Genomic DNA, 576716 nt, shown 5'->3' on the forward strand with positions numbered 1-576716 from the left:
TTCGTCTGAACAAGTTCCAATCAGTATTCTAATATAATTTAAGGATATGACTCTGAGTGGAGTTATCCAAAGTGTTAATAAAGGGCTCCCATTTTTGATAGAATTTTTCTACACTCTAATTAAGGGGGGTACACACGTAGCAATGTGTGCTTACATTCTAAGCAATCTGACTAGATTGCTTAGAAATGAAGCACACATCTCTCTGTGTGTATGCCCCATAGCGATGCGTCGCTATTGCCGGTTCTAAGTTGGCCTGAGATGTGTGCTGAGCGGTCTGTGCTAGATCGCTCAGCACACATCGCTACGTGTGTACACCCCTTTAATCTCAGGTATGGTAGATCTTCTGTCAAAATACAGTATTTGCAGCAGTTTCTGTTTGACTTCTGACAGGGAGGGAGAAGCTCTACTAGTCCAGTGCATAAGAATGACTTTCTAAGCAACTGTAATAATAACTGTGAGTAAGCAAAACCTGAGTTTCTTCTCTGGACCTAAGACTCAGGGGCAGATGTATTAAGCCTGGAGAAGTGATAAAGCAGTGATAAGTGCAAGGTGATAACACACCAGCCAATCAGCTCCAATATGTAAATTTACATATTGGAGCTGATTGGCGGTGCGTTATCACCTTGCACTTATCACTGCTTTATCACATCTCCGGGCATAATACATCTGCCCCTCAATTTCTAAAATTACCACAGATGCACGCCAATGGGTCAGGTACTAATCGGGTGGAGAACATAGAGTTAATGAAATGGACCATCTTATGCCAGAACTTCTTCAGTTTCCCACAGTTCCATACACAGTGGAAGAATGTTGCATGTGTAATTTTACATTTCTCTTATGTCCTAGAGGATGCTGGGGACTCCGTAAGGACCATGGGGTATAGACGGGCTCCGCAGGAGACATGGGCACTATAAAGACTTTAGAATGGGTGTGCACTGGCTCCTCCCTCTATGCCCCTCCTCCAGACCTCAGTTAGATCCTGTGCCCAGAGGAGACTGAGTGCACTGCAGGGGAGCTCTCCTGAGTTTCTCTGAAAAAGACTTTTGTTAGGTTTTTTATTTTCAGGGAGAGCTGCTGGCAACAGGCTCCCTGCATCGTGGGACTGAGGGGAGAGAAGCAGACCTACTTAAATGATAGGCCCTGCTTCTTAGGCTACTGGACACCATTAGCTCCAGAGGGTCGGAACGCAGGTCTCACCCTTGCCGTTCGTCCCGGAGCCGCGCCGCCGTCCCCCTCACAGAGCCGGAAGATTGAAGCCGGGTGAGTATTATGAAGAAAGAAGACTTCCAAGGCGGCAGAAGACTTCAGATCTTCACTGAGGTAACGCTGCGCGCCATTGCTCCCACACATACACACACACACACACACACACACACACAGCGGGCACTGTAAAGATGCAGGGCGCAGGGGGGGCGCCCTGGGCAGCAATATTAACCTCAAGGGACACTGGCATAGAGATTAGATACGGCAGAGGCGGTATATTGAAAACCCCCCGCCAGTATAAGTCATTTGAGCGGGACCGAAGCCTGCCGCTGAGGGGGCGGAGCTTGATCCTCCAGCACTAACCAGCGCCATTTTCTCCACAGCACACTGCCGAGAAGCTAGCTCCCCGGGCTCTCCCCTGCTGAACACGGTTACAGAGGGCAAAAATGAGGGGGGGGGGCACATTTAATTGGCGCAGTGAGTGTAATTATATATATATTTATATAAAAGCGCTGTACTACTGGGATTTTATTTCGGTATCTGGCGGCGCTGGGTGTGTGCTGGCATACTCTCTCTAAGTCTCTCCAAAGGGCCTTATTGGGGGACTGTCTCCATATAGATATATCCCTGAGTGTGTGGGGGTGTCGGTACGTGTGTGTCGGCATGTCTGAAGCGGAAGGCTCATCTTAGGAGGAGGTGGAGCAGATGATTGTGGTGTCTCCGTCGGCAACGCCGACACCTGATTGGTTGGATATGTGGAATGTTTTAAATGCAAATGTGTCTTTATTACATAAGAGATTGGACAAAGCAGAGTCCAGAGATAGAACAGGGAGTCAATCCATGGCTTTGACTGTGTCACAGGGCCCTTCAGGGTTTCAGAAACGTCCACTGTCCCAAGTAGCAGACACTGATACCGACACGGATTCTGACTCCAGTGTCGACTACGATGAGGCGAGGTTACGCCCAAGGGTGGCCAAAAGTATTCATTATATGATTATTGCAATAAAAGATGTTTTGCATATCACAGATGACCCCTCTGTCCCTGACACGAGGGTATGCATGTTTAAGGAAAACAAACCTGAGGTAACCTTTCCCCATCTCATGAGCTGAATGAGTTATTTGAAAAAGCTTGGGAAACTCCAGACAAGAAACTGCAGATTCTCAAGAGAATTCTTATGGCGTATCCTTTCCCGGCACAGGACAGGTTACGGTGGGAATCCTCGCCCAGGGTGGACAAGGCTTTAACGCGCTTGTCCAAAAAGGTGGCCCTACCGTCTCCAGACACGGCGGCCCTCAAGGATCCTGCTGATCGCAGACAGGAGACTACCTTAAAATCAATTTATACACATAGGGGTGCCTTGCTCAGACCGGCAATAGCGTCGGCTTGGGTTTGTAGCGCTGTAGCAGCGTGGACAGATACCTTGTCAGCTGACATTTATTCCCTAGATAGGGACACCATTTTATTGACCTTAGGTCACATCAAAGACGCAGTCCTCTATATGAGAGACGCTCAGAGAGACGTTGGGCTGCTAGGTTCGAGAGCCAACGCCATGGCGATTTCTGCTAGGCGAGCCCTGTGGACCCGCCAATGGACGGGTGATGCCAACTCAAAGAGACATATGGAAGTTTTGCCTTACAAGGGTGAGGTTTTATTTGGGGAAGGTCTCGCGGACCTGGTTTCCACAGCTACCGCTGGTAAATCTACTTTTTTACCTTATGTTCCCCCACAGCAGAAGAAAACACCACAATATCAGATGCAGTCCTTTCAGTCGCATAAGTCCAGAAGAGGTCGGGGCTCTTCCTTCCTCGCCACAGGTAAGGGTAGAGGGAAAAGAATGCCTGCTACGGCTAGTTCCCAGGAGCAGAAGTCCTCCCCGGCTTCTACTAAATCCACCGCATGACGCTGGGGCTCCACTGGGGGAGTCTGCCCCGGTGGGGGCTTGTCTTCGACTCTTCAGCCACGTCTGGGTTCAATCAGACGTGGATTCTTGGGTGATGGAAATTGTATCCCAAGGATACAAGCTGGAATTTGAAGAGGTGCCTCCGCGCCGATTTTTCAAATCGGCTTTACCAGCTTCTCCCCCAGAGAGGGAGATAGTTTTAGCTGCAATTCAAAAGCTGTATCAACAGCAAGTGATTGTCAAGGTTCCCCTAGTTCAACAGGGGAAGGGGTACTATTCAACCCTGTTTGTGGTTCCGAAACCGGATGGCTCAGTCAGGCCCATTCTAAATCTAAAATCCCTAAACTGGTACTTGAAAAGGTTCAAATTCAAGATGGAATCGCTCCGGGCGGTTATCTCCAGGCTGGAAGGGGGGGATTTTATGGTGTCACTAGACATAAAGGATGCATACCTTCATGTCCCCATATATCCCCCTCATCAGGCGTACCTGAGATTCGCTGTGCATACCTTCATGTCCCCATATATCCCCCTCATCAGGCGTACCTGAGATTCGCTGTACAGGACTGTCATTACCAGTTTCAGACGTTGCCGTTTGGGCTTTCCACGGCCCCGAGGATTTTCACCAAGGTAATGGCGGAAATGATGGTGCTCCTGCGCAGACAGGGAGTCACAATTATCCCGTACTTGGACGATCTCCTGATAAAAGCGAGATCGAGAGATCAGTTGCTGAAAAGCGTGTCGCTCTCCCTGAGAGTGCTGCAGCAATATGGCTGGATTCTGAATCTACCAAAGTCACAGTTGGTTCCAACGACTCGGCTATCTTTCTTAGGCATGATTCTGGACACGGAACAAAAGAGGGTTTTTCTCCCGATGGAAAAAGCCCAGGAACTCCAGAACATGGTCAGAGACCTGTTAAAACCGAAAAGAGTGTCAGTCCATCAATGCACTCGAGTACTGGGAAAGATGGTGGCGACTTACGAGGCCATCCCCTTCGGCAGGTTTCATGCAAGGACATTTCAGTGGGACCTTCTGGACAAGTGGTCCGGGTCTCATCTTCAAATTCATCAGAAAATAAGCCTGTCCCCCAGGGCCAGGGTGTCTCTCCTGTGGTAGCTGCAGAGTGCTCACCTTCTAGAGGGTCTCAGGTTTGGCATTCAAGACTGGGTTCCGGTGACCACGGACGCGAGCCTCCGAGGATGGGGAGCAGTCACACAAGGAAGAAATTTTCAGGGAACATGGTCAAGCCAGGAGGCTTGTCTACACATCAACATACTGGAATTAAGTGCAATATACAACGGCCTACGACAAGCGGAGAATCTTCTTCGCGACCTACCGGTTCTGATTCAATCAGACGTCACAGCCGTGGCTCATGTAAACCGCCAAGGCGGGACAAGGAGCAGAGTGGCAATGGCAGAAGCCACGAGGATTCTGTGCTGGGTGGAAAATCACGTAAGCGCTCTGTCAGCAGTCTTCATTCCGGAGTGGACAACTGGGAAGCAGACTTCCTCAGCAGACACGATCTCCATCCAGGAGAGTGGGGACTTCATTAGGAAGTTTTTGCAGAGATAACGAGTCTTTGGGGACCTCCTCAAATAGACATGATGGCGTCACGCCTCAACAAGAAGCTTCAGAGGTCTTGTGCCAGGTCAAGGGACCCTCAGGCAGTAGCAGTAGACGCTCTGGTGACACCATGGGTGTTTCAGTCGGTCTATGTATTCCCTCCTCTTCCTCTCATCTCCAAAATATTGAGAATCATAAGAAGAAAAAGAGTGCAGACAATACTCATTGTTCCAGATTGGCCTCGAAGGGCCTGGTATTCAGATCTTCAGGAGATGCTCACAGAAGATCCATGGCCTCTTCCTCTCAGGGAGGACCTGTTGCAGCAGGGGCCCTGCATGTTCCAAGACTTACCGCGGTTACAATTGACGGCATGGCGGTTGAACACCGAATCCTAGCTGGGAAATCTATTCCGGAGGAAGTCATCCCTACTCTGATAAGGGCTAGGAAGGAGGTGACGGCGAAACATTATCACCGTATCTGGAGGAAGTATGTTTCTTGGTGTGAAGCCAAGAATGCTCCTACGGAAGAGTTCCATCTTGGCCGTTTTCTCCATTTTCTACAGACAGGAGTGGATATGGGCCTGAAGTTAGGCTCCATTAAGGTACAGATTTCGGCCCTATCTATATTCTTTCAGAAGGAATTGGCTTCTCTCCCAGAAGTCCAGACTTTTGTAAAGGGAGTGCTGTAAGAAGTATAAAGTTGGCCTCTTCTAACGGTTCAAACATTGAAGACTGGAGAAAGGACAACACCAAATTGAAGTCCCAGGGGGCCGTAGGTGGAATAAAGGGAGGCTGAAGTCTAAGCGCACCCTGGAGAAAAGTCTGTATTTCCGGTAATAGAGCCAAACGTGGAAAAAGATGGAGATCAACGAAATCTGAACTTTTAGAGACACTACCCGTAAGCCTGCTTTTAAACCCTCTTGCAGAAACAGTAGTAGTCTGGGAAGACGAAAAGACTTAGTAGGACAAATGATGACCCTGACACCAAGTCACATTGGAACGCCAGATGCGGTGATAGTGGGCCGATGTTACTGGCTTTCTAGCTCTCAACATCGTAGGTATGACGGAATCAGGAATCCCCTTATCCTTTAAGATAGCGGTCTCAACAGCCACCCCATCAAACGCAGCTGTGTCAAATTGGGGTGGAGGAACGGACCTTGTTGAAGAAGATCTGGTCGGAGAGGTTGAGTCCAAGGTTCGTCCGCTAGAAGAAGTCGAAGGCCTGGGAACCAACTTCTTTGAGGCCGGTTTGGCGCTACGAGAATCACTGTGGTCGACTCTCGCTTTATCCTCTTTAAGACCCGAGGTAGTAGTGGAAGGGTCGGAAATAGGTACACCAGTTCGTAATCCCGTGGAGTCGTAAGAGCATCCACTGCTTCTGCTGCCAGATCTCTTGTTCTTGACATGTAACTTGGCAACTTGTGATTTAGTCTTGATGCCATTAGATCGATCTGCGGACAACCCCATCTGTGAACTAGGGCCTGGAACACCTCCTGGTGAAGCGCCCACTCCCCCGGGTGAATATCTTGGCGACTGAGGTAGTCTGCCTCCCAATTTTCTACTTCTGAGATAAATACCACAGACAGAATCACCTGATTTTTCTCTGACCACTACAATATGCGAGAGACCTCTTGCATCGCCAAGCGACTGCGAGTTCCGCCCTGCCTGTTGATATATGCCACAGCTGTTGCATTGTCCAGTTGAACTTGAACAGGATGGCACCGGAGAAGGTGAGATGCCTCCCTCAGCGCATTGAAAATCACTTTTAGCTCCAGAGTGTTTATTGGTAACCTGCTTTCCTGTGTCGACCACCTGCCCTGAAAGTGAGAATCCAACACCACGGCTCCACATCCTCTGAGACTTGCATCTGTTGTCAGAACAATCCAGTCCCATATTCCGAACCGGCGACCCGCCATAAGATTGTTCAGCTGAAACATCCAGAGAAGTGACATCCGCGCCTGGGGAGATAAGTGGACCTGCCACGGTGCAGTTGTAGATGGGAACCCGACCACTGTGATAGAAGGTCCAATTGAAACCTTCGTGAGTGATAACGACCTAGTTGTAGAGTCTCGAAAGCTGCCACCATCTTCCCCAACAGCCGGATACAGAGGTGTAATGATACCCATCTTGGTTTTAGGACTAACTGGACCATCTGATGAATGTTCTGCGCCTTGTCGACCGGAAGAAAAACTCTCTGTGTCGAGAATCAGACCTAGAAATCGAAGACACTGAGATGGTATCAGTTGTGATTTGTCAAAGTTGATAATCCAGCCATGATGAATGAGAGTCTGGTACGTTAAGCGTGCATGCTCTAACAGTGTGGTTTCCAGTGGTGCTTTGATTAACAGATCATCCAGATACGAGACAATGGTAACTCCCAATGCCCTTAGATAAGCGACCATCACCAACATGACCTTGGTGAAAATTCTGGGGGCCGATGACAATCCGAACGGCAGAGCCTGAAATTGATAATGTTCCTTCAAAATGGCAAAACGCAGATAAGCCTGATGTGGTTTCCAAATTGGAATATGCAGGTACGCGTCCTTTATATCCATGGATATGAGAAACTCCGCTGGTTCTAAGTTCGCTATGACCGATTGAATGAACTCCATCTTGTAACGATATATTGAGAGGTACTCGTTTAGAGACTTCAGATTTAGGATCGGCCTGACAGAACTGTCCGGCTTGGGAACCACAAAAAGATTTGAGTAGAAACCCAGATTCCTTTGACTCAATGGAACTGGTACTAACACCTGTGATACCAGAAGATTTCGAATAGCTACCTGCAAGACAAAGGCTCTGTCTGGTGACAGAGGGAGAGTGATTGTGAAGAACCGAAGCGGAGGATAAACTGCAAAATCTATTTTGTAAGCTGACGAGATCAAATGGTGAATCCAAGGATCTGATGAAGTTTGCTCCCAAACCTGCTGAAATGCCATGAGCCGAGCACCCACCTGCGGAGCTCCAAGGTGGGTTGGAAGACCGTCATGCCACTTGTTTCTCAGTCGGCTCGGCTTCTGGACGACGGATTGCCGTCTGGGCGCGACCTCTACATCTGCCTCCTCTTGACTGAGAAGAAGACCCTCTGCCACGAAAGGACTGTTGAGGACGATAGGATTGAAAGGAGGGACCCATATAGAGCCGTCTGGCCGGTGGAGGTACCTACGGCAAAAATGTAGATTTTCCTCTGTGGCTTGAGCAATCCATTTGTCTAGAGCTGGTCCATATAAAGTCTCGCCTGTAAAAAGAATGGCTTCAGCCGCCTTCTTGGATTCAGTATCCGAATACCAAGATCTTAGCCAGAGCGCTCTGTGAGCCGAAATGGCTGACGCCGAAATACTGGAACTAATAAGACTGGTGTCTTTAGTGGCAGACACCAAGTAATTGGCCGATTCCCGTATGTGCTCTGCGGTAATCTTAAGCTCCTCTCTCGACACCCCAGACTCCAAGCCACCACCCAATTCTTCTGCCCATTTGACAATGGCGGAGTTGACCCACGCACTTACCAAAGTGGATCTAAGATGGGCTCCTGCTGCTGTGTATATGGACTTTAAGGTGGGTTCAATTCTGCGGTCTGAAGCATCCTTGAGAGACGTGGCCCCTGGAAGCATAGTCTTTTTAGATAAACGTGATACTGAAGCATCCACAGGCGGAGGAGTTTCCCACTTACTTGTCATAGTAGGCTGGAATGGATGATGAGAAAGAAATTTCTTTGGCATCTGGAAACGTTTGTCTGGATGTTTCCAAGCAGAAGCCAGGTGATCATGCATCTTCTGAGAAAAAGGATAGAACACTGGGGTAACCTGTTGTTCATCGAACAACTGAAACTCCTTAGTCTCCGGAATAGGTTCCTCTAGAAAATTGAGAACACGTTTAACCACTAGGATAAGACCCTCTACACCTTGACCACTGGAAAGCTGCTCCCATTCACCCTCATCAACTTCTTCCTGTAATAATTCATTTTCGGAGTCATCAAACTGAAGGACAGCCGGAAGAGGTTGTTTCAGTCTTTGGGAAAAAGATGGCGAGGGTTCCTGGGTGGGTCTGTTAGAAGAACCTACCACAGTCACAAGGCCTTCCATTGTATTTTCTAAATTCTTAGCCCAGGTTGGCTCCGTATTAAGGGACTTAGCCAACTCTGCTGATAAGGCTGCAACAGATCCAGCCAGTGCTGAGGCCAAGGCTGGAGTATCGGAAGCGACATTCGCCTTATCTACCCCGTCTGTGTTACATTGTTCACATAAAGTGGAACTTCTGTGGGAATCTGTTAACAGAAACTTTGCCTTGCATTGTAAACATGAAAATAGCTTCTGAGAAGCCTTTGCTTTTGACCTGCCAGTCATGTCTGATATACACACACAGGAAAGTTATGTCAGAAAAGAAATATATATTAGCAAGCTTAGAGACCAGACAATGATAAGGGAGCAGATGGGGAGTAGCCGACCTGCCCGTAATTCCACTGTCTCCACCAACTAATTCAACACCCCAGCGTACTCACAACATTGATGGGGTTACTCTGTTGGTAGGAGATGTGAAGGCTCCAGCAGCTGTAGAAGCAGTACGGGCCCTTAGCAGGACTTTTCCGCAGGAGACTTGAAAGTCTCTGTTATGCACTGATCTCTTGAAGAAGCCAGTTCACCTGTGCTCTGCCTGTTATAGGGAAATGTACAGGAGGTTACAATGTATAATAGCCAATATCCCTTCTCTTTGTAAACAGCTGAAGGAATACACACAGCAGCAGAATGTACACAGAAAATGGCTCCTGCTGTAAGCTCCGCCCCCACCTAGTGCTATGATCTGACATGGCTTCTAGACAGCATGGCGTTGTTACACATATACACTGCATATATATACTGTATAGCACTGGGGAGCGGAGAACAACAGCGTCTCCAATCCCCACTGATCAGAAACCTTCTAGCCACCGTTACTGTTATGGCCCTCTCTGACCGCTAAGACCTGTACCTGACCGCCGGGAGCCGCCATCCAGATCCGTGCTCCCGGAACTAATGCACCGCTGAAGTGACTGCCGGGACCCGCCAGCAAGCGCCGCGGTCCCTGAAACGCTGCGTGCTAGACTGACCTCCGGGATCCCCCAGCCGGCGCGAGATTACTTACAGTGGAGCGTCTTCCATGCAGTCTGTTAGCCCTCTTAGAATGAGGTGCCACCAGCGATGGGTGTCGCAGCAGCTTTAGAAGAGCCCTGGTAACCCCTGCTGACACAGTCAGCCTCTGGATCCTGCCTAAGCCTGGATATTTAAGTAAAAATTAAATAAATAAATAAGTAAATAAAAAGAAAATACCTAAAAACTCACTGGAGCTAGCTCCAGGTGTGACCAGTTCCCTTGGCACATTTTTCAAACTGGGGAATGGTGGGTAGTAGAGGGTAGGAGCCTTACACATTTTTAAATTACATGTGCCAGTTCCCACTAACTAACCCCTCAATATCCAACGTAAAGCTCCAGTGTCCCCTAGTGGAATGAAAGAGAAATATGGGATGGAATAGCCTTCCGGGGGGTGTGAAGGAGGGCCGCCGGTAGGTATGGAGTAAACATGGCTAGTTCAGAAGGAGCATGGGTATAAGTCTCGTGCAACAGGAGCCAGTCACTAATATACCGATAGACAACAGCTTTGGTGAACACGGCAATATCGGGTAATCCCGCCCCACCCTCACCTCTAGGAAGTTGCAGTTTAAAAACCGCAACTCTGGAGCGGCCACCATGCCACACAAATTTAGTAAACAAACGGGTACAAAGAGCAATGTCAGGTTTAGAAAGGGATATGGGGAGCATTTGGATGGGATAGGAGAACCTGGGAAATACCACGCTTTTTATTAAAGCTATGCGGCCAAACAAAGAGAACGGCAAGAGTTTCCAAATTGTCAGTAAATGGGAAATCTGGGAGATGACCTGAGAAAAATTAAAATTATATAACAGGGAGAGGGAAGAAGGAATTTGGATACCTAGATATTTAAACTGCTGAGAGGAAATACGGAACTGAGAATAGGCGGTGTGTTGTGAAAGGGAAGAATCATGAGGACCTAGGGGCACAAGTTCAGACTTGTGTATGTTTATTTTATACCCAGAAAAGGCGCCAAAATCAGATAGTAAGTGTAAGATGGCAGGGAGGGAATAGCGGGGATCGGAGATGAACAACAACATGTCATCCTCAAATAATGAAAGTTTGAGTTCAACTGTACCGACACATATCCCCCTGAAGCTCCGCAAGGCTCTTAAGGCTATGGCAAGAGGTTTTAAAGCCAGCGTGAACAAAAGGAGCGACATGGTACATCCCTGTCGCATACCACGTTGTACAGTAAAGGGGGATGAGAGGAACCCATTACTAGAAACAGGGGTCAGCGGAAAGGAATACAGAGCTTGCAGGGTGGTTATACAAACTGGGAGGGGAAGCCAAAGTTATCCAGGGTGTGGAAAAGATGATCCCAAGTGACCAAGTCAAACGCCTTCTTGGCGTCCATTGAAATATAACTTCAGGCCAAGAATCAGGACGAGAGGCGGACGACTGGATAACTGAAACGACCTTACGAATATTGATTACAGAATGGCGCCCCCATATGATGCCGGTCTGGTCGGGATCTATAAGGGAAGGCAATTTTTTTTTAACCGTTCTGCCATAATTTTAATAAACAACTTATAGGTAACATCTAAGAGCGATATTGGTCTATAAGAAGCCGGATCTTCAGGGTCACAACCAGGTTTGGGCAAAACCTTAATAATAGGCGAGTTGAAATAATTAGGAACAGTGTTATCCAAAAAATGACATTGAAAACCGAAAGTGACGTGGGACTAATTTCTGCCTCAAGGAGCTTGTAAAACTCACCTGAGAACCCGTCGGGACCAGGAGATTTCATAGGTTTTATTTTTTTAATAGCCTGATGGAGTTCTTCAGCAGAAATCGGGGAAATAAGTTGGGTTTGTTGATCAGGGGACAAAGACGGTAAGGCAATAGTAGACCAAAATTCCTCTTTGATGGAGGGGTCAATATTCGGGTGGGAATAAAGTGTATCATAAAAAGAGCCTAGCAGATCTACAATATATTTACCCTTCTGAAGGCGGACACCATCTTTGTTTTTCAAGAAGGAGTAGAAATATTTTTCAAGAAGGGGATAGTATCATGTGTACGAAGTAAATTGGACAAGAGTCTCCCTGATTTATTCCCATGCTTATAGAAAAAGGACCGTTTCTTAAAATTATGTCTGGACGCTAACTGGTCCAAGACCACCTCAAAATGACACTTAGCTCTTTGATAAGTGCCTCTAGTAAGAACAGGAGGATGACATTTAACATTTTGAAAGGCCTGAGTTAGGTCAGACTGAGCCTGCTGGTATAAGTGTGCAGAATCCCTTTTATGTTTAGAAACATATGCTATAATATTCCCACGCAGCACGGATTTAGCCGTCTGCCAAAACAATTGCGGCTTATCAGCCTGCACCACATTGTTGTCTGCAAAGTCTCGCCACCCAGCTATCAACATATTACGAAAGGCAACAGAGTTGGACAGGTGGGATGGGAAATGCCACGGACTGTAGGTACCACAATCAATCGGAGAGGCAATTGTGACCCAAGTCAAAGCGTGATCGGACAAGCCAATAGGTTCTATGGTGGAATCAACTACTTTAGATAAGGAGGTATGAGATAATAGGAAATAGTCAATACGTGACAGGGTGGCGTGAGCCGCAAACACGTATACTCTTTATCAATAGGATGGAAAACTCTCTAAACATCAGCTAACTGGAGCGAGGAGGCCAGTTGCGAAACCCCTAAGGAAGGGGGCTGGCGAGGGTGACGTGGTGGACGCTGCGGGTCCATAACAAGGGAGGCCACTAAATTAAAATTACCACCAATGAGAATATTGGAATCACTGAAAGGGGCAAGTTTAGCAATGATACATTGCATAAAACATTTAGAGAAAGTGTTCGGGGTATAAAGATTGCAGAGTATGTATTTAGTATGAGCCAGGGTAACCTCAGTTATTACATACCGACCTAAAGGTTCACTATTAGAGGAGTGGAGGGTAGGGGAAAGCTGCTTCCTAACCAAGGTAACCACTCCACGCTTTTTAGACGTAAAAGAGGCTGCCGTTAACACAGAATAATCCATGACATTCAATTTCAATGCTTCAGGCGGCCTCAGGTGTGTTTCCTGAAGCATAATCACATCAATACCTTGTTTACGGTAGAAAGTAAAAAGCTTGGTTCTGTTAACAGGTGAGTGGATCCCACCCACATTCCAGGAGCTAAATTTTAAGGGAGCCATCCTACAACATTAAGACGGTAAAGGGGGTGAGCCCCTGCACACAAAAAAGCACCAGCATGTCCCAGAAGGGGAGGGGGAGGGGGCAGTGAACCTGCACAAAAAAGAGACAGGTAACCTTGCAGACAGGAGGGGGGGAAAAAAGAGGAGAGAAGAACAAGAAAGAAAAGGAGTACAGACCATATAAAGGGCAGATGGCCTTGCGTTGCAGGAAATTCAGGCAGTGGAAAATTGTGACTCGCGGGCGGGAGTCTGTGTTGTTACGGGTGGGGCTGATACGGTGCGCCCGTTCCACGACCAGGTCTGAGCAACAGTCATTTACATCCAACAAGTCCAGCAGGGTAGTGGTTAAAAATTAGTGAGCGCTTCCCCTTTAAGAGATTCAGGTAGCCCTACAATACGGAGATTATTTCTCCTGGACCTGTTTTCCAAATGATTCAGTTTATCCAGGACTTGGAGGTGTTGTTCATGCAGGTCCGACTCCTCATATTGTTGCTTAAGGGTAAAAACATCCTGGAAAGTCTCTCCCAAAGTAACCTCAGTAGAATGCACTCTGTGAGTGAGCTGCATAATATTAGCATTAGTTTCCTGCAGGGCTTGTTTAAATGATTCAGCCTGCTCCTGCATTAGGGGGTCCATTGTGGACTTAATACATAGTTACCTACTTTGCTGCCTCCTCCTCCGGGAGGAGGCAGCGTTGTAGGTGTATGGGGGGCGTGGCTGGCACAGGATAGGCGGTCCGGGGGCGTGGCCATCAGCAGGATGGGCGGTCCGGGGGCGTAACATCAGGGTCACATCATCATGACTCCGCCCCCGCTGTGCTGTGCCGAGAAACGAGCCGCTGCATAGCGGGGGGCGGAGCTACGATGACGCGATTCAGCGCGAATCGCGTCATCGGACCCCCTCGGGCCGCCCGCTTGTTCTCTGCTGCAGGCGGCCGAGGGGGAAAGCGGGAGGCTTGCCCACCTTTCCGGGGGTCGGGAGGGTCACCCGATTTTCGGGAGGCTCCCGGCCATTCCGGGAGGGTAGGCAAGTATGCTTAATAGCCTGCACTATATCACTATGGCTGGCCAGTGGGGAGCAGGAAGAGTCATGAGAAGCATCAGCAGACAGAGGAGAAGGAGGGTTGGAGACAGCGGGGCAAGCTGAAGGAGAAGCTGCGGCCGTCATCTTGGAACGTGGCTCTTCTGATCTCGCCGGCGGCGGCACTGCTGTTTACTGGGCACGGAGAGGGTAAGAAACCTCTCCATGCACTCCAGGGAGCTTCCCCCTGCTATCGGTGGTGGCGGTTTGGCTGGCGGCGCCCGTTGCCGGACGGCGGCGGGAGGAGAAGCTGCGCGCACAGAGGAGCAGCACTAGCTTGCTGCCGTCCCTGTCAGAGCCGGAACCGGAAGTCACCTGGATTTATTTTTATTTGATTTCTTTTCTCAATTTTGTTTCTTGGCCTCAGGATAACCCTTCCCCACTTATGTGAAAAGTAGGGTCCAGGTTCCTGGTTCTGGAGAGGGATAAACAGTACTTATATGAGAAGCGCTGCTACCCACACAAGACAGCTGCGGTCCTGAGGAGTTCGGCGTGGTGAGTAACTGTTCACCTGTTCCCTCATCAGAGCACACACAATAGACGAGGGAACATGGCATATTCTCCCCCCTACTCCCTCGCTCTCGCATAAGGGGAGAGGGACTGTTTGGCGCTGCGGCTGTTTATTATGAAGGTAACAGCCGGCAGCTGTTTACTGTTAGCGCTGATTCACAGCATTTTTACCTTATTTCAAGTTCCACATTAGATTCCTTTTAATACAGGCAGAGGGGAGTGGAGCCAGTAAAGAGCGGGCTTTTTCCTGTCAATCAGCACCAGGCCCCCTTAGCTACAGCATTGTGCTAACAATGGGCCTAATTCAGACCTGATCGCAGCAGCAACATTTTTCTCTAATGGGCAAAACCATGTGCAATGCAGGTGTATAACCTGGCCACTTTGGGAAAAGGTATACAAGGAGACAGAATGCAGCATTCCCAGAGTCCTGCAGCACACCTGTTTCCATTTCAAATGTGGCTCAGAGACTCTTAAGGTGGGTACACACTAGTAGATATATCTGCAGATCAATTGATCTGCAGATATATCTATGGACGGATGGGCAGTGTGCTGTGCATACACACTGCCCGATCCGTCGGGGACTGATGTCATGAACTGGGCGGGCGTGTACACACGCCCGCCCAGTTCAGCTGTCAATCACCGCCAGCCGCCGCAGCATGTGTACGGGCGGTCGGCCAACCGCCCTGTACACACACAGCGACGCGCCAATATATCGGTAGATATATTGGCTGTCGGCTGTGCTGCGCGGCCGACGCGATACGTCTGTGAACGACGGAGTTCACAGACGTATCGGCCATACACACTGGCCGACGGTCCCGCTATATATCGGCAGTTCAAGAGAACGGCCGATATATCGACCAGTGTGTACGGGCCTTTACAAGAGAAGCATGTGGGGGAGGGGCAGCCCCGAAACGAGAGACCCAGTTGTGGAATCTGGCTCTGGGCTGGGGAAGGGTCCGCTGGGAGAGAGCGTACCAAGGGGCGGATTGGCCCACCAGGACACCATGAAAATTCCGATGGGCCGGTCCCATACCCCCCTCAGCCAGGCCGATTCACACTCAGGCTGGGCTGGCTCACACTGCTTCCAGTACTTGTGGTTCATTGAAATACAATCCAGAAGTTAGGCTAGCGGGCACTTCCAGGTGCCGCTAGACGTGAAAAGTGATGATGCTGTTCTACCAATGGGGGACCTTGAGAAAGTTAAATAGCCCAGCAGCATCCTCTCCCTGGCCCCGGCCAAAGGTCTCTTCAACGAGCCCGGCCCAGGAGCAGCAGCAAAGCGATGGTCGGAGCCGGATTCACTACACTCGCTGCCACCCCAGCTCCCTCACTCTCACTGAACTGGCCAGAGCGGCGACTGAGCGCTGAAGGGGACCTGGCAGAGAGGTTATTTTTAATTACATGTAACCCACATATATGGACTGGACTGAATATATGTATATGCATAAAGATCAATAGTAATAATATTGTAAATATATATAGGCACTATTTGAAATGCCTGTGAATATATGTATGTATTATATCAGAATATATGGACACTAGTATAGAAGGATCTAGAAATATGCTCACGAGGGACCTAACACTAGTATAGAAGGATCTAGAAATATGCTCACGAGGGACCTAACTGCCATACCTGGGCTCACGGGAGGAGCACGAGCAGTCCAGGAGGAGGTTAGAAATAAAACTGCCGGGGCTGAAGGAGGGCAGAGGCTGTTCGGTTGGAGCTGTGGTCGGATGCCTGAGGAGAGGAGAGCGTGATTGAGGAGAGGACGGACGTCACTGTGTCTGACCGGATTTAACCCGGGAGCAAAGGAGTGGAGGCGGAGCCGCAAAGCAGCGCTGTCAGCGGCGGCATAGACATATCAGTGTAAGCCGCCAGTATTAAGGGAAGAAACGCGGGGAGGAGCGAGACAGCGAGACGAGACTCCAGGGAGGAGCTATACCGTTGGGCAGCCAAGGTCTCCATGTGACGGATGAGCGGCCGAGGTCCTCTGGAGAGGGGAGCTGGGACGTAGCAGCCTCCTGAGAAGGGAGATATCATACCGCTGCCTCCGCTGTACTTGTGAGTACTATATACGCACAGACGACCATATAATCAAAATACAGACTAACATCAGTATAGTCAGAGAGCGTGGATAGTGTATAACACTACAAACACTACCCAAAGCGCTCGCGACAGCCGGAGGGTATCTGTGCGTCAAGCATCATTTACACAGCACGCGCCTAGGAGTGACAGCAGTAGGATGATAACTGCACTGCCCAGTTGAAAGATAGTAAAGCAGTATCTTTTACAATAGATACTATAAGTACTTTTGGCCACTAAGTATTTCTGCTCAGTAAGAGGCTGGGGGAGTAAGTTGTCAGCAGTTGAACTGTATAGCAGCCGTCTGACATTTCTCTACTGCATCTGATCCAACAACTAATATAACCCCAGCTGTAGTTATTATATTGAAATGGAGCAAGAGAAAATATATTTATAGAAAGAGCAAGAGTGGATACAGGATACGACCTATTGACTCAGAGTAATGGTAACAAATAGTAACAGTTACCATATAACTACATGTTTCCTGATTTAGGAATAAAAGGAATTGCTTATGCTGATTTAAATCCTAAGGGAATACAGTGAACATTGAATCTACAAGATATATATATACATACTATATTCTCGGACACATCTGGAATTAATTTGACTCTCTTTAGTAGTGACATAACTAAGGGCCCCAACGTATATACACTGCAGTTAGAAGAGTTGCTTGCGTTACTGGTAACTTATTCTTAGAATACCCGGGTATTCAGGTATTAGCCTCTATTACACAAGAGTTAAATTTTTTGGTCTATTGATAATTTACTTTTTTTGTATTGCATGCAGATGTTTTTGTATATGGAATAGCGAAAACTGTATGTCTATCTCATTATACCTTATATAAATTATATGGATGTAAGTATTAATAAAGCCCTTATTGTGTTGAACCTATATGACAGAAACATACAATTATACTTACCGTCGAAGGGTTCAGCAGGACGTGACTGACCTGGAAAAGAAGAGGAAGGTATTTACTTTATAATTATAACTTATTATACTGCCTTAACCAACACAATATAACTCCCTGCTCACAATAGTCTCGTTCTTAAAGGATAATAAAGGCTAGGGAGGTTTGGGCTTACCTGAGCGAGCCCAAAATTATAATAGCTCAGGTGGAGGCACATCATACTAATAATACTAACCATCTGGTGTTAGCGGATACTAACACGGATAAAGGGGTGGTTACATACATTATTTGCATGATCATGTTAGTGTAAGGGTTAGGGCGTCCCCGGTCACAGTGTATGGTTTGGGGACTGGACAAAGAGCATCGTTGTTGTGCAATGCTTTTAGCGAAGAAACCATTCGCACAGCCGATCGCAAGGAGATTGACAAAAAGAGGGCGTTTGTGGGTGGCAACTGACCGTTTTTGGGGAAATGCAGGCTTGTCCAGGCGTTTGCAGGGCGGGTATCTGACGTCAATTCCGAGACCTCCGTCGCTAGAATCATCGCACAGGATAAGTAACTACAGGGCTGGTCTTGTTTTGCACAAAATGTGTTTGTGTCGCTCGGCTGCACATGTGATCGCACACTTGCAAAGCAAAAATACATTCTCCCGTGGGTGGCGACAACGCATTTGCACGGCTGCTAAAAGTAGCTAGCGAGCAGCCAACTCAGAATGAGGGCCACAGTCACAGGTAAACAATAGCATAACGTAAAGCAAAGGAGGCCCCAACTGTGTCTATCTCAGAATCAGGACCTCTGAGGAGTGACCCCGCCCTCTTAACAGGCCCCTCTCTCTCAACAGACTCCACCCTCAATAGGGCTGCTTCCATAAATTCCACGGGCTGGTGTTCGATCCCAATCTGCCCCTGGCAGCTACTATGGGGCCCAGAGCTGAGAGAGGCCACCTTTCCTGTCACAGTTACATGTGTTATATACAGCCCTGCAAGTGGGCGGGTACGGCGTACCCTTAAGAATTTTGCTGTGACTGTGATGCGCTCACCGTGTCCCCCTGCTGCCGCTGTACACCTCCGCATCGGCGCCTCCCTTTCTCAGCCTGCTGGTAGCGTGATCGTGACGTCAGGGGGCTGGCTGGGCACGGCGTGACTCATGAGGCTTGAGCAGTGGCAAGTAGCAGGGACACTTAGGGCGGGAGAGCCACGTCGCATTAGGCGCAGCCTAGTGTGTGGAGCCTGGGACGGGGAGCAGCCTGAGTCTGACTGCTTGAGTGAGGTCAAATGTACGAGGGAAAGAGAAAGTGTGACTCTTGTTTGGGCGCACTCTTAATATGTCTCAGTGACTACTGATACATTATGTGCCTAAAAATTAATTTAATCTTTATTTCTGCTCTTAAAATAAGTGAAAACTTAACATAAACAAATAAGTTGGAATAACCATGAACACACATTAGACTTAGACGTATGGGAGATCTGTCTTAAAAATAGGAAATGTTCTGATCTTAATTATACTTAGATAATTGCATACTGGAAGATAGCTACATGCCACGCTGCTTCCGTCTGCCCAAGATCAGTACAAACTGTGTTTGTATTAATGAAGCCCTCAATTGGGTTAATTTTGTGAAAGGGAAAACCCACACACTGAATGGTAGCCCTGGTGGTTGACCACTGTCAGGGATTGGGAAAAAGGAGTAGAGCGGGGATAGAATTTGGGTCCAAACAATGTAATAGGAATAAGTATAAGTGGTGATCCTGCTGTTGGTGTTATTTGACAGGGAAAAGAGTATTCCTACTTCACTGGGTATTCCCTAGTGGTCGCCCATCTAGGTACTGACCCAGCCCGCCTCCGTTTAGCTTCCAAGATTGGACGAGATTGGGCCCAGGCGTAGGGGTATGGCCGTAGAAAGACTAACCCTGTACCACCAATGAGAGTGCACCGAAAAGGAGGGGTTATTTCCTCCTAAAGAGGAATGAAAGGGATACTTGGGGAAGAGGAATAGCGTCGGGTATGTAGACGTGAATCTGCTGTCCACGTTAGACGGAGGAAACGAGTCTCCGTAGGTGACACGTTCCTCAGAATCGTGGATGAGAGTTCACAGACGGAAGAAAGAAAGAAAAAAAGAGAAAAGGAAAAAGAAAAAAGGAGAAGGAAAATTAGCAGGAAGGGGAGTAACCCACGTAGAGAGGGGTTCCTGTTGTTCCCCTTGATAAATGGATTGCTAAGAATCCTGAGTCGGGAAAGTTAGATATCACAATGTCAGAAAATGCAGTATCGCTTGATATATAAAAAGAGACTTAATATGCATTAGTCAAATAGATACCCGACCTCTGATATGTATCATTATATTAGTTACCACATTTCACAAATGTGAAAAACTGGAGAATGAGGGTTCATCCGGTGTGCAGAAATAAATTAAATCCCTGTCACCTGATTCAGGAGAATAACTTCACTGAGATAGGGTAAACACAGTTTTAGATTCTAGAGCAGACTAAGTATGGGACCACACACCACCTGTCCCTATTACCTGATGAATGAATATACAGTCATATCATATACATTGGTTTAAAGTACCAGCTATGGTAATAGCAAAGATTCTTCCTGCACCATATGAGTATCAGAATCAGAATCAGGTTTATTGGCCAGGTATACTTGCGTACACTAGGAATTTGTCTTCGGTTTGCTTTACAACAGCCAAGTAGGTAACAGATAAGCAGGTGGGGGGGTAAGCAAAGTCACACAGATAGGTATACCGTAGGAACACAAGTGAGTTACATGTACGTCTAGTCAGTCAATGTTCAGGAGTTCAGCAGGCGGACCGCTTGGGGAAAGAAACTTTTGAGGCTTCTGGCGGACCTGGCGGGGGCGGCCCTGTAACGCCTGCCTGAAGGAAGCAAGTTAAACATGCTGTGGACGGGGTGTAGCTGGTCTTTTACTATCTTCATTGCCCGCTTTTTAGCTCTGGACAAGTACAAGTGCTAGAGCCTTAAAAAAAAGCCTGATTAGAGACCATAGGTAAGTAGCAGAGTAGCATGCTGCGCTCTCCTCCCCTCACACAAAGGACAGCAGTAGTGAGCAGCAGGGGAAGGAAGGGGGGGCATGTGTACCTGGCACTGGGGCATATCTGGCATATCTGGCACTGGGGGGACATGTGTATCTGGCCAGTACTTGTGGTTCATTGAAATGCAATCCAGAAGTTAGGCTAGCGGGCACTTCCAGGTTATTTTTAATTACATTATTTGCATGATCATGTTAGTGTAAGGGTTAGGGCGTCCCCGGTCACAGTGTATGGTTTGAGGACTGGACAAAGAGCATCGTTGTTGTGCAATGCTTTTAGCGACGAAACTATTCGCACAGCCGATTAAAGGAGATTGACAGGAAGAGGGCGTTTGTGGGTGGCAACTGACCGTTTTTGGGAAAATGCAGATGTGTCCAGGCGTTTGCAGGGCGGGTATCTGGCGTCAATTCCGAGACCTCCGTCGCTAGAATCATCACACAGGATAAGTAACTACAGGGCTGGTCTTGTTTTGCACAAAATGTGTTTGTGTCGCTCGGCTGCACATGCGATCGCACACTTGCAAAGCAAAAATACACTCCCCCGTGGGTGGCGACAACGCGTTTGCACGGCTGCTAAAAGTAGCTAGTGAGCGGTCAACTCAGAATGAGGGCCACAGTCACAGGTAAACAATAGCATAACGTAAAGTAAAGGAGGCCCCAACTGTGTCTATCTCAGAATCAGGACCTCTGAGGAGTGACCACGCCCTCTTGACAGGCCCCTCACCCTCAACAGACTCCACCCTCAATAGGGCTGCTTCCATAAATTTCCCCGGGCTGGTGTTCGCTCCCAATCTGCCCCTGGCAGCTACTATGGGGCCCAGAGCTGAGAGAGGCCACCTTCCCTGTCAGTTACATGTGCTATATACAGCCCTGCAAGTGGGCGGGTACGGCGTACCCTTAAGCTGCTCACTGTGACTGTGATGCGCTCACCGTGTCCCCCTGCTGCCGCTGTTCACCTCCGCATCGGCGCCTCCCTTTCTCAGCCTGCAGGGAGCGTGATCGTGACGTCAGGGGGGTTGGCTGGGCGCGGCGTGACTCGTGAGGCTTGAGCAGTGGCAAGTAGCAGGGGCACTCAGGGCGGGAGAGCCATGTCGCATTAGGCGCAGCCTAGTGTGTGGAGCCAGGGACGGGGAGCAGCCCGAGTCTGACTGCTTGAGTGAAGTACAGACAGTGTACAGACAGTGTACTGTCTGTACTAGTCCAGTATATGTACATATGCTATTAAACAATGCCAGCGGCCTGGGGCAGTGTGTATATATATATATATATATATATATATAGTGGAACAAATTGCTGCGGCACTCAGGGTCTTATGAAAAGCGATGTGTATTAGTTGTCAATCACATAAACAGCGCACCAACGTTTCGGGGAGTTCAACCCCTTTGTCAAGGTGTGAGTGAAAGAAAAAAGAAAGTGAAGTGTACTCACCCATAAGTAGAGAGAAGCCCGCCAAGTCCCGTGCATCGCTGCTCCCGTGACTCCGTCCCCGGCGCCGGGCGGCGCGGAATGATGACGAATGGTGACGCCCGTACTGCGTCACAGCCGGCCCGTTGCTAGGCAACCCGCACACAGCGTCGTCTGGGCGGAGGCAGGGGAGCTGCAGACAGATACAAAAGAAGTGTCACAAAGGGCTATACATAAAACAGCACGCTGAATCATATACCATATAAACTATATTATAAAACATAGCACTGGAGCCCCAAATGTAGTTCATAAGGCTCCCCATGGCCAGTGTACATGAAAGAGGCAAAGAAAACTTGATATATTAAACATTATAGGCCACACATGAAGGACCAACTACAGATGGATAGAGCATGCACCTCACCCTGTACTGTGCCTTAAACCACAGGGACTAGAAGCGGAAGGCATGCCCATAAAGGAACCTCAATGAGATACATAGCACAAAACTAAACACATCCTGAATGGGGTGCCCTACACTGGGAAGGCAGACCACACCACCTGGTGGGCTGCCGTCCTCGGTGGGACCCGGGCTGATGCCCCCTCACTTGGGGGGTACGGAGCTGTACCAGCGAGCCATCCCATAATAAGGACAGGCAGTCCTGTGCAACTTTATCCGAAGATACTCCAGGCAATTCTTTCATTGAGACCTGCCGGGTGGATGGTGTTGAGTTCAAAAATCCACGTTGCTTCCTTGCGGAGAAGACGGCCATCCCGGTCACCTCCCCGTAGGCTCTTGGGGATCTGGTCGATGATAATATGCTTAAGGTCCCTCAAAGAGTGTTTGGCCTCTTGCAAATGCCGGGCTACTGGTTGGTCAGATGAAGCACCGGCTAGAGCGGCCTTGATAGCAGAGCGATGCAGTGCCATGCGTTCACGCAAAGTCCTTATCGTCTTCCCCACATAACACAAATTGCAGGGACAGATGATGAGGTACAGGTCCGTACCCCCCAAGTGAGGGGGCATCGGCCCGGGGCCCACCGAGGACGGCAGCCCACCAGGTGGTGTGGTCTGCCTTCCCAGTGTAGGGCACCCCATTCAGGATGTGTTTAGTTTTGTGCTATGTATCTCATTGAGGTTCCTTTATGGGCATGCCTTCCGCTTCTAGTCCCTGTGGTTTAAGGCACAGTACAGGGTGAGGTGCATGCTCTATCCATCTGTAGTTGGTCCTTCATGTGTGGCCTATAATGTTTAATATATAAATTTTTCTTTGCCTCTTTCATGTACACTGGCCATGGGGAGCCTTATGAACTACATTTGGGGCTCCAGTGCTATGTTTTATAATATAGTTTATATGGTATATGATTCAGCGTGCTGTTTTATGTATAGCCCTTTGTGACACTTCTTTTGTATCTGTCTGCAGCTCCCCTGCCTCCGCCCAGACGACGCTGTGTGCGAGTTGCCTAGCAACGGGCCGGCTGTGACGCAGTACTGGCGTCACCATTCGTCATCATTCCGCGCCGCCCGGCGCCGGGGATGGAGTCACGGGAGCCGCGATGCACGGGACTTGGCGGGCTTCTCTCTACTTATGGGTGAGTACACTTCACTTTCTTTTTTCTTTCACTCACAATTTGACAAAGGGGTTGAACTCCCCGAAACGTTGGTGCGCTGTTTATGTGATTGACAACTAATACACATCGCTCTTCATAAGACCCCGAGTGCCGCAGCAATTTGTTCCACTATTGATTAATCTCTCTGAGGGCACCGGGGCACGGACTTGACCGAGGGAGTGCCGGGCTACACGATTCTTTGTACCCCCAGGTGTTGCCGTTTTGGTGTCCCCTGCACGAGCCAGGGCACCCCTGGACATTGCATTATTGATTTTCTTTTACCCCATACATGCTGATTGAATTACCGCTGGACACAGCTGCAGTCCCTCACTGATATCTATGCAGCATTCATTGTATCACTGAGGGGATTTTCTAGCTATTAACACTGGACACTCTGGACTGCAGCAACTGCACTTGTGCACTCACACTTTGGGCTTTTACAGCAGCACAGCTTCAGATATGGATCCAGGACCATCCACTTCAACCACTGACTGTGCCAAAGGATTCGTGCATTTAAACATCAACAGGAGGGACCTATATGGTTTCACCGACGACGATGCAGACAGGCTGCGTTTTAAGGAACAACTGTCTTTCACTGACCAGCAGCTGAGTCAGGAAGATCTCTATCAGCAATTGTATAAACTGAAACGTAGGGAAATAGATTTCTTGCTTCATGGAATATCACTTTCCGACTATCATAGGGAGTGTATGATCCCCAGAGGTACAGGATCAGGAATGCTCCTACTATTGGCAGGTATAACCCTGACTTTTGTAAAAAATGGGTCGGGATCACCAATAAGTGCAGTCTAGATCTTATGCTATTGGTGATCGAGGAGGCCGGCAGGGAGCTAAGGGTGGTCAAGGATAAAATAACCGCCTTCGAATCAGCCCATTTGCCCTCTATGCAACAGGACGATTCCCACTACTGGGTACGCAAATTACGCATGCAATGCGATAATTATCGCAGGGAGTTACTCAAGTTTAAGAAGAACAAGTTGGATATCGTCCAGGAGGACTACGAGACCAATAGAGTGCACCGAAGGCTGATGGGAGGAACTTCCGGTGGTCCCTATTCTTCGCAACCAAGATCCAAGCAGGGCTGGCGTCGCCGCAGAGAGAATAGATCAGGGCGTGGGGCCTCGTCCAACAGCGATAGTGAATTCGCGATAGCAGACTCTGATGGCTCCCAGGATACGCCATCCGTCCCTTCAGGGGTACCAAGTACATCAACCGCCAGAGGAAAAGGTCGGCCACCCGCCGGGGTGGGCAGAACACGCGACTCAATAGACCGGGCAGCGAAAAACAAGACCTAGTTTATAATTTATCTACCCGTGTTTTTACCCCCATTGAGCTGAATGTTCTCAGCAATGGACTTTCCTTTGTTCCTACTAACCAACACAATGATATGAATTGGAAGATCGATCTATACCAATTTGCACGAAAACTACGGCGGCAGGAATATTTCTTGATAATGTCGATATTATCTTAAACCATAAAGCTATACCTTTAAACACACTTTTACCAGGGCCGTCTTAACAGCAGTGTGGGCCCCTGGGCACAACAATGCACTGGGGCCCCTACCTATCCTCCAGCGGTAGGGGTTCGGGGTGCTATTAGCGGCAGCTTTGATGTCCCGCGGGCGGTAGGGGGTGTTCTATCTTCAGCTCAGCATGTAGGACCTGGAGCAGTAATTTCTGCTAATTAATCCTTTACTGCACAGATGCGGCAGGAAGGAGAATACTAACCTGTATAAGGGGGCATTTGGCTGAATGAAGGGGCCCTAATACATGACTTCCAGGGTGGTAGGGGGTGTTCAATATGCAAGGGAGGGGTGGATAGTGGAGTGGGCTTAATATTCACCATTTTCCGGTGGGAGGGCAGCTTGCTTAAATGCAGATATCACCAGTTCCTGGAAATAGATTTCTTACCTTTGAATGGGATAAAAACCTAGAGAGTCCCACGTTTCAGAAGATATTGGGGACTTGGGGATCAGAGTTCAGAAGCCAGAGCAATCCACCGGCGAAAATATAAAACTGCATATTAGGCATGCAGAGCTGTAGGAGGGACCAGCTGCTGGAAGGCTGATATCTCTGGTTCTGGGCATAGTAGAGACAAGCTGCCAGTGTCCACCAAAAGGGGAGAGTCCCAGCTTTTGGAGTATACCTTCAGAAAAACTATACGTCAAACAGAATCTGAGATATCTGGCTGGGGAGACAATTAACAGGCTGGGATGGGGACCACTACTTTGAAGTCGGATATCTCTGGTTCCCCTGGCCCGATTTTCAAAAATCTGGTACCCCTGGAAAGAGGGGACCCTCAGCTATTAGCATAGGGCCCTTATACTCCTGGGGCCCTTGGGCAAGAGCCCATTGAGCACATATGAACATACGTCCCTGACTTTTACCATGGAGCCGCTGCGGCCGCTAGACTTAGTACACACGCTACGTACTCTGTACGCTATTTGCGTACAGAGTCCCGTACCTTGTACGGACTTAGCGTACAAACGCCGCTCTGGGGGTACAAAGTACACACAGCGCGCACACACTCTTGATATACTTTAAACCTTATTAGTAATGCAATGCAATGATATTATTACACTCTAAACCTTATGCAGCAAAGCATTGCAATGATGTTACACCTTAAACCTTATGCAGCGCTGACGGTACAAAGTACCCGCAGCGCGTACACAACTTATCAATACACTCTTAAACCTTATACAGTTAGGTAATGTAATACGCTTTAAACCCTAGCAGGGAAAAGAGGACACAACACAGATTTGTAGTTAAAACACTGGGCTCCGACACCTCAGTGTATATATCTGGAAGGGGATAACAATACAATTTATACACTACAATACAACAGAGTAAATGGCTACAGTCAATGTACATATGTGAGAATATTTGCTTGCGCAACCTGGTCCAGTCCTCCGCTAATCAGGTAGATAGCGTTAAGAGTCTTCTGACCGGCCAGGCAGCAACAGGCTTTTTATACACTACTTCCAAAAGCAATACAATGGATACTGTAATCCCTTTGTCCATTGGACACAGGAATGCACTTTTACAGTACAAGAGAGGTCATAGGTCGATTTGAATAGGTGGGCGATGTCTTTCTTAACTGCTCTTGTGGGTGGTCTCCTCTGGATTCCCGCCGCATACATAATATACAGTAAATACAGTTTAAACCTATATTCTGCTTCTGCACCTAACTATCCTCAGAAACATGCGATCTTCTTCAAACCAACACCAGAATGTTTCCCTTAAAATACCCTACAGCTGGATACCAAACACCACCTTGTAACCTTGTTCTGTCCCCTCCTATCCTGTAAAGGTGAATCCCTTTGTTCTGTAACCATTTTAAACAGCTATTTCTTTCTGATGTGGTGCAGGGGGGCTATGTGTACAATGTGCACTATTTGGATTAAATATGTAATGTTTTGATAACCCTCCATGTGTTCACAAACTCCGCCGTAAATACCCATACCATGCGCAGGACCGCGGGAGCGACCATACGCAAATTGCGGATATGTGCACGCATGGTGGAACAAGTATACGCGCAGTGGGCATGTGTGTGTGGTTAGTACATGATGTGTGTACTGGAATATTATTCGACTTTGACAGTCCACCCTTTGGCAGTCAACAATAACTGCCACTATCTTAAACACTAAACAGAAAAATATATAATACAATATCTACAAATGATTGGATGGTAGGAGGAGAGGTGTAGGTGGGAAATGTATGACCTAGTGGGATAGTAAAAGTATGTATGTATGAATCCATGTCTGAGGGGCATGTATCATCGTGCCGTATATGTTCTAGATAAGCTTCGAGGTAATATACATTAAATCCTTCTTATCCCGTATTAAGGGTCTGTAAGTGGGCCAACAAACACTACCAAGCTCTTTTCGGCTTCTTGTTCCAACAAATGGGGTGCACATTTAGTTGATGATACATGGAGGGGGAACATATGTGAGTGCTAATATATGTGGCTATCACCTGTCGACTATGTGTGTCACTAACTGAAGGTTGTAGAGATGAAGATAAGACACATATCTAAAATACATTCACATAACATTTTCATAATTGTTCTTGGGTAGGGTCGATGTCTTTTCCGGATCGGTGCATCTGGGCAAAGGGGGAGACAAAGGAAAAACGGGTGAAAGAAACAGGCCATGGAATTCATTTGCAATCCTTATCACAACACTGTCTCTATGGATGGGTCATAAATTAAATCTGCTGCGGTAACTCCTTAGACTCATCAATTTTGTGCCGTGCTTGCGCCGCGTTAGAATTCGAACACACCTGAATATCAAGCCAATAATTATGACGACTACCAGGATACAAAGGAGAAACTTCCCTACACTCATAATAACATTTTGAGCCCACTCTCCTAATCCTGAGAACCAATTTCGTGGGTTCAACCATGAGACCCAGCCGGTCAGTTCATTACTCACAGCAGTCAGGGTAAGGTTGTGTCTCCTTCGGAACTCCCACTTCAACTGCAAGATATCGTCCATCTTTTGATCGATGATCTCGGTTGGGTCATCAGTGCTGTTTGTAATATACGTGCAGCACTTAACACCTTATTGAGTTGCCAAAGTGACACAGTACCCACCCGTCACGGCTGTGACATAATTAAGGACCATCCTGTGCTGGATCAATTCCTTCTTGTAAGCTTGTGTCAAAGTCAGAAAAATATCACGATGCACACTGCCATATTTGCACCTCACACAGGTCTGCGCTGCGCATGCGTGCGCTCTCCCGTGCGTGCGCATACTCGCTGTTGCGGGCGCGCGGTATGTGCATTTACGGTAGAGTTCATGTGTTCGTAGCGTGCGACTCAATCGTTACATATTTTCACTATATAATGTATTTTGTAGACCATGGTCCCTTTGATAGATTCTGAAAGTTTGGTTAATGTAGAATGTTCATGAACAGAGAAATCCCCCTTTGTTTGATACGAAGGGTCAGACAGGAGTAATACAGTGGTGTTTAGTATCCATCGGAAGAGTATCTAATTAGCAATATTCCGGTGTTGGTTTGAAGCGGATTAATCGCTCGTGCGAATAGTTATGGACATAAGAAGTTTATGTCCATTTACTATTATTTGCACTTAATTATCCATGCGGCGGGAAACCCAGTTTCCCTCCCACCTGAGCTGTTGGAAATAGTCACAGCCCACCTGTATGAATCAACCTATGACCTTTTGTTATAATGCGAGGAGGAATTCCTGTGTCCAATGAACAATGAGATTGTAGGGACCATTGAATTGTATTGTGTGTGGGGCATAAATAGACAAGCCGATCACATCCAGCTCTCACTCTTCAACGGTTATCATTGCTGAAAATCGGGAGCTGGATGTCCAGAGGCGCATGCGATCGTTTCCTTTGTGCGTAAGTTTTCTCCGCAATCATATTGTCTTTCTTGTGGTTATGGGCCATATCTCTCTCTCTCTTCTCCTCTTTCTCTCATAGTCTCTTAAACGTAATAGTATTGTATTGTATTTCCTGTGTAGTTATCTGGTTAGGTAGTCTATGTTATATTGTAGTGTATGACTTGTATTGTATTAATTCTTTTGCAAGTATAACATTCATAATATATATATTAGGCGTTGGACCCTAAGCACGGTATCTGTGTATTTCTTATAGTGTTAAGTATTCTCAGAGCGTCGGTGACGCTCAAACAGCTTTCAAGTTAATAAGGTTACACTGTGTTGCATCTACACCCTATCTCTACACTAAGGTTTTACAGCATATTACATTGTTTATGGTTTAGATATAAAGGTTTAACATTGTGAGCGTCTGCGCCGCTCGTGATCTCCTCGTGGTCTCGAGCGTCCGCTACGCTGATAGCGTAGCATTACGATAGTCGCTCACCTATAAGTGTGCCCGATACCAACAGCGTATTCTCGTGAGCGTCTGTATCGCTCGAGCAGCCCGCTCCCGATACAGCGCCCGTTACGCTATAGTGAACCATTACGTTAGTCAGCAGCCAATAGCGTGCCTGCCTGTGATCTCTTGGCCGTGAGCGAACGTGACGCTTGAGCGTCTCGACCATGGCTAAGCGATTGTTACGCAACGAGCGTACCCTTATGGTACTTCATACGTAAATAGCGTACAGTGTTCTTAGACCTCATAAAGGGTTTTATATAAGATAAATATTTAGCTTTATCAATTGGCGGCTCGTCCTGTCCTTCACATATCTCTGCTAGGTAATTTCAGCAGACATTATCCATCAGCAAAGGGCGGGAGATCATATTCTTCGCAGTGCTGACGGGATAAGCGTCTGCTTCGCTTAGTAAAGGGTGCTGAAGGAATCCGGAACCGGAGGTAAGAACAACACGCTAGTGTCTTTTAAAACTGTTTATTTCTGTCTTGCGTACACACGCACATATCTGCATTTCTTTTTCATTCGTGTATTTTCATATATCACTCTCCTGTTTGCCATTTTATAATTGATAAAACGTGCTAAGAGAGATTTGTCGCTATTTCATAGTTAAAGTGTAAAACCCACACGCAACTCTACCTAAGGTAAAAGGAGAGATTGGTGTGTTGCGCGGTAGACGATCGAGGATCATCTACATTGATAAACGTGTTAGTTGTGTTACGGTGGACATTGGTTTTGTGTACACGTGTCTCTAACAAAGGGCTGAGACTCGCGTACGCAAAGGCCGACGCACGCAGCGTAAATTACGCAACGGAGCGTCTGGGTACGCCCACGTAACTCAAGTCACACGATAGTGTTGATTTTTAAGTAGCGCAACAGGCGATAAGTAGCGCAACAGGCGATAAATAGCGCAACAGGCGATAAGTAGCGCAACAGGCGATAAATAGCGCAAATCTATTTTAAATCCGAAATTTAGATTAACAGATCCTTCTCCAAATTCACAACACATCTGGTCTAAAGAAAATTTCTGCGCAGAAATAGAAATAGAAGCAAAAGTGTACGTGTGGTGAGTGAGTGTTTTGTATATATAAGTTTATACAATTTTACAGGTTGAACCACAAGAAGTCGAGTTCTCGCAGAGGTACATACATGTAAGTGACGTGCATGGTGGCTAGGGAGGCATCTCTGGTTAAACATAAAATTTGAGCAGTAGAGAATAGTAGACCAGGAGGTCATACTACAGACCGGGAGGTCCAGGTACAGCGGACTAAGAAGTCTGCCATAAAAGAGAAAAGGGCACAACCCAGGGGGTTGGTGCAAAACCCATATAGGCCAATAAAGCTCTGGCTGAAGGAATTCGCAGCCGAAATTTTCGATTCCACTGGTCGCTCAGCACATAAGATTAGTTGCTTATGTGCTGAACGATTGTACCGCACGTAATTGTGTACATTAGTTAATCTGACCAGTACCATTTGTGTACAAACCCGGTCGTAAAACTATTTGTACACTCTAATGTGATTTGTGTAATTTTTTATTTTCTGAAGGGAAGTTCGCTGGTCACTCAGGAATTGTCCAACAACCAATAGTTACTGGAAAGAGTAAGTGTTCTGCGGATATCCCTCGCATGTTCCAGTAAATAGAGGTTCATAGGGGCCCTGGGTCGAGTACGCCAGCACTAAGGCAGTGTGTGGGTCGTATTGGTCGGCGTGGGCGAGTGAGTGGGGTACTCGGTAAACCACCACCGTCAGCCTATCGTGAACATTTTGGTTTTTGTAAGGGTTCGCTGAAGACCCTGAAACAAGGTCAGAGGTGGTGAAAGCAACGCCTGCAAGTTATGGGGGCCAATTGTTCAGGAAGGGGGCGATCAACCTCGGTTCGGGTTGATTCAGTAAACCGACCAGTCGGGTCGGCAAGGTACGTAATGTGTGAAAAATATGGTTCACATACAGAGGTTTTATGTGATGAATGGGAGAGAATGACAGTGCATGACGGGGAGAAATTCCCAAGAGTAGGTAGCTTTAGCCCAGAAGTGTTGCAAAATTTAAGGAGGAGGATATGTCTCATTAAATCAGCAAAGAGACGAATCCAACATTATGATTATTTGCAGCTATGGCAACAGGAGGGTGAAATACAGAGAGGATTGGCTCAGGCGGCGGGATCTGGCCCTATCAGAAAACTGATAGCCACGGCCCCGCCGCCACCATACATATCAGGAGAGAAATTGGTTGCGGAGAATGACGCATCAGGGGGTAACAAACAGGCACTTAGCAACTGTATAAATGTTAAGGATAATGTTGATAAGTTAACCCATGCAAGTATTAACCCGTGCAAGTTGTACCCTGTTTTGAACTTTCCCCAGGAGTGTGATCAGGAAGACGAATCGGCAACAATATCGGCGCTCTCTCTAGCAGCCACCATAGCAGAGACAACAGTAGGCACGGCTCCACCCACGAGATTAGTAACAAAAGCCCCTAGCGGAGGGATAGGTGAGGTCGTATCTACAGGTTGCCTTATTGACAGATGGGAAGGACCATACCAAGTCTTATTGACTAGCACTACAGCATTGAAGGTTGCCGAGAGAGAGACTTGGGTTCACTCGTCCCACTGTAAGAAGGTTGCTGATCCAGAGAGGTCCCGTGATAAGGAACAGACGGTAGAGGAAGTTGTATCACTGGAGTGTCTGTTCCAGGAGGACTGAGGCGGCACCTGAGCATCGAGAATCACAAGATCAAAAGCAGTTGTCGATCCCCCGTTTCCCTTTTATTGTTTTTCTCCACTTCCCATCCCCTCTCCCTCAAATTATTTTCTCCCCCTTCTCATTCTTCTTCGTTTCCTCCTAAGATGGACTTGCCTCAAGAGACTGTGATCCGGATTTTCCTGTTGACCATGATGTTGACCAGAGCAGTCTGTTCCGGCGAGAGTACCATGGAGTTCGAGAGAGGTTCTGGAATGGGTTCTGATGACAGAGATGGAGGCGTAGTTTTCCGAGAACAACATAATCAACAAGCAAAGGCGTGTATCAGAAAACGATCCGATAGCATTGACCATAGAAGGAATTGTGAAGGATTGTTAGCTGAAGAAAACTGTATCTGTAGGCTCTGTGACAACGTTGTCGAGGATGGGTGCATTAAGAAATGCCAATCCAGTTTTAATATCCACATGGACCGGCATCCATTGAGTGACTATCACTCCTTAGTGGGTAGTGTGCTAAATCAAACAGATTGTTGGGTATGCTCTCAAGTACCTCAAGGTCATAGCAAATCAGGACTAGTACCATTTCCTTTAACGATAGGGGAGGTACTTGAGCTAAGTGGTGGGAGGCCGGTGGACAGGAGGTTTAATATCTCCAGTCCTCCTAGTTTGAAGCTCCACCAATATCATGTGGATAGATCCCTCATATGTTTTAACATTTCCAATCCCCGAAAGCCGGGAAATTGGGAAGTGTCATGGAGTAACCAAACCATGACCTTTTCATATAGAGCAGATAGAATGCCGACAGATACAGAACTTATACGCCACATAGCCAGTAGAGGAAAATCTTTCCGATATAGGTATACCCTAGGAAATAGGATTACGAGAGTTGGAGAGGTATCACCAGGATACTGTGCACATATCGTTCAAGCTGATACGTGTACTAGACAGATGGGAGAATTAGGATTAGGAGATTTCACATGGAAGATGTGTAATATGGTCATGTCCTACTCCGTCCCATATGTTCTCCCCGATGATGCATATTTCATATGCGGGAGGAAGGCGTATAAGTGGCTTGCCCCAAACTCGGAAGGATTGTGTTATATTGGAAAAGTACTGCCTGAAGTAATGACTGTATCACATGCCAAAATGAAAGATATACACCGTGTTGCCCAAGCTCCTTATACTCACACCCATTACGAGCACGTAGTTAAACGGCACCTGATAGAAAGAACAGAGCATCCGGCCTCTGACATGATCCATGAATCCACCGGGATTCAGTTTCTACTTGCGTTAGACATCACTCGCACCGCCAGAGGAGTGTTGAATTATAAATACATATCTGCGCTCGCAAATTTGTTAGACAATATCACAGAAATGTATGATGACACGTTTAGGTATACTGGAAGAGAACTTCAAGCTTATAAAACAGAACTAGTTCAGCATAGAATGATTCTCAATTATCTCACAGCAGTAACAGGTGGATATTGTGTCACACTGGCAACGCAGTACGGCGTGAAATGTTGCACATATATTACAAATAGTACCGAGGACCCGGTCGAGGTCATAGACCAAAAGATGGACGATATTCTCCAACTGAAGTGGGAATTTCGCAGGAGACACAATCTCACCCTTGCTGCTGTGAGTAATGAGCTGACTGGTTGGGTGTCATGGTTGAACCCGCGAAATTGGTTCTCCGGTTTAGGAGAATGGGCTCAAGGAGTCATAATGGATGTAGGGAAGTTTCTCCTATGTATCTTAGGTGTTATCATAACGATTGGCTTGATATTTAGATGCGGTCAGGCTTTAACGAAGTGCAAACGAAGTACCAGGGTGATGAGTTTAAGGAGTGAGGAAACTGTAATTCCCATGGATTTGATTTACGACCCGACGGTAGAAACAATGATGTAATGAAAATGCGATTATACGGTCCGTTTCTTTCACCTGTTTTTCCATTTTCCTCCAAGGTAAAAAGACCCGCTTGGACGAGGAATTTGATGAGCCGATATACAGACAACAGATGGATTAAAGAAGAAGTTTTGACAACCTGATACACAGATTTTTGATGAACTTTGCCATAGATCCCCAGTTTCCCTAGAAATTTTAAAATTACGCTAGCCCAACACTTTTGTAAATCTATGGACATTGACAAAGCTTTTGCTCGCACCTTATGGGCAAAAGCACAAAGAAGACTGCATTCAACAGACACCGAACAAGACTTCAACCGACAAATGTTCATTTACCTGACATAGAATACCACTGCATTTACCGTAATTATGTCTTTTCTTCATCTCTACAACCTTCAGGTAATTACACACATAGTATAGGGAATACAGGCACAGATATCAGCAATCACATATTCCCCCATTCATGTATCATCAACTAAAATGTGCTCCCCATTTTGTTACAACCACAGCCGAAAAGAGCTCGGTAAAGTTTGACAGCCCATCCACAGACCCGTACCACGGGATAAGAAGGAATTCAAATGTATACTTCGCAATGCCTCGAAGCTTGATTTAAAACACGTACGGCACGATGATACATGACCCCCAAACACGGATCCATACACACATGCTTCTGCTATCACACTAGGTCATACCCTTTTCCTACCTTCTCCTCTCCTCCCCTACCCAACCATGTAAATGTATTAACCCCTGACATATATTTTTCTCTTTTTGAAATGTTTTAGGAAGTGGCAGTTATTGTTGACTGCCAAAGGGTGGACTGTCAAAGTCAGAAAAATATCACGATGCACACTGCCATATTTGCACCTCACACAGGTCTGCGCTGCGTATGCGTGCGCTCTCCCGTGCGTGTGCATACTCGCTGTTGCGGGCACCCGCGGGCGCGCGGTATGTGCATTTACGGTAGAGTTCATGTGTTCGTAGCGTGCGACTCAATCGTTACATATTTTCACTATATAATGTATTTTGTAGACCATGGTCCCTTTGATAGATTCTGAAAGTTTGGTTAATGTAGAATGTTCATGAACAGAGAAATCCCCCTTTGTTTGATACGAAGGGTCAGACAGGAGTAATACAGTGGTGTTTAGTATCCATCGGAAGAGTATCTAATTAGCAATATTCCGGTGTTGGTTTGAAGCGGATTAATCGCTCGTGCGAATAGTTATGGACATAAGAAGTTTATGTCCATTTACTATTATTTGCACTTAATTATCCATGCGGCGGGAAACCCAGTTTCCCTCCCACCTGAGCTGTTGGAAATAGTCACAGCCCACCTGTATGAATCAACCTATGACCTTTTGTTATAATGCGAGGAGGAATTCCTGTGTCCAATGAACAATGAGATTGTAGGGACCATTGAATTGTATTGTGTGTGGGGCATAAATAGACAAGCCGATCACATCCAGCTCTCACTCTTCAACGGTTATCATTGCTGAAAATCGGGAGCTGGATGTCCAGAGGCGCATGCGATCGTTTCCTTTGTGCGTAAGTTTTCTCCGCAATCATATTGTCTTTCTTGTGGTTATGGGCCATATCTCTCTCTCTCTCTCTTCTCCTCTTTCTCTCATAGTCTCTTAAACGTAATAGTATTGTATTGTATTTCCTGTGTAGTTATCTGGTTAGGTAGTCTATGTTATATTGTAGTGTATGACTTGTATTGTATTAATTCTTTTGCAAGTATAACATTCATAATATATATATTAGGCGTTGGACCCTAAGCACGGTATCTGTGTATTTCTTATAGTGTTAAGTATTCTCAGAGCGTCGGTGACGCTCAAACAGCTTTCAAGTTAATAAGGTTACACTGTGTTGCATCTACACCCTATCTCTACACTAAGGTTTTACAGCATATTACATTGTTTATGGTTTAGATATAAAGGTTTAACATTGTGAGCGTCTGCGCCGCTCGTGATCTCCTCGTGGTCTCGAGCGTCCGCTACGCTGATAGCGTAGCAGTACGATAGTCGCTCACCTATAAGTGTGCCCGATACCAACAGCGTATTCTCGTGAGCGTCTGTATCGCTCGAGCAGCCCGCTCCCGATACAGCGCCCGTTACGCTATAGTGAACCATTACGTTAGTCAGCAGCCAATAGCGTGCCTGCCTGTGATCTCTTGGCCGTGAGCGAACGTGACGCTTGAGCGTCTCGACCATGGCTAAGCGATTGTTACGCAACGAGCGTACCCTTATGGTACTTCATACGTAAATAGCGTACAGTGTTCTTAGACCTCATAAAGGGTTTTATATAAGATAAATATTTAGCTTTATCACTTGTAACTCCCTTCCCGTATACCTGAAGGTGTCGTCATACATCTCAGTGATATTATCTATCAAGTTCGCCAGCGCATGGATATACCTATAATTTATAGTTCCTCTGGCCGTACGGGTGACGTCTAATGCGATAAGGAACTGAATCCCGGTGGATTCGTGGATCAAATCAGAGGCTACGTGCTCTGTCCTTTCTATGAGGTGTCTCTTAACGATGTGTTCATAGTGAGTATGAGTATAAGGAGCCTGTGCACTGCGGTGAACATCTTTCATCTCATCATGGGTTATGGTCATGACTTCTGGCAACACTCTTCCAACATAACACAATCCTTCTGAGCTCTGGGCAAGCCACTTGTACGCTTTCCTCCCACATATGAAATAGGCATCATCAGGGAGAACATATGGGACAGAATATGACATTACCATATTGCAAACTTTCCAAGTGAAAAACCCAATCCCTAGTTCTCCCATCTGCTCTGTACAAGTATCTGGCTGGATAATATGAGCACAGTACCCTGGTGATACTTTTCCAACCCACATGGTCTTGCTTCCTCGAGCATACCTATACCGGAAATACCTTCCACTGTTGGCTATTTGGCGTACAAGTTGTAAGTCTATGGGCATCTTATCAGCTCTGTGTGAAAAGGTCATGGTCTGGTTATTCCAGGTCACTTCCCAATTTCCCGGTTTTCGGGAATTGGAAATGTTGAAACACACTAAGGATCTATCTACATGATACTGGTGGAGCTTTAAACTAGGGGGCCTAGAAATATTGAATTTCTTGTCCACCTGACTCCCACCCCGTAATTCGAGTACCTCATCTATAGCTAAAGGGTATGGTATTAATCCTGATTTGCTCTGACCTTGAGGTACTTGTGAGCACACCCAGCATTCTGTCTGGTTTAAGACCTTACCCACTAGTGAGTGGTAATCACTCAATGGATGACGGTCCATGTTGATATTAAGGCTGGACTGACATCTCTGGATGCACCCATCCTCAACTATGTTCTCACAATTCCTACAAATGCAATTTTCTTCAGCCAATAACCCTTCACAGTGCCTCCGAACTCCCTGACTACCAGATCGTTTTCTGATACTCGCCTTTGCTCGAGTGATGTGTTGGTCTTGGAATTCTACAAATCCGTCCTCGCCATCAGAACCCATTCCAGATCCTTTCTCGACCTCTCTGGGACCCTCACCAAAACAGACTGTTCTGGTCAACATCAGGGTTAACAGGAAAACCCGAAATGCAGTCTCTTGGGGTAAGTCCATCTTGTTAAGGGGAGAAAAAGGAAACAAGAAGGAGGAGGAAAAGGGAAGGAGAGAAGGAGGGTAGTGGGAGATGGAGAAACTAATAAAAAAGAAAAACTGGTACGACAACCGCCTCTTGGTCTTGTTGTTCTCCGCGCTCAGGTGCCGTGACAACAGTCCTGCCTCTCAACCTTCCCGGAACAGACACTCCAGTGATACGATGTTCTCTCCGAGTCAGCGACCTTTCTGTAGAGAACATAAATCTTGTATTTCAATGTGTTTAACTGTTGTATGAAGTAAACCATCTTTGGAAAGTGAAAAGAGAGGGGAAATAATAAAAAGAAAATTTGTCAGATTTGCGTTCACCATCAGGCTGTCACACCATCATGTATATCGGTATCTATGCACAGTCTATCTTCACCAGTATTCCCATTCTCCACCTTTTTTGCATGACCAGGCACACTGATACTGGTGTCCCTATGCTAGTGAGATATATTGGATTTAGGCAGAGCTCTGAAAGACCGAGTAGGCATGTGGCGTTTGAACTATAATCCTGTCAGTGAACGTAAAAGGATGAAGAGGAAGCTTTGAACACAAATCACAGAGTTTAGTAACAGGTAAGTTTGTAAAGGCAAAGAAGATTTTACAAAGTTTGACATCTGGATTGGGCACTACGGGGAATGATTCCCTAATCGGTCTGTTCCCCTTAAAAAAAATTTTTATGTGTGTTATATCTCTACTGGGACTATCCCAGCCATCAATCCAGTGTCTTGTCCATTCTAAGTTCATAGGGAACCCGGTATCCTTGAGATAATTTCCTCTACCTGTGATGGACATGCATCTAAAAAGTGGAATGCAATATTAGTCTCCGTGGGTATTTAACATATTTTGTGCTTCCTGGGTGGGAGCACTCTATATGTATACCATCTCTAACAAAACTCCTGTTAAGTTACTTAGAGGTCACTTCTGCTAGAGAGAGAAGCAGAAGTTTAGAGGCCTCCTCCTAACCCCAGTAAGTTCTGTCAAAAGGGTAAAGTTGCATTTATTCTGTTCTTCCCATTAACCGAATCTGTGTTTTATATATGTGGCTCGTGATTCCTTAATATATGTCCCTTGATCCCGTCTATGTGTTTAATAACGTGGCTTGTTTACTCTGTCTAGGGGTCTATATTGGCTATGTGCTGTACTACTCGTAGAATTTCTAGCAAAATGTCCTTTATTTTTACAAATGTAACATATTCTCGGTCTTTTGTTACTACTAGGGTTTTGGGGATTGGGCTGATGAGACTTTGGTGTAAGAGCCTGCATACTTTCAATCCTCAGCCTCTCCTCTTGTAGTTTCCTACGCCTAACAATATTCCTATGGTGTTCAATTGCGCACTCTCTAAGGCAAGCTACTGTGACCCCTCTCCAACCAGGCAAAGAGGTTTGTACTCTGTCCCTCACTGTCTTATCGAGTCCGTCCATCAGCACAGAGACAGCCACCTCTCTGTAATTTTCATCGTTCCCTGCATCCGATACCCCTATGTATCTATCCATTATGTGCAGGGCCCGATGGAAATATTCAGATGCCATTTCATTTTCCCTCTGCTTTATGGAGAAAATTTTCCTCCACTTAGCAGTTGTGGGGAAATACAACTCTAGTTGTCTGTTAATTTGCTCTAAGTTCTCCTGATTGAGTTTGTCAGTCATACGACTATCCGACTCTAATCTACAATCAGTGATGAATTTTTTTTGGGTGTCAATATTAGGGGGTAGGCACGCTTTTAAAAATATCCGCCAGTGTTTGTTTGTTGGTTCATAAGCATTACCCAGATCTCTGATAAATTTCTGACATCTGGCTAAATGCTTCAGAGGGTCGGGGAATTCTGAAATGATTGATCGCAGCTCATCTCTGGGCCACGGGCAATACATTGCATTATTCCTGGTGAGGATTACTCCCTGAATATCGGTTCCCCCATTGGGAGTTACTATTTCCAAGACAGGGTGTAATTCTACCATTCCGTTCCTAATCTGTTTACAGTGAGGTGTTGTTGTCTCTGTGCAATGAACTGTCTCACACTTACCGGTAGCTGTGACCTAACCCGTTCTTTCATTGGGGAATATTGTTACTGCACTACCTGGTTGGACAGGCCCCACCTGAGTTTCCTGCAAGGTGACTGCTTGGAGGAGAGCTGCGATTTGGCTGAATCCTTCATCTTCCTGTGACCTAAAACTTGGAGAGACTTCAAAACAGGATACATTTTGCAAAAGTTAGGGTTAATACATTGCTCTTTCATATTACTATCATTTACGGATGTATCATTGACTGTAGCCTTCTGTTCCCCTTCGACCTGTGTCGACAATGGTGTGTTTGTGTTCTCATTCCCGCTAGGTTTAGAACCGGCTGCATATGTTAATTTCCCTTGCATATCGCCCTCTTGCTGCCATAAATTTAAACAATCTGTATGTCTAATCCTTTGTTTTCTGGATTTTATTAGACATATCCTACTCCTTACATTGTGTAGTACCTCTGGATCAAAACTACCTATCCCAGGAAATGATGCTTTATCCCCCACAGTCATTCGTGTCCATTCATCACAAAAGGTCTCAGTGTGGGGACCATACTTCCCCCACATTACCAACCGAGCTGAACCCCTGGGTCTCAATTCTGCTGTCTGAACCCTGACTGAGGAACGTCCCTGTGTTGTGCACTTGGCTCCCATTGTGGACCCTTTTAACACGGGAAAACTTCCTAAAATGCTCCAAACACAGTAGTCTAACGGTGGAAGTCCTTAAAGTTCTTCCACTAACTTCTTCTGCTCCGAGTACCACGGATCCGCCCTTTTTAGTAGACACGTGTAGCCAATGCAGGCCCTACTTTGGCCTATATCCCCTGGGCCTTTAGGAGTAACTTACAGTACCCAGTGAATATCTGCCTAAAAGACAATTTTTACACAAATCACGCTTGCATGTGCTCTACACAACGCGTATGATCAGGGCCGTTTCTAGACAATTTGGCTCCCAGTGCGAGATTTCAAAATGCGCCCCCCCCCCCAATTGCTCTAAAAAAAAAATGCGTGCCCCCCCCCCCCCATATAGCCATAAAAAGAAAAAGGCTCCCGACAAGGGTGTGTGGCCTAATTAAAATGGGTGTGGTCTCATTAAAGTGGGCGTGGCCTCATCTGATATCATCACACCCACCACGGGGGGGGGGGGGGGGAGAAATAAAAAAGTCCCCTTTTTACACATTACAGCAGGCAAGTGTCCCCATATTACACAGCGCGGCAGGCAGGTGTCCCCGTTTTACAAAGTGCAGCAGGCAGGTATCCCCATTTTACACAGTACACAGGCAGGTGCCCCCATTTTACACAGTGCGGCAGGCAGGTGCCCCCATTTTACACAGTGCGGCAGGCAGGTGCCCCCATTTTACAATGTGCAGCAGGCAGGTATCCCCATTTTACACAGTACGCAGGCAGGTGCCCCCATTTTACAAAGTGCAGCAGGCAGGTATCCCCATTTTACACAGTGCGGCAGGCAGGTATCCCCATTTTACACAGTACGGCAGGCAGATATCCCCATTTTACACAGTACGCAGGCAGGTGCCCCCATTTTACACAGTGCGGCAGGCAGGTATCCCCATAGGCAGGTGTCCCCATTTTACACAGTGCGGCAGCGGCAGGCAGGTTTCAAGTGGGGGGGGGAGGAAGGGGGAGAGGGGGGGAGAGAGAGAGAGAATACTTACGTCTTCCCGCTCTTCGGTCCCGCCGACTCACGTCCCTTGCGCCACCCCCTCCTTCCATGCTTATCTCCTTATCGACTCTCCCCGAGCGCTCCTGCTCAGGGGGCGGGGCTTCGCGGAATGACGCGTTTGCGTCGTGACGTCACGACGCAAACGTGTCATTCCGTGAAACTCCGCCCCCCAAGCAGGAGCGCTCGGGGAGAGGCGATAAGGAGTAACAAAGTGCCGCGGCGGGCGCCCCGTGCGGTTGCACGGCTCGCCCGCCGCTAGAAACGGCACTGCGTATGATGATGAGATTTACGCACAAATATGCAAAACTTCGTATCACGTTGCGCCACGTATTGCTCACACAACTGTGCGGTCCAATCGTACCGCTTATAGGGGGTCATTCCGAGTTGTTCGCTCGTTATTTTTTTCTCACAACGGAGCGATTAGTCGCTAATGCGCATGCGCAATGTCCGCAGTGCGACTGCACCAAGTAAATTTGCTATGCAGTTAGGTATTTTACTCACGGCATTACGAGGTTTTTTCGTCGTTCTGGTGATCGTAATGTGATTGACAGGAAGTGGGTGTTTCTGGGCAGAAACTGGCCGTTTTATGGGTGTGTGCGAAAAAACGCTACCGTTTCTGGGAAAAACGCGGGAGTGGCTGGAGAAACGGAGGAGTGTCTGGGCGAACGCTGGGTGTGTTTGTGACGTCAAACCAGGAACGAAACTGACTGAACTGATCGCAGATGCCGAGTAAGTGTGGAGCTACTCAGAAACTGCTAAGAAGTGTCTATTCGCAATTTTGCTAATCTTTCGTTCGCAATTTTGATAAGCTAAGATTCACTCCAAGTAGGCGGCGGCTTAGCGTGTGCAAAGCTGCTAAAAGCAGCTTGCGAGCGAACAACTCGGAATGAGGGCCATAGACACTTGCTATCTATAAGTTGTAGGATCACTGGAGTCTTCACACTGTGCTCCAAAACAGCCGGAGTGTAATACCAAGAAAACAACACCTTTAAAAAGCTTTATCACACTCCGTTGCACGTATTCACCTAGACCGTGCTCACCAAGTTCACCGAGTTTCACCGAGTTCACTGAGTTCACCAAGCGGGGTTCAATACATTCACACCTTTTTCAGCCCACACTAACACTCTATAGTTTTCTGATCAGAAAAATATCCTTTCCAGTTAACTGAAAGCTTTCCCCGGAGGTAATACAGTAGAAAAGGTTTTATTTAAACTAAATTTTGAAAACCGAGCAATTTGTGCTATTGTAGCGTGGCTACTGTTCCGCCCCTAAACTAAACAATGCTATTGTGTAATTTGTACTTAGCGGTCGTACCCTTACGCACGTTGCGTAAACACACGACCATGCGTATGTCTTTACGTTGCGTACGCAGTCCCGTACTTTGTTCGAGACACGTGTACAAAAACCGTACGTCCGCAATAGTACAAATCCCACACTTCTATAAATGTAAGCGATATTACCTATAATCGCTCACTTAACAACACAGTGTCTTTCTGTATAAACCTTTTTAACTAGGCCAGACTGTGTTTGTGTTTTACGTTTACTTCCTTAATATTTATTCTATATTTTTAACTAAATAGCAACAAATTTCTCCATCTTTTACACAGGTCTAAATGAATCTGGCAATAATCAATAATTCAAATGGTATGATTCAGATTGGATAGCTATCTTGCAGAACATACACTGATATAAATATACACATAATTATAATAATATTATATATAATATATATTTATATACTATATATAACTTGACTCTCATAGAACACCCACACAGTACACACCTACTGAAATGAATGCATTTCCTTTAAAGTCTCTAATTTGCATATCAATGCTGTGTGCTTTTTGACTGCCTGTTCAAGAGGGTTGTTCACTGCTAAGAAAAAGCAGTTACACAGGTTAATTTGCATTTCAATGCTATCTTATAGTAAGCAGAGTTAGCTAAATCTTAGAGGTAAAAGAAAAAACAAACAAAAAAAAAACTTTGTTTTTTTTATCTGTGTGTACTTCTTACATCAAGTATTCATCTCACTATTAACTTTCATTAAGCCCCATCTGAAACTATTTGTAATTGACTATGGCATGGGTTAAATAAATGCATTGGTAACTCATAAATGGTGATTGATTGTGACCAGGGAGAGCTGATTATTCTTGAGCAGACTGAAAATCAGCCATTTAGAAAAATTACCTTCCCAAAATGGCCGCTGCTCCTCCCCCTTCCACATCCATGAGGGTTACACAAAATGGTGGACAGGCCATGTGGTTAGTCCAAAATGGAGGACAGACCATGCGGCTTCCTTTGTCACAAAGAAATCACACACCATGCAAGCACCTGAAGTTGTTTTAGGCCTGAGTTAAAAATAAAACTATATCAAAGCTATGCAAACTTTTAAATATACTTTTAAACCTACTTAAACAGATAAACAATCCAATCTGAATCAAACACAATATGACCTATTTGAACCTTGTTTTGCAACAATAAAAATACATTTTAGCATCTTAAATATTATGAGAAACGCCTTGTCCCTTAAAATTTCATATCAGCGTCTTACTGATACCACAACAATACATTAACGTGGATGTTTTTTCATCAGCTTCTCAATGCGTCCATTGGAGCCGGTCAATTACAGCCGCGTTTGTAATGTACAGTGCATCATTAAGAACGTGATATCCCGTGAGAGCTCCCAATTGATAATGTCGATAGTATCTTAAACCATAAAGCTATACCTTTAAACACACTTTTACCATGGAGCCGCTGCGGCCGCTAGACTTAGTACACACGCTACGTACTCTGTACGCTATTTGCGTACAGAGTCCCGTACCTTGTACGGACTTAGCGTACAAACGCAGCGCTGGGGCTACAAAGTACACACAGCGCGCACACACTCTTGATATACTTTAAACCTTATTAGTAATGCAATGCAATGATATTATTACACTCTAAACCTTATGCAGCAAAGCACTGCAATGATGTTACACCTTAAACCTTATGCAGCGCTGATGGTACAAAGTACCCGCAGCGCGTACACAACTTATCAATACACTCTTAAACCCTATACAGTTAGGTAATGTAATACGCTTTAAACCCTAGCAGGGAAAAGAGGACACAACACAGATTTGTAGTTAAAACACTGGGCTCCGACACCTCAGCGTATATATCTGGAAGGGGATAACAATACAATTTATACACTACAATACAACAGGGTAAATGGCTACAGTCAATGTACATACGTGAGAATATTTGCTTGCGCAACCTGGTCCAGTCCTCCGCTAATCAGGTAGATAGCGTTAAGAGTCTTCTGACCGGCCAGGCAGCAACAGGCTTTTTATACACTACTTCCAAAAGCAATACAATGGATACTGTAATCCCTTTGTCCATTGGACACAGGAATGCACTTTTACAGTACAAGAGAGGTCATAGGTCGATTTGAATAGGTGGGCGATGTCTTTCTTAACTGCTCTTGTGGGTGGTCTCCTCTGGATTCCCGCCGCATACATAATATACAGTAAATACAGTTTAAACCTATATTCTGCTCCTGCACATAACTATCCTCAGAAACATGCGATCTTCCTCAAACCAAAAAGAAAAAAAGGCGCCTCTAAGAGCCTAAGCTGACATGCTGCTCGCTGCTCTCAAAAATATAGGGTATTAGCAACCCTACAAAGACAACAAAAAACGAGAATATAGAGAGCGCAAGCAGACTATATTAACAATATTTAATGATATTAAAACTGCACAAAAGAAACAGTAATATTGAATATATATATGCAATTAATACTAAATGAATAAAAAAATGGGATCCTCCAGCTTACAGTCCATTAAATGCAATAATGAATTCCAAGTGATACAGTCAAAAGCTCCTTCTATTTAGAGCAATGGATTAATCAATTTGTGTTTAAAATAATTTTGCAGATATTTCACTTCTCTCAGAAGTTGTTTATTCCGGAGAGTCACTTATCCTTTGTTAGATTTTTAAATAACAAATGTGCTGCTTGCTCCAGCACTTTATATTCCAAATGGATAACAGCTTTATATGTTGGAAAAAGTCTTCCAGTGTGCTCTACAGCGGCTCCGTCTACCGCTCTCTCTAAAGCACACTCGGAAAACCATTCAATGTGGTAACCGCTTACCGCATCCGGATGAGTTCAAATTAACGGCACTGAAGACCACCATACACCAGTAAGTAAGTATACTTTCTCCCTCTGAGGAAACGACCAGTGTATGTAGGTCGAGAAACGCGTCAGGGTCTTTCTGGACTTGGGATCCCGGCACTCTCCATTAATGCTGCTGACATCTATCATCTATTGCATCTTTCTGCACCGCACCATTGGATCCGTTCTCATTACAGCCACCCGCAGTGGTCCGCCTTGCTAAACGGGGACCGTGGCCGTCATCTATTCCACTCGGGAGTCCGCGGTGCAGCTGTCTGGTGTATGGTGGTCTTCAGTGCCGTTAATTTGAACTCATCCGGATGCGGTAAGCGGTTACCACATTGAATGGTTTTCCGAGTGTGCTTTAGAGAGAGCGGTAGACGGAGCCGCTGTAGAGCACACTGGAAGACTTTTTCCAACATATAAAGCTGTTATCCATTTGGAATATAAAGTGCTGGAGCAAGCAGCACATTTGTTATTTAAAAATCTAACAAAGGATAAGTGACTCTCCGGAATAAACAACTTCTGAGAGAAGTGAAATATCTGCAAAATTATTTTAAACACAAATTGATGAATCCATTGCTCTAAATAGAAGGAGCTTTTGACTGTATCACTTGGAATTCATTATTGCATTTAATGGACTGTAAGCTGGAGGATCCCATTTTTTTATTCATTTAGTATTAATTGCATATATATATTCAATATTACTGTTTCTTTTGTGCAGTTTTAATATCATTAAATATTGTTAATATAGTCTGCTTGCGCTCTCTATATTTTCGTTTTTTCCTCAAACCAACACCAGAATGTTTCCCTTAAAATACACTACAGCTGGATACCAAACACCACCTTGTAACCTTGTTCTGTCCCTTCCTATCCTGTAAAGGTGAATCCCTTTGTTCTGTAACCATTTTAAAGAGCTATTTCTTTCTGATGTGGTGCAGGGGGGCTATGTGTACAATGTGCACTATTTGGATTAAATATGTAATGTTTTGATAACCCTCCATGCGTTCACAAACTCTGCCGTAAATACCCATACCACGCACAGGACCGCGGGAGCGACCATACGCAAATTGCGGATATGTGCACGCACGGCGGAACAAGTGCACGCGCAGCGGGCATGTGTGTGTGGTTAGTACGTGATGTGTGTACTGGAATATTTTTCGACTTTGACATTCTCCATGCATCCCAGTCCTCAGCCTATATCCCCTACGGTTCTACAGCCATTCCTTAATGCAAGAAGCAGTTCCACGTTTGACCCACAATCCTCTAACCCCTCCATCAAGACATTCATACGGTTGGTTGACGAATCCATGAATAAATACACAAAGGCATCCAAACAAATACATCATAACCTGTCTAGACAGGAATGGCAGGCCCTCAGGGACCTTGGGTCTTATACAGATATAGTCATCCGCCCTGCTGACAAGGGGGGCGGGGTGGTAGTCTTGGATTTGGTATACTACAGGACCGAGATCTTGGCACAGCTGTCAGAACCCAACACATATAGGGGCCTGGACTCTGACCCGACGCTGCTCTACAAGCAGGAACTGGATGGGATTCTAAGTAACACCAGACTACAGGGGCTCATTTCTGATAAGGTCTTCAAGGCTCTCACGCAGGAGTTTCCGGTTGTTCCGATCTTTTTCACGGTACCAAAGATCCATAAGGATTTAGTCAGGCCTCCAGGGCGTCCCATCATTTCTGCCCGCCAGTCCCTGTATCAGCCCGTGTCGCAATTTTTAGATTGCATTCTCCAGCCTTTGGTCCACAAGCAAACAAGATGCCTGAAGGACACCACTTCCTTCCTTACCCTACTAGAGGCATTTAGGACTGTCCTGGAGGGGGCAATTCTGTGTACAGTGGATATCTGCAGCTTGTACACAAGCATCTCGCACACTGATGGTTTGGAGGCCATGAGGTCTTTTCTACATGAGGAGAGCATGACAGCGGTTGACATTGATTTCTTTTTGTCCCTGTTGGAGTTAACACTAACTAGGAACTATTTCATCTTCGATGGGTGTTTCTACCAGCAGAAAACTGGCTGCGCCATGGGGAGCAATGTGGCCCCCTCTTACGCCAATGTCTACATGCTGAAAGAGGAGACTTCCATGTTCTTCCAGGACCCAGTCACTGTACAGTCTATTGCACTCTTCACTAGATACATCAATGATATATTCAACATCTGGACGGGGGGTGAGCCGTCACTTAAACTTTTGCTGGACTCTATCAACTCCAGGCCTTCCCCCATCAGAATTACGTCCCAGTGGTCATTTTCCTCTATTAATTATCTCGATGTACTAGTGACCATCAAGGCGGGGTTGCTGCAAACCAGCATCTACAGTAAACCAACAGACAAGAACACTCTTCTGCGAGCTAACAGCCATCATCCCCGCCCCTTAAAACAGGGCCTACCGAAGTCCCAGATGATGAGGGCAGCCCGGATTAGTAGTCAGCCGGAGATGGTGGAACAAGAATTGGACGCCATGGTCTCCAAATTTTTGTCTAGGGGTTATGAGAAGACAGCACTTGACCTCATTAAGAGAGAAGTCCTGCTTATGCCACGAGATAAGCTGTTGCGCCCTTCAGTCAGACCCTCTGACAGTAGAATCACCTGGACCACCACTTTCGACACTTCAAGCCCAGTCTTGAACAGGGCAAACAGAGCTTTGTGGCCCATTATCTCAACGGATTCAAGTCTCCCTTTTAAGCACAAAACTCCCATGATGTGCTTCAGGCGGGGCCGCAATATCAAGGACATAGTGGTCCATACTGACATTACGAACATCTCTAAACCAGCAGTGACCAAAGGGAGTGGATCCTTTCTGTCAAAGAAACCAGGCTGCTATCGGTGCTTAGACTGCACTACGTGCAGCCACATGATTACAGGGTCAACATTCACTTTACCATTAACTGGAAGGAAGATCTCCATTCGTGATATATTATCCTGCACCTCTACCCACATCATTTACCTCATCATCTGTCCCTGCAGTTTGTATTATGTGGGGAAGACAATAAGGACTTTGCGTGAACGCATGGCACTGCATTGCTCTGCCATCAAGGCCGCTCTATCCGGTGCTTCATCTGACCAACCAGTAGCCCGGCATTTGCAAGAGGCCAAACACTCTTTGAGGGACCTTAAGCATATTATCATCGACCAGATCCCCAAGAGCCTACGGGGAGGTGACCGGGATGGCCGTCTTCTCCGCAAGGAAGCAACGTGGATTTTTGAACTCGACACCATCCACCCGGCAGGTCTCAATGAAAGAATTGCCTGGAGTATCTTCAGATAAAGTTGCACAGGACTGCCTGTCCTTATTATGGGATGGCTCGCTGGTACAGGTCCGTACCCCCCAAGTGAGGGGGCATCGGCCCGGGGCCCACCGAGGACGGCAGCCCACCAGGTGGTGTGGTCTGCCTTCCCAGTGTAGGGCACCCCATTCAGGATGTGTTTAGTTTTGTGCTATGTATATCATTGAGGTTCCTTTATGGGCATGCCTTCCGCTTCTAGTCCCTGTGGTTTAAGGCACAGTACAGGGTGAGGTGCATGCTCTATCCATCTGTAGTTGGTCCTTCATGTGTGGCGTATAATGTTTAATATATCAAGTTTTCTTTGCCTCTTTCATGTACACTGGCCATGGGGAGCCTTATGAACTACATTTGGGGCTCCAGTGTTATGTTTTATAATATAGTTTATATGGTATATGATTCAGCGTGCTGGTTTATGTATAGCCCTTTGTTACACTTCTTTTGTATCTGTCTGCAGCTCCCCTGCCTCCGCCCAGACGCCGCCGTGTGCGGGTTGCATAGCAACGGGCCGGCTGTGACGCAGTACGGGTGTCACCATTCGTCATCATTCCGCGCCGCCCGGCGCTGGGAACGGAGTCACGGGAGCCGCGATGCACGGGACTTGGCGGGCTTCTCTCTACTTATGGGTGAGTACACTTCACTTTCTTTTTTCTTTCACTCACACCTTGACAAAGGGGTTGAACTCCCCGAAACGTTGGTGCGCTGTTTATGTGATTGACAACTAATACACATCGCTCTTCATAAGACCCTGAGTGCCGCAGCAATTTGTTCCACTATTGATTAATCTCTCTGAGGGCACCGGGGCACAGACTTGACCGAGGGAGTGCCGGGCTACACAATTCTTTATATATATATATATATATATATACACATATATATACACATATATATACACACACACTTATTAGGATAGTAATACTGTATTTGGTGCTGCAGCTGCTGCTGTACTCAGCGGTGCAAGAGGGCGGGTACGGGTGGTACCCTTAAGAATTTAGCCTTGGGTACACCGTACCCATCGCCAACCGGCCGCTGCTCCCTCCCTCCGCTGCTGCTCACCGCTGATGCTGCGAGGGGAGGAGAGCGCAGCGTGCACCTCTCCTGCCCCTCAGTGTCTACCTTCAATTCAGCGCCGGCCCGGCTCGGCGCTGAATTGAAGGTAGACACCCGCACTGCCGCTGGAGACTGAGGGGTAGGAGAGGCGCATGCTGCGCTCTCCTCCCCTCACACAAAGGACAGCAGCGGTGAGCAGCAGGGGAAGGGGGGGGCATGTGTACCTGGCACTGGGGCATATCTGGCATATCTGGCACTGGGGGGACATGTGTATCTGGCACTGGGGGCATGTCTGACACTGCGGGAACATGTGTATCTGGCCAGTACTTGTGGTTCATTGAAATGCAATCCAGAAGTTAGGCTAGCGGGCACTTCCGGGTGCCGCTAGCCGTGAAAAGTGATGATGCTGTTCTACCAATGGGGGACCTTGAGAAAGTTAACCAGCCCAGCAGCATCCTCTCCCTGGCCCCGGCCAAAGGTCTCTTCAACGAGCCCGGCCCGGGAGCAGCAGCAAGCAATGGTCGGAGCCGGGTACACTACACTCGCTGCCACCCCAGCTCCCGCACTCTCACTGAACTGGCCAGAGCGGCGACTGAGAACTGAAGGGGACCCAGCACAGAGGTTATTTTTAATTACATTATTTGCATGATCATGTTAGTGTAAGGGTTAGGGCGTCCCCGGTCACAGTGTATGGTTTGGGGACTGGACAAAGAGCATCGTTGTTGTGCAATGGTTTTAGCGATGAAACCATTCGCACAGCCGATCGCAAGGAGATTGACAGGAAGAGTGCGTTTGTGGGTGGCAACTGACCGTTTTTGGGAAAATACAGATGTGTCCAGGCGTTTGCAGGGCGGGTATCTGACGTCAATTTCCGAGACCTCCGTCGCTAGAATCATCGCACAGGATAAGTAACTACAGGGCTAGTCTTGTTTTGCACAAAATGTGTTTGTGTCGCTCGGTTGCACATGCCATCGCACACTTGCAAAGCAAAAATACACTCCCCCGTGGGTGGCGACAACGCGTTTGCACGGCTGCTAAAAGTAGCTAGCAAGCGGCCAACTCAGAATGAGGGCCACAGTCACAGGTAAACAATAGCATAACGTAAAGCAAAGGAGGCCCCAACTGTGTCTATCTCAGAATCAGGACCTCTGAGGAGTGACCCCGCCCTCTTGACAGGCCCCTCTCCCTCAACAGACTCCGCCCTCATTAGGGCTGCTTCTATAAATTTCCCCGGGCTGGTGTTCGATACCAATCTGCCCCTGGCAGCTACTATGGGGCCCAGAGCTGAGAGAGGCCACCTTCCCTGTCACAGTTACATGTGTTATATACAGCCCTGCAAGTGGGCGGGTACAGCGTACCCTTAAGAATTTTGACGTGGGTACGCCGTACCCACTCCGCCGCACCGCTCACTGTGACTGTGATGCGCTCACCGTGTTCCCCTGCTGCCGCTGTTCGCCTCTGCATCGGCGCCTCCCCTTCTCAGCCTGCTGGGAGAGTGATCGTGACGTCAGGGGGGCTGGCTGGGCGCGCCGTGACTCGTGAGGCTTGAGCAGTGGCAAGTAGCAGGGACACACAGGGCAGGAGAGCCACGTCGCATTAGGCGCAGCCTAGTGTGTGGAGCCTGGGACGGGGAGCAGCCTGAATCTGACTGCTTGAGTGAGGTACAGACAGTGGCCCTCATTCCGAGTTGATCGGTCGCAATGCGAATGTAGCAGAGTTACACACGCTAAGCCACCGCCTACTGGGAGTGTATCTTAGCTTCTTAAAAGTGCGACCGAAGTAATCGCAATATTGCGATCACAAACCTCGTAGCAGTTTTGGAGTAGCTTCAGACTTACTCTGCCTGTGCGATCAGTTCAGTGCTTGTCGTTCCTGGTTGACGTCACAAACACACCCAGCGTTCGCCCAGGCACTCCCACCGTTTCTCCGGCCACTCCTGCGTTTTTTCCGGAAACGGTAGCGTTTTCAGCCACACGCCCCTAAAACGCTGTGCTTCCGCCCAGTAACACCCATTTCCTGTCAATCACATTACGATCGCCGGAGCGATGAAAAAGCCGTGAGTAAAATTACTTTCTTCATAGCAAAGTTACTTGGCGCAGTCGCAGTGCGAACATTGCGCATGCGTACTAAGCGGATTTTCATTGCGATGCGATGAAAAATACCGAGCGAACAACTCGGAATGAGGGCCAGTGTACAGACAGTGTACTGTCTGCACTAGTCCAGTATATGTATATATGCTATTAAACAATTCCAGCGGCCTGAGGCAGTGTATATATATATATATATATATATATATATATATATATATATATACACTGCTCAAAAAAATAAAGGGAACACTAAAATAACACATCCTAGATCTGCATGAATGATATATTCTTATTAAATAATTTGTTCTTTACATAGTTGAATGTGCTGACATCAAAATCACACAAAAATTATCAATGGAAATCAAATTTATTAACCCATGGAGGTCTGGATTTGGAGTCACACTCAAAATTAAAGTGGAAAAACACACTACAGGCTGATCCAACTTTGATGTAATGTCCTTAAAACAAGTCAAAATGAGGCTAAGTAGTGTGTGTGGCCTCCACGTGCCTGTATGACCTCCCTGCAACGCCTGGGCATGCTGCTGATGAGGTGGCAGATGGTCTCCTAAGGGATCTCCTCCCAGACCTGGACTAAAGCATCCGCCAACTCCTGAACAGTCAGTGGTGCAACGTGGCGTTGGTGGATGGAGCGAGACATGATGTCCCAGATGTGCTCAATTGGATTCAGGTCTGGGGAACGGGCGGGCCAGTCCATAGCATCAATGCCTTTGACTTGCAGGAACTGCTGACACACTCCAGCCACATGAGGTCTAGCATTGTCTTGCATTAGGAGGAACCCAGGGCCAACCGCACCAGCATATGGTCTCACAAGAGGTCTGAGGATCTCATCTCGGTACCTAATGGCAGTCAGGCTACCTCTGGTGAGCACATGGAGGGCTGTGCGGCCCCCCAAAGAAATGCCACCCCACACCATTACTGACCCACTGCCAAACCGGTCATGCTGGAGGATGTTGCAGGCAGCAGAACATTCTCCTTGGCGTCTCCAGACTCTGTCACGTCTGTCACATGTGCTCAGTGAGAACCTACTTTCACCTGTGAAGAGCACAGGGCGCCAGTGGCGAATTTGCCAATCTTGGTGTTCTCTGGCAAATGCCAGACGTCCTGTACGGTGTTGGGCTGTAAGCACAACCCCCACCTGTGGACGTCGGGCCCTCATACCACCCTCATGGAGTCTGTTTCTGATCGTTTGAGTAGACACATGCACATTTGTGGCTTGCTGGAGGTCATTTTGCAGGGCTCTGGCAGAGCTCCTCCTGCTCCTCCTTGCACAAAGGCGGAGGTAGCGGTCCTGCTGCTGGGTTGTTGCCCTCCTACGGCCTCCTCCACATCTCCTGATGTACTGGCATGTCTCCTGGTAGCGCCTCCATGCTCTGGACACTACGCTGACAGACACAGCAAACCTTCTTGCCACAGCTCGCATTGATGTGCCATCCTGGATGAGCTGCACTACGTGAGCCACTTGTGTGGGTTGTAGACTCTGTCTCATGCTACCACTAGAGTGAAAGAACCGCCAGCTTTCAAAAGTGACCAAAACATCAGCCATAAAGCATAGGAGCTGAGAAGTGGTCTGTGGTCACCACCTGCAGAACAACTCCTTTATTGGGGGTGTCTTGCTAATTGCCTATAATTTCCACCTGTTGTCTATTCCATTTGCACAACAGCATGTGAAATTGATTGTCAATCAGTGTTGCTTCCTAAGTGGACAGTTTGATTTCACAGAAGTGTGATTGACTTGGAGTTACATTGTGTTGTTTAAGTGTTCCCTTTATTTTTTTGAGCAGTGTATATATATATATATATATATATATATATATAAAACGGAGAATAGCGCCTAGGCTATATATATATATATACACACACACTTATTAGGATAGTTACAGTATATTTGGTGCTGCAGCTGCTGCTGTACTCAGCGGTGCAAGACGCCGGAAACTGAGGGGCAGGAGAGGCGCATGCTGCGCTCTCCTCCCCTCACACAAAGGACAGCAGCAGGGGAAGGGGGGGGAGGCATGTGTACCTGGCACTGGGGCATTTCTGGCACTGCGGGAACATGTGTATCTGGCACTGGGGGGACATGTGTATCTGGTACAGGGGGCATATCTGGCAATGGGAGCTTATCTGGCACTGTGGGAGCATTTCTGTATCTGGCACTGCGGGGGCATGTGTATCTGGCACTGGGGGCATATCTGGCAATGGGAGCTTATCTGGCACTGTGGGAGCATTTCTGTATCTGACACTGGAGGCATATCTGGCACTGGGGGGACATGTGTATCTGGCACTGGGGGCATTTCTGTATCTGGCACTGGTGGCATATTTGGCACTGGGGGCATTTCTGTATCTGGCACTGGGGGGCACTGTATATCTGACACAGTGGAGGCATTTGTGTATCTGGCACTGTGGGGCAATGTGTATCTGGCACTGTGAGGCAATGTATATTTGGCACTCTGGGGGCATTTGTGTATCTGGCACAGTGAGGCAATGTGTATCTGGCACTGTTGGGCAATGTATATCTGGCACTGTGGGGCAATGTGTATCTGGCACTATTGGGGTCATATGTGTATCTGCCCCTCCCCCATATGTTCATCACGTCCCCATTTTCATTGGCCAGACCCATTTTTTGGCGCGCACACACAGTACCTGTAGGACATTTTTTCTGCTTGCACCACTGTTTTTTTTATAGGGGTGTAGCTACCATAGGTACTGTGACTACCTACCAGTACAATGCCTCACCTACTGGTGTGATCTCCACCTCCTGTGACACGATCCTCCTGCTGGTGCTGTGACTGCCTACCAGTGTAATTCCTAACCTACTGGTGTGATCTCCACCTCCTTTGACACAATCCTCCTGTTGATGCTGTGACTGCCTACCAGTACAATGCCTCACCTACTGTTGTGATCTCCACCTCCTGTGACACGATCCTCCTGCTGGTGCTGTGACTGCCTACCAGTACAATGCCTCACCTACTGTTGTGATCTCCACCTCCTGTGACACGATCCTCCTGCTGGTGCTGTGACTGCCTACCAGTACAATGCCTCACCTACTGTTGTGATCTCCACCTCCTGTGACAGGATCCTCCTGCTGGTGCTGTGACTGCCTACCAGTGCAATGCCTCACCTACTGGTGTGATCTCCACCTCCTGTGACACGATCCTCCTGCTGGTGCTGTGACTGCCTACCAGTGCAATGCCTCAGCTACTGGTGTGATCTCCCCCTTTTGTGAAACAATCCTCCTGCTGGTGCTGTTGTTACTGCCTACCAGTCCAATTCCGCACCTACTGGTGTGATCTCCACCTCCTGTGACAAGATCCTCCTTCTGGTGCTGTGACTGCCTACCAGTGCAATGCCCCACCTACTGGTGTAATCTCCACCTCCTTTGACATAATCCTCCTGTTGGTGCTGTAGCTGCCTACCAGTGCAGTACCTCACCCACTGGTGTGATCTCCACCTCCTTCGACAGGATCCTCCTGCTGGTGCTGTGACTGCCTACCAGTACAATGCCTCAGCTACTGGTGTGAACTCCACCTCCTGTGACATGATCCTACTGCTGGTACTGTGACTGCCTACCAGTGCAATGCCTCAGCTACTGGTGTGAACTCCACCTCCTGTGACATGATCCTACTGCTGGTACTGTGACTGCCTACCATACTGCATTAGCCTTGCTTACTATCACTGTGGGTAATCAGGGCCGGTTCTGGGGCTCTGTGCGCCCCGGGCGGCAATAGGGGACGTGGCTTTCTACAGGGGGCGTGGTCATTTACGCCCCCTGTACAGACTGAAATGATGTGCGGTGCGCGATGACGTCATCGCGCACCGCACAGTAAAGGACCTCTCCACGAAGGGAAACTAGACGCGTACGTGTCTAGTTTCCCTTCACAGCGGCAGCGGGGGTGCAGCGGCCAGCAGCAGCGGGGGGCACTCAGCAGCAGCGGATCTTGCCCTGGTGCGGCGCCCTCCGGATGGCGCCCTGCGCCCTCCGGAAGGCGGCGCCCCGGGCAAAAGTCCTGCTTGCCCGTGGCAAGATCCGCTACTGTGGGTAATGCTAACAGTTTGCTTAAGCCAATTTCTGTTGGGCCCCGCTTATAGCTGACTTACTCCAACCTACATGAGGCCACTTTTCAGATATTTCCAGGGCCACTTTACGCTCCCAATCCACCCCTGTCTGGCATGGAAGAAATGTGAATGATAAATCAATGTAAATGTTCCAGGAGGTATTGACAAGCCTTTGTAACATTATCTTATACTGTGAATTTCTTACCCTGTTTCCAAGACAATTGATTAATTTAACTTGTTAATTAAGTGAAAGGAAGACATAATATTTTCAGGGAGATGTATCAAGCCGTGGAGAGAGATAAAGTTGAGTATTTGCCCAAATCAAATGAAGCTTCTAACTACAGTTATCATTTCATGTACTATACTAGATAAGTGACAGAAGATGATTGGGTGGTTTGGACATCTGCAAGGCTTGATACATCTCCCCATGAGTGCTGTATATAAAATATATGTCTGGCTGCTATACAGCAGGCCAGGAGCACCAGCAGTACAGTAGAGTAACAGTCATACCAGTAATAATTTGTGGACCCTGTGAAATTAGCATTCAGTAAAGACGGGAGACTCAGTCAATGAATACATAAAACATTTTTTAGTTTATGTTAAAATATAAAAAGTTTATTAAGTGGAATATTTAATAAATAATATTTGTGAGACATCTCCAAAAACAGTCGGTTTTGGGGGCTGCCCACAAATATTAATCAGCCCCTGAATGTATGTATTGGGGACTGCAACGGATATTTGAGATATCTATTGCGTTCCTCCCATTGTGATTACAAAGGCAGCCACCAAAAGTTTCTACGGCAGATGGTAAACTGTGAATGTCACCAAGCTCCAGAATGCAAAGCATTTCTGAGCTTGGGCCGGCAGCTAATGCCATTTCTAAATGGCTTTTGTAGCCTGTGGGCTACATTATGCAATAATTCCCAGGAGAAGGATCCTTGGGATCCCTCTGCATTACTGTCTGCTCTCACATACGCAGTCTGACGATTGCACATGTGAACTAGCGCAGCCAGAGTCTAAACCCAGAAGTAAAGTGATCGCATTAGCAATTATTTTACTTCTTATACATTGCAGGGATGGGCATGAGTTTGGTACTCATTATGGCATAAAAGCTACACCTCTGGACTCACAAAGAGTCATCCTTCAGCACTCAGGAGAGAAAAACCCCCTTGGGGGGAAACCTCTGGGGAACCATGGCCTCAGAATCGCCCTTCCCTCTGGGCATTAAGAGGTGTACTAATAGAGGGGTCAGTATGCTATCCCAACGCATGGGATCCCGGTAGTTGTCATAATGATGCCGGGACCCCAGTACAGAAAAGACCGACAGGTGTGAGTAAGGGGTGTTCTCCCTAACCCTGCCTGTCCGCAGTCTAACCCTAACCTTCCCTCTTTGTGCCTAACCCTCCCGTGGAGGTGCCTAATCCTAAACTCCATCCCTGCTGCCTAAACCTAACCTTCCCTTCCCCACAGCCTAACCCTAACTTCCCCCCACCCGCAGCCTAACCCTATCTTCTCCCCACCCACAGCCTAATCCTAACCCCCGCCTGATGCCTAAACCTAACCCCCCACCTGATGCCTAAACCTAAACCTCCCTCCCCCACAGCCTAACCACCCCAGCCTAACCACCCCCGGGGGTCCCTAACCCTAACCCACCCTACCCACAGCCTAACCCTATCATCCCCCCACCCGCAGCCTAACCCTAACCCCTCCGCCTGATGCCTAACCCTCTCCCTTTCCCCACCCCCTAACCCTACCTGTCCACAGTCTAACCCTAACCTCCCCCCTTTGTGCCTAACTCTCCCACAGAGGTGCCTAATCCTAACCTCCGTCCCTGCTGCATAAACCTAACCCTCCCTCTTCCGCAGCCTAACCACCCCCCCCCCTCCGTCCCTGCAGCCTAAACCTAACCCTCCCTCCCCCGCAGCCTAACCACCCCCAGGGGTGCCTAACCCTAACACACCCTACCCGCAGCCTAACTCTAACTTCCCCCCACTCACAGTCTAAACTTAACCCCCCCAGGGGTGCCTAACCCTAACCCACCCTACCCGCAGCCTAACCCTAACCTGCCCCCACCCACAGCCTAAACTTAACCCCCCATCTGACTCCTAAACCTAATCCCCCTGCCTAAACCTAACCCCCCTCCCCTGCAGCCTAACCACCACCGGGGGTGCCTAACCCTAAACTCCCCCCGCCTAACGCCTAAGCCTAACCCTCCCGTCTGATGCCTAAACCTGACCCTCCCTCCCACGCAGCCTAACCTCCCCCAGGGGTGCCTAACCCACCCTATCCGCAGCCTAACCCTAACCTCCCCCCACCTGCAGCCTAACCCTAACCCCCCACCTGACACGTAAACCTAACCCTCCCTCCCCCGCAGACTAACCACCCCCCTCCCCACCGTGCCTAATGCCTAAACCTAACCCCCCTTGCCCAGCCCTAAAGCTATGGTCGTGGGGATACAGGCATCGGTATCCTTGCCCATTCGGAGTTCCAACGTTGGGATTCTGAAGAGTGTTGGGATCCCAGTGTCAGTATTCTGACTGCCGTAAACCCGACAACTGTCATCTTTACCGCATCTCCTAATAGGTAATGCATATATCCCAACATTTGGAGCATGTGTCCGCAGCTCTCCTCCCAGGGCAGTTATTCAGGGATCACCCACTGCGAGTAGACAAAGAGGAAGAGATAAAAATCATTGTTAGTGGATGAACAAGCAGAGAAACAAACTGCAAACAGTGGTGTGGTTGTGTAGAGAGAAAAATCTCTCTATGTAAACATGTTACTCTAACTACTGAGGACATGGAAAATACCTAAAATAAGGACAATTATCCCAAAGGGCCCATTGTTTTTATACAATACACACATTGGGTGGATAAGTTCTCTCTTATAGTAATTAGTGGGTACCTTCAGAAAATAAATTTGTCCAGTAAATAATAAAAGCTATAAATTGCTAACATTTAGGGGTCAATACAATTAGGTACGAGTTACCATTGCTGCAACGTTTCAACAGCATCCAAACTCACACCCTTCAGGGCCAGATTCAGCCTATGGGGCTACTGGAAAGTACGTCTGTTGTAAGACAAACTCGCACCTAATTAAACTGACCCCTTAGTTGTTAAATGTGATAAAATAGTAAAATATAATGGTGTAATTGTGGGCCTGATTCAGTTGTGGTTGTTGAAGCGATCGCTGCTGCAGTCTTGCCGTTCATAATTGCATCATGAGTCTGAGCAGTCGTAGGCTTAGCAAGTCTCCTAGACACAGGGGGATCTCCAGCAGCAACGCAGGTCGCAATGGGTAATATATGCACGCACACGGAACGGAGTTTGAACGGACCTGACATGCCTGTATACAGTTAACCACCCCTGTTACCACCTCAAATGCTAACTTCCTGTCAATCACTTTGCGATGGGATCCTCTATGTGAGCTTGATTTCATTTCTTGCGCAGTGCAGCTTACACGCATGCACAGTGAAAAAGCGTTGAGCCACTTGGTGCAACAGCAGCTCTGCGTCCGCATCTGAATCAGGCCCCCTGAGCGGTCAGGAGAAGGACTCTAGGGAAAGGACTTATGCCACCTTTATTATATGTAAAGATAGGGAAACAGTCACTTGTTACAGCTCCAATTCACATCATTTATACCATTCTGTACCATTTCATCATTTGGTTATGCTATGGGGGAGATTATTAAGCCCTGCAGAGTGATAAAGTGGAGAGAGGTAAAGTGCAAGCCAATCAGCTCCTAACTGCCATGTTACAGGCTATGTTTGAAAAATGACAACTAGGAGCTGATTGGTTGTTAGTTTTTCTCTCTCTACTTTATCACTCTCCCAGGCTTTGTACACCTGCCCCCAGTTCATTGATATACTGTTAATGTCAGCTATTTCACTATCTCCCCCGATCTGTATTGTTCTTCCCCCGATCTGTATGTTCTGTATCATGCTCTTCCCACTCTTCCTGTTTTTCTGTATTACAGTATGTTCTACATCTCGCAACCCCCAAAAGTGTATGTCCTTCCTCTATATGTCCTATAGAGTGCTCCATAATTTCTATGTTTTTGTATTGTGCCCCCACACCATCTGTATGTGCTATACCAAGTTGCCCCCTTCTGCATGTTTTGTATTGTACGCTCTCCCCCACCATAGGGGTAAATTTACTAAGATTCGTGTTTTCCCGTTTCAGGTCAAAGTTCAATCACGAATGACATCGAAAGTGTAAAACTGCAACTTTTTGAATTTGTTACGATGGATTTACTAAGCTGTCGTATTTGGGTTTTTCTTTTGTTCCGATGTCGATGTCATTCGTGTTTTTATTTTTATTTTTACGGCAGTGATTAGCAAAACACTGCCGACTTTTTTACAATGAATCTCGGCCGGATCTGTGTGATCCGTGCTGGGGTTCATTTTTTTTTTTTTTTTTAAATTAAACACTGTAAAATCCAAAAAAAAATTTGCGTGGGATCCCCCCTCCTAAGCATAACCAGCCTCGGGCTCTTTGAGCCGATCCTGGTTGCAGAAATATGGGGGGAAAAATGACAGGGGTTCCCCCATATTTAAGCAACCAGCATCGGGCTCTGCGCCTGGTCCTGGTTCCAAAAATACGGGGGACAAAAAGAGTAGGGGTCCCCCGTATTTTTAAAACCAGCACCGGGCTCCACTAGCTGGACAGATAATGCCACAGCCGGGGGTCACTTTTATATAGTGCCCTGCGGCCGTGGCATCAAATATCCAACTAGTCACCCCTGGCCGGGGTACCCTGGGGGAGTGGGGACCCCTTCAATCAAGGGGTCCCCCCCCCAGCCACCCAAGGGCCAGGGGTGAAGCCCGAGGCTGTCCCCCCCCATCCAATGGGCTGCGGATGGGGAGGCTGATAGCCTTTTGTGATAATGAAAATATATTGTTTTTAGTAGCAGTACTACAAGGCCCAGCAAGCCTCACCCGCATGCTGGTACTTGGAGAACCACAAGTACCAGCATGCGACGGAAAAACGGGCCCGCTGGTACCTGTAGTACTACTACTAAAAAAATACCCCAAAAAAGACAAGACACACACACCGTGAAAGTAAAGATTTATTACATACATGCACACAAACATACATACATACTTACCTTATGTTCACACGCAGGTCGGTCCTCTTCTCCAGTAGAATCCAAGGGGTACCTGTTGAATAAATTCTACTCACTAGATCGCGGGTCCCAGGGTCCTCGGGGCATCCATTTGTAATCCACGTACTTGCATAAAATAAGAAAACGGAAAGCCGAGCCACGAACTGAAAGGGGCCCCATGTTTTCACATGGGACTCCTTACCCCGAATGCCAGAAACCCACTCTGACTTCTGTCTAAGTGGGTTTCTTCAGCCAATCAGGGAGCGCCACGTTGTAGCACTCTCCTGATCGGCTGTGTGCTCCTGTACTGAGTGACAGGCGGCACACGGCAGTGTTACAATGTAGCGCCTATGCGCTCCATTGTAACCAATGGTGGGAACTTTCTGCTCAGCGGTGACGTCACTTTAGGTCAACCGCAGGGCAGAAAGTTCCCACCATTGGTTACAATGGAGCGCATAGGCGCTACATTGTAACACTGCCGTGTGCCGCCTGTCATACAGTACAGGAGCACACAGCCGATCAGGAGAGTGCTACAACGTGGCGCTCCCTGATTGGCTGAAGAAACCCACTTAGACAGAAGTCAGAGTGGGTTTCTGGCATTCGGGGTAAGGAGTCCCATGTGAAAACATGGGGCCCCTTTCAGTTCGTGGCTCGGCTTTCCGTTTTCTTATTTTATGCAAGTACGTGGATTACAAATGGATGCCCCGAGGACCCTGGGACCCGCGATCTGGTGAGTAGAATTTATTCAACAGGTACCCCTTGGATTCTACTGGAGAAGAGGACCGACCTGCGTGTGAACATAAGGTAAGTATGTATGTATGTTTGTGTGCATGTATGTAATAAATCTTTACTTTCACGGTGTGTGTGTCTTGTCTTTTTTTGGGTATTTTTTTAGTAGTAGTACTACAGGTACCAGCGGGCCCGTTTTTCCGTCGCATGCTGGTACTTGTGGTTCTCCAAGTACCAGCATGCGGGGGAGGCTTGCTGGGCCTTGTAGTACTGCTACTAAAAACAATATATTTTCATTATCACAAAAGGCTATCAGCCTCCCCATCCGCAGCCCATTGGATGGGGGGGACAGCCTCGGGCTTCACCCCTGGCCCTTGGGTGGCTGGGGGGGGGACCCCTTGATTGAAGGGGTCCCCACTCCCCCAGGGTACCCCGGCCAGGGGTGACTAGTTGGATATTTGATGCCACGGCCGCAGGGCACTATATAAAAGTGACCCCCGGCTGTGGCATTATCTGTCCAGCTAGTGGAGCCCGGTGCTGGTTTTAAAAATACGGGGGACCCCTACTCTTTTTGTCCCCCGTATTTTTGGAACCAGGACCAGGCGCAGAGCCCGATGCTGGTTGCTTAAATATGGGGGAACCCCTGTCAATTTTTTCCCCATATTTCTGCAACCAGGATCGGCTCAAAGAGCCCGAGGCTGGTTATGCTTAGGAGGGGGGACCCCACGCAATTTTTTTTAATAAAATAACAACTTTCCCACCCCTTCCCACTGATATACATGCACGGATCTCATGGATCCCTGCATGCCTATCCAATCACGGAAAAAAAAAGCAGGTCTGTTTTTTTTTTGCACTTTTTTACGAGTTGTAATTTTTCACGGCAGTGTTTTTTTTCTTTTTGCTTTGCACTTCTTAGTAAATTACCAAGATTCATACTTAAACAGCCGCGTTTTGACCGATGGTGTATTCATTCGTAATTTTTTTCTTGGACTTGCAAAAAATTACGAATGCCCTCATCACTACCGTGATTATTGCTTAGTAAATTACCGAGATGACACTTTGATGAAAAAACGGCATCTCGGTCAAAATCGGGAGCTTAGTAAATTTACCCCATAGACCCTATGTTTTGTACTGTGCTCTCAATAACCCCCACCACACACACAATTACACAAGTATGGTAACTTACCTCCTGCATGCTATTCTCCAGTCACTAATTCCTCTGCGACCCCTCCCGTCATCTTCAACTGACACTGCAGATCTCTTTGCTGGTCACCCGACACTCTGCAAATCTCTTTGCCAGAACTCTACCAAATGATGGTGGTCATTCCGAGTTGTTCGCTCGTTATTTTTTTCTTGCAACGGAGCGATTAGTCGCTAATGCGCATGCGCAATGTCCGCAGTGCGACTGCGCCAAGTAAATTTGCTAAGCAGTTAGGTATTTTACTCACGGCATTACAAGGTTTTTTCTTCGTTCTGGTGATCGTAATGTGATTGACAGGAAGTGGGTGTTTCTGGGCGAAAACTGGCCGTTTTATGGGTGTGTGTGAAAAAAACGCTACCGTTTCAGGGTAAAACGCAGGAGTGGCTGGAAAAACGGGGGAGTGTCTGGGAGAACGCTGGGTGTGTTTGTGACGTCAAACCAGGAACGACAAGCACTGAACTGATCGCAGATGCCGAGTAAGTGTGGAGCTACTCAGAAACTGCTAAGAAGTGTCTATTCGCAATTTTGCTAATCTTTCGTTCGCAATTTTGATAAGCTAAGATTCACTCCCAGTAGGCGGCGGCTTAGCGTGTGCAAAGCTGCTAAAAGCAGCTTGCGAGCGAACAACTCGGAATGACCCCCAATGATCTAAATAACCAGAATTTCCTGGTCAGACATACTATGTGTATAATTATACAACTACATTTTGTTACGTACTTTCATTTTTATTCATTTGCAGTTTATTTTATTGACTTTGTATCCAGAACCCTCTCATAGAGACCCAAGTTATCTACTCCAGGTTTTATCTTCCCTAGTGCTAGGACTATGTTTGTATCATATACTGGGCCTAATTCAGACCTGATCGCAGCAGCAAATTTGTTCTCTAATGGACAAAACCATGGTGGTCATTCCAAGTTGTTCGCTCGGTAATTTTCTTTGCATCACAGCGATTTTCCGCTAATTGCGCATGCGCAATGTTCGCACTGCGACTGCGCCAAGTTAATTTGCTATGCAGTTAGGAATTTTACTCACGGCATTACGAGGTTTTTTCTTCGTTCTGGTGATCGTAATGTGATTGACAGGAAGTGGGTGTTTCTGGGAGGAAACTGGCCATTTTATGGGTGTGTGTGAAAAAACGCTGCCGTTTCTGGGAAAAACGCGGGAGTGTCTGAAGAAACGGGGGAGTGTCTGGGCGAACGCTGGGAGTGTTTGTGACGTCAAACCAGGAACGAAACTGACTGAACTGATCGCAGTTGCCGAGTAAGTGTGGAGCTACTCAGAAACTGCTAAGAAGTGTCTATTCGCAATTCTGCTAATCTTTTGTTCGCAATTTTACTATGCTAAGATTCACTCCCAGTAGGCGGCGGCTTAGCATGTGCAAAGCTGCTAAAAGCAGCTTGCGAGCGAACAACTCGGAATGAGGGCCCATGTGCACTGCAGGTGGGGCAGATGTAACATGTGCAGAGAGAGTATGGTAACTTACCTCCTGCATGTTATACTCCAATCGTTGCTACCTCTGCGACCCCTCCCATCGTCTTCAACTGACACTTTGCATATCTCTTTGTCGGTCACCCGACACTCTGCAAATCTCTTTGCCAGATGATCTAAAAAACACAAAAGACTATCATTAAGCATAGTACTAGTTTAAGTACAATAAAATTTCCATGAGTCAACCAGTTTCCCAATTTTCCTTAAACCAAACAAGATACTTTCAAAGTTATCAATATCCCATTTATCTATTTTATTAACTTTTTCATCCCAAAGCCACGACCTGCCTCATAGAGAGCCAGATTATCTGCATCCCTGTATTGTGCTTGTCCTCCATACTGCCCTCTTTATTCCTGTAACACTACATTTTCTCTAACGTCCTAAGTGGATGCTGGGGACTCCGTAAGGACCATGGGGAATAGCGGCTCCGCAGGAGTCTGGGCACATCTAAAGAAAGCTTTAGGATCACCTGGTGTGCACTGGCTCCTCCCCCTATGACCCTCCTCCAAGCCTCAGTTAGATTTCTGTGCCCGACGAACGAACCTGGAAGAAAGGGACTACGCGAGGTCTCGGGACATCAAGGATGCTTACCTTCAGGTCAAAATTTACCCTTCTCACCAAGGGTACCTCAGGTTATGGTACAGAACTGTCACTATCAGTTAAGACGCTGCCGTAGGGATGGTCCACGGCACCCCGGGTCTTTACCAAGGTATTGGCCGAAATGATGATATTCCTTCGAAGGAAGGGAATTTTAGTTATCCCTTACTTGGACGATTCCCTGATAAGGGTAAGATCCAGGGAACAGTTGGAGGTCGGTGTAGCACTATCTCAGGTAGTGTTGCGGCAGCACGATTGGATTCTCAATATTCCAAAATCGCACCTGGTTCCGACGACGTGTCTTCTGTTCCTAGGGATGATCCTGGACACAGTCCAGAAAAAGGTGTTTCTCCCGGAGGAGAAAGCCAGGGAGTTATCCGAGCTAGTCAGGAACCTCCTAAAACCGAGCCAAGTCTCAGTGCATCAATGCACAAGGGTTATGGGTAAAATGGTGGCTTCCTACGAAGCAATCCCATTCGGCAGATTCCACGCAAGAACTTTCCAGTGGGACCTGCTGGACAAATGGTCCGGATCGCATCTTCAGATGCATCAGCGGATAACCCTGTCACCAAGGACAAGGGTGTCCCTCCTGTGGTGGTTGCAGAGTGCTCATCTTCTAGAGGGCCGCAGATTAGGCATTCAGGACTGGGTCCTGGTGACCACGGATGCCAGCCTGCGAGGCTGGGGAGCAGTCACACAGGGAAGGAATATCCAGGGCTTATGGTCAAGCCTGGAGACATCACTTCACATAAATATCCTGAAGCTAAGGGCCATTTACAATGCTCTAAGCTTAGCAAGACCTCTGCTTCAAGGTCAGCCGGTGTTGATCCAGTCGGACAACATCACGGCAGTCACCCACGTAAACAGACAGGGTGGCACAAGAAGCAGGAGGGCAATGGCAGAAGCTGCAAGGATTCTTCGCTGGGCGGAAAATCATGTGATAGCACTGTCAGCAGTATTCATTCCGGGAGTGGATAACTGGGAAGCAGACTTCCTCAGCACGACCTCCACCCGGGAGAGTGGGGACTTCACCCAGAAGTCTTCCACATGATTAAAAACTCGACAGGTATTGCGCCAGGTCCAGGGACCCTCAGGCAATAAGCTGTAGACGCTCTGGTAACACCGTGGGTGTACCAGTCAGGGTATGTGTTCCCTCCTCTGCCTCTCATACCCAAGGTACTGAGATTGATAAGATGGAGAGGAGTAAGCACTATATTCGTGGTTCCGGATTGGCCAAGAAGGACTTGGTAACCGGAACTTCAAGAGATGCTCACGGAGGATCCGTGGCCTCTACCTCTAAGAAGGGACCTGCTCCAGCAAGGACCCTGTCTGTTCCAAGACTTACCGCGGCTGCGTTTGACGGCATGGCGGTTGAACGCCGGATCCTGAAGGAAAAAAGGCATTCCGGATGAAGTCATCCCTATCCTGATCAAAGCCAGGAAGGATGTAACCGCAAAAACATTATCACCGCAATTGGCGAAAATATGTTGCGTGGTGCGAGGCCAGTAAGGCCCGACGGAGGAAATTCAACTGGGTCGATTCCTACATTTCCTGCAAACAGGACTGTCTATGGGCCTGAAATTGGGGTCCATTAAGGTTCAAATTTCGGCCCTGTCAATTTTCTTCCAAAAAGAACTAGCTTCAGTCCCTGAAGTTCAGACGTTTGTAAAAGGGGTACTGCATATACAGCCTCCTTTTGTGCCTCCAGTGGCACTTTGGGATCTCAATGTAGTTTTGGGTTCCAAAAGTCACATTGGTTTGAACCACTTAAATCTGTGGAGTTAAAATATCTCACATGGAAAGTGGTCATGCTGTTGGCCCTGGCCTGGGCCAGGCGCGTGTCAGAATTGGCGGCTTTATCCTGAAAAAAGCCCTTATCTGATTTTCCATTCGGACAGGGTGGAATTGAGGACTCGTCCTCAGTTTCTCCCCAAGGTGGTTTCAGCGTCTCACCTGAACCAACCTATTGGTGGTGCCTGCGGCTACTAGGCACTTGGAGGCCTCCAAGTTGCTAGACGTTGTCAGTGCCCTGAAAATATATGTTTCCAGGACGGCTGGAGTCAGGAAATCTGACTCGCTGTTTATCCTGTGTGCACCCAACAAGCTGGGTGCTCCTGCTTCTAAGCAGACTATTGCTCGTTGGATTTGTAGTACAATTCAGCTTGCACATTCTGTGGCAGGCCTGCCACAGCCAAAAATCTGTAAATGCCCACTCCACAAGGAAGGTGGGCTCATCTTGGGCGGCTGCCCGAGGGGTCTCGGCTTTACAACTTTGCCGAGCAGCTACTTGGTCAGGAGCAAATACGTTTGTAAAATTCTACAAAATTGATATCCTGGCTGAGGAGGACCTGGAGTTCTCTCATTTGGTGCTGCAGAGTCATCCGCACTCTCCCGCCCGTTTGGGAGCTTTGGTATAATCCCCATGGTCCTTACGGAGTCCCCAGCATCCACTTAGGACGTTAGAGAAAATAAGATTTTACTTACCGATAATTCTATTTCTCATAGTCCGTAGTGGATGCTGGGCGCCCATCCCAAGTGCGGATTGTCTGCAATACTTGTACATAGTTATTGTTACAAAAATCGGGTTATTATTGTTGTGAGCCATCTTTCAGAGGCTCCTCTGTTATCATGCTGTTAACTGGGTTCAGATCACAGGTTATACGGTGTGATTGGTGTGGCTGGTATGAGTCTTACCCGGGATTCAAAATCCTTCCTTATTGTGTACGCTCGTCCGGGCACAGTATCCTAACTGAGGCTTGGAGGAGGGTCATAGGGGGAGGAGCCAGTGCACACCAGGTGATCCTAAAGCTTTCTTTAGATGTGCCCAGACTCCTGCGGAGCCGCTATTCCCCATGGTCCTTACGGAGTCCCCAGCATCCACTACGGACTATGAGAAATAGAATTATCGGTAAGTAAATTCTTATTTTTATTCCTAAATATGTTGTTCCTTCCTGCGCTTCTCCTATTATTGTGTCCTTCTACTTGTATTCCCTGTTCTGTCTATCTTGTCTTGCCTTTCAGCTGACTATACTGCACTCTGTCTTCCTTACCCCTCTCCATCATACCCTGCTATGTAGGACTCACCTCCTCCTACCTGTCTTCCTGCATGGAAACTGGAAACGTCAGCAGCTGTGGATAGAATGTTACAGGAAGAAGCATTGTGATGTCACGGGCTAGTGATCTCACAGGCTAGGTGTGATGTCACAGTAACCAGCAGCAAAGCTACAGAGTTACAGCTATCTTACATGTACATTTTCTACAACAATTACAACTGGATATACATGAGTTTCTAGTTTTAAAAAAAATAGACTAGTGTAGAAAATTAAGTATAAGGCAATGTTGCACAGAGTGCCTCAATATATAGGTAAAGGGAAAACATAAGTGACAGGAATTTCTAGACTAAATCACCGCTTATATTTTATAAGGAAATAAAGCTCTTTATCTTAGAGGCTGAATTAGTCATTTTCCGTTGTGTGTGTGTGTGTGTGTGTGTGTGTGTGTGTGTGTGTGTGTGTGTGTGTGTGTGTGTGTGTGTGTGTGTGTGTGTGTGTGTGTGTGTGTGTGTGTGTGTGTGTGTGTGTATATATATGTGTGTATATATATATGTGTTTATATTACCGGCACTCCTCATTATAGCTGGCGAGTTATTTTGCTGGTTGCCCTCACGGAATAAGATAGATGCAGTCGAATAGTGTGGCACTCCAGTCGGGAAAAAATTTCTCATACAAGCGAATAAATTAGCAACGTTTCAATGCCTTTATTACGGCATTTTCATCAGGCTTATTACACACATAAAACACATACTCTTACCTTATATCCCCACCCATCAGTGAAAAGGCGCCACTCCGGTAACGGGACCACGCACCCGGCCCGGCGGCTCCAAATGATGATGTCATCACGTCATGCGCGCAACACGGCGAACCCGTTGACTCACCATTCTGTTACCATAGCAACTGTAAAACATACACAATTAGATAGCATAGTGTGATTACGTGATATATAAAAAGCTAAAACACCAATTGAGACGTTCAAGTCTAACATATACACAAGGATTAAAGATCCATTACCTACTCAAAGCAGCAGAGATTACCACCATATATAGCTCGGCACACGGATAATGCCATAATATGGTGGCTGCTCATCGCATCTATGCTAGCGTTGAATGTGCCATTGGGATACATTAATACAGATACTCCTGGATGAATTTATATAATACATAGATACGTGTAACATAGATCATAGCATGAGAACTTTAACTATTACATACTAGTACCCAAGTTTCAAACAAGGTCTGTAAGAGGTAACACTGCCCTTCACCAGTATACATACATACATAAATAGATAAAGCCTCCCTAGCCTAAATTTCAAATACTACATGAACTCACCCTGTAGCCACTATTACAAGAAATTATTAAGGCCCAGATGCTCATTAAGGCCCCTAGGGGTTAATGTACCCATTCGATGGATCCATCGGGATTCCATTTGCAGCAGTTTTAAACCTCTGTTACCACCCCGTATATTAGGGGGTACGTGGTCGATCATTCTATATCGAATAGATGTCAAATTATGTCGAGCTACTATGAAGTGTCTTGCCACAGGTTGTTCACTATTACCTGTGGCAAGTGCTTTCCTAATGGCGGATCTATGCGCAGTCATCCTTTCCTTAAAGCTGCGTTCTGTTTTCCCAATATAGGATTTCCCACACGGGCAGATAATTTGGTAAACCGTAAATTTAGTATTACACGTAAGTTGGTAATGAATATGGTATTTTTTACCAGATAACGGATGGTTAAATGTCTCGCCTGCCAGCATAAATTGGCAGGTAGTACACGTGCAACGAATGCATCCCACTTTCTGTCGTGCACCTCTAGGTACATCGGATCCCTGTATCCTTGAGACATCAGTTCTAACTAATATGTCCCGAAGGTTTCTACCCCTGGTGTGACAAGGCATAATTCTAGTGTTCGCAAGTGGCAATTCAGGGTCAGACTGTATAATGGGCCATAGTTTTTTTACTTTTTTAGTAATAATAGGGCTGGCTTGATTATATCTATTTACCCAAGGTAGTATATTGTCTGGCTTCTGGTCTTTTACTGTAACCTGCTCCGGGCTTTGCAATACTTTTTGCTTTGCTTCCATTAATATACTAAGATGATACCCCCTTCCAAGGAATTTATCGATCACAGCATTAATCTGTTGTTCTGCTAGCTTAGTGTCTGTTGTAATGCGTTTGATCCGCAACATTTGTGAATAGGGTAAACCTCTCACAAGTGCTCTGGGATGGGCACTATTGTAATGCAACAAGTTATTCCTATCTGTGTCCTTGGTAAATAGACTAGTATGAATAATGCCCTCACAGATCCTGATAGATACATCCAGGAAATTCACACACTCATCAGAGATGTTGTATGTTAACTTCACTGGGCCATCACAAGAGTTATGATTGTCCAACAGGTCAATCAGCTCTTGCTTCTGCCTGTCAAAGTCAGAAAAATGTCTCAATGCACGTTGCCATATTTGCACCGCACACTGGTCCGTGCTGCGCATGCGTACGCTCTCCCGTGGAAGCGCATACCCGCAATAGCGTGCACTCGCACGCGCAGTATGCGCATTTACGGTAGAGTTTATGTGATCGTAGCGTGCGACTCATTAGTTACAAATGTTCACAATTAATGTAGTTTATAGATCATGTTCCCCTCAATAGTTTCTGTAAGTTTGGTTTAGATAGAATGTCCCTGAGCGGAGGAATCCCTCTTTGTATTGCACGAAGGGTCTAACAGGAGTCATACAGCAGTGTTTGATACCCATCGGAAGAGTATTTAATTAGCAATATTCCGGTGTTGGTTTGGAGCGTATTAATCGCTCGTGCGAATAGTTATGGACATAAGAAGTTTATGTCCATTTCTATGATTTACACATACTCAGGTATGCGGCGGGAAACCCAGTTCCCCACCCACCTGAGCTGTTGGAAATCAGCACAGCCCACCTGTATGAATCAACCTATGACCTTTGGTTACAGTACAGGGCCGAATTCCTGTGTCCAATAAACTGTAGGATCGTAGGGACTAGGAGATTGCATTGTGTGTGGGGCATAAATAGGCAGACCGACCACATCCAGCTCTCACTCTCTCATCAACGGTTATCTGCTGATAATCGGGAGCTGGATATCGAGGCGCAGGCGATCATACCCTTTGTGCGTAAGTTCTCTCCGTAATCATTGTCTTTCTGTGAGCAAATCTCTCTCTCTCTCTCTCTCTCTGTGTCTATTTCTCTCTCTCTATTCTCTCTTTTCTCTCATATCTCCCCTAGACTAAACTTTATAGTATTGTATTGTATTGTGTTAAACCAGGATAGCATTGTAGTTTATCCCTTAGTTAGGTGTTTGGTTAGGAAGTCTTTGTTATATTGTAGTGTATCATTTGTACTGTGTTACTCTTTTACAAGTATACTAGATATAATACAGATAATAGGCTTTGGAACCCTAAACCAGTATCAGTGTATTTACTATAGTGTTAAGTGTTCACTTGAGCGTCGGTGACGCTCAAACAGCTTTGTAGATAGTCAGGTTACACAAGGTTGCACTTACACCCTGTACTCACATTAAGGTATTCAGTGTATTTCATCGGTATAAGGTTTAATATCAAGGTATAGTGTTGTGAGCGTCTGCACCGCTGGTGACCTCCTCGTGGTCTCTAGCGTATGCTACGTTACAGCGAATCTTTCCCCTAGACATAACCAATAACGTGTCCTGTGATCACTGGGCCGTGAGCGAACGTGACGCTTGAGCGTCTCGCCTACGGCTGAGCGATCGTTACGCAAATAGCGTATCATTACGGTATTTCTTAAATAAACAGCGTACAGTGTTCTTAGCTTCATAAGGGTTGTTTATACGACAAAGGAATTTAGCATTGTCAATTGCGGGCTCGTCCGGTCCTTTTCACATCTGCACTAGGTAGATCAGCAGACATTATCCCCCAGCAAAAGGGTGGGAGGTTGTCTCGCAGTTGCTGACGGGATAAGCGTCTGCTTCGCTTAGGTAAAGAGTGCTGAAGGAATCCGGTAACCGGAAGTAAGAACAAAACGCTTGTGTCTTTTAAAACTGTTTATTTTTCTTTTGTCTTGCGTACGCACGCATATATCTGCATTTCTATTTCATTTTTTCGTATATCACTATTCCTGTTTGCCAAATTTTATAGTTGATAGAAAGGGCTAAAAGGAGATTTGCTGTTATTTAATAGTAGAGGTAATAGTTAAAGTATAGAACAACACACGGGTTGTCTGGAAAACAAGGCAGTCAGTGTGGATTGCGGTAGATGATCAGGGATCATCTACATTGATAAATAAATATATTGCGTTACGGTGGATCCTCTGCATTGCGTACACGTGTCGCTAACAAAGACTAGCGTACGCAATCCAAAAGGCAGACGCACGCAGCGTTCATTACGCAACGTAGCGTCTGGTTACGCCCACGTAGCCCAAGTCACAAAAAGTTGAATTAGCGCAAAAGCGATAAGTAACGCACAGCGGTAGATAACGCGACGCGGTAAATAACGCAAATCAATTTTTGGAAAATCTGAAATTTAGTTTAACAGATCCTGCTCCTAATTGGTAACACTCTTGGCCTGAAGACAAATTTCTGCGCAGAAATAGATATAGAAACAAAAGTGTACATGTGTTGAGTGAGTGTGTTTTGTATACAAAAGTTTATACAATTTTAAAGGTGGAACCAAAAGGAAAGTCGGGTACTCGTTAAGGAACATACGTGTAAGTGACATATACGGTGGCCAGGGAGGCATCTCTGGTTAAATAATATTTGAGCATTAGAGTATAGCAGACCATAAGGTAACAAGACCAGGAGGTCATAAGGAACAAGACCAGGAGGTCGTAAGGTAAAAGGTCCGCTATAAAAGTCCAGTGGCACAACGCCTGGGGTGTTGGTGCAGAACCCATATAGGCCATACAAGCTCTGGTTGAAGGAATCGCAGCCGAAAACATCGATTCCATTGATCTTTCAGTACATGACAAGTAGTGCTCGTATACTGAACGATTGGACCGCACGTTATTGTGTGCAGTAGTTAGTAATCTGACCTAATACCATTAGAGTAAAGTGGTCACAAACGCTATCTGTACATTCTGACGTGATTTGTGTAATTTTTTTTTTTTGGAAGGGAAGTTCGCTGGTCACTCAGGAACTATCTAACAACCCCAACTTTACTGGAAAGAGTAAGTGTCCTGCGGGTAACCCTCATATGTTCCAGTAAACTAAAGGTTCACAGGGGCCCTGGGTTGGGTACCACAGCTCTGGTTTACAGTGATTGCGGCATAGGCCAACGTGGGCGAGAAGTAAGTGGGGTACTTGATAAACCACCACCGCCGGCCTGCCCAAGGACATCTTGGTTTGTTTGTAAGGGTGCGCTGAAAGCCTTGATATTCAAGGAGGAATAAGCAACGCCTGCAGATTATGGGGGCCATTTGTTCAGGTAGGGGGCGATCAACCCAGGTTCAGGTTGATTCAGAGAACCGATCCATCGGGTCGGCACGATATGTGATGTGTAAGAAATATGGAAATCACGCTGAAGTTTTTTGTGATGAATGGGAGAGAATGACTGTACAAGACAGGGACAAGTTCCCAAGAATAGGTAGCTTCAGTCCAGAGGTGTTACAAAATTTAAGGAGGAGGATAAGTCTCGTTGAACTAACGAAGAGACAAAATAAACATTATGAATATTTACAGTTATGGCAACAGGAAAGTGAATTACAAAGAGAGTCTATTGACTTTTCTGACTCTTATCTTGAGAGGAGAGACATGGCATCGGGAGAGGAGTTGATTGCGGAGAGAAAAGCACAAGGGTGGAACAATAAAAACGCTCTTAGCAACTGTAATATAGATTATAAGAATAAGTGTAATAAATGTAACAATGATTATTGTAATACTGTTGAATGTACAACTATTAACCTGTGCCAGTTGCACCCCATGTCAAACCTCCCTCAGGAATACAAACAAGACAGTGAGCCCAGAACGATGTCAGCACCTCTTCCAACAACCACCACAGAAGCCATCCAGGTGGACACGACCAAATGGGTAAAGGCAATAATCGAACCCCCTAACGGAGGGTCAGGTGAGGTCGTGTCCACAGGTACGTACAATGTTTCATATCACGCACAAACAGATGTACCCCATATTGTAAGGCCAACACAAGATGATGGAACTGAGCTCAATCTGGCCAGGGTGATCTCAGTCCCCAATGGGAAGACTGACGATCAGGGAATCATTCCCGTCAAGGACAGTGCAATGCGCTGTCTCTTGTCCCGGACCGAATTGAGATCAATTGTGTCTGAATTTCCTGATCCTAGGAAAAATCTAGCCAAATGTCAAAGGTTTATAAAAGAACTAGGAAACGCCACAGAACCCACCAACAAAGAGTGGCGGACAGTGCTGAGGGCATGTTTGCCCTCCAGGGTTGACCCTGAAAAGTTCATTGCTGATTGTAAATTAAACACAGAGGTACCTTGTACGGAGGAACACAATCAGGAATGTATTAGGCAGATTAACCGACAGTTAGGAATATATTTCCCAGCTGCTGTCAAGTGGAATGAAATTTTCTCCATAAGACAAAACGAAAGGGAAAATGTTTCTGATTATTTCAATCGAGCACTGCAAATAATGGCTGGAAACACTGGGATCACGGACATCAAGACAAATGCACAACATAGAAGAATAGCGGTTAAGGTATTAATGAATGGTTTAAAAGATGAATTAAAAACAAGGGTACAGACCACCAACCCAAACTGGAGAGATATCTCGGTGACTGCACTAAGAGAGGCCGTCATCAATCAGGATCAGAATATCACCAGATACAGAGAGTCACAAAGAGATAAGTTAATGGCAGCAAAAATACAGGCCCAAACCACAAGACCACCCCAACAAAAGCCCCACACCCCTGCGAGAAATCCAGATATGGTAGTCTGTTACCATTGTCATAGAAAGGGACACATTGCAAGAGATTGTAGATCACGAGAAAGACCACACCATAATCATAAAAACCAAGGAACCAGGGAAGCACAGGGGAAACGATTGATGATGATGAGCATCCGAGCGTTTGAGGAGGCATCAAATCAGCCAAGACCCCATTTCACTGACACTTGGAGGAAGCCCAGGATTTGTTACCATTGTAGGAGAGAAGGGCATTATGCCCACAACTGCAACAGCCCACATAAAGTTAGACCCCCTAGACCAAGAAATGAGCAAAATTACAACACACACCATTATAATCAAGAATCACATAGGCAGGAAAGGTGATTGTTAGGAATGGAGGCAAGCCTGAGGTAACGGTTAATGAAGTGGGAGGTCATTCACTGAAGACACGGGAATGACCAGGTTAAACGTTGTAAATGTATTTGTGAAAAATGTTTTTCTCTTTTCTCACTCTCTATCCCCATCTCTGACGATTATTGGTAAGAATTCAAACATTGCATATTCGCTTGGTCCTTGCAGAAGTCTACCAAACCCCAGCATGACCTATCCACCACAATGTATTCTGGCCAGATACAGACAGTGGAATAATGCAAGTGCTGGTGGGGAGGGACTGCTCAAGGAGACCATTAGACACGTAGATACGACAGCCTAATAAGTCTGACAATGTTTTTCTAATACTAACAATGTTTTCTTACAATGTTTAAAAATGCTTTGTTTCTCTTTTCTTATTGATGGTTATTGTCGAGTTATGTGATGTATATATGCACATGAATTGTTCTCTATCTCTTTTGTTTTTTTTTATTTTCTCTCTCTCCTCACTCATGTTTCCATGATTTAAAGATGGTATGTCACCCCTAAGTGTTAACCAATGGTAATGCCAGATTTTTGCTCCTTACAGAAAGATCGTCGGTTAGGAAGGAATATTGCATCACCAGAATGATCGTTTTTGAAGACTGAGAGACAACACCTTTGAGAGGACAGCAGAACAAGAAGAACAACAAGACGAGAGAACTTATTATCGTAACGAGTTCTCTCCCCCTCAAACTGATTTTCTTATACCCCATTTACAAATTTCTTCTTTTCTCCTCCTGTAAGATGGACTTGCCCCAAGAGACTGTGATATGGATTTTTCCCGTTAACTATGATGTTGACCAGAGCAGTCTGTTTCGGTGAGAGTACCAGTGAGGTCGAGAAAGGATCCAGAAAGGTCCTGATGACTGAGACGGAGGTGTAAATTTCCAATAGCAACCCAATCACCAAGCAAAGGCGAGTACCGGGCACGATCTAACAACCATGTTATTTGTAAACAACTGTGAAGGAATGTTAGTTCAAAAAGAAAGTTGTATCTGTAGGCTCTGTAACAAAGTAATGCCAATCCAGTTTTAATATCCATATGGACCGGCATCCATTGAGTGACTATCACTCTCTAGTGGGTAACGTGTTGAACCAAACAGATTGTTGGGTATGCTCTCAAGTACCTCAGGGTCACAGCAAATCAGGGCTAGTACCATTTCCTTTAACGTTAGGGGAGGTACTTGAGCTAAGTGGTGGGAGACCGGTGGACCGGAGGTTTAACATCTCCAGCCCTCCTAGTTTAAAGCTCCACCAATACCATGTGGATAGGTCCCTCATATGTTTTAACATCTCCAATCCCAGAAAACCGGGAAATTGGGAAGTGTCATGGAGCAACCTTACCATGACCTTTTCACACAGAGCAGATAGAATGCCTACAGATACAGAGCTGGTACGCCACATAGCCAGTAGAGGAAAATCTTTTCGGTATCGATATACCTTAGGAAATGGGATTACTAGAGTTGGAGAGGTATCACCAGGATACTGTGCACATGTCATACAAACTGATACGTGCATTAGGCAGATGGAAGAATTAGGGTCAGGAGATTTCACCTGGAAGGTTTGTAACATGGTCATGTCCTTCTCCGTCCCTTATGTTCTCCCCGATGATGCATATTTCATATGCGGGAGAAAGGCGTACAAGTGGCTTGCCCCAAACTCTGAAGGATTGTGTTATATTGGAAAAGTATTGCCTGAAGTGATGACTGTTACACATGACAAAATGAAGGACATACACCGTGGTGCCCAAGCTCCTTATACTCACACTCATTACGAGCACCGAGTTAAAAGACAACTGTCAGAAAGGTTAGAGCATCCGGCCTCTGATCTTATCCATGAATCCACCGGGATTCAGGTTCTGGTAGCGTTAGATTTCACTCGTACCGCTCGGGGAGTGATGAATTATAGATACATTTCCGCACTCGCCAATTTGTTAGATAATATCACTGAAATGTATGATGACACGTTTAGATACACTGGAAGAGAACTTCAAGCTTATAAAACAGAACTAGTTCAGCATAGAATGGTTCTTAATTATCTTACAGCAGTAACAGGCGGATATTGTGTTACATTGGCAACACAGTACGGCATAAAGTGTTGCACGTATATCACAAATAGCACCGAGGATCCGGTAGAGGTCATAGACCAAAAGATGGACGATATTCTCCAATTGAAGTGGGAATTTCGTCGAAAACACAATCTCACCCTTGCTGCTGTAGGTAATGAGCTGACTGGTTGGGTGTCATGGTTGAACCCGCGAAATTGGTTCTCCGGTTTAGGAGACTGGGCTCAAGGAGTCATAATGGATGTTGGAAAGTTTCTCCTATGTATTTTGGGTGTCGTTATATCTATTGGATTGATATTTAGATGCGGGCAGGCTTTGATGAGGTGCAAGCAAAGTACGAAAGTGATGAGCTTAAGGAGTGAGGAAACTGTAATTAACCTGGATTTGATTTATGACCCAATGCTAGAAACCATGACGTAATGAGTATACGGTCCGCCTTTCACCCATTTCTATGTTTTCCTCCGAGGTACAAAGACCCACGTAGACGAAGGATTTGATGAGCCAAGGGGCCGACAACGGAAAGATGGAAAGAAGAAGAGCAGACGACCTGATAAACAAGATTTTGATGGACAATGCCATGGGTACCCCAGTTTCCCTAGGAACTTTAAAACCACGCTAGCCCAACATTTTTTGTAAATCCATGGACGTTGTATGCTTTACTCACGATTTATGAGCAAAAGCACAAAGAAGAAGACTCCAATCAACCGACACCAATCAAGACCCCAATCGACGAACGTACATTAACCTGACATAGAATATCATTGCATTTTTCGTAAGTGTTCTTTATCTTCATCTCTGCAACCCTCAGGTAATAACACACATAGTCGATAGGGAATACAGGCACAGATAGCAGCAACCACATACCCCCCCCAATTCATGTATCATCAACTAAAATGTGCATCCCCATTGTGTTACAACCACAGCCGAAATGAGCTCGGTAGAGTTTGACAGCCCATCCACAGACCTGTACCACAGGATAAGAAGGAATTCAAATGTATACTTCGCAATACCTCGAAGCTTGATTTACCACACGTACGGCACGATGATACATGACCCTCCAAACATGGACTCATACACACATGCTCCTACTCTCTCACTAGGTCATACCCTTTTCACACCTACTCCTCTCTTCTTCCTTACCCCACCATGGAAATCAATTAACCCCTGACTTACATTTTTCTCCTTAAATATTTTGTGGCAGTTATTATTGACTGCCAAAGGGTGGACTGTCAAAGTCAGAAAAATGTCTCAATGCACGTTGCCATATTTGCACCGCACACTGGTCCGTGCTGCGCATGCGTACGCTCTCCCGTGGAAGCGCATACCCGCAATAGCGTGCACTCGCACGCGCAGTATGCGCATTTACGGTAGAGTTTATGTGATCGTAGCGTGCGACTCATTAGTTACAAATGTTCACAATTAATGTAGTTTATAGATCATGTTCCCCTCAATAGTTTCTGTAAGTTTGGTTTAGATAGAATGTCCCTGAGCGGAGGAATCCCTCTTTGTATTGCACGAAGGGTCTAACAGGAGTCATACAGCAGTGTTTGATACCCATCGGAAGAGTATTTAATTAGCAATATTCCGGTGTTGGTTTGGAGCGTATTAATCGCTCGTGCGAATAGTTATGGACATAAGAAGTTTATGTCCATTTCTATGATTTACACATACTCAGGTATGCGGCGGGAAACCCAGTTCCCCACCCACCTGAGCTGTTGGAAATCAGCACAGCCCACCTGTATGAATCAACCTATGACCTTTGGTTACAGTACAGGGCCGAATTCCTGTGTCCAATAAACTGTAGGATTGTAGGGACTAGGAGATTGCATTGTGTGTGGGGCATAAATAGGCAGACCGACCACATCCAGCTCTCACTCTCTCATCAACGGTTATCTGCTGATAATCGGGAGCTGGATATCGAGGCGCAGGCGATCATACCCTTTGTGCGTAAGTTCTCTCCGTAATCATTGTCTTTCTGTGAGCAAATCTCTCTCTCTCTCTCTCTCTCTGTGTCTATTTCTCTCTCTCTATTCTCTCTTTTCTCTCATATCTCCCCTAGACTAAACTTTATAGTATTGTATTGTATTGTGTTAAACCAGGATAGCATTGTAGTTTATCCCTTAGTTAGGTGTTTGGTTAGGAAGTCTTTGTTATATTGTAGTGTATCATTTGTACTGTGTTACTCTTTTACAAGTATACTAGATATAATACAGATAATAGGCTTTGGAACCCTAAACCAGTATCAGTGTATTTACTATAGTGTTAAGTGTTCACTTGAGCGTCGGTGACGCTCAAACAGCTTTGTAGATAGTCAGGTTACACAAGGTTGCACTTACACCCTGTACTCACATTAAGGTATTCAGTGTATTTCATCGGTATAAGGTTTAATATCAAGGTATAGTGTTGTGAGCGTCTGCACCGCTGGTGACCTCCTCGTGGTCTCTAGCGTATGCTACGTTACAGCGAATCTTTCCCCTAGACATAACCAATAACGTGTCCTGTGATCACTGGGCCGTGAGCGAACGTGACGCTTGAGCGTCTCGCCTACGGCTGAGCGATCGTTACGCAAATAGCGTATCATTACGGTATTTCTTAAATAAACAGCGTACAGTGTTCTTAGCTTCATAAGGGTTGTTTATACGACAAAGGAATTTAGCATTGTCATGCCCCTGCCAGATTATCAGCAAATCGTCTATGAAACGCGTATAGAATACAATCTGACTAGCAACCTGTGGGCATGAAAAAAATACATCCTGCTCGACATTAAACATAAACATATTGGCGTACGATGGGGCCACACTGGACCCCATCGCACAGCCAATACGCTGCAAGTAAAACTTGTTGTCATAAATAAATAAATTAGAAATAAGTATGAGTCGGAGAAGATCCATCACAAGGCCTAAATCTGGTCCTGTGTAATTTGCATTGTCCCTCAAAAACCTGTAAGTAAATTGTAGCCCCATCTCATGCGGAATTACAGTATATAGGCTTTTTACATCAATACTGCATAGCCATATTTTTCCTTGTAATTTAGGGATTTCCTTCAGTTTTAACAGAAGGGATGGGGTATCCAATAAATATCGGGGGGGTGCCCTGATCGCCGGCTGGAACAAAGAGTCCAAATATATAGATGTATTCTGCAATAATGATCCTCTTGCGGATATTATCTGCCCGTGTGGGAAATCCTATATTGGGAAAACAGAACGCAGCTTTAAGGAAAGGATGACTGCGCATAGATCCGCCATTAGGAAAGCACTTGCCACAGGTAATAGTGAACAACCTGTGGCAAGACACTTCATAGTAGCTCGACATAATTTGACATCTATTCGATATAGAATGATCGACCACGTACCCCCTAATATACGGGGTGGTAACAGAGGTTTAAAACTGCTGCAAATGGAATCCCGATGGATCCATCGAATGGGTACATTAACCCCTAGGGGCCTTAATGAGCATCTGGGCCTTAATAATTTCTTGTAATAGTGGCTACAGGGTGAGTTCATGTAGTATTTGAAATTTAGGCTAGGGAGGCTTTATCTATTTATGTATGTATGTATACTGGTGAAGGGCAGTGTTACCTCTTACAGACCTTGTTTGAAACTTGGGTACTAGTATGTAATAGTTAAAGTTCTCATGCTATGATCTATGTTACACGTATCTATGTATTATATAAATTCATCCAGGAGTATCTGTATTAATGTATCCCAATGGCACATTCAACGCTAGCATAGATGCGATGAGCAGCCACCATATTATGGCATTATCCGTGTGCCGAGCTATATATGGTGGTAATCTCTGCTGCTTTGAGTAGGTAATGGATCTTTAATCCTTGTGTATATGTTAGACTTGAACGTCTCAATTGGTGTTTTAGCTTTTTATATATCACGTAATCACACTATGCTATCTAATTGTGTATGTTTTACAGTTGCTATGGTAACAGAGTGGTGAGTCAACGGGTGCGCCGTGTTGCGCGCATGACGTGATGACATCATCATTTGGAGCCGCCGGGCCGGGTGCGTGCTCCCGTTACCGGAGTGGCGCCTTTTCACTGATGGGTGGGGATATAAGGTAAGAGTATGTGTTTTATGTGTGTAATAAGCCTGATGAAAATGCCGTAATAAAGGCATTGAAACGTTGCTAATTTATTCGCTTGTATGAGAAAATTTTTCCCGACTGGAGTGCCGCACTATTCGACTGCATCTATATATATATATATATAATGGCAGTGCGAACCGTCACTCCGTGCTGGAACAGTGACTTGTAGGTGCCTTCAGTAAAAATGATGAATAGTAGAAGAAGGAACTGCGGCACTCAAATCAAAAAGTGAAGAATTTTTACTGAAGCATATATAAAGTTACAAAATGCCTATACAAGGCCGACGTTTCGGTGCTCCAAGCACCGTTTTCAAGGCAGGCATGAAGTTCTGTTCTAAATAGAGATGGCTAACATTACAAACATACATAAATTTCTTACCTAAATAGGCGCCCAGCCATCACGCCGTTGGAAAGCCGGGGCCGGCGTCCGCTTCCGCCCGCCGCTGCTGCGTCCGCGTCACATCCGGTGACGTCAGCTGGCTTCCGCTCCGGTTGCCGTGGCAACGCGTCCCGTAGTCGTGGCAACGCGTTAAGGCGCCTGGCAACCTATGTGGAGCCGCTGAGTGATCTCCCCGGCCCTCCAACCGGCGATCTGTCAATAAACACATAGCGGGGGTTCACAATGTGTGCATGGCACAAAATACTGTATATATGGCACAAAATAATAAAACCTGTGCATGAACGAGTAGCAAACAAATACACTCGCCCGATGTATAAGTGTACCCAAGGCGACTCGATGCAAGTGCCTCATGTGGTATAATATGCCATAAGAGATGAAGAAAGGGTAGAAAAAGAGAGAAAAGGAAAGGAAAACACACAATGTGACCAAATTACAGCCCCGTATAGCCCGGCATGCAGATGTAATAGATAAAGGAATATCACTATCGGGCCAAAGTATTACAGTCCTCTATAGCAGAGGATGCATACTTCCATATACAGCATACTAGATTAATGTCCTCCGAACACATTCCAATTGAGACGTTCATTCATTCCATGGGGAGATACTGTGTTAAGGACGTGGATCCATCTACTTTCCATTTTAAGTAACTGTCCATCACGATCGCCCCCACGTATAGAAGTGGGGATATGATCAATGAGAATATGTTTCAACTGAGACAATGAATGTCCCTCTGCAAGAAAGTGACGAGCCGCCGGTTGATCTGCCACCTGAGATATGAGTGCTTTGTTAATTGATGGACGGTGCAGAGCCATGCAAAGTATAAGAACAGTGAAACAAATTTCCTTGGCGCAAAGCCGCCTGTACACTTCTGGTGTCAAAATAAATGTCACCACATTTATAGAACACAGATATACAACAATAATTAGACACCAGACTGTGTCCTGGGCGCTTATAAGATAAGTGATATAAGAAAAAAGATATAAAATATATACAATACGTTCCTCATAAAGATGGATGACCTCAGAATTAATTCACTCCTTATGTGAATATTATGATCTCGTCCAATAGAATTGAGTCGAGGTTATCCGTACATGTGAAACAAAAAAATAACACGCAATGTGTGATATTGCTAATAGTCCAGAAATGAGACAGTTATAAAACAGATGAAATGAACGGTGATCCACAATTGTCTCGCGTACCCCACTCACACTGAGCAATGTATAGATGTGCCCATAAAGGTATCTTTCAACGCAATGATGTTAGCAGCATCCAAGTGACTAAACATAAGGTGTGATGAATTAGTCATACATAGGCGTACCAAAGACTCACACAAGGGATGTCGAGTACATTCCTCAAAAGGTATCTTTAAGCTTTCTATTTTTCACAAAAAATGAGGCGTACCCCAACTCACACTTGAACTTGCAGTTCAATTCCTATCAAGGTTTCTTTATCCTTGAGTGGTGTTGTCAGCAAACTCCAATGTTCTGGTTTGATGGCTCGCAAGTATGCAGAGAAAAAGAATAACAGCAGACAGTGTGTAGTATTGTTTTAAGAAGAAATGTGCACAAATAATGAGGCACTGGTGATTAGTGGGAAACTGATAATTATTGCATATCCCACTCACATCAAAAAATAGATGGTGAGGTGCCCATACAGATATTATTTATATGGGGACCGTTCATTTCATCTGTTTTATAACTGTCTCATTTCTGGACTATTAGCAATATCACACATTGCGTGTTATTTTTTTGTTTCACATGTACGGATAACCTCGACTCAATTCTATTGGACGAGATCATAATATTCACATAAGGAGTGAATTAATTCTGAGGTCATCCATCTTTATGAGGAACGTATTGTATATATTTTATATCTTTTTTCTTATATCACTTATCTTATAAGCGCCCAGGACACAGTCTGGTGTCTAATTATTGTTGTATATCGGTGCAGAGCCATGCGTTCTCGGACAGTGCGGGTGGTCTTCCCCACGTAGTACATATTGCAGGGGCAAATGATGATGTACACCACATGCGTGGATAAGCAGGATAATACATGTTTGATCTTGAAGCTCCGATCCATATGTGGGTGTTTGAATGAACTACCAGTAATCATGTGTGTGCAAGTGGTGCACTTAGGGCACTTATAACAACCTGCTGGTTTTGTCATAAAGTGGCGTTTGCTTAAAGCCCGTAATGTCCGTGTGGACCACCATGTCTCTGATATTTCTGCCCCTAGTGAAGCAAGCCATGGGGCGCTTTTGTCTGAAGCATGATGTTTCTTTATCCGTTGCTACTATGGGCCACAATGCCCGGCTTGCCCTTTGAATGACTTAGCTAGAGGTGGTGAAGGCCATTTTCCCACGGGATGACTCCTTCATTAGTACGTGTTCTAGGGCATAATAGCTCATTGCGACTCATGGCCAGCACCTCATCCTTTTGTTTTTTCAGAAGGTTCCAACTGTAGCCTCTGGATAGAAACCTATCAATTGTGGCATCAATGCCTTTGGCTGCAGTGACAGGATCGTCCGCAATTCTTGCTACCCTCATCATCTGTGATTTGGGCAAGCCCTGTTTAAGTGATTTGGGATGATGACTTGATGCAAGCAATAGCGTGTTTCTGTCAGTTGGCTTGGAGTATACCTCAGTGTGTATCTGGCCGGATTCAAGCGTCACTAATACGTCCAGGTAATGAATGGCAGAGTGGCTATATTGGTGGGTGACTTTTATGGTCGAGTCGCGGTGGTTAATATCCTTAATCATGTTGTCCAACAGCTCCTCACTCCCCGTCCAAATGATGAACAAGTTATCAATGTAACGCATATAGGTTATGATGTGTCGCTTGTACTCGTAGTTGTTAAAAAAACATTTGGGACTCTTCCTGAAACATAAAGATGTTTGCGTAGCTGGGTGCCACGTGACTTCCCATAGCACAACCAGATAATTGTCTATAGAAACGTCCATTGTAGATGAAATAATTGCGAGTCAGGGTTAATTCCAATAGTTGCATAAATAGATCAATGTCTAAGTCATCAATCTGTTGAGATTCGTAGAATGACTTGGATGCCGCAAGGCCCTTATTGTGTGGGATGGATGTATACAGGCTATTAATGTCCAGTGTGCACAGTATACTCCCCTCCGGGATATTGTCAATTGCTGATAGTTGTTGTAAAAAGTCGGTTGTATCCTTGATGAGAGTCGGTTGACTAATGACGTGAGGTTGCAGGATACAGTCTAAATACATGGAGATAGGATGATACAACGAGTTGCGTGCTGAGATGATCGGACGGCCGGGTGGATGAATTAGATTTTTATGAATTTTTGGAACAGTGTACAGGACAGGGCTGATCGGAAAAGGTTGTTGTAATGCCTTCAAGAGCTTGGGGTCCAGAATGCCTCTCAAGTTTGCTGCCTTTAGGATGTCCTGTAGTTCTGTCTGATATTGAGTCGTGGGGTCACCCGCCAGTAGTTGGTACACCTCCCGGTCAGCAAGTTGTCTCTCAATCTCAGCCATGTAGTCATCTAGATTTTGAATGACAATGGCACCCCCCTTATCGGGGGAAGGACGAAGAAAGTTCCGTTTCATATATTTATTGAAAATAACAATTCAGTAAAGTGGTAAATGGCAAGTTATTAATCACCATAGTATACTGACGTATTGCATGAAAAATAGAAATAATATGCAGGATATATCTTAATGAAAAAATAAAATGAAAGTTCATGGAATTGCGTTTATAACAGGCTGGAAAATAAATGTTGAATTGTCCAAATATAAACAAGCTTTGATGCTGAACTGTAGAATGTGTTTAACTGGGTAATGCAGACATGAAGAAATAACTGTGAGGATTTGCAATGAAGTTTTGAGAGGTAACTGAGAGACTGTGAAGAATTATCCTTGTAATGGCAACATAGAAAGTAAAAGTACTAAATTGGGTTACTTGCGAGTTCCGGAGATCACTGTGAGACTGTAGCAGATGATATAAGTGATGAACGGGTTAAATGCAGAGCAGAACAAACGAACAGCTGAAGTTAGTGAAATCCTCCAAACTCTGTATGGTTGAAAGCAGGCAGACAGGGTTTCCTCATGCAAGACTCTGGGAATCCAATTGTTACCAGTAGGTGCGTGATTAACTGACAGCACAGCGGGGAGCCGGTGGATCTTTAGCAGTGAAGGCTGCCGACGGGCCTCTGGGAACGGAGGCGATATCTGGACCACGGGAATCACACAGGAATGCACGGAGAGAGCTCAGAGCTAGAGCACAGCGTTGATACAACAAAGCACTGGCCCAGAGTAACATAATCCCAGCCTACTTAAAGGCAGCACAAGCACGGGATTGGCTTACACCTGCCCACAGGTGTTTTCACAAGTGCTCTGTATTACCTATTTGGTCTCCAACATGGCCACCTCCTATACAGCAGACACACCGCAGTGCCTTAGGCCATTTGGTCCCCGCACTCCCAGTTCCCAGACTCTGCATTACCTGTGCCACTGATCACGCCGCGTCCCCACACGGGCGCACAGCACCGCGAGCAACCGCACTGGCAACGGATGAACCCCAGAACCCGCAAAGGTGAGAGACCGGTTCGTGACAGTACCCCCTCTTCTACGGGTGGTCTCCGAACACCTTTGAACCTTATCAGGATTTTTGGAGAAGTATTTCTGTACCAGTCTTGGAGCATGAACATCTTCAGAGAAAACCCAGGATCTCTCCTCCGGACCGTAACCCTTCCAGTCGACCAAAAACTGTAAACGTCCATATCGAGAACGTGAGTCTACAATCTCTTTAACTTCAAATTCCTCATCTTGCACAGAGTCAACTTTAGGAGATTTGGACTGGGTAGTACGAAACTTATTGAGAATCAAAGGCTTCAATAAAGATGTATGAAAGGCGTTAGGAATTCTCAAAGAATGTGGCAACTTGACTTTGTATGACACAGGATTGAGTACCTTTACAATGGGAAATGGACCAATAAACTTGGGAGCAAATTTCTTAGAAGGAACTTTGAACCTGAGATTGCGCGTAGAAATCCAAACTTGGTCCCCCACCTTGTAATTCGGTACAGCTTTACGTTTTCTATCTGCGAAAGATTTATAACGAGCGGAAGTTTTAACCAACGACTTACGCACACAACTCCAGATTCTAGATAGACGTTGAAGTTCTTGATCTGCTGCTGGAACCTCTAGGGCTGGCAATGGATGGAACTCTGGCACACGAGGATGAAAGCCGAAGTTAATATAAAAGGGCGTAGATTCTGAAGATGAATGGAAGAGATTATTATGAACAAATTCTGCCAATGGAAGGTAGTCAACCCAGTCATCCTGTGAGGACGATATATATAGCCGGAGAAATGTTTCAAGGTCTTGGTTGACTCTCTCAGTTTGTCCATCTGTCTGAGGATGATATGCAGAAGAAAAATTCAACTTGACATTTAAAGATGAACAAAGCAACCTCCAAAACTTGGCCACAAACTGTGTTCCCCGATCAGAGATGATCTCTCGAGGAAGGCCATGCAACTTGAAGATTTCAGAGATGAACAATCTGGCTAGTAAAGGGGCTGATGGTAACCCAGTTAATGGAATGAAATGTGCCATTTTCGAAAATCGATCCACTATCACCCAAATGGTATTTCGCCCTTTTGATGGAGGTAGATCGGTCACGAAATCCATTGAGATATGAGTCCATGGTTGTTTGGGTATGGATAATGGATGTAATAAACCTGGTGGAGAACTTCTTGGACTCTTATGTTGGGCACATTTAGGACATGCTGCTATAAACTCTTGGACATCGGCTTTGAGACGTGGCCACCAATAAGACTGTTGAATAAATTTGAGAGTCTTTAGAACCCCAGGATGACCCATGAAGGAAGAGGAGTGAGTCCAGGTAAGCAGCCGTTTACGAAGATTTGTGGCGACAAAGGTTTTGCCAGGCGGAGGAACTGGAGAGGTTCGAGTCATTAAAAAGGACGTAGGATTCACAATGGCTTGATTCGTGGTAGCATCATTTGATTCAGAAGAAGCAAAGGACCGAGAAAGGGCATCCGCCTTTTTGTTCTGAGACCCTGGTCGATAGGTGAGCTTGAAATTGAATCGTGTGAAGAAAAGCGCCAATCTAGCTTGTCGTGGATTCAAGCACTGAGCTGACTGCAGATATAGAAGATTCTTATGATCAGTATAAACTGTAATGCGATGTTGTGCTCCTTCTAGAAGGTATCTCCACTCCTCAAATGCCAACTTGATGGCAAGTAATTCTTGCTCACCGATTGCATAATTACGTTCTGCCGGGAGGAACTTATGGGAGAAATATCCGCAGGGATGGACCTTTTTATCTTCAAAGACTTGTGACAACACAGCTCCTACTGCTTCTGTAGATGCATCCACCTCTAGTAGAAAGGGACGATTCAAATCAGGCTGTCGAAGAATGGGGGCTGACCCAAAGGCTTACTTTAAATCAGAGAAGGCTTTGATTGCTTCAGAAGACCAGTTCGTAGGATTTGCTCCCTTGCGAGTTAGGGCTGTGATGGGAGCAGCTAACGAAGAATAATTCTTAATGAATCTCCTATAGAAATTAGCAAAGCCAAGAAATCGCTGAATCCCCTTGAGAGTTGTAGGAGTGGACCAATCTCGGATAGCTTGTACCTTACCGGGATCCATACATAGCTCTGATCCAGAAATGATGTAACCAAGGAACGGTATGGAAGATACTTCAAAGGTGCACTTCTCTAACTTACAATAAAGTTGATTTTCCCTCAGACGTGTCAGTACCTCTTTAACTTGGTGACGGTGAGACTTTAGATCCTTAGAGAATATTAGGATATCATCCAGGTACACTACTAGACACTTGTAGAGAAGATCACGAAAAAGTTCATTCACATAGCTTTGAAAAACTGCAGGTGCATTACAAAGACCAAAAGGCATTACAAGGTATTCGTAATGCCCATCCCGGGTATTAAAAGCAGTCTTCCACTCGTCCCCTGCCCGGATGCGGATTAAATTGTAGGCCCCTCGGAGATCCAATTTTGTAAACACAGTATCTCCCTTTACCCGATCAAATAATTTTGGAATTAAGGGTAATGGGTACTTGTTTTTCACAGTGATCTCATTGAGTCCACGGTAATCTATGCATGGTCGTAACCCACCGTCCTTCTTCTTAATGAAAAAGAATCCGGCTCCTGCAGGTGAAGAAGATGGTCTGATAAATCCTTTGGTTAGATTTTCCTGTATATAATCAGACATAGCTTGCGTCTCTGGGATGGATAGCGGATAAATTCGTCCCCTAGGAGGGGTTTTACCCGGAACCAGGACGATTGGGCAGTCCCATTCGCGATGAGGAGGTAGAGAGTCTGCTGCTTGTTTACTGAAAACATCCGCAAAGGATTGATACACCGGAGGTAGGTCGGGAAGGCTAATTGACCGGAGAGGTACAATTGAGGTTAAACAGTCCTTGGTACAAGATTTCCCCCACGAAAGGACTTCCATGGTTTGCCAATTAAGTTGAGGATTATGTTTCTGCAGCCAAGGTAAACCAAGTATCACATCTTGAGAGGCTTTGGGAATCACGTAGAAGGAGACGTATTCGGAATGGAGCACACCAACTTTCATCTTGAGACATACGGTTCGATGAGTAATTATACCATCTGGAATTCGACTTCCATCCACTGCTGTAACAGCAACTGCTGCTTCCAGAGGCATGGTTTGCACTTTAGACCGTAAGACAAAGGCTGAGGAGATGAAGTTCTCGGCTGCCCCGGAATCTAGGAGAGCTGAAACTTTCACTGTAGAACTTGGAACTTCTAATTGAATAGACAAGGTCGGCTCTTTCCCAGAACGTGATTCTAAAGTAACTCCTAGCTTAACCTCTCTTGAATAAGCTAGGAGCGAGAGTTTCCCGGTCGGAGTTTGCAGAATTTAACTAAATGTTCAGAGGACCCACAGTACATGCAGAGGTTACCCTGTCGACGACGAAGTCGTTCCTCCTCTGTGAGGCGAGAGCGCCCAATCTGCATAGGTTCTTCTGTCGTTACCGGAGACTGTGATGAAGAATCTTGTCGAGGCCTAGGATGATAACGTGGACTGGATCGCTCTGCCCTGGATTTCTCTAAACTTCGCTCCCTGTAGCGTAGGTCAAGTTTGTTACAGAGAGAAATCAATTCATCCAGTTTAGTTGGCACATCCCGGATAGTTAAATCATCCTTGATTCTCTCTGAAAGTCCATTCCAAAACGCGGCGATCAGGGCCTCCTCATTCCAGTTTAACTCTGAAGACAACGTGCGAAACTGAATAATATATTGACTGACAGGACGTAAACTTTGACGTAGACGGAGAATCTCCAAAGATGCTGAGGTGGTCCTGCCTGGTTCATCAAAGATTCTCCGGAAGGATGATACGAACTCCTTGTAATTAGAGAGAATAGGATCACCTCTTTCCCATAATGGTGATGCCCACTCCAGAGCCTGACCGGAGAGGAGGGCAATAATATATGCAACCTTAGAACGAGCTGATGGGAAACTGGCAGACAACAGTTCGAACTGGATCTCGCATTGATTCAGGAATCCTCTGCAAAGTTTTGGAGTTCCGTCAAACTTACTCGGAGAGGGTAACTGCAAGCGGGACATAGGCAGCGTCACAGGAGAAGCTGTAGTGGTAACTGGGACAACCGGAGTTGGAATCTGGACTTGAGACGTTTTAATAGCCGAATGAAGAGTCTCTAAACGGTCTGCCATAGTTTGCATAAACTGCACTATTTGTGTCTGGATAGACTCCTGGTTTTCCAGACGGGAAAGGATATCTGACGTAGCACCGCCTCCTGCGAATTGGTCACATGACGGATCCATGTGGCCAGTGCTTACTGTCAGGTCCGGGTGTTTTTGTGAATCCGTTAACCTGGGACCAACCACAGGTGTAGGTGCTGGGGTATGAAGAAAGCAGGGAGGACGAAGAAAGTTCCGTTTCATATATTTATTTCAAATAACAATTCAGTAAAGTGGTAAATGGCAAGTTATTAATCACCATAGTATACTGACGTATTGCATGAATAATAGAAATAATATGCAGGATATATCTTAAAGAAAAAAGAAAAGAAAAGTTCATGGAATTGCGTTTAAAACAGGCTGGAAAATAAATGTTGAATTGTCCAAATATAAACAAGCTTTGATGCTGAACTGTAGAATGTGTTTAACTGGGTAATGCAGACATGAAGAAATAACTGTGAGGATTTGCAATGAAGTTTTGAGAGGTAACTGAGAGACTGTGAAGAATTATCCTTGTAATGGCAACATAGAAAGTAAAAGTACTAAATTGGGTTACTTGCGAGTTCCGGAGATCACTGTGAGACTGTAGCAGATGATATAAGTGATGAACGGGTTAAATGCAGAGCAGAATAAACGAACAGCTGAAGTTAGTGAAATCCTCCAAACTCTGTATGGTTGAAAGCAGGCAGACAGGGTTTCCTCATGCAAGACTCTGGGAATCCAATTGTTACCAGTAGGTGCGTGATTAACTGACAGCACAGCGGGGAGCCGGTGGATCTTTAGCAGTGAAGGCTGCCGACGGGCCTCTGGGAACGGAGGCGATATCTGGACCACGGGAATCACACAGGAATGCACGGAGAGAGCTCAGAGCTAGAGCACAGCGTTGATACAACAAAGCACTGGCCCAGAGTAACATAATCCCAGCCTACTTAAAGGCAGCACAAGCACGGGATTGGCTTACACCTGCCCACAGGTGTTTTCACAAGTGCTCTGTATTACCTATTTGGTCTCCAACATGGCCACCTCCTATACAGCAGACACACCGCAGTGCCTTAGGTCATTTGGTCCCCGCACTCCCAGTTCCCAGACTCTGCATTACCTGTGCCACTGATAACGCCGCGTCCCCACACGGGCGCACAGCACCGCGAGCAACCGCACTGGCAAATGATGAACCCCAGAACCCGCAAAGGTGAGAGACCGGTTCGTGACAAAAAGTTCGCGATGGGATCCAATTGCACAAGCGGTGGACGTTTTGTAGCCAGGGTTCAGGTTGAAGAGCCGCAGCCCAAGGGGTCAGCGAGGTTTGTTATGTGTGGTAAATATGGATCACACATGGAAGACTTTTTGTCTGAATGGGTACGTATGACTGACAAAGATAGGGTACCATTCCCTAGGGTGGGTAGCTTTGAACCAGAGGTATTACAGAACTTAAGGATAAGGATATGTCTGATAAAATCCAAGAAACAAAGGATTAGACATACAGATTGTTTAAATTTATGGCAACAGGAGGGGGATGTGCAAAGGGAATTAGCTCGTGCAGCAGGTTCCAAACCTAGCGGGAAAACAATGGCGACCACACCACCACCACCACCACCACCATATATTGTGGGGGAGAAAGTGGCTACAGACAATGGTACATTGGTACAGGATAGGAGAGTAATTGATAAATGTACTAATGCTAACCCTTGACAGTTGTATCCCATTTTAAATTTTCCCCAGGACTGCGAGCAGGAAGATGAGCCCAGCACGATGTCAGCACTCTCTCTAGCAGCCACCATACAGGACACTCAGGTGGGCACGGCCCAACCAACAAGAGCAGTAGTCAGGCCCCCTAGCGGAGGGATAAGTGAGGTCGTGTCCACAGGTAAGTACGGTACCATGCATTATGCAGAGACAATAGCTCCCCACATTGTAGAATCAAACCAGAATGATGTAATTGAATTAAATCCTGTCAGGGTGATTGCAGTCCCCAATGGGAAGACTGACGCTCAGGGAGTCACTCCCATCCGGAACATTGCCATGCACTGTCCCTGGTCCCGAGCAGAGTTAAGGTCAATTATGTCAGAATTTCCCGATCCCAGAAAAGATCTAGTCGCATGCCAGAGGTTCATTAAAGAGTTAGATAACGCCAACAAACCCACGAACAAAGATTGGCGAACAGTGCTACGGGTATGTTTACCCTCAAATATTGACCCCGCAAAATTCATAACTGATTGTAAGTTAGACGCAGAAGTACCTCTCACTGATGAATACAATCAGGAGAATGTACGGCAAATCAATCTGCAATTAGGAGTATATTTCCCAACTGTTGTCAAATGGAATAAAATCTTTTCCATAAGACAAAAGGAAGGTGAAATGGCATCCGAATATTTCCATCGAGCACTGCAGGAAATGTCTAGATACACTGGGATCGAGAACATAAAAGATAATGCGCATCACAGGGAGGTAGCTGTTACTGTATTAATGGACGGGTTAAAAGAGGCATTAAGAGCAAGGGTACAGACCTCTCTACCAAACTGGAGAGGTATCTCGGTGGCTGCACTGAGAGAGTCCGCTATCGAGCACAACAGGAACATCAGAAAGCACAGGGAGTCTCAGGGGGAAAAGCTGATGACAGTGAGTATAGACGAACTTACCAAAAAGCCATATCAGCCGAAACCCCAGACCCCTGATGGTAAGTCACGTATAGTAACATGCTATGCTTGTCACCAGGTAGGACATTACTCGAGGGAATGTAAGAATAAAGGTACACATAATGTATACCGACCCCCTAGACCAGGATATGAACCACACTACAATGCACATAATTGGGATCAGGGACCACTTAGGAGAAATTACGAGCCACATGCAGGGGAAACAAGGAGGTACCCACCAAGGAGAGACTGGCAGGCCTCCGAAAATTCTCAGCTACCCCCCTCACATATTGTAGCTGCCAATGCGCTGCAGGAGGGTCTCAACACACAATAGGGGTAGGGCGACACCTGTATTCTGCAGCCAGTGAAGTTGATTGCTAGCCTTGGTAGTGAACCTGAGGTAACGGTTGTTGTAGCTGGTGTACCATTACCTTCTCTCGTAGATACAGGGGCAGCCAGGTCAGTGTTAAATTCAACGGTAGGTATAAAAACCACGGGTAAAACAATTTCGGTAATGGGAGTAACAGGAACTGTGCAACAATACCCTTTGAGTAGACCGGCAGAGATTACGATAGGGCCTTTGCAAACCAAACATTATTTTCTGTTGGCTGCATCGGCTCCGACTAATCTACTCGGCAGAGATTTATTGTGTAAAATGCGGTGTGTCATATACTGTACTCCTGAGGGTGACTTCTTGGATATACCTGGGAACCACGCTAATGGTTGCATTCTGCTGTTATAGACAAGTGTCCATCAAAGGTAGAGGAAATGATCTCACAAATACCGGGTTACCTTTGGACCAAAGATGGACAAGACACTAGATTGATGGCGAATGTAGCTCCAGTAGTAGTACAAGTAAAAGATGGTAGGATAGCTCCAAAAATCCCTCAGTATCCTCTGAAGCCAGAGGTAGAATTAGGAGTGTACCCTGTCATAGAGCGGCTGCTACAGCAGGGCATCCTAGTCAGGATGTCCAGCACAGCCAATAGTCCCATCTTCCCTGTGAAAAAGAGTGGGGGGAGGGGTTATAGGCTAGTACAGGATCTAAGGGGGATAAACAAGATAGTTGAGAGCCAATTCCCCGTAGTGCCCAATCCAGCAGTCATCCTCATGCAAATTCCTTCTACGGCAACATTTTTCACTGTCATTGACCTCTGTTCTGCTTTCTTTTCTGTCCCTCTTCACCCTGACAGCCAATACCTTTTTGCCTTTACATACAGGGGAGTACAGTACACCTGGACTCATCTTCCCCAAGGTTTCATTGACAGCCCGAGTATTTTCTCTCAGGCCTTGCATGACTGTTTACAATCCTTTCAACCTGAGAGTGGATCAGTGCTAATACAGTATGTCGATGACTTATTGTTATGTTCTGACTCACTCGAATCGTCCTTGAAAGACATGAAACAGCTTCTGTTTCATCTTTCCCAAATGGGACACAAGGTTTCAAAGGATAAGTTGCAGTTGTGCCAGACCAGGGTAAAATATTTGGGACATTGCTTGACTCAAGTACTTAGACACCTCACCGCTGATAAAATACAGGCGATTCGCGACATGACTCTGCCACAAACTCAGCAACAGATCCGCACTTTCCTTGGAATGTGTGGGTACTGTCGAAACTGGATTCCAGGGTTCTCTATACTGGCTTTACCTTTGCAAGAAATGGTCTCTTCAAACAAACCAGAACGGGTCTCGCACACAGATGAGTCCGAACTGGCATTTGAGAGACTCAAACAGTGCCTATCACAGGCACCTGCATTAGGTATGCCAGATTATGAGAAGCCCTTTGAATTGTACGGTACAGAAAGTGCAGGGTGCGTGGCAGGCGTTTTAACTCAGGGACATGGTGATGCCAGCAGACCGGTAGCATACTACAGTGCACAGTTGGACACGGTAGCGCGGTCTCTCCCCAATTGCTTGCGAAGTGTTGCAGCGATAGCTTTGCTGGTAAGTAAAAGCGAGGACGTAGTGTTAGGACATGACCTAACCATTCATACACCTCATGCAGTATCAGCCTTACTGAACTCAGCCCAAACCAGACATGTCTCATCTGCTCGGTTTACAAAGTGGGAATTATCACTGATGGCCCCGGTAAACATCACCATTAAGAGATGCAGCTCACTAAATCCTGCAACTTACTTGCCAAGTGTGCCTGGACAGGCACAAAGGGTGGAGGATGAGAATAATGGTGAAGGAGGATTTAGTGCAGATACTGATACGCATGATTGTATAGAATACCTGAATCAGACTTTCACAGCGACACCTGACATCAGTGACAACCCACTGGAAGGAGTAGACTTTACCTTCTACACTGACGGTAGTTGCCACAGACAGACAGAATCGGGAGACTTGTGTACTGGATATGCAGTTGTAGACGACAGAGGTATCATAGAAGCTGAACCCCTGGGCCCACCACACTCAGCACAAGTTGCTGAGTTGGTCGCCCTAACTAGAGCGTGTGAATTGGCCAAGGGTAAGTCAGATAATATACACAGATTCTAGGTATGCCTTTGGAGTGGTGCATGATTTCGGGGCCCTATGGCGCCTCAGAAATTTCATGACGGCAGCTGGCACACCTGTGGCGCATGCGTCCCACATAAAAAGGCTTCTAACAGCGATACAGGAACCAGACAGAGTGGCTGTTATCAAGTGCAAAGCACATACTTACAACCAAGACCCAATTTCACTTGGTAACAGCCGGGCAGACGAAGCTGCCAAATCAGCAGCCAGCACCCCCATACAAACGAACATCACATCACTGATGACATTCAACACAATCAATACACAAAAATTAATTGAAATGCAAGATTTGTGTTCTTTACAGGAAAAGGCAGTCTGGAGGTCAAAGGGGTATGGCCGGGAATCCTCAGGACTGTGGACAGGTGGACAAGGTAAGCCGGTGGCCCCCAGAGCATATCTTCCAAGCTTAGCTGAGGTGGCAAACGGTCTGACTCATCTGGGCAAAGAGGGTATGTGCAAGCTGGTAAGAGCCTACTGGTGTGCGCCAGGATTCTCTTCTCATGCAGGTAAGAGAGCAATGACATGTTTTACTTGCTTGAGGAAGAATATTGGAAAGTCAATACCAACAGAGCCATCCCATATCCCTCTGACAGACGGACCTTTTCAGGTAATACAAATCGATTTCATACAGTTACCACCCTGTAGGAATTTAAAATATGTGTTAGTTTGTATTGATGTATTTTCCAACTGGGTAGAAGCGTTCCCTGCTGCCACAAATACTGCTACGTTCACTGCAAAGAAAATTGTGCAGGAATTTGTGTGTAGATATGGTATCCCTAGAATAATTGAAAGTGACAGGGGTACCCATTTTACAGGTGAAGTCTTTCAGGTCATGTGCAAACTGATGGGAATTAATAGCAAGCTGCATACTCCGTACCGTCCACAGGCGAGTGCAAAGGTGGAGAGAGTGAACAGCTCTATTAAGAACAAGCTGTGCAAATTAATGGCTGAAACTGGATTGTCGTGGCCAGAAGCTTTGCCACTAGTGTTGTACAGCATCAGAACCACTCCCAGGTCTCCCCTTAACCTATCACCCTTTGAAATTCTTTTTGGTCGACAACCTCATGTAATGATAGACCCCCAGGATGATTTGAAATGTAATAATGAAGTGACTGTGAAATATTTGGTTGGGATGAGCCAGCAGCTGAGAAATCAACAAAGAAATTTAAAGCTGGTGATTCCTGACTTACCGAACAGTACTTGTCATGACATTGAGCCTGGGGATTATGTGATGATTCGAAATTTCTTACGCTCAGGTTGCCTCATAGACAGGTGGGAAGGACCATATCAAGTCTTTTTAACCAGCACAACAGCATTGAAGGTCGCCGAAAGAGAGACTTGGATCCACTCGTGCCATTGCAAAAAGGTCGCTGACCCGGAGAGAACTCGTGACAAAAAACAGAGTGTAGAGAACCTCGTATCACTGGAGTGTCTGTTCCGGGAAAGTTGAGAGGCAGGACTGTTGAAGGGCATCTGAGCACAGAGAGTAACAAGATCTAGAACGGTTGTCGTACCATTTTCTTTTTTCACTTCCCCCTGCATTTTCCTTTCTTTTCTCCTTCTTATTTTCCTCCTTTCCCCTAACGAAATGGATCGATCACAAGAGACTGCGTTTCGGGTTCTGTTAGTAATTCTGGTTTTGATAAGGACAGTTTGTTTTGGTGAGGGTCCCAGAGAGGTCGAGCAGTGATCTGGAATGGGTTCTGATGGCAAGTATGAATTTGTAGGATCTCAGGATCAGCGCATCACTTTAGTAAAGGCTGGCATCAGTATGCGCTCTGGTAGTCAGGGAGCTCGGAGGCACTGTGAGGGGTTATTGTCTGATGAATATTGTATTTGTAGGAATTGTGAGAATATAGTAGAGGATGGGTGCATCCAGAGATGTCAGTCCAACCTTAATATCGACATGGACCGTCATCCGTTGAGTGATTACCACTCACTAGTGGGTAAGGTCTTAAACCAGACAGAATGCTGGGTGTGCTCACAGGTACCTCAAGGTCAGAGCAAGTCAGGATTAGTACCGTACCCTTTAGCAATAGATGAGGTACTCGAATTACAGGGTGGGAGACCGGTGGACAAGAAATTCAATATCTCTAGGCCCCCTAGTTTGAAGCTCCACCAGTATCATATAGACAGGTCCTTATTATGTTTTAATATTTCCAATTACCAAAAACCGGGAAATTGGGAAGTGACGTGGAATAACCAGACAATGACCTTTTCACACAGAGCTGATAGGATACCCATAGACTCTGAACTTGTACGCCAAATAGCCAACATTGGGAGGTATTTTCGGTATAGGTATACTCGTGGAAACAAGACCATGTGGGTTGGAAAAGTATCGCCAGGGTATTGTGCTCATATCATCCAGCCCGATACTTGTACTGAGCAGATGGGAGAACTAGGGATTGGTTTCTTTACTTGGAAAATTTGTAATATGGTGATGTTATATTTTGTCCCCTATGTTCTCCCAGATGATGCCTAATTCATATGTGGGAGGAAGGCGTACAAGTGGCTTGCCCCGAGCTCAGAGGGATTGTGTTATATTGGGAGAGTACTGCCAGAGGTCATAACCATAACCCATGATAAGATGAAAGACGTTCACCGCAGTGCCCAGGCTCCTTATACTCATACTCACTATGAACACATCATCAAGAGACACCTCATAGATAGGGCAGAGCACGCAGCCTCTGATTTGATCCACGAATCCACCGGGATTCAGTTCCTTCTCGCATTAGACATCACCCGTACTGCCAGAGGAACTATAAATTATAGGTATATCCATGCGCTAGCGAACTTGATAGATAATATCACTGAGATGTATGACGACACCTTCAGGTATATGGGAAGGGAGTTACAAGCTTACAAGAAGGAACGGATTCAGCACAGAATGGTCCTTAATTATGTCACAGCCGTGACAGGTGGGTACTGTGTTACTCTGGCAACTCAATATGGTGTGAAGTGCTGTACGTATATTACGAACAGCACTGACGACCCCACGGAGATTATCGATCGAAAGATGGACGATATCTTGCAGTTGAAGTGGGAGTTCAGGAGGAAGCACAACCTTACCTTAGCGACTGTGAGTAATGAACTGACCGGCTGGGTCTCATGGTTGAACCCACGCAAATGGTTCTCAGGTTTAGGAGAGTGGGCTCAGAATGTCATTATGGGTGTTGGGAAGTTTCTCCTTTGTATCCTGGGAGTCATCATAATTATTGGTTCGATATTTAGGTGTGTTCGAATTCTAATGCGGCGCAAGCACGGCACAACTCTGATGAGTCTAAGGAGCGAGGGCGCTGTTATAGCAGCAGATTTAATTTATGACCCATCCATAGAGACAGTGTTATGATAAGGATTGCAAATGAATTCCATGGCCTGTTTCTTTCACCCGTTTTTCTTTTGTCTCCCCCTCTGCCCAGATACATCCATCCGGAAAAAGACGTCAGCCCTACCCAAAATGTTTATGTGAATGTATTTTCATATATGTGTCTTATCTTCATCTCTGCAACCTACAGTTAACGGCACACAGTCGACAGGTGATATCCACATATACTAGCACTCACATATGTTTCCCCCTCCATGTATCATCAACTAAATGTGCACCCCATTTGTTGGAACAAGAAGCCGAAAAGAGCTCGGTAGTGTTTGTTGGCCCATTTACAGACCCTTAATATGGGATGAGAAGGATTTAATCTATACTTCGCAATACCTCGAAGCTTATTACATATATGGTACGATTATACATGCCCCTCAGACATGGATTCATACATATGTGCTTTTTACTATCCCACTAGGTCATATATTTCCCACCTACAACTCTTCCCCGACCATCCAACTTCTGTAGATATTGTGTAGATATTTTTCTGTTTATTGATTAGATAGTGGCAGTTATTGGTGACTGCCAAAGGGTGGACTGTCAAAGTAGAAAAATATTGCAGTACACACATCAAGTACAAACTACACACAGATGGCCTCCGTGCGCGTACTTATTCTGCCGTGCGTGCACATATCCGCAATTTGCGTATGGTCGCTCCCGCGGTCCTGCGCATTAGCGCGTGGTATGGGTATTTACAGTAGAGTTTGTGAACGCATGGAAAGCCATCAAAACACATTACATATTTAATCCAAATAGTGCACATTTTACACATAGCCTCCCTGCACCACAGCAGCAAGTTACAGCAGTTTAAATGGTTTCAGAACAAAGGGATTCACCTTTACAGGATAGGAGGGGACAGACTAAGGTTATAAGGTGGTGTTTGGTATCCAGCTGTAGAGTATTTTAAGGGTAACATTCCGGTGTTGGTCTGCAGCAGATCGCATGTTCCTGCGGATAGTTATGTGCAGGAGCAGAATATAGATATAAACTGTATTTACTGTACATTATGTATGCGGCAGGAATCCAGAGGAGACCACCCACAAGAGCAGTTGGAACAGACATCGCCCACCTATTCAAACCGACCTATGACCTCTCCTGTACTGTAAATGACCATCACTGTGTCCAATGGATAAAGAGATTACAGTATCCATTGTGTTAGGTTTTGGAAGAATTGTATAAAGAGAGCCTGCTGCAGGCCTGGACAGACACAAGACTCACAAAGTTATCTATCAGATGACTGAGGACCAGACTGGGTAGCGCAGCGAATCCAATCACGTATGTACCATTGACTGTAGCCATTATTCTGTTATATTGTATTGTATTTTAATATATATATATTGTAACCCCCTTTCAGTAATAATACGCTGTGGTGTCGGAACCCAGCATCTTAAATAGCAAACCGGTGTTGTGTCTTCCTTTTCCTGCTAAGGTTTAGAGTGTAATACTATCGCATGCATAGCCGTTAAGGGTTTGCGGTGTATCTCTGGGGGTGTACACGGTGTGTACTTTGTACCGTCAGCGCGGCATTTGTATGCAAAGTTCCGTACACGGAACGGGACTCTGTACGCTAACGCTAATAGCGTAAAAGGTACGTAGAGTGTGTATTAAGTATAGCGGCCGCAGCGGCTCCATGGTAAAGTGTATTTAAAGTGTGTTTAAGTTATAGCTTTTCATTCCTGTATATAAATCAGCATTCTCATGTGTTACCCCCACAGTGTTTGTTCCCAGCTTGCAAGTTATATGTGAACCAATTTTGTTGTAAATTGGTCCAGGCATTCGGGAGTTATGCTCTCTCCTGACATACTCTGTGCTGCTGGCCCGCCCCTAGGGGTGTCTAACCTCCACAGAGTTTGTTTGCAGATTGTAAGTCATATGTGTACCAAGTTTGGTGTAAATTGCTCCAGGCCTTCCACAGTTATGCTGTCTGCTGACATACTCTGTGCTGCTGTCCCACCCCTAGGGGTGTCTGACCCCACAGTGTTTGTTTCCACAGGGAAAGTCATATGTGTACCAAGTTTGTTGTAAATTGCTGCAGGCATTCCTGAGTTATGCTGTCTGCTGCCTCACCCCTAGGGGTGCTAGCGGTGTCTTCCTCCCACAGTGTTTGTTTCGGGAGTATGCTTCTGATATTGTCATCTAAAGCCATCTCGCTATTGTTTGCTTATTGGCAGGCCATCCTCTCTTGTGAAATCCGCAGAGGACGAAGAAAGTGTCTATCCTTCAGATGGCACTGGTACGATCCACATAGATCCTTAGAGCACAAACTACGTCCAGTGATGCATCTCCCGCAAAGAGGTCCAGTCCCTGAAAAGCCAGAATTTCTATTTCTTCATTAAGATGGAACTTATACCCAGATTTGGTTCATATAACTGCTCTATCTGGATGAAATACTAGAAAAGGGGGATGACACACCAGTGCCCCTAAATCTTATACTCTTCTAGCTGAAGCACTTTGGCTGTCAACTATTTGAGATTCACATGACCCAGTGGTTCAAATGGAGTAACCTGCAAAGCCCTGAGAACTAATTCTAGATCCCAGTGAGCTGTTGGAGTAACAAAAGGAGGCTGAGTGTGAAGCATTCCTTGGAAAAATGTGCATACATCCTGCAGGTTTGCAATTTTCATTTGAAACCATACAGACAATGCTGACACTTGTATCTTCAAGGAAGCCACTCGGAGCCCCATGTCCATTCCTGCTTGGAGAAAAGCTAGAATTCTAGACACTCCGAAGGACCTAGGATCCAACCTTTTGGCAGAGCACCACTGAAAATATGCCTGCCACCTGCCAAATCCGGTAATAGATGCTAGCTGAAGAAGACTTTCTTGCTTTAAGCATTGTCTGAATTACCTTTTGAGACAAACCTTTTGCCTTTAAGACAGATGTTTCAAGAGCCACGCTGTCAAAGACAGTTGATCCAGATGTTTGTAAAGACAGGGACCTTGAATCAACAGATCTGGACGTTGAGGCAGTAGGAATGGAGCATCCTTGGACAGCCTCTGCAGATCTCTGTACCAAAATCTTTTGGGCCATGACGGAGCTATTGATATCACGATGCCCCCTTCCTGTCTGAATTTTCAAATCACACTGGGTAATAGGGAGATTGGTGGAAACACATAAGCCAGATGAAAATTCCATCTCACAGCTAGAGCATCCACGAAGATTGTTTCGGGATCCTTTGTTCTTGACCTGTACCTGGGTACTTTGTTGTTCTGGTGAGAGGCCATAAGATCCACTTCCGGCAGCCCCCACTTGTTTCCCAGAATCTGGAAAACTTCTAAGTATAAGGCCCATTCGCTTGCATGAATGTCGTGCCTGCTGAGAAAGTCCCCTTCACAATTTAGGACTCCTGGTATGAACACTGCTGACACGGCTGGATGATGAAGTTCCGCCCATTTTATTGAGTGGCTCACCTCCTTCATTGCCATTCGACTTCGAGTGCCTCCTTGGTGATTGAGGTACGCTATTGCTGTGACATTGTCCGACCGAATCTGAATCGGTTTGCCATGAAATATTTATTTTGCCTGAATGAGTGCCATGTATCCAGACCCAGCGATACGGGGACACAAAGGGAACAACCATCCCAGGCCCCTGAGGGTCAAAGGGGCCCCTGAGGATGAGTGACACCAAAACCATCTACATTAATACTCTGTTAACTGCTCACTCACCAACTGACTGAAAAAACAAATTAGTAGGCTGACCGCACCAGCCTCCATACCCAACCCTCCCCGTCACTTGCCCTGGTCCCAGTGGTGCTGGCGTCACAGTGTCAAGGCACTCATGCTGCACCAGCGCTTCCCTGTTCCCTGCCGCCGCCGAGGAGCAGTCTGCTGACTACAAGCCAATTCCCTGTTCCGCGCAGATTTAAAGAAGGGAACACTACCCGTTGTGGTCATCGGGAACGTCCTCAGCTGTACTGGGACATCTGAGCCAAGTACAGTATCTATAAATGTAAACATAGTATACTCAGCAAAGAATGTCAGGGTGGTCAGTCAGCATCCTCATTTTAATCAATGTCCATTTTAAGTCTTCTGTTTATTGCCTTGCATCATGCACTTATTTGAGCTGGCGTGATGGATTTTTTAATAAACATTTTTGCATTTATTTGGAGGTGCTGGTTCCTTTTTTGATATACACAAATATGTTGGGGGGGGGGGGGGCCCAGTGATATCAGTGTGCCGGGCCCCAAGATTTCTGTTGCAGGCCCTGCATGTATATGGCCCAAAGCTCCAGAACGTTGATTGGCAGATTACTTACTTCCTTGGACTATCATCCCTAGAATGAATACTGTCCTGTCACAGCTCCCCAACGCTGAAGACTCGCGTCTGTTGTCAGATCCTCCCAATCTGTGATCCAAAAGGGGCTCCCTTTGCCCAGGTGGGCCGTCTGCAGCCACCAGGCTAACGACCGATGTAAGAGTTATTGCCTGAGTTTTTATCGTCTGATGATATCTGTTCCATTTGCAGAGAATCAGATGTTGTAGGGGTCTCGAATGGAATTGAGCGTATTTTACATGTCGAAAATCGAGACCATTGATCCCTAGAACTCGCATTGTTGAATGGATGGATATTCTCCGACTGTGTAGCAATTCGTGAACCCTCATCTGTAATGAGGCTATTTTGTTCAGAGGCAGAAAAATTATCTGAAGACTGGTATCCAGCACAGCCCCCAGATGAGTCATCTGTTGTAAGGGGCCAAGGAGGACTTTGCCCAATTTGTGAGCCAGCCGTTAGCCTGTAGGCAGGCTATTGTCAGTTGGAGATGTCGTAACAGAGTTTCCTGAGACTGGGCCAGGATCATCAAGTCATCCAAATATGGGAAAATCCTTATTCCCTGATGATGAAGGTGGGCTGCCAACACTACCATAATCTTGGGAAATACCCTTGGAGCTGTAGCCAGTCCAAATGGTAGAGGCTGAAACTGGAAATGCTGTTGTAGGATAGCAAACCTGATATAGCACTGATGGGAAGGTGCTATAGGTACATGTTGGTAAGCACCCTGGATATCCAGGGACACCATGAAATCCTCCGGCTCCATTGCCAGCATAATGGACCGAAGGGTTTCCATATGGAAACGTGCTACCCAGATATATTTGTTCAGAGTCTTGAGATTGAGAATGGGTTGGTAGTATCCATTTGGCTTCTGAACTCAAAACAGGTAGAAATAGAAACCTCATCCCCTCTGAGCTGCAGGAACCAGCACTATCACTCCTGACTGCAGTAATTTCTGTACTGCATCTGGAAGAGCCAGAGCCTTCGATTCCACTGGAGACAGGCTGGTACAAACAAATCTGAAGGAAAAAGCGTAACCATGAAACACCACTTCTTGCACCCAGGTATCTGTGGTGGAATTTTTACCAAACCTGTGCAAAAAGAAGTCGGCCTCCCACCCTGGGGTCCCCCAGGTGGAGGCCCGTGCCATCAAACTAAAGGCTTGTCATCTGGTTTAGAAGCTGGGCGTCTGGTTGACCATGCCTGTTTGTTCCTATTCTTACCAGATTTGTTTGGCTGAGACTGTTTGCTCTAAGCCTTTCATTTAGCTTTATCTTGGAGTCGAAAGGACCGGAAAGCCTGGGTTTAGCCTTATATGTAATGAGAAACGTCACCTTTTTGGGGGTATATTCAATTGAAGTCGAAAACTGCCATCTGTCGAAAAGACGTCAGTTTTCGACTTTTTAAGGTCGAATCCTGATTCGACCTATTCAATATATCCCTACATTTTTCGACAAGTCGATGAATTCGACTTGTCGAAAAGCACGTGGATCGGCGGAATAGCTGCCGATCCACGTGCTTGTGTTGAAAACGGGGCCAAAACAGACAGGTTTTGGCCCCCTTTTCGACCATCTCAGTCCAACATCAAAAGATGTCGGACTGAGATGCGGACCTAGAGGAGGAGAGGGGGGAGAGCTGCAGGGAGACGGGGGGGGGGGGCAGCCGGCAGGCATACAGGGGAGATCAGCGCTACAGTAGCGCTGCAGCAGGATGACACACAGCTGCGCCGCTCACGGCAGCGTCCACCCGGCTCCAGCAAGCTTGCTGGAGCCGGGTGGACACTGCCGTGAGGTCGGGCAGCTGTGTGACATACATCTGTAGTGCTACTGTAGCGCTGATCTCCTCTGACTGCCGGTGGCTGTCCTCCGCTGGTCTCCCCGCGGCTCGCCCCCCCTCTCCTCCTCTGCGTCCCTCTTCTCAAGTCGACTTGAAAAAATTGTGTAGACAGTGAGGATGAAGCCCCCTGTCTATCTGACTTCCCCTCCTTGGGCCTATCAGCTAAAATTTGCTGAAAAGCAGTCGAGGACTGCGTTAAGTCAAACACAGGATGTAGCATAACCAATATGGGATGTTGCATGTAAGGGTTAATTGGGAACCCCATCCATGGTACCGTAGCAGGAGTCATACTGTTTGCTAAATTAGACAATGTCTGTGCAAAAGCTGCCCAGGGAGGATCCTGTGACTGAACTGGTACCTGACTAGGGGCCAGTCTATTCAATAGGTTTTTATGGAAACTATAGCAATTTGCACACAAGTAATCCTGACCAGATCCTGTTAACCCAGATTTGCAGGACTAACATAATGTTAATGTAGGTGCCTTGTCACCTTTGCCTTTTCGTGGACATAGCAACAATAATAACCACACCAATCAATATAAATATACGCATAAATGTGACCGTATTCACTTTAATACTCTAAAGTGAAATACAATCAGATCCCAACGTGCCTTGCACCAGCATTGAGGATCTGAACAGAACAAAAAGGGACATCAAAAATGTAACAGAGTTAGTCAGCAATCACACTAGCAATCGGTCACAATACAAGAATACGTTAGTATACATTGCAAGATGAGCACATTTCACTTACATGATACATATAAGTGGGTAGGAAAACAATACTGCATTACCCTAAACCAGACATTAAATGCATTCAGATGCACAGTGACTAATACAGCAGTACATGTTCACAACACTCATTTGTATCAGGCACCTACTCGATGGAAACTGGTCACGAACTGGGGGGGGGGGGGGACGACCAGGGGAGTGTCTTACTGCCCACTGCTGACATCAACCTCAGGGATCGCGGCCTCAACTGATCCCCAGCACCTATGATCCCTGTGGCCTAGCGCTGGTGCACCCGAGGTGGCAGCCGCGTCAACCACTGTCTCCCCAGGGAACAGTAAGGCTGCGTTACATGCATCTTAAACTGCTATTGGTAAAGAAACGCCTTACCTTCTTCCCGTCCTCCAGCCGCAGCCTGGGATCATCAGTATGGACTAGCTAGTACATACAGTCTGACTCCCGCCAAAACAGCATTGTACTTGGATGTAACAATTGACGCGACCCGGCGCAGAGTTGTTGGAGCATTTTTACCATTATACATTTAAGACGCATAGAAAGATCACTCATAAAAAGAAAACACTATACAATAACAAAGCTTGTGGCTGCAAAAAAAATCTACCAGCCCCACTGTTCAACGTGGCTGGCTCCTGCCGCACCAAACAAAAAACTAAATTGCCTGAGTGGATGATTCAGACCTGATCGCTGGGCTGCTAACTTTAATGTCCTGCGTTCAGATAGTCGCCGTCCCAAGGGTGAAGTGTAAATTCTCCGTGCAAGTGTACGGATCGTATGCATACACCGAGCTGCTAAAATTCACTTTGTGCAATCCCTGCGCAGTTCAGGACTTACTCCTACAGTGCGATCACAACAGGCTGATCGGGGCCAGAGCTGACATCACACACCCTCCCAGAAAACACTCGGGCACGGCTGCGTTTTTCTGGACACTCCCAATAAACGCTCAGCTACCACCCACGAATGGCTTCCTCATGTCAATCACATTGCGAATGCCCATGCGATCTGATTTTTCGCACCATCCCGTTGCTGGCCGGCAATGGCTTTTGTTGTTGTCCGATGCGCGAGCGCATAGCGGTACATATGCATGCGCAGTTAGTACCTGATCGCCCGCTGTCCAAAAACGTACAGCAGCGATCAGGTTTGAATCACCCCGAGTTCCCTTCCTCATGCTCAATCGTGCGGTGGTTTGGTTCTTGACCGTCTTGTCAATACTGGTTTGTTCGATTGTTCCAACGGGAAGCAGTTTCCCGGTGGTCATAATACCGACGCCGAAATCCCAGCGATCCAAATCCACACTCGGGTGTGTGGTCCACGCCACCCCGAGGGGGAATAAATTAGTGTGACAAGCGAAGCTCGCCACCGGGCCCGAAGTGTGGTGAGCACAGCGAACCCACGAGGGGACCTGCTGCGCTCACTGTCGGGATTCCGGCATTGCTATTATGACCGGCGGGATACCGACCGTCGGGATCCCATACTGATTCCGTTCTAACGGTTTCACTGGGTTACTGCTACTCCTTACCAGACCCCTTTAAAGTACTGGCATTATGGTGCTGCAGGGGAAGGAGCTTAGGATTTAAAGCTAGCTTACATTAAGTGCCATCTCCAGCCCCAACCTGTAATGCCATTGTCAAGTGTTCCATAGTCTGCTTCAGAAAAAAAAGATTTAATGCTAAGGGACCTAAAATCTTCTTTTTGGGGTTCTCTGATGACTAGAGTTCGAAAACATGGTCTAGTGCAGTGATGGGGAACCTTTGGCACTCCAGCTGTTGTTGAACTACACATACCAGCATGCCCTGCTACAGTTTTAGCATGGCCAAATAGCAAAACTGTAGCAGGGCATGCTGGGATGTGTAGTTTAACAGCTGGAGTGCCAAAGGCTTCCCATCACTGGTCTAGAGCAGTGGTTCTCAAACTCGGTCCTCAGGACCCCACACAGTGCATGTTTTGTAGGTAACCCAGCAAGTGCACAGGTGTATTATTTACTCACTGACACATTTTAAAAGATCCACAGGTGTAGCTAATTATTTCACTTGTGATCTGTGAGGAGACCTGCAAAACATGCACTGTGTGGGGTCCTGAGGACCGAGTTTGAGAACCTGTGGTCTAGAGCACAGGTTCTCAAACTCGGTCCTCAGGACCCCACACAGTGCATGTTTTGCAGGTCTCCTCACAGAATCACAAGTGACATAATTAGCTCCACCTGTGGACCTTTTAAAATGTGTCAGTGAGTAATTAATACACCTGTGCACCTGCTGGGTTACCTGCAAAACATGCACTGTGTGGGGTCCTGAGGACCGAGTTTGAGAACCACTGGTCTAGAGTATTCATGAAGTGGTCCCATTTATGAAGAATTACTACAACCTGAAGGTCATTATAAGCTGTTAGCCTCTGGGCTACTTTAACACATAATTCTTCAGAGAGATATCTGGCTGCACAAGAGGCAGGGGACCCAAAACAGGAAGTAGAGTGATACAGTAATTTCCAATTAACTGTGTTTACAACATGTGATCAACTTACGCGTCATTCCGTGCATGTAAGCGTACTTCTAATACTCGTATTTTGTGAGATACTGTACATGAAAAGAAGCAAAATCTGCAGTTTGTGTAACTTGTCTTCACAAATAGAATGAAAACATTTCAATAAATTGCTTAATTAACTGGAATAGATGTCACAGGCATCGACACAAGTAGCATATCAGCTTAAATTGCTACTTTTCTAGTCTGTTACACTATTACAGAGGGGATGATTTTTAAGTAGTTAATGCCAGGGGCTCCAACGCTATATAACAAAAAATAAATAAATCTCTATACTGAAATAGGAAACGGGCAAAGTTCCTGAATCTGTTTTACCGATGGAGCAGCAATGAGTTAGGTTGCATTTGAACTTATAAATTCCACCCAGCAGTCTAATGAATAAATAGGTAAATACATAACCAGATTAAGGTGGGGTTGCAGGGCATACTGTACCCCGGGCCCCCCTTTGTCAGGGGGACCCCGGCCAGAGCACACCTTTGACATCACTACCTTTCTCTCTTATGCAGAAGCAGAACCAAGCAGACAGAATGTGTGCAGGACAGTATGCAGTGCAGGCAGAGACACAGGAGTATTAGGTTTCATGAGCTACAGACAGAGCTTTCCAACAGAGGAGAGTTAAGCTAGCCATACATCAGACCAACTTTTCTCCAACACTCCAAACTTCCAACCATCCAACTTGTCTGTTCAACTAAAACAGTGCCCCACACATCTCACCAACTTTTTACCAGTGCTCCACACATCTAACCAACTTTTCATCAGACCAACCAACCTTCCAACTTCTGTCCAACTTGTGATGTCACCGAAGTAGGCGGACAGTGCCTGCCTACAGTTCTTCAGTTTTGTTGTTTTTTCATTTCAAAACATGCAGAAGTGTCTTTTTTTCAGTGAAACTGGGCTTTTCTTTCACCACCATACATTTATTAGATTTACTTATTTTTATACTGAACTATGGATACCAGCATGGTTGGGCTGCCAAGGCAAATATATATATATATACCAGATGTAGATATTCGGCACTCCCAATGTAGTAAAATGTACAGCTTGCCTGGTGCCCTCCTGAGCTTCAAAAAGCAAACATATCACAAACGATAGGCGGCACTCTAGGACTTTTCAAAAATCAAGAACATACGTGACCCTGTTCTGACAGCTTAACGTTTCGGTCATTTTCAATCCGCCACAGTTTGCTGGCGGAATCTAATAAATTTTTTTAAAAACATGTTTTTTTTTGGTGTTTTTTTTTTTGGTAATAGCATATCTATTTATATTAGAAGGGATTAGGTACTTGGTTTGTCTTTTTTGGAGGCACAAGTATTATTTATATATTTTTAAAAAGATTATTATTATTATTATTATTATTATTATTATTTTTTTTTAAATGGAATGGGAAAAACACGGGAAAAAATTGCGTGGGGTCCCCCCTCCAAAGCATAACCAGCCTCGGGCTCTTCGAGCCGGTCCTGGTTCTAAAAATCCGGGGGAAAAACGGACAGGGGATCCCCCGTATTTTTAAAACCAGCACCGGGCTCTGCGCCTGGTGCTGGTGCAAAAAATACGGGGGACAAAAAGAGTAGGGGTCCCCCGTATTTTTTACACCAGCATCGGGCTCCACTAGCTGGACAGATAATGCCACAGCCGGGGGTCACTTTTATACAGTGCCCTGCGGCCGTGGCATTAAATATCCAACTAGTCACCCCTGGCCGGGGTGCCCTGGGGGAGTGGGGACCCCTTCAATCAAGGGGTCCCCCCCCCAGCCACCCAAGGGCCAGGGGTGAAGCCCGAGGCTGCCCCCCCCATCCAAAGGCTGCGGATGGGGGGCTGATAGCCTTGAGAAAATGGAAAGAATATTGTTTTTTCCAGTAGTACTACAAGTCCCAGCAAGCCTCCCCCGCAAGCTGGTACTTGGAGAACCACAAGTACCAGCATGCGGGAGAAAAACGGGCCCGCTGGTTCCTGTAGTTCTAATGGAAAAAAAATACCCAAATAAAAACAGGAGACACACACCGTGACAGTAAAACTTTATTTCACACATGTCGACACACACATACTTACCTATGTTGACACGAAGCAGTCGGTCCTCTTCTCCAAGTAGAATCCACGAGTACCTGAAAATAAAAGATAATTATACTCACCTGATCCAGGGTCCAGATTATAATCCACGTACTTGGCAAAACAACAAACCGAACACCCGGACCAAACGGACTGAAAGGGGTCCCATGTTTACACTAGAGATGAGCGCCGGAAATTTTTCGGGTTTTGTGTTTTGGTTTTGGGTTCGGTTCCGCGGCCGTGTTTTGGGTTCGACCGCGTTTTGGCAAAACCTCACCGAATTTTTTTTGTCGGATTCGGGTGTGTTTTGGATTCGGGTGTTTTTTTCCAAAAAACCTAAAAAACAGCTTAAATCATAGAATTTGGCGGTCATTTTGATCCCAAAGTATTATTAACCTCAAAAACCATAATTTCCACTCATTTTCAGTCTATTCTGAATACCTCACACCTCACAATATTATTTTTAGTCCTAAAATTTGCACCGAGGTCGCTGTGTGAGTAAGATAAGCGACCCTAGTGGCCGACACAAACACCGGGCCCATCTAGAAGTGGCACTGCAGTGTCACGCAGGATGGCCCTTCCAAAAAACCCTCCCCAAACAGCACATGACGCAAAGAAAAAAAGAGGCGCAATGAGGTAGCTGTGTGAGTAAGATTAGCGACCCTAGTGGCCGACACAAACACCGGGCCCATCTAGGAGTGGCACTGCAGTGTCACGCAGGATGGCCCTTCCAAAAAACCCTCCCCAAACAGCACATGACGCAAAGAAAAAAAGAGGCGCAATGAGGTAGCTGTGTGAGTAAGATAAGCGACCCTAGTGGCCGACACAAACACCGGGCCCATCTAGGAGTGTCACTGCAGTGTCACGCAGGATGTCCCTTCCAAAAAACCCTCCCCAAACAGCACATGATGCAAAGAAAAAAAGAGGCGCAATGAGGTAGCTGTGTGAGTAAGATAAGCGACCCTAGTGGCCGACACAAACACCGGGCCCATCTAGGAGTGGCACTGCAGTGTCACGCAGGATGTCCCTTCCAAAAAACCCTCCCCAAACAGCACATGACGCAAAGAAAAAGAAAAGAAAAAAGAGGTGCAAGATGGAATTGTCCTTGGGCCCTCCCACCCACCCTTATGTTGTATAAACAAAACAGGACATGCACACTTTAACCAACCCATCATTTCAGTGACAGGGTCTGCCACACGACTGTGACTGATATGACGGGTTGGTTTGGACCCCCCCCAAAAAAGAAGCAATTAATCTCTCCTTGCACAAACTGGCTCTACAGAGGCAAGATGTCCACCTCATCATCACCCTCCGATATATCACCGTGTACATCCCCCTCCTCACAGATTATCAATTCGTCCCCACTGGAATCCACCATCTCAGCTCCCTGTGTACTTTGTGGAGGCAATTGCTGCTGGTCAATGTCTCCGCGGAGGAATTGATTATAATTCATTTTAATGAACATCATCTTCTCCACATTTTCTGGATGTAACCTCGTACGCCGATTGCTGACAAGGTGAGCGGCGGCACTAAACACTCTTTTTCGGAGTACACACTTGTGGGAGGGCAACTTAGGTAGAATAAAGCCAGTTTGTGCAAGGGCCTCCAAATTGCCTCTTTTTCCTGCCAGTATAAGTACGGACTGTGTGACGTGCCTACTTGGATGCGGTCACTCATATAATCCTCCACCATTCTATCAATGTTGAGAGAATCATATGCAGTGACAGTAGACGACATGTCCGTAATCGTTGTCAGGTCCTTCAGTCCGGACCAGATGTCAGCATCAGCAGTCGCTCCAGACTGCCCTGCATCACCGCCAGCGGGTGGGCTCGGAATTCTGAGCCTTTTCCTCGCACCCCCAGTTGCGGGAGAATGTGAAGGAGGAGATGTTGACAGGTCGCGTTCCGCTTGACTTGACAATTTTGTCACCAGCAGGTCTTTCAACCCCAGCAGACTTGTGTCTGCCGGAAAGAGAGATCCAAGGTAGGCTTTAAATCTAGGATCGAGCACGGTGGCCAAAATGTAGTGCTCTGATTTCAACAGATTGACCACCCGTGAATCCTTGTTAAGCGAATTAAGGGCTCCATCCACAAGTCCCACATGCCTAGCGGAATCGCTCCGTGTTAGCTCCTCCTTCAATGTCTCCAGCTTCTTCTGCAAAAGCCTGATGAGGGGAATGACCTGACTCAGGCTGGCAGTGTCTGAACTGACTTCACGTGTGGCAAGTTCAAAGGGCATCAGAACCTTGCACAACGTTGAAATCATTCTCCACTGCGCTTGAGACAGGTGCATTCCACCTACTATATCGTGCTCAATTGTATAGGCTTGAATGGCCTTTTGCTGCTCCTCCAACCTCTGAAGCATATAGAGGGTTGAATTCCACCTCGTTACCACTTCTTGCTTCAGATGATGGCAGGGCAGGTTCAGTAGTTTTTGGTGGTGCTCCAGTCTTCTGTACGTGGTGCCTGTACGCCGAAAGTGTCCCGCAATTCTTCTGGCCACCGACAGCATCTCTTGCACGCCCCTGTCGTTTTTTTAAAAATTCTGCACCACCAAATTCAAGGTATGTGCAAAACATGGGACGTGCTGGAATTTGCCCATATTTAATGCACACACAATTTTGCTGGCGTTGTCCGATGCCACAAATCCACAGGAGAGTCCAATTGGGGTAAGCCATTCCGCGATGATCTTCCTCAGTTGCCGTAAGAGGTTTTCAGCTGTGTGCGTATTCTGGAAAGCGGTGATACAAAGCGTAGCCTGCCTAGGAAAGAGTTGGCGTTTGCGAGATGCTGCTACTGGTGCCGCCGCTGCTGTTCTTGCGGCGGGAGTCCATACATCTACCCAGTGGGCTGTCACAGTCATATAGTCCTGACCCTGCCCTGCTCCACTTGTCCACATGTCCGTGGTTAAGTGGACATTGGGTACAACTGCATTTTTTAGGACACTGGTGAGTCTTTTTCTGACGTCCGTGTACATTCTCGGTATCGCCTGCCTAGAGAAGTGGAACCTAGATGGTATTTGGTAACGGGGGCACACTGCCTCAATAAATTGTCTAGTTCCCTGTGAACTAACGGCGGATACCGGACGCACGTCTAACACCAACATAGTTGTCAAGGCCTCAGTTATCCGCTTTGCAGCAGGATGACTGCTGTGATATTTCATCTTCCTCGCAAAGGACTGTTGAACAGTCAATTGCTTACTGGAAGTAGTACAAGTGGGCTTACGACTTCCCCTCTGGGATGACCATCGACTCCCAGCAGCAACAACAGCAGCGCCAGCAGCAGTAGGCGTTACACGCAAGGATGCATCGGAGGAATCCCAGGCAGGAGAGGACTCGTCAGAATTGCCAGTGACATTGCCTGCAGGACTATTGGCATTCCTGGGGAAGGAGGAAATTGACACTGAGGGAGTTGGTGGGGTGGTTTGCGTGAGCTTGGTTACAAGAGGAAGGGATTTACTGGTCAGTGGACTGCTTCCGCTGTCACCCAAAGTTTTTGAACTTGTCACTGACTTATTATGAATGCGCTGCAGGTGACGTATAAGGGAGGATGTTCCGAGGTGGTTAACGTCCTTACCCCTACTTATTACAGCTTGACAAAGGGAACACACGGCTTGACACCTGTTGTCCGCATTTCTGGTGAAATACTTCCACACCGAAGAGCTGATTTTTTTGGTATTTTCACCAGGCATGTCAACGGCCATATTCCTACCACGGACAACAGGTGTCTCCCCGGGTGCCTGACTTAAACAAACCACCTCACCATCAGAATCCTCCTGGTCAATTTCCTCCCCAGCGCCAGCAACACCCATATCCTCCTCATCCTGGTGTACTTCAACACTGACATCTTCAATCTGACTATCAGGAACTGGACTGCGGGTGCTCCTTCCATCACTTGCAGGGGGCGTGCAAATGGTGGAAGGCGCATGCTCTTCACGTCCAGTGTTGGGAAGGTCAGGCATCGCAACCGACACAATTGGAGTCGGACTCTCCTTGTGGATTTGGGATTTCGAAGAACGCACAGTTCTTTGCGGTGCTACTGCTTTTGCCAGCTTTAGTCTTTTCATTTTTCTAGCGAGAGGCTGAGTGCTTCCATCCTCATGTGAAGCTGAACCACTAGCCATGAACATAGGCCAGGGCCTCAGCCGTTCCTTGCCACTCCGTGTGGTAAATGGCATATTGGCAGGTTTACGCTTCTCCTCCGACAATTTTATTTTAGGTTTTGGAGTCCTTTTTTTACTGATATTTGGTGTTTTGGATTTGACATGCTCTGTACTATGACATTGGGCATCGGCCTTGGCAGACGACGTTGCTGGCATTTCATCGTCTCGGCCATGACTAGTGGCAGCAGCTTCAGCACGAGGTGGAAGTGGATCTTGATCTTTCCCTAATTTTGGAACCTCAACATTTTTGTTCTCCATATTTTAATAGGCACAACTAAAAGGCACCTCAGGTAAACAATGGAGATGGATGGATTGGATACTAGTATACAATTATGGACGGGCTGCCGAGTGCCGACACAGAGGTAGCCACAGCCGTGAACTACCGCACTGTACTGTGTCTGCTGCTAATATATAGACTGGTTGATAAAGAGATAGTATACTCGTAACTAGTATGTATGTATAAAGAAAGAAAAAAAAACCACGGTTAGGTGGTATATACAATTATGGACGGGCTGCCGAGTGCCGACACAGAGGTAGCCACAGCCGTGAACTACCGCACTGTACTGTGTCTGCTGCTAATATAGACTGGTTGATAAAGAGATAGTATACTCGTAACTAGTATGTATGTATAAAGAAAGAAAAAAAAACCACGGTTAGGTGGTATATACAATTATGGACGGGCTGCCGAGTGCCGACACAGAGGTAGCCACAGCCGTGAACTACCGCACTGTACTGTGTCTGCTGCTAATATATAGACTGGTTGATAAAGAGATAGTATACTCGTAACTAGTATGTATGTATAAAGAAAGAAAAAAAAACCACGGTTAGGTGGTATATACAATTATGGACGGGCTGCCGAGTGCCGACACAGAGGTAGCCACAGCCGTGAACTACCGCACTGTACTGTGTCTGCTGCTAATATATAGACTGGTTGATAAAGAGATAGTATACTCGTAACTAGTATGTATGTATAAAGAAAGAAAAAAAAACCACGGTTAGGTGGTATATACAATTATGGACGGGCTGCCGAGTGCCGACACAGAGGTAGCCACAGCCGTGAACTACCGCACTGTACTGTGTCTGCTGCTAATATAGACTGGTTGATAAAGAGATAGTATACTCGTAACTAGTATGTATGTATAAAGAAAGAAAAAAAAACCACGGTTAGGTGGTATATACAATTATGGACGGGCTGCCGAGTGCCGACACAGAGGTAGCCACAGCCGTGAACTACCGCACTGTACTGTGTCTGCTGCTAATATAGACTGGTTGATAAAGAGATAGTATACTCGTAACTAGTATGACTATAAAGAAAGAAATAAAAACCACGGTTAGGTGGTATATACAATTATGGACGGGCTGCCGAGTGCCGACACAGAGGTAGCCACAGCCGTGAACTACCGCACTGTACTGTGTCTGCTGCTAATATAGACTGGTTGATAAAGAGATAGTATACTACTAATATTATATATACTGGTGGTCAGGTCACTGGTCACTAGTCACACTGGCAGTGGCACTCCTGCAGCAAAAGTGTGCACTGTTTAATTTTAATATAATATTATGTACTCCTGGCTCCTGCTATAACCTATAACTGGCACTGCAGTGCTCCCCAGTCTCCCCCACAATTATAAGCTGTGTGAGCTGAGCACAGTCAGATATATATATATACATTGATGCAGCACACTGGGCTGAGCAGTGCACACAGATATGGTATGTGACTGAGTCACTGTGTGTATCGTTTTTTTCAGGCAGAGAACGGATATATTAAATAAAACAAACAACTGCACTGTCTGGTGGTCACTGTGGTCGTCAGTCACTAAACTCTGCACTCTCTTCTACAGTATCACAGCCTCAGGTCAATCTCTCTCTCTCTCTCTCAACCCTAATCTAAATGGAGAGGACGCCAGCCACGTCCTCTCCCTATCAATCTCAATGCACGTGTGAAAATGGCGGCGACGCGCGGCTCCTTATATAGAATCCGAGTCTCGCGATAGAATCCGAGCCTCGCGAGAATCCGACAGCGTCATGATGACGTTCGGGCGCGCTCGGGTTAACCGAGCAAGGCGGGAAGATCCGAGTCGCTCGGACCCGTGAAAAAAAACATGAAGTTCGGGCGGGTTCGGATTCAGAGAAACCGAACCCGCTCATCTCTAGTTTACACATGGGACCCCTTTCCACGAATGCAGAGACACCCCCGTGACAGCTGTCACAGAAGTGTCTCTTCAGCCAATCAGGAAGCGCCACTCCGTGGCACTCACCTGATTGGCTCTGTGCGCGTCTGAAGTGACAGAAGCGCATCACACAGCTCCCTCCATTAGTTTCAATGGTGGGAACTTTCCGGTCAGCGGTGGGGTTACCCGCGGTCAGCCGCTGACCGCGGGTGACCTCACCGCTGACCGGACAGTTCCCACCATTGAATATGTGTGTGTGTGTCAGTGTATGTGAGTGTGACAGTATGTGTGTATACCAGTGTATATGAGTGTGTCACAGTGTACATACATGTGTATCAAAGTGTATATGTGTGTGTATCACAGTTTACATATGTGTGTATCAGTTATATATGTGTGTGACAGTATATGTGAGTGTGTCAGTGTATATAGGTGTGTCTCAGTGTGTGTGTGTGTGTGTCTCACAGTGTATGAGTGTGTCACAGTGTCTATACAGTACGTGTCTATCACAGTGTATATATGTGTGTCTATCACAGTGTATATATGTGTGTCTATCACACTGTATATATGTGTGTATCAGTGTACATATGTCAGTGTGTGTATATATATGTGTGTGTCAGTGTGTATATATGTGTGTCTGTCTGGCGGGCGCGGGGGGGGGGGGGTGAATTAGCGGTGCGGGCAGAGGGAGGCTGGCTGGCTGGCGGGCGGGCGGTGCGGGAGCCGGTGCGGGCGGAGGGGTTGAATTATCGGTGCGGGAGCCGGTGCGCTGGCTGAGGGAGGCTGGCGGCCGGGGGGGGTGAATTAGCGGTGCGGGAGCCGGTGCGGGCGGAAAGGGGGGGGTGAATTATCGGTGCGGGAGCCGGTGCGCTGGCTGAGGGAGGCTGGCGGCCGGGGGGGGGGGGGGTTAAATTAGCGGTGCGGGCGGAGGGAGGCTGGCTGGCTGGCGGGCGGTGCGGGAGCCGGTGCGGGCGGAGGGGTTGAATTATCGGTGCGGGAGCCGGTGCGCTGGCTGAGGGAGGCTGGCGGCCGGGGGGGGTGAATTAGCGGTGCGGGAGGCGGTGCGGGAGCCGGTGCGGGCGGAGGGGGGGGGGTGAATTATCGGTGCGGGAGCCGGTGCGCTGGCTGAGGGAGGCTGGCGGCTGGGGGGGGTGAATTAGCGGTGCGGGAGCCGGTGCGGGCGGAGGGGGGTGAATTATCGGTGCGGGAGCCGGTGCGCTGGCTGAGGGAGGCTGGCGGCCGGGGGGGGGGTAAATTAGCGGTGCGGGAGCCGGTGGTGGCTGAGGGAGGCTGGCGGCTGTGATGGGAAGGAAGCTGGGCGGGTGAGGTGGCCGAAGGAATAAAGACTGGGCGGGATGGATGGGATCGGCCGGCGGAGGAAAGGGACTGGCGGGCGGAGAGGGGGTTAATTTGCGGTGCGGAAGGCTGGCGGTGCGGGACAGAGATGAACGGTGCAGTGTGGCTATGCGGTGGCTGGTCACTGCGGCTGGGGCGGTGAGGTGGCCGGAGGGGGATTGGTCAGAGAGGGTCTCTGCAGCCCGAGACAAAAGTAGGCGGACACTAGCAGCCAGTGTCCGCCTACTTATCGTTCAGTTGGGAGGAAAGTTTCCCCTACACCTGAACGATTGGTTGGGAAAATCAAACAGGTTTGATTTTCCCAACTAGTTGGTCAGACCGTTTCTGACCGTTTTTTAGCGTGTAGGAGCAAACGGCTGATAATCGTTTGCTCCCACACACTGCCAGATTATCTTTCCAACCAGCCAACTAGTTGGCTGGTTGGAAAGATATCGTCCTGGTGTATGGCTACCATTAGGAGGGTGGAGAGAGCTGTGACACAGGGATCACAGCTTCTACTCCTCCCCGCCTGGGTGTCTGGGTCCTGTGTAACCTGTTATCTAATGAGGGTCTAGAGCAGGCATTCCCAACCGCGGTCATCAAGGCACACCAACAGTGCAGGTTTTAGTGATATCCAGGCTTCAGCACAGATGGTTAAATCAAAATAACTGAGCTACTAATTAAGTCACCTGTGCCGAAGCCTGGATATCACTAAAACCAGGACTGTTAGTGTGCCTTGAGGACCGTGGTTGGGAAACACTGGTCTAGAGTGAGAGACACACAGGGTGTCCTTCTGAGTCCTGTCCCAATGTGCAAGTAGTACAGAGGCTGCTGCTATTCTTGCATGTGATAAGATAAATTATACATTTTATTTTTCTATGTGTATTTTAAGATTAAGTTGTCTTTGTTACAATACAGTAAATTTTATAAAAGAGTTGTCTCTCAATTAGGTGGAGCTATAAACAGTACACCGGCATTTTTAAACTATTAGTTCAAATCTAATATACTCCATTGGTTTAAACTTAATATACACAATCTATACCTCCTACCATGACCCATTCCAGGAGGGACAAATGCGCTGTACCTGGTCTTTCATCTTAATTTATGATTGAAATAACCTGTGTTGAAACACCTTTCTTATCAATTAAATCAGGGCTGGCCAAACCAGTCCTTGAGATCTACCAACAGTTCACATTTTCCAGACAACCTAGCTGGTGCACAGGTGTAGTCATTACTAATTAAGATGTGCTGCATTCATTCCTAACTGACAAGTCTAAAGATCTCCAGTAGGCCTGGAAAACATGAACTGTTGGTAGATCTCGAGGACCGGTTTGGCCAGCCCTGAATTAAATTGTTCAACACAGGTCAGACCAATCTTATATTAAGAGGGAAGTCGAGGTAGAGAGCATTTTGTCCCTCCTGGAATGGGTCATATTGGGAGGTATGCACAATCTAATATACATCCCTCCTTTCACCAGGGACCCCCTGTCTTAAGCACCCCGGGCACCCCCAAGGCTTAATCCGGCCCTAATTTTCATAGCCCACAAGGCATCATTTGTGTCTGGGGACCATTAGAAGCTATAATTTGCATCTTCCTGGTAGGTTTTATTCTTTTTTTTTTTTTTTTTTTTTCATTTATCCGAGTTGAAATGAGAATCTCTTAAAAGTTTTCTAGGTTGTATTGCACCCGGAACAGAATCCAAGATTTTCAGCTAGTCCTATATATTCAGGAGATTGCAGCTACTAAAAGCACTGGTCTTATATGGCCTAGTGGTTCCCAGTCTTAAGGTGCTTTTAACAATCCAGGTTCTAAAGAATCATTGAGCTCTGGCAGCTAAATCATAATGGCTGCAGTACTGATAAATTTACATATCCTCAAGCATGGATACCTTAAGCGGCAGGTAGATATATCTTAGACGCTTATATGGTATACACACTAGCAGCCGGTAGTTTTACTTGTCCAATTCACCAAGAAGAAACCAGAAGAACAGTGAGATATGTATAAAATTATAGGCACAAACTTTGTAAAGTAAATAAATCTCATCTGAATAGGTAGTTCTTCCCAATAAGAACATCTTCATTTACATACAACAAAATGAGGGAATATATCAGACAATTTAATGTAGTCAATAAAATGTGGATAGGGTTGGCCCCTAATTAGTGTAAATAAAAACAGAGGTCAGTAGTGAACTAGAACTTTAATGATTAGCAATGTATTCCCTTTCACTAGAACAGGCATTCCCAACCACGGTCCTCAAGGTACACCAACAGTGCAGGTTTTAGTGATATCCAGGCTGCAGCACAGATGGTTAAATCAAAATAACTGAGATACTAATTAAGTCACCTGTGCTGTAGCCTGGATATCACTAAAACCTGCACTGTTGGTGTGCCTTGAGGACTGTGGTTGGGAAAACCTGCACTATAGGGACACTTATGTTTCATTTAAAGACAGCCCTAAAGTCATCATGTTGAGTATCCTTTACCAGTAGCGAATTTCCCTTAAGGCACATGCCTAAGGGTGGCACTTGATGCTTGTGTTGGTACTGTCAGCCCAAAGAGTACCAGTAACTGCAAAATATTTCCACTGTACTGCACCATATGCCATCTTTAATGGAGTGTAAATAGGTAGGACATGTACATACTGCCTCTGTAAGCGGTCCTATTTAGTAAGTATGTATATATAATTAAAAAAGAAGAAAATCATAGAGGCTTTTTTAATTATTCTATTCCTTTGGCTATCATCAAATGAGGTTTTATAGCCAATCAATAAAAATACAATTATGCAGGTGGGGGGCGGCCGTTACTGTTGTGCCTAGGGGCGCCCTCACCCCTAAATCCGCCCCTGTCCTTTACTGAAATGGTATCTCTAAATTTCTGGATTGTCACATTCATCAGGCCTGTATGTACAAAAAGGAGGATTTTGGTACTTAATGATAAATCCCTTTTCTCTAACGTCCTAAGTGGATGCTGGGGACTCCGTAAGGACCATGGGGAATAGCGGCTCCGCAGGAGACTGGGCACATCTAAAGAAAGCTTTAGGACTATCTGGTGTGCACTGGCTCCTCCCCCTATGACCCTCCTCCAAGCCTCAGTTAGATCTCTGTGCCCGAACGAGAAGAATGCACACTAGGGGCTCTCCTGAGCTTCTTAGTGAAAGTTTTAGTTTAGGTTTTTTATTTTCAGTGAGACCTGCTGGCAACAGGCTCACTGCATCGAGGGACTAAGGGGAGAAGAAGCGAACTCACCTGCGTGCAGAGTGGATTGGGCTTCTTAGGCTACTGGACATTAGCTCCAGAGGGACGATCACAGGCCCAGCTTGGATGGGTCCCAGAGCCGCGCTGCCGGCCCCCTTACAGAGCCAGAAGGCAGAAGAGGTCCGGAAAATCGGCGGCAGAAGACGTCCTGTCTTCAACAAGGTAGCGCACAGCACTGCAGCTGTGCGCCATTGCTCTCAGCACACTTCACACTCCGGTCACTGAGGGTGCAGGGCGGGGCGCCCTGAGACGCAATAATAAACACCTTGGATGGCAAAAAATGCATCACATATAGCTCCTGGGCTATATGGATGCATTTAACCCCTGCCAAAATACATAAAAAAACGGGTGATAAGGCCGCCGATAAGGGGGCGGAGCCTATCTCCTCAGCACACTGGCGCCATTTTCCCTCACAGCTCCGTTGGAGGGAAGCTCCCTGGCTCTCCCCTGCAGTCACTACACTACAGAAAGGGTTAAAAAAGAGAGGGGGGCACAAATTAGGCGCAGTATTAACTATACAGCAGCCATAAGGGGAAAAACACTTATATAAGGTTATCCCTGTATATATATATAGCGCTCTGGTGTGTGCTGGCAAACTCTCCCTCTGTCTCCCCAAAGGGCTAGTGGGGTCCTGTCCTCTATCAGAGCATTCCCTGTGTGTGTGCTGTATGTCGGTACTTTTGTGTCGACATGTATGAGGAGAAAAATGAGTGGAGACGGAGCAGATTGCCTGTAATAGTGATGTCACCCCCTAGGGGGTCGACACCTGAGTGGATGAACTGTTGGAAGAAATTACGTGACAGTGTCAGCTCTGTATAAAAGACAGTGGTTGACATGAGACAGCCGGCTACTCAGCTTGTGCCTGTCCAGACGTCTCATAGGCCGTCAGGGGCTCTAAAGCGCCCGTTACCTCAGATGGCAGATATAGACGCCGACACGGATACTGACTCCAGTGTCGACGGTGAAGAGACAAATGTGACTTCCAGTAGGGCCACACGTTACATGATTGAGGCAATGAAAAATGTTTTACACATTTCTGATAATACGAGTACCACCAAAAAGGGGTATTATGTTCGGTGAGGAAAAACTACCTGTAGTTTTCCTGAATCTGAGAAATTAAATGAGGTGTGTGATGATGCGTGGGTTTCCCCCGATAACAACTGATAATTTCTAAAATGTTATTGGCATTATATCCTTTCCCGCCAGAGGTTAGGGTGCGTTGGGAAACACCCCCTAGGGTGGATAAAGCGCTCACACGCTTGTAAGGGTTCTATCCTCTCCTGAGATGGCCGCCCTTAAGGATCCAGCTGATAGAAAGCAGGAGGGTATCCTAAAATGTATTTACACACATACTGGTGTTATACTGCGACCAGCAATCGCCTCAGCCTGGATGTGCAGTGCTGGGTTGGCGTGGTCGGATTCCCTGACTGAAAATATTGATACCCTAGATAGGGACAGTATATTTTTGCCTATAGAGCATTTGAAAGATGCATTTCTATATATGCGTGATGCACAGCGGAATATTTGCCGACTGGCATCAAGTCTAAGTGCGTTGTCCATTTCTACCAGTAGAGGGTTATGGACACGTCAGTGGTCAGGTGATGCGTATTCCAAACGGCATTTGGAAGTATTGCCTTATTAAGGGGAGGAGTTATTTGGGGTCGGTCTTTCAGACCTGGTGGCCACGGCAACAGCTGGGAAATCCACGTTTGTACCCCAGGTCGCCTCTCAACATGAGAAGACGCCGTATTATAAGGCGCAGTCTTTTCGTGGATAAGCGGGCAAAAGGTTCCTCATTTCTGCCCCGTGACAGAGGGAGAGGAAAAAGGCTGCAGAAATCAGCCAGTTCCCAGGAACAGAAACCCTCTCCCGCCTCTGCCAAGCCCTCAGTATACGCTGGGGCTTTACAAGCAGAATCAGGCACGGTGGGGGGCCCGTCTCAATGAATTTCAGCGCGCAGTGGGCTCACTCGCAAGTAGACCCCTGGATCCTTCAGGTGATATCTCAGGGGTACAAATTAGAATTCGAGACGTCTCCCCCTCGCCGTTTCCTAAAGTCGGCTTTACCGATGTCTCCTTCTAACAGGGAGACAGTTTTGGAAGCCATTCACAAGCTGTATTCCCAGCAGGTGATAATCAAGATACCCCTCCTGCAACAGGGAACGGGGTATTATTCCACACTGTTGTGGTACCGAAGCCGGACGGCTCGGTGAGACCGATTCTAAATCTAAAATCTTTGAACACTTACATACAGAGGTTCAAATTCAAGATTGAGTCACTCAGAGCAGTGATTGCGAACCTGGAAGAAGGGGACTACATGATATCTCGGGACATCAAGGATGCTTACCTTCATGTCAAAATTTACCCTTCTCACCAAGGGTACCTCAGGTTTATGGTACAGAACTGTCACTATCAGTTCAGACGCTGCCGTATGGATGGTCCACGGCACCCCGGGTCTTTACCAAGGTAATGGCCGAAATGATGATATTCCTTCAAAGGAAGGGAATTTTAGTTATCCCTTACTTGGACGATTCCCTGATAAGGGTAAGATCCAGGGAACAGTTGGAGGTCGGTGTAACACTATCTCAGGTAGTGTTGCTGCAGCACGGTTGGATTCTCAATATTCCAAAATCGCAGCTGGTTCCGACGACTTGTCTTCTGTTCCTAGGGATGATCCTGGACACAGTCCAGAAAAAGGTGTTTCTCCCGGAGGAGAAAGCCAGGGAGTTATCCGAGCTAGTCAGGAACCTCCTAAAACCGAGCCAAGTCTCAGTGCATCAATGCACAAGGGTTCTGGGTAAAATGGTGGCTTCCTACGAAGCAATCCCATTCGGCAGATTCCACGCAAGAACTTTCCAGTGGGACCTGCTGGACAAATGGTCCGGGTCGCATCTTCAGATGCATCAGCGGATAACCCTGTCACCAAGACAAGGGTGTCCCTCCTGTGGTGGTTGCAGAGTGCTCATCTTCTAGAGGGCCGCAGATTCGGCATTCAGGACTGGGTCCTGGTAACCACGGATGCCAGCCTGCGAGGCTGGGGAGCAGTCACACAGGGAAGGAATTTCCAGGACTTATGGTCAAGCCTGGAGACATCACTTCACATAAATATCCTGAAGCTAAGGGACATTTACAATGCTCTAAGCTTAGCAAGACCTCTGCTTCAAGGTCAGCGGGTGTTGATCCAGTCGGACAACATCACGGCAGTCACCCACGTAAACAGACAGGGTGGCAGGCACAAGAAGCAGGAGGGCAATGGCAGAAGTTGCAAGGATTCTTCGCTGGGCGGAAAATCATGTGATAGCACTGTCAGCAGTATTCATTCCGGGAGTGGACAACTGGGAAGCAGACTTCCTCAGCACGACCTCCACCCGGGAGAGTGGGGACTTCACCCAGAAGTCTTCCACATGATTATAAACCGTTGGGAAAAACTCGACAGGTATTGCGCCAGGTCCAGGGACCCTCAGGCAATAGCTGTAGACGCTCTGGTAACACCGTGGGTGTACCAGTCATGGTATGTGTTCCCTCCTCTGCCTCTCATACCCAAGGTACTGAGATTGATAAGATGGAGATGAGTAAGCACTATATTCGTGGCTCCGGATTGGCCAAGAAGGATTTGGTAACCGGAACTTCAAGAGATGCTCACGGAGGATCCGTGGCCTCTACCTCTAAGAAGGGACCTGCTCCAGCAAGGACCCTGTCTGTTCCAAGACTTACCGCGGCTGCGTTTGACGGCATGGCGGTTGAACGCCGGATCCTGAAGGAAAAAAGGCATTCCGGATGAAGTCATCCCTATCCTGATCAAAGCCAGGAAGGATGTAACCGCAAAAACATTATCACCGCAATTGGCGAAAATATGTTGCGTGGTGCGAGGCCAGTAAGGCCCGACGGTGGAAATTCAACTGGGTCGATTCCTACATTTCCTGCAAACAGGAGTGTCTATGGGCCTGAAATTGGGGTCCATTAAGGTTCAAATTTCGGCCCTGTCAATTTTCTTCCAAAAAGAACTAGCTTCAGTCCCTGAAGTTCAGACGTTTGTAAAAGGGGTACTGCATATACAGCCTCCTTTTGTGCCTCCAGTGGCACTTTGGGATCTCAATGTAGTTTTGGGTTCCAAAAGTCACATTGGTTTGAACCACTTAAATCTGTGGAGTTAAAATATCTCACATGGAAAGTGGTCATGCTGTTGGCCCTGGCCTGGGCCAGGCGCGTGTCAGAATTGGCGGCTTTATCCTAAAAAAGCCCTTATCTGATGTTCCATTCGGACAGGGCGGAATTGAGGACTCGTCCTCAGTTTCTCCCTAAGGTGGTTTCAGCGTTTCACCTGAACCAACCTATTTGTGGTGCCTGCGGCTACTAGGGACTTGGAGGACTCCAAGTTGCTAGACGTTGTCAGGGCCCTGAAAATATATGTTTCCAGGAGGGCTGGAGTCAGGAAATCTGACTCGCTGTTTATCCTGTATGCACCCAACAAGCTGGGTGCTCCTGCTTCTAAGCAGACTATTGCTCGTTGGATTTGTAGTACAATTCAGCTTGCACATTCTGTGGCAGGCCTGCCACAGCCAAAAATCTGTAAATGCCCACTCCACAAGGAAGGTGGGCTCATCTTGGGCGGCTGCCCGAGGGGTCTCGGCTTTACAACTTTGCCGAGCAGCTACTTGGTCAGGAGCAAATGCGTTTGTAAAATTATACAAAATTGATATCCTGGCTGAGGAGGACCTGGAGTTCTCTCATTTGGTGCTGCAGAGTCATCCGCACTCTCCCGCCCGTTTGGGAGCTTTGGTATAATCCCCATGGTCCTTACGGAGTCCCCAGCATCCACTTAGGACGTTAGAGAAAATAAGAATTTACTTACCGATAATTCTATTTCTCATAGTCCGTAGTGGATGCTGGGCGCCCATCCCAAGTGCGGATTGTCTGCAATACTTGTACATAGTTACAAAAATCGGGTTATTATTGTTGTGAGCCATCTTTCAGAGGCTCCTCTGTTATCATGCTGTTAACTGGGTTCAGATCACAGGTTATACGGTGTGATTGGTGTGGCTGGTTTGAGTCTTACCCGGGATTCAAAATCCTTCCTTATTGTGTACGCTCGTCCGGGCACAGTATCCTAACTGAGGCTTGGAGGAGGGTCATAGGGGGAGGAGCCAGTGCACACCAGATAGTCCTAAAGCTTTCTTTATATGTGCCCAGTCTCCTGCGGAGCCGCTATTCCCCATGGTCCTTACGGAGTCCCCAGCATCCACTACGGACTATGAGAAATAGAATTATCGGTAAGTAAATTCTTATTTTCCGGAAGCCATAGGGGACACTGGCACAACTTCAAAACTGGGGGGAGGAGGGGGGGGAGGGAGTGATGATTGTGGCTTACAGGGAGCTGGCACTTTAAATAATCTAAGAGGTGAAAAACAGGCTCCTCCTCCTCTATCCCCCCCATCATCCCTTAGTTATGAATTAGCCGAGAGGAGACAGGAAGAAGAGAACAGAAACTAGACGAGGGAAGAGAGCATATAACAATTAAACATAACAGAACAAAGAAGGCAAGAGAACAGAGACAGGCGGGCAGCCAGTGTCCCCTATGGCTTCTGATAAAGGGATTTCTCGGTAAGTACCAAAATCCTCCTTTTTCTGTCAGCCACTAGGGGACACTGGCACAACTTCAAGACTGTGGGGAAGGCCCAAAGTTTCCCCCCTGGGCAGGATGATTGCTGAGGAACTTGCAAAACAAGATGGCCAAACCGTGAAGATGATGCCGCAAAAGTATCAAACTTGTAGAACTTCGCAAACGTATGAATACTGGACCAAGTGGCTGCTCTACAGAGTTGAGACGTGGTAGCCCCCCTACTAGCGGCCCACGAAGAGCGTTTAGAGTGGGCAACAAAGATTAATGGAGGTCGCCTAGATTGGTGTAGATAGGCCTGGTGAATAGTCAACCGAATCCAGCGGGCCAAGGTATGCTTAGTAGCAGGCCACCCTCTAACACGGGAGATCATAAAGCACGAATAAAGCATCAGTCTTTCATAACGGTGCTGTTTGTTCCACGTAGATCTTCAACATCCAAAGAAGAAAGTGTCCCTGAATACTCCTGCAAGGACTGTACCACAATAGGCTGGCTGATATGAAAAGCCGACACGAAGAAAAGAAGCATGTGTTCTCAACTCTGCCCTATCAGGATGAAAAATCAAGTAGGGAGGCTTACAAGACAAGGCACTTAATTCAGATACTCTCCGGGCTGAAGCCATGGCCAGTAGAAAAACAGTCTTCCAAGTAAAAGATATTTAAGGTCTGCTTCTTCCAAGGGTTCAAAACAGGGTGACTGAAAATAATCCAGCACCAGATTTAAATCCCATGGAGATGTAGGAGGAACAAACGGGGGTTGTACCCGTTGACCCCTTGCAGGAAAGTTTGCACATTCGGTAGGAGCGCAAGGCGTCTCTGAAAAAAAATAGATAAGGTAGATACCTGAACTTTCAGGGATCCGAGATGAAGTCCGGAATCTAAACCTGCCTGAAGAAAGAGCAAGAACCGTGAGACGAAAAGAATCTGAATGAAATCCTTTTCGGTCACACCAAGAGATAGACAACCGCCAGATGCGATGACAATGGGCTGCCATAACAGGTTTTCGTGCCCGCAACATCATGGGAATCACACCTTCCAGAATCCCTTTGTGTTTTAGGATGTCTGACTCAAGAGCCATCCCATTAAACATAGCCGTGGTAAATCTGGATGCACGAAGGGCCCTTGTTGGAGTAGATCCAGAGGGAGAGGCCAAGGATTGTCCGCTAGCAGAAGGCGTAGGTCTGAAAACCAAGCTTTCCGAGGCCAAGCTGGTGCCACCAAAATCACTGTGATTGACTCCCGTTTGATTCTCTTGAGAATACGAGACAATACGAGACAATAGAGGGAATGGAGGAAACACGTATACTAGGTCATACGGCCAAAGCATCTACAGCTTCCTCTTGAGGATCCAGTGTTCTGGAGATGTATTGAGGAAGCTGATGATTGAGGCGGGACACCGTGAGATCCACCTCTGGACACCCCCAACATTGTGTTAGGGCGTTGAACACCTCTGGGTGAAGTGCCCATTCTCCCGGATGTAGATCCTGACGGCTGAGGTAGTCTGCTTCCCAATTGTCCCCTCCTAGAATGAATACCAACGAGAGAATGACAGCGTTGAGTTCTGCCCACTGGAGAATGCGTGTCACCTCTTGCATCGCCTGGTGACTGCGAGTTCCTCCCTCTTTGTTTACGTATGCTACAGCAGTCGCGTTGTGCGATTGAACCTTTATCACCTTGGATCAAAGAATATGGGCAGCTTGTACCAGCGCATTGTAGATTGCTCTCAGTTCCAACACATTTATTGGCAACAGTGATTCCTGTGGAGACTGAAGATGGCCCTGAAGATGGAAGTTCAACACAACCGCGCCCCATCCCCTGAGGCTGGCATCCATCATTAGGAGCGTCCAGTTCCATATTCTGAAATGCCTGCCCGCAGTGAGATTGTGCAGCGGGAGCCACCAAAGAAGCAAAATTTGGAGTCAGACGAACCAACTGCTGAAGGTGTAGATGCGACCTCGACCACTGATGTAACAGATCCAGCTAGAAAGGACGTGAATGAAAACGGCTGAACTCCAGAGTTTCGAAGGCAGATACCATTTTTTCAAGCAAACGAATGCATAAATGGACTGACACCAATCGTGGTTTGAGGACAGCTTCAACCAGTTTCCTTATACTCAGAGCTTTGTCTTGTGTGAGAAAAACTTTCTGCACATTGGTGTCCAAGATCACACAGAGAAACTGGATACGTTGTGACGGTTGAAGGTTGGATTTTCGAAAACTGATTATCCATCCGTGTTCCACTAACACATTGTATGTTAATAGAGCATGCTCCTGGAGAATGAGATCGGATGGAGCTTTGAGGAGGAGGTCATCTAGGTATGGTATTATTGTGACTCCTAATGACCTAAGGTGAGCAATCATCACCGACATGACCTTGGTAAACACCCTGGGTGACCTTGGTAAACACCCTGGGTCCGAATGGCAAGGCTCTGAACTGAAAATTATCCTGTTGAATAGTGAATCTGAGAAACACTTGGTGAGGTTCCCAGATCAGGATGTGGAGATACGCATCCTTGATATCCAGAGATATCATGAACTCCTTGGGTTCCAGGCTCGAAATCACCAAGTCCAGCAACTCCATCTTGAGCTGGTAATAAGTTAGACACTGATTGAATGATTTTAGGTTCAGGATAGGTCTTACGGTTTCATCCAGTTTTGGAACTACAACAAGATTGGAATAATAACCCTTCTTTCGCTGAAGCGGTGGCACCGGCATTAATACTGCGGATTCCACATAGGCACGTATTGCACCTTTAAGGGCTAACCGTTTGTCCAGAAGAATTGGAAGACTTATAAAATATTTCTTTGGCGGTAATACTTTGAAATCTAACTTGTACCCCTGGGAGATGATATTGCGAAACCACGCATTGTCGGATATCTGGAATCAGGCATCTTGAAAACTGAAATGCCGCGCTCCCACCATACCTGGGTCCCAGTTGGGAGACCATCACGCCACGGTCTTTTCTGTAGGCTTTGGGTCCTGACAACGAGCAACGGCTGGTTGTTTGCCGCGACCTCTGCTTCGCAAGGATGAATTTCTGCCACGTCCTCTAAAAGATTGAGTGGGACGAAAAGACTGAAAAGATAATCCAGAATAAGAGCGTTTAGGCGGTGGTGGATTTACTCCCCGTAGCTTGCAAAATTAACGTATCCAGTTCTTTTCCAAAAAGAATGTCACCTGTAAACTGCAGAGCCTACAACGCTCTCTTGGACTCCGTATCTACCTGCCATGACCTTAGCCAAAGGACTCTTCTGGCAGCAATAGCTGAAGCTGCGATTCTCAAATTCACTTGGCCGATATCACTAGCCACTTCCCCTAAATATATGGCCGACTCCTTAATGTGTTCCGCTAGGATAACTACTTCTTCAATCGGAACTCTATTTTGTAATCCGTAATTAACTTAGTGGCCCAATGCTCCATTGCTTTGTTCACCCAAGAGCTCACCAAGGGTGGTCGAAGGGATGCACCTGCGGCCGAATAAATGGATTTCAGCATGGTGTCCAGTTCCAGTTCAGACGGGTCTTACAAAGAAGTTGTGCCCGGAACAGGTAATGCTGTCTTTGAGAGCCTGGAGAGAGAGAGGAGTCCACCCGAGGTGACTTTTCCCACTTATCCATCATGGACGATGGAAACGGATAACTACTGAGGAATCTTTTAGGCATTTGAAACCGTTTGTCTGGGTATTTCCATGCCTCTGTCAGTTTATCATCCAGCTTTTTTTGAAAAAGGATAAGTGACTGATGATCACTCTTTTCTACCAAATAAGGCAGTATCTGGCGAATACGGTGCCGTAGTTTCGGAGATGTTCAAAACCTGTTTTATTGCTAAGAGATTCAACCCCTTGGGAAGATTCCGGAGAAACTTCATCGTCCATGTCAGTAATCTCGCCCAACTCCCGTTCGTCTTCTTCAGCTTCGTCCTTTTCTTCTGATTCATTGGACTGCAGAAGTAATGGTACTGGACGCTTGTCAGCCTTAGCCACGGTCTGCGGTTATTTATTGGACATGTCCAAGCGTTTGGGGAAATTAGCGTCTTGGGACGGATTAACTAATGTAGACTCTGAAGCATATGCTTCACATAGGGAGGAGTCATCTGTGTGAGCCTTTTTGTTACACTTCACACAGACAAAATAGGATTTTAATTACCTACTGGTAAATCCTTTTCTCGTAGTCCATAAGGGATATTGGGGGAATCTAGTACGATGGGGTATAGACGGGGTCCAAAGGAGCTAGTGCACTTATTAAATTTCTTCAACTGGGTGTGCTGGCTCCTCCCCTCTATGCCCCCTCCCACAGGCAGTTATAGGTAAAATAATGCCCAAATGAGAAAGGACATACTTGAGAGTAGGAACAAACAACGAGTGGTGAGATTTGCACACCACTAACAAAACAACCAGCAACATCTGGTAACAAAACAGCAACAGCTGAACAGGTAACCATAGAAAAGAGACCCTGCAGAAAAGTCAACACACTGAGGCAGGCGCCCAATATCCCTTATGGACTAAAAGAAAAGGAATTACCGGTAGGTAATTAAAATCGTATTTTCTCTAGCATATATAAGGGATATTGGGGGAATCTAGTACGATGGTGACGTCCCAAAGCTTCAGGAACGGGCGGGAATGTGCGGAGACGTCTATGGCACCGCCTGCCCAAACTGGAAATCCTCTTTGGCCAGGGTATCAAACCTGTAGAACTTCACAAAGGTGTTCTTCCCTGACCAGGTAGCCGCTCGGCATAGTTGTAAGGCCGAGACTCCACGGACAGCCGCCCAGGAAGACCCCACAGATCTTGTAGAGTGGGCCTTCAGAGACAGAACAGGAAAGGCTGCCGACACATAGGCCTGTTGGATAGTAAGCCTAAGCCAATGAGAAATGGACTGCTTAGAAACAGGGCAACCCTTTTTTTTCCGCATCATATAGTGCGACCAAGGATCCGTCTTTCTGATCCGAGCCATTCTCTTGACATAGATTTTCAAGGCTCGTACAGCATCCAAAGTCTCCGGAGGGGCAGAAGTGCCAGAACTTGACAGAATCACAATAAGTTGATTCAAGTGGAACGCAGAGACGACCTTCAGCAGAAACTGCTGCCTAGTCCTGAGCTCCGCTCTGTCCTCATAAAAGACCAAGTTGGGGCTTTTACATAATAAGGCCCCCAATTCTGAGAAACACCTAGCAGAAGCCAGGGCCAATAACATCACAGTCTTCCATGTGAGGTACTTGTCTTCTACCGTCGTCAGAGGTTCAAACCAGGAGGACTGTAGAAATTCCAACATGACATTCAAGTAACAGGGTGCCGTTGGCGGCACAAAAGGAGGTTGAATGTAAAGCACCCCTTGCAAGAAGGTCTGAACTTCTGGCAATACTGCCAATTTCTTCTGGAAGAAAATGGAGAGAGCTGAAATCTGGACCTTAATGGAACCCAGACGCAAACCCTTATCCACACCAGCCTGCAGGGAATGGAGGAACCGTCCCAAGAGAAACTCTGCAGGCGGATATGTGCGGTCCTCGCACCAAGAGACATATCTCCTCCAGATATGATGTTTTGACGTTACAGGTTTTCTGGCCTGAACCGTGGTAGCAATAACCTTTTTGGAAAGGCCCTTGTAAGCTTGGATGCTCCGCTGAACCTCCATGCTGTCAAACGAAGCCACCGTAAGCCCAGGTCGACAACCGGTCCTTGTTGAAGATCTCCTCAGTGGCAGAGGCCAAGGGTCTTCGACAGACATGTCCAGCAGATCCGCATACCAAGCCCTCCGAGGCCAATAAGAATTGCCTGGACTCCTTGATTCCTGATGCGCTTGAGCACCCTTGGGAGCAATGGAATCGGAGGAAACAGGTAGATCAGCCAGTAAGGCCAAGGCGACGTCAGTGCATCTACTGCCCTCGCCTGAGGGTCCCTGGTTTATGAGCAATACCAACAAAGCTTCTTGTTGAGTCGAGAAGCCATCATGTCTATTTGTGGGCAGCCCCACCAGTCGATGATCTGCTGAAACATAGGATGGTGAAGCCCCCACTCTCCCAGGTGGAGATTGTGACGGCTCATCTTCCCAACTGTCTACTCCCGGAATGAAGATTGCGGACATTGCTCTTGCATTTATTTCTGCCCAGAGTATCTTTGACACCTCTCGCATGCAGGCCCTGCTTTTTGTCCCTCCTTGTCGATTGATGTACGCCACTGCTGTGGCATTGTCCGACTGTACCTGGATCGCGTGATCCCTGAGCAGAGGAGAGGCCTGAAGCAGAGCATTGTAGATCGCCCGAAGTTCCAGAATGTTCATGGAAGGAGAGCTTCGTGGGCTGACCACCTGCCCTGGAACTGAGCCCCCTGGGTGACCGCTCCCCATCCTTTCAGGCTCGCATCAGTCGTAAGGAGGATCCAATCCTGAATCCCAAAACTTCGGCCTTCCAGTAGGTTGGAGGACTGCAGCCACCAGAGGAGGGAAATCCTGGCCTGAGGTGACAGCCAAACTATCCGATGCATCTGAAGAAGTGATCTGGACAACTTGCTCAGGAGATCAAATTGAAAAGTCCTGGCATGGAACCTTCCATACTGGATCACCTTGTAAAAGGCAACCATTTTCACCAACAATCTTATGCAAAGATGAATGGATACCCGAGTAGGTCGGAGAACCATGCGGACAATCTCCTGGAATGTTCTCGCCTTGTCCTCTGGGAGGAATACTTTCTGGGACACAGTATCCAGTAACAGGAGCCTCTGAGTTGGCTCCAGGTGGGACTTCTGTAAATTGGGGATCCACCCATGGTGTGACAGAAGTGGGACGGTATGGTCTATATGAAGCAATAAAAGCCCCCTGGATCTTGCTTTTATCAGGAGATCGTCCAGGTAAGGGACAACATTGACCCACTGGACCTGGAACATCATCTCCGCCATCACCTTTGTGAACACCCTCAGAGCTGTGGACAGGCCAAAGGGTAGCACCTGGAACTGGTAGTGATCGTTCAGCAGGGCAAATCTCAGGTAAGCCTGATGAGGTGGCCAAATCAGGAAATGGAGATAGGCGTCTTTGATATCCAGGGTGACCAGGAATTCCTGTTCTTCCAGGCCCGCAATCACTGCTCGCAAGGATTCCATCTTGAACTTGTAAACCTTTAGATAGAGGTTCAAAGATTTTAGATTCAAAATAGGTCTTACCAAACCATCTGGTTTTCGTTACCACAAACAGGTTGGAGTAGTAACTCTTTCCCTGTTGTTGCAGCGGCACTGGAACAATGACTTGGGATTGGACCAACTTTAGAATGGCCTGTTGCAGCGTAACACGCGTATCCTCCAAAACTGGTAAGCTCGATTTGAAAAATCGTTGGGGAGGAGCACTGTCGAACTCCAGCTTGTAGCCCTGAGAAATTAGGTCCTTGACCCAGGTATCCTGGCAGGAATTTTCCCAGCTGCGGCTGACGTTATGCGGCCGAGCTCCAACCTCGAGATCCCCACAGGGTGGGTGGGCACAGTCATGCTGAGGCCTTCGTGGAAGCTATACCGGTGCTCTCCTGAAAACAGGCAATCACAGGTTTTCTTACCTCTGGTGCCCCTAGCCGCATTGGAGGCACTCCTGGCCTTAGATCTAAACCTGTTAGACCGAAATTACTTTGTAGACGGCCCCGGGTAGGAACGTCTAGCCAGCGGGGCCCCAGAGGGGAGAAACGTGGAATTCCCCGCAGTAACTTTAGAAATCCATGTATACAATTCTACCCCAAAGAGCCATTCCCCCGAAAAGGGAAGAGACTCAAAACTGCGCTTAGATTCTGCGTCTGCTATCCATTGACGCCAGAGCCGTAACTACATGTGTGCCTGGCACACAGCGCAGTCGCTCTGAAGGCGCAACTGCCCACATTCCAAGTCAGCAGCTTGTAATGAGTCAAATTGACTCATTACAAGCCGCCTGTGTGTGCCGGAGGAGGAGAAGAGCAGCAGCGGAGAAGGGAGGGAAACTCGGGAACCGCAGCAGTGCTATGTAATTGGTGCAGCCGCTGCAGCTATCCCTCTCCTTCCACATAGGCTGGCCGCTGCCACAGTGAATGCTGGGATGCGCTTCCTTCATCCCAGCATCTATCCCCAGGGTCCTTCATGGTGAAGGAGCGCGGGGCCAGCAGCACCGCTTTCTTGGATAGGCATGAGACAAACGTCCACAGCCGGGGGTTCTTCATAGAATTTTCTGCCTTCAGAAGCAAATGGGAAAGTGTGTAAACTCTGTTTTGACACTTGGTATTTTTTTTATCTGGATTTTTCCAAGCTAACATAAATAGGTCATCTAACTCTGCAGAATCAGGGAAAGTGACACTGGGCTTGTTCTGTGTGAAGAAAAACCTGCTATGACACAGCATCCTCTAGAGGGAGTTTTAACACATCATGTATAACCAAAATGAGGAGTTCAATACCCTGTGAGGAAGGGGAATAGCCAGTAATTGGTTCCAATTCCTCCCCCTCCACCAGTATTTCCTCATCTGAATGAGAGTAAAGTAGGTAACTCACATTTTTGTGTCCTGAATTAGAGAGGAGGGGGGGCTGCTCTGCCCTTGCAGCCAGGTCTGCAACAGCTTGCTGCAATTGTGGAGTTTTTTGAGCATTTGCAGTGAGCTGACCTATCTGACATGCTTTTATTGGCACCCCCCAGTCCCCTTACTGAGCTGTGAAGACTAACTACATTGTTCACATGATAATGAACCAGACATAGGAGGAATCTTGTGTGACATACACTGCATAATTGGTGTTTTACCATGTTCACCGTAATCAAACTTACATACACATACAAGTAATGATAGCAAGCCTGCCCTTACTGTATGTGAGAGGGAGACAGAAAAAAAAAAAAAAAAAAAAGAGACCAGCACACCCAAACTAAACAGCCCCAGTGAGGCTGCAAGCTGATATACCATGGTGAAAAAGGTGTTTTGTCCTTTTCAGGAAACAAATTAGTGTATAAAAGCGGCTCTCCCCTTTACTACACCCCTGTACCAGTTTTCCTGCATGTCTGGAGGAGCCGAGTGTGCCTGCTGCAGCAGCTGAAAGCAGAGGAAGGAGCCAAAACACAGCTGGTCCTGCTCTAAGGAAGCTCCACCCCCTGTAATGGCACCAGAGTTTCAGCTATATTTATACTGGCAAAGTCTTCCCATGAATATAAAAACATCACACAAATGCTAGTTTTACCACCGCTGCCAGTGTACCACCCCAGGAGGGTCCCATATGCTGCACCATGAACCGAGGGCACTTTTCTAAACTGCCTGTGGGAGGGGGCATAGAGGGGAGGAGTTTGCACACCCAGTTAGACCCCGTCTATACCCCATCATACTGGATTCCCCCAATATCCCTTATGGATGCTAGAGAAATAATTTTGTGTGTGACGCCTTGTTCGCTGGTCCCGAGCGAGAGAGCAGAAGTATAGAGGGGTGGTCTTCTGTTTGCCGGCGGTAGGGCTCCCGGCGCTCAGTATACCGGCGCCGGGAGCCCGACAGCCGGCATACCGACAATTATTTTCCCTCGTGGGGGTCCACGACCCCCATAGAGGGAGAATAAAATGGTGTGGCGCGCGTAGCGCGCCACCGTGCCCGTAGCGTGGCGAGCGCAGCGAGCCCGCAAGGGGCTCATTTGCGCTCGCCAAGCTGTCGGTAAGCCGGCGGTCGGGCTCCCGGCGCCGGGATGCTGGTTGCCGGGAGCCCGACCGCCGGCCAGCCGTAGTGAACCCGTATAGAGGGAGATATAATATTTGTACTACTCCCCTATTCTAAACTCCCTCTGCCACCAGCCTGTATTTTATGTGCAGGCTTTCAGGTTTGTGGCAGTCTGTAGCCATGTGCACCTGTCTCTGCTAACAGTGCCGATTCCTGAAGAGAGAAGAAACACTGTTGCTCACACATGAACTGAGTGAGAAAAGCACCTTTTTGTAACCTAGTAAATGAGGGTGAATAGAGGCAAAATGCCCATCGTGTTCAACCTGTATTCTGTAATAAGCAGAGTTCAGGTTGAACACGATTGCCATTTTTGATTGACAGGTTAAAACCCCTCTTGCCCAGGCACCCATGTCAACCAAGTCCAACGCCATTTTGACTGACCAGGGGAAGAGTGGGGTTACAGGAGGTGGCGAGCTGTGGCAGTGTGACAGGCAGCGATGCTGGCTGTACCTGGGCTTATTCATCTCCGCAATGCTGTGAAGTATGGAGTTTCACATGTCATCCCCCTCCCTCCCCCACCCCTTGGGGTGCTAGGACACAGTTTCGCTTAATCAAGTTTATGCAAACACCTACTGTACCTTTACATGGATATCCTTAAAACTTAAGGTACCTTGAGGACACAGTTCTGGAAGCACCGATATGCTTTTATTTTAGTTATGGACAAATTACACACCTCACAACTCTAAGGTGGGGTGGATAAATCAAATTTGAACACATGGATAAATTTATAGCTATGATTTAGCCATTGCAAAACAGATCATTTACATTGACACCCCTGATAAAATAAGAATTTACTTACCGATAATTCTATTTCTCGGAGTCCGTAGTGGATGCTGGGGTTCCTGAAAGGACCATGGGGAATAGCGGCTCCGCAGGAGACAGGGCACAAAAAAGTAAAGCTTTAGGATCAGGTGGTGTGCACTGGCTCCTCCCCCTATGACCCTCCTCCAAGCCAGTTAGGTACTGTGCCCGGACGAGCGTACACAATAAGGGAGGAATTTTGAATCCCGGGTAAGACTCATACCAGCCACACCAATCACACCGTACAACTTGTGATCTAAACCCAGTTAACAGTATGATAACAGCGGAGCCTCTGAAAAGATGGCTCACAACAATAATAACCCGATTTTTGTAACTATGTACAAGTATTGCAGATAATCCGCACTTGGGATGGGCGCCCAGCATCCACTACGGACTCCGAGAAATAGAATTATCGGTAAGTAAATTCTTATTTTCTCTATCGTCCTAGTGGATGCTGGGGTTCCTGAAAGGACCATGGGGATTATACCAAAGCTCCCAAACGGGCGGGAGAGTGCGGATGACTCTGCAGCACCGAATGAGAGAACTCCAGGTCCTCTTTTGCCAGGATATCAAATTTGTAGAAATTTACAAACGTGTTCTCCCCTGACCACGTAGCTGCTCGGCAGAGTTGTAATGCCGAGACCTCTCGGGCAGCCGCCCAAGATGAGCCCACCTTCCTTGTGGAATGGGCCTTAACCGATTTAGACTGTGGCAGGCCTGCCTCAGAATGTGCAAGTTGAATTGTGTTACAAATCCAACGAGCAATCGACTGCTTAGAAGCAGGCGCACCCAACTTGTTGGGTGCATACAGTATAAACAGCGAGTCAGATTTTCTGACTCCAGCTGTCCTGGAACATATTTTCAGGGCCCTGACAACTTCTAGCAACTTGGAGTCCTCCAAGTCCCTAGTAGGTGCAAGGCACCACAATAAGCTGGTTCAGGTGAAACACTGACACCACCTTAGGGAGAGAACTGGGGACGAGTCCGCAGCTCTGCCCTGTCCGAATGGACAAACAGATATGGGCTTTTTTGAGAAAAAACCACCAATTTGACACTCGCCTGGTCCAGGCCAGGGCCAAGAGCATGGTCACTTTTTATGTGAGATGCTTCAAATCCACATATTTGACTGGTTTTAAACCAATGTGATTTGAGGAATCCCAGAACTACGTTGAGATCCCACAGTGCCACTGGAGGCACAAAAAAGGGTTTTGTATATGCAATACTCCCTTGACAAACTTCTGGACTTCAGGAACTGAAGCCAATTCTTTCTGGAAGAAAATTTACAGGGCCGAATTTGAACCTTAATGGACCCCAATTTGAGGCCCATAGACACTCCTGTTTGCAGGAAATGCAGGAAACGACCGAGTTGAAATTTCTTTGTGGGGCCTTCCTGGCCTCACACCACGCAACATATTTTCGCCACACGTGGTGATAATGTTGTGCGGTCACCTCCTTTCTGGCTTTGACCAGGGTAGGAATGACCTCTTCCGGAATGCCTTTTTTCCCTTAGGATCCGGCTTTCCATCTCCATGCCGACAAACGCAGCTGCGGTAAGTCTTGGAACAGACATGGTACTTGCTGAAGCAAGTCCCTTCTTAGCGGCAGAGGCCATAAGACCTCTGTAAGCATCTCTTGAAGTTCCGGGTACCAAGTCCTCCTTGGCCAATCCGGAGCCATGAGTATAGTTCTTACTCCTCTACGTCTTATAATTCTCAGCACCTTAGGTATGAGAAGCAGAGGAGGGAACACATACACCGACTGGTACACCCACGGTGTTACCAGAACGTCCACATCTATTGCCTGAGGGTCTCTTGACCTGGCGCAATACCTGTCCCGTTTTTTGTTCAGACGGGACGCCATCATGTCCACCTTTGGTATTTTCCAACGGTTTACAATCATGTGGAAAAAACTTCTCAATGAAGTTTCCACTCTCCCGGGTGGAGGTCGTGCTGAGGAAGTCTGCTTCCCAGTTTCCATTCCCGGGATGAAAAACTGCTGACAGTGTTATCACATGATTTTCCGCCCAGCGAAAAGTCCTTGCAGTTTCTGCCATTGCCCTCCTGCTTCTTGTGTCGCCCTGTCTGTTTACGTGGGCGACTGCCGTGATGTTTTTCCCACTGGATCAATACCGGCTGACCTTGAAGCAGAGGTCTTGCTAAGCTTAGAGCATTATAAATTTACCCTTAGCTCCAGTATATTTATGTGGAGAAAAGTCTCCATACTTGATCACACTCCCTGGAAATTTTTCCCTTGTGTGACTGCTCCCCAGCCTCTCAGGCTGGGCTCCGTGGTTACCAGCATCCAATCCTGAATGCCGAATCTGCGGCCCTCTAGAAGATGAGCACTCTATAACCACCACAGGAGAGACACCCTTGTCCTTGGATATTGGGTTATCCGCTGATGCATCTGAAGATGCGATCCGGACCATTTGTCCAGCAGATCCCACTGAAAAGTTCTTACGTGAAATCTGCCGAATGGAATTGCTTCGTAGGAAGCCACCATTTTTACCAGGACCCTTGTGCAATGATGCACTGTTTTTAGGAGGTTCCTGACTTGCTCGGATAACTCCCTGGCTTTCTCTTCCGGGAGAAACACCTTTTTCTGGACTGTGTCCAGAATCATCCCTAGGCACAGCAGACGTGTCGTCGGGATCAGCTGCGATTTTGGAATATTTAGAATCCACCCGTGCTGATTGTAGCAGTATCCGAGATAGTGCTACTCCGACCTCCAACTGTTCCCTGGACTATGCCCCTATCAGGAGATCGTCCAAGTAAGAGATAATTTAGACGCCTTTTCTTCGAAGAAGAATCATCAATTCGGCCATTACCTTGGTAAAGACCCCGGGGTGCCGTGGACAATCCAAACGGCAGCGTCTGAAACTGATAGTGACAGTTCTGCACCACGAACCTGAGGTACCCTTAGTGAGAAGGGCAAATTTGGGACATAGAGGTAAGCATCCCTGATGTCCCGGGACACTATATAGTCCCCTTCTTCCTGGTTCGTTATCACTGCTCTGAGTGACTTCATCTTAATTTGAACCTTTGTAAGTGTTCAAAAAAAAATTTTTAGAATAAGTCTCACCTAGCCTTCTGGCTTCAGTACCACAATATAGTGTGGAATAATACCCCTTTTCTGTAGTAGGAGGGGTAATTTAATTGTCACCTGCTGGGAATACAGCTTGTGAATTTTTTCCCATACTACCTCCTTGTCGGAGGGAGACTTGGTAAAGCAGACTTCAGGAGCCTGCGAAGGGGAAACGTCTCGACATTCCCATCTGTACCCCCGGGATACTACTTGTAGGATCCAGGGGTCCTGTACGGTCTCAGCGCCATGCTGAGAACTTGTCAGACGCGGTGAAACGCTTCTGTTCCTGGGAATAGGCTGCCTGCTGCAGTCTTCTTCCCTTTCCTCTATCCCTGGGCAGATATGATCTTATAGGGACGAGAGGACTGAGGCTGAAAAGACGGTGTCTTTTTCTGCAGAGATGTGACTTAGGGTAAAAACGGTGGATTTTCCAGCAGTTGCCGTGACCACCAGGTCCGAAGGACCGACCCCAAACAAGTCCTCTTCCTTTATACGGCCATACTGTGCCGTTTGGAATCTGCATCACCTGACCACTATCGTGTCCATAACATCTTCTGGCAGTTATGGACATCGCGTTTATTCATGATGCCAGAGTGCAAATATCCCTCTGTGCATCTCGCATATATAGAAATGCTCTATAGTCAATAAAATACTGTCCCTGTCAAGGGTATCAATATTTTTAGTCAGGGAATCCGACCAAGCCACCCTAGCTCTGCACATCCAGGCTGAGGCGATCGCTGGCCGCAGTATAACACCAGTATGTGTGTATATACTTTTTATTATATTTTCCAGCCTTGTCAGCTGGTCCTTGAGGACGGCCCTATCTATAGACGGTACCGCCACTTGTTTTGATAAGCGTGTGAGCGCCTTATCCACCTTAAGGGGTGTTTCCCAACGCGCCCTAACTTCTGGCGGGAAAGGGTATACCGCCCATAATTTTCTATCGGGGGGAACCCACGCATCATCACACACTTTATTTAATTTATCTGATTCAGGAAAAACTATGGTAGTTTTTTCACATCCCACATAATACCCTCTTTTGTGGTACTTGTAGTATCAGAAATACGTAACACCTCCTTCATTGCCTTTAACGTGTGGCCCTAATAAGGAATACGTTTGTTTATTCACCGTCGACACTGGATTCAGTGTCCCTGTCTGTGTCTGTGTCGACCGACTAAAGTAAACGGGCGTTTTAAAACCCTTGACGGTGCTTTTGAGACGTCTGGACCGTACTAATTGTTTGTCGGCCGTCTCATGTCGTCAACCGACCTTGCAGCGTGTTGACATTATCACGTAATTTCCTAAATAAGCCATCCATTCCGGTGTCGACTCCCTAGAGAGTGACATCACCATTACAGGCAATTGCTCCGCCTCCTCACCAACATCATCCTCCTACCTGTCGACACACACGTACCGACACACCGCACACACACAGGGAATGCTCTGATAGAGGACAGGACCCACTAGCCCTTTGGAGAGACAGAGGGAGAGGGAGAGTTCGCCAGCACACACCAAAAACGCTATAATTATATAGGGACAACCTTATATAAGTGTTTTCCCTTATAGCATCTTAATATATATATATATAAGCATATCGCCAAATTAGTGCCCCCCCTCTCTGTTTTAACCCTGTTTCTGTAGTGCAGTGCAGGGGAGAGCCTGGGAGCCTTCCCTCCAGCCTTTCTGTGAGGGAAAATGGCGCTGTGTGCTGAGGAGATAGGCCCCGCCCCTTTTTCGGCGGCCTCGTCTCCCGCTCTTTAACGGATTCTGGCAGGGGTTAAATATCTCCATATAGCCTCCAGAGGCTATATGTGAGGTATTTTTAGCCAAAATAGGTATTCATTTGCCTCCCAGGGCGCCCCCCTCCCAGCGCCCTGCACCCTCAGTGACTGCCGTGTGAAGTGTGCGGAGAGGAAAATGGCGCACAGCTGCAGTGCTGTGCGCTACCTTTAGAAGACTGAGGAGTCTTCTGCCGCCGATTCTGGACCTCTTCTTACTTCAGCATCTGCAAGGGGGCCGGCGGCAAGGCTCCGGTGACCATCCAGGCTGTACCTGTGATCGTCCCTCTGGAGCTGATGTCCAGTAGCCAAGAAGCCAATCCATCCTGCACGCAGGTGAGTTCACTTCTTCTCCCCTAAGTCCCTCGTTGCAGTGATCCTGTTGCCAGCAGGACTCACTGTAAAATAAAAAACCTAAGCTAAACTTTCCTAAGCAGCTCTTTAGGAGAGCCACCTAGATTGCACCCTTCTCGGCCGGGCACAAAAATCTAACTTGCTTGGAGGAGGGTCATAGGGGGAGGAGCCAGTGCACACCACCTGATCCTAAAGCTTTACTTTTTTGTGCCCTGTCTCCTGCGGAGCCGCTATTCCCCATGGTCCTTTCAGGAACCCCAGCATCCACTAGGACGATAGAGAAAAGGTAGTGATCACCCCAATAACCGTAGATTTTAGGGCATTGTTAACACGGAAAGAAACCTAGAAATTCATAGCACAAGTTGGTCATTCACAAAGTCTCTTACAACTTTATTGTGAGGCAAATCGATGTGGAAATACACTGCAACATTGTGACAACAGTAACTGGAAAAGGTTACAAGATGCTGCAACTTCAGCTTAGAACCAGGGGTCTTTCAAGACATTTCCTATTTACAAAAATAATCTTTACACTTTAAATGTCACATTTGAGGCAGAGCCCAGTCCCACACTGGTAGCATTAGGTTATACATCAGTCAATATGTCAAGGGGAGATCCATGATCCATTAAGTGCTATAACCCTCCAACTTCCAAATGAAGTTCAGCTTGCAGTGCTTTGACGAGTCAAGTTGGTTAATGTACTGCCATGGTAGATCTGGACAATGAATCCTGCATGGCTTTAGAATGTCTGTTCACGTGGAAAGATTTTGCAACTTTACACTCATAAATAGTACAAATTTACATTCATGAGGAATGTTTATATAAAAAACAAAAACTCAAACACTAAAAAATAAAATAAAACCCAACCCCCCTCCACTGTGAAATGGCATTTAGAATTCATCTTTTATGTGTGTTGATTCCTAGGGGGGGGGGGGGGGGAAGAAAAAAAAAAAAAAAAAAAAGTTAGTTAGATTCCTACAGAGCACACCAAAACAAGCCACATGTTAAACACAAATTGACCCTAGAATTCACATTTTGTATGTGAATGCATTCACTCTGCCTTTCAGTATAGGAGCTCTAATTCACCTGTTTGTCTGTTTGATCTGCTTCTGCTGTGTCATCACTTTCCTCTGCATCAACCTCTTCAACATCTGAATCTTCTTGTTCTGCTTCATCTGTAACTTCTGGCTCTTCTGGCTCCTCATCCACCTAGAAGAGAGACTGTTATATTGCTGTGTCCTAAATAAGCAGCTTCTACAGCTACCACTATATCAATGATGTATGCAGGGTGACACTAAACTGGTGCCACCGATTGTTATCCCAAAACTTAGGGGCCATACACTTAAAAATTCTGTCCAATCTGGCCGATTGGAAAGAAAACCTGGCAATGTCTGGGAGCAAAATGACAAAACCATTTACTCCCAAAAACCAGAATATGGACAAAAACTGTTCAGATAAATTGGTTTAATGAAACAAACTTAGACAAAAATGGACTTTGACAAATTGGTTGTTTTCCCATTGTTTGACAGCAAATTGTCAATTGATCCCATACATTACCAATCAGAAAGATTGGACAGATCATCATTAAGTGTGTAGGGCCCTTTAAGCCAGCTGTAGCTTTGGACAACAGCTATACGTTGACAGTGCCAATGTCAGCTTCTTGCCATTTTGGAGAACTCTCCTCCAGGAGTCCCAGGCCAAGATGAAAGAGGTCTGAACTTATTGTACAAAGTATAAAAATGGTGTGCAACAAACTATTTTGTAAAAAGGTACATTATACCATCTATTAAATGCCAGAGATCATTAACTGTACGTCCATAACACGCAGTCAGAGCCAGACAGTGTATGCACCGTGCAGCCTCCCACAGAAAGCCTCCACTGCCACTGAAAATCAGATATTACCCATAATGGGAGATAAAAATAAATAAAATAAAAGGATATAAAAATAAAGCCTAATGTGTATGTATGTGTGTTACTGCACTTAACATGTGACGGGGGCCAAATCAGTGCTCTGTCAGAGACCTCATACCTGCTACCATTAATTCTATACACCGCAGTAGCTCTTTTGTGCTCGTACAATACATGTAGACCAGTCTGAAATAAAGTGTTAGCTAGCCTTCCATACCCTCACACACAGCTTCCCTTATTTGGCTGGGTTGCATTACCTACATTTCCCCTTGCCACCCCACTGACCTCTACATCACTTACCGCAGGCATGTCCAAACTGCGGCCCTCCAGCTGTTGAGAAACCACACATACCAGCATGCCATGACACAGCTTTAGCATTCTCTGACAGCAAAACTGTGTCAGGGCATGCTGGGATATGTAGTTTCACAACAGCTGGAGGGCCGCAGTTTGGACATGCCTGACTTACCTTAACTACAAATAAAAGGACAATGGGGACAGAAGGAAGAGCAATGGGAACAGTTCTAACTATAGATCAGAGAAAGCAGATACTGTACATGTCTAAGGACAGTGGGAAAGAGAAAGACCTCACTTCTAGAAAAACTACAGTATGGAGAGGGAGATGGATCAAACCATGGAGAGTCAAGTCACATAGCAACTAATCAGCAATGAGGTAACATATCAAGTGCATCCTATAACGTGATCGACAGAAGCCGACTGGTTGATATGGACAACTTCTCACTTTCCACTGCTTGATACACCAACCCCTATATTTTGATGACAATCAATACAGGCACAGGCCCTTTGGTATTAAATGTAAAGCATTGCTGGGATCCTGCATTTTACTGTAGTAAAAAAAACAAACCTAAAACATGGATAAATGCCTTATTAGGCATTTGTGAAATAGTATGAAGAGATGTGGCCAGAGCAGAAGATGAACAGAGTGGACAGGAAGTAGTACAAAGTAAATGTAACATGTTTATGCACTTATCACAGGTGAATGCTAATGTGAGATGCTGCCATTTATAAATCATGTAGTGTCAAATGTAAGGACCATTTTGCAGGAAGCACAGACGTCAAACATCCCACCACACTCCGTGCATTGAAATGAAGAGTTCAGCCTTTACCTTGGCATCTAGATCAATATTTAAACTGAGCCGTAGCATCCTTTCAATCCGTTCTCCATATGCCTTAGTGTCTGGCAACTGATATCCTGACCGTAAGGTGGCAGTCTCAAGAAGTACAACTGCAAGGTCCGACACAGTTTGGTCATCTTCATTTTCCTGGTGGGGGAAATAAAGCAATTTACTAAAAACAGTGATGCCCTGCCACCATTGATTCCACTTCAAATTTGTTTTCAGAAATAAAAAGGAGACTTCAAGAAAGATTGAGTCTTCACGTCCATGGCTCAAAGGTCACAAAATCTGGACCACTGTAAAGCTTTATACAGTCAGATTTAAACCTGACAAGATTAGATTCATTTAAGAGCTCTCACATACATTGTACAGTGTAAAGGCCAAATATCCCTACTAGGGTTTGTGCCAGGCTTCAAAGAATTTGCTCACCTTTACTCTTCTTAACAGGTCCTTAATCAAAGGATGCCTTGGGTTAACTTCTAGGGTTTTCTTCTGGCTTGAGTAATAACTGAAAATAATGTTACACAAATTAATAAAATGACCAAACATAATGTACACAGTACTGCATTAATATACTACCAACAGTGACAAGTGCTAGGTCCTGCATAGCGTATATGGTCTGTTTCCAACAGTACAGGTTTTTCTAGCATGAAATAGAACCTAATTCCATCTTACTGACAAGTATTGCTACAAAATCCATTACAGCAACTATTGCTACCCTCTCAACTATTAAGGGAAAAATAAAAACCATGCCCTTACCTAGTGGAAATATCTTTTCCGGTCTGGTAAGCCTGTGCCTTCATTATCCTTTCCATATTGCCAGACCACCCATACTGACTAGCAACAAGTGCACAAGGTGATTGTGTCAACCGCTGAGATAAAACCGCTTTTTCAATCTTGTGAAGAAACAAAGTGAAAAGTTCTACTCAGATATGCACTTTTGACAAGCAGATACATATGCTGGATATGGACACTTTGTAAGCTTACCTGATCCTTCAAAGCCTTATCCTTCATCCAAGTTAGAAGAGGTTCATATTCCTTCTCCAATGCCTCATGCGCTTCTTTTGCCTGATCACTTTCATCAAATTTCAGCCCTTCTTTTGCAACATTCTGGAACCTCTTGCCATCAAATTCTGGCAGGGCCTGTATGCAGTACTCATCCACAGGCTCGATTAGGAAGACTACTTCATAGCCTTTCTTCAGAAGACGTTCAACAAATGGGGACGACTCCACCTGAAGAAAAATGAAGCCAAAAAAAAAAAATTCAGCTTGTGCTCTAAAAAACAAGTGCAAGGCATAGGGATATCCAGAACTGCAGTGCCCACCTCTTTCCTGCTTGCTCCAGCCATGAAGTAGATTTTATCTTGTTTTTCCTTCATTCTTTCCACATATTGCTCTAAGCTTGTCAGCTCTGTCTTATGATTAGAAGACTGGAATCGGAGAAGTTTTGCCAGACGTGTACGGTTAGAATGGTCTTCAATCACACCAAGCTTAACATTGGTACCAAATTCCTTCCAGAATGTGCCATTGAACTTGTCATCTGCAATTTTCTTTATCATGTCCAGAGTCTTCCGCACAAGCTTCTTTCTAATAACCTAGAGGGAGAAAAAAAAAAAACCTGGTAGCTGTAACAGGAATTTACAATAGGCGAGTGGCACTGGTTATTGAATGGCTAGTGAAAGAATTACCTAAAAACATACCTTTAATAACTTATGCTGTTGCAGTGTTTCTCTGGATACATTCAGTGGCAGGTCATCAGAATCAACCTACAGGATTAAAAAGGTTTAGAACACCTTTATTTTTCCCGCTATAAACATTTGCAGAAATACACACCAGACAGAACAAGTACAACTTACCACTCCCTTGACAAAGTTCAAGTATTTAGGCATCATGTCATGGAAGTCATCTGTTATAAAGACTCTGCGGACAAAGAGCTATAACAAAAGATTTTACACTTAGAGAAACCTAATAAGGACCCTCTGCATTGCAGCCATGGCAGTCATAAAAATGCAATATACCTTAATATAGTCACTCCTCTTAGAGCCATATTCATCAAACAGACCACGTGGAGCAGTAGCAGGAATGAACAAGATGGATTTGAACGTAACCTCTCCTTCAGCAGTGAAGTGGACATGAGCCATGGGATCATCACTTTCCTGATGACAGGCAGATTTTCAGTTGTTAGTACAATTGCCAAATGTGAACACATGCTAGGAGACTTCTATCTCCAACCCCTAGGCTGCCCAAATACATTAGTGATATTTTAAGTTGTGCCATAACGGTTCAATTTAGGGGTCAATTCAATTACAGGTGATAAGCAGCTAAACCTCTCCATTATGTATGGCTAGTCACATCTGTCCATTATGGTAGCCACTACACTGTCACTTCTATGGCTGCACAGAAAATGGTCTATGTAGACCAGTGGTTCCCAAACTCTGTCCTCAGAACCCCACAGTTCATATTTTCCAGGTCACTCGGCAGGTGACCTGGAAAACATGAACTGTGTGGGGTCCCGAGGACAGTTTAGGAACAGATAATCCAGGGATACCACAATATTCTGTTCCAGAACATAATGTATGAAGCCACCCCTCAATTTCTCCCTCTTGCATTTACAGGGATTTAAGAATTAAATTCTTAAAATACTTTACAAAAAAAGATAGCGGTGATAAATATGTACACCGAGTAGAAATACAGGCATAACGTGTTACACAGGGTAAGTAGTGTTACCTTGGAGAAGGACTTATAGAAAGCTTTGTATTCATCCTCCTCAACTTCTTTGGAAGGCCTCTGCCAGATTGGCTTGATGTCATTCATAAGTTCCCAGTCCCAGATTGTTTTCTCAACCTGTATTAGGGAAAAGTGTGAAATACACCATTTGTACAACAGTTAATTTCCCATATGGAGACTGCAGTGTCTTGTTTGAAACATTTTAACCTTTTCATTGATAAAAGGGTCTCACACCTGTGCACACCAAATTTGAATGTCATCACTCTTCACATATCAACACTGCCTTTTTTATGCAGTTGGCAAACACTAAAGTACTTAAACAACCTATTGCATTAAGTGAGGGGACTTTTTTTATTTTACTTTACACAATTTGAGAGATATGGGCTTTAGACCCCCCCTAGCCATCTGTGGAAAAGGTTTTGTTTTTTTAAAAGGTATGTTTTCAGTTGTCTCGTGAGAAGTATGTGCAGGGTAGTATGAAAGGGTTCATTATGCATATACAGAAAGCTATTTTTTCCTGTAGTGCTGAGCAACATTGTTTGGTGATCACATGACAGCTGTTAAGGGAGCCACAGATTTGAAGAGAGTCTCCACTTTCAAATACAGGTGCCCATAATTGCCAGCATCATTAATGGGGGTGGGGGGCAACACAGTACGCGTAGTAGTGCAGGATAACAATGTCCAGTGATCAAATGTGGGTGCCTCAAATGCTTTTGGGATGTCAGCTTGGCAAGCAACTAGTCCAGGGGTGGCCAACCATTCAGAGACAAAGAGACAAAATATCTTGTTAGGTACGTCAAAGAGCCGACATCGAGCCGAAGGCGCGTGTGCAAAAATGAGGTGTGGTTTTATGCCAGCTAGGCCACACCCCTGGTATAAAATACATTGAAAAAGCCAGATCCAGCATAAGATACATTTTAAAGCCAGATCCAACATTAAATACATTGAAAAAGTCACTTTCACATAAAATAATTGAAAAAGCCAAATCCATATAAAATATATTGAAAAAGCCAGATTCACATAATACACTTCAGCTTCCCATGTATCACTTCAGCCAGCTCCAACATATGTCAATCCAGCCAGTATCCTCCTATGTCACTACAGTCAGTTCCCCCTTTGTGTCTCTCCTGCCAGAACACTCCTGTGTTACTCCAGCCCACCCCCATATGTCACTGCAGTCCCCCCAACTTGTGGCCAGGGGATGGCTGGAAAGGGTGCCATCTGACCCCCGGGCCAGTGCAATTTAAGTGTTCCAGGGCCACTTGACTGAAGATTCCCTGTAAAAAAAAAAAACAGGCCTGCTTACTTGAGTCTGCCCCCCAGGCTAAAAGTTGCCACCAAGCCCCTGATTGCAGCAGCCCCTTATGTGTCCTCTATTTGCCAGTGGATGTGTCACCTATAGTATTTGGCTCCCTCAGTTTTCAGTCAATGTAGTGCTTCTGGCTGGAATGCATTGGTTTCTGGATCTGCTGTGGTCATGTGACTTTGAGTGTTGGGAGCCACATTTGAGTAGAGAAAGAGCCACATGCGGCTCAAGAGCCACGGGTTGGCCACCGCTGAACTAGTCCCACTTATTGTCCATGGTTTTATAGTATACACGTGGATTAGGAGTGGAAAGCTTACGCCACAGTAAAGAAGTTAAGCCTGAGAGTTTCCAATACTCTGCCATTACAGACTCTGCACGGATACCCAGATTAAGGATATCTATGCTTGAGCACAAGTGACAGAGTACCTCGGCCAATTGAATTTAACTATCTGTACTTAAGCATGGACATGGCTTAAAACCTGGCTTGTAATGGTAGAGTTTGTGAACCTCACTGATGGTGGGAGAGATACATCCCTAAATGGGTTTAGTATGAAATACCTAAACAGACAAGGTCAAAATGACGACATTTAAAATACCAACAAGGTCAAAATAGACATTTTGAATGTAGACAGGTCAAAAAGGCGACACAAGTTTTCGTTGTTTGTGTGTATGTCGACATGGACACCGTATAAGTGTACCGCTGCGCTAGCCATGCTTCGGCACACTATTATATTCCCCCTCCAGGTCCACTGGGATTATTGAAACCAACTTGTTCGTACTCTATCGAAAAAAATAAAATAAAACACCCCCACTCATCTCAACTAATCTGTCAACATTTTAAGTGTCGATAGTTTGACCTTGTCGGTATCTTAAAAGTCGGTATTTTGACGGTCGGTCAATGGTAGTTTGATTGTAGGTAAATTGACCGCATCCCCCCTAAATATATATGTTTGCCCATCATTACAGAGCACTGAACAAAGAATCTCCTGCACTCTAACATCTGGTAGCTGGGAAGGGAGAGAGTTATTACCTCTGTCTAAAAGGACAAGACAAACAATGCTTACCTTCTTAGTTTTGGGTTTCTTCTCTTCATCCTCTTCTTCAACAGCAGCTTCTTCATCAGTCTCTTCGTCCTTCTCCTCTTTAGCTTCCTCTTCATCAATGGGCTCTTCTACGGTCTCAGTCTAGAGAATTTAAAGACTAGACCATTAGGTTTACAAGATACGCTTAACACCGATAGATTAAGATTATAGCACAAGTCCAGGAAAACATGTTCAAGCATCACAATAGATACACTTCTGCTTACCTTACTACTCCAAACATAAATAGGGAAATTAATAAACTGAGAATATTTCCGCACAAGGTTTTTAATGGTTTCCAGCTCAAGATAATCAGTTGCTTCTTCTTTCAAGACCAAGCTGTAAGAAAAAAAAAAAAATTATATTATGTTCCCATAATGCTTTTAACACAAAAGCAGAATGATTACTCCATATCAAATGTCAAGAGCAGATCAGAAAATTACAATTCAAAAAACAGCTTCTGCCAGTATTAACATCCAAACAGGGCTGTTCTACACAAAGATGCTGATTGGAGAGTATGCACCTGCATCTCTTACTGTGAGACGTTCACCTGATACTTTCTTCCTCTTTCCCAAGGGAAAATTGGCATCAGGCCAATAGTTCCAGTAGTCTGGACAGAGAATTATTGCAGGAATTCTATTTTAAGGATCACCTGACCAATTGGAAACACAGGGAGCAAGCAATTAAGGGGTCTATGTGTAGGAGATGACGTACCAGCCGATCAGCTCCAGACTGCCATGTTGCAGGCTGTGTTTGATACACTGTTAGAAATGGTCACTTTAGCATTCTCCTAGGTCGCATTTGGTAGAAAAGTTGTGCAACCTCACTACACCTACCACAACCTGCCATTTATAAGTGGCTATTGGTTCACAGGTGCACACATTCCTGCAGTTTCATGAACAAACTAGCTTTCCCAAGCTCATATCTTATTGGCTTGAACACTGTGCTCTAGACTGTACAGGAAAGGGAGCTCATTTCAGTGTTGCTATGATCCAGGTATCAGTGGAGAGAGTCATCCCCGACTTACACATGCACTGAGACGTTAGAGGCCAGTGGCCTAACAAGTGTCTTTTCTGTAAAATTATGAAGTTTATGCCAAGCTTTTTAGTAACTAAGAACTGAAGATGAACCACTTACGTTATGGTTGTTCCTCTTCCCAGTGTGTCACCACGAGGATCCTCAGTCACAAAGAATTCATTGGAGTCAGACTCCCATATGTGCTGTGTGTCATTGTTGTGTTTTGACGTTACAATTACACGATCTGCAACTAGGAAGGCAGAATAGAATCCAACTCCAAACTGGCCAATCAGCTCAGAGGTGGACTGGCCGTCTCCCTGGACTTCTGTCAGCTTGTTCAAAAATTCACTGGTGCCAGATTTAGCAATTGTTCCCAAATTCTTGACAAGCTCATCCTTTGTCATACCAATGCCAGTATCTGTTATATGCAGCATGTTCTTCTCTTTATCACACTGAAGCCAAAAAGATATAAACATTTATTAACATGGGCCATTATGGTCAGGCACTATGCAGTGTAATTTTAATTACACAGCAAACAGGCCTTTTCTACGTCATTCAATATGGATGTTATTCATGAACATAGCATACCTTAATTTTTATTGTCAATTCTTCGTTAGCAGCAAGGGCAACGTCATCAGTCAAAGAAATTAACCGGATCTTGTCAAGAGCATCCGAAGCATTGGAAATCAATTCCCGCAAGAAAATCTAAGAAATACCAAAGTTTAAAAATTGCCATCATTGATTATCAGGCAGTTTACAGTGGTATGTTAGAAGATTACCTCCTTGTTCTTGTACAGGGAATTAATAATAAGCTTCATCATTCTATTAACTTCAGCCTGGAATGCAAACTTTTCAGATTTCTCTCGGATTTCCTTTATTTGGGCAGCATTGAGGCCATCCAGCTGAATAGCTTCCTCTTCCCTATAACATTAAGCCACATGGGATGTTACTTGACAAATTGTATCCAGCAATAGGTTTTCATTTTATTTATAAGGTTGGGTAGACACTGGCGTGATGTCAGGCAGATGTTGGTTCCGGCCGACTTGGACCATAACTGCCTGATCGTTCAATGCGTACCCAGCTTAAGGAAAGACATTGCCGATATGCGTTTTAATCATGGGTGAAAGGAACTATCAACACCCAATTTGGGGTTTAAGTGTTTATGTTTATCTAGCAAAGTGTGAATCTTATGGGCCCTACAGACACGGCGATCCGCCGCCGATACGGCAGACGGGCGACCCGGCGACGGGGGGGGGGGGGCAGTGAAGTTTCTTCACTTCCCCCATTACCCGGCTCCATACAAGTGCAGGCAAATATGGACGATCTCATCCATATTGGCCTGCATGCACAGCCGACGGAGCACAAGCGATGAACGAGCGCGGGGCCGCACATCGTTCATCGCTGGTGCCTCCACACTGAAAGATATGAACGGTATATTGTTCATTAATGAACGAGCTCGTTCATATCTTTGAAGATTGTCAGCCAGTGTGTAGGGCCCATTACTCAAAAAAAAAAAGCAAAAAAAAAAAAAAAAAAAAAAAAGCTTTGGTTACTTGAGCCCAAGCTAATAAACCTGATACTGCCAACTATTGATGAGCCTTCAAATTGAATTAACTCATACAGCCCTTAAGAGCAGGAGAGATAGTTTTAGCATAGCCAAGAGATAAAGTAAATACTTTCCAATGTGACAAATCGTAAAAACTAAATCAGGAAAACAGACCTGCTTACAACTTCGTCATCTGTCCGTGAACCATCCCTGCTTTTTCCAAGGTCATCCTCCACAGTACCATCAACATCTACTTCATCTTCAGCTCTTACAGAAGCTGAACAACAAATGTGTTGAGGTTAAAGCAAACAATTACAGAACACATTTAATTCTTCCTACAAATTAGTGATTCTCAACTCCAGTCCTCAAGTACTCCCCAAACAGGTCATGTTTTTCTGAACTTATTTAATCATGCACATGTGAGGTGATCAATTTTGTGGGGTTCCAATATGAACAACCTCAGACAGTAATGAATGAGAAATTGTTCATATCTTTCAGTGCGTAGGCACAAACTATGTGCGGCCCCCATGGTCGTTCATCGTTGGTGCCAGCTTGTTTATACCTGCAAGCCAATATGGACAATATCGTCCATATTAGCTTGCAGGGCTGTGGGGCCAGGGAGCAAAGAAACTTCACTTCCCCCATCACCCCCCTGCCGGTTCATCCGTCGGGCACCTCAGCAGCCAATCCGCCAGTGTGTAGGGCCCATTAGTAGATATCCTACCAACGTCCACAGCCAGAAATTCTGAAAACATGACCTTCTGGGAGTATTTGAGGGCTGGACTTCAGAGCCACTGCTGTAAATGATTACACCATCATACACTTGGTTTCTAAATTAAGGATAAGCATTTATGGCCTCACATGCTAAACATTTACTTCTAACATTAGTTAGAATCTAGAGGACCAAACATATGAACATGGATGTCTTGAGTTGATTATTAAATATATTGATGAATTATTTATGACAGCTCAAAGCAACACCATGCATCTGTGCAGGGGTGGGGGTGTCACAGAACCAAGGAAACAATTTAGGGTCAGCGATTTTATACAGAAGGAGCTGCAAACAAGGGCCCAGATTGATCAAGCCTTGGAGAGTGATAAATCGCAGGGTGATAAAGTACCAGTCAGCTCCTGTCATCCTGTAACACGAGTTAGGAGCTGGTTGGTTCTTTATCACCATGCAATTTGTTACTCTCCAAGGCTTGATAAATGGGGGCCAAAGAGATCCCTTCCCCCCGACAGTCTGCATTTCCCCTAAACTACTACAATCCACCCACACTAGGCAGAGATCGATGCAAGCCCATGTGGCCTTCACAGCGGTGTCAGCAGCAATGGAGGCGAGCATGAAGCCGCAATGCCAGAGTTGCGCTCGTGAGGACACCCATGTGCGGCGGCGTCTCATCCATAGACGGGTGCATCGTACACAGGGGTATCACTGACAGCCAGGGCGAGCACACGCCCGCTGTCAGGTGCCGGCACATCCGGCCACTGTGTAGTAGGAAAGTTCCAGATCGCGTTCGCGCCCCCACCCCTCCGCAGCTGCCGCCGATGGAGGGACACCGGGCAGGACGCTTTTACATACCTCCCAACATGACCGTCTCCAGGAGGGACAGAATGCTCTGCTCCTGGACTTTCCGCTTAATGTATGATTGCCGGCACCTGTGCTGAACATGTTAATGGATAAGAAAGGTGTTTCACTACAGGTGATGGCAATCATACAGTAAGAAGGAAGTCCAGAAGCAGAGCATTCTGTCCCTCCTGGAGAGGGTCATGTTGGGAGGTATGCTTTTAGAATCTGGATGACGGGGGTCTCTGGCTGCTGTCCCGCCCCACTGCTGCACTCACCACAAGCCAGGAGGACGAGGCACAGGCCGACAGCCCAGAACTGCTTCATGGTGGCCTCAGACTTCGCACTACTCCGGAACCGCGACACTCGCTGCCTACAAATAACTGCGGCTCTGCCGGATCCAAAGCTTTAATATCTGCCCCTGCCAGGCACCGGGCGGACGCAGTGTCCCCACCAATGGTAGCCAACCACGCACACCAGCCAACCAATAAGCGGCTTCCTCGCACTACGTCGCTCAGTCATCGCTGACCAATGGGCGGCTTCCATGTACGGCGTTCAGCGCTAGGAGCGTGTCCGGCTGTGATTGGCCAGGGCTCCCGTAGCACGCTCGCTATAGGGAAACGCCGATCCCAGCCTCAACTCCTCGTATTCGTATCCAGCTATTACAGAGGAGGGGTATACAGCTGGCGACGAAGGGGGGCGCCATAATATCAGCAGCCATTCATATAAAAGTGTAATTAATATTAAAGAAAGTGAATGAAGGGTAAATAAGAAGCGGTTCCGGGTCAGCTCCTGGGATGTTTACCATAGTTACAGAAGGCCGGTGCTGTTGCTATGGGAACATGGGGTTGCTGTCAGTGTGCGAGTCTCAAATGTCTGATTACTGTCAGTAAAGCCGATAGACTTTGTGGGGAGAAGTCAGTCCTTATTCTCCTTAACTCAATGGAACAGTTCCCGATAACACTGAAAAGCACCGATGGTAATATCTATTCTCTAGCTGCTCCTGTCAGATTTCTCTTGCATTCCCATAATTTCATATCTGTCTCGTGTTTGACGAGGCTGAAGTTAGCTTCTTATTCGGCCAGCTTCTTATTCACTTCTTATTCAAGCTCCAGCTTCTTATTCACTTCTTATTCGAACTCCAGCTTCTTATTCAGATCATTCAGTTTCGCAAGGGTTAATGAGTCTTCTGTCACAAATTTGACACCTGAAATCAACAGAGTAGGGTCCCTTGCATGTGACCCACTTGTATTTTGCCTGGCCCAACACTGTTTTGGGCATGAAATACACTGGCAAAGTGGGCACACACACCATATTTTGCCATTTTGAATAAGTAGCTGTAGTTTTGCAAGGGTTAACTAGTCTTGGGCCACAAATTTGACACCTGAAATCAACAGAGAGTGGTCACTTGCATGTGACCCACTTGTATTTTGCCTGGCCCAACGCTGTTTTGGGCATGAAATACACTGGCAAAGTGGGCACACACACCATATTTTACCATTTTGAATAAGTAGCTGTAGTTTTGCAAGGGTTAACCAGTCTTGGGCCACAAATCTGACACCTGAAATCAACAGAGGGTGGTCACTTACATATGACGCAGTTGTATTTTGCTTGGCCCAACGCTGTTTTGGGCATGAAATACAGTACACTGGCAAAGTGGGCACACACACCATATCTTACCATTTTGAATAAGTAGCTGTAGTTTTGCAAGGGTTAACCAGTCTTGGGCCACACATTTGACCCGCAAAAACAACAGAGGGTGGTCACTTGCATGTGACCCACTTGTATTTTTCCTGGCTCAACGCTGTTTTGGGCATGAAATACACTGGCAAAGTGGGCACACACACCATGATTTGCTATTTTGAATAAGTAGCTGTAGTTTTGCAAGGGTTAACCAGTCTTGGGCCACAAATTTGACAACTGAAATCAACAGAGGGTGGTCACTTACATATGACCCACTTGTATTTTGCTTGGCCCAACGCTGTTTTGGGCATGAAATACACTGGCAAAGTGGGCACAGACACCATTTTATAAATTGCCATTTTGAATAAGTAGCTGTAGTTTTGCAAGGGTTAACTAGTCTTGGGCCACAAATTTGACCCCTGAAATCAACAGAGGGTGGTCACTTACATATGACCCACTTGTATTTTGCTTGGCCCAACGCTGTTTTGGGCATACAATACACTGGCAAAGTGGGCACACACACCATATTTTGCCATTTTGAATAAGCAGCTGTAGTTTTGCAAGGGTTAACTAGTCTTGGGCCACAAATTTGACCCCTGAAATCAGCAGAGGGTGGTCACTTACATATCACCCACTTGTATTTTGTTTGGCCCAACGCTGTTTTGGGCATGAAATACACTGGCAAAATGGGCACACACACCATATTTTGCCATTTTGAATAAGTAGCTGTAGTTTTGCAAGGGTTAACTAGTCTTGGGCCACAAATTTTACCCCTGAAATCAACAGAGGGTGGTCACTTACATATCACCCACTTGTATTTTGCTTGGCCCAATGCTGTTTTGGGCATGAAATACACTGGCAAAGTGGGCATAAACACCATTTTATAAATTGCTATTTTGAATAAGTAGCTGTAGTTTTGCAAGGGTTAACTAGTCTTGGGCCACAAATTTTACCCCTGAAATCAACAGAGAGTGGTCACTTGCATGTGACCCACTTGTATTTTGCCTGGCCCAATGCTGTTTTGGGCATGAAATACACTGGCAAAGTGGGCACACACACCATATTTTGCCATTTTGAATAAGTAGCTGTAGTTTTGCAAGGGTTAACTAGTCTTGGGCCACAAATTTGACCCCTGAAATCAGCAGAGGGTGGTCACTTACATATCACCCACTTGTATTTTGTTTGGCCCAACGCTGTTTTGGGCATGAAATACACTGGCAAAATGGGCACACACACCATATTTTGCCATTTTGAATAAGTAGCTGTAGTTTTGCAAGGGTTAACTAGTCTTGGGCCACAAATTTTACCCCTGAAATCAACAGAGGGTGGTCACTTACATATCACCCACTTGTATTTTGCTTGGCCCAATGCTGTTTTGGGCATGAAATACACTGGCAAAGTGGGCATAAACACCATTTTATAAATTGCTATTTTGAATAAGTAGCTGTAGTTTTGCAAGGGTTAACTAGTCTTGGGCCACAAATTTGACACCTGAAATCAACAGAGAGTGGTCACTTGCATGTGACCCACTTGTATTTTGCCTGGCCCAATGCTGTTTTGGGCATGAAATACACTGGCAAAGTGGGCACACACACCATATTTTGCCATTTTGAATAAGTAGCTGTAGTTTTGCAAGGGTTAACTAGTCTTGGGCCACAAATTTGACCCCTGAAATCAGCAGAGGGTGGTCACTTACATATCACCCACTTGTATTTTGTTTGGCCCAACGCTGTTTTGGGCATGAAATACACTGGCAAAGTGGGCACACACACCATATTTTGCCATTTTGAATAAGTAGCTGTAGTTTTGCAAGGGTTAACTAGTCTTGGGCCACAAATTTGACACCTGAAATCAATAGAGGGTGGTCACTTACATATCACTCATTTGTATTTTGTTTGGCCCAACGCTGTTTTGGGCATGAAATACACTGGCAAAGTGGGCACACACCATATTTTGATATTTTGAATAAGTAGCTGTAGTTTTGCAAGGGTTAAATAGTTTTGGGCCACAAATTTTACCCCTGAAATCAACAGAGGGTGGTCACTTACATATCACCCACTTGTATTTTGCTTGACCCAATGCTGTTTTGGGCATGAAATACACTGGCAAAGTGGGCACACACAGCATATTTTGCCATTTTGAATAAGTAGCTGTAGTTTTGCAAGGGTTAACTAGTCTTGGGCCACAAATTTGACCCCTGAAATCAGCAGAGGGTGGTCACTTACATATCACCCACTTGTATTTTGTTTGGCCCAACGCTGTTTTGGGCATGAAATACACTGGCAAAATGGGCACACACACCATATTTTGCCATTTTGAATAAGTAGCTGTAGTTTTGCAAGGGTTAACTAGTCTTGGGCCACAAATTTTACCCCTGAAATCAACAGAGGGTGGTCACTTACATATCACCCACTTGTATTTTGCTTGGCCCAATGCTGTTTTGGGCATGAAATACACTGGCAAAGTGGGCATAAACACCATTTTATAAATTGCTATTTTGAATAAGTAGCTGTAGTTTTGCAAGGGTTAACTAGTCTTGGGCCACAAATTTTACCCCTGAAATCAACAGAGAGTGGTCACTTGCATGTGACCCACTTGTATTTTGCCTGGCCCAATGCTGTTTTGGGCATGAAATACACTGGCAAAGTGGGCACACACACCATATTTTGCCATTTTGAATAAGTAGCTGTAGTTTTGCAAGGGTTAACTAGTCTTGGGCCACAAATTTGACACCTGAAATCAATAGAGGGTGGTCACTTACATATCACTCATTTGTATTTTGTTTGGCCCAACGCTGTTTTGGGCATGAAATACACTGGCAAAGTGGGCACACACCATATTTTGATATTTTGAATAAGTAGCTGTAGTTTTGCAAGGGTTAAATAGTTTTGGGCCACAAATTTTACCCCTGAAATCAACAGAGGGTGGTCACTTACATATCACCCACTTGTATTTTGCTTGACCCAATGCTGTTTTGGGCATGAAATACACTGGCAAAGTGGGCACACACAGCATATTTTGCCATTTTGAATAAGTAGCTGTAGTTTTGCAAGGGTTAACTAGTCTTGGGCCACAAATTTGACCCCTGAAATCAGCAGAGGGTGGTCACTTACATATCACCCACTTGTATTTTGTTTGGCCCAACGCTGTTTTGGGCATGAAATACACTGGCAAAGTGGGCACACACACCATATTTTACCATTTTGAATAAGTAGCTGTAGTTTTGCAAGGATTAACCAGTCTTGGGCCACAAATCTGACACCTGAAATCAACAGAGGGTGGTCACTTACATATCACCCACTTGTATTTTGCTTGGCCCAATGCTGTTTTGGGCATGAAATACACTGGCAAAGTGGGCATAAACACCATTTTATAAATTGCTATTTTGAATAAGTAGCTGTAGTTTTGCAAGGGTTAACTAGTCTTGGGCCACAAATTTGACACCTGAAATCAACAGAGAGTGGTCACTTGCATGTGACCCACTTGTATTTTGCCTGGCCCAATGCTGTTTTGGGCATGAAATACACTGGCAAAGTGGGCACACACACCATATTTTGCCATTTTGAATAAGTAGCTGTAGTTTTGCAAGGGTTAACTAGTCTTGGGCCACAAATTTGACCCCTGAAATCAGCAGAGGGTGGTCACTTACATATCACCCACTTGTATTTTGTTTGGCCCAACGCTGTTTTGGGCATGAAATACACTGGCAAAGTGGGCACACACACCATATTTTGCCATTTTGAATAAGTAGCTGTAGTTTTGCAAGGGTTAACTAGTCTTGGGCCACAAATTTGACACCTGAAATCAATAGAGGGTGGTCACTTACATATCACTCATTTGTATTTTGTTTGGCCCAACGCTGTTTTGGGCATGAAATACACTGGCAAAGTGGGCACACACCATATTTTGATATTTTGAATAAGTAGCTGTAGTTTTGCAAGGGTTAAATAGTTTTGGGCCACAAATTTTACCCCTGAAATCAACAGAGGGTGGTCACTTACATATCACCCACTTGTATTTTGCTTGACCCAATGCTGTTTTGGGCATGAAATACACTGGCAAAGTGGGCACACACAGCATATTTTGCCATTTTGAATAAGTAGCTGTAGTTTTGCAAGGGTTAACTAGTCTTGGGCCACAAATTTGACCCCTGAAATCAGCAGAGGGTGGTCACTTACATATCACCCACTTGTATTTTGTTTGGCCCAACGCTGTTTTGGGCATGAAATACACTGGCAAAATGGGCACACACACCATATTTTGCCATTTTGAATAAGTAGCTGTAGTTTTGCAAGGGTTAACTAGTCTTGGGCCACAAATTTTACCCCTGAAATCAACAGAGGGTGGTCACTTACATATCACCCACTTGTATTTTGCTTGGCCCAATGCTGTTTTGGGCATGAAATACACTGGCAAAGTGGGCATAAACACCATTTTATAAATTGCTATTTTGAATAAGTAGCTGTAGTTTTGCAAGGGTTAACTAGTCTTGGGCCACAAATTTTACCCCTGAAATCAACAGAGAGTGGTCACTTGCATGTGACCCACTTGTATTTTGCCTGGCCCAATGCTGTTTTGGGCATGAAATACACTGGCAAAGTGGGCACACACACCATATTTTGCCATTTTGAATAAGTAGCTGTAGTTTTGCAAGGGTTAACTAGTCTTGGGCCACAAATTTGACACCTGAAATCAATAGAGGGTGGTCACTTACATATCACTCATTTGTATTTTGTTTGGCCCAACGCTGTTTTGGGCATGAAATACACTGGCAAAGTGGGCACACACCATATTTTGATATTTTGAATAAGTAGCTGTAGTTTTGCAAGGGTTAAATAGTTTTGGGCCACAAATTTTACCCCTGAAATCAACAGAGGGTGGTCACTTACATATCACCCACTTGTATTTTGCTTGACCCAATGCTGTTTTGGGCATGAAATACACTGGCAAAGTGGGCACACACAGCATATTTTGCCATTTTGAATAAGTAGCTGTAGTTTTGCAAGGGTTAACTAGTCTTGGGCCACAAATTTGACCCCTGAAATCAGCAGAGGGTGGTCACTTACATATCACCCACTTGTATTTTGTTTGGCCCAACGCTGTTTTGGGCATGAAATACACTGGCAAAATGGGCACACACACCATATTTTGCCATTTTGAATAAGTAGCTGTAGTTTTGCAAGGGTTAACTAGTCTTGGGCCACAAATTTTACCCCTGAAATCAACAGAGGGTGGTCACTTACATATCACCCACTTGTATTTTGCCTGGCCCAATGCTGTTTTGGGCATGAAATACACTGGCAAAGTGGGCATAAACACCATTTTATAAATTGCTATTTTGAATAAGTAGCTGTAGTTTTGCAAGGGTTAACTAGTCTTGGGCCACAAATTTTACCCCTGAAATCAACAGAGAGTGGTCACTTGCATGTGACCCACTTGTATTTTGCCTGGCCCAATGCTGTTTTGGGCATGAAATACACTGGCAAAGTGGGCACACACACCATATTTTGCCATTTTGAATAAGTAGCTGTAGTTTTGCAAGGGTTAACTAGTCTTGGGCCACAAATTTGACCCCTGAAATCAGCAGAGGGTGGTCACTTACATATCACCCACTTGTATTTTGTTTGGCCCAACGCTGTTTTGGGCATGAAATACACTGGCAAAGTGGGCATAAACACCATTTTATAAATTGCTATTTTGAATAAGTAGCTGTGGTTTTGCAAGGGTTAACTAGTCTTGGGCCACAAATTTGACACATGAAATCAGCAGAGGGTGGTCACTTACATATCACCCACTTGTATTTTGTTTGGCCCAACGCTGTTTTGGGCATGAAATACACTGGCAAAGTGGGCACACACACCATATTTTGCCATTTTGAATAAGTAGCTGTAGTTTTGCAAGGGTTAACTAGTCTTGGGCCACAAATTTGACACCTGAAATCAATAGAGGGTGGTCACTTACATATCACTCATTTGTATTTTGTTTGGCCCAACGCTGTTTTGGGCATGAAATACACTGGCAAAGTGGGCACACACCATATTTTGATATTTTGAATAAGTAGCTGTAGTTTTGCAAGGGTTAAATAGTTTTGGGCCACAAATTTTACCCCTGAAATCAACAGAGGGTGGTCACTTACATATCACCCACTTGTATTTTGCTTGACCCAATGCTGTTTTGGGCATGAAATACACTGGCAAAGTGGGCACACACAGCATATTTTGCCATTTTGAATAAGTAGCTGTAGTTTTGCAAGGGTTAACTAGTCTTGGGCCACAAATTTGACCCCTGAAATCAGCAGAGGGTGGTCACTTACATATCACCCACTTGTATTTTGTTTGGCCCAACGCTGTTTTGGGCATGAAATACACTGGCAAAGTGGGCACACACACCATATTTTACCATTTTGAATAAGTAGCTGTAGTTTTGCAAGGATTAACCAGTCTTGGGCCACAAATCTGACACCTGAAATCAACAGAGGGTGGTCACTTACATATCACCCACTTGTATTTTGCTTGGCCCAATGCTGTTTTGGGCATGAAATACACTGGCAAAGTGGGCATAAACACCATTTTATAAATTGCTATTTTGAATAAGTAGCTGTAGTTTTGCAAGGGTTAACTAGTCTTGGGCCACAAATTTGACACCTGAAATCAACAGAGAGTGGTCACTTGCATGTGACCCACTTGTATTTTGCCTGGCCCAATGCTGTTTTGGGCATGAAATACACTGGCAAAGTGGGCACACACACCATATTTTGCCATTTTGAATAAGTAGCTGTAGTTTTGCAAGGGTTAACTAGTCTTGGGCCACAAATTTGACCCCTGAAATCAGCAGAGGGTGGTCACTTACATATCACCCACTTGTATTTTGTTTGGCCCAACGCTGTTTTGGGCATGAAATACACTGGCAAAGTGGGCACACACACCATATTTTACCATTTTGAATAAGTAGCTGTAGTTTTGCAAGGATTAACCAGTCTTGGGCCACAAATCTGACACCTGAAATCAACAGAGGGTGGTCACTTACATATCACCCACTTGTATTTTGCTTGGCCCAATGCTGTTTTGGGCATGAAATACACTGGCAAAGTGGGCATAAACACCATTTTATAAATTGCTATTTTGAATAAGTAGCTGTAGTTTTGCAAGGGTTAACTAGTCTTGGGCCACAAATTTGACACCTGAAATCAACAGAGAGTGGTCACTTGCATGTGACCCACTTGTATTTTGCCTGGCCCAATGCTGTTTTGGGCATGAAATACACTGGCAAAGTGGGCACACACACCATATTTTGCCATTTTGAATAAGTAGCTGTAGTTTTGCAAGGGTTAACTAGTCTTGGGCCACAAATTTGACCCCTGAAATCAGCAGAGGGTGGTCACTTACATATCACCCACTTGTATTTTGTTTGGCCCAACGCTGTTTTGGGCATGAAATACACTGGCAAAGTGGGCACACACACCATATTTTGCCATTTTGAATAAGTAGCTGTAGTTTTGCAAGGGTTAACTAGTCTTGGGCCACAAATTTGACACCTGAAATCAATAGAGGGTGGTCACTTACATATCACTCATTTGTATTTTGTTTGGCCCAACGCTGTTTTGGGCATGAAATACACTGGCAAAGTGGGCACACACCATATTTTGATATTTTGAATAAGTAGCTGTAGTTTTGCAAGGGTTAAATAGTTTTGGGCCACAAATTTTACCCCTGAAATCAACAGAGGGTGGTCACTTACATATCACCCACTTGTATTTTGCTTGACCCAATGCTGTTTTGGGCATGAAATACACTGGCAAAGTGGGCACACACAGCATATTTTGCCATTTTGAATAAGTAGCTGTAGTTTTGCAAGGGTTAACTAGTCTTGGGCCACAAATTTGACCCCTGAAATCAGCAGAGGGTGGTCACTTACATATCACCCACTTGTATTTTGTTTGGCCCAACGCTGTTTTGGGCATGAAATACACTGGCAAAATGGGCACACACACCATATTTTGCCATTTTGAATAAGTAGCTGTAGTTTTGCAAGGGTTAACTAGTCTTGGGCCACAAATTTTACCCCTGAAATCAACAGAGGGTGGTCACTTACATATCACCCACTTGTATTTTGCTTGGCCCAATGCTGTTTTGGGCATGAAATACACTGGCAAAGTGGGCATAAACACCATTTTATAAATTGCTATTTTGAATAAGTAGCTGTAGTTTTGCAAGGGTTAACTAGTCTTGGGCCACAAATTTTACCCCTGAAATCAACAGAGAGTGGTCACTTGCATGTGACCCACTTGTATTTTGCCTGGCCCAATGCTGTTTTGGGCATGAAATACACTGGCAAAGTGGGCACACACACCATATTTTGCCATTTTGAATAAGTAGCTGTAGTTTTGCAAGGGTTAACTAGTCTTGGGCCACAAATTTGACCCCTGAAATCAGCAGAGGGTGGTCACTTACATATCACCCACTTGTATTTTGTTTGGCCCAACGCTGTTTTGGGCATGAAATACACTGGCAAAGTGGGCATAAACACCATTTTATAAATTGCTATTTTGAATAAGTAGCTGTGGTTTTGCAAGGGTTAACTAGTCTTGGGCCACAAATTTGACACATGAAATCAGCAGAGGGTGGTCACTTACATATCACCCACTTGTATTTTGTTTGGCCCAACGCTGTTTTGGGCATGAAATACACTGGCAAAGTGGGCACACACACCATATTTTGCCATTTTGAATAAGTAGCTGTAGTTTTGCAAGGGTTAACTAGTCTTGGGCCACAAATTTGACACCTGAAATCAATAGAGGGTGGTCACTTACATATCACTCATTTGTATTTTGTTTGGCCCAACGCTGTTTTGGGCATGAAATACACTGGCAAAGTGGGCACACACCATATTTTGATATTTTGAATAAGTAGCTGTAGTTTTGCAAGGGTTAAATAGTTTTGGGCCACAAATTTTACCCCTGAAATCAACAGAGGGTGGTCACTTACATATCACCCACTTGTATTTTGCTTGACCCAATGCTGTTTTGGGCATGAAATACACTGGCAAAGTGGGCACACACAGCATATTTTGCCATTTTGAATAAGTAGCTGTAGTTTTGCAAGGGTTAACTAGTCTTGGGCCACAAATTTGACCCCTGAAATCAGCAGAGGGTGGTCACTTACATATCACCCACTTGTATTTTGTTTGGCCCAACGCTGTTTTGGGCATGAAATACACTGGCAAAATGGGCACACACACCATATTTTGCCATTTTGAATAAGTAGCTGTAGTTTTGCAAGGGTTAACTAGTCTTGGGCCACAAATTTTACCCCTGAAATCAACAGAGGGTGGTCACTTACATATCACCCACTTGTATTTTGCTTGGCCCAATGCTGTTTTGGGCATGAAATACACTGGCAAAGTGGGCATAAACACCATTTTATAAATTGCTATTTTGAATAAGTAGCTGTAGTTTTGCAAGGGTTAACTAGTCTTGGGCCACAAATTTTACCCCTGAAATCAACAGAGAGTGGTCACTTGCATGTGACCCACTTGTATTTTGCCTGGCCCAATGCTGTTTTGGGCATGAAATACACTGGCAAAGTGGGCACACACACCATATTTTGCCATTTTGAATAAGTAGCTGTAGTTTTGCAAGGGTTAACTAGTCTTGGGCCACAAATTTGACACCTGAAATCAATAGAGGGTGGTCACTTACATATCACTCATTTGTATTTTGTTTGGCCCAACGCTGTTTTGGGCATGAAATACACTGGCAAAGTGGGCACACACCATATTTTGATATTTTGAATAAGTAGCTGTAGTTTTGCAAGGGTTAAATAGTTTTGGGCCACAAATTTTACCCCTGAAATCAACAGAGGGTGGTCACTTACATATCACCCACTTGTATTTTGCTTGACCCAATGCTGTTTTGGGCATGAAATACACTGGCAAAGTGGGCACACACAGCATATTTTGCCATTTTGAATAAGTAGCTGTAGTTTTGCAAGGGTTAACTAGTCTTGGGCCACAAATTTGACCCCTGAAATCAGCAGAGGGTGGTCACTTACATATCACCCACTTGTATTTTGTTTGGCCCAACGCTGTTTTGGGCATGAAATACACTGGCAAAATGGGCACACACACCATATTTTGCCATTTTGAATAAGTAGCTGTAGTTTTGCAAGGGTTAACTAGTCTTGGGCCACAAATTTTACCCCTGAAATCAACAGAGGGTGGTCACTTACATATCACCCACTTGTATTTTGCCTGGCCCAATGCTGTTTTGGGCATGAAATACACTGGCAAAGTGGGCATAAACACCATTTTATAAATTGCTATTTTGAATAAGTAGCTGTAGTTTTGCAAGGGTTAACTAGTCTTGGGCCACAAATTTTACCCCTGAAATCAACAGAGAGTGGTCACTTGCATGTGACCCACTTGTATTTTGCCTGGCCCAATGCTGTTTTGGGCATGAAATACACTGGCAAAGTGGGCACACACACCATATTTTGCCATTTTGAATAAGTAGCTGTAGTTTTGCAAGGGTTAACTAGTCTTGGGCCACAAATTTGACCCCTGAAATCAGCAGAGGGTGGTCACTTACATATCACCCACTTGTATTTTGTTTGGCCCAACGCTGTTTTGGGCATGAAATACACTGGCAAAGTGGGCATAAACACCATTTTATAAATTGCTATTTTGAATAAGTAGCTGTGGTTTTGCAAGGGTTAACTAGTCTTGGGCCACAAATTTGACACATGAAATCAGCAGAGGGTGGTCACTTACATATCACCCACTTGTATTTTGTTTGGCCCAACGCTGTTTTGGGCATGAAATACACTGGCAAAGTGGGCACACACACCATATTTTGCCATTTTGAATAAGTAGCTGTAGTTTTGCAAGGGTTAACTAGTCTTGGGCCACAAATTTGACACCTGAAATCAATAGAGGGTGGTCACTTACATATCACTCATTTGTATTTTGTTTGGCCCAACGCTGTTTTGGGCATGAAATACACTGGCAAAGTGGGCACACACCATATTTTGATATTTTGAATAAGTAGCTGTAGTTTTGCAAGGGTTAAATAGTTTTGGGCCACAAATTTTACCCCTGAAATCAACAGAGGGTGGTCACTTACATATCACCCACTTGTATTTTGCTTGACCCAATGCTGTTTTGGGCATGAAATACACTGGCAAAGTGGGCACACACAGCATATTTTGCCATTTTGAATAAGTAGCTGTAGTTTTGCAAGGGTTAACTAGTCTTGGGCCACAAATTTGACCCCTGAAATCAGCAGAGGGTGGTCACTTACATATCACCCACTTGTATTTTGTTTGGCCCAACGCTGTTTTGGGCATGAAATACACTGGCAAAGTGGGCACACACACCATATTTTACCATTTTGAATAAGTAGCTGTAGTTTTGCAAGGATTAACCAGTCTTGGGCCACAAATCTGACACCTGAAATCAACAGAGGGTGGTCACTTACATATCACCCACTTGTATTTTGCTTGGCCCAATGCTGTTTTGGGCATGAAATACACTGGCAAAGTGGGCATAAACACCATTTTATAAATTGCTATTTTGAATAAGTAGCTGTAGTTTTGCAAGGGTTAACTAGTCTTGGGCCACAAATTTGACACCTGAAATCAACAGAGAGTGGTCACTTGCATGTGACCCACTTGTATTTTGCCTGGCCCAATGCTGTTTTGGGCATGAAATACACTGGCAAAGTGGGCACACACACCATATTTTGCCATTTTGAATAAGTAGCTGTAGTTTTGCAAGGGTTAACTAGTCTTGGGCCACAAATTTGACCCCTGAAATCAGCAGAGGGTGGTCACTTACATATCACCCACTTGTATTTTGTTTGGCCCAACGCTGTTTTGGGCATGAAATACACTGGCAAAGTGGGCACACACACCATATTTTACCATTTTGAATAAGTAGCTGTAGTTTTGCAAGGATTAACCAGTCTTGGGCCACAAATCTGACACCTGAAATCAACAGAGGGTGGTCACTTACATATCACCCACTTGTATTTTGCTTGGCCCAATGCTGTTTTGGGCATGAAATACACTGGCAAAGTGGGCATAAACACCATTTTATAAATTGCTATTTTGAATAAGTAGCTGTAGTTTTGCAAGGGTTAACTAGTCTTGGGCCACAAATTTGACACCTGAAATCAACAGAGAGTGGTCACTTGCATGTGACCCACTTGTATTTTGCCTGGCCCAATGCTGTTTTGGGCATGAAATACACTGGCAAAGTGGGCACACACACCATATTTTGCCATTTTGAATAAGTAGCTGTAGTTTTGCAAGGGTTAACTAGTCTTGGGCCACAAATTTGACCCCTGAAATCAGCAGAGGGTGGTCACTTACATATCACCCACTTGTATTTTGTTTGGCCCAACGCTGTTTTGGGCATGAAATACACTGGCAAAGTGGGCACACACACCATATTTTGCCATTTTGAATAAGTAGCTGTAGTTTTGCAAGGGTTAACTAGTCTTGGGCCACAAATTTGACACCTGAAATCAATAGAGGGTGGTCACTTACATATCACTCATTTGTATTTTGTTTGGCCCAACGCTGTTTTGGGCATGAAATACACTGGCAAAGTGGGCACACACCATATTTTGATATTTTGAATAAGTAGCTGTAGTTTTGCAAGGGTTAAATAGTTTTGGGCCACAAATTTTACCCCTGAAATCAACAGAGGGTGGTCACTTACATATCACCCACTTGTATTTTGCTTGACCCAATGCTGTTTTGGGCATGAAATACACTGGCAAAGTGGGCACACACAGCATATTTTGCCATTTTGAATAAGTAGCTGTAGTTTTGCAAGGGTTAACTAGTCTTGGGCCACAAATTTGACCCCTGAAATCAGCAGAGGGTGGTCACTTACATATCACCCACTTGTATTTTGTTTGGCCCAACGCTGTTTTGGGCATGAAATACACTGGCAAAATGGGCACACACACCATATTTTGCCATTTTGAATAAGTAGCTGTAGTTTTGCAAGGGTTAACTAGTCTTGGGCCACAAATTTTACCCCTGAAATCAACAGAGGGTGGTCACTTACATATCACCCACTTGTATTTTGCTTGGCCCAATGCTGTTTTGGGCATGAAATACACTGGCAAAGTGGGCATAAACACCATTTTATAAATTGCTATTTTGAATAAGTAGCTGTAGTTTTGCAAGGGTTAACTAGTCTTGGGCCACAAATTTTACCCCTGAAATCAACAGAGAGTGGTCACTTGCATGTGACCCACTTGTATTTTGCCTGGCCCAATGCTGTTTTGGGCATGAAATACACTGGCAAAGTGGGCACACACACCATATTTTGCCATTTTGAATAAGTAGCTGTAGTTTTGCAAGGGTTAACTAGTCTTGGGCCACAAATTTGACACCTGAAATCAATAGAGGGTGGTCACTTACATATCACTCATTTGTATTTTGTTTGGCCCAACGCTGTTTTGGGCATGAAATACACTGGCAAAGTGGGCACACACCATATTTTGATATTTTGAATAAGTAGCTGTAGTTTTGCAAGGGTTAAATAGTTTTGGGCCACAAATTTTACCCCTGAAATCAACAGAGGGTGGTCACTTACATATCACCCACTTGTATTTTGCTTGACCCAATGCTGTTTTGGGCATGAAATACACTGGCAAAGTGGGCACACACAGCATATTTTGCCATTTTGAATAAGTAGCTGTAGTTTTGCAAGGGTTAACTAGTCTTGGGCCACAAATTTGACCCCTGAAATCAGCAGAGGGTGGTCACTTACATATCACCCACTTGTATTTTGTTTGGCCCAACGCTGTTTTGGGCATGAAATACACTGGCAAAATGGGCACACACACCATATTTTGCCATTTTGAATAAGTAGCTGTAGTTTTGCAAGGGTTAACTAGTCTTGGGCCACAAATTTTACCCCTGAAATCAACAGAGGGTGGTCACTTACATATCACCCACTTGTATTTTGCCTGGCCCAATGCTGTTTTGGGCATGAAATACACTGGCAAAGTGGGCATAAACACCATTTTATAAATTGCTATTTTGAATAAGTAGCTGTAGTTTTGCAAGGGTTAACTAGTCTTGGGCCACAAATTTTACCCCTGAAATCAACAGAGAGTGGTCACTTGCATGTGACCCACTTGTATTTTGCCTGGCCCAATGCTGTTTTGGGCATGAAATACACTGGCAAAGTGGGCACACACACCATATTTTGCCATTTTGAATAAGTAGCTGTAGTTTTGCAAGGGTTAACTAGTCTTGGGCCACAAATTTGACCCCTGAAATCAGCAGAGGGTGGTCACTTACATATCACCCACTTGTATTTTGTTTGGCCCAACGCTGTTTTGGGCATGAAATACACTGGCAAAGTGGGCATAAACACCATTTTATAAATTGCTATTTTGAATAAGTAGCTGTGGTTTTGCAAGGGTTAACTAGTCTTGGGCCACAAATTTGACACATGAAATCAGCAGAGGGTGGTCACTTACATATCACCCACTTGTATTTTGTTTGGCCCAACGCTGTTTTGGGCATGAAATACACTGGCAAAGTGGGCACACACACCATATTTTGCCATTTTGAATAAGTAGCTGTAGTTTTGCAAGGGTTAACTAGTCTTGGGCCACAAATTTGACACCTGAAATCAATAGAGGGTGGTCACTTACATATCACTCATTTGTATTTTGTTTGGCCCAACGCTGTTTTGGGCATGAAATACACTGGCAAAGTGGGCACACACCATATTTTGATATTTTGAATAAGTAGCTGTAGTTTTGCAAGGGTTAAATAGTTTTGGGCCACAAATTTTACCCCTGAAATCAACAGAGGGTGGTCACTTACATATCACCCACTTGTATTTTGCTTGACCCAATGCTGTTTTGGGCATGAAATACACTGGCAAAGTGGGCACACACAGCATATTTTGCCATTTTGAATAAGTAGCTGTAGTTTTGCAAGGGTTAACTAGTCTTGGGCCACAAATTTGACCCCTGAAATCAGCAGAGGGTGGTCACTTACATATCACCCACTTGTATTTTGTTTGGCCCAACGCTGTTTTGGGCATGAAATACACTGGCAAAATGGGCACACACACCATATTTTGCCATTTTGAATAAGTAGCTGTAGTTTTGCAAGGGTTAACTAGTCTTGGGCCACAAATTTTACCCCTGAAATCAACAGAGGGTGGTCACTTACATATCACCCACTTGTATTTTGCTTGGCCCAATGCTGTTTTGGGCATGAAATACACTGGCAAAGTGGGCATAAACACCATTTTATAAATTGCTATTTTGAATAAGTAGCTGTAGTTTTGCAAGGGTTAACTAGTCTTGGGCCACAAATTTTACCCCTGAAATCAACAGAGAGTGGTCACTTGCATGTGACCCACTTGTATTTTGCCTGGCCCAATGCTGTTTTGGGCATGAAATACACTGGCAAAGTGGGCACACACACCATATTTTGCCATTTTGAATAAGTAGCTGTAGTTTTGCAAGGGTTAACTAGTCTTGGGCCACAAATTTGACACCTGAAATCAATAGAGGGTGGTCACTTACATATCACTCATTTGTATTTTGTTTGGCCCAACGCTGTTTTGGGCATGAAATACACTGGCAAAGTGGGCACACACCATATTTTGATATTTTGAATAAGTAGCTGTAGTTTTGCAAGGGTTAAATAGTTTTGGGCCACAAATTTTACCCCTGAAATCAACAGAGGGTGGTCACTTACATATCACCCACTTGTATTTTGCTTGACCCAATGCTGTTTTGGGCATGAAATACACTGGCAAAGTGGGCACACACAGCATATTTTGCCATTTTGAATAAGTAGCTGTAGTTTTGCAAGGGTTAACTAGTCTTGGGCCACAAATTTGACCCCTGAAATCAGCAGAGGGTGGTCACTTACATATCACCCACTTGTATTTTGTTTGGCCCAACGCTGTTTTGGGCATGAAATACACTGGCAAAATGGGCACACACACCATATTTTGCCATTTTGAATAAGTAGCTGTAGTTTTGCAAGGGTTAACTAGTCTTGGGCCACAAATTTTACCCCTGAAATCAACAGAGGGTGGTCACTTACATATCACCCACTTGTATTTTGCCTGGCCCAATGCTGTTTTGGGCATGAAATACACTGGCAAAGTGGGCATAAACACCATTTTATAAATTGCTATTTTGAATAAGTAGCTGTAGTTTTGCAAGGGTTAACTAGTCTTGGGCCACAAATTTTACCCCTGAAATCAACAGAGAGTGGTCACTTGCATGTGACCCACTTGTATTTTGCCTGGCCCAATGCTGTTTTGGGCATGAAATACACTGGCAAAGTGGGCACACACACCATATTTTGCCATTTTGAATAAGTAGCTGTAGTTTTGCAAGGGTTAACTAGTCTTGGGCCACAAATTTGACCCCTGAAATCAGCAGAGGGTGGTCACTTACATATCACCCACTTGTATTTTGTTTGGCCCAACGCTGTTTTGGGCATGAAATACACTGGCAAAGTGGGCATAAACACCATTTTATAAATTGCTATTTTGAATAAGTAGCTGTGGTTTTGCAAGGGTTAACTAGTCTTGGGCCACAAATTTGACACATGAAATCAGCAGAGGGTGGTCACTTACATATCACCCACTTGTATTTTGTTTGGCCCAACGCTGTTTTGGGCATGAAATACACTGGCAAAGTGGGCACACACACCATATTTTGCCATTTTGAATAAGTAGCTGTAGTTTTGCAAGGGTTAACTAGTCTTGGGCCACAAATTTGACACCTGAAATCAATAGAGGGTGGTCACTTACATATCACTCATTTGTATTTTGTTTGGCCCAACGCTGTTTTGGGCATGAAATACACTGGCAAAGTGGGCACACACCATATTTTGATATTTTGAATAAGTAGCTGTAGTTTTGCAAGGGTTAAATAGTTTTGGGCCACAAATTTTACCCCTGAAATCAACAGAGGGTGGTCACTTACATATCACCCACTTGTATTTTGCTTGACCCAATGCTGTTTTGGGCATGAAATACACTGGCAAAGTGGGCACACACAGCATATTTTGCCATTTTGAATAAGTAGCTGTAGTTTTGCAAGGGTTAACTAGTCTTGGGCCACAAATTTGACCCCTGAAATCAGCAGAGGGTGGTCACTTACATATCACCCACTTGTATTTTGTTTGGCCCAACGCTGTTTTGGGCATGAAATACACTGGCAAAGTGGGCACACACACCATATTTTACCATTTTGAATAAGTAGCTGTAGTTTTGCAAGGATTAACCAGTCTTGGGCCACAAATCTGACACCTGAAATCAACAGAGGGTGGTCACTTACATATCACCCACTTGTATTTTGCTTGGCCCAATGCTGTTTTGGGCATGAAATACACTGGCAAAGTGGGCATAAACACCATTTTATAAATTGCTATTTTGAATAAGTAGCTGTAGTTTTGCAAGGGTTAACTAGTCTTGGGCCACAAATTTGACACCTGAAATCAACAGAGAGTGGTCACTTGCATGTGACCCACTTGTATTTTGCCTGGCCCAATGCTGTTTTGGGCATGAAATACACTGGCAAAGTGGGCACACACACCATATTTTGCCATTTTGAATAAGTAGCTGTAGTTTTGCAAGGGTTAACTAGTCTTGGGCCACAAATTTGACCCCTGAAATCAGCAGAGGGTGGTCACTTACATATCACCCACTTGTATTTTGTTTGGCCCAACGCTGTTTTGGGCATGAAATACACTGGCAAAGTGGGCACACACACCATATTTTGCCATTTTGAATAAGTAGCTGTAGTTTTGCAAGGGTTAACTAGTCTTGGGCCACAAATTTGACACCTGAAATCAATAGAGGGTGGTCACTTACATATCACTCATTTGTATTTTGTTTGGCCCAACGCTGTTTTGGGCATGAAATACACTGGCAAAGTGGGCACACACCATATTTTGATATTTTGAATAAGTAGCTGTAGTTTTGCAAGGGTTAAATAGTTTTGGGCCACAAATTTTACCCCTGAAATCAACAGAGGGTGGTCACTTACATATCACCCACTTGTATTTTGCTTGACCCAATGCTGTTTTGGGCATGAAATACACTGGCAAAGTGGGCACACACAGCATATTTTGCCATTTTGAATAAGTAGCTGTAGTTTTGCAAGGGTTAACTAGTCTTGGGCCACAAATTTGACCCCTGAAATCAGCAGAGGGTGGTCACTTACATATCACCCACTTGTATTTTGTTTGGCCCAACGCTGTTTTGGGCATGAAATACACTGGCAAAATGGGCACACACACCATATTTTGCCATTTTGAATAAGTAGCTGTAGTTTTGCAAGGGTTAACTAGTCTTGGGCCACAAATTTTACCCCTGAAATCAACAGAGGGTGGTCACTTACATATCACCCACTTGTATTTTGCTTGGCCCAATGCTGTTTTGGGCATGAAATACACTGGCAAAGTGGGCATAAACACCATTTTATAAATTGCTATTTTGAATAAGTAGCTGTAGTTTTGCAAGGGTTAACTAGTCTTGGGCCACAAATTTTACCCCTGAAATCAACAGAGAGTGGTCACTTGCATGTGACCCACTTGTATTTTGCCTGGCCCAATGCTGTTTTGGGCATGAAATACACTGGCAAAGTGGGCACACACACCATATTTTGCCATTTTGAATAAGTAGCTGTAGTTTTGCAAGGGTTAACTAGTCTTGGGCCACAAATTTGACACCTGAAATCAATAGAGGGTGGTCACTTACATATCACTCATTTGTATTTTGTTTGGCCCAACGCTGTTTTGGGCATGAAATACACTGGCAAAGTGGGCACACACCATATTTTGATATTTTGAATAAGTAGCTGTAGTTTTGCAAGGGTTAAATAGTTTTGGGCCACAAATTTTACCCCTGAAATCAACAGAGGGTGGTCACTTACATATCACCCACTTGTATTTTGCTTGACCCAATGCTGTTTTGGGCATGAAATACACTGGCAAAGTGGGCACACACAGCATATTTTGCCATTTTGAATAAGTAGCTGTAGTTTTGCAAGGGTTAACTAGTCTTGGGCCACAAATTTGACCCCTGAAATCAGCAGAGGGTGGTCACTTACATATCACCCACTTGTATTTTGTTTGGCCCAACGCTGTTTTGGGCATGAAATACACTGGCAAAGTGGGCATAAACACCATTTTATAAATTGCTATTTTGAATAAGTAGCTGTAGTTTTGCAAGGGTTAACTAGTCTTGGGCCACAAATTTGACCCCTGAAATCAGCAGAGGGTGGTCACTTACATATCACCCACTTGTATTTTGTTTGGCCCAATGCTGTTTTGGGCATGAAATACACTGGCAAAGTGGGCATAAACACCATTTTATAAATTGCTATTTTGAATAAGTAGCTGTAGTTTTGCAAGGGTTAACTAGTCTTGGGCCACAAATTTTACCCCTGAAATCAACAGAGAGTGGTCACTTGCATGTGACCCACTTGTATTTTGCCTGGCCCAACGCTGTTTTGGGCATGAAATACACTGGCAAAGTGGGCACACACACCATATTTTGCCATTTTGAATAAGTAGCTGTAGTTTTGCAAGGGTTAACTAGTCTTGGGCCACAAATTTGACCCCTGAAATCAGCAGAGGGTGGTCACTTACATATCACCCACTTGTATTTTGTTTGGCCCAACGCTGTTTTGGGCATGAAATACACTGGCAAAGTGGGCATAAACACCATTTTATAAATTGCTATTTTGAATAAGTAGCTGTGGTTTTGCAAGGGTTAACTAGTCTTGGGCCACAAATTTGACACATGAAATCAGCAGAGGGTGGTCACTTACATATCACCCACTTGTATTTTGTTTGGCCCAACGCTGTTTTGGGCATGAAATACACTGGCAAAGTGGGCACACACCATATTTTGCCATTTTGAATAAGTAGCTGTAGTTTTGCAAGGGTTAACTAGTCTTGGGCCACAAATTTGACCCCTGAAATCAGCAGAGGGTGGTCACTTACATATCACCCACTTGTATTTTGTTTGGCCCAACGCTGTTTTGGGCATGAAATACACTGGCAAAGTGGGCATAAACACCATTTTATAAATTGCTATTTTGAATAAGTAGCTGTGGTTTTGCAAGGGTTAACTAGTCTTGGGCCACAAATTTGACCCCTGAAATCAGCAGAGGGTGGTCACTTACATATCACCCACTTGTATTTTGTTTGGCCCAACGCTGTTTTGGGCATGAAATACACTGGCAAAGTGGGCACACACAGCATATTTTGCCATTTTGAATAAGTAGCTGTAGTTTTGCAAGGGTTAACTAGTCTTGGGCCACAAATTTGACCCCTGAAATCAGCAGAGGGTGGTCACTTACATATCACCCACTTGTATTTTGTTTGGCCCAACGCTGTTTTGGGCATGAAATACACTGGCAAAGTGGGCATAAACACCATTTTATAAATTGCTATTTTGAATAAGTAGCTGTGGTTTTGCAAGGGTTAACTAGTCTTGGGCCACAAATTTGACCCCTGAAATCAGCAGAGGGTGGTCACTTACATATCACCCACTTGTATTTTGTTTGGCCCAACGCTGTTTTGGGCATGAAATACACTGGCAAAGTGGGCACACACACCATATTTTGCCATTTTGAATAAGTAGCTGTAGTTTTGCAAGGGTTAACTAGTCTTGGGCCACAAATTTGACACATGAAATCAGCAGAGGGTGGTCACTTACATATCACCCACTTGTATTTTGTTTGGCCCAACGCTGTTTTGGGCATGAAATACACTGGCAAAGTGGGCACACACCATATTTTGCCATTTTGAATAAGTAGCTGTAGTTTTGCAAGGGTTAACTAGTCTTGGGCCACAAATTTGACCCCTGAAATCAGCAGAGGGTGGTCACTTACATATCACCCACTTGTATTTTGTTTGGCCCAACGCTGTTTTGGGCATGAAATACACTGGCAAAGTGGGCATAAACACCATTTTATAAATTGCTATTTTGAATAAGTAGCTGTGGTTTTGCAAGGGTTAACTAGTCTTGGGCCACAAATTTGACACATGAAATCAGCAGAGGGTGGTCACTTACATATCACCCACTTGTATTTTGTTTGGCCCAACGCTGTTTTGGGCATGAAATACACTGGCAAAGTGGGCACACACCATATTTTGCCATTTTGAATAAGTAGCTGTAGTTTTGCAAGGGTTAACTAGTCTTGGGCCACAAATTTGACCCCTGAAATCAGCAGAGGGTGGTCACTTACATATCACCCACTTGTATTTTGTTTGGCCCAACGCTGTTTTGGGCATGAAATACACTGGCAAAGTGGGCATAAACACCATTTTATAAATTGCTATTTTGAATAAGTAGCTGTGGTTTTGCAAGGGTTAACTAGTCTTGGGCCACAAATTTGACCCCTGAAATCAGCAGAGGGTGGTCACTTACATATCACCCACTTGTATTTTGTTTGGCCCAACGCTGTTTTGGGCATGAAATACACTGGCAAAGTGGGCACACACAGCATATTTTGCCATTTTGAATAAGTAGCTGTAGTTTTGCAAGGGTTAACTAGTCTTGGGCCACAAATTTGACCCCTGAAATCAGCAGAGGGTGGTCACTTACATATCACCCACTTGTATTTTGTTTGGCCCAACGCTGTTTTGGGCATGAAATACACTGGCAAAGTGGGCATAAACACCATTTTATAAATTGCTATTTTGAATAAGTAGCTGTGGTTTTGCAAGGGTTAACTAGTCTTGGGCCACAAATTTGACCCCTGAAATCAGCAGAGGGTGGTCACTTACATATCACCCACTTGTATTTTGTTTGGCCCAACGCTGTTTTGGGCATGAAATACACTGGCAAAGTGGGCACACACACCATATTTCTCTATCGTCCTAAGTGGATGCTGGGGTTCCTGAAAGGACCATGGGGAATAGCGGCTCCGCAGGAGACAGGGCACAAAAAAGTAAAGCTTTACTAGGTCAGGTGGTGTGCACTGGCTCCTCCCCCTATGACCCTCCTCCAGACTCCAGTTAGATTTTGTGCCCGAACGAGAAGGGTGCAATCTAGGTGGCTCTCCTAAAGAGCTGCTTAGAGAAAGTTTAGTTTAGGTTTTTTTCTTTACAGTGAGTCCTGCTGGCAACAGGATCACTGCAACGTGGGACTTAGGGGGAAAGTAGTAAACTCACCTGCATGCAGAGTGGATTTGCTGCTTGGCTACTGGACACCATTAGCTCCAGAGGGATCGAACACAGGCCCAGCCGTGGAGTCCGGTCCCGGAGCCGCGCCGCCGACCCCCTTGCAGATGCTGAAGCGTGAAGAGGTCCGGAAACCGGCGGCTGAAGACTCCTCAGTCTTCATAAGGTAGCGCACAGCACTGCAGCTGTGCGCCATTTTCCTCTCAGCACACTTCACTGGGCAGTCACTGAGGGTGCAGAGCGCTGGGGGGGGGCGCTCTGAGAGGCAAATATAAACCTTATACAAGGCTAAAAATACCTCACATATAGCCCATAGGGGCTATATGGAGATATTTAACCCCTGCCTGACTGGAAAAATAGCGGGAGAAGAACCCGCCGAAAAAGGGGCGGGGCCTATCTCCTCAGCACACGGCGCCATTTTCTGTCACAGCTCCGCTGGTCAGAACGGCTCCCAGGTCTCTCCCCTGCACTGCACTACAGAAACAGGGTAAAACAGAGAGGGGGGGCACATTAATGGCTATATATATATATATTAAAGCAGCTATAAGGGAGCACTTAATATAAGGATATCCCTTGTATATATAGCGCTTTGTGGTGTGTGCTGGCAGACTCTCCCTCTGTCTCCCCAAAAGGGCTAGTGGGTCCTGTCTTCATTAGAGCATTCCCTGTGAGTTTGCGGTGTGTGTCGGTACGTGGTGTCGACATGTATGAGGACGATATTGGTGTGGAGGCGGAGCAATTGCCAAATATGCAGATGTCACCCCCCAGGGGGTCGACACCAGAATGGATGCCTTTATTTGTGGAATTACGTGATGGTTTATCTTCCCTTAAACAGTCAGTTGAGGACATGAGGCGGCCGGACAATCAATTAATGCCTGTCCAGGCGCCTCAAACACCGTCAGGGGCTGTAAAACGCCCTTTGCCTCAGTCGGTCGACACAGACCCAGACACGGGCACTGATTCCAGTGACGACGGTAGAAATTCAAACGTATTTTCCAGTAGGGCCACACGTTATATGATTTTGGCAATGAAGGAGACGTTACATTTAGCTGATACTACAGATACCGTAAAACAGGGTATTATGTATGGTGTGAAAAAACTACAAACAGTTTTTCCTGAATCAGAAGAATTAAATGACGTGTGTGATGAAGCGTGGGTTGCTCCTGATAAAAAGTTGATAATTTCAAAAAAGTTATTGGCATTATACCCTTTCCCGCCAGAGGTTAGGGCGCGCTGGGAAACACCCCCTAAGGTGGACAAGGCGCTCACACGCTTATCCAAACAAGTGGCGTTACCCTCTCCTGAGACGGCCGCACTTAAGGATCCATCAGATAGAAAGATGGAAGTTATTCAAAAGAATATATACACACATGCAGGTGTTATACTACGACCAGCTATAGCAACTGCCTGGATGTGCAGTGCTGGAGTAGTTTGGTCAGAATCCCTGATTGAAAATATTGATACCCTAGATAGGGACAATGTTTTACTGTCGTTAGAACAAATAAAGGATGCATTTATCTATATGCGTGATGCACAGAGGGATATTTGCACACTGGCATCTCGGGTGAGTGCTATGTCCATTTCAGCCAGAAGAGCCTTATGGACACGACAGTGGACAGCCGATGCGGATTCAAAACGTCACATGGAGGTTTTGCCGTATAAAGGGGAGGAGTTATTTGGAGTTGGTCTATCAGACTTGGTGGCCACGGCTACTGCCGGGAAATCCACTTTTTTACCTCAAGTCACTCCCCAACAGAGAAAGGCACCGACCTTTCAACCGCAGCCTTTTCGCTCCTACAAAAATAAGAGAGCAAAGGGCTTGTCGTACCTGCCACGAGGCAGAGGAAGAGGGAAGAGACACCAACAGGCAGCTCCTTCCCAGGAACAGAAGCCCTCCCCGGCTCCTGCAAAAACCTCAGCATGACGCTGGGGCCTCTCAAGCGGACTCGGGGACAGTGGGGGGCCGTCTCAAAAATTACAGCGCGCAGTGGGCTCACTCGCAGGTAGACCCCTGGATCCTGCAGATAATATCTCAGGGGTACAGGTTGGAATTAGAGACGGATCCTCCTCATCGTTTCCTGAAGTCTGCCTTACCAACCGTCTCTTCCGAAAGGGAGAGGGTGTTGGAAGCCATTCACAAGCTGTACGCTCAGCAGGTGATAGTCAAAGTACCCCTATTACAACAAGGAAAGGGGTATTATTCCACTCTATTTGTGGTACCGAAGCCGGATGGCTCGGTAAGGCCTATTCTAAATCTGAAGTCCTTGAACCTCTACATAAAAAAGTTCAAGTTCAAGATGGAGTCACTCAGAGCAGTGATAGCGAACCTGGAAGAAGGGGACTTTATGGTATCCTTGGACATCAAGGATGCGTATCTACACGTTCCGATTTACCCCGCACACCAGGGGTACCTCAGGTTCATTGTTCAAAACTGTCACTATCAGTTTCAGACGCTGCCGTTCGGATTGTCCACGGCGCCTCGGGTCTTTACCAAGGTAATGGCCGAGATGATGATTCTTCTTCAAAGAAAAGGCGTATTAGTTATCCCATACTTGGACGATCTCCTAATAAGGGCAAGGTCCAGAGAACAGCTGGAGACAGCTTTAGCACTATCTCAAGAGGTGCTAAGACAACACGGGTGGATTCTGAATATTCCAAAATCCCATTTAATCCCGACAACTCGTCTGCTGTTCCTAGGAATGATTCTGGACACGGTTCAGAAAAAGGTTTTCCTTCCAGAGGAAAAAGCCAAGGAGTTATCCGATCTGGTCAGGAACCTCCTAAAACCAGGAAAAGTGTCAGTACATCAATGCACAAGAGTCCTGGGAAAAATGGTGGCTTCTTACGAAGCAATTCCATTCGGCAGATTCCATGCAAGAATATTCCAAAGGGATCTGTTGGACAAATGGTCAGGGTCGCATCTGCAGATGCACCTGCGAATAACCCTGTCACCAAAGACAAGGGTGTCACTTCTGTGGTGGTTGCAGAAGGCTCACCTATTAGAAGGCCGCAGATTCGGCATTCAGGATTGGATCCTGGTGACCACGGACGCCAGCCTGAGAGGCTGGGGAGCAGTCACACAAGGAAGAAACTTCCAGGGAGTATGGACGAGTCTGGAAAAGTCTCTTCACATAAACATTCTGGAACTAAGAGCAATCTACAATGCTCTAAGCCAGGCGGAACTTCTCCTGCAAGGAAAGCCGGTGTTGATTCAGTCGGACAACATCACGGCGGTCGCCCATGTAAACAGGCAGGGCGGCACAAGAAGCAGGAGTGCAATGGCAGAAGCTGCCAAGATTCTTCGCTGGGCGGAGAATCACGTGATAGCACTGTCAGCAGTGTTCATCCCGGGCGTGGACAACTGGGAAGCAGACTTCCTCAGCAGACACGATCTTCATCCGGGAGAGTGGGGTCTACATCCAGAAGTCTTCAACATGTTAATAGACCGTTGGGAAAGACCAATTGTAGACATGATGGCGTCTCGCCTCAACAAGAAACTGGACAAATATTGCGCCAGGTCAAGAGATCCACAGGCAATAGCTGTGGACGCACTGGTAACTCCTTGGGTGTACCAGTCAGTGTATGTGTTTCCTCCTCTGCCGCTCATACCAAAGGTATTGAAGATCATACGGCAAAGAAGAGTAAGAACAATACTAGTGGTTCCGGATTGGCCGAGAAGGACTTGGTATCCGGAACTTCAAGAGATGCTCACGGACGAACCGTGGCCTCTACCTCTGAGAAGGGACCTGCTACAGCAGGGTCCCTGTCTTTTTCAAGACTTACCGCGGCTGCGTTTGACGGCATGGCGGTTGAACGCCAGATCCTAAAAGGGAAAGGCATTCCAGAAGAAGTCATTCCTACCTTGATTAAGGCACGGAAGGAAGTCACCGTGAAACATTATCACCGCATTTGGCGAAAATATGTAGCGTGGTGCGAGGATCGGAGGGTTCCGACGGAGGAATTCCAACTGGGTCGTTTCCTACATTTCCTGCAATCAGGATTATCTATGGGTCTCAAATTGGGATCCATTAAGGTTCAAATTTCGGCCCTGTCAATATTCTTCCAAAAAGAATTGGCCTCTGTCCCTGAGGTCCAGACTTTTGTCAAGGGAGTACTGCATATACAGCCTCCTGTGGTGCCTCCGGTGGCACCGTGGGATCTAAATGTAGTTTTAGATTTCCTCAAATCCCATTGGTTTGAACCATTGAAAAAGGTGGATTTGAAATATCTCACATTGAAAGTGACTATGTTACTAGCCCTGGCCTCTGCCAGGAGAGTATCTGAATTGGCGGCTTTATCTTATAAAAGTCCTTATCTAATCTTCCATTCGGATAGGGCAGAACTGCGGACTCGTCCGCATTTTCTCCCTAAAGTGGTATCAGCATTTCATCTGAACCAACCTATTGTGGTGCCTGCGGCCACTAGCGACTTGGAGGACTCCAAGTTGTTGGACGTTGTCAGAGCCTTAAAAATATACATTGCAAGGACGGCTGGAGTCAGAAAATCTGACTCGCTGTTTATATTGTATGCACCCAACAAGTTGGGCGCACCTGCTTCTAAGCAGTCGATTGCTCGTTGGATTTGTAACACAATTCAACTTGCACATTCTGTGGCAGGCCTGCCACAGCCTAAAACTGTAAAAGCCCACTCCACAAGGAAGGTGGGCTCATCTTGGGCGGCTGCCCGAGGGGTCTCGGCATTACAACTCTGCCGAGCAGCTACGTGGTCGGGGGAGAACACGTTTGTAAAATTTTACAAATTTGATACCCTGGCAAAGGAGGACCTGGAGTTCTCTCATTCGGTGCTGCAGAGTCATCCGCACTCTCCCGCCCGTTTGGGAGCTTTGGTATAATCCCCATGGTCCTTTCAGGAACCCCAGCATCCACTTAGGACGATAGAGAAAATAAGAATTTACTTACCGATAATTCTATTTCTCGGAGTCCGTAGTGGATGCTGGGCGCCCATCCCAAGTGCGGATTATCTGCAATACTTGTACATAGTTATTGTTAACTAATTCGGGTTATTGTTAAGGAGCCATCTTTAAGAGGCCCTTTCTGTTGTCATACTGTTAACTGGGTTTAGATCACAAGTTGTACGGTGTGATTGGTGTGGCTGGTATGAGTCTTACCCGGGATTCAAAATGCCTCCCTTATTGTGTATGCTCGTCCGGGCACAGTACCTAACTGGAGTCTGGAGGAGGGTCATAGGGGGAGGAGCCAGTGCACACCACCTGACCTAGTAAAGCTTTACTTTTTTGTGCCCTGTCTCCTGCGGAGCCGCTATTCCCCATGGTCCTTTCAGGAACCCCAGCATCCACTACGGACTCCGAGAAATAGAATTATCGGTAAGTAAATTCTTATTTTTGCCATTTTGAATAAGTAGCTGTAGTTTTGCAAGGGTTAACTAGTCTTGGGCCACAAATTTGACACATGAAATCAGCAGAGGGTGGTCACTTACATATCACCCACTTGTATTTTGTTTGGCCCAACGCTGTTTTGGGCATGAAATACACTGGCAAAGTGGGCACACACCATATTTTGCCATTTTGAATAAGTAGCTGTAGTTTTGCAAGGGTTAACTAGTCTTGGGCCACAAATTTGACCCCTGAAATCAGCAGAGGGTGGTCACTTACATATCACCCACTTGTATTTTGTTTGGCCCAACGCTGTTTTGGGCATGAAATACACTGGCAAAGTGGGCATAAACACCATTTTATAAATTGCTATTTTGAATAAGTAGCTGTGGTTTTGCAAGGGTTAACTAGTCTTGGGCCACAAATTTGACCCCTGAAATCAGCAGAGGGTGGTCACTTACATATCACCCACTTGTATTTTGTTTGGCCCAACGCTGTTTTGGGCATGAAATACACTGGCAAAGTGGGCACACACAACATATTTTGCCATTTTGAATAAGTAGCTGTAGTTTTGCAAGGGTTAACTAGTCTTGGGCCACAAATTTGACCCCTGAAATCAGCAGAGGGTGGTCACTTACATATCACCCACTTGTATTTTGTTTGGCCCAACGCTGTTTTGGGCATGAAATACACTGGCAAAGTGGGCATAAACACCATTTTATAAATTGCTATTTTGAATAAGTAGCTGTGGTTTTGCAAGGGTTAACTAGTCTTGGGCCACAAATTTGACCCCTGAAATCAGCAGAGGGTGGTCACTTACATATCACCCACTTGTATTTTGTTTGGCCCAACGCTGTTTTGGGCATGAAATACACTGGCAAAGTGGGCACACACAGCATATTTTGCCATTTTGAATAAGTAGCTGTAGTTTTGCAAGGGTTAACTAGTCTTGGGCCACAAATTTGACCCCTGAAATCAGCAGAGGGTGGTCACTTACATATCACCCACTTGTATTTTGTTTGGCCCAACGCTGTTTTGGGCATGAAATACACTGGCAAAGTGGGCATAAACACCATTTTATAAATTGCTATTTTGAATAAGTAGCTGTGGTTTTGCAAGGGTTAACTAGTCTTGGGCCACAAATTTGACCCCTGAAATCAGCAGAGGGTGGTCACTTACATATCACCCACTTGTATTTTGTTTGGCCCAACGCTGTTTTGGGCATGAAATACACTGGCAAAGTGGGCACACACACCATATTTTGCCATTTTGAATAAGTAGCTGTAGTTTTGCAAGGGTTAACTAGTCTTGGGCCACAAATTTGACACATGAAATCAGCAGAGGGTGGTCACTTACATATCACCCACTTGTATTTTGTTTGGCCCAACGCTGTTTTGGGCATGAAATACACTGGCAAAGTGGGCACACACCATATTTTGCCATTTTGAATAAGTAGCTGTAGTTTTGCAAGGGTTAACTAGTCTTGGGCCACAAATTTGACCCCTGAAATCAGCAGAGGGTGGTCACTTACATATCACCCACTTGTATTTTGTTTGGCCCAACGCTGTTTTGGGCATGAAATACACTGGCAAAGTGGGCATAAACACCATTTTATAAATTGCTATTTTGAATAAGTAGCTGTGGTTTTGCAAGGGTTAACTAGTCTTGGGCCACAAATTTGACCCCTGAAATCAGCAGAGGGTGGTCACTTACATATCACCCACTTGTATTTTGTTTGGCCCAACGCTGTTTTGGGCATGAAATACACTGGCAAAGTGGGCACACACAACATATTTTGCCATTTTGAATAAGTAGCTGTAGTTTTGCAAGGGTTAACTAGTCTTGGGCCACAAATTTGACCCCTGAAATCAGCAGAGGGTGGTCACTTACATATCACCCACTTGTATTTTGTTTGGCCCAACGCTGTTTTGGGCATGAAATACACTGGCAAAGTGGGCATAAACACCATTTTATAAATTGCTATTTTGAATAAGTAGCTGTGGTTTTGCAAGGGTTAACTAGTCTTGGGCCACAAATTTGACCCCTGAAATCAGCAGAGGGTGGTCACTTACATATCACCCACTTGTATTTTGTTTGGCCCAACGCTGTTTTGGGCATGAAATACACTGGCAAAGTGGGCATAAACACCATTTTATAAATTGCTATTTTGAATAAGTAGCTGTAGTTTTGCAAGGGTTAACTAGTCTTGGGCCACAAATTTGACCCCTGGAATCAGGAGCCTGCAATACAGTCTCTGCGCATAAAGCTTTTCTTAAATTCTGCAATGTAGTCTCTGCGGGCCTAGGGGGTAATTCAGACTGTAACACTGCAGCAGCAGCGATCGCAGTCTGAATTACTTTGTGGAGTGCGCAATCCGGGAGCCCAGTGAGATTCTATCAGCATCTCAGGGCTTCGATCGCCTCTGCCTGATTGACAGGCAGAGGCGGTCATGTGGTGGGAAGGGGCATGCCACCGGCTTTAGAACCACGGTCCGGACAACGGAGGCCTGTCTGGACCGTTGGGGGGTGGCCCGAGGCAGCTGCGTGGTGTTACACACAGACTCTGCGACCCGGGATGTGGCGAGTAGCGGACTGCCAGCGTGCAGGAGCTTCGTTTGCAGGGAGTTACTCATCAGGTACAAAATCATCGACACCGTGCAATGGTTTTGTACCTGTGCGAGGGGGATGGGGGGGGCTAGGGCCAGTCATGCAGGGCGGACCAGCCCTGTGCTGGGCATCCACCCGCATGTCAGAGTACATGATTGTAGATGTGCTACATTTAGCACATCTGTGATTAGATCTTGTCTGGGGACTGTTTCCTCAGACATTCAGTGAATGATGCTGCCCTGTGGCAAATTCGCGCATGCACCTACGCAGTGGCGGAACAAGACCATGGTGGGCCGAGGTGCAACAAAATGCGTTGCCCCAGCCCGCCCAAGATCCAAAACGTGTGTCAAAAAATAGGGCATGGTCTCATTGAAAAGGGGTGTGGGCACACAATAGTACCACCAATTCAAATTATGCCACACAGTAGTGCAACCTCATTACATTACACTGATTTACATTACATTACACTGAACAGTAGTACTCCTTATATACATTACGCTACACAGTACTGCTCCTGAAACACGTTATGCCACACAGTATTGCTTCTTATACGCATTACGCCACATAGTAGAGCTCCTTCTACACGTTACGCCACACAGTAGTGCTCCTGAAACACGTTATGCCACACAGTACTGCTTCTTATACGCATTACGCCACATAGTAGAGCTCCTTCTACACGTTACGCCACACAGTAGTTCTTATACACATTACAACACACAGTAGTGCCTCTTATACATGTTACGCCACACAGTAGTATCTTAATATACGTTATACCACACAGTAGTATCTTAATATACGTTATACCACACAGTAGTGCTCCTGATACACGTTACTCCACCCAGTACTGTTCCTTATACATGTTACGCAACACAGTAGAGCTCCTTATACACGTTACAACACACTGTAATGGTCCTTATACACTTTACGCCACACAATAGTGCTCCTTATACACGTTACGCCACACAGTGGTGCTTCTTATAGACGTTACACCACACAGTAATACCCCTTATACAGGTTAAGCCACACAGTAGAGCTCCTTATACACATTACGCCACACAGTAGAGCTTCTTTTACACATAACGCCAATATAGTAGGCACTACGGTAAAGTTTTAGGGTTAGGCTGCTGGGGGGGAGGGGTGAGGCACTGGGGTGGTGGCTAGGGTTAGGCTGTGGGGAGGGGTAAAGGTTAAGGTTAGCTACTAGGGAAAGGTTTAGGGATTAGGGATAATGGGGAAAATACTCACCAGAACACTGCTGAGACATCGCCAATGCAATGTGATCCAGAAAAAGGCACTGCTGTCACCGGTATAAAGTACGAAACTGCTATATCACAAGGGACTGTTTGTTGACAGTTCTTTATGTCGACATAATGAATATCAATATGATAACTGTCGGCCAATTGTATCCAACTCCCACAAAAACTCAGAAGACTTCTCACTGTATAAAAATGGGACAATTCCTTTGTACAAGGATACACAAGGCCCATGGAGACAGATGTCCACACTATGCATCATGCAGCCAGCAGCAGCACATGCACCCTGGGTGACAACACATGACCCTGTGCCTGGCTGCCTTAGTGGGGTCACTCTATGCTGTGCTGTATGTTATATGTCACTGCACAGTCACCATTACTATTTGCAGAGAGACCACCACCTCCCAATCTCCGCCCCCTCAATGTAGGCTCCGCCTCTTCGAGGTCCGCGATTCTGAGTTTGCAGGATGAAATGTACAATTAGAAAAATGTATAATAAAATAAAAATAAATAAACACACAGCTGCCTTACCGCCTTTACAAGGAATGCTGCTGCACTAACTCTACAGTTTAGCCGCATGGTCACGTGATGCTCCGGCTCCGGTAGCAAAAAGAAACAGCTGGGCTGCCCGTGAATGAGAGGGGAAGATGGCCCCTTCTCCTTCTCCAGACTCCTCCACTGCATCCTCCTCCCCCTCTGGCCAGACTGCAGCTCAGCCTCATTCTGTTAAGGGGAAGCGGCGGCTTGCAGCGCGCCGGCAGGTGGCATGTAATGAGTCAGTCTCACTCATTGTAGTGCCTCCGGCTGTGGGCCCCTTCATCGTGGAGGGGCCCTGCCGGTTGCACCGCTGCAAGTTCCACCCCTGAACCTACGATAATAGCCCACCAGACCAAAGAATATCCTGAGTTGCGACATACATTTTAGCTTAGGCCATGTGAAGACTGCTTCCACCTTGCCAGGTTGAGGTTTAACTTACCCTTGGCATACAATATACCCCAGATACTTTGCCTCCACAGATATGATGGCACACTTCTCCAGGTTAGCTGTGAACCCTTGTGCCTGTAGAGACTGTAACACTGCATCCACCTTTGGAAGGTGCGACTGGAACAAACCCACTGTGGTAGAGAAGGCTGTTGTTGCTTTGGCAGCTTCCATCAGAGGAATTTGCCAGTACCCCTTCAGTAAATCTAGCGTAGTTAGATACAGGCTTATTGCTAAGTTCATAAACCCGGGGCATAGGATAGGAATCAAACCGAGGAACTTTATTTAACTTTCTGAAGTCATTACAGAATCTCAAAGCTCCAAAAAGCTTGGGCTCTAAAAAAAAATGGGATTATTCCATTCACTGTTTGACTACTCTGTGACCCCCAAGCGCCGCATCACTTCCAGTTCCCGTTTTACTGCTGCCTGTTGGGCCTCAGATATACAATATTGCCTTTGTTTTATCACCCCCCTGGGTGGAGTAACATTGTCATGCTGTATGATTTGAGTTTTCCCCAGGAGGGCAGAGAACACAACCTGGTACTGTGCTACTAAGTTTACCACTTCTTGTTTCTGGCTAGGACTCAGTTACTTCAGTAGGCACCTGACATACTGGGGTTTTCATGGCCACTAAAGAGGGATGACTGGCACTTTCCAAGGCTTCAACAAATTCACATGGTAGACTTTTACCTCTTTCCTTCTACCTTCCTGCCGTACCTAGACACAAGTATCAGTACCTTGTTGCCCCTATTGAGAGTCCGGTTGACAGCAGTAACGCCATGACTGCGTTTTTGATCCTGTTGAGCTCTTGCCATATGCTTGGTCAGAAGTGGCGCAATTTGCCTTAGACAGCCATATAATTGGGACACAAACTGAACGATGTTAGGCTCTTGGGACGGGATCAGTACTAAATCCCGCAGGATGGGATCCCGGCGGTCGAAATACTGACGCCGGAATTTCGACCACACAATCCCGACAGGGGTGGCGAGCAGAACGCAGCCCATTGTGGGCTCGCTTTGCTCGCCACGCTGCAGGCACGGTGCTTTGCTATGCTCAGCACACTTTTATATTCTCCCTCTATGGGTGTCGTGGACACCCACGGAGGCAGAATATGTCGGGATTGTGCCGGTCGGGGTTCCGGCGTCAGTATTTCAACCGCCGGGATTCCGTCCGGCGGGATCTTAACCGCATCCCCTTGGGACAATTGCTGCTCCCACCCATCTTTTAATAGATCTAGTATCCCTCTGCGTTGTCTACCATAGAGGAGTTTGAAGGGTCTAAACCCCATACAGTCTCTATATAAAGTCTCTATATAAATAAAGGATAATAATAATAATAATAATAATAATAATAATAAAAAAAGAGGATTGGGGTACCTCTCAAACTGCCAACATTAGCTAAGGTAAGAGTAGGTCCTAATCTCGCTTCTCCTGTGACACTGCCCTTTTCATCATCTGCATAAGGGTTCTGTTAAAGCATTCAACCAAGCCGTCTGTCTGCGGGTGGTAAACCGAAATGGTAATTCTATCCACCTTTAACAGGCGACACAGGTATTTCATTAATTTAGACACAAAAGGGGTACCTTAGTCGGTCAGGACCTCTATTGGTATTCCTAGACGGGTATACAGCATCAAGAACTCCTGGACAATAGTGCTAGATTTCATGTTACATAGTGGTATGGCCTCCGGGTACCCGGTGGAGTAGTCCACCGTCACCAATATATACTGATGCCCATGATCCGATTTTTCTACTGGCCCTATCAGATCTATAAAAATTGGCTGAATAGGCATGGAAATTATAGTCAGGAAAACCAAGGTCGCCCTAAATTCTGTCTGGGGTGCATTCTTTTAGTACACTGGGCATTCCTGACAATATTCTTTTACTGCAGCATGAATGCCTGGCCAGGAGAAACATAGCTGGAGAGTTTTCCTCTCCCCTAAATGGCCACCCCATAAATGCATGTGAGCCGCCCTCAGTACCAGCTGCTCGTGTTTTCGGGGAATCAGCAACTGGTCTACCCTTTTACCTTGCAAATAAGTTACAAGGTAAAAAAAAAATGTTTTTCACATAAAGTAAGGTACACCTTCAGGTGGTAAAGCAGAGTTTACCTTACCATTTACCACTACCACATTTTAAAAAGTATTAGACAAGTTGCCATCGTTATGTTGATCTCGCCTAAAGTCCTGCAAAGACACTCTTTCGCAAATGGGGGACTAATGTGTCTCAATCTCACTGGCAAGAGAGGGGTTTACAGTCATACAACCTTGGCTTCCAGTAGATCTTGGCCCCTGCGACAGCTTAACCTTTGTCTGTCTGCCAATGTCATGCCAGGTAACAAACTCCTGCAACAGTGGGAAGTCCTGGCCCAGGATTAGTGGATAAAGAGGTTTGGAAGCTACTGTGACTACCATTTTTACTGGTCTTACTTTAATCACCACCGGCAGGTGCACCAATGGGCATTCTTCTATGTCACCAAGTATACATAGCATCTTTACCAGAAGCACAACCTGGCCAGACCCGGGAAGAACCAGGTTAGCAGAGATGATAGATAATTCATTGCCAGTATCAACCAAGGCCCAGATATCCCAGCCTTCAATCTGTACCATCAGATGAAATGGTAGTTTCAGCTGGGGAAATAATTCCAGGCGCCATACTGAATACAGGTTGTACTGTTTTCCCTGAGCTGCAATCCACTAGCTCACCCTGCTTTAGGAAGTACCGCTGTGCATGACTGGGCTCTCTGCACTCAAAACATATGACTGGAGACGGGCTGTTTGGTTTAACAATGGGGATCTGGGTATTGGGCTTATGTACTGGCTGTAACCCTTGCTTGGCTTTATTAAAATTTCCCAGGGTCAGGTACCTCTCAATCACCACTGCTAGCTCCTCAATTGTCTGGGGTCAGCCTGCAAAGGCCCAGTGTTTTACACCACGGTCTGATACCCGTATAGCCTGGTCTAGAGCCATCACTTCCACTACCCACTGAGAAGAGTTTTTATCTGTAACCAGGTTTTACTCAGTTTGGCCAATTATGCCAGTTTGACCACTGGAGGCTCAGATGGGTTCAGCTGCAACTCATAATATTCTTGGGCTTTGCTGGGACCCGTCACCCCAATCCTGCTGAGTATAGCTTCCTTCAAGCAAGGATAAGAGCTGACTTCAGACAACTTTAACGCAACATAGACTCTCTATGACTCCCCTGTGCGATAAGGAGCTAATCTAACCCTTGATTTCTGGTATCAAATATGTCGCCCAAGACTAGTTAACCCTTGCAAAACTACAGCTACATATTCAAAATGGTAAATCATAATATGGTGGTTGTGCCTACTTTCCCAGCGTAATTCATTCACAAATCAATGTTGGGCCAAGCAGAATACAAGTGGGTGATATGTAAGTGACCACATTCTGTTGATTGCAGGTCTCACAATTGTGTCCCAAGACTAGTTAACTCTTGCAAAACTATAGCTACTTATTCAAAATGGTAAAATATGGTGTGTGGGCACACTTTGCCAGTGTATTTCATGCCCAAAACAGCGTTGGGCCAAGCAAAATACAAGTGGGTCATATGTAAGTGACTACGCTTTGTTGATTTCAGGTGTCAAATTTGTGGCCCAAGACTAATTAACCCTTGCAAAACTACAGCTACTTATTCAAAATGGCAATTTATAAAATGGTGTTTGTGCCCACTTTGCCAGTGTACTTCATGCCCAAAACCGCATTGGGCCAAGCAAAATACAAGTGGGTCATATGTAACTGACCACCCTCTGTTGATTTCAGGTGTCAAATTTGTGGCCCAAGACTGGTTAACCCTTGCAAAACTACAGCTACTTATTCAAAATGGAAAATATGGTGTGTGTGCCCACTATGCCAGTGTATTTCATGCCCAAAACAGCGTTGGGCCAGGCAAAATACAAGTGGGTCACATGCAAGTGACCACTCTCTGTTGATTTCAGGGGTCAAATTTGTGGCCCAAGACTAATTAACCCTTGCAAAACTACAGCTACTTATTCAAAATGGCAATTTATAAAATGGTGTTTGTGCCCACTTTGCCAGTGTATTTCATGCCCAAAACCGCATTGGGCCAAGCAAAATACAAGTGGGTCATATGTAACTGACCACCCTCTGTTGATTTCAGGTGTCAAATTTGTGGCCCAAGACTGGTTAACCCTTGCAAAACTACAGCTACTTATTCAAAATGGAAAATATGGTGTGTGTGCCCACTATGCCAGTGTATTTCATGCCCAAAACAGCGTTGGGCCAGGCAAAATACAAGTGGGTCACATGCAAGTGACCACTCTCTGTTGATTTCAGGGGTCAAATTTGTGGCCCAAGACTGGTTAACCCTTGCAAAACTACAGCTACTTATTCAAAATGGAAAATAGGGTGTGTGTGCCCGCTTTGCCAGTGTATTTCATGCCCAAAACAGTGTTGGGCCAAACAAAATACAAGTGGGTCATATGTAACTGACCACCCTCTGTTGATTTCAGGTGTCAAATTTGTGGCCCAAGACTGGTTAACCCTTGCAAAACTACAGCTACTTATTCAAAATGGAAAATATGGTGTGTGTGCCCACTATGCCAGTGTATTTCATGCCCAAAACAGCGTTGGGCCAGGCAAAATACAAGTGGGTCACATGCAAGTGACCACTCTCTGTTGATTTCAGGGGTCAAATTTGTGGCCCAAGACTAATTAACCCTTGCAAAACTACAGCTACTTATTCAAAATGGCAATTTATAAAATGGTGTTTGTGCCCACTTTGCCAGTGTATTTCATGCCCAAAACCGCATTGGGCCAAGCAAAATACAAGTGGGTCATATGTAAGTGACCACCCTCTGTTGATTTCAGGTGTCAAATTTGTGGCCCAAGACTGGTTAACCCTTGCAAAACTACAGCTACTTATTCAAAATGGAAAATATGGTGTGTGTGCCCACTATGCCAGTGTATTTCATGCCCAAAACAGCGTTGGGCCAGGCAAAATACAAGTGGGTCACATGCAAGTGACCACTCTCTGTTGATTTCAGGGGTCAAATTTGTGGCCCAAGACTAATTAACCCTTGCAAAACTACAGCTACTTATTCAAAATGGCAATTTATAAAATGGTGTTTGTGCCCACTTTGCCAGTGTATTTCATGCCCAAAACCGCATTGGGCCAAGCAAAATGCAAGTGGGTCATATGTAACTGACCACCCTCTGTTGATTTCAGGTGTCAAATTTGTGGCCCAAGACTGGTTAACCCTTGCAAAACTACAGCTACTTATTCAAAATGGAAAATATGGTGTGTGTGCCCACTATGCCAGTGTATTTCATGCCCAAAACAGCGTTGGGCCAGGCAAAATACAAGTGGGTCACATGCAAGTGACCACTCTCTGTTGATTTCAGGGGTCAAATTTGTGGCACAAGACTGGTTAACCCTTGCAAAACTACAGCTACTTATTCAAAATGGAAAATAGGGTGTGTGTGCCCGCTTTGCCAGTGTATTTCATGCCCAAAACAGTGTTGGGCCAAACAAAATACAAGTGGGTCATATGTAACTGACCACCCTCTGTTGATTTCAGGTGTCAAATTTGTGGCCCAAGACTGGTTAACCCTTGCAAAACTACAGCTACTTATTCAAAATGGAAAATATGGTGTGTGTGCCCACTATGCCAGTGTATTTCATGCCCAAAACAGCGTTGGGCCAGGCAAAATACAAGTGGGTCACATGCAAGTGACCACTCTCTGTTGATTTCAGGGGTCAAATTTGTGGCCCAAGACTAATTAACCCTTGCAAAACTACAGCTACTTATTCAAAATGGCAATTTATAAAATGGTGTTTGTGCCCACTTTGCCAGTGTATTTCATGCCCAAAACCGCATTGGGCCAAGCAAAATACAAGTGGGTCATATGTAACTGACCACCCTCTGTTGATTTCAGGTGTCAAATTTGTGGCCCAAGACTGATTAACCCTTGCAAAACTACAGCTACTTATTCAAAATGGAAAATATGGTGTGTGTGCCCACTATGCCAGTGTATTTCATGCCCAAAACAGCGTTGGGCCAGGCAAAATACAAGTGGGTCACATGCAAGTGACCACTCTCTGTTGATTTCAGGGGTCAAATTTGTGGCCCAAGACTAGTTAACCCTTGCAAAACTACAGCTACTTATTCAAAATAGCAAAACATGGTGTGTGTGCCCACTTTGCCAGTGTATTTCATGCCCAAAACAGCATTGGGCCAAGCAAAATACAAGTGGGTCATATGTAACTGACCACCCTCTGTTGATTTCAGGTGTCAAATTTGTGGCCCAAGACTGGTTAACCCTTGCAAAACTACAGCTACTTATTCAAAATGGAAAATATGGTGTGTGTGCCCACTTTGCCAGTGTATTTCATGCCCAAAACAGCGTTGGGCCAGGCAAAATACAAGTGGGTCACATGCAAGTGACCACTCTCTGTTGATTTCAGGGGTCAAATTTGTGGCCCAAGACTAGTTAACCCTTGCAAAACTACAGCTACTTATTCAAAATAGCAAAACATGGTGTGTGTGCCCACTTTGCCAGTGTATTTCATGCCCAAAACAGCATTGGGCCAGGCAAAATACAAGTGGGTCACATGCAAGTGACCACTCTCTGTTGATTTCAGGGGTCAAATTTGTGGCCCAAGACTAGTTAACCCTTGCAAAACTACAGCTACTTATTCAAAATGGCAATTTATAAAATGGTGTTTGTGCCCACTTTGCCAGTGTATTTCATGCCAAAAACAGCGTTGGGCCAAGCAAAATACAAGTGGGTCATATGTAAGTGACCACCCTCTGTTGATTTCAGGGGTCAAATTTGTGGCCCAAGACTAGTTAACCCTTGCAAAACTACAGCTACTTATTCAAAATGGCAATTTATAAAATGGTGTCTGTGCCCACTTTGCCAGTGTATTTCATGCCAAAAACAGTGTTGGGCCAAGCAAAATACAAGTGGGTCATATGTAAGTGACCACCCTCTGTTGATTTCAGGTGTCAAATTTGTGGCCCAAGACTGGTTAACCCTTGCAAAACTACAGCTACTTATTCAAAATAGCAAATCATGGTGTGTGTGCCCACTTTGCCAGTGTATTTCATGCCCAAAACAGCGTTGGGCCAAGCAAAATACAAGTGGGTCATATGTAACTGACCACCCTTTGTTGATTTCAGGTGTCAAATTTGTGGCCCAAGACTAGTTAACCCTTGCAAAACTACAGCTACTTATTGAAAATGGTAAAATATGGTGTGTGTGCCCACTTTGCCAGTGTATTTCATGCCCAAAACAGTGTTGGGCCAAACAAAATACAAGTGGGTCATATGTAACTGACCACCCTCTGTTGATTTCAGGTGTCAAATTTGTGGCCCAAGACTGGTTAACCCTTGCAAAACTACAGCTACTTATTCAAAATGGAAAATATGGTGTGTGTGCCCACTATGCCAGTGTATTTCATGCCCAAAACAGCGTTGGGCCAAGCAAAATACAAGTGGGTCATATGTAAGTGACTACGCTTTGTTGATTTCAGGTGTCAAATTTGTGGCCCAAGACTAATTAACCCTTGCAAAACTACAGCTACTTATTCAAAATGGCAATTTATAAAATGGTGTTTGTGCCCACTTTGCCAGTGTATTTCATGCCCAAAACCGCATTGGGCCAAGCAAAATACAAGTGGGTCATATGTAACTGACCACCCTCTGTTGATTTCAGGTGTCAAATTTGTGGCCCAAGACTGGTTAACCCTTGCAAAACTACAGCTACTTATTCAAAATGGTAAAATATGGTGTGTGCCCACTTTGCCAGTATATTTCATGCTCAAAACAGCGTTGGGCCAGGCAAAATACAACTGCGTCATATGTAAGTGACCACCCTCTGTTGTTTATGGGGGTCAAATTTGTGGCCCAAGACTAGTTAACCCTTGCTAAACTACAGCTACTTATTCAAAATGGCAAAATATGGTGTGTGTGCCCGCTTTGCCAGTGTATTTCATGCCCAAAACAGCGTTGGGCCAAGCAAAATACAACTGCGTCACATGTAAGTGACCACCCTCTGTTGATTTCAGCTGTCAGATTTGTGGCCCAAGACTGGTTAACCCTTGCAAAACTACAGCTACTTATTCAAAATGGTAAAATATGGTGTGTGTGCCCACTTTGCCAGTGTATTTCATGCCCAAAACAGCGTTGGGCCAGGCAAAATACAAGTGGGTCACATGCAAGTGACCACTCTCTGTTGATTTCAGGTGTCAAATTTGTGGCCCAAGACTAGTTAACCCTTGCAAAACTACAGCTACTTATTCAAAATGGCAAAATATGGTGTGTGTGCCCACTTTGCCAGTGTATTTCATGCCCAAAACAGTGTTGGGCCAGGCAAAATACAAGTGGGTCACATGCAAGGGACCCTACTCTGTTGATTTCAGGTGTCAAATTTGTGACAGAAGACTTATTAACCCTTGCGAAACTGAATGATCTGAATAAGAAGCTGGAGTTCGAATAAGAAGTGAATAAGAAGCTGGAGCTTGAATAAGAAGTGAATAAGAAGCTGGCCGAATAAGAAGCTAACTTCAGCCTCGTTCCTGTTTGTATCTATTTATCTCATATATAGTTTTACCTATCCATTTCATTTGTATTCTATATCCATTCATGCCATATCTATATAATAATAATAATAGTAATAATATCATTCTCTATTATTATTTTGTGTTTGTAAAGAAACAGCATTTCATTCAGAGCTGTTCATCTAGGGCAGTGGTCAGAAAACGGGTAAATTACCCCAAATGGGGTAAAAATGAAATTCCTGGGGGTAATGGACGGTCGCACTGCCGAGACGCAGCCCCGTCCAGCACCGGCCAGCTCGCGATGTGACGTGCTGGCGCCACACCGCGCTCCCCCCTGCCTGCCCTGCGCTGTGCTCCTGGCTGCCCTGTGCTGTGTTCCTGGCCGCGGTGTGACATCACACTGCGCTCCCTCATGCCCGCCTGTCCTGCGCTGTCCTCCCGATCGCGGCCCGCCAACCCACACACAGAACTTGAAGTGTTCTGTGGCTGATTGCTGGCGGAGTTCTGCAGGATCAGACAGTGGCCCTCATAACAGTGGGAAATTCCCACTGACATTACTGAGGTGAGGATGTGACCATCTGTCTCCTAAAATTCGTGTTTCTCCCTATTGGCGGAAATAATAATAAAAAATATTTTTTAAAAATAATTATATCTATCTATTCACACACACACACACACACACACACACACACACACACACACACACACACACACACACACACACACACACACACACACACACACACACACACACACACACACACACACACACAATCTCAGAAATGCCATATAAACAGTAATAACCAGTATATATGCACAATAATAGATTTCCTTCCTTTCAAATCAAGGGGGTAACGTCGGCGTATCTAAATATATTTTGGGGTAAAAAAGTTCCCTGACCCCTGATCTAGGGGATCAGGATGCAAGTAAATGACATACAAACAGGAGGTAAAGCAGCCAAATGAGTTTACAATCTAAAGGGCCCTACACACTGGCCGATTTTTGGAAAGATATGAACGATCTCGTTCATAAATGAACGAGAACTCGTTCATATCTTTCATTGTGGAGACTCCTGCGATGAACGATGCGCGGCCCCGCGCTCGTTCATCGCTGGTCTCCCGTCGGCTGTGCATGCAGGCCAATATGGACGATCTCGTCCATATTTGCCTGCACTTCAATGCAGCCGCGTGACGGGGGGAGTGAAGAAACTTCACTCCCCCCGTCACTGCCCCCCCGCCGCCGGGTCGCTCGTCGGCCGTATACGCCGTCGGGCAGCTCGGCGGCGGGTCGGCCAGTGAGTAGGGCCCTTAAGTCAGGCATTCCCAACCACGGTCCTCAAGGCACACCAACAGTGCAGGTTTTAGTGATATCCAGGCTTCAGCACAGGTGACGTAATTAGTACCTCAGTTATTTTGATTTAACCATCTGTGCTGCAGCCTGGATATCACTAAAACCTGCACTGTTAGTGTGCCTTGAGGACCGTGGTTGGGAATGCCTGATGTAAGTGGTGTGGGGTACTCTTGATACTTACGGCTTCATTCCTAGTGGGAGGCAGCGGTGATGTCAGACCCAGTGCCGCAATACATATTTTGATGCACGGTAGCAGAAATGTAAGGGGTGTTTCTGGACAGTGACTGGGACACAGAGATGGTGCATCTTACGGGCGTGTGGCAAGCATGTTGCTGAAAGCGGTTGCTTACGAAGGGGAGAGCACAAGTGCAAGCAGCTCACACCCACGAGTAAGTACGGCTTTATCCTGCACTAACAGTACTGCCAAAGTTGCGGAATGTCATTCGTAGCCCCATAGGGCTGCTAGCAAAATGTGCAATTCCGGCACTAGAAGGGGCAGCGAGGAGGGTGAATTTGGTTGCCATTGTGAGCAGGGGACTTAATGAGAAGCAATCACGTTGCCGGCTGTCGGGATCCCAGTGGTCAGGATACTGACGCTGGACTCACGACACCCAGTGTAATGATTCTGACCGCTGCCGGGATCCCCCACTTGGGTGGTGGTCTACGCTATCAGGTGTGGATTATTAGATGTACGCTAAAGAGGTCTACAGTCAATAGGTCTAACACTAATGGTAGACATGCAATAGTCCGACAGGGTCAAAATGTCGACATGGAAAAGGTGCTACTATACATGCGACTTAGAATCAGACCCGCTATGTATTGACAGTGCCCCCATCTGAGGCTTTATCTTTTTTCTAGTAGAGGAGGGGGTGGGGTGGGGGTCAGCTCTGGAAAATCCCTATGGCCTATGCTGTAAATGTGCTGAAGCTTGGACCCACCCCCTCCCAATAGACACACTGGTACACAGATTAGAAATGAAATAACCCAAAAGGGTGTTGATAATTTACTAAAAGTTATATAATATTCTATTTTATTTCAACTGCACCGCAAGGGTTCCATATTGCATTGCATGGTGGTAAAATTGACAAGATATATGAGTATAGATAATACCGACAGTATATACATTCTCATAGACACATAAGTGCAGTTAGCATAATTATGTAGAGAAGACAAAGGGAAAAGGGCCTTGCTGATACTATTTTACAATCTATAGGGGATAAGGGTGGAAATAATATTAGAAAAGAGACTGCAGAGATAAGCCTGGTATACACTTGCAGATGACCTTGTCAGATCAGATAAATGTTCTGACCTGACAGATATTATCTGATCATATTATTAATCTATTTTCTCTAACGTCCTATCGGATGCTGGGGACTCCGTAAGGACCATGGGGATAGACGGGCTCCGCAGGAGACATGGGCACTTTAAGAAAGACTTTAGGTCTGGGTGTGCACTGGCTCCTCCCTCTATGCCCCTCCTCTAGACCTCAGTTTGATACTGTGCCCAGAGGAGATGGGTGCACTACAGGGAGCTCTCCCGAGCTTCCTGTCAGAAAGTATATTTGTTAGGTTTTTTATTTTCAGGGAGCCTGCTGGCAACAGACTCCCTGCATCGAGGGACTGAGGAGAGAGAAACAGACCTACTTCTGTGAGTTTCAAGGCTCTGTTTCTTAGGCTACTGGACACCATTAGCTCCAGAGAGATTGGTACGCAGGTCTCACCCTCGCCGTCCGTCCCAGAGCCGCGCCGCCGTCCTCCTCGCAGAGCCGGAAGATAGAAGCCGGGTGAGTATGAGAAGAAAAGAAGACTTCAGATGCGGCAGAAGACTTCATGATCTTCACTGAGGTAACGCACAGCAGTAAAGCTGTGCGCCATTGCTCCCATACACCTCACACACCGCAGTCACTGTAAGGGCGCAGGGTGCAGGGGGGGCGCCCTGGGCAGCAATAAAACCTCTCCATTGGCAAAATAAGTATATACATGTACAGATGGGCACTGTACATGTATATAAAAGAGTCCCCGCCAGGTTTCAGGAATTTTAAGCGAGACTGAAGCCCGCCGCCGAGGGGGCGGGGCTTCTCCCTCAGCACTCACCAGCGCCATTTTCTCCACAGCACAGCGCTGAGAGGAAGCTCCCCGGACTCTCCCCTGCTTATACACGGTGATAGAGGGGTTTTAAAAGGGGGGGGGGCACAAATTTGGCGTATAAACAGCGCTACTGGATAAACATTTAGTGTTTTTCTCCAGGGTCATATAGCGCTGGGGTGTGTGCTGGCATACTCTCTCTCTGTCTCTCCAAAGGGCCTGGTGGGGAAACTATCTTCAGATAAGAGGTTCCCTGTGTGTGTAGTGTGTCGGTACGCGTGTTTCAACATGTCTGAGGTAGAAGGCTCACCTAGGGAGGAGCGTATGAATGTGAGGTCTCCGTCGGCGGTGCCGACACCTGACTGGATGGATATGTGGAATGTTTTAAGTGCTAATGTGAACTTATTGCACAAAAGATTAGACAAAGCTGAAGCTAAGGAACAGTCAGGGAGTGAACCCATGCCTGTCCCTATGTCGCCGGGACCTTCAGGGTCTCAGAAGCGCCCACTATCCCAAATAGCAGACACTGATACCGACACGGATTCGGACTCCAGTGTTGACTACGATGATGCAAAGTTACAGCCAAAAGTGGCGAAATGTATTCGGTATATGATTATTGCAATAAAAGAAGTGTTGCATATCACAGAGGAACCCCCTGTCCCTGACACGAGGTACACATGTATAAGGGAAAGAAGCCTGAGGTAACTTTTCCCTCCTCACATGAGTTGAACGAATTATGTGAAAAAGCTTGGGAATCTCCAGACAAAAAACTGCAGATTCCCAAAAGGATTCTTATGGCGTATCCTTTCCCGACAACGGACAGGATACGGTGGGAATCCTCCCCTAAGGTGTACAAAGCGTTGACACGCTTGTCAAAATAGATAGCGCTGCCATCCCAAGAGACGGCTACCCTCAAGGACCCTGCTGACCGCAAGCAGGAGGTTACCTTGAAATCCATTTACACACATTCTGGTACATTACTCAGACCGGCAATTGCGTCGGCCTGGGTTTGTAGCGCGATAGCAGCATGGACAGATTCCTTATCGGCGGAGATTGAGACCTTAGATAAGGATACCATTTTATTGACCCTAGGCCATATAAAGGATGCTGTCTTATATATGAGAGATGCTCAAAGAGACATTAGTTTACTGGGTTCCAGAATAAACGCTATGTCAATCTCTGCTAGACGAGTCCTCTGGACCCGACAGTGGACAGGTGATGCCGACTCAAAAAGACATATGGAGGTTTTACCTTACAAGGGTGAGGAATTGTTTGGAGAAGGTCTCTCGGACCTGGTCTCCACAGCTACGGCAGGTAAATCGAATTTTTTGCCTTATGTTTCCTCACAACCTAAGAAAGCGCCACATTATCAAATGCAGTCCTTTCGTTCAAATAAAAGCAAAAGAGTACGCGGATCGTCATCGTCCTTTCTTGCCAGAGGTAAGGGCAGAGGTAAAAAGCTGCACAGCACAGCTAGTTCCCAGGAACAGAAGTCCTCACCGGCCTCTGCAAAATCCATCGCATGACGCTGGGGCTCTGCTGAGGGAGTCCGCCCCAGTGGGGGCACGTCTTCGACTTTTCAGCCACATCTGGGATCACTCACAGGTGGATCCCTGGGCAATAGAAATTGTTTCTCAGGGATACAAGCTGGAATTTCGAAGAGGTGCCTCCTCGCCGGTTTTTCAAATCGGCTCTACCGACTTCTCCCCTAGAAAGGGAGATAGTGTTAAATGCTATTCACAAATTGTGTCTTCAACAAGTGGTGGTCGAAGTTCCCCTGCTTCAGAGAGGGAAGGGATACTACTCAACCCTGTTTGTAGTTCCGAAACCGGACGGTTCGGTCAGACCCATATTGAATTTAAAATCCCTGAACCTATACTTACAACGGTTCAAGTTCAAGATGGAATCACTCAGAGCGGTCATCGCCAGCCTGGAAGGGGGGGATTTTATGGTATCTCTGGACATAAAGGATGCATACCTTCATGTCCCTATTTATCCACCTCACCAGGCGTACCTGAGATTTGCGGTACAGGATTGTCATTACCAATTTCAGACGTTGCCGTTTGGGCTTTCCACGGCCCCAAGGATTTTCACCAAGGTAATGGCGGAAATGATGGTGCTCCTGCGCAAGCAGGGTGTCACAATTATCCCGTACTTGGACGATCTCCTCATAAAAGCGAGATCACGAGAGAAGTTACTGAACAGCCTGTCACTTTCATTGAAGGTGTTACAGCAACACGGCTGGATTCTCAATATCCCGAAGTCACAGCTGGTTCCTACGACTCGTCTGACCTTCTTGGGCATGATTCTGGACACAGACCAGAAAAGGGTTTTTCTCCCGATAGAAAAAGCTCAGGAACTCATGACTCTAGTCAAGAACCTATTGAAGCCAAAACAAGTGTCTGTGTATCATTGCACTCAAGTCCTGGGAAAAATGGTAGCAACATACGAAGCCATTCCCTTCGGCAGGTTCCATGCAAGGACTTTCCAATGGGACCTATTGGACAAGTGGTCCTGGTCACATCTACAAATTCATCTGCTGATCACCCTTTCCCCCAGGGCCAGGGTATCTCTCCTGTGGTGGCTGCAGAGTGCTCACCTTTTGGAAGGACGCAGGTTCGGCATTCAGGATTGGATCCTGGTGACCACGGACGCGAGCCTCCGAGGGTGGGGAGCAGTCACACAGGGAAGAAACTTCCAAGGACTTTGGACAAGTCAAGAGACTTGTCTTCACATCAACATCCTGGAACTGAGGGCCATATACAACGCCCTACGTCAAGCGGAGATCTTGCTTCGCGACCAACCAGTTCTGATCCAGTCAGACAACATCACCGTAGTGGCTCATGTAAACCGCCAAGGTGGCACAAGGAGCAGAGTGGCAATGGCGGAAGCCACCAAGATTCTTCGCTGGGCGGAAAATCATGTAAGCGCACTATCAGCAGTGTTCATTCCAGGAGTGGACAACTGGGAAGCAGACTTCCTCAGCAGACACGAACTGCATCCAGGGGAGTGGGGACTTCATCGGGAAGTTTTCGCACCGATTGCAAGTCAGTGGGGACTGCCCCAGATAGACATGATGGCATCCCGCCTCAACAAATAGCTACAGAGGTATTGCGCCAGATCAAAAGACCCTCAGGCGGTAGCTGTAGACGCCCTAGTGACACCGTGGGTGTTCCAGTCGGTCTATGTGTTTCCTCCTCTTCCTCTCATACCCAAGGTGTTGAGAATAATAAGAAAAAGAGGAGTGAGAACAATTCTCATTGTTCCAGATTGGCCACGAAGGACCTGGTATCCGGATCTGCTGGAAATGCTCACAGTAGATCCGTGGCCTCTTCCTCTACGACAGGACCTGTTACAACAGGGACCATGTCTGTTTCAAGACTTACCGTGGCTGCGTTTGACGGCATGGCGGTTGAACGCCGTCCTATAGGAAAAGGGCATTCCGGATGAGGTCATTCCTACTCTGATAAAGGCTAGGAAGGACGTGACAGCTAAACATTATGACCGTATATCGCGAAAATATGTTTCTTGGTGTGAGGCCAGGAATGCTCCTACGGAAGAATTCCATCTGGGCCGTTTCCTTCACTTCCTACAGACTGGAGTGAATTTGGGCCTAAAATTAGGCTCCATTAAGGTTCAGATTTTGGCCTTATCCATTTTCTTTAAAAAATAATTGGCTTCTCTCCCAGAAGTACAGAGTTTTGTGAAGGGAGTGCTGCATATTCAGCCTCCTTTTATACCTCCGGTGGCGCCTTGGGACCTTAACGTGGTGTTGAGTTTCCTTAAGTCGCACTGGTTTGAACTACTTCAAACGGTGGAGTTAAAATATCTCACTTGGAAGGTGGTCATGTTATTAGCCTTGGCTTCAGCTAGGCGAGTGTCGGAATTGGCGGCTTTGTCTCATAAAAGCCCCTATCTGGTTTTCCATATGGATAGGGCGGAATTGCGGACTCGTCCTCAATTCTTGCCTAAGGTGGTGTCATCTTTTCATATGAACCAACCTATTGTGGTGCATGTGGCTACACGAGATTTGGAGGATTCAGAGTCTCTTGATGTAGTCAGGGCTTTGAAAATTTATGTGGCCAGAACGGCTAGAGTCAGGAAAACAGAAGCACTGTTTGTCCTATATGCAGCTAACAAGGTTGGCACCCCTGCTTCGAAGCAGACTATTGCTCGCTGGATCTGTAATATGATTCAGCAGGCGCATTCTACGGCTGGATTGCCGTTACCAAAATCGGTCAAGGCCCATTCCACTAGGAAGGTGGGCTCGTCTTGGGCGGCTGCCCGAGGGGTCTCGGCACTACAACTGTGCCGAGCTGCTACTTGGTCGGGTTCAAACACCTTTGCAAAGTTCTGTAAGTTTGATACCCTGGCTGAGGAGGACCTAAGGTGTGCTCATTCGGTGCTGCAGAGTCATCCGCACTCTCCCGCCCGTTTGGGAGCTTTGGTATAATCCCCATGGTCCTTACGGAGTCACCAGCATTCTCTAGGACGTTAGAGAAAATAAGATTAAATCTTTTTCTCGTAGTCCGTAGAGGATGCTGGGTGCCCGTCCCAAGTGCGGACTACTTCTGCGAGACTTGTATATAGTTTTGCTTACATAAGGGTTATGTTATAGTTTCATCAGGTTGGACTGATGCTACGTTGTTTTTTCATACTGTTAACTGTTTAATAGATACACAAGTTATACGGTGTGATTGATGTGGCTGGTATGAATCTTGCCCTTGGATTAACAAAAATCCTTTCCTCGTACTGTCCATCTCCTATGGGCACAGTTTCTCTAACTGAGGTCTAGAGGAGGGGCATAGAGGGAGGAGCCAGTGCACACCCAGACCTAAAGTCTTTCTTAAAGTGCCCATGTCTCCTGCGGAGCCCGTCTATCCCCATGGTCCTTACGGAGTCCCCAGCATCCTCTACGGACTACGAGAAAAAGATTTACCGGTAGGTTTAAAATCTTATATTCTCTTACATCCTAGGGCAGTGGTAGGCAACCCTGGTTTTCGCGAGCTACCAACAGTTCACGTTTTCCAGCTCACCTGGCAGGTGCACATGTGCAGTTATTACTGTCACATTTTAAAAGATCCACAGGTGGACTCTGTGAGGAGACCTGGAAAACGTGCACTGTTAGTAGCTCTCGAGGACCAGGGTTGGCTACCCCTGTCCTAGGGGATACTAGGAATCCTATTTAGCACCTTGGGGTATAGACGGGTCCACTAGGAGCCATGGGCACTATAGAAGTTTGATTAGGTGTGCTGGCTCCTCCCTCTATGCCCCTCCTACCACACTCAGTTTGGAAAATGTGCCCGGAGGAGCCGGTCACGTCTCTGGAAGGTCCTGAAGAGTTTTCTGCATTTATTTTATATGTTTGTTATTTTCAAGCAGGACTGGATGGCACCAGCCTGCCTGCTTCGTGGGACTTAGGGGGGGGGGCGGTACGGCCTAACCTCTCTCTGGGTTAATGGTCCCGTTCCACGCTGACAGGACGCTAGCTCCTGAGGGAACTATTCGCCATCCCCGCCACGGCGAGCGTACATTCCCACAGCACGCCGCCACCCCTAACAGAGCCAGTAGAATAAAGAGTGGTGAGTACTAAGAAGGCGTCCCGGTTAGCGGGTCGCCAGCCATTATGGCCGCATGAGGGTACGGAACCGCACGGCTTCTAAACTGGGTGGACTGCGTCTCCAGACTGTGTACGGACACAGACGCTAAACAGCGGACACAGTACCCAGACTGGCATCAAAGCCATAAAAGGAGTCTGTCTCCATTTTATTCATATAGACACATACAGCCAGTATAAAGAAGAGCAGGAAGACCGCCCGCCATTGACGGGGCAGGGTTTCACAATGAGCGGATTCAGCAGCTCAAAGGCGCCATTTTCCCTACTGCAGCTGACACAGACGCTGACTGACAGGGACACGCAGCTCCTCCGGAGAGCCTCCAGATTACCTCAGCGATACAATGGGGTCATAGCATGGGGGGAGCTGTTATTAGTGTACTAAGTCCCCAATCTAGGTACTTAGCCTGCGACCCGGCTAAGCTTGGCATTAGCAATTAGGGCGCCGTGTGCTGGTTCCATAATCTCTCTGGGTCTCCCTGGAAGGGCTCTTTGTGGGTTAATTGTGCATTTAACCTTTTCCTGTGTGTGTGTGCTGTCACTGTTACAGTATGTCAGGCAAAGAGTGTGTTACATGTAAAGCACAGTGTTCCTCTTCTTCAGGGGGTTCACTAGTGTGTACTCAGTGTAGTATCCCTTCCCAGACTAGTGGAGCTGAACCAGCATGGCTGGACTCCATTAGGGGAATAATTTCCTTAATTTCTACTAAATTATCTCGGAATGAGATAGAGACACAATACTTAAGACAGTCTATGACTGAGTTTATGAAAAAGTACTCAGTACCCAAACCAGCATTTCAGTCCCCTGCCATTTGTCTGCCAAAACATACTTTGGCCCATATCCTGCAGTCTGATTCTGATGATGAGGGGTCAGAAATGGAGGAGGGTGAGGTGGACTCAAAGGTAGGGGAGGGTACTCTGTTTCAGAGAATAGAGGCTCTCATAGAAGCTATCAGAGACATGCTGAATATCCCTGATAAGGTGACAGAGTAGAGTTAGGAATCTTATTTTAATATAAAGATTTTTCAGCCACTTTTCCTGTGTCAAAGTAAATAAATACCCTGTTTGAAGAACCGTGGGTTAATCCAGATAAGAAATTTCAAATCCCAAAACGGTTGTTATCATCTTTTCCTTTTCCTCCTGACGATAGGAAAAAATGGTAGAATCCACCGATAGTTGATACATCGATTTCCAGGCTCTCACGTAAAATTGTATTGCCTGTCCCAGGTGCAGCCTCCCTAAAAGACGCGGCTGTTTGCAAAATTGAGACTACGCTCAAATCTTTGTATACAGCTGCTGGGGTGGCCCAGAGACCCACTATAGCATAAGGGTGGATTATGTGAGCCATTGCTAAATGGTCGGGTTACTTATTTGAGGGGTTAGATACCTTACCTCAAGGGGAGATTGTTTTGCTCCTGCAACATATACAGGACTTTGCAAACTTTATGGTGGAAGCCATAAAAGAAATAGGCTTGCTTAATACACGCACTACAGCTGTGGCAGTGTCTGCATGCCGAGGTCTATGGCTACGCCAGTGGATTGCGGATGCGGACTCCAGGAAAGGCGTGGAAGGCCTACCTTTCACAGGCGAGGCCTTATTTGGAGATGAACTAGACAAATGGATCTCCAAAGCTACTTTGTCCACATACCTTCCTTCGGCAGCTCCCCCAGCTAGGAAGGCCTACTCAGGACCCAGTTTACTGTCCTTTCAGACTGCCAAGTTTAGGGGCAAACCCAGAGGTTCTTCTACCGCCACCAGAGGTGCTAGACGTAAACCACGCAAACCAGCAACTGCAGGTTCACAGGAACAGAGCTCAAGCTCTGCTTCCTCAAAACCTTCAGTATGACGGTGGACTGCAATGCCTGGAAGACTGGCAGGTGGGAGCCCGGCTAAAATTCTTCAGTCACATCTGGACAAGATCCTGCCAGGATCCCTGGGTCATAGATCTTATTTCCCAGGGCTAAAGACTGGAGTTCCAGGAGCTCCCACCTCACAGATTCTTCAAATCAGGCTTACCAGTTTCACAAGAGGCAAGTAAAACTTTACAAGACGCCATTCAAAAACTGGTACAGGCCCAGGTCATTATTCCAGTTCCACCTCATCTGCAAAACACGGGGTACTATTCCAGCTTGTATGTAGTACCAAAACCGGACGGACAAAACCTCAAGTCATTGAACCCGTACTTACGAGTGTTCAAATTCAAGATGGAGTCTCTGAGATCGGTGATCTCAGGTCTGGAGGAGTGGGAATTCCTAGTGTCCCTGGATATCAAGAATGCATACCTTCACATTCCGATCTGGTCGCCTCATCAGGCTTATCTATGGTTTGCATTGCAGGTCTGTCATTACCAGTTCCAGGCCCTGCCATTTGGTCTCTCCACGGCACCAATGGTGTTCACCAAAGTGATGATGTTTCTACTCCGCAAACAGGGAGTAAACATAATTCCGTTCCTGAACGATTTTCTGATAAAGGCACCGTCCAGACCACTCCTGGATCACAGGTGGATTCTGAACCTACCAAAATCTCACCTGGAACCAACACAGAGGCTGTCTTTCCTGGGATTGATACTGGACACAGAGTCTCAGAAAGTGTTCCCTCCTTTGGAAAAGGCTACGGTAATCCAGTGGATGGTTTGGGCTGTCCTGAAGCCAACCTGGATCTCGGTGCATCTGTGCATTCACCTTCTGGGGAAAATGGGGGCCTCTTACGAGGCGCTTCAGTAGATCTGTTGGAAAAATAGTCCGGATCGCATCTTCACATGCACCAGAGGATCCGTCTGTCGCCAAAAGCCAGGATCTCCCTTCTGTGGTGGCTACAGACTTCTCACCTAGTCGAGGTTCAGGATTCAGAATTGGATTCTGAAAATCACAGACGCAAGCCTCAGAGGTTGGGGAGCAGTCACCCAGGGAGTGAAGTTTCAGGGAAGATGGTCAAGTCAGGAAGTCGTCCTTCCAATAAACATACGGGAACTCAGGGTTGTATAAAACGCCCTTCTGCAGGCCTCATCTCTTCTTCAGAATCAGGCCATTTAGGTTCAGTCGGACAATGTGACGGCAGTGACGTACATAAACCGACAGCGAGGAACGAAAAGCAGAGCCGCGATGTCAGAGGTGTCAAGAATTCTCCTCTGGGCGGAAAAACACGCCGTGGCGATGTCGGCGGTCTCCTTTCCTGGAGTAGACAACTGGGAAGCAGACTTCCTCAGCAGACACGACCTGCACCCGGGGGAGTGGGGCCTTCACCTGGAGGTGTTCCGGTGTTGACACGTCAGTGGAGATAACCACAGATCGACATGATGGCCTCTCAACTCAACAAGAAGCTGAAGCGGTATTGTTCCAGGTCGGGAGACTCACAAGCAGTTGCGGTAGACACTCTGACAACTCTGTGGTTCTACCAGCTGGTGTACGTGTTTCCTCCACTTCCTCTGATCCCAAGAATTCTAAAAATAATAAAAAGGGAAAATGGTCAAGCAATCCTCATTGCTCCAGACGCCACGAATGGCCTGGTAAGTGGATCTTCTCGAGATGCTGCTAGAAGATCCGTGGTCTCTGCCTCTTCGCGAGGATCTTCTGCAACAGGGCCTTTTCGTCTATCAAGACTTACATCGGCTACGTTTAACGGTATGGAAGTTGAACGGCTGATTCTAGCCAGGAGAGGGATTCCTGATAAGGTCATCCTGACTATGATCCAAGCCAGGAAGAGGGTAACGTCTAAACATTACCACCGTATCTGGAAGAAATATGTCTCTTGGTGTGAGTGCACACAATGGGGGTTATTCCAAGTTGATCGCAGCAGGAATTTAGTTAGCAATTGGGCAAAACCATGTGCACTGCAGGGGAGGCAGATATAACATGTGCAGAGAGAGTTAGATTTGGGTGGGTTATTTTATTTCTGTGCAGGGTAAATACTGGCTGCTTTATTTTTACACTGCAAATTAGATTGCAGATTGAACACACCCCACCCAATTTAACTCTCTCTGCACATGTTAAATCTGCCTCCCCTGCAGTGCACATGGTTTTGCCCAATTGCTAACTAAATTCCTGCTGCGATCAACTTGGAATTACCCCCAATATTCCGCAGTAGAATTTCATATGGGACGTTTCCTGCTTTTTCTGCAGTCGGGAGTGGATGTGGGCCTACGTCTAGGCTCCATAAAAGTCCAGATTTCGGCCTATTTTTTTTCAGAAAGAATTGGCTTCTCTTCCTGAGGTCCAGACGTTCTTGAAAGGTGAGAGCTGACGTGTAAGAATATAAGAAAGTTTTATTATACTAATAACAATAAAAAATATCACATTTAAAATCAATTGGTATTTTGATATATAGAATTGTACCGAAACCTGTACACTAAACACCTTGATATTGAGGGTATGAGAGCTGGAAGTTGGCTCCTTTGATGATAGTGAGACAATGTGTCCGATTTAAATGTTAATATAACAAAGAAAAAAAGTGCATATAGTGATGTACCATTAAAACATTTAATATACATTCACATGAAACATACAGTAATAAAACATAAAGTGCATGGAATCCAAAGTGCAGAGAGTGTCCAAAGTGCGTAATTACCAGCAGCAAGTTTATTCAGGCATGAGGTTTTATATTCCACGGCAACTGCGGTTGTCACTTCCTCACTCAGCTGTCCTGCAAACTGTCACACTCGGTCTCCCCTTGGATAAAAATCCAACGCGTTTCTACCCTTTGCGGGTCTTTGTCAAGGCATCCAGCAGAATAAAATAACATATCTCCGTCCTTCCTTTTAAATAAGCCACTACCAATGAATGTGAGGCGGGCGCAGGTGGCTCCTATACAACTAATTGCCTACAAGTCCCATGAGCCTTTTCCGCGCCTCACCGTCACTTCCTCCTACTCATTTCCGTGACGATCGTGCGGCGAGCGCGGGTGGCTCCTATCCATATGATTGCCTACAAGTCCCATGAGCCTCTCCGCGTATCGCCGTCACTCCCTCCTTTCAACTTCCGGAAATCATTATATCCCCTTCTCCTCCCTGTCCGTCACTCCATTTTGCCAACCCGAAAGGCAACTCTGGAGTCCGTGTCCATGGCGACGCTGTCCTATATATCCTCCTTGGTAATAAAGACGGTTTTCTGGTTTCAGATCGTTTTCATAAAGTCCCATTATTAAATAAATTCAGACGGACATATCATAAAGGGAGTAATAAAATGAAATAATTAATGACTGAGACATACAAAGTTAAAAACAGGGGTGATAAAGTGTCCAAAGTGCTTATCTGGCGAATGAAAGTGCATGCACAGTGCAATATCTTATGATGTGCAACATCCACCAATCACAGTATTCCACAGTACAATAAAGATCAACACCACAGAATAAAATAGAATAGAGAGGATAGTTTCATAAAAACCACTTAACCTCAAATTCTAGATTAAGCCCCCCGGGTTGTAAGGTGCCCAGCTCATATATTTGTCTCATTTCAGCTTTTGCCAGCTGAGACGAAAGATCTCTCTGCCTCCAATGGCCCTTGACCCACTGTAATCCTAGGAACCTTTTTATTGCTGAGGTGGATTTATGATGAAACTTACAAAAATGGTCAGATAAAGCATGAGTAACTAAGCCATTCCTTATATTTCGCAGGTGTTCACTTATGCGGACCTTTAGAGGTCTTGAGTTCCTACCAATGTGGAATAGCCCGCATGTACACTCTATGGCATAAACTACATTCTTTGTGTTGCAGGTTATAAACTCTGCAACCTTGAATTTCTTTTTGTTGATGATAACTTCACTGGTTTTACTATTTCTGTCCCCTTTTTTTGTGCGACACCCTATACACATGCCACACCGAAAAAACCCTTTAGATTTAATGGTAGCATGGATCTCTCCGGGGGTATTGCGCCCCTCACCAGGGCATTACTTAAATTGGGGGCCCTTCTGTAGATACATTTAGGTTTGTTGGGGAGTTTATCCCCCACAATAGGGTCCCTCTTCAGAACCCCCCAGTGCTTCCTCAATATTTTTTCCAGATCTCTGTATTGGCTGTTAAAGGACATAATGAAGGCCCATTCAAATGTATTAGATTGTGCTCTAGGTTTGGCTTTCTTACATAATAAATCCGTTCTCATCATTTTGCCTATTTTTGCCGAAGTGTCTTTGATTGTGTCTAAATTATAGCCTGACGCAACAAAGTTATCTTGCATTTCGGCCACTTGTTTCTCATAAATACTGGTTTCTGTGCAGTTCCTACGTAAACGGCGTATTTGGCCGCACGGTATAGACCCGAGCCAATCTGGGTGATGGTAACTGTTTTGTTTGAGATAGGCTCTAGAGTCGGTGGGCTTTCTATAATTCTTTGTCTGCAATGCTCCATCTTTAGAGTATACCGTGACGTCCAGAAAATGTAGTTCCTCCCTACTCATTTCAAAGGTAAAGGAGATGTTCACTGAATTTTGATTCAAATACTCACAGAATCCTTTCAGTGAATCATCATCCCCCCTCCATATAAAAAAACACATCGTCTATGTACCTTGCCCAGGACACCAGGTTCGCTCCAAAGGGGTTGTTATCCCAAATGTGAAGATCTTCCCACAACCCCGTAAAGAGGTTGGCATAACTTGGAGCGAACCTGGTGCCCATGGCCGTGCCCACCTTCTGCAGATAAAAAGTGTTCTTAAAATGGAAATAATTGTTATTTAAAATGAACTCGACCCCTTCCAAAATGAAATTCTGCTTTTCACCTGGGAGATCGCTTTTTTCTATAGCTTTTGCAATTGCTAAGAGGCCATCCTGATGGTTTATTACTGTATACAGCGACCTAACATCTGCTGTAACCATAATACAGTTCTCCTCCCATGGTATGGTGGTTAATAAATTCAAGAAGTCAGTGGTATCTTTCAAATGGGATCTATTTCCTAACACCAACGACTGCAGGTGGAAATCTAAGTATTCAGATAAATTACAGGTCACAGAATTAATACCAGAGACAATTGGCCTCCCTGGTGGTCTAAGTGGATCTTTGTGTATTTTGGGCAAAATATATATGATAGGGGTGGTTGGTTCCTCGTTAAATAGATATTTGTATTCCCTATCCTCCAAAATGTTCTGTTCTAAGTATTTGGTTAGCAATCCTTGCAGTTTATCCAGAATCTCCTGCGTGGGGTCTTTCCTTAATTTCACATATGTCCCCTGATCCTCCAACTGTCGCAACACTTCCTCCTCATATGATTGCTTATCAAGAACGACAACCCCCCCCCCCCCCCCTCCCCTTATCGGCAGGCTTAATTACCAAACCTGTGTTTTCTTTAAGGGATTTCAAGGCCTGTCTTTCTTTCCATGACATATTGTGATTTATCCTTCCCTCAGGTAATTCTTTAATATCCTGGTGGACCAAATCATAAAAGGTATCTATAAATTTGCCCTTCATATGAGCCGGATAAAAGATCGATTTCGGCTTGAATGGGGTGGATGAGGTCTCAGTGGTTTGTAATTCATTGCCTTCCTTACTAATGAAAAACCGTTTGAGGGTTAATTTTCTAACAAACCTATTAAGGTCTATAAAGGTAGAGAACCTATTAATGGGGACAGAAGGGCCAAATTTGAGTCCCTTTTCCAAAACAGAGATTTCCTCCTTGGTCAAAACATGGCTACTAAGGATAAAAATTTTGACTGTCCCTTCCGTGGCGTCACCAACCTTATCTTTAGTCTCCTCATTAATGGTTACCACCCTCCTTTTTGATCTACTCGTTCTTTTCCTGTGTCTTTTCTTTGGTTTACCTCCTCTACACCCCCTTCTTTTTACTTGAATTTGTGAATGGCTCGTCTCACCCCTAAAAAAGGAGACCCCTCATTCCTGTTGATATCCGACAGAGATAAACGTGGTCGTGTTGGTTTAGTGACCGCATTGCGTCTTTCCCAATACGTTCCTGGTAGTCTCGGTGGGGTACCGCCCTGTACCTCTCTCTCTCTTGTTCGGACTGATGTTTCTTCTCTCCCTCGATAATATCTCTGTCTCATATCCCTCCTATAGTTAACCCTTTGGGGGAGTGGTCTATCATGTGCTTTCACATTATTCATCTCCCTTTCTTTTATATTTCTATTTGCTCCTTGATCCCGGGGTCCTGACTGATATCTTCTATTAGTACCAATTTTTTTAGAGACAATGAGGTTGGGACTGTTAGGAGTATCCATGGGTGCTCTCTGTTCTAATTTCTGTCTGGAAAAAATATTGAGGAAGCACTGGGGGGTTCTGAAGAGGGACCCTATTGTGGGGGATAAACTCCCCAACAAACCTAAATGTATCTACAGAAGGGCCCCCAATTTAAGTAATGCCCTGGTGAGGGGCGCAATACCCCCGGAGAGATCCATGCCTACCATTAAATCTAAAGGGTTTTTTCGGTGTGGCATGTGTATAGGGTGTCGCACAATAAAACGGGACGGAAATAGTAAAACCAGTGAAGTTACCATCAACAAAAAGAAATTCAAGGTTGCAGAGTTTATAACCTGCAACACAAAGAATGTAGTTTATGCCATAGAGTGTACATGCGGGCTATTCTACATTGGTAGGAACTCAAGACCTCTAAAGGTCCGCATAAGTGAACACCTGCGAAATATAAGGAATGGCTTAGTTACTCATGCTTTATCTGACCATTTTTGTAAGTTTCATCATAAATCCACCTCAGCAATAAAAAGGTTCCTAGGATTACAGTGGGTCAAGGGCCATTGGAGGCAGAGAGATCTTTCGTCTCAGCTGGCAAAAGCTGAAATGAGACAAATATATGAGCTGGGCACCTTACAACCCAGGGGGCTTAATCTAGAATTTGAGGTTAAGTGGTTTTTATGAAACTATCCTCTCTATTCTATTTTATTCTGTGGTGTTGATCTTTATTGTACTGTGGAATACTGTGATTGGTGGATGTTGCACATCATAAGATATTGCACTGTGCATGCACTTTCATTCGCCAGATAAGATAAGCACTTTGGACACTTTATCACACCTGTTTTTAACTTTGTATGTCTCAGTCATTAATTATTTCATTGTATTACTCCCTTTATGATATGTCCGTCTGAATTTATTTAATAATGGGACTTTATGAAAACGATCTGAAACCAGAAAACCGTCTTTATTACCAAGGAGGATATATAGGACAGCGTCGCCATGGACACGGACTCTAGAGTTGCCTTTCGGGTTGGCAAAATGGAGTGACGGACAGGGAGGAGAAGGGGATATAATGATTTCCGGAAGTTGAAAGGAGGGAGTGACGGCGATACGCGGAGAGGCTCATGGGACTTGTAGGCAATCATATGGATAGGAGCCACCCGCGCTCGCCGCACGATCGTCACGGAAATGAGTAGGAGGAAGTGACGGTGAGGCGCGGAAAAGGCTCATGGGACTTGTAGGCAATTAGTTGTATAGGAGCCACCTGCGCCCGCCTCACATTCATTGGTAGTGGCTTATTTAAAAGGAAGGACGGAGATATGTTATTTTATTCTGCTGGATGCCTTGACAAAGACCCGCAAAGGGTAGCAACGCGTTGGCTTTTTATCCAAGGGGAGACCGAGTGTGACAGTTTGCAGGACAGCTGAGTGAGGAAGTGACAACCGCAGTTGCTGTGGAATATAAAACCTCATGCCTGAATAAACTTGCTGCTGGTAATTACGCACTTTGGACACTCTCTGCACTTTGGATTCCATGCACTTTATGTTTTATTACTGTATGTTTCATGTGAATGTATATTAAATGTTTTAATGGTACATCACTATATGCACTTTTTTTCTTTGTTATATTAACATTGAAAATCGATTGTGGAAGGACTCTGAATTACAACTAAGTCCCTTCACTGGGCGCTTGTATGTATTATCACATCGTTTTGCAGTCTGCTTGAGAATATTCTCTGGGTGGAGGTACATATGAGAGTTACCTCTGTGTGATTAGTACACTAACTAGCTGCCTATTCCTGAGCGCACTGAGAATTATCTATCCTTCTGTTTTCCAATTTAAATCTCCATACAAAGTGTCCACAGTCAAATAAGAGAGTGGTCAGTTAATAACTGATAAAGGGCATGCCGTGAATACAGGCCCTCATTTCGAGTTGATCGCTCGCTAGCTGCTTTTAGCAGCAGTGCAAACGCTAAGCCGCCACCCTCTGGGAGTGTATTTTAGCTTAGCAGAAGTGCGAACGAAAGGATCGCAGAACAGCGTCAACATTTTTTCAAGCAGTTTCTGAGTAGCTGCAGACCTACTCCTACCTTGCGATCACTTCAGACTATTTAGTTCCTGTTTTGACATCACAAACACGCCCTGCGTTCGGCCAGCCACTCCCCGTTTCCCCAGGCATGCCTGCGTTTGTATCTGACACGCCTGCGTTTTTCAGCACACTCCCGGAAAACGGTCAATTACCTCCCAGAAACGCCCCATTCCTGTCAATCACTAAGCGGTCAACAGTGCATCTGAAAAGCGTCGCTAGACCTTGTGTGAAACTGCTTCAGCTTTTGTGAAAGTACGTCGCGCGTGCGCAGTGCGCACCATACGCATGCGCAGAAGTGCCGCTTTTTTGCCTGAACGCTGCGCTGCGAACAACGGCAGCTAGCGATCAACTCGGAATGAGGGCCACAGTCCCAATATAGCAAAGGGATAGCCGTGGCCTGGCTAATGAATGAGTACCTCTCAAATGGGCTGGTCCAAACCGAGCGTCCTTGGTTGTAGAATCCTGCAGTACCCACCTGTTACTATGCAGCGTAGAGGTGATCGAGAGGCCGACGGACGAAAAGGTCAAATTATTGGCGGCGTGCTGGTGATAACCGCCTGCGGCAATGAAGAAGCCGGAGTGTGGAGCCGGCTATATTACTATTTACAAGTTTTGGTTAGCATGGCTTTCCTCTTGTTATGGTTGTGCTTGTTCGAAATCTCACCATTTTCCTTTTTTTATATCCTTCTCTCAAAGTATGTTCGTCTCCTCGGGCACAGTTTCCTAGACTGAGTCTGGTAGGGGGGCATAGAGGGAGGAGCCAGCACACCTAATCAAACTTCTATAGTGCCCATGGCTCCTAGTGGACCCGTCTATACCTCATGGTACTAAATAGGATTCCCAGTATCCCCTACGGACTTCGAGAAAAGGATTTACCGGTAGGTAATTAAAATCCTATATTTTGCTCAGTGTGTGCTTTCTTCGTTGGGATTGGAAGGTCGGAATACACCACTTGTTAAGCAGGACCATTGCAGAAGAATTTGAAGCTGTTTATCAACAAAATTGGGGCAATCATACAAATTTCAGCTGATTGCCTGATATTTGAGTAGTGTTTACCCTGCTTTAGGTGGAGGGAGCAATTTAGGGCATTTCGGAGATTAGGAATGTAGGAATGGCCCAGGAGAAATTCTGAGTATGATAATAAGAAGTGGTTATCCAGAAGCAGGTGAGGTGGCAAATGTTAGCTTAGCAAAAAGGACAGGAGGTACTTCAGCCCTGGAGATTGAAGGAAGGGCAAGGTTGGTAGTCACAATAAGAGAGGTATTGTGGTGGGGCCTGAAGTGATAAGATGTCATGATGGATGGACTTTATTTTGGAGGTGAAGTGAGTGGAAAGTCAAGTCCACTGAGGGAAAAGGGGAGAGGAGGGAATTGAAGGTAGGAAAGAGGTGGCAAGGGAGGAGATGAGGGTTTTCAAGTAGGATTGATTACTGTAATCTACCTTTCTCCTGCATTCTTAACTCTTACCTTGCACCTCTACAGTCTATCTTTAACTATGTTTCTCAATTAAATGTCCTCCTCCGCTGCCCCTCCTTGTCAGGAACTCTAGCAGCTCCCTATACCACTTAGGGGTGTATTCAGTACCTGTCGGAAGCTGCCGTCTTGTCGGAAAGACGGCAGTTCCCGACAGGTTTAGGTCGGAAGGGTTTCCGACCTATTTAATGCCAGGCCATTTTTTCAGACACCAAAGAAACCAAGTGGATTGTCGGATTAGCCGCGGATCCATGTGTTCCGTGGCCAAATCCGACAGGTTTTGGCCCCGGTTCCGACAATGTCAGTGTAAAGTCGGATTGACATTGTCGGAACCGGGGAGATGAGACGGGGTAGCGGGACACGTCATGACGGCGAGCATGTGACGGAGAGGAACAGGGACGGGTGAGTAGTGGCTGCAAGCAGACCTGTTTCTGAGGTGAGGAGAGGAAACAGCAGCACGGACGGACACAGCAGCATGGATGGACATAGCAGCAGGGACGACAGCAGCAGGGAGGACCCGTCTGCCGAAAGTCACAGCACAGGGTTTGAGCGACATCTGCCTCCCCAGGTACAGTTGTCAGGAGCAGACAAATCCAACAGTCTGATTTGGCTGCTCGTATTGAATAATGACCTGTCTGATCCTTTCCGTTGGAAAGGATCCGACAGGTATTGAATACATCCCTTAGTGAGAGAGCCGAGGTATAGAATAAGAAAGTTAACTTGGAGTGGTGAAAGTTGGTGTGAAATCACTACTTCCTCCTAAGGTGCTGCTTAGAACAAGTGGACTTAAAGGATAAGGGCGGAGTAAGGGATATGCAGTGCTGAAGGAGAGTAGGTGGCGGTCAAAGAAAGGGAGTGTGGAGTTGTTGAAGTCAGAAACAGTAAAGAGTTCCAAGAAAAATAGGTCAAGGGAGTGACCATTGATGTGAGTGGGAGAAGTTTGGACTTGGACATACCAGAGTTAAGCCCCATACACACTAGATGAGAAAGTCAAAGATATCGCTCACAAGCTCCATTCTGAGCGATATCTTTTACTATCTTGTCTAGTGTGTACATTCAACATCGTTGACTATGCACGTTCCTGCGCATCATTAACGACCCCCTCCCTCGTCTGAACAGTTCAGACGAGGGTGGACCTAGTTAACGCTGCAGCATGGCTCCTGCTCTCCATGTCACTCCCTCCCCGCCGGCATTGGCAAGTGTGTATGCACTTGCCGATGCTGGCACCCCGCCGGGTTCTCGCCGCAGCCAATATCTCTGGGTACACACATCGGCTAGTGTGTACCCGGCTTAAGAGAGATTTATTGATCAGAATATTTAAGTCCCTTTTGGATGAGATATGGGAGGTCAGAGGAGAGAATTTGGCATGTCAGGTGGAGAGGTTATCAAAAATTGGCTTGTCACACTTGTTACCAGGTCTGGCGGTGTCACCTTACTGCCATCTGTGTCCCTGCTGGCTGCATCCCTGAGACCTGTTGTCACTTATCTGCATACCTTCTAACATTTCACATTTAATAAACCATACCTCCCAACATGACCCTCTCCAGGAGGGACACAATGCTCTGCTGCTGGACTTTGCTCTTAATTTATGATTGCAGGCACCAGTGTTGAACAGGTGAATGGATAAGAAAGGTGTTACAGCACAGGTGATGGCAATCATAAACTAAGAGGGAAGTCCAGGACCAGAGCATTCTGTCCCTCCTGGAGAGGGTCATGTTGGGAGGTTTGAGCATACCTCCCAACATGACCCTCTCCAGGAGGGACAATGCTCTGCTCCTGGACTTCCCTCTTAAGTTATGATTGCCATCACCTGTGCTTAAACACCTTTCTTATCCATTAACCTGTTCAACACACGTGTCTGCAATCATAAATTGGTAGAAAAGCCCAGAAGCGGAGCATTGTGTCCCTCCTGGAGAGGGTCATGTTGGGAGGTATGAAACAGTGGTAGTCAACCTCGGTCCTCAAGTACCCACAACAGTTCATGTTTTCCAGGTCACCTAGCAGTTGAACAGGTGTATTCATTACTCACTGACACATTATAAAAGACCCACAGGTGGAGCAAATTATTTCACTTGCATTCCTGTGAGGAGACCTGGAAAATACTCTTGAGGACCGAGGTTGAGAACCACTGCTCTAATATACAGAGCTTAAAGCAGGAGCATTGGGTTGTGCTCCTTCTGGGAGCCTAAATAAACTCCCCTTTAAAACAAAAAAAGGGTGTATTTTTTAGGGCTTTTTTTTTCTTCTTTGGAGGGGGGTAACAAATAAAATAAAAAATGTAAAACTTTGTGAAACCTTTTCTCTTACTGTGTTTTAGGTAGCGTGGAATCTGGAAACTGAAGAACACTTTTTAAAAACTTATCTCAGTAATCACTTATTTAAACAGTGACTGCACCATACATTGCTGTGTGTCCACAGATATACCATGGCTCAACTGGCAGAGCATTCATTAACTTCACACAAGGATCATCATTATTATTTTACAAGCAGGTCACCTATCTGCCCGTATGTGTGCTCAACACCAAAGGATTTCGTAGCAGAGAGAAATTATTTGGCCCAAACAATATTCCCTCAGCTTGTCCACTTCTGTCTTACCAGAGGAACTTATTTTAAAGCTGTTGATCTCAAGTGGCCAATAATTAAGAGCTCCAGCAATGAACATTCTATATCTCATGTACAGACGGATTATATAGCACATCAGCAGTTGAAGCTCTGTTTGGATTATATTAACAGCTCATTTCCTTTCTTTATATGTATACTTGGTCACACTTATGGTGAATTTTTACCAAAGATGCAGGTTCCCATGAGCTCTGCTTGCCTATCAAACACTTCTGGTCTATCGGAAATAGAGCAGAATCTTATTGTGGCAGAAAGAGGTGGCTATCCCTGGGTCCTGGAGGGAAGGAACAAGGAATGTAGCTTCACAGAACTTGAGGTTATCCAAGCTACGTCTTTCAAAGATGCTCAATTTCAGTACTACTACTTTAGAGATTACCAATATATTGAAGAACAATTACTCCAATCTAATGAATATGAGAAGCAAAGTATTATGTCATCTTTTGCAAGTGCAAATGAGAATGAAGAATTGAAGATATGGGAGCTGAAAACCAGCATAGTGGACAAAGGATTTCCTGTGAGGTTTTTTAAAACGAAGGAGGAGCTTGGGAGTTTGGTACTGAAAGATTGGTGTGATGTTATAGACAAGCTTTATCCCCTCAACTCCACTCCTGCAAACATAGGTTAGTCCTTTTTTGTATTTCAACAACTGGCATGGATAGCGAACACATACTGGGCCTGATTCAGAGTGGCACTCAAATGGTTTTGCAGATAGATCTTGTGATTTTTTGCATTGTGCATACAAGATCAGCATACACATCTTTAAGGAACTAGGGGCAATTCAGAATCCGCTATATCGCCACTTGTGGCTGAATGGTCATAACTGGGAATTTGCACGTAGACTAAGTGTTCTGAGGGCGTGTTGTGAGCGTTTAGGTGGAATTGTGGGCTATGCAGAGTTGAGCATACGCAGAGATCTATGCGTGCTGGTAGCGGTAACAGTTATTTTCACAAAATGAATGGATAGACATGATGCAGCCTCATAAATCCTGTGTACAGATGATTTGCAACTTGCATGCAGCTCTGAACCAGGCCCACTCTCCTTGCTTGATAAATAGATTTTCTTAGTATTTTGGGGCCTATTCATCATAAGGTTTGGGCGAGTTGCGTTCGTGGTTACAGAAGTAACAGAGGAGCAGCTCTCCCTGCAATCCTTAGCACTGCGATTAAAGTAGCAGTATTACTTTACCCTTCTGACAGATCTCCAGGGTTGATATAGCACAGCTATGGCACAAGAGTGTTGTGTGGTACTACACATACCAGTAGGAAGCTACTCTAGGCTTCTACTCTACTCTACTCTACTGTAGGCTTCAGGGGATTCCAGGCCTTACAGAGCATGGGTATTGTGGAATGCTGTGAAGGCAGGGGGACAGAGCACTATAAAGAGTAACCAGCCATTGCAGAGCGGTAGAGCTCAGAGGCTGGTGTGAGTGCATTGAGTGGTAGGGGCCTCTGAGGGTGATCTGGGAAAGGAGAGTACCCTCCCCGGATCATGAGCTTGTGCTGCAAGTGCCTTGGTAGGAGCAGGGACTTAGGGGCCCATTTACCAATGATCGCATATGCAATGCAATCCTTGGCGCTAATATCGTGGCCAGATCGCATTGCATAATGCGATCATATCGGGTCATTGTATCACCCGGCACAGGCAGGGACAGGGACTCCAGGGGTTTTCCGGGAGATAGCTGCAAATATTGTATGATAAATGGGCCCCATAAGGAGAAGGGACCTGTCAATGAATCTTAGAAGAGTGCTGCCATTTCCTTAGGGGGTACTGCGGCCTCATAGGATGTCCCAGCATTGCATGTGGGGGTTTAGGAGGAAAGAGCAGATCAGGAACAGGCATTACCGAGCCTCCGTCACCTCCTGGACCTGCCACACTTTTGGCACTCGCATTAGTTTTTCCACTTTATATTGTAATTTGGAGCAATAAGCCTTCTCATATTTCCCCAAACTTTCTTTAAGATACCCCTATAATAGCCCACTGTATAGTATACTAGGGTAATAGTAGATGTATTATATTTCAGTGCTGTAAAATAAATGGAATTGTACTGTTCTTCCTAATCAGAAGTTACAGTTTACATATTAGGATAGCATTTTCCATGCTTTTAATTGGAGTTATTTGTCTATAACTGAGATAGTGTTATCTTGCCGTGTTTGTATTTAAGGTCACGAACACAACCTTGCACAAGCGTACCACCAAGCATATGTTGAAAGTCTTTGCAAAGATTTTGTGGACTCGCAAAGATTGAAGAAGCTTTTCTTGGTCCTTGATACATTTGCTAGTGATATTCTGATAAATGAGCCGCCTGGTAACATCAGTGGTAATGTGACTGCAGACAGGTATGCTATAAACAGACATAGGAATGTATGACTTCAAGCTGATCTCTGTATAGTTACATGTTACATGGCTAATTTGTAATATAATAGGAGCACTGCCGGGTAAACGTTAGAGTGTAACCTTACTGTTCCTTTCTCTTAGGCAAGCCGCATGCAGAAACAGTTTTCCCAGGACTCCAGGGTTGATATAGCACAGCTATGGCACAAGAGTGTTGTGTGGTACCACACGTACCAGTAGGAAGCTGTAACAGACTAATAGGAAGGGTGGTGTTGCCCATAGCAACCAATCTGATTATGCCTCTCATTTTCTAGAATGCAATAGAGAAATAAGAGACAGAATCTGATTGGTTCCTATGGGCAGTACTACCATTTGTTTGTCCATTTTAGAAGCTTTATTAAATCTTCGTATTGGTCTGCCGGGGTCCCACTGCCTTCGGGTCATGTGTACTGCTCATATTTTGGGTAGCAGTTAAACATAAATCAGGAGTTAAGAAGTCCTGACTAACGCTCACACATACAGTAGCAGGCACATTAGCAAGACAAGGTGTAAGGTTAGATAATCACATGAACTATAGGGAAAATCATAATCAACTGGATCCAATATGTTTTCATAACTTGCTTTTTCGCTATTCATTATATTGGAGCTGGTTCAGTCCCGCACACAGTCCCGAATCAGTCGCAATTAACTGAGTCGCAGTGCGCATATGCAACAATGGTGCTGTGGCTCCAGTCACAGTGCCCTGGAAGCTGCAGCATTATTGACAGGCTGCAGGCATTTTGGGACAGGGAGGGAGAGAATTGCAGAAAACATGGGTGACATTTCACTGTAGCCGGTAGCCAGACATCGTGAGTAACCTGAGCGTTACTAAAATGTTCAGTGTTGTGGCCGATGGTCATGATCAGTTGTGGCTACTGCTCGTGGGCTGCAGTACAGACCACACATTGCATGGGGGGATGCAGGTTAGCATATATAAACATACATGTAATGTATGTAATATATGTGCTGGCTGTCTTACCGGGGATCAGCAGCGCCACTTCACGCAGCCACCCCAAAAACGCAGCCGAACCGCCCCCGTTTTCGACGCGCCACCCCAGCAACGGTCCGTCACTCCCCGCCCGCCCCGGAAATGTCTCTGCCTGTCAATCAGGCAGAGCTACTCGCACCAACCCAAATGCATTCAGCCCCCGTGCACGCGCAGGATGGTGCGTGCGCACTGCCGCCACCGTCTGGGTTATTGCAGTCACATCCCTTAGCGATGCAACTGAATAACCCCCTATATACAGTTAATAACTGTAAATAACTAAAATATACTCAGATCAGCTTCATGCTGACATCGCTTCACCTTACACACTTGCTAATACTGTACATGGACACAAAGTTTTCTAGAATTTTTTAATAGCTAATTCAATAGACACCTAAAATTTGTCTGGAGTTTTTCTTGAAATTTTGTTTTTAACCCAGTTATGTACAGTATAGCTATATTAACCCTTTCACTGCAGAGGGTGTTCTTACACCTGTGTCGAATTCAAATGTCAACATATGCGCTCATCACACAGGACTCTCCTGTTTCATTTAACGGTGCCTTCATCTTTATAAATTATATGGTGGGGGAGGGACTTAAATTCAGGGCTCATTAACAACAGAGCATATGGAGCTGCTGCACATAAAAATATGGCATTTCTCAGGCAGCATGATGATGACCACCTGCCTAGTTGGCCACATAGTCGGCCATAAATCATTCATCAGTCAAAGTATTACAATTAGATATCTAGTTTTCTCACACAATTATGCAATTTTTCGATAATGTGCTTAGGGAGACATTGGGGCTGATAGTGTAGGGGATGTACACGCCCATGTGCTCTGGCCACACCCACACAGCACTGGTCACAGCTCCTCCCATTCTCAGTATAGAGAATGATCCGGCCTTGTTATATTCCCTCATTCCCACCATTCTTTTTTGTTTGGCATGTGCACTCGACAGTGCCCGCATGTCCCCACCAGCCAGCCGGACCGGGGTCCTCCATAGTGAAGGGGCTAATGGAGCACCTCATTTTATGAGCAGGAAACTGAAACCCCATCCTGTCTCTAGATTTCTTCATGATTTCTTTTTGTGTAGATTAACACATTTGGAAACAAGCCAGCCTCCTTCATTTGTACATCTAAAGGTCCCCATACACTACAGCGATATGTCAGAGGCTGAAGTCGGAGGCAATTTTCCTTGAACTCTCCCGGGAGCTTCCCGGGACTGGTTCCATACGATGGCCGAAATTGGATGAAATCGGGCATTATCGTTCTAGTGTATGGGGCCCTTTAGTTATTATATATAGTTTTATATGTTTATTGATATCTCTACTAAGCAAAGATAGAGTATTTGGCAATTCAGATATGTCAGCACAATTCATTTCATAAGGTAAACATGTTTGGTCATATATATTTCACACTTATTGGCTGAAATAAATGTTTTGTCATGCATCAATAAAAATGTTGTCATACGTCCTAGAGGATGTTGGGGATGCTTCAAGAACCATGAAGTATAGACTGGATCCGCAGGAGACATGGGCACTTTAAGACTTTAAAAGTGGTGTGAACTGGCTCCTCCCTCTATGCCCCTCCTCCAGAATCCAGTTAGATTCTGTGCCCAGTGAGACTGGATGCACACTGAGGAGCTCTCCAGAGTTTCTCAGAAAAAATACTTTGTTAGGTTTATTATTTTCAGGGAGACCTGCTGGCAACAGGCTCCCTGCATCGTGGGACTGAGGGGAGAGAAGCAGACCTACTTCTCTGAGTTCAAAGGCTCTGCTTCTTAGGCTACTGGACACCATTAGCTCCAGAGGGTCCGATCACTTGGTACGCCTAGCTGCTCGTTCCCGGAGCCACGCCGTCACCCCCCTTGCAGAGCCAGAAGATAGAAGCCAGGTGAGTATTAGAAGATCACAAGACTTCAGTGACGGCAGAAGAAGGCTTGTGAGGTACCCCGCAGCGGGCGCGTTGCGCGCCATGCTCCCACATTCAGAACGGCACTGCAGGGCGCATGGGGGGCGCCCTGGGCAGCATTAATCCTCAGTTCAGCCACTGGCAAAAGTGTGTAACGTGCTGGGCACTGATTACAGACCCCCGCCAGTATAAAAAATATGAAAATAAGCGGGACTGAAGCGCACCATGACGGGGGCGTGGCTTAGCCCTCACAGCTCTGACCAGCGCCATTTTCTCTTCACAGAAGGCACAGGTTCCCTAAAGAATTCCAGTGGCATATCCGTTTCCCTTTGGGGACAGGGAAAAGTGGGAGTCAACCCCCACAGTGGATAAAGCTCTATTGCATCTATCCAAGAAGGTGGCGCTTCCGTCTCCTGACACGGCAGCCCAGTGCCGTAACTAGGCTTTTTAGCGCTGTGTGCAAGAAACGACATTGGCGCGCCCCCCCCCCATGTAAGATAGGGGCAGTGCGCGCCGTAGGCGCGCAAAAAATATATTGGGGCGTGGCTTCATGGGGAAGGGGCATGGCCACAAAATAATAGCAATTCATACTACGGTGCACAGTAGTCTCCATTGTTCAAATTACGCTGCACAGTAGTGCCACTACACCAGGTAGAGCCCCTTTTATACATTACAGCAGACAGTGTCCCCCTTTTTACACATTACAGCAGACAGTCCCCCTTTTTACACATTACAGCAGACAGCGTCCCCTTTTTACACATTACGGCAGACAGCGTCCCCTTTTTACACATTACGGCAGACAGCGTCCCCTTTTTACACATTACGGCAGACAGCGTCCCCTTTTTTACACATTACGGCAGATAGCGTCCCCTTTTTTACACATTACGGCAGATAGCGTCCCCTTTTTTACACATTACAGCAGACAGCGTCCCCTTTTTTAACATTACGGCAGACAGCGTTCCCTTTTTACACATTACAGCAGACGGCGTCCCCGTTTTTACACATTACGGCAGACGGTGTCCCCCTTTATACACATTGCGGCAGCCAGTCCCCCTTTTTACACATTACGGCAGCCAGTCCCCCTTTTTACACATTGCGGCAGCCAGTCCCCCTTTTTACATATTGCGGCAGCCAGTCCCCCTTTTTACACATTACGGCAGCCAGTCCCCCTTTTTACACATTACGGCAGCCAGTCCCCCTTTTTACACATTGCGGCAGCCAGTCCCCCTTTTTACACATTGCGGCAGCCAGTCCCCCTTTTTACACATTGCGGCAGCCAGTCCCCCTTTTTACACATTGCGGCAGCCAGTCCCCCTTTTTACACATTGCGGCAGCGGGATCAGTACGTAATCCCGCTGGACGGGATCCCGGCAGTCGAAATTTGGATATTAGAAATAGTAACCCAAGGGTACAAATTAGAGTTTCAAGACGTGCCCCGTCACCGATTTTTCAAATCGGCCTTGCCAGCTTCTCATTTAGAAAGAGAGGTAATATGCGCGGCAATAATAAAGCTGTGTCAAAATCAAGTCATTGTCACGGTACCCCTGTCACAACGGGGGGAAGGTTTTTATTTGAGTCTGTTTGTGGTCCCGAAGCCGGATGGCTCAGTCAGGCCGATTCTGAACCTAAAATCCCTCAATTTCTTTCTGAAAAAGTTCAAATTCAAAATGGAATCTCTCCCAGCAGTGATCTCCAGTCTGGAGGAGGGGGATTTTATGGTGTCGGTTGACATAAAGGATGCTTACTTACACGTTCCCATATATCCTCCACAAAAGGGATACCTGAAGTTTGCTGTTCAGGATTGTCATTACCAATTTCAGACGCCGTTTGATCTGTCCACGGCACCACGGATTTTCACCAAGGTTATGGCAGAAATTATGGTTCTCCTGCGCAAGCAGGGAATTACGATTATCCCGTACTTGGACGATCTCCTCATAAAGGCGAGATCCAAGGAGCAATTGCTGAAGAATGTTGCGCTCTCACTGACGATTCTGCAACAACATGGTTGGCTCCTAAACTTGCCAAAATCACAGTTGGTTCCGACGACACGGCTGTCGTTCCTGGGTATGATTTTGGATACAGAATTAGAGAGTTTTTCTTCCAGTGGAAAAGGCTCTGGAAATACAGAACATGGTAAAACAGATTCTGAAACCGACAAAGGTGTCAGTTCTTCAATGCACTCGGTTGCTAGGGAAGATGGTGGCGGCCTACGAGGCCATTCCATATGGCAGGTTCCATGCCAGGGTGTTTCAGTGGGACCTGTTGGACAAGTGGTCCGGGTCTCACCTGGACATGCACCGGAAAATAATCCTATCTTCCAGGACCAGGATCTCCCTTCTGTGGTGGCTGCACAGTTCTCACCTTCTGGAGGGACGCAGGTTCGGGATTCAGGATTGGATCCTGGTGACCACAGATGCAAGTCTCCGAGGCTGGGGAGCAGTCACACAGGGGAGAAACTTTCAGGGAAAATGGTCAAGCCAGGAAGCTTGTCTGCACATAAACATTCTAGAATTAAGGGCCATCTACAACGGCATTCTGCAAGCGGAACATCTTCTTCGCGGTCTGCCCATCTTGATTCAGTCAGACAACATTACAGCAGTGGCGTACATAAACCGCCAGGGCGGAACAAAGAGCAGAGCGGCGATGGCCGAGGCCACGAAAGTTCTTTGCTGGGCGGAGAGACATGCAAGCGCTCTGTCAGCAGTCTTCATTCCAGGAGTGGACAACTGGGAAGCAGACTTCCTCAGCAGACACGATCTCCATCCAGAGGTCTTTGCAGAAGTGACAAGAGGTCTTTGCAGAAGTGACAAGTCGTTGGGGAATTCCTCAAATAGACATGATGGCGTCCCGCCTCAACAAGAAAGGTTGAGTTAAAATTCCTTACTTGGAAAGTAGTCATGTTGTTGGCCTTGGCATCCGCAAGGCGGGTTTCTGAGTTGGCGGCTTTGTCTCACAAAAGCCCCTATTTAATTTTCCATGCTGATAGAGCGGAGTTGAGAACGCGTCAGCAATTTCTGCCAAAAGTGGTTTCCTCATTTCACGTAAACCAACCTATTGTGGTGCCAGTGGCTACTGACGCCTTGGCGGAATAGAAATCTCTCGATGTGGTCAGAGCTTTGAAAATCTATGTCGCCAGAACGGCGCAGATTAGGAAAACAGAGGCTCTGTTTGTCCTGTGGGCTCCCAACAAGATTGGGGCTCCTGCTTCCAAGCAGACTATTGCACGCTGGATCTGTAATACGATTCAGCAGGCTCATTCTACGGCAGGATTGTCATTACCGAAATCGGTGAAAGCCCATTCTACCAGAAAGGTGGGCTCATCCTGGGCGGCTGCCCAAGGGGTCTCGACATTGCAGCTTTGCCGAGCTGCTACTTGGTCGGGATCAAACACCTTTTTGCGAAGTTTTACAAGTTTGATACCCTGGCTGAGGAGGACCTCTTGTTTGGTCAATTGGTGCTGCAGAGTCACCCGCACTCTCCCGCCCGTTCTAGAGCTTTGGTATAAACCCCATGGTTCTTGAAGCATCCCCAGCATCCTCTAGGACGTATGAGAAAATAGGATTTTAATACCTACCGGTAGATCCTTTTCTCTTAGTCCATAGAGGATGCTGGGCGCCCGTCCCAGTGCGTACTGTATCTGCAGTAATTGGTTATGGTTACACACGTGTTGTGTTGCGTTTATAGTCAGCCTGTTGCTGTCATTAGTCATGCCGTTCACACCTCATCGCCATGGTAACAATTGCGGGTCATAGACCGGAAGTAGGAGAGTCATCATGCTGTTAGGCGCCGGGGTCCGCTCGTCGGTGCGGCCCGGCGCCTAGCAACCAGGGACGCCGTGCGCGTACAGCCGCCGGCTCCCTGGCAACGCTAGACGCCGGGCGCACGGAGCCGCTCAGACCCTAGCAACGGGGACGCCACGTTCGGGCCGCGTTCCCCGTTGCTGGGTCTTTTCTAATATTATAATGGTGTGCTGGCCGTGCAGCATGCAAGCTGCACGGCATTACTTGTGATTACCCAGTCTGGCTCCTGATTGGGGAGCTCACAGTTATAAGCACCCTTTGGACTTCTCACAGACGCCGGTGATAGCTTCCTGTTTGCCTGTGTTGGTTACAGAGAGTTTCCAGTCCTGCTCTATCCGGTTGTTCCTGTCCTCAGTGATCCTGTACTCGGAAATTGTCATCTGTTCCTGGAGTCTGACCGAGCACCTTTAACATCCTGTGGTGTTCGTGAGTCGCGGCGTAGCCGTGTGTTGCGGCTTGACCGCTTACTGTTTATTATTTTGTATCTTTGTGTTCTGGAGCTTTTGCAGAGGATTCCGCTCCCCCTGATCCACTCTGGTATCCAGCGGTGCTGGATAGGAGTTACGGATCAGTGGATCTTTGGTTGTCCTTTTCCCTGGCGGCTAGTCCGCACATACTTTTTGGTTTAGTTAGTTAGCTTGTAACCCCTGGCCTGGTTGCTTAGTCAGAGGGCCCCTTGTTATCACCCTGTCTCGGATTTCCCTTTGTCTCCCATTAAGACCTGAGGGGGCATCGGGGTTGGGCAGACATAATCCGCCCTTCGAACGCGGCTGCCATGGGCTCAAGCAACCATAGTCTCGCAGGGGATTTCTGATAACACGGGCGAGACAACGGAGTTAGGGCGCCAGGGGTTACTAGGCTCTCCTGCTCCCACAACCAGTATATCTTTCCAGTACTCAGACCTCTGCCATAAGATCTCCTCTGGTCTGGAGTACGGGAATCATAACACATGCGGTTCAACACACGGATATCCCGCTAAGCTATACAGGTCACGTGACTACATCGGCACTGTAAGATTGGTGAGGATAACAAGCTCCGTTACTATAACAACAGTTGCGTTCCATAGACCGGAAGCAAGAGGACTCGCGTGCGTTCCAACACCCGCAGCTCCGGTATATGATCAATTTAAACTATTTTTAATAAACAAACATAATTAATTTTTAATCACTATGCCTCTGAGTCTAATTAGAGCAAGAAAAAAGGTTTATTTTTTAAGTTTTTGTACATATAAAGAGATGAATTGTCCACACACATGTTTTGAATGAGGTAATTAACTATAGTATAAATACACTGTCAGTTGTGAACTACAGTCACCTTTGAGAAAGCAGCAGAAAGCTGTGAAACGCGTCAGGTGTGAGCCTTCTGATCATCCCACTACAGCCTATCACCTCAGCTTGGACCACTGTGGACCCCACAAACTGCTCTATTTGAACCACATCCGCAATTAAGGACTGGACTTTTGTTCATCAACACGCACAACTGGTGAGGACTTTCCATAAATCATGCTTCATTATTGGAACTGCTAATCCTCCAGCGTTGGGACATATTCTTCCAGCCCAGGGACTATGCTATAGCCCCAGGATCTATCTGGTTCTAAGTATATAGGGTTCCACGGCCAATTTGGAACAGGCTTATGTATTGTTTAAATGGTGATTAGAGGCTAGTCTCAACAGTGTATACTCATTTTTTAATTGTCTAACTGACAGATTTTAAGTATAATAAATTTTTATTGGTTATTCCGACAATTCATCTCTAAGCGCAGCCTTATTGTTGTTGTATTTAGTTCGTAATTCTTTATAGGTGTAACTAACCTATCCAGGCAGCTGCTGTACACTTTAATTGGAATTACACCCATAGCGCCCTTTCCAACCTAGGTTGGCTTGTTCTATTTTTCATGCCGTTGCATGCGTTGGGTTAAATGCCATGTTGTACGGCATGTTTGAGGTGTGAGCTGGTGTATATCTCACCTTAGTTTAAATCAAAATAAATCCTTTTTCCTCTAAATGTCCGTCTCCCTGGGCACAGTTCCTATAACTGGAGTCTGGAGGAGGGGCATAGAGGGAGGAGCCAGTTCACACCCCTTTTAAAGTCTTAAAGTGCCCATGTCTCCTGCTGATCCCGTCTATACCCCATGGTTCTTGAAGCATCCCCAGCATCCTCTACGGACTAAGAGAAAAGGATTTACCGGTAGGTATTAAAATCCTATTTTTAGCTGGACTTAATGATAATACATTAATGAATTGAATTAATGAGTATATGGTATAATACCCATTTCCCTAAATAAATGGGTAATTTCAGCAGTTAGCAGTGGCAAAAGAGCTGCATGCACAGATAGCCAGTAAATCATTCATAAATTGGCATGAGAACCCAGATTGCATAGAACAAATTTATTATAATTTTTTATGTTGTTAAAAATTCTGTTCCTGTACTGTATGTATATAGAAATCTATTCATTATGTTGATTGTGTATAACGGTCAAGAGGATCATTTTAAGGTGGTCAGAACTAAAGATGAAATGTAATTACTCAGTACTAAATAGTAAAATGCTCCACTGTAACGTTTAGTGACATAGACTTTGTGGAACGGTGGGTTTAAGTCATATTTTCATATGCTGTTGCAAAGCGGCTATTGGGCCATTTTCAGAGATGCATGCAACCAATGCGTTCGGAAGGATGCGATCGCATGGTGATTGACAGACAGGTGTTTGAAGAGGAGATCGGGAAATGCAGGCATGTCATGGCCGTTTTTTCGGGGCAGGCCAATGATCCCAAATATGGAAAAGGGGCGGTGGTGCCACTATCAACGTAGCCAGGTTGCGCAGGCAGGGGTCAACCTCTGTTCGATGTGAAAACAATTAAATTGTGATTGCATCATGGGGCGGCGCTACACATGCTGGCCGGCCTTGCCCTGTGCTGGCCGGCCCCCAGCATCTGAGTATATGGTCGAAGATTAATTTCTGCGCATATTTGTATATAAACATTGTGAACGGCACATGGTAGCAACAGCAATTGCAAGAACAACCACATCTGAATTAGGCCCAATGTGGAGTAGTCAGGCTCTCAAAGGTAAGTGCCAAAAATATACAACAGACTGGAAGTCACCCATTTGGCCAATAGAAATGAATTTCCCAGGCCAGCAAAATACTATTATTTTCTAAGTTCAGATGTTCAAAAACCTATACTTATCAGTCCACTTCTTTAATGTTGACATTGGGGTATATTTACTAAGGTCCCGATTTTGACCGAGATGCAGTTTTTTCATCAAAGTGTCATCTCGGTAATTTACTAAGCAAAAATCACGGCAGTGATGAGGGCATTCGTAATATTTTGGAAGTCCTAGGAAAAAATCACGAATCAATACACCATCGGTCAAATACGCCTGCAATTTGCTAGAAATCGGGAATTTACTAAAAAGTGCAAAACACAAACACTGCCGACAATAGCCAAACACTGCCGTGATAAAATACAAATCGTGAAAAAGTGCTAAAAAAAAGCAGACCTGCTTTTTTATCCCGTGTTTGTATAGGCATGCACGGATCCATGAGATCCGTGCATGTTTTTCAGTGGGAACGGGGGGGAAATGTTATAAATTTTCAGAAAAAAAATTGCGTGGGGTCCCCCCTCCTAAGGCAAACCAGCCTCGGGCTCTTTGAGTCGATCCTGGTTGCAGAAATATGGGAAAAAAATGGACAGGGGTTCCCCCATATTTAAGCAACCAGCATCGGGCTCTGCGCCTGGTCCTGGTTCCAAAAATACGGGGGACAAAAAGAGTAGGGGTCCCCCGTATTTTTGAAACCAGCACCGGGCTCCACTAGCTGGACAGATAATGCCACAGCCGGGGGTCACTTTTATACAGTGCCTTGCGGCCGTGGCATCAAATATCCAACTAGTCACCCCTGGCCGGGGTACCCTGGGGGAGTGGGGACCCCTTCAATCAAGGGGTCCCCCCCCCAGCCACCCAAGGGCCAGGGGTGAAGCCCAAGGCTGTCCCCCCCATCCAATAGGCTGCGGATGGGGGGCTGATAGCCTTTGTGAAAAGTGATTGATATTGTTTTTAGTAGCAGTACTACAAGGCCCAGCAAGCCTCCCCCGCAAGCTGGTACTTGGAGAACCACAAGTACCAGCATGCGGCGGAAAAACGGGCCCGCTGGTACCTGTAGTACTACTACTACTAAAAAAATACCCCAATAAAGACATTACACACACACCTTGAAAGTATAACTTTAATACATCCATCCACACCTCCATATACACATACTTACCTTATGTTCCCACGCAGGTCGGTCCTCTTCTCCAGTAGAATCCATGGTGTACCTGTAGAAAAAATTATACTCACATAATCTAGTGTTTTCGGCTCCTCGGTAAATCCTTTTGTAATCCACGTACTTGAAAAAATAAAAAAACGGGACACCCGACCACGAACTGAAAGGGGACCCATGTTTTCACATGGGCCCCCTTTCCCCGAATGCCAGAAACCCACTCTGACTGATGTCTAAGTGGGTTTCTTCAGCCAATCAGGGAGCGCCACATTGTGGCACCCTCCTGATCGGCTGTGTGCTCCTGTACTGTATGACAGGCGGCACACGGCAGTGATACAATGTAGCGCCTATGCGCTCCATTGTAACCAATGGTGGGAACTTTCAGGTCAGCGGTGAGGTCACTTTCGGTCAACCGCTGACCTGAAAGTTCCCACCATTGGTTACAATGGAGCGCATAGGCGCTACATTGTATCACTGCCGTGTGCCGCCTGTCAGACAGTACAGGAGCACACAGCCAATCAGGAGGGTGCCACAACGTGGCGCTCCCTGATTGGCTGATGAAACCCACTTAGACATCAGTCAGAGTGGGTTTCTGGCATTCGGGGAAAGGGGGCCCATGTGAAAACGTGGGTCCCCTTTCAGTTCGTGGTCGGGTATCCGTTTTTTTATTTTTTCAAGTACGTGGATTACAAAAGGATTACAAGCAGAGGAGCCCTCTACACTGGAGTATGTGAGTATAATTTTTTCTACAGGTACACAATGGATTCTACTGGAGAAGAGGACCGACCCTCGTGTGAACATAAGGTAAGTATGTGTATATGGAGGTGTGGATGGATGTATTAAAGTTATACTTTCAAGGTGTGTGTGTGTTGTCTTTATTGGGGTATTTTTTTAGTAGTAGTACTACAGGTACCAGCGGGCCCGTTTTTCCGCCGCATGCTGGTACTTGTGGTTCTCCAAGTACCAGCTTGCGGGGGAGGCTTGCTGGGCCTTGTAGTACTGCTACTAAAAACAATATCAATCACTTTTCACAAAGGCTATCAGCCCCCCATCCGCAGCCTATTGGATGGGGGGGACAGCCTCGGGCTTCACCCCTGGCCCTTGGGTGGCTGGGGGGGGGGACCCCTTGATTGAAGGGGTCCCCACTCCCCCAGGGTACCCCGGCCAGGGGTGACTAGTTGGATATTTGATGCCACGGCCGCAAGGCACTGTATAAAAGTGACCCCCGGCTGTGACATTATCTGTCCAGCTAGTGGAGCCCGGTGCTGGTTTCAAAAATACGGGGGACCCCTACTCTTTTTGTTCCCCGTATTTTTGGAACCAGGACCAGGCGCAGAGCCCGATGCTGGTTGCTTAAATATGGGGGAACCCCTGTTCATTTTTCCCCCATATTTCTGCAACCAGGATCGGCTCAAAGAGCCCGAGGCTGGTTTGCCTTAGGAGGGGGGACCCCACGCAATTTTTTTTTTACATTTACACTTTATTTTTTTGTTAAACAAAGTGCACAATGAAGCCCAGCACGGATCTCTCAGATCCGGCCGAGATTCATTGTATTAAAGTCGGCAGTGTTTTACAAGTCACTCACGTAAAACACTGCCAAAAAAAACGAATGACATCGACATCGGAAAACCCGAAAATGCAGAATACGGCAGCTTAGTAAATTAGTCGTAATCAATTCAAAAAGTTGCATATTTACACTTTCGATGTCATTCGTGATTGAACTTTGACCTCAAACGGGAAAACACGAATCTTAGTAAATTTACCCCATTGTCTTAGATGACTTAGAGCTGATTGTTGATTGGTTGGTAATCTCTCCTGCTCTCATACTACACAGCCTGACCAGTATGGCCCATGACCACAAGCAAATGACTCGCATGTAACATTTCTCACATGTTAATTGTATGCTTACAGGTCAGATGTAAAGTCTATTCTCCTGTTGCACGGTGAGCGAGGCAGTGGAAAATCAACAGCAGTTGCAAAATGGCTGACTTCTTATAGAAGATGTTATCCAGATGTTACAGTTATCCCATACTTTGTGGGAAACAGCGGAAGAAGAGATAACATTATGTGTTTCATGCAGCATTGCATCATCTTGCTCCAGTGTGATTACTTTGGTAACTACTATGGCATACATTTTGTTATACGTTTTATATAGCTTTGTGTGAGAGCTAGCAGACAGAGGCATTTCTGTAAGCCACTGAGTTGTGCTGCCATGGGACTGGCTCATTTCAGAACCCACTGACAGGGCACTTCATCATTATCGCTCAACTTGTTAACTAACATGTCAAGCTACTGATACTGGATCTCAGAGAATAAGGACACAGTAGATAGCACCTCTAGGTTTAATAGGTTGAGGATCTGGTGACTGTGATTGATGGGATTTTTGCACTTACTTTATAATGTTAATCACTGTAGGGTGCTGTTAGATAAAATATCAGTTATATAAGAAGTTCCCAGGCAACTCTCAACTATCATAAGTGATTGATTCACCCCCTACCACAGGGGAAACGCAGACCACCTAATTATCTGATATGCCATCTCAGCTAAAGGCATCATATGGTTAGCTACATCATAAGGTGAGAGCAAGCATTCCCATCAGTCATGTTCACTACATATATTTGTGCTTCACTATTATATTTTCCAGGGTGCTCACACAGTATGGCTGCATCCGTGTTGTCACAAAGTTCATCTGGTTGAATTAAGATATGGGTGAACTCCAGATCTATTAACATCTGGGGGGCACTGCTGGGTGGCTTTCTGGTTTATGTGGTCGCTCCCTTCTAGGCTGTGTGCAGTAATTCTGCAAATTCCTATTGCTTCACTATTTTCTTGTTTGAGTCTATAGCCTTTATGTAATAGCCTGCAAGTTGCAGGAACTATGACGATTCCGGTGATTTAGCCTGCAGATTTTAAGCAGCTATTATTTAAAAGGAAAAAACTATTTATCGCCATTTATCGCCACTTTCAAGCTACTTTCAAAAGCTAAATTGCCAGAATCTCGCCAGTACCTGCAAGTCACAGGCTGTCACATAGAGGCATACGTGCAGATACTGTTACACCCTTTATTATCAGTCAGATGCATGAAGTAAGTTTCTTTCTACTGCGGGGTACACTGGGCTCCACAAGGATTAACATCGGGGTGTAGAGTAGGATCTTGATCCAAGGCACCAACAGGCTCAAAACTTTAGACTGTTCCCAAGATGCACAGTGCCGCCTCCTCTATAACCCCGCCTCCATGTCAGTGAGCTCAGTTTGTAGTTGGTGCCTGCAGTAGCAAGTCACTTAACAGGGGGCTGCCTCAGGCAGCCTATTCTTAGCTTTAAATTTGACAGAAAAGAAGAAGAAGCTACAAGGGCTGCAGCAGGCTATGTCTGATAGACGTCTCTGCTGCAGCTCCATCACCCCCAGCGGCGCTGTATACTCCCGTGCCGCGGTTGCCGGGTCACTGCAGCGGAGGCGCCGGCTCCTTCTCTCTTCACGTGAGTCACACACACGCCGCCGTCTCCCGGATCGCGGGGCCGCTGACAAGGGGGAGGTAAGGGGCTTCTGTGCTGCCCTTTGCACCGCGATCCAGCGCGGCCATAGAAGGAAGGCCGCGTGCGCGCGCGCTAGCGTGGACACGGATTACTGGGTTGATGTTCCACTAGCCACCAGGGTGATACTTTATGGGCACAGGTCAGGGGGGCGTTGTACCATTCCCCCCCGTTTTCTTTATTGGCCGCACACCCGGTGGGGATGCCAGCAGGGGGAGCAGGCCGGACTTGAGGCCCCTCCCCCCATTTATACAATGTTCCCGCCCTGGAACTGCTGCCTTCTCCCTCACTCCCGGTCAGCAGCCATTACAGATAGAGCCTTGCTGTTCCTGGGATCGCTGGGGCAAATCCTCCTCTGTGGAACCACCTGACTGCCACACACAGGAGTATTCTACCTGTCACTGCGACTCTGTTAGTTAAGAAAGAGTGCATACCTTCAGGGTTGTGTGGTACAAACACCCTGTGATATACATCCAGTGCTTACTGCATTTGTTATATCTATTGTTATCACATATAGCCATACTGAGTATTACTTTGTATTGCTAGTTCAGTGCAGTTTATAGTACATCATTTCTGCATGGTACGTTTGTGACTATGGCCCTCATTCCGAGTTGTTCGCTCGGTAAAAATCTTCGCATCGCAGCGATTTTCCGCTTAATGCGCATGCGCAATGTCCGCACTGCGACTGCGCCAAGTAAATTTGCTATGCACTTAGTAATTTTACTCACGGCTTTTTCATCGGTCTGGCGATCGTAATGTGATTGACAGGAAATGGGTGTTACTGGGCGGAAACAGGCCGTTTTATGGGCGTGTGGGAAAAAACGCTACCGTTTCCGGAAAAAACGCAGGAGTGGCCGGAGAAACGGAGGAGTGTCTGGGCGAACGCTGGGAGTGTTTGTGACGTCAAACCAGGAACGACAAGCACTGAACTGATCGCAGATGCCGAGTAAGTCTGAAGCTACTCAGAAACTGCTACGAGGTGTGTAATCGCAATATTGCGAATACTTCGTTCGCAATTTTAAGATGCTAAGATTCACTCCCAGTAGGCGGCGGCTTAGCGTGAGCAACTCTGCTAAAATCGCCTTGCGAGCGAACAACTCGGAATGACCTCCAATATACGTGTGTGTGCATGTAGCTGCTGCGTGGTTGCCTTATTGCAGGGTATTTCACTCAGCGTGCTATTCCTATATTGCTATACCTGTGGGGGCCAAGTGTTTCAGGCAGGGCCGGTGCAAGGTTTCTTGTCACCCTAGGCAAAACTTCAGCCTGCTCGTTACACCCCGGCGACCAAAAGCACACACCAGTACCCATTCTCCAGCCCATCATACACATTGAAACCAGGTAGAGCACGCCGTTATAGACATTGAAACCAGGTAGAGCACGCTATACACATTGCACCAGGTAGAGCACGCCGTTATACACATTGCACCAGGTAGAGCACGCAGTTATACACATTGCACCAGGTAGAGCACGCCGTTATAAACATTGCACCAGGTAGAGCACGCCGTTATACACATTGCACCAGGTAGAGCACGCAGTTATACACATTGCACCAGGTAGAGCACGCCGTTATAAACATTGCACCAGGTAGAGCACGCCGTTATACACATTGCACCAGGTAGAGCACGCAGTTATACACATTGCACCAGGTAGAGCACGCCGTTATAAACATTGCACCAGGTAGAGCACGCCGTTATACACATTGCACCAGGTAGAGCACGCCGTTATACACATTGCACCAGGTAGAGCACGCCGTTATAAACATTGCACCAGGTAGAGCACGCCGTTATACACATTGCACCAGGTAGAGCACGCAGTTATACACATTGCACCAGGTAGAGCACGCCGTTATACACATTGCACCAGGTAGAGCACGCCGTTATACACATTGCACCAGGTAGAGCACCCTGTTATACACATTGCACCAGGTAGAGCACGCCGTTATACACATTACACCAGGTAGAACACGCCGTTATACACATTGCACGAGTTAGAGCACGCCGTTATACACATTGGACCAGGTAAAGCACTTGGCAATTATGATTAAAAAACAGGACAATACATTATTCTAAACACATTGTTAAATAATACATATACAGTATATATGTAATGGGTTTATGGTGCTGCTATGATAGGAGCCATAGACTGGATTTAGACACTACAAAAGTGTTGTGGGAGGAGGGCGAGCGGGTGACAATGCTGCTGTGCTGTTATCATACCAGGGGTATGCGTTCAGGATCCCGGCAGCCATAATACCGATGCCGGAATCCTGACAGCCACCAGAATACCGATGCCGGCATCCCGAGGAGTCAGGATTCCGACTACGATATCCCGACAGTCGGGATCCTGAAAGTAAGTATGCACTGCCACCACAGGTTTAGCGTGCGGGAGGGGGGGTTATGTTTAAGCACACTCGGGGGGGGGGGGGGGGGGGCTTAGGGTATGGGAGGTTAGGGTTAAGCTGCGGGGGGGGGGGTAGGGTTAGGCACTAAGGGGGGGGGTTAGGTGTAGGCTGTGGGTAAGTGGGGGTTAGGTTTAAGAACTACTGGGGGGAGGTTAGGGTTAGGCTGTGAGTGGGAGGGTTAGGGGTAGGGGAAAGAGGTTAGGGTACTCCCTTGTCGGCAGTGCTGAGATTGGGATGCCGGTGTGTTTTCTCATTTCTAGTTTTATATCATGTAGCCCTGGCTCTGCTCACTTGTATAAGTGCTTTTGACTGAAGCAGATGTTTTAGGCAGCTTGACATGATGATCCCAGAAGTAACGGGTGCACCACAGGTAGCAGCAGTGCCTGCACAATAGCTTCATGTTGTTCTCATAGATCCTTAGCTTGGTCTAATTGTGAGTGTGGCTCTACCCTGATATTCCCAGAGACACTCACAACTAGACCAAGCTAAGGATCTATGAGAATACAACATGAAGCTATTGTGCAGGCACTGCTGCTACCTGTGGTGCACCTGCTACTTCTGCTTGTGGCCCGACCTCAGTGGTTGATGGCTGAAACAACCACTGCGGTTGGGCTACAAGCCCATGACACGCCCAGAAAACACACAAGAAAAGCAACCACCCAAGTTCAGCCACCCGCTCCTAGGCTGCTCACCCTTCCCCACAGCACTTACCACCAGCGCTAACCTCTCGCCCGCAGCACAGCGTACAGCAGCCGCAGAGCCGTCTTCACTCTCTGCTCGGCCCCCGTGGGAAGCCGCTGCATGTAACCAGGAGGGGGCACCGCCAGAGAACTGGCAGTGGTAAGACTCTTTACAGGCAGGAAGCACCGTCAATTTACAAACAGGAATTGGCTGCAGCTAATTTTTGAAAAGTGAGTCCCCGTCCTCTGATCTGGGTAAAATATGTGCTATAGCACATATTTGCAAACACTGAGACATAATGCCCCTTACACATATGCCCCACATTAATAAAATGCCCTTATACACGTGACAGACATAATGGCCCTGTCTCTGTAACACCAACAATTAACCAACAATGTAGCCAGTCTCTGTAACACCAACAATTAACCAACAATGTAGCCAGTTTCTGTAACACCAACAATTAACCAACAATGTAGCCAGTCTCTGTAACACCAACAAATGCAACCCCCATACCCTCCACACCACTCACCCGGCTGGAGGTATTAAACAGTCACCCATGTAGGCTTAAGAAGGAGTCTGGGACCTGGGAGAGCCGGGGAGGCAGCAGCAGCGGCGGAAGACATATGCAGATCGCGGCCTCACACACCGTCGGCTCTGCAACACCTCCTTCATGTGCTCCACCGTGAACATTTTCCGCCCTCCGCTGCCAGCTCACTCCCGCCGCTACCAGCATGGGGAGGGGGAGTGGGTAACATGCGGGAGAGGGGGGCGGGATGTAATGGCGGGAGGTGTGGCGGGCGGCATGTAATCGCAGGCGGGCAGGTAATCACAGGAGGGCGGGCGGCATGTAATCGCGGGCGGGTAATCACAGGAGGGCGGGCGGCATGTAATCGCGGGCGGGTAATCACAGGAGGGCGGGCGGCATGTAATCGCAGGCGGCCGGGTAATCACGGCCGGGCGGGCGGCATGTAATCGTGGGAAGGGGGCGGGTGGGATGCAATCGCAGGAGAGAGGGGGGTTAACATGCAGGAGGGTGCTGTCATGGTGTTGGGTGGGAATATGCCGGGTATCATCACGGAGGGGGGGAGGATTGTGAAAGAAGAGCTGATTACAATTGAGCGGTGCAGCATCCCTGCTCAGCTGTGAAGCTCAGCTGAGCTAGGGGAATAAACAAAGCACTCTTTCATCGGCAGCGTGCAGCGCCGCCCTCCAGTGGCTAGCGCTCATAGGCAGCTGCCTAGTGGTGGCGCCGGCCCTGGTTTCAGGTTTTCTCTGATGATAATATAGGATTGTTTCACAAGATATGCTACTGGAGTATTTTTTCTTGTGAATTATAGTCACCATATGTTCTATTCCTACTGAACTCTCGGTCTGTGCCAGCTTGGGCTGTTTCTCTGGGAGTTCTTACTAGGTATAGTGCTGCTACAATTTGTACCGGGTTGCCCATTACTGTGCGCACAGTTATGTCTGCTACACATGGCAATGACGTTGGGGCCTCTCCCACACTGCGTGGTAGTGAGGCCACTGACGGAAGGGAGTATAATTTAGCAACTGACAGTTCAGGTTCAGGGAGTTCCTTGCCCCCCAGTGGGTCGGTAGCACTTAGGGCTTCACAAGAACCACCTTGGGCTACATTTTCCACACTGTTAAACACGCTTGTAACTAAATTGACGCCCCCTGTGGGACCACCTGTGCCACTACCACAGTTTATGGTCCCCGCTGTGAACCCGCCATGGGCGGATCAGCTTTTCCACTAAGTTACAGCATTTGAACCGATCCATGTCTAAATCTAAGGGTCACTCTCGCCCGCATAAGACTAATTCGCCTTCTAAAAGGGCCATTACCTCCTCCCGATCCGCGGCTTCAACTTACACGTCTTCCGAGGAGGACGGTGCATATACTGACCTCTCAGACACTGACGCTGATGTTTCAGATTGGGAGGGGAAATCATCCGTGGATGTCTCGGATTTGATTGAGGCGATACGGCTAATTTTTCAAGTGGCTGATGATTCTGAGCCTGAGACTGTCTCCAAGAAACCTGATAGGTTTAAGCGTAAGAAGGTGGTTAAGCAGGTTTTACCCTACTCTAAACACCTGGTTGACATATGTAAGGAATCCTTGGAAAATCCAGGGACAAAGTTTAGACCGAATAAGAGACTGTTGGCTCGCTATCCTCTCCCTGCGGAGTTATGTAAAAATTGGGAAACTCCACCGCCTGTAGATTTTCATGTGGCGCGCATGGTTGTTTCCTCTGCTCTGCCAGTAACTACCGTCACCTCTCTGAAGGAACCAACGGATCGTCATGTGGAGGGCTGTTTAAAAGCGATTTATACCCTTTCTGGGGCTGTTCAAAGGCCAACTATTGCAGCGACTTGGGCTGCTGAAGCTGTTGAAGCGTGGGCTCAGGAACTCGAGGCGGAACTGCCTTTTGATGCATCTGAGCATGCTTGACAATGTCTCTCATATATTGCCAAGGCTTCTCTGTACCTTAAGGAGGCGGCCTCAGATGCCGGGGTGCTCGCGCCCAAGGCTGCTACTGCATCCCATTTGGCCAGACGTATCCTTTGGTTGAGATCCTGGTCGGTGGATTTGGATTCCAGGAGAACCCTGGAGGTGCTTCCTTTCAAGGGAGACATTCTCTTTGGAGAAGACCTCAATAAGATTGTGGCTGACTTGGCTACTGCTAAAACAGCCTGCCTACCTAGTACGGCTCCTTCCGCACAGAAGGCTAAAAGTACTTTCCCTCGGCCCTTTCGTACTCCAGCTAAAGCAAAAGGTCAGGCGTACCCATAGCAAGCCCGTGCTTCCAGGCCTGCCAAGCCCAGACCAAAGCGTGCTTGGGCCGCCCGTTTGCCAGCTTAAAAAACTGTTAAGCCGGCCGCATGACGGGGCGGGCCTCCCTCTGGGGGATCCCAGGGTGGGGGGCCGACTTCTAGGTTTTACCCAGGAATGGTTGAAGACCACTTCGGATACCTGGGTGAGGGAAGTCGTTGCTGGAAGTTACGCCATACCCTTCAAGAATCGTCCCTCTCATCGATTTTGCCTAACAGATGTGCCTCTGGATCCGGCAAAAGCAAACACGTTGCACTCGGTGGTACATTCCCTCCTGTCCATAGGAGTGGTGGTACAGGTGCCTCTGACTCAGAGGGGCATGGGGTTCTATTCACCGCTGTTTCTAGTCCCGAAACCGAACTGGTCCCGCGGCCCATTCTCAATCTGAAGTCCTGAACAAGCATGTGCGAATCTCCAAGTTCCGTATGGAAACGCTGCGCTCTATTGTTCTGGCCATGAAGCCTGGGGACTATATGGTCTCCCTGGACATACAGGATGCCTACCTACATATTCCTATTGCGGTATCTCATCAGCAGTACCTGCAGTTTGCAGTGGGCAACCTTCATTACCAATTTCGGGTGTTACCCTTTGTTTTAACAACGGCTCCGCGAGTTTTCACCAAAGTTATGGCGGTCATGACGGCTACGCTACGCCGTCAAGGGTTCAGGATACTACCATACCTAGACGATTTGTTGATCCTGGCGAGTTCCCCAGAACTTCTCCTGTATCATCTCGATTTGACAATCCAGTTCATGAAAGCCCTCGGATGGCTGATCAACTGGAAGAAATCCTCCCTGGTTCCGGCTCGGAGCATGGTACACCTGGGAGCATTATTGGACACCCAAAACCAGCGGTTGTTCATGTCTCAGGAGAAAGTCCTGCAGCTTCAGGACAATATCCGATGCTTCCTATCCCGTCCGCAAGTGTCGATTTATTCGGCGATGCAAGTGCTAGGTCTCATGGTGTCGGCTTTCGACATGGTGGAGTATGCTCAATTCCATTCTCGCCCTCTGTAGAAGTTGATTCTGTCCAAGTAGGACGGCCTGCCTCACCGGATCAGATCTCACATGATCTCCCTATCTCCGGAGGTCCGCCTGTCACTGAGCTGCTGGCTTCAGGACCAACGATTGAGCAGGGGCCGTCACTTCTGGATATCTAACTGGGTCCTGCTGACGACGGATGCCAGTCTGAGAGGTTGGGGTGCGGTGTTTGAACAACACTCTCTCCAGGGTCGGTGGACCGAGGAGGAATCACTACTCCCGATAAACCTACTTCTAGTCGCTCCAGCGTGGCCCAGGCGGCACTGGTTCTCCGATCTACAGGGCCTCTCGTTGGATCGTTCCCTTCTACTTGCACAACGACCAGGCCTCCTCGTTCAGGACCCGTGTGTTTACCAGGATTTGGCCCGTCTAGCTTTGACGGCATGGCTCTTGAGGCTTCCGTCCTGAGGGCCAGGGGTTTTTCTGAGGGCGGTCGTTCAAACTATGTTGAAGGTCCGTAAGCCGGCTTCTGCTCGGATATACCATAGGGTCTGGAATGCTTACTTTACTTGGTGTGCGTCTCACAATCATGACGTTTTCAAGTTTAGTACAGCCAAACTATTGGCCTTTCTACAACAAGGCCTGGACTTAGGCCTGCGTCTGGCCTCCCTCAAGGTGCACATCTCGGTCTCTTTGGTTTGGTTTCAGAGAAAGATTGCTACCCTACCTGATGTCCATGTGTTGCGGATTCAGTCTCCTTATGTACCACCTGTGTCCCCTTGGGATCTGTTGGTGGTTTTGGAGGCCTTACAAGAGTCTCCGTTTGAGCCTCTTACCTCTGCTGACCTTAAGTGGCTTTCCCTTAAGGTGTTGTTTTTGCTGGCTATTGCTTCAGCTAGAAGGGTCTCAGACTTGGGTGCCTTATCTTATAAGTCCCCCTATTTGATGGTGGTGTCTTCCTTCCACCTTAACCAGGAGATTGTGGTTCTGGCCTTTAATTCTCCTGAGTTGTCTTCCAAAGAGCTGTCTTTGGATGTGGTACGGGCTCTCCGTATCGGTTCCGGTATGAATGGTCGACCATGTAATGGTCGACAGTCATTAGGTCGACCACTATTGGTCGACATTGACATGGTCGACATGGACAAATGGTCGACACATGAAAAGGGTCGACACATGAAAGGGTCAACATGAGTTTTTTTCACTTTTTTTGGTGTCGTTTTCTGCGTAAAGTGACGTGGAACCCCAATTAGTGCACCGCGTTCCCTCGCATGGCTCGCTTTGCTCGCCATGCTTTGGGGAAGGTGCCTCGCTCCGATACCACTGCGCTCGGCACAGATTACCGTTCCCAATCGTAGTCCACGTGGATCGTAAAGTATGGAAAAGTTCCCCAAAAGAAAAAAAATTTGAAAAATGAATGTCGACAATTTCATGTGTCGACCTTTCATGTGTCGACCATTTTCATGTGTCGACCATGTGTCCATGTCGACCATGTCAATGTCGACCAATAGTGGTCGACCTAATGACTGTCGACCATAACATGGTCGACCATCCAAACGGATACCCTCCGTATCTATGTGAAGAGAACTTCCTCCATTAGGAAATCCGATTCTCTTTTTGTGTTGTTTGGTTTTCACAAACGTGGCTGGCCTGCTTCTAAGCAGACTCTGACCAGATGGATTAGAATGATGATTGCACATGCTTATGTACAGGCTGGTCGTCCGGTTCCTGCTACCATCAAAGCCCATTCTACTCGGTCGGTTGGACCTTCTTGGGCGGCCCACCGTGGTGCGACCCTTGAACAATTGTGCAAGGCGGCTACGTGGTCCTCGAGGAACACGTTCATTAGGTTCTAGGCCTTTGATACTTCCGCCTCCCAGGATGCTTCCTTTGGACGCCGGGTTCTTGTCGCCGCTATAGTGCGTCCCCTCCCATAAGGAATTGCTTTAGGACACCCCCAATGTTAATCCTTGTGGAGCCCAGTGTACCCCGCAGCAGAAAACGAGATTTATGGTAAGAACTTACCGTTGTTAAATCTCTCTCTGCGAGGTTCCACAAGGCACCCACCCTGCCGCACTTGGTTTCTTTGGGTTGGTATGGCATTAGCCGCTGACACCCGCTCCTGCGGTGAGTGTGTGGTATAATTGGCTACGAGCGGTTGTCGTCTCTGGTACCTGCTACTGCATTGGGCTGGTTAACGAAACTGAGCTCACTGGCATGGAGGTGGGGTTATACAGGAGGCAGCGCTGGGCATCTTGGGAACAGTCTAAAGCTTTGAGCCTGTTGGTGCCCTGGATCAAGATCCTACTCTACACCCCAATGTTAATCCTTGTGGAGCCCAGTGTACCTCGCAGAAAGAGATTTAACAACGGTAAGTTCTTACCATAAATCTCGTTTTTCCCAGTAGACGACTTAGTGCAAAATTAAATGTCATGATTTTATTTGTTAGAAATTCAGTAAATGTAAACAGTATCATTAATGCTGGGCATACATGGCCAGATAAAATTCCCGTTAAACCGACAGGCATTCTATCTGACCCTGATAATATCCCAAGTGAAGAAACAGGGGAATGTCTATCAGTCGGCCGCGGTAGGGCATACACTGCCCGATGCGGCCGATATGACACTTTAAAATATCTCATCGGAGATACATGCTAGAGTCCCACAGGTTCTCAGACTCGGTCCTCAGGACCCCACACGGTCCATGTTTTGCAGGTCACCTGTAGATTTTTAAAATGTGACAGTTGGTGATACACAGTGCACCTGCTGGGTGACATGGAAAACGTGAACTGTGTGGGGTCCTGAGGACCGAGTTTGAGAACCACTATACGATCCGGCATGCCCGACCAATCAATATTTTCGGGTCGGTCAGCCACATACACGCTGCAATTATCTGGCTCATCCGCTGATATCAGGCGGATTGGACAGATAATGGTAGCCTGTGTGCCCAACATTAGTAATATTTAGCAAGATGTTGCTGTTGCTATTGCTCTTGGAGCCTGATTCTGATGTGGTTGGAGGGAGCATCGTTGCTGCTTACCTGGAGGCAGGAGTGATGCTCAGATATGTTAATGCAGCAGGAGGCATAAGTATAAGTAGATGCCTCCTGCATGCATTTGTGATCCAGTGCTGCGTCCTAGGATATCGCATATCAGTTTGGGCTGGACACCGCAGCTACTCCTCTGCCCCTGCCTCCTCCTCTCCGCCGGTTGTATCAGTGCAGCTCCACGGCTGGGTCAGCATGAGCCGCAATGCCAGCAGGAAGCCGAGCAGCATGCTGAGCCAGGAGCGGCAGCTGCGGCTGGCCATCCCAGGGCAGTAAGGCTGCATTGTGCTGGCGGCTCCCCTCCGTCTGATGGCCCGGCTCACTGGAAGGGGTGCTGCCACACTGCCCCATCAGCACTGATCAGGACACAGTACAAGGCTGCTATGCAGCCGCTGCGTGGGGTAGGGGGTGCCATGGGCTGCCCGAACACTGCTGGCCACAGTAATCACAGGGGGTAATTCAGAGTTGATCGCAGCAGCAAGTTTGTTAGCAGTTGGGCAAAACCATGTGCACTGCAGAGGGGGCAGATATAACATTTGCAGAGAGAGTTAGATTTGGGTGGGTTATTTTGTTTCTGTGCAGGGTAAATAATGGCTGCTTTATTTTTACACTGCAATTTAGATTTCAGTCTGAACAACCCCCACCCAAATCTAACTCTCTCTGCATATGTTATATCTGCCCCCCCCTGCAGTGCGCACATAGCAGGTCATTCCAAGTTGATCGTAGCTGTGTTAAATTTAGCGGCAATGCCTTTGCACTTCAAGAGTAGCTCCCGACCAGCGCAGCTTTAGCGTGCTGGCCGGGAGCTACTCATCGCTTCCTGGCCTGCAGCGGCTGCGTGTGACGTCAAGCAGCCGCTGCGGCCCGCCCCCCGTTCGGTCCAGCCACGCCTGCGTTGGCCGGACCAAACCCACGAAACGGCGGCCAAATGCCGCCGTTCCGCCCCCTCCCGCCCAGCGATCGCCTCTGCCTGTCAATCAGGCAGAGGCGATCGCATCCCTGCTACGGCCTTAGGCCATCTGGCTCGCGCCTGCGCTCTACGGCGCCGGTGTATGCGCAGCAGGGACCCGTTCGCTCTGCTGCGTTAAAACGCAGCGAGTGAACGGGTCAGAATGACCCCCATGGTTTTGCCCAACTGCTAACAAATTTGCTGCTATGATCAACTCTGAATTAGGCCCACAGTTGCTAAGAAATATATATATATATTTTCCATCATTCTTTAATTTGAAATCCCATTATTAATAAGATTAGAAAATATTTTGATACTTTGTTTACAGAATTAGTATTTTAAAGCACAAACAAACAAAAAAATCTTTAATATTTTTTAGAATATAGTACCATATACATGCATTTATTCTTCAGGAATCGAAACTAATGACGTTTATTCCAATGAGAACTTCAGTGACATGTGGGAGTTCCCACTACTTGTTGAGGCTTTTTTGGCATCTGTTGCACTGAAACCATGTGTCCTTGTACTGGACGGAGTGGATGAACTGTCTGGAACTCATGGTCAACACGCACAGCAAGTAAAGTTTCCATGTGTATAGTGAACTAAATGCATTGTATGTGGATATGGGCCCTCATTCCGAGTTGTTTGCTCGCTAGCTACTTTTAGCAGAAATGCAAACGCAAAGCCGCCGCCCTCTGGGAGTGTACCTTAGCATAGCAGAATTGCTAATGAAAGATTAGCAATTCTGCTATAAAGTATTTCCTTGCAGTTTCTGAGTAGCTCCAGACCTACTCCTAGATTGCGATCACCTCAGTCCGTTTAGTTCCTGGTTTGATGTCACAAACATGCTCAGCGTCCGGCTAGCCACTCCTCCGTTTCTTCAGCCACTCCTGCATTTTTACCTGGCTCGCCTGCGTTTTTTAGCACACTCCCTGAAAACGGCCAGTTTCCGCCCAGAAACACCCACTTCCTGTCAATCACACTACGATCAGCAGAGCGATTGAAAAGCTTTGTTCGCCGTGAGTAAAATAGCATAGTTTTGTGTAAAATTGCTTAGCGCGTGCGCCCTGCCGTGCATACGCAGGCGCAGAACTGCCGGATTTTAGCCTATTAGCAATTCTGCTAAAAATAGGAGCGAGCAAACAACTCGGAATGAGGGCCATAGTGCTATTCCTATAAATAGCAAGAACTGTATTAGAGCAACACTGAGAATTAACTATCTGCGATGCCTGAGGTATGTGACCACACCATTTAAATAAAAAAATCATAAATGCTCTGCACTCAGCTAATTACACTCCAAGCTGTATTTCATTTAAATTCAGCGAATGTTTGTTCCAAAATATTTCAATAATTTGTTAAGGTGGTCAACTCTGTCAAAAGTCTTCTATTCTGGAAGTACCTATCCCGCCTTACATATGTTGCCACATACCTCAGGCACCGCAGATAGTTGATTAAAGCCTGCTGTCTAGAATAAAATGTTGTGGTCACATTTTCTCTTGCAACCCATTTTCCCAATGGTATCCGGTCTCTAGGTCGACAAGACTTAGGTCGATAGTGTCTAGGTCAACCACTATTGGACGACAGGGTTCTAGGTCGACAGGGTCTCTAGGTCGACATGTTCTAGGTTGACAGGTCAAAAGGTCTACATGAGTTTTTCACATTTTTTCTTTTTTTAAATTTCTCATACGTCCTAGAGGATGCTGGGGACTCCGTAAGGACCATGGGGCATAGACAGGATCCGCAGGAGACATGGGCACACTATAATACTTTGACTGGGTGTGAACTGGCTCCTCCCTCTATGCCCCTCCTCCAGACTCCAGTTAGATTCTGTGCCCAGGAGAGACTGGTCACACACTAGGGGAGCTCTACTGAGTTTCTCTGGAAAATACTTTATGGGGGTAATTCCAAGCTGATCGTAGCAGGAAAATTTTTAGCAGTTGGGCAAAACCATGTGCACTGCAGGGGGGCAGATATAACATTTGCAGAGAGAGTTAGATTTGGGTGGGTTATTTTGTTTCTGTGCAGGGTAAATACTGGCTGCTTTATTTTTACACTGCAATTTAAATTGCAGATTGAACTCACCACACCCAAATCTATCTCTCTCTGCACATGTTATATCTGCCTCCCCTGCAGTGCACATGGTTTTGCCCAACTGCTAAAAAATTTCCTGCTGCGATCAACTTGGAATTACCCCCTATGTTAGGTTTATTATTTTCAGGGAGACCTGCTGGCTACAGGCTCTCTGCATCGAGGGACTGAGGGGAGAGAAGTCAGACCTACTTCTGTGAGTTAAGGGCTCTGCTTCTTAGGCTACTGGACACCATTAGATCCAGAGGGTTCGATCACTTGGTGCGCCTAGCTGCTTGTTCCCGGAGCCGCGCCGTCACCCCCCTCACAGAAGCCAGAAGAAAGAAGCCGGGTAAGTACAGAAGACTTCAGTGACGGCAGAAGACTTCAGTGTCCTGGAGGTACCGCGCAGCGGGCGCGCTGCGCGCCATTGCTCCCACACACCAACGGCACTACAAGGGTGCAGGGCGCAGGGGGGGGCGCCCTGGGCAGCAATATACCTCTCTAAGAAGCCTGGCATGACATGTATACAGTGCACGGACACTGTATACGAACCCCCGCCAGCATGAAACGCTAAAATAACAGCGGGGCTGAAGCGCGCCGAGAAGGGGGCGTGGCTTAGCCCTCCCAGCACGATACAGCGCCATTTTCTCCAACAGCCCCCGGAAAAAGCACTGTGTACAGTTGCAGTGTAAACGAAGGGGGGCACAGTGATTAGTGCAATATAGCTTAAAGTATAGCACTATATTAGATAATGGGCGTGTAGTCAGTGTGTTTTTCATAAGTGTCTGTGTTTTCCCTGTCAGATACCCACTATAGCTTTTAGTACACATGTGTCGACATGTGTGAGTGCTCTGTCGCAGACAGTTATGGGAATCTCTCTGTCGGCATCGCCGACTTCTGTGGTACTTGATTGAGTAAATGAAGTGTCAGCAGGTCGGTGGTTGTATACTTTTCATAGAGTAAACACGTTATGGGAGACCCCGTCGGCACCAACTGTTAATACTGGGTGTAAATTAACATGCTGTAACTAACTTATGCCTGTATATATAATTATATGTATGGTACGGTTACATGGGCCTGTAGCTCGAGCACAGACATGGTAGTGGGGGAGTGATATTAAAATTATATACGTATACCTCCCTCGGACCCCTCGGGGTCGCAAGACTGTTATTTTGCCTGGTACTACTCCCTGCTGTCGACAAATACTATGTTTTATGTCGACCATAAGGTTTCCTGGTTAGATCCACAACTGGGGCATTCAGTACATGGACATACACATTCAGAACACATTGATGTCACTGGTCGCTCTGTTGATAAAGCTCTAGGTCGGCCGTGACGAGTTGGTCTCAGATCCTCACAAGGAGTCCGAGTGTTTATTCTTTTCCCGCCGCGGATATTATACTGTGAAAGTCAACTCCTGGTCGACACGGGGCCCTGTCACAACGGATCGTATACAGGAAGCTAAGTGATATTTTATTTCTATGCTTTGAAGTTATTTGCATTACATGCGCATGGGGGAGTGCTTGTATTCGGAAAGGCATCCGATAGAATTACCCTAGAGAGAGAGGGGATGTTTCTTATGTTGGTTCTTCTCTATAACATTGCGGCAGGCTGCCGTGCGTATACAGGAGGGGTGGCCGGGGGAATGCTGAAGCTGACTCCGAGAGATACTGGAGTTTTTCCCTGTGACGGTGTACAGCTGTTTGGGGATGCCTCAGTTAAGTCGCTCTCGGCAGATACCACTGGTAAGTCTACCTTGGTGTGATAGGTTCCCTCACAACGGTTGGTGACGCATTTTTTTGTGGGTTGCAGTCATTTTAACAGGTTCGATACTGTTCTTTTTTCCCTTTCTGTGCAGATGGCGGAAGGTGAAAAGGTTAGAGTTCTGCAACCTTGTTAGGTTCGCAGAAGCGGTTATCGTCTTCTGTTTCTACCACATCCACCGCATGTCACTGGGTCTATCTGGCTGGAGCCCACACCGGTGGGAACTCGTCTAATACTCTTCAGTCAGTCCGGGAATGGACTTGGACCTGTGAGTTAATAATGGAATCCAAAGGGGGACATACTGGAGTTTACAGATCATACCCCTCACTGATTTTTCAAATAGATCTTACCGATTCCCCTCTGGAAGGGGAGGTAGTACGCGACACCATACCAGAGTTGCGTCAGGTTCAGGACATTGTCCTGCTGTCCCTGATTAAAAAAATAAAAATAAAATAAACAAAGATTTCTATTTACGAAGTTGAACTACAGGATGGAATCTCTCAGGCCAGGGAGCTCCAGCACGTAAAGGTAGAAAAGGGTTTAAATGCGTTTTTTCTACGCATTCAGCTTACCTGGGTTGATATCCAGGATTGTCTTTGCCATTTCACCGGAGTGATGGCAGTATGATGGTTTTCTTTCAATAGTAAGAGCCATTGTTATTCTGTACTGAGACGCTCTCCTGATTATGGCGAGGTCAAGAAACAAGTGATGCAAATCATTGTTTCTCTCTGACTGTTCTTCAGCACAGGGAATGGCTGTTGTTCCCAACGACGCAGATGTCGGAGATGGGTATCAGAGTAGATACTGAACGGTTGAGGTTCTGTGTTTTCCTGTGGAAAGAGGTCTGAGGATCCGGAGTCGGATCAGATTTGCAGTGACAATCCATCAATATGTTCCGTTGATGAAGAAGATGGGTGCGGCCTAAGAGGCCTTTTCGGTGAACAGGTCAAATGCCAGAGTGGTTTTCACGGGACCAGTTGAAAATGTGGTCCGGGTCTCACCTGCACATGCACCGGAATATAATCCTAATGGCCAGGATATCGCTCCTGAGGTGTCTGCTCAGTTCTCACCTCCTAGAGGGACGAAGGTTCGGGATCCAGGACTAGATCCTGGTGTCCATGCATGCAGATCTCCGAGGCTGGGGAGCAGTCCTTGCAAGGGAAGTATTTCCAGAGGAAAAGGTCAAGCTGGGAAGCTTGTCTGCAATAAGCTTTCTTGAATTAAGAGCTATTTTCAACGAACATATTCTTTGTGATCTGCCGTCTTGATTCTGTCGGACGACTTGACAGCAGTGGCGTAAATGAGCCGCTAGGGCGGAACAAGGAGCAAAGCCGCAATGGCAGAAGCCGCAAAAGTTTTCCGCTGGGTGGAAAGACTGGTAAACGCTATATTAGCAGTCTTCATTCCGGATGTGAACGACTGAGAAATAGATTTCCTCTGCAGACGCGATCTCCATCCGAGAGAAATACAGTCGTCATCGAGAAGTTTTCACAGAAGTGACATGTCTTTGCGGAGTGCCTCAATTTGTTGGCGTCTCGCCTCAATGAGAGACCTCAGGGATATTGTTCCAGGTCAAGGGACACTCAAGCTATAGCGGTGGACGCCCTCGTGACACCTTGGGTGTTTTCAGTCGGTCTATGTGTCCCCTCCTTTTTTACTCTTCTGAAGGTGATAAACGTAAGAAGAACAAAGGTTCAGGTCTTGGTATCCAGTTCTTCAAAATTTACTCATAGAAGATCCAGAGCCTCTTCCTCTACGGGAGGAACTGTTACAGCAAGATCCGGGCGTGTATCAAGACTTACCGCGGCTGCGTTTGACGGCGTGGCGGTTGAACGCCATATCCTAGCCCGAAAGGGTATTCCCAGTGAAGTAATTTCCACACTTCTTCAGGCTAGAAAAGAAGTAACGGCAAAGCCTTACCACCGTATTTGGCGTAAATATGTGTCTTGGTGTGAATCCAAGAAGGCTACTATGGAAGACTTTCAGCTGGGTCGTTCTTCTCCATTCTTTGCAAGCAGGTGTGGATGCAGGCCTAAAGTTAGGCTCCATTTCAGTGCGCTTTTGGCCTTATAAATTTTCTTTCAAGTAAAGAATTGGCTACCTTTCCAGAAGTTCGGACCTTCATGAAAGGAGTACTGCACATCCAACCTCCATTTGTGCCCCCATTGGCACCGTGGGACCTTGACGTGGTGTTGCGTTTTCTTGTGTCACACTGATTGGAACCTTTATGAAAGATTGTGTTAAAATTTCTCTCTTGGAGAGTGGTCATGCTTTTGGCTTTGGCGTCCGCAAGGCAGGTGTCGGATGTAGCGGCTTTGTCTCACAAGAGCCCCTGTTTGATCTTCCATGTGGGTAGTGCGGAATTGAGAACTCGGATAATAGTTCTGCCAAAAAGTGGTTTCTGTGTTTCGCAGAAACCAGCCTATTGATGCCTGTGGTTACTTAAGCATTGGCTGATTCAAGGTCTCTCGATGTAGTCAGGGCTTTGAATTTTTATGTTGTCAATTTGGCTCAGATTGGGGAAACAGAGGCTCTGTTTGTCCGGTATGCTCCCAGTGTGATTGGGGCGCCTGCGTCTCTGCAGTCTGTTACACGCTAGATCTGTGATATGATTCGGCGTGCTCATTCTACGGCTGGATTGCTGTTACCGAAGTCGGTGGAGACCCATTCTACTAGGAAAATAGGCTCTTTTTGGGCGGATGCCCGAGGAGTTTCGGCGGTTTAACTTTGCCGAGCGGCTACTTAGTTGGGTTCAAACACTTTTGCTAAGCTCTATAAGTTTGTTACCCTGGCTGATGGGGACCTCATGTTTGCTCAGTCGGTGCTGCAGAGTCGTCCGCACTCTCCCGCCCGTTTTGGAGCTTTGGTATAGAACCCATGGTCCTTTTGGAGTCCCCACCATCCTCTAGGACAGTGTTTTTCAACCGCTGTGCCGCCAGCGGTTGTCAAGTGTGCCGCTGCCAGAGATCCCTGCTGCGCAGCCGTCTTCACTATACAATGATCGCGTAAGAGCTGCCTGCGCTGCCCAATAGTGATACTGATTTACAGCATCACTATCGGGCAGCGCAGGCAGTTCTTCTGCGGTCACTGTATAGTGAAGATGGCAGCTCTCCTGCGGGCCCGCCCGTGACCCCTACGACGTGTACGTGACTCATAGGTCACGTACACATCACCATCCATCCCGGGTAGCGTCTAGTGTACCTACGTGGCCCATGCTGCTCTGTTCTGCTCCTCACTGCTCCTGCCGCTAAGGGGGAAAACAAAAAAGGTTTGGGCCAGTGCTTTATGATGTGTGTGCAGTGCCATTACTATGTGTGTGGTGGAGTTACTATGGGGGTCAGTGTGTCTGGTGGCATTACTATGGGGGTCAGTGTGTCTGTTGGCATTACTATGGGGGTCAGTGTGTGTGGTGGCATTACTGTGGGGGTCAGTGTGTCTGGTGGCATTACTGTGGGGGTGGGGGTGTCTGGTGGCATTACTGTGGGGGTCGGTGTGTCTGGTGGCATTACTGTGGGGGTCGGTGTGTCTGGTGGCATTACTGTGGGGGTCAATGTGTCTGGTGGCATTACTGTGTGGGTCAGTGTGTGTGGTGGCATTACTGTGGGGGTCAGTGTGTGTGGTGGCATTACTGTTGGGGTCGATGTGTGTGGTGGCATTACTGTTGGGGTCGGTGTGTGTGGTGGCATTACTGTGGGGGTCGGCATGTGTAGTGGCATTACTGTGGGGGTCGGTGTGTCTGGTGGCATTACTGTGGGGGTTGGTGTGTCTGGTGGCATTACTGTGGGGGTCGGTGTGTGGTGGCATTACTGTGGGGGTCGGTGTGTGTGGTGGCATTACTATGGGGGGGCAATGTGTGGAAGTACTGTGGCAATGTGTTCAAGTACTGCGCATTATTTTAACTGTTGGGGACAATGTGTCTGTGTTTTCCCCTTGGGGACAAATATGTTTGTTTTATTTCCCTGTGTGTGTTTTATTTTTCCGTGGGGTACCGATGGTGTGCCTTGGCAATTTTTAAATCTTTTTGGTGTGTCGCGAACTGAAAAAGGTTGAAAATCACTGCTCTAGGACGTAAGAGAAAATAGGATTTTAATACCTACCGGTAAATCCTTTTCTCCTAGTCCATAGAGGATGCTGGGCGCCCGTCCCAGTGCGTACTGTGTCTGCTGTTATTCATTTTGGTTGCGCTTTGTGGTGTTTCTTCTCTGTCAGGCTGTTGCTGCCGTTGTTCATGCCATGGCATGCGGTGTCTTATTATTGGTTGTGTTGACACACAGGTTGTGTTACATATTCTCTCAGCATGTGGCTGTGTATTGTTCATGCCATTGGCTGGTATTCTATTGAATGCCACGTTCTGCGGTATGTTCGAGGTGTGAGCTGGTATGACACTCACCGTGTTTAAACAATAAATTCTTTCCTCGAAATGTCCGTCTCCCTGGGCACAGTTCTCTAACTGGAGTCTGGAGGAGGGGCATAGAGGGAAGAGCCAGTTCACACCCATTCAAGGTCTTATAGTGTGCCCATGTCTCCTGCGGATACCGTCTATGCCCCATGGTCCTTACGGAGTCCCCAGCATCCTCTACGGACTTAGAGAAAAGGATTTACCGATAGGTATTAAAATCCTATTTTTTCATACTTTACGATCCAAATGAACTACGATTGGGAACGGTAACCCGTATCCCCGCAGCATGGCAAGCGGAGCAAGCCATGCGAGGGAACGAGGTGCAATAATTGGGGTTCCCAGTCACTGTATGGCAAAAACAACATAAAAAAAAAATTCAAAAAATCATGTCGACCTTTTCACCTGTCGACCTAGAGACCCTGTCGACCAATAGTGGTCGACCTAGACACTGTCGACTAAGTGTGGTCGGCCTTCAATACCATACCATTTCCCAATGAACAGCAGAGAATATAATCAGTACAATACTATACTATATAATAGTCAAAAGAATGGGATGTTGTACATGGCAGGATACGTGCCAGTGCATAGTGAGAGGTTACTGTCCTGGCATAATGTGTGAGGGGTATTTCTGGTGTTATGTGCATTGTCGCTGGGTGTGGGGGGCACTGTTGAATATAATGGGGGGAATGTAATAGCCTGTGTGAAGCAGGAAGTGCTAGACTTTGTGCGAGTTCTAACATTTTTTTTTTCAAGTGGTAATCATTTACATGGCAAAACCGGGTTGGTTTTGCCGTGTAAGTTATTGCCGTTTTAAAAATGGCAGAACTTGCACAAAGTCTCACACTTCCTGCTTCTCACGGGCTATTACATTCCCCCCACGTATGAATAGTTGGAATAGTAAATGGGATTTGGCAACTTTTCCCAAGTAGCTTGCCTCACCACTGTGATTTGTTCATTCATTCCATCTGACCACAATTTTCCAACATGATCATTCATTTCCTGAACAATGCATATTTAATAGCTTTCAATTATTTCTCTTACGTACCTTGGGATACTGGGAATCCATTTTGTACCATGGGGTATAGACGGGTCCACTAGGAGCCATGGGCACTATAGAAGTTTGATTAGGTGTGCTGGCTCCTCCCTCTATGCCCCTCCTAGCAGACTCAGTTTAGAAAATGTGCCCGGAGGAGCTGGTCACGTCTCTGGAAGCTCCTGAAGAGTTTGTTATTTTCAGGCAGGACTGGATGGCACCAGCCTGCCTGCTTTGTGGGACTTACCTCTCTCAGGGTTAATGGTCCTGTTCCCCGCTGACAGGACGCTACCTCCTGAAGGAACTATTTGCAAGCCCCACCACGGCGAGCGTACATTCCCGCAGCACGCCACCACCCCTAACAGAGCCAGAAGAATGAAGAGTGGTGAGTACTAAACCGGTATCACGGTTAGCTACTCGCCGGCCATTATGGCGGTATGAGGGTACAGAGACGCACGGCTTCTAAATGGGGCAGACTGAGTCTCCTGACTATGTACACTACAGCGTACACAGTACCCAGACTGGCTCCACAGCCATAAAAGGAGGTTTTTTTAATGTACATAGACACACACAGCCAGTATAAAGAAAAGTGGGAAGACCGCACGCCATTGAAGGGGCGAGGCTTCCCTATAAGCGGATCCAGCAGCTCACATGCACCACTTTCCCTGCTGCAGCTGACACAGATGCTGACTGACAGGGATGCGCAGCTCCTCTGGAGAGACTGCAGATTACCTCAGCGGTACCAGGGGGTCATAGCGGTGAAGGGCAGCAACTCATTAGTGTACTAAGTCCCTAATCTAGGTACTTTGTCTGCGACCCGGCTAAGCTTGGCATTATCGATAAGGGCGCCATGTGCTGGTTCCATAATCTCTCTGTGTCTTCCTGGAAGGGATCTTTGTTGGTTAATTGTGTATTTAACCTTTCCCTGTGTGTGAGTGCTGTCACTGCTACAGTATGTCAGGCAAAGAGTGTGTTTCATGTAAGGCACAGTCTTCCTCTTCTCCAGGGGGTTCACTAGTGTGTACTAAGTGTAGTATCCCTTCCCAGGCTAGCGGGAATGATTTCCACCATTTCTACTAAATTATCTTGGAATGAGAAAGAGACACAATACTTAAGACAGTCTATGGCTGAGTTTATGAAAAAGTACTCAGTACCCAGACCAGCATCTCAGTCCCCTGCCAATTGTCCTCAAAACGTTCTTTGGCCCATATCCTGCAATCTGACTATGATAATAAGGAAGAAAAAAGAGGGTTTGCTAGCCGCACAGTCTTAAGGACAATTATTAAGTCAAAATCAAAGGACAATCTAGAAATTATAAATAAATGACACCCTTACCACAAATTTCTGTACCCTGCACTACTGTGCCAATATTTTAATTGTGGATAATGGGGGGTGCTCCCTGAGAGTTAGGTTCAATTATTATACAAGACTTTACCGAGAGAGGTAAACAAGAACTCTCCTAGAATGGGGCACTCTGTAGGTGTTTGTCTCTATGTGCTACACCATTGGATCAATATTAGGGAAAAGAAAAAACGAGAGAGAAAGAGGTAGAAGTGGAGAACCACTCTCCTAAAACTTAACTTTTATTATATCCATAAAAATAATTTAGAGAATACATTCTCTTTATCTAAAAAGGGCGAAATATAGACACACTACATATAATACAACATGTAACAAGATAAAACGTACAGGTTTTTGGGATCTCCAATGGGCCTTAGCCCTCCCAGTTACTGGAAAATATATTTATGAATGACCCTATTAAAGATTTAGTCAAGACCTTTAGGGCATTTTTCTTGGTTCTGCTGCCTCGTATGTGCTATTGCATTATATACGTAGGTGAGAGACCCTTACGTGTGCCAGTCTCTAGAGTCATAGACAATGCCAGAGCTTTAATGGAGAGTGTCTCATTCACTTCTACTTTTGGTTGGTGACCATAGGGTCAGTGCAGCCAATGAGAAAGCTACTAACACTTAACCTGCTCTGGTGTTGAAAAAAGAGTACAGAGTGTATAACAGGCAAGACTATATCGCAAATTTCGTGGTTCTGCTGCCATGCATGTGCTCAAGCATTATATGCGTGGTGAGAGACCATTACTGATGCTAGTCAATAGAAATAAAGATACAGCCAAACAGTATGCACTGTGTCCCATTCGCCTTAGATACTGGCTGATAATACTATGATCAGTGCAGCCAGTTCGCGGGTTACTGACACTTTGCTACTGAGGTGTTGAAAATATAGAGGCAATATAATCTTCATCTATAAACACCTGTTGCATATTAGCACAAAAGATCAGCATTAATTATTGTTCACCGAGCAGATAATATTCTCTCAGCACCTATCATTGGTGTTTGCTCAAATTATGTTTCATATGCATGGATAAGTAATAAATATATAGTTTTTAAACCACTAATATTTCAGAATGTGGCTTAAATATCCTACTTGCCTATATATCTCTTTCTCTTATATGACTACTAAGGATTACTAATAAACATTCCTCAAATTGGATAACACTTGTTTTTTGTGGTATATATCTTGGCTACATAGCACAAAATTTCATATAAATATATGTATATACACCAAAATAGCCTGTTGCTCCCAGCAGCAGTTTTTATAGTGTTACCCTGAGCATATAGAGTACTTAGGGTTAATCCCAGGTATATGCTCAGTCAGAGAGGATATTAGTAATCAATTATAGCATACCTGTCTAATAAATTAATACTTCAGGATTTGTGCCATAATATTTAAACATCAGGGTCATTAAAAAAAAAAAAAAAATTTCCGGAGGCATAGTAGAGTTTAGCATACTAAATTTTGTGAAGCACATATATAAAGCCTATAGTGGTCTAACATTCATAGCAACAGATATCATGATAGACAATTAATTACATATAGTACATAGACCATACAGGTGATAATGTGCTGCTCATTACGATATTAGACCAGTGTGATACTTATAGCTGGCGGCTTCACAAGAGTATTAATTTAGCTCATACGACCTGTACCAGGGGGCCGCCCGCCGTGCGCACTGGCAGGGTGCCCTAAACGCTTCCTTCCTTTAACGTACGTTTCGCCGTGGCTTGTTCACAAAGGGGGGAACAGCTTCTGATTGTTGTCAGTCCAAGTTCCTTAAAAACCGTTAACCACTCCCCCGGAGGCGGACGCAAACGATGACGTCCTCTATTCACGGGGCAATCATTTTTACTCAAGTATAAAAAATAATCTCTTTTTGATTATAACACGACTGGTTAGCGGTTTCCACCATTATCAATTATATTCCAGTCATATATTAACTACATTGAGATGTACCTAAAGGGGGGTACTCATGGGAGAGATGTGTGCTGAGCGATCTTAACACAGACCGCTCAGCACACATCTCTCTCCCCGCTCAGCACAGCGCGATGTGCTGAGCGAGGGGGAAAGCCGACGGGGAGCCGCTCACTTCACACAACGGTGAAGTGAGCGACCCGCTAGATTGAGCCTGCATGCAGGCTCAATCTAGCACCGGCGATAGCGATGCGCGGGGCTGCGCATCGCTATCGCTGGGGGGCATACACACGGCAGATCCGTGCTTAAAATCTAAGCAATCTAGCAAGATTGCTCAGATTTTAAGCACGGATCTCTCCGTGTGTACCCCCCTTAAGTATATATCACTAGGCTACTATCAGCAGATCGCAAAGACACATTTCAGAGCAATGGAGCTACATAGGTCAGATGTCCAACACTGAAACTATACTGTCTGCAGCCCTCACGGCAATCAGCCAGTGCGCTTAATATATGCAATCATCTCTGACAGACCCGAGTCCGGCTGGCTGTCAGCTTGCGTCGGCAATGACCACATAAAGCCGTGTATCGGCTGCAGCGATGTACACTCCAACACATGTCAGTAGACTCTATCTGAAACCTACAAAGACACAGAGACTCCTGATTACACGTGTCAGGTGTCCAGTTGATCCAAGACAACACCTGCATTCATTGCAGTTGTCCCGGATCTAAGTACGTGGACCATATACATGATCACCTTCAATCATAAAAACAAACGAAAAAGCACGCTGCCATCCACTCGATATGAAAATGGACAAACATGTACAAAAATAATAGTTATTATAGATAAAGACCACATTAGAAGGGAGAAATAGAGCCTGATACTTGTTGTTAATTGTTATTTAACCAATATAGTAGAAACGCCACGAGAGCAAATTGTTATTAAAACAGGATAATAACAAAGTAATTACGAATTGTTATTGAAGCAAGATAGTCACAACAAGTGACGGCTGATAATGACTATAATTATGTGCGGACATCCAAAGCATAAAAGAAAATAAGAATAAAGATGAAAATAAAAATAAATATAAAAATAAATATGAATAAAAGAAACTGGGAAGATGAGATAATATGTAAGAAAAGATATAATGAGTCATGTTACTAAATATCATCCTATGTAGATAGCTTTCATGTTGCTGAAAGTAGATAATAAGCAACTATTATCTTCAGTCCTATATTGTAAAAAAGGCAGTTTTTAAAACATCATTCACTTATAGATGTATAAACTTCACATAGAGATCTTGCATGTTAATGAGATTCCTGGTAGGGAACATCAGGAATATAACATTTGCTTACAATTATCCCTAATCATTCTTTATTGTGCAGATATACATTCACTATTCAGCATTTACTATAGATCACACTTCTGATTGATAAAACAGGGGCATAACATCTTCTTCAATGTAGTAATTGGTTCTATATTATTTTATTCATATCTTAACTAAAATTGTTATTTAACCTAGTGCATTTTTGTCCTAGCTGTTGATTATAATATAATTGTGTATAAAGGGAAGTGGGGAGTGGAAGGAGGGAGGGGGGGGGGGAGGGGGTTTTGAGTGGGGAAAACCTATTATAAGCTGACTGTGAAATAATTATTTTCTATTTTTTGTTTTTTATTTTTTGTTTTTAATCGTGACCTTGGTGAATAAAGAATTTAACCTGTGAAATCATTATAGGAGTATAGAGTATCCTATATGTTTATTATTATTATTTATTTTGTCTTCCACCTCCATTAGTAGTGTGTATATGATACATTAATGTTTCTAAATAAGAATACCGGAATAGTGAAGGACAATAGTGGTCTGAAAAAAGATATATGTAAAGTGAAACTACAACCTACTGATAAATGTGAAAGAAGAATTAATATTATGATAGAATTAGTAAATTGGTAAGTATTGATGCCGCTGACCTATAAATTCAGCGTGAAAAGAATTTATATGTGTATATATATATATATATATATATATATATATATATATATACAGAAACATATTTTGTGTGCCCTCATGGAACCATAAAAGAAATGGAGTCCTCTATGTTGTATAAAAAGGCCCCATTAATTATCCATATCTAGATAGTGGATTAAGTTTCAATGAGAGGAGAGATTATGTGCACTGCACAAATCAATGTACATGAATGTATGTTATCTAAGTGTCACTAAATAAGTTCTCTATATTCTCAGAGAAATGAGGCATAACTATTGAATTCATTAAGACCCCCTGGTGTGACCGTGTTGAGGAGAAAAATCCACTCAGTTTCTTTTCTGAGTAGAATGTTATTCAGATCTCCCTTCCTAATATTTAATTTGACATGTTCTAAGCCAAATGCTTTAAGGCAGCGAGGATCACCATCATGATTTAACAAAAAATGTTTGGCTACCGATGTTATTTTCCTCAGCTTTTTCATTTCGCTCTTGGCATTTCGGATGTTGGTGGCATGCTCCAAAATCCGTACTCTCGTTGTTCTTGAGGTCATGCCTACATATCGAAGGCCACAGGGGCATTGTAGACAGTAGATCACTCCCGTCGTTTTACAATTCATATAGTCCTGTATTTTAATTTCCTTTCCAAACTTAGTGACTATTTTATTAGTTTTGATTATGTACTGACAGGCTGTACAATTGCCACATGGGTAGGTACCTTTAAGTATTGGTTGTTTATTGTGTGCTCTTTGGAAGTGGCTGCTGACCAGTGTATCTTTGAGATTGGTGCTTCTTCGCCAGCTCATAGAGACCTCTGTACCTAGACAATTCCTCAAATCTTGATCTTTGCGATCTGCTGATAGTAGCCTAGTGATATATACTTAGGTACATCTCAATGTAGTTAATATATGACTGGAATATAATTGATAATGGTGGAAACCGCTAACCAATCGTGTTATAATCAAAAAGAGATTATTTTTTATACTTGAGTAAAAATGATTGCCCCGTGAATAGAGGACGTCATCGTTTGCGTCCGCCTCCGGGGGAGTGGTTAACGGTTTTTAAGGAACTTGGACTGACAACAATCAGAAGCTGTTCCCCCCTTTGTGAACAAGCCACGGCGAAACGTACATTAAAGGAAGGAAGCGTTTAGGGCACCCTGCCAGTGCGCACGGCGGGCGGCCCCCTGGTACAGGTCGTATGAGCTAAATTAATACTCTTGTGAAGCCGCCAGCTATAAGTATCACACTGGTCTAATATCGTAATGAGCAGCACATTATCACCTGTATGGTCTATGTACTATATGTAATTAATTGTCTATCATGATATCTGTTGCTATGAATGTTAGACCACTATAGGCTTTATATATGTGCTTCACAAAATTTAGTATGCTAAACTCTACTATGCCTCCGGAAATTTTTTTTTTTTTTTTAATGACCCTGATGTTTAAATATTATGGCACAAATCCTGAAGTATTAATTTATTAGACAGGTATGCTATAATTGATTACTAATATCCTCTCTGACTGAGCATATACCTGGGATTAACCCTAAGTACTCTATATGCTCAGGGTAACACTATAAAAACTGCTGCTGGGAGCAACAGGCTATTTTGGTGTATATACATATATTTATATGAAATTTTGTGCTATGTAGCCAAGATATATACCACAAAAAACAAGTGTTATCCAATTTGAGGAATGTTTATTAGTAATCCTTAGTAGTCATATAAGAGAAAGAGATATATAGGCAAGTAGGATATTTAAGCCACATTCTGAAATATTAGTGGTTTAAAAACTATATATTTATTACTTATCCATGCATATGAAACATAATTTGAGCAAACACCAATGATAGGTGCTGAGAGAATATTATCTGCTCGGTGAACAATAATTAATGCTGATCTTTTGTGCTAATATGCAACAGGTGTTTATAGATGAAGATTATATTGCCTCTATATTTTCAACACCTCAGTAGCAAAGTGTCAGTAACCCGCGAACTGGCTGCACTGATCATAGTATTATCAGCCAGTATCTAAGGCGAATGGGACACAGTGCATACTGTTTGGCTGTATCTTTATTTCTATTGACTAGCATCAGTAATGGTCTCTCACCACGCATATAATGCTTGAGCACATGCATGGCAGCAGAACCACGAAATTTGCGATATAGTCTTGCCTGTTATACACTCTGTACTCTTTTTTCAACACCAGAGCAGGTTAAGTGTTAGTAGCTTTCTCATTGGCTGCACTGACCCTATGGTCACCAACCAAAAGTAGAAGTGAATGAGACACTCTCCATTAAAGCTCTGGCATTGTCTATGACTCTAGAGACTGGCACAAGTAAGGGTCTCTCACCTACGTATATAATGCAATAGCACATACGAGGCAGCAGAACCAAGAAAAATGCCCTAAAGGTCTTGACTAAATCTTTAATAGGGTCATTCATAAATATATTTTCCAGTAACTGGGAGGGCTAAGGCCCATTGGAGATCCCAAAAACCTGTACCTTTTATCTTGTTACATGTTGTATTATATGTAGTGTGTCTATATTTCGCCCTTTTTAGATAAAGAGAATGTATTCTCTAAATTATTTTTATGGATATAATAAAAGTTAAGTTTTAGGAGAGTGGTTCTCCACTTCTACCTCTTTCTCTCTCATTTTTTCTTTTCCCTATGATAATAAGGAGTCAGAAATGGAGGAGGGTGAGGTGGACTCAGAGGTGGGAGAGTGTACTCTGTCGCAGGGAATAGAGGCTCTCATAGATGCTATCAGGGAAGCCCTCAATATCACTGATAAGGTGACAGAGGAGAGTGAGGAATCTTACTTTAATATAAAGAAAAAATCCTCAGCTACTTTCTCTTCTGTCCTAGAGGATGCTGGGGTCCACATTAGTACCATGGGGTATAGATGGGTCCACTAGGAGCCATTGGCACTTTAAGAGTTTGAGAGTGTGGGCTGGCTCCTCCCTCTATGCCCCTCCTACCAGACTCAGTTTAGAAAATGTGCCCGGAGGAGCCAGTCACAGCTAGGGGAGCTCTACAGAGCTTCTCTGGTAAAAGTTTATTTTTAGAGTTTATTATTTTACAGGGAGGCTGCTGGCAACAGCCTCCCTGCTTCGTGGGACTAAGGGGGGGAGTAGTGTCCGCCCTACGGGGTCTGAGCCATTATCTCCGCTGACAGGACACTGAGCTCCACAGGGGATTGCCCACCCCCGCAGCATGCCACCACCCCCTTACGGAGCCAGAAGATCAGTGGCGAGTCAGTCACCGGCCCCCCTTAGCAAGCGGGGAGCCGGTGTAAAGATGGCGGCAACAGGGTATGGAGCGCATTACTAACTGCGCTCTGGGGCTCAGCTATACATAGTGCGGTGCTGTGAGGGGCGCCCTGAGCCAGCGCCTACACCCTACACTGACCTCTAAGCCTGTCAGGGTCCCAGGATCGCTGCCAGCATGATTCCTCAGGCCAGTATAATCTCCAGAAGAGCGGGAAGACAGCGCTATTAAGGGGGCGAAGCTTCTCCTCAAGAGTGGACCCAGCAGCATTCAACGCCGTTTTCCTGCCTGCAGAATCACAGTCAGTGAAGAGCAGTCCTTCCATATCAACTCCAGCTATCTCTTACGGTACCAGGGGGTTGTAGAAGGGGGGGGGAGGCTGTGTACAGACTGTGTAACCTATTAAGGTGCACAGTCAGCGCTGGTTGGGGTCTCCCTATACCTTGAAAGCGCTGTGTGTGGGTTGGCTCCAATCTCTGTGTCTCTCTTGCCATTCTTGGGGGTGAAACTCTGTCTATCCTCCCCTGCGTGTGTGTGTGGAGTGTCTGTGGTCTCCATTTAGCTATGTCATATGCTGCAGAGGATATGTCCTCTCAGGATGATCTCATTCCATGTCATCAGGATTGCACTGTTTTAGTGCAGATACCAGCAAGGGAGCCTGAATGGTTATCCTCTATCAAATCTATGATTTCTCAGATCTCTACTAGAGTTGCACAGAATGAATCTGCAACTCAGGTTTTACGGAACTCTATGGCAGTTTGGTCTGGTTCTGTTACCTCAGGGTCCCCCTCTGTAGGTTCCCACAAACGTGCTCTTGCACAGATTATGCAAGATGACATGGATACCGATTCTGACATGGCAGACGGTGATGGGGATGTGCTCAGGGGGGGCCACATCTCTTGCAGTTAATGATAGAGGCTATTAAGGATGTGTTGAATATTGCTGATACAACAGCTGAGCAGGTTGAGGAGGCTTACTTCACTGACAATGAGAAAGCCTCGCTAACCTTCCCTGCGTCCAAGGAATTAAATGCTATTTATTTATTTTTTTAGAATTATTTTTATTGGGAGAATGTCATACAAAACAGTACAGACAAGAAAATATTGAAGTTGCAGAGCATTTCGAAATAAAACATCAGGTACCACATGGGATACATACAGAGAAGAAAGTACATCAGCTGCACATATTTTGACATTACGTTTTTTAGAAATATAATTTAACAGAAACGGTAAGATATACCGACAGATAACCCATACAAAAAAAAAAAAAAAAAAAATAGTAGGAAGGAGAAGAAAAAGAAAGGAAGAAGAAGAAGAAGAGAGAGGAGGGGGAGGGGAACCACCCTGAAAAGTTACAGAGATGAACTTGTAGGCTGAGGATGCAGAAGATGTACATCATATAAAAACCGAAAAACAGTAATACAATCATATAAGAACATAGTGAATGTAAGTCCAAAGAGATATATCATACCCGTGAAATAAAGGTTTTAGAATAAGAGAACCATGGTTCCCAAATTTTGTCATATTTATCTGATCTATCATGTAAAGAGGAGGTGATTTTCTCCATCGTAGAAATATACCATATTTTAGATAATACCATACTCATGGGTGGAGAAAAGTTTTTTTCCAACATTTAGCTATCACACATCTGGCGGCATGTAAAATTTGAAGAACAAGTTTATTTGCAATATTACTTAAATTAGACAATGGAAGACCCAACAAAGCCGTCCAAGGACCCAGGACCACCTGAGAAGAAAGAATAGACCCAATAAGGGTTTCAATTTGTTCCCAGAAAGGATGGCCTCTGGGGCAAGACCACCAAATGTGTTTAAGATCTCCAGTTTGACCACAGTCTCTCCAGCATAATGGGGAAGACCCAGGGCAAATCTTTGCTAATTTCGTTGGAACAAAATACCATCTGGTATAGACTTTATAAGAATTCTCTTTAATTAGAGAAGATATAGAAGACTGAGCAACATTTTATATAATGATTTCCCATGAGTCCTCCTCAGGTGGAGGGCCTTAATCTTGTTCCCATTTACTCTCATGTGGAAGGGTTTCAACCGACTTTAGAGAGTGTAGTAAACCGTAAAGTATGGAGATAATACCTTGTCGTATGGGGGAGTAGATACACAATCTTTCAAATGGAGTAAGTTGGCGAAAGACCATAGTCTTAGGCAAGGAATTTAAAAAGGAGCGGAGTTGTAAATACTCATAAATACAGGATGAGAGATTCCATACTTGTCACATAGAACATCTAAAGAGCGCCAGGAATTACCTTCAATAAAGTCAAAGACAAATTTGGGTCATGGATTCAAGTGAAGCCATGAGTGTGAGTGTAAGGAGGAACCAGGGGGAAAATCTGGATTATCCCATATAGAGGTGATGGGAGACGGGAATGTGGAGAGCTTTTAGTGCCGAATCTAGAAACACCACAAAGAACAACTGAATTTTGTAGTAGGAGTACAAGCCTGCACCTCCTGAGTAGTTTTAATTGGCGTTAAAAGGGATACCAAAGTTGAAGATTTAGCCAGCGAGAGTTCAATTTGTATCCAGGGTAAATAAGAGGATTGAGAAAACCAAGTAAGTGCCTGGCTTACGTGAATTGCAAGGTAATATTTTCGTAAATCCGGTAAGCCTCTACCTCCATCAACTGGGCATCTAGTCAAGATAGAGGTCTTAATTCTAGGAGGTTTATTGGACCAAATAAATTTCAATATGAGTTTCTGCATTTGGCTTAGAGTCTCCGCAGGAATGCGCACTGAAATCGTTTGAATCAAATATATGAGCCTGGGTAAGATATTCATTTTCACTGAGACAATGTGTCCAAACCATGTTATTTGTTTGTCCCAAGCTCGTAGATCAGACTCAATACAATTAAAGTGTCGGAAAATTCTCAGAATATAGGGACCCATAGGATTTTGATATAAAAATGCCCAAATATTTTATTGTCTTGGAGAGCCAGGAAAAGTTAAAGTTAGCAGCTAAAAAAGATCTGGTTTCCTCACTGAGATGCAGAGGAAGAGCTCCTGACTTAGTATAATTAATTCGGTAAACTGAATAAAAAGAATGTGATGACAGAGTTTGGAACAGATTAGGCATAGACGTATGAGGGGAGGAAAGGGTCAGCAAAACATCGTCAGCAAACAGCGATAGTTTGAACTCCGCGTCTCCAACTACTATACCCTTTATATAAGCGTTAGCCCTCACCATGCACGCCAGAGGTTCGATTGTCATGGCAAATATTAATGGTGACAGGGGGCACCCCTGCCGGGTACCATTACTAATCTGGAACAAGTGAGAATCTTTACCATTTATCCGAACTCTTGCGGAAGGATTAGAGTATAAAGCTTGGATGCCCTTCAGTAGACTTCCTCCCAGGCCGAACCTACGCAGAGTGGCAAGCATGAAAGGCCATAAGATTTTATTAAAAGCCTTCTCTGCGTTGAGCGAAAGAAGGATAGAAGGTAATTTAGATTTATTAATCATATGAACCAGATTAATAGTTCTCCGGTTATTGTCTCTAGCTTGTCGGCCTGGAATGAAGCCCACTTGGTCAGCGTGTATCAGTTGTGGGAGAACCGAATTTAATCGTAGAGCTAAGATTTTGACAAAAAGTTTAATATCATTGTTTAATAAAGAAATCAGGCGATAGCTGGAACACGAATTGGGGTCTTTCCCAGCCTTATGAATCAGAACAATTCGAGCCTCTAGCGCGCGGGGGGATAAAGGCTCACCCTTGAGAAAGCCATTAAAGAGTCTGCATAGGTGTGGCAGTAAGATACCCTTACATTTCTTAAACTACATAATGGATATACCATCTGGCCCAGGGACTTTGCCTGATTTCTGAATCTTAAGGGCATTCTTAAGCTCCTCGACTGTTATCTCTGAACCCAATTGAGAAACCACAGATTGGTTTAATTTAGGTAAATTACACTTGTCTAGAAAAGACTCAATCCCATTACAAAATTTCAGAGTGGATGAGGCATTAACATCAGCATTATATAATGATTCGTAAAATTATTCGAATTCTTTAAGAATTTTATCAGGATCATGGGTTAATACTCCTTGGGGCAGATTTATTAAGCTCGGTGAAGTGATAAATTGGAAGGTGATAAAGAACCAGCCAATCAGCTCCTGTCATTTTTCAAACCCAGCCTGTGACATGGAAGTTAGGATCTGATTGGCTGGTCCTTTATCACCTTCCACTTTATCACTTCACCGAGCTTCATAAATCTGCCCGCTTGTTTGGTACAAATCGATAAGATATTTTTAGAGGATATCTGAGCTCGCAATTTTCTGGCAAGGATTGTATCCGCTTTATCCCCTTTTCTCTATCGTCCTAGTGGATGCTGGGGTTCCTGAAAGGACCATGGGGAATAGCGGCTCCGCAGGAGACAGGGCACAAAAAGTAAAGCTTTACGATCAGGTGGTGTGTACTGGCTCCTCCCCCTATGACCCTCCTCCAAGCCTCAGTTAGATTTTTGTGCCCGGCCGAGAAGGGTGCAATCTAGGTGGCTCTCCTAAAGAGCTGCTTAGAAAAGTTTAGCTTAGGTTTTTTATTTTACAGTGAGTCCTGCTGGCAACAGGATCACTGCAACGAGGGACTTAGGGGAGAAGAAGTGAACTCACCTGCGTGCAGGATGGATTGGCTTCTTGGCTACTGGACATCAGCTCCAGAGGGACGATCACAGGTACAGCCTGGATGGTCACCGGAGCCTTGCCGCCGGCCCCCTTGCAGATGCTGAAGTAAGAAGAGGTCCAGAATCGGCGGCAGAAGACTCCTCAGTCTTCTAAAGGTAGCGCACAGCACTGCAGCTGTGCGCCATTTTCCTCTCAGCACACTTCACACGGCAGTCACTGAGGGTGCAGGGCGCTGGGAGGGGGGCGCCCTGGGAGGCAAATGAAAACCTATTTTGGCTAAAAATACCTCACGGCTATATGGAGATATTTAACCCCTGCCAGAATCCGTTAAGAGCGGGAGACGAGGCCGCCGAAAAAGGGGCGGGGCCTATCTCCTCAGCACACAGCGCCATTTTCCCTCACAGAAAGGCTGGAGGGAAGGCTCCCAGGCTCTCCCCTGCACTGCACTACAGAAACAGGGTTAAAACAGAGAGGGGGCGCACTAATTTGGCGTTAGAAATATATAATAAAGATGCTATAAGGGAAAACACTTATATAAGGTTGTCCCTATATAATTATAGCGTTTTTGGTGTGTGCTGGCAAACTCTCCCTCTGTCTCTCCAAAGGGCTAGTGGGTCCTGTCCTCTATCAGAGCATTCCCTGTGTGTGTGCTGTGTGTCGGTACGTGTGTGTCGACATGTATGAGGACGATGTTGGTGAGGAGGCGGAGCAATTGCCTGTAATGGTGATGTCACTCTCTAGGGAGTCGACACCGGAATGGATGGCTTATTTAGGGAATTACGTGATAATGTCAACACGCTGCAAGGTCGGTTGACGACATGAGACGGCCGACAAACAATTAGTACCGGTCCAGACGTCTCAAAAACACCGTCAGGGGTTTTAAAACGCCCGTTTACTTTAGTCGGTCGACACAGACACAGACAGGGACACTGAATCCAGTGTCGACGGTGAATAAACAAACGTATTCCTTATTAGGGCCACACGTTAAAGGCAATGAAGGAGGTGTTACATATTTCTGATACTACAAGTACCACAAAAGAGGGTATTATGTGGGATGTGAAAAAACTACCGTAGTTTTTCCTGAATCAGATAAATTAAATAAAGTGTGTGATGATGCGTGGGTTCCCCCCGATAGAAAATTAGGGGCGGTATACCCTTTCCCGCCAGAAGGGCGCGTTGGGAAACACCCCTTAGGGTGGCTAAGGCGCTCACACGCTTATCAAAACAAGTGGCGGTACCGTCTATAGATATGGCCGTCCTCAAGGACCAGCTGACAGGAGGCTGGAAAATATCATAAAAAGTATATACACACATACTGGTGTTATACTGCGACCAGCGATCGCCTCAGCCTGGATGTGCAGAGCTGGGGTGGCTTGGTCGGATTCCCTGACTAAAAATATTGATACCCTTGACAGGGACAGTATTTTATTGACTATAGAGCATTTAAAGGATGCATTTCTATATATGCGAGATGCACAGAGGGATATTTGCACTCTGGCATCAAGAGTAAATGCGATGTCCATATCTGCCAGAAGATGTTATGGACACGACAGTGGTCAGGTGATGCAGATTCCAAACGGCACAAAGGTGTATTGCCGTATAAAGGAAGAGGAGTTATTTGGGGTCGGTCCATCGGACCTGGTGGCCACGGCAACTGCTGGAAAATCCACCGTTTTTACCCTAAGTCACATCTCTGCAGAAAAAGACACCGTCTTTTCAGCCTCAGTCCTTTCGTCCCTATAAGATCATATCTTCCCAGGGATAGAGGAAAGGGAAGAAGACTGCAGCAGGCAGCCCATTCCCAGGAACAGAAGCGTTCCACCGCTTCTAACAAGTTCTCAGCATGGCGCTGAGACCGTACAGGACCCCTGGATCCTACAAGTAGTATCCCAGGGGTACAGATTGGAATGTCGAGACGTTTCCCCTTCGCAGGCTCCTGAAGTCTGCTTTACCAAGGTCTCCCTCCGACAAGGAGGCAGTATGGGAAAAAATTCACAAGCTGTATTCCCAGCAGGTGATAATTAAATTACCTCTCCTACTACAAGAAAAGGGGTATTATTCCACACTATATTGTGGTACTGAAGCCAGAAGGCTAGGTGAGACTTATTCTAAAAAAATTTTTGAACACTTACAAAGGTTCAAATCAAGATGGAGTCACTCAGAGCAGTGATAACGAACCAGGAAGAAGGGGACTATATAGTGTCCCGGGACATCAGGGATGCTTACCTCTATGTCCCAAATTTGCCCTTCTCACTAAGGGTACCTCAGGTTCGTGGTGCAGAACTGTCACTATCAGTTTCAGACGCTGCCGTTTGGATTGTCCACGGCACCCCGGGTCTTTACCAAGGTAATGGCCGAAATGATGATTCTTCTTCGAAGAAAAGGCGTCTTAATTATCCCTTACTTGGACGATCTCCTGATAAGGGCATAGTCCAGGGAACAGTTGGAGGTCGGAGTAGCACTATCTCGGATACTGCTACAACAGCACGGGTGGATTCTAAATATTCCAAAATCGCAGCTGATCCCGACGACACGTCTGCTGTGCCTAGGGATGATTCTGGACACAGTCCAGAAAAAGGTGTTTCTCCCGGAAGAGAAAGCCAGGGAGTTATCCGAGCTAGTCAGGAACCTCCTAAAAACAGTGCATCATTGCACAAGGGTCCTGGTAAAAATGGTGGCTTCCTACGAAGCAATTCCATTCGGCAGATTTCACGCAAGAACTTTTCAGTGGGATCTGCTGGACAAATGGTCCGGATCGCATCTTCAGATGCATCAGCGGATAACCCTATATCCAAGGACAAGGGTGTCTCTCCTGTGGTGGTTATAGAGTGCTCATCTTCTAGAGGGCCGCAGATTCGGCATTCAGGATTGGATGCTGGTGACCACGGAGCCCAGCCCGAGAGGCTGGGGAGCAGTCACACAAGGAAAAAATTTCCAGGGAGTGTGATCAAGTCTGGAGACTTTTCTCCACATAAATATACTGGAGCTAAGGGTAAATTTATAATGCTCTAAGCTTAGCAAGACCTCTGCTTCAAGGTCAGCCGGTATTGATCCAGTGGGAAAAACATCACGGCAGTCGCCCACGTAAACAGACAGGGCGACACAAGAAGCAGGAGGGCAATGGCAAAAACTGCAAGGACTTTTCGCTGGGCGGAAAATCATGTGATAGCACTGTCAGCAGTGTTTCATCCCGGGAATGGAAACTGGGAAGCAGACTTCCTCAGCAGGCACGACCTCCACCTGTCAGATTGTGTTTGGTCTGTGTCCCCGGAGGGGGCGCTAGTGGGTCAGTGGAGGTAGGAGGAAAGAGACGAGGAGGTTGTATCACGTTCTTGCGCATGAGCGCAATGGTATTTATTCAGCAGATAAATAATAACAGAAATGCAGCAGAAATAATAGCAGATGGAAAATACTTGAAATGGTAACAAATAGTCTATGGCAATGAATGATAGGTGACTTGAGAAATCAAATCCGGAAAACAAAACAGCAGAATGAATGTCAATGAAATGATACTGGTTTAGAAACCAGAGCAGGGTTTTAAAACAAAGAACTAAGGCAGTTGATGGGAATTGCAAACCTGAGCATTAGCAGGAGACCAACTCACAGTGCAGGTGATCAGGCACTGGCAGCAGCAAGCTGTGTCACAGGTGGAGGAATGAACACACCTGGAGTTTAGTCTTCAACTGCAGGCTGAAGCACACAAGGTTGTGATGAGTGTGAAGCCCAATGCAGGTTGCCGGTATTGCTGAGCCTTGAAGTTCCACGGGAGCAAGCAGAATCACCAGGAGTATAAGTTCTTAGCAGGAACTCAGGAGAGACAGGAGCTGATCCTTTCGTGCAGGTAGTCAGAATGACACAAAGTCCAGGATGCCTGTGAGGTGAAACTGTGCCTCCTATATACCCCATGGTGTGCAGGGATTGGATGGAGAAAAGGAAAGTGGGTGCGGCCACGCACCGGATTGGCCGCAGCATACTAGCTGTTTGGAGACTGTCATGGCGGCGCCCACGCCGCGGCCTAGCGGGGACGCGGCGCGCACACGCCCGCTGGTTCAGGAGTACCCCCAGGATCCAGATGATGTCCCATGGCAGGGGCATAGGTGACAGGTGACCGCAGGGAGCCAGGACGGAGTCCGCAGCGGCGGACGGATGCCAGTCTGGTAAGACGATTCCTGACAGTACCCCCTCCTTTAGGGGTGGACACCGAACACCCACGTGGTTTGGAGGGATGAGTGCTGTGGAAAACACGGACCAACCTAGGAGCATGGACATCAGATGAATTCACCCAGCTTCTCTCCTCTGGACCATAACCGAACCAATCGACCAGGTACTGGAGACGTCCATACCGGCAACGAGAGTCCAGAATCTTGTTGATCTCAAATTCCACGCCCCGCTGAGTTCGAATCTTGGGACCTGCTGGAAGAGTATTCTGAAAGCGGTTTAGGACTAGAGGTCTGAGGAGAGAAATGTGAAAGGCATTAGGAACACGAAGTGAAGGTGGTAATTTCAACTTGTAAGCCACTGGGTTGATGACACTCTCAATAGGGTAAGGACCAATGAAGCGTGGTGCGAACTTCATGGATGGAACCCTGAGACGAAGGTTGCGGGTTGATAACCAAACCCTGTCCCCCGGTTTCAAATGGGGAACCGCACGTCTTTTACGGTCGGCATAGACCTTATATCGACTGGAGGTTTTTTTGAGGGAAACGTGAATTCTTTTCCAAATGGAGGAAAACTGGGTCAAAGCAGTAGTGGCAGCAGGAACATCTATGTGAGGAAGTTCTTGAAATTCAGGTACTCGGGGATGTTGCCCATAGACTGCAAAGAATGGTGTCGTGTCTGTAGCAGTGTGGTAACGAAAGTTATGGGCAAACTCGGCCCATGGGAGCAGATTAAACCAATCATCCTGGGAGGATGTCACATATAGCCGTAGGAAAGTCTCAAGTTCCTGATTGACTCTCTCTGTCTGCCCATTCGTCTGAGGATGGTATGAAGACGAGAATTTCAATTTTATCTGCATGGCAGAACAGAGGGCCCTCCAAAACCTTGCTACAAACTGTACCCCCCGATCAGATATTATTTCGGAGGGTAACCCGTGTAAACGGAAGATCTCCTGTAGAAAGATCTGGGCTAGTTTCGGGGCAGAAGGGAGACCCTGGAGAGGAACGAAATGAGCCATCTTGGAAAATCTGTCCACTACAACCCAAATAGTGTTATGTCCCTGAGAAGGTGGAAGATCAGTAATAAAGTCCATTGATAGATGAGACCAAGGACGACTAGGGACTGATAAGGGTTGCAACTGACCTGCTGGAGACTGACGAGGAGTCTTGTGCTGCACACATTTAGGACAGGATGCCACGAAATCCTGGATGTCCACTTTCATCTTCGGCCACCAATATGACGCAGAAAGGAACTTGAATGTCTTCAGGACACCAGGATGACCAGTAAACTTGGATTGGTGGGCCCAAGCTAGCAACTTGGGACGGAGTTCTGGGGAAACAAAAGTCTTACCCGGAGGTGGAGCTGGAGAGACTTGAGAGGTAGCGAAAACCACGGGACTCAGGATGGAATGTGGCACAGAGTCAGATGTTCCCTCTTCTGATTCCATGGACCGGGATAATGCGTCGGCTTTCACATTCTGTGAACCTGGGCGGAAATGAAGCCTAAAATTAAAACGAGAGAAAAACATAGCCCACCTGGACTGGCGAGGGTTAAGGCACTGAGCTGCTTTTAGGTATAGCAGGTTCTTATGATCCGTGAAGATGTTAAACGGATGTTTGGCCCCTTCTAGGAGATATCTCCATTCCTCGAGAGCCAGTTTGATTGCCAATAACTCTTGATCTCCCACGGAGTAGTTAGCTTCTGCAGGAAGAAACTTGCGAGAGTAGAATCCACAAGGGTGGACTTTCCCATCAGATCCCTTCTGGGAGAGAACAGCTCCAACCCCAACATTAGAGGCATCTACCTCCAACTCGAACGGCCTGTTGACATCTGGCTGTGACAGCACTGGAGCAGACATAAAGGCTAACTTGATCTTCCGGAAGGCTGCCAAGGCTTCTTCTGACCAGTTGGAATGATCTGCCCCTTTCCGAGTCAGGTTGGTAATAGGAGCGATGAGAGTGGAGAATCCTCGAATAAATTTTCTATAATAGTTGGCAAAACCCAGGAATCGCTGGATAGACTTGAGGGAGTTTGGGATGGACCAATTGGCAATGGCTTCCAATTTTGCCGGGTCCATCTGAAGATCCGATCCGGAAATTATATACCCCAGGAAGGGTATAGAGGGAACTTCGAAGGTGCATTTGGATAACTTCCCGTAGAGACGGTTCTCACGAAGACGTCGGAGAACTTCACAGACTTGTAGGCGATGAGATGGAAGGTCTTGAGAAAAGATAAGAATATCATCTAAGTAAACAGCGAGGTACTTATACAGGACATCACGAAAAATTTCGTTCACGAAGTGTTGGAATACCGCTGGAGCATTACTCAACCCAAATGGCATTACCAGGTATTCATAATGGCCGTCACGAGTGTTGAAGGCTGTCTTCCACTCGTCACCACTCCGGATTCTGATGAGATTATAGGCACCGCGGAGATCTAACTTGGTGAAGATGCGAGCCCCCTTAACTCTATCAAACAGTTCGGTAATGAGTGGTAAAGGATAACTATTCTTGACGGTAATGTCGTTGAGACCCCGATAGTCAATGCATGGACGCAGTCCTCCATCCTTCTTTTTGACAAAGAAGAAACCTGCGCCAGCGGGTGATGATGACGGACGGATGAATCCTTTCTGAAGATTCTCTCTAATGTAGTTACTCATCGCCTCTGTTTCAGGAACAGACAAAGGATAGGTGCGCCCCCTGGGTGGCTTCTTGCCAGGAAGGAGATCAATGGGACAATCCCATTCCCTATGGGGCGGCAGGATATCAGCAGCTTTTTCGCAGAAGACGTCTGCGAAGTCTTGATAAACTGCTGGGAGACTTAGCTGTGACTTCACTTCGGTGGACTTAAGAGGACACACTTGGGCTAAGCAGGAATGATGACAGTGTGAACCCCATGAGGTAAGCTGCAACGTTGTCCAGTCGAACTGTGGGTTATGTAGCTGGAGCCAAGGCATGCCCAAGACAATCTCCTGGGTGGCTTGAGGAATGACCAGGAACTTGATAATTTCTGAATGGAGAAATCCAACTCCCAGAACCACTGGGGTAGTTTGATGTGAAATGTTCCCTTTGGAGATTCTACTACCATCCACAGCAGTAATGTAAACAGGACAAGAAAGTTCACAGGTAGACAGGCAATATTTGTTTACCGCAGCTTGGGTGATAAAATTTCCTGCAGCACCGCAGTCCACTAATGCTGACGCAGACTGGAGCCCAACGGAAGTTTCTAGCGTCACCGGAATAATGAGATCTTGTTGAGAAGGAGCTTGACTGAATGATCCTAACTTGACTCCTCCCTTACAAGTCAGGATCTGGCGTTTCCCGAACGCATCGTGCAGGAGTTAATTTGATGACCCGCAGCAGCACAGTATAGGCAGAGCCTCTCTCGTATTCTTCTTGCCCGTTCCTCATGGGTTAGGCGGGACCTATTTACCTGCATAGGCTCGTCAGAAGGAGAAGGAGGCTGGAACTGTACGGGGGGTATGAACCTTATTCTGCGAAGCTCACTCCGAGCGCGTTCATTATTGCGTTCGCGGATGCGAGAGTCCAGCTTTATACACAGGGAGATCAAGTCAGACAGTTGAACAGGAATGTCACGGGTTGCCAGTTCGTCCTTGATCCGATCCGAAAGTCCGTGCCAGAAGGTTGCTACCAGAGCTTGGTTGTTCCATTGGACCTCTGCAGCCAACGTCTGGAACTGGATGACATACTGTCCCATGCTTCGGTTACCTTGACGAATTTGGATCAGGTCTGCCGAAGCTGATGTTGCACGACCAGGCTCGTCAAAGATCCGTCTAAAGGTTGACACGAAGTCAGAGTAGTTATTGATCAGGGGGTCAGCACGTTCCCACAGAGGAGACACCCAATTCAAAGCAGATCCAGAGAGTAAGGAAATGATGTAGGCAACCTTGGACCTTGGTGTAGGAAAGTTATGTGGCAATAACTCAAACTGTATTTCGCACTGGTTAAGGAACCCGCGACATAATTTAGGACTGCCATCATATCTGCTCGGCACGGGCAGGTGCAGACGTGATACTGGAGCTGATGCAGCCGACACAGAAGAACTTACAGCACTGGCAGGTGCTGGGGTAACAGTAGGTGAGAGTACACTTGGCAGGGACTGCTGCAGTGTATCCAATCGGGAGGACATCCCTTGTAGAAAGTGAAGCATCTGCTGCTGCGCAACCTCTTGACCATCCAGACGGGAGACCAGATTTTGCAAGGCCTCTGACCCCACACTCCGTCCACCATCCGAGTCCATCGATCCTGGACTTACTGTCAGATTGTGTTTGGTCTGTGTCCCCGGAGGGGGCGCTAGTGGGTCAGTGGAGGTAGGAGGAAAGAGACGAGGAGGTTGTATCACGTTCTTGCGCATGAGCGCAATGGTATTTATTCAGCAGATAAATAATAACAGAAATGCAGCAGAAATAATAGCAGATGGAAAATACTTGAAATGGTAACAAATAGTCTATGGCAATGAATGATAGGTGACTTGAGAAATCAAATCCGGAAAACAAAACAGCAGAATGAATGTCAATGAAATGATACTGGTTTAGAAACCAGAGCAGGGTTTTAAAACAAAGAACTAAGGCAGTTGATGGGAATTGCAAACCTGAGCATTAGCAGGAGACCAACTCACAGTGCAGGTGATCAGGCACTGGCAGCAGCAAGCTGTGTCACAGGTGGAGGAATGAACACACCTGGAGTTTAGTCTTCAACTGCAGGCTGAAGCACACAAGGTTGTGATGAGTGTGAAGCCCAATGCAGGTTGCCGGTATTGCTGAGCCTTGAAGTTCCACGGGAGCAAGCAGAATCACCAGGAGTATAAGTTCTTAGCAGGAACTCAGGAGAGACAGGAGCTGATCCTTTCGTGCAGGTAGTCAGAATGACACAAAGTCCAGGATGCCTGTGAGGTGAAACTGTGCCTCCTATATACCCCATGGTGTGCAGGGATTGGATGGAGAAAAGGAAAGTGGGTGCGGCCACGCACCGGATTGGCCGCAGCATACTAGCTGTTTGGAGACTGTCATGGCGGCGCCCACGCCGCGGCCTAGCGGGGACGCGGCGCGCACACGCCCGCTGGTTCAGGAGTACCCCCAGGATCCAGATGATGTCCCATGGCAGGGGCATAGGTGACAGGTGACCGCAGGGAGCCAGGACGGAGTCCGCAGCGGCGGACGGATGCCAGTCTGGTAAGACGATTCCTGACACCACCCGGGAGAGTGGAAACTTCATCGGGAAGTTTTTTCCACATGATTGTAAACCGTTGGGAAATACCAAAGGTGGACATGATGGCGTCCCGTCTGAACAAAAAACGGGACAGGTATTGCGCCAGGTCAAGAGACCCTCAGGCAATAGCTGTGGACGTTCTGGTAACACCGTGGGTGTACCAGTCGGTGTATGTGTTCCCTCCTCTGCTTCTCATACCTAAGGTGCTGAGAATTATAAGACGTAGAGGAGTAAGAACTATACTCATGGCTCCGGATTGGCCAAGAAGGACTTGGTACCCGGAACTTCAAGAGATGCTTACAGAGGTCTTATGGCCTCTGCTGCTAAGAAGGGATTTGCTTCAGCAAGTACCATGTCTGTTCCAAGACTTACCGCAGCTGCGTTTGTCGGCATGGCGGTGGAACGCCGGATCCTAAGGGAAAAAGGCATTCCGGAAGAGGTCATTCCTACCCTGGTCAAAGCCAGAAAGGAGGTGACCGCACAACATTATCACCACATGTGGCGAAAATATGTTGCGTGGTGTGAGGCCAGGATGGCCCCACAAAGAAATTTCAACTCGGTCGTTTCCTGCATTTCCTGCAAACAGGAGTGTCTATGGGCCGCAAATTGGGGTCCATTAAGGTTCAAATTTCGGCCCTGTCGATTTTCTTCCAGAAAGAATTGGCTTCAGTTCCTGAAGTCCAGAAGTTTGTCAAGGGAGTATTGCATATACAACCCCCCTTTTGTGCCTCCAGTGGCACTGTGGGATCTCAACGTAGTTCTGGGATTCCTCAAATCACATTGGTTTAAAACCAGTCAAATCTGTGGATTTGAAGCATCTCACATGAAAAGTGACCATGCTCTTGGCCCTGGCCTGGACCAGGCGAGTGTCAAATTGGTGGTTTTTTCTCAAAAAAGCCCATATCTGTTTGTCCATTCGGACAGGGCAGAGCTGCGGACTCGTCCCCAGTTCTCTCCCTAAGGTGGTGTCAGTGTTTCACCTGAACCAGCTTATTGTGGTGCCTTGCACCTACTAGGGACTTGGAGGACTCCAAGTTGCTAGATGTTGTCAGGGCCTGAAAATATGTTCCAGGACGGCTGGAGTCAGGAAAACTGACTTGCTGTTATCCTGTATGCACCCAACAAACTGGGTGCTCTTGCTTCTAAGCAGACTATTGCTAGTTGGATGTGTAATACAATTCAGCTTGCACATTCTGTGGCAGGCCTGCCACAGCCAAAATATGTAAATGCCATTCCACAAGGAAGGTGGGCTCATCTTGGGCGGCTGCCCGAGGGGTCTCGGCTTTACAACTTTGCCGAGCGGTTATTTAGTCAGGGGCAAACACGTTTGTAAAATCCTACAAATTTGATACCCTGGCTAAGGAGGACCTGGAGTTCTCTCATTCGGTGCTGCAGAGTCATCCGCACTCTCCCGCCCGTTTGGGAGCTTTGGTATTATCCCCATGGTCCTTTCAGGAACCCCAGCATCCACTAGGACGATAGAGAAAATAAGAATTTACTTACCGATAATTCTATTTCTCGGAGTCCGTAGTGGATGCTGGGCGCCCATCCCAAGTGCGGATTGTCTGCAATACTTGTACATAGTTACAAAAATCGGGTTATTATTGTTGTGAGCCATCTTTTCAGAGGCTCCGCTGTTATCATACTGTTACCTGGGTTCAGATCACAGGTTGTACAGTGTGATTGGTGTGGCTGGTATGAGTCTTACCCGGGATTCAAAATCCTTCCTTATTGTGTACGCTCGTCCGGGCACAGTACCTAACTGAGGCTTGGAGGAGGGTCATAGGGGGAGGAGCCAGTACACACCACCTGATCGTAAAGCTTTACTTTTTGTGCCCTGTCTCCTGCGGAGCCGCTATTCCCCATGGTCCTTTCAGGAACCCCAGCATCCACTACGGACTCCGAGAAATAGAATTATCGGTAAGTAAATTCTTATTTTTCATAATATATTTGATTAAGGCGTCTAAGGTATTGTTCTGTGTTGTGTGACAATAACATATTAAGTTCCCCCTTAACTGTAAGCAACCTATCTAGATCAGTTTGGCTTAAGGACGACCTATGTACTTCTTCTAGATGATGACGTTGTTCAGTTACTGTAATTCAAAAATCTTTTGGGAACGCTGTTTAGTAAGTCTAGCAGCAATCTGAATAAAATGACCCCTAAGGACCGCCTTGTGTGCCTCCCATAAGGTCATATCAGATACGCCAGGGGTTTGATTCATACTAAAATAATAAATTAGTATTTGGGTAATTTGAGGTAATACATCACTACGAGTAGAAAATCATGAAGAGACCAGGGGGTATATTTACTAAAATTCGTATTTGTGTCGATTTGGAGGGAGATTAAACACGAATGACATCGAATGTGTGAATTTGCAACTTTTTGAATTTTTTACGCCACATTTACTAAGCTGTCGTATTCTGCATTTTCGTTTTTCCCGATGTCGATGTCATTCGTAATTTCGGCCAGTGTTTTACGGGAGTGAATAGTAAACACTGCCGACATTAACACAATGAATCTCGGCCGGATCTGTGAGATCCATGCAGGGCTTCATTGTGCACCTTTAAAAAAAATTAAAGTGTTAAAAAACGAGAAAAAAAAATGTGTGGGGTCCCCCCTCCTAAGCAAAACTAGCCTCGGGCTCTTTGAGCCGGTCCTGGTTGAAAAAATATGGGCAAAAAATTGACAGGGGTTCCCCCATATTTGATCAACCAGCACCGGGCTCTGCGCCTGGTCCTGGTGCCAAAAATACGTGGGACAAAAAGGCGTAGGGGTCCCCCATATTTTTAACACCAGCACCGGGCTCCACTAGTCAGAGAGATAATGCCACAGCCGGGGGACACTTTTATATAGGTCCCTGCGGCCCTGGCATTAAATCACTAACTAGTCACCCCTGGCCGGGGTACCCTGGAAGAGTGGGGACCCCTTAAATCAAGGGGTCCCCCCCTCCAGCCACCCAAGGGCCAGGGGTGAAGTCCGAGGCTGTCCCCCGCATCCAAGGGCGGCGGATGGGGGGCTGATAGCCAAGTGTAAAAAAAAAAAGAAAATTTTGTTTTTTTGTAGCAGTACTACAAGTCCCAGCAAGCCTCCCCCGCAAGCTTGTACTTGGAGAACCACAAGTACCAGCATGCGGTGGGAAAATGGGCCCGCTGGTACCTGTAGTACTACTACAAAAAAATACCCAACAAAACACAGAACACACACACAACGTGATAGTAAAACTTTATTACATACATGCACACCTACATACATACATACTTACCTATGTTCACACGAGGGTCGTTCTACTTCTCCATGTAGAATCCACGGGGTACCTGTGAATAAAATTATACTCACACAATCCAGTGTAGATCGGTCCTCTTCTACTTGTAATCCACGTACTTGGCAAAAAAAACAAACCGAAAAACCCGAACCACGCACTGAAAGGGGCCCCATGTTTACACATGGGACCCCTTTCCCCGACTGCCGGGACCCCCCGTGACTCCTGTCAAAGAGGGTCCCGTCAGCCAATCAGGGAGCTGTCAGGCTGCGCACGGCAGAGATACAATGTAGCGCATAGGCGCTCCATTGTATCCAATGGTGGAAACTTTGCGGTCAGCGGTTGAGGTTAATCTTTAGCAAAAGGACTCTCCAAGAAACGAACAATAAATGATTTTGAGTAAAGACAATAAAGCTTTAGAATTTTGGTTACTAGTTTGAGATTGAGAAGAAGGTAGGGAATGGGACCGATCTAATCTATGGTGAAGAATTGTATTAAAATCTCCTGCCATCAAGATGTCACCTTTCCTATGTTGGGCTATTTTAGAATCCAAAGAGGCGAAAAAAGAGGCTTGGTTAACATTTGGGACGAATGCATTAATCAAAGTAATGGGAACATTATTAAGTTTGCCCACTATTATAAGGAATCTACCTCTTTTATCTTTAACTATTTTATCCGACTCCAAATGCAAATGAGCTGGGATCTTTATGGCAACTCCACGTTTTTTTTATTATGGTCACATGCATGTATAACTACCGGATAAGGTTTAGAACGTAATTCAGGATGCGAAGTACCTCTCAGTGGCAAACGCAGGATTTCTTGAGGGGGGTTTCCAAATGCAGTCCACAGTTTCCCACTCTGCGGAACATTGGAGCAATTGCAGGAGTCTGGGGGAGCGGTAGAAGAAACTAGTAACGACTCTGAACAGTGGTCTTTTTATACATTGTATACTGTATGGAATATAGTATTTATATTTAACCCTATAGATGATCTCTAGTATAGGCTGTATCATACATACTTAAATAATATAAATAAGTGGTCAGAAAAAAGGTTAAACATACCATAATAAATAAATACACAAACATAATAGAACCAGTACTGCACTTTCTAAGAACACATTCTTCCACCTTATGGTAAGGCTTCTGTCTCTTCTTCCTGGTAGCTACACTCTGGTTCAGTGCACTGATTGAGGACTCAGATCCACACACACAGCAAACTTGGTAGAAGAAGCTGCTACCACTGGGCATCTGGGCATGTGCAGCAGCTCTGCTGTCCCAAAAATTGCATGATGTGGCGGCAGTTCTGGTAATAGTATTATTTACCATGACCATTGTTGTCATCATTTTAGCCACTTCTCAAGAAGAGGGGGGTTTCCGTGCAACCGGAAACCCCCCCTGCGTTTGCCTATGCCTCTGAAATGCGTCTCCTGTAGGAATACTAGATCTCCCCTAACTTGTTTCAGAAAGAGGAATACTTTAGTCCTTTTTTGAGGACTATTCAGACCCTTCACATTATAGGTTATTATATTAATCGACATACTAGTGTATACAAGAGCGTATCCAAGCTACCTCTAAAATCACATGGTGGGTCCGCCCCCCGAATTAAATGCTATTTTTGAGAAAGCATGGGAAAACCCGGAGAAAAAATTCCAGATCCCTAGAAGGGTTCTGGTTGCTTTCCCCTTCCCTGAGGAGGATAGGAAAAAATGGGAAAACCCACCCATAGTGGACGTGTCTGTATCCAGACTCTCGAAAAAGGTGGTTTTACCTTTTCCAGGATCTACCGCCATAAAGGAGCCAGCTGATCGCAAAATTGATACTACGCTCAAATCCATATACACGGCTCATAGGGCGATTCTACGTCCCACTATTGCCTGTGCATGGATTTCCAAAGCTATAGTAAAGTGGTCAGACACGTTACTTGAGGATTTGGAAACAATGGATAAAAGTGATGTTGAATTGTTTTTACAGGAGGTTGTCATTTCTGGGAAGGATCCTCGACACGGAAGTGCAGAGGGTGTTTCTTCCAGAGGAAAAAGTGTTGGTGATACAAACAATGGTCCGGGATGTTTTGAAGCCAGCCCGGGTGTCGGTTCATCAGTGCATTCGCCTTCTGGGGAAGATGGTGGCCACTTACGAGGCTCTGCAGTACGGGAGATTTCATGCTCGGTCCTTCCAACTGGATCTCCTGGACAAATGGTCGGGATCTCATCTACACATGCACCAGAGAATATGTCTGTTACCAAAGGCTAGGATCTCACTCCTCTGGTGGTTGCAATTACCTCACCTTCTGGAGGGCCGCAGGTTCGGGATTCAGGACTGGATCCTTCTAACCACGGATGCAAGTCTCCGGGGCTGGGGTGCAGTCACTCAAGGGGAAGTTGGTCAAGTCTGGAAGCCGGCCTGCCGATAAACATTCTGTAACTAGAGCCGTCTACAACGGTCTTCTCCAAGCGGCCCATCTTCTTAGAAATCGGGCCATTCATGTGCAGTCGGACAGTGTAACGACAGTGGCTTACACAAACTGACAGGGCAGAACAAAGAGCAGAGCTGCAATGTCAGAGGTAACAAGAATCATCCTCTGGGCAGAAAAACACGCGTTGGCGCTGTCAGCAATCTTCATTCCGGGAGTAGACAACTGGGAAGCGGACTTCCTCAGCACACACGATCTCCATCCAGGAGAGTGGGGTCTCCATCCGGAGGTGTTCAAGGAGGAAACAGATCTTTGGGGCATACCCAAAATAGACATGATGGCTACTCGTCTCAACAAGAAGCTTTGCAATATTGTTCCAGGTCGAGGGACTCGCAAGCAGTGGCGGTGGACGCCCTAGTGACTGTGTGGGTGTTCCAGTCGGTGTACGTGTTTCCTCCACTTCCACTCATTCCAAGAGTTCTAAAACTCATAAGGAGAACAAGAGTTCAGGCAATCCTCATTGCTCCGGACTGGCCAAGAAGGGCTTGGTATGCGGATCTTCTGGATCTACTGATAGAAGAGTCGAGGCCACTTCCTCTTCAGGAGGACCTGCTGCAGCAGGGGCCGTTCGCTTGTCAAGACTCACCGCGGCTACGTTTGATGGCATGGAGGTTGAACGCCAGGTAGTAGCTTGGAATGGCATTCCGAACAAGGTTATTCCTACCCTGATACAGGCTAGGAAAGGAGTAATGTCAAAGCATTACCATTGCATTTCGAAAAAGTATGTGTCTTCGTGTGAATCCAAGAAGTTTCCTATGGTGGAGTTTAAACTTGGACAATTTCTCCTCTTCCTCCAAGCAGGTGTGGATATGGGCCTGAGATTAGGTTCCGTAAAGGTTCAGATTTCATCCCTATCCATTTTCTTCCAGAAACAGTTGGCTGTGAAGTTCAGACCTTTTTGAAGGGAGTTCTGCACATCCAACCTTTCTTTGTGCCGCCTACGGCACATTGGGATCTTAACGTGGTGCTGCACTTCCTCCAGTCGGACTAATTTGAGCCTCTACAGAGGGTTGAGGTCAAGTTTCTCACGTGGAAGGCCGTCACTTTGTTGGCCTTGTCTTCTGCTAGACGTGTGCCGGAGTTGGGGGCTTTGTCATGTAAATGCCCATACTTGATCTTTTATGAAGATAGAGCTGAGCTCCGGACACATCCCCAGTTCCTTATGAAGGTTGTGTCGGCATTTCATATCAACCAATCTATTGTGGTGCCAGTTGCTACTGACTCCTCAGTTTCATCAAAGTCCTTGGATATTGTAAGGGCTCTGAAAATCTATGTGAAGAGTACTGCTCGTCACAGAAAATCGGACTCTTTGTTTGTCCTGTATGATCCCAAGAAACTTGGGTGTCCTGCTTTTAAGCAGACAATCTCTCGCTGGATCAGGTTCACTATCCAGCATGCGTATTCTACGGTAAGATTGCCGTGTCCTATGTCTGTTAAGGCCCACTCTACTCGTAAGGTGGGTTCTTCCTGGGCGGCTGCCCGGGGTGTCTCGGCTTTACAGCTTTGCCGAGCGGCTACTTGGTCGGGGTCGAACACGTTTACAAAGTTCTAAAAGTTTGATACTTTGGCCTCTGAGGACCTGATGTTTGGTCAATCAGTTCTGCAGGAGCCTCCGCGCTCCCCCTCCCGTTCTGGGAGCTTTGGTACATCCCCATGGTACTAATGTGGACTCCAGCATCCTCTAGGACATAAGAGAAAATAGGATTTTAATTACCTACCGGTAAATCCTTTTCTTGTAGCCCATAGAGGATGCTGGGCGCCCGCTTAGTTCTTGGTTAAGTACTGTTTTGTTACTTGGTAAGTAATATTGGGGGTCATTCCGACCCGATTGCTCGCTACAGCTGTTCGCAGCGCAGCAATCGGGTCAGAATTGCGCATGTGCTGGCGCCGCAGTGCGCTGGCGCGTGCCGAACGGTCGAAGGCCGTCGTTCCCTAGCGATCGCCCCTGCCTGATTGACAGGCAGAGGCGGTCGATGGGCGGGAGGAGGCGGCACGGCGGCGTTAGGCCGCCTTTTTGGGGGAGGGGTCCGGCCAACGCAGGTGTGGCCGGACCCTGTGGGTGGGGCGGGCCGCAGCGGCTGTGTGACATCACAAGCAGCTGCTGCGACCAGGGGCAGCGACAAGCAACTCCCGGCCAGCCACATGAGATGCGCTGGCCGGGAGTTACTCAACAAGTACAAAAGCATCGCCGCTGTGTAATGCATTTGTACTTGTGCAAGGGGGGGGGGGGGGGCGGACAGGCATGCAGGGCGGACTAGCTGGACGTCCCCCCGCATGTCTGGGAACATGATCGTAGCTGTGCTAAATTTAGCACAGCTACGATCAGCTCGGAATGACCCCCATTGTTCAGCCGTGGCTGATGTTTCAAGCTGGTTAGCTTGGTTTGCCTTGTGTGTGAGCTGTTGTGAATCTCTCAACTATCTGTGTAAAATCCTTCTCTCGAAGATGTCCGTCTCCTCGGGCACAGTTTCTAGACTGAGTCTGGTAGGTGGGGCATAGAGGGAAAAGCCAGCCCACACTCTCAAACTCTTAAAGTGCCACTGGCTCCTAGTGGACCTGTCTATACCCCATGGTACTAATGTGAACCCCAGCATCCTCTACGTACTACGAGAAAAGGATTTACCGGTAGGTAATTAAAATCCTATTTTTCCTGTGTCAAAGGAACTAAATACCCTGTTTGAAGAACCATGGGTTAATCCAGATAAGACATTTCAAATCCCTAAAAGGTTGTTCTCATCTTTTCCTTTTCCTCCTGAGGATAGGAAAAAATGGGAAAATCCACTGATAGTGGATGCATCAATCTCCAGGCTCTCACGTAAAATTGTATTGCCTGTCCCGGGTGCAGCCTCCCTAAAAGACGCTGCTGATTGCAAAATTGAGACTATGCTCAAATCTTTGTATACAGTTGCTGGGGTGGCCCAGAAACCCACTATAGCATGTGGGTGGATTACACGAGCCATTGCTAAATGGTCGAGTAACCTAATTGAGGGGTTAGACACCTTACCTCGAGGAGATTATTTTGCTCCTGCAACATATACAGGAAGTGGTGGAAGCCGTAAAAGAGATTGGCTTGCTTAATGCACGCACTACAGCTATGGCAGTGTCGGCACGCAGGGGCTTATGGCTACGCCAATGGATTGTGGACGCGGACTCCAGGAAAGTCGTGGAGGGCCTACCTTTCACAGGCGAGGTCGTGTTTGGAGATGAAATAGACAAATGGATCTCCAAAGCTATTGTGGGTATGTCCACATACCTACCTTCTGCAGCTCCCCCAGCTGGGAAGGCCTATTCATGATCCAATTTACAGTCCTTTCGGACTGCCAAGTTTAGGGGCAAGACCAGAGGTTCTTCTACCGCCACCAGAGGTGCTAGAGGTAAACCACGAAAACCAGCTACTGCCGGTTCACAGGAACAGAGCTCAGGGTCTGCTTCCTCAAAACCTTCCGCATGACGGTGGACCGCAATGCCTGGAAGGCAGTTCCAGTTCAACCTCATTTACAAAACAAGGGTTACTATTCCAGCTTGCTTGTAGTACCGAAGCCGGAGGGTTCGGTAAGACCGATTCTGAACTTCAAGTCGTTTAACCGGTACTTACGAGTGTTCAAATTCAAGATGGAGTCTCTGAGAGCGGTGATCTCAGTTCTGGAGGAGGGGGAATTCCTAGTGTCTCTGGATATCAAGGCTGCATACCTTCATTTTCTGATCTGGCCGCCTCATCAGGCTTATCTATGGTTTGCACTGCAGGACTATCACTACCAGTTCCAGGCCCTGCCATTTGGTCTCTCCACGGCACCGAGGGTGTTCACCAAAGTGATGGCAGAGATGATGTTACTGCTCCGCAAACAAGGAGTGAACATAATTCCGTACCTGGACGATCATCTGATAAAGGCACCATCCAGGGATCAGTTGTTGGAGAACATTGGTCTATCAACCAGACTACTCCTGGATCACGGGTGGATTCTGAACCTACCAAAATCTCACGTAGACCCAACGCAGAGACTTCATTTCCTGGGAATGAAACTGGACAAGAAAGTATTCCTTCCCTTGGAAAAGGCAATGATAATCCAGTTGATGGTTTGGGCTGTCCTGAAGCCAACCAGGATCTCGGTGCATCACTGCATACGCCTTCTGGGGAAAATGGTGGCCTCTTATGAGGTGATTCAGTACAGAAGGTTTCATGCGAAGCCCTTCCAGCTGGATCTGTTGGACAAATGGTCCAGATCGCACCTTCACATGCACAAGAGAATTTGTCTGTCCCCAAAAGCCAGGATCTCCCTCCTGTGGTGGCTACAGACTTCTCACTTAGTCGGGGGTCGGATGTTCGGATTCAGATTGGATTCTGTTAACCACAGACACAAGCCTCAGAGGTTGGGGTGCAGTCACCCAGGGGGTTCAGTTTCAGGGAAGATGGTCAAGTCAGGAAGTCATACTTCCAATAAACATCCTGGAACTCAGGGCTATCTACAACGCCTTTCTGCAGGCCTCATACCTTCTTCAGAATAAGGCCATTTAGGTCCAGTCGGACAATGTGACGGCGGTGATGTACATAAACCGACTGCGTAGAATGAAAAGCAGAGCCGCAATGTCAGAGGTGTCAAGAATTCTCCTCTGGGTGGAAAAACACGCTGTGGCGTTGTCGGTGGTCTTCATTACGGGAGTAGACAACTGGGAAGTAGACTTCCTCAGCAGACACGACCTGCACCCGTGGGAATGGGGCCTTCACACAGAGGTGTTCCAGTGGTTGACGTGTCAGTGGGGATATCCACAAATTGACATGCTGGCCTCTCATCTCAACAAGAAGCTCAAGCGGTATTGTTTCAGGTCGAGAGACCCACAGGTTGTGGCAGTAGACGCCCTGACAACTTTGTGGGTATACCAGCTGGTGTACGTGTTTCCTCCACTTCCTCTGGTCCCAAGAATTCTAAAAAGAATAAAAAGGGAAAAGGTTCAAGCAATCCTCATTGCTCTGGACTGGCCACGATGGGCCTGGTATGTGGATCTTCTTGAGATGCTGATTGAAGATCCGTGGCCTCTGCCTCTTCGCGAGGATCTTCTGCAACAGGGCCCGTTCGTCTACCAAGACTTACCGCGGCTACGTTTAACGGCATGGAAGTTGAACGGCTGATTCTAGCCAGGAGAGGGATACCTGACAAGGTCATCCTGACTGTGATCCAAGCCAGGAAGGGGGTAATGTCTAAACATTACCATTGTATCTGGAAGAAATATGTCTCTTGGTGTGTGAGCAGACAATATTCTGTGGTGGAATTTCATTTGGGACGTTTCCTGTTTTTTCTGCAGTCAGGAGTGGATGTGGGCCTACATCTAGGCTCCATAAAAGTCCAGATTTCGGCCTTGTTTATTTTCTTTCTGAAACAATTGGCTTCTGTCCCGGAGGTCCAGACTTTCTTAAAAGGTGTTCTGCATATCCATCCTCCCTTTGTGCCTCCCATGGCACCTTGTGGTCTCAATTTGGTGCTGCAGTTCCTCTAATCAGAATAGTTTGAACCATTACAGGAGGTAGACGTAAAGTACCTTACATGGAAGACCGTCACACTATTGGCCTTGGCTTCAGCAAGACTTCTGTCGGAACTGGGGGCGTTGTCTTACAAGAGCCCTTACTTGATTTTCCATGAGGACATAGCTGAACTCAGGACTTGTCAGCAATTTCTTCCTTAGGTGTTGTCCGCATTTCACATCAACCAACCTATTGTGATTCCGGTTGTTACTGATGCCTCTGCTACTTCAAAGTCCTTGGACGTTGTAAGGCCTTTGAAGGTATATGTAAAGTGAACTATTCGTCACAGGAAATCGGACTTGCTGTTCGTTTTATATGATGCCAACAAGATTGGGTGTCCTGCTTCAAAGCAGTCAATTGCTCGCTGGATCAGGCTCACTATCCAGCATGCTTATTCCACGGCAGTCGTGCCGATTCCAAAATCTGTACAAGCCCACTCTACTAGGTCGGTGGGTTCCTCTTGTCCAGCTGCCCGGGGTGTCTTGGCATTACAGCTCTGCCGAGCAGCTACTTGGTCGGGTTCAAACACATTTGCAAGGTTTTACAAGTTCGATACCTTGGCGTGTGAGGACCTTCAGTTTAGTCAGTCAGTCAGTTCTGCAGGAACCTCAGCACTCTCCCACCCGGTTTGGGAGCTTTGGTACTTCCCCATGGTACTAAGTGCACTCCCAGTATCCCCTAGGACATAAGAGAAAATAGGATTTTAATTACCTACCAGTAAATCCTTTTCTCGTAGTCTGTACGGGATACTGGGCGCCCGCCGGTGCTTAGTTTTTCCTGCACTGTTACTTGGTTAAGTCATGTTGTTTGGTTCAGTTGTTGCTGTTCCTGATTACAAGTTTTGGTTAGCATGGCTTTCCTCTTGTTCTGGTTGAGTTGGTTCGAATTCTCACCACTTTCCTTTTATATATCCTTCTCTGAAAGTATGTCAGTCTACTAGTGCACAGTTTCCTAGACTAAGTCTGGTAGGAGGGGCATAGAGGCAGGAGCCAGCACACCTAATCAAACTTCTATAGTGCCAATGGCTCCTAGTGGATCCGTCTATACCCCATGGTACTAAATGGATTCCCAGTATCCCCTACGGACTACGAGAAAAGGATTTACTGGTAGGTAATTAAAATCCTATTTTCTCAAGTACACATGTAAAGATTTGTGAAAAAAGTAGTTTCATTCAGGACCGAATTGGTATTTAAACATCTTAACTGTTCGTGTTGTACCATACTGTACTTGCCTACTTTTCCTACTTACGTTTTGGGAGATGGGGTGGTGAGTTAGGAAGAATGGGTGTGGATGCAATGCGCTACTTAATTGTTTTCTGAGGTAGTAGGTCTTGGTGATGCAATGTGCACAGTGGCGGATCTTGCCACGGGCAAGCGGTACTTTTGCCCGGGGCGCCGCCTTCCGGAGGGCGCCGGCGCCTTCCGGAGGGCGCCGCACCAGGGCAAGATCCGCCACTGTGCCCCCCGCAGTGCCCCGCTGTGCCCCCCCGCTTTGAAGGGAACCAGACGCGTAGCGTCTAGTTTCCCTTCATTGAGAGGACCTTAGTTGTGCGGTGCGCGATGACGTCATCGCGCACCACACAGCAAAGGTCCTCTCCATGAAGGGAAACTAGACGCTACGGTCTAGTTTCCCTTCATGTAGAGGACCTTTGCTGTGCGGTGCGCGATGACGTCATCGCGCACCGCGCAGCATAGTGGCACAGACATTAGGGGTCATAATTGACCTCTAGTGTCTATGCTGTTCTATGGGAGAGACGTAATAACGTCTCCCATAGATCGAAGAGAGGAGAGAAGAAGAGCGGCGCCGGCGGAGGAGTTCTGCAGCGGTCTGGATCAGGAACGGGGATGGTAAGTATACTTTTTTTTATTTTATTTTTTCTTTCAGCGTCGCTACAGGGGGCATAAATGGGGGCGTAACTGACCACGCCCCCATTTGAAGCCACGCCCCTATACTTTGCCCGGGGCGCCACAAGGCCAAGAACCGGCCCTGAATGTGCATCGTGTCTGCACCCACCTTCAGGAGTCCAGACTGATTCTGATTCAGGGATCTTCCAGACACGCGAGGAGAGTATGCAGCTTTGTGTTGTACTGAGGAATATAGGTTGTGCCATTAAATTGAGATTTACCATTAATCAGCTACCTTTCTAAATGCTGTGACCTGAGAGTCATTTTCAAAAACAAACATGTTAGGAAAGGTCCATATTGCAGGGTTGCACTGAACAGCAAATTATGAATATAGCCCTTCAACATAGATTAAGGTTGTATACTTCTGCACATTTATTCAAGGGTAAATAACATGACTTTTATTTTACCACTAGGCAAAGAGGTTTGCATGGCTTTCTCCCAAACTTCCTCATCAGTGTAAAATGATCATGACTACCAGGACTTTCCACCTGTCCCACAAATGTCTGATGCTACGTTCAGATGTCCAGATGGCAGAGTTTGGAGCCATAACAGATGTAGATGAACGCTTGTGCATCTTTTATAAGCACCTAGCAATGCCAAGCAGAAATGTAGCACAAACCTTGCTGGAGAGCATTACAAACAAGAAAAAGAAAATAACAGCTCTTCATCTCGCAGTCCTGGCAAGTGAGCTACGTATCTGCCCCAACCTGTCCAGCTGTAGAGACAGCCATCTGGAACCAGTGTCCACAGAGCAGCTTTGGTCATTGCTCATACATCATTGGATCAAACACTACAGTTGGTCATGTGAATGGAAAAAGAAGGGTAAAAAATCCAAACCAAATTTTGCCAGTGATGTTCTCAATACAGGTAAATGAGTAAATATAAAAGACAAAGCTAATTAACTATTGTTCAAATGCTAGATAGTGTGTCTGCTATGTCATAGGCTTTAAATAACATTTAAGTCTGCAATATGTTTATCAACAAATAAAAAAATCAAGGAATCATTTTAAATTAAATAACTGCATAACTATATTATATCCAGTGTAACGCAGCAACATAGATATCATATAACTGATAAAGCTTTTCCATACCACAAACTATTTTATCATTAAGCAAGTGGTACGTAGTGGGTAGGAGCGCACTTTACCCACCATTCTGCTATCCTCATCCACCAGCCACCATCAGTTGAAGGAAGAAGTCTTGTGGAGTGTCCTGCCCCCTTATGCACTGCAGTGTATCAAGGCTAGTCATACTGCTCCACTCTTCTCTCTACTCATGCAGCAGCATGTCTCAAAAATCAAGTAAACTGAAGTCCACACACCGTGGCCAAAGCGGAGGGCCCTGAAGTGAGTACTAGTGGGGACACACCGTGGCATAATAATGTAAATTGGTGGCACTGTGTGGCACAATTTGAACTGGGGACATTGTATGGCATAATAATGAACTGGGGACACTATGGACCTGATTCTGATTAGAACTTGATTGCTCAACTGAAGGGACGTACAAATCCGAATCAGACCTAGTGTGTCATAATAATGTGAACTGGGGACACTGTGTGGCATGATAATGTGAACTGGGGACACTGTGTGGCTTGATAATGTCAACTGAGGACACTTTGTGGCATTATAATGTGAACTGGGAACACTGACATAATAATGCGAACTGGGGACACTGTGTGACATAATGTGAACTGGGGACACAGTGTCATAATGTCAACTGTGGACACTTTGTGGCTTGATAATGTCAACTGAGGACACTTTGTGGCATAATAATGTCAACTGGGAACAATGTGTGACATAATAATGTGCACTGGGGACCACTGTGTGGCATAATAATGCGAACTGGGGACACTGACATAATGTAAACTGGGGACACTGTGTGGCATAATAATGCGAACTGGTAACACTGTGGCATAATAATGTGAACTTGGGACATTGTGTGGCATTATAATGTGAACTGGGGACACAGTATGACATAATAATGTGAACTGGGGACACTGTGTGACATAATAATATGAACTGGGGACACTGTGACATAATAATATGAACTGAGAACACGGACATAAAAATGTGAACTGGGAACACTGTGACATAATAATGTGAACTGGTGACATTGTGTGGCATTATAGTGTGAACTGGGGACAAAGTGTGACATAATAATGTGAACTGGGGACATTATGTGGCTTAATAGTATGAGCTTGGAACACTGACATAATAATGTGAACTGGGGACACTGTGACATAATAATGTTAACTGGGGACACTTTGTGGCATAATAATATGAACTGGGGACACTGTGACATAGTAATGTGAACTGGAGACACTTTGTGGCATAATAATGTGAACTGAGGACATTATGTGGCATTATAATGTGAACTGGGGACACTTTGTGCCATAATAATGTGAACTGGGGACATTGTGTGGCATAATAATATAAACTGGGAGCACTGTGACATAATAATGTGAACTGGGGACACTGACATAATAATGTGAACTGAGAACACGGACATAAAAATGTGAACTGGGAACACTGTGACATAATAATGTGAACTGGTGACATTGTGTGGCATTATAGTGTGAACTGGGGACAAAGTGTGACATAATAATGTGAACTGGGGACATTATGTGGCATAATAGTATGAGCTGGGAACACTGTGACATAATAATGTGAACTGGGGACACAGTGTGACATAATAATGTGAACTGGGGACACTATGTGGCATAATAATATGAACTGGGAACACTGATATAATAATGTGAACTGGATACACTGTGACATAGTAATTTGAACTGGGGACACTGTGTGGCATAATAATATGAACTGGGAACACTGACATAATAATGTGAACTTGGGACACTGTGACATAATAATGATAACTGGGGACACTGTGTGGCATAATAATATAAACTGGGAGCACTGTGATATAATAATGTGAACTGGGGACAATGTGACAATTTTAACTGGGGACACTGACATAATAATGTGAACTGGGGACACTGACATAATAATGTGAACTGGGGACACTTTGTGGCATAATAATATGAACTGAGGACACTGTGACATAGTAATGTGAACTGGGGACACTTTGTGGCATAATAATGTGAACTGAGGACACTGTATGGCATAATAATATAAACTGGGAGCACTGTGACATAATAATGTGAACTGGGGACACTGTGGCATAATAATGTGAACTCGGGACACTGTGACATAATGTTAACTGGGGACACTGTGTGGCATAATATAAACTGGGAACACTGACATAATAATGTGCACTGGGGACTCTGACATAATGTGAACTGGGTACACTGTGGTATAATAATATGAACTGGGAACACTGTGACATAATAATGTGAACTGGGGACACTGACATAATAATGTTAACTGGGGACACTTTGTGGCATAATAATATGAACTGGGGACACTGTGACATAGTAATGTGAACTGGAGACACGGTGGCATAATAATGTGAACTGAGGACACTATGTGGCATTATAATGTGAACTGGGGACACTTTGTGCCATAATAATGTGAACTGGGGACATTGTGTGGCATAATAATATAAACTGGGAGCTCTGTGACATAATAATGTGAACTGGGGACACTGACATAATAATGTGAACTGAGAACACAGACATAAAAATGTGAACTGGGAACACTGTGACATAATAATGTGAACTGGTGACATTGTGTGGCATTATAGTGTGAACTGGGGACAAAGTGTGACATAATAATGTGAACTAGGGACATTATGTGGCATAATAGTATGAGCTGGGAACACTGACATAATAATGTGAACTGGGGACACAGTGTGACATAATAATGTGAACTGGGGACATTGTGTGGCATAATAATATAAACTGGGAGCACTGTGACATAATAATGTGAACTGGGGACACTGACATAATAATGTGAACTGGGGACACTGTGGCATAATAATGTGAACTAGGGACACTGTGACATAATGTTAACTGAGGACACTGTGTGGCATAATATAAACTGGGAACACTGACATAATAATGTGAACTGGGGACACTGTGACATAATAGTGTTAACTGGGGACACTTTGTGGCATAATAATATGAACTGGGGACACTGTGACATAGTAATGTGAACTGGAGACACTTTGTTGCATAATAATGTGAACTGAGGACATTGTGTGGCATTATAATGTGAAACTGGGGATACTTTGTGCCATAATAATGTGAACTGGGGACGCTGTGTGACATAATAATGTGAACTGGGGACACTATGTGACATAATAATGTGAACTGAGGACATTGTGTGGCATTATAATGTGAAGCTGGGGATACTTTGTGCCATAATAATGTGAACTGGGGACACTGTGACATAATAATGTGAACTGGGGACACTATGTGACATAATAATGTGAACTGAGCACCAGAGCCGGCCCTAACCAATTTGATGCCCTAGGCAAGATTTTGGTTGGTGCCCCCTAGCACCGCCGCTAGTTCTGCAGGAGATGCCTGGCATGAGTGAGCTGGTAGCTCTGCTAACGTTGGGCGCCTTTTGTTTATGAAAATGCATCTTCTTATTTGCATTACTATGTGGCTAGGATGCACAAGCAGCTTCTGCTGATTCAAATTATATGCAGCATGTCTATATTCTGTGTGCGACTTTGGCTGTATCTGCATACGAAATGCTACATTACAGTGATTTCCAGGAATACACTGCAATGTAGCATTTCGTATGCAGATACAGCCGCAGTCACACAAAATATAGGCATGCCGCATATCATTTTAATCAGCAGAAGCTGCCGGTGCCCCTAAGCATACCAAATGCCCTAGGCAATTGCCTAGTTTGCCTATGCCTAAGGCCGGCTCTGCTGAGCACATTGTGTGGCATTATAATGTGAAACTAGGGATACTTTGTGCCATAGTAATGTGAAACTGGGGACACTGTGTGACATAATAATGTGAAACTGGGGATACTTTGTGCCATAATAATGTGAACTGGGTACACTATGGGGTATATTCAATTGAAGTCGAAAGCTGCCGTCTGTCAGAAAGACGGCAGTTTTCAGCTTTTTTAGGTCGGAAGGGGTTCCAACCTATTCAATATACCCCAAAATGATCCGACAAGTCAATATACCCCAAAATGATCCGATGGCTGGAGCCGGGTGGATGCTGCCGTGAGGTCTGGCGGCAGTGCCACATCCTCCTACAATGCTGCTGTAGCACTGCTCTCCCCCGTCTCCCTGCTGCTCTCCCCTCCCCCCCTCCCCCCCCCCCCATCTCCTCCTCTCCGCTCCCTCATCTCAATTCGACTTTTTTAAAAGTCGAATTGAGTTTGCCATTTGAACAGCCCTTGTCGGATCCATTCCGACAAATGCATGTCTGAATGGATCCGATGTCAATTGAATATACCCCTATGTGGCATAGTAATGTGAACTGGGAACAATAATGTGAACTGGGGACCTAAATTGGGCACTTTTAATTCAGGAATAAAGAGACAGGCAAGTTTTAAGCATACCTCTTTTGAAGTTATTATTTTTTATTTAAAAGGTGCCAAGAATTGTTCACAGCACGATACAGGGGGTAAATATAAAAACATCATTATTACAGAGCATAAGTACAGTACACAGCAGGTAACCGTAACGTATTACAAAGAAAGATCAGAACATTACAATAACATCACACAGTAAGTAAAAGACAAGGTATATAAGATAGCAGAGTGACATAAATGGCAATTACCAAGATGCAGAATAAAAATCAATGCTGCAATTTTATCACATTGCATGTCTGAATTTAGTTTAAAACATTGGATTAGGCATGACAGATATGGACAAAATTGTTATGCAGAATAAGAATAAGGATGCTATTTGAACATAAGCATACAAATTCAGTTCATCATAAGACATGACAGTGACACTTTGGAAAGACAGAGAAAGTATAGATTTGAGACATATGATAGAGGACCCGGCATGTAAGAGCTTACATACTAAGGGGATAATATGAGACAATGGGCCTAATTCAGCATGGATCATAGATGTGCAAAAAATAGCACATCTACAATCCATGACACTGACATGCAAGGGGACACCCAGCACAGGGCAAGTCCGTCCTGCATACCGCATCCAGGTGGCGATCAGGGGCGTAGCCAGTACTTTGTGGGCCCCATAGCAACATTTTGTGGGGCCCCTGCTTCTAGAGAGACACCTCTCTGCAGCAGTTGTTAAATGTGTGCCCCATATAAGTGCTCTAGTTCATTTTCTGAACCATAGTAGTGCTTTAATTCATGTTATGCCCCATAGTAGTCCTTTCATTAATGTTATGCCCCATAGTAGTGCTTTAGTTTATTTTATGAATCATAGTAATGCCCTAGTTCACATTATGCCCCACAATGTAGGGCCACCAGTACACATGACATAACACAGTACCCAATACACATTAGGACATGCAGTTCCCTAGTTCATATGCCACACTATAGTACCTCCACTTCATACTGTGCCACATTACAGTGCCTCAGCTCATATTATGTAACATTATAATACCCTCCTGTTAATGTTATACCACATTACATTGAGAAGGTCCAGGAGTATAACTAGATATACTGTAGACACCATGGCAAAAGTTTGTAAGGGCCTTTATGTACTACAGTATCAATTGTACGCTGATGATACTCAAATCTACCTATCCTCCCCTGATTTGTCACCGTCTGTATTGGGCCGTGTCACTGAATGCCTTTCTGCCATTTCATCTTGGATGTCATCTCATCACCTCAAACTCAACATTTCCAAAACAAAATTAATTATTTTCCCACCAGACAAGAGTAGTTACCAATGTGAAGAAATAGGTTACCCTATGGTGCTCAGGCGCTATAGGTATGAGATGCTGTGCCCAGCAGCTGCCTCAGAGGTATAAGGGAAGTCACTCCCACAAGGTAAACAAAAAAGCAAAATAGAGGCTGCGCTAGATTTGTTCAATATGATAACAAATTGTAATGTAACCAATATCACATTTTAATAATAAAAGTAAAATATATAAAATACATACACTAAGTTTTTAGGGTAGTTAAACCATAAAAATGCATGCAACACTAATATAGAATTTAGAAAAAAGCACAAGTAGTACTATAAATTAATCGAGGGTTACCCAAAGGGCAAGGAGTTGGAAAGAGGATTGGTATTAGGAAGTCCATTCCAAAGTTTTTCCCCAAGAAATAAAGTCCAGCATAGGCAGATAATGAGGAGGTAGTCAGTTGTCCGGTATGAAATAAATTACCGCTAGAGGGTATGGTGCTCCAAGGTTATAGCTGGTGAGCTCCTCATGCAGTGCGGTATGTGGACATCATCGGTTCAACTTAGATGCAAAGTCCTCCAAATAGAATCCTGGCGTGTGTCCCTGTAAACCTGATGCGTTTCGCTGCAATCAACTAGCAGCTTTTTTTGAAAAAGCTGCTAGTTGATTGCAGCGAAACGCATCAGGTTTACAGGGACCCACGGCTGGATTCTATTGTTGGAAGACCGGACCATCCCCTATTGCATTCCAGACTTCCATCTGCATTTGGAGGACTTTGCATCTAAGTTGAACCGATGATGTCCACATACCGCACTGCATGAGGAGCTCACCAGCTATAACCTTGGAGCACCATACCCTTTAGCGGTAATTTATTTCATACCGGACAACTGCCTACCTCCTAATTATCTGCCCATGCTGGACTTTATTTCTTGGGGAAAAACTTTGGAACGGACTTCCTAATATCAATCCTCTTTCCAACTCCTGGCCCTTTGGGTAACCCTCGATTTATTTATAGTACTACTTGTGCTTTTTTTTAAATTCTATATTAGTGGTGCATGCATTTTTATGGTTTAACTACCCTAAAAACTTAGTGTATGTATTTTATATATTTTACTTTTATTATTAAAATGTGATATTGGTTACATTACAATTTGTTATCATATTGAACAAATCTAGCGCAGCCTCTATTTTGCTTTTTTGTTTACCAAGAGTAGTTACCAACCTGATATCTCCATAACTGTTGACAATGCGACTATCTACCCTACCCCACAAGCTCGCTGCCTAGGTGTCATCCTTGACTCTGAACTGTCCTTTGTTCCCCACATTCAATCTGTCTCTAAATCATGTTACATGCACCTAAAAAAACATATCCAAAATACATCCTTATCTTACACAAGACACTGCAAAAACTCTAATCCATGCACTCATCATCTCCCGCATTGATTATTGTAATAGTCTCCTTACTGGTCTTCCCAAACATAGGCTCTCACCACTACAATCCATTTTAAATGCAGCTGCGAGGCTAAGCTTCCTCGCTAGATGTTCTTCTTCTGCTGATCCGCTCTGTCAGTCCCTTCATTGGTTATCGGTATTCTACCGTGTTAAATATAAAATACTTTTACTTACATACAAGGCTATTAACCAAACTGCACCAACATATATCTCTTCACTCATCTCAAAATATCTCCCTACATGACCTCTCCGCTCTGCACAAGATCTGCGTCTTTCATCCACATGTATTACTTGTTCCCACTCAAAACTACAGGACTTTATCCGGGCCTCACCCACTCTGTGGAATGCCCTCCCACGCACAATAAGACTCTCCTCTAGTCTCCAAACCTTTAAACGTTCCCTGAACACTCACCTCTTCTGACAAGCCTATCAAATTCCAGACCCACCCACATAACCTTCAATGCTTCCCTATCTAATTACATCCTTTCTGTATAGTCCACCTAACCTAACATAATTTGTCTTCCAACATTGCTAGGTGATCATATCGTACAACCCATTAAGAACCTAGCAACCTGGCGGACCATTATGCAATAGGTACAGTAGCATCTATCCTTGTGTATCAATGCCTATTTCCCTATAGATTGTAAGCTTGCGAGCAGGGTCTTCCTACCTCTATGTCTGTCTGTTTTTGCCCAGTATTATTCTATAACTGTTGTTCTAATTGTAAAGTGCAATGGAATATACTGCGGTATATAAAAAAACGCTAATAATAATAATAATAATAATACTACCCAATGGTGAAAAATGTATATAACATATGTAACTACAACAAAAGAAGATGGGCCCCTCTCAGCTCTGGGCTCCATAGCAGATGCACTGCACCTATGGTATCTACGCCCTTGGCGGCGATGCTTTCGCATGTTTAGGGTAGCTCTCTTCCTATGCAGCCTAGCTGCTAAGGCAGGTAGCTACCAGCCATGTTTCGGGTCGCAGCGACTGCGTATGACATCCCGCAGCCGTCACAGCCCGCCTGTAAATGGTCTGGACACGCCTGCGTTGTCCGGACCGCAACCACCAAGCGCCGCCGCAACGCCCCCTCCTACCCAGTGAGACAGAGGTGTTTGCAGGTGTGAGATGCCGTTGCATCTCTCTGTGTGCGCACTCGCAGTGAGGCTTCTATGCATGCGCACACTTCACAGGGCATCAGCATGTGAACGCTGCTGGGCAGGGTTCCATGCTGAATTAGGCCCTGTATGAGGTAGCCATCTAGTGCATACATGATACTCAAGAGAGCAGTTTTGGGGGTCAGGCAGGTAGCTGCTGTATAGGTTGAAGAGGTGAGTGGAGCATACTTGCCTACCTGACCCTCTCCATGAGGGAGAAAATGCTCTGTTCCTGGACTTTCCTGGTAATGTATGATTGCCATCACCTGTCGTGAAACACCTTTCTTATCAATTAACTAGCTCACCACAGGTGATGGCAATCATACATTACCAGGAAAGTCCAGGAACAGAGCATTTTCTCCCTCATTGAGAGGGTCAGGTAGGCAAGTATGGAGTGGAGCCTTGATGGTACCAAGATCCAAATGAAGCAGAGACCAAGATGGTACTCCAGTTTGGTTGGGGCAGAGGCCTAGCGGTATAAAGGAATTAATGATTGAGAGCCAGAGATGTTTTTACCCTAAGGGAAGTGATGGAGTTAGGTAGGAGCAGGATTCATTTGCTGCAGCCCATAAAAGCTGGCTAGGGCTGAAAAGCAGGGAGTGGCTTCCTACAGGTAGCAGGCCTTTTGCTAATCACAGCCTGGTCTTGCAGTCCCAGAGAGGGGAAGCACCGCCCCATGGACCTGGCTGTCCTGCGGGTGACTGGCAAGTAGAACTTCCAATAGGAAGTCACTGCCAGTCACAGTGTAGCCAGTGCAGTCTCACAGACTGCATCTGGCTCACTGAGCTGAGGTGGTGGATTTTACTGTGGGGACTGTGGTCCTGCAGCCCATTGGTAAAATCCACCACTGGGGCTGTGGTATATTTTATCGACATTCATAATATCAACATGGTTGTAATGTTGACATAGTTGTAATGTCGGCACTGATAAAATTAAATGTAAGCATGATAAGAATGTCAACAAAATGTGCCTGGTGGCCAACCTGGCGGCTGCTGCAGTGTCTTCCAGGTCTGGCAGTCAGCTAAGTCTAATCCTATCTCATCCCCTAGTGCCTATGAATATTGACAAAATATATCAAAATGTGCGCCGGCCCTTTTCTCTGGTTTTGTGTTTGGATCTGTATCTCCTACGTGTTTTGGATCTGGATTGGTTTTGCCAAAACCGCCCTTGCAAGATTTGGATCTGGATTTGTTTTGGATCTGTATTTTTTCAGAAAAATCATAAACATAGCTAAAATAACTGAATTTGGGCCCGATTTTGTTCCTACAGTACTATTAACCTCAATAAAATTAATGTCCAATCATTTCCAGTCAATTTTGAACACCCCACAGTTCACAATGGGCCTAATTCAGACCTGATCGGTGCTGTGCGTTTTCGCACAGCAGCCGATCAGGTCTGAACTGCGCATTACACATTTTACATCGTGAGAGGATTTCAACTGGGTGAATTGAACATGTCCCATGTTTTGCCCACACTATAAACTTGGTGGTTCAGAATGTTTGTAAAAATTACAGGGTCATGTAGGAGATGCTGTCGATTGACCGGAAAAATGATGGACATTTCTGCAGTGGGGTACACTGATATTCCACAGGGAATAACATCAGGGTATAGAGTTGGACCTCCTCGTTAAGGGCCCTTGTGTTTACCAGGACCTGGCAAGACTTGCTTTGACGGCGTGGCTCTTGAAGCTTCACTCAGGGCCAAAGGATTTTCTGAGGCAGTTATTCAAACTATGTTGAAGGCCCGCAAACCGGCTTCTGCATGGATTTATTATAGGGTCAGGAATTCTTACTTCACCTGGTGTGCTGCTAAGAATTATGATGCATACAAGTTTAGTACTTCCAGACTTTTGGCTTTTTTGCAACAAAGCCTGGATTTAGGACTTCGCCTGGCCTCCCTCAAGGTTCACATTTCTGCCCTGTCGGTGTGGTTCCTGACGTTCATACATTCACTCAGGGCATACTACGGATTGAGCCTCCCTATGTCCCTCCTGTGGCTCCATGGGATCTGTTTGTTGTTCTTAATGCCCTTCAAGAGTCTCCGTTTGAACCTCTTGAGTCTGTGGACCTTATTAAGGTCATTTTTCTGTTGGCTATTGCCTCTGCTAGGAGGGTGTCAGACTTAGGCGCTTTGTCCTGTTGTCCACCCTTTCTGATTCTTCACCGTGACCAGGCAGTTCTTAGAACTCGCCCTGGTTATCTACCTACGGTGGTGTCATCTTTCCACCTTAACCGAGAGATTGTGGTTCCGGCCTTTATCTCTCCTGGTTTATCCTCCAAAAAGCGGTCTTTGGATGTGGTACGGGCTCTCCGTATATATGTAGAAAGGACTGCCTCTATCAGGAGGTCAGATTCTCTTTTTGTACTTTTTGGTTTTCACAAACGTGGCTGGCCTGCGAATAAGCAAACCTTGGCCAGATGGATTAGAATGGTGATTGCACAAGCTTATGCGCAGGCTGGACTCCCAGCTCCTGCTGCTATCAAGGCCCACTCTACTCGGTCTGTTGGACCTTCTTGAGCGGCCCGCCGTGGCGCGTCCGCTGAACAATTGTGCAAAGCGGCTACGTGGTCCTCAGTGAACACGTTCATCAGGTTCTATGCCTTTGATACTTCTGCCTCCCAGGATGTTTCCTTTGGACGCCGGGTTCTTGTGCCCGCTACTGTGCGTCCCCTCCCATGAGGAACTGCTTTAGGACATCCCTGATGTTATTCCCTGTGGAATACTAGTGTACCCCGCTGCAGTAAAGGAGATTTATGGTAAGACTTACCATTGTTAAATCTCTTTCTGCGAGGTACACTGGTTTCCACAGGGTGACCACTCTGACGCACTTAGCTTTTTTTGGGTTTGTATGGCATTAGCCGCTAGTCCCTTCTCCTGTTGTGAGAATGTGGGTCTATGTGACTAACATCTACCGTCTCTCTTACCTGCTACTGCATTGGACTGGTTAACAAAACTGAGCTCCAGTGCCTGGAGGCGGGGCTATAGAGGAGGCGGTGCAGTGCATCCTGGGAATAGTCAAAGCTTTAGCCTATTGGTGCCTCGGATCAAGATCCAACTCTACACCCCGATGTTATTCCCTGTGGAAACCAGTGTACCTCGCAGAAAGAGATTTAACAATGGTAAGTCTTACCATAAATCTCCTTTTTCGCCATTCTGCAAGTGCATGTAGAAGATGGCAGCACTTGCAAGAACTGTTGAATTTTCCCTGCCATCAGACGAAGCAAGAGGTAGTAACAAGGTGGAATTCAACCCTTTATATGCTTCAGCTGAAGGAGGAACAGCAAAAGGCTATACAAGTCTACACAACAACCTATGACATAGGGAAAGAGGAATGCATCTTACTCAAGTGCAGTGGAGAATACTTTCTGTGTTGTGAAAGATTCTCATCAAACCCTTTGCCACATGTGAAGTTAATTCAGAGTCAGACACTGCAAACTTGAGTCAGTTAATTCCCCTGATTAGACTCTTGGAAAAGCAGTTAGCGGGAGCAATTGAAGGAGGAAGTGAAACGAAGTGATTCCGCTAAGTATGTCTGACTTGTAGATCAAGCCCTTCATTTGCTTTGCCAGGATTCAAGGGTCATCAATCTCTTGAAATCACATCACTATATTTTGGTGACCATACTTGATCCTAGGTTTAAGTCTGCAGAGATGGAAAGAGCTGTTGGTGATAAAATTGTCAGCTCAAGTAGAGCGTGACACAACAAAATCTCCTTTCTACAGTTTCTCTGGAAAGGAAAAAAACTAAATTTTCCTAAGAGACCCAGTGGCAGGTCAGTCAGCAAAAACTTGTGACATCTGGTACGGACTGAAGGCGCTACCTACAATAACTGACATGTCTACTGTGACTGCAATTCAATTATACGGTCAGTACGGATGGTGTAATGGTTAGCAAGCATTACTGCCACACAGCACTGAGGTCATGGGTTCTATTACAACCACTGCCTATCGGTGTGGAGTTTGTATATTCTCCCCGTACTTGCGTGTGTTTACTCTGGGTACTCTGGTTTCCTCCCACACTCCAAAAATATACTGGTAGGTTAATTGGCTCCCAACAAAAATTAACCCTAGTGTGTATATATGTGTGTGTGCATGTGGTAGGGAGTCAGTATTGGAACAGGCTGTTCCAATACTGGCAGGAAAAAAAAAAAGCAATTTGAAGGCCCTTGCACAAACTGGCTTTGCTTTACTTAAGTTGCCCACCCTCCAGTGCAGAGGCGGAACTACCGGCAGTGCAAGCAGTGCGTTGCACTGGGGCCCGCCTCTGTTCAGGGGCCTAAGCATGTAATGAGTCAAACTGACTCATTACATGCCGCTGTGCGCTGCGGGCAACCGCTGCCCGCAGCGCACAGCCGCCCGGAGAGAGAGGAGAGGAGCGGCGCGCACTGCAGCGGTATGGGGTAAGGTGGAGGACGGAGGTGAAGGAGGGAGCCGCAGCAGCGCTTTGTTACTGGTGGAGGCGCTGTTGCTGCTGCTCCTCAGCTTCACTATAGGCTGTCTCTGAGAACAGCCTATAGTGAAGCAGAGGGGCAGCAGCAGCAGCGCCTCCACCAATAACACAGCGCTGCTGCGGCTCCCTCCTCCACCTCCCTCCTCCTTCTTCTCTACTGCCCGGGAAGCTGCACAAGGAGCCTGAGCCAACAGAGAGGGTAAGTATAATTTTTCTCTTTCTTTCTTTCTTTCTTTCTTTCTTTCTTTCTTTCTTTCTTTCTTTTTTTATTTGTTGGGACTGCCTGCCGCAATGTGTGAAAAGGGGGAATCAGCCTGCCGCAATGTGTAAAAAGGGGGGACTGCCTGCCGCTATGTATAAAAATGGGGAATCTGCCTGCCGCTATGTATAAAAATGGGGAATCTGCCTGCCGCAATGTGTAAAAAGGGGGAATCTGCCTGCCGCAATGTAAAAATGGGGAATCTGCCTGCCGCAATGTGTAAAAAGGGGGAATCAGCCTGCCGCAATGTGTAAAAATGGGGAATCTGCCTGCCGCTATGTATAAAAATGGGGAATCTGCCTGCTGCTATGTGTAAAAAGGTAGAATCTGCCTGCCGTAATGTGTAAAAAGGGCACGCTGTCTGCCGTTATGTGTAAAAAGTGTATGCTGTCTGCCGTAATGTGTAAAATGGGGATGCTGTCTGCCGTTATGTGTAAAAAGTGTATGCTGTCTGCCGTAATGTGTAAAAAGGGGATGCTGTCTGCCGCTATGTGTAACGAGGGCACGCTGTCTGCCATTATGTGTAAAAAGTGTATGCTGTCTGCCGTAATGTGTAAAAAGGGGATGCTGTCTGCCGCTATGTGTAACGAGGGCACGCTGTCTGCCATTATGTGTAAAAAGTGTATGCTGTCTGCCGTAATGTGTAAAATGGGGACGCTGTCTGCCGTAATGTGTAAAAAGTGCACGCTGTCTGCCGCTATGTGTAACGAGGGCACGCTGTCTGCCGCTATGTGTAACAAGGGCACGCTGTCTGCCATTATGTGTAAAAAGTGTATGCTGTCTGCCGTAATGTGTTAAAAGGGGATGCTGTCTGCCGCTATGTGTAACGAGGGCACGCTGTCTGCCATTATGTGTAAAAAGTGTATGCTGTCTGCCGTAATGTGTAAAATGGGGACGCTGTCTGCCGTAATGTGTAAAAAGTGCACGCTGTCTGCCGCTATGTGTAACGAGGGCACGCTGTCTGCCGTTATGTGTAAAAAGTGCACGCTGTCTGCCGTTATGTGTAAAAAGGGGAATCTGTTCGCTGTAAGGTGTAAAAGGGTCTCTACCTGGTGTAGTGGTGCTACTGTGCGGCGTAATTTGAAGAATGAAGACTACTGTGCACCATTTTATGAATTGGTATTATTTTGTGGACACACCCCTTCCCCACGAAGCCACGCCACTATGTATTTTTGCGCGCGCCTACGGCGCGCACTGCCCATGGGGTGGACTTGGATGGGATGGGGGAGGGGGGGGGCAAAGCATTTAAGTATAATTTTTCTTTCTTTCTTTTCTCTTTCTTTCTTTCTTTCTTTCTTTCTTTCTGTCTCTTTCTTTTTTTATTTGTTGGGACTGCCTGCCGCAATGTGTAAAAAGGGGGAATCAGCCTGCCGCAATGTGTAAAAAGGGGGGACTGCCTGCCGCTATGTATAAAAATGGGGAATCTGCCTGCCGCTATGTATAAAAATGGGGAATCTGCCTGCCGCAATGTGTAAAAAGGGGGAATCTGCCTGCCGCAATGTAAAAATGGGGAATCTGCCTGCCGCAATGTGTAAAAAGGGGGAATCAGCCTGCCGCAATGTGTAAAAATGGGGAATCTGCCTGCCGCTATGTATAAAAATGGGGAATCTGCCTGCTGCTATGTGTAAAAAGGTAGAATCTGCCTGCCGTAATGTGTAAAAAGGGCACGCTGTCTGCCGTTATGTGTAAAAAGTGTATGCTGTCTGCCGTAATGTGTAAAATGGGGATGCTGTCTGCCGTTATGTGTAAAAAGTGTATGCTGTCTGCCGTAATGTGTAAAAAGGGGATGCTGTCTGCCGCTATGTGTAACGAGGGCACGCTGTCTGCCATTATGTGTAAAAAGTGTATGCTGTCTGCCGTAATGTGTAAAAAGGGGATGCTGTCTGCCGCTATGTGTAACGAGGGCACGCTGTCTGCCATTATGTGTAAAAAGTGTATGCTGTCTGCCGTAATGTGTAAAATGGGGACGCTGTCTGCCGTAATGTGTAAAAAGTGCACGCTGTCTGCCGCTATGTGTAACGAGGGCACGCTGTCTGCCGCTATGTGTAACAAGGGCACGCTGTCTGCCATTATGTGTAAAAAGTGTATGCTGTCTGCCGTAATGTGTAAAAAGGGGATGCTGTCTGCCGCTATGTGTAACGAGGGCACGCTGTCTGCCATTATGTGTAAAAAGTGTATGCTGTCTGCCGTAATGTGTAAAATGGGGACGCTGTCTGCCGTAATGTGTAAAAAGTGCACGCTGTCTGCCGCTATGTGTAACGAGGGCACGCTGTCTGCCGTTATGTGTAAAAAGTGCACGCTGTCTGCCGTTATGTGTAAAAAGGGGAATCTGTTCGCTGTAAGGTGTAAAAGGGTCTCTACCTGGTGTAGTGGTGCTACTGTGCGGCGTAATTTGAAGAATGAAGACTACTGTGCACCGTTTTATGAATTGGTATTATTTTGTGGACACACCCCTTCCCCACGAAGCCACGCCACTATGTATTTTTGCGCGCGCCTACGGCGCGCACTGCCCATGGGGTGGACTTGGATGGGATGGGGGAGGGGGGGGCAAAGCATTTTGTCGCACCTGGGCCCACCGCTTGCTTGTTCCGCCACTGCTCCAGTGTGTACTCAGAAAGAGTTTTCAGCGCAGCTGGGAACCTTGTCATTGATTGGCGTAGAAGGTCCTGCTCTCCTCTCAAATGTTTGTCCTCCATATCTATCAACAAACATGAAGTGGAGTACAGCACACACCCCAATTTGTACATAAAATTTAAATCTCACAGCGTCGCACAATACGTGTATGAGTCAGAAATAGTAATCGTACACTGTGGTTTAATTTCACCAACAGTGTTGCACAATACGTGTATGAGTATGAAATAAAATATATTACTGTGGTACCACCTTCACCCACAGTGTCACATAATATCTGTATGAGTCAGAAATAGTAATTGTAGTCGAAAACTGTGGTTAAATTTCACCAACAGTGTCGCACAATACGTGTATGAGTATGAAATAAAATATATTACTGTGGTACCACCTTCACCCACAGTGTCGCACAATACGTGTATGAGTCAGAAATAGTAATCGAGCACTGTGGTTTAATTTCACCAACAGTGTCGCACAATATGTGTATGAGTATGAAAATATATTACTGTGGTACCACCTTCACCCACAGTGTCGCACAATACGTGTATGAGTCAAAAATAGTATTCAAACACTGCAGTTTAATTTCACCAACAGTGTCGCACAATACGTGTATGAGTATGAAATAAAATATATTACTGTGGTACCACCTTCACCCACAGTGTCACATAATATCTGTATGAGTCAGAAATAGTAATCGAACACTGTGGTTTAATTTCACCAACAGTGTTGCACAATACGTGTATGAGTATGAAATAAAATATATTACTGTGGTACCACCTTCACCCACAGTGTCACACAATACGTGTATGAGTCAGAAATAGTAATCGAACACTGTGGTTTAATTTCACCAACAGTGTTGCACAATACGTGTATGAGTATGAAATAAAATATATTACTATGGTACCACCTTCACCCACAGTGTCACACCATACGTGTATGAGTCAGAAATAGTAATCGAACACTGTGGTTTAATTTCACCAACAGTGTCGCACAATACGTGTATGAGTATGAAATATTGTAAAATGTATTACTGTGGTACCACCTTCATCCACAGTGTACATGCATGAGTCAGAAATAGTAATTGAACAGTGTCACACAATACGTGTATGACTACACTGTGCGCTGACCGGCAGTGTCACCGAAAATACAATAGTATAGTACACTGGGATTTAGCACCAAAAAAAAAAAAAAAAAGATATATTTTTCAAATAATATATTTAGCTATAACTGGTGCAGAGCACCCCTAGATTAGCAGAGGACTCCTTTATGTACAACAAAGCATGGACCACCTACAGTGCCACTATTTATGTGCATGGTTATACACTGGCAGTGTCACAGAAAAATAATAGTATAGTAGGGATCAGTATGATTTACCTACAATCAAAATCCCAGCTGTCAAAATACCTACAACAATTGACTGATGGTCAAAATACAGAGAAGGTCAAAATACCGTCATTTAAAATGTCGACTTGGTCAAAATACCGACATTTAAAATGTCGACAGGTCAAAAAGTCAACATGCGCTTTTCAATTTTTTTGGGTGTGTATGTCGACATAGGTTAACATGGACACCGTATAAGTGCACTGCACTCAGCACACTATTATATTCCCCCTTCATGTCCACTGGGATGGTAAAATATGAACAAGTCGGTTTCAATGAACAAAAAATGAAATATTCATGTCGATTTTTTTGACCTGTCGACGTTTTAAATGTCGGTATTTTGACCGTGTCAACATTTTTAATGTCAGTATTTTGACCATGCCAGTATTTTGACCTCGTCTGTATTTTGACCATAGGTCAATGGTTGTTGATGTTTTGACCGTCAGGATTTTGATTGTAGGTAAATTGACTGGATCCCATACAGTACACTGGGGTTTAGCAATATAAAAAATATATATATTTTTTAAATTATATTTCTCTTACATCCTAGAGCAGGCATTCCCAACCGCGGTCCTCAAGGCACATCAACAGTGCAGGTTTTAGTGATACCCAGGCTGCAGCACAGATGGTTAAATCAAAATAACTGAGGTACTAATTAAGTCACCTGTGCTGAAGCCTTGATATCACTAAAACATGCACTGTTAGTGTGCCTTGAGGACCGTGGTTGGGAATGCCTGTCCTAGAGGATGCTGGGGACTCCAAAAGGACCATGGGGTATAGACAGGATCCGCAGGAGACATGGGCACACTAAAAGACTTTGACTGGGTGTGAACTGGCTCCTCCCTCTATGCCCCTCCTCCAGACCTCAGTTAGATTCTGTGCCCAGGAGTGACTGGACACACACTAGGGGAGCTCTACTGAGTTTCTCTGGAAAGACTTTTGTTAGGTTTTTTATTTTCAGGGAGACCTGCTGGCTACAGGCTCCCTGCATCGTGGGACTGAGGGGAGAGAAGTCAGACCTACTTCTTAGTTCAAAGGCTCTGCTTCTTAGGCTACTGGACACCATTAGCTCCAGAGGGTTCGATCACTTGGTGCGCCTAGCTGCTTGTTCCCGGAGCCGCGCCGTCACCCCCCTCATAGAAGCCAGAAGAGAGTAGCCGGGTGAGTATTAGAAAAACAGAAGGCTTCGGACAGCAGAAGACTTCAGTGACGGAGGTACAGCGCAGCGGTCGCGCTGCGCTCCATGCTCCCACACACACCAACGGCACTCACAGGGTGCAGGGCGCTGGGGGGGGGAGCGCCCTGGGCGGAAGTTACTGAAGGCTTTTTTGCACTGGCACAAGGCATATTCGGTGCCCGGGCACCGTAAACGATACCCCCGCCAGTATAAAGAATTCAAATTTGAGCGGGACTACAGCGCGCTGGGATGGGGCGGGGCTTAGCCGCACAGCTTACCAGCGCCATTTTCTCTCTCCACAGCCGCTGCAGAGACGCAGGCCCGGACCTCCAAGCTCCTTACAAGTAACAAAGGAGCAAAACGGGGGGGGGGGGGGCACATGCAATTTGGTGCTTTATATGTATATTACAGCGCAAACACCATATATTATTTGTTTGTATTATAAGGGCGCTGGGGTGTGAGCTGGCATACTCCCTCTGTGTTCTCTCTACAGGCTTCCCTGTGGGTCTGTCCCCTTTATTTGGCCGGTGTGAGTGTGGGTGTGTCGGTACTACGTGTCGACATGTCTGAGGCTGAGTGTTCCTCCCCGGAGGAAGTTACTGGGGGCGCAGAAAAGGATTTGGGAATGACTCTGTCGGCACAGCCGACTGCTTATTGAGTGAATATGTTGAGTACACTGAATGCAAATGTGGCTTTATTGTCTAAAAGGCTGGATAAATCTGATTCTCAGACACAAACATGGAGGAAATCCATGGAGGACGCTTTGTCTCAGGTACAGACCCCCTCAGGGTCACATAAACGTTCATTTACCCAGATGGCAGATACAGATACCGACACAGACTCTGATTCCAGTGTCGATTTCAATGAGGCTACTTTACATCCAAAGGTAGTTAAGAGTATTCAGTACATGATTGTGGCTATTAAAGATGTTTGGCATATTTCTGAGGAACCTCCTGTTCCAGATACAAGGGTTTGTTTATTTAAAGGGAAAAAGCCTGAGGTGAAGTTTCCCCCCTCTCATGAACTGAACGCTCTTTGTGAAAAGGCTTGGGAGTCACCTGACAAAAGGTGGCAGATTCCCAAGAGAATTTTTATGGCATATCCTTTCCCCTCTGACGACAGGGAAAAATGGGAGTCGCCTCCATATCTGGACAAGGCTCTATCCCGATTGTCCAAAAAGGTGGCACTTCCGTCTCCTGACACGACTGCCCGTATCCGGCGGATCGCAAGCAGGAGACAATATTGAAGGCCATTTTTGTTACTACTGGTGCATTACTCAGACCTGCTGTGGCGTCGGCGTGGGTGAGTAGTGCTATTGCTAAGTGGGCTGATAATTGAGCTTCTGATATGGATACCCTTGATAAGGATAACATTCTTCTGACTCTTGGTTATATCAAGGATGCTGCGGATTACCTAAAGGATGCGGCGAGGGATATTGGCCTCTTGGGATCAAGAGCCAATGCCATGGCGGTCTTGGCCAGGAGGGCGCTGTGGATTCATCAATGGAATGCTGATGCCAACTCCAAGAAAGCTATGGAAGCTCTTCCTTTTAAAGGTAGTGTCTTGTTTGGTGATGGCCTTGCTGACCTGGTGTCTACCGCTACTGCGGATAAGTCATCTTTTCTTCCTTATGTTCCCACACAACAGAAAAAGGCGCCCCATTATCAGATGCAGTCCTTTCGGCCTAATAAATACAAAAAAGGAAAGGGCTCGTCCTTCCTCGCTTCAAAGGGTAGAGGAAGGGGAAAGAGGTCACCTGCCGTGCCTGGCACCCAGGACCATAAGTCCTCCCCCGCCTCTACCAAGTCCACCGCATGATGCTGGGGCTCCCCTGCGGGAGTCCATCTCCGATTCTTCAGTCAGGTCTGGGTTCAATCGGCCCTGGATCCTTGGGTTTTAGACATAGTCTCCCAAGGGTACAAGCTGGAGTTTCACGAGATACCCCCCCGCCGCTTTTTCAAGTCGGCCTTGCCAGTTTCTCTTCCAGAAAGGGAAGTAGTAAATGCTGCAATACAAAAGCTGTGTCAACAGAGGGTCATTGTACCGGTTCCCCCGTCCCAATGGGGGGAAGGGTTCTATTCGAGCCTCTTTGTCGTGCCGAAGCCGGACGGCTCGATCAGACCGATTCTGAACCTAAAATCCCTCAATCCATACTTGAAAACTTTCAAGGTCAAGATGGAATCTCTTCGAGCTGTGATTTTATGGCGTCAGTCGACATAAAGGATGCCTACTTACACGTCCCGATATATCCTCCTCATCAGGCCTTCCTAAGATTTGCGGTGCAGGATTGTCATTACCAATTTCAGACGTTGCCGTTTGGGCTTTCCACGGCCCCGAGGGTTTTTACCAAGGTAATGGCGGAAATGATGGTACTCCTTCGCAAGCAGGGGGTCACAATTATCCCGTACTTGGACGATCTCCTGATAAAGGCGAGATCAAAGGAAAATTTGCTAAGAAATGTGGAACTCTCCCTGTCGGTTCTGCGACATCATGGTTGGATTCTAAATTTGCCGAAGTCTCAGTTGATCCCAACAAATCGGCTGCCCTTCTTGGGCATGATCCTAGACACGGAACTACAGAGAGTGTTTCTTCCGGCGGACAAAGCTCTGGAAATCCAGACCATGGTCAAGGAACTTCTGAGACCGGCAAGAGTGTCGATTCATCAATGCACTCGAGTGCTAGGGAAAATGGTTGCGGCTTACAAAGCCATTCCGTTTGGCAGGTTTCATGCCCGGGTGTTTCAGTGCGATCTGCTGAACAAATGGTCCGGGTCTCACCTACACATGCACCGGAAAATAAGTCTATCTTCCAGGACCAGGATTTCTCGCCTGTGGTGGCTGCACGGTTCTCACCTTCTGGAGGGACGTCGTTTCGGAATCCAGGACTGGGTCCTGCTGACCACAGATGCAAGTCTCAGAGGCTGGGGTGCAGTCACACAAGGAAGAAGTTTCCAGGGAAAATGGTCAAGCCAGGAATCTTGTCTCCACATAAATGTTCTCGAGCTAAGAGGCGAAGAACCTTCTTCCGGGTCTCCCTGTCCTGATCCAGTCGGACAACATAACAGTGGTGGCGTACGTAAACCGCCAAGGCGGAACAAGGAGCAGGGCGGCAATGGCGGAGGCCACAAGAGTTCTCCGCTGGGCGGAACAGCACGTGAGCGCTCTGTCAGCAGTCTTCCTTCCGGGCGTGGACAACTGGGAGGCAGACTTTCTCAGCAGACACGATCTCCATCCAGGAGAGTGGGCTCTTCATCAAGAGGTATTTGCAGAAGTAACAAGGAATTGGGGAATTCCTCAAATAGACATGATGGCGTCTCGCCTCAACAAGAAGCTTCCGAAGTATTGTTCCAGGTCGAGGGACCCCCAAGCCAGTGCAGTGGACGCCCTGGTAACTCCGTGGGTGTTTCAGTCGGTGTATGTGTTCCCTCCTCTTCCTCTCATTCCAAGAGTGTTAAAGATTATAAGACGAACAAGGGTTCAGGTAATACTCGCCGTTCCCGATTGGCCACGGAAGGCCTGGTATCCGGATCTTCAGGAGTTACTAGTAGAAGATCCTTGGTCGCTTCCTCTACGAGAGGACCTGTTACTGCAGGGGCCCTGCGTGTTTCCGGACTTACCGCGGCTGCGTTTGACGGCGTGGAGGTTGAACGCCAGATCCTAGCTCGGAAAGGTATTCCCGGGGAGGTCATCCCCACTCTCCTTAAGGCTAGGAGTTCACGGCGAAACATTATCACCGTATTTGGAGAAAATATGTGTCGTGGTGTGAAACCAAAGCGGCTCCTGCGGAGGAGTTTCATTTGGGTCGTTTCCTCCATTTTTTGCAGGCAGGCGTGGATGCAGGCCTGAAATTGGGTTCCATCAAAGTGCAAATTTCGGCTTTATCTATTTTCTTTCAAAAAGAATTGGCCGTCCTTCCTGAGGTTCAGACTTTCGTGAAGGGAATGTTGCATATCCATCCTCCGTTTGTGCCACCCGTGGCACCGTGGGATCTTGAAGTGGTGTTACAGTTTCTTATGTCTCACTAGTTTGAACCTTTGCGAAAGGTTGAGTTAAAGTTTCTCACTTGGAAAGTGGTCATGGTTTTGGCTTTGGCCTCTGCCAGACGAGTGTCAGAATTGGCGGCTTTGTCTCACAAGAGCCCGTATTTGATTTTTCATGTGGATAGAGCGGAATTGAGGACTCGTCAACAATTTCTGCCGAAGGTGGTTTCTTCGTTTCACATAAATCAACCTATTGTGGTACCTGTGGCTACGGAGGCTGTGGCAGTCCCAAAATCTCTTGATGTCGTAAGAGCTTTGAAAATTTATGTCGCCAGGACGGCTCTTGTTAGGAAAACGGAAACACTGTTTGTCCTATATGCCTCCAACAAGATTGGAAATCCTGCTTCCAAGCAGACCATTACATGCTGGATTTGTAATACGATTCCGCACGCTCATTCTTCGGCTGGGTTGCCGTTGCCGAAGTCAGTAAAGGCCCATTCTACCAGGAAGGTGGGCTCGTCTTGGGCGGCTGCCCGTGGGGTATCGACACTTCAACTTTGCCGAGCAGCTACGTGTTCGGGTTCAAACACTTTTGCTAAGTTCTATAAGTTTGATACCCTGGCTGAGGAGGACCTCGTGTTTGCTCAATCGGTGCTGCAGAGTCATCCGCACTCTCCCGCCCGGTCTGGAGCTTTGGTATAGACCCCATGGTCCTTTTGGAGTCCCCAGCATCCTCTAGGACGTAAGAGAAAATAGGATTTTAATACCTACCGGTAAATCCTTTTCTCTTAGTCCGTAGAGGATGCTGGGCGCCCATCCCAGTGCGGACTGTTACTTGCAGTTTGTATTGATACTTGTTGTTTTCGGTTGCACGAAGGTTGTGTATCAGTTGTGTTCAGCTTGTTGCTGTTGTTAGTTCATTATGTTATATGTTATTCCGGCTAATCCAGTTGTACGGTGTGTTTGTGTTGTGGGCTGGTATGTTTCTCGCCCTTAGTTTAACAAAATTCCTTTCCTCGAAATGTCCGTCTCCCCTTTTAGTGTGCCCATGTCTCCTGCGGATCCTGTCTATACCCCATGGTCCTTTTGGAGTCCCCAGCATCCTCTACAGACTAGGAGAAAAGGATTTACCGGTAGGTATTTAGAGATAAGAAGTGGTGCAGAGCACCCCTAGATTGACAGGGGACCCCTTTATGTACAACAAAGCACGGACCACCTACAGTGTCAAAATACATGTATGTTTTTAATAAAATAAGTATGCTCCAGTTGCACAGTAGTACTGTACAGTATATCCCAGTACCAGTAGCCCCAGTAGCACAATATTACAGTATGCCCCAGTAAGAGTATGTCCCAGTAGCACAGTATTACAGTATGTCTCAGTAACAGTATGCCCCAGTAGCACAGTATTACAGTATGCCCCAGCAGCACAGTATTACAGTATGCCCCAGTAGCACAGTATGCCCCAGTAGCACAGTATTACAGTATGCTCCAGTAGCACAGTATTACAGTATGCCCCAGCAGCACAGTATTACAGTATGCCCCAGTAGCACAGTATTATACAGTATGCCCCAGTAGCACAGTATTACAGTATGCCCCAGTAGCACAGTATTATACAGTATGCCCCAGCAGCACAGTATTACAGTATGCCCCAGCAGCACAGTATGCCCCAGTAGCACAGTATTACAGTATGCTCCAGTAGCACAGTATTACAGTATGCCCCAGCAGCACAGTATTACAGTATGCCCCAGTAGCACAGTATTATACAGTATGCCCCAGTAGCACAGTATTACAGTATGCCCCAGTAGCACAGTATTATACAGTATGCCCCAGCAGCACAGTATTACAGTGTGCCCCAGTAGCACAGTATTACAGTGTGCCCCAGCAGCACAGTATTACAGTATGCCCCAGTAGCACAGTATTATACAGTATGTCCCAGTAGCACAGTATTACAGTATGCCCCAGTAGCACAGTATTATACAGTATGCCCCAGCAGCACAGTATTACAGTGTGCCCCCAGTAGCACAGTATTACAGTGTGCCCCAGTAGCACAGTATTACAGTATGCCCCAGCAGCACTGTATTACAGTATGCCCCAGCAGCACAGTATTACAGTATGCCCCAGCAGCACAGTATTACAGTATGCCCCAGTAGCACAGTATTATACAGTATGCCCCAATAGCACAGTATTACAGTATGCTCCAGCAGCACAGTATTACAGTATGCCCCAGTAGCACAGTATTACAGTATGCCCCAGCAGCACAGTATTACAGTGTGCCCCAATAGCACAGTATTACACAGTATGCCCCAGTAGCACAGTATTTCAGTAAGCCCCAGTAAGAGTATGTCTCAGTAGCACAGTATTACAGTATGCCCCAGTAGACAGTGTTACAGTATACCCCAGTAACAGTATACCCCAGTAGCACAGTATTACACAGTATGCCCCAGTGGCACAGTATTACACAATATGCCCCAGAAGCACAGTATTACAGTATACCCCAGTAAGAGTATGTCTCAGTAGCACAGTATTACAGTATACCCCAGTAACAGTATGCCCCAGTAGCACAGTTTTACACAGTATGCCCCAGTAGCACAGTTTTACACAGTATGCCCCAGTAGCACAGTATTACAGTATGCCCCAGTAGCACAGTATTACACAGTATGCCCTCAGTAACACTATGCCCCAGTAGCACAGCATTACACAATATGCCCCAATAGCACAGTATTACACAATATGCCCCAGTAGCACAGTATTACAGTATGCCCCAGTAAGAGTATATCTCAGTAGCACAGTATTACAGTATGCCCCAGTAGCACAGTATTACAGTATGCCCCAGTAAGAGTATATCTCAGTAGCACAGTATTACAGTATGCCCCAGTAGCACAGTATTACAGTATACGCCAGTAACAGTATGCCCCAGTAGCACAGTATTACACAGTGTGCCCCAGTAGCACAGTATTACAGTATGCCCCAGTAAGAGTATGTCTCAGTAGCACAGTATTACAGTATGCCCGGGGGCCGGATTAAGCCTTGGGGGTGCCCAGGGCACTTAATACAGAGGAGGCCCCAGTGAAAGGTGTGGGGTGTATATTAGATTGTGCATACCTCCCAACATGTCCCATTCCAGGAGGGACAAAATGCTCTATACCTGGACTTCCCACTTAATATATGATCGGCGTCACCTGTGTTGAATTATTTAATTGATAAGAGAGGTAATTGCAGTCATAAATTAATAATGAAGTCCAGGTAGAGAGCATGTTGTCCCTCCTGGAATGGGTCATGGTGGGAGGTATGGATTGTGTATATTAAATTTAAACCAATGGTGTATATGAGTTTTAAACTATTAGTTTAGCTCCACCTAATTGAAAGACAACAATTTCTTTTTTTTTTTTTTCAATAAATGTTTATTGATTTAAAGGTAATAACAAGTTATAGCAAGTTAAAGAAGACAGCATTTACAATCCAAATATTAATAAGTCTATTTGATACAAGCAATGACTGTTTACAAACTTAACATGGCCTGCTGTTGGGGGACTCCCTGGCCAAGGCCTTATCTTGAATTCACGGTCGCTTCCGGCCTTTCTAGGTGCAGGCTGTCTCAATAGAACATTTCTAGATTTAAGAACAGTTCAAGAAAACAGGACAGTTGAGAGTATAGGGTGGAAAGAAAGAGAGAGAGAGAGAGAAGAAAAAAAAAGGGGGGGGGGAATTGAGGGGGGGGGGGGTTATAGAGTCTGAGAAGCGGGGGGAAGGGGGGGGGGAGGTCATAACGAACTTTCCATGTCTAATCTGGTCGGGGGTCCGAAATATAGGCTTCTAGCTTAGTCGTTCCCAAGAGGGCAGCAGGAGAGCCCAGGTAGAGGATTAAGACAAATGGTCTAGGTCACTATGACAATGTCAAGTATGCTTGTGAGGCCTTAAATTCCAGCCAAGGGGACCAAGTAGTCGTAAACCTTTGATTCGTCTCCGGTGTCACCCGCATTTCCTCCATAATCATATACCAATCTACTCTGGCTAGCCACTCCCTCACGGTAGGAGGTTTAATAGATCGCCAATGGACCGGGATGACCGCTTTGGCTGCGCTATTGAGAAACTTTAATAGAGATTTTTTATATGTTGACTGGGGCCATGAAGTACAGTTGAGGAGCCAGAAAGTAGGCTCCGAGGGGATCCCTGGGTCCACTATCAATTTTGAAATTGCAATAACTTTGTCCCAGAAGGGACGGAGTTCGGGGCAGCTCCACCAGATATGCATTGGGGAGCCCGGTTGGTTATTACATCTCCAACATGTATCTGGTACATTGGGAAACATTTTAGCTAATGTTTGGGGACACCTGTACCAACGAGACAAGACTTTAAAATGCGTCTCGAGGACCGAATAGCTAGAGGAGCTGGCAAAGGTGGCCTGGAAGCTCCTCTCCCAGTCCTCCTCTGACAAGTCTATCTGCACATCACGGCCCCAGTCTCTAGCATATTTGGGAAGATCTGGGAATTTATTCTCAATCAGGAGTCTATAGCACCTTGAGAGGAAGTGTGATGGGCGGAAAGGTTCCAGGCAGAGGCTCTCAAAAGCTGTTAATGGTCTGCTCATGCTCGGGCGTATAGTGCTCCCCATGGCAAAATGTTTTAATTGGAGGTATTTCCAGATCTCTGAAGGCGAAAGGTTCCACTTGGATTGCATTAAGGGGAAAGGGATCATCTCTCCACGCTCCACCAGCCCGCCAACACGTGTCACCCCCACCCTTTTCCAAGAGTCGAATCCCCGGCCTGAGGCTGCCGGAGGGAAATCCGGGTTATTGAACAGTGGGGTCAATGGGGAGTATTTAGAAGAAATATGTGGTAGTGTCCTAAGTCTACCCCAGCGTGTAAGTGTAGGGCCAATAGTAGGATGGTCTACGTGTGGTAGCCTTGAGCGCCAGGGGTAGTATGCAATGGGGGCAGGCATCACTGTTCCCTCGATATGAACCCACTGTTTTATGTCATGTGGGCGCGACCATTCCATAATTCGGTGGAGGATGATAGCCTCATAGTACAGTGTAAAGTGCGGTAGCTGGAGACCTCCCTTGTGTTTAGGGCGAAAAAGGATGTCGTGTTGGAAACGAGGCCGTTTACCTCCCCAGACAAAGTCCCTCACCAGATTGTGTAAATCTCTGAACCACGCTTTGGGAATGGATATCGGGAGCGCCTGGAGGAGATAAAGGACTCTCGGCAAAACATTCATTTTAATGACACTAAGCCTCCCCAGCCAGGACAGCCTTCTGTTACCCCAGTCCCGGAACTCAGAACGGAGTGAGGTCAATAGTTTTTTGAAGTTTTCGTCAAAAAGGCGTGATATGTCTTTATGGAGCGTGATCCCCAAGTATTTGAAGCTAGAGGGATGCCAGTGGAAGGGGAAGGATTGTTTAAGGTTATCAAGAGCTTGGGAGGGCATTGACACGTTCACTGCCACTGACTTGGAGAGGTTAATCTTGAAGTTTGACATGGAGCCATATCTATCAAGTTCGGACATCAGGTTGGGGACAGACACCACCGGGTTCGACAAGATAGCTAGCAGGTCATCTGCGAACAGTGCGAGTTTAAATTCTCTACCCCCAGCCGTGAGTCCCGAGATGTTCGGATTTAATCTAATGGCTCCCGCCAAGGCCTCCATACAGAGGACAAAAATTAGGGGCGAGAGGGGACATCCTTGTCTAGTACCATTCCTTATCGGAACTGGGCGGGACAAGTCTCCATTAATTTTGATCCTTGCAGAGGGGGAGTTATAAAGTGCTAAAATGCGGCCCAAACTGACCGGTCCCAGCCCCAGGTGACGCAGGACCCCCTACATAAACATCCAGTCAACCCTATCGAGAGCCTTCTCTGCGTCGGTAGAAAGCACCACCATCGGTTCATGTTTGCTCGAGGCCAAGTGCATCAAATCGATGATCTTGGTAGTGTTATCGCGCGCTTCTCTTCCGGGTATGAAACCCACCTGATCCGAATGCACAATGTTGGGGAGTAACAGCTTCAATCTGTTTGCTATAAGTTTAGCAAATAGCTTGACGTCTGTGTTGAGGAGGGATATGGGCCGGTAACTAGCGCATTGAGCCGGGTCTTTCCCCTCCTTTGGTATAACCGTAATGAAAGCCTCTAAGGATTGAGGGGAGAAACCACGGTCATTAGAGATCTCATTGAATGCCAGTAGCATTTTAGGCAAGAGGGTATTCTTAAAGAGCTTATAGTAAGAAACTGTGTAACCATCCGGGCCTGGGCTCTTCCCGGAAGGAGCTTCCTTAAGGGCTTGTTCCAATTCTGGGAGGGAGAAGGGGGAGTCTAGCCAAGCACTCTCATCCGCCGATATTCTAGGGAGTCCCGCGTCACCAAGTTATCCCTCCACCAGGTCTCGAGTTGTCGACAGGGATGTCGGGGTTCTAGGTGTCTGGAGATTTTATAGTTTGGTGTAGTAAGCGTGGAAGGTTTCGTCGATGTCTTTTGTAAGGGTGCGGCGGGTCCCCGCCGCATCCTGTATCGACTGTATAAATAGCGTGGCCCTCTGCGCGCGAAGCGCCCTAGCCAGTAGCTTCCCTGGTCTGTTGCCCCATTGATAAAAGCGGTTTCTACAGAGCCTATAGTCCCTCTTAATGTCTGCAAACAACAATGTGTTGAGAGCAGATCTCGTCTCGGTCAGGGCGGTCAGCACCGATTGGGAAGGATTCGTTTTGTGTGTTGTCTCTAAGTCCTTAAGCCGCTGGAGTAAATCGGTCTTTTCCCCGAGTCTCTCTTTTTTCAGCATGGAGCCTAGCTGTATAAGCTTTCCCCTCAGAACACACTTGGGGGCCTCCCACACCGTGACCCGGGAGACATCTGGTGTCTCATTATTTAGAAAATAATTCTCCAAAGTCTCAAGCAGCTGGGGTTGGAACCTCGTATCCATTAGAAGTTGTTCATTCAACCTCCAGGTACATTGCTTGGAGTGTGGATGGGATGTCCCCAGGGTCAGGAAGACAGGAGCGTGGTCCGACCAAGTAATTAGTCCAATAGCTGTTTCCCTAATTAAATGTAGAAATCTGTGAGGTAGGAGGAAGTAGTCCAATCTAGAGTAAGTGTCGTGGGGTCTGGAATAGAACGTATAGTCCCTGTCCCCGGGGTGTTGGAGCCGCCAGGCGTCAATCAGCTGGTGGTCGTGGAGAGACCGTCGCACTCTACGGTGCGATGCTAGGGAGGGTCTTGCCGGCGTTCCAGAGATGTCCACCTCTGGTTGGAGGGTCCAATTAAGATCGCCTCCAATAACTGGAATACCCGCTACCAAGGGAGCAATGCGATTGAGAGTCTTCGCCAAGAAACTGGGTTGTGATTGATTGGGAGCGTATAGGTTAATAAATGTATACAGCTGATCGAACAGTGTACATTTCACTAAGAGTATCCTGCCCTCCCCCAAAGATTCATACGTTATTTCTCGAAAAGGCAGACGTTTAGATAGCAAAATAGCCACTCCCAGATATTTACTTTTGCTGTTGTTGTTGTAGAAGGAATGTGGGTAGTTACGGTCCTTGAGACCCGGGGCCACTCCCACTTTGAAGTGGGTTTCCTGTAAGAAAGCCACATCAACTCTGAATGCAAAGAGGTCCCTAAGCAACCTGGAGCGTTTCTCCGGGACATTGAGGCCCTTCACATTAAGGTAAACCAGTTTTATATTTGTCACTTTAGGGTCTACCGCCATCATCCAGAAACATATAGGGAATCCTTAGTCCGACCAGGAAGACACGGCAACTCGCACAGCAGAGAGTCACACAGTAGGGGGAGGGAGGGAAAAGAGGTAAAGGAGGAAACAGAAGCAAGGAAAACATAAAGGAGGTAGGTCAATGGACCTAACATAATCAAATATCAGCTGCAGAAATAAACTGAATAAATGAAAACTCTACCGCCTCCCGGGAGCTCGGACGCGCTAATCGCGTCGGAGACCAAGAGTACTCGGGCGGTGCAGGGGCGAACTGGGGGGTCAGTGCCAATCCCAACCCCAACAGGAAATATAACATCACAATCAGTAATATATCTTAACAGTTTGATCACACAACTAAGAAAAACAACCACTGAAAAGAAATGGCATTTAACCAGGAACAGGTATCTCCGCCCTGTTCAGGGCCGGAGAGCGTTCGTCGAGTCGAGTGCGATCTCGATGTCCCGGCCACCTCCTCAAAAGGAGAGTGTGCCGCACGGCAAGGAGATCCCTCGAGTCGGCAGTACTTCTTTTAAGCTAAGGAAGGATAATTCGGTATTGCTACAGTGAATGTTCCGAACCAGGTCGAGCCCTTCATCTTTTCGTCGACTGCGTGGAGGAACGCTGTTCTCTAGGGGGTCTCGGATTGCGGTGGACAAGGTGCCAGTCGTTGTCGGGGTGAGAGAGTTCAGGTGGGGCGCCGTCGGTCAGGGGCTCCTGCCATTCTGGAAGAGAGACCTGAGGTATTCCCAGCGCTTTGCAGAAAAGGGGCAAGTCGGAGGAGTCTTTAAAGGTGTATAGTGTCCCATTGTGCGAGGTCTGGAGGCCAAAGGGGAAGCTCCATCTATACTTAATGCCCAGCTTCCGGAGTTCTGCTGTGAGCGGGTGTAAGGCTCTACGCTTTTGAAGGGTCGTCCACGAGAGGTCCTGGAAGATCTGAAGTTTATGAGAGGCAGTCTCTATCACATCCATGCGGCGGGTTTTGCGAAGGATCTCCTCTTTTTCCGTGTAATAATGTAGACGACAGATGATGTCACGGGGGCGATCAGACGGTGCACCCCTGGGTTTCAGGGCTCGGTGGGCCCTGTCGAACTCGATTATTTAAGCGGGATCACGGCCCAGAATTTCATTGAAAACCGTCGTGAGGAAGTCAATGAGGCAGGCAGGTGCGATATCTTCCGAGACCCCCCTGACCCTCAGGTTATTTCTCCTTCCGCGGTTATCCAGATCTTCTACACGGTCTTGGAGCTGTTGGAGGCAGGACGCCTGCTTGATAACGGTGGCCCTGAGGGCGTTATGTGCAGCTGCTGTGTCTGAAGAGAAGCCTTCCAGCGTAGACAGGCGGGAGCCAATGTGCATTATTTCTGCCTGAACCGCAGCAATCTCTGAGCGAACCGTTTCCCTGACTCTACCTTCCAAGTGTTCAAAGTCCTGTTTAGTTGGCAGGGCCTGAAGCAGGTTCAGAATCTGGGCGAGACTTCCCGGGTCTGTCGTGGCGTGTGGGGCTGCTGCCTGTGATCCCACTTGGGAAGCCGAGTCCGAGACAGGCGAGAGACGTGGGGTCGAGGGTAGTGAGGCGTCCATCGTGGGGGCGGAGCCCTGGGGGAGAAGAAATTGCCTCATGCCAGCTGAGGTCGGGGTATCCATTGCACGCGTTGGGGTGGGTGTATGAAACTTCCTTCCTCTCCCTTGCGATCCCTTCTTTCCTCTCACCATGAGGCACCTTGGGTACGTCAATAGAACATCAGAGGTAACGTTGTGTGATTAGAGCATCATCCCGTCAGGGTCAGCACCAGCACGCCACCCCAGAGTCTAGGTGGCTAGCCGGCCATCAGTATAGGAGTAAACTTGCAAAAAAGAAACAGTCAGGCCGCCGGGCCATGGGTTAAGAGTAGTTTCCGGGTCCTCTATGGTAAAGAAATGGTAGCTGGGTGACACAGTAGGGACTGAGCGCAGAGATGGCAGGGATGACAGGAGGAGTGTCCTCCACGCTTCATGTGGTCCAGCACAGGGACCTGGGGAGGCAGGGAGCGTGTATGTGGGTATTAATCTGGCTAGGTCAGGAGTGACAGCAGCTTGGCAGGCACTGTGTGCTGTCTCCTCTAGAGGGTGCCAATCTCAAGATGGCCGCCGGCAGGTCCCTGAAGCCCCTCCAGCCCGCGACCCCCTCCTCTGTCACCAGGTTACAGGGGTTATATCAGCGGGGGTGTTGGGAGCGTAAGTCCGGGTCCAAAGGCCCCCCAGGAGAGCCCTGACAGCAGCCGCGAAGTCCGAGCGCCCAGCGGTGCCAACCGCAAGATGGCCGCCGCCGCCCGCCGCGGCCCTTACCTCGAGTCGGTCCTCAGTCCCCCGCTGGATTCCCCGTGTGTCTGATGGCGCGTCTGGCGGTGGGGTGTGCCGTCCGTGCGGGGGAGACAATCCGCTGAGCAGGGCGGGCCGTCACGGATCCGGGAGGCAGGTTACTCCGGTGGTCCACATCCAAAATCGAGGTCCCGGCCTCAGCACCGGAGGTAGGCCGCAATCCGCAGGGGGCAGTACAGGGCCCCCCCGACTCCGCAGCACCGACCCCACGATACCGGGCAGGTCAGCTGGCTCAGACAGGCACAGTGCAGCTAACAAGGAGGTCCAAACGTAGGCCCAGATTCTTTTATGGGAGAATTCAGGCTGGAGCTCCACTGAATCCCAGCCTTCCCTGATGCCGGCCTAGCCACGCCCCCGAAAGACAACAATTTCTATCTCTAGACCCAAATGGTTAGTTGCATATCAGTTTACACCAGACTCAGACACCCAAGCAGGGAAGGGGAGAAGCTGGGATCCCCGAGTTACTTACAGCTCTCTTCACCCTCCTATCTATCCTCTGGTTGGAAAGCTCTGTCGGTAGCTCATGAAACATGATACTCCTGTGTATTTCTCCTTTACTACATACTGTCCTGCTCGCAGTCTGGTTGCTGGTTCTGCTGCTGCTTAAGAGGGAAAGCTAGTGATGTCAGTGTGTTCTGGTCGGGGGGCCCCCTGACCAGAACATTATTACCAGCACATTATTACAGTATGCCCCAGTAGCACAGTATTACAGTATGCCCCAGTTACAGTATGCCCAGTAGCACAGTATTACAGTATGCTCCAGTAAGAGACTGAGTATGTCTAAGTAGCACAGTATTACAGTATGCCCCAGTAAGAGTATGTCCCAGTAGCACAGTATTACAGTATGCCCCAGTAAGACTAAGTCCCAGTAGCACAGTATGTCCCTGTAACAGTATGCTGACAACATGCGTTCCTGGACATAAATGGCGCAGAGTTCCGGCCGCGGCGCCTTTTAAGGATACCTAGTCCCATGAGAATCCGTCAGCGGGATGATGATGTTCGAACTCGTTTTGGGAACCGAGTCTGTCTGGAAACCCTGAGCCGGGCTCAGTTCCCGGCTCGTATCTCTAATTTCGGGTGGGTCCGGCCACTAATCTCTAATCAAAACCATTGTTTAGACCTATCAGCAGATTCAGTATTTGTTGGTAGAACCAGCATACCTTTGTCCCACACTGAATGCATAACTGTTATATAAATGATACATAGATGTATGACTCGGGTGTGGTTCATCAAATCGACAGTGTCTAGGTCGACAATGTTTAGGTCGACCACTATAGGTCGACAGTCACTAGGTCGACATGGATGGAAGGTCGACAGGGTTTCTAGGTCGACATGTGCTAGGTCGACAGGTCTAAAGGTCGACATGAGGATTTTTAAAAAAAAATTGTGTCGTTTTCTTCGTAGAGTGACCGGGATCCCAAATTAGTGCACCGCGTCCCCTCGCATGGCTCGCTTCGCTCGGCATGCTTTGGGCATGGTGCCTTCGCTCCGCTACCGCTTCGCTCGGCACACTTTACCGTTCCAATCGTAGTCCACGTGGATCGTTAAGTATGAAAAAATTCAAAAAAAGAAAAAAAATGTGAAAAACTCATGTCGACCTTTAGACCTGTCGACCTAGCACATGTCGACCTAGTGACTGTCGACCTATAGTGGTCGACCTAAACATTGTCGACCTAGACACTGTCGATCTTCAGACCGGATCCCGTATGACTCATACTGTAATGGTAATTGATTTTTATGTCAAATCTCCTAATATGTTTATGTTAGATAAAATGATCTGCTGCACATTTATGCTTTTTGTAGGGCTATTACTGGCCAACTTAAATATTCTTTTTGAACTATTTATTGTTAGTTTGAAATCCTAATGTAGCTGGAAATTACAGAATTGTGTTTGTGTTTCTGATATGATAGGATGGGTGGTGGATGTTCTGTGCGTACTCACCACCTCACATTGTGGCTTACACGATGGTGATATACTCAAGTTACTAAACAGAATAGGATACCAACATCAGTATGAAGTAACGCCACTGCACTGGGCTGCATTTCGCTCAGCAACTTCAAAATGGATTTGGGAAAAGCCAGATGGGTTGTTGCAGATTCGGTACCAATCCTTTCGTGATGCTGTTGCCCACTTACTGCTTGGTAAGAATTGCAAAACCATGTACCTACTTTCTATGACTCTATCAGGTTTTGGAAAACTGTAAGTAATTCCACTTGGCATATGTGCAAATACAATACTTATTATAACTTGTATAATATTGTTGGAATATGTGCGTACTATTGATGGTGGTATGACAGGTTTTGTCCGTTTTCTAATGTTTGGGAGTAAATGGTCGATTGTCATTTGCTCTCCTCCATTACCAGATTTTCATTCCAACCAGCCAGATCTGGCAGATGATCTGCCAGATAATTGTATAGTGTATGCCCAGCTAAACCTTTCCAGAATATGCACGTATCTCATACAAAACGCTGCAAAAACTTTCATTCATGGACTCATGTCTCGCACTGACTTTGGTAATAGCCACCATATTAGTCTTCCCGTAACCAATCTATTTTGAATGCTGTAGCTAGACTAAATTATCCTCATAAAATGTTCTTCTACTTCTTTGTAAATTCCTACATTGGTTTTTGTAAAATTTGAATTAATCCAATCTTAGATACTGTACTAATATACAAGGTCCTATACAAATCTGCTCCAATATATGTCTCTTCACTTATCTCAAAATACCTACTAACCCAAGCGCTGTGCTCTGTGCAGGATCTGTGTATCTCACCTACACTCATTACCTGCTCCCATTCATAGCTGCTGAACTTTTTTTCGGGCTGCGGAGTGCCATCCTAGCAAAACAAAACATTCTTCTTGCCTCCACCAGTCACTTTTATCAATGCAATCCAGCTGGACCAATATACAATTTGTGGCATTTTCTCTTATATATTAAACTCCTATTATCATATAGATTATATATTTGTGAGCAGAGGCGGACTGTGGTTAAAATACGGTCCTGGCACTGTTTCTGTATGAGAGTGTGCAGAAAAAGGGGACATGGCCTTACTGCACACCTTGTCTAAACATGCAGTGGTTGGGAGGCGGAGCAGTGGGTGGGAGGCGGGGCTGCTCGGCCAGGCCTTCACACGGCTGGACTGGCCCATCAGACCATCAGCCTTGAATGAAAATATCCCCACTATGTATTAAAGTTAACTCACAGAGACAGCAGATAGCGATAACAACTGACCCTGCAAGTTACATCCCCGGCATATCATTTGTAAAAGACTCCTCCGGGGAAAATCTGATAATGAGCATGTCAGTTCCCAGAGCAGGGCTGAGGTATATACCTCCGAATATGCCTCCATAGCCATAAAGCGGTTTATGCCATCTGAGGATGGTGTAAAACATCAAGGCCAAACTCCAAAAAAACGTAGGGCCTAATTCAGACCTGATCGCAGCAGCCAAATCTTTCTCTAATGGACAAAACCATGTGCATGGCAGGTGGGGTAGATATAACATGTGCAGAGAGAGTTAGACTTGGGTGGGTTATATTGTTTCTGGACAGGGTAAATACTGTCTGCTTTATTTTTACACTGCAATTTAGATTTCAGTTTGGACACATCCCACCCAAATCTAAATCTCACTGCACATGTTACATCTGCCCCCCTGCACTGCAAATGGTTTTGCCCATTAGACAAAAATTTTACTGCTGCGATCAGGTCTGAATTAGGCCCTTAATGTTATGGTTTTTGTTACATAGAGGTCAGACCACAGTCCCCAATGATAATAATTAGGACTGCAAAGTGCACAGATAGCCTAAATTATCTTTTACTCTGAACGCCCTATCCCTAGCTCTCAACAAGGAGCGGACCTCCACCATTCATCCATGGTTTGTCATTTGGAAAATAATAACCTAATAACAGGTCTATTCCTCTTTATTACCAAAAGATATCTTGGAACTAGCAGAAGTGAAGAATGGTCCGACTGCCCAATATGAGGGCACAAAAGAGACTTATAAACATCTTTGATGTTAGTATAAACGTGGTCAAGAATATTAGCTCCACCAGTTGGTACCAATACATTGTGCACAAACTTAGGGAACACAGATTTAACATTTTCCTGATTAAAGTCTCCTGCAACAATGAAGGCACAATCCGGATGATAAGTCAATTGTTTAGAAAAGGAAATAAACAAGATATCTAATGTGGCATCATTTGCTTGTGGTGTAATATAAACTGACTAAGAAAACCACGGAAAATTCCAGAGGCAGATAAAATGGCCTATACCGCAACAGCATAAATTCCAGGTCAGCAGAACAATAGGTATCAATTAAGTCCACATTCGAACACCATTTGTCGTGGATGTATATTCAAAGACCCCCGCCTTTTTTCTTTCCAGACTCCAAAGTCCTGTCGACTCTAAGCCAGGTCCTTCCAGGCAGCTCAAAGGGACAAACTGGATCATTCTCCCCTAGCCAAGTTTCAGTAAATATCAATAGGGAACAATTTGATAATATCTGGTTACAGGCAATTTTCAGCCTGCTCTCATCAAGCTTATTAGTGAGAGATCTCACATTTGTTAAAAACATACTGGGCAAAGAGTTAAATGGCCGATACCTTAGTCTTGCTAAAAGGCCAGCTCTCTTTCCCCTTTTTTTGCTTCCTCAGCCTGCGAGATGCCGACTCTGCTGAAGACATTGTTGCCAGCTCTGCCTCACCTCCCAATGCCTTGCCCGTCCACAGCTCCGGTATTCACCCTTCCTCCAGCTGCCGTAAAATTAGTTGATCAGTTTTTTGGGAAGAGGGTAATTAGTAAAACCCTTCCTTTGAATGATCTGCTTTTGATAATAATCTGTTTTATTATTTGCCAGAGGAATTCATTTATGGATTCCGAGCACCTGGAAAGCTGTGTGTGTTTCTTGTAGATGGCCAAAATACTGTGTGCCCGGTCCTTTACATAATCAGTAATGTTAGTCAGAAGCTCACTGAACCACTGCGTGATGACACCAAGCTGGACCTTCCCTGGCACGCCGTATCTGATGGCCTCCAGTGTAGTAACTAGATCTGCACCTTCCGCCTCCTACAATGGATTCATTTTAAAATAGTTAACTTCTCAAAAATGCAACATTTTCAGTTTTAGGCGGAGATGTTCTGTACTTTTGGTCTGATTCATATTTGTAAGGAATTGCACAGCCACAAGTAAGGCCATCGAATTAAAATACAAAGACAGCAGGGGGTGTCTATAGGAGGTAGACGCCTCCTGTTTGCGTGTGCAAGATCCGAGGGCTGCATCTGACGATGCAGCTTCAGATCACCATAGCAACCATTGGCCGTGATTTGCGATGTTTGTAGGCACCGGCCAGCCTGCGTAATCTGAAGCTTACTCAGCTGGTTGTCGGATCCAGACACGAGGGTTCAGGAAGTCTGCGTCCAATGACGCAGACCCTGGACACATCATGTCTCTAAAACAGGGGCGATGCGCCCCCATTTTGAAACTGGTCCTATCCAAACCCCCCATCTGTACCCAATTGCCAAAGCCAATCATGCTGCGACTGATGGGGCTGCGAGTGACATTGCAAGACCCGTTATACAAATGCACAGACCCCCAAACATCGTATTTGCACACAGACCATTGGGCTTGCATACCAATATGAATCAGGCCCTTTGTGCTATACCGATGGCTCTAATATGGGTATATATACATTTATCTCTGACACAGCAACCTTCACTTCCAGTGTTTCTATCACTGCACTCAGCTTGCATAATCTTTCATTGTCTGTTCACAGGAGTTGCCATGCCAATCAGTGAATGTCTGGAATATTCTTCTCAGGTGACAATGAATCATAAAAGAACATATTTTCATCATCTCCTTCTGAAGCACTTTCAGCAAATGGATCTCTCACATCAGGTGTATGAAGAAGTGCCATGGCATCTGAAGATGACTGGCAAACTGAAGGAATTATACAGATTTCTTTTAAATCCAAGGTGTGCCCTTACTGTCTAAGATGCAATAGCTAAAAGTATTTTGTACATATCTGCTGATAGCTGAGCACTGGCCTTTAATTGAAAGGATTAGGCGTCACGTGGATGGACTAGAATGTAAAAGGAATACTTATTCTTATATTAAATGCTTTTCTCTGAATCTATTGGAAGACATTGAAGATGGGGTTTAGCGGGTCCGAAAAAGAACTTAGTACTTTAAATTTTCATCACTAAATCTGAAACTTCTCCCCCTCTACGGAAGTTGCTTTTCTCACCAAACCTCACAGGAGAGAATAGTGGATAGGAATGACAAGAGAGAAAGGGCACGGGTTCAGAGAAAATAGGATTTTGATACCTACCGGTAAATCCTTTTCTCTTAGTCCGAAGAGGATGCTGGGGACACTTCAAGAACCATGGGGTATAGACGGGATCCGCAGGAGACATGGGAACTTTAAGACTTTCAAAGGGTGTGAACTGGCTCCTCCCTCTATGCCCCTCCTCCAGACTCCAGTTATAGGAACTGTGCCCAGGGAGACGGACATTTCGAGGAAAAGGATTTATTGTTAAACTAAGGTGAGATACACACCAGCTCACACCTCAAGCATGCCGTACAACATGGCATTTAACACAAAGCAAGTCAACGGCATGAATAACATCAGCAACACTATAAACGTAACACAACATGTGTGTAAACAGTAAACACAACTAATAATTGCAGATACAGTACGCACTGGGACGGGCGTCCAGCATCCTCTATGGACTAAGAGAAAAGGATTTACCGGTAGGTATCAAAATCCTATTTTCTCATACGTCCTAGAGGATGCTGGGGACACTTTAAGAACCATGGGGTTTATACCAAAGCTCCAGAACGGGCGGGAGAGTGCGGATGACTCTGCAGCACCGATTGACCAAACATGAGTTCCTCATCAGCCAGGGTATCAAACTTGTAAAACTTCGCAAAGGTGTTTGAACCCGACCAAGTAGCCGCTCGGCAAAGTTGTAATGCTGAGACCCCCCGGGCAGCCACCCAGGACGAGCCCACCTTACTGGTAGAATGGGCCTTCACCGATTTCGGTAACGGCAATCCAGCCGTAGAATGAGCCTGCTGAATTGTATGACAGATCCAGCGCGCAATAGTCTGCTTGGAAGCAGGAGCTCCAAGTTTATAGTGAGCATACAGGACAAACAGAGCCTCTGTTTTCCTAAACTGAGCCGTTCTGGCGACATAAATTTTCAAAACTCTTACTACATTGAGAAGCTTCGATTCCAGCAAGGCGTCAGTAGCCACTGGCACCACAATAGGCTGGTTCAAGTGGAACGATGAAACCACTTTCGGCAGAAACTGCTGACGAGTCCTCAATTCTGCTGTATTTTCATGGAAGATCAAATAAGGGCTCTTGTGAGATAAGGCCGCCAATTCAGACACCCGCCTGGCGGATGCCAAGGCCAACAGCATGACCACTTTCCAAGTGAGGAATTTCAACTCCACCTTTTGTAAAGGTTCAAACCAATGATATTGGAGGAATTGCAACACCACGTTAAGATCCCACGGTGCCACAGGGGGCACAAAGGGAGGTTGGATGTGCAACACGCCTTTAACAAAAGTCTGAACTTCTGGAAGGGAGACCAATTGTTTTTGGAAGAAAATCGATAAGGCTGAAATTTGCACTTTAACGGAGCCCAACTTTAGGCCCGCATCCACACCTGCTTGTAGAAAATGGAGAAAACGTCCTAACTGAATTTCTTCTGTAGGAGTCTTCTTGGATTCACACCAAGACACATATTTTCTCCAAATACGGTGGTAATGTTTCGCCGTCACTCCTTTTCTAGCCTGAAGAAGTGAGGGAATGACTTCACTGGGAATACCCTTTCGGGCTAGGATCCGGCGTTCAACCGCAAAGCCGTCAAACGTAGCCACGGTAAGTCTTGATATACGCACGGCCCCTGCTGTAACAGATCCTCTCGTAGAGGAAGAGGCCAGGGATCTCCTATGAGTAATTCCTGAAGATCTGGATATCAAGCCCTCCTTGGCCAGTCCGGAACAATGAGGATCGCCTGAACCTTTGTTCTTCTTATGATCCGTAGCACCTTTGGAATGAGTAGAAGCGGAGGGAACACATACACCGACTGAAACACCCATGGTGCCACTAGGGCGTCCACAGCTATTGCTTGAGGGTCTCTCGACCTGGAACAATATCTCTGAAGTTTCTTGTTGAGGCGAGACGCCATCATGTCTATTTGAGGAATTCCCCAATGACTTGTCACTTCTGCAAAGACCTCTTGATGAAGATCCCACTCTCCTGGATGGAGATCGTGTCTGCTGAGGAAGTCTGCTTCCCAGTTGTCCACTCCTGGAATGAAGATCAGTGACAGAGCGCTTGTATGTCTTTCCGCCCAGCGGAGAACTTTTGTGGCCACTGCCATTGCTGCTCTGCTCTTTGTTCCGCCCTGGCAGTTTATGTGCGCTACTGCTGTTATATTGTCCGACTGGATCAGGACAGGCAGATTGCGAAGATGTTCCGCTTGAAGAAGGCCGTTGTAAATGTCCCTTAACTCCAGAACGTTTATATGTAGACAAATTTCCTGGCTTGACCATCTTCCCTGGAAGGTTTCCCCCTGTGTGACTGCTCCCCAGCCTCGGAAACTCGCCTCCGTGGTCACTAGGATCCAGTCCTGGATCCCGAACCTGCGTCCCTCTAGGAGGTGAGAGCTGTGCAGCCACCACAGGAGTGAGAATCTGGTTTTGGAGGACAGGTTTATTTTCTGGTGCATGTGCAGATGGGATCACTTGTCCAACAGGTCCCACTGAAACACTCTGGCATGGAATCTGCCAAATTGAATGGCCTCGTAGGCCGCCACCATCTTCCGCAGCAATCGAGTGCATTGAAGTATTGACACTCTCACTGGTTTCAGTATTTGTTTGACCAGACTCTGAATTTCTAGAGCCTTTTCCACTGGAAGAAAGACTCTCTGTAATTCTGTGTCCAGAATCATTCCCAAAAACGACAGCCGTTTCGTCAGAATTAACTTTGACTCTGGCAAGTTTAGGAGCCAACCATGTTGTTGCAGAACCGTCAGGGAGAGCGTAATGTCCTGCACCAGTTTGTCCTTGGATCTCGCCTTTATCAGGAGATCGTCCAAGTACGGAATAATTGTGACTCCTTGCTTGCGCAGGAGAACCATCATTTCCGCCATTACCTTGGTGAAAATCCCCGGAGCTGTGGACAGACCAAACGGCAATGTCTGAAATTGGTAATGACAATCCTGAATGGCAAACCTTAGGTAAGCCTGATGCGGAGGATATATGGGGACGTGTAAGTAGGCATCCTTTATGTCGACCGACACCATAAAATCCCCTTCCTCCAAACTGGAGATTACTGCTCGGAGAGATTCCATCTTGAATTTGAATTTTCTTAAGTAGAAATTGAGGGATTTTAGGTTCAGAATTGGTCTGACCGAGCCGTCCGGCTTCGAGACCACGAACAGACTCGAATAAAGCCTTCTCCCTGTTGTGACGGGGGAATCCTGATAATGACTTGATTTTTTTTTAATGCAATATTTTTATTGAAGAGAAGCCGAATAAGCTGATACAAATCAAACAGGAGATGATGACTCCAAATAAATTCAAAATAACATACATGATATCCCGTGGGATATGACCAAACATAGCAAGAACAGGGGAGAACATCAACAATACAATATATATGTCGACAACAGTTTTTCCGTGTTTGAACGAAAGGTAAAGAGAGAAAGGGAAAGAAAAGATCAGAGATGAAGAGAGTAAGAAAGAGAGGGGAGGGGGGATGGGAGAGTGGGGGACCACTAAGGGAGCACACAAGGTATAGTCATTTCGTGGGGGGTAGCCCCCACTATCTTCAATCCTTAAAACCATGGACAGTATATCACCACTTTTGCCTATTGGAACCCGTTTGACACAGTATATCATACCCTGGCAGTAGAGGATATAGCATAAGTGAACCAAGGTTCCCAAGTCCTCCTATATTTCTCTGACCTGTCATGTAAGGAAGCTGTGATTTTCTCCATCATGGAGATATGCCATATTTTAGACAGTAACATGCTCCTAGGGGGGGTAGTGGTCTTTTTCCAACTTTTAGCTATCACACATTTGGCGGCATGAAGAATTTGGAGTACCAGGTTGCCCGCATGGCTGCCAAAATTAGGCAAAGGTAGGCCCAATAGAGCCGACCAGGGACCCAATGTTACCTGAGAACAGATAATAGATCCAATAAGAGTTTCCACCTGGGCCCAGAACGGGCGGATTTTGGGGCATGACCACCAAATGTGTTTGAAATCTCCAATTTGACCACACTCACGCCAGCACAATGGGGAGGACCCGGGGAAAATCTTATGCAGTGTCGCTGGGACCCGATACCATCTAGTATAGACCTTATAGGAGTTTTCCTTCACTAGGGAGGAAATTGAGGACTGGGCTACATTTTGTCTAATGATCTCCCATGAATCTTCCTCAGGGGGAGGGCCCAGGTCCTGCTCCCATTTACGTTCATGGGGAAGTATGTTCGCTGCCTTCAGAGAGCGTAATAAACCATAAAGTATAGAAATAATACCCTGTCGCATAGGGGAATAAATACAGAGACGTTCCAAAGGGGTGAGTTGGCGAATAACCTGGGGTTTAGGAAGGGAACTTAAGAAGGAGCAGAGTTGTAGATATTCGTAAAGTACAGGTTGGGAAATGCCATATTTATCACACAGAGATTTTAGGGAGCGCCAGGAGGAACCTTCTACAAAATCAAACACCAGTCCCGGACGTGGGTTCAGGTGGAGCCACGAATGGGACCGTAAGGTGGAGCCAGGGGGGAAATCCTCATTATCCTAAATAGAAGTGATGGGAGATGGAAAAGTAGAGAGACCATAATGCCGAACGCAGAAAAACCACAGGGAGCAGGTGAATTTTGTGGAGGGGGCACACGTTTGTATCGTCCGATGTGGCTTGACCGGTGTGAGTAGGGAAACCAAGGTGGAGACCCCGGCCGACAAGCGCTCGATTCGTATCCAGGGTAGATGGGGCTCTGGAGAAAACCAAGCGAGAGCCTGGCTCAGGTGGGTTGCATGATAGTATTTACGGATATCCGGTAAACCTCTGCCTCCAGCTAGTGGGTCACGCACCAGAGTGGAAGTCCTAATTCTAGGAGGTTTACCAGACCATACAAATTTTAGGAAGAGTTTCTGCATTCGACATAAAGCCTCAGCGGGGATGCGTACAGGAATTGTTTGAATCAGATACAAAAGCCTGGGTAGGAGGTTCATCTTTACTGAGACTATCCGTCCGAACCAGGCTATATCTGTTTGTCCCAGGCTCGTAGGTCAGACTCAATACACTTAAAAAGGGTTGGGAAATTTTCGGAATATAGAGAATCATAGGAATTTGTGATGAACACACCTAAGTACTTAATTTTCTTGGAGCGCCATGAAAAATTAAAGTTAGCAGCTAGGAGAGACCTGGCATCCTCACTAAGATGCAAAGGGAGGGCTTCTGATTTGGAATAATTAATGCGATATCCTGAATAATAAGAGTATGACGATAGAGTTTTGAATAGGTTAGGGATAGATATATGGGGAGAGGAAAGAGTTAACAAACATCATCTGCAAATAATGACATTTTGAACTCTTCGTCACCAGCAGAGATACCCTTAATATCGGGGTTGGCCCTAACCATACACGCCAGAGTTTCGATAGTCATAGCAAAAATTAATGGTGACAGGGGACACCCCTAGCGCGTACCGTTGTTAATGTGGAAAAGGCGAGAGTCCTTGCCATTAACCCGAACTCTAGCGGAGGGGTTGGAATAGAGTGCCTGAATGCCCTGAAGTAGGCTTCCTCCCAGGCCGAACCTACGCAGGGTGGCAAATATGAAGGGCCACAGTATTTTATCAAAAGCTTTCTCTGCATAGAGCGAGAGAAGGATAGAGGGCAATCTAGCTTTGTTAATAAGATGGACTAAATTAATAGTTCTGCGGGTGTTGTCTCTAGCTTGTCGGCCTGGGATGAAGCCCACCTGGTCAGCGTGTATCAAATGCGGGAGAACTGAGTTTAACCTCCAGGCTAGGATTTTGGCAAAGAGTTTAATATCATTATTTAGTAAAGAGATGGGGCGGTAACTAGCACAGGAGTTGGGGTATTTCCCGGGTTTATGGATTAAAACAATTCGTGCCTCCAATGTACGGGGTGACAAAGGGTTACCTCTAAGGAATCATTAAAGAGCCTACAGAGGTGGGGCAAGAGAATCCCCTTGAATTTCTTATAATACATAATTGACATCCCATCAGGTCCAGGGGCCTTACCTGGCTTCTGAGTCTTAAGTGCATTATCTATTTCCTCAATAGTTATCTCTGAACCCAACTGAGACACCGTCGAACCACTCAGTGATGGTAGGTTACATTTATCTAAAAGGGATTCAATCCCCTCATTGAATCCCAGTGAGGATGAGGGAGCCGCTTCCGTATTATATAATGATTTATAAAATTCCTCAAATTCACCCAGAATGTGGTCAGGGTCATGAGTCAATACCCCCTGTTTAGTACGAATAGATAAGATGTTTTTGGAAGAAATCTGAGCCCTCAACTTCCTGGCCAGGAGTTTATCTGCCTTATCCCCTTTTTCATAATAAATCTGGTTAAGGCATCTAAGGCATTGTTCAGTCTTGTGAGATATAACAGCATATTAAGTTCACCCCTAACTTTAAGTAGCCGATCTAAGTCAGCCGGGTTCAGAGAAGACTTATGAACTTCCTCCATATGGTGGAGTTGGTCAGTTAACTCCATGATCTTTTGGGAGCGCTGTTTAGTGAGCCTGGCCGCGATCTGTATGAAGTGGCCCCGGAGGACCGCTTTATGCGCCTCCCACAGGGTCATGTCAGGCATACCAGGCGTCTGATTCAAGTTAAAATAATCAGTTAGCGCCTGAGTAGTTTGCAGTGGAACATCAGAATGTTGGAGGAGGGCATCATTAAGGGACCAGGAGGGGGGGGAAAGAGTGCGGGACAAACCAGAAAGAGTCAAAGATACCGGGGCATGGTCAGACCACGTAATTGGATGAATACAGCATTTCTGGATCCTAGAGGTCAAGTCTCTCCCAATCATAATCATATCAATTCTTGTATATAGATTGTGAACTGGGGAGAAAAACGTATAATCTTTAACTAAAGGGTCGAGAACCCTCCAGGAATCAAATAGTAAGTGGTTTTTAAGTAGTGACAGCAAGGCTCTGGAATTGCGAGTACTTGTGTGGGACTGGGACAATGGGAGGGAGTGGGAGCGGTCGAGACTGTGATGGAGTATAGTATTGAAATCCCCTGCCATTAAGATATCGCCTTTCCTACATTGGGCGATTTTGGAGTCTAATGAGGCGAAAAACGAGGCCTGATTAACATTGGGGGCGTAGACGTTGACCAGAGTGATGGGAACATTATTAAGCTTGCCCACTATGATAAGGAATCTACCCCGTTTGTCCATAATGATTTTTTCTGGTTCTAAGTGTAGATGGGCGGGAATCAATATGGCAACCCCTCGTTTCTTCTGGGCGTGATCACATGCGTGTATGACGACTGGGTGGCGTCTAGAACGCAATTCAGGATAGGAAGTACCTCTAAAGTGCGTCTCCTGGAGGAATACCACATCTCCCCCAACCTGTTTCAGAAAAAGAAATAATTTGGTCCTCTTTTGGGGACTATTGAGACCCTTCACATTATAGGATATTACGTTAACAGACATAGCAGTATAAATAGAAGCAGAACAAGAACGGCCCTAAGGACCCATGGTTGGTCTCCTGGGGGAACGAGGGAAAGAGGGGGAATAGAAAGCAGAAAAAGAGGAGAAAAGAAACATCAAGAACAATACAAGGTAAACAAGTATAACAGACCGAGCCAAAGACCCATTGTACGCTTCGTACGGGTCCGCATGTTTGAGCTCCCGTATGGGGTATTAAGGGAGAGAAAATCTCCCTTATGCTCAAAACCGACTATAATGGCTCAGTGGAGGGCACGGCGCCGAACACCAAGGGGCCCACTGACTGACCAAGAGGGTGACTATGGGGTTCGTAGCAACAAATGACCGTAATGAACCACATTAGAATCCTGTAAACAGAAAAAACATATGCTCAGTTATATAAGCTCAGTATGAAAAGAAACTTAAAACCTCTAAACTAGTAAGCACAACAGTATGAAATGACATGCATTAACCCATCAAGGCAGCTGTGAAGGAAAGTTCACGGAGGGTCGCGTCTAGCAGAGGTTTTCGCCGGGACTGTCGACCAGAGGCGTCGAGGTGCTCGCTGTGGGAGAGGTGAGTTTGGGGTGCGTTGGAGACCCGGTGCAACCTGCGGGGGGGAAGGCTTGTCAGGCTCCGGAGGAGGCAGGTTAAGTCTCAAAAGAAGCCGATGGGCATCCTCCTTGGATCGTGCTAGTAGCCTCTTCCCATCAAGCTGCACAATCAAGGCAAAGGGATAACCCCATCTATAGCGGATTTGATTCTCTCTGAGGATTTGGGTGTACTCCCTCAGGTCGAAGCGCCTCTTAAGAGTAGTAGGGGATAAGTCCTGAAACACCAGCAGCCTATGCGTTTCAAACAGACACATGTCCTTGTTCCGAGCAGCAGTCAGTATTCTGTCCTTAGTTTTGAAATAGTGACAGCGTAGGACCACGTCTCTCGGAGGGGACGATGGTGAAGGCTTTTGGCGCAGGGAGCGATGAGCCCTATCTAGGAGGAACTGCTCACGCGGAGTGTCTGGCAGGAGATGTTGAAAAAAGCGGAGGAGGAAATCTTCCACTTGTGCTGGTTCCACCGACTCCGGAATGTATTTGATACGTAGATTATTACGTCGTGCGCGATTATCTGCATCCTCCTGTTGGTCTTGGAGTAGGTAGATGTCTTCCTGCATAACGTGGACCGAATGTTCCATCTCCTGCTGGAAATTAATGACTTCATCGATTTTCTGTTCGACATCATTAGTGCGAGCCCCAAGATCAGATATCTCAGCCTTAAGTCCGGAGATGGCTTTATGGATCTCCGAGTGGAAAGCCTGTTTCAACGATTTCATCTCAGTAAGGATAGAGGAAATGCAATCTTTCATGGAGGGATCTGGAACAGGCGAGTCTTCCTCAGATTCCGAGACAGGGGCAGGAGGGGGGGCGGCTGGCAATTTAGGTGCACTAGTCTTCATCTTAGAAATAAAGGAAGACATCTCCGCAGAGGGTGTAGCTTTCTTGGACTTAGGCATGGTGTGCGACAGTCCCGGAAATAGAAAAGGTCAAAGGTCAAAACTGAGCAATAGCGTAAAAAGTCAGTGATCCATCATAGGACGTGTAATGAGAATAAGCATAAGCACGAGGCCCCCAGGGCTGCACCCATAGGTAATCAGCAGCGCATTCCTCTGCTCAAAAGTATCATAGAAGACTGGGGCATAATGCAGGTGTAGTCGTAGGTAATGGCCAGGAGATGGCGCCCCTGGATTGTAGATTGTAATACAGGAAAGCCCAGAGCAGTAGTAAAATATCAGGGAGCCCCAGCAACCTATATTTTGATTCAATACTGAGGAGAGGGGGGATCTAAGCAGCTAGAGCCCCTGCAGGGAGGGGTGGGGGCACACTAGCAAGCACAGCTTGATTGAGCAGTCACAGAGGCAGGGGGGAGAGAAGCTGCCAGCACTTGGGAGAGGCAAGATGGCCGCCGCCAGGGCCTGCAGAGGGTACCTTATCTTCCACAGGCCTTGGAAGGAGATCTCAGTCATCCAGAGGGGGCCCCGAGGGTCAGGAGCCACCCAGCAGGGCACAATGGAGGAGGTCCGAGGGCCGCGGAGCGCCCCGAGAGGTCCCGTCGCAGCCGCGCCGGGCACGGAGCTCACGGGCGGGCCGACTCCAAACTCAAGCCCCCGGCGCCGGACCGGGGAGGAGGCCGCAGCGGTAAGAGGGCACGTAGAGCCGCCCGGCCACGCCGGATCGTCTTGTGGGGTTGACACACAGGGTGATGGTGCACCCGGGCGGGAGATGACAGGCGCCGGCAACGCTGCGGGAAATTCGTTTAATAGGTCCCCTGTGCAGGAGCTCCGGAGCCGCACGTCCACCCAGCTCAGCTGCCAGGCCACGCCCCCCCCCCCCCCGATAATGACTTTATTTTGACACAACTTTTGTATTGCATCGCATACTACCTCCCTGTCCAGAAGAGAAGCTGGTAAGGCCGATTTGAAAAATCGACGAGGGGGAACGTCTTGAAACTCTAGTTTGTACCCCTGGGACACTATTTCTAATACCCATGGGTCCAGGTCCGAACGAACCCAGAACTGACTGAAGAGTTTGAGTCGTGCCCCACCGGTGCGGACTCCCGCAGAGGAGTCCCAGCGTCATGCGGTGGATTTGGCAGAAGCCGGGGAGGACTTCTGCTCCTGGGAACCCGCCACGGGTGGAGATCTTTTACCTTTTCCTCTTCCTCTATTAGCAAGGAAGGAATAACCTCAGCCTTTTTTGTATTTATTTTGCCGAAAGGACTGCATCTGATAGTGGTGAGCTTACTTTTGTTGTGGAGGAACATAAGACAAAAAAGACGACTTACCCGCGGTAGCCGTAGATACCAAATCAGCGAGGCCGTCACCAAACAATACACCACCTTTATACGGTAGAGACTCCATAGCTTTCTTAGAGTCAGCATCAGCATTCCATTGATGAATCCACAATGCCCTCCTAGATGAAACTGCCATGGCATTGGCCTTTGATCCAAAAAGGCCAATATCTCTCACCGCTTCCTTTAGGTAGGCTGCAGCGTCCCTGATATAACCCAGCGTTAAAAGGACGCTATCCCTATCTAGGGTATCTATATCAGATGACAAATTATCTGCCCACTTCTTGATAGCACTACTCAACCACGCAGATGCAATGGCTGGTCTGAGTAGTGTACCTGTGGTGACGTAAATGGATTTTAACGTATTTTCCTGTCTACGATCCGCAGGATCCTTAAGGGCTGCAATGTCAGGAGACGGTAGAGCCACCTTTTTAGACAACCGTGATAGAACCTTGTCCACAATGGGGGGTGACTCCCACTTTTCTCTATCTCCAGAGGGGAAGGGATACACCACCGGAATCCTTTTGGGAATCTGAAACTTTTTGTCAGGATTTTCCCACAGCTTTTCAAAAAGAGTATTCAGTTCATGAAAGGGAGGAAACGTTACCTCAGGTTTCTTTCCCTTATACATACAGACCCTTTTATCAGGAACAGTAGGGTCCTCAATGATATGCAATACGTCTTTTATTGCCACAATCATGTACTGAATGCTCTTTACCAATTTTGGGTCTAATCTGGTATCACTATAGTCGACACTGGAGTCAGTGTCCGTGTCAGTATCTTTGTCTGCCAACTGAGCAAACAAACGCTTATGTGACCCGATGGGGTCTGGACTTGTGATAACACAACCTCCACAGATTTCTATCAAGCCTGGTTTTGAGACTCAGATTTATCTAATCTCTTACTAATAAGAGCCACATTAGCATACAAAGCATTCAACACATTTACCCAATCAGAAGTCGGCGGTGCCGACAGGGTCACTCCCACAGCCGTTTCTGTCCCTAATACAGTCTCCTCCTGGGAAGAGCACTCAGCCTCAGACATGCCGACACACGTGTACCGACACCTACAGACACATAGGGGACTGACCCACAGTAAAGCCTGTCAGAGAAACACAAAGGGAGTTTGCCAGCTCACAACTCAGCGCTTATCCCGGTTATGAAACTCTTATATATATTGCCTCAGACCTGTAGCGCTTATATAATTAGCTTATTTTAAACCAAATTAACTGTGCTCCCCCCCCCCTGTTTTGCACCTTGTTACTTGTACAGCAGTGTTGAGGAAGGACCAGCGTCTCTGCAGCTCTGTGCAGAGAAAATGGCGCTGAGTAGAGCTGTGAGGGCTAAGCCCCGCCCCCTTAATGGCGCGCTTCAGCCACGCTATTTTTTAACATATTTATACTGGCGGGGGCTATGATTTAATGCCTAGGCACTTATACCACTCTTTGCCAGTCTCATATGAGGTTTTATATGCTGCCCAGGGCGCCCCCCCCCCCGCACCCTGCACCCTGTAGTGCCGCTGTGTGTGGGAGCATGGCGCGCAGCGCGATCGCTGTGCGGTACCTCAAAGCCGTCACTGAAGTCTTCTGATCTTCTTCTACTCACCTGACTTCTGACTTCTGGCTCTGCAAGGGGGGTGACGGCGGGCTCTGGGAATGAACCCCTAGGCGTACCTAGTGTTCCAAACCCTCAGGAGCTAATGGTGTCCTGTAGCCAAGAAGCAGAGCCTTTAACTCACTGGAAGTAGGTCTAACTTCTCTCCCCTAAGTCCCACGAAGCAGGGAGATTGTTGCCAGCAGTCTCCCTGAAAATAAAAAAACCTAACATAAGTCTTTTTCAAAGAAACTCAGTAGAGCTACTCAGAGTGCATCCAGTCTGCCTGGGCACAATTCTAAAACTGAAGTCTGGAGGAGGGGCATAGAGGGAGGAGCCAGTTCACACCCCTTTGAAAGTCTTAAAGTGCCCATGTCTCCTGCGGATCCCATCTATACCCCATGGTTCTTGAAGTGTCTCCAGCATCCTCTAGGATATATGAGAAAAAGGATAAGTACATAAATCCCGTTTTCTCCTACATCCAGTGAGGGACACTGATGATGGGAACTTCTCAGTGCTGCTGTTATAGGGTTGAATGTTCTAGAGCTACCATGTACAGCACCTTATGTCCAAAACTAGCATATTTTTTTTTTACGAGAAAACAGTTGATCTTAATGTAATCCATCTAGCAACTGTTTGTTTCAATGCAGGCCAACCTCTCTTATGGGTATGAAATGAGAACCCATAGATCATCAGTTTCATCAGTTTCCTAAACCCAAGCATCCTATAAACTTAAATATTTAGAGTCCTTCTAGTGTCTGAAGAAGTGAAGAGACCCCTCTTCTCAAGATTGATCTTGGTACAATGATTCAAATGAAATCTAGAAGCTACGTTAGAGTGAAAGTATAGCTTTGACCTATGGACAGCTCTATCCAGAAAAATTAGATATACGGATCTTTAATGATTTCAAGACTAAGCTCACATCCTAAGAAACTATTAGATGTTTATGTACATAGGGAGTAATTCCAAGTTGATCGCAGCAGGAAATATTTTAGCAGTTGGGCAAAACCATGTGCACTGCAGGGGGGGCAGATATAACATTTGCAGAGAGAGTTAGATTTGGGTGGGTTATTTTATTTCTGTGCAGGGTAAATAATGGCTAATTTATTTTTACACTGCAAATTAGATTGCAGATTGAACACACCCCACCCAAATCTAACTCTCTCTGCACATGTTATATCTGCCTCCCCTGTAGTGCACATGGTTTTGCCCAATTGCTAACAGAATTCCTGCTGCGATCAACTTGGAATTACCTCCATAACTCCCTAAAAGAGTTTGCTTTTCTAGTAAAGTGCCATCCTCTTCTGAAAGAAGACAGAAACACCTGAGAATGTTAGAAACTTAAAAAAGACTGGATCTCAATCCACTATCATGCTGGAGAACATTTAGTCCTGTCCTTCTTTGGTTTCTATTATCACAAGGTAGATCTTTGTTCCTCCCTGATGGTAGATAGATGCCACTGCTGTGTTGTAAGTACGGGCTTTCACAAAAAATAAATTTCCCTCCGACTAGATTGTACTGTATGTGCCATCACTCGCACGTAAGTGTGAAAAGATCTGCCTGGCTTCTAAGAAGAGGTTGAGTAAAGCCCCATTTCTGTCGGATCTGGTGACATGGGGATAACCACCAGCTTTTGTAGAGTCTGCATCTTACTAAGGTCTCTACGAATATTATGGTGAAGATTACTTGACTGAAGATTACCTGGCTGCCCAAGCCTGCTTTCCCCACTGTTATTCTCATTGGAGGTCATTCCGAGTTGTTCGCTCGCAAGCGGATTTTAGCAGATTTGCTCATGCTAAGCCGCCGCCTACTGGGAGTGAATCTTAGCATCTTAAAATTGCGAACGATGTATTCGCAATATTGCGATTACACACCTCGTAGCAGTTTCTGAGTAGCTCCAGACTTACTCGGCATCTGCGATCAGTTCACTGCTTGTCGTTCCTGGTTTGACGTCACAAACACACCCAGCGTTCGCCCAGACACTCCTCCGTTTCTCCGGCCACTCCTGCGTTTTTTCCGGAAACGGTAGCGTTTTTTCCCACACGCCCATAAAACGGCCTGTTTCCGCCCAGTAACACCCATTTCCTGTCAATCACATTACGATCGCCAGAACGATGAAAAAGCCGTGAGTAAAATTACTAAGTGCATAGCAAATTTACTTGGCGCAGTCGCAGTGCGAACATTGCGCATGCGCATTAAGCGGAAAATCGCTGCGATGCGAAGATTTTTACCGAGCGAACAACTCGGAATGAGGGCCATTGTTCACTTGAAATAAGGGGGGTAATTCCAAGTAGATCGCAGCAGGAATTTTGTTAGCAGTTGGGCAAAACCATGTGGGTAATTCCAAGTTGATCGCAGCAGGACATTTTTTAGCAGTTGGGCAAAACCATGTGCACTGCAGGGGAGGCAGATATAACATGTGCAGAGAGAGTTAGATTTGGGTGTGGTGAGTTCAATCTGCAATCTAAATTGCAGTGTAAAAATAAAGCAGCCAGTATTTACCCTGCACAGAAACAAAATAACCCACCCAAATCTAACTCTTTCTGCACATGTTATATCTGCCTCCCCTGCAGTGCACATGGTTTTGCCCAACTGCTAAAAAATGTCCTGCTCCGATCAACTTGGAATTACCCCCTATGTGCACTGCAGGGGAGGCAGATTTAACATGTGCAGAGAGAGTCAGATTTGGGTGTGGTGTGTTCAATCTGAAATCTAATTTGCAGTGTAAAAATAAAGCAGCCAGTATTTACCCTGCAGAGAAACAAAATAACCCACCCAAATCTAACTCTCTCTGCACATGTTATATCTGCCTCCCCTGCAGTGCACATGGTTTTGGCCAAATGCTAACAAAATTCCTGCTGCGATCAACTTGGAATTACCCCCAAGGCCTCTTATTTACCTGCAGTGAGAAAAGACCTAGATATGTTGCTGGGCAGAAAATAATATTTGCCTCGCTTTACTTAGCTAATGATCCTTTCTAGTTCGGCCCAAATAATACATTTACTGAAAAGTGCAGCAACTGCAGAGTCTTCCACAAAGTATTTCAGACAAAGCTAAGAAAACACAGAGTACCAGACTTCATCCTGAACCTTCTATATCCAGTTGCCGGCGTCCCCTGCAAAATGTAAGAGAAAGAAAGGTTATGCTGATTTCTGAGTTGCATGTGTTTCATTAAAATTTCCATATTTTGTCCATTCCACCTGCTATTATTTCATATTCCAGGACACTGAGCTTGATCTGTAGAAACATGAAGTATGGATGTCAGATGAAGATGGATCTGATTCAGTACTGGCAGACGCTGTTGTACTCAGGAAAAGACCCAGCAGTGGAATGTGAAATGTTATTACACAGAATAACAGGTGATATTGGGCAGGATTCATTATGGATCGCTATTAAGGCTGAGATAGCGATGTTCAAAAATCTGCTCTTGCTAAAAATTTGCATGTGAAGAGCCGCCCAGAAAGGATAAAAGACGCCCACCGATGCATTCGCAAATTTGCATATGAATTAGCAGAATCGCAATGCATATGCAAAAAATGAGAACCGTTGACAGTTGCAGCTGACGCCAGCATACGCAAATCAATGAGAATGCAGTCGCACCTGGTGCCACGTTTTTAAACGCAACGTCTGCAGATGACGTCAGATACACATCCTAAAAACGGCCATGACACGCCTGCATTTTCCTACCACTCCCTGCAAACGCCAAATTACCACCCACTAACGGTCACTTCCTGTCAATCAAAATGCGTTCTCTTTACCACGAGGCTGCAACGCAGTGCAATCGCATTTTTCCCTTCGTGCACACGCAGTAGGTTTGCAGCGCATGCGCCGTCCGACAATAATCACTCACTGCGTGCAATCTTACATTTGCAAATGGTAATGAATCAGGCCCGTTGTGTGGTTATGAACATCAGCACTAGCATCTGCACTTTCAGAGTTGTTCAGACCATTCATGAGTAGTCAGAGACATGGCAGTTACTTATAAAATCCAGCAGGTGGAGCCATATTATAGAAAACAGGCTGCAGTATTAAAAACAGACTAAGATTTTTTTTTACTTCACTGTTGTACAATGAGCAATATTTGGATACAATGGGTATTTTCTTATAATGGCAAATTTGCACTAAACATGATAAAGGTGAGCATAATGCCGGGTAAGTAACACAAATAATAAGATTTTACTTACCGATAAATCTATTTCTCGTAGTCCGTAGTGGATGCTGGGGACTCCGTCAGGACCATGGGGAATAGCGGCTCCGCAGGAGACAGGGCACAAAACTAAAGCTTTAGGATCAGGTGGTGTGTACTGGCTCCTCCCCCTATGACCCTCCTCCAAGCCTCAGTTAGGATACTGTGCCCGGACGAGCGTACACAATAAGGAAGGATATTGAATCCCGGGTAAGACTCATACCAGCCACACCAATCACACCGTATAACTTGTGATCTAAACCCAGTTAACAGTATGACAAACGTAGGAGCCTCTGAACAGACGGCTCACAACAAATAACAACCCGATTTTTTTGTAACAATAACTATGTACAAGTATTGCAGACAATCCGCACTTGGGATGGGCGCCCAGCATCCACTACGGACTACGAGAAATAGATTTATCGGTAAGTAAAATCTTATTTTCTCTGACGTCCTAAGTGGATGCTGGGGACTCCGTCAGGACCATGGGGATTATACCAAAGCTCCCAAACGGGCGGGAGAGTGCGGATGACTCTGCAGCACCGAATGAGAGAACTCCAGGTCCTCTTTAGCCAGGGTATCAAATTTGTAGAATTTTACAAACGTGTTCTCCCCCGACCACGTAGCTGCTCGGCAGAGTTGTAATGCCGAGACCCCTCGGGCAGCCGCCCAGGATGAGCCCACCTTCCTTGTGGAATGGGCCTTGACAGATTTAGGCTGTGGCAGGCCTGCCACAGAATGTGCAAGTTGAATTGTGCTACAAATCCAACGAGCAATCGTCTGCTTAGAAACAGGAGCACCCAGCTTGTTGGGTGCATACAGTATAAACAGCGAGTCAGATTTTCTGACTCCAGCCGTCCTTGAAATGTATATTTTCAATGCCCTGACAACGTCCAGCAACTTGGAATCTTCCAAATCGCTAGTAGCCGCAGGCACCACAATAGGCTGGTTCAGGTGAAACGCTGACACCACCTTAGGCAGAAAATGAGGACGCGTCCGCAGTTCTGCCCTGTCCGAATGGAAAATCAGATATGGGCTCTTATACGATAAAGCCGCCAATTCTGATACTCTCCTGGCTGAAGCCAGGGCCAGTAGCATGGTTACTTTCCATGTAAGATATTTCAAATCCACCGATTTGAGTGGCTCAAACCAATGGGATTTGAGAAAATCCAAAACTACATTCAGGTCCCACGGAGCCACTGGGGGCACAACCGGGGGCTGTATATGTAGTACTCCTTTTACAAAAGTCTGGACTTCAGGAACTGAAGCCAATTCTTTCTGGAAGAAAATCGACAGTGCCGAAATTTGAACCTTAATGGACCCCAATTTGAGGCCCATAGACAATCCTGTTTGCAGGAAATGTAGGAATCGACCCAGTTGAAATTCCTCCGTGGGGGCCTTCCTGGCCTCACACCACGCAACATATTTTCTCCAAATGCGGTGATAATGTTGTGCAGTCACCTCCTTCCTGGCTTTAACCAGTGTAGGAATGACCTCTTCTGGAATGCCTTTTTCCTTTAGAATTCGGCGTTCAACCGCCATGCCGTCAAACGCAGCCACGGTAAGTCTTGGAATAGACACGGTCCCTGCTGAATCAGGTCCCGTCTTAGAGGTAGAGGCCACGGATTTTCCGTGAGCATCTCCTGAAGTTCCGGGTACCAAGTTCTTCTTGGCCAATCCGGAGCCACGAGTATCGTTCTTACTCCCCTTTGCCGTATAATTCTCAGTACTTTGGGTATGAGAGGCAGAGGAGGAAATACATACACTGACTGGTACACCCACGGTGTTACCAGAGCGTCCACAGCTATTGCCTGAGGGTCTCTTGACCTGGCGCAATACCTGTCCAGTTTTTTGTTGAGGCGAGACGCCATCATATCCACCTTTGGTTTTTCCCAACGGTTCACAATCATGTGGAAGACTTCTGGATGAAGTCCCCACTCTCCCGGGTGTAGATCGTGTCTGCTGAGGAAGTCTGCTTCCCAGTTGTCTACTCCCGGAATGAACACTGCTGACAGTGTTATCACATGATCTTCCGCCCAGCGAAGAATCCCTGCAGCTTCTGCCATTGCTCTCCTGCTTCTTGTGCCGCCCTGTCTGTTTACGTGGGCGACTGCCGTGATGTTGTCCGACTGGATCAACACCGGCTGACCCTGAAGCAGGGGTTTTGCCAGGCTTAGAGCATTGTAAATTTCTCTTAGCTCCAGTATATTTATATGAAGAGACATCTCCAGGCTTGACCATACTCCCTGGAAGTTTCTTCCCTGTGTGACCGCTCCCCAGCCTCTCAGACTGGCATCCGTGGTCACCAGGACCCAGTCCTGTATGCCGAATCTGCGGCCCTCTATCAGATGAGCACTCTGCAACCACCACAGAAGAGACACCCTTGTCCGTGGCGATAAGGTTATCCGCTGATGCATCTGCAGATGCGATCCGGACCATTTGTCCAGCAGATCCCACTGAAAAGTTCGTGCGTGGAATCTGCCGAATGGAATTGCTTCGTAAGAAGCCACCATCTTTCCCAGGACTCTTGTGCATTGATGCACAGACACTTTTCCTGGTTTTAGGAGGTTCCTGACAAGTTCGGATAACTCCTTGGCTTTCTCCTCCGGAAGAAACACCTTTTTCTGAACCGTGTCCAGAATCATTCCCAGGAACAGCAGACGTGTTGTCGGGGTCAACTGAGATTTTGTAAAATTCAGAATCCACCCGTGTTGTTGCAGCACTACTTGGGTTAGTGCTACTCCGTCCTCCAGCTGTTCTCTGGACCTTGCCCTTATCAGGAGATCGTCCAAGTAAGGGATAATTAATACGCCTCTTCTTCGCAGAAGAATCATCATTTCGGCCATTACCTTGGTAAAGACCCGAGGTGCCGTGGACAATCCAAACGGCAGCGTCTGAAACTGATAATGACAGTTTTGCACCACGAACCTGAGGTACCCTTGATGTGAAGGGCAAATTGGGACATGCAGGTAAGCATCCTTTATGTCCAGGGACACCATAAAGTCCCCTTCTTCCAGATTCGCTATCACTGCTCTGAGTGATTCCATCTTGAACTTGAATTTTTGTATGTACAGGTTCAAAGATTTCAGATTTAGAATAGGTCTTACCGAGCCGTCCGGCTTCGGTACCACAAATAGCGTGGAGTAATACCCCTTTCCCTGTTGTAGGAGGGGTACCTTGACTATCACCTGCTGAGAAAACAGCTTGTGAATGGCTTCCAATACCGTCGCCCTGTCTGAGGGAGACGTTGGCAAAGCAGACTTTAGGAACCGGCGAGGGGGAGACTTCTCGAATTCCAACCTGTAACCCTGAGATACTACCTGCAGGATCCAAGGGTCCACCTGTGAGCAAGCCCACTGTGCGCTGAAATTCCTGAGTCGACCCCCCACCGCTCCTGAGTCCGCTTGTACAGCCCCAGCGTCATGCTGAGGGCTTTGCAGAACCCTGGGAGGGCTTCTGTTCCTGGGCAGGGGCTGCTTGCTGCCCTCTCTTACCCCTTCCTCTGCCCCGGGGCAGATATGACTGTCCTTTTGCCCTCTTGTTCTTATAGGACCGAAAGGACTGCGGCTGAAAAGACGGTGTCTTTTTCTGTTGGGAGGGGGTCTGAGGTAAAAAGGTGGATTTTCCGGCAGTTGCCGTGGCCACCAGATCCGATAGACCTACGCCAAATAATTCCTCCCCTTTATACGGCAATACTTCCATATGTCGTTTGGAATCCGCATCACCTGACCACTGTCGCGTCCATAAACTTCTTCTGGCAGATATGGACATCGCACTTACTCTCGATGCCAGAGTGCAAATATCCCTCTGAGCATCTCGCATATAAAGAAAAGCATCCTTTAATTGCTCTATAGTCAATAAAATACTGTCCCTATCCAGGGTATCAATATTTTCAGTCAGGGAATCCGACCAGACCACCCCAGCACTGCACATCCAGGCTGAGGCGATGGCTGGTCGCAGTATAACACCAGTATGTGTGTATATACTCTTTAGGGTAGTTTCCAGCCTCCTATCAGCTGGATCCTTGAGGGCGGCCGTATCAGGAGACGGTAACGCCACTTGTTTTGATAAGCGTGTGAGCGCCTTATCCACCCTAGGGGGTGTTTCCCAGCGCGCCCTAACCTCTGGCGGGAAAGGGTATAATGCCAATAACTTTTTTGAAATTAGCACTTTTCTATCTGGGTTAACCCACGCTTCATCACATACATCATTCAATTCCTCTGATTCAGGAAAAACTACAGGTAGTTTTTTCACCCCCCACATAATACCCCTTTTTGTGGTACTTGCAGTATCAGAGATATGCAAAGCCTCCTTCATTGCCGTGATCATATAACGTGTGGCTCTACTTGAAAATACGTTTGTTTGTTCACCGTCGACACTAGATTCAGTGTCCGTGTCTGGGTCTGTGTCGACCGACTGAGGTAAAGGGCGTTTTACAGCCCCTGACGGTGTCTGAGACGCCTGGGCAGGTACCAACTGGTTTTCCGGCCGTCTCATGTCGTCAACTGATTTTTGTAATGTGCTGACATTATCACGTAATTCCATAAACAAAGCCATCCATTCCGGTGTCGACTCCCTGGGGGGTGACATCACCATTACCGGCAATTGCTCTGCCTCCACACCAACATCGTCCTCATACATGTCGACACACACGTACCGACACACAGCAGACACACAGGGAATGCTCTTATCGAAGACAGGACCCCACTAGCCCTTTGGGGAGACAGAGGGAGAGTTTGCCAGCACACACCCAAGCGCTATAATATATATGGGAACAACCTTATATAAGTGTTGTATCCTTATAGCAGCTTAAATATATAAAATATCGCCAAAAAAAGTGCCCCCCCCCTCTCTGTTTTACCCTGTTTCTGTAGTGCAGTGCAGGGGAGAGTCCTGGGAGCCTTCCTCACAGCGGAGCTGAGCAGGAAAATGGCGCTGTGTGCTGAGGAGAATAAGCCCCGCCCCCTATTCCGGCGGGCTTTTCTCCCGTAGTTTGTAATATCTGGCAGGGGTTAAATACATCCATATAGCCTCAAGGGCTATATGTGATGTATTTTTTAGCCATAAAAGGTATTTACATTGCTGCCCAGGGCGCCCCCAGCAGCGCCCTGCACCCTCCGTGACCGTTGGTGAGAAGTGTGTGACAAACAATGGCGCACAGCTGCAGTGCTGTGCGCTACCTTCAAGAAGACTGAAGAGCCTTCTGCCGCCGGTTTCTGGACCTTCAATCTTCAGCATCTGCAAGGGGGGTCGGCGGCGCGGCTCCGGGACGAACCCCAGGGTGAGACCTGTGTTCCGACTCCCTCTGGAGCTAATGGTGTCCAGTAGCCTAAGAAGCCAATCCATCCTGCACGCAGGTGAGTTGAACTTCTCTCCCCTAAGTCCCTCGATGCAGTGAGCCTGTTGCCAGCAGGACTCACTGAAAATAAAAAACCTAAAAACTTTTTCTAAGCAGCTCCTTAAGAGAGCCACCTAGATTGCACCCTGCTCGGACGGGCACAAAAACCTAACTGAGGCTTGGAGGAGGGTCATAGGGGGAGGAGCCAGTACACACCACCTGATCCTAAAGCTTTAGTTTTGTGCCCTGTCTCCTGCGGAGCCGCTATTCCCCATGGTCCTGACGGAGTCCCCAGCATCCACTTAGGACGTCAGAGAAAATTTCATAACATACCATATCATAACATTGCATACTGTAATACACACACACATATATATATATATATATATATATATATATATCTTAGTGCACTGAGCGCCTGATTCAGAATTGGGAATAAAATAAGAAAGAGCAAGTAACTGTGTAACTGGAGAAACCTTGTTGCACTATAAGGGATAGAAATGCATTTTTTTTATATTTTTTTTGCATGCAGGGTAAATACTGGCTGCTTTTGCATGTAGCTCAGAAGCGATTTAGATTTCAGTTTGGTCCCATCCCAAATCTAAATATCTCTGCAGTGCAACATGGTTTTGACAAGGTGCACAGTTATTTGCTTTTGTTTGCTTTACTTCCAAATCAGGATAAAATAAGAATTTACTTACCGATAATTCTATTTCTCGGAGTCCGTAGTGGATGCTGGGGTTCCTGAAAGGACCATGGGGAATAGCGGCTCCGCAGGAGACAGGGCACAAAAAAGTAAAGCTTTACTAGGTCAGGTGGTGTGCACTGGCTCCTCCCCCTATGACCCTCCTCCAGACTCCAGTTAGGTACTGTGCCCGGACGAGCATACACAATAAGGGAGGCATTTTGAATCCCGGGTAAGACTCATACCAGCCACACCAATCACACCGTACAACTTGTGATCTAAACCCAGTTAACAGTATGACAACAGAAAGGGCCTCTTAAAGATGGCTCCTTAACAATAACCCGAATTAGTTAACAATAACTATGTACAAGTATTGCAGATAATCCGCACTTGGGATGGGCGCCCAGCATCCACTACGGACTCCGAGAAATAGAATTATCGGTAAGTAAATTCTTATTTTCTCTATCGTCCTAAGTGGATGCTGGGGTTCCTGAAAGGACCATGGGGATTATACCAAAGCTCCCAAACGGGCGGGAGAGTGCGGATGACTCTGCAGCACCGAATGAGAGAACTCCAGGTCCTCCTTTGCCAGGGTATCAAATTTGTAAAATTTTACAAACGTGTTCTCCCCCGACCACGTAGCTGCTCGGCAGAGTTGTAATGCCGAGACCCCTCGGGCAGCCGCCCAAGATGAGCCCACCTTCCTTGTGGAGTGGGCTTTTACAGTTTTAGGCTGTGGCAGGCCTGCCACAGAATGTGCAAGTTGAATTGTGTTACAAATCCAACGAGCAATCGACTGCTTAGAAGCAGGTGCGCCCAACTTGTTGGGTGCATACAATATAAACAGCGAGTCAGATTTTCTGACTCCAGCCGTCCTTGCAATGTATATTTTTAAGGCTCTGACAACGTCCAACAACTTGGAGTCCTCCAAGTCGCTAGTGGCCGCAGGCACCACAATAGGTTGGTTCAGATGAAATGCTGATACCACTTTAGGGAGAAAATGCGGACGAGTCCGCAGTTCTGCCCTATCCGAATGGAAGATTAGATAAGGACTTTTATAAGATAAAGCCGCCAATTCAGATACTCTCCTGGCAGAGGCCAGGGCTAGTAACATAGTCACTTTCAATGTGAGATATTTCAAATCCACCTTTTTCAATGGTTCAAACCAATGGGATTTGAGGAAATCTAAAACTACATTTAGATCCCACGGTGCCACCGGAGGCACCACAGGAGGCTGTATATGCAGTACTCCCTTGACAAAAGTCTGGACCTCAGGGACAGAGGCCAATTCTTTTTGGAAGAATATTGACAGGGCCGAAATTTGAACCTTAATGGATCCCAATTTGAGACCCATAGATAATCCTGATTGCAGGAAATGTAGGAAACGACCCAGTTGGAATTCCTCCGTCGGAACCCTCCGATCCTCGCACCACGCTACATATTTTCGATAAATGCGGTGATAATGTTTCACGGTGACTTCCTTCCGTGCCTTAATCAAGGTAGGAATGACTTCTTCTGGAATGCCTTTCCCTTTTAGGATCTGGCGTTCAACCGCCATGCCGTCAAACGCAGCCGCGGTAAGTCTTGAAAAAGACAGGGACCCTGCTGTAGCAGGTCCCTTCTCAGAGGTAGAGGCCACGGTTCGTCCGTGAGCATCTCTTGAAGTTCCGGATACCAAGTCCTTCTCGGCCAATCCGGAACCACTAGTATTGTTCTTACTCTTCTTTGCCGTATGATCTTCAATACCTTTGGTATGAGCGGCAGAGGAGGAAACACATACACTGACTGGTACACCCAAGGAGTTACCAGTGCGTCCACAGCTATTGCCTGTGGATCTCTTGACCTGGCGCAATATTTGTCCAGTTTCTTGTTGAGGCGAGACGCCATCATGTCTACAATTGGTCTTTCCCAACGGTCTATTAACATGTTGAAGACTTCTGGATGTAGACCCCACTCTCCCGGATGAAGATCGTGTCTGCTGAGGAAGTCTGCTTCCCAGTTGTCCACGCCCGGGATGAACACTGCTGACAGTGCTATCACGTGATTCTCCGCCCAGCGAAGAATCTTGGCAGCTTCTGCCATTGCACTCCTGCTTCTTGTGCCGCCCTGCCTGTTTACATGGGCGACCGCCGTGATGTTGTCCGACTGAATCAACACCGGCTTTCCTTGCAGGAGAAGTTCCGCCTGGCTTAGAGCATTGTAGATTGCTCTTAGTTCCAGAATGTTTATGTGAAGAGACTTTTCCAGACTCGTCCATACTCCCTGGAAGTTTCTTCCTTGTGTGACTGCTCCCCAGCCTCTCAGGCTGGCGTCCGTGGTCACCAGGATCCAATCCTGAATGCCGAATCTGCGGCCTTCTAATAGGTGAGCCTTCTGCAACCACCACAGAAGTGACACCCTTGTCTTTGGTGACAGGGTTATTCGCAGGTGCATCTGCAGATGCGACCCTGACCATTTGTCCAACAGATCCCTTTGGAATATTCTTGCATGGAATCTGCCGAATGGAATTGCTTCGTAAGAAGCCACCATTTTTCCCAGGACTCTTGTGCATTGATGTACTGACACTTTTCCTGGTTTTAGGAGGTTCCTGACCAGATCGGATAACTCCTTGGCTTTTTCCTCTGGAAGGAAAACCTTTTTCTGAACCGTGTCCAGAATCATTCCTAGGAACAGCAGACGAGTTGTCGGGATTAAATGGGATTTTGGAATATTCAGAATCCACCCGTGTTGTCTTAGCACCTCTTGAGATAGTGCTAAAGCTGTCTCCAGCTGTTCTCTGGACCTTGCCCTTATTAGGAGATCGTCCAAGTATGGGATAACTAATACGCCTTTTCTTCGAAGAAGAATCATCATCTCGGCCATTACCTTGGTAAAGACCCGAGGCGCCGTGGACAATCCGAACGGCAGCGTCTGAAACTGATAGTGACAGTTTTGAACAATGAACCTGAGGTACCCCTGGTGTGCGGGGTAAATCGGAACGTGTAGATACGCATCCTTGATGTCCAAGGATACCATAAAGTCCCCTTCTTCCAGGTTCGCTATCACTGCTCTGAGTGACTCCATCTTGAACTTGAACTTTTTTATGTAGAGGTTCAAGGACTTCAGATTTAGAATATGCCTTACCGAGCCATCCGGCTTCGGTACCACAAATAGAGTGGAATAATACCCCTTTCCTTGTTGTAATAGGGGTACTTTGACTATCACCTGCTGAGCGTACAGCTTGTGAATGGCTTCCAACACCCTCTCCCTTTCGGAAGAGACGGTTGGTAAGGCAGACTTCAGGAAACGATGAGGAGGATCCGTCTCTAATTCCAACCTGTACCCCTGAGATATTATCTGCAGGATCCAGGGGTCTACCTGCGAGTGAGCCCACTGCGCGCTGTAATTTTTGAGACGGCCCCCCACTGTCCCCGAGTCCGCTTGAGAGGCCCCAGCGTCATGCTGAGGTTTTTGCAGGAGCCGGGGAGGGCTTCTGTTCCTGGGAAGGAGCTGCCTGTTGGTGTCTCTTCCCTCTTCCTCTGCCTCGTGGCAGGTACGACAAGCCCTTTGCTCTCTTATTTTTGTAGGAGCGAAAAGGCTGCGGTTGAAAGGTCGGTGCCTTTCTCTGTTGGGGAGTGACTTGAGGTAAAAAAGTGGATTTCCCGGCAGTAGCCGTGGCCACCAAGTCTGATAGACCAACTCCAAATAACTCCTCCCCTTTATACGGCAAAACCTCCATGTGACGTTTTGAATCCGCATCGCCTGTCCACTGTCGTGTCCATAAGGCTCTTCTGGCTGAAATGGACATAGCACTCACCCGAGATGCCAGTGTGCAAATATCCCTCTGTGCATCCCGCATATAGATAAATGCATCCTTTATTTGTTCTAACGACAGTAAAACATTGTCCCTATCTAGGGTATCAATATTTTCAATCAGGGATTCTGACCAAACTACTCCAGCACTGCACATCCAGGCAGTTGCTATAGTTGGTCGTAGTATAACACCTGCATGTGTGTATATATTCTTTTGAATAACTTCCATCTTTCTATCTGATGGATCCTTAAGTGCGGCCGTCTCAGGAGAGGGTAACGCCACTTGTTTGGATAAGCGTGTGAGCGCCTTGTCCACCTTAGGGGGTGTTTCCCAGCGCGCCCTAACCTCTGGCGGGAAAGGGTATAATGCCAATAACTTTTTTGAAATTATCAACTTTTTATCAGGAGCAACCCACGCTTCATCACACACGTCATTTAATTCTTCTGATTCAGGAAAAACTGTTTGTAGTTTTTTCACACCATACATAATACCCTGTTTTACGGTATCTGTAGTATCAGCTAAATGTAACGTCTCCTTCATTGCCAAAATCATATAACGTGTGGCCCTACTGGAAAATACGTTTGAATTTCTACCGTCGTCACTGGAATCAGTGCCCGTGTCTGGGTCTGTGTCGACCGACTGAGGCAAAGGGCGTTTTACAGCCCCTGACGGTGTTTGAGGCGCCTGGACAGGCATTAATTGATTGTCCGGTCGCCTCATGTCCTCAACTGACTGTTTAAGGGAAGATAAACCATCACGTAATTCCACAAATAAAGGCATCCATTCTGGTGTCGACCCCCTGGGGGGTGACATCTGCATATTTGGCAATTGCTCCGCCTCCACACCAATATCGTCCTCATACATGTCGACACCACGTACCGACACACACCGCAAACTCACAGGGAATGCTCTAATGAAGACAGGACCCACTAGCCCTTTTGGGGAGACAGAGGGAGAGTCTGCCAGCACACACCACAAAGCGCTATATATACAAGGGATATCCTTATATTAAGTGCTCCCTTATAGCTGCTTTAATATATATATATATAGCCATTAATGTGCCCCCCCTCTCTGTTTTACCCTGTTTCTGTAGTGCAGTGCAGGGGAGAGACCTGGGAGCCGTTCTGACCAGCGGAGCTGTGACAGAAAATGGCGCCGTGTGCTGAGGAGATAGGCCCCGCCCCTTTTTCGGCGGGTTCTTCTCCCGCTATTTTTCCAGTCAGGCAGGGGTTAAATATCTCCATATAGCCCCTATGGGCTATATGTGAGGTATTTTTAGCCTTGTATAAGGTTTATATTTGCCTCTCAGAGCGCCCCCCCCCAGCGCTCTGCACCCTCAGTGACTGCCCAGTGAAGTGTGCTGAGAGGAAAATGGCGCACAGCTGCAGTGCTGTGCGCTACCTTATGAAGACTGAGGAGTCTTCAGCCGCCGGTTTCCGGACCTCTTCACGCTTCAGCATCTGCAAGGGGGTCGGCGGCGCGGCTCCGGGACCGGACTCCACGGCTGGGCCTGTGTTCGATCCCTCTGGAGCTAATGGTGTCCAGTAGCCAAGCAGCAAATCCACTCTGCATGCAGGTGAGTTTACTACTTTCCCCCTAAGTCCCACGTTGCAGTGATCCTGTTGCCAGCAGGACTCACTGTAAAGAAAAAAAAAACCTAAACTAAACTTTCTCTAAGCAGCTCTTTAGGAGAGCCACCTAGATTGCACCCTTCTCGTTCGGGCACAAAATCTAACTGGAGTCTGGAGGAGGGTCATAGGGGGAGGAGCCAGTGCACACCACCTGACCTAGTAAAGCTTTACTTTTTTGTGCCCTGTCTCCTGCGGAGCCGCTATTCCCCATGGTCCTTTCAGGAACCCCAGCATCCACTTAGGACGATAGAGAAAGAGGGGTACACACGGAGAGATCCGTGTTTAAAATCTAAGCAATCTGACTAGATTGCTTAGATTTTAAGCACGGATCTGCCGTATGTATGCCCCCCAGCAGTAGCGATGCATGGCCCCGCGCGTCGCTATCGCTGGTGCTAGATTGAGCCTGCATGCAGGCTTAATCTAGCGGGTCGCTCACTTCACCGCTGTGTGAACTGAGCAGCCCCCCGTCCGTCCCCCCTTCGCTCAGCACATCGCGCTGTGCTGAGCGGGGGGAGAGATGTGTGCTGAGCGGTCTGTGTTAAGATCGCTCAGCACACATCTCTCCCGTCAGCACCCCCTTAAGGCCCTTAGCACAATAAACCTTGGTCAATGTGAGTGAATTCAGAATGGGCCAATTTTAGTTGTACTTTATTCAAATTCAGATACCTGTTTTATGTATATTCTGCAGCCTTTATTAACATGAGCTCCAACATTTATTGACATTTGATATCACAGAACACCCAGATGAATTGGCTGATCAGGGCAGAGTAATGTCCTTTGCTGCCCAGTGCCTTAAAGAAATTGGTAAGACCAAAGAAGCCCTGGCAATACTGTCATCTATTGAATGTCTTCTGGTGAGTAGTCATCATCAATAAAGTGCATGGGCTCTTAGAATACATAGATGCTGATGTTTAGTTGGGCATACACTGCTTGCTTAGCATAAGCACTCTATGCATTTCCTGTTCTGCGCATGCGAGCAGAAACATGGACATGAAAACCTCCACACATCTTAAAATTGCAACGCTTTCCATATATAGAACCTGGACAAGGGAAGGAAGTGACAAGTAATCATAAGCAGTGCACAGTAAAGGTGTGTTCACAGAAGTCTGTCCATTGGGGGTCATTCCGAGTTGATCGTAGCTGTGCTAAATATAGCACAGCTACGATCATCTTCCCTGACATTTATTTATTTATTATTATTTATTAGCAGTTTCTTATATAGCGCAGCATATTCCGTTGCGCTTTACAATTAGAACAGTTATAGAACAAAACAGGGCAAAGACAGACATAGCGGTAGGAAGGCCCTGCTCGCAAGCTTACAATCTAGAGGGAAATAGGCATTGATACACAAGGATAGATGCTACCTGTTACATAATGGTTCCCCAGATTGCTAGGTTCTTAATGGGTTGTATATGATATGATCACCCAGCAATGTTGGAAGACAAAATGTGAGGTTATGGGGACTGTGCAGAGGGAATGTAACTGGATAGGGAAGCATTGAAGGTTATGTGGGTGGGTCAGGAATTTGGTAGGCTTGTCTGAAGATGTGAGTTTTCAGGGAATGTTTAAAGGTTTGGAGACTAGTGGAGAGTCTTATTGTGCGTGGGAGGGCAACCCACAGAGTGGGTGAAGCCCGGGTAAAGTCCTGTAATTTTGAGTGGGAACAGGTAATACATCTGCATGAGAGACGCAGATCTTGTGCAGAGCGGAGGGGTCTGGTAGGGAGATATTTTGAGATGAGTGAGGAGATGTATGATGGTGCATGCGGGGGGACGCCCAAAACAGGGCTAGTCCGCTCAACATGTCAGTCCCCCGCACAAAGGGGCCCCCCGCACAAATACAAAAGCCTCGCACAGCGGCGATGCTTTTGTATCTCTGGAGTAACTCCCGGCCAGCGCAGCTCCTGCGGCTGGCCCGGAGTTGTTCGTTGCTGCCGCTGGCCGCAGCGGCTGTGTAAGATGTCACGCAGCCGCCGCGGCCCCCCCCAAAGGTCCGTCCTGCGTTGGCCGGACCGCTCCCCCTAAACAGCGGCTTAACGCCGCCGTCGAGCCCCCTCCCACCCAGCGACTGCCTCTGTCTCAGAGGCGATCGCTAGGCAACGATGACTGTCATGCGCCGGCGCACTGCGCAGTTCCAACCCGATCGCTGCGCTGCGACAAACTGCAGTGAGCGATCAGGTCGGAATGACCCCCATTGAACGCAGGCGCTTATACACCAGGCCGTATCTATTGCAGCTTCTCAAGGGCTGGTGCATGATCTGTGCTAATGAGGATGATTATTAACATAGACCTTGCTAGTGTGAAAATAAAAAACAAGTTCTAAATAAATATCTGACATAAAAACGCCTTAAAACCAGTGCATTTATCTGGCCAATCAGCAGGAGAGGAATCACAATACACTTGTAATGAATGCAATTATTAAAAAAAAAAAGTTAACAACTGTTTCATTGAGAATTTTCTTAGGATGGAAATATTATTTTCTTAATATATTAGCAGAAAAATATTATTAATTATATTAAAGGGGCAATAGTAATTATTTGTTAACTAGTATTTAAAAATGTATTTTAATGATGGAGGAAGCATTTATTATTTTACGGCTATATAACATTTTTATACACCAATTATTAATTACGTAATAATGCCTCTATATTTAATGAATAATATTGCATTAATATTAAATTAAATAATCATGTTTTCACTAATATTTGAATAAAATAATATATCCTATACATGTTGGAGAAAGGACAGCCCTTTTTTGTCACCTGATAAATTATCTGTTAACAGGCGTTAACACATAGAATCTAGGAAAAGTTCCCAGACCTACGTGTTAACCCACTGTTTGCACCTGATAACTGGTTAATTATCACGTATATCTTTTTGAGTCCAAAAATAAATATGAGTTAAGTGCAGTGCTGCAGGCTGACTTTGGGGGAAATGGATAGCAGCGGGGGATCAATTATTCTGCGGTAAATTACTATAGCTGATTGAATTCCTTCCATAATATGTACTCCACTCGTAAGTGACTGATGAGAATGTTTAAATATTCTCTGTAAAATGCTGCATATTATGTGGGTGCTATATAAAAGATGTCTAACATATAATTGGTATGAAATGAGCAGCACTTACCTGTGTCTTAGGACTCATTTTCAAAGTTTTAAAGTTTCCCAAATGTATTACAGTTATTGTATAATGGCCCTCATTCCGAGTTGATCGCTCGCTATCTACTTTTAGCAGTCGTGCAAACGCATAGTCACTGCCCACGGGGAAGTGTATTTTCGCTTTGCAAGTGTGCGAACGCCTGTGCAGCCGAGCGGGAACAAACACATTTTGTGCAGAACAAGACCAGCCCTGTAGTTACTTATTCTGTGCGAAGATTGCAGCGATGAAGGTCCCGGAATTAACGTCAGATACCCACCCAGCAAACGCCCAGCCACGCCTGCGTTTTTCCAAACACTCCCTGAAAACGGTCAGTTGACACCCATAAATTCCACTTCCTGTCAATCTCCTTGCATTCGGCTGTGCAAATGGAATCGTTGCTATAAGCAATGCAAAACAACAATGCTCTTTGTACCCGTACGCCGCGTGTGCGCATTGCACCCGATACGCATGCATAGTTTTGCAGTTTTTTTAAATGATCGCTACGCAGCGAACATCGGCAGCTAGCGATCAACTCAGAATGACCCCCAATGTTGACTTTGAATAGTAATCACAGCATATTGTGCATTTTCATGTGGTTATTTTCCCTGCAATTCTCTTCTTCGCCATCTTACTTGTTTTGTTTAGACGTCATCGGAAGGCATAAACAATAAAGTACTGTTATGGTCACAGAAAATTGCTGGAGATTTGTATCGAGACATTGGGTCCTGGCAAGAAGCAATTCTTTGCTATAATAATGCACTGGATAACCTTCACTGTTTTACCGCTGATGACCTAGAGAATAATTGCAAATTGCTGAAACTCAGAGGTACGTCATGGCAACCCATTCACCTGTGTGTTTCATCCCTCATCTTCTACACAGAAAATATATATTATATGTTCAATAAAGTCACAATTTCAACAAATAGGTTGCATCCTGTTCATAGGATTACAGGACAACACCATTGTGTGCTGAGACCATATTGCTGATCTTTTTTTTGCTTGACAAACGCGTCATAAAAATTGGCGTTTTCTTTTTTTAAGCTAACACCCCCTGTGTCCATAAGTCCCAATTGTAACATTACCTGCCACACACCCAGTGGTATCAGATCCCTAAGTGCTAACATCTTAACGATAACTATAATGACGGCTTAGCAATAGTGATGGCCTGAATTAGCAGACACATCAGAATTTGGATTGTGCTGCCTGAATCCTGGAAACTAGAATCTTGCTAAAAAAGGAAAACAAATATTTGACCGAATCCTTGATTTTGTGCATCCCTGGTTATGTTTTATCCAGAAAGGGCAATGCGCAGCATTGTACATTATAGTTCTGTTAGAGCCAGTAGCGGATCTTGCTACGGGCACACAGGATTTTTGCCGTTGCCATGGCAAGATCCGCTACTGGTGGTGACCCTGGTGCTGTGCTGTGACTGCTGTGCGGTGCGCGATGACGTAATCGCGCACCACACGGCATTGTGGGAGCGGCACATAGACGCTAGGGGTCATAATTGACCTCTAGTGTCTATGCTGTGCTATGGGAGAGATGTCATGACGTCTCTCCCATAGATCAGAGGAGCGGCGCTAGCGGCCGGAGACGGAGGTCAGCAGTGGTCGGGAATCAGGAGTGGGGATGGTGAGTGTGAATTAATAATTTTTTTGTAAGCAGCACAAACTAGGGGGCACCAACTGGGGCACAACGCTACAGGGGGCACAAACGGGGGCATAACTCTACAGGGGGCATACCTGACAACACCCCTTTATGAAGCCACGCCCCTATTTTTGCCTGGGGCGCCACAAGGGCTAGAACCAGCCCTGGTTAGAGCTCAAACAAGTATACCTTAGATATGTTACATTAACATGACTTACGGTATATAAGGGCATACTTATCACAATCTGCATCTCAGATGTGGATAGGATGTGATAAATATACCCAAATTCACATTGAGATATTTGAATACATTGCAGGGTTGTATCAAATATTGCATGTAGGGACAGAGCTTGCGAATCCTGTCATCTCAATTTTTCAGGGTATATTTCACAAAAAATAACTTGGGTGTGTGACCGCGCATGAGCAGCTGCCTACCTCCCTTTCCCCTTGTGACCCCTTCCCCCCTCCCGCATGACCCCCACTGAACTAGCACTTACCTGCACGCTTAGGGTTACTACCTCATCCCTTTAAGTCTGGACACATATTAATTACACATGTTCTGTGGCTGGCTGACTTCAAGACTCCATTTCACCTGGTTTTAATCAGCCACAGAACCTGTGTAATTAATATGTGTCCAGAATGAAAGGGATGAGGTGGTAACCCTATGCACGCTCCTTCAGCCATGGATCGGTATCCAGTTTCTTCTCTGTGTGTCTCCGGTTAGCTGCTGCTGTGAAACTCACGGCCAGCATCTTTGCTGTAAAATGAGAGTTTCACAGCATCAGCTGACCAGGGACACACAGAGAAGGAGCCAAGCACCAATCCATGGCTGCAGCAGCATGTGGGTAAGTTTTATTTTATTATTTTCTTTTTTAACTTTTTTTTTTTTAAATCTATCTATCAGTGGCCAGCCTGTGGTCTATTTAGACACATATGGCTGATCACAGGCAGCATCTCCAAGCTCAGACTTCACTGTGATTATGCAGGGAAGGCTGAAGTAGAGTAGAGGAACCAGAGGGAATGCCTGATAATGCTATCTGGAGATAGCGTTATTATCACAGGGCCCCTTGTGGTATATTTTTTAAATTTGATTTTAGTAAATTTGGGCAGATCACCTTTCCCATTAAAAGTATGTGAAAAGCAACTTGGTTACTGAAAAAAATGCAAATTTAAGGACTGGGAGGATAATTTTGTGAGTTATCCTCCACTTGCCCTTTAGTACATTCAGGTTATACTAAAATAATGTGAAATGGGTGTGAAAACACCCATTTTCACATAATGTTACTGAAAATAATAATAAATATGCCCGATAGCTAGGGTCCTGCTCACAAAGTTTGCAACCCAATAGTAAAATAGGAAAGTGATACAAAAGGTACATGAGTAGGCTTTAGGGCAGATGTATTAAGCCTGGAGAAGTGATAATATGGAAGGTGATAACGCACCAGCCACTCAGCTCCTAACTCTCATTTTTCAAACCCAAAATGTAAATTGACAGTTTGGAGCTGATTGGCTGGTGCGTTATCACCTTCCACTTTATCACTTCTCCAGGCTTAATACATCTGCCCCCATGGAGGGTCAGCTCCAGGTCTACTATCACCCTGAGCAAGAGTCTTTGTACTGCCCCTACCCCCCTACATTAAAGTACAATTATAAATAATACTATTTGTCACGACCACCGGACGATTCTCCAGATACACCAATCTGAGAATCGCCGTGCTTGACTACTGGATTACTTTAAACCCGAAACTGCCACCAGCAAGAAGATTTTAGCGACTAAACGAAGGCTGTCTTTGCTTCGGCCTAAACACACAATTATTAATACGTCACAAAATGATAACATGGACCATGAGGCCTTTGGGCATAAGTACACACACCAGAACTAAAAATTAGGTGTTTAATTTCAAGAATATCTTCAGAGCTTTAGTTACAAAAAAGAGTTACAAAGATTATGAGAAATATTTAAAAGTACACACCGATTAGGATAAAATTTCAATTAAACAAAAGAGGATAATAATTTCAGAAACCTAACTTACTCATCAGCAGGTATGTCTTCTGTGTGGAGGGATTTCACAGTGTAAGATATATGGTGCATTCTCAGCTCTTGGCTGTTCCCTCAGAAATGAACCACAGTATGTGTGAGAGGGGCAGATAAAGCCCCCTCACAGCTGCAGCCCCCACCGTTTCCTTAACTCTCTCAATGCTGTGTACCTGGGCTGTGAGAAACCAGATTTACTTTGGTTTCACTTTCAACAGCTGTCTTTCTTTTAAGTTTGAAGAGGTCAGGTTTCTTGACCTGGCCTGGCTTTCTGTAATGTTGCTCCTAAGTATAGTTTATAGCTTCTTAGATAAGGTAAGGGCCATAAACTAACCTCTGACTCCCCACTATACATCAGTGTCCTCTACTCCCATATCTACTGTATGTAGCTATGGGTTCACTTAGAGGACAGGCTGGCAACCATGTTTTGTCACAGACTCCATTACAATATACACGTAGACATTGCATACAAGTCTTATATCGCCTGATGCAAATGAATGTCCCATTTGCCACACTATTATTATTATTAACAGGAAAAATATTAACTTGCTTTTAATAGAAAAATGATTTCACAAAAGTGAAACAAATAACTATGAAGACTCATGTGCCCGCCACCACAGTTGTGCCCAATATACCCCCATAGTAGTGCCTCATATGCCCCCACAGTAGTGCCTCATATGCTCCCACAGTAGTGCCTCATATGCCCCCACCGCCACAGTAGTGCGAAAGAGTTAATAATATGCCCCAGTAGTGATCCATATGCCCCCATTAGTGCCACATATGCTCTTACAATTAGATAATTACACAGTGAAAAAAATAATTTTAAGAAGCACTTTAGAGGAAGGATGAAATCACTAATATAATTTAATCAAATTGCACACCCCAACTGGTCGTGTAAATACTGGATAATAATGGTGATTTTAGTTGTCTATACTGTATCTCCACATCCCCCGAGCACACTGCAAGCACCATATGCCCAAGGGCTTCCAATGACCCCCTTTCATGCCTACACACTATTATTTGCTCCCACACATTTCCCTTTATAGCCCCGAGATGTAGCAAGTGAGTATACCACTACATACTAGATGTGAGTACCCGTCTCACTTTACACTACACACATGCAAACACTCAGTCACTGGAAGCCAAAAGAGGAATCAGCTAGCATCTGTTTATGATGACCCAGGATGTGGCCAGTCTTGGCATAGTTGTGCCATCAAATGTGATACCAGAACTATAGTGATTTTACACATTTATTATAAATATCCATTATCCTTAATGTGTAAATAACAGCACTATAAATACAATATGACAGTACTTATGGCTCCTTTCAGTGGGATTCAATCAGTGCACTGCGTGGTACGCCCCCTTAGTGGTGCACCCTTGTACAGCCACACTTCTAGAACATGCCTTGAGCCTGCCCTATGTGCGGAGGAGTGGTAAATGAACTGGACACACTGCCGGCTTCTATAGGGATGGATATAAAAGATGATGGGAATAATAAAGAAAACAATAATTGGAGTCCTCATGTGTGCGTGGAGATATGGGGGGTAATTCGAAGTTGATCGCAGCAGGAAATTCTTTAGCAGTTGGGCAAAACCATGTGCACTGCAGGGGGGGCAGATATAACATTTGCAGAGAGAGTTAGATTTGGGTGGGTTATTTTGTTTCTGTGCAGGGTAAATACTGGCTGCTTTATTTTTACACTGCAATTTAGATTGCAGATTGAACGCACCACACCCAAATCTAACTCTCTCTGCACATGTTATATCTGACTTACCTGCAGTGCACATGGTTTTGCCCATCTGCTATCAAAAATCCTGCTGCGATCAACTCAGAATTACCCCCATGGTGGATTACAGTGACTAAGGAACATGGCAAGCTGCCCTGAAAAGTGATAGCATATGTGGATTATGTGCTTCATAAATTAATCATCCACACATTCAGGCACACAGCTACTGTATGTAACACACCATCACATAGATTGTCAACAACTATAAAGAGAGTATCTCACCATGCCCAAAATAAAGTGACTCTATGTTTCACAATCTTATCCATTCAGTTACAGTTATGTATAATTACTATGTTTTTCTGATTAGAACGCCTGTTGTGTTTAAAAGCCACCTTGAATACCAGAAGATGCTTTGAACAGCGCAGTCAAATGCTTGAAAACACTATTGAACAGTTCCACTTATACACCCATGGGCCTTATGAACAGGCTGCTGTGAAACTTTGTAAAGGACTCCAGAGGTAAATTCAAGTTCGCTATTCAAATCTATATTTGGGCAGATCATTTTTTTTATTATACTTTATGTGTGACTTGACATTATATTACACATTAAGGGGTACATTTACTAAGCAGTGATAAGAGCGGAGAAGTGAGCCAGTGGAGAAGTTGCCCATGGCAACCAATCAGCACTGAAGTAACATCTATAATTTGCATACTATAAAATGATACAGAGCTGCTGATTGGTTGATGGGGAAATTTCTCCACTGTCTCACTTCTCCGTTCTTATCACTGCTTAGTAAATGTCCCCCTAAGGGTATCGTAATACATACAAATGGCATGCAAGGGCATGGAACAGAATATACAGATGGCCTTTCTCAAATTAATTACAGTGGGGCAAAAAAGTATTTGGACAGCCATCGATTGTGCAAGTTGACCTACTTAAAAAGATGAGAGAGGTCTGTAATTTCCATCATAGGTACACTTCAACTGTGAGAGACAGAATCTGAAAAAAAAAAAAAAAAAACACTAGGAAATCGCATTGTATGATTTTTAAACAATGTATTTGTATATTCTTGTGGAAAATAAATATTTGGACAATCCAAAAGTTTAACTCAATACTTTGTAATATAACCTCAGTTGGCAATTACAGAGGTCAAACGTTTCCTGTAGTTCTTGTCCAGGTTTGCACACACTGTAGCAGGTACTTTGGCCCACTCTTCCATGCAGATCTTATCTAGATCTGTCATGTTTTGGGATTGTTGCCGGGCAACACGGACTTTCAACTCCCTCCACAGATTTTCTATTGGGTTGAGGTCTGGACACTCCAAGACCTTGAAATGCTTCTTACGGAGCCACTCCTTAGTTGCCGGTGTGTTTGGGGTCATTGTCATGCTGGAAGACCCAGCCACGTTCCATCTTACTGAGGGAAGGAGGTTTTTGCCCCAAATCTCATGATACATGGCCCCACTCATCCTCTCCTTAATACGGATCAGTCGTCCTGTCCCCTTTGCAGAAAAGCAGCCCCAAATCATGATGTTTCCATCCCAATGGTTCACAGTGGGTATGCTGTTCTTAGGATGCCATTCATCATTCTTCTCCCTCCAAACACGGCGAGTGGAGTTTATACCAAAAAGTTTGATTTTGCTCTCATCTGACCACATTACATTCTCCCAATCCTCCTCTGGATCATCCAGATGGTCACTGGCAAACTTTAGATGGGCCTGGACATGTGCTGGCTTTAGCAGGGGGACCTTTCGGGCGCTGCATGATTTCAATCCATGACGACGTAGTGTGTTACTAATGGTAACCTTTGTGACTGTGGTCCCAGCTCTCTTGAGGTCATTGACCAGGTCCCCCCGTGTAGTTCTGGGCTGATTCCTCACCGTTCTCAAGATCATTGATACCCCACGAGGTGAGATCTTGCATGGAGCCCCAGGTCGAGGGAGATTGTCAGTGATCTTGTATTTCTTCCATTTTTTAATAATTGCGCCAACAGTTGATCTCTTCTCACCAAGCTGCTTGCCTATTGTCGAGTAGCTCATCCCAGCCTTGTGCAGCTCTACAATTTTGTCCCTGGTGTCCTTAGACAGCTCTCTGGTCTTGGCCATGGTGGAGAGGTAGCAGTCTGACTGTTTGAGGGTGTGGACAGGTGTCTTTTATACAGATAACCAGTTCAAACAGATGCCATTTATACAGGTAACGAGTGGAGGATAGAAGAGCTTCTTAAAGAAAAAGTAACAGGTCTTTGAGAGCCAGAAATCTTGCTGCTTGGTAGGTGTCCAAATATTTATTTTCCACAAGAATATACAAGTAAATTGTTTAAAAATCATACAAATGTGATTTCCTTTTTTTTTTTTTCAGATTGTGTCTCTCATAGTTGAAGTGTACCTAAGATGGAAATTACAGACCTCTCTAATTTTCTTAAGTGGGTCAACTTGCACAATCGGTGGCTGCCCAAATACTTTTTTGCCCCACTGTATGTTTCATAGCAGTGGGTATGAGAGGTGGTTAGGGTGGAAACACAAGTCAAGGCCATTAAAATACTCATCATCCTGAAGTTGTAGCTGTCTGATTTTGTGAGTTCCTGCTCTATAGACAGCCTATTATTTATAGGGTTGGGATCACAATACCGATGCTGGGATCCTGGCTTTTAGATGCCCGGCAAGGTAGGGCGAGGGGGGGAGCGCAACGAAGCCCCTTGTGGACTCGGCGGCGAGCTGTTGTATTCCCACTCTATGGGTGTCATGGATACCCAGGAGTGGGAATAGTCCCTGTTGGTCGGCATACCAATGGGCAGGATTCCGGCGTAGGTATTGTGGAGACCACCTGTCACATAACTACATCCCTGTTTATATTAGGAAATGTACCTATTTTCTGAATCAGATTCTGTATCAGTGTCCCATCAAGGGAGACATGCGCACAAGTGCACACTACTGAGTTAAAGTTACTTTTGCACCACGTAACATACACTCCTTATATCCTAAAGGAAAGTTTCCGTTTTTCATGGGGTTCCATATGGTAAACATAAATTCAGATATGTAAATGCAGATAGATTTATAATTGTAAACGATGTGTCCTACCTCATCTTTGTATTACAGTGTAAAAAATAAGATTTTAAACCTACCGGTAAATCTTTTTCTCCTAGTCCGTAGAGGATGCTGGGGACTCCGTAAGGACCATGGGGTATAGACGGGCTCCGCAGGAGACATGGGCACTATAAAGAACTTTAGAATGGTGTGCACTGGCTCCTCCTTGTATGCCCCTCCTCCAGACCTCAGTAAGAGAACTGTGCCCAGAGGAGACGGACAGTACGAGGAAAGGATTTTGTTAATCTAAGGGCAAGATTCATACCAGCCCACACCAACCACACCGTATAACATGGAATATACTAACCTGTTAACAGTATGAAACAAAACAGCATCAGTCAGAGACTGATCAAAACTGTAACATAACCCTTATGTAAGCAATAACTATATACAAGTCTTGCAGAAATATGTCCGCACTGGGACGGGCGCCCAGCATCCTCTACGGACTAGGAGAAAAAGATTTACCGGTAGGTTTAAAATCTTATTTTCTCTTACGTCCTAGAGGATGCTGGGGACTCCGTAAGGACCATGGGGATTATACCAAAGCTCCAGACCGGGCGGGAGAGTGCGGATAACTCTGCAGCACCGATTGAGTAAACATGAGGTCCTCATCGACCAGGGTATCAAACTTGTAGAATTTTGCAAAAGTGTTTGAATCCGACCAAGTCGCCGCTCTGCAAAGCTGTAATGCCGAGACGCCTCGGGCAGCCGTCCAAGACGAACCCACCTTCCTAGTGAAGTGGGCCTTTACCGAATTTGGTAACGGCAATCCAGCCGTAGAATGAGCTTGCTGAATCGTGTTACATATCCAGCGAGCAATAGTCTGCTTAGAAGCAGGAGCGCCAAACTTGTTGGCTGCATACAGGACAAACAGTGCCTCTGTCTTCCTAACCCAAGCCGTCCTGGCTACATAAATTTTTAAGGCCCTGACTACATCCAGGGACTTGGAATCCTCCAAGTCACCCGTAGCCACCGGTACCACAATAGGTTGGTTCATATGAAATGAAGAAACCACCTTAGGCAAAAATTGAGGACGAGTCCTCAACTCCGCTCTATCCACATGAAAAATCAGATAGGGGCTTTTGTGAGACAAAGCCGCCAATTCAGACACCCGCCTTGCAGACGCCAAGGCCAACAACATGACCACCTTCCAAGTGAGAAATTTAAATTCCACTGTTTGAAGGGGCTCAAACCAGTGAGATTTCAGGAACTGTAACACCACGTTAAGGTCCCATGGTGCCACAGGAGCCACAAAAGGAGGTTGCATGTGCAGCACTCCCTTTACAAAAGTCTGAACTTCTGGGAGAGAAGCCAATTCCTTCTGAAAGAAAATCGATAGGGCCGAAATCTGTACTTTAATGGAGCCCAATTTAAGGCCCATATCCACTCCTGTCTGCAGAAAGTGGAGAAAACGGCCCAGATGGAAATCTTCCGTAGGAGCATTCTTAGCCTCACACCAAGATACATACTTTCTCCAGATACGGTGATAATGTTTCGCCGTCACCTCCTTCCTAGCCTTTATCAGAGTAGGCATAACTTCTTCCGGAATGCCTTTCCCAGCTAGGATTCGGTGTTCAACCGCCATGCCGTCAAACGTAAACGCGGTAAGTCTTGGAACACGCAGGGCCCCTGTTGCAACAGGTCCTCTCTGAGAGGAAGAGGCCACAGATATTCTGTGAGCATTTCCTGAAGATCTGAATACCAGGCCCTTCGAGGCCAATCTGGAACAATGAGTATTGTCCGCACTCTTTTTCGTCTTATGATTCTCAATATCTTTGAGATGAGTGGCAGAGGAGGGAACACATAGACCGACTGAAACACCCACGGTGTCACCAGGGCGTCCACTGCTACTGCCTGAGGGTCCCTTGACCTGGCACAATACCTCCGAAGCTTCTATTTGAGGCGTGACGCCATCATGTCTATTTGAGGAAGTCCCCAACGATCTGTTATCTCTGCAAAAACTTCTTGATGAGTCCCCACTCTCCTGGATGGAGATCGTGTCTGCTGAGGAAGTCTGCTTCCCAGTTGTCCACACCCGGAATGAATACAGCTGACAGAGCGCTTACGTGATTTTCCGACCAGCGAAGAATCCTGGTGGCTTCCGCCATTTCCACTCTGCTCCTTGTCCCGCCTTGGCGGTTTACATGAGCCACGGCTGCGACGTCTGATTGAATCAGAACCGGTAGGGCGCGAAGGAGATTCTCCGCTTGACGAAGGCCGTTGTATATGGCCCTCAATTCCAGTACATTGATGTTTAGACAAGCCTCCTGGCTTGACCATATCCCCTGAAAGTTTCTTCCTTGTGTGACTGCACCCCATCCTCGGAGGCTCGCGTCCGTGGTCACCAGAACCCAGTCTTGAATGCCAAACCTGCGACCCTCTAGAAGGTGAGCACTCTGCAGCCACCACAGGAGAAACACCCTGGCCCTGGGGGACAGGCTTATTTTTTGATGAAGTTGAAGATGGGAGCCGGACCACTTGTCCAGAAGGTCCCACTGAAACGTCCGCGCATGAAACCTGCCGAAGGGGATGGCCTCGTAGGATGCCACCATTTTCCCCAGAACTCGAGTGCATTGATGGACTGACACTCTTTTCGGTTTTAACAGGTCTCTGACCATGTTCTGGAGTTCCTGGGCTTTTTCCACTGGGAGAAAAACCCTCTTTTGTTCCGTGTCCAGAATCATGCCCAAGAAAGATAGCCGAGTCGTTGGAACCAACTGCGACTTTGGAAGATTTAGAATCCAGCCATGCTGCTGCAGCACACTCAGGGAGAGTGACACGCTTTTCAGCAACTAATCTCTCGATCTCGCTTTTATCAGGAGATCGTCCAATTATGGGATAATTGTGACTCCCTGTCGGCGCAGGAGCACCATCATTTCCGCCATTACCTTGGTGAAAATCCTCGGGGCCGTGGAAAGCCCAAACGGCAACGTCTGAAACTGGTAATGACAGTCCTGGACAGCGAATCTCAGGGTTGCCTGATGAGGGGGATATATGGGGACATGAAGGTATGCATGCTTTATGTCTAGAGATACCATAAAATCCCCCCTTCCAAGCTGGAGATAACCGCCCTGAGCGATTCCATCTTGAATTTGAACTTTTTTAAGTACAGGTTTAGGGATTTTAAATTTAGAATGGGTCTGACCGAACCATCCGGTTTCGGGACCACAAATACGGTTGAGTAGTACCCCTTCCCCTGTTGAACTAGGGGAACCTCGACAACCACTTGTTGTTGACACAGTTTTTGAATCGCAGCTAACACTATCTCCCTGTCTGGGGAAGAAGCTGGTAAAGCCGATTTGAAAAAACGGCGAGGAGGCACGTCTTCGAATTCCAGCTTGTAGCCTTGGGATACAATTTCCATTGCCCAAGGATCCACGTTTGACCGAACCCAGACGTGGCTGAAGAGTCGAAGACGTGCCCCCACCGGGGCGGACTCCCCCAGTGGAGTCCCAGCTTCATGCTGTGGATTTAGTAGAAGCCAGGGAGAACTTCTGCTCCTGGGAACTAGCCGTAGCAGGCAGTTTTTTCCCTCTACCCTTACCTCTGGCGAGGAAGGAAGAACCCCGACCTCTTCTGGACCTATGCGATCGAAAGGACTGCATCTGATATTGCGGCGTTTTCTTCTTTTGCTGTGGAGAAACATAAGGTAAAAAGGTAGATTTACCCGCGGCAGCTGTGGAAACCAGGTCTGCGAGACCTTCCCCAAATAAATCCTCACCTTTGTAAGGTAAAACTTCTTCCATATGCTTCTTTGAGTCGGCATCACCCGACCATTGGCGGGTCCACAGGGCTCGCCTAGCAGAAATTGCCATGGCGTTGGCTCTCGAACCTAGCAGACCAACGTCTCCCTGAGCGTCTCTCATATACAAGACTGCGTCTTTTATGTGACCTAAGGTCAATAAAATGGTATCCCTATCTAGGGTATCAAAGTCAGCTGACAAGGTATCAGTCCAAGCTGCTACAGCGCTACAAACCCAAGCCGACGCTATTGCAAGGTCCCTGTATGTGTATAAATTGATTTTAAGGTAGTTTCCTGTCTGCGATCAGCAGGATCCTTGAGGGCTGCTGTGTCTGGAGACGGTAGCGCCACCTTTTTGGACAAGCGCGTTAACGCCTTGTCCACCCTGGGTGAAGATTCCTACCGCAACCTGTCCTTCGCAGGGAAAGGATACGCCATAAGAATTCTTTTGGGAATCTGCAGCTTCTTGTCTGGAGTTTCCCAAGCCTTTTCAAATAACTCGTTCTGCTCATGAGATGGAGGAAAAGTTACCTCAGGGACAGAGGGGTCATCCGTGATATGCAAAACATCTTTTATTGCAATAATCATACAATGAATACTCTTGGCCACCCTTGGGTGTAACCTCGCATCATTGTAGTCGACACTGGAGTCAGAATCCGTGTCGGTATCAGTGTCTGTTATTTGGGACAGGGGACGTTTTTGAGACCCTGAAGGGCCCTGTGACACCGTCAAAGCCATTGATTGACTACCTGTATTATCCCTGGACTCTGCTTTGTCCAATCTCTTATGTAACAAAGCCACATTTGCATTTAAAACATTCAGCATATCCATCCAATCATGTGTCGGCGTTGCTGACGTAGACACCACAATCATCTGCTCCACCTCCTCCTTAGAAGAGCCTTCCGCTTCAGACATGCCGACACACGAGTACCGACACCCCCACACACTCAGGGAGATATCTATATGGAGACAGTTCCCCAATAAGGCCCTTTGGAGAGACAGAGAGAGAGTATGCCAGCACACACCCAGCGCCAACTGACACTGGAAACCAAATTCCCAGAGAAACAGCGCTTTTATACAATTATATAATATACACTCACTGCGCCAATAAAAAGTGCCCCCCCCCCTCTTTTTGTCCTCTGTGATCGTGTTCAGCAGGGGAGAGTCCGGGGAACCAGCTTCTCTGCATGTGCTGTGGAGAAAATGGCGCTGGTTAGTGCTGGAGGATCAAGCCCCGCCCCTACAGCGGCGGGCTTCGGTCCCGCTCAAACAATCAAAAAACCTGGCGGGGGTAAATAATATACTGCCTCCGCAGTATATGTACAGCTGCCAGTGTCCCTTGAGGCTATTCATTGCTGCCCAGGGCGCTCCCCCTGCGCCCTGCACCCTTACAGTGCTCGCTGGTGTGTGTGTGTGTGTGTGTGTGTGTGTGTGTGTGTGGGAGCAATGGCGCTGCGCGTTACCTCACTGAAGAACTGAAGTTTTCTGCCACCTTTGAAGTCTTCTTTCTTCTGCTACTCACCCAGCTTCTATCATCCGGCTCTGTGAGGAGGACGGCGGCGCGGCTCCGGGACGAACGGCGAGGGTGAGACCTGCGTTCCGACCCTCTGGAGCTAATGGTGTCCAGTAGCCTAAGAAGCAGAGCCTATCAGTTAAGTAGGTCTGCTTCTCTCCCCTCAGTCCCACGATCAGGGAGCCTGTTGCCAGCAGTGCTCCCTGAAAATAAAAAACCTAACAAAATTATTTTTTCAGAGAAACTCAGGAGAGCTCCCCTGTAGTGCCTCTAGTCTCCTCTGGGCACAGGATCTAACTGAGGTCTGGAGGAGGGGCATAGAGGGAGGAGCCAGTGCACACCCATTCTAAAGTTCTTTATAGTGCCCATGTCTCCTGCGGAGCCTGTCTATACCCCATGGTCCAAACGGAGTCCCCAGCATCCTCTAGGACGTAAGAGAAATAAGGCTGCCCAGTTTTTGTATGCTACATGCAAAATGATACAGTATTCCACTTGCATGCACAAACATAGCATCTGCACCATACTTGCCACCTTTTATTCTTCTCCCAGAGCGTAGATGGAAATGGCCACAGTGGTGAACGCCGCAGGCAAATCCTCTCATTTGATCTTGCCGCCGCAATGCAGTGTCACAAAACATGGCACTGCGCAGATGGGGTATGGCTTTGATTATGAGATTTGCAGAGTCTCACATCATCACGTGGGATGGAGGAGGGTTCCCTATGATTCTAAAACTCTTTATTGAAAACACAATGTCGGCAAACAGTATAGCGACAGCCACTTCATCTTTGTATACAGCAGCGGTGCTAAAATATGCAAAAGCAGCAGTAGGCATCTGTAGTAGAAAGATGCCCACTCTAGGCTTCTGTGTCCTAAGACGCAGCATCAGATCATCTGGGTGGCCAGGGCACTTAAAACAAGGGAGCCCTGGTGGAAGGGTAGGGGTGGTAAATTAGATTGTACATACCTCCCAACATGACCCATTCAAGGAGGGACAAAATGCTTTCTATCTGAACTTTCCTCTTAATATATGATTGGTGTCACCCGTGTTGAACTATTTAATTGATACAAAAGGTGTTTCAATAGAGGTGATTGCAATCATAACTTGAGAAGGAAATGCAGATAGAGAGAGAACACTTTGTCCCTCCTGGAATGGGTCGTGTTAGGATGTATGGATTGTGTATATTAAATTTAAACCAATGGTGTACTGTAGATTAGATTTAAACTAATACCCCTTTCACACCGCACAAATAACCCGGTATCGACCCGGCATATTGTATGCAGTGTGAAAGGGCCATGGTCAAATTCCCGGGTCGCCTAATCCGGTAATTCAACCCGGGAATAAAGCAGTGTTATTCCCGGGTTGAATACCGGATCAGTGGTAGCGTGAACAGGCTCCCAGGTCGATGCAACCCGGGACCCGTTCACTACATAGGGAAGAGGCGGCGCTGAGATAAGCTCATCTCCCAGCTCCGCCTCCGCCCCCACTGCCAGCTCCACCCCCCACCGCTATGGCAACTGGCCCGGCATATTGCCGGGTTGGGAAGACAGCAGTTAGGTCCAGTGTCGGATCCCACCCGGGAATGACCGTTTCCAATTCCCAGGTGGGATCCGGCATTGGCGTGTGAAAGGGGTACTATAGTTTGCTAATGCCTGGGTACTGTTTATAGCGTCACCCAATTAAAAGACAACTATTTTTCAAAATGTTCTTGTAGTGGAAAAAAAGACAACTTAAACAACCTAAAAAGTACACATAGAAAAATAGAATCGATAATTTATCTTGTCACATGCAAGAATAGCAACAGCCTCTGTACACACTTGAACAGGACTAAGTAGAACTCTCTGTGTGTATCTCTCTCTCTCTGTAGACCCATATTAGATAACAGGTCACACAGGATCCAGACACCCAGGTGAGGAGGAGGAGAAGCTAGGATCCCTGTGTCACTTACAGCTTTCTCCACCCTCCTACCCCTCCTCTGGTTGGAAAGCACCGTCAGTAACTCATGAAACCTTATACTCATGTGACTCTGCCTGCACTGCATACTGGGGGTCATTCCGAGTTGTTCGCTCGCAAGCTGCTTTTAGCAGCTTTGCACACGCTAAGCCGCCGCCTACTGGGAGTGAACCTTAGCTTATCAAAATTGCGAACGAAAGATTCGCAATATTGCGAAAAGACTTCTCTGTGCAGTTTCTGAGTAGCTCGAGACTTACTCTGCCAGTGCGATCAGTTCAGTGCTTGTCGTTCCTGGTTTGACGTCACAAACACACCCAGCGTTCGCCCAGACACTCCTCCGTTTCTCCAGCCACTCCCGCGTTTTTCCCAGAAACGGTAGCGTTTTTTCACACACACCCATAAAACGGACAGTTTCCGCCCAGAAACACCCACTTCCTGTCAATCACATTACGATCACCAGAACGAAGAAAAAACCTCGTAATGCCGTGAGTAAAATTCCTAACTGCATAGCAAATTTACTTGGCGCAGTCGCACTGCGTACATTGCGCATGCGCATTAGCGACTAATCGCTCCGTTGCGAGAAAAAAATAACGAGCGAACAACTCGGAATGACCCCCACTATCCTGCTTGCATTCTGGGTGCCTGGTTCTGCTGCTGCATAAGAGGGAAAGCTAGTGATGTCAGTGTGCTCCGACAGGGGGCCCCCCTGACAAAGGGGAGCCTGGGGTACAGTATGCCCTGTGCTCCCCACTTAATCTGGCTATGGTCATCTGAGTAACCCTCAGGTTTCTCAGGACAACCAGCAAATTCACGTTGCTGGAGCCACTAAAACTGCATCTAAGGACACAGCCACTGGCTTCAGCACACCAGAAAATGTCCCCTTTCTGGAAAGCTGCTTGTCACTGCCTCACCAACACCCCGAAACACCACCACTGGAGCATTGTAAGCAATGCGCAGTGCCACTCCTGCGCATGTGCAAATACAAAAATATAGGGTTTACGTATATATCTGAATTAGGCCCAAAGAACAATGCTTTTATGTAATGTCCATAAGGTTAGCCTTCCTGGGCTGGAACATAGATAAGTAGTCATTGGCATCTATGTATGTGTAGCTTATGCATTTCCACCCAAAATAACTTTATGTTTTGGGTGGAATTAACTTTGAAGTCTCTTCAGTCTATTATGTTTTATTATGCTTACAGCATGCCATTGTCTTCTAGTCTATCTGCTCTATTTTTCTAAAACTGGTGTTTTGTTTTTAACATGAATGCCGGTTTAAATTTTGTAGTTAAACAAGCAAGCTTCGCTTTATGCATTTACGCACCAGGGTCTTCTGTTTACTGTTGGATGTGCTGGTATATTTAAGGTTTTTAGAACAGAGGTTCTCAGACTCGGTCCTCAGGACCCCACACAGTGCATGTTTTGCAGGTAACCCAGCAGGTGCACAGGTGTATTAATTACTCACTGACACATTTTAAAAGGTCCACAGGTGGAATTAATTATTTCACTTGTGATTCTGTGAGGAGACCTGCAAAACATGCACTGTGTAGTTTGAGAACCTGTGTTTTAGAATATGTACCTGTAGCAGGCCAGAGTGTATAAGTACCTAGGCCAATGTGATATCAGTGCTCACTGTATACGTCATTGTGTTTATTTTCTGTGGTAATAATGATGGCATATTTAAATATTATAAACATTGAGTATGATCTGGCTTACCATACTATCCCTTTAAACCGGGACATTCATGAATTACACAGGTTCTCTAGCTCTAGCTGATTAAAACTAGAGATGAGCAGGTTCGGATTTACCCGGATTTACTGGGATTTACCCGGATCTCAAAACGGCATCTTATTAGCTCTCAGATGTCACGTGTTTTGGTTAGCCAATAAGAAAAATCCGGATAAATCCGAACTTGTGTTAGTTCTGGCGTTAAGAACCGAGTAATTATGAACCTGCACATCGCTAATTAAAACCAGGTGAAATGTAGTACTGTTGAGCCATATTCCCCTCCCCCTCCCTATCCCTTTCTTTCCTGTTGTGAGCCCCCCTGCCTTGTTTTTTAACTTTTTTCTTGTATTTCTTTCATATTATTTTTTTGTTATTGTTTTGCAAACTGTGGTTTCACTAAAGTGATTACACTTTTCATACCTCCCAACTGTCCCGATTTTCGCGGGACAGTCCCGTTTTTTGGGGACTGTCCCGCTGTCCCACCCGCGGGCCGCAGTGTCCCGCAGTGGGGGGGGGGCAGTTGGGAGGCTCTATCTGTCGCTGCCCTGCTTAGCAGAGCAGCGGTGAACAGACGCTGTGCGCATGCGCACAGCGTCTATTCACTGAAGTCAGAGGGAGAGGGGGCATGCCAGCGGCTCACAGAGCGCTGGGCATGCCCCCTCAGTGACGAAAACGGGGGCGTGGCTCGCGATAGCGGGTCCTCCCGCGAAGCCACGCCCCTTTAACTTAGGCCACGCCCCTTTTTCGGGAGCGCGCGTGTGTCCCGCTTTCAAAGGGGACAAAGTTGGGAGGTATGCACTTTTTCTTCATGTTCTTTGATTTTATGGTTTGCTGTGATACTATATTACCCCTTTCACATCACCAAAATAACCCCGCTTTTTACCGGGTTGTTGCCGAGTCGACCCGGGTCGAGGTGCAGTGTGAAAGCGCCAAACTGAATATCCCGGGATGTCCAAATCAGTATTTCAACCTTGGTTAAAAGAAGAGTTGAACACGTGTCGGACCCAGATTATTGTGCACTAAAAAGCTACAGTCCCAGGATATTCGACTCACCTCTGAAGATATAGCGCTGATTGGTTGTTTCCAGTTAGCTGAGGTCTGTTTACTGTACTGCACTGTGAGCACATGTGTTGGAAAGCAATCTGCACAGTTCTGCACTCCTTTGGACCAGTTCTGCACTCCTTTGGACCAGTTCTGCACTCCTTTGGACCTAGTTATGCACTCCTTTGGACCTCATTAGCCATGGCAAACTGGAGTGATGAGGAAGTCAGGGAGTTGCTGCGGATCAGGGGTGAAGAGGAAATACGCAGGCAGATAACGGGTACAGTCAGGGATACAATAACATATCACAACATCAGTAAAATGCTTGCAGCATCAGGTTTTATTAGGTCCCAACAGCAGGTGGTCAATAACTTGAAGGCACTCAAGAAACAATATCACAAGGTTAACGACCACAATAGGAACTGGAGTGTTGCTGCCCGCATGGATTGGCAGTATTTTGAGCTGTGTGCCCATGCATTTGGCCATATCGCATTAAGCAGCCCTGTGACATTGTCATCCACTCTGGCTGCCGCTGAAACTAGCCATGCCTGTGCTGCAGAGCCCCTTCCTCCTATAGTGACCCCAGAGGCACAGTCATCTCTGCCACCGTCACCTGCATTGTTTGTGGATGAGCCTACACCCATGGCGGATGATCCACTGCTGATGGAAGAAGAAGCCGGTGTGTTGCCCACAACACAGGTGGCTGAGGGGATACAACCTGAACCTAGTGTGGCCGCAACAACCCCAACATCAACAACCCCAACGCAGCCTTTACGAGGATCATGTAAGTTAACGATTATATATTTTCAACAAAATCTGGACATACACTTTTCTTATTATTTGGCTACTTGTCACCTGATTCCGATGTATATGCCAGAGAAAACGTGTAGAAAGTGGCCAAATAATAAAACATTCAAAAGTAATTGGAGATGAATTACAACTAAAATAATATAAAAAATTATTAATGTTGCAGTGCATGCAGTGTGTAGGTGGGAGGAGACCACAGACACACTTGCTATCATCACTGCAGTTTTTTTATAGCCTCACTGCAATTCACATTTGTTAAGAGATTTTTGATCTCTTGCGCCCACAGTATATACTGTACCGCCATGCAGGAGAAGGCCTAACAAGACAGAACAGGCAGCCAAAGCCATGACGACTGTTCTGTTGGATAAGCTTGAGCAAATGGACGAAGCCATGGCAGCCAGGGAAGATGCTCACATGGACCGTTTCCTGGCAGCAGAACAAGCCATTCAGAACAATTTTTTGGATCATATTACAGACGGGATCAGTACTAAATGCCGCCGGCCGGAATCCCGGCAGTTGAAATCCCGACGCCGGAATCCCGACCACACAATCCCGACAGGGGTGGCGAGCGGAACGCAGCCCCTTGCGGGCTCGCTTCGCTCGCCACGCTGCGGGCACTGTGCCTCGCTACGCTCGGCACACTATTATATTCTCCCTCTATGGGTGTCGTGGACACCCACGGAGGGAGAATATGTCGGGATTGTGGCGGTCGGGATTGTGGCGGTCGGGATTCCGGCGTCGGTATTTCGACCGCCAGAATTCCGGCCGGCGGCATCTTGACCGCATCCCTTACAGACATGCAGGCGGAAAATAACAGAGATGCACGTGAGCGACAGAGGGTAGCCAAAGTCAACGAGGGCACCCACATAATATGCCTCCACAATACAGTCACTCGTATCCCCATTTCAATCCTGCACCGTACCCAGCACCGTATGACTATAGTCATCCCCAACCACCCCCTACAAAGAGGCCGGTAGACTCTAATGCTCTGGTGTATCAAAATTTACCTTAATCTCAAAGGTTTTTATTTATGTTACCTGAGTATTTGCTGACTTGTTGTTGTTCTTATATTTTAGAAAAACCGTAAAACATTAATAATATGGTATATATTAACATAGTATTGTTATTTGGTATTTACAGAGCTTGTTTTTAATAAAGGAAAAAGGTGTCACACCTGTTTTGTAAACCTACTGAAATGTAATTTTTCAACAACAAAAAAACAAAGTGTAAAACACAATAGCAGTTGAACATGGGCACAGAAATTGAATGGCAATAAATATTTTTGGGAACCTATAACAAACTAAAAAACATTTAAACCAACAAAGATGAAAAGTTGCCCATTATTGCAGCCCTAATTTGTTCCGCACTTGCTGCATGGTCACCCAAATATGACTCCGTATCAAGTGCAGGATAGACACATTCAGAGTCCTTTACTGTCCACTCCGGTAGGAATTCCTCCCTCCTAAACACGCAGAGATTATTCAGTATACAGCATGCTGCCACAATGTTAGGCATAATCAAAAGGTTCACATCGTTCCTTTTCAAAAGATAACGCCAACAACCTTTCAACCTGCTGAACGCATTTTCTACAACCATTCTGGCGGAACTTAGGGTGTGAGTATATCTTATCTGGGTTGGGGTCAGCTGACCGTGTTGTGTGAACCCCTTCATCAACTATCTTCTCAAGGGGTAAGCTGCATCCCCAATTATATGGACTGGTACTTCCACTCCATCAACTGTTTTAGAGTTCTAAACAAAGAGTAAAAAAAATACATTAGGAATAGGAGCAGATTCCTCCGTTAGGGGCAGACTGGTGACCACAGAGGGGGTGTTGGCATTTGCGGGTAAGATTAAATAATATTTGGGTGCAATGATGGAATCACGTTCTTTAGGAAACATTACCCCCCTATTTTAATGCTCAGGACATCATAGATATGTATGAACAACAGGGCCAGCTATAATAACATAATAAAAAAAATGAAAATGTACTTACCACCCTAGGGAAAAGCCAGCCACCTTGCTTTTCCTCTGCCAGCCGAAACAGTTCTGAATTGGCAAGTACCCGAGCATTATGTGCCCGTCCAGGCCAACCGATAAATACATCTATGAAGCTGGGAAACAAAAAAAAAATTAGTTCGGAAATGTAGAAAGATAAATGTAAAAAAAAAAATAAAAAAAAAATATTTATGATCCACCACAGCCTGTAAAACTATGGAGTGCCATCCTTTTCGGTTGTAATAATCAGCATGGTTATCGTGAGGGGCTATGATAGGAATGTGGTTACCATCAATTGCACCTGAGCATTGAGGATATCCGTGGGTCTTGAAACCATTTATGGTGTCCTGTAAGCGCTGTCCTTGGGGTAGACAATTAAATCGATGGTATAGGCTTTGCACCAGTGCCCGTGTGACTTCATAAATGATGTTGAACACTGTTGATATGCCCACACCAAATAGGCACGACAGGGTGCGATATTCACCGGGAGTGGCTTACCACCACAATGCTATCGCTAGCCTCCTACTTGGCTCTATGAATGTGCGGAAGTTTGTGGTCTGCCTAGCGAGTGTTGGGATCAATAGATCCAAGAGATAATGGAAGGTCTGCCGTGACATCCTGAAGTGTGACTTCCACTGGATATCCTGAAAATTAAGGATGCTGTGCATGAACGCTTGTCCATGATGCCTTTCTCTGGACCACAATCTTCGGTCAGAAGAGAGGTGGAGGTTCAGGATAGTCGATACCGATTCTGTTATGAGAGATCTCCTCCTATGCAGATATTGTCCCCGCGAAATATCCCTTTCAGACAAAAAATTCAACCTCCTCCGTCTTGTTAAATAGCTGCAGAAGAAGCTGTAATAACCTCTCACAGCCTGAATCCAGCAGCAGTACAGCTGAGACAATCATGAATTCCGGGCTCTGTCCTGTGACATGTGCTTTGTCGGCCATGATTGCTGCACTGTGAGCATTCCCCAGCCCCTCCCTTTCTTGTAGAAAACTGGGAAACCAATCAAGTCCTTTGAAAATGACATCACACTGGTTTTAACATGGGTAACCCCGGTTGAGCAAAAAGACACCAACACGGCAATAACCTGGGAATAACCCAGGTCAATATTGCGATGTGAATGTCTTTTACCCAGGTCGGAGCCGGGTTGGAGCCATGCTCAAATCCCGTTTCTGACCCGGGTTTGCGATGTGAAAGGGGTAATGTGTACCATATCTTATAACCAGTGAATGTTCTGTGTTTAGTACTTGAAATTTAATAGCATTTGTTTAAAAAAAAAAAAAAAAAAATCAGGTAAAATTTAGGCATGTAGTCAGCCTGCCACAGAACCTGTGTAATTCATGAGTGTCGCAGTTTAAGGGATAGTATTGTAAGCCTCACTATGATCTATATATTTTTTATTGGTGTGATGCATTTTTGGTTTTGACCATGGAGAGCTAGCGACAGCATTAGGCAACAAAGAAAGAGTAGTCAGGGGTTGGGTCTATGGCCACAGGTTCCAACCCAGAAGCAAAGTGACCGGGGTAGCTATCTCATTTCTTCTAGCCCTTTGCCAGGACAACTATGGGGGTCATTTCGAGTCAAACTTTTTGCTGTCCGTGCGATCAACTAGACGCCACCTATGGGGGAGGGTTTTTTTTGCATAGCAAGGCTGCGAACGCTTGTGCAGCCCTGCTATGCAAAAAAAAGTTTTGTGTAGAACAAGACCAGGGTAAGAGTTACTTACCCTGTGTGATGAATCCAGCATTGCAGGTCCCGGAATTGACGTCAGACATCCATCCTCCAAACGCCTGGACACGCCTGCGTTTTCCGCACCACTCCCAGAAAACGGTCAGTTGATGCTCCGGAATGCCTTCCTCCTGTCAATCTTCTTGCGATCGCGGCAACGATCGCTTTCTTCGTTCTTCTTGTCGTTGCCCAGCGACGGCCGTCGCTGGGCAACGACGCGCCTGCGCATTGCGGCCGCCGCGCATGCGCAGAACCGACCCGTTTGCACCGCTGCTAAAAACAGCAGCGTGCGAACGGGTCAGAATGACACCCTCTGTCCCTGTGCGCCATTGCAAGTTGGGGTATGATTTTCATAGCACATTTTATATGTGGTTGTTGGTAAATATTCCCCTATATAACGTGTAAGTGGAAACCCAGCAGTTGCTGTCACTTTTCATAAAACTGCAATGAAACAAGTCTCTGTTCCTGCATTGGATTGGAAGGAAATGTAAGTAAGGTTTCTGAGAGCAGTTTTATATCAAGCCTTAGACACACACATTATTATAGTACATTTTATTGTTTCAGATTTTCTGTCGGTGACTTGATTGAATCAGAGAAATACTTAGATGAATGTTTGGATATCAGAAGCAAACTGTACGGCAAGAACCACATTCTCTGTGGAGAGGTCCAGGAGTACATTGCTGACATACAAAGTCATCCGCAAACCAGCAACTAGTAAGGACACTACTGTGGAGTGTTTTATAGAATCTTATTATTTATTAACAATTATTTATATAGTGTATCAGTATTCCCTGTAAGGCATATATAGTGCCTGTACAGGGAATGCTGGTCATTCTCATCAGTCCCTGCGCCAGCAGAGCTTACAATGTGTATTCCCCTAAAACAGAGACACACATACACACTAGGGTTGTTTGTCAGAAGCCAATGAACCCGCTAGGGATGCGTTCGGCTTACTGGCGTTCGGGATGCTGGCAGTCAGAATCCCAACACTGGTCACAATGCCGACGCCAGAATCCCGACTGTCGGCATCCTGAACATATGTATGCCAGGGCTGGTTAGGTTAGGTTTAGGCAGTATAGGGGAGGCAAGGGTTAGGCTGCGGAGGGGGAGGAGCAGTTAGGGTTAGGCTGCGGGGGGGAGGGTTAAAATACTTGCCTAGCAGGTGTCGGGATTCTGTACATCAGGATTCCGCTGTCAGTCATTTGACCACCAGCGTCCCAATCGCCGGCATCCTGTAACCAACCTGCATTCTATATGGTGTGCTGCTTTATTATATAGTGGCTCTTCAACTAAGGTGACGCTTGTTAACTCTGTCTGTGTAAAGGGCAATTGTATTTTAATAATGATTGCCATAATAGGCAGGAGTGACATATCTTATATCACTACTGATCAGTCTTAGCACCATTTAATGACTTATCTAATGCTTGTTCAATGTCCTTGTCTTTTCAGTTCCCAAAGGTTACATGCACTTGAATACTATAAGAGTGTTATAAAAATCAAAGAAGACACTGAAAAATATTCCTCATCCCCGGAAATTAGGCAGAATCTCAGACTAAGTCTCAGCAATACGTTGCTTAAGGCAGGTAATGCTAATGAGGACTATAGAAGACATTATGAATCATGTGACTCTTGGCCTTGTGGCCTCATTAGCATTTATTCTCTGGAAATAATGAAAAACAAGTAACTCTCACCAGAAAATTAATTCTACAGAACACAATGTCCTAAGCAATGCCAGGGCAGAATGTTCTCTTAGGGGTTTGTCTGGCAATCTAGCTGTCAGGGCACAAATCTTAAGAAACCGTATGCAAAATGTAAGTTCTGATAGATTTGGGTTAATCATTTCTGGAGAATGCTACTTATAATTGCTTTGTAATGAATTACAGCATGTTTATTATATCCGTGGCCTTTATTTAAAGTGACTGCTGTAAACCTGAAGGCAAGGATTTACACCCCATAGCCTCACTGTTGCCACCCCTCACCGCACACTCATACAGTATATTACAATATGTGATAAAACCTTAAGGGAGTTTACCAGTGAGCCTTTCCTTACATCAGTAGTAGGGAAATTGATGGAAACACTCTTAAAAGGAAGAGTTGTATCTAGAAATTTCAGGATCCCAAACAGCATGGAGATCATGTCAAACAAACCTTATTGACTTTTTTGACTGTGTGACTAAAGTAATAGATAAAGGTTGGGCCGCAGCTTATCTAGACTTTAGTAAGGCTTTTGACACTGTCCCACATCGCAGACTGCTAAATAAACTCGAAAGCTTGGGATTGGTTAATAAGATGGTTGAATGGATAAGATCTTGGTTGCAGGATAGAAAACAGTTGTTTTAAATGGAGTGCATTCACAGGAGGGAAATGTTACCAGTGGAGTACCTCGGGGATCTGTACTTGGACCAGTGCTTTTTAATATCTTTATTGGTGACATTGCAAATGGCATTAAAGGGAAAGTTTGCCTTTTTGCAGATGACACAAAGGAATGCAACAAGGTAGACACACAAGGAGGGGTAAAACAAATGATTGAGGATCTAGGTACTTGTCCTTTGCTCCGGGCACTGATAACCCAATAGCAACCCTGAATGGCTGTCTAGCTGAGCTACAGGAGTACACAAGTGCCAGTTGGCAGTGACTGAACCCGGATAAAACAGAGGTCCTTATGATAGGACTGCAACATCAAAGGACAAGGCTGCAGCATAGCCAACCAACTGGACTTACACTTGGGGGTATATGCAATTAGCGGCGAATCGCGGCAATTTTTCGCCCGTTTTTTAATTCGACACAATTCGACCGTCGAATTCCGGCAAGTGGGTGCCGGAATTCAACATATTCAATAAAAAACGGATTCGACAGTCCCGCTGTCGAAAAACGGCCGATTTGACGGATTTTGGTCCGATTTTTAAAAAAACGGAAAAAACGGTAAAAAACCCGAAAAAAAAATTGCGTGGGGTCCCCCCTCCAAAGCATAACCAGCCTCAGACTCTTCGAGCCGGTCCTGGTTCTAAAAATCCGGGGGGGGGGGAAATGACAGGGGATCCCCCGTATTTTTAAAACCAGCACCGGGCTCTGCGCCTGGTGCTGGTGCAAAAAATACGGGGGACAAAAAGAGTAGGGGTCCCCCGTATTTTTTACACCAGCATCGGGCTCCACTAGCTGGACAGATAAAGCCACAGCCGGGGGTCACTTTTATACAGCGCCCTGCGGCCGTGGCATTAAATATCCAACTAGTCACCCCTGGCCGGGGTACCCTGGGGGAGTGGGGACCCCTTCAATCAAGGGGTCCCCCCCCCAGCCACCCAAGGGCCAGGGGTGAAGCCCGAGGCTGTCCCCCCCATCCAAGGGCTGCGGATGGGGGGCTGATAGCCTTGAGAAAATTGAAAGAATATTGTTTTTCCAGTAGTACTACAAGTCCCAGCAAGCCTCCCCCGCAAGCTGGTACTTGGAGAACCACAAGTACCAGCATGCGGGAGAAAAACGGGCCCGCTGGTACCTGTAGTTCTACTGGAAAAAAAATACCTAAATAAAAACAGGACACGCACACCGTGATAGTAAAACTATTTCACACATGTCGACACACACATACTTACCTATGTTCACACGCCGACCTCTGTCCACTTGTCCAAGTAGAATCCACGTGTACCTGTGAATAAAATTATACTCACCTGATCCAGTGTCCAGATTATAATCCACGTACTTGGCAAAAAAAAAAACCGAACACCCGGACCAAACGGACTGAAAGGGGTCCCATGTTTACACATGGGACCCCTTTCCCCGAATGCAGAGACCCCACGTGACTGCTGTCACAGAAAGGTCTCTTCAGCCAATCAGCGAGCGCAACGTCCTGGCACTCTGCTGATTGGCTATGCGCGTCTGAGCTGTCAGACAGCGCATCGCAAAGCCTCTCCATTATATTCAATGGTGGGAACTTTGCGGTCAGCGGTGAGGTCACCCGCGGTCAGCCGCTGACCGCGGGTAACCCCACCGCTGACGGCAAAGTTCCCACCATTGAAACTAATGGAGGGAGCTGTGCGATGCGCTGTCTGCCAGCAGACGCGCATACAGCCAATCAGGTGAGTGCCACGAAGTAGCGCTTCCTGATTGGCTGAAGGGACCTTTCTGTGACAGCAGTCACGTGGGGTCCCGGCATTCGTGGAAAGGGGTCCCATGTGTAAACATGGGACCCCTTTCAGTCCGTTTGGTCCGGGTGTTCGTTTTTGTTTTTTTGCCAAGTACGTGGATTATAATCTGGACACTGGATCAGGTGAGTATAATTTTATTCACAGGTACACGTGGATTCTACTTGGACAAGTGGACAGAGGTCGGCATGTGAACATAGGTAAGTATGTATGTGTCGACATGTGTGAAATAAAGTTTTACTATCACGGTGTGCGTGTCCTGTTTTTATTTGGGTATTTTTTTTCCAGTAGAACTACGGGTACCAGCGGGCCCGTTTTTCTCCCGCATGCTGGTACTTGTGGTTCTCCAAGTACCAGCTTGCGGGGGAGGCTTGCTGGGACTTGTAGTACTACTGGGAAAAAACAATATTCTTTCAATTTTCTCAAGGCTATCAGCCCCCCATCCGCAGCCCTTGGATGGGGGGGACAGCCTCGGGCTTCACCCCTGGCCCTTGGGTGGCTGGGGGGGGACCTCTTGATTGAAGGTGTCCCCACTCCCCCAGGGTACCCCGGCCACGGGTGACTAGTTGGATATTTAATGCTACGGCCGCAGGGCGCTGTATAAAAGTGACCCCCGGCTGTGGCATTATCTGTCCAGCTAGTGGAGCCCGATGCTGGTGTAAAAAATACGGGGGACCCCTACTCTTTTTGTCCCCCGTATTTTTTGTACCAGCACCAGGCGCAGAGCCCGGTGCTGGTTTTAAAAATACGGGGGATCCCCTGTCATTCCCCCCCCCCCCCCCCCGTATTTTTAGAACCAGGACCGGCTCGAAGAGCCCGAGGCTGGTTATGCTTAGGAGGGGGGACCCCACGCAATTTTTTTTCTGATTTTTACCATTCCATTTAAAAAAATATATATATTTTTAAAAATACATAAATAATACTTGTGCCTCCAAGATAGACAAACCAAGTACCTAATCCCTTCTAATATAAATAGATATGCTATTACCAATAAAAAAAACACCAAATAAAACATGTTTTAAATTTTTTTTATTAGATTCCGCCACCAAAGTGTGGCGGATTGAAAATGACGAATTTACTGTCTAAAAGCACTGTTGTCGAATTTCAATTGAATATACTTTTGGCGAATTGCCGCATTTGTACCATTGCAGAAATGTTGAATTTGACAAATTTCGAATTTCAAAAAGTCGAATTTGGAAAGTCCGTTTTTTTGACGGAAAGTACTGAATTGCATTGTCGATTTTTTTTTATTTTATTTTTGGCGAAAATGTCCCGTTTTTCGACATTTTCGGGAATTTGACCGCAGTTGCATATACCCCTTGGAGATTCAAATTTACAAACCACTGATCTTGTGCGGAATCCTGGCATTGTCCTGGATGGTGGCTTGACACTTAAACATCAGATATCAGCCACAATCAAATTCTCATTCTTTCACCTGAGGAACATAGCCAGAATCAAGCACTTAATTCCCTCAGATGATATGCCAAAAGTCATACATGCATTTGTATCATCTCGATTAGACTACTGTAATGCCCTCTACTTTGGTCTCCCAGCAAAAGAATTGCACCGCTTTCAGCTGGTGCAAAACACAGCTGCCAGGCTGTTAACCAACCAGCCCCGTTCTAGCCACATAACACCCATCCTCTACTCCATTCACTGGCTGCCTGTAAGATGGTGAATCATCTTCAAGATTGGCTTACTGAGTATCAAAGCACTACATGACCAGGACCCAAGGTATCTGAAGCAGCTTCTTATTCCATACTGCCGCACTCGATTACTGCGATCTGTAGATTAAGGACTTTTAGCAGTACCTAGAATCTCCCGTAATTCATTTGGGGGTTGAGCTTTTAGCCATGTGACTCCGACTCTATGGAACTCACTTCCCCGCACAGTGCGAGAGGCCCCAACTATAGAATCCTTCAAAAATAAACTCAAGACTTTCCTGTTTATTCAAGAATTTCCATAATGTCTTTTTAGTATCTACATGCTCCTGTATTTTATGAAAAGCTTTTCTGTACTTCATTGTTTCTGTACTATATTATGCTATGGATCTGTTAATCGCCTTGAGTCCTATTGGAGAAAGAGCGCTATATAAATAAAATTATTATTATTATTAGGTAGACTAGAGGAATGGTCAAGATTGTGGCAATTACAAGTTAAAAGCCGTCCCTCCGTCGTTAGAATCAACGCACACGAAGAGTAACTACAGGGCTACTCTTGTTTTGCACAAAACGATTTTGTAGGCGCTCTGCTGAACAAGCGTTCGCAATTCTGAAAAGCTAAAATACACTCCCCAGTGGGTGGCGACAATGCGTTTGCACGGCTGCTAAAAACTGCTAGCGAGAGATCAACTCTGAATGACCCCCATAGTTCACTACAGGGTTTAGCCACGCCCTCTCCAGCAGCCATACACCCACAATGGGGGCCCACTTGATGTCTGCCACTGGTGGTCCTGTATATGTGCTTCTGTTGTGGTCTAAGTTGCATTTACAGGAAAACGACCATACCCTGCTTATTGTGCTATGTAGGCATATTTACTCTGTGGAGATATGTATTGTCTATGTAATAGAAGGTGAAGCTACATAGAGGAGCAGTATGAGGCATATTGTCTAACTGATGGTATGTGAGGCTATATGGAGGTACAGTGGTTATATATTGGCTTTATGGAAGCAAACAATGTTACAGGGGTCTCAGTATGATTTGTCAGCTTTGAAAATGTCGACAATCATACTGTCAAATCTATTATGTCGACAGCTTCTCTGTGTTGACAGAGTACATTTTGACTCCTATTTTCAGCATTAACCCTAAACTTAATATTTGCATTTTTGACATTGGATCTAATTCAGAGTAGTACATAAACCCGATGCTTTACAAACAACTTTTATGTTTACAGATAGGCGCACACGTAGGGTCTGTACTGCGCATGCACCAGTTTCTATCTGTGAGATTGCAGGGCTGCAAAGCCGCAGTATGATTGAGCCATTATAGGGGTGGAGCGGGGGTGGCATCAGGGACCCATCTGCAAAATGAGGGTGTGTCTCCCCCATTTTGGAGTTGTGCCAATGCCAGGATCTGTGTCTTTCATGGCCCCGTGGAAGAGTTCCGTTGCCCCTTCTGAGTAACCATAGACTTACTCAAATGGAAGATGACTGCGACCATCACAACTGATGGCCGTGAAGGTGATCCGATGCTATGTCATCGTACATGGGGCTTGGACCTGCGATGATGACAGAAGACATATTATTTTTCTTCAGACACCTCTTGTGCTGCGTACAAAGATGCATCTACCTTTGTGTCAGGCCCATTCTGATGATGTAGACATGTCATACGTCAGCATTTTAAGTGTGTCAATATGTAGAATGTCAACATTTTAACCATGTCGACATTCTTGTGTCAACACTATAGCTGTCTATATAGTCTTTGTCGACAGTATGCCATGACATATGCAGCCATTTAAGTGGGAAGTACTTTAGTGGGAATTAAAAATGTTCACTGCTTTAGATGGTAATGCCTCTTTAAGGTGCCTACATTCTGGTCAAGTACAGAAAGGATTTGCATCATCGTCAGGCAGCAGGCATCTTACATGCCATATAAAGGTGCCATGGGGCAGTCACTATGCCTCTGCCTAAGCTCTGCAACCTGGCATCGGCACTGCTCTCCCACCCGTACTTACAGCCCTGCCTTTGGGTGGTGTGATAGGGGTTTGGCGTGTCCTGCCTATGAGCACCTAACATAATGTTGTGATATCACATTGTGCCATAATGTGTGTTCAGTTATAACCCATGAGATATGCACAAAATAACCTTTCTAAACAAATATTCTAAGTTTCTGTTTGTGTAATCGATTTCAACAGGAAAGCTACTATGTCACAGTGATTTGGGAAACAGTAAAGAGGCTGTAGAAATGCTTCAGAGATCCCTGGACATCAGAACCAGCATTGTTGGTCTTGAACATCCGTTGAGCTGTGAAGTACAATTGTAAGTATGTATTTTACATCATCCAAGGTGCAGCTGAACTTAGTATGCGTGTAGTCACATGATTGGAAGGCTAGATGGGAATACTCCATGCAGATTTATTAGCAGCGCTTACATGAGGATGGGCGAGAGGCTCGTTTTCTTCTCATGGGAGAAACACATTTCTTAAGAGCTACAAACAAACAAAATAAAAGTGTCATGCAAAAAAAAGTAAGATGAATTAAAAATCGAATCAGTGTTAGGACTTTGGTACATAGGTGTACATTGAATGTTTCTTCTCATGGATTATTTACAAAGCATGAGAAGACTGTTCCTTTGTGCTTTGTCTCTTCGGGCCTGATTCAGAGATGGACAGACATGTATGCAGTGGCTGTGCAATAATATGGCAATGTTGTCAAAGGCATCTTGTGAAAATTGTCACCTTCCGCTGACTTCTGTGATCCTCTGCTGTGTCAGAAGACGTAGCATCAGACCACTCTGCATAAACCCTCAGATTACTCAGGATGGCCAGGGTTATCATGCAGCCGTGTCCAGTGAAGCTGCGTCCAAGGATGCAGCCTCTGACTTCTGCATGCCCAGAAAACACTTTTTTCTGAAACGCTGGTTGTCGTCACACTCCCCCACCCCCAAATGGCTGCAGCGTGTCCAGTATGTTGCAGCTTAAAAGGCACTGTCTGCGACCATTGTAACATATACAGTTCTGCATATCCTGCACATGCGCAAATCTCAAAACATCAAAGATGTACACAACCATCGGGTTTGCATACATCTCTGGGTCTGGCCCTTTGTTACATTTCAAAACGTCCACGTGCAACTATGTATTCAAGTATAAAGTCCTGCACCTTGTATGTTTTTCCTTTTGATTTTACTACTATTCCCTTAATTAGCAAATATTGCTGTCTCCAAATGGGTGTGGATCATAGGGTCGTCAGTCATTAGGTCGACAACTATTGGTCGACAGTGACTAGGTCGACACCTGAAATAGGTTGACACGGTCATTAGGTCGACATGGACATGGTCAACATGGACATGGAAAAATATTGACATAGGGTTTTTTATATTTTTTGGGTGTTGTTTTCTACTTAAAGTGACCAGGAATACCAATTAGTGCACCGTGTCCCCTCTCATGGATCGATTCACTCGCCATGCTTTGGGCAAGGTGCCTCGCGCCGCTGCGCTTGGCACAGTTTACTATTCCCAATCGTAGTCCACGTGGATCGTAAGGTATGAAAAAGTTAAAAAAATTAAGGAAAAAAAATGTGAAAAACTCCTTTCGACCTTTTCATGTGTCGACCTTTGCTATGTCGACCTAGTTACCACGTCAGCCTAATGCATGTCAACCAATAGTGGTCAACCTAATGAGTGTTGACCTAAGTGCTGTCCACCTAAAGACCGGATACCCTCCAAATCAGGTAACGCATAAGATGTAAAATGAAGTGTAGCAAAAAGAGAGTAAAAACTCATAAAAACACATAAGACGACAGTACAATGCACAACACACTGGCAAAAATCTGAATAACAATTATTTTGTGTATACATTAATTATGTACACAGTGTCCCTGTTTAAAAAAAAACCTGTGTGTCTGAAGTAGAATTACCATATTAATAAGAAATACAGGCAGATGTACAGGTAAGAAAAGTTTATATCTGATGTTGAGGCTAGTATACTAAACAAAATAACGTGCTACAGTGTTAAAACATTATGAACTGAAAAATGATCATACACCTTACTGAGCATAGTGGCACAATGGTTAGCATTGCATCCTCATAGCAATGGAGTAATGCATTCTGGGGGTAATTCAGAGTTGATCGTAGCAGCAAATTTGTTAGCAGTTGGGCAAAACCACGTGCATTGCAGGGGGGGGGGGGGGGCAGATATAACATTTGCAGAGAGAGTCAGATTTGGGTGGGTTATTTTGTTTCTGTGCAGGGTAAATACTGGCTGCTTTATTTTTACACTGCAATTTAGATTTCAGATTGAACACACCCCACCCAAATCTAACTCTCTCTGCACATGTTACATCTGGCCGCTCCGCCCCCTCCCCCCCATTGCAGTGCACATGGTTTTACCCAACTGCTAACAAATTTGCTGCTGCGATCAACTCTAAATTAGGCCCACAGTTTCAACCAGGATCCTATCTGTGTGGAGTTTGCTTCAAGTTAACAATAGTTTGTATAGTAAGAAATCTAGTTTGTAAGCTCCCCTGGGAAAAGGACTAAATATGTATAAATAAATCTTCTCTATAAAGCACTGTGGAATATATAGGTGCTTTAGAAATAATTGTTAATAAATATAAAGTTATTTTATTAATCTGGGCTGAGGGACAATGAAAACATATTTTATAAAGAAAACTTCACCATGAGTATATTTCAAGATGCCAAAATATGTAAGACAAGTATATCAAGATCACTTCAGATGTAGAGATGGAGTAATGTGGGTTTAGACTGTAGAAGCCATTTGGGGAGAAATATTTAGCACAATGATCCAAAGCCTATCCCAGGGTTGAAGTTACTTTAAAACTGCAAAACTACAACAATAATATAAGAAGTGCTATGAATAAAAAATGTGCATTAAACTTAAATATCAAAAGTTATTAAGTACTGCAACTGAATAAATGGCCAGAACGCCTCCACTGTGCCCCCTCTCACTGCACATGACTGAGGCAGGACAGGCCAACGCCAGTTATTATATATATGCAGCCCGTGTGAAGTCTACAGTATAAACTATCAAATGTAATAGGTTTGGTTTGTTATTTAGATATTGTTGAACATTTTGATTAGTTTTGGTGCAAACAGATCTAATACTTGAATATGTGAGTAATGTTGAGTACATACTAAACGATATGTCGTTCGTACATCCAATGCATGACATATCGCTAAGTGCACGAGGAGTGAAATTTAATAGCCTGCTGGGTTGCAGGCTGTACGAGTCTTCCCATATTTTTAAAGCAGCAAAACCAGGTTGGTTTTGCACATACCAAAGTCCCCCACAGCCTGCAACTGGCAGTAGCCGGTATGGAATACATATGATATCCCAGCAGACGGGATGCTGCCTGTCACTATACTGACAGTGGCATTATGCGATTATGAGATTTTGCTTGGTAATAGCATACCTCCCAACGTGACCCTCTCCAGGAGGGACAGAATGCTCTGCTTCTGGACTTTTCTCTTAATTTATGATTGCCGGCACCTGTTTGGGACAGGTTAATGGATAAGAAAGGTGTTTCAGCACAGGTGCTGGCAATCATACATTAAGAGGGAAGTCCAGAAGCAGAGCATTCTGTCCCTCCTGGAGAGGGTCATGTTGGGAGGTATGTAATAGACCCTGCTAAGTCAGTTTTTCATATTTAAGTGTACTATGTAAGAGCACACTAGCCAGTTTATGGGTCTCCTGTCTGGCTGCAGGACCCTGTTTGGGAGGTACAGCTAAAAGCACAAAAAAAAAACCAAATATTCAAGGTACCAGATCTGTCTGTAGTTATTGTTGCTTGTGAGCTTTTGAAGCTACTTGTTATAATTACCTGAAATCAGAAACATTTCTCTAGAAATATTGCAGTTTGAACCTGGTTGAGCAACACCACCTTTGCACCAGTTTTATAAAGTTTGTTGTTGAACCTATACGGAGCGGAATCTAATCTGAGAGTTTATTCTACTGTAAGATTAGATAATTATTTTGAGTGCATTATATTGGCTTTAGTTTATTTCAGTTAAGTCTTTGCTTACACATAGTTGTTGTTGGGTGAAGCAATATTTAGCCTACAAAATCACTACAAATTCCGTGCCTTATATCACAAGTTCTTATTGAAATCATAAGATAAATTTACATTTATTTACATATGGTCAGTATACATATAACTGCCTCCAATGTTTCTAAATGGTAGGTCCACTTTAATCTTGTTCATTAACTGATGGGCTGGATAATGCTTCCAGTATTGCATTATTTCACGTGTATTTCTTTTTATCTTGATTTTCAGCTCTCTGAAGGCATTCAAAAACAGCAGAAGCAAAGTGCTAGTACTTTCGGGAGTTGAAAACCAGCCCAGAAATACAAGTGCGATTGCCCACAGGAGATTTTTTAATGTTCACCCAACAGTATGCCACCTTGATACTGAATTTCTCAGAAAATCTCCTGAGGCTTTACACTCCTTAATTGACAATGGAACTGATGACTTTGTGTTGAGGCACAGTAACAGGAGAGCCCACTCTGCCCACACAATCCTTCTTAAGAACAGCAAACTAAAATATAACGAAGAAGAAGAATACGCGTGGCATCAAGATACTAATTCAGAAACAGCCTTAATGTGCCCAATATCAAAATGTATTGGAAAAAGGCCTGCTTCAGGAATAAGCTTCTTGCCAAGTACCCTATACTCTCGCCCAGGCAGTGTGTGTCAGACATCTATGTCAGGCCCCCTCAGTGATATTTTATCTTTAGTTTATCTTAGTAGACCAGTCTCAAAATCTGAATGTTTCAAATTAGTCCATAAGTCTGCCTGGTACCACGTCCCTGGACGTTATCCGACGCCTCAGACACCTTTTCCACCCAAGAGACATCAAGTGCGCAAAGAGATCGAACTTGGCTGGAAAAACATTATGAAGTAGGTAGTATGTAGGAATTTGCATCGATAACTTGTACTAAGGGCTACATAGTGAACAAGCATAGGTGTACGGTAATCAGTTTGAAAGATTAGCTTGTTTTAATAAAAAAAAGTTTATTTTTATGGTTTGTTGGCTGTAAAATGTTTGTTTTCTATGTAATTCTGCTTGTGGTTACTGTAGCACAAATTAAAATAAGTTACAGTTTATTTTTTTTTAAATCAAAATAATACTTTTTTTAAATAAAGCTTTATTGAAAACAGAGTCTGCACAATATGTAATACATTTGCATCTCATAGTATGCAGCAGTAATTCAATCAAATGTATACAAGAAGTACCTAAAATTGTAAAACGGACTATTAATATATGTCAAACAGCAAAGGTATGAGTAATAATACATTGAGTGACCTCCAGATGTACACATATTCTGAGGTCATGTCCTGTGTATATACAGCTGCAATTTAATCCAGTAAATTTAACAATTTGCTGAAGTAGGGATTTAGAGCGGAAGAGAGGCTGCCCAATTCCCAATCCTTACCTCATACCATTCCCCCACAAACTATGAAAGTATATTAATCGGTGGATCCCCAGCGACTATCTGCAGTACATACCATTGTGTATGTTTAAGGGATGCATGTACTTTGCATCTCATGTCTAAATGAAGAGAAGCAATGTAGCTTTCCCACGTTTCAATTTCTTAACCCATCTATTACCATCCAAAATTGTCTCAGTCCATTTCATGTTGAAAACATTGAAGAGTTTTTCTATAAATATTCTATAAATAAATTTAATGTAGGGGGATTAACGTCAATCCACGTTTGTAGGATTGTTTTGCGTGCTACTGCACCTATAATCAGTAACCATCTTTTACATCCTTTTACCATTCGCTGTCCCTCCGGAAGTATACCAAACAATGCCCATATATTAGTAAGTGGAACATAATTCACTAAATGCTCCAATGCATAATTACGTATTTGTAACCAAAATCTTCTCAGTAATGGGAAGCTCCAAAAATAGTGGTATGTATCAGCTATTGAGTAGTGACAGTGAGGACAGGATGGAGATATAGACATCCCAGCCAGGAATTGTCTGTGCGGTGAGAAATATGCTTTGTGATATATATTAAGGAACATCTTCTGATATTGAATTGCTGGTAATACAGATCTGGACCAGTTAAACGCTTTTATTAGGTCTTCACAAGATAAAAAGGGGGGAACCTGGATTGCACATCCTATTACTAAAGATTTCAAGAGGTGCTATCATGCTGAGGCTTCTAATACTATGCTGGGGGAAGAGAGATGTAGATGCACACTCCTAGCACTAAGAACACTGATGATAAAAATAATTTAAATAAACTCTCACAATTAACATGCAGTATAATTGAAGTTCTTAGCACACATTTGCGCAAATATGCGGGCCCATGTACCGCGGCCAGGTGACTTCATCACATGGGTCCCTAACATTCCTAATACTATCACATTCTATAAATTTATGCAGGACTTACCTCTAAATAGGGCCTTATCAATGTGTGATCTGAAATGCAGGAACCTAGCTAATTAAAACACCTGAGGGTAAATGGGAGGGGTGCCAATACCAGAGGAAGGAAGCCTTGCCTTCCAGTGTACAATATATACACAAATATATATAGAGGAAAAAAGGGGGGAACCTGGACTGCACACCCTATTACTAAAGATATCAAGAGGTGCTATCATGCTGAGGCTTCTAATAGTATGCTGGGGGAAGAGAGATGCAGATGCACACTCCTAGCACTAAGAACACTGATAATAAAAATAATTTAAATAAACCCTCACAATTAACATGGAGTATAATTGAAGTTCTTAGCACACATTATCACAAGATAAAGAAGGAATAGCCCGAACCCAGTTCATTCATCCCAGTCCACGTCTCTCCATGCGTTATCTGAGGCTGTAAAATAGAGCAATGAGTTGAGATAGCTCGTTTAGTCGTGGGTTCTAAGGGGGTCATTCCGACCTGATCGTAGCTGTGCTAAATTTAGCACAGCTACGATCACTGACACAGACATGCAGGGGGACGCCCAGCACAGGGCTAGTCCGCCCCGCATGTCAGGCCCGGCCCCACCACACAAGTACAAAAGCATCGCCCAGCAGCGATGCTTTTGTACTTGTAGAGTAACTCCCAGTCAGCTCAGCTCCTGGGCGTTGGCTGGACCGCGCTCCCCCCCCCCCCCCCATAAACGGTGGCCAAACGCCACCGTGCCGCCACCTCCCGCCCAGCGACCGCCTCTGCCTGTCAATCAGACAGAGGCGATCGCTAGGCAGCAACGGCCGTCAGCCGCCTGGCATGCGCCGGCGCACTGATGTGCCAGCGCATGCGCAGTTCTGACCCGATCGCACCGCTGCAAAAAACTGCAGCGTGCAATCGGGTCGGAATGACCCCCTAAGTTAAGAAGGGCATCCAGACTATTCACCCAGTCATCATTCGAGAAACCCCTGATAACAATACCTATATAGTGTTTCAATGGCATATAAGCAAAAGGAAACTTATGAAACGTGGGAAACCTTTCCGATGCCTGTGAATATTGGAGTGGACTTATCTTTATCTTAATCAATAAAAGATCCCACATTCCATAAGACCTCCCTGCATAATAATTGGAATACATTTCCCTCTGGATTATATAAAAATGTCAAAAATAGAGATTTCTGTGCATTTAAATTCCTCTTATGCCTCAATTTCCTCACTGACTATAATAATGGGTTATTCCAGATATCTTCTGTGACATCTGCATAATGGAGATGTAGAAAACTGGTTAAAGAACAATTTTCTAGAAATCCACGTTCAGTGTCGGTATTAGCATATATATCTCTATCATGTAACCAATCCTGTAAAAATCTCGAAATCATAGCATGATTATAAAATTGTATATGAGGGAAATGTATTCCCCCATTCAGTTTTGATTGCTGTTGTTTCAATAAACTTATCTGCGGGAATTTGGATCTTCAGATAAACTTAGGGAAATTTTTATTTAAAGCCTGTAAATCTTTCTGATGGAGTAAAAGCGGCAGAGCTTGCAGTAAATATAAAAGTCGTGGGAATGTCACCATTTTTATGAGGCAAGCCTCAAAATAATACTTTTAAAAAAAGCATGCTATCAAAATCAATAAAACTTTTTTGTTTTTATGGTTTTTTTTGGGGGGGGGGTTTGGATTACAATAACGTATGACGGTTAAAATGTAACAATAATAATATAAAAATAGTTTGTTTCATTTATAATAATAGTTTGTTTATTTGGTCGATTTTATATGGTCTTGAAGTTGTGATCCCCCCCCCCCTCTCCAGTCAGCTTGGATTGTAGTTTAAGCACTGCAGGACCAGGTTACCATGGTCTATAGAAGAGTTACAGTATTGTCTGGCTGCATACATTATTAGTAGGTAATCTTTGTTCATTTTCCTGTGCAACTCAACTGGAGGAGAATTGTGCCTTCTCAGATAGATATGCAAGGACTACATACCCTCCAACATGACCCGCCCCACTAGGTACAAAATGCTCTGTTTCTGGACTTCCCTCTTAATTTATGATTTCCATCACCAGTGGTGAGCTAGTTAAATGATAAGAAAGCTGTTTCTTCACAGGTGATGGCAATAATAAATTAAGAGGGAAGTCCAGAAACAGAGCATTTTGTACCTAGTGGGGCGGGTCATGTTGGAGGGTATGGGACTAATGTAGCAAATAGAGGAGAGGACAAGAAATGAGACACAATAGAGGACAAGAAATATAAAACAGAAGGGGAGAACAAGAACAATAGAACATGGATACTGTCACTACATATTAAGTGCATGGCTACATATTCATTCCATATTTAGTGCATGGCTGCACCATGTTGGGTCCTCTAGGGGCGCTAGACCACGGCTTCTCTTCAGAACACAGTTGCATTGGCACAGTACATAATGTATTTCCTTGGACATTCCCAGCTTGGTACAAAAGTCCTGGCTGTCACAACAATGTGGTGTACTCTAAGACTGGGACTGTTCTGCCTGAATCAGGACAATTATAGAAGATGTTCATTAGTTTACATTACTGAGTGTCGGACTGGGGCATGTAGGGCCCACCGGGGAATGCAGTGGTAGGGGCCTATGTTAGGGGTGTGGCCAGTCTGCAGAGGGTGTGTGGCCTGCCACCTTATTGGTTTGACTAACCATTAGAGAGTGCAACATCTGGGCCCCTTCATAAATATATACAGTAAATTCAGCTGCTGCATGCATGATAATGTACCAGATTAATAACAGCAATGCACTGTAGAAAATACATCATAGTCCTGTATAAGGTAACATATGTATAATGTATAATTCAGGTGCACAGTCTGGAACCTGATCCTTAGAGCAGGAGGTGGGCCCCCAGGCAGTGGGGCCCGCCGGTGGTTTCCCCTGTACCCCTGTGGTTCAGTCCAAGCCTGACATTACTGTATGCATATTACCTATAGAGAAGCAGGACACTTATCTTCAGTTATATCCTGATGTACATCAGTATTTATGGGACTTTTATCAGTAATGTGGGTTTTTATTTTCTTTTTCACACCACTGACATCATAATGGGGCTGACAAAAAAACAAAAAAATTAAGTAATTCACTGGATAATCAATAAAACCCAATACTATGAAACTGGGCTGTAAAGTAGGGTTACATAGGTGCAAATCATTCTTCGGTCCTAAAGGGTTTTGTCATTAGGGCTAATAAAAGCAGAAACTACCAACCCAGGCTCTTGTAGTAACATATCTGCATTGCTTACCATAGTTACTTATTTGTTGTTACACAATAAAGCAGTCCTGCAGAGACAGCACCCTCTCTAACAAATACACACACACACACACACACACACACACACACACACACACACACACACACACACACACACACACACACACACACACACACACACACACCTTTCTCTCTTTTGACAAGTACATGTTTAACTGCTTAGTAACGTGCAGGTTTGCTGTTGAACAGCAACATGAAACTGTAGGATGCTACCAAGTTACAGCATGAAGTATCTCAAATTACCTGCCTAATACACATTGCAGGGTGAAATACCAGCTACTTAATATAGCTTCTTGCTGAGCACACAAACATAGGACTTTTCATTCACATCTTGCGACAGGAACACATTTTAAAGGTTTGTCAATCATGGTGCACATGACTGATGAAAGAAACTTAGGGGCAGGGGTTAAAGTGTGTGTGTGGGGGGGGGGATGACGACGATGAGGTGGAACTGAGTTCCATCACCAGTAATTGTAGGTGGAACTAGTTCCACCTACTCCACAGCCTTGCATAGTAATTCCAACAGAAAAGCCCACATCGCCACCGATGTCAATAGATGATACAAACAGTATCACTGATGAGCTGCAGCCACCTCCCCCTTTCTCAGGTCCTGGTGTCTCCATGGTCCTTCTTCAGCTGTGGCCCACCCCTCCTGGTACTCAAGCTGTGTCTATAAGACATCGTCCATCCCCTCCTGAGGCCTCAGCAGCTTCCTTTTCCGGCACTGCATGTCATGCCATCACCGCCTCTGGAGTAAAGTGCCATAAAGAGGAGCAGACTCTGTGCATGCTGAAGAGAAGGTGAGAGGTGGCTGGGGGGATACAGAGGCGGGGAAGCTGCTGGAGGGATATAGGGCATGGAGCTGCTGGAGGGACAGAGACAAAGATGTGTATATGGAACACTACTGTGGGCAGTATGTGTATAAGGGGCACTTCTGTGAGCATTATGTGTATAAGCGGCACTTCTATGGACATTATATGTGTAAGGGGCACTACTACTGTGGGCATTATGTGTATAAGCGGCACTACTACTGTGGGCATTATATGTAAGGGGCACTACTACTGTGGTAATTGTGTATAAGGGACACTACTATGTGGCATAAAGTGTATAAGCGGTACCACTTGCATAAAGGGCACTATTGAGTGACGTAACGTGAATAAGGGGAATTACTGTGTGAGGTGTAATGGGAATAAGATTGTGCTACTGTGTGGTGCAATTTGAATTGGGGATACTATTGTGAGACAACTGTCCCTTTATAAAGTATGGGAGGTAAGGCACTGATTTATAGTTTGCAGGAGGGTGCAATGGCCCTGGCCCCATCTAATGGGAGGGGGGTGGGTAAGTGGCGGGGGAAATGTGGTCTACCACCTCTCCAGGATCACTTTAAACTCTGTTTGGGGGTAATTCAGACCTGATCGCTGCTGTGCATTTTCACACGGGGTGATCAGGTCTGTACTGCACAGGCGTATGCACCGCAATGCGCCGGCGCGATGGACAACTGCATCGGGCATTGGTGCATAGCGACAGGATGGTGCAAAAAAGCAATTGCAAGGTGACTGACAGGAAGAGGCCGTTTGTGGGTGGCAACTGACTGTTTTGTAGGAGTGTCCGGGAAAACGCAGGAGCGACCAGGCATTTGGAGGTTTTCTGATGTCAGCTCTGGCCCTGATCATTGCAGCAGCAGAGTAAGTCCTGGGCTGAGCAGATGTGCAGCTTTCCAACAAATGCGATCGCACACCTGCACACAGCAAATATCCTCCCCCTGTAGGCAGCGACTACCTGATTGCAGGGATGCAAAAAGCACATCCTAGCGATCAGGTCTGAATTACCCTTTAATTCCCCAAAATCTCTCCAAGAGAGCCCTATTACCATTGGCGTATCTATAATGGATGCAGTGTGTGCGGTGCACGGGTGTGGATCGTGGGGTCGACCACACTTGCAGATAGAGCCATCTTTATCTTGGCCTCTAATAGGATTAATTGAGCCAGGGCAGTCGGCCTTAATCCCCTGCTGTAATTACTTAATCCCCTGATGTATTGTTCTCTCTGTATTGTATTGCAGCTAAAAACAACAGATGAAGGGTTTATGGCTATGCTAACAAACCATGGTGTGCCTAGGCGCAGCAGAGAGGCCAAGTTACACGTGGCTCCATCTGTAGTTCAAAAGTCATTAGGTCAACCACTATTGGTCGACAGTGACTAGGTCGACACCTGAAATAGGTCAACATGGCCATTAGGTCGACATGAACCAGGTTGACATGGAAAAAGGTCGACATGAGTTTTTCTTAAAAAATTGGTGTTTTCTTCGTAAAGTGACCAGGAACCCCAATTAGCACACCGTGTCCCCTCTCATATGACTCGCTCCACTACCGCTGCACTCGGCATAGGTTACCATTCCCAATTGTAGTCCACGTGGATCGTAAAGTATGAAAAAGTAAAAAGAAAAAAAGTGAAAAACCCAGGTTGACCTTTTTCCATGTTGACCTAGTACATGTCGACCCAGTGACCATGTCGACCTAATGACTTGACCTAAGTGTGGTCGACCTAAAGATCGGATACGGCGGGCACACGGGCCCATGGGTCCAGGGGGTCCCACACCACACACCCTGCACCCATTCTTTCAAAACGTACCTCTCCGGAGTTCCGCGTCGGCAGCAGAAGCACTGCATAAAAAACTGGAAAAATGTTGCGGCCGCCATATCCTTGGCATTTTGTACATGCACAGTAGGAAAATCGCCAGGAAAACTGTTACTGCGCCATTTACCCGGAGACCTGCACATGAGCATTTTACTCTGCTGTGCTCCTAGACCTTGTATTTAGTCTACTGTGCTGCCACTGCCAGCTAAAGCAGAGGGGGCCCAGGCGGAGATTGCACAAATGCCCCCTCCTCTCTTAGGCAGGGGCCACACATAGCGGCCAAGCGGGTCCCGTTGAACGGGACCCGCTTGGCCGGGAGGGGGGTTCTGTGTGCACACGGATCCTGTTCTGTGGGATGCCACAGAACAGGATCCAGCCAGTGACACACAGGATTTCATAGAACACAGTGCGGTGCATACATTGAAATGTATGTGTTCACACTGAAATCCCGTCGTCCTGCCGTCTGGCCCTACCGCAGCATGCTGCGGTTGGATCCGGCGGCGGGGGACTGCCGCACATTTGTGGGCGCCTGCATAGGCGCCCATGTGCAGTCTCCTTGCTGAACGCGACCTGCTTGGCCGCTATGTGTGACCCCAACCTAAATAGGCTCTTGCCTATTAGTGATGGAAGATTACAGATAGTGATCTGATATAAAAAAAACTAAACATGTAATCTTAACAAAAGAGTTAAACAGAAAAGGTATGTCTGTGGTATGGTAATATGTGTGTAAGGATGCTCACACGTGTCAGTGAATGTCTGTATGTATTATGTCAATCATCAATAATAAATAAACTCTAATCCTGGTTGTTCCAAAGAGTTTAACAGATTGTAACACTAGACCAGTGGTTCTCAAACTTTTTTGAATCACAGCGCCCTAGAGCACAGGTTCTCAAACTCGGTCCTCAGGACCCCACACAGTGCATGTTTTGCAGGTCTCCTCACAGAATCGCAAGTGAAATAATTAGCTCCACCTGCAGACCTTTTAAAATGTGTCAGTGAGTAATTAATACACCTGTGCACCTGCTGGGTTACCTGCAAAACATGCACTTTGTGGGGTCCTGAGGACCGAGTTTGAGAACCACTGCCCTAAAGTATCAGATTTTTTTTTTTTTTTTAACGGCACCCCTAGGCCAATCGTTTCTTATTGAGAAATCTAGAAAGAAATGTTAAATTAAGTAAATTGTGTTTATTTGTCATCTTTAGATTCAGTTGTGCAGTGAGGGACAATATTTGCTTCTGTTTGTCCACATATTTTATAACTGACAGCCACCAGCACCAGTGGCGTGCGGAGAGTTCAGTGGCTGGTGAGGCACTGCATCCATAATGTATGCCAAGGCCCGCCGTTGACCCCTACCACCACCAAGCTGATGCCCTCTACCACCCCACAAACCGATGCCAATGTCCTACAAAATGGACACCATCAACCACCTCGGCCCCCTTGCCACTAATTTGCATCTCGGTGTGATGCAGCCACTGCCAATGCCTGCAGCCTGCCTGATTAAACTTGCGAAGAGCAGGCAGCTAATATATTGTCAATTTTATCAAATAAAAAAAATAAGATTTTACTTACCGGTAAATCTATTTCTCGTAGTCCGTAGTGGATGCTGGGGACTCCGTAAGGACCATGGGGAATAGACGGGCTCCGCAGGAGACATGGGCACTTTAAGAAAGAATTTAGATTCTGGTGTGCTCTGGCTCCTCCCTCTATGTCCCTCCTCCAGACCTCAGTTAGAGAAACTGTGCCCGGAAGAGCTGACAGTACAAGGAAAGGATGTTGGTAATCCAGGGCAAGATACATACCAGCCACACCAATCACACCGTATAACTTGTGATAAACTTACCTAGTCAACAGTATGAACAACAACAGAGCATCAGTACAACCCTGTTGCAACAATAACATAGCCCTTATTTAAGCAATAACTATATACAAGTATTGCAGAAGAAGTCCACACTTGGGACGGGCGCCCAGCATCCACTATGGACTACGAGAAATAGATTTACCGGTAAGTAAAATCGTATTTTCTCTAACGTCCTAGTGGATGCTGGGGACTCCGTAAGGACCATGGGGATTATACCAAAGCTCCCAAACGGGCGGGAGAGTGCGGATGACACTGCAGCACCGAATGAGCAAACACAAGGTCCTCCTCAGCCAGGGTATCAAACTTGTAGAACTTTGCAAAAGTGTTTAAACCTGACCAAGTAGCCGCTCGGCACAGCTGTAGTGCCGAGACCCCTTGGGCAGCCGCCCAAGAAGAGCCCACCTTCCTAGTGGAATGGGCCTTAACTGATTTTGGCAGCGGCAATCCAGCCGCAGAATGAGCCTGCTGAATCGTGTTACAGATCCAGCGAGCAATAGTTTGCTTTGAAGCAGGCGCACCAAGCTTGTTGGAAGCATACAGGATAAACAAAGAGTCTGTTTTCCTGACTCTAGCCGTTCTGGCTACATAAACCTTCAAAGCCCTGACCACATCAAGCCACTCGGAATCCTCCAAGTCAGTAGTAGCCACAGGCACCACAATAGGTTGGTTTATATGAAAAGATGAAACCACTTTTGGCAGGAATTGTGGACGGGTCCGCAACTCTGCTCTATCCGCATGGTTCAAACCAGTGGGATTTCAGGAAACTCAACACCACGTTAAGATCCCAAGGTGCCACTGGAGGCACAAAAGGGGGCCGACTATGCAGCACTCCCTTCACAAACGTCTGAACTTCAGGTAGAGAAGTCAACTCCTTTTGAAAGAAAATGGATAGGGCCGAAATCTGGACCTTAATGGTACCCAATTTTAGGCCCAAAGTCACTCCTGACTGTAGGAAGTGAAGGAAACGGCCCAGCTGGAATTCCTCCGTAGGGGCATTCCTGGCCTCACACCAAGCAACATATTTTCGCCATATACGGTGATAATGTTGAGCTGTCACGTCCTTCCTAGCCTTTATCAGCGTAGCAATTACCTCATCCGGAATGCCTTTCTCCGCTAGGATCCGGCGTTCAACCGCCATGCCGTCAAACGCAGCCGCGGTAAGTCTTGGAACAGACAGGGCCCTTGTTGCAACAAGTCCTGTCTTAGAGGAAGAGGCCACGGGTCCTCTTTGAGCATTTCTTGCAGATCTGGATACCAAGTCCTTCGTGGCCAATCTGGAACAATGAGTATCGTTCTCACTCCTCTTTTTCTTATTATTCTCAGCACCTTGGGTATGAGAGGAAGAGGAGGAAATACATAGACCGACTGGAACACCCACGGTGTCACCAGGGCGTCTACAGTTATCGCCTGAGGGTCTCTTGACCTGGCGCAATACCTCTGTAGCTTTTTTTTTTTTTGAGGCGGGATGCCATCATGTCCACCTGTGGCAGTACCCACCGACTTGTAGTCTGTGCGAAGACTTCCTGATGAAGTCCCCACTCTCCCGGGTGGAGGTCGTGTCTGCTGAGGAAGTCTGCTTCCCAGTTGTCCACTCCCGGGATGAACACTGCTGACAGTGCGCTTACGTGATTTTCCGCCCAGCGAAGAATTCTGGCGGCTTCCGCCATCGCTACCCTGCTCCTTGTGCCGCCTTGTCGGTTTACATGAGCCACTGCGGTGATGGTGTCTGACTGAATCAGAACCGGTTGGTCGCGAAGCAGGGTCTCCGCTTGACGTAGGGCGTTGTATACGGCCCTTAGTTCCAGGATGTTGATGTGAAGGCAAGTCTCCTGACTTGACCGCAGACCTTGGAAATTTCTTCCCTGTGTGACTGCTCCCCACCCTCGGAGGCTTGCATCCGTGGTCACCAGGACCCAGTCCTGAATGCCGAATCTGCGGCCCTCGAGAAGATGAGCACTCTGCAGCCACCACAGGAGAGACACCCTGGCCCTGGGGGATAGGGTGATATACCGATGCATCTGAAGATGTGATCCGGACCACTTGTCCAGTAAGTCCCATTGAAAGGTCCTCGCATGGAACCTGCCTAAGGGAATGGCCTCGTATGATGCCACCATCCTTCCCAGGACTCGAGTGCAGTGATGCACTGACACCTGTTTTGGTTTTAATAGGTTCCTGACCAGTGTCATGAGCTCCTTCTATCGGGAGATAAACCCTTTTCTGGTCTGTGTCTAGAATCATGCCTAGGAAAGGCAGACGAGCCGTAGGAACCAACTGCGACTTTGGAATATTTAGAATCCAGCCGTGTTGCCGTTACAATTCCGGAGAAAGTGCTACGCTGATCAGCAACTGCTCTCTTGATCCCGCTTTTATGAGGAGATCTTCCAAGTATGGGATAATTGCGACTCCTTGCTTCCGCAGGGGTACCATCATTTCCGCCATTACCTTGGTAAATATTCTCGGTGCTGTGGAGAGACCAACGGCAACGTCTGAAATTGGTAATGACAATCCTGTACCACCAATCTGAGGTACGCCTGATGAGGTGGATAAATGGGGACATGAAGGTATGCATCCTTTATGTCCAGAGGCACCATAAAATCCCCCCCTTCCAGGCTTGCGACGACCGCTCTCAGCGATTCCATCTTGAACTTGAACCTTTTCAGGTATATGTTCAGGGATTTTAAATTCAATATGGGTCTGACCGAACCGTCCGGTTTCGGGACTACAACATGGTCGAATAATAACCCCCTCCTTGTTGAAGGAGGGGAACCTTGACCACCACCTGTTGAAGATACAATTTGTGAATTGCAGTTAACACTATTTCCCTCTCTTGGGGAGAAGCCGGCAGGGCCGACGGTAAGGGGGCATCTCCTCGAAGTCCAGCTTGTATCCCTGAGACACAATATCTATTGCCCAGGGATCCAACAGGGAGTGAACCCGCTTGTGGCTGAAATTTCGAAGACGTGCCCCCACCGGGCCTAGCTCCGCCTGTGGAGCCCCAGCGACATGCGGTGGATTTTGTAGAGGCCGGGAGGACTTATGTTCCTGGGAACTAGCTGTGTTGTGCAGCTTATTTCCTCTGCCCCTGCCTCTGGCAAGAAAGGACGCACCTCAGACTTTCTTGTTTCTTTGTGATCGAAAGGACTGCATTTGATAATGTCGTGCTTTCCTAGGCTGTGCGGGAATATAAGGCAAAAGATCAGAATTACCAGCCCTAGCTGTGGAGACCAGGTCCGAGATCCCTTCTCCACATAATCCTCAGCCTTGTAAGGTAAACCTTCCATATGCCTCTTAAGTCGGCATCACCTGTCCATTGCATGTTCCACAGGACACGTCAAGCAGAAATCGACATAGCGTTGACTCTAGAACCCAGTAGACTAATGTCTCTTTGGGCATGTTTTATATATATATTTTATATATATATTTCTAAGACAGCATCTTTATATATATATATATATATATATATATATATCTATATATCTATATCTATATATATACATATATATATATATACATACTAGGGTCTCAATCTCTGCTGATAAGGCATTTGTCCACGCTGCTACAGCGCTATAAACCCATGCCGACACAATCGCCGGTCTGAGTAGTGTACCAGAATGTGTATAAATGGACTTCAAAGTACTTTTACTGCATGCTATCTGCAGGATCCCTGAGGATAGCTGTTATGTCAGCGCTACCTTTTGGGCAAACGTGACACCCTAGGGGAAGATTCCCATCGTATCCTGGCCCTAGTAGGGAAAGGATACTCCCTGAGAATTCTTTGTGGGAAACTGCAGTCTCTTGTCTGGAGATTCCCGCTGTTTTTCTTCCTGAGAGGAGGGAAATTTACCTCAGCTTTCTTCCCCTTATACGGGTGTGGTTCATCAAATCGACAGTGTCTAGGTCGACAATGTTTAGGTCGACCACTATAGGTTGACAGTCACTAGGTCGACATGGATGGAAGGTCGACAGGGTTTCTAGGTCGACATGTGCTAGGTCGACAGGTCTAAAGGTCGACATGAGGATATATTTTTTTTGGTGTCGTTTTCTTCGTAGAGTGACCGGGATCCCAAATTAGTGCACCGCGTCCCCTCGCATGGCTCGCTTCGCTCGCCATGCTTCGGGCATGGTGCCTTCGCTCCGCTACCGCTTCGCTCGGCACACTTTACCGTTCCAATCGTAGTCCACGTGGATCGTTATGTATGAAAAAATTCAAAAAAAGAAAAAAAATTTGAAAAACTCATGTCGACCTTTAGACCTGTCGACCTAGCACACGTCGACCTAGAAACCATGTCGACCTTCCATCCATGTCGACCTAGTGACTGTCGACCTATAGTGGTCGACCTAAACATTGTCGACCTAGACACTGTCGATCTTCAGACCGGATCCCCCCTTAAACATGTGTACCCTTGTGTCAGGGACAGATGAGTCATCAGTGATATGCAAAACATTTTTTATTACAATAATCATATATTGAATACTTTCCTGCCATTTTGGCTGTAACTTTGCATTATCGTAGTCGACACTGGAGTCAGACTCCGTGTCGATATCAGTGTCTATTATTTTGGATAGTGAGCATTGAGAGACTCTGAAGGTCTCTGCGACATAGGGACAGACATGGGTAGATTCCCTGTCTGTTCTCTAATCTTTTGTGCAATAAATTTACCTTAGCACTTAATTTCACATATCCAAACAGGTGTCGGCGTTGTCGACGGAGACACCACTCACACACACATTTTCTACATCTCCTTCTTAGGGGAGCCTTTTACCTCAGACATGTCGACACACACGTACCGACACACCACACACTCAGGGAATGCTCATCTGAAGACAATTCGCCCACAAGGCCCTTTGGAGAGACAGAGAGAGAGTATGCCAGCACACACCCCAGCGCTATAAACCCAGGAATAACACAGTAACTTAATGTTAACCCAGTAGCTGCTGTTTATATTGATTTTTGCGCCTAATTATGTGCCCCCCTCTCTTTTTACCCTCTTCTACCGTGTATCTGCAGGGGAGAGCATGGGAAGCTTCCTCTCAGCGGAGCTGTGGAGAAAAAATGGCGCAGGTGAGTGCCGAGGAAGAAGCCCCGCCCCCTCGACGGCGGGCTTATGTCCCGCTTAAATATACATTTTCTTGGCGGGGGCTCATACATATATACAGTGCCCAACTGTATATATGAGTACTTTTGCCAACAGAGGTCCATATGCTGCCCAGGGCGCCCCCCCCCTGCGCCCTGCACCCTTACAGTGACCGGAGTATGTGAGGTATGTTTGGAGCAATGGCGCACAGCTGCAGTGCTGTGCGTTACCTCATGTGAAGAACGGAGTCTTCTGCCGCCGATTTCGAAGTCTTCTTGCTTCTCATACTCACCCGGCTTCTGTCTTCCGGCTCTGCGAAGGGGACGGCGGCGCGGCTCTGGGATCGGACGACGAGGGTGAGATCCTGTGTACGATCCCTCTGGAGCTAATGGTGTCCAGTAGCCTAAGAAGCAGGACCTAGCTTCAGAGAGTAGGGCTGCTTCTCTCCCCTCAGTCCCACGATGCAGAGAGTCTGTTGCCAGCAGAGCTCCCTGAAAATAAAAAGCCTAACAAAATACTTTCTTACAGCAAGCTCAGGAGAGCTCACTGAACAGCACCCAGCTCGTCCGGGCACAGATTCAAACTGAGGTCTGAAGGAGGGACATAGAGGGAGGAGCCAGAGCACACCAGAATCTAAATTCTTTCTTAAAGTGCCCATGTCTCCTGCGGAGCCCGTTTATTCCCCATGGTCCTTACGGAGTCCCAGCATCCTCTAGGACGTTAGAGAAATAAATATTATGGAGAGGGTGACGCCAGGGAGAGGAGGACAGCAGTGGGTGACAAGGAGAGGTTGACGCCCGGAAGAGGGTAACAGAAGTGGGTGACAGAGAGAGGGTGACACTGACAGCATTGGGTGACAGGGAGAGGGTGACACCAGAGAGTGGGTGACAGAGAGATGGTGACACTGACAGCATTGGGTCCAAGGGAGAGGGTGACACTGACAGCATTGGGTGACAGGGAGAGGGTGATGCCAGGGAGAGGATGACAGAGAGAGGGTGACACTGACCGCATTGGGTGACAGGGAGAGGGTGATGCCAGGGAGAGGGTAACAGCAGTGGGTGACAGAGAGAGGGTGACACTGACAGCATTAGGTGACAGGGAGAGAGTGACGCCAGGGGGAGGGTGACAGTGACAGCATTGGGTGACGCCGGGGAGAGGTTGACAGAGAGAGGGTAACACAGACAGCATTGGGTGATAGGGAAAGGGTGACACTGACAGCATTGGGTTGTCGACAGAGAGAGGTTGACGCCAGGGAGAAGGTGACAGCAGTGGGTGATAGGGAGAGGGTGACACTGACAGGATATCAGGGAGAGAGTGTGATGCCAGGAAGTGGGTTACACGGAGAGGGAACTAGGGAGAGCACATTAAAATACAACATAAACATTACAGCCTGGGACCGCAGAACAGCATGGGTGAGTTAACATACATACACGCACACATATATGCACAGACACAAACACACATATAGTATACACACACACACACACACACACACACACACACACACACACACACACACACACACACAGTACACAACTCACATACCTGGGGCTGAGGGCAGACTGGTAGCAGCAGCACTGTGAGCCTGAGGAAGGAGGGAGCTGCATGCACAGCCAGCTGCTCCTCCCAGACATCTGTATGCAGAAAGCTACAGAGCTCTCTGTTGCTGCTGCCGCTCCGCGACCGCAGCTTTTTCTGAGATGGAGACACAACTACCTGTCTCCATCTCTTAAATGAAATATCCACACACACACCGTTAGCACCGGGCACTGGTAGGCGATCCCCGGGATTTTAGTTGGACACAGAAACTCTGGACACATGCTGAAACTCTGGACACGTGCTGAATGTAAGCCCCGTATTGGCGGCATGCAGCGTCCTCCAGTGGCCGGCCCTGACTGAGGCACTTATACTAGTGCCACTTCTAATGTTTTTTTCAACGGGCTTTTACAGCCCGGAGCATGGCCCCGCCCCCCGCTTCAGCTCCTTCAATATTGTAAGTGAGAGGCAGCGCTCTCACTGCCTCACAAACAAATTTGTCTGCATTTGCCCAGCACAATTGATTAGAATAATACAAAACAGATATTAATGACACAGAATATCTGTTAAAAATATCTTCTTTGTATTAATTTAATCATTAATGACAGGGGCACTGCCTCCCCTGACTGCACATCCCTGACCAGCACTGGTTTTGCCTATTACATTGATTATCATTAATTTTCATTGGTCCTGGACCACCAACCCAGGGCACCGCTGCAAGTGTCCTTAGGCACCCCAGGGTGCCACGGCACACAGTTTGAGAACTACTGCACTAGGGGTATATATTTCTAAAGTGCCGGTTTTTAGAAGTGGAGATGTTGTCCATAGCAACCAATCAGATTCTAGCTATTATCTTCTAGAAGATGCTAGTATAAGTGATAAGTAGAATCTGATTGGATGTATTGGGCAACATCTCCACTTCTCAAAAACCGCACTTTAGCAAATACACCCCCTAGTCTCTGTTAGTAGTCCACACAAAGCAGAAATATGGATAACTGACCTAATGTGAAAGGTATCATGATGATACTGTAGATGTACCTGCGTTAGTGCTGGGTTATGTTGCTCCATAGTTGGTCTGTATTGCATGCATGTGAGCTTGTATGGGTTAACATATGAAGGCTAAATTGTAAACTGATGTCTAGAATAATTTTATTTCTTTGGGATTCGGGTGCTTATTATTTCTATTTCTCTTACGTCCTAGAGGATGCTGGGGACTCTGTAAGGACCATGGGGATAGACGGGCTCCGCAGGAGACATGGGCACTTTAATAAAGACTTTAGATCTGGTGTGCACTGGCTCCTCCCTCTATGCCCCTCCTCCAGACCTCAGTTTGATACTGTGCCCAGTGGAGACTGGGTGCTTTTCAGAGAGCTCTCCTGAGCTTTCTGACAGAAAGTATATTTGTTAGGTTTTTTATTTTCAGGGAGCCTGCTGGCAACGGACTCCCTGATCGAGGGACTGAGGGAGAGAAGCAGACCTACTTCTGTGTGTTTCAAGGCTCTGCTTCTTAGTTTACTGGACACCATTAGCTCCAGAGGGAGTCAGAACACAGGTCTCACCCTGGAGTTCGTCCCGGAGCCTGCCGCCTTCCTCCTCACAGAGCCGGAAGATAGAAGCCGGGTGAGTATGAGAAGAAAAGAAGACTTCAGAGGCGGCAGAAGACTTCATGATCTTCACTGAGGTAACGCACAGCAGTGCAGCTGTGCGCCATTGCTCCCACACACCTCACACACGGCAGTCACTGTAAGGGTGCAGGGCGCATGGGGGGCGCCCTGGGCAGCAATATAAACCTCATTTCTGGCAAAAGAGATATATATACAGCTAGGCACTGTATATATAAAGAGCCCCCGCCAGTTTTTATTATATTTAAGCGGGACAGAAGCCCGCCGCCGAGGGGGGCGGGGCTTCACCCTCAGCACTCACCAGCGCCATTTTCTCCACAGCGCAGCTGAGAGGAAGCTCCCCGGACTCTCCCCTGCTTATCCACGGTGAAAGAGGGTTTCAGAGAAGAGGGGGGGGGGGGGGGGCACATAATTGGCAGCAAATAATAGTATTACAGCGCTACTGGGTAAACACATTGTGTGTTTTTCCTGGGGTATTAGCGCTGGGTGTGTGCTGGCATACTCTCTCTCTGTCTCACCAAAGGGCCTTGTGGGGGAACTGTCTTCAGATAAGAGGATTCCCTGAGTGTGTGGTGTGTCGGTACGTGTGTGTCGACATGTCTGAGGTAAAAGGCTCTTCTAAGGAGGAGATGGAGCAAATGTGTGAGTGTGGTGTCTCCGTCGACAACAGCCACGGGGACTCACATCAGATTGGATACGATCTAAAACACATACGATTGTACACAATTTCATACAATATATCAGATGGATATATCGGAATTGTATGAAATCGTGTAAAATTGTACTAGTGTATGGGGCCCTTTAGACTCCACCAGAAGCCGCTAATTCTGCTACAGACTACAATTTTTTTATTAGGAATTCTGCGCAATTATAACCAAGTGCATGTATAATAGCAGATAATAATGGATAATGGTGACAGGTATATAAGGGCTATAGCCCTGATATGGAAATACTCTTTGAAAAAGCCCCCTGGTGGAGACCCCTGCACCTATCATTCTAACAGCTGATAAACCTTGTTTGGACAGCAACCGCTTCCAGCACCGCCGCTGATACAAGCTGCCCGGGAGCACACAGCCGGGAGGAAGGTTGCACCTGGAGGAGAGCAGCACGCAGAGCACGGCTTTAAGCGGCTACACTGCAGTGACATACAAACAACTAGGGGGATAATTCAGATCTGATCACAGCAGCAAATTTGTTAGCCAATGTGAAAAACCTAGTGGGTCATTCTGAGTTAATCGCTCGCTAGCTATTTTTTGCAGCGCTGCGAACAGATAGTCGCCACATATAGGGGAGTGTATATTTGCTTTGCAAGCGTGCGATCGCAGGTGCAGTTTCTGAGTAGCTGCGATCACTTCAGCCTGTTCATTAAGGATCAAGCCTCTGAATCTTTTAGTTATTTTAATTGGTCATGTATGGACTTTCTGAATAATGGTCCGATGAATTTAATAATGTATATTATATATTGATTTAGTGTATTTTATGCTGCAGCCGTATATGTTAATAATTTTTTTTTATTGTGAATATATTATTAATTGTCTCCTTTAATTAGTGCGGACAGCGCTCCTTTTTGTTTTACAAGGGAGTCTAATCCCTGTAATTAGTGTTTGTTTTTTTTACCAGCTCACCAGCGCATTTTCCCTCTGCAGTTTACACTGACAGGAATCACAGGGAAGCGCTGCTCCTCTTAAAGACTCCACGTCTCCTCAGCGGTACCAGGGGGTCTTAGAAGGGGGGGGGGGGGAGTGTTGTAGTATACTAAACCCTATTAAGGGACTTAGTGTGGCGACCCAGCTAAGTTATACTTGGCTACAAGGGCGCTGTGTTGCTGGCTCCAATTTCTGTGTCTCCCTGAGGGCTCTGTGTGGGTTAAACTGTGTTTTCACCTTCTGTGTGTGTGTGTGTGTGTGTGTGTCCGTCCCTTCACGTTACCATGTCAAGGGGCTGTGTTTCCTGCACAGCTGAGTGTCTTTCCTCCCCCGGAGACTCACTACCCTGTACTCAGGATAGTGCACATTCTCAGGCTAGTGGGGCAGAACCCCCATGGTTAGCTTCCATTAAAGGGATGATATCTAATATTTCTACTAAATTATCCCATAATGAGAAAGAGACGCAATTCTTAAGACAGTCTATGGATGACCTGATGAATAGAGATTCAGTTCCCATACCAGGGTCTCAAACCCCCGCCATTTACCCACAAAAGCGTACTCTGGCCCAGCTCATGCAGGATGATACTGATGACGATACGTCAGACACAGAGGAGGGTGAAGTGGATGCGAGTGGGGGGGATGCGGTCCTGTCACAAGGAATACAGGCCCAGATAGAAGCTATTAGGGATGTCCTGCTCATTCCTGACAAGGTGGCGGAGGTAGAGGAGGAATATTATTTTAATATAAAATATAAATTATCAGCTACTTTTCCTGCATCAAAGGAATTGAACGCCCTGTTTGAAGAAACTTGGGCTAACCCTGACAAAAAAAAATTCAGATCCCTAAAAGATTAATTACATCCTTTGCCTTTCCTCTGGAAGATAGAAAGAAATGGGAAAACCCGCCGATTGTGGACGCATCGGTATCTAGGTTGCCACGTAAGATAATCTTTCCTGTTCCTGGGGCAGCATCCTTAAAGGACACAGCTGACCGCAAGATTGAGAACACTCTCAAATCGTTATACACTGCTGCTGGGGTGGCCCAGAGACCCACTATTGCTTGCGCATGGATCACTAAAGCCATTGCAAAGTGGTCAGGTAACCCAATTGACGGATTGGATACCTAACCCAGGGGGGGGGGGATAGTTTTACTCCTGCAGCATATTCAAGATTCTGCTAACTTTATGGTGGAGGCCATAAAGGAAATTGGTTTGCTCAACGCACGCACCATTGCCATGGCAGTGTCAGCATGCAGGGACTTGTGGCTACGCCAGTGGACCGTGGATGCAGATTCCCGGAAAGGCGTGGAAAACCTACCATTCACAGGTGATGCCCTTTTTGGAGATGAACTGGATAAGTGGATATCCAAGGCTACGGCGGGTAAGTCTACATACCTTCCTTCCGCAGCACCCCCTGCTAGGAAAACCTACTCTGCTCCAACTCTGCAGTCCTTTCGGACAGCGAAATTCAAAGGCAAATCCAAAGGTTCTTCTACAGCCTTCAAAGGTAATAGAAGTAAACCCAGAAAACCAGCAGCTGCAGGTTCTCAGGAACAGGCCTCTGGGTCTGCTTCCTCAAAGCCTTCAGCATGACGGTGGTCTGCACTGCCTGGAAGACAGGCAGGTGGGAGCTCGGTTACGTTATTTCAGTCATGTATGGGCAACATCTTGCCAGGATCCCTGGGTCACAGACCTTATCACCCAGGGATACAGACTGGAGTTTCAGGAACTCCCACCTCACAGATTATTCGAATCAGGCTTACCAGCTTCTCCGGAAGCAAGAATGACTTTACAGGCAGCAATTCAAAAACTGGCACAGACTCAGGTCATTGTCCAAGTTCCACTTCAACTACAAAACAAGGGTTATTACTCCAACCTGTTTGTGGTAGCGAAACCGATGGCTCGGTAAGGCCCATTTTAAACCTCAAATCACTGAACCTGTATTTAAGGGTGTTCAAGTTCAAGATGGAGTTTCTGAGAGCGGTGATCTCAGGTCTGGAGGAGGGGGAATTCCTGGTGTCTCTGGACATCAAGGATGCGTACCTTCATATTCTGATTGGCCGCCTCATCAGGCTTATCTAAGGTTTGCACTACAGGAATGTCACTACCAGTTTCAGGCCCTGCCATTTGGCCTCTCCACGGCACCGAGGGTATTCACCAAGCTAATGGCAGAGATGATGTTTCTCCTTCGCAAGCAGGGAGTGAACATAATACCGTACCTGGATGACCAGCTGATAAAAGCACCTTCCAGGGAGAGGTTGTTGGACAGCATTGCCCTCTCAACCCAACTACTTCAGGATCACGGATGGATTCTGAACCTACCAAAATCCTGCCTGGAACCAACACGGAGGCTTCCGTTTCTGGGGATGATACTGGATATGGAGGAATAGAAGCTATTCCTTCCGTTGGAAAAGGCATTGGTAATCCAGTCGATGGTGCGGGATGTACTAAAGCCAGCCCGGATATCGGTGCATCTATGCATTCACCTTCTGGGGAAGATGGTCGCCTCTTACGAGGCTCTGCAGTACGGAAGGTTTCATGCGAGGCCATTCCCGCTGGATCTGGAAGGTCCTCGCATGGTACACATGTACCAGAGGATCCGTCTGTCCCCAATAGCCAGGATTCTCTTCTGTGGTGCCTACAGACTTCTCACCTGACCGAGGGCTGAAGGTTCGGGATTCAAAATTGGGTTCTGCTAACCACAGACGCAAGCTTCAGAGGTTGGGGAGCAGTCACCCAAGGGGAACAGTTCCAAGGAAAATGGTCGTCAGGAAATCATTCTTCCGATCAACATTTTGGAACTAAGGGCCATATACAATGCCCTTCTACTAGCATCACATCTTCTTCTTCTGTATTATGTTTCTGTACTGTATAATGTCTCACTCCATCTGGTAATATTCTGTGTTATGTTTCTGTACTGTATAATGTCTCACTCCATCTGGTAATACATAACCTCCAACATGACCCGTCCCACTAGGTACAAAATGCTGTTTCTGGACTTCCCTCTTAATTTATTATTGCCATCACCTGTGATGAAACAGCTTTCTTATCATTTAACTAGTTCAACACAGGTGATGGAAATCATAAATTAAGAGGGAAGTCCAGAAACAGAGCATTTTGTACCTAGTGGGGCGGGTCATGTTGGAGGGTCTGGTAATATTCTGTATTATGTTTCTGTACTGTATAATGTCTCTGTCACGATCCTGACTGCAGTTCTCATATTGGGTGACTTACCTCTGCCATCTGTCCTGGATCCTGCGTCTTTCTGCTCACTGGGATAAACAGCTTGCCAATACCATGAGTTTCCTGAGTCCTGAGTTCTCTGCCTGGAAGGTAAGAGTTAATGAGCTCCCCCTGTGGTGATTAACCTTCTGTGTGAATCTGAATTCAGCAATCTGAAGTTTAGGCCTAAAAGCCAGCATCCTCTGTTCATTTGCAGAAGTTCAGGCTTCAGTGTTCTTTCGGCCTGCTAGGCCTCACTCCACATCAGAGCCTAGTCTAGAGTACTCATGTGATAGTGACTGTTCACCTGACCCAGAGCTGTCCAATCCTGTGCCAGCCTGAGACTCTCTGAATCACCTGACACTGCTCACCAATCACCAAGGACCAGGAAGTACAAGTCAGGAGACTTGAGTTGGAGACTCTGCCAGTTCCTTGTGTCACACACAGCTCTGTGTGAGCTTAGAAGCTGAACTTCCTAAAGGTAACACTTGTACTTCGGTTCCTGTAAAACTCTGCTCTTTTGCTACCCAGTCTGGATTACAGTTGTGTTACCATTGGTATCCAGTATTCGTCAGTGCCGTAACTAGGCACTTTAGCGCTGTGTGCAAGAAATGGCATTGGCGCCCCCCCTTTCCCCACCTCATGCAAAATATAGGTAGTGTGCGCCATTGGCGCGTGCAAAAAAATAGGGGCGGAGCTTCATGGGGAAAGGGTGTGGCCACAAAATAATACCAATTCATATTACGGTGCACAGTAGTCTCCATTATTCAAATTACACCGCACAGTAGCGCCACTACACCATGTAGAGCCCCTTTTACACATTACGGCAGTCAGCGACCCCTTTGTACACATTACGGCAGACAGTCCCCCTTTTTACACATTATGGCAGACAGCATCCCCTTTTTACACATTACGGCAGACAGCGTCCCCCTTTTTACACATTACGGAAGACAGCGTCCCCCTTTTTACACATTACGGAAGACAGCGTCCCCTTTTTACACATTACAGAAGACAGCGTCCCCCTTTTTACACATTACGGCAGACAGCGTCCCTTTTTACACATTACGACAGACAGCGTCCCCCTTTTTACACATTACGACAGACAGCGTCCCCCTTTTTACACATTACAGCAGACAGCGTCCCCTTTGTACACATTACGGAAGACAGCGTCCCCCTTTTTACACATTACGGCAGACAGCGTTCCTTTTTACACATTACGGCAGACAGCGTCCCCCTTTTTAAACATTACGGCAGACAGCGTCCCCCTTTTTAAACATTACGACAGACAGCGTCCTCCTTTTTACACATTACGGCAGACAGCGTCCCCCTTTTTAGACATTACTGCAGACAGCATCCCCTTTTTGCATATTATGGCAGACAGCGGACCCCCTTTTTACACATTACGGCAGACAGCGTCCCCCTTTTTACACATTACAGCAGACAGTCCCCATTTTTGACACATTACGGCAGACAGCGTCCCCTTTTTACACATTACGGCAGACGGCGTCCCCTTTTTACACATTACGGCAGACGGCGTCCCCTTTTTACACATTACGGCAGACAGCGTCCCCCTTCTTACACATTACGGCAGACGGCGTCCCCTTTTTACACATTACGGCAGATGGCGTCCCCTTTTTACACATTACGGCAGACAGCGTCTCCCTTCTTACACATTACGGCAGACGGCGTCCCCTTTTTACACATAACGGCAGACGTCGTCCCTTTTTACACATTACGGCAGACGGCGTCCCCCTTCTTACACATTACGGCAGACGGCATCCCCCTTCTTACACATTACAGCAGACAGCGTCCCCCTTTTTACACATTACGGCAGACAGCGTCCCCCTTTTCTCATACGTCCTAGAGGATGCTGGGGACACTTCAAGAACCATGGGCTATAGACGGGATCCGCAGGAGACATGGGCACTTTAAGACTTTGAATGGGTGTGAACTGGCTCCTCCCTCTATGCCCCTCCTCCAGACTCCAGTTTAGAATTGTGCCCAGGGAGACTGGTCACACACAGGGGAGCTCTACTGAGTTTCTCTGAAAAGACTTTATGTTAGTTTTTTTATTTTCAGGGAGAACTACTGGCAACAGTCTCCCTGCATCATGGGACTTAGGGGAGAGAAGTCAGACCTACTTCTAATGAGTTCAAAGGCTCTGCTTCTTGGCTACAGGACACCATTAGCTCCTGAGGGTTTGGAACACTAGGTACCCCTAGGAGTTCACTCCCAGAGCCTGCCGTCACCCCCCTTGCAGAGCCAGAAGACAGGTGAGTAGAAGATAGAAGACTTCAGTGACGGCTTCTGAGGTACCGCACAGCGATCGCGCTGCACTCCATGCTCCCATACACAGCAGCACTACAGGGTGCAGGGCGCGGGGGGACGGGCGCCCTGGGTGGCATAAAAAATCCTCATACAAGCTGGCAAAGTGGATAAGATGTGCCAAGGCACAAAATCCTGACCCCCGCCAGCGTTTTTATATTAGAAAATAGCGGGCTGAAGCGCACCATTGAGGGGGCGGGGCTTAGTCCTCACAGCTCTCAGCACCATTTTCTCTTCACAAGAAAGCTGTAGAGATGCTGGTCCTTGCCTCCACACTGCTGTACCAAGTAACAGGGTGCAAAACAGGGGGGGGGGCACAGTTAATTTGGCTTATATAAGTTATAAAAGCGCTAGAAACAGGTCTGGGCTTTATATTAAGGTTTCAGTACTGGGTTTGAGCGCTGGGTTGTGAGCTGGCAAACTCCCTCTGTGTTTCTCTGACAGGCTTTACTGTGGGTCTGTCCCCTATCTGCCCAGTGTGTCAGTGGGTGTCGGTACACGTGTGTCGGCATGTCTAAGGCTGAGTGTTCTTCCCAGAAGGAGACTGTGTTAGGGACAGAAACGGCTGTGGGAGTGACCATGTCGGCACCGCCGACTCCTGATTGGGTAAATGTGTTGAATGCCTTGAATGCTAATGTGGCTCTTATTAATAAGAGATTGGATAAATCTAAATCTCAGAACCAGGCATGGAAGAAATCTGTGGAGGATGTGTTATCACAGGTCCAGACCCCTTCGGGGTCACATAAACGTTCTTTTAATCAGTTGGCAGACACAGATACCGACACGGACACTGACTCCAGTGTCGACTATAGTGATGCCAGATTAGACCCAAAATTGGCAAAGAACATTCAGTACATGATTGTGGCAATAAAAGACGTGTTACATATCACGGAGGAACCTGCTGTTCCTGATACTAGGGTCTGTATATTCAGTTCATGAGAGGTAACATTTACGCCCTGAATACCTTTTTTTTTTAAAATGTGGGAAAATCCTGACAAAAAGTTTCTGATTTCCAAAAGGATTCAGGTGGCGTATCCGTTCCCCTCTGGGGATAGAGATAAGTGGGAATCATCCCCCATTGTGGACAAGGCCCTATCACGGTTATCTAAAAAGGTGGCTTTACCGTCTCCTGACACGCAGCCCTTAAGGATCCTGGGGATCGTAGACAGGAGACTACGTTAAAATCCATTTACGTCGCCACAGGTACACTACTCAGACCAACCATTGCATCGGCGTGGATGAGTACTGCTATTGAAAAATGGGCAGATAACTTGTCATCTGATTTAGATACCCTAGATAGGGATAGCATCCTGTTAACTCTGGGTTATATCAGGGATGCTGCGGCCTACCTAAAGGAGGTGGCGAGGGATATTGGCATTTTGGGAGCAAAAGCCAATGCAATGGCAATTTCAGCTAGGAGGGCATTGTGGATTCATCAATGGAATGCTGACTCTAAGAAAGCTATGGAGTCGCTCCCGTATAAAGGTGGTGTCTTGTTTGGGGACGGTCTCACTGAATTGGTAACTACGGTAAGTCATCATTTTTGCCTTATGTTCCTCCACAACAAAAGAAAGGCCATTTTCAGATGCAGTCCATTCGGCCAAATAAATACAAAAAAGGCCGAGGTTATTCCTTCCTCGCTAATAGGGGAAGAGGAAAAGGTAAAAGATCTCGAGCCGTCGCAGCTTCCCAGGAGCAGAAGTCCTCCCCGGCTTCTGCCAAATCCACCGCATGATGCTAGGGCTCCATTGAGGGAGTCTGCACCGGTGGGGGCACGTCTCAAGCTCTTCAGTCAATTCTGGGCTTGTTCGGCCCTGGACCCATGGGTTTTAGAAATAGTGTCCATGGGGTACAAACTGGAGTTTCAAGACGTTCCCCCTCACCGATTTTTCAAATCGGACTTACCAGCTTCTCTTCCGGACAGGCAGGTTGTATGCGATGCAATACAAAAGTTATGCCTAAATCAAGTCATTATCAGGGTTCCCCCGTCACAACAGGGAGAAGGCTTTTATTCAAGCCTGTTTGTGGTCCCGAAACCGGACGACTCGGTCAGACCATTCTGAACCTAAAATCCCTCAATCTTTACCTAAGAAAATTCAAATTCAAGATGGAATCTCTCCGAGCAGTGCTCTCCAGTCTGGAGGAAGGGGATTTCATGGTGTCGGTCGACATAAAGGATGCCTACTTACACATCCCCATATATCCTCCGCATCAGGCTTACCTAAGGTTTGCTATTCAGGATTGTCATTACCAATTTCAGACGTTGCCGTTTGGTCTGTCCACGGCTCCGAGGATTTTCACCAAGGTAATGGCGGAAATGATGATTCTCCTTCGCAGGCAAGGAGTCACAATTATCCCTTACTTGGACGATCTCCTGATATAGGCGAGATCCAAGGACAAACTGGTCCAGGACATTACGCTATCCCTGACAGGTCTACAACAACATGGTTGGATCCTAAACTTGCCAAAGTCACAGTTGAATCTGACAAAACAGCTGTCGTTCTTGGGAATGATTCTGTACACAGAATTACAGAGAGTGTTTCTTCCAGAAGAAAAAGCTCTGGAAATCCAGAGTTTGGTCAAACAGATTCTGAAACCGGCGAGAGTGTTGATTCATCAATGCACTCGTTTGCTGGAAAAGATGGTGGCGGCCTACGAGGCCTTTCAATTTGGCAGGTTCCATGCCAGAGTGTTTCAGTGGGACCTGTTGGACAAGTGGTCCGGATCCCATCTACACATGCACCGGAAAATAATCCTGTCCTCCAGGACCAGAATCTCACTCCTGTGGTGGCTGCACAGCTCTCACCTCCTAGAGGGACGCAGGTTCGGGATCCAGGACTGGATCCAAGTAACCACAGATGCGAGTCTCCGGGGCTGGGGAGCAGTCACACAGGGAGAAAACTTCCAGGGAAGATGGACAAGCCAGGAAGTTTGTCTACACATAAACGTGCTAGAGTTAAGAGCCATTTACAACGGTCTTCTTCAGGCGGAACGTCTCCTTCAAAACCTGCCCATACTAATCCAGTCGGACAATATAACAGCAGTAGCGCACATAAACCGCCAGGGCAGAACAAATCGCAGAGCGGCAATGGCAGAGGCCACAAAAGTTCTCCGCTGGGCGGAAAGACATACAAGCGCTCTGTCAGCAATCTTTATTCCAGGAGTGGACAACTGGGAAGCAGACTTCCTCAGCAGACACGATCTCCATCCAGGAGAGTGGGGTCTTCATCAAGAGGTCTTCGCAGAAGTGACAAGTCTTTGGGGAATTCCTCAAATAGACATGATGGCGTCTCGCCTCAACAAGAAACTTCTGAGATATTGTTCCAGGTCAAGGGACCCTCAAGCAATAGCTGTGGACGCGCTAGTGACGCCATGGGTGTTTCAGTCGGTGTATGTGTTCCCTCCGCTTCCACTCATACCAAGGGTGCTAAAGATCATAAGAAGAACAAGGGTTCAGGCGATCCTCATTGTTCCGGACTGGCCGTGGAGGGCTTGGTATCCAGATCTTCTGGAATTACTCATAGGAGATCCCTGGCCTCTTCCTCTACGAGAGGATCTGTTACAGCAGGGGCCGTGCGTATATCACGACTTACCGCGGCTACGTTTGACGGCTTGGCGGTTGAATGCTGGATCTTAGCCCGAAAGGGTATTCCCAGTGAAGTCATTCCCACACTTCTTCTGGCTAGGAAAGATGTAATGACAAAACATTATCACCGTATTTGGAGAAAATATGTGTCTTGGTGTGAATCCAAGAGGGCTCCTACGGAAGGATTTCAGCTGGGGCATTTTCTCCATTTTCTGCAAGCAGGTGTGGATGCGGGCCTAAACTTAGGCTCCATAAAAGTACAAATTTCGGCCTTATCAATTTTCTTTCAAAAAGAATTGGCCTCCCTTCCAGAAGTTCAGACTTTCGTGAAGGGGGTTTTGCACATCCAACCTCCCTTTGTGCCCCCAGTGGCACCATGGGATCTTAATGTGGTCTTGCAGTTACTTCAATCTCATTGGTTTGAACCTTTACAGAAGGTAGAGTTGAAATTTCTCACTTGGAAAGTATGTCATGTTATTGGCCTTAGCATCCGCACGACGGGTGTCTGAGTTGGCGGCTTTGTCTCACAAGAGTCCGTATTTAATCTTCCATGATTCGTCAACAATTTCTGCCGAAGGTTTCATCGTTCCACATGAACCAGCCTATTGTGGTACCAGTGGCTACTGACGTTTTTACTGAATCAAAATCTGTCGATGTGGTCAGGGCTTTAAAGATTTATGTCACCAGAACGGCTCCACTTAGGAGAACTGAAGCTTTGTTTGTTCTGTATGCTTCCAACAAGATTGGAAATCCTGCTTCTAAGCAGACTATTGCGCGCTGGATCTGTAATACGATTCAGCATGCTCATTCTACGGCTGGATTGCCGTTACCGAAATCAGTGAAAGCCCATTCTACCAGAAAGGTGGGCTCATCCTGGGTGGCTGCCCGAGGGGTCTCGGCATTACAACTCTGCCGAGCAGCTACGTGGTTGGGTTCACTTTTGTGAAATTTTACAAGTTTGATACCCTGGCTGAAGAGGACCTCATGTTTGGTCAATCGGTGCTGCAGAGTCATCCGCACTCACGCCCATTCTAGAGCTTTGGTATAAACCCCATGGTTCTTGAAGTGTCCCCAGCATCCTCTAGGACGTATGAGAAAATAGGATTTTAATACCTACCGGTAAATCCTTTTCTCTTAATCCGTAGAGCAGGCTTTTTCAACCAGTGTGCCGTGGCACACTAGTGTGCCGCGACCAGTTGCAAGGTGTGCCGCGGAGCCAGAGCAGCTTCCTGCACCTTCAGAGTGAACGGTTGGCCCGGGGCTCTTAGAGGATCATTCACGCTCTGGCTGTGACCTGTGCCTTGAAGACGCGGCGGTGTGATATCATAGGTCACGGCCACCGTAACTCACCACCCACCCAGCCAGCCCACCCGCCTGCATACACATATTCCAGATCCTGCCTGCATCCACCGCTTTCCTTGCCCACCCACATCCACACCTGCCCGACCGCCCGCTGCTCAGTATTCGCAGCAATCCACTATGAACAACCCCCGCCACTGAGAGACAGGGAGGAGGACAGCTGACCAGTAGGGGTTAATATTTGCTATGTTATTTCTCCTGTGGGGAGCAATAGGATTTATGTGGTGAGAATAAGGATTTATGGGGGTACAATGTGAATAATTCAGGTGGGGAGCAATAGTATTTATGTGGGTAGCAATGTGATTGATTTATGTGGGGAGCAATAGGATTTATGTAGGGAGCAACATGACTTATGTGGGGAGCAGTGTGATTGTTTTTTCTGTGTAGGCAGATGTATGTGCGGATTTTTTATTACTGTAAGGGCCAATGTGTGTTATAAAAGTTTTTTTTCTGTGGGGAACTGATGGTGTACCTTGGCAATTTTAAAATATTGTTCGGTGTGCCGCGAGTGAAAAAAGGTTGAAAATCACTGCCGTAGAGGATGCTGGGCGCCCGTCTGCAGTTCTTACTTACTAAGTTTTGGTTATGTTACACACAGGTTGTGTTTCTGTTGTAGTCAGCCTCTTGCAGACATTGTTTATGCCGTTGACTGGATTTCTGTTAAATGCCATGTTGTACAGCGTGTTTGTGGTGTGAGCTGGTATGTATCCCACCTTAGTTTAACAATAAATCCTTTCCTCGAAATGTCAGTAGAGCTCCCCTGTGTGTGACCAGTCTCCCTGGGCACAGTTCCTATAACTGGAGTTTGGAGGAGAGGCATAGAGGGAGGAGCCAGTTCACACCCATTCAAAGTCTTAAAGTGTCCATGTCTCCTGCGGATCCCGTCTATACCCCATGGTTCTTGAAGTGTCCCCAGCATCGTCTACGGACTAAGAGAAAAGGATTTACCGGTAGGTATTAAAAACCTATTTTTACACATTACGGCAGACGGCGTCCCCCTTCTTACACATTATGGCAGACGGCGTCCCCCTTCTTACACATTACAGCAGACGGCGTCCCCCTTCTTACACATTACAGCAGACAGCGTCCCCTTTTTACACATTACGGCAGCCAGTCCCCCTTTTTACACATTATGGTAGCCAGTGCCCCTTTTTACACATTACGGCAGACAGTGTCGATAGAGAGAGAGACAGACACTTACATCTCTCCCCGCTATCCTCTGTGACACTGGCTGGTGCTGTTGTGCTGGGGCGGCGTGAGGCTGGGCAATGGAGCTGAGCAGCACCTGCGGCTGGGGCATGTTGGCGGGTCCTCCCCACTCTGAAGTTCTGTACAGTGGCGTAGAGGCTTGCGGCTGGGGCATGTTGGCGGGTCCTCCCCGCTCCCATGCTCTGTAGTACGGAGTATGGGAGCGGGGAGGACCCGCTAACATGCCCTAGCTGCCTCAGCTCCACTGTACGGAGTCCGTACAGTGGAGCTGAGGCGGCTTGCTGTGCTGGGGTGGGCTGCGGCTGGGCAATGGAGCTGTACTGAGCTCTGATGCTCCATACAGTGTTAAACAGGGCCGTGACTGTGCGCTCCCCAGGGCTCTGCACTGTGTGCGAGGCCTCTCTCGCACACACCTAGTTACGGCCCTGGTATTCGTCTCGTCTTAAAGCCATAGCCGCAGAATTCCACAGTCTCATCTTAAAGACACAGCTGCGGTATTCTACAGTCTCATCTTAAAGCTACAGCTGCAGTATTCTCCAGTCTCATCTTAAAGTCACAGTCGCAGTATTCTACAGTCTCATCTTAAAGCTACAGTTGCAGTATTCTACAGTCTCATCTTAAAGTCACAGCTGCAGTATTTCTCCAGCCACGTCTTAAAGCCACAGCTGCAGTATTCTCCAGTCTCATCTTAAAGTCACAGCCGCAGTACTCTTCAGTCTCGTCTTAAAGCCGCAGTGTTCTTCAGCCTTGTCTTAAAGTCACAGCCACAGTCATCGTTCTACTTACAGTTGCGTTTCCAGTTATATCCGGTACCAGCCCGGATTACAGTTGCGTTCCAGTATACCGATACACAGCCCGGTTCACAGTGTGGTTCCCAGTCTCACCGGTGATCAGCCCAGTTCCAGTCTCACCAGTAACCAGTCCGGAACTCAATCTCGCCAGTAACCAACCCAGTTCTGCGCAACTCCAGAGAACCTATTTCATAGTAACCTTGAGTACACAAGCACCCACTCCTGTGACAGTATATCCAGTTCAATCTCACCAGTACATTCACCATCCTGCTATCAACACCAAGTCCCTGGTGATCCAGTGGTCAGGATACGGCTCCCTCTGCTGAGGCCCGGGTTCGATCCCAGGTCAGGGATTGCTCCTTCTCACTGATTCCTACAGACCAGCCTAATATACACATAGTCCTCCAGTCACCCGCACAGACTTCACTAACACCGGGTTCACAAAAACCACAGTCATGACAGCCTCACTCCATCTGGTAATATTCTGTATTATGTTTCTGTACTGTATAATGTATCACTCCATCTGTTAAGCTCCTTGAATACTACTGGAGAAAGAGCACTATGTAAATACAATTATTATTATTATTGTTATTATTATTATTTTATTAATTGGTAAAAATAAATGACTGCAACAGATGCTGCAGACAAAGACATCCCTGTGTGATTAGTCTGTGCTATTGGTTGCTGTAGTGACAGTACACTACACATGTACTAGTATGGTGTTAATAGTGACAGTAAAAATTTGGGGATGTAGTCATAATGTCGACATTTAAAATGTCGTCATTCATAATATCAACACCACAATATAGACAGTTATGATGTTATCGTTGAAATGTCAACATTGAACATATCAGCATGGACAGAATGTTGTCAAGGACACAATGTAGACATGTGAAATGCTAACATTCTGCAGGGACCAGATTGCTGGGTTAGACTGTGGCAGAAGAGAGTCAGGGTTAGGCTATGGGAGAGGAGAGTCAGGGTTAGGCTGCAGGAGAAGAGAGTCAGGGTTAGGCTATGAGAGAGGAGAGTCAGGGTTAGGCTATGGGAGAGGAGAGTCAGGGTTAAGCTATGGGAGAGGAGAGTCAGGGTTAGGCTGCGGGAGAGGAGAGTCAGGGTTAGGCTGCAGGAGAAGAGAGTCAGGGTTAGGCTATGAGAGAGGAGAGTCAGGGTTAAGCTATGGGAGAGGAGAGTCAGGGTTAGGCTGCGGGAGAGGAGAGTCAGGGTTAGGCTGCGAGAGAAGAGAGACAGCGTTAGGCTATGGGAGAGGAGAGTCAGGGTTAGGCTGCAGGAGAGGAGAGTCAGGGTTAGGCTGCAGGAGAGGAGAGTCAGGGTTAGGCTGCAGGAGAGGAGAGTCAGGGTTAGGCTGCAGGAGAGGAGAGTCAGGTTTAGGCACTAGGGTGAGGTTTGGCCATATTCACTGGCGAAAGCACCGCTGGATCTGCCGGAAGTAATCTGCATATAACCGCCGGATCCATATGACATCACTGGATCTGCCAAACCCACCATACAAGGTAAATCACCACCAGACCACCAGGGACATTTTGTCAACATTCTAATGTTGACAGTTCATAAGTGTCGACATGTCAATCATGTTGACAATTAATGTAAATATGATGAATATTGACAAAATATACTACGTCAAAATTTTGTGTACTAGTTATAAATTGGGAAATCACATAACATCATAATTTACCAATGCCCATCAATACCTACATAATAAGGTAGTAATAATAATGTTCCAAACATTTCCTAATGGGCAGGGGCGTAACCAGAACTTTGTGGACCACATTGCAACATATTGAAGGGGCTCCTGTCCCAATACTTCATAAGAGACACCTCTCTACAGCAGTTATTTCTTTTTAGGCGCCATATTTAAATGTATTGTTGGCTCTTGCTTACTAGCACCATTTGCATAATGGGTTATCAGAGCTAGTGCCAGGTGTTTTTCTTTTGCCTTTGGATGTGTCACAGCCCGGACACTCTCTGGCGGCTGCGGAGAAGCCATGTGTTAGCTGAGCTACTGCAGCAGGGACTTACTCCTGTGCTGCTGGGCTATTGGTGAAAGTAGAGCTACCACTGGGGGACCAGGGAAGCCGGCTCTCAGGCAGCGATGCTAGGCTGTGTAAGGGGAGCCAGTAGCATTGGAGGACCAGGGAAGGCAGCTGCTTGTACCTCCCAGCAATGAGGAGACACAGCAAGCTGAGTGCTGACTGCTGGGATCTGGGAGCTCCACTCCCAGCACCCCGACACTAAAACGCAGCAGAGCTGAGTGGCCACATGCTGAGGGACGGGGAGAGCCAGCTCCTCACACACCCACCACGGAAAGAGGACAGAACGGAGCACCCGCAGCCTGGAATGAGTCCAGGGGCTGGGCGCTTGGGCAGCATACTGTTAACCCCAGGTGCGTTGAACTGCACCGAGGAAGAACCCCAGCAGTCCTGGACTGCAGAGATACGGAAGCCCAGCGCTGATCAGTGTGTAAAATAAAGCATATACGTTTTTTAAATAAAATATATAAATGTAAAACTAAAAAGGTGTGTGCAGGACTGAGCCAGGAGAGCAGTCCTGAGCTGTAGTGCTGCGCAATTTAAAGAGTGGAAAATGAATGTATTTTAAAATAAAATGCACTTATCCTCTGCCTGATGGTCTAGGGAAACACCAGAGCGATTTGAGCAAAAACAATGGTTTTGAACAATCTATCGTTCAAATCATCTAGTGTGTACACAGCGAACGATGAATGATGCGCGCACCCGCAAAGCAGGTCATCAGTCGTCCATGCATGCAGCTCAATCTCCTCAATCGCAGCAGAGCAGATCGTTCATATCACTTGTAAAATCGCTCAGTGTGTACACTCAATATCGCTTGTCAGGGAGTTCAAGGGAAATCGATCATCTACCAAACTGTTCATCTTTCAAGTCATCTAGTGGGTATGGCTCTTAAGGGGGAAATTTACAAGCTTCTCATTGTGTTTAAGCAGGAAATTAAAAAAATGGCAATACTATTCCAGAACATCACTTAGCAGACACCGTGCAGAAATTAATCAGCCTCTAAGGGCCAAATGTAATAGAGTGAGAGTTTCAGAAAAGGAGAGAATTGGTAAGGTTTTGCAGTTTTTTTTAAAGGGCAATCATTTACACAGCAAGATCAACTTGGTTTTGCAGTGTAAATTATTGCCACTTTAAAAAAATAACTGAAAAACCTTACCAAATCTCTCACTACATTACACTTGGCCTTAAATGTCTAATGAATAATATGACTTTTTTTTTTTTCTTTTAGAAACATAAAATTTTTTTTGTACCTTCCTAGCATGAACCTGAAAGTCTTTCTTCTTCCAGGAGCTTGTCATTTATCTCCGTGTTTCCTTTTCAAAATCTGGGAAGGTGGGAGTGGTAGTTATGCAATAAAGCTCTACTCATTACATCATACGTTATAAAACAGTTGTTGTCATGGTAATAGCAGGGAGCTTAGCAAGCTGGGAATCTTTAGAAGCATCTTGAATCAAAACCTTTATTACATACTTACCTACTCTCCCGGAAGCAGCGGGAGGCTCACGTTTTTTGGGGTAGCCCCCCGCACCCCCGGAAGAGAGGGCAGGTATCCCGCATCCTGCTCGCACCCTAGTGATGCGAGCAGGATAGAGAGATAACCTCCCGCATTCGCGTGTCCGTCGGGTGGAGAAGGGGTTAAAATGACGCAAATCGCGTCATTTTAGCTACGCCCCCTTCCCGCAGATCCGTGAATCGCGGCATTTCCCGGTGTGGGGGCGGGGCTTAGTGATGTCACAGTCTGGCCCCGCCCCCCGAAGACACTGCAGCGTCTCCTCTCCAGGCTTCTCCCGGAGAGGAGAAATAAAATGTAGGTAAGTATGCTTTATTAAAATATATGTCTGTTATGATACCTGCATCATTGCTAATTTTTCTGTGCACCCCAAATAACTAGTGATGTTGCTGGCCACAATATGCACATTTGCAGCTATCACCTCAGAGATGTGTTCTTACAGGTGACCTGGGTCATTTACTTAAAAAAAAACAACCCCAAAAACCTAATTTTTCATTTTGATTGTTCCTTCAGGGCCAACACTGAAATCCTGTGTTCTGTAAAAATAGGATTTTAATTACCTACCGGTAAATCATTTTCTCACAGTCCGTAGAGGATGCTGGGGTCCACATTAGTACCATGGGGTATATACGGGTCCACTAGGAGCCATGGGCACTTTAAGAGTTTAATAGTGTGCCCCTCTATGCCCCTCCTACCAGACTCAGTCTAGAAACTGTGCCCGAGGAAACCGACATACTTAGAGAGAAGGAAATACACAGATAGTGGTGAGATTCATACCAGCTCACACATACAAAGCAAACCAAGCTAACCAGCTTGAAACTATACAGCAACGGCTGAACAACAGTACTTAGGGGGTCATTCCGAGTCGATCGCTCGCTAGCAGTTTTTAGCAGCCGTGCAAACGCTACGCCGCTGCCCACTGGAAGTGTATTTTAGCTTAGCAGAAGTGCGAAAGAAGGGATCGCAGAGTGGCTACAAAATATTTTTGTGCAGTTTCAGAGTAGTTTCAAAGCTACTCAGCGCTTGCAATCACTCCAAACCATTCAGTTCCTGTATTGACATCATAAACACGCCCTGCGTTCACCCAGCCACGCCTGCATTTTCCCTGGCACGCCTGCATTTTTCCGAACACTCCCTGAAAATGGTCAGTTGACACCCAGAAACGCCCTCTTCCTGTCAATCACTCTGCGGCTGCCTGTGCGACTGAAAAGCATCGCTAGACCCTGTGTAAAACGACATAGTTCGTTGTAATAGTACGCTGTGCGTGCGCATTGCGCCGCTTGAGCAGAAGTGCCATTTTTTTGCATCATTGCTGCACAGCGAACGAATGCAACTAGCGAATAACTCGGAATGACCACCTTAACCAAGTAACAATGCAGTACTCAACCAAGTAACAAGGCAGTACTGAACCAAGTGACAACTGCAGGAAAACGAAGCGCTGGCCGGGCGCCCAGCATACTCTACGGACTACGAGAAGAGCATTTACCGGTAGGTAATTAAAATTCTATTTTCTCTTACATCCTAGACAGAGGATGCTGGGGTCCACATTAGTACCATGGGGATGTACCAAAGCTCCCAGTACGGGAGGGAGAGCACGGAGGCTTCTGCAGAACTGATTGACCAAACTTTAGGTCCTCAGAGGCCAAAGTATCGAACTTGTAGAACTTAACAAACATGTTCGACCTCGACCAAGTAGCTGCTCGGCAAAGCTGTAAAGCCGAGACACCCCGGGCAGCCGCCCAGGAAGAACCCACCTTACGAGTAGAGTGGGCCTTAACAGATTGTGGACACGGCAAGCCTGCTGTAGAATAAGCATGCTGAATAGTGAACATGATCTAGTGAGAAATCATCTGCTTAGAAGCAGGACACCCAGTCTTGTTGGGATCATAAAGGACAAACAGAGAGTCCGACTTTCTGTGACGTGAAGTCCTCTTCGCATAAATCCTCAAAGCCCTCACAACATCCAAGGACTTCGAGGTAATTGAGGAGTCAGTAGCTACTGGCCCCACAATAGGTTGGTTGATATGAAAAGCCGACACAACCTTTGGAAGAAACTGCTGACGCGTCCTGAGCTCAGCTCTATCTTCATGGAAAATCAAGTAGGGGCTCTTGCAGGACAATGCCCCCAATTCAGACACATGCCTAGCCGAGGCTAATGCCAACAGTGTGACTGCCTTCCAAGTGAGAAACTTGACCTCAACCTCCTGTAGAGGCTCAAACCAATCTGATTGCAGGAACTGATCCCAAGGTGCCGGGGGAGTGGCCTGGACGTGGAGGGGAGAGGACGTGCTGTGCCTGGGCTCCTGTCCTAGACCGAATTTAGAACCCTTTTGTCCTCTGATTTATCCCCAGGACCCCCACTACTGATCTGTTGAGGTCCCCCTGTTCGAGGCAAGGTGGGTTGCGGAGCCGGCGGGTGCCCCCTGTGCCCGTGCGGGTTGCGGCCTACCTGCCAGGAAGAAGCCTGGGGCTGGATTTGTGTGGAGTCCGGACCGTAAGTGACACCGCGGGGATCCTTCTTGGACGGAGGTACGGGGTCTGCACTATCTCCCCCCTGGGCGGCTCTGTTACTGGCGCTACTTCAGCTGTTCGGCCAAGCTCCCCAGACGCTGACGCTGGCCGCCGCTGAGGGGGACAGCCGGAGCGGGAGAACGGGTCCGCGATCGCGCCGCCCGACCTCCCCACTGTGACCGCTACTGATGCCCGCTGTAAGCGCTCATCCCCGCCCGCAGCTGACGTAGACCCTGGGGCCCCGAGAATATCTGCCGCTGATGCCACCAATGAATCAGGAGGACAAACATTATCTGAGCTCCTGCAGTCTGTGACGGGAGCCTGGCTGCGCCATTTTGCTTCCTGGCACATTACCACAGTGGAAGCACGTACACTCTGCATGTCAGCCCTCCCATTCCTGCACGGCTGTACATTTGTTTTAGCTCCCTGAAAGAGGTATCTCTCCATTCCTCCATGGGTGCATGTTAAATGGTTCTTTGAAGGGACCACCTGGTATAACGGCTAGGAGATCTTAGGAGCTTATATTAACCCTTCAGATTTATTTGGCCAGTTTCCCCATCGCCGCACCCAGAACCTGGGCGCTGCAGGGGGACTTGTCTCTGCCCGAGCCGTGCTGATGTGACCTAGGCTGTGATGGCTGAATCTCTCCCCCACTCCTGATGCTGTGACCCCGCCTCGGACGCACATATCAAGTAGACATAGATCTCTGTATCCTCCTCCCGATTTCTCTTGTCAGCGACTATCACTGCGGTGGGAGATACCATCTGGGATGATGCCGCCTAAACGCCAAAAAGACCCGACCCTGGTCCGCCCGGTCGCTTTTTTCAAGCAGTCTCCGACTTCCCAAAGTCAGAGAACTCCCGCTGTGTCGGATTCCCTATCCAAACAATCCCAAGGGAGTGATGACGTTTCTGTGACTCCCCGGGTGCATCAAACAAAGCTCTCTCAACTGGATGACGACGCACCCCTCACACTCGGCTCTATGCGGCAGCTTTTGGCTACCTTTAAAGATGATATTACAATGGGAGTTAAGACAGCGCTCCAAGGCTGCCAACAGACAGTCGACGCTATAGGTCAACGTACGGACCACCTCGAGAATAAGTGTGAGGAGGGGGTGAAGTCTCATAATGAGATGATTAACCAACTTGAAGAGCTACAAGCAGAGGTCGCGGACCTACGGCGGAAGACCTGTGACCTGGAGGACAGGTCACACGTAACAATATAAAGCTCCGCGGCATCCCGGAAACAGTCTCCAACTCAGAGCTCAACCAATTTGCAACGGACCTCTTCATGGCTCTTCTTCCTACCAACTCTATTGATGACTTTCTTATCGATCGCATCCATCGCCTACCGAAGGCTAGAAATGCCCCAAAAGATGCTCCGAGAGACACTCTGATGAGGATGCATTATTTCCATGTCAAGGACCAAATCCTGCGGGCAGCTATGCTTCCGGATCTACCGCCCACGACCTTGGGAGATATTCAAGTATATGGCGACCTCTCAGCGGCTACCCTAGCCATGAGACGTGCGTTCTACCCGGTGACTACAGCACTCAAGAGAGCTGATATTCTTTATCGTTGGGGGTTTCCGACGAAATTGCTGGTCAGACGTAACGTGTCATGCACGCTCAGTCAGAGCATTCCCTGTGTGTGTGTGCGGTGTGTCGGTACGGCTGTGTCAACACGTTTGATGAGGAGGCTTATGTGATGGCAGAGCAGATGCCGATAAATGTGATGTCGCCCCCTGTGGGGCCGACACCAGAGTGGATGGATAGGTGGAAGGTATAAACAGACAGTGTCAACTCCTTACATAAAAGGCTGGATGACGTAACAGCTATGGGACAGCCGGCTTCTCAGCTCGCGCCTGCCCAGGCGTCTCAAAGGCCATCAGGGGCTCAAAAACGCCCGCTCCCTCAGATGGCAGACACAGATGTCGACACGGAGTCTGACTCCAGTGTCGACGAGGTTGAGACATATACACAATCCACTAGGAACATCCGTTACATGATCCCGGCAATAAAAAATGTGTTACACATTTCTGACATTAACCCAAGTACCACTAAAAAGGGTTTTATGTTTGGGGAGAAAAAGTAGGCAGTGTTTTGTTCCCCCATCAAATGAGTGAATGAAGTGTGAAAAAGCGTGGGTTCCCCCGATAAGAAACTGGTAATTTCTAAAAAGTTACTGATGGCGTACCATTTCCCGCCAGAGGATAAGTTACGCTGGGAGATATCCCCTAGGGTGGATAAGGCGCTCACACGTTTGTCAAAAAAGGTGGCACTGCCGTCTTAGGATACGGCCACTTTGAAGGTACCTGCTGATAAAAAGCAGGAGGCTATCCTGAAGTCTGTATTTACACACTCAGGTACTAGACTGAGACCTGCAGATAGTGCTGCTGCAGCGTGGTCTGTAACCCTGTCAAACAGGGATACTATTTTGCGAACATAAGACGTCGTCTTATATATGAGGGATGCACAGAGGGATATTTTGCCGGCTGGCATCCAGAATTAATGCAATCTCCATTCTGTCAGGAGGGTATTAGAGACCCGACACTGGACAGGTGATGCTGACTTTAAAAGGCACATAGAGCCTTATGAGGGTGAGGAATTGTTTGGGGATGGTCTCTGGGACCTCGTATCCACAGCAACAGCTGGGAAGAAACATTTTTACCTCAGGTTTCCTCACAGCCTAAGAAAGCACTGTATTATCAGGTACAGTCCTTTCGGCTTCAGAAAAGCAAGCGGGTCAAAGGCGCTTCCTTTCTGCACAGAGACGAGGGAAGAGGGAAAAAGCTGCACCAGTCAGCCAGTTCCCAGAATCAAAATTCTTCCCCCGCTTCCTCTGAGTCCACCGCATGACGCGGGGGCTCCACAGGCGTAGCCAGGTACGGTGGGGGGCCGCCTCAAAAATTTCAGCGATCAGTGGGCTCGCTCACAGGTGGATCCCTGGATCCTTCAAGTAGTATCTCAGGGGTACAAGCTGGAATTCGAGGCGTCTCCCCCCCGCCGTTTCCTCAAATCTGCCTTGCCGACAACTCCCTCAGGCAGGGAGGCTGTGCTAGAGGCAATTCACAAGCTGTATTCCCAGCAGGTGATAGTCAAGGTACCCCTACTTCAACAAGGACGGGGTTACTATTCCACACTGTTTGTGGTACCGAAACCGGACGGTTCGGTGAGACCCATTTTAAATTTGAAATCCTTGAACACATACATAAAAAAAAAAAAAAAATCAAGTTCAAGATGGAATCGCTCAGGGCGGTTATTGCAAGCCTGGAGGAGGGGGATTACATGGTATCCCTGGACATCAAGGATGCTTACCTACATGTCCCCATTTACCATCCTCACCAGGAGTACCTCAGATTTGTGGTACAGGATTGCCATTACCAATTCCAAACACTGCCGTTTGGACTGTCCACGGCACCGAGGGTCTTTACCAAGGTAATGGCAGAAATGATGATACTCCTTCGAAAAAAGGGAGTTTTAATTATCCCGTACTTGGACGATCTCCTTATAAAGGCGAGGTCCAAGGAGCAGTTGTTGGTCGGAGTAGCACTATCTCGGGAAGTGCTACAACAGCACGGATGGATTCTATACATTCCAAAGTCACAGCTGGTTCCTACCACACGCCTACTGTTCCTGGGGATGGTTCTGGACACAGAACAGAAAAAAGTGTTTCTCCCTCAGGAGAAAGCCAAGGAGCTGTCATCTCTAGTCAGAGACCTCCTGAAACCAAAACAGGTATCGGTGCATCACTGCACACGAGTCCTGGGAAAAATGGTAGCTTCTTACGAAGCAAAATTCCATTCGGCAGGTTCCATGCAAGAACCTTTCAGTGGGACCTCTTGGACAAGTGGTCGGGATCGCATCTTCAGATGCATCGGCTGATAACCCTGTCTCCAAGGACCAGGGTATCTCTACTGTGGTGGCTGCAGAGTGCTCATCTTCAAGAGGGCCGCAGATTCGGCATACAGGACTGGGTCCTGGTAACCACGGATGCCAGCCTTCGAGGCTGGGGGGCAGTCACACAGGGAAGAAATTTCCAAGGACTTTGGTCAAGTCAGGAGTCGTCCCTACACATAAATATTCTGGAACTGAGGGCCATTTACAATGCCCTAAGTCTAGCAAGGCCTCTGCTTCAAAACCAGCCGGTACTGATCCAATCAGACAACATCACGGCAGTCGCCCATGTAAACCGACAGGGCGGCACAAGAAGCAGGATGGCGATGGCAGAAGCCACAAGGATTCTCCGATGGGCGGAAAATCACGTCTTAGCACTGTCAGCAGTGTTCATTCCGGGAGTGGACAACTGGGAAGCAGACTTCCTCAGCAGACACGACCTACACCCGGGAGAGTGGGGACTTCATCCAGAAGTCTTCCAACTGTTGGTAAACCGTTGGGAAAGGCCACGGGTGGACATGATGGCGTCCCGCCTAAACAAAAAACTAGATATTGCGCCAGGTCAAGGGACCCTCAGGCAATAGCTGTGGACGCTCTAGTGACACCGTGGGTGTACCAGTCGGTTTATGTATTCCCTCCTCTGCCTCTCATACCAAAGGTACTGAGAATAATAAGAAAACGAGGAGTAAGAACTATACTCGTGGTTCCGGATGGGCCAAGAAGAGCTTGGTACCCAGAACTTCAAGAAATTATATCAGAGGACCCATGGCCTCTACCGCTCAGACAGGATCTGCTACAGCAGGGGCACTGTCTGTTCCAAGACTTACCGTGGCTGCGTTTGACAGCATGGCGGTTGAATTCCGGATCCTAAAGGAAAAGGGCATTCCGGAAGAAGTCATTCCTACGCTGATAAAAGCCAGGAAAGAAGTAACCGCAAACCATTTATCACCGTATTTGGCGAAAATATGTTGCGTGGTGTGAGGCCAGGAAGGCCCCAACAGAGGAATTTCAGCTGGGTCATTTTCTGCACTTCCTACAGTCAGGGGTGACTATGGGCCTAAAATTGGGTTCCATTAAGGTCCAGATTTTGGCTCTGTCGATTTCTTCCAGAAAGAACTGGCTTCACTGCCTGGAGTTCAGACATTTGTAAAGGGAGTGCTACATATTCAGCCCCCTTTTGTGCCTCCTGTGGCACCTTGGGATCTCAACGTGGTGTTGAGTTTCTTAAAATCACATTGGTTTGAGCCACTTAAAACTGTGGATTTTAAATATCTCACGTGGAAAGTGGTCATGTTATTGGCCTTGGCTTCGGCCAGGCGTGTCTCAGAATTGGCGGCTTTGTCATGTAAAAGCCCTTATCTGATTTTCCATATGGATAGGGCAGAATTGAGGACTCGTCCCCAGTTTCTCCCTAAGGTGGTATCAGCTTTTCACTTGAACCAGCCTATTGTAGTGCCTGCGGCTACTAGGGACTTGGAAGATTCCAAGTTACTGGACGTAGTCAGGGCCTTAAAAATGTATATTTCCAGGACGGCTGGAGTCAGGAAAACTGACTCGCTTTTTATCCTGTAGGCACCCAACAAAATAGGTGCTCCTGCTTCTAAGCAGACTATTGCTCGCTGAATTTGTAGCACAATTCAGCTGGAGCATTCTGCGGCTGGATTGCCGCATCCTAAATCAGTAAAAGCCCATTCCACGAGTAAAGTGGGCTCATCTTGGGCGGCTGCCCGAGGGGTCTCGGCTTTACAATTTTGCCGAGCTGCAACTTGGTCAGGGGCAAACACGTTTGCTAAATTCTACAAAATTGATACCCTGGCTGAGGAGGACCTTGAGTTCTCTCATTCGGTGCTGCAGAGTCATCCGCACTCTCCCGCCCGTTTGGGAGCTTTGGTATAATCCCCATGGTCCTTACGGAGTTCCCAGCATCCACTAGGACGTCAGAGAAAATAAGATTTTACTCACCGGTAAATCTATTTCTCGTAGTCCGTAGTGGATGCTGGGCGCCCATCCCAAGTGCGGATTGTCTGCAATACTTGTATGTAGTTATTGCCTAACTAAGGGTTATTGTTGAGCCATCTGTTGAGAGGCTCAGTTATATTTCATACTGTTAACTGGGTGTAGTATCACGAGTTATACGGTGTGATTGGTGTGGCTGGTATGAGTCTTACCCGGGATTCAAAATCCTTCCTTATTGTGTCAGCTCTTCCGGGCACAGTATCCTAACTGAGGTCTGGAGGAGGGTCATAGTGGGAGGAGCCAGTGCACACCAGGTAGTCCTAAAGCTTTCTTTAGTTGTGCCCAGTCTCCTGCGGAGCCGCTATTCCCCATGGTCCTTACGGAGTTCCCAGCATCCACTACGGACTACGAGAAATAGATTTACCGGTGAGTAAAATCTTATTTTAGTGCCCCCCCCTCTCTTTTTAACCCTTTGAGCCTGAAAACTACAGGGGAGAGCCTGGGGAGCTGTCTTCCAGCTGCACTGTGAAGAAAAAATGGCGCCAGTGTGCTGAGGGAGATAGCCCCGCCCCTTTTTCGGCTGACTTTTCTCCCGCTTTTTTCATGGATTCTGGCAGGGGTATTTTATCACATATATAGCCCTGGGACTATATATTGTGATGATTTGCCAGCCAATGTGTATATTATTGCCCTCAGGGCGCCCCCCCCAGCGCCCTGCACCCATCAGTGACCGAAGTGTGAGGTGTGCATGAGGAGCAATGGCGCACAGCTGCAGTGCTGTGCGCTACCTTGTTGAAGACAGAAGTCTTCTGCCGCCGATTTTCCGGAACACTCCGGGAACGAACACCAAGGTCGGGTCCTGCGGTCGATCCCTCTGGAGCTAATGGTGTCCAGTAGCCTAAGAAGCCCAAACTACCACCAGTTAGGTAGGTTCGCTTCTTCTCCCCTTAGTCCCTCGCTGCAGTGAGTCTGTTGCCAGCAGATCTCACTGTAAAATAAAAAACCTAAAATATACTTTCTTTCTAGGAGCTCAGGAGAGCCCCTAGTGTGCATCCAGCTCAGCCGGGCACAAGAATCTAACTGAGGTCTGGAGGAGGGTCATAGTGGGAGGAGCCAGTGCACACCAGGTAGTCCTAAAGCTTTCTTTAGTTGTGCCCAGTCTCCTGCGGAGCCGCTATTCCCCATGGTCCTTACGGAGTAATTTTCTATAAATGCTTCAAAGACGCTATTACCCCTGTCCTGGAGGGAGTCTATAATCATGCTTCCTCCGTGGGGAATTTCCCGGTGGAAATGCTGGAGGCTCGTGTAGCCGCCTTTCCTAAGCCAGGGAAGAATCCCGCTATGATGCCTAATTATCGCCCCATAGCTTTATTAAATACTGACTTAAAAATCTATGCGAAACTAGTGGCCAACAGGCTCAACCCCCTGCTCCCCTCACTCATCCATTGTGATCAGGTGGGCTTTATCCCCGGAAGACAGGCCCCCGATAACACTAGGCGGGTGATAGACGTGCTGGATGCCTTTTCCCCATCTGATTCTCCCTTACTGTTGCTTTCCTTAGACGCGGAGAAGGCGTTCGATCGCCTTCACTGGGGGTATCTACAGGCGGTTCTTTGTAAATTTGGCCTTACAGGTAGGATTCTCTCCTCCGTTTTAGCTTTGTATTCTCTCCCCTCAGCTAGGGTGTGTGTAAATGGACTCCTCTCCTCCTCTTTTATGATCACAAATGGCACACGCCAAGGGTGTCCTTTATCCCCACTGGTATTTGCTTTGGCAATAGAACCTTTGGCTGAGAAAATACGATCCTCTCCACTGATTAAAGGAGTGGAGTTTTTGGGACAATCGCACAAGATATATCTGTTCGCGGACGATGTCCTGTTGACACTCACTGCCCCTACTACCTCCCTCCGAGCTTTGCACACACTCTTGTCTGAATATTCGGCTGTATCCTATTATAAACTTAATAGTACCAAGACGGAGGCACTCCATATTAATTTTCCGCCCCCCCTCCTATCCGCACTGAAAGCTTCTTACTCGTACTCCTGGCAGGATAGAAGCCTCAAATATCTGGGGATCCATATCACCCAGAAGTTGGATGATCTAATATCTCCTAACTATCCCCCCCTGTTGCGCAAATTTACTGCTCTGGTCTCGGACTGGATGATGCACCATGTTTCATGGCTAGGGCGAATAGCTGCACTAAAAATGACGGTACTCCCAAGACTCATGTACTTATTTCGGGCCATCCCTCTCCTTTTACCCGAATACCTTTTGTCCAAATTTAATGCCGTGTTTAACTCTTACGTTTGGAAAGGTAAGAAACAGAGGTTAGCCAGGAAAACAATGACCCGACCCAAACGAGAAGGGGGCCTGGCCAGAGGCGGAACTACCGGCAGTGCAAGCAGTGCGTTGCACTGGGGCCCGCCTCTGTTCAGGGGCCCAAGCATGTAATGAGTCAAACTGACTCATTACATGCCGCTGTGCGCTGCGGGCAACCGCTGCCCGCAGCGCACAGCCGCCCGGAGAGAGAGGAGAGGAGCGGCGCGCACTGCAGCGGTACGGGGTAAGGTGGAGGACGGAGGTGAAGGAGGGAGCCGCAGCAGCGCTTTGTTACTGGTGGAGGCGCTGCTGCTGCTGCTCCTCTGCTTCACTATAGGCTGTCTCTGAGAACAGCCTATAGTGAAGCAGAGGGGCAGCAGCAGCAGCGCCTCCACCAATAACACAGCGCTGCTGCGGCTCCCTCCTCCACCTCCCTCCTCCTTCTTCTCTACTGCCCGGGAAGCTGCACAAGGAGCCTGAGCCAACAGAGAGGGTAAGTATAATTTTTCTTTCTTTCTTTCTTGCTTTCTTTCTTTCTGTCTCTTTCTTTTTTTTATTTGTTGGGACTGCCTGCCGCAATGTGTAAAAAGGGGGAATCAGCCTGCCGCAATGTGTAAAAAGGGGGGACTGCCTGCCGCTATGTATAAAAATGGGGAATCTGCCTGCCGCTATGTATAAAAATGGGGAATCTGCCTGCCGCAATGTGTAAAAAAGGGGAATCTGCCTGCCGCAATGTAAAAATGGGGAATCTGCCTGCCGCAATGTGTAAAAATGGGGGAATCTGCCTGCCGCTATGTATAAAAATGGGGAATCTGCCTGCCGCTATGTGTAAAAAGGTAGAATCTGCCTGCCGTAATGTGTAAAAAAGGGCACGCTGTCTGCCGTTATGTGTAAAAAGTGTATGCTGTCTGCCGTAATGTATAAAATGGGGATGCTGTCTGCCGTTATGTGTAAAAAGTGTATGCTGTCTGCCGTAATGTGTAAAATGGGGACGCTGTCTGCCGTAATGTGTAAAAAGTGCACGCTGTCTGCCGCTATGTGTAACGAGGGCACGCTGTCTGCCGCTATGTGTAACGAGGGCACGCTGTCTGCCATTATGTGTAAAAAGTGTATGCTGTCTGCCGTAATGTGTAAAAAGGGGATGCTGTCTGCCGCTATGTGTAACGAGGGCACGCTGTCTGCCATTATGTGTAAAAAGTGTATGCTGTCTGCCGTAATGTGTAAAATGGGGACGCTGTCTGCCGTAATGTGTAAAAAGTGCACGCTGTCTGCCGCTATGTGTAACGAGGGCACGCTGTCTGCCGTTATGTGTAAAAAGTGCACGCTGTCTGCCGTTATGTGTAAAAAGGGGAATCTGTTCGCTGTAAGGTGTAAAAGGGTCTCTACCTGGTGTAGTGGTGCTACTGTGCGGCGTAATTTGAAGAATGGAGACTACAGTGCACCGTTTTATGAATTGGTATTATTTTGTGGACACACCCCTTCCCCACGAAGCCACGCCACAATGTATTTTTGCGCGCGCCTAAGGCGCGCACTGCCCATGGGGTGGACTTGGATGGGATGGGGGGGGGCCCAAAGCATTTTGTCGCACCTGGGCCCACGGCTTGCTTGTTCCGCCACTGGGCCTGGCATACCCGGATTTGCATTCCTATCAACTGGCTTGCCGACTGGCGCAGATAGGGGCATGGTATCTACACCCTCCATTCAAGCCATGGGTTCAACTTGAACAAGGGCTGATTGCCCCACTACCCCTGACTGATGTTTAATTGCTCCCGAAATCGGAGGGCAAGTTAATAATCGGTAGATCCCTCTCTGTTCACGCTACTAGGAAGGCTTGGCTGACCGTAGTGCAAAGTGGAAATGATATAACTCTCCCCACCCCTGCTCTTTCGCTGACGGGTCTAGCCTCCTTGATCCCTGACTTGAGTTTTGATTCTTGGATATTAAAGGGAATCCTGTCTATACAGGATATAACGGCACATAATACCCTTCTATCTTTTACTCAGATTCATGAAAAAATAAGAATTTACTCACCGGTAATTCTATTTCTCGTAGTCCGTAGTGGATGCTGGGAACTCCGTAAGGACCATGGGGAATAGCGGGCTCCGAAGGAGGCTGGGCACTCAAGAAAGACTTATGACTACCTGGTGTGCACTGGCTCCTCCCACTATGACCCTCCTCCAAGCCTCAGTTAGGACACTGTGCCTGGACGAGCTGACATAATAAGGAAGGATTTTGAATCCCGGGTAAGACTCATACCAGCCACACCAATCACACCGTACAACTCGTGATACTATATCCAGTTTGACAGTATGAAAACAACTGAGCCTCTCAACAGATGGCTCAACAATAACCCTTTAGTTAGCAATAACTATTTACAAGTATTGCAGACAATCCGCACTTGGGATGGGCGCCCAGCATCCACTACGGACTACGAGAAATAGAATTACCGGTGAGTAAATTCTTATTTTCTCTGACGTCCTAGTGGATGCTGGGAACTCCGTAAGGACCATGGGGATTATACCAAAGCTCCCAAACGGGCGGCAGAGTGCGGGTGACTCTGCAGCACCGAATGAGAGAACTCCAGGTCCTCCTCAGCCAGGGTATCAAATTTGTAGAATTTTGCAAACGTGTTTGCCCCTGACCAAGTAGCTGCTCGGCAAAGTTGTAAAGCCGAGACCCCTCGGGCAGCCGCCCAAGATGAGCCCACCTTCCTTGTGGAATGGGCATTTACAGATTTTGGCTGTGGCAGGCCTGCCACAGAATGTGCAAGCTGAATTGTACTACAAATCCAGCGAGCAATAGTCTGCTTAGAAGCAGGAGCACCCAGCTTGTTGGGTGCATACAGGATAAACAGCGAGTCAGATTTTCTGACTCCAGCCGTCCTGGAAACATATATTTTCAGGGCCCTGACAACGTCTAGCAACTTGGAGTCCTCCAAATCCCTAGTAGCCGCAGGCACCACAATAGGCTGGTTCAGGTGAAACGCTGACACCACCTTAGGGAGAAACTGGGGACGAGTCCTCAATTCTGCCCTATCCATATGGAAAATCAGATAAGGGCTTTTACATGATAAAGCCGCCAATTCTGACACTCGCCTGGCTGAAGCCAAGGCCAATAACATGACCACTTTCCACGTGAGATATTTTAGATCCACGGTTTTTAGTGGCTCAAACCAATGTGATTTTAAGAAACTCAACACCACGTTGAGATCCCAAGGTGCCACAGGAGGCACAAACGGGGGCTGAATATGCAGCACTCCTTTCACAAATGTCTGAACTTCAGGTACTGAAGCTAGTTCTTTTTGAAAGAAAATCGACAGAGCCGAGATCTGTACTTTAATGGAGCCTAGTTTTAGGCCCATATTCACTCCTGCTTGCAGGAAATGCAGAAATCGACCTAGTTGAAATTCCTCTGTTGGGGCCTTTTTGGCCTCGCACCATGCAACATATTTCCGCCATTTGCGGTGATAATGATTTGCCGTAACATCCTTCCTGGCTTTAATAAGCGTAGGAATGACTTCTTCCGGAATACCCTTTTCCTTCAGGATCCGGCGTTCAACCGCCATGCCGTCAAACGCAGCCGCGGTAAGTCTTGGAACAGACAGGGCCCCTGCTGTAGCAGGTCCTGTCTGAGCGGCAGAGGCCACGGGTCCTCTGAGATCATCTCTTGAAGTTCCGGGTACCACGCTCGTCTTGGCCAATCCGGAACCACGAGAATTGTGTTTACTCCTCGCTTTCTTATTATTCTCAATACCTTTGGTATGAGAGGCAGAGGAGGGAACACATAAACCGACTGGTACACCCACGGTGTCACTAGAGCGTCCACAGCTATCGCCTGAGGGTCCCTTGACCTGGCGCAATATCTTTTTAACTTTTTGTTGAGGCGGGACGCCATCATGTCCACCTGTGGTTTTTCCCAACGGTTTTCCAGCATCTGGAAAACTTCTGGATGAAGTCCCCACTCTCCCGGGTGGAGGTCGTGTCTGCTGAGGAAGTCTGCTTCCCAGTTGTCCACTCCCGGAATGAACACTGCTGACAGTGCTAGTACATGATTCTCCGCCCATCGGAGAATTCTTGTGGCTTCTGCCATCGCCATCCTGCTTCTTGTGCCTCCCTGTCGATTTACATGGGCGACTGCCGTGATGTTGTCTGACTGGATCAGCACCGGCTGGTGTAGGAGCAGGGATTTTGCTTGACTTAGGGCATTGTAAATGGCCCTTAGTTCCAGAATATTTATGTGAAAGGAAGTCTCCTGACTCGACCATAGTCCTTGGAAGTTTCTTCCCCGTGTGACTGCCCCCCAGCCTCGAAGGCTGGCATCCGTGGTCACCAGGACCCAGTCCTGTATGCCGAACCTGCGGCCCTTTAGAAGATGGGCACTCTGCAGCCACCACAGTAGAGACACCCTGGTTCTTGGAGACAGGGTTATTAAGCGATGCATCTGAAGATGCGATCCGGACCATTTGTCCAATAGGTCCCACTGAAAGATTCTGGCATGGAACCTGCCGAAGGGAATTGCTTCGCAAGAAGCTACCATCTTTCCCAGGACCCGCGTGCAGTGATGCACCGATACCTGTTTTGGTTTCAGGAGGTCTCTGACTAGAGATGACAACTCCCTGGCTTTCTCCTCCGGGAGAAACACTTTTTTCTGGACTGTATCCAGAATCATACCCAGGAACAGTAGCCGTGTCGTCGGAACCAGCTGTGACTTTGGGATATTCAGAATCCAGCCGTGCTGGTGCAGCACTTCCTGAGATAGTGCTACTCCCACCAACAACTGTTCCTTGGACCTCGCCTTTATTAGGAGATCGTCCAAGTACGGGATAATTAAAACTCCCTTTTTTCGAAGGAGTATCATCATTTCCGCCATAACCTTGGTAAATACCCTCGGTGCCGTGGACAGTCCAAACGGCAGCGTCTGGAATTGGTAATGGCAATCCTGTACCACAAATCTGAGGTACTCCTGGTGAGGATGGTAAATGGGGACATGCAAGTAAGCATCCTTGATGTCCAGGGATACCATGTAATCCCCCTCGTCCAGGCTTGCAATAACCGCCCTGAGCGATTCCATCTTGAACTTGAATTTTATTATGTATGTGTTCAAGGATTTCAAATTTAAAATGGGTCTCACCGAACCGTCCGGTTTCGGCACCACAAATAGTGTGAAATAGTAACCCCGGCCTTGTTGAAGTAGGGGTACCTTGATTATCACCTGCTGGGAATACAGCTTGTGAATTGCCTCTAGCACCGCCTCCCTGTCTGAGGGAGCAATCGGCAAGGCAGATTTTAGGAACCGGTGGGGTGGAGACGCCTCGAATTCCAGTTTGTACCCCTGAGATACTATTTGAAGGATCCAGGGATCCACCTGTGAGCGAACCCACTGATCGCTGAAATTCTTGAGGCGGCCCCCCACCGTACCTGGCTCCGCCTGTGGAGCCCCACCGTCATGCGGCGGACTTGGAAGAAGCGGGGGAGGACTTTTGCTCCTGGGAACCTGTTGTTTGTTGCAGCCTTTTTCCCCTACCTCTGCCTCTGGACAGAAAAGACCCGCCTTTTCCACGCTTGTTTTTCTGGGTCCGAAAGGACTGAACCTGATAAAACGGCGCCTTCTTAGGCTGTGAGGGGACATGGGGTAAAAATGCTGACTTCCCAGACGTTGCTGTGGAAACTAGGTCCGAGAGACCATCCCCAAATAATTCCTCACCCTTATAAGGCAAAACTTCCATGTGCCTTTTAGAATCTGCATCTCCTGTCCACTGGCGAGTCCATAAGCCTCTCCTAGCAGAAATGGACAATGCACTTACTTTAGATGCCAGCCGGCAGATTTCCCTCTGTGCATCTTTCATATATAAGACTGAGTCTTTGATATGGTCTATAGTTAGCAGGATCGTGTCTCTGTCTAGTGTGTCAATATTTTCTGACAGTTTATCTGACCACGCAGCGGCAGCACTGCACATCCATGCTGACGCAATAGCTGGCCTAAGTATAATGCCTGAGTGTGTGTATACAGACTTCAGGATTGCCTCCTGCTTTCTATCAGCAGGTTCCTTGAGGGCAACCGTATCCGGAGACGGTAGTGCCACCTTTTTAGACAAACGTGTGAGCGCTTTATCCACCCTAGGAGGTGTTTCCCAACGTGACCTATCCTCTGGCGGGAAAGGGAACGCCATTAGTACCTTCTTAGGAATTACCAATTTTTTATCAGGGAAAGCCCACGCTTCTTCACACACTTCATTTAATTCATCTGATGGGGGAAAAACTACGGGTAGTTTTTTCTCCCCAAACATAATACCCTTTTTAGTGGTACCTGTATTTATATCAGAAATGTGTAACACCTCTTTCATTGCCTCAATCATGCAGTGAATGGCCTTAGTGGGCATCAGGTTAGACTCATCGTCGTCGACACTGGTGTCAGTGTCAGTGTCGACATCTGGGTCTGCGGTCTGAGGTAGCGGGCGTTTTAGAGCCCCTGATGACCTGTGAGACGCCTGGACAGGCACGAGCTGAGAAGTCGGCTGTCCCACATTTGGCATGTCGTCAAATTTCTTATGTAAGGAGTCTATACGTGCACTCATTTCTTTCCATAAGCTCATCCACTCAGGTGTCTGCCCCGCAGGGGGTGACATCCCTTCTAAAGGCATCTGCTCCGTCTCCACATCATTATCCTCATCAAACATGTCGACACAGCCGTACCGACACACCGCACACACACAGGGAATGCTCCAACAGAGGACAGGACCCACAAAAGCCCTTTGGGGGGACAGAGCGAGAGTATGCCAGCACACACCAGAGCGCTATATAATGCAGGGACTAACTGAGTTATGTCCCCTATAGCTGCTTTTTCTATATAAATGTATACTGCGCCTAAATTTAGTGCCCCCCCTCTCTTTTTTACCCTTTTCTGTAGTGTAGACTGCAGGGGAGAGCCAGGGAGCTTCCTTCCAGCGGAGCTGTGAGGGAAAAATGGCGCCAGTGTGCTGAAGGAGATAGCTCCGCCCCTTTTCCGCTGACTATTCTCCCGCTTTTTCCTATATTCTGGCAGGGGTATTTTCCACATATATATAGCCTCTGGGGCTATATTATTGTGGTATTTTTGCCAGCCAAGGTGTTATTATTGCTTCTCAGGGCGCCCCCCCCCCAGCGCCCTGCACCCTCAGTGACCGGAGTGTGAAGTGTGTGTGAGGAGCAATGGCGCACAGCTGCAGTGCTGTGCGCTACCTTGGTGAAGACTGATGTCTTCTGCCGCCGATTTTCCGGACCTCTTCTTGCTTCTGGCTCTGTAAGGGGGACGGCGGCGCGGCTCCGGGACCGAACACCAAGGCTGGGCCTGCGGTCGATCCCTCTGGAGCTAATGGTGTCCAGTAGCCTAAGAAGCCCAAGCTGGCTGCAAGCAGGCAGGTTCGCTTCTTCTCCCCTTAGTCCCTCGCTGCAGTGAGCCTGTTGCCAGCAGGTCTCACTGAAAATAAAAAACCTAATTTCTATACTTTCTTTCTAAAGGCTCAGGAGAGCCCCTAGTGTGCATCCAACCTCGGCCGGGCACAAAATCTAACTGAGGCTTGGAGGAGGGTCATAGTGGGAGGAGCCAGTGCACACCAGGTAGTCATAAATCTTTCTAGAGTGCCCAGCCTCCTTCGGAGCCCGCTATTCCCCATGGTCCTTACGGAGTTCCCAGCATCCACTAGGACGTCAGAGAAATTCCCTTTGCCCCATAGGGAATTCTATAAATATTTGCAACTCAGACATTGGCTCCACGGAACCTCAGTACCCCCCCCCCCCCCCCCCCCTCACCCTCTCCTCCTTGCCTAACTTTGTTCAGAGGTTCCTGGATACCGGGGAGGGCAGGGGAGGCATCACGAAATGGTATAGCTATATTATTACTTCCCAAACGCTGCAGAAAGCCCCCTTCCAGATGAAATGGGAGGCGGACCTCAGATGCTCTATCTCGGAGGAAGAATGGGGGATGATTTTTCGATCCTGCTATAAGGTGTCTAGATGCATATCACACATAGAGCTATTTTATAAACTCCTCCACCGCTTATATTTCACCCCATCCCGCTTACATGCGATGCAACCCTCCACATCCAATTTATGCTGGCGTAAATGTGGCAAGGTCGGTACCTTGGTGCATATCTTCTGGGACTGCCCTATACTTACCCCAATGTGGACCTCTGTCTTCCACCTCATAGAGTTAGTGCTGGGCCATTCTGTAGCTCCCCACCTGCGACTGGCTCTTTTCCATCTATATTATGGCGACTTATCGCCGGGCGATCGTTATATCTTAGGTCATATTCTTATCTTGGCAAAACTATTGATTGCTCGCCAATGGCGCTCCACTGAGGTTCCCCACATATCAGCGATAGAGATGGCCGTACAGTCGCATTGCGAGTTTGAGACAGCGGGAGTGGCCTATGCCTCTACACCATCCTGCCCATTGCTCCGCTGGTTTTCGTGGTCTACCTATTGGCATACTCGTTCTCCAGTTCCCATACCTCCTTCCGACACTTAGGAATATATGTTGTCATTTCGTTATGTATTTACTGTTGGTCGGATTTGGCCTCACGATGTATTCCTGTACGATGTTCTTTTTTTTATATCTTCTATGTAATTCTGTATTTTTGTTGAGCAGACTGTGTACCCCCCTCACCCTTCCCCTTCCCTTTTTCTCCTTTCTGTACCCCTCCCCCTTTTGCTTAGCTTACCCGTAAAAATAAGAATTTACTTACCGATAATTCTATTTCTCGGAGTCCGTAGCGGATGCTGGGGTTCCTGAAAGGACCATGGGGAATAGCGGCTCCGCAGGAGACAGGGCACAAAAGTAAAGCTTTTACAGGTCAGGTGGTGTGTACTGGCTCCTCCCCCTATGACCCTCCTCCAGACTCCAGTTAGGTACTGTGCCCGGACGAGCGTACACAATAAGGGAGGATTTTGAATCCCGGGTAAGACTCATACCAGCCACACCAATCACACCGTACAACTTGTGATCTAAACCCAGTTAACAGTATGATAACAGAGGAGCCTCTGAAAGATGGCTTCCTAAACAATAACCCGAATTAGTTAACAATAACTATGTACAAGTATTGCAGATAATCCGCACTTGGGATGGGCGCCCAGCATCCACTACGGACTCCGAGAAATAGAATTATCGGTAAGTAAATTCTTATTTTCTCTATCGTCCTAAGTGGATGCTGGGGTTCCTGAAAGGACCATGGGGATTATACCAAAGCTCCCAAACGGGCGGGAGAGTGCGGATGACTCTGCAGCACCGAATGAGAGAACTCCAGGTCCTCCTTTGCCAGGGTATCAAATTTGTAAAAATTTACAAACGTGTTCTCCCCTGACCACGTAGCTGCTCGGCAGAGTTGTAATGCCGAGACCCCTCGGGCAGCCGCCCAAGATGAGCCCACCTTCCTTGCGGAATGGGCCTTAACAGATTTAGGCTGTGGCAGGCCTGCCACAGAATGTACAAGTTGAATTTTGTTACAAAACCAACGAGCAATCGACTGCTTAGAAGCAGGTGCACCCAACTTGTTGGGTGCATACAGTATAAACAGCGAGTCAGATTTTCTGACTCCAGCCGTCCTTTAAATGTATATTTTTAAGGCTCTGACAACGTCCAACAACTTGGAGTCCTTCAAGTCGTCTGTAGCCGCAGGCACTACAATAGGCTGGTTCAGGTGAAACGCTGATACCACCTTAGGGAGAAAATGCGGACGCGTCCGCAGCTCTGCCCTATGTCGAATGGAAAATTAAATAAGGGCTTTTATAAGACAAAGCCGCCAGTTCAGATACTCTCCCGGCCGAAGCCAGGGCCAGTAACATAGTCACTTTCCATGTGAGATATTTCAAATCCACATTCTTTAGTGGTTCAAACCAATTGGATTTGAGGAAATCTAAAACTACATTTAGATCCCACGGTGCCACCTTAGGCACCACAGGAGGCTGTATATGCAGTACTCCTTTGATAAAAATCTGGACCTCAGGGACTGAGGCCAATTCTTTGTGGAAGAATATTGATAGGGCCGAAATTTGAACCTTAATAGATCCCAATTTGAGACCCATAGACAATCCTGATTGCAGGAAATGTAGGAAAACGACCCAGTTGAAATTCCTCCATCGGAGCACTCCGCTGCTCGCACCACGCAACATATTTTCGCCAAATACGGCGATAATGCTTCGCGGTGACTTCCTTCCTTGCCTTTATCAAGGTAGGAATGACTTCTTCTGGAATGCCTTTTCCTTTTAGGATCTGGCATTCAACGCCATGCCGTCAAACGCAGCCGCGGTAAGTCTTGAAAAAGACAAGGACCCTGCTGAAGCAGGTCCCTTCTCAGAAGTAGAGGCCACGGATCGTCCGTGACCATCTCTTGAAGTTCCGGGTACCAAGTCCTTCTTGGCCAATCCGGAGCCACTAGTCTTACTCCTCTTTGCCGTATAATCCTCAATACCTTTGGTATGAGAGGCAGAGGAGGAAACACATATACCGACTGGTACACCCAAGGTGTTACCAGCGCGTCCACAGCTATTGCCTGCGGATCTCTTGACCTGGCGCAATACCTGTCCAGTGTTTTGTTGAGGCGAGACGCCATCATGTCCACCATTGGTTTTACCCAACGGTTTAATAGCATGTGGAAAACTTCTGGATGAAGTCCCCACTCTCCCGGGTGAAGGTCGTGTCTGCTGAGGAAGTCTGCTTCCCAGTTGTCCACGCCCGGGATGAATACTGCTGACAGTGCTATCACGTGATTCTCCGCCCAGCGAAGGATCCTGGCAGCTTCTGCCATTGCCCTCCTGCTTCTTGTGCCGCCCTGTCTGTTTACATGGGCGACTGCCGTGATGTTGTCCGACTGGATCAACACCGGTCTTCCTTGAAGCAGAGGTTCCGCCTGGCTTAGAGCATTGTAGATTGCTCTTAGTTCCAGAATGCTTATGTGAAGAGACTTTTTCAGGCTCGACCACACTCCCTGGAAATTTCTTCCCTGTGTGACTGCTCCCCAGCCTCTCAGGCTGGCATCCGTGGTCACCAGGATCCAATCCTGTATGCCGAATCTGCGGCCCTCCAATAGATGAGCCTCCTGCAACCACCACAGAAGGGATACCCTTGTCCTCGGCGACAGGGTTATCCGCAGGTGCATCTGAAGATGCGACCCTGACCATTTGTCCAACAGATCCCTTTGCATGGAATCTGCCGAAAGGGATTGCTTCGTAAGAAGCTACCATTTTTTCCCAGGACTCTTGTGCATTGATGTACAGACACCTTTCCTGGTTTTAGGAGGTTCCTGACCAGGTCAGATAACTCCTTGGCTTTTTCTTCGGGAAGAAAAACCTTTTTCTGAACTGTGTCCAGAATCATCCCCAGGAACAGCAGACGAGTTGTCGGCATTAATTGGGATTTTGGAATATTCAGAATCCATCCGTGCTGCTTTAGCACCTCTTGAGATAGTGCTAAACCCATCTCTAGCTGTTCTCTGGACCTTGCCCTTATTAGGAGATCGTCCAAGTATGGGATAATTAATACGCCTTTTCTTCGAAGAAGAAATATTATCTCGGCCATTACCTTTGTAAAGACCCGAGGTGCCGTGGACAAACCAAACGGCAGCGTCTGAAACTGATAGTGACAGTTTTGTACAACGAACCTGAGGTACCCCTGGTGTGAGGGGTAATTGGAACGTGGAGATACGCATCCTTGATGTCCAAGGATACCATAAAGTCCCCTTCTTCCAGGTTCGCTATCACTGCTCTGAGTGACTCCATCTTGAACTTGAACTTCTTTATGTATAGGTTCAAGGACTTCAGATTTAGAATAGGCCTTACCGAGCCATCCGGCTTCGGTACCACAAATAGAGTGGAATAATACCCCTTCCCTTGTTGTAGAAGAGGTACCTTGACTATCACCTGCTGAGAATACAGCTTGTGAATGGCTTCCAAAACCGTCTCCCTTTCTGAGGGGGACGTTGGTAAAGCAGACTTCAGGAAACGGCGAGGTGGCTCTGTCTCTAATTTCAACCTGTACCCCTGAGATATTATCTGCAGGATCCAGGGATTTACCTGCGAGTGAGCCCACTGCGCTCTGTAATTTTTGAGACGACCGCCTACCGCCCCCGAGTCCGCTTGCGAAGCCCCAGCGTCATGCTGAGGCTTTTGTAGAAGCCGGGGAGGGCTTCTGTTCCTGGGAAGGAGCTGCCTGTTGCTGTCTCTTCCCTCGTCCTCTGCCTCGTGGCAGATATGAATAGCCCTTTGCTCTCTTATTTTTAAAGGAACGAAAGGGCTGCGGTTGAAAGGTCGGTGCCTTTTTCTGTTGGGGAGTGACTTGAGGTAGAAAGGTGGATTTCCCGGCCGTAGCCGTGGCCACCAAATCCGATAGACCGACCTCAAATAACTCCTCTACGCATCGCCTGTCCACTGTCGTGTCCATAAAGCTCTTCTGGCCGAAATGGACATAGCACTTACCCGTGATGCCAGTGTGCAGATATCTCTCTGTGCATCACGCATATAAAGAAATGCATCCTTTATTTGTTCTAACGACAGTAAAATATTGTCCCTGTCCAGGGTATCAATATTTTTGATCAGGGACTCTGACCAAACTACCCCAGCACTGCACATCCAGGCAGTCGCAATAGCTGGTCGTAGTATAACACCTGCATGTGTGTATATACCTTTTTGGATATTTTCCATCCTCCTATCTGATGGATCTTTAAGTGCGTCCGTCTCAGGAGAGGGTAACGCCACTTGTTTTGATAAGCGTGTTAGCGCTTTGTCCACCCTAGGAGGTGTTTCCCAGCGCTCCCTAACCTCTGGCGGGAAAGGGTATAAAGCCAATAACTTCTTTGAAATTAGCAGTTTTTTATCGGGGCACCCCACGCTTCATCACACACGTCATTTAATTCTTCTGATTCGGTAAAAACTACTGGTAGTTTTTTCACACCCCACATAATACCCTGTTTAGTGGTACCTGTAGTATCAGCTAAATGTAACATCTCCTTTATTGCCAAAATCATATAACGTGTGGCCCTACTGGAAAATACGGTTGATTCGTCACCTTCACCACCGGAATCAGTGCCTGTGTCTGGGTCTGTGTCGACCGACTGAGGCAAGGGACGTTTTACAGCCCCTGACGGTGTTTGAGGCGCCTGGACAGACACTAATTGAGTGTCCGGCCGCCTCATGTCGGCAAACGACTGCTTAAGCGAGTTGACGCTATCCCGTAATTCCACAAATAAAGGCATCCATTCTGGTGTCGACCCCCTAGGAGGTGACATCCTCATATTTGGCAATTGCTCCGCCTCCACACCAATAACGTCCTCATACATGTCGACACACACGTACCGACACACAGCAGACACACAGGGAATGCTCTATACGAAGACAGGACCCACTAGCCCTTTGGGGAGACAGAGGGAGAGTCTGCCAGCACACACCAAAAAGCGCTATATATGACAGGGATAGCCTTATGATTAAGTGCTCCCTTATAGCTGCTTTTATATTAATATATTGCCATTTATTCTGCCCCCCCTCTCTGTTATACCCTGTTTCTGTAGTGCAGTGCAGGGGAGAGACCTGGGAGCCTTCCTGACCAGCGGAGCTGTGACAGAAAATGGCGCCGTGTGCTGAGGAGATAGGCCCCGCCCCTTTTTCGGCGGGCTCGTCTCCCGCTATTTAGTACATTTAGGCAGGGGTAAATATCTCCATATAGCCTCTGGGGCTATATGTGAGGTATTTTTAGCCTTTTTAAAGGTTTTCATTTGCCTCCCAGGGCGCCCCCCCCCAGCGCCCTGCACCCTCAGTGACTGCCGTGTGAAGTGTGCTGAGAGGAAAATGGCGCACAGCTGCAGTGCTGTGCGCTACCTTAAGAAGACTGCAGGAGTCTTCAGCCGCCGATTCTGGACCTCTTCTTGCTTCAGCATCTGTGAGGGGGCCGGCGGCGTGGCTCCGGTGACCATCCAGGCTGTACCTGTGATCGTCCCTCTGGAGCTTCATGTCCAGTAGCCAAGAAGCCAATCCATCCTGCACGCAGGTGAGTTCACTTCTTCTCCCCTCTGTCCCTCGTTGCAGTGATCCTGTTGCCAGCAGGAATCACTGTAAAATAAAAAACCTAAGCTAAACTCTCTAAGCAGCTCTTTATGAGAGCCACCTAGAATTGCACCCTTCTCGGCCGGGCACAAAAATCTAACTGGAGTCTGGAGGAGGGTCATAGGGGGAGGAGCCAGTACACACCACCTGACCTGTAAAAGCTTTACTTTTGTGCCCTGTCTCCTGCGGAGCCGCTATTCCCCATGGTCCTTTCAGGAACCCCAGCATCCACTTAGGACGATAGAGAAATAATAAAAATTAATATTTAAAAAAAAAAAAAGATCCCAAGGTGCCGTAGGAGGCACACAGGGAGGCTGGATGTGCAGCACTCCTTTCAAGAAAGTCTGAACCTCAGGGAGGGAAGCCAACTGTTTCTGGAAGAAATTGGACAAGGCCGAAATCTGGACTTTTATTGAGCCCAAACGTAGGCTTACATCCACACCTGCTTGCAGGAAGAGGAGAAACTGCCCAAGTTGAAACTCCATCGTAGGAAACTTCTTGGATTCACACCAAGACACATACTTTTTCCAAATGCAATGGTAGTGTTTAGATGTTACTCCTTTCCTAGCCTGTATCAGGGTAGGAATAACCTTTTTCGGAATGCCTTTCCGAGTTAAGATCTGGCGTTCAACCTCCATGCCGTCAAACGTAGCTGTGGTAAGTCTTGATAAGCGAACGGCCCCTGTTGCAGAAGGTCCTCTCGAAGAGGAAGAGGCCTCGGATTGTCCAGTAGTAACGCCAGAAGATCCGTGTACCAAGCCCTTCTTGGCCAATCCGGAGCAATGAGGATCCTCTCAATTCTTGTTCTTTTGATTATCTTGAGAATCCTTGGGATGAGTGGAAGTGGAGGGAACACATACATTGACTGGAACACCCACGGAGTTACCAGGGCGTCCACCACCACCACTGCCTGTGGGTCCCTCGACCTGGAACAATACCTCCAAAGCTTCTTGTTGAGGCGTGAGACTATCATGTCTATTTGAGGTACGCCCCAAAGACTTGCCACGTCTGCGAACACCTCTGTGTGGAGGCTCCACTCTCCCGGATGGAGATCGTGTCTGCTGTGAGGAAGTCCGCTTCCAGGTTGTCCACACCCGGAATAAAGATTGCCGACAGCACCACCACGTGTCTTTCCGCCCAGAGGATGATTCTTGTTACCTCTGACATTGCAGCTCTGCTCTTCGTTCCGCCATGTCGGTTTATGCAGGCCACTGTCGTTACTTTGTCCGACTGACTTGAATGGCCCGATCTTTTAGAAGATGAGCCGCATGCAGGAGACCGTTGTACACGGCTCTTAGTTCCAGAATGTTTATCAAAAGGCTGGATTCCAGACTTGACCACCTTCCTTGGAAGTTTTCCCCTTGGGTGACTGCTCCCCAACCTGTGAGACTTGCATCCGTGGTCAGAAGGATCCAATTCTGAATCCCGAACCTGCAGCCCTCCAGTAGGTGAGAAGTTTGCAGCCACCAGAGGAGTGATATTCTGGCTTTCGGCGACAGACGAATCCTCTGGTGCATGTGAAGATGGGACCCTGACCATTTGTCCAGGAGATCCAGTTGGAAAGACCGTGCATGAATTCTTCCGTACTGTAGAGCCTTGTAGGAGGCAACCATCTTCCCCAGAAGGCGAATGCACTGATGAACTGATACTCGGGTTGGCTTCAGGACATCCCGTACCATTGATTGGATCACCAATGCTTTTTCCACTTGCAGAAACACCCTCTGCACTTCTGTGTCGAGAATCATTCCCAGAAAGGACAGTCTTTTCGTCTGCTCCAAATGTGATTTTGGAAGATTAAGGACCCAACCATGATCCCGGAGCAGTCGAGTTGTGAGAGCAATGGACTGCAACAACTTCACCCTGGATGATGCTTTTATCAGCAGATCGTCCAGATATGGAATTATGTTCACACCCTGCTTGCGAAGTAGGAGCATCATCTCTGCCATCACCTTGGTGAACACCCTCTGTGCTGTGGAAAGGCCGAATGGCAGCACCTTGAACTGATAGTGACAGTCCAACAGCGCAAACCTGAGATAAGCCTGGTGTGGCGGCCAAATAGGAATGTGAAGGTATGCATCCTTGATATCCAAGGACACCAGGAATTCCCCCTCCTCCAGACCTGAGATCACCGCTCTCAGAGATTCCATCTTGAACTTGAATTCCCTCAAATATTGATTTAACAATTTGAGGTTCAATATTGGTCTGACCGAACCATCCGGCTTCGGTACCACAAAAAGGTTTGAGTAGTAACCCTTGTTTTCCAGGTGAGACGGAATTGGAACAATGACATTTGCCCTTTCCAATTTCTGAATGGCTTCTTGTAAGATAGCCCTTTCTGCCAGCAAAGCTGGTAAGCCTGATTTGAAAAATCTGTGAGGTGGAAGCTCTTGAAATTCCAGTCTGTACCCCTGAGATACAATATCTTGAACCCAGGGGTCCAGGCCTGAGGATGCCCAAACCTGACTGAAATTTCGTAGACGTGCTCCCACCTGTCTGACATCCAGGATTTTGAGGAAACAAAACCCGGTTTCTGTTCCTGGGAACCTGCCAGGTTTTCTGAATTTTCCCCGACCACCTCTGAAGAAGGTGGAAGGGGATTTGGACTTCTTAACCTTAGCGGTCCGAAAGGACTGCATTGTAGTCGCAGAAAAGGATTTCTCTGGCGTCGGAGTTGCTGAGGGAAGACAGGTTGACTTACCCGTGGTTGCCATGGAGATCCACGCATCTAAAGCTTCCCCAAATAGAGCCTGACCTGTGTAGGGTAGGTTCTCCACACTCTTCTTGGATTCCGCATCTGCAGACCATTCGCGCAGCCAGAGTCCCCTGCGTGCCGAGACAGCCATGGAAGACGTCCGTGCGGTCAGATTGCCAAGGTCCTTCATGGCCTCCACCATGAAACCTGCAGAATCCTGTGTGACGTAAAAACATTTCAATGTCACTTCTATCCATAGTATCTAAATCCTCTAGTAATGTGCCTGACCACTTTACTATGTCTTTAGAAATCCATGCGCATGCAATAGTGGGCCTAAGCGCCACGCCTGAAGCAGTGTATATGGATTTGAGTGTAGTCTCAATCTTGTGGTCTGCCAGTTCTTTCAAATCGGTAGACCCAGGGACAGGTAAAACCACCTTTTTAGACAATCTAGAAACAGAAGCATCTACTATAGGAGGGTTTTCCCACTTTTTCCTATTATCTTCAGAGAAAGGAAAAGCAACCAGAACTCTCTTTGGGATCTAGAATTTTTTCTCTGGGTTTTCCCAGGATTTTTCAAATATTGCGTTTAATTCCCTAGACGCAGGAAAGGTAAGGCAGAATTTCTTATTGTCTGTAAAGAAAGCCTCCTCAACCTGTTCAGGAACTTTGCCAGTAATGTGTAAAATATCCCGAATGGCCTTAATCATGAGCTGCACCCCTTTAGCAAGGGATGCCTCCCCCCTCAGTACGTCCCCATCATCGTCACCCGTATCAGAGTCGGTATCCATGTCGACTTGCATTACCTGTCCAAGAGCACGCTTTTGGGGGCATATACCAGGGGACTTAGATGAGGTAGTGGGAGATAAATACGACAAAACCTCCACAGATTGTTTTAAAACCTGTGTTTCAGTCTCATAATGAGCTATCCTAGATGAAATCTGGGATATCATAGCCTTAATAGAAGCTACCCACTTGGGTTCGGGTGCAGAGGGCTGAGACAGTGTATTGCATTCCTGATTACATGGAATAGACTCTTCTGGAGAAGATACATACTCTGCAGCACAAGATACAGAGTCCCTAGACATGGTAATGTGAGATATATAGCATACACACACTCACACACAGGAAAATGTCAGACACAGTTTCCTCCAAGTACCTTCAGAGAGACACAGAGTTATGGAGCCAGCCCACACAGCGCCCAAGTAGACAGTTATATAATAAATGCCTGGCGCTGACTGTGCAACCTTAATAGACTACACAGTATGTGAATAACCCCCCCCCCCCCCTTCTATAACCCTCTGGTACCACACAGGATAGCTGGAGTTATGTGGAGGGTCAGCGCCTCTGTAGTGTGATCTGCAGGGAGAAAATGGCGCTGGTGAGTGCTGGATCTGCTCTGAGAAGCTCCGCCTCCTAAATTGGCGCGTCTTCCCGCACTTCTAGAGATTATACTGGCCTGAGGTAAATGTTGCTAGCAGTAGTACAGTGTCCCTGATAGCTGCTGTGACCAGTGTAGGGTTGTTTGTGCTGGCCCAGGGCGCCCCTCACAGTGCCGCATCTCTGTGCCTCTGAGCCCTCCGGAGCGCAGCCTCAGCGCTGCACTCCCACCCTGATGCCGCCATTCTCACCGGATCCCCGCTTGTTGGGTCACCGGTGTCCAACTCACCACCAATGTCTTCTGACTCTGTTAGGGGGTGGCGGCAGTGCTGCGGGAGCGAGCGGTCGCCTCGGGGGCTTGCGATCGACACCCTCAGGAGCTCAGTGTCCTGTCAGCGGAGATAGTGGCCATTAACCTCAGAGGGTTGGACACTACTCCCCCCCTAAGTCCCATGAAGCAGGGAGGCTGTTGCCAGCAGTCTCCCTGTGCCTAACTCTAAGAAATACAATAAAACTAGAAAAACTCCTATGAAGCTCCCCTATCTGTGACCGGCTCCTCCGGGGAAATTTTCTAAACTGAGTCTGGTAGGAGGGGCATAGAGGGAGGAGCCAGCCCACACTATTAAACTCTTAGAGTGCCCATGGCTCCAAGTGGACCCGTCTATACCCATGGTACTAATGTGGACGTAAGATAAATTGTCTATAACAGATCATTTTGTGTAGACGTCAGGAGAGCTGCATGTGAGAACACCAGGAAAGCCCTACATGAGAAAGTAGTTTTTCTGGAGTGGATTTTAGAACTGTTGCCTGTTTGTTTTGCATCTTCCATGGCAATACCAGTGATATTTCACCATAAGGTATTTTAGTCCCAGAGGAAAGCAGCTGCAAAGCTGCTAAAGGATGATTGAAAGAAGGCGACTTTCTTCAACCAATACATTTGTTTTTGCTTTCCAAGTTTAGCAAATTGCTATTTGCAAATGACGTGTGATGTACTAGGTTGGTACTAGCATACAATACAAAAAGAATATATTAAGAAAAAAGCTTTTTTTTTTTTTTTAAATTATAGCTGCTTAACTATTATTGGGTGTATTCAATTACCCACCCCCAAAAAATCTGTAAAAAAACAAAAAACAAACAGCTTTTATCGTGAATTTTGCCTGATGGTCATTATCGGGCAATTCAATAGCCCCTTTTTTTCCATCTGAAAATTACGGGCGAAAACAAAGGATCCAGGATAAGTTCGCAGACCCATGTGTTTTTGTAATCGAGATCACAAAAGCTGGTCATTTATCGTGGATTTTCTTTTTCCTGTCTCGGGCAGGTGAAAAAAATCCATGACAAATGCCGGCTTTTGGGGTTAATTGGATTGTCCCCAGGGACATCAATTAGCCATGGTAAATAACCGCGGCTAATTAAATAACGCCCGATATGTAAATTGCTAGACAAATCACTGGGACAGTGAAGGATGCAGTAATCTACAAAAACATGGTAAAGATGCTTGAAGCTGCTGGGTTCCATCGTACGACTAGCCAAATTATTAATAATTAATTAATTAATAATTATTAATAATGTGTGGGCCAGAAAAGTCCATTTAAAATGACAACCACTGTTTTCTATGGGAGAAACGGGTTCAGTGTGAAAGGTACCAAAACGGTAATGAAACGGTAATATACCAGTTACAACATGCGATGTGAAGGGGGTTTAACTGCTCAGACCCGTTTTAAGAACCATTTAAAGAACCGTTTCAAAAGCAGGATTTGCGATGTTAAAGCAGCATAACATTTCGGGAGATTAGGTAATTTCATTATTGTTCAACCTGGTGGTGCTGGCACTACTGTACACATGCCTAGGCAAGGTAGCACAAGATATGCAGCTCAGGGCACTCCTCTCACTTCCACAATTTTCTTGAAATTATTTTCCAACAGTAGGCAGCATGGTTTACGCTCCGTGTGATATTGCATGGGATTTTACATTAATATAACAATGCAGAACATTTCAGATATAGGGCAAACAATAATGTATAGGTCTGTGGAAAGGTTGTTTTGATCAATTGTTCCTATCTGCTACTTTTCTGTGGTTATCAAAACTTTCCTTTTAAAACATGATAAACCCTTAAAAATCTCTACAGAGGATAGATAATTAAATTGCAAATCATTACTATATAAAATAAAAAAAGTCACTGGTAAAATATGATCTTTGCGTTGCTGCAGGTACATGGTTATAGGTAGTTGTGTACAGTATATGATATAAGTTACAGCTGGAACATAAGGGCCGTATTCACGGGCAGATGTGGGGAGAGATGTGTGCTGAGCGAAGCGCTCAGCACACATCTCTCCCCCCGCTCAGCACAGCGCGATGTGTGCTGAGCGTGCAGGGGACAACAACGGGGGGGCCGCTAATTTCACACAGTGGGTGAAATGAGCGACCTGCTAGATTGAGTCTATCACCAGCGTTGGAGCTATTGCTGTGGGGTGGGGGGGTACACACGGACAGATTGTGCTAGTCAGATTGCTCAGATTATCGCTCCGTGAGTACCCCCCTTTACAAAGAGACTGTCCAAAGTCCATTCAAGAATGTCCAACAAAAGAAGCTTCCAAAACTAAAATTCTTTTCATTTATGGTTTCATGTTATTATTTTGAAGAAAAAGTGTTATTTGAGTCAGTATAGTGTTACTGTGTTTTTAGACTATGTTTTTAACGCTTTGTGTTTTATGTGAATCATAGGCCTAATATGAAATAGGGTAACACCAATCAGACAATGTTGATATCTCAAAAATTAGCGCTGATAGGCAGTGCCGTTTCTTGCGGCGGGCGAGCCGTGCAACCGCACAGGGCGCCCGCCGCGGCACTTCCTGAGCACTTTCAACCCCCCCTCCCCTCTCCTCCCGAGTGCCCAGCTCGGGGGGCGGGATTTCGCGGAATGACGCGTTTGCGTCGTGACGTCACGACGCAATCGCGTCATTCCGCGAAACCCCGCCCCCCGAGCTGGGCACTCGGGAGGAGGGGGAGCCAAGACGGCCAGCGCTGCGCAGACGAGGGAGAGGCGGCTGAAGAGCGGGAAGAACCGCTTCAAATGTAAGTCAGCCCCTCTCCCTCTCTCTCTCTCCCTCACCCCCACCACCTGCCGTACTGTGTAAAATGGGGACACTTGCCTGCCGGAATGTGTAAAATAGGGACACTTGTCTGCCGGAATGTGTAAAATGGGGACACGGACACCTGTCTGCCGGAATGTGTAAAATGGGGACACTTGCCTGTCGTAATGTGTAAAATGGGGACACGTGCTGCCGCAATGTGTAAAATGGGGACACTTTCCTGCCGCAATGTGTAAAATGGGGACACTTTCCTGCCGCAATGTGTAAAATGTGAACACTTGCCTGCCGTACTGTGTAAAATGGGGGCACGTGCCTGCCGCAATGTGTAAAATGGGGACACTTTCCTGCCGCAATGTGTAAAATGGGGACACTTTCCTGCCGCAACGTGTAAAATGGGGACACTTTCCTGCCGCAATGTGTAAAATGTGAACACTTGCCTGCCGTACTGTGTAAAATGGAGGCAGGTGCCTGCCGCAATGTGTAAAATGGGGACACTTTCCTGCCGCAATGTGTAAAATGGGGGCACGTGCCTGCCGCAATGTGTAAAATGGGGACACTTGCCTACCGTGCTGTGTAAAATGGAGACACTTGCCTACCGTGCTGTGTAAAATGGGGACACTTGCCTGCCGTGCTGTGTAAAATGGGGTCGCGTGCCTGCTGTAATGTGTAAAATTAGGACTTTTTTTTTTATCGTGTGGTGGCCGTGATGATGAGATCAGATGAGGCCACACCCATCTTAACAAAGCCACGCCCATTTTAACGAGGTCACGCCCCCTTGCTGGGAGCGCGCGCGCATCCTTTTCCTCTTTATATCTATGGGGGGGGGGGGGCGCATTTTTTCTTATGTGAATGGGGGGGGGGGGGGGCGCATTTTTAAATCTCGCACTGGGAGCCAAATTGGCTAGAAACGGCCCTGCTGATAGGTGAAAATGAATGTTATATTTTAAATCAGCTCACCAAATATATATATATATATATATATATATATATATATATAAAATCAGAACAAAAATCCATGGCACCAAAACCCGTGTTGGGCTGTGACGATCTATTCATTGCTGCAAGTACATGAATATAGGTAGGTACTGTATGATTGACTGCTCGGTTTAAAAAAAAATAAAGGCCAGATTTGTCAAGCCTTGGAGAGTTATAAATTGCACAGTGATAGTACCAAAAACCAGCTCCTGTCATGTTACAGGCTGTGTTTGAAAAAAATAAGAATTTACTCACCGGTAATTCTATTTCTCGTAGTCCGTAGTGGATGCTGGGAACTCCGTAAGGACCATGGGGAATAGACGGGCTCCGCAGGAGACTGGGCACTCTTAAAAGAAAGATTAGGTACTATATCTGGTGTGCACTGGCTCCTCCCTCTATGGCCCTCCTCCAGACCTCAGTTAGGGAAACTGTGCCCGGAAGAGCTGACATTACCAGGAAAGGATTTGGAATCCAGGGTAAGACTCATACCAGCCACACCAATCGCACTGTACAACTCGTGATAACCATACCCAGTTAACAGTATGAACAACAACTGAGCCTCAGTAACAGATGGCTCATAACAATATCCCTTTAGTTAAGCAATAACTATATACATGTATTGCAGAGAGTCCGCACTTGGGACGGGCGCCCAGCATCCACTACGGACTACGAGAAATAGAATTACCGGTGAGTAAATTCTTATTTTCTCTGACGTCCTAGTGGATGCTGGGAACTCCGTAAGGACCTTGGGGATTATACCAAAGCTCCCAAACGGGCGGGAGAGTGCGGATGACTCTGCAGCACCGAATGAGCAAAGGCAAGGTCCTCCTCAGCCAGGGCATCAAACTTGTAGAACTTAGCAAATGTGTTTGAACCCGACCAAGTAGCAGCTCGGCAAAGCTGTAAAGCCGAGACCCCTCGGGCAGCCGCCCAAGAAGAGCCCACCTTCCTTGTGGAATGGGCTTTTACTGATTTAGGATGCGGCAATCCTGCCGCAGAATGAGCTTGCTGAATCGTGCTACAGATCCAGCGCGCAATAGTTTGCTTTGAAGCAGGAGCACCCAGCTTGTTGGGCGCATGCAGGATAAACAGCGAGTCAGTTTTCCTGACTCCAGCCGTCCTGGCTATATATATTTTCAAAGCCCTGACTACATCTAGTAACTTGGAGTCCTCCAAGTCCCTAGTAGCCGCAGGCACCACAATAGGTTGGTTCAAATGAAACGCTGATACCACCTTAGGGAGAAATTGGGGACGAGTCCTCAATTCTGCCCTGTCCATATGGAAGATCAGATAAGGGCTTTTACACGACAAAGCCGCCAATTCTGACACACGCCTAGCCGAAGCTAAGGCCAATAGCATGACCACTTTCCACATGAGATATTTTAGCTCCACGGTCTTAAGTGGCTCAAACCAGTGGGATTTCAGGAAATCCAACACAACGTTAAGATCCCAAGGTGCCACTGGAGGCACAAAAGGGGGCTGAATATGCAGCACACCCTTAACAAACGTCTGAACTTCAGGCAGTGAAGCCAGTTCTTTTTGAAAGAAAATAGATAGGGCCGAAATCTGGACCTTTATGGATCCTAATTTTAGGCCCATAGTCACTCCTGACTGTAGGAAGTGCAGGAATCGACCCAGCTGGAATTCTTCCGTAGGGGCCTTCCTGGCCTCACACCAAGCAACATATTTTCGCCATATACGGTGATAATGTTGTGCTGTCACGTCTTTCCTAGCCTTTATCAGCGTAGGAATCACTTCATCTGGAATGCCTTTTTCCGTTAGGATCCGGCGTTCAACCGCCATGCCGTCAAACGCAGCCGCGGTAAGTCTTGGAACAGACAGGGCCCCTGTTGTAACAGGTCCTGTCTGAGAGGCAGAGGCCATGGGTCCTCTGAGATCATTTCTTGTAGTTCTGGGTACCAAGTTCTTCTTGGCCAATCCGGAACGATGAGTATAGTTCTTACTCCTCTCTTTCTTACAATCCTCAGTACCTTGGGTATGAGAGGAATAGGAGGGAACACATAAACCGACTGGTACACCCACGGTGTCACCAGTGCGTCCACAGCTATCGCCTGAGGGTCCCGTGACCTGGCGCAATATTTTTTTAGCTTTTTGTTGAGACGGGACGCCATCATGTCTACCTGTGGTGGTTCCCAACGATTTACAATCAGCGTGAAGACTTCTGGATGAAGTCCCCACTCTCCCGGGTGGAGGTCGTGCCTGCTGAGGAAGTCTGCTTCCCAGTTGTCCACTCCCGGAATGAACACTGCTGACAGTGCTAGCACGTGATTCTCCGCCCATCGGAGAATCCTTGTGGCTTCTGCCATCGCCATCCTGCTTCTTGTGCCGCCCTGTCGGTTTACATGGGCGACCGCCGTGATGTTGTCTGACTGAATCAGCACCCGTTGGTTTTGAAGCAGGGGTTCTGCTTGACTCAGGGCGTTGTAAATGGCCCTTAGTTCCAGAATATTTATGTGAAGGGAAGTCTCCTGACTTGACCACAGTCCTTGGAAGTTCCTTCCCTGAGTGACTGCCCCCCAACCTCAGAGGCTTGCATCCGTGGTCACCAGGACCCAGTCCTGTATGCCGAATCTGCGGCCCTCGAGAAGATGAGCCTTCTGCAGCCACCACAGCAGAGACACCCTGGCCCTCGGGGACAGGGTGATCAGCCGATGCATCTGAAGATGCGATCCGGGCCACTTGTCTTACAGATCCCACTGAAAGATCCTTGCATGGAACCTGCCGAAGGGAATTGCTTCGTAAGAAGCTACCATCTTTCCCAGGACTCGCGTGCAGTGATGCACCGACACCTATTTTAGTTTCAGGAGGTCCCTGACCAGAGATGACAATTCCTGGGCCTTCTCCACCGGGAGAAACACCTTCTTCTGTTCTGTGTCCAGAATCATGCCCAAGAACTGCAGACGCGTCGCAGGAATCAGCTGCGACTTTGGGATATTCAGAATCCAGCCGTGCTGTTGCAGCACTTCCCGAGATAGTGCTACGTTGACTAACAACTGCTCCTTGGACCTCGCCTTTATAAGGAGATCGTCCAAGTACGGGATAATTATAACTCCCTTCTTCCGAAGGAGTATCATCATTTCGGCCATTACCTTGGTAAATACCCTCGGTGCCGTGGACAGACCAAACGGCAACGTCTGGAATTGGTAATGACAGTCCTGTACCACAAACCTGAGGTACTCCTGGTGAGGTGGGTAAATGGGGACATGCAGATAAGCGTCCTTGATGTCCAGCGACACCATAAAATCCCCCTCTTCCAGGCTTGCAATAACCGCCCTGAGAGATTCCATTTTGAACTTGAACTTCCTTACATAAGTGTTCAAGGATTTCAAATTTAGAATGGGTCTCACCGAACCGTCTGGTTTCGGTACCACAAACATTGTGGAATAGTAACCCCGTCCCTGTTGAAGGAGGGGAACCTTGATTATCACCTGCTGAAGGTACAGCTTGTGAATAGCCGCCAGCACTACCTCCCTTTCCCTGGGAGCAGCTGGCAAGGCTGATTTGATGTAACGGCGAGGGGGAGTCGCCTCGAACTCCAGCATGTATCCCTGAGATACCACTTGTAGAACCCAGAGATCCACCTGTGAGCGAACCCACTGGTCGCTGAAGTTCCGGAGACGTGCCCCCACCGCACCTGGCTCCACCTGTGGAGCCCCAGCGTCATGCGGTGGAGTTAGTGGAAGCAGGGGAGGATTTTTGTTCCTGGGAACTGGCTGTCTGGTGCAGCTTTTTCCCTCTACCCCTGCCTCTGGGCAGAAAGGATGCGCCTCTGACCCGCTTGCCTTTCTGAGGCCGAAAGGACTGTACTTGATAATACGGTGCTTTCTTAGGCTGTGAGGAAACCTGAGGTAAAAAAGTCGACTTCCCAGCTGTTGCTGTGGATACGAGGTCCGAGAGACCGTCCCCAAACAATTCCTCACCCTTATAAGGCAAAACCTCCATGTACCTTTTAGAATCAGCATCACCTGTCCACTGCCGAGTCCATAATACTCTCCTGGCAGAAATGGACATTGCATTAATTCTAGATGCCAGCCGGCAAATGTCCCTCTGTGCATCCCTCATATACAAGACAACGTCCTTTATATGCTCTATGGTTAGCAAAATAGCATCCCTGTCGAGGGTATCAATGTTGTCTGACAGGGTATCAGACCATGTTGCTGCAGCACTACACATCCATGCTGAAGCAATAGCTGGTCTCAGTATAGTACCTGAGTGTGTATATACAGACTTCAGAATAGCCTCCTGCTTTCTATCTGCAGGCTCCTTTAGGGCGGCCGTATCCTGAGACGGCAGTGCCACCCTTTTAGATAATCGTGTGAGCGCCTTGTCCACCCTAGGGGATGTCTCCCAGCGTAACCTATCCGTTGGCGGGAAAGGCTACGCCATCAGTAACCTCTTAGAAATCACTAGTTTCTTATCAGGGGAACACCACGCTTCTTCACACAATTCATTTAATTCATCAGATGGGGGAAAAGTCACTGGCTGCTTTTTCTCCCCAAACATAATACCCTTTTTAGTGGTAACCGGGTTAATGTCAGAAATGTGCAACACATTTTTCATTGCCGTAATCATGCATCGGATGGCCCTTGTGGACTGTACATTTGTCTCATCCTCGTCTACACTGGAGTCAGACTCCGTGTCAACATCTGTGTCTGCCATCTGAGCTAGCGGGCGTTTTTGAGCCCCTGATGGCCTCTGAGACGCCTGGGCAGGCGCGGGCTGAGATGCCGGCTGTCCCAAGGCTGTTACGTCATCAAACCTTTTATGTAAAGAGTTGACACTGTCGGTTAATACCTTCCACATATCCATTCACTCCGGTGTCGGCCCCGTAGGGGGCGACATCACACTTATCGGCTCCTGCTCCGCCTCCACGTAGCCCTCCACATCAAACATGTCGACACAGCCGTACCGACACACCGCACACACACAGGGAATGCTCTGACTGAGGACAGGACCCCACAAAGTCCTTTGGGGAGACAGAGAGAGAGTATGCCAGCACACACCACAGCGCTATATAACACAGGGATTATCACTAGACTGAGTGATTTTTTCCCAATAGCTGCTTATTAAGACCAATTTGCGCCTAAATTTATGTGCCCCCCCCTCTCTTTTTTACCCTTGTACTGGATACTGCAGGGGAGAGCCTGGGGAGCGTCCTTCCAGCGGAGCTGTGAAGAGAAAATGGCTCTGGCTGTGCTGAGGAAGATAGCCCCGCCCCTTCAGCGGCGGGCTTCTCCCGCTTTTTATAATGTTAACGGCGGGTTTTTTTGCACATATACAGTGTTATACACTGTATTATGTGCTATTTGTGCCAAAAGTTAAACTAATTGCTGCCCAGGGCGCCCCCCCCAGTGCCCTGCACCCAACAGTGACCGGAGTGTGTGGTGTGCTATGGGAGCAATGGCGCACAGCTGCAGTGCTGTGCGCTACCTTAATAAAGACAGGAGTCTTCAGCCGCCGTTTTTCATCTTTATCTTCCGTCTTCTGGCTCTGCAAGGGGGACGGCGGCGCGGCTCCGGGAACGGACGATCGAGGTCGGGCCCTGTGTTCGATCCCTCTGGAGCTAATGGTGTCCAGTAGCCTTAGAAGCACAAGCTAGCTGCAAGCAGGTAGGTTTGCTTCTCTCCCCTCAGTCCCTCGTAGCAGTGAGTCTGTTGCCAGCAGATCTCACTGAAAATAAAAAACCTAACAAATACTTTCTTTTCTAGTGAGCTCAGGAGAGCCCACTAAGTGCATCCAGCTCTGGCCGGGCACAGTTTCTAACTGAGGTCTGGAGGAGGGGCATAGAGGGAGGAGCAAGTGCACACCAGATATAGTACCTAATCTTTCTTTTAAGAGTGCCCAGTCTCCTGCGGAGCCCGTCTATTCCCCATGGTCCTTACGGAGTTCCCAGCATCCACTAGGACGTCAGAGAAATAAGATTTTAAACCTACCGGTAAATCTTTTTCTCCTAGTCCGTAGAGGATGCTGGAGACTCCGTAAGGACCAAGGGGGTATAGACGGGCTCCGCAGGAGACATGGGCACCTAAAAGAACTTTCTAGTATGGTGTGCACTGGCTCCTCCCTCTATGCCCCTCCTCCAGACCTCAGTTAGAGAACTGTGCCCAGAGGAGATGGACAATACGAGGAAAGGATTTTGTTAATCTAAGGGCAAGATTCATACCAGCCCACACCAATCATACCATATAACCTGGAATACAGATAACCAGTTAACAGTATGAACAAATGACAGTATCGGTCCAAGACCGATTCTAACTGTAACATAACCCTTATATAAGCAATAACTATATACAAGTCTTGCAGATTTTCCACACTGGGACGGGCGCCCAGCATCCTCTACGGACTAGGAGAAAAAGATTTACCGGTAGGTTTAAAATCTTATTTTCTCTTACGTTCTAGAGGATGCTGGGGACTCCGTAAGGACCATGGGGTTTATACCAAAGCTCCCAATCGGGCGGGAGAGTGCGGATGACTCTGAAGCACCAACTGAGCAACTGCTAGGTCCTCATCAGCCAGGGTATCAAACATGTAGAATTTAGCAAAAGTGTTTGAACCCGACCAAGTCGCTGCTCGGCAAAGCTGTAATGCCGAGGCGTCCCGGGCAGCCGCCCAAGAAGAGCCCACCTTCCTAGTGGAATGGGCCTTGACTGAATGCGGTAACGGCAATCCAGCCGTAACATAAGCCTGCTGAATCGTGTTACAGATCCAGCGCGCAATAGTCTGCTTCGAAGCAGGCGTGCCAATCTTGTTGGCAGCATACAGGACAAACAAAGCTTCTGTTTTCCGAATTCTAGCCGTCCTGGCTACATAATATTTAAGGCCCTGACTACATCCAGGGACCTGGAATCCTCCAAGTCACTCGTAGCCACAGGCACCACTATAGGTTGTTTCATATGAAATGAAGACACCACCTTAGGTAAAAATTGAGGACGAGTCCTCACTTCTGCTCTATCCACATGAAAAATCAAGTAAGGGCTCTTGTGAGACAAGGCCGCCAATTCTGACACACGCCTTGCAGATGCCAAGGCTTACAACATGACCACCTTCCAGGTGAGAACTTCAACTCCACCGTTTGAAGGGGTTCAAACCAGTGTGATTTAGGGAACTGTAACACCACGTTTAGGTCCCATGGTGCCCCTGGGAGCACAAAAGGAGGCAGGATGTGTAGCACTCCCTTTACAAAAATCTGGACTTCTGGAAGAGAAGCCAATTCCTTCTGAAAGATTATCGACAGGGCCGAAATCTGTACTTTAACAGATCCTAACTTTAGGCCCATATCCACTCCTGTCTGTAGGAAGTGGAGAAAAACGACCCAGATGGAAATCTTCCGTAGGAGCATTCTTGCTTTCACACCAAGAGGCATATTTCCGCCAGATACGGTGATAATGTTTTGCCGTCACCTCCTTCCTAGCCTTTATTAGAGTAGGTATGACCTCCTCCGGAATACCCTTCTCAGCTAGGATCCAGCGTTCAACCACCATGCCGTCAAACGTAACCGCGGTAAGTCTTAGTACAGACAGGGCCCCTGCTGTAACAGGTCCTCTCTCAGAGGAAGAGGCCCAGGATCTTCTGTGAGCATCTCCTGAAGATCTGAGTACCAGGCCCTTCGAGGCCAGTCTGGAACAATGAGAATTGTCTGTACTCTTTTTCGTCTTATGATCCTCAACACTTTTGTGATGAGAGGAAGAAGAGGAAACACATAGACCAACTGGAATACCCATGGTGTTACCAGAGCGTCTACTGCTATTGCCTGAGGGTTCCGGGACCTGGCAGAATACCTCCGTAGCTTCTTGTTGAGGCGTGACGCCATCATGTCTATTTGAGGAACTCCCCCGCGACTCGTTATCTCTGCAAAGACTTCTTGATGAAGTCTTCACTCTCCTGGATGGAGATCGTGTCTGCTGAGGAAGTCTGCTCCGGAATGAAGACTGCTGACAGAGCGCTTACGTGATTTTCCGCCCAGCGAAGAATCCTGGTGGCTTCCGCCATTGCGACTGGGCTTTTTGTCCCGCCTTGGCGGTTCACATGAGCCACTGCTGTGACATTGTCCGATTTAATCAGAACCGGTAGGTTGCGAAGAAGACCCTCCGCTTGTCGAAAGCCATTGTATATGGCCCTTAGTTCCAACACGTTGATGTGTAGACAGGACTCCTGGTCTGACCACAGTCCCTGAAAATTTCTTCCTAGGATTACTGCTCCCCATCCTCGGAGGCTCGCGTCCGTGGTTACCAGGATCCAGTCCTGAATGCCGAACCTGCGACCCTCTAGAAGGTGAGCACTTTGCAGCCACCATAGAAGAGACACCCTGGCCCTGGGGGACAGTGTTATTTTTTGATAATTGTAGATGGGACCCAGACTATTTATCCAGAAGATCCCATTGAAACATCCTTGCATGGAACCTGCCGAAGGGAATGGCCTCATAAGTTGCCACTATTTTCACCAGAACCCGAGTGCATTGATGAACTGACACTCTTTTCGGCTTTAGCAGGTCTCGGACCATGTTCTGGAGGTCCTGGACTTTTTCCCACGTGAGGAAAACTTTCTTTTGTTCCATGTCCAGTATCATGCCTAGGAACGTCAGTCGAGTTGTCGGAACCAACTGTGACTTTGGCAGATTGAGAATCCAACTCTGTTGCTGAAGCACTCTCTGAGAGAGTGACACGTTCTCCAGTAGTTGTCTTGACCTCGCTTTTATCAGGAGATCGTCCAAGTATGGGATAATCGTGACTCCTTGCTTGCGCAGGATCACCATCATTTTCTGAAACGGATAATGACCATCCTGTACCGCGAATCTCAGGTACTCCTGATGAGAGGGATATATGGAGACATGATGGTAAGCATCCTTTATGTCCAGTGACACCATAAAATCCCCCCTTCCAGGCAGGCTATCACCGCTCGGAGCAATTCCATCTTGAATTTGAATCTTTTCAAGTACAGGTCTAGGGATTTTAGATTTAAAATGGGCCTGACCGAACCATCCGGCTTCGGGACCACAAATAGGGTTGAATAAAAACCTTTTCCCTGTTGGCTCAGGGGAACCCTGATAATCACTCGCTGTTGACACAGCGTTTGAATTGCAGCCAGCACTACTTCCCGTTCTGGGGTAGAAGCTGGTAAGGCCGGCTTGAAAAATCGACGTGGGGCACCTCTTCGAATTCCAGCTTGTAACCCTGGGAGACTATTTCTATCACCCAAGGGTCCACGTCTGCTGAACCCAGACTTGGCTGAATAGTTGAAGGCGTGCTCTCACCTGTGCGGACTCCCGCAGGGGAGCCCCAGCGTCATGCGGTGGACTTAGCGGAAGCCGGGGAGGACTTCTGCTCTTGGGAACTAGCCGCAGCAGGTGTCTTCTTGCCTCTACCCTTACCTCTGGTGAGGAAAGAGAAGCCCCGACCTCTTCTTGATCTATGCGACCGAAAGGACTGCATCTGATATTGTGGAGGTTTCTTTTGCTGTTGGGGAACAAAAGGTAAAAAGGTAGACTTACCCGCGGTAGCCGTGGAGACCAGGTCCGCGAGGCCGTCCCCAAACAATACATCACCTTTGTAAGGTAAGACCTCCATATGCCTTTTTGATTCTGCATCCCCCGTCCATTGGCGGATCCATAAGGCTCTTCTTGCCGAAATAGCCATAGCATTGGCTCTCGAACCCAGTAATCCAATGTCTCTTTGAGCGTCCCTCATATATAAGACTGCGTCCTTAATATGAGCTAATGTTAAAATAATTGTATCCCTATCAAGGGTATCAAGGTCAGCTGACAGGGTATTTGTCCACGCTGCTACTGCACTACATACCCATGCCGACGCAATTGCCGGTCTAAGCAAAGTACCAGTATGTGTGTAAATAGACTTTAATGTAGTCTCCTGCCTGCGGTCCGCAGGGTCCTTGAGGGCCGCTGTGTCAGGGGACGGTAGCGCCTCTTGGAAAGGCGTGTTAAGGCTTTGTCCACTGTGAGAGAGGATTCCCAACGTACCCTGTCCTGTGTAGGGAAAGGGTATGCCATAAGAACCCTTTTGGGAATCTGCAGCTTCTTATCTGGAGTTTCTAAAAGCTTTTTCACATAACTCATTTAGTTCATGGGAAGGAGGAAAATTCATAACCTGTTTCCTTCCCTTAAACATGTGTATCCTCGTGTCGGGCACCGAGGGCTCATCAGTGATATGTAAAACATCTTTTATTGCAATAATCATGCACTCAATACTTTTTGTCACCCTGGGGTGCAATCTTGCTTCATTATAGTCGACACTGGAATCAGAGTCCGTGTCGGTATCTGTGTCCCCTATTTGTGAGAAGGGACGTTTCTGAGACCCTGACGGGTCCTGTGAGTTGGAGCCATCCGTAGATTGAACACCTGTCGACACCCTGGACTCTGCTTTGTCCAGCCTTTTATGTAATGAAGCTACACTTGCATTTAACATATGCCACATATCCATCCAATCCTGAGTCGGCACCGCCGACTGTGACACACCACTCATCTGTTCCACCTCCTCTTTGGATAAGCCTTCCGCTTCAGACATGCCGACACACACGTACCGACACCCCACACACACTGGGATATAACTATAAGGGGACAATTCCCTAAAGAAGGCCCTTTGGAGAGACAGAGAGAGAGTATGCCAGCACACACCAGCGCCAAACTGACCCAGGAAAACCCAGACAGCGCTTATATATATATATATATATATATATATATATATATATAAATTGATTTCCCCCATCACTGCGCCAATTATGTGCCCCCCTCTCTTTTTTCAGCCCTCTGAGCTCTTCAGCAGGGGAGAGTCCGGGGAGCCAGCGTTCTCTGCAGCTTCTGTGGAGAAAATGGCGCTGATTAGTGCTGAGGGATCAAGCTCCGCCCCCTCCAGCGGCGGGCTTCGGTCCCGTTCTGTATCTGAAAATAATGGCGGGGAATCGTTTATTTACTGCCTCAGCAGCCTAATAACATCCTTTTGTGCCAAAACGAGGTTTATTGCTGCCCAGGGCGCCCCCCCTGCGCCCTGCACCCATCAGTGCCATGTGTGTGTGTGTTATGTGGGAGCAATGGCGCGCAGCTTACTGATCTGAAGTCTTCTGCCGCCTGACGTCTTCTTTCTTTTCTAATACTCATCCGGCTTCTTTTTTCCGGCATCTGTGAGGAGGATGGCGGCGCGGCTCCGGGACGAACCCCAGGGTGAGACCTGTGTTCCGACTCCCTCTGGAGCTAATGGTGTCCAGTAGCCTAAGAAGCAGAGCCCTTAAACTCTTAAGAAGTGGGTCTGCTTCTCTCCCCTCAGTCCCACGATGCAGGGAGTCTGTTGCCAGCAGAGCTCCCTGAAAATAAAAAACCTAACAAAATTCTTTTCACAGAAAACTCAGGAGAGCTCCCTGTAATGCACCCTATCTCCTCTGGGCACAAGATCTAACTGAGGTCTGGAGGAGGGGCATAGAGGGAGGAGCCAGTGTACACCATACTAGAAAGTTCTTTTAGGTGCCCATGTCTCCTGCGGAGCTCGTCTATACCCCCTTGGTCCTTACGGAGTCCCCAGCATCCTCTACGGACTAGGAGAAAAAGATTAACCGGTAGGTTTAAAATCTTATTTTTTCAAACACAGCCTGTAACATGACAGGAGCTGGTTTTTGGTACCATCACTGTGCAATTATAACTCTCCAAGGCTTGACAAATCTGGCCTTTATTTTATTTTATTTTAAACCGAGCAGTCAATCATACAGTACCTACCTATATTCACGTACCTGCAGCAATGAATAGATCGTCACAGCCCAACACGTGTTTTGGTGCCATGGATTTTTGTGCTGATTATATATATATATATATAATAAGAATTTACTTACCGATAATTCTATTTCTCGGAGTCCGTAGTGGATGCTGGGGTTCCTGAAAGGACCATGGGGAATAAGCGGCTCCGCAGGAGACAGGGCACAAAAAGTAAAGCTTTAGGATCAGGTGGTGTGCACTGGCTCCTCCCCCTATGACCCTCCTCCAAGCCTCAGTTAGGATACTGTGCCCGGACGAGCGTACACAATAAGGAAGGATTTATGAATCCCGGGTAAGACTCATACCAGCCACACCAATCACACTGTACAACCTGTGATCTGAACCCAGTTAACAGTATGATAACAGCGGAGCCTCTGAAAGATGGCTCACAACAATAATAACCCGATTTTTGTAACTATGTACAAGTATTGCAGATAATCCGCACTTGGGATGGGCGCCCAGCATCCACTACGGACTCCGAGAAATAGAATTATCGGTAAGTAAATTCTTATTTTCTCTATCGTCCTAGTGGATGCTGGGGTTCCTGAAAGGACCATGGGGATTATACCAAAGCTCCCAAACGGGCGGGAGAGTGCGGATGACTCTGCAGCACCAAATGAGAGAACTCCAGGTCCTCCTTAGCCAGGTTATCAAATTTGTAGGATTTTACAAACGTGTTTGCCCCTGACTAAATAGCCGCTCGGCAAAGTTGTAAAGCCGAGACCCCTCGGGCAGCCGCCCAAGATGAGCCCACCTTCCTTGTGGAATGGGCATTTACATATTTTGGCTGTGGCAGGCCTGCCACAGAATGTGCAAGCTGAATTGTATTACACATCCAACTAGCAAAAGTCTGCTTAGAAGCAAGAGCACCCAGTTTGTTGGGTGCATACAGGATAACAGCAAGTCAGTTTTCCTGACTCCAGCCGTCCTGGAACCTATATTTTCAGGGCCCTGACCACATCTAGCAACTTGGAGTCCTCCAAGTCCCTAGTAGGCGCAAGACACCACAATAAGCTGGTTCAGGTGAAACACTGACACCACCTTAGGGAGAGAACTGGGGACGAGTCCGCAGCTCTGCCCTGTCCGAATGGACAAACAGATATGGGCTTTTTTGAGAAAAAAAACCACCAATTTGACACTCGCCTGGTCCAGGCCAGGTCCAAGAGCATGTTCACTTTTCATGTGAGATGCTTCAAATCCACAGATTTGACTGGTTTTAAACCAATGTGTTTTGAGGAATCCCAGAACTACGTTGAGATCCCACAGTGCCACTGGAGGCACAAAAGGGGGTTGTATATGCAATACTCCCTTGACAAACTTCTGGACTTCAGGAACTGAAGCCAATTCTTTCTGGAAGAAAAATCGACAGGGCCGAAATTTGAACCTTAATGGACCCCAATTTGAGGCCCATAGACACTCCTGTTTGCAGGAAATGCAGGAATCGACCGAGTTGAAATTTCTTCGTGGGGCCTTCCTGGCCTCACACCACGCAACATATTTTCGCCACATGTGGTGATAATGTTGTGCGGTCACCTCCTTTCTGGCTTTGACCAGGGTAGGAATGACCTCTTCCTGAATGCCTTTTCCCTTAGGATCCGGCGTTCCACCGCCATGCCGTCAAACGCAGCTGCGGTAAGTCTTGGAACAGACATGGTACTTGCTGAAACAAGTCCCTTCTTAGCGGCAGAGGCCATAAGTCCTCTGTGAGCATCTCTTGAAGTTCCGGGTACCAAGTCCTTCTTGGCCAATCCGGAGCCATGAGTATAGTTCTTACTCCTCTACGTCTTATAATTCTCAGTACCTTAGGTATGAAAAGCAGAGGATGGAACACATACACCGACTGGTACACCCACGGTGTTACCAGAACGTCCACAGCTATTGCCTGAGGGTCTCTTAACCTGGCGCAATACCTGTCCCGTTTTTTGTTCAGACGGGACGCCATCATGTCCACCTTTGGTAATTCCCAACGGTTTACAATCATGTGGAAAACTTCCCCATGAAGTTCCCACTCTGCCGGGTGGAGGTCGTGCCTACTGAGGAAGTCTGCTTCCCAGTTTCCATTCCCGGAATGAAACACTGCCGACAGTGCTATCACATGATTTTCCGCCCAGCGAAAAGTCCTTGCAGTTTTTGCCACTGCCCTCCTGCTTCTTGTGCCGCCCTGTCTATTTACGTGGGCGACTGCCGTGATGTTTTATCCCACTGGATCAATACCGGCTGACCTTGAAGCAGAGGTCTTGCTAAGCTTAGAGCATTATAAATTTACCCTTAGCTATATTTATGTGGAGAAAAGTCTCCAGACTTGATCACACTCCCTGGAAATTTTTTCCTTGTGTGACTGCTCCCCAGCCTCTCGGGCTGGCCTCCGTGGTCACCAACATCCAAAACTGAATGCCGAATCTGCGGCCCTCTAGAAGATGAGCACTCTGTAACCACCACAGGAGAGACACCCTTGTCCTTGGATATAGGGTTATCCGCTGATGCATCTGAAGATGCGATCCGGACCATTTGTCCAGCAGATCCCACTGAAAAGTTCTTGCATGAAATCTGCCGACTGGAATTGCTTCGAAGGAAGTCACCATTTTTTTTACCATGGCCCTTGTGCAATGATGCACTGATTTTAGGAGGTTCCTGACTAGCTCGGATAACTCCCTGGCTTTCTCTTCCGGGAGAAACACCTTTTTCTGGACTGTGTCCAGAATCATCCCTAAGCACAGGAGACTTGTTGTCGGGATCAGCTGCGATTTTGGAATATTTAGAATCCACCCCTGCTGTTGTAACAGTATCCGAGATAGTGCTACTCCGACCTCCAACTGTTCCCTGGACTTTGCCCTTATCAGGAGATCGTCCAAGTAAGGGATAATTAAGACGCCTTTTCTTCGAAGAAGAACCATCATTTCGGCCATTACCTTGGTAAAGACCCGGGGTGCCGTGGACAATCCAAACGGCAGCGTCTGAAACTGATAGTGACAGTTCTGTACCACGAACCTGAGGTACCCTTAGTGATAAGGGCAAATTTGGGACATGGAGGTAAGCATCCCTGATGTCTCGGGACACCATATAGTCCCCTTCTTCCCGGTTTGTTATCACTGCTCTGAGTGACTCCATCTTGATTTGAACCTTTGTAAGTGTTCAAATTTTTTTAGATTTAGAATAGGTCTCACCTAGCCTTCTGGCTTCAGTACCACAATATAGTGTGGAATAATACCCCTTTTCTTGTTGTAGGAGGGGTAATTTAATTATCACCTGCTGGGAATACAGCTCGTGAATTGTTTCCCATACTGCCTCCTTGTCGGAGGGAGACCTTGGTAATGCAGACTTCAGGAGCCTGCGCAGGGGAAACGTCTCGACATTCCAATCTGTACCCCTGGGATACTACTTGTAGGATCCAGGGGTCCTGTACGGTCTCAGCGTCATGCTGAGAGCTTGTCAGAAGCGGTGGAACGCTTCTGTTCCTGGGAATGGGCTGCCTGCTGCAGTCTTCTTCCCTTTCCTCTATCCCTGGGCAGATATGACTCTTATAGGGACGAAAGGACTGAAGCTGAAAAGACGGTGTCTTTTTCTGCAGAGATGTGACTTAGGGTAAAAAACGGTGGATTTTCCAGCAGTTGCCGTGGCCACCAGGTCCGATGGACCGACCCCAAATAACTCCTCTTCCTTTATACGGCAATACACCTTTGTGCCGTTTGGAATCTGCATCACCTGACCACTGTCGTGTCCATAAACATCTTCTGGCAGATATGGACATCGCACTTACTCTTGATGCCAGAGTGCAAATATCCCTCTGTGCATCTCGCATATATAGAAATGCATCCTTTAAATGCTCTATAGTCAATAAAATACTGTCCCTGTCAAGGGTATCAATATTTTTAGTCAGGGAATCCGACCAAGCCACCCCAGCTCTGCACATCCAGGCTGAGGCGATCGCTGGTCGCAGTATAACACCAGTATGTGTGTATATACTTTTTATGATATTTTCCAGCCTCCTGTCAGCTGGCTCCTTGAGGACGGCCCTATCTATAGACGGTACCGCCACTTGTTCTGATAAGCGTGTGAGCGCCTTATCCACCCTAAGGGGTGTTTCCCAACGCGCCCTAACTTCTGGCGGGAAAGGGTATACCGCCCATATTTTCTATCGGGGGGAACCCACGCATCATCACACACTTCATTTAATTTATCTGATTCAGGAAAAACTACGGTAGTTTTTTCACATCCCACATAATACCCTCTTTTGTGGTACTTGTAGTATCAGAAATATGTAACACCTCCTTCATTGCCCTTAACGTGTGGCCCTAATAAGGAATACGTTTGTTTATTCACCGTCGACACTGGATTCAGTGTCCCTGTCTGTGTCTGTGTCGACCGACTAAAGTAAACGGGCGTTTTAAAACCCCTGACGGTGTTTTTGAGACGTCTGGACCGGTACTAATTGTTTGTCGGCCGTCTCATGTCGTCAACCGACCTTGCCGCGTGTTGACATTATCACGTAATTCCCTAAATAAGCCATCCATTCCGGTGTCGACTCCCTAGAGAGTGACATCACCATTACAGGCAATTGCTCCGCCTCCTCACCAACATCGTCCTCATACATGTCGACACACACGTACCGACACACAGCACACACACAGGGAATGCTCTGATAGAGGACAGGACCTACTAGCCCTTTGGAGAGACAGAGGGAGAGTTTGCCAGCACACACCAAAAACGCTATAATTATATAGGGACAACCTTATATAAGTGTTTTCCCTTATAGCATCTTTTTTATATATTTCTAACGCCAAATTAGTGCCCCCCCTCTCTGTTTTAACCCTGTTTCTGTAGTGCAGTGCAGGGGAGAGCCTGGGAGCCTTCCCTCCAGCCTTTCTGTGAGGGAAAATGGCGCTGTGTGCTGAGGAGATAGGCCCCGCCCCTTTTTCGGCGGCCTCGTCTCCCGCTCTTAACGGATTCTGGCAGGGGTTAAATATCTCCATATAGCCCCCGGAGGCTATATGTGAGGTATTTTTAGCCAAAAATAGGTTTTCATTGCCTCCCAGGGCGCCCCCCTTCCAGCGCCCTGCACCTTCAGTGACTGCCGTGTGAAGTGTGCTGAGAGGAAATGGCGCACAGCTGCAGTGCTGTGCGCTACCTTAAGAAGACTGAGGAGTCTTCATGCCGCCGATTCTGGACCTTCTTCTTGTTTCAGCATCTGCAAGGGGGCCGGCGGCGAGGCTCCGGTGACCATCCAGGCTGTACCTGTGATCGTCCCTCTGGAGCTAATGTCCAGTAGCCAAAGAAGCCAATCCATCCTGCACGCAGGTGAGTTCACTTCTTCTCCCCTAAGTCCCTCGTTGCAGTGATCCTGTTGCCAGCAGGACTCACTGTAAAATAAAAAACCTAAGCTAAACTTTTCTAAGCAGCTCTTTAGGAGAGACACCTAGATTGCACCCTTCTCGGCCGGGCACAAAAATCTAACTGAGGCTTGGAGGAGGGTCATAGGGGGAGGAGCCAGTGCACACCACCTGATCCTAAAGCTTTACTTTTTGTGCCCTGTCTCCTGCGGAGCCGCTTATTCCCCATGGTCCTTTCAGGAACCCCAGCATCCACTAGGACGATAGAGAAATATATATTTGGTGAGCTGACTTCAAATATAACATTCATTTTCACCTATCAGCAGGGCCGTTTCTAGCCAATTTGGCTCCCAGTGCGAGATTTAAAAATGTAGAGATAACGAGTCGCGGGGGAGTTCCTCAAATAGACATGATGGCATCACGCCTCAACAAGAAGCTACGGAGGTATTCTGCCAGGTCCCGGGACCCTCAGGCAATAGCAGTAGACGCTCTGGTAACACCATGGGTATTCCAGTTGGTCTATGTGTTTCCTCTTCTTCCTCTCATCACAAAAGTGTTGAGGATCATAAGACGAAAAAGAGTACAGACAATTCTCATTGTTCCAGACTGGCCTCGAAGGGCCTGGTACTCAGATCTTCAGGAGATGCTCACAGAAGATCCTGGGCCTCTTCCTCTGAGAGAGGACCTGTTACAGCAGGAGCCCTGTCTGTTCTAAGACTTACCGCGGTTACGTTTGACGGCATGGTGGTTGAACGCTGGATTCTAGCTGAGAAGGGTATTCCGGAGGAGGTCATACCTACTCTAATAAAGGCTAGGAAGGAGGTGACGGCAAAACATTATCACCGTATCTGGCGGAAATATGCCTCTTGGTGTGAAACCAAGAATGCTCCTACGGAAGATTTCCATCTGGGTCGTTTTTCTCCACTTCCTACAGACAGGAGTGGATATGGGCCTAAAGTTAGGATCTGTTAAAGTACAGATTTCGGCCCTGTCGATATTAGATTGGCACGCCTGCTTCGAAGCAGACTATTGCGCGCTGGATCTTTAACACGATTCAGCAGGCTTATGTTACGGCTGGATTGCCGTTACCGCATTCAGTAAAGGCCCATTCCACTAGGAAGGTGGGCTCTTCTTGGGCGGCTGCCCGGGACGCCTCGGCATTACAGCTTTGCCGAGCAGCGACTTGGTCGGGTTCAAACACTTTTGCTAAATTCTACATATTTGATACCCTGGCTGATGAGGACCTACATTTGCTCAGTCGGTGCTTCAGAGTCATCCGCACTCTCCCGCCCGATTGGGAGCTTTGGTATAAACCCCATGGTCCTTACGGAGTCCCCAGCATCCTCTAGAACGTAAGAGAAATGACAGTTAGGAGCTGATTGGTTGCTAGTTTATCACCGTGCAATTTATCACTGTCCAAGGCTTGATAAATCTGGGCCTCAAGGTGCATACACAAGGAGAGATTTTGACTATGAGAGATTTTGACTGAGCGATTTCCCTTGAACTGGCAGGCAGTAGGAGATTTTGACTAACTTTTCCAGCGATTTTGGCTATGGGCGATTTTGGCTAACTCATTCAAGCAAGGGGACGCGTTTTCTTTCCCAAGCCAAAATTGACTTGCCTGCACTGTCTATTTTTAGCAGCGATAGCGACCTGGCGGGGACGCGCATCGCTATCGCTGGCTGCCTGTGTACACATGGAGAGATATGCACTAACTTTCTGAGCGATTTTGACTATATAGTCAAAATCTCTGTTATATCTCTCCGTGTGTATGCACCTTTAGTCATTAAAATGACTACCTGCAGAAGTTCACGTACCAGGCAATTCAGTCACAAAGATCTGATGAAGTAACACACAGACTAAAGCGTGAGCTGAGATAAGTAGCTGCCCTGCCGAGCCCCCACCCTTCCACCCACCCGCCGGTGTATTACTGCCAGTGTCACACTCCCTCCTCCTGTCTTTGTGACTCGGGCTGAGGGGGCCCACGCTGCTGCTGCTGCTGCCTCTCCTCCGGGCTTCCCCTGATGCCGCCCTCTCCCTGTCTCCTGGCTGTGTACAGTGTGATGTCACCAGGGAGGAAGTGACCGGCCGCCTATATAGCGCCGCAGCCGCCGCTCAGCAGCAGCAGTTACACACACAGCCCTCCTTCACCTAGTGTCGCTATGTCCCTGGCTGTGTCACTGTTCGGGGGCTGCTGCCGGCTAACCCTGGCCACGAGCAGGATGGTGGCCGGCAGCCCGGGTCCTCCGCTCGGCAGGGGTGGCTGGTTGCGTAGCCTCTCGGCTAGTTACTCCACTGGCCCGGAGAACGGCGGCGACATGAGGAGGTATCTGAGTGAGCACTACACCGAGGCGAGGAGAAGCATCAATGGTGAGTGGTGCCGGGCACACGGATAGGGGGGTGTGACTATGGTGGCCGCCGTGTGCCTGCCTGACTGCTTACACTGACACGACAGGTGCGGGGAAATTCTCGGGGCTGCCGGAACCGGGTGAGCAGCGTTACTTCAATGAGGTGAGGGCTCACTGATGGGGATTTAGGGTCACCTTATTCACAATGTCCTCCGGCATGGAGAATGTTTACGTTTCCTCAGCTCTGCGTTACTGGACTGACCTGTGTGTGTGTGTGTGTGTGTGTGTGTATATATATATATATATATATATATATATATATATATATATATATATATATATATATATATATATATATATATATATATATATATATCTATCTATCTCTCTATCTCAGGACTCTGGGTCGACACCACTTAGGTCAACACCCATTGGTCGACAGTGAATATGTCGACAATATAAATAGGTCGACATGAACAAGTTTGACATGTGAAAATGTCGACATGAGTTTTTCACATTTTGTTTCTTTTTTTGAACTTTTTCATACTTTACGATCCACATGGATTATGATTGGGAATGGTAACCTGTGCCGAGCACACCAGTAGCAGAGTGAGGCACCTTGCCTGAAGCATGTGGAGCGAAAACGGTGCGCTGATTGGGGTTCCCGGTCACTTTACGAAGAAGACAACAAAAAAAGTGAAAAACTTATTTCTACCTTTTTTCATGTCGAACTTGTTCACGTCAACATAATGGCCATGTCGACCTATTTCTAGTGTCGACCTAGCCACTGTCGACCTAATGGGTGTCCCATACCCGTGTGTATGTGGGGGCTCTGCATTACAGGACTGACCTGTGTGTGGTCCTTTAGGGGTGACCACCCGAGCAAAGGCAGGCTCGGTAGAAGATCTCGGACCAGACGCGGAGGCGAGTGGGCAAGAAAAAGGAAAGCGCAAGTACAAGAAGAAAACGTAGTCTTCAATCTATCATCTAGAGAACTTACCACTGATGAATTAGCTGTACTTCAAAAAGGCTTGTCTTTTGTGCCTACCAACAGACCTAACCCTTTTAAAAATAAAGTGGATTTATATTGCCTGAATAGACAGCTCAGACTCAAAGAATTCTTTGGGGATAATAACATGCAAGCCATTGGTAAACCAATTATCAAGAAAACATCTACCTTTGATCCTATGTCCAACAATCCAGCTATTAAATGTTTTACTTCTCAAATGAGTAAGGTGATAGAGAAAAGTTCCGAGGTGAAAACCCCCATATGCAGTAATCTTACTAAAGGGGAGCAGATTGCTCTACAGAACCTGAGCACCTATACGGACATCGTCATACGCCCCGCTGACAAGGGTGGGGGCATCATCATACAGGACCTTACACAGTATAAAGCTGAAATTGAAGGACAACTAAGTGACCTCAATGTATACGGTCGCCTGGACCAGGATCCTACTCCCCTTTTCAAAAAGGAATTGGACACTCTTCTTGCTGCAGCTGTCCATAACAACATTATTTCACAAAAAGTGAGTGATTCACTTACAACCGAATACCCCAAGATTCCTCTAATTTATACCATACCTAAGGTCCACAAGGACGCTCATAACCCCCCAGGTCGGCCGATCATCTCCGCCCGAGAGTCCCTGTATTATGGGATCTCCAAATTTTTGGACTTCTACTTACAACCGGTCATCCAGAATGAAAAAACATTTCTTAAAGATACGACGGCCTTCATCCTCAAAATGCTCAATATTTCCAAGGTGGAATCACATTGGTGGATGGCTACCATCGATGTAGTGAGTCTCTACACGAGCATTCCACACAGCAGGGGGCTGGCCGCAATGAGGAGACTCCTCACTAATAACCCATTCTACCAAGGTCCGGATTTGGATTTTTTCATGAGTCTTCTAGAATTAACACTGACAAGAAATTATTTTCAATATGACGGCAAGTACTTCATACAAAGACTGGGCTGTGCTATGGGGTCTTGCGTGGCCCCAAGCTACGCGAATGCTTTTATGTTCTCTTTAGAACAAGATTTATTTTTTGCTGACCCTAACATCGGGCAATTTATTCACAGCTATCATCGGTATATAGATGATATATTTGTACTCTGGACGGGAAACAAAGAACAATTTTTGTCCATGATGCAAGGTATCAATTTGGCTGACGTTAACATCAAGTTTACTCACAACATCAGTAATCATGCCATTAATTTTTTGGACGTCCTCATCTCTATCAAAGATGGTCAATTTCACACCACTGTTCATCACAAAAATACGGACCGTAACACCTTACTGAGAGCAGAAAGCCACCATCCACATTCGTTAAAACATGGTCTGCCTTTTTCACAATTCATGAGGGCTCTCAGAATATGTAGTGACAATCAGGACCTTAAGACACAACTGGATCTGATGATGAACAAATTCATTGCCAGAGGATACAATCCTCTTTCTCTAAAAAAATCTATGTTGAAAGTGATGTCAACCCCAAGAGCCAAAGCCCTGGAAACCAAAACTTCATCCAATCAACAGGAATCCATTATTTGGGTGACTGATTTTTCCACGGCAAGTGGAACAATCAATACAGCTACCAAGAGGCTGTGGCCTCTAGTCAATACTGAACAGGAGCTCCCTGCCCTCTTCCAGAAACGTCTCATTATTGGACAACGCAGGGGTAAGAATATTAAAAATTATGTGGTGCACAACGATGTTTCCAAATTAAAAATCACCCCATCGGGAAACTTTCTTGCCAGAAAACCCGGCAACTTTCGTTGTTTAGGCTGCACCACATGCAATTACCTGGACACTGGGGACACTTTCTCACATCCGAGATCCGGGAAGATTTTCCAGATCAGATACACCCTAACATGCTCATCTAAATTCGTCATTTACTACATCAAATGCCCTTGTGGGCTTTTATACATTGGCAAAACTGTCAGACAATTTAAAGAGCGCATGGCCATGCACCGTATGTCAATTAGACAAGCGCTGGAAGGGACCGACCAGGAACAACCGGTGGCTCGGCATTTTAAGAACTTTAGGCATAACCTGGCAAGTTTGAAATACAAGATGATTGACCATGTACCCCTTAACAGCCGGGGGGGAGATAGGGGACGCTTGCTACTTCAAAAAGAGGCTATGTGGATTGATAAACTGCAAACTCTCCATCCGTTGGGGCTTAATGAACATTGCTCATTTAACTGTTTTATTTAACTACTAACAAGTGTATATTAGTTCACCAGTAGTTAACTTTCTTCCTCAATGATATAGTTATTGTGTTTATTATGATTATGCCCCTCAGATTGGCCTGCAGCTAAAGGATTTGTCCTGTTATGTTTTTGTTTCACATATTTCCATGGTGATGGGTACACTGCAGCCGCACGCTTCCGTGGGCGGGGACCGGCGCGTCATCGCAAGTCGCGTGAGAGTGACGTCACGGCGCCGCATCACGGAGCGGGACGGGAACGAGCACACATGTCTGGGTGAGTGTCTATTTAAGTTTATTCATTGTATATTTGTTCATCCTTGAAAAAATGTCATAAATGGACATGAAACGTCGGAATGGTACCCTGGTTGTCTGACTCTCTGTCTTCGCCGGGGATCTAATTGGTGTTTATAAGTCTGTGAGTGCAGCTTCAATCTCCTGGTACATGCAAATCCATAGAACTGCACCACAGCAGTTGGTAAATATTGTTGGAGTGCCGGACATTCGCTTAGTCTATATATATATATATATATATATATATATATATATATATATATATATATATCTATCTATCTCTCTATCTCAGGACTCTGGGTCGACACCACTTAGGTCAACACCCATTGGTCGACAGTGAATATGTCGACAATATAAATAGGTCGACATGAACAAGTTTGACATGTGAAAATGTCGACATGAGTTTTTCACATTTTGTTTCTTTTTTTGAACTTTTTCATACTTTACGATCCACATGGATTATGATTGGGAATGGTAACCTGTGCCGAGCACACCAGTAGCAGAGTGAGGCACCTTGCCTGAAGCATGTGGAGCGAAAACGGTGCGCTGATTGGGGTTCCCGGTCACTTTACGAAGAAGACAACAAAAAAAGTGAAAAACTTATTTCTACCTTTTTTCATGTCGAACTTGTTCACGTCAACATAATGGCCATGTCGACCTATTTCTAGTGTCGACCTAGCCACTGTCGACCTAATGGGTGTCCCATACCCGTGTGTATGTGGGGGCTCTGCATTACAGGACTGACCTGTGTGTGTTTGTGGGAGCTCTGCATCTCAGGACTGACCAGTGTGTGTGGGTGTGGGGGGCTCTGCATGACAGGACTGACCTGTGTGTGTGTGTGTGTGTGTGTGTGTGTGTGGGGGGGGGGGGGCGCTCTGCATAACAGGGCTAACCTGTGTGTGTAGGCTCTACATTACAGGACTGACCTGTGTGTGTGTGTTTGGGGCTCTGCATTACAGGGCTAACCTGTGTGTGTGTAGGCTCTACATTACAGGACTGACCTGTGTGTGTGTGTGTGTAGGCTCTACATTACAGGACTGACCTGTGTGTGTGTGTGTGTGGGGGGGCTCTGCATTACAGGGCTAACGTGTGTGTGTGTGTGTGTGTGTGTGTGTAGGCTCTACATTACAGGACTGACCTGTGTGTGGGCTCTGCATTACAGGGCTGGTGTGTGTGTGTGTGTGTGTGTGTGAGAGGGCTCTGTATTAGAGAACTGACCTGTGTGTGTGAGAGCTCTACATTACAGGACTGACCCGTGTGTGGGCTCTGTATTACAGGGCTGGTGTGTGTGTGTGTGTGTGTGTGAGAGGGCTCTGTATTAGAGAATTGACCTGTGTGTGTGTGTGAGAGTTCTGCATTACAGGACTGACCCGTGTGTGTGTTGGGGGCTCTGCTTTACAGGACTGACCTGTGTGTGTGGAGGGGGGTGGGGGAGGGCTCTGCATTACAAGACTGACCTACCTGTGTGTGTGTGTGGAGGCTCTGTTTTACAGGAGTTACCTGTGTGCATGTGTGTGCGTGGGGGCTCTGCACTCTGCTTTATATGACTAACCTGCGTGTGTGTGTGTGTGTGGGGACCCTGTATTACAGGACTGACCTGCGTGTGGGGGCTCTGCTTTACAGGACTGACCTCTCTGTATGGGGACTCTGCAGTGTAATGTCACCTAATCATAATAAGAGGGAGAAATCTATAAATTCCATCATAATAAAAGTAAGCACGTTGGGTGGTATTCAAATGATATATCTATCACGCGCAATCTCTTTTCTAAAGTGATCCCTGTTATCACACATATTGTGCCCATAGTAATCCGGTGTAGCTGCATAAAAAGTTGGGCAAGCAAGCTGAAATGATTATATCACTCCCGTCAGCAGACACAGAACGGGTATGGAAGGGGGTGAAAAGAATTGAATACTTTTCAGTCTTATTTGGAGAAAACTGCATTATAAATAACATTATTATAAACTAGTTACCATTCTGTGAAAATGACGGAACCACATACTAGTATTGTCGGTGCCAGCGGCTGTGCGCACTTGAATTGCTCCGGTGGGCGCTGGCGCGCAAGACACTTGAATTCCCTCCAGAGAGGTGAGGTGCAACGTTATCCTTATTGGATGAGCATTCTTCATCATTTCTATAATCTCAGGGATGGCCATTGGAGGGTGTCCTCAAATTGTGCCGGCATTATAATATGCCACCAGTGGTTTAGATATTTATGGTGTGCATGGGCAGTGGTCAAATATAGTGTGTGCATGCACAAAGGTTCACACATAATATACTCCGTGACATCACCAAACATTGGGAAACTGCCATGGTAACGAAAGAGTGTCTCCATAAAAACTAAATTACAGATGGTTATGATCCCCATAATCATTTTCCAATGGCCATGCCTAGGTATAGATTCACTAACCAGCAGTTTCTGTGTGCCGCTGATCAGCAGCTGTAACCAGTTAATTTAAAGCGGCGTCAGAACTAAACGTTTTAAATGCATTGGTCAAAACCGCTGCTGACTTTAACAAACTGCTCATTCGTAATCTACCACCTAATCTTCACGTGTTTTATAATGTTATTTAGATGAGGATGAGGACAGGCTCTCTATCTCTCATTATATAATAATACACAATAGTTTCTCTGACGTCCTAAGTGGATGCTGGGAATCCGTAAGGACCATGGGGAATAGCGGCTCCGCAGGAGACTGGGCACAACTAAAAGAAAGCTTTAGACTACTGGTGTGCACTGGCTCCTCCCACTATGACCCTCCTCCAGACTTCAGTTAGAATCTTGTGTCCGGCTGAGCTGGATGCACACTAGGGGCTCTCCTGAGCTCCTAGAAAGAAAGTATATTTTAGGTTTTTTATTTTACAGTGAGATCTGCTGGCGAGGGACTAAGGGGAGAAGAAGCGAACCTACCTAACTGGTGGTAGCTTGGGCTTCTTAGGCTACTGGACACCATTAGCTCCAGAGGGATCGACCACAGGACCCGACCTCGATGTTTGGTCCCGGAGCCGCGCCACCGGCCCCCTTACAGAGCCAGAAGCAAGAAGTGTTCCTGAAAATCGGCGGCCGAAGACTTCTGTCTTCAACAAGGTAGCGCACAGCACTGCAGCTGTGCGTCATTGCTCCTCATGCACACCTCACACTCCGGTCACTGATGGGTGCAGGGCGCTGGGGGGGGTGCCCTGAGGGCAATATAAGACACCTTGGCTGGCAAATCTACACCATATATAGTCAGGAAGGCTATATAGGTGTAAAAATACCCCTGCCAGAATTCCAGAAAAAGCGGGAGAAGTCCGCCGGAAAAGGGGCTGGGCCATCTCCCTCAGCACACTGGCGCCATTTTTCCCTCACAGCTCCGCTGGAAGGACGCTCCCTGGCTCTCCCCTGCAGTGTCAAGCTACATAAGGGTAAAAAAGAGAGGGGGGGGCACTAAATTTAGGCGCAGTATATATATAATAAGCAGCTATAAGGGAAAAACACTCATTTATAGTGGGATCCCTGTGTTATATAGCGCTCTGGTGTGTGCTGGCATACTCTCTCTCTGTCTCCCCAAAGGGCTTTGTGGGGTCCTGTCCTCTATCAGAGCATTCCCTGTGTGTATGCGGTGTGTCGGTACGGCTGTGTCGACATGTTTGATGAGGAGGCTTATGTGGAGGCGGAACAGATGCCGATAAATGTGATGTCACCCCCTGCGGGGTCGACACCTGAGTGGATGGTTCTGTGGAAGGAATTACGCGACAGTGTCGACTCCTTGCATAAAAGGTTTGACGACATACCAAATGTGGGACAGCCGGCTTCTCAGCCTGTGCCTGCCCAGGCGTCTCAAAAGCCATCAGGGGCTCTAAAATGCCCGCTACCTCAGATGGCAGACACAGATGTCGACACGGATACTGACTCCAGTGTCGACGACGATGAGACTAATGTATCTTCCAATAGGGCCACACGTTATATGATTGAGGCAATGAAAAATGTGTTGCATATTTCTGATGTTACCCCGGGTACCACAAAAAAGGGTATTATGTTTGGAGAGAAAAAACTACCAGTTGTTTTTCCTCCATCTGAGGAATTAAATGAAGTGTGTGAAGAAGCGTGGGCTTCCCCTGATAAGAAACTGGTAATTTCTAAGAGGTTACTAATGGCGTACCCTTTCCTGCCAGAGGATAGGTCACGTTGGGAAACATCCCCTAGGGTGGATAAAGCGCTCACACGCTTGTCAAAGAAGGTGGCACTACCGTCTCCGAATACGGCCGCCCTGAAGGAATCTGCTGATAGAAAGCAGGAGGCTATCCTGAAGTCTATATATACACACACAGGTGTTATACTGAGACCAGCTATTGCTTCAGCATGGATGTGCAGTGCTGCAGCTGCGTGGTCAGATTCCCTGTCGGAAAATATTGATACCCTAGACAGGGACACTATATTGCTAACCGTAGAGCATATTAAAGACGCACTCTTATACATGAGGGATGCACAGAGGGATATTTGCCGGCTGGCATCTAAAATAAGTGCAATGTCCATTTCTGCCAGGAGAGGGTTATGGACTCGGCAGTGGACAGGAGATGCAGATTCTAAAAGGCACATGGAGGTTTTGCCTTATAAGGGTGAGGAGTTGTTCGGGGATGGTCTCTCGGACCTCGTTTCCACAGCAACAGCTGGGAAGTCTACATTTTTACCCCATGTTCCCTCACAGCCAAAGAAAGCACCGTATTATCAGGTACAGTCCTTTCGGCCCAATAAGGGCAAGCGGGTTAGGGGCGCGTCCTTTCTGCCCAGAGGCAGAGGTAGAGGGAAAAAGCTGCAGCATACAGCCAGTTCCCAGGAGCAAAAGTCCTCCCCCGCTTCCTCTAAGTCCACAGCATGACACTGGGGCTCCACAGGCGGAGCCAGGTACGGTGGGGGCCTGTCTCAAAAATTTCAGCGATCAGTGGGCTCGCTCACGGGTGGATCCCTGGATCTTTCAAGTAGTATCTCAGGGATACAAGCTGGAATTCGAGACGTCTCCCCCCCGCCGTTTCCTCAAATCTGCCTTACCAACAACTCCCTCAGGCAGGGAGGCAGTGTTACAGGCAATTCACAAGCTGTATTCACAACAGGTGATAGTAAAGGTGCCCCTACTTCAATTAGGACGGGGTTACTATTCCACAATGTTTGTGCTACCGAAACCGGACGGTTCGGTGAGACCCATTTTAAATTTGAAATCCTTGAACACGTATATAAAAAAATTCAAGTTCAAGATGGAATCGCTCGGGGCGGTTATTGCAAGCCTGGACGAGGGGGATTACATGGTATCACTGGACATCAAGGATGCTTACCTGCATGTCCCCATTTACCATCCTCACCAGGAGTACCTCAGATTTGTGGTACAGGATTGTTATTACCAATTCCAGACGTTGCAGTTCGGTCTATCCACGGCTCCGAGGATCTTTACCAAGGTAATGGCCGAAATGATGATCCTCCTTCGAAAGAAGGGAGTTTTAATTATCCCGTACTTGGACGATCTCCTGATAAAGGCGAGGTCCAGGGAGCAGTTGTTGGTCGGGGTAGCACTATCTCGGGAGGTGCTACAACAGCACGGCTGGATTCTAAATATTCCAAAGTCACAGCTGGTCCCTACGACACGTCTACTGTTCCTGGGGATGGTTCTGGACACAGAACAGAAAAAAGTGTTTCTCCCGGAGGAGAAGGCCAAGGAGCTGTCATCTCTAGTCAGAGGCCTCCTAAAACCAAAACAGGTGTCGGTGCATCACTGCACGCGGATCCTGGGAAAGATGGTAGCTTCCTACGAAGCAATTCCATTCGGCAGGTTCCATGCAAGAACCTTTCAGTGGACCTGTTGGACAAGTGGTCCGGATCGCATCTTCAGATGCATCGGCTGATAACCCTGTCCCCAAGGACCAGGGTGTCTCTGCTGTGGTGGCTGCAGAGTGCTCATCTTCAAGAGGGCCGCAGATTCGGCATACAGGACTGGGTCCTGGTGACCACGGATGCCAGCCTTCGAGGCTGGGGGGCAGTCACACAGGGAAGAAACTTCCAAGGACTATGGTCAAGTCAGGAGACTTCCCTGCACATAAATATTCTGGAACTGAGGGCCATTTACAATGCCCTAAGTCAGGCAAAACCCCTGCTTCAAAACCAGCCGGTACTGATCCAGTCAGACAACATCACGGCGGTCGCCCATGTAAACCGACAGGGCGGCACGAGAAGCAGGACGTCGATTGCAGAAGCCACAAGGATTCTCCGATGGGCGGAAAATCACGTGTTAGCACTGGCAGCAGTGTTCATTCTGGGAGTGGACAACTGGGAAGCAGACTTCCTCAGCAGGCACGACCTCCACCCGGGAGAGTGGGGACTTCATCCAGAAGTCTTCCAACTGATTGTAACCCGTTGGGAAAGGCCACAGGTGGACATGATGGCGTCCCGCCTAAACAAAAAGCTAGAAAAATATTGCGCCAGGTCAAGAGACCCGCAGGCGATAGCTGTGGACGCTCTAGTGACACCGTGGGTGTACCGGTCGGTTTATGTATTCCCTCCTCTTCCTCTCATACCAAAGGTACTGAGGATAATAAGGAGAAGAGGAGTAAGAACTATACTCATTGTTCCGGATTGGCCAAGAAGAGCTTGGTACCCGGAACTTCAGGAAATGATTTCAGAGGACCCATGGCCTCTGCCGCTCAGACAGGACCTGCTGCAGCAGGGGCCCTGTCTGTTCCAAGACTTACCGCGGCTGCGTTTGACGGCATGGCGGTTGAACACCGGATCCTGAAGGAAAAGGGCATTCCGGAGGAAGTAATTCCTACGCTGATTAAAGCTAGGAAAGAAGTAACCGCAAACCATTATCACCGCATATGGCGAAAATATGTTGCGTGGTGTGAGGCCAGGAAGGCCCCAACGGAAGAATTTCAGCTGGGCCGTTTCCTGCACTTCCTACAGTCAGGGGTGACTATGGGCCTAAAATTGGGTTCCATTAAGGTCCAAATTTCGGCTCTATCGATTTTCTTCCAGAGAGAACTGGCTTCACTACCTGAAGTTCAAACTTTTGTTAAGGGAGTGCTGCATATTCAGCCCCCTTTTGTGCCTCCAGTGGCACCTTGGGATCTCAACGTGGTGTTGGATTTCCTAAAGTCGCAATGGTTTGAACCACTTAAAACCGTGGAATTGAAATATCTCACGTGGAAAGTGGTCATGTTGTTGGCCTTGGCTTCGGCCAGGCGTGTATCAGAATTGGCGGCTTTGTCATGTAAAAGCCCTTATCTGATTTTCCATATGGATAGGGCAGAATTGAGGACTCGTCCCCAATTTCTCCCTAAGGTGGTATCAGCCTTTCATCTGAACCAACCTATCGTGGTGCCTGCGGCTACTAAAGACTTGGAGGCTTCCAAGTCGTTGGATGTAGTCAGGGCCCTGAAAATTTATGTTTCCAGGACGGCTGGAGTCAGAAAGACTGACTCGCTATTTATCCTGTATGCGCCCAACAAGTTGGGTGCACCTGCTTCAAAGCAGACTATTGCTCGCTGGATCTGTAGTACGATTCAGCTTGCACATTCTGCGGCTAGACTGCCGCATCCTAAATCAGTGAAAGCCCATTCCACGAGGAAGGGGGCTCTTCTTGGGCGGCTGCCCGAGGGGTCACGGCTCTTCAACTTTGCCGAGCAGCTACTTGGTCGGGGTCAAACACGTTTGCTTCATTCTATAAGTTTGACACCCTGGCTGAGGAGGACCCAGAGTTTGCCCATTTGGTGCTGCAGAGTCGTCCGCACTCTCCCGCCCGTTTGGGAGCTTTGGTATAATCCCCATGGTCCTTACGGAGTCCCAGCATCCACTTAGGACGTCAGAGAAAATAAGAATTTACTCACCGGTAATTCTATTTCTCGTAGTCCGTAGTGGATGCTGGGCGCCCATCCCAAGTGCGGATTGTCTGCAATACTTGTATATAGTTATTGTTTAACTAAAGGGTTATTGTTGAGCCATCTGTTGAGAGGCTCAGTTGTTATCATACTGTTAACTGGGTATTGTATCACGAGTTATACGGTGTGATTGGTGTGGCTGGTATGAGTCTTACCCGGGATTCAAAATCCTTCCTTATTGTGTCAGCTCTTCCGGGCACAGTATCCTAACTGAAGTCTGGAGGAGGGTCATAGTGGGAGGAGCCAGTGCACACTAGTAGTCTAAAGCTTTCTTTTAGTTGTGCCCAGTCTCCTGCGGAGCCGCTATTCCCCATGGTCCTTACGGAGTCCCAGCATCCACTACGGACTACGAGAAATAGAATTACCGGTGAGTAAATTCTTATTTTTTCATCCTATGCCATTTGTTCTTCAGGTTCAAGAGGTGGGTATGGGTATAATGACTGTCGACCTAAGCTGTGTCGACCTAACGACCGTATCCCCAAGAGGTGTATTTGCTTGTTAAATGTAATTAAACATACTGGTGTAATGCATTAGTAAAGAAGAAAACACCAAAACAAATGCAGAAAGGGATTTAAGGCCCATACACACTTGCTGATAAAATGAGCGACGTCGCTCATTTCCCCCCTCCCTGAGCGACGTCGCTCATTTTATCGGCAAGTGTGTATGCCGCCAGCGACGACCGATGCGCTGCCCCGCGGGTCGGCAATGATCGTCGCTGTCGGCAGGGCATGCATGCATGCAGAATCTGGACTGTCGTCCAGGACCTGCATGCTCGGCTGGCGGAGGCGTGACTTCACTGAGCGATATGAGCGGTCATATTGCTCAGTGTGTACAGGCGGCCGCAGACCGGCCGGCTCGGGAGGGGAAACATTAGACAACGTCGCTCATAGAGTGACATCGTCTAATGTGTACGGACCTTTAGAAGTGTTTCAATACATGATGTTTCCTGCTACTATTGTATAAACATTTGGGGTTGTTTGGATTAAATCTGATTGCATTAGTGTACTTGGGAAGTCTGTACTGTAAAAAAACAAAACAAACTGTATGTCATGGTTTCAGGCAATACTTCTAGACTTTTATGTTCCCTTTATTACAGTAGGTAAGCAGAGTGATTACTGAAAAGGAAATTGACTTTAGATTTCACAGGGATGCAATTAACCCTTTTCTAAACAGATTACACACTAGAAATTCTTTATAGTTCCAAGAAGAGCTCATACAAATGTAGAATCGCATTTTCCATGAGTACAATCTGTTCCTGACTACTTCCAAGCACAAGCAGATGGGAAAGGAACATATTTTCTTTAATATACGTCTTTACACACAGTGGGGTATATTCATATGCTTTATACAGTCAAAACACTGGCACAAACGTTAGTAGTAGAGGAAAGGCTCTGCCTCACCCCACTGCACGTCACTGGGTCACACATCCAGTTATAAACTGTTGATGAGGAAGCTGTCCAGTGGAGTCATCTCTAGAAGTAGCTAAAGTAGTACCAAATTATGGAGGCATATACCTCCGTAAAGAAAAAACAGAGGGTGAAGAAGCCACTGCCATCTGCTATGGTCTGCATCAGTGACGTGCGGTGAAGTCAGTTGCTGGGGAAGCATTTGCTAGTATCAGAGCCAGATTTACACACACGTGTCCTCGTACATCTTTGCTGCAGTCGTACCAAATGGCCCATCTTGGCATACCAGGTCCTGTGAGATTCTGCCAGCGTCGGGCTCCCCCCCTTTTAATTTTTTTATTACCAAAAATGTCTTAGATGCAATACGATGTGACTAGGACACAGAGGAATGAGACTGTGCTGATTAATTTACTATGCGACACTGGTATAGTTGTGTGCAACTGAGTCTCTGAGTCTATATACAAAATGTTAATGTGCAGCGGGCGTGGCTTTTTTTAATGCGTCCGAGCTGCAAAAAAAAAAATGCCTGACACTAGCACGCTGCATGGTGTATTCAGACTGGATGTATGAACCTGATGGTTCATGTTGGCATTATACAAAGATAGTGCTTCAGATTTGGCGAGTTTCAACTATATAAATGATGATATTTATAAGTTACAGATATCTTCTTTTGTATTATTCTAATCATTTTATATATTCAGAACACTGTGGTATACTATAGTATCACAGGTGAGGCTCTGCCTACCCTGACTGTATGTCACTGGCCTGCATGTTACACACTGTGCAACTGAAATCACCAGGTGGCACAGAAGATGCTGTTCCATGAGTACATATGGATAGCAGTGGCGTAAGTTCGTCCCAGTTGCCCGGAGGCAAGATAAATATTGGTGCCCCCCTATTTCCTATATTAGATAGATATATATATGTGTGTGTGTGTGTGTGTGTGGTGTTCTGAAAAAAATGTATATACTGTATTTATACATTTTAATTGTCTTATTTTCTCTAACGTCCTAGTGGATGCTGGGACTCCGTCAGGACCATGGGGAATAGCGGGCTCCGCAGGAGACAGGGCACATCTAAAAAAGCTTTTAGGTCACATGGTGCGTACTGGCTCCTCCCCCTATGACCCTCCTCCAAGCCTCAGTTAGGTTTTTGTGCCCGTCCGAGAGGGTGCAATCTAGGTGGCTCTCCTAAAGAGCTGTTTAGAAAAGTTTTTTTTTTAGGTTTCAATCTCAGTGATTCCTGCTGGCAACAGGATCACTGCATCGAGGGACTTAGGGGAGAGATTTCCAACTCACCTGCGTGCAGGATGGATTGGAGTCTTAGGCTACTGGACACTTAGCTCCAGAGGGAGTCGGAACACAGGTCAGCCTGGGGTTCGTCCCGGAGCCGCGCCGCCGATCCCCCTTACAGACGCTGAAGAGACGGCAGAACGGAGGTCCGGAAAGCAGGCGGCAGAAGACTCCTCAGTCTTCTTGAAGGTAGCGCACAGCACGGCAGCTGTGCGCCATTGTTGTCACACGGCTCACTGACTCAGTCACGGAGGGTGCAGGGCGCTGCTGGGGGCGCCCTGGGCAGCAATATAATTACCTTTAGTGGCAAAATAAATACATCACATATAGCCATTAAGGCTATATGTATGTATTTTAACCCAGGCCAGTTTATTAAAAACCGGGGAAAAGCCCGCCGAAAAAGGGGCGGAGCTTATTCTCCTCAGCACTCGGCGCCATTTTCCTGCTCAGCTCCGCTGGTGAGGAAGGCTCCCAGGTCTCTCCCCTGCACTGCACTACAGAAACAGGGTAACAAAGAGAAGGGGGGCATAAATTGGCGATATTTATATATTAAGAGCGCATATATAGTAAACAACACCTTCTAGGGTTGTTTATATACATTTATAGCGCTTTTGGTGTGTGCTGGCAAACTCTCCCTCTGTCTCCCCAAAGGGCTAGGGGGTCCTGTCTTCGATTAGAGCATTCCCTGTGTGGCTGCTGTGTGTCGGTACGTGTGTGTCGACATGTATGAGGACGATGTTGGTGTGGAGGCAGAGCAATTGCCGATGATGGTAATGTCACCCCCTAGGGAGTCGACACCGGAATGGATGGCTTTAGTTATGGAATTACGTGATAATGTCAGCACATTACAAAAGTCAGTTGACGAAATAAGACGCCCGGCAAACCAGTTAGTACCGGTTCAGGCGTCTCAGACACCGTCAGGGGCGGTAAAACGTCCTTTACCTCAGTCAGTCGACACGGGTACCGACACAGATGAATCTAGTGTCGACGGTGAAGAAACAAACGTATTTTCCAATAGGGCCACACGTTATATGATCACGGCAATGAAGGAGGCTTTGCAGATCTCTGATACTGCTGGTACCTCAAAAAGGGGTATTATGTGGGGGGTGAAAAAACTACCTGTATTTTTTCCAGAATCAGAGGAATTGAATGACGTGTGTGATGAAGCGTGGGTTAACCCCGATAGAAAACTGCTAATTTCCAAGAAGTTATTGGCATTATACCCTTTCCCACCAGAGGTTAGGGCGCGCTGGGAAACACCCCCTAGGGTGGATAAGGCGCTCACACGTTTATCAAAGCAAGTGGCGTTGCCGTCTCCTGATACGGCCGCCCTCAAGGATCCAGCAGATAGGAGGCTGGAAACTACACTGAAGAGTATATACACACATACTGGTGTTATACTGCGACCGGCAATAGCCTCAGCCTGGATGTGCAGTGCTGGGGTAGTGTGGTTGGATTCTCTGACTGAAAATATTGATACCCTGGATAGGGACAGTATTTTATTGACTCTAGAGCAATTAAAGGATGCTTTCCTTTATATGCGAGATGCTCAGAGGGATGTTGTACTCTAGCATCAAGAGTAAGCGCGATGTCCATATCTGCCAGAAGAAGTTTATGGACGCGACAGTGGTCAGGTGATGCGGATTCCAAGAGGCATATGGAAGTATTGCCATATAAAGGAGAGGAATTGTTTGGGGTCGGTCTTTCGGACCTGGTGGCCACGGCAACTGCCGGCAAATCCACTTTTTTACCTCAGACCCCCTCCCAACAGAAAAAGACACCGTCTTTTCAGCCGCAGTCCTTTCGCTCCTATAAAAAGCGACCAAAAGGACAGTCTTATCTGCCGCGAGGCAGAGGAAAGGGTAAGAAAGGGCAGCAAGCAGCCCCTGCCCAGGAACAGAAGCCCGCCCCGGCTTCTACAAAGCCATCAGCATGACGCTGGGGCTTTACAAGCGGACTCAGGAACGGTGGGGGGTCGACTCAAGATTTTCAGCAATCAATGGGTTCACTCACAAGTGGACCCGTGGGTCCTGCAGATAGTATCTCAGGGTTACATGCTGGAGTTCGAAAGGTCTCCCCCTCGCCGGTTCCTAAAGTCTGCTTTACCAACGTCTCCCTCAGAAAGGACGTCGGTTTTGGAAGCCATTCACAAGCTGTATTCTCAGCAGGTGATAGTCAAGGTACCCCTCCTACAACAGGGAAAGGGGTATTATTCCACACTATTTGTGGTACCGAAACCGGACGGTTCGGTAAGGCCTATTCTAAATCTGAAATCCTTGAACCTGTACATAAAGAAATTCAAGTTCAAGATGGAGTCACTCAGAGCAGTGATAGCGAATCTGGAAGAAGGAGACTTCATGGTGTCCTTGGACATAAAAGATGCTTATCTACATGTCCCGATTTACCCCTCACACCAAGGGTATCTCAGGTTCGTGATACAAGACTGTCATTATCAGTTTCAAACGCTGCCGTTTGGGTTGTCCACGGCCCCTCGGGTCTTTACCAAGGTAATGACCGAAATGATGGTTCTTCTACGAAGAAAAGGCGTATTAATTATCCCTTACTTGGACGATCTCCTGATAAGGGCAAAGTCCAGAGAACAGCTGGAAGTCGGTGTAGCGCTAACACAAGTAGTGCTTCAGCAACACGGGTGGATTCTAAATCTTCCAAAATCTCAATTGACCCCGACAACACATCTGCTGTTCCTGGGCATGATTCTGGACACGGTTCAGAAAAAGGTATTTCTCCCGGAAGAGAAAGCAAGGGAGTTATCCGAACTTGTCAAGAACCTCCTAAAACCAGGAACTGTGTCAGTACATCAATGCACAAGAGTCCTGGGAAAGATGGTGGCTTCGTACGAAGCGATTCCATTCGGCAGATTCCATGCACGAACATTTCAGTGGGATCTGCTGGACAAATGGTCCGGATCGCATCTGCACATGCATCAGCGGATAACACTGTCACCGAGAACAAGGTTGTCTCTCCTGTGGTGGTTGCAGACTGCCCATCTGTTAGTGGGCCGCAGATTCGGCATACAGGACTGGGTCCTGGTGACTACGGATGCCAGCCTACGAGGTTGGGGAGCAGTCACAAAGGGAAGAAACTTCCAGGGCGTGTGGTCAAACCTGGAGACGTCTCTTCACATAAATATACTGGAGCTAAGAGCGATCTACAATGCTCTAAGCCTGGCAAAATCGCTGCTTCAGGGTCAGCCGGTGTTGATCCAGTCCGACAACATCACGGCAGTCGCCCACGTAAACCGACAAGGCGGCACGAGAAGCAGGAGTGCAATGGCAGAAGCTGCAAGGATTCTGCGCTGGGCGGAGAATCATGTCGTAGCACTGTCAGCAGTGTTCATCCCGGGAGTGGACAACTGGGAAGCAGATTTCCTCAGCAGACACGACCTTCACCCGGGAGAGTGGGGACTTCATCCAGAAGTTTTCCACATGATTGTGAACCGTTGGGAAAAACCAAAGGTGGACATGATGGCGTCTCGCCTCAACAAAAAATTGGACAGGTATTGCGCCAGGTCAAGAGACCCTCAGGCAATAGCTGTGGACGCTCTGGTAACACCGTGGGTGTACCAGTCAGTGTATGTGTTCCCTCCTCTGCCTCTCATACCAAAGGTACTGAGAATTATACGGAAAAGAGGAGTAAGAACAATACTGGTAGCTCCGGACTGGCCAAGAAGAACTTGGTATCCGGAACTTCAAGAGATGCTCACGGAGGATCCGTGGCCTCTACCTCTAAGAAGGGATCTGCTTCAGCAGGGACCTTGTATGTTCCAAGACTTACCGCGGCTGCGTTTGACGGCATGGCGGTTGAACGCCGGATTCTAAAAGAGAAGGGCATTCCTGAGGAAGTTATTCCTACTTTAATTAAAGCCAGGAAAGAAGTGACCGCACAACATTATCACCGCATTTGGAGAAAATATGTTGCGTGGTGTGAGGCCAAGAAGGCTCCAACGGAAGAATTTCAATTGGGTCGATTCTTACATTTCCTGCAAGCAGGATTGTCTATGGGCCTCAAATTGGGGTCCATTAAAGTTCAAATTTCGGCCTTATCAATTTTCTTCCAGAAGGAATTGGCGTCAGTGCCTGAAGTACAAACTTTTGTCAAAGGTGTACTACATATACAACCCCCAATAGTGCCTCCAGTGGCACCGTGGGATTTGAACGTGGTTCTAAATTTTCTCAAATCTCATTGGTTTGAGCCTTTAAAATCGGTAGATTTAAAATACCTTACATGGAAGGTAACCATGCTGTTGGCCCTGGCTTCAGCCAGGAGAGTTTCGGAGTTGGCAGCTTTGTCATACAAAAGCCCATATCTGATATTCCATTCGGACAGGGCAGAATTGAGGACACGTCCTCAATTTCTCCCTAAGGTGGTTTCGGCATTTCACTTGAACCAGCCTATTGTGGTGCCTGCGGCTACTAGCGACTTGGAGGACTCCAAGTTACTGGACGTTGTCAGAGCATTAAAAATATATATTTCAAGGACAGCTGGAGTCAGAAAATCTGACTCGTTGTTTACATTGTATGCACCCAACAAGTTGGGTGCTCCTGCGTCTAAACAGACGATTGCACGTTGGATATGTAGTACAATCCAACTTGCACATTCTGTGGCAGGCCTGCCACAGCCTAAATCTGTAAAGGCCCATTCCACAAGGAAAGTGGGCTCATCCTGGGCGGCTGCCCGAGGAGTCTCGGCATTACAACTTTGCCGAGCAGCTACGTGGTCAGGGGAGAACACGTTTGTAAAATTTTACAAATTTGATACTCTGGCTAAAGAGGACCTGGAGTTCTCTCATTCGGTGCTGCAGAGTCATCCGCACTCTCCCGCCCGTTTGGGAGCTTTGGTATAATCCCCATGGTCCTGACGGAGTCCCAGCATCCACTAGGACGTTAGAGAAAATAAGAATTTACTTACCGATAATTCTATTTCTCATAGTCCGTAGTGGATGCTGGGCGCCCATCCCAAGTGCGGATTGTCTGCAATGCTTGTACATAGTTATTGTTACAAAAATCGGGTTATTACTGTTGTTGTGAGCCATCTGTTCAGAGGCTACTTCGTTTGTGTTATCATACTGTTAACTGGGTTCAGATCACAAGTTGTACGGTGTGATTGGTGTGGCTGGTATGAGTCTTACCCGGGATTCAAGATCCTTCCTTATTGTGTACGCTCGTCCGGGCACAGTACCTAACTGAGGCTTGGAGGAGGGTCATAGGGGGAGGAGCCAGTACGCACCATGTGACCTAAAAGCTTTTTTAGATGTGCCCTGTCTCCTGCGGAGCCCGCTATTCCCCATGGTCCTGACGGAGTCCCAGCATCCACTACGGACTATGAGAAATAGAATTATCGGTAAGTAAATTCTTATTTTAAATCACACATTTCTTAGCAGTCATACCCAGGATTAGAACCCATGACCTGTTACACTGACAGCAGACACTTTACTGATGGAGATATTTGCTCCTGTAGAGGAAGCATGAGCATTCTAACTATATGACGTTACGTGTAATTGTCAGAGATGTAACTTCATATAGTTAAAATTCTCATATTTCCTATACAGGAGCAAATAGCTTCGTCAGTAAGGTGCCTGCTTCCAGTGTAATTGGTTGTGGTTTCTAATCCTGGGTGTGACACTTGTAAAATGTGTATAATAAAGAGGGTGTGATTTGTAAGGTGCAGGGACCAGTGAGGAAGTCGGCCACTGAAAAGACAGCGGCAGCTATCAATCAACTTAATTCAATGATGTCACAGAATGAAAGGAGAGGTGCCCCCCTTCAGAGCAGGAGCCCGGCGGCAGATGACTCCGATGCCTCCCAGAGTTCTGCCTGTGATGGATAGGCCAGTCATCAGCCAAATGCAATAAGTGATTTTTCCTTCAGGCAAATTATGCATGAATATGAATGAAATACCTATGATATGTATGTGTATTCTATCAAAACAGTAAGTACCATATATTAAAGGAGCTGTCAGCCTCTTACAGATTTTATTGATTGCCTTTATAAATGGTCTTCCACATTGATCTCCTATGCTTTCATTCCAGAACAGTACCATTCAAGTTTTCGTGCTATATAGCTGCTACCTAAAGAGGACAGTACTGTTAAGGCCCATACACACTAGACGAGAAAATGAAAGATCTCGCTCAGAAGGGCCGATCTCAGCGAGATCTTTCACAATCTCGTCCAGTGTGTACACATCGTTAACGACCCCCTCCCTCGTCTGAACATGTACAGGAGAGGGAGGTCCTCGTTAGCGACAGCCATGCTGCAGATGCAGCATGGCTGTCGCCCCCCCTTCCCCGCCGTCGCTGCCTGTCCCTGCCGCATTGGCAAGTGTGTATGCACTTGCCGATTCCGGGTCCCCGCCAATATCCACATCGGCGGGGATCAGATAATGTGTATGGGGCATTAGGCTGTGCACACACAGTGCAATATTTCTTTCGATTTTGACTATATAGTCAAAATCGTAAGAAAATATAGGCCTTGCGATGCCGATGCGGGATCGGCATCGCAAGGAAAAATAGACTGTGCATGCAGCCCAACATTGACTACATCGGCGGGGCCGGGTTTTAACCACGTTGAATAGTCAATGTCGGGCTGTTCAGCGCATTGCGCCATGTGTACACAGCCTAAGAATGCATTCCTGTAGCTTGTGTCTGGTCCTGTCTCTGCTGCCACACTTTTTAATATGCTGTTTTGCTTCGAGAACACATCATTAAGTTTGCCATTACATTCACATGCAGTTTGTTGTCTTTATGTCCTGCCTGATCTGTATCACGAGCCTGTGCAATGCATTATAGAACATGCTGTTTTAATAAAAGTAGTCTGAGTGTATCATCCATGTGTCACGCACACTTTTGGTACAATCTGAAAGTAAATGTCGTTGGAGATCATTACTTGGCTACAAATACTATGAAAATAAGTGTTTCATGTGTCATTTTTACAAATATGATGGAGTTTTTCCTTTTAATTGAGCAATATGGTAAATTAATATATTATATAATAGAATTTTAATTCTTTGAATTTAAAGCAGGCTGCACAAGGGCCAGTCCTGCTGGGTGACCGAGCCAAGGTGCAGTTTGCCGTATAGGTATTGGGCCAGTCAGTCAGATGAATTTGGCATGATTGGGGCCTTTTAGTCCTGTCAGAAGATCTCCTGCGCACCCAACCTGCTCGTGAATTGTCTTCTGTCTGTGTTTGGTAACATGCTCGATTATGATCCAATCCATTTCCTTTGGATTATCTAGTGTTACATTTACAGTGGGACAAAAAAGTATTTGGATAGCCACCAACTGTGCAAGCTGACCCACTTTAAAAGATGCAAGAGGTCTGTCATTTCCATCATAGGTACACTTCAACTGTGAGAGACAGAATCTGAAAAAAAAAAACTAGGAAATCATAGTGTATGATTTTTAAACAATTTATTTGTATATTCTTGCGGAGAATAAATATTTGGACAATCAAAATGTTTAACTCAATACTTTGTAATACAAGGTAAGAATATATACTGGCGCCGGCTGAGTTTCAAATAATGAACGGATAAGCGTATTTGTAAAAAAAACAAATTCATAAATTTATTACAATATATACTAAAAAAGTTTAACCATATAAATGGCTGTTAAAAAGCTTCAGTACAGTGGACTTGAAAAGATTTGAGAGTCTCTCAAGTAGGCAAGTAGGACCACTTCTATCCCTATTAAACAAATAATACTTATTTCCGACTAGGGCTCATTCCTCTGAATAGTCCTCAATGCAATTAAATTGTGGATATTACCCGGTTTCTTAGTACAAAGTCCCCTTCGTTCTCCAATTGCAAACCGAGATCCAATAGCAGCAGGGGTGTATGTCCAGGGTGTCCAGATGGTAGCACTTAGGAGGATCCTGCGGGAGTGTGTGAGTCCAATTGTTGTCAGATAAGTAAGTGGCAGATGGAAGGGATGTCTGTGGTCATAGAGTAAAAGCTCGACGCGTATCGCTGGTCTTAGTTGCTGCCAGCTTCCTCAGGATATAACCTCGGTTGGCAATTACAGAGGTCAAACGTTTCCTGTAGTTCTTGACCAGGTTTGCACACACTGTAGCAGGTATTTTGGCCCACTCTTCCATGCAGATCTTCTCTAGATCTGTCATGTTTTGGGTCTATCGCTGGGCAACACAGACTTTCAACTCCCTCCACAGATTTTCTATTGGGTTGAGGTCTGGAGACTGGCTAGGCCACTCCAGGACCTTGAAATGCTTCTTACGGAGCCACTCCTTAGTCGCCCGGGAGGTGTGTTTGGTGTCATTGTCATGCTGGAAGACCCAGCCACATTCCATCTTCAATGCTCTTACTGAGGGAAGGAGGTTTTTGCCCAAAATCTCACGATACATGGCCCCATTCACCCTCTCCTTAATACGGATCAGTCGTTCTGTCCCGTTTGCAGAAAAGCAGCCCCAAAGTATGATGTTTCCACCACCATGCTTCACAGAGGGCATGGTGTTCTTGGGATGCCATTCATCATTCTTCTCCCTCCAAACACGGAGAGTGGAATTTATACCAAAAAGTTCGATTTTGCTCTCATCTGACCACATTACATTCTCCCAATCCTCCTCTGGATCATCCAGATGGTCACTGGCAAACTTTAGACGGGCATGGACATGTGCTGGCTTAAGCAGGGGGACCTTTCGGGCGCTGCAGGATTTCAATCCATGATGACGTAGTATGTTACTAATGGTAATCTTTGTGACTGTGGTCCCAGCTCTCTTGAGGTCATTGACCAGGTCCCCTCGTGTAGTTCTGGGCTGATTCCTCACCGTTCTCAAGATCATTGATACCCCACGAGGTGAGATATTGCATGGAGCCCCAGGTCGAGGGAGATTGTCAGTGATCTTGTATTTTTTCAATTTTTTTATAATTGCGCCAGCAGTTGATCTCTTCTCACCAATCTGCTTGCCTATTGTCAAGTAGCTCATCCCAGCCTTGTGCAGCTCTACAATTTTGTCCCTGGTGTCCTTAGACAGCTCTCTTGTCTTGGCCATGGTGGAGAGGTAGCAGTTTGACTGTTTGTGGGTGTGGACAGGTGTCTTTTATACAGATAACCAGTTCAAACAGGTGCCATTAATACAGGTAACGGGTGGAGGATAGAAGAGCTTCTTAAAGAACAAGTAACAGCTCTGTGAGAGCCAGAAATCTTGCTGCTTGGTAGGTGTCCAAATATTTATTTTCCACGAGAATATACAAGTAAATTGTTTAAAAATTATACAATGTGATTTCCTGTTCCCCCCCCCCCCCCAGTTTCTGTCTCTCACAGTTGAAGTGTACCTATGATGGAAATTACAAACCTCCCTCATCTTTTTAAGTGGGTCAACTTGCACAATCGGTGGCTGTCCAAATACATTTTTGCCCCACTGTATTTCTTGCCTATATACAGCATATACTAATGAGAATGCTGGAACAATAGATATTTGTGCTTCAGTACTTTTGCATTAATGGGCCTTGATAGATGCTTTTATTTAATGAATATGAATAAGTGCAATATGAAAGATGCAGGAATACTGCCCAGGATCTAGTATAAGAGTCTGAGGGTGACTGGATTGACACAGTTGCTGCATGTGAGATATCATTGTATGTTACATTAAAATATATATATTATCATGTCTCTAACGTCCTAAGTGGATGCTGGGACTCCGTAAGGACCATGGGGAATAGCGGCTCCGCAGGAGACTGGGCACAAAAGTAAAAGCTTGAACTAGCTGGTGTGCACTGGCTCCTCCCCCTATGACCCTCCTCCAAGCCTCAGTTAGATTTTTGTGCCCGAACGAGAAGGGTGCATGCTAGGTGGCTCTCCTGAGCTGCTTAGAGTAAAAGTTTATTTTAGGTTTTTTATTTTCAGTGAGTCCTGCTGGCAACAGGCTCACTGCATCGTGGGACTATGGGGAGAAGAAACGAACTCACCTGCGTGCAGAGTGGATTGGGTTTCTTAGGCTACTGGACATTAGCTCCAGAGGGACGATCACAGGTTCAGCCTGGATGGGTCCCGGAGCCGCGCCGCCGGCCCCCTTACAGAGCCAGAAGAACGAAGAGGTCCGGTGAAATCGGCGGCAGAAGACGTTCCTGTCTTCAACTAAGGTAGCGCACAGCACTGCAGCTGTGCGCCATTGCTCTCAGCACACTTCACACTCCGGTCACTGAGGGTGCAGGGCGCTGGGGGGGAGCGCCCTGAGACGCAATAAAAAACAGAAATACCTTAGGATGGCAAAAGAAATACATCACATATAGCTCCTGGGCTATATGGATGTATTTAACCCCTGCCAGTTTTCCAGAAAAAAGCGGGAGATAGGCTCCGCCCCTTCACGACGGCCTTATCTCCTCAGCACACAAGCGCCATTTTCCCTCACAGTTCCGCTGGAAGGACGGCTCCCTGACTCTCCCCTGCAGTCCCTACAGAATCAGGGTAAAAACGTGAGAGGGGGGGCACTATTGGCAGCTAAATTATAAACAGCAGCTATAAAAGGGAGTAACACTTATATAAGGTTATCCCTATATATATATATATATATATATATATATATATATAATATATATATAGCGCTCTGGTGTGTGCTGGCAAACTCTCCCTCTGTCTCCCCAAAGGGCTAGTGGGGTCCTGTCCTCTATCAGAGCATTCCCTGTGTGTGTGCTGGGTGTCGGTACGATTGTGTCGACATGTATGAGGAGGAAAATGATGTGGAAGCAGAGCAATTGCCTGTATTAGTGATGTCACCCCCTAGGGAGTCGACACCTGACTGGATGGTTGTATTTAAAGAACTACGTGACAATGTCAGCACTTTACAAAAAACTGTTGACGACATGAGACAGCCGACAAATCAATTAGTGCCTGTCCAGGCGTCTCAGACACCGTCAGGGGCGATAAAACGCCTGTTACCTCAGTGGGTCGACCCAGACCCAGACACGGATACTGAGTCCAGTGTCGACGGTGAGGAGACAAACGTAATGTCCAGTAGGGCCACACGTTACATGATCACGGCAATGAAGGAGGCATTGAACATTTCTGACACTACAAGTACCACAAAGAAGGGTATTATGTGGGGAGTGAAAAAACTACCAGTAGCTTTTCCTGAGTCAGATGAATTAAATGAGGTGTGTGATAAAGCGTGGGTTTCCCCCGATAAAAAAGTGCTAATCTCTAATAAATTATTGGCACTATACCCTTTCCCGCCAGAGGTTAGGGCGCGTTGGGAAACACCCCCTAAAGTAGATAAAGCGCTCACACGTTTATCTAAACAAGTAGCGTTACTGTCGCCTGATACGGCCGCCCTCAAAGAACCAGCGGATAGAAGGCTGAAAAATATCCTGAAGGGTATATACACACATACTGGTGTTATACTGCGACCAGCAATCGCATCAGCCTGGATGTGCAGTGCTGGAGTGGCGTGGTCGGATTCCCTGACTGAAAATATTGATACCCTGGATAGGGACAGTATATTACTAACTATAGAGCATTTGAAGGATGCATTACTATATATGCGTGATGCACAGAGGGATATTTGCACCCTGGCATCAAGAGTGAGTGCTATATCCATTTCTGCCAGAAGAGCGTTATGGACGCGACAGTGGTCAGGGGATGCGGATTCCAAACGACATATGGAAGTATTGCCGTTTAAAGGAGAGGAGTTATTTGGGGCCGGTCTATCGGACCTGGTGGCCACGGCAACGGCCGGAAAGTCCACCTTTTTACCCCAGGTCACCTCTCAGCAGAAAAAGACACCGTCTTTTCAAACTCAGTCCTTTCGTTCCCATAAGTACAGGCGGGCAAAAGGCCACTCATTTCTGCCCCGGGCAGAGGAAGAGGAAAAAGACTGCACCAGGCAGCCTCTTCCCAGGAGCAGAAGCCCTCCTCTGCTTCTACCAAGTCTTCAGCATGACGCTGGGGCTTTACAAGCGGACTCGGACACGGTGGGGGCCTGTCTCAAAAATTTCAACGCGCAGTGGGCTCACTCGCAAGTGGACCCCTGGATTCTGCAGGTAGTATCACAGGGGTACAAACTGGAATTCGAGACGTCTCCCCCTCGCCGGTTCCTGAAGTCTGCTCTACCAAAGTCTCCCTCCGACAGGGAGGCAGTTTTGGAAGCCATTCACAAGCTGTATTCCCAGCAGGTGATAATCAAGGTACCTCTCCTACAACAGGGAAAGGGGTATTATTCCACGCTGTTTGTGGTACCGAAGCCGGACGGCTCGGTGAGACCAATTTTAAATCTAAAATCCTTGAACACTTACATAAAGAGGTTCAAATTCAAGATGGAGTCACTCAGAGCAGTGATAGCAAACCTGGAAGAAGGGGACTATATGGTGTCTCTGGACATCAAAGATGCTTATCTCCACGTCCCAATCTACCCTTCTCACCAAGGGTACCTCAGGTTTGTAGTACAAAACTGTCATTATCAGTTTCAGACGCTGCCGTTTGGGTTGTCCACGGCACCTCGGGTCTTTACCAAGGTAATGGCCGAAATGATGATTCTTCTTCGAAGAAAAGGCGTTTTAATTATCCCTTACTTGGACGATCTCCTGATAAGGGCAAGGTCCAGGGAACAGTTAGAAGTCGGAGTAGCACTATCTCAGTTAGTGTTACGTCAGCACGGGTGGATCCTAAATATTCCAAAATCGCAGCTGATTCCAACGACACGTCTCCTGTTCCTAGGAATGATTCTGGACACAGTCCAGAAAAAGGTGTTTCTCCCAGAGGAGAAGGCCAGGGAGTTATCCGAGCTAGTCAGGAATCTCCTAAAACCAGGCCAGGTGTCAGTGCATCAGTGCACGAGGGTCCTGGGAAAAATGGTGGCTTCTTACGAAGCGATTCCATTTGGAAGATTCCATGCAAGAACGTTTCAGTGGGATCTTCTGGACAAATGGTCCGGATCGCATCTTCAGATGCATCCGCGGATAACCCTGTCGCCAAGGACAAGGGTGTCTCTTCTGTGGTGGCTGCAGAGTGCTCATCTACTAGAGGGCCGCAGATTCGGCATTCAGGATTGGATCCTGGTGACCACAGATGCCAGCCTGAGAGGCTGGGGAGCAGTCACACAGGGACAAAATTTCCAGGGCTTGTGGTCAAGCATGGAAACATCTCTTCATATAAACATTCTGGAACTAAGGGCCATTTACAATGCCCTAAGTCAAGCAAAACCCCTGCTTCAGGGTCAGGCGGTATTGATCCAATCGGACAACATCACGTCAGTCGCCCACGTAAACAGACAGGTCGGCACGAGAAGCAGGAGGGCGATGGCAGAAGCTGCAAGGATTCTTCGCTGGGCGGAGAATCATGTGATAGCACTGTCAGCAGTGTTCATTCCGGGAGTGGACAACTGGGAAGCGGACTTCCTCAGCAGACACGACCTTCACCCGGGGGAGTGGGGACTTCATCCAGAAGTCTTCCAAGAGATGGTAAACCGTTGGGAAAAACCAAAGGTGGACATGATGGCGTCCCGTCTCAACAAAAAACTGGACAGATATTGCGCCAGGTCAAGGGACCCTCAGGCAATAGCGGTGGACGCTCTGGTAACACCATGGGTGTACCAGTCAGTGTATGTGTTCCCTCCTCTGCCTCTCATACCAAAAGTACTGAGAATCATAAAAAGGAGAAGAGTAAGAACTATACTCATGGTTCCGGATTGGCCAAGAAGGACTTGGTACCCGGAACTTCAAGAGATGCTCACGGAGGACCCGTGGCCTCTACCTCTAAGAAAGGACCTGCTCCAGCAGGGACCTTGTCTGTTCCAAGACTTACCGCGGCTGCGTTTGACGGCATGGCGGTTGAACGCCGGATCCTGAAGGAAAAAGGCATTCCAGAAGAAGTCATCCCTACCCTGATAAAGGCCAGGAAAGATGTAACCGCAAAACATTATCACCGCATTTGGCGAAAATATGTTGCGTGGTGTGAGGCCAATGAGGCCCCTACAGAGGAATTTCAACTGGGTCGCTTCCTACATTTCCTGCAAACAGGACTGTCTATGGGCCTAAAATTAGGGTCCATTAAAGTTCAAATTTCGGCCCTGTCGATTTTCTTCCAAAAAGAGGAAGTCCAGACGTTTGTCAAAGGGGTACTGCATATACAGCCTCCTTTTGTGCCCCCGGTGGCACCTTGGGATCTCAATGTGGTTTTGGGGTTCCTAAAATCACATTGGTTTGAACCACTCACCACTGTGGAATTAAAATATCTCACATGGAAGGTGGTAATGCTGTTAGCCCTGGCTTCAGCCAGGCGTGTCTCAGAATTGGCGGCTTTATCTTATAAAAGCCCTTACCTGATTTTTCACACGGATAGGGCAGAATTGAGGACTCGTCCTCAATTTCTCCCAAAGGTGGTTTCAGCGTTTCACGTGAACCAGCCTATTGTGGTGCCTGCGGCTACTAGGGACTTGGAGGACTCCAAGTTACTGGACGTAGTCAGGGCCCTCAAAATATATATTTCCAGGACGGCTGGAGTCAGGAAATCTGACTCGCTGTTTATCCAGTATGCACCCAACAAGCTGGGTGCTCCTGCTTCTAAGCAGACGATTGCTCGTTGGATTTGTAGTACAATTCAGCTTGCGCATTCTGTGGCAGGCCTGCCACAGCCAAAATCTGTAAAAGCCCATTCCACAAGGAAGGTGGGCTCATCTTGGGCGGCTGCCCGAGGGGTCTCTGCTTTACAACTTTGCCGAGCAGCTACTTGGTCAGGGACAAACACGTTTGCTAAATTCTACAAATTTGATACCCTGGCTGAGGAGGACCTGGAGTTCTCTCATTCGGTGCTGCAGAGTCATCCGCACTCTCCCGCCCGTTTGGGAGCTTTGGTATAATCCCCATGGTCCTTACGGAGTCCCAGCATCCACTTAGGACGTTAGAGAAAATAAGAATTTACTTACCGATAATTCTATTTCTCATAGTCCGTAGTGGATGCTGGGCGCCCATCCCAAGTGCGGATTGTCTGCAATACTTGTATATAGTTATTGTTACAAAATTCGGGTTATTATTGTTGTGAGCCATCTTTTCAGAGGCTCCTTCGTTTATCATACTGTTAACTGGGTTCAGATCACAGGTTGTACGGTGTGATTGGTGTGGCTGGTATGAGTCTTACCCGGGATTCAATTTCCTTCCTTATTATGTACGCTCGTCCGGGCACAGTATCCTAACTGAGGCTTGGAGGAGGGTCATAGGGGGAGGAGCCAGTGCACACCAGCTAGTTCAAGCTTTTACTTTTGTGCCCAGTCTCCTGCGGAGCCGCTATTCCCCATGGTCCTTACGGAGTCCCAGCATCCACTACGGACTATGAGAAATAGAATTATCGGTAAGTAAATTCTTATTTTTTCTTTCTCTCTTGCAGAGCTTATCCCTTCTATTTCAAGCAATGTGCTGAATCCAAGCGCTATCTTTTCCAACAATGAAATGAGTCTTGCAGACGTTGAAATTTATGGCTTTGATTATGATTATACTTTAGCTTTTTACTCTAAAGATCTTCACACTTTGATTTTCAACACTGCTCGAGATCTTCTTATTAATGAGCATCGGGTAAGTTGTGTTTTTTTTTTTTCTTTTCTTTTTCTTCTTCAGCTGATAATTACACCTGCACTGTCACCTAAAATGGGTAACATTGCCAGTAAATACTCTAAAATGGCTACATAAAGAAGTGTGAGGACCATTTTGAAGCGACAATGACTTTGAATGTTGGCCCTCATTCAGAGTTGTTCGCTTGCTAGCTGCTTTTAGCAACATTGCAAATGCTAGGCCGCCGCCCTCTGGGAGTGTATCTTAGCATAGCAGAATAGCAAACGAAAGATTAGCAGAACTGCTAATAAATAATTCCTTGCAGTTTCTGAGTAGTTCCAGACCTACTCCTAGATTGCGATCACCTCAGTCCGTTTAGTTCCTGGTTTGACGTCACAAACACGCCCTGCGTTCGACCAACCACTCCCCCGTTTCTCCAGCCACTCCTGCGTTTTTACCTGGCACGCCTGCGTTTTTTGCACACTCCCGGAAAACGCTCAGTTACCACAGAGAAACGCCCCTTTCCTGTCAATCACTCACCTATCAGCAGTGCGACTGAAAAGCGCTGCATGAACAGCAAAACTGCTAAGTTTTTAGTTAAATAACTAAGCGCATGCGCGCTGCGTACCATGCGCATTTAGCAACAAATCGCAGCATAGCGAAAATCGTCAACGAGCGAACAACTCGGAATGACCACCGCAGTTTCCTTTCAATCCAAAGGGCTGTATTCAATGCAAGTCTGATTTCCCGACTTGTCGGATAAATGGGAGTTTAAGGTTGAATCCAGATTTGACCTATTCAATAGAACTACCGTTTATCCTACAAGTCAGAAAATCCGACTTGTCGGAAAGCAGACGGATCGGCAAATTTGCGGCCAAATCTGACAGGTTTTAGCCCCGTTTCCGACAATGTCAATCCGACTTTAAAAAAAGTTGGATTGGCAATGGCCCTCATTCCGAGTTCGCTCGCTAGCTGCTTTTAGCAGCATTGCTCTCACTAAGCCGCCGCCTACTGGGAGTGAACCTTAGCTTTGCAGAATTGCGAACGAAAGATTCGCATAATTGCGAATAGAAATTTCTTTGCAGTTTCTGAGTAGCTCGGGACTTACTCAGCCACTGCGATCAGTTCAGTCAGTTTCGTTCCTGGTTTGACGTCACAAAGACACCCAGCGTTCGCCCAGACACTCCCCCGTTTCTCCAGCCACTCCCGCGTTTTTACCAGAAACGGCAGCGTTTTTCCGCACACACCCATAAAACGGCCAGTTTCTGCCCAGAAACACCCACTTCCTGTCAATCACACTCCGATCACCAGAACGATGAAAAATCCTCGTTATGCCGTGAGTAAAATACCTAACTTTTGTGTAAAATAACTAAGCACATGCTCTCTGCGAACCTTGCGCATGCGCAGTAAGCGACTAATCGCAATATAGCGAAACTCGGCAACGAGCGAACAACTCGGAATGAGGGCCATTGTCGGGAACGGCCAAATTGAATACTGAAATGTCTGATCCTTTCCGCAGGAAAGGATCCATCATTAATTGAATACACCCCAAAGTGTCCTAAAACCCTGATTGTCAGTCATGCATGTGAGATTAAGTGAAAGCCACAGGAAAATTCGCTGTGTGGATCAGTGTGCAGGGAGCAACCAGACTATAACTTTTAAATACATTAAGCGTATGCTAGCACTTTGTTAGATTGCTGATTTTCTTGCTGTATTCTCTTTACCTATTGTTATTAAAAGAAAAGGTGAATACTTTATCAATCAGATTTAATATGAATCAGCCCTTCTCAAGGTAATAAGACTAAAGATATCTATGCACAGGGAGATCTAGTTGGATGTATTTTCAGATGGGGCTCCTCTAATGTGATAAGATAATGACCACATACTGGTCATGTGCGCTCATTGTCCAACCACATTTAGCATTCTTCCCAAACAACATTTCTCTATCGTCCTAGTGGATGCTGGGGTTCCTGAAAGGACCATGGGGAATAGCGGCTCCGCAGGAGACAGGGCACAAAAAGTAAAGCTTTTCCAGATCAGGTGGTGTGCACTGGCTCCTCCCCCTATGACCCTCCTCCAGACTCCAGTTAGATTTTTGTGCCCGGCCGAGAAGGGTGCAATTCTAGGTGGCTCTCATAAAGAGCTGCTTAGAGAAAGTTTAGCTTAGGTTTTTTATTTTACAGTGATTCCTGCTGGCAACAGGATCACTGCAACGAGGGACAGAGGGGAGAAGAAGTGAACTCACCTGCGTGCAGGATGGATTGGCTTCTTGGCTACTGGACATCAGCTCCAGAGGGACGATCACAGGTACAGCCTGGATGGTCACCGGAGCCGCGCCGCCGGCCCCCTTGCAGATGCTGAAGTAAGAAGAGGTCCAGAATCGGCGGCTGAAGACTCCTGCAGTCTTCTAAAGGTAGCGCACAGCACTGCAGCTGTGCGCCATTTTCCTCTCCGCACACTTCACACGCAGTCACTGAGGGTGCAGGGCGCTGGGGGGGGGCGCCCTGGGAGGCAAATGTAAACCTATATAAAGGCTAAAAATACCTCACATATAGCCCCCAGAGGCTATATGGAGATATTTAACCCCTGCCTGTATTCACAAAATAGCGGGAGACGAGCCCGCCGAAAAAGGGGCGGGGCCTATCTCCTCAGCACACGGCGCCATTTCCTCTCACAGCTCCGCTGGTCAGGACGGCTCCCAGGTCTCTCCCCTGCACTGCACTACAGAAACAGGGTAAAACAGAGAGGGGGGGCAAATTTAATGGCAATATCTTGATATATATAAAGCAGCTATAAGGGAGCACTTATTATAAGGCTATCCCTGTCATATATAGCGCTTTTTGGTGTGTGCTGGCAGACTCTCCCTCTGTCTCCCCAAAGGGCTAGTGGGTCCTGTCTTCGTTTAGAGCATTCCCTGTGTGTCTGCTGTGTGTCGGTACGTGTGTGTCGACATGTATGAGGACGATATTGGTGTGGAGGCGGAGCAATTGCCAAATATGGGGATGTCACCTCCTAGGGGGTCGACACCAGAATGGATGCCTTTATTTATGGAATTACGGGATAGTGTCAACACGCTAAAGCAGTCGTTTGACATGAGGCGGCCGGACAATCAATTAGTGCCTGTCCAGGCGCCTCAAACACCGTCAGGGGCTGTAAAACGCCCTTTGCCTCAGTCGGTCGACACAGACCCAGACACAGGCACTGATTCCAGTGGTGACGAATCAACCGTATTTTCCAGTAGGGCCACACGTTATATGATTTTGGCAATGAAGGAGGCGTTACATTTAGCTGATACTACAGGTACCACTAAACAGGGTAGTATGTGGGGTGTGAAAAAACTACCTATAGTTTTTCCTGAATCAGAAGAATTAAATGACGTGTGTGATGAAGCGTGGGTTGCCCCTGATAAAAAGCTGATAATTTCAAAGAAATTATTGGCATTATACCCTTTCCCGCCAGAGGTTAGGGAGCGCTGGGAAACACCTCCTAGGGTGGACAAGGCGCTAACACGCTTATCAAAACAAGTGGCGTTACCTTCTCCTGAGACGGCCGCACTTAAAGATCCATCAGATAGGAGGATGGAAAATATCAAAAAAAGTATATACACACATGCAGGTGTTATACTACGACCAGCTATAGCGACTGCCTGGATGTGCAGTGCTGGGGTAGTTTGGTCAGAGTCCCTGATTGAAAATATTGATACCCTGGACAGGGACAATATTTTACTGTCGTTAGAACAAATAAAGGATGCATTTCTTTATATGCGTGATGCACAGAGGGATATCTGCACACTGGCATCACGGGTAAGTGCTATGTCCATTTCGGCCAGAAGAGCTTTATGGACGCGACAGTGGACAGGCGATGCGGATTCAAAACGGCATATGGAAGTTTTGCCGTATAAAGGGGAGGAGTTATTTGGAGTCGGTCTATCAGATTTGGTGGCCACGGCTACAGCCGGGAAATCCACCTTTCTACCTCAAGTCACTCCCCAACAGAAAAAGGCACCGACTTTTCAACCGCAGCCCTTTCGTTCCTTTAAAAATAAGAGAGCAAAGGGCTATTCATATCTGCCACGAGGCAGAGGTCGAGGGAAGAAACAGCAACAGGCAGCTCCTTCCCAGGAACAGAAGCCCTCCCCGGCTTCTACAAAAGCCTCAGCATGACGCTGGGGCTTCTCAAGCGGACTCGGGGACGGTGGGAGGTCGTCTCAAAAATTACAGCGCGCAGTGGGCTCACTCGCAGGTAGATCCCTGGATCCTGCAGATAATATCTCAGGGGTACAGGTTGGAATTAGAGACAGATCCACCTCGCCGTTTCCTGAAGTCTGCTTTACCAACGTCCCCTTCCGAAAGGGAGACGGTTTTGGAAGCCATTCACAAGCTGTACTCTCAGCAGGTGATAGTCAAGGTACCTCTTCTACAACAAGGGAAGGGGTATTATTCCACTCTATTTGTGGTACCGAAGCCGGATGGCTCGGTAAGGCCTATTCTAAATCTGAAGTCCTTGAACCTGTACATAAAGAAGTTCAAGTTCAAGATGGAGTCACTCAGAGCAGTGATAGCGAACCTGGAAGAAGGGGACTTTATGGTATCCTTGGACATCAAGGATGCGTATCTCCACGTTCCAATTACCCCTCACACCAGGGGTACCTCAGGTTCGTTGTACAAAACTGTCACTATCAGTTTCAGACGCTGCCGTTTGGTTTGTCCACGGCACCTCGGGTCTTTACAAAGGTAATGGCCGAGATGATGATTCTTCTTCGAAGAAAAGGCGTATTAATTATCCCATACTTGGACGATCTCCTAATAAGGGCAAGGTCCAGAGAACAGCTAGAGATGGGATTAGCAATATCTCAAGAGGTGCTAAAGCAGCACGGATGGATTCTGAATATTCCAAAATCCAAATTAATGCCGACAACTCGTCTGCTGTTCCTAGGGATGATTCTGGACACGGTTCAGAAAAAGGTTTTTCTTCCCGAGGAAAAAGCCAAGGAGTTATCCGACCTGGTCAGGAATCTCCTAAAACCAGGAAAGGTGTCTGTACATCAATGCACGCATCTTCAGATGCACCTGCGGATAACCCTGTCTCCAAGGACAAGGGTATCTCTTCTGTGGTGGTTGCAGAGGGCTCATCTATTGGAGGGCCGCAGATTCGGCATACAGGATTGGATCCTGGTGACCACGGACGCCAGCCTGAGAGGCTGGGGAGCAGTCACACAAGGAAGAAACTTCCAGGGAGTGTGGTCGAGCCTGGAAAAGTCTCTTCACATAAACATTCTGGAACTAAGAGCAATCTACAATGCTCTAAGCCAGGCGGAACCTCTGCTTCAAGGAAGACCGGTGTTGATCCAGTCGGACAACATCACGGCAGTCGCCCATGTAAACAGACAGGGCGGCACAAGAAGCAGGAGTGCAATGGCAGAAGCTGCCAGGATCCTTCGCTGGGCGGAGAATCACGTGATAGCACTGTCAGCAGTGTTCATCCCGGGAGTGGACAACTGGGAAGCAGACTTCCTCAGCAGACACGATCTTCACCCGGGAGAGTGGGGACTTCATCCAGAAGTTTTCCACATGCTAATAAACCGTTGGGAAAGACCAATGGTGGACATGATGGCGTCTCGCCTCAACAAAAAACTGGACAGGTATTGCGCCAGGTCAAGAGATCCGCAGGCAATAGCTGTGGACGCGCTGGTAACACCTTGGGTGTACCAGTCGGTGTATGTGTTTCCTCCTCTGCCTCTCATACCAAAGGTATTGAGAATCATACGGCAAAGCGGAGTAAGAACGATACTAGTGGCTCCGGATTGGCCAAGAAGGTCTTGGTACCCGGAACTTCAAGAGATGGTCACGGACGATCCGTGGCCTCTACCTCTAAGACAGGACCTGCTTCAGCAGGGACCGTGTCTATTCCAAGACTTACCGCGGCTGCGTTTGACGGCATGGCGGTTGAACGCCAGATCCTAAAAGGAAAAGGCATTCCAGAAGAAGTCATTCCTACCTTGATTAAGGCAAGAAAGGAAGTCACCGCGAAGCATTATCACCGCATTTGGCGGAAATATGTTGCGTGGTGCGAGGATCGGAGTGCTCCGACGGAGGAATTTCAACTGGGTCGTTTCCTACATTTCCTGCAATCAGGATTGTCTATGGGTCTCAAATTGGGATCTATTAAGGTTCAAATTTCGGCCCTGTCAATATTCTTCCAAAAAGAATTGGCCTCAGTTCCTGAGGTCCGGACTTTTGTCAAAGGAGTACTGCATATACAGCCTCCTGTGGTGCCTCCGGTGGCACCGTGGGATCTAAATGTAGTTTTAGATTTCCTCAAATCCCATTGGTTTGAACCACTAAAAAATGTGGATTTGAAATATCTCACATGGAAAGTGACTATGTTACTGGCCCTGGCGTCCGCCAGGAGAGTATCTGAACTGGCGGCTTTATCTTATAAAAGCCCTTATTTAATTTTCCATTCGGATAGGGCAGAGCTGCGGACGCGTCCGCATTTTCTCCCTAAGGTGGTATCAGCGTTTCACCTGAACCAGCCTATTGTAGTGCCTGCGGCTACAAGCGACTTGGAGGACTCCAAGTTGTTGGACGTTGTCAGAGCTTTAAAAATATACATTTCAAGGACGGCTGGAGTCAGAAAATCTGACTCGCTGTTTATACTGTATGCACCCAACAAGTTGGGTGCGCCTGCTTCTAAGCAGTCGATTGCTCGTTGGATTTGTAACACAATTCAACTTGCACATTCTGTGGCAGGCCTGCCACAGCCTAAATCTGTTAAGGCCCATTCCACAAGGAAGGTGGGCTCATCTTGGGCGGCTGCCCGAGGGGTCTCGGCATTACAACTCTGCCGAGCAGCTACGTGGTCAGGGGAGAACACGTTTGTAAAATTCTACAAATTTGATACCCTGGCAAAGGAGGACCTGGAGTTCTCTCATTCGGTGCTGCAGAGTCATCCGCACTCTCCCGCCCGTTTGGGAGCTTTGGTATAATCCCCATGGTCCTTTCAGGAACCCCAGCATCCACTAGGACGATAGAGAAAATAAGAATTTACTTACCGATAATTCTATTTCTCGGAGTCCGTAGTGGATGCTGGGCGCCCATCCCAAGTGCGGATTATCTGCAATACTTGTACATAGTTATTGTTAACTAATTCGGGTTATTGTTTAGGGAGCCATCTTTCAGAGGCTCTTCTGTTATCATACTGTTAACTGGGTTTAGATCACGGGTTGTACGGTGTGATTGGTGTGGCTGGTATGAGTCTTACCCGGGATTCAAAATCCTCCCTTATTGTGTACGCTCGTCCGGGCACAGTACCTAACTGGAGTCTGGAGGAGGGTCATAGGGGGAGGAGCCAGTGCACACCACCTGATCTGGAAAAGCTTTACTTTTTGTGCCCTGTCTCCTGCGGAGCCGCTATTCCCCATGGTCCTTTCAGGAACCCCAGCATCCACTACGGACTCCGAGAAATAGAATTATCGGTAAGTAAATTCTTATTTTTACAGATTCCATCAGACGGTAATCTGGATTGCTATTCTTTTTAGCCCCACATGCTGCCCTTTGAGAACCACAGTTGTTATGGCACTTTTAGTTTGGTTCTTACCTTCTGGGTAACATTTAGTGGAACATGTCAGCATGCAGGTTCCAGAGACACACCAGCTCACAAAAATAATGGTCTTTTCTCTAACGTCCTAGAGGATGCTGGGGACTCCGTAAGGACCATGGGGATAGACGGGCTCCGCAGGAGACATGGACACTTTAAGAAAGAATTTAGTTCCTGGTGTGCACTGGCTCCTCCCTCTATGCCCCTCCTCCAGACCTCAGTTTGATACTGTGCCCAGACGAGCTGGGTGCTTTTCAGTGAGCTCTCCTGAGTTTACTGATAGAAAGTATTTTGTTAGGTTTTTTATTTTCAGGGAGCTCTGCTGGCAACAGACTCCCTGCATCGTGGGACTGAGGGGAGAGAAGCAGCCCTACTCTCTGAAGCTAGGTCCTGCTTCTTAGGCTACTGGACACCATTAGCTCCAGAGGGATTGGTACGCAGGATCTCACCCTCGCCGTCCGTCCCGGAGCCGCGCCGCCGTCCCCCTCGCAGAGCCGAAAGATAGTAGCCGGGTGAGTATGAGAAGAAAAGAAGACTTCAGAGGCGGCAGAAGACTTCGTGATCTTCACTGAGGTAACGCACAGCACTGCAGCTGTGCGCCATTGCTCCCACACACCTCACATACTCCGGTCACTGTAAGGGTGCAGGACGCAGAGGGGGGCGCCCTGGGCAGCAATATAAACCTCTTATTTGGCAAAAGGAGCATATATACAGCTGTATATATGCATGAGCCCCCGCCAATTTTACACTTTTAGCGGGACAGAAGCCTGCCGTCGAGGGGGCGGGGCTTCTCCCTCAGCACTCACCAGCGCCATGTTTTTCTCCACAGCACCGCTGAGAGGAAGCTCCCCGGACTCTCCCCTGCTTATACCACGGTAGAAGAGAGGGTTTTAAAGAAGAGGGGGGGCACATAATTCGGCGCAGATAAGAACAGCGCCACTGGGTAAACATTAAATTGCTGTGTTTTTTCCTGGGTCATATAGCGCTGGGGTGTGTGCTGGCAAACTCTCTCTCTCTCTCTCTCTCTCCCCAAAGGGCCTTGTGGGGGAATTATCTTCAGATGAGCATTCCCTGAGTGTGTGGTGTGTCGGTACGTGTGTGTCGACATGTCTGAGGTAAAAGGCTCTCCTAAGGAGGAGATGGAGCAAATGTGTGTGTGAGTGCTGTCTCCGTCGACAACGCCGACACCTGATTGGATATGTGAAATAAAGTGCTGAGGTAAATTTATTGCACAAAAGATTAGAGAACAGACAGTGAATCTACACAGGTCTGTCCCTATGTCGCAGGGACCTTCAGAGTCTCACAATGCTCACTATGCAAAATAATAGACACTGATATCGACACTGAGTCTGACTCCAGTGTCGACTATGATAATGCAAAGTTACAGCCAAAACTGGCAGAAAAGTATTCAATATATGATTATTGTAATAAAAGATGTTTTGCATATCACTGATGACTCATCTGTCCCTGACACGAGGGTTCACATGTTTAAGGGGAAGAAAGCTGAGGTAAATTTCCCTACTCTCATGAAGAAAAAGAGCGGGAATCTCCAGACAAGAAGCTGCAGCTTCCCAAAAAGAATTCTCAGGGAGTATCCTTTCCCTACTAGGGCCAGGATACGATGGGAATCTTCCAATAGGGTGGACAAAGCTTTGTCACGTTTACCCAAAAGGTAGAGCTGACTTAACAGCTATCCTCAGGGATCCTGCAGATAGCTTGCAGTAAAAGTACTTTGAAGTCCATTTACACACATTCTGGTACACTACTCAGACCAGCGATTGTGTCGGCATGGGTTTATAGCGCTGTAGCAGCGTGGACATTGAGACCCTAGTATGTGTATACATATGTATGTATGTATGTGTGTGTGTGTGTGTGTGTGTATATATATATATATATATATATATATATATATATATGTGTATATATGCATATATGTATGTGTGTGTGTGTATATATATATATATATATAATATATATATATATATGTGTATATATGCATATATGTATGTGTGTGTGTGTATATATATATATATATAATATATATATATATATATATATATATATATATGTGTATATGTGTGTGTATGTATATATATATATATATATATATATATATATATATATATATATATATATATATAAACATGCCCAAAGAGACATTAGTCTACTGGGTTCTAGAGTCAACGCTATGTCGATTTCCGCTAGAAGTGTCCTGTGGAACATGCAATGGACAGGTGATGCCGACTAAAAGAGGCATATGGAAGGTTTACCTTACAAGGCTGAGGAAGTGTGCTGAGAAGGGCTCTCGGACCCGGTCTCCACAGCTATAGCTGGTAATTCTGATCTTTTGCCTTATATTCCCTCACAGCCTAAGAAAGCACGACATTATCAAATGCAGTCCTTTTGGTCGCAGAATAACAAGAAAGTACGAGGAGCGTCCTTTCTTACCAGAGGTAAGGGTACAGGGCACAGCTAGTTCCCAGGAACAGAAGTCCTCCCCGGCCTCTACTACATCCAACGCATGACGCTGGAGCTCCGCTAAGGGAGTCTGCCCCAGTGGGAGCACGTCTTCGACTCTTCAGCCACATCTGAGTTCACTTACAGGTGGTTCCCGGGGCAATAAAAAATTGTTTCTCAGGGTTACAAGCTGGAATTCGAAAGGTGCCTCCTCGCCGGTTTTTCCTTATCGGACCTACCGGCTTCTCCCCCAGGAAGGGAGATAATATTAAATACAATTCACACATTGTATCTCCAACAGGTGGTGCTCAAGGTTCCCCTCCTGCAACAAGGAAGGCGATATGACTCAACCTTGGCTGTAGTCCCGAAACCGTACGGTTCGGTCAGATCTATTTTTAAAATTAAAATCTCTGAACCTATACGGGAAAAGGTTCAAATTTAAAGTGGAATCGCCCAGAGCGATCATCGCCAGCCTGAAAGGGGGGGATTTGATGGTGTATCTAAACAGAGTCCTGGGAAAAACATTCCCTTCAGCAGGTTCCATGCGAGGACTTTCCAATGGGACCTACTGGACAAGTGGTCCGGGTCACATCTACAGATTCATCAGTTGATCACCCTATCCCACAGGGCCAGGGTATCTCTCCTGTGGTGGCTGCAGAGTGCTCACCTTCTAGAGGGCCGCAGATTCGGCATTCAGGACTAGATCCTGGTGACCACGGACGCGAGCCTCCAAGGCTGGGGAGCAGTCACACAGGGAAGAAATTTCCAAGGTCTTTGGTCAAGTCAAGAGACTTGTCTTCACATCAACATATTGGAACTAAGGGCCATATACAATGCCCTACGTCAAGCGGAGACCTTTCTTCGCGACCAACCGGTTCTGATCCAGTCAGACAACGTCACCGCAGTAGCTCATGTAAACCGCCAAGGCGTCACAAGGAGCAGAGTGGCGATGGCGAAAGCCACCAGAATTCTTCGCTGGGCGGAGAATAATGTAAGAGCACTGTCAACAGTGTTCATTCCGGAAGTGAACAACTGGGAAGCAGACTTCCTCACCAGACATACGTCCTGGAGAGTGGAGACTTCATCAGGAAGTCTTCGCACAGATTGCAGTTCGGTGGGGACTGCCACAGATAGACAGGATGGCGTCCCGCCTCAACAAAAATCTACAGAGTTATTGCGCCTGGTCAAGAGACCCTCAGGCAGTAGCGGTAGACACCCGAGTGACACCGTGGGTGTTCCAGTCAGTTTGTGTATTTCCTCCTCTTCCTCTCATACCCAAGGGTTGAGAATAATAAGAAAAAGGAGGAGTGAGAACAATCCTCATTGTTCCAGATTGGCCATGAAGGATCTGGTATCCGGATCTGCAGGAAATGCTTACAGAAAATCCGTGGCCTCTTCCTCTAAGGCAGGACCTGTTGCAACAGGGCCCATGTCTGCTCCAAGACTTACCGCTGCTGCGTTTGACGGCATGGCGGTCGAACGCCGGATCCTAGTGGAAAAAGGCATTCCGGATGAGGTCATTCCTACGCTGATAAAGGCTAGGAAGGACGTGACATCTAAACATTATCACCGTATATGGCGAAAATATGTTTCTTGGTGTGAGGCCAGGAATGCTCCTACGGAAGAATTCCATCTGGTCCGTTTCCTTCACTTCCTACAAACTGGAGTGAATTTGGGCCTAAAACTTAGGCTCCATTAAGGTTCAGATTTCGGCCCTATCCATTTTCTTTCAAAAAGAGTTGGCTTCTCTACCAGAATTTCAGACGTTTGTAAAAGGAGTGCTGCGTATTCAGCCTCCTTTTGTGCCTCCGGTGGCACCTTGGGATCTTAACGTGGTGTTAAGTTTCCTAAAGTCACACTGGTTTGAACCACTTAAAACGGCGGAGTTAAAATATCTCACGTGGAAGGTGGTCATGTTATTAGCCTTGGCTTCGGCTAGACGTGTGTCAGAATTAGCGGCTTTGTCACATAAAAGCCCCTATCTGGTTTTCCATATGGATAGAGCAGAATTGCGGACCCGTTCACAATTTCTGCCGAAAGTGGTATCATCTTTTCATATGAACCAACCTATTATGGTGCCTGTGGCTACACGTGACTTGGAGGATTCCGAGTTACTTGATGTGATCAGGGCTTTGAAAATTTTGTGGCCAGAACGGATAGAGTCAGGAAAACTGAAGCGCTGTTTGTCCTGTATGCATCCAACAAGATTGGTGCCCCTGCTTCAAAGCAAACTATTGCTCGCTGGATTTGTAACACGATTCAGCAAGCGCATTCTACGGCTGGATTGCCGTTACCAAAATCGGTCAAGGCCCATTCCACTAGGAAGGTGGGCTCTTCTTGGGCGGCTGCCCGGGGGGTCTCGGCACTACAGCTGTGTCGAGCTGCTACTTGGTCGGGTTCAAACACTTTTGCAAAATTCTATAGGTTTGATACCCTGGCTGAGGAGGACCTTGTGTTTGCTCAATCGGTGCTGCAGAGTCATCCGCACTCTCCCGCCCGTTTGGGAGCTTTGGTATAAACCCCATGGTCCTTACGGAGTCCCCAGCATCCTCTAGGACGTTAGAGAAAATAAGATTTTACTTACCGGTAAATCTATTTCTCGTAGTCCGTAGAGGATGCTGGGCGCCCGTCCCAAGTGCGGACTTCTTCTGCAATACTTGTATATAGTTATTGCTTCAATAAGGGTTAAGTTATAGTTGCATCGTTCCTGCACTTATGATATGTTGTTTTCATACTGTTAACTGGGTAGTTATCACAAGTTATACGGTGTGATTGGTGTGGCTGGTATGAATCTTGCCCTTGGATTAACAAAATCCTTTCCTTGTACTGTCCATCTCCTCTGGGCACAGTTTCTCTAACTGAGGTCTGGAGGAGAGGCATAGAGGGAGGAGCCAGTGCACACCAGGAACTAAATTCTTTCTTAAAGTGCCCATGTCTCCTGCGGAGTCCGTCTATCCCCATGGTCCTTACGGAGTCCCCAGCATCCTCTACGGACTACGAGAAATAGATTTACCGGTAAGTAAAATCTTATTTTTAGCCTGCAAAGTATAAGAAAACCTTAATGAAGGCTCTGTAGTCCATCAAACCACAATGAGGGTTTTACTATTCAAATGGAGAACAATTAGAACAGTAGCCATCTTCACAGAAAGTGCTATTCTGCTAAAAAAATTCTCCCAAGGGCAATTTTATGGATATTTGAACCAAATTTAAAACAATTACCCCAATATATGTGGTGGAAGGCTAACCCTGCATTTACACAACAAGAACCACATACCCTCTACCAAGCATCATTGAACTGATTGTGGAGAGCAGTTGTCTTTGTTAGGACTTGGATGGCTTGTCATCATTGGAGCATTCATTCTGTTCTAGATCAAATTCCACAGGAAAATGTGAAACAGATCTGTATAGGCTGCAGCTTGGCTGGTTCAAGCTGGAAAATTATTATCCAAAACACAATCATGTCAGAATAGTGGAAGAACAAGAAATATACAGTTTTTAAAATGACTTAGTCAAAGTCCAGACATATACAGAACCTGACAAAAAGAATACTTCATGATGAAACACAACAGTGTCGAAGAAGGTTGGCAAGGATAAAGTGAGGAAGAATTCCTTTAGGGGTATATTCATTTGAAGTCGAAAGCTGCCGTCTGTCGCAAAGACTGCAGTTTTCAACTTTTTTAGGTCGGAAGGGGTTCCGACATATTCAGTATACCCCCAAATTATCCGACAAGTCGGGGAATTCGGCGGAATAGCTGCCGATCCGCGTTCTTCTGTCGGAAACGGGGCCAAATCCGACAGGTTTTGGCCCCCTTTCCGACCATCTCAATCCGACTTTAAAAAAAGACATTGAGGGAGCTGAGAGGAGGAGACGGGGGAGAACAGCGGCTACAGCACAGCATATGCAGGAGGATGTGTCACAACCGCCGCTCACGGCAGCATCCACCCGGCTTCAAGCGAGGTCCCTCTTGCTGGAGCCGGGTGGGCGCCGCGGTGAGGTCGGGCGGCGGAGCCCTATCCTTCGGCAAAATGGCTGTAGCCGCTGCTTTCCCCCGTCTCCCCGCTGCTGACCGCCGTCTCCCTGCTGCTCTCCCTCAGCACCCTCATTTCTATCCGATTTCTTTTTAAGTCTGATTGAGATGTTAGGAACTGTCAAATCCTGTCTGATTTGGCCGCATCGAATAGGTTCTGTCGGATCCATTCCGGCAAATTCATGTCGAAATGGATCCGGTTTAAATTGAATATACCCTTAGTGTTGTGAGTAACTGGTTAATTGCTATAGGACATTGTCTGACTTCAGTTATTGCTGGTAAAGTTGGTGTAACCAGTTACAGTCCAATTATTTATTCACACAGGGCATTGGGTATCTTTTATAACATCTGCAATTAAAAAACTTTTTTTTTAACTCCGGGTTTGGTATAACATCTGATAGTATTACGGGAATGTTAATTTTCTCTTGGCAAAAGAATGTAAAATGTTAGAACCCTGGATCACCTACCTTGGCTTAATGATGTACACATATATTTAGGCTTCTTTTGCAGTCTGCTTGAAATGTCATTTTATTACTGGTGTAAATTTATCGGGCACTAACCACTTGTTTATTCATGTAGAAAATTTGTAACAGGGGCTCTACATTGGGAATTAAATGGTTATTAGTAGGACTGGTCACTTATGTATTAGTTTGTAAGTTGAGTAAATAACATTTATAGGTTGCTAGTTACTTTTTAGCTTTACGACATAGTAAAATATGTGCACAGGTGAGAAAATGCAGTTGTTCCTTTTTTTTTTTAACACATGCAAGTGACTAATGTTCAATATAGTTAATGTCCTGTATGAAACCACTCTAATAATGTTTAGAGTAATTTGTGTGTGTGTGTGTGTGTGTGTATGCCGAAGCATGCCCCTACCAGAAATGAAATGACCATGACCTATGTATTTATAACACAAACACTGGCTGTTTTGATAACAACCAGTGTTATATTATTTTAGACGTGCTCTTGCACTCTCTTATGAATATATATATGGGAAGTGTGCACTGCATGTATTACATTGCAACATGTGATATTGTGGAAATGTTTATGAATATAAATCTGCCCTACATTTTTGAACTTTTCTTGAAGTCTCTAATCATGAATTCAGAGGCAAAATAGCCGCAGTAATTTGCCACACAGCAAATTTCATGCAGCAAATGACCCCCTATTCGAATGAAAACACATAGGTCTGTGGCTTTTTGCAGACCCTGTGTGTTTTTGGCCGCAGCTATGGTGTAAAAAAAATGGTTACTTATCAGGAATGTGGAAACAAAATAGGATATAGGATAGCCCCATTGGCAGTAATTAGCTGCTGTAAATTACTATGGCTAATAGGATACCACATTCAATAGTACATTATTTTAATATTATGTGTATAATGTTTGAGAATGTTTCATTTGAAAAAATGTAGTTCTCGTATTGTTTCTGTTTAGAATAGGATATTCCACGTTTGTACTATATCACATGTAACACACATGCAGATTCTTAGAAATTCTCCACATGAAGGCTGTTGGTTTGTAATAAAAACTGCATCTCTACATTTTTATATTATGGTAGAGGTTCTCAAACGCAAGCCTCAAGGCACCCTAACAGTACAGGTTTGAAGTATGTCCATGACTCGGCACAGATGGTTAACCCAAATTGACTGAGGTGCTAATTAAGGGGCTAATTCAGACCTGATCGGTGCTGTGCGTGTTCGTGCTGTGTGATGCTTTTGTACTTGTGCGACGGGACAGGGACTGACATGCAGGGCGGGCTAGCCTTGTGCTGGGCGTCCCCCCGCATGTCAGTGTGCCTGATCGTAGCTGGGCTAAATTTTGCACAGCTATGATCAACTCTGAATCCCTTCCTTTGTCGTGTGTGGGCAGGTATGGATATACTTAAATCCTGGACTGTTAAGGGGGTAGATCCGTGCTTAAATTGTAAGCAATCTGACTAAATTGCTTAGAAATTAAGCACGGATCTCTCCGTGTGTATGCCCTACAGTGATAGCTATGCGCGGTCCCGTGCGTCGCTATGGCCGGTACTAGATTGGCCTACATGCAGGCACAATCATTCTAGCACATCCCTCATTTCACCGCTGGGTGAAATGAGCACCCCTCTCGCTCAGCACACCTCACGCTGTGTGCTGAGTGGGGGAGAGATGTGTGCTGAGCGGTCTGTGCTAGATGGCTCGGCACACATCTATCCCCGTGTGTACTGGCCTTTAGGGTGCCTTGAGGGCCGTGTTTTTGAACCTCTGCATTAAAAACTTAACTGGCATGGTCCGATAACATGCACCCACTCCGCACCACTGTGGCCCCCCTGTTTTTGATGAGTAGATCCGTTCTGCAGATGTGAATAATATAATATTTAAAAAAAACAACTTTCTGCAGCAGGGTACACTGTGTTCCACAGGGAATACATCGGGGTATAGAGTTGATCTTGATCCAGAGGCACCAACAGGCTAAAGCTTTGACTGTTCCCAGGATGCATTGCGGGGCCTCCTCTATAACCCTGCCTCCGGGCACTGGAGCTCAGTTTGTAAGTTTACTGTCACATAAAGAATGGAGTGTTTGCAGGTATTGTATTTGTCTGGCTATATTGTACTGTTTCGCTCTACGGCTACATTCACTATAATGTCTGCCACAAAGGGCGGGAAATCCGCGGGCGCTCCTGCATCATGCAATGCTTGCGCCAAGGATTTACCTGATGGTTTGTGTACTGGGTGCCAGACATCTCCCAGTCAGCCCGCAGCCCCTGTAGCCAATCAGGAGCCACCTTGGGCAGCGTTCTCAAGTATGCTAAATTCGCTTGTGACACGTCCTGTGACATTGCAGCCACATATTGCCCCAGTAGTGAATCCGCCCTGAGCATACACTCTGTCTACCCAGATACAACAATTAAATCAGTCTTTGGTTAGACAAAAGTCTATCCCACGTCCCTCTGGGGTCAAGGGGTCATCTAAGCGGGCCACTTCCTCCTCAAAATCCACCAATATTTCTGATAATTCTTCTGATGGGGAATATACTGATCCATCAGACACTGGTACAGTTGCTTCTGACGAGGAACCTACAACTTGGGTTGATGTTCCTGACCTAGTGGAGGCTTTTCAGCTGATTCTACAAATTGATGATGAGGTAGATCCCACTACTGCGTCTAAGAAACCTGATAAGTTCAAATGTCAGAAGGTTGCTAAAGTAGTCTAAACACATTCTGACCATTTAATAGACATAGGTCAGGAACCCTGGTTTTCCTGTCCCTGTCTAAGAAGATGCTAGCTCGTTATCCTATCTTTGCGGACTTGTAACAAGTGGGAAAATCCACCGCCGGTGGACTCTCATGTCACATGTCTTGTGGTGTCATCTACTCTGCCTGTCACCACTGTCACCTCACTGATGGAACCAACTGATAAGCGTGTGGAGGGATGCCTAAAGTTTATTTACTACCTTACAGGTGCTGTACATAGACCCACTATAGCAGCCTCCTGGGCCGCAAAAGGAATTGAAGCATGGGTTCAGGCATTAGAGGAAGAGCTGCCTCAGGATATATCTGACAGTGCTAGACAATATCTGTCTCATATTACCACCGCCTCCCACTATATCAGGAGGTGTCCTCTGAGGCAGGTGTAATGGCGGCCAAGGCGTCCACTACATCTGTACTGGCTCGCCGAATTACGTGGTTGAGGTCATGGAAGGTGGACTTGGACTCCAAAAAGACCTTGGAGGTGCTCCCCTTTAAGGGGGACATCCTATTTGTGGAAGATCTGAATAAGATTGTGACTGACTTGGCGACTGCTAAGACTGTGTTTCTCCCGAATACTAATCCTTCTGCACAGAAGACAAAGAGTACCACTTTTCGTTCCTTTCGGCCTCAAGGGAAAGCAAAAGTCAGGCATACCCGAGACCAGCTCGTGCTCCCAAAACCACTAAGCCCAAAGCAAAACAATCCTGGGCTGCCCGTCAGCATGCTTCCAATCAAGACAAGCCTGCTGCATGACGGGGCATGCCTCCCCCTGGGGGGCACCAGGGTGGGAAGCCGACTTCTGCAGTTTAGCCAGGTCTGGTTAAAGACCACTTCAGACGCATGGGTGCGAGAAGTCGTCTCTTGCAGGTACGCAGTCTCTTTCAGGAGACGTCCCCCTCGCCTCTGTCCCGGCCTATACTCAACCTCAAATCATTGAACAAATTTGTGAGAGTGTCCAAGCTTCATATGGAAACGCTGCGCTCAATTGTCTTGGCCATGGAACCCGGAGACTATATGGTATCCCTGGATATACAAGTTGCTTATCTGCACATACCTATTGCCATATCGCATCAACAATATCTGTGGTTTGCTATTGGCAACCTTCACTATCAGTTCCAGGCTCTGCCGTTTGGACTGGCCACGGCCCCTCGGATATTCACCAAGGTTATGGCCGTGATGACGGATCATCTACGTTGTCAGGGAATCTGGATCCTGGCGTATCTGGACGATTTGCTGATCCTGGCAAACTCCCCAGATGTACTCCTCAGTCATCTACAACTGACTGTAAGCTTCATACAAGCTCACGGGTGGCTCATCAACTGGAAGAAGTCCTCGCTGGTCCTTGCACGGAGCATGGTGCACCTGGGGGCACTGCTGGACACACACAGTCAACGGCTGTTTCTGTCTCCAGAAAAAGACCTGAAACTTTAGGACGGGATCAGATGCTTCCTCTCTCGCCCAAGAGTGTCGATACACTCGGCGATGCAAATACCAGGCCTCATGGTGTCGGCTTTTGACATGGTAGAGTACACTCCATTTCATTCCCACCCTCTTCAGAGGTTAATTCTTTCCAAGTGGGATGGCCTACCTCATCGGATCAGGTCTCAAATGATCTCCTTAACTCCGGAGGGTCATCTATCACTGACCTGGTGGCTACAGTACCAACAGTTGAGCAGGGGCCGTCCCTTCTGGATACCCAACTGGGTCCTACTGACTACGGATGCCAGTCTGCGGGGTTGGAGCGTGGTGCTAGAGCAACATTCTCTCTCCAGGGTCGGTGGACCAAGGAGGAATCTCTCCTCCCGATAAACATTCTGGAATTGCGGGCAGTGTTCAATGTTTTGACTCTTGCCCTTCCTCTGATGCATAACAGGCCTGTTCAAGTACAATTGGACAACGCCACCACGCTGGCATACATAAACCATCAAGACGGCACTCGAAGCAGCATGGCAATGATGGACGTGTCAAAAGTCCTACGTTGGGCGGAACACCATCTGCCAGCAATATCGGCAGTGTTCATTCCAGGAGTCCTCAACTGGGAAGCGGATTTCCTCAGTCATCAGGACGTGCACACCAGAGAGTGGAGTCTTCATCAGGAAGTCTTTCAACTCCTAGTGGACAAGTGGGGTCTACCAGATGTAGACCTGATGGCGTCTCGACACAATCACAAAGTTCCGGTCTTCGGATCAAGAACCAGTGATCCTCAAGCAGCGTTCGTGGACGCACTGGCAATTCCATGGAACTTTCGGCTGCCGTATGTGTTCCCTCCAGTCTCACTCCTGCCCAGGGTACTATGGAAGTTCAAACAAGAAGGAGGAATACTACAGCGTGGCCCAGACGGCATTGGTTCTCAGACCTGCATGGTCTCATGATAGAGCGTCCTCTTCTACTTCCTTAACGCCCGGACCTCCTCGTTCAGGGCCCTTGTGTCTACTCGGACCTGGCCAGACTGACTTTGACGGCGTGGCTCTTGAAGCTTCACTCCTGAGGGCCAAAGGATTCTCCGAGGCGGTTATCCACACTATGCTGAAGGCACGCACACTGGCTTCAGCACAGATTTATTATAGGATCTGGAATTCTTAACCTGGTGTGCTGCTAAGAATTACGATGTATACAAATTCAGGACTTCCAGACTTTTGGCCTTTCTGCAACAAGGCCTATACATAGGCCTTCGTTTGGCTTCCCTCAAGGTTCATATATCTGCATTGTCGGTGTGGTCTCAGAGGAAAATTGCTTCTATTTCTGACGTTCATACTTTTCACTCAGGGTGTTTTACGGATTCAGCTTCCCTATGTCCCTCCTGTGGCTCCATGGGATCTGTCTGTTGTCTTGAATGCCCTGCAAGAGTCTCCATTTGAGCCTCTTGAGTCTGAGGCCCTTAAATGCCTTACACTTAAGGTTGTGTTTCTGCTGGCTATTACCTCTGCTGGGAGGGTGTCGGACTTAGGCGCTTTGTCCTGTCGTCCACCCTTTCTGATTTTTCGCCGTGACCGGGCAGTTCTTAGAACTCGCCCAGGCTATCTGGCTATCTGCCTAAGGTGGTGTCATCTTTCCATCTTAACAAAGAGATTGTGGTTCTGGCTTTTATCTCTTCTGGTTTGTCCTCCAAAGAGCGGTTTTTGGATGTGATAAGGGCTCTCCGTATTTACATAGAGAGGACTGCCTCTCTCAGGAGGTCGGATACCCTTTTTGTACTGTTTGGTTTTCACAAACGTGGCTCGCCTGCGAACAAGCAAACATTGGTCTTCCAGCTCCTGCTGCTATTAAAGCCCATTCTACTCGGTCTGTTGGACCTTCTTGGGCGGGCAGCCGAGGTGCGCCCACTGACCAGTTGTGCAAGGCGGCTACGTGGTCCTCGGTGGACACGTTCATTAGGTTCTATGCCTTTGATACTTCCGCCTCCCAGGATGCTTCCTTTGGACTCCGGGTTCTTGTGCCTGCTATGGTGCGTCCCCTCCCATGAGGAACGGCTTTATGACATCCCTGATGTATTCCCTGTGGAATACAGTGTGTCCCGCTGCAGAAAAGGAGATTTATGGTAGACTTACCATAGTTAAATCTCTTTCTACGAGGTACATTGGGTTCCACAGGTCGCCCACCCTGATGCACTAAGTTTCTTTGGGTTTGTATGGCATTAGCAGCTGGTCCCTTCTCCTGTCGTGAGAATGTGGTTCTATGTGACTAACATCTGCCTTCTCTTTTACCATTGGACTGGTTAACGAAACTAAGCTCCAGTGCCTGGAGGGGGGGTTATAGAGGAGGCCCCGCAATGCATCTTGGGAACAGTCAAAGCTTTGGCCTGTTGGTGCCTCTGGATCAAGATCCAACTCTACACCCCGATGTATTTCCTGTGGAACACAGTGTACCTCGCAGAAAGAGATTTAACTATGGTAAGTCTACCATAAATCTCCTTTTTTTTTTAAAACTATATTAAATAAAAATGAAAAAAAAAAAAAAATTAACGGTTTTGAAGGGAAAAATTGTTAGTTAAGGGGTATATTTACTAAAGTGTAGGATTTTAGAAGTTTATATGTTTGCCTATAGCACCCAATCAGATTCATTTTATCCATTATCTAGCACCTTCTAGAAGTTAGTAGCTAGAATCTGGTTATATGGGCGACATCTCATTTAATGACATTTAGCCATACGGATTCGCAAACGGAAGATGTTTAAGATTAAGCAAAGGTACTAACCCTCTTTATTAGAGCTGGTGTTACAGTTTTTTTTAACAGTTATAGTTAGCATGAATGTGGTGGTGGTCCCTCCAAGTGAATGATCAGTCCCCAGATACCAGCCTAGTAAAAGCCGTCTGTTTTTCTTCATAAACTGCATCGTGTAGGGCAGAAGCTGGTAACAAACTATTTGAATAAAACGTTTATTTATTTATTTATTTTTGGTACTGCAGAATTTTTTGTGTCACTTTACTGTTTTTTTGCTTTCAGCAAAAGCACAGTATGTTTATTTTGACAGTGGTCATCCTGAGGGCTGAACTGGTATACACTGATAAATTCTATATGTTGTTCTATTGTTTTTTTGATACTTGCAAGTCGGGTTCACAAGCGCACTTAATGTTGTGCTGAGATGGCATATGAGATTATTGAAGTGTGATTGTAGAAAAGTAATAGCGGTGGAGAAAGCACATTTTAACACGTAAGTACGTAGGGGGTCATTCCGAGTTGATCGCTCGCTATCAGATAATCACCGCCTATGGAGGAGTGTATTTTCGCTTTGCAAGTGTGCGAATGCTTGTGCAGCCAAGTGGTACAAAAAGTTTGAGTAGCTCAGAACTTACTCAGCCGCTGCGATCACTTCAGCCTGTCCGGTCCCGGAATTGCCGTCAGACACCCGCCCTGCAAACGTTTGGACACGCCTGTGTTTTTCCAACCACTTCCTGGAAACGGTCAGTTGACACCCATAAACGTCTTCTTCCTGTCAGTCTTCTTGCAATTGGCTGTGCGAATGAATTCTTCGTTAAATCCATTGCCCAGCACCGATCCGCTTTGTACCTGTACGACGTGCCTGCTCATTGCGGTGTATACGCATGCTCAGTTTTGCAGAGTTTTGACCTGATCGCAGCGCTGCAAAAAATAGCTAGCAAACGATCAGGTCGGAATGACCCCCATAGTCTTTTGCTGCAGTGACTTCAGTTCCTGGCATAGTCAGAGGTTCCAGTCATACTTTAGTAGGGAAGACATTTGCTGGTGCACTTTCGCTAATGTAATAAAAACTCTTCAGCTACACAGAAGGGATCGGTATGAAATACCTCCAATCAAAATGCCGACGTTCAAAATCCTGACACCAATTGACCGATGGTCAAAATCCCGACAAGGTCAAAATCCCGACATGAACAAAATACCGACATGTAAAATGCCGACAGGTCAAAATACCGACATTCGGTTTTTGTTGTTTTCTCTTACGTCCTAGAGGATGCTGGGGACTCCGTAAGGACCATGGGGAATAGACGGGCTCCGCAGAAGACATGGGCACTAAAAAGAACTTTAGATATGAGTGTGCACTGGCTCCTCCCTCTATGCCCCTCCTCCAGACCTCAGTTTGATACTGTGCCCAGAGGAGACTGGGTGCATTACAGAGAGCTCTCCTGAGTTTCTCTGAAAGAAATCATTTTTTAGGTGTTTTTATTTTCAGGGAGCCCTGCTGGCAACAGGCTCCCTGCATCGTGGGACTGAGGAGAGAGAAGCAGACCTACTTAAATGCTAGGCTCTGCTTCTTAGGCTACTGGACACCATTAGCTCCAAAGGGAGTCGGAACGCAGGTCTCCCCTCGCTGTTCGTCCCGGAGCCGCGCCACCGTCCTCCTCACAGAGCCGGAAGATAGAAGCCGGGTGAGTATAAGAAGATAGAAGACTTCAGAGGCGGCAGAAGACTTCAGATCTTCTCAGAGGTAACGCGCAGCGGTAACGCTGCGCGCCATTGCTCCCACACACGACACACAGCGGCAGGCACTGATGGGTGCAGGGCGCAGGGGGGGCGCCCTGGGCAGCAATAATAAACCTCTAGGACTAGCCAGTATAGATATAAAGGCTCTGCGGGCTGTGTATTTAAATCCCCCACCAGTGTTGAAGAAATCGAGCGGGACCGAAGCCTGCCGCTGAGGGGGCGGAGCTTGATCCCTCAGCACTAACCAGCGCCATTTTCTCCACAGCACACCGCTGAGAAGCTGGCTCCCCGGACTCTCCCCTGCTGAACACTGTGACAGAGGGTTTTAAAGAAGGGGGGGGGGGGGGGGCACATAATTTGGCGCAGTTATTATATAAAGAAAAGCGTTATATATATATCTGGGATTTCTCTAACGTCCTAGAGGATGCTGGGGACTCCGTAAGGACCATGGGGATAGACGGGCTCCGCAGGAGATATGGGCACTTTAAGAACGACTTTGACTCTGGCTGTGCACTGACTCCTCCCTCTATGCCCCTCCTCCAGACCTCAGTTTGCCCAGTGGAGACTGGGTGCATTTCAGGAGCTCTCCTGAGTTTCCTGTAAAGAAAGCCTTTTAGTTAGGTTTTTTATGTTCAGGGAGCCTGCTGGCAACAGACTCCCTGCATCGAGGGACTGAGGAGAGAGAAACAGACCCACTTCTCTGAGTTTCAGGGCTCTGTTTCTTAGGCTACTGGACACCATTAGCTCCAGAGGGATCGGTACGCAGGTTTCACCCTAGCCGTCCGTCCCAGAGCCGCACCGCCGTCCTCCTTGCAGAGCCGGAAGATTGAAGCCGGGTGAGTATTGAGGAAAAGAACATCAGAGGCGGCAGAAGACACCTTGATCTTCATAGAGGTAACGCACAGCACTGCAGCTGTGCGCCTTTGCTCCCATTCACCTCACACACCTCGGTCACTGTAAGGGTGCAGGGGGGGGGGGGGGGGGGGCGCGCCCTGGGCAGCAATATAAACCTCTCCTGTGGCATATATAGATAAATACATGTACAGCTGGGCACTGTACATGTATATAAAGAGCCCCCGCCATGTTATTGAGAAATTTGAGCGGGACAGAAGCCCGCCACCGAGGGGGCGGGGCTTCTTCCTCAGCACTCACCAGCGCCATTTTTCTCCACAGCACCGCTGAGAAGAAGCTCCCCGGACTCTCCCCTGCTTAACACACGGTGAAAGAAGGGTTTTAAAGTAGAGGGGGGGGGGGGGGCACATAATTGGCGCATATACATAACAAAAGCGCTACTGGGTAAACATACTGTGTTTTTTTCCTGAGTCATATAGCGCTGGGGTGTGTGCTGGCATACTCTCTCTCTGTCTCTCCAAAGGGCCTGGTGGGGAACCTGTCTTCAGAAAAGAAGCTTCCCTGTGTGTGTGTGTGTGGTGTGTCGGTACGCGTGTGTCGACATGTCTGAGATTGAAGGCTCACCTAAGGAGGAGGGGGAGTGTGAATTTTAGGTCTCCGTCGGCGGTGCCGACACCTAACTGGATGGATATGTGGACTGTTTTAAGTGCTAATGTTAATTTATTGCACAAAAGATTAGACAAAGCTGAAGCTGGGGTACAGTCAGGGAGTCAACCCATGCTTGTCCCAATGTCGCCTGGATCTTCGGGGTCTCAGAAGCGCCCACTATCCCAAATAGTTGACACAAATACCGACACGGATTCAGACTCCAGTGTCGACTACGATGATGCAAAATTACAGCCAAAGGTGGCTAAATGTATTCGATATATGATTATCGCAATAAAAGATGTTTTGCATATCACTGAGGAACCCCCTGTCCCTTACACGAGGGTATACATGTATAAGGGAAAGAAACCTGAGGTCACCTTTCCCTCATCACATGAGCTGAACGAATTATGCGAAAAAGCGTGGGAAACTCCAGACAAAAAAATGCAGATTCCCAAAAGGATTCTAATAGCGTATCCTTTCCCGTCGCAGGACAGATTCCGGTGGGAATCCTCCCCTAGGGTAGACAAAGCTTTGACGCGCTTATCAAAAAAGATAGCGCTTCCATCCCAAGATACGGCTACCCTTAAGGATCCTGCTGACCGCAAGCAGGAGGTTACCTTGAAGTCCATTTACTCACATTGTGGTACGTTACTCAGACCGGCTATTGCGTCGGCCTGGGTTTGTAGTGCTGTAGCAGCATAGACAGATTCCTTATCAGCGGATATTGAGACCCTTGATAAGGATACCATTTTAATGACCCTAGGGCATATAAAAGATGCTGTCTTATATATGAGGGATGCTCAAAGAGACATTAGTTTACTGGGTTCTAGGATAAACGCTATGTCTATTTCTGCTAGGCGTGTCTTATGGACCCGACCGTGGTCAGGTGATGCCGACTCCAAGAGACATATGGAGTTGTTGCCTTACAAGGGTGAGGAATTGTTTGGAGAGGTCCTCTCGGACCTCGTCTCCACGGCTACGGCATGTAAATCGAATTTTTTGCCATATATTCCCTCACAATCTAAGAAAGCGCCTCATTATCAAATGCAGTCCTTTCGTTCCAATAAAAGCAAGAGAGTACGTGGATCGTCCTTTCTTGCCAGAGGTAAGGGCAGAGGGAAGAAGCTGCATAACACAGCTAGTTCCCAGGAACAGAAGTTCTCCCCGGCCTCTGCAAAATCCACCGCATGACGCTGGGGTTCCCCTGAGGGAGTCCGCCCCAGTGGGGGCACGTCTTCGACTGTTCAGCCACATCTGGGTTCACTCACAGGTGGACCCCTGGGCAATAGAAATTGTTTCCCAGGGTTACAAGCTGGAATTCGAAGAGGTGCCTCCTCGCCGGTTTTTCTAATCGGCCCTACCGACTTCCCCCCTGGAAAGGGAGATAGTGTTACATGCGATTCGCAAATTGTGTCTTCAACAAGTGGTGGTAGAGGTTCCCCTGCTTCAAAGAGGGAAGGGGTACTACTCCACTCTGTTTGTGGTCCCGAAACCGGACGGTTCGGTCAGACCCATTTTGAATTTAAAATCCCTGAACCTTTACTTAAAACGGTTCAAGTTCTAGATGGAATCACTCAGAGTGGTCATCGCCAGCCTGGAAGGGGGAGATTTTATGGTATCTCTGGACATAAAGGATGCATACCTGCATGTTCCCATATATCCTCCTCATCAGGCGTACCTGAGATTTGCGGTACAGGATTGTCATTACCAATTTCAGACGTTGCCGTTTGGGCTTTCCACGGCCCCGAGAATTTTCACCAAGGTAATGGCGGAAATGATGGTGCTCCTGCGCAAACAGGGTGTCACAATTATCCCGTACTTGGACGATCTCCTCATAAAAGCGAGATCACGGGAGAAGTTGCTGAACAGCGTCTCACTTTCACTGACTGTGTTACAGCGACACGGCTGGATTATCAATATTCCAAAGTCGCAGCTGAATCCTACAACTCGTCTGCCCTTCTTGGGCATGATTCTGGACACAGACCAGAAGAGGATTTTTCTTCCGACAGAAAAAGCGCAGGAACTCATGACTCAAGTCATGAACCTGTTGAAGCCAAAACAAGTATCAATACGTCATTGCACTTAAGTCCTGGGAAAAATGGTGGCGACATACGAAGCCATTCCCTACGGCAGATTCCATGCAAGGACATTCCAATGGGACCTATTGGACAAATGGTCCGGGTCACATCTGCAAATGCATCAGCGGATCACCCTGTCCCCCAGGGCCAGAGTATCTCTCCTGTGGTGGCTGAAAAGTGCTCACCTTCTAGAGGGCCGCAGGTTCGGCATTCAGTACTGGATCCTGGTGACCACGGACGCGAGCCTCCGAGGTTGGGGAGCAGTCACACACGGAAGAAATTTCCAAGGCCTTTGGTCAAGTCAAGAGTGTTGTCTTCACATCAACATCCTGGAACTAAGGGCCATATACAACGCCCTACGTCAAGCTGAGATCTTACTTCGCGATCGACCAGTTCTGATGCAGTCAGACAACGTCACCGCAGTAGCTCATGTAAACCGCCAAGGCGGCACAAGGAGCAGGGTGGCAATGGCGGAAGCCACCAGAATTCTTCGCTGGGCGGAGAATCACGTAAGCGCTCTATCAGCAGTGTTCATTCCGGGAGTGGACAACTGGGAAGCAGACATCCTCAGCAGACACGAACTGCATCCGGGAGAGTGGGGACTTCATCAAGAAGTCTTCGCGCAGATTGCAAGTCGGTGGGGATTGCCCCAAATAGACATGATGGCGTCCCGTCTCAACAAAAAGCTACAAAGGTATTGCGCCAGGTCAAGAGACCCTCAAGCGGTAGCTGTAGACGCCCTAGTGACACCGTGGGTGTTCCAGTCGGTCTATGTGTTTCCTCCTCTTCCTCTCGTACCCAAGGTGTTGAGGATAATAAGAAAAAGAGGAGTGAGAACAATACTCATTGTTCCGGATTGGCCATGAAGGACCTGGTATCCGGATCTGCAGGAAATGCTCACAGAAGATCCGTGGCCTCTTCCTCTAAGGCAGGACCTGTTACAACAAGGTCCCTGTCTGTTCCAAGACTTACCGCGGCTGCGTTTGACGGCATGGCGGTTGAACGCCGGATCCTAGCGGAAAAAGGTATTCCGGATGAGGTTATTCCTACGTTAATAAAGGCTAGGAAGGACGTGACATCTAAACATTATCACCGAATATGGCGTAAATATGTTTCTTGGTGTGAGGCCAGGAATGCTCGTACGGAAGAATTCCATCTAGGCCGTTTTCTTCACTTCCTACAAACTGGAGTGTATTTGGGCCTAAAATTTGGCTCCATTAAAGTTCAGATTTCGGCCCTATCCATTTTCTTTCAAAAGGAATTGGCCTCTTTACCTGAAGTACAGACTTTTGTGAAGGGAGTACTGCTAATTCAGCCTCCTTTTGTACCTTCGGTGGCGCCTTGGGACCTTAACGTGGTGTTAAGTTTCCTTATGTCACCTTGGTTTGAACCACTTAAAACAGTGGAGTTGAAATATCTCACTTGGAAGGTGGTCATGTTGTTAGCCTTGGCTTCGGCTAGGCGAGTTTCGGAATTGGGGGCTTTATCACATAAAAGCCCCTATCTGGTTTTCCATATGGATAGAGCGGAATTGCGGACCCGTCCTCAATTCCTACCTAAGGTGGTCTCATCCTTTCATATGAACCAACCTATTGTCATGCCTGTGGCTACACGTGACTTGGAGGATTCCGAGTCCCTGGATGTGGTCAGGGCTTTGAAAATTTTCGTGGCCAGAACGGCTAGGATCAGAAAAACAGAAGCACTGTTTGTCCTGTATGCAGCCAACAAGGTTGGCGGCCCTGCTTCAAAGCAGACTATTGCTCGCTGGATCTGTAACACGATTCAGCAGGCGCATTCTACGGCAGGATTGCCGTTACCGAAATCGGTTATGGCCCATTCCACTAGGAAGGTGGGCTCGTCTTGGGCGGCTGCCCGAGGGGTCTCTGCACTACAGCTGTGCCGAGCTGCTACTTGGTCGGGGTCAAACACCTTTGCAAAGTTTTATAAGTTTGATACCCTGGCTGAGGAGGACCTCCTGTTTGCTCAATCGGTGCTGCAGAGTCATCCGCACTCTCCCGCCCGTTTGGGAGCTTTGGTATAATCCCCATGGTCCTTACGGAGTCCCCAGCATCCTCTAGGACGTTAGAGAAAATAAGATTTTAAACCTACCGGTAAATCTTTTTCTCGTAGTCCGTAGAGGATGCTGGGCGCCCGTCCCAAGTGCGGACTACTTCTGCAAGACTTGTATATAGTTATTGCTTACATAAGGGTTATGTTATAGTTTCATCGGTTTTGGACCGATGATATGTTGTTTTTTCATACTGTTTACTAGATAGTATATCACAAGTTATACGGTGTGATTGGTGTGGCTGGTGTGAATCTTGCCCTTGGATTAACTAAAATCCTTTCCTCGTACTGTCAGTCTCCTCTGGGCACAGTTTCTCTAACTGAGGTCTGGAGGAGGGGCATAGAGGGAGGAGCCAGTGCACACCCAGAGTCAAAGTCTTTCTTAAAGTGCCCATGTCTCCTGCGGAGCCCGTCTATCCCCATGGTCCTTACGGAGTCCCCAGCATCCTCTACGGACTACGAGAAAAAGATTTACCGGTAGGTTTAAAATCTTATTTTTTTCCACGGTCATTGGCGCTGGGTGTGTGCTGGCACACTCACTCTCTGTCTCTCCAAAGGGCCTTGTTGGGGAACTGTCTCCAGATTAGAGATTTCCCTGAGTGTGTGGGGTGTCGGTACGCGTGTGTCGGCATTTATGAAGCGGAGGGCTCTTCTAAGGAGGAGGTGGAGCAAATGAGTGTGCTGTCTCCGTCGGCAACGCCGACACCTGATTGGTTGGATATGTGGAATGTTTTAAATGCAAATGTGAATTTATTACACAAGAGGTTGGACAAAGCGGAGTCCAGGGAATGTAGAGGGAGTCAAGCCCTGCCTTTCACTATGACGCAGGGACTTTCTGGGTCTCAGAAGCGCCCACTATCCCAAGTAGTTGACACTGATACCGACACGGATTCTGACTCCAGTGTCGACTATGATGATGCGAAGTTGCAGCCTAAATTGGCTAAAAGTATTCATTATATGATTATTGCAATAAAGGATGTGTTGCATATAACAGATGACCCCTCGGTACCTGACACGAGGGTACACATGTTTAAAGAAAAGAAGCCCGAGGTTACTTTCCCCCCTTCTCATGAGCTAAATGCATTGTTTGAAAGTGCTTGGGAAACTCCAGACAAGAAACTGTAGATTCGCAAAAGGATTCTTATGGCGTATCCTTTCCCGACTAATGACCGGATACGGTGGGAATCCTCCCCAAGGGTGGACAAAGCGTTGACACGCTTATCCAAAAAGGTAGCGCTGCCATCTCAAGATACCGCAGCCCTCATGGATCCTGCTGATCGCAGACAGGAGACTACCTTGAAGTCTATTTACACACATACTGGTACATTAAGCAAACCGGCGATGGCGTCGGCTTGGGTTTGTAGCGCTGTAGCAGCGTGGACAGATACCTTATCTGCTGATATTGATACGCTGGATAAGGAAACCATTTTATTGACCTTGGGTCATATTAAGGATGCTGTCCTATATATGAGAGATGCTCAGAGAGACGTTGGCCTACTGGGTTCCAGAGCCAACGCAATGGCGATTTCTGCTAGGCGAGCCCTATGGACCCGACAATGGACGGGTGATGCCGACTCGAAGAGGCATATGGAGGTTTTGCCTTACAAGGGTGAGGACTTATTTGGGGAAGGTCTCACGGACCTGGTTTCCACAGCTACTGCAGGTAAATCATTTTTACCTTATGTTTCCTCACAGCCTAAGAAAACGGCACATTATCAGATGCAGTCCTTTCGGTCGCATAAATCCAAGAGAGTACAGGGATCTTCCTTCCTTTCTTGCCAGAGGTAAGGGCTAGGGGAAAAAGCTGCCAACTACAGCTAGTTCCCAGGAGCAGAAGTCCCCCCCACAGCTTCTACAAAATCCACCGCATGACGCTGGGGCTCCGCTGAGGGAGTCTGCTCCAGTGGGGGCACGTCTTCGACTTTTCAGCCACGTCTGGGTTCAATCACAGGTGGATCCCTGGGCAATAGACATTGTTTCTCAGGGTTATAAGCTGGAATTCGAAGAGGTGCCTCCTTGCCGGTTTTTCAAATCGGCCCTACCGGCTTCTTCCCCAGAGAGGGAGGTAGTTTTAGCAGCAATTCAAAAATTGTGTCTTCAACAAGTGGTGGTCAAGGTTCCCCTGCTTCATCAGGGGATGGGGTATTACTCAACCCTGTTTGTGGTCCCGAAGCCGGACGGTTCGGTCAGACCCATTCTGAATTTAAAATCCTTAAACCTATACTTTAAAAAGGTTCAAGTTCAAGATGGAATCACTCAGAGCGGTCATCGCCAGCCTGGAAGGGGGGGATTATATGGTGTCCCTGGACATAAAGGATGCATACCTTCATGTCCCCATATATCCGCCTCATGAGGCGTTTCTGAGATTTGCGGTACAGGATTGTCAATTCTCAATCTCCCGAAGTCACAGTTGGTTCCAACGACCCGTTTGCCTTTCTTAGGCATGATTCTGGATACAGACCAGAAACGGGTTTTTCTCCCGATGGAAAAAGCCCAAGAACTCCTGAACTTGGTCAGGGACCTCTTGAAGCCAAAAAGGGTGTCGGTGCATCACTACACTCGAGTTCTGGGAAAGATAGTGGCGTCTTACGAGGCCATTCAATTCGGCAGGTTCCATGCAAGACTTTTCAGTGGGACCTTCTGGACAAGTGGTCCGTATCGCATCTACAGATTCATCAGATGATCAGCCTGTCCCCCAGGGCCAGGGTATTTCTCCTGTGGTGGCTACAGAGTACTCGCCTTCTAGAGGGTCGCAGGTTCGGCATTCAGGACTGGGTTCTGGTAACCACGGACGCGTGCCTCCGAGGATGGGGAGCAGTCACACAGGGAAGAAACTTCCAAGGTCTATGGTCAAGCCAGGAGGCTTGTCTACACATCAATGCACTGGAATTAAGGGCCATATACAACGGCCTTCGTCAAGCTTAGAATTTGCTTCGCGACCTACCGGTTCTGATTCAGTCAGGCAACGTCACCGCAGTGGCTCATGTAAACCGTCAAGGCGGAACAAAGAGCAGAGTGGCAATGGCAGAAGCCGCCAGGATTCTTCGCTGGGCGGAAAATCATGTAAGCGCTCTGACGGCAGTCTTCATTTCGGGAGTGGACAACTGGGAAGCGGACTTCCTCAGCAGACACGATCTACATCCAGGAGAGTGGGGACTTCGTCAGGAAGTCTTTGCAGAGATTGCAAGTCAGTGGGGACTGCCTCAAATAGACATGATGGCGTCACGCCTCAACAAGAAACTTCCGAGGTATTGCGCTAGGTCAAGGGACCCTCAGGCGGTAGCAGTGGATGCCCTGGTGACACCGTGTGTGTTCCAGTCGGTCTATGTGTTCCCTCCTCTTCCTCTCATCTCCAAGATATTGAGAATCATAAGACTAAGAGGAGTACAGACAATTCTCATTGTTCCAGATTGGCCTCGAAGGGAGTTGTATCCGGATCTGCAGGAAATGCTCACAGAAGATTCGTGGCCTCTTCCTCTCAGAGAGGACCTGTTGCAACAAGGGCCCTGTCTGTTCCAAGAATTATCGCGGCTGCGTTTGGCGGCATGGTGGTTGAACGCCGGATCCTAGCGGAAAAGGGCATTCCGGATTAGGTCATTCCTACTCTGATAAAGGCTAGGAAGGACGTGACAGCAAAACATTATCACCGTATATGGAGGAAGTATGTGTCTTGGTGTGAGTCCAGGAATGCTCCTCCGGAAGAATTCCATCTGGGCCGTTTCCTTCACTTCCTACAGACTGGAGTGAATTTGGGCCTAAAATTAGGCTCCATTAAGGTTCAGATTTCGGCCCTATCCATTTTCTTTCAGAAGGAATTGGCTTCTCTCCCAGAAGTCCAGACTTTTGTGAAGGGAGTGCTGCATATCAGCCCCCTTTTGTTCCTCCTGTGGCACCATGGGACCTTAACGTGGTGTTACGGTTCCTTAAGTCTCACTGGTTTGAGCCTCTTCAAACGGTGGAATTAAAGTATCTCACTTGGAAAGTGGTCATGTTGTTGGCCTTGGCATCGGCAAGGCGAGTGTCTGAGTTGGCGGCTTTATCTCATTAAAGCCGCCATCTGATTTTCCATGTGGATAGAGCGGAGTTGCGGACTCGTCCTCAATTTTTGCCTAAGGTGGTTTCCTCTTTTCATATAAACCAACCTATTGTGGTGCCTGTGGCTACGCGGGACTTGGAGGATTCCGAGTCCCTTGATGTGGTCAGGGCATTGAAAATTTATGTAGCCAGAACGGCTTGGGTTCGGAAAACAGAGGCACTGTTTGTCCTGTATGCAGCCAACCAGGTTGGCGCTCCTGCTTCTAAGCAGACTATTGCTCGCTGGATCTGTAACACGATTCAGCAGACTCATTCTACGACTGGATTGCCGTTATCGAATTCAGTAATGGCCCATTCCACTAGGAAGGTGGGCTCTTCTTGGGCGGCTGCCCGAGGTGTCTCGGCATTACAGCTTTGCCGAGCGGCGACTTGGTCGGGTCCAAACACCTTTGCAAAGTTCTACAAGTTTGATACCCTGGCTGATGAGGACCTCATGTTTGCTCAGTCGGTGCTGCAGAGTCATCCGCACTCTCCCGCCCGTTTTGGAGCTTTGGTTAAATCCCCATGGTCCTTACGGAGTCCCCAGCATCCTCTAGGACGTAAGAGAAAGTAAGATTTTAAACCTACCGGTAAATCTTTTTCTCCTAGTCCGTAGAGGATGCTGGGCGCCCGTCCCAGTGCAGACTAAATACTGCAAGACTTGTATATAGTTTTGGCTTACATAAGGGTTATGTTACAGTTTTGATCAGTCTCGGGCTGATGCTATTTTGTTTCATACTGTTAACTGGTTCGTATATTCCATGTTATACGGTGTGGATGGTATGGGCTGGTATGAATCTTGCCCTTGGATTAACAAAAATCCTTTCCTCGTACTGTCCGTCTCCTCTGGGCACAGTTTCTCTAACTGAGGTCTGGAGGAGGGGCATAGAGGGAGGAGCCAGTGCACACCCATATCTAAAGTTCTTTTTAGTGCCCATGTCTCCTGCGGAGCCCGTCTATTCCCCATGGTCCTTACGGAGTCCCCAGCATCCTCTACGGACTAGGAGAAAAAGATTTACCGGTAGGTTTAAAATCTTATTTTTTGTGTGTATGTCGACATAAGTCAACATGGTCACCATATTAAATGTACCACGTCCCCTCACATGGCTCGCTGCGCTCGCCATGCTTCGGGCACGGTGCCTTGCTGCGCTCGGCACACTATTATATTCCCCCTCCAGGTCCACTGGGATGGTAAAGTATGAACAAGTCGGTTTCAATGAAAAAAATCATGAAAAACTCATGTCAGTATTTTGTCCATGTCGGGATTTTGACCATCTGTCAATTGGTGTCGGGATTTTGAACGTCGGGATTTTGATTGGCGGTATACTGACTGCATCCCACACACAACTGGCATTTCCTGAAGACCGTTCCAACTTTCCCTTACTCTCAATGTTACTTTCACATATAAATGAGGCTAAACTGATCAATATTTTATATGAAAATTAAAAACGTAAATGTAATAAAGGTTGTTCTAAGTGGAATCAGATTGCAATGACATTTATTAGAGCTTTAGTATAAAATAAGAATTTACTCATCGGTAATTCTATTTCTCGTAGTCCGTAGTGGATGCTGGGAACTCCGTAAGGACCATGGGGAATAGACGGGCTCCGCAGGAGACTGGGCACTCTAAAAGAAAGATTAGGTACTATCTGGTGTGCACTGGCTCCTCCCTCTATGCCCCTCCTCCAGACCTCAGTTAAGGAAACTGTGCCCGGAAGAGCTGACACAACAAGGAAAGGATTTGGAATCCAGGGTAAGATTCATACCAGCCACACCAATCACACTGTACGACTTGTGATAACCATACCCAGTTAACAGTATGAACAACAACTGAGCCTCAGTAACAGATGGCTCATAACAATAACCCTTAGGTAAGCAATAACTATAAACATGTATTGCAGAGAGTCCGCACTTGGGACGGGCGCCTAGCATCCATTACGGACTACGAGAAATAGAATTACCGGTGAGTAAATTCTTATTTTCTCTGACGTCCTAGTGGATGCTGGGAACTCCGTAAGGACCATGGGGATTATACCAAAGCTCCCAAACGGGCGGGAGAGTGCGGATGACTCTGCAGCACCGAATGAGCAAAGGCAAGGTCCTCCTCAGCCAGGGTATCAAACTTGTAGAACTTAGCAAATGTGTTTGAACCCGACCAAATAGCAGCTCGGCAAAGCTGTAAAGCCGAGACCCCTCGGGCAGCCGCCCAAGAAGAGCCCACCTTCCTTGTGGAATGGGCCTTTACTGATTTAGGATGCGGTAACCCTGCCGCAGAATGAGCTTGCTGAATCGTGTTACAGATCCAGCGCGCAATAGTTTGCTTTGAAGCCGGAGCACCCAGTTTGTTGGGTGCATGCAGGATAAACAGCGAGTCAGTTTTCCTGACTCCAGCCGTCCTGGCTACATAGATTTTCAAAGCCCTGACTACATCAAGTAACCTGGAGTCCTCCAAGTCCCGAGTAGCCGCAGGCACCACAATAGGCTGGTTCAAATGAAACGCTGATACCACCTTAGGGAGAAATTGGGGACGAGTCCTCAACTCTGCCCTGTCCATATGGAAGATCAGATACGGGCTTTTACATGACAAAGCCGCCAATTCTGACACACGCCTAGCTGAAGCCAAGGCCAACAGCATGACCACCTTCCACGTGAGATACTTTAGCTCCACGGTCTTGAGTGGCTCAAACCAGTGTGATTTCAGGAAATCCAACACAACGTTAAGATCCCAAGGTGCCACTGGAGGCAGAAAAGGGGGCTGAATATGCAGCACTCCCTTAACAAACGTCTGAACTTCAGGCAGTGAAGCCAGCTCTTTTTGAAAGAAAATAGATAGGGCCGAAATCTGGACCTTTATGGATCCTAATTTTAGGCCCATAGTCACTCCTGACTGTAGGAAGTGCAGGAATCGACCCAGCTGGAATTCCCCTGTAGGGCCTTCCTGGCCTCACACCAAGCAACATATTTTCGCCATATACGGTGATAATGTTTTGCTGTCACGTCTTTACTAGCCTTTATCAGCGTAGGAATAACTTCATCCGGTATGCCCTTTTCCGCTAGAATCCGGCGTTCAACCGCCATGCCGTCAAACGCAGCCGCGGTAAGTCTTGGAACAGACAGGGCCCCTGCTGTAACAGGTCCTGTCTGAGAGGCAGAGGCCATGGGTCCTCTGAGATCATTTCTTGTAGTTCTGGGTACCAAGTTCTTCTTGGCCAATCCGGAACGATGAGTATAGTTCTTACTCCTCTCTTTCTTACTATCCTCAGTACCTTGGGTATGAGAGGAAGAGGAGGGAACACATAAACCGACTGGTACACACACGGTGTCACTAGTGCGTCCACAGCTATCGCCTGAGGGTCCCGTGACCTGGCCCAATATTTTTTTAGCTTTTTGTTGAGGCGGGACGCCATCATGTCCACCTGTGGCAGTTCCAACGATTTACAATCTGTGTGAAGACTTCTTGATGAAGTCCCCACTCTCCCGGGTGGAGGTCGCGCCTGCTGAGGAAGTCTGCTTCCCAGTTGTCCACTCCCGGAATGAACACTGCTGACAGTGCTAGCATGTGATTCTCCGCCCATCGAAGAATCCTTGTGGCTTCTGCCATTGCCATCCTGCTTCTTGTGCCGCCCTGGCGGTTTACATGGGCGACCGCCGTGATGTTGTCTGACTGAATCAGTACAGATTGGTTTTGAAGCAGGGGCTCTGCTTGACTCAGGGCGTTGTAGAAGGCCCTTAGTTCCAATATATTTATGTGTAGAGAAGTCTCCAGACTTGACCACAGTCCCTGGAAGTTTTCTTCCCTGAGTGACTGCCCCCCATCCTCGGAGGCTTGCATCCGTGGTCACCAGGATCCAGTCCTGTATGCCGAACCTGCGTCCCTCGAGAAGATGAGTACTCTGCAGCCACCACAGCAGAGACACCCTGGCCCTTGGGGACAGGGTGACCAACCGATGCATGGAACCTGCCGAAGGGAATTGCTTCGTAAGAAGCCACCATCTTTCCCAGGACTCGCGTGCAGTGATGCACCGACACCTGTTTTGGTTTCAGGTGGTCCCTGACCAGAGATGACAATTCCTGGGCCTTCTCCTCCGGGAGAAACACCTTCTTCTGTTCTGTGTCCAGAATCATTCCCAGGAAAAGCAGACGCGTCGTAGGGATCAGCTGCGACTTTGGGATATTCAGAATCCAGCCGTGCTGTTGCAACACTTCCTGAGCGAGTGCTACGCTGACCAACAACTGCTCTTTGGACCTCGCCTTTATGAGGAGATCGTTCAAGTACAGGATAATTGTAACTCCCTTTCTTCGAAGGAGTATCATCATTTCGGCCATTACCTTGGTAAATATTCTCAGAGCCGTGGAGAGACCAAACGGCAACGTCTGGAATTGGTAATGACAGTCCTGTACCACAAATCTGAGGTACTCCCGATGAGGTGGGTAAATGGGGACATGCAAGTAAGCATCCTTGATGTCCAGCGACACCATAAAATCCCCCTCTTCCAGGCTTGCAATAACCGCTCTGAGCGATTCCATTTTGAACTTGAACTTCTTTATATAAGTGTTCAAGGATTTTAAATTCAGGATGGGTCTCACCGAACCGTCCGGTTTCGGTACCACAAACATTGTGGAATAGTAACCCCTGCCCTGTTGAAGGAGGGGGACCTTGATTATCACCTGCTGGAGGTACAGCTTGTGAATTGCCGCCAGTACTACCTCCCTTTCCCTGGGAGCAGCTGGCAAGGCTGATTTGAGGTAACGGCGAGGGGGAGTCGCCTCGAACTCCAGCTTGTATCCCTGAGATACAATTTGTACAACCCATAGATCCACTTTTGAGCGAACCCACTGGTTGCTGAAGTTTCGGAGACGCGTTCCCCACCGCACCTGGCTCCGCCTGTGGAGCCCCAACGTCATGCGGTGGACTTAGTGGAAGCAGGGGAGGATTTTTGTTCCTGGGAACTGGCTGCCTGGTGCAGCTTCTTTCCTCTACCCTTGCCTCTGGCCAGAAAGGATGCTCCTCTGACCCGCTTGCCTTTCTAAGGCCGAAAGGACTGCATTTGATAATACGGTGCTTTCTTAGGCTGTGAGGGAACCTGAGGCAAAAAAGTCGACTTCCCAGCAGTTGCTGTGGATACGAGGTCCGAGAGACCGTCCCCAAATAGTTCCTCACCCTTATAAGGCAAAACCTCCATGTGTTTTTTAGAATCTGCATCACCTGTCGACTGCTGAGTCCATAATACTCTCCTGGCAGAAATGGACATTGCATTAATTCTAGATGCCAGCAGGCAAATGTCCCTCTGTGCATCCCGCATATATAAGAAGTCGTCTTTTATATGTTCAATGGTTAGCAAAATAGTATCCCTGTCGAGGGAATCAATGTTGTCTGACAGGGTATCAGTCCATGCTGCTGCAGCACTACACATCCAGGCTGAAGCAATAGCAGGTCTCCAGAGTACCAGAGTGTGTATACACAGACTTCAGGATAGCTTCCTGCTTTCTATCCGCAGGATCCTTTAGGGCGGCCGTATCCTGAGACGGCAGTGCCACCCTTTTAGATAAGCGTGTTAGCGCCTTGTCCACCCTAGGGGATGTTTCCCAACGTAACCTATCCGTTGGCGGGAAAGGGTACGCCATCAGTAACCTCTTAGAAATCACTAGTTTCTTATCAGGGGATCTCAACGCTTCTTCACACAAATCATTTAATTCATCAGATGGGGGAAAAGTCACTGGCTGCTTTTTCTCCCCAAACATAATACCCCTTTTGGTGGTAACCGAGTTAATATCAGAAATGTGCAATACATCTTTCATTGCAGTAATCATGCATCGGATGGCTTTTGTAGACTGTACATTTGTCTCATCCTCATCCACACTGGAGTCAGACTCAGTGTCGACATCTGTGTCTACCATCAGAGCTAGCGGGCGTTTATGAGCCCCTGACGGCTTCTGAGTCGCCTGGGCAGGCGCGGGCTGAGACCCCGGCTGTCCCAAGGCTGCTGCGTCATCAAACCTTTTATGTAAGGAGTTGACACTGTCGGTTAAGACCTTCCACATATCCATCCAATCAGGTGTCGGCCCCGTCGGGGGCGAAACCACATGTATCTGCCCCTGCTCCGCCTCCACGTAACCCTCCTCATCAAACATGTCGACACAGCCGTACCGACACACCGCACACACACACAGGGAATGCTCAGACTGAGGACAGGACCCCACAAAGTCCTTTGGGGAGACAGAGAGAGAGTATGCCAGCACACACCACAGCGCTATATAACACAGGGATTTACACTGCTAATAAGTGATTTTCCCAATAGCTGCTTGTTTTTATCAATTTGCGCCTAAATTTATGTGCCCCCCCTCTCTTTTTAACCCGTCTTGTACCTGGATACTGCAGGGGAGAGCCTGGGGAGCGTGCTTCCAGCGGAGCTGGGAAGGGAAAATGGCGCTGGTGTGCTGAGGAAGAAGGCCCCGCCCCCGCAGCGGCGGGCTTCTGTCCCGCGTTTTCTTTAACTTAATGGCGGGGTTTTTTACACATATACAGTTAGCTGACTGTATTATGTGTATATTTAGCCAAAAGGTAATATAATTGCTGCCTAGGGCGCCCCCCCCAGCGCCCTGCACCCTACAGTGACCGGAGTGTGTGGTGTGCTGTGGGAGCAATGGCGCACAGCTGCAGTGCTGTGCGCTACCTTAATGAAGACCGGAGTCTTCTGCCGCCGATTTCATCTCCTCCTTCTGTCTTCTGGCTCTGCAAGGGGGACGGCGGCGCGGCTCCGGGAACGGACGATCGAGGTCAGGCCCTGTGTTCGAACCCTCTGGAGCTAATGGTGTCCAGTAGCCTAAGAAACACAAGCTAGCTGCACGCAGGTAGGTTTGCTTCTCTCCCCTCAGTCCCACGTAGCAGTGAGTCTGTTGCCAGCAGATCTCACTGAAAATAAAAAACCTAACAAATACTTTCTTTCTAGCAAGCTCAGGAGAGCCCACTAGGAGCACCCAGCTCTGGCCGGGCACAGATTCTAACTGAGGTCTGGAGGAGGGGCATAGAGGGAGGAGCCAGTGCACACCAGATAGTACCTAATCTTTCTTTAAGAGTGCCCAGTCTCCTGCGGAGCCCGTCTATTCCCCATGGTGCTTACGGAGTTCCCAGCATCCACTAGGACGTCAGAGAAATATACATTTTCATCTGTTTTTATATTTCTTTTCTACAGTATCCAAATGAATTAAGAAAATATGATTATGATCCAAACTTTGCAATCCGGGGTCTTCATTATGATATTCATAAGGTTAGTTTTGGAGGAAACCATTTTCTGGATGTGAACTATTGACTGCATGAATCACCACATAAGCCTACAGTGTATGTTGCTATTACTGTATAACATATGGCTGTCAGAGCATGCTGCTGTTTGTAGTTCATCCGTAGATGGGGAGCAACTATATAATCTGCGCTGCAATTTGGATTGTTACAAATTTGTTACGATTTTGGCATAATTGCATTGAAAATTGCTGCCATTTTCTCATCTGCCATGTATGTTGCCATCTAGTTTTATATTTGTAGACCTCGTCACCATTATTTTTCTGTTTCCTACCACGTAACATTGAAAGGCCATGCATTTACACCCCTATTACTTTATCCATCTTTACTTCTGCTTATTTTGTTATTTTCTTATTTATTTGCTTCTAAATAGAAAACAAAAAGATAAATGGTCATCTATTTCATTCTTTTTTTCTGTATGGTTTGTTTATATGTTTGACCTCGATGCACCGTGGCCTTTTCCTAATGTTTTCTATGTCCCTCTCTATTTGTGCCTTGGTTTTATTGCTTTTTCTTCAGGGTTCATATGGGTTCCATAGGGAATATCAGGGTTGTAGGTGGTGGAGTTAAAGCTTTCAGCGTATCCCAGAATGCTCGGCTCCTCTCCCCTATAACCCCGCCAATATGCTCGGGCATTCAATTTTTAGTTGGTGCCTGCAGGATGCAGGTGCACAGTGACAGGAACGCTTTTTTAAATTTTTTACTAGGGCGGCTTTCTCTGTTAGGTACTCTGGTGGACTGACTTACGCCAGCTGTGTGCCCTCCTTTGTCACTACCACCCAATATGGGGCCTAGTTCAGACCCTGTCGCAAGTGTGCAAAAATTGCGATGAATCGATTTTTGTACATACGTCGGTAAAGCACATGTGCAAGGTCCTAAACTGCGTTCTTTTCAGAACGCAGTTTAAGACCTGGAGGTGGGCGGGAAAAGGGTGTCGACACTCCCTTTAAGGGGCGCGGTCCAGATGACGCAGGCGACCTAAAACATGGCAGGTAGCTGTCTGCCTTCGCAGCTAGGCTGCGTAGGCAGAGGACTACTCAAACCTGCGAAAGCATCGCTGCTGTGCAGTGCTTTCGCATGTCTGCGCGGAGCAGGATCTGGCATGCGGGGCGGACTTGCCCTGTGCTGGGCGTCCCCCCAATGTCAGAGATGATCGTAGAGGTGCGTTTTGTTTTTTTTTTTTCGTTTTTTTTACCCCTATAGTGCCAATAGTGAATCCTCCTTGGGTGGATAGCCTTTCTATTCCGGTTCAGCAGCTAATGCAAACTCAGACTAGACAAAAGAATCTCACAGGGCATAAACATGCCACTGGTTCCTCTAGCCTGGCTACTTCTCTCAATCCACTGTTTATCAGACTTTAATGTGTCATCTGAGGAAGAGGGTGAGGATACAGCTTCCTCTGTCACAGATTCCTGTGCAGCAGAGGAGTCTGCTCCCATTCTGGTACTGTAGATGTGCCTGCTCTAGTTGAGGCTATTAAACAAATTCTTCAACTTTCTGACGAACCCACACCTGTTTAAAAAACTGATATGTTTAAGAAACAAGATAATAAAATCAGATTTCCCACATTCTGATAATTTAATGGAAATTAGAATGGAACACTAGAACATTTCTGGTAAAAAGTTCCCTTTGTCTAAGCATGCATAATCTTGCTATCCTCTTCCAGCAGCAGTGTGCGTAAAGTGAGAAACTCTGCCTCCAGTGGATTCTCATGTCACACGTCTAGTGGTGATGTCCACTTTCTCTGACGTCCTAGTGGATGCTGGGGACTCCGTAAGGACCATGGGGAATAGACGGCTCCGCATGAGACTGGGCACATCTAAAGAAAGATTTAGGACTATCTGGTGTGCACTGGCTCCTCCCCCTATGACCCTCCTCCAAGCCTCAGTTAGATTTCTGTGCCCGGCCGAGCTGGATGCACACTAGGGGCTCTCCTGAGCTCCTAGAAAGAAAGTATAGTTTAGGTTTTTTATTTTACAGTGAGACCTGCTGGCAACAGGCTCACTGCAGCGAGGGACTAAGGGGAGAAGAAGCGAACCTACCTAAGTGGTAGTAGCTTGGGCTTCCTAGGCTACTGGACACCATTAGCTCCAGAGGGATCGCACACAGGACCCGACCTCGTCGTCCGTTCCCGGAGCCGCGCCGCCGTCCCCCTTACAGAGCCAGAAACAAGAAGGTCCGGAAAATCGGCGGCTGAAGACTTCTGTCTTCTCCAAGGTAGCGCACAGCACTGCAGCTGTGCGCCATTGCTCCTCATGCACACCACACACTTCGGTCACTGATGGGTGCAGGGCGCTGGGGGGGGGGCGCCCTGAGCAGCAATATTAACACCTTGGCTGGCAAAACTGACACCATATATAGCCCCAGAGGCTATATAGGTGTAAATTACCCCTGCCAGAATAACACAAAAAGCGGGAGAAAGCCCGCCGAAAAAGGGGCGGAGCCATCTCCCTCAGCACACTGGCGCCATTTTCCCTCACAGCTCCGCTGGAAGGATCGCTCCCTGGCTCTCCCCTGCAGTCCTGCACTACAGAAAGGGTAAAAAAGAGAGGGGGGGGGGGGGGGCCACTAAATTTAGGCGCAGTATATATATAATACAAGCAGCTATAGGGGAAAACACTCTGTATAGTGATATCCCTCTGTTATATAGCGCTCTGGTGTGTGCTGGCATACTCTCCCTCTGTCTCCCCAAAGGGCTTTGTGGGGTCCTGTCCTCTGTCAGAGCATTCCTTGTGTGTGTGCTGTGTGTCGTTACCGCTGTGTCGACATGTATGATGAGGAAAATGATGTGGAGGCAGAGCAAATGCCTGTAAATGTGTTGTCACCCCCTGAGGGGTCGACACCTGTGTAGATGGACTTATGGAAGTGTCAGCTCCTTACATAAAAGGTTTGACGACATAGGACAGCCGGCTACTCAGCTTGTGACTGTTCCAGCGTCTCAAATATCATCAGGGGCTTTAAAACGCCCGCTACCTCAGATGGCAGACACAGATGTCGAAACGGATACCGACTCCAGTGTCGACGACGATGAGACTAGTATACCCTCCAATAGGTCCACCCGTTACATGATTGAGGCAATGAAAAATGTATTACACATTTCTGATAGTACCCCAGGTACCACAAAAAAGGGTATTATGTTCGGTGAGAAAAAACTACCAGTAGTTTTTCCTGCATCTGAGGAATTAAATGAGGTGTGTGAGGAAGCCTGGACTTCCCCCGATAAGAAATTGATAATTTCTAAACGGTTATTGGCAGCGTACCCTTTCCCGCCAGAGGATAGGTCACGTTGGGAAACATCCCCTAGGGTAGATAAAGCGCTTACACGTTTATCAAAACAGGTGGCACTACCGTCTCAGGATACGGCCGCCCTAAAGGATCCTGCTGATAGAAAGCAGGAGGCTACCCTAAAAGCTATATATACACACACGGGCATTATATTGCGACCAGCGATTGCATCAGCATGGATGTGCAGTGCTGCTGCTGCGTGGTCAGATTCCCTGTCAGATAATATTGATACCCTGGATAGGGACAATATTTTGCGGACAGTAGAGCATATAAAAGACGCCGGCTGGCATAAAAAATAAGCGCAATGTCCATTGCCGCCAGAAGGGGGTTATGGACTCGGCAGTGGTCAGGTGATGCCGATTCAAAAAGGCACATGGAAGTTTTGCCTTATAAGGGGGTGGAACTGTTTGGGGATGGTCTTTCAGACCTCGTTTCCACAGCTACGGCTGGGAAATCGACATTTTTGCCACAGGCTACCCCACAGCAAAAGAAAGCACCGTATTATCAAGTACAGTCCTTTCAGCCCCATAAACACAAGAGGGCTCGAGGCGCATCCTTTCTGCCGAGAGGCAAAGGTAGAGGGAAAAAGCTGCAGCATACAGCCAGTTCCCAAGAGCAAAAGTCCTCCCCCGCGTCCGGTAAGTCCACAGCATGACGCTGGGGCTTCACAGGCGGACCCGGGTACGGTGGGGGCCCGTCTCAGAAATTTCAGCACACAGTGGGCTCTCTCACAGGTGGATCCCTGGATCCTTCAAGTAGTATCTCAGGGGTACAGGCTGGAATTCGAGGCGAAATTTCCAAGGACTGTGGTCAAATCAGGAGATTTCGCTTCACATAAATATTCTGGAGCTAAGGGCCATTTACAATGCCCTAAGCCAAGCAAGGCCCCTGCTTCAGAACCAACCGGTACTGATCCAATCAGACAACATCATGGCGGTCGCCCATGTAAACAGACAGGGCGGCACAAGAAGCAGGAGGGCAATGGCAGAAGCCACAAGGATTCTCCGATGGGCGTTAAATCATGTGTTAGCACTGACAGCAGTGTTCATTCCGGGAGTGGACAACTGGGAAGCAGACTTCCTCAGCAGGCACGACCTCCACCCGGGAGAATGGGGACTTCATCCAGAAGTCTTCCAAATGCTGGAAAACCGTTGGGAAAGACCACAGGTGGACATGATGGCGTCCCGCCTCAACAAAAAGCTAAAAAGATATTGCGCCAGGTCAAGGGACCCTCAGGCGATCGCTGTGGACGCTCTAGTAACACCGTGGGTGTACCAGTCGGTTTATGTGTTTCCTCCTCTGCCTCTCATTCCCAAGGTACTGAGAATAATACGAAGGCGAGGAGTGAAAACTATACTCGTGGTTCCGGACTGGCCAAGAAGAGCTTGGTACCCGGAACTTCAAGAGATGCCTTCAGAGGACCCTTGGCCTATGCCGCTCAGACAAGACCTGCTGCAGCAGGGGCCCTGTCTGTTCCAAGACTTACCGCGGCTACGTTTGACGGCATGGCGGTTGAACACCGGATCCTGAAGGAAAAGGGCATTCCGGAGGAAGTCATCCCTACCCTGATCAAAGCCAGGAAGGATGTCACCGCAAAACATTATCACCGCATTTGGCGGAAATATGTTGCTTGGTGTGAGGCCAGGAAGGCCATATGGATAGGGCAGAGTTGAGGACTCGTCCTCAGTTTCTCCCGAAGGTGGTATCAGCGTTTCACTTGAACCAGCCTATTGTGGTGCCTGCGGCTACTAGGAACTTGGAGGATTCCAAGTTACTGGACGTAGTCAGGGCCCTGAAAATTTATGTTTCCAGGACGGCTGGAGTCAGGAAAACTGACTCGCTGTTTATCCTGTATGCACCCAACAAACTGGGTGCTCCTGCTTCTAAGCAGACTATCGCGCGCTGGATTTGTAGCACTATTCAGCTGGCGCATTCTGCGGTGGGACTACCGCAGCCTAAATCTGTAAAAGCCCATTCCACAAGGAAGGTGGGCTCATCTTGGGCGGCTGCCCGAGGGGTCTCGGCTTTACAACTTTACTGAGCTGCTACTTGGTCAGGGGCAAACACGTTTGCAAAATTCTACAAATTTGATACCCTGGCTGAGGAGGACCTGGAGTTCTCTCATTCGGTGTTGCAGAGTCATCCGCACTCTCCCGCCCGTTTGTGAGCTTTGGTATAATCCCCATGGTCCTTACGAAGTCCCCAGCATCCACTAGGACGTCAGAGAAAATAAGAATTTACTCACCGGTAATTCTATTTCTCGTAGTCCGTAGTGGATGCTGGGCGCCCATCCCAAGTGCGGATTGTCTGCAATACTTTTAAATAGTTATTGTTACACAAATCGGGTTGTTATTGCGAGCCATCTGTTCAGAGGCTCCGTTGTTATCATACTGTTAACCGGGGTTCCTATCACGAGTTATACGGTGTGATTGGTGTGGCTGGTATGAGTCTTACCCGGGATTCAAAATCCTTCCTTATTGTGTCAGCTCTTCCGGGCACAGTGTCCTAACTGAGGCTTGGAGGAGGGTCATAGGGGGAGGAGCCAGTGCACACCAGATAGTCCTAAATCTTTCTTTAGATGTGCCCAGTCTCCTGCGGAGCCGTCTATTCCCCATGGTCCTTACGGAGTCCCCAGCATCCACTACGGACTACGAGAAATAGAATTACCGGTGAGTAAATTCTTATTTTCTGCCTGTAACAACCGTTTCCTTACTGAAGGGATCGTCTGATAGAAGAATAGAAAATTGTTTCAAATCTCTTTATTCTCTCACAGGGGCTATTCATAGACCTACAGTGGCTGCTTGATGGGCCACAAAGGCTATCGAAGCATGGTTCCAGGCAGTTGAAGAGGGTGCAGTTGAATACAGGATGTACCTAGATCATGTTAAGACAGCAACTTCTTACATTGGGGAAGCATTATCAGAGGCTGAAGTTCTAGCAGCAAAGGCGTCTGCAACCTCTGTGCTAGCACAACGTATTCTGTGGCTACCTTCTTGGAATGTGGATGTAGATTCCATGAAAACATTGGAAATTGTACCCTTTACGGGAGAGATTCGCTTTGGCGAGCAGCTGAACAAAATTGAAGCATCTTTGGCTGCGGCCAAAACTGCCTTTTTGCTCCTGGCTCCCACTCAGCTGGCCAAAAGTTCAAATTTTTGTACATTTCATCCACAAGGGCAGCGTGTCAACCTACAGACATGCCTGCAGCCTCACAGGGCGGGCTTCCTCCTGGGGAAATCTCAGGTTGGGAGACCAACTTCTGAACTGTGCGCAGGTATGGACCACGACCACGTCAGACGCTTGGGTGCAAGAAGTAGTCTCTCACGGGTATGCCGTCTCGTTCTAGAGACGCCCCACCCTCAACAGTACTTCACCACGGCTTTCCATCAGATCAAGAAAAGGCCCTGATTCTACAAAAAGTGGTCGACTCACTTCTACATTCTGGGGTAATAGTGCCAGTTCCTCAGTCTCAACGGAGACGAGGCCTATTCACCCCTATTCTTGGTACCAAAGCCCAACGTGTTACACCGGCCAATTCTCAACCTCAAATACTTACAGGTTTGTGAAAGTGTCCAAGTTTTAAGGGAAACCCTGTGATCTGGCCATGGAACCTGGGGGCTTTATGGTTTCACTGGATATACAGGATGCATATCTGCATATTCTTATTACACTCTCGCATCAATGATTCCTGCGGTTTGCTATTTTCAACCACCATTATCCGTTCCAGGCACTACAGTTTGGCCTAGCTACTGCCCCAAGGATATTTACCAAGGTAATGGCTGTCATAGCAGCACACCTTAGTCAGCAGGGAATCCGAATTCTCCCATGCCTTGACGATCTGTTGATTCTGGCGACCTCGCAAAACGTTCTCCTATCTCATCTTCACGTTGCAGTAGCCTTCCTACAATGTCACAAATAGCTGATAAACTGGAAGAAGTCCTCACTTACACCGTCACAGCGGATGTTACACTTATGAGGACTTCTGGACTCTCAAAGTCAACAACTTTTCTTATCACCGGGCAAGCTGTTGAGATTGAGTAACAAAATATGTCCGTTCCTTCACCGTCCTCGAGTGTCCGTTCATTCAGCAATGAAAGTTCTCGGTCTGATAGGGTTCACGTTCAACATGGTCGAATTCGCACAATTCCACTCACTCCCTTTACAGCAGCTGATTCTTATCAAGTTGTACGGTCAGCCTCATCGCATCAAGTCACAAATGATAACTCTGACTCCAGAGGATCGACTTTCACTGACTTGGTGGCTCCACGACCAGCAGCTGGACAGGGGACGACCCTTCTGGATACCCAATTGGGTGCTGCTCACAACAGATGCCAGCATTCGTGGCTGGGGAGCTGTAACTGAATAACGCTTGTTTCAGTGACGATGGAGCCTTTCAGAGTCTTAATTACCAATCAGTGTGTTGGAAATGAGAGCAGTGTACAATGGCCCTCATTCCGAGTTGATCGGTCGCAAGGCGATTTTAGCAGAGTTACACACGCTAAGCCGCCGCCTACTGGGAGTGAATCTTAGCTTCTTAAAATTGCGAACGATGTATTCGCAATATTGCGATTACAAACTACTTAGCAGTTTCAGAGTAGCTCCACACTTACTCGGCATCTGCGATCAGTTCAGTGCTTGTCGTTCCTGGTTTGACGTCACAAACACACCCAGCGTTCGCCCAGACACTCCCCCTTTCTCCAGCCACTCCTGCGTTTTTTCCGGAAATGGTAGCGTTTTCATCCACACGCCCCTAAAACGCTGTGTTTCCGCCCAGTAACACCCATTTCCTGTCCATCACACTACGATCGCCGGAGCGAAGAAAAAGCCGTGAGTAAAAATACTATCTTCATTGTACAATTACTTGGCGCAGTCGCAGTGCGAATATTGCGCATGCGTACTAAGCGGATTTTCACTGCGATGCGATGAAAAATAACGAGCGAACGACTCGGAATGAGGGCCAATGTGTTGAATCTAGCACACACTGTTCTTCAGGGCAGACCTGTTCAGGTTCAGTCAGACAATGCCACAACTGTGGCATATATCAATCATCAGAGCGGTACTCGCAGCAAAATGGCGATGCAAGAAGTGACCAAGGTTCTCCGGTGAGCCGAACGTCATCTTCCGGTTTTCATTCCAGGCGTACTCAACAGGGAAGCGGATTTCCTCAGTCGTCAGGATGTTCACGCAAGAGAATGGGCTCTTCACCCAGAAGTCTTCCGACTCCTGGTGGACAGATGGGGTCTCCCAGACGTGGATCTCACGGCCTCACGCCACAACCACGAAGTTCCAGTATTCGGATCCCGGTCCAGGGATCCTTAGGCAGCATTCGTGGAAGCCTTATCAATCCAGTGGATATTTTGTCTACTGAACATATTTCCTCTGATAGCTCTTCTACCTCTGATCCTTCGGAAGTTCAACAAAGAAGGAGGAAATCTCATTCTGGTAGCCCCAGCATAGCCCAGATGGCATTGGTTCTCCGATCTCAGTAGAGCAACCCTTTTTAACATCCTCAGCTGCAGGACCTTTTAACTCGGGGCCGATGTCTACATCCTGCTCTAGCCCATCTGTCTTTGACGGCGTGTCTCTTGAATCATCAATCCTAAGAACAAAAGGATTTTCACATGTTGTAATTCAAACTATGCTTAAAGCTCGTAAACCTGCCCCAGCACGTATATATATTATCGAGTGTGGCATGCTTGGTTCAGATGGTACGCTGCCAAGCATTATGATGCAACAATCTTTAAAATCTCAAGAATACTTTCTTTTCTTCAGAGAGGTTTGCACTTAGGCTTACGATTTGCCTCTCTCAAAGTGCACATTTCTGCATTGTCTGTTTGGTTCCAACGCAGAATTACTTCACTTCCTGATGTCCGTACATTCCTTCAGCGTGTCATCCGCATACAACCTCCTTATGTCCCTCCAGGAGCTCCATGGGATCTATCTATTGTGCTGGACGCTCTTCAAGAGCTCCCCCCTTTGAACCTTTGGAGTCAGCCGATCTCAAATGGCTGATGGCGAAAGTGCTATTTTTGCTTGCTATTGCATTGGCCAGGAGGGTGTCGGACTTGGGATCTCCCTCCTGCCAGGCCCCCTTTCTGATTTTTCATCACGACAGGGCGGTTCCCCCGAACTCTGGCCTGGTTATCTCTCTAAAGTGGTTTCTAACTTCCACCTTAATCGGGAAATTGTGGTTCCAGCCTTTGTCTCACCAGAATTGATGGTAAAAGAACATTCTTTGGACGTGGTACTTGCTCTACATAAACCGTACGAGTCCATCAGGCGGTCTGATGCTCTGTACATTCTGTTTGGATTTCACAAGCGTGGTTGGCCTGCTAATAAACAGATGCTGGGCAGATGGATTAGAATGGTTATTGCACAAGGTTACATTCCAGCTGACCTCCCTTTACCAGCTTAAATTTCTGCCCATTCTACTTGGTCTGTAGGACTTCTTTGGGCTGCACGCCGTGGTGCGTCCACCGAACACTTGTGCAAGGCGGCTACGTGGTCTTCGGTTAACGCGTTTCTTAGGTTTTATGCCTTTGATACATTCGCCTACCAGTATGCCGGATTCTTTTATCCTCTCAGGCGCATCCCCTCCCTTGAAATACTGCTTTTGAACATTCCCAATGGTCCCTGTGGAACCCCTATGAACCCTGAAGAAGAAAAGGAGAGTTCTGGAAGACTTGCCTTTTGTTAACTCTTTCTTCGAAGTTCATAGGGTCCACAGGGCGTCCACCCTGACGCACCTAGCCTCTCTCTGGGTTTTTACGGCATTGGCCTTTGATTCCTTTCTCCTGTCGGTCACGTCTTTCTTTTCTCATTTCCACATCCTGCTTTGAGCTGGTTAACAAAACTGAATGCCTGAGCATGGTGGCGTGGTTATAGGGGAGAGGAGCCGAGCATTCTGGGATACGCTGAAAGCTTTAACTGTTTGGTGCCCGGACACTCATCCACCACCTACAACCCTGATGTTCCCTGTGGACCCTATGAACTTCGAAGAAAGAGAGTTAACAAAGGTAAGTCTACCATAACTCTCCTTTTTCCTGTATGTCTGACTGACGATGTAATGGTTAGCATTACTACCTTACAACACTGATGTCATGGGTTTGATTCCCACCATGCCTTAAGTGTGTGGAGTTTGTATATTCTCCCCATGCTTGCGTGGGTTTCCTCCGGGTATTCAGGTTTCATCCCACAATCCAAAAATACACTGGTAGGTAAATTGGCTCCCCCCCCAAAAAAACAAACAAAACAAAAACAACAACAAAAAAACAAAAATGAATCCAAGCATGAATTTGGGTGTATGTGTACATGTGGTAGGAATATAGATGGTAAATTCTACTGGGCAGGGACTGATGTGAATGCTGAAATATTCCCTGTAAAGTGCTGCGGAATATGTGTGCGCTATACAAGTAACTGTTAATAAATAAATAAAAAGGCCATGCATATTATGTAAGGTCTATGACTTTAGTTTGGCCTAAGAGTAATGTTACGTTCTTATTAAAAATAGTCCACTTTGGTAATTTATTTATTTATTATTATTTTTTTTATTACTTAAAACCTCAATCTTAGCAATAGAAGTCCCTGTGGTAAGGTTTTTGTTTAGGCTACACTCTTTTACGAAATGTGTATAATGATGACATCCGGTTCAGAAGACTGAATTCCACATTTCACCCCTCACTGCCTATTAGCTGGTTTGAAATGTGTGGCAAGAAAATATCTTCTATTCTTGCTGATAATGGTGCAGTGGTATGGGAGATTTATGTGGAAGACTGCATACAGTGCTCTTTGCTTGAATGGTACTTTTTCTGCTTTCTCTCTAGCCGAATGTGTGTCTCAATTGGTGGCTTTTTTGTGTATATCCCTATATTAGGGTTCCGTCAGTACAGGGTTCTACTGCAAACTGGTTCCTCTATTCAGATGGAGGTGGTGTCCAGATTTAATTTAAATTATAATATTGTAATTCCTACATTGAGGCAAGATATGGCCCTCAGCCAGCTGAGATTACTTTTCCCTCTGGATTTGGTTCGGGTCTTGAAGATCTATGTGAATAGATTGGCTAGAAGACAGTGAACTAATCTTTTATGATGCACACAAGATGTTGGCCAGCAACAAAACAATAGTGACCAGATGGCTCATGGCTACTATTTGTCAGGTATGGGTCTTGGAACTGGTCTAATTTTCCGAGGCATATTGTGGCTCATTCTAGTGGTGCAGGGCAGACATACTACAGGTTGAGTATCCCTTATCCAAAATGCTTGGGACCAGAGGTATTTTGGATATCGGATTTTTCCGTATTTCGGAATAATTGCATACCATAATGAGATATCATGGTGATGGGACCTAAATCTAAGCACAGAATGCATTTATGTTTCATATACACCTTGGCCCTCATTCCGAGTTGTTCGCTCGGTATTTTTCATCGCATCGCAGTGAAAATCCGCTTAGTACGCATGCGCAATGTTCGCACTGCGACTGCGCCAAGTAACTTTACTATGAAGAAAGTATTTTTACTCACGGCTTTTTCTTCGCTCCGGCGAACGTAATGTGATTGACAGGAAATGGGTGTTACTGGGCGGAAACACGGCGTTTCAGGGGCGTGTGGCTGAAAACGCTACCGTTTCCGGAAAAAACGCAGGAGTGGCCGGAGAAACGGTGGGAGTGCCTGGGCGAACGCTGGGTGTGTTTGTGACGTCAACCAGGAACGACAAGCACTGAAATGATCGCACAGGCAGAGTAAGTCTGAAGCTACTCTGAAACTGCTAAGTAGTTAGTAATCGCAATATTGCGAATACATCGGTCGCAATTTTAAGAAGCTAAGATTCACTCCCAGTAGGCGGCGGCTTAGCGTGTGTAACTCTGCTAAATTCGCCTTGCGACCGATCAACTCGGAATGAGGGCCCTTATACACACAACCTGAAGGTAATTTTAGCCAATATTTTTTATAACTTTGTGCATTAAACAAAGTGTGTCTACATTCACATAATTAATTTATGTTTCATATACACCTTATACACACAGCCTGAAGGTCATTTAATACAATATTTTTAATACCTATGTGTATTAAACAAAGTTTGTGTACATTGAGCCATCAAAAAACAAAGGTTTCACTATCTCACTCTCAGTCAAAAATGTCCGTATTTCGGAATATTCCGTATTTCGGAATATTTGGATATGGGATACTCAACCTGTATCACCAAATGTTGAAAGCTCAATGTGATTGGAGTTAGAGTTGCCAGATCTGGATGAAAAGTTATGCTTGCAGTTTTAGCTATAGTTATACCATTGGCGGCTTTGAAACATCCCCTTGGAGAAAAGAGGATTTTTGGTACTCTCTGTTAAACTTTCTGAGTCTATCTAGGGGACACAGCTCCCTCCCCTTTTTTTTTTTTTTCTGTTCACACTTTTTTCTCTAACGTCCTAGAGGATGCTGGGGACTCCGTAAGGACCATGGGGAATAGACTGGCTCCGAGGGAGATAGGGCACTTTAAGAAAGCTTTGGATTCTGGGTGTGCACTGGCTCCTCCCTCTATGTCCCTCCTCCAGACCTCAGTTTTACACTGTGCCCAGAGGATGAAGGGCGCACTGCAGGGAGCTCTCTTGAGTTCTTTGCTACAGAAAGCATTTTTGTTTGGATTTTTACTTTTTCACAGGGAGCACTGTTGGCAACAGGCTCCCTGCATCGAGGGACTGAGGAGAGAGGGGCAGACCTACTTAACTGATAGGAGCTGCTTCCTCGGCTACTGGACACCATTAGCTTCAGAGGGGGTGAACACAGGTTCGTCCTGGGCGTCCACCCCCGGAGCCACGCCGCCGTTCTCCTCACAGAGCCAGAAGAACAGAAGCAAGAAGACGTCTCAGGCGGCAGAAGCCTTCAGCTTCACAGAGGTAACGCACAGCACTGCAGCTGTGCGTCATTGCTCCACATCACCTCACACACTCCGGTCACTGTATGGGTGCAGGGCGCAGGGGGGGCGCCCTGGGCAGCAATAATAACACCTCTTAGATGGCAAATAGGTATATACATGTACAGCTGGGCACTGTACATGTATATAATTGAGCCATTTTACACGATTTTGAGCGCGACAGAAGCCCGCCGCCGAGGGGGCGGGGCTTCTCCCTCAGCACTCACCAGCGCCATTTCTCTCTCCACAGAACGCTGAGAGGAAGCTCCCCGGACTCTCCCCTGCTTACACACGGTGAAGGGAGTTTAAAAAGAGGGGGGGGGGGGCACATAATTGGCGGATAAAGTATAATACAGCGCTGCTGGGGAAAAGCATTCTGTGTTGGTCTCCAGGTTGTTGCTCTGGGGTGTGTGCTGGCATACTCTCTCTCTGTCTCTCCAAAGGGCCTTTCAGGGGATACTGTCTTCAGAAAAAGTTTCCCTGGGTGTGTGCAGTGTGTCGGTACGTGTGTGTCGACATGTTTGATGAAGGCTCGCTAAATGTGGAGGGGGAGTGCTTGAATGTCAGGTCGCCGTCGGCAACGCCGACACCGTAATGGGTGGATATGCTGAATGTCTTGAATGCAAATGTAAATCTCCTGCATAAAAGATTAGACAAGGCTGAAGCTAAGGATCAGTCAGGTAGCCAGTTCGTGCCTGTCCCTGTGGTGCCAGGACCTTCAGGGTCTCAAAAGCGCCCCATATCCCAGGTCGCTGACACAGATACCGACACAGATACTGACTCTAGTGTCGACTATGAGGATGCAAAATTGCAGCCGAAGGTGGCAAAAGGTATTAGGTACATGATTATTGCCATAAAAGAGGTTTTGCGTATCACGGAAGAACCCCCTGTCCCTGACACGAGGGTTCACATGTATAAAGGGAAAAAGCCTGAGGTCACGTTTCCGTCGTCATTTGAGCTAAGCGAATTATGCGAAAAGGCTTGGGAATCTCCGGATAGGAGACTCCATGTTCCCAAAAGGATTCTCATGGCGTGTCCTTTTCCACAGAAGGATCGGATACGATGGGAATCTGCGCCTAAAGTAGACAAGGCGCTGACGCGCTTATCCAAGAAGGTGGCACTGCCTTCTCCGGATACTGCTTCCCTCAAGGATCCTGCTGATCGCAAGCAGGAAATTACCATGAAGCACATTTACACACATTCAGGAACTATAGTTAGGCCGGCCATGGTGTCAGCCTGGGTTTGTAGTGCTGTCGTGGCATGGGCAGACTCCTTATCTACGGAGATGGACACCTTAGATAGGGATACCATTCTAATGACCATGCAGCATATCAGAGATGCTGCCTTGTATATGAGGGATGCTCAGAGAGACATTTGTTTACTAAGCTCTAGAATAAACGCTATGTCTATTTCTCTAACGTCCTAGTGGATGCTGGGGACTCCGTAAGGACCATGGGGAATAGACGGGCTCCGCAGGAGACTGGGCACTCTAAGAAAGAATTAGTACTACTGGTGTGCACTGGCTCCTCCCTCTATGCCCCTCCTCCAGACCTCAGTTAGAATCTGTGCCCGGAAGGAGCTGGGTGCATTTTGGTGAGCTCTCCTGAGCTTGCTATTAAGAAAGTATTTTAGTTAGTTTTTTTTTTATTTTCAGAGAGCTTCTGCTGGCAACAGACTCTCTGCTACGTGGGACTGAGGGGAGAGAAGCAAACCCACTAACTGCGGCTAGGTTGCGCTTCTTAGGCTACTGGACACCATTAGCTCCAGAGGGTTCGAACACAGGAACTTAACCTTGGTCGTCCGTTTCCGGAGCCGCGCCGCCGTCCCCCTCGCAGAGCCAGAAGACAGAAGCCGGCGGATGAAGCAAGAAGACTTCAAAATCGGCGGCAGAAGACTCCTGTCTTCACATGAGGTTTCGCAGAGCACTGCAGCTGTGTGCCATTACGCCCACACTAACCCACACACTCCGGTCACTGTAGGGTGCAGGGCGCAGGAGGGGGCGCCCTGGGCAGCAATTGAGTACCTCCTGGCAAAAGCAGCATATATACAGCTGGGCACTGTATATATGCATGAGCCCCCGCCATTTTTTACACCAAATCGCGGGACAGAAGCCTGCCGCTGAGGGGGCGGGGCTTCTTCCTCAGCACTCACCAGCGCCATTTTCTCTCCACAGCTCCGCTGAGAGGAAGCTCCCCAGGCTCTCCCCTGCAGACTCACGGTAGAAAGAGGGTAAAAAGAGAGGGGGGCACATAAATTTAGTGCAATAATCATATATACAGCAGCTACTGGGTAAACACTAAGTTACTGTGTGATTCCTGGGTCATATAGCGCTGGGGTGTGTGCTGGCATACTCTCTCTCTGTCTCTCCAAAAGGCCTTGTGGGGGTCCTGTCCTCATATAGAGCATTCCCTGTGTGTGTGGTGTGTCTGTACGCTTGTGTCGACATGTTTGACGAGGAGGGCTATGTGGAAGCAGAGCAGGTGCAGATGAATGAGGTGTCCCCGCCGACGGCGCCGACACCTGATTGGATGGATATGTGGAAGGTGTTAAATGATAATGTAAACTCCTTGCATAAAAGGTTGGATAAAGTTGAAGCCTTGGGACAGTCGGGGTCTCAGCCCATGCCTGATCCTACAGCGCAGAGGCCGTCAGGGTCTCAGAAGCGCCCACTATCCCATATTGTTGACACAGATATCGACACAGATTCTGACTCCAGTGTCGATGGCGATGATGCAAAATTGCAGCCTAAAATGGCTAAAGCCATCCGCTACATGATTGTAGCTATGAAGGATGTATTGCACATATCAGAGGTAAACCCTGTCCCTGACAAGAGGGTTTATATGTTTGGGGAGAAAAAGCAAGAGGTGACTTTTCCCCCTTCACATGAGTTAAATGAGTTATGTGAAAAAGCTTGGGTTTCTCCTGATAGGAAAGTGCTGATTTCCAAAAGGTTACTTATGGCGTACCCCTTCTCGCCAACGGACAGGATGCGCTGGGAATCCTCCCCTAGGGTAGACAAAGCTCTGACACGCTTTTCTAAGAAGGTGGCCCTGCCGTCACAGGATACGGCCTCCCTAAAGGATCCTGCGGATAGGAAGCAGGAAGGTATCCTGAAGTCTGTTTATACACATTCAGGTACCATACTGCGGCCGGCAATTGCGTCGGCCTGGATGTGTAGTGCTGTAGCAGCATGGACAGATACACTGTCTGAGGAACTGGATACCTTGGACAAGGATACTATTTTACTGACCCTGGGGCATATAAAAGACGCTGTCCTATATATGAGGGATGCCCAGAGGGACATTTGCCTACTGGGCTCTAGAATAAATGCAATGTCGATTTCTGCCAGAAGGGTCCTGTGGACTTGGCAATGGACAGGCGATGCCGACTCTAAAAAGCACATGGAGGTTTTACCCTACAAGGGTGAGGAATTGTTTGGGGACTGTCTCTCGGACCTAGTTTCCACAGCTACAACTGGGAAGTCAAATTTTTTGCCATATATTCCCTCACAGCCTAAGAAAGCACCGTATTACCAAATGCAGTCCTTTCGATTACAAAAAGGCAAGAAAGTCAGAGGTGCGTCCTTTCTTGCCAGGGGCAGGGGTAGAGGAAAGAAGCTGCACCATACAGCTAGTTCCCAGGAACAGAAGTCCTCCCCGGCTTCCACTAAATCCACCGCATGACGCTGGGGCTCCACAGGTGGAGCCGGGAGCGGTGGGGGCGCGTCTCCGAAAATTCAACCACCAGTGGGTTCGCTCACAGGTGGATCCCTGGGCTATACAGATTGTGTCTCAGGGATACAAGCTGGAATTCGAAGTGATGCCCCCTCACCGTTACCTAAAATCAGCCCTGCCTGCTTCCCCCATAGAAAGGGAAGTAGTGTTAGCGGCAATTCACAAATTATATCTCCAGCAGGTGGTGGTACAGGTTCCCCTCCCTCAACAGGGAAGGGGTTACTATTCCACAATGTTTGTGGTTCCGAAACCGGACGGTTCGGTCAGACCCATATTGAATTTAAAATCCCTGAACATTTACCTGAAAAGGTTCAAGTTCAAGATGGAATCGCTCAGAGCGGTCATTGCAAGCCTGGAAGAGGGGGATTTTATGGTGTCTCTGGACATAAAGGATGCTTACCTGCATGTCCCCATTTATCCACCTCATCAGGAGTACCTCAGATTTGTGGTACAGGACTGTCATTACCAATTCCAGACGTTGCCGTTTGGTCTCTCCACGGCACCGAGAATATTTACCAAGGTAATGGCGGAAATGATGGTGCTCCTTCAAAAGCAGGGTGTCACAGTTATCCCATACTTGGACGATCTCCTCATAAAGGCGAGGTCCAGGGAGCAGTTGTTGATCAGCGTAGCACACTCTCAGGAAGTGTTGCAACAGCACGGTTGGATTTTGAATATTCCAAAGTCGCAGCTGATCCCTACGACTCGTCTGCCCTTCCTGGGCATGATTCTGGACACGGACCAGAAAAAGGTTTTTCTCCCGGCGGAGAAGGCTCAGGAGCTCGTGACTCTGGTCAGAGAACTCTTAAAACCAAAACAGGTGTCGGTGCATCACTGCACGCGAGTCCTGGGAAAGATGGTGGCGTCATACGAAGCCATTCCCTTCGGCAGGTTCCATGCGAGGACCTTTCAGTGGGATCTGTTGGACAAGTGGTCCGGATCGCATCTTCAGATGCATCGGCTGATCACCCTATCCCCCAGGGCCAGGGTGTCTCTTCTGTGGTGGCTGCAGAGTTTTCACCTTCTCGAGGGCCGCAGGTTCGGCATACAGGACTGGGTCCTGGTGACCACGGATGTAAGCCTCCGAGGATGGGGAGCAGTCACTCAGGGAAGAAACTTCCAAGGGCTGTGGTCAAGTCAGGAGGCTTGTCTGCACATCAATATCCTGGAACTAAGGGCCATATACAACGCCCTGAGTCAAGCGGAGCCTCTGCTTCGCAACCAACCGGTGCTGATTCAGTCAGACAACATCACCGCAGTGGCTCATGTAAACCGCCAGGGCGGCACAAGAAGCAGGGTAGCGATGGCGGAAGCCACCAGGATTCTTCGTTGGGCGGAGAATCGTGTGCAAGCACTGTCAGCAGTGTTCATTCCGGGAGTGGACAACTGGGAAGCAGACTTCCTCAGCAGGCACGACCTCCACCCGGGAGAGTGGGGACTTCATCAAGAAGTCTTCACACAGATTACAAATCGATGGGAACTGCCACAGGTGGACATGATGGCATCCCGCCTCAACAAAAAGCTACAAAGGTATTGAGCCAGGTCAAGACACCCTCAGGCGATAGCTGTGGACGCACTAGTAACACCACCGTGGGTGTTCCAGTCGGTCTATGTGTTTCCTCCTCTTCCTGTCATACCCAAGGTGCTGAGAATCGTAAGAAAAAGAGGAGTGAGAACAATACTCATTGTTCCGGATTGGCTAAGAAGGACTTGGTACCCGGAACTGCAAGAATTGCTCACAGAGGACCAATGGCCTCTGCCTCTCAGACAGGATCTGTTGCAACAGGTGCCCTGTCTGTTCCAAGACTTACCGCGGCTGCGTTTGACGGCATGGCGGTTGAACGCGGGATCCTAGCGGTGAAAGGCATTCCGGATGAAGTTATTCCTACGCTGATAAAGGCTAGGAAGGACGTGACAGCAAAACCTTATCACCGTATATGGCGAAAATATGTTGCTTGGTGTGAGGCCAGGAAGGCCCCTACAGAGGAATTCCAGCTGGGCCGGTTCCTGCACTTCCTACAGTCAGGAGTGACTATGGGCTTAAAATTAGGGTCCATAAAGGTCCAGATTTCGGCCCTATCCATTTTCTTTCAAAAGGAACTGGCTTTGCTTCCTGAAGTTCAGACGTTTGTAAAGGGAGTGCTGCATATTCAGCCCCCTTTTGTGCCACCAGTGGCACCTTGGGATCTTAACGTGGTGTTGAGTTTCCTGAAATCTCACTGGTTTGAGCCACTTAAGACCGTGGAGCTAAAGTATCTCACGTGGAAAGTGGTCATGCTATTGGCCTTAGCTTCGGCTAGGCGTGTGTCAGAATTGGCGGCTTTGTCATGTAAAAGCCCCTATCTAGTTTTGCATATGGACAGGGCAGAATTACGGACTCGTCCGCAATTTCTGCCGACGGTGGTGTTATCTCTTCATTTGAACTAACCTATTGTGGTGCCTGCGGCTACTCGTGACTTGGAGGACTCCAAGTTGCTTGATGTAGTCAGGGCTTTGAAGATTTATGTAGCCAGGACGGCTGGAGTCAGGAAAACTGACTCGCTGTTTATCCTGTATGCATCCAACAAGCTGGGTG

The 576716-nt window shown here is 46.8% G+C and overlaps 3 protein-coding genes and 1 long non-coding RNA gene across 6 annotated transcripts in view; 3 read left to right on the plus strand and 1 right to left on the minus strand.

The window, feature by feature from the left end:
- Positions 1 to 15953: 15953 nt before the first annotated feature.
- Positions 15954 to 68563, plus strand: LOC134935458 (uncharacterized). 2 transcript variants are annotated; one of them, XR_010180154.1, is made up of 4 exons: positions 15954 to 16588; positions 17509 to 17576; positions 49273 to 49441; positions 68219 to 68563. It is a non-coding gene; the product is annotated as an uncharacterized LOC134935458 (long non-coding RNA). The 2 variants fall into 2 exon arrangements; XR_010180155.1 differs by lacking the exons at positions 49273 to 49441; positions 68219 to 68563 and adding an exon at positions 23385 to 23548 and having other exon boundaries at positions 15962 to 16588.
- Positions 68564 to 143317: 74754 nt separating this feature from the next.
- On the minus strand, positions 143318 to 155658 carry HSP90B1 (heat shock protein 90 beta family member 1). The gene is made up of 18 exons (XM_063927786.1): positions 155510 to 155658; positions 153839 to 153941; positions 152898 to 153039; positions 152707 to 152823; positions 152239 to 152570; positions 151329 to 151440; positions 151087 to 151206; positions 148717 to 148833; positions 148008 to 148145; positions 147846 to 147923; positions 147690 to 147755; positions 147315 to 147584; positions 146977 to 147222; positions 146749 to 146885; positions 146419 to 146497; positions 145981 to 146136; positions 144035 to 144157; positions 143318 to 143868 (listed from the first exon to the last, which is right to left on the minus strand). The coding sequence occupies exons 1-18, from the start codon at positions 155556 to 155558 to the stop codon at positions 143839 to 143841; spliced, it is 2415 nt and encodes an 804-aa protein (XP_063783856.1). The 5' UTR covers positions 155559 to 155658; the 3' UTR covers positions 143318 to 143838.
- A 177-nt stretch (positions 155659 to 155835) lies between these two features.
- Positions 155836 to 400020, plus strand: LOC134932925 (putative tetratricopeptide repeat protein 41). Its single transcript, XM_063927785.1, has 16 exons — positions 155836 to 156210; positions 220900 to 221821; positions 223364 to 223538; positions 236440 to 236642; positions 249363 to 249526; positions 294324 to 294777; positions 329123 to 329353; positions 332983 to 333181; positions 348579 to 348715; positions 361725 to 361843; positions 364772 to 364952; positions 369905 to 370055; positions 387696 to 387845; positions 388581 to 388714; positions 395124 to 395247; positions 399219 to 400020. The coding sequence occupies exons 2-16, from the start codon at positions 221008 to 221010 to the stop codon at positions 399844 to 399846; spliced, it is 3864 nt and encodes a 1287-aa protein (XP_063783855.1). The 5' UTR covers positions 155836 to 156210; positions 220900 to 221007; the 3' UTR covers positions 399847 to 400020.
- Positions 400021 to 487107: 87087 nt separating this feature from the next.
- The window catches only part of NT5DC3 (5'-nucleotidase domain containing 3), a 172477-nt gene continuing 82868 nt past the window's right edge, over positions 487108 to 576716 (plus strand). The window contains exons 1-3 of one of the 2 annotated variants that reach the window (XM_063927787.1): positions 487108 to 487415; positions 516835 to 517019; positions 557114 to 557188. In XM_063927787.1, the coding sequence (XP_063783857.1) occupies positions 487208 to 487415; positions 516835 to 517019; positions 557114 to 557188 (468 nt within the window). In that variant the 5' untranslated portion in view covers positions 487108 to 487207. Of the gene's footprint in view, positions 487416 to 490678; positions 490878 to 516834; positions 517020 to 557113; positions 557189 to 576716 lie in introns of those variants that run through there. The other variant, XM_063927788.1, reaches the window with a different exon arrangement.

Source organism: Pseudophryne corroboree, chromosome 6, assembly GCF_028390025.1.
Source record: "Pseudophryne corroboree isolate aPseCor3 chromosome 6, aPseCor3.hap2, whole genome shotgun sequence".
NCBI lineage: Eukaryota > Metazoa > Chordata > Amphibia > Anura > Myobatrachidae > Pseudophryne > Pseudophryne corroboree.

Coding starts and splice junctions, on each gene's coding strand:
- LOC134932925 (XM_063927785.1), top strand. CDS start 221,008: ATGGCTCAACTGGCAGAGCATTCATTAACTTCACACAAGGATCATCAT. Junction 370,056..387,695: donor CTTTGTAAAGGACTCCAGAG/GTAAATTCAAGT, acceptor TTATTGTTTCAG/ATTTTCTGTCGGTGACTTGA. Junction 388,715..395,123: donor CAATACGTTGCTTAAGGCAG/GTAATGCTAATG, acceptor CGATTTCAACAG/GAAAGCTACTATGTCACAGT.
- HSP90B1 (XM_063927786.1), bottom strand. CDS start 155,558: ATGAAGCAGTTCTGGGCTGTCGGCCTGTGCCTCGTCCTCCTGGCTTGT. Junction 147,756..147,845: donor TGAACTTTGTCAAGGGAGTG/GTAAGTTGTACT, acceptor TTAATCCTGTAG/GTTGATTCTGATGACCTGCC. Junction 147,223..147,314: donor CTGGAGCAAGCAGGAAAGAG/GTGGGCACTGCA, acceptor ATTTTTCTTCAG/GTGGAGTCGTCCCCATTTGT.